Source organism: Bactrocera dorsalis, chromosome 6 (assembly GCF_023373825.1).
Source record: "Bactrocera dorsalis isolate Fly_Bdor chromosome 6, ASM2337382v1, whole genome shotgun sequence".
Taxonomy (NCBI): domain Eukaryota; kingdom Metazoa; phylum Arthropoda; class Insecta; order Diptera; family Tephritidae; genus Bactrocera; species Bactrocera dorsalis.
The window spans coordinates 41,312,223-41,888,938 of NC_064308.1; the positions used below are offsets into that span (position 1 = coordinate 41,312,223).

At 37.0% G+C, this 576,716-nt stretch overlaps 5 protein-coding genes, 1 non-coding gene and 6 pseudogenes across 6 annotated transcripts; 3 read left to right on the plus strand and 9 right to left on the minus strand.

The window, feature by feature from the left end:
* Window positions 1-88,822: 88,822 nt before the first annotated feature.
* LOC125779270 (uncharacterized) lies at window positions 88,823-361,337 on the minus strand. Its single transcript, XM_049460349.1, has 3 exons — window positions 360,994-361,337; window positions 178,130-180,721; window positions 88,823-89,868 (listed from the first exon to the last, which is right to left on the minus strand). The coding sequence occupies exons 1-3, from the start codon at window positions 361,150-361,152 to the stop codon at window positions 89,863-89,865; spliced, it is 2,757 nt and encodes a 918-aa protein (XP_049316306.1). The 5' UTR covers window positions 361,153-361,337; the 3' UTR covers window positions 88,823-89,862.
* LOC125779852 (small nucleolar RNA U3) lies at window positions 94,318-94,447 on the plus strand (annotated as a pseudogene).
* On the minus strand, window positions 164,123-170,376 carry LOC125779338 (uncharacterized). The gene has a single exon (XM_049460631.1). It carries the CDS (start codon window positions 170,374-170,376, stop codon window positions 169,186-169,188), a length of 1,191 nt encoding a protein of 396 aa, XP_049316588.1. The 3' UTR covers window positions 164,123-169,185.
* On the minus strand, window positions 201,223-201,327 carry LOC125779875 (small nucleolar RNA U3; annotated as a pseudogene).
* On the plus strand, window positions 267,125-267,320 carry LOC125779922 (small nucleolar RNA U3; annotated as a pseudogene).
* On the minus strand, window positions 268,154-268,348 carry LOC125779811 (small nucleolar RNA U3; annotated as a pseudogene).
* Window positions 270,617-270,812, minus strand: LOC125779923 (small nucleolar RNA U3; annotated as a pseudogene).
* LOC125779825 (small nucleolar RNA U3) lies at window positions 293,162-293,378 on the minus strand. The gene has a single exon (XR_007423448.1). It is a non-coding gene; the product is annotated as a small nucleolar RNA U3 (small nucleolar RNA).
* Window positions 361,338-454,752: 93,415 nt separating the features above from the next.
* LOC125779783 (uncharacterized) lies at window positions 454,753-455,586 on the minus strand. The gene has a single exon (XM_049461053.1). It carries the CDS (start codon window positions 455,584-455,586, stop codon window positions 454,753-454,755), a length of 834 nt encoding a protein of 277 aa, XP_049317010.1.
* A 31,986-nt stretch (window positions 455,587-487,572) lies between these two features.
* Window positions 487,573-489,436, minus strand: LOC125779648 (putative nuclease HARBI1; annotated as a pseudogene).
* Window positions 489,437-504,518: 15,082 nt separating this feature from the next.
* LOC125779647 (uncharacterized) lies at window positions 504,519-518,237 on the plus strand. The gene has a single exon (XM_049460925.1). The coding sequence runs from the start codon at window positions 504,519-504,521 to the stop codon at window positions 505,011-505,013; it is 495 nt and encodes a 164-aa protein (XP_049316882.1). The 3' UTR covers window positions 505,014-518,237.
* Window positions 518,238-541,381: 23,144 nt separating this feature from the next.
* Window positions 541,382-546,039, minus strand: LOC125779646 (uncharacterized). The gene is made up of 3 exons (XM_049460924.1): window positions 542,711-546,039; window positions 542,364-542,655; window positions 541,382-542,286 (listed from the first exon to the last, which is right to left on the minus strand). Exons 1-3 carry the CDS (start codon window positions 542,916-542,918, stop codon window positions 542,211-542,213), a joined length of 576 nt encoding a protein of 191 aa, XP_049316881.1. The 5' UTR covers window positions 542,919-546,039; the 3' UTR covers window positions 541,382-542,210.
* Window positions 546,040-576,716: the final 30,677 nt, after the last annotated feature.

The following is a 576,716-nucleotide window of genomic DNA, read 5'->3' on the forward strand; positions in this document are numbered from 1 at the left end:
GATTTAATAGCCATCAACAGCAAATTTAAAGAAGTAATCGAGAATAACAACCAACAATTAATAATCAACAAAAACATTTTAGAAAGAATAAACAATATAACAGAAATTAGCAACTCAATAATAAAGTCTCTAGGAAGTAGTAACGAATTTCAAACCGCCCTAATACTTCAATATAAATTTAAAATTGACATAATCAAAGATGAGTTAGAAAATATTAAAAGAGCAATTCATTTAACTAAAGCGAACATTATTAACTCAGTTATTATTAACAATCAAGAAGCTCATAGAATAAATAAAATTTTTATCGAAGAGAATCTGCAATTTGGTTCGTTAGAAGAATCTCTAAATTTTGCAGACGTTCAAATTGCTGTAAACCAAAACTTACTAATTTATATGATAAAAATACCGAAAACCGGTAAAGAAATTTGCAAATCTATTATAATTAAGCCTTTAAGTAAAAACGAAACTATTTTAAAGATAAATTTTGAAAAAATACTGAAATGTAATGAAGAATATTATGGTATAGAAAAAGATTGTAAAATAATAAATGAAATACAAATTTGCAAACAAACCCAAATTGTTAATTTGGAAAACGAAAATTGTATAAAAAATTTAATAAGGAATAAACCATATAAGTGCACCGTAACAAATACGGAACATGTTAAAAATATTGTAGAAATAAATAATGGATTAATACTTTTAAATAATTTCGAAGGAAATATTACTACAAATAATAATACTAGAAAATTAAGAGGATCATATTTGATAAGAATCTTTAATGAAACTATAAGAATAAATAACATGAATTTTACAACTTTAGAACAACATAGCTTGAGACCACTGCCTGCTTTAATCCAACATTCAAACTCAAATTCAGAGTTCGAGGAAGTTTTATCCTTAAAACTTATGAAAGAGCTTAATATAAAAAACATTAAAAAAATAAGTTCTCTGAATCTTTTAGTGAAATCCAGTTTATTCACTCATTTTGGGCTATTAGCCCTAGTACTTACCATAATTGCAATTTTCAGATGCAAAAAGCGCGTAAAGACTGAAATAATTATTAGCAAACCGGAATCATTTCAAATGCCAGTAATTAAAAGAACGCAGCATAGAAGTCTTAACGACATCCCATTTTTTTAATTAATCAAGCGGGGACGCTTGATATTTCGGAGGGAGGAGTTAACACAATATTTTATTCCCACATTATATGCTAGAAACATATAAACCGTTTGCATATTTTGGAGTCCTATTACAACCAAAAGTGCAACTGCGCTAAACGCGCATCAGCTAAATTCTTAAGTGAGCGAAACACGCGCAACCATGTCTTCTCCCCCAAAACCAAATAGCTGCAGGTGAGCGCTACACGCGCAAACCCTTTTAGCTGACCAAGCATCTTTGGTCACGTAGGCCGGCTCAAGCATAGGTTAGATTATAAGCTTTAAAGTTAAGTGTAGTCAGTTTTATAATAAAGCTCAAGAGAAGCACATAGTGCTGATTTATAAACGCATTGTTTTATTTTTTATGTTACATATATGCTCCTAAGTCCCGTCATATCAATTTTTTTGACTAGCGGTTTTTTGCATTATGTGGCCTGGTGTATTGTGTAAGCTTACAGTGAATTGTTTTATTGTAAGCTATGCAAGGGTTCATTCAGTAGGCGTTTTTCGTAGAGTGAAATCAAAATCGCCAAAAAAGGCGTTTACGCAAAAAGTGTTTAAAAAGATTAAAATAGCTGTTTTATTGTAAAACCAAGAGAACAACATAAATAAATAAAGGTAAGAAAGTTATTAAAAATAAAACTAAGTCATTGTAAAAATGTTTAGTTTGTTTAAAATAGGTTTTTAAAAATTCTGTTCTCTACAGGCAACATCCTGTAACTAACGAACCAGGACACTAAAGTCTTTGAAATTTTTATCACTTCATACTTGAGCTAAAACTATCATATATCTGTCCTAAAAAATGTTTTAGCTCCACTCATTTTAATTCGGGCATGAGAGGGTTAATAGAACTCTGCTTGATTTTATTGACAACAATTTTTTAATCAACAAAATATTAATTTATTCTGTTGCCAAAAAACACTCAAAAAGAGAAATCCTTGTGAATTTAATACATCGGGTTCGAAAATACCGATCAGTCTAACGAATGTTTTACAATAATAATCAAATTAGTTATACACAGCTCTCTAAATTCATTTAATCCCAAATATCAATAATTCAGGCAATATTAAATATCATATCAGAAAATTTCGTGAGAAACACAAGCATTTCATATAGTCTTATATAGTTATAAATTATAATCAACCAAAAACGTTGCGTTGAGAAATTTTATTGTGTAAACTTATTTGTGTATGTAATCCAACAAACATTTTTTAAACAAATGTAGAAATGTATGACTTTTTGATTTTACGATGCGTTACGAAAAGTTGTGAATATCCCAATCGTAGTTAGCAAAAACATTGAAGAAAAAAGTTAAACCGTCGTGACGGCGGAAGCCAGAAATACAATAGACATATAAAAAATTTATACTTGTTACATAAGAAAGCATTTATTCCAAATGGGCTGAAAAGATTTTGTCTTACAAATCGTAGGTAATAATAAAATTTTATCATTTTTTAAAAGTACTAACTACTGTCAACAATCTGGCAACCTGTCTACAAAGCCGCAATAGTCAAGAGGTGGCATCGACACAGCATCAGTCGTCGAGTGGCGTCGGTGGTATACACACATTAATTTTAAGACGGAAAAGTTGTCTCCTGACACAAGCAAGAGACATGTATTTAACATTGATATAATTCGAACATTCCTTTTGTACTTAATATAAAAACATATTTCTATTTGAACTTTGAAAAGAATAAAAACAGAACTAAAACTCAAAAAGAGGTCTGACAGCCTCAGAAGTGAGATTAAAATCACGCGTACAAACGTAAAGTCGAATTTGTGAGAAAAAAATACGTATGTCGTCAAAAACTATGTGAAGTAATAAAAATAAATCGGAAAAAACGTCTGAAAGTGTAAATTCGCTGTTTAAAATATATAAAACGTTGTATTTCTTAAATGTGTAGAAGATTCCAAAGTTGAGACTCCGCTGGCAGAGTTCTTGGAAATCGGGGCTCCGCTGAACATTCGTGGTGAAATTGTTTGACGTTAATTTAAAATTGTCTCGTTGCTTCTCACAAATTCAGAGAAAGTTCGTTATCTCTCATTTTCTTTCGTTTCGTCGCTCTTCATTCAGCAAAATAAGCTGAACAACACTCGCTAAAAATTGAAGTGTGGTTATTCCACTCACGCATGCACACATATCGTTGACGAAAAAGAATACAACGATCGTTCATCACATTGTCGCCATATATTCGTAAATCGTCGCTTATACAACAACACGGAGAACAATGCAAAAGTTTCTCACTTACGTTTCGCACAGCCATACGCTCGCATAATATTTTTAACGTTCTACGAGTTCCATTGATTCGCCTATATCATTGGAATGTGTTGTGCCGTAGTCACAACATAAACGAATACAACGAAAATTCATCGTATGTTTGTTTTGCTACGCTCGTTTATTATTCAGCGCGCAAGCATACTTTGCTCGCTGATAGCGTAAAACTTCAACTCGTTGAACACCGATAGCAAAACAAAACGTGATAATGGAAAATTTGCGAAATAAAAACGTCGTCGATCTAAGACAAATGTGTAGCGATGCAGGACTCGCCTGTAGTGGTAACAAAAATACGCTCATAAATCGTCTAGAGAGGTATAAACATAACGAGGAGCATTACGAAAGTGCTAGTTCGGTATTGTTAGAACGAGTTGCTGAGTTAGAAAAGACAATTCGCGAAATAGAACTGCGGCAAAATGTTGCTGCAACATCTTCAGACTTTGTACCACCACGTATTTCGTCACCATTGGATACAAATACATATGTGAGATCCTCGAACGTACACACCGTGCAATCAGTAGTACCACCATTGCAGGTACCAACCACGCAAATGCAATTCTCTGTACCTCTGTTGCAGGTACCGACCTCACAAACGCAAATACCGGTATCCTCGCTGCAGATACCGGCCACGCAAACGTATGAGCAAGTAGCTTATTCAATGCCTGAGTATACCCCTAGGTACACGCATGTTCCGGTTTATCCAACTTGTCCCGTAATATCTGATTCACCGTATGCGCCATTCCACCACCAGCAAAATTGGCAACCGCGTCCAACGTTTAATGTGCGCGAAATAATTGATCTATTGCCATCGTTTAATCCAATTTCAAAGATGTCATTAAATGCTACACAGTTTATTCAATGCGTCGAAATGCTACGTAATGCATACAGTATCGATGACAATTTTCTACTTTTTGCTGTGCGACAGAAAATGCAAGGACCAGCCAAGCAGTGGGTTGATTCCTTGCCTGTTGTATACACGACCTGGTCCGCGTTTTCAAACCGATTTATTGAAGATTTTCCAACGTTACACAGTGTCGCCGATGCCCATATTAAAATGTCGCAAATGAGAAGAGGGGAAAACGAATCTCCTCAAGAATTTTATTATCGCATGATAGCTTACGGCAATAAATGTGGTATTTTTGAAAAAGATATTGTTGTTCACATCATCAACGGTATTAATGATAGTGATTTGAAAAGAAAAATTTCGAACAGTTATACACGGTGTATTGATTTGTTGCGTGATATAAATAACTATTCAATTTATAATGACGGTAAAATAAACACGCATTCTAAACAAAAGCCAATACAGTCCATAAATCCTACGTTCGGTACGCGTAACACAATTCCTAAATGGAATGAAAATATAAAGTGTTACAACTGTTCAAAAACGGGGCATTATTCCATTAAGTGCCCGGAGCCACAGAAAAAAATTCGTTGTGGAAAATGTCAACGCACTAACCATACAACCGAAATGTGTCCCGAAAAATCAAACCCTGTAAGGGCAATCGAGCCAGTGAAAAACGAAATCTCTGACGGTATTTTAAAGCAAATTAAAGTTAATGGTGTAAGTACAAATGCTTTCGTAGATCCGGGAAGCAGTCGTACTGTCGTCAAAGAAAGTTTTGCGATAAAACTCGGTAGATCAGTACATGCTCTATCACACTGAACGGATTCGGTGGAGGTAAATACGTATGCGATGCAAAAATAAACGCAATCGTCGAAATCGACAATGAGAAGTTTGAAAGTGACATTTTAATCGTGAAAGATAATTTATTAAACGAAAATATCTTGCTTGGAACTGACTGTTTATGTAGAAACGGTAGTCGACTAGTGATTGAGAACGGTGGTTGTCGTGTCGAAAATGCTTTAAGCAAACGTGCCGACACAACAATCGATAAAAATTATTTAATTAAACTCGAGCAAATATTTTCTTCGTACCGTGATGTGTTCTCAGAGAAAGTTTCTGATCTTGGTCGTTGTAAACTAAAGAAAATGGAAATTGAACTGAACTCGCAAACACCCGTAAATATGAAGCCGTATCGTATCCCTTTTTCAAAAAGACCAATCGTCGCCGATATCATCAAAGAATTACTCGGAAACGAAATTATACGACCATCCGAATCTCCGTACGCTTCACCAATCGTCCTGGTTGAAAAACAAAACGTTATGGAGGAACACTTCGCACAGCCTGCTGAAAACGTGGAACCGGTAGGTCCTATCCTCGAGATACAAGCCGACGTCAACGATTGGCTTTACACTATGCAAATTCAAGACGAAAAGTTACGAGAAGTAGTCGCCGTTCTACGAGGTCATGTTAAATCTGATCGAGAAACAGAAATCAAGAAATATTTTCGAATCCAAAATCACCGCCTTTATCGTCTAGAAGACGATGGCCTTAAGTTCGTCGTTCCAAAAGCTGTACGATGGCGTATTGCTCCACTATGCCACGACTAGATGGGTCATCATGCGTTAGAGAAGACTATAACCCGCATTCGTAGTAAGTTTTGGTTTCCACAAATGCGTAAATACCTAAAGAATTACATCGCCGCGTCCATTTATTGTTGCTATCGAAAAGCCCAATCCGGTAAAGTTGAAGGTGTAATGCACTACGATCCGATAGAACCGATACCGTTTCGCGTAATTCACGTTGACCACCTAGGTCCATTCATTCGCAGTAAGAAAGGAAATTGTTACATTTTGGCTACACGCGGACGATTCACGTAATAAATACCTTAAACGAGATAACTAGCTATTTTGGGTTACCGGTTAAACTAATTTCTGATCGCGGTACTGCTTACACATCCAAAACATTTACGGCCTATTGCGAAGAGAACGGGATAAAACACGTTAAAACAGCTGTATGTACCCCGCGGTCGAACGGTCAAGTCGAACGCGCAAATCAGACAATCCTTAATTATTTGCGGACGTCTGTAGATAATCAAAAAGAATGGGACTTAATGTTACGAAAGTTACAATTTTCTATTAACTCGCAGAAAAATAAAACGTCGGGTTATAGCCCAAACGAACTCATTTTTGACTTCAGCTTACGCGATCTTGCATACAATCAGTTAGTTGCCGCCGTACATGAAGACGTAGACGAATCTACTAATAATATTCCGATAGACGAAAAACGTACCTTTGCATCCAAAAATATCGAGCGCGAAAGAGAAAAATGGAAAAAACGATTCGATGAAAGGCATTCCCTTCCGCGTATATATAACGAAAACGATTTAGTAGTCATAGAAAACGAAGTTTCCGCAACCGGTGAGTCGAGAAAATTAGAACCGAAATATCGTGGACCCTATCGTATCGCGAAGGTATTGAATAATGATCGGTATTTAATAGAAGACGTGCCAGGTATGCCAATAAAATCGCGAACTTTCTCATCCTTTACGAGTCAAGCAAACTTAAGCCGTGGTGCCACAACTGTCCCGAACTTGATGACGAACTAGTTACCGAAGACTACGATGGCGCCGAAATCGAGGTCGATTTCCTGTCAGGAAAGGCCGACTGTCAACAATCTGGCAACCTGTCTACAAAGCCGCAATAGTCAAGAGGTGGCATCGACACAGCATCAGTCGTCGAGTGGCGTCGGTGGGATACACACATTAATTTTAAGACGGAAAAGTTTTCTCCTGACACAAGCAAGAGACATGTATTTAACATTGATATAATTCGAATATTCCTTTTGTACTTAATATGAAAACATATTTGTATTTGAACTTTGAAAAGAATAAAAACAGAACTAAAACTCAAAAAGAGGTCTCCTGACACTTCTAACTAAGGTAGGTGTGTACCTACTGGTTTGTAAAATAGAATTTAATTAACAGATTTTAATTTAAAGAAAAGTTGCACAGGTCGGGAATAAACGTATGTCATTGCAATGAGGCCTACATTTTCAGTTTTTCAGAACTCTAAAGTTTATGGTCCGATTTCTACTCCTTTTGGATGTAAACGACGTTCCATTGATTCGCCTATATCATTGGAATGTGTTGTGCCGTAGTCACAACATAAACGAATACAACGAAAATTCATCGTATGTTTGTTTTGCTACGCTCGTTTATTATTCAGCGCGCAAGCATACTTTGCTCGCTGATAGCGTAAAACTTCAACTCGTTGAACACCGATAGCAAAACAAAACGTGATAATGGAAAATTTGCGAAATAAAAACGTCGTCGATCTAAGACAAATGTGTAGCGATGCAGGACTCGCCTGTAGTGGTAACAAAAATACGCTCATAAATCGTCTAGAGAGGTATAAACATAACGAGGAGCATTACGAAAGTGCTAGTTCGGTATTGTTAGAACGAGTTGCTGAGTTAGAAAAGACAATTCGCGAAATAGAACTGCGGCAAAATGTTGCTGCAACATCTTCAGACTTTGTACCACCACGTATTTCGTCACCATTGGATACAAATACATATGTGAGATCCTCGAACGTACACACCGTGCAATCAGTAGTACCACCATTGCAGGTACCAACCACGCAAATGCAATTCTCTGTACCTCTGTTGCAGGTACCGACCTCACAAACGCAAATACCGGTATCCTCGCTGCAGATACCGGCCACGCAAACGTATGAGCAAGTAGCTTATTCAATGCCTGAGTATACCCCTAGGTACACGCATGTTCCGGTTTATCCAACTTGTCCCGTAATATCTGATTCACCGTATGCGCCATTCCACCACCAGCAAAATTGGCAACCGCGTCCAACGTTTAATGTGCGCGAAATAATTGATCTATTGCCATCGTTTAATCCAATTTCAAAGATGTCATTAAATGCTACACAGTTTATTCAATGCGTCGAAATGCTACGTAATGCATACAGTATCGATGACAATTTTCTACTTTTTGCTGTGCGACAGAAAATGCAAGGACCAGCCAAGCAGTGGGTTGATTCCTTGCCCGTTGTATACACGACCTGGTCCGCGTTTTCAAACCGATTTATTGAAGATTTTCCAACGTTACACAGTGTCGCCGATGCCCATATTAAAATGTCGCAAATGAGAAGAGGGGAAAACGAATCTCCTCAAGAATTTTATTATCGCATGATAGCTTACGGCAATAAATGTGGTATTTTTGAAAAAGATATTGTTGTTCACATCATCAACGGTATTAATGATAGTGATTTGAAAAGAAAAATTTCGAACAGTTATACACGGTGTATTGATTTGTTGCGTGATATAAATAACTATTCAATTTATAATGACGGTAAAATAAACACGCATTCTAAACAAAAGCCAATACAGTCCATAAATCCTACGTTCGGTACGCGTAACACAATTCCTAAATGGAATGAAAATATAAAGTGTTACAACTGTTCAAAAACGGGGCATTATTCCATTAAGTGCCCGGAGCCACAGAAAAAAATTTGTTGTGGAAAATGTCAACGCACTAACCATACAACCGAAATGTGTCCCGAAAAATCAAACCCTGTAAGGGCAATCGAGCCAGTGAAAAACGAAATCTCTGACGGTATTTTAAAGCAAATTAAAGTTAATGGTGTAAGTACAAATGCTTTCGTAGATCCGGGAAGCAGTCGTACTGTCGTCAAAGAAAGTTTTGCGATAAAACTCGGTAGATCAGTACATGCTCTATCACACTGAACGGATTCGGTGGAGGTAAATACGTATGCGATGCAAAAATAAACGCAATCGTCGAAATCGACAATGAGAAGTTTGAAAGTGACATTTTAATCGTGAAAGATAATTTATTAAACGAAAATATCTTGCTTGGAACTGACTGTTTATGTAGAAACGGTAGTCGACTAGTGATTGAGAACGGTGGTTGTCGTGTCGAAAATGCATTAAGCAAACGTGCCGACACAACAATCGATAAAAATTATTTAATTAAACTCGAGCAAATATTTTCTTCGTACCGTGATGTGTTCTCAGAGAAAGTTTCTGATCTTGGTCATTGTAAACTAAAGAAAATGGAAATTGAACTGAACTCGCAAACACCCGTAAATATGAAGCCGTATCGTATCCCTTTTTCAAAAAGACCAATCGTCGCCGATATCATCAAAGAATTACTCGGAAACGAAATTATACGACCATCCGAATCTCCGTACGCTTCACCAATCGTCCTGGTTGAAAAACAAAACGTTATGGAGGAACACTTCGCACAGCCTGCTGAAAACGTGGAACCGGTAGGTCCTATCCTCGAGATACAAGCCGACGTCAACGATTGGCTTTACACTATGCAAATTCAAGACGAAAAGTTACGAGAAGTAGTCGCCGTTCTACGAGGTCATGTTAAATCTGATCGGGAAACAGAAATCAAGAAATATTTTCGAATCCAAAATCACCGCCTTTATCGTCTAGAAGACGATGGCCTTAAGTTCGTCGTTCCAAAAGCTGTACGATGGCGTATTGCTCCACTATGCCACGACAAGATGGGTCATCATGCGTTAGAGAAGACTATAACCCGCATTCGTAGTAAGTTTTGGTTTCCACAAATGCGTAAATACCTAAAGAATTACATCGCCGCGTCCATTTATTGTTGCTATCGAAAAGCCCAATCCGGTAAAGTTGAAGGTGTAATGCACTACGATCCGATAGAACCGATACCGTTTCGCGTAATTCACGTTGACCACCTAGGTCCATTCATTCGCAGTAAGAAAGGAAATTGTTACATTTTGGCTACACGCGGACGATTCACGTAATAAATACCTTAAACGAGATAACTAGCTATTTTGGGTTACCGGTTAAACTAATTTCTGATCGCGGTACCGCTTACACATCCAAAACATTTACGGCCTATTGCGAAGAGAACGGGATAAAACACGTTAAAACAGCTGCACGTACCCCGCGGTCGAACGGTCAAGTCGAACGCGCAAATCAGACAATCCTTAATTATTTGCGGACGTCTGTAGATAATCAAAAAGAATGGGACTTAATGTTACGAAAGTTACAATTTTCTATTAACTCGCAGAAAAATAAAACGTCGGGTTATAGCCCAAACGAACTCATTTTTGACTTCAGCTTACGCGATCTTGCATACAATCAGTTAGTTGCCGCCGTACATGAAGACGTAGACGAATCTACTAATAATATTCCGATAGACGAAAAACGTACCTTTGCATCCAAAAATATCGAGCGCGAAAGAGAAAAATGGAAAAAACGATTCGATGAAAGGCATTCCCTTCCGCGTATATATAACGAAAACGATTTAGTAGTCATAGAAAACGAAGTTTCCGCAACCGGTGAGTCGAGAAAATTAGAACCGAAATATCGTGGACCCTATCGTATCGCGAAGGTATTGAATAATGATCGGTATTTAATAGAAGACGTGCCAGGTATGCCAATAAAATCGCGAACTTTCTCATCCTTTACGAGTCAAGCAAACTTAAGCCGTGGTGCCACAACTGTCCCGAACTTGATGACGAACTAGTTACCGAAGACTACGATGGCGCCGAAATCGAGGTCGATTTCCTGTCAGGAAAGGCCGACTGTCAACAATCTGGCAACCTGTCTACAAAGCCGCAATAGTCAAGAGGTGGCATCGACACAGCATCAGTCGTCGAGTGGCGTCGGTGGGATACACACATTAATTTTAAGACGGAAAAGTTTTCTCCTGACACAAGCAAGAGACATGTATTTAACATTGATATAATTCGAATATTCCTTTTGTACTTAATATGAAAACATATTTGTATTTGAACTTTGAAAAGAATAAAAACAGAACTAAAACTCAAAAAGAGGTCTCCTGACACTTCTAACTAAGGTAGGTGTGTACCTACTGGTTTGTAAAATAGAATTTAATTAACAGATTTTAATTTAAAGAAAAGTTGCACAGGTCGGGAATAAACGTATGTCATTGCAATGAGGCCTACATTTTCAGTTTTTCAGAACTCTAAAGTTTATGGTCCGATTTCTACTCCTTTTGGATGTAAAAAGGAGTAAGTTTATTTTTATTTGTGCTCGAGTGACAAGGTAATAGTCCAATTTCGCTTATTTTTGAATAGTATAAGATGGAGGATGGAGCCATGTGTAGAAGTTCACGCAAGTGAGAAAAGTTCTCTGATCGCCATTCACTGGGGAGTGGCCAGAAACGATTCTTTTACATATGACTCAAGCAGCTCACGACTTCCGGTCTTTGACCAAGTATCCTTTGAGTAGCCTAAGAACATCCGCTTGAAGGCGAGCTAAAGTGAGAAGGCGAAACATCCCCTGCATAGGGTTGTGCCCTGGGTTTGGGACCCGCCACGCAAAAAAACACTCCCAATGAAAAAACAACAACAGCCTCGGAGAGACCCCCCTTTTGATGACGACCATGGCAAACGAATTAAGGACTATGATTTGAGGGCATGCACCTGGAATGTCCGGTCTCTTAATTGGGAAGGTGCCGCTGCCCAGCTGGTTGATGTCCACATGAAATAAAGGCTGACATCACCGCCGTCCAAGAAATCCGATGGACGGGACAAGGACAGATACGAGTAGGTCCTTGTGGAATTTACTACAGTGGCCATATAAAGGAGCGCAAGTTTTGTGTGAGATTCGTGGTGGGAGAGAGACTCCGTCGCCGAGTACTATCATTCACTCCGGAGAATGAACGTCTAGCCACAATCCGCATCAAAGCGAGGCTCTTCAACATATCTCTGATTTGCGCCCACGCCCCGACGGAAGAGAAGGACGATGTGACCAAAGATGCCTTTTATGAGTGCTTGGAGCGCAATTATGAGAGATGCCCCCGCCACAATGTCAAAATCGTGCTTGGCGACTTTAAAGCCAGGGTGGGCAAAGAAGGTATTTTTGGCACTAGGGTCGGTAAATTCAGCCTCCACGAGGAAACATCCCCAAATTGGTTGAGGCTGATCGACTTCGCCGGGGCCCGAAATATGGTTATCTGTAGTACTAGATTGCAGCATAAGAAGATTCATCAAGCTATCTGGCTGTCTCCGGATCGAAAAACTACCAACCAGATCGATCATGTTGTGACAGACGGAAGACACGTCTCCAGTGTTTTAGATGTGCGTGAATTATGAAAACAATTTTATACGACCGGCTCTTTAGAGTGTCAGAATAAATGTGTATCTTTATTTCAAAGATTTTCTTGCTTTTATAGTTTTACAAAAATGCTTATCTTCTTATTTACAAAAATTCTTATCTGTGGGAAAATTCCACAGTGCTGCTTATCCTTTATTACTATCATGTTATAGTTTTACAAAAATGCTTATCTTCTAATTTACAAAAATTCTTATCTGTGGGAGAATTCCACAGTGCTGCTTATCCTTTATTTGCACTCAATATTTATTTAGGATCAGTGTTTCTTCTCATATCTTAATTTTACATATCTTCTGGTTTTCTTAAATAAATGTATTTTCTTATCTACCAGACTATCTTCACACCATCTGTGTTTGCTGTTGTTCTTGGGTTAGCATGGGATGTAACTCCTCCCCCCTTAGATACAAAACTCTCCTGAGGTTTGTTTACAATTTCTACTCGCATTTGTTTTTGTTTTCTTAACATATACAAGAGAAGGCTTATTAAAAGTAAAGTAATAATAAAATTTACAAATGAAATTGAATAATTAATTTTCTTATGGTACTTAAGTTCTTCTATTTTTTCTATGTTCTTTAAATGTTCCAGTCTCATTTCTTCAAATGAAATTTTATTTGTAAAATTAGTTTCTTCATTTACAGTAAAGTAAAATCTTTGTTGCAATATTTTTACCTTATTAGAGAAAATTTGATTGTTAATTTCTAGTGTACAATTTTGGTAGTGTATTAAATAATTTCCTTCCAGTATTACTTTCCTGTGATCACAATCTTGTACTAGCTTAGTATTTTTCAAATTTTATAATATTAATGTTTCATCGTCAATTTCAATTATTTCTGTTATTTCGTTCTTACTTAATAGACATGTTTTTGTAAAAATACAATGTTTTGAAATTTTTAATTCATTAAGTGTTTTGTCTTTTTCATATGTATAAGTTTTATTATTGTAATTAAAAACTGTTTCTGAAACGGAAGTAATTTCTCTCATTTGTTCATTTGAAATGGGCTGAATAACTTTTAATTGAACTGTGCTAAAATTTCGTGGTACCTTTACTATTAAAAGGAGCAGTTTTTCTGCATACTGAATTGCACACATTTTTAAATGTTGCAACTTAAATAGGTCTATTTCGTATATATCAACTTCTTCACTTGTCAAAATTCCTGGATGTAATAATCCATGTTTGGCGGCTGCAATGCTATCTTGAATATGATCAATTTTTTCTTTAAGGACATGTATTCTTAAGATTTGCTCGTTAAACATGTTGTCTAATGCAGCATCCTTTAGAATTTTATCATTTCCTCTTTCATAATCTAGTATTTTTTCCCTGTCTTGTTCTATTGTTGTTTTTAAATATTTAAATGTTTTTTCAAAATATTTATTTATTTTAACTTGTTGGTTTAAGGTTGTAATAGAATTGTGCATATTTTGATCAATAAACTTTAAGTGATCCTCAATATCCTTTCTATCTATGTCATCCATTGTTCCAAATAAATAAAGGGTGATTTTTTAAGAGCTTGATAACTTTTTTTAAAAAAAAAACGCATAAAATTTGCAAAATCTCATCGGTTCTTTATTTGAAACGTTAGATTGGTTCATGACATTTACTTTTTGAAGATAATTTCATTTAAATGTTGACCGCGGCTGCGTCTTAGATGGTCCATTCGGAAAGTCCAATTTTGGGCAACTTTTTCGAGCATTTCGGCCGGAATAGCCCGAATTTCTTCGGAAATGTTGTCTTCCAAAGCTGGAATAGTTGCTGGCTTATTTCTGTAGACTTTAGACTTGACGTAGCCCCACAAAAAATAGTCTAAAGGCGTTAAATCGCATGATCTTGGTGGCCAACTTACGGGTCCATTTCTTGAGATGAATTGTTGTCCGAAGTTTTCCCTCAAAATGGCCATAGAATCGCGAGCTGTGTGGCATGTAGCGCCATCTTGTTGAAACCACATGTCAACCAAGTTCAGTTCTTCCATTTTTGGCAACAAAAAGTTTGTTAGCATCGAACGATAGCGATCGCCATTCACCGTAACGTTGCGTCCAACAGCATCTTTGAAAAAATACGGTCCAATGATTCCACCAGCGTACAAACCACACCAAACAGTGCATTTTTCGGGATGCATGGGCAGTTCTTGAACGGCTTCTGGTTGCTCTTCACCCCAAATGCGGCAATTTTACTTATTTACGTAGCCATTCAACCAGAAATGAGCCTCATCGCTGAACAAAACACGCGCGCGAAACACATTTCGAACCGAACACTGATTTTGGTAATAAAATTCAATGATTTGCAAGCGTTGCTCGTTAGTAAGTCTATTCATGATGAAATGTCAAAGCATACTGAGCATCTTTCTCTTTGACACCATGTCTGAAATCCCACGTGATCTGTCAAATACTAATGCATGAAAATCCTAACCTCAAAAAAATCACCCGTTTTTTATTCATTGTCCCAACCAAATTAAATAATCCTCTTTTATGCCTATTCCCACTAGATTTAGGTATTAAGGTTTTGACTTTTGTTTTAGGACTTTTGTTCATTCCTAAGTAAATCGCGATGTAATGGCCTCAAGAGATTTGTATTAAAAGTCATGTTGTTAATTAAATATAAAATTTCATAAGGGTCTATGGCGTGTATTATAAATTCTGATGAAACTACAATTTCCGTTTTGGATGTACTAATTTCCACAAATCCGCTGTTTTCATGAATCGGTTGGATGGTTAAAATGGACGTTGCCGTTGGAGCCATTGTCATTAGTATCAAAAATATTAGTGTCCAGTTGATCTGCAAATTTATTTTCTCTTTTAATATTGGTTGTATGTACATTATCTAGTTTAAGCTTCCTATATCGTGGTGCGTTCTTATGACGTACTGCCACATAATTCTTAACAAATGCTTCTTCTTTATTTATTACAACATTTTCTCTTTTTTCATTAAGTTTTTTAATATTGTTTTCTTTTGTTTCTTTTAATTTTTTGAATATTATTTCTTTATTTACTTTCCCATTTTCTATGTAAATTGGTTTTTCCTTATGAATCGATTTGTTATAAAATTCGATATATCTAAACATTTTTTCTTGAACTGAGAGAGTCCTATATTCTAATTCAGCAACTCTAAGTTTTTCGCTAATTGTATTATGAAAACGTTCTATATCCGAATTCCCTGTATGACTATTTGGCTTGGTAAAATGAACCTCTATATTTTCTATGTTAAAAAAAATCCTTAACATTAACGTTATTAAATTCATTATCAGCTATAATTTTTCTTGGCTTTCCTTTAATGGAAACATATTGTCTAAGGTTTTCAACAAGAGTCAAACTATTTGTGTTTTCCAAAGGCAATGCCATTACAAATTTTGAGAATTTATCTATAGTTGTCATGAAAGTTTGCTTTAGGAATGTAAAAGTATCAACATGAACAATTTTTTTTTTTTCAAAATTATGTTATTTATTGTATCTGCTTTTTCTTAAAGCCTAACAATAAGTAATGAAATCTTAAATCTATTTAAAAACTAGACAGACTCAAGCAAGTGATTGAGCTGTTTTGGTGTTACGTCGCTCCTTAATACGCAGGCATATCTCTTCTTTTAAGTCGTGTTTGATCACAGGAATGTACCAAAGCATTAGCCAAAGGGTTTGGGTGATCTCGGAGTTTAGATATATATTTAATTCTGCTGTCTTCTACTTCTTTTTTTTACCATAGGAATACCAATATCTTTATGGATATTTTCGTTACGCATGTACCATGGTGAACATGTGATAGTTCTAAGCATTTTTGATTGGAACCTTTGTATTAGATCAATATTAGTTGCACAGGTCGTACCCCACAGTTGAATGCCATACATCCAAATCGGCTTTCGCAATTTCGACCGCATTATATAAGAGCACTTTGTTGTCTAGGTTAAGTTTGGAGTTTTTATTTAAAAGCCAATTTAAATTTGCAGCTCTAATCTTCATACATGTTATTCTACTAGATACGAGTTTTCTCCACGTGAGCTTTCTATCTAGGTGAATACCAAGATATGTTACCTCGTTCGCTTGGGGTACTAAGATATTGTTTATTTTTACTGCCGGGCACATCTTTGGTCTTAGCGAGAATGTAATGTGCTTACACTTCTGTCCATTTACATTTATACGCCAGTTCGCTAGCCATTCTTCGACAGAACTTAAATGCTCCGTTAATATTCTTGATGCTAAAATGTTGCATTTGTTACGGCTCACTATTGCTGTGTCGTCCGCAAAAGTTGAAGTTAATACATTGTTAGCTGTTGGAAGATCTGCTGTATAAGTTACGCTATCACTTTCGTGAGAGCGAAAAAAAATACAATTTTAGTTTTAGGCGGACAGCGATTCCGCGTTTATTGAGTTTTAATCAACAACTGCCCAACTACGTAGTTTACAAGTACTTATATTTATATTAAAGCTAGGGCTATGCACTTAATTATTTGCATCACCAGTTTATTGTACTGAGCAGACTGCTGCAACAGCAATGTTGTTTCCGTTTGCGCTTTGCGCAAGCTATTCTTTGGAAAGTTAATATTTCTGCAATAATGCAATATTATTGATTTCCGTTGCATAAAAATTGGCACAACCAATATTGCAATTAATTCCGGGAATTTGAATGTTAACTATTCTTAAGACACGTGCCGGAAGTTGGCTGTGGGGTTACTAACATCTTTGGTGTTAACTCTTCCCCTCTTAAATCGATTGTCCCCAATCGGCGTTTTTGTAAAATATTCTAAGATATTGCGACTTGTAAAAATGGACCGTTTTTTAAATTTGAAACGTCTTCAGTTTTTCCTTGCGATACTGGTGATACATATAACTTGTGCTTGTGCTTAATTATGAATACCAAAATGAATACCACTAGTAACTACTATAATAAATACTAGTGCGACATCAGTGCTTAGACTAATTATATGCGTTTTATAGTTTTCATTCACTAAGAGTTTAATGTGATCATCTTGATTTAATTGTTTTAAGTACAAAGATTTCAACTTTAGATTTGGAAAAGATGTATTTTCGTATTTAATTTTTGTTATCATATTTGGCAAAATAAATTGATCGAATGCTTTCATTTTTACATTAGAAAAGGTTTTATTCATTACTTTAATTTCACAGTTCTCAAAATTAATAAGAAAATTTCCTTTAATTTTTATTTTCGTTTTATTACAATTGTGTACAATTTCAGAATAGAAATTCTTAAATATTAGTATACCAGGTAAAATTTCGTTTACAACGGTTTCTTCAAAGATTTGCATATCGCAGTATGCTTCTTCGAAGTTTAGTATATTCTTTAAACAATCATCTACAATTTTTTTCAAATTTTGTTTCAGATTTTCCTTTACATTTACATTAAAAATATTGTTCATATTATCCACTAGTATTTCATAATTTTTCAATATGATTGTTTTATTTTTGGCATTAGGGATAGGCTCGAACAGGATTTTGGATAGGATATCTCGTGAATAGTTAGGAATTTTAAGGATTATGATAATATTCTGTTCTTGTACGGCGACGGAAACTTTGATGTTAGAGTAGCTGTCAAAGTCATTAATCAAGTTGAGTTCTGTCTCTGTTAAAATATCGGTGGGAATTATTCCGAGTTTGCTTGAAAATATTATTTGACCAATGTCGTCAATGTGGTCACGTAAAAGGGAAATGTCATTGTTAACTTGGTAAATTTGTTGCATAAATTCAATTTCGTCTTCTATTGTCATTATTTTGTTTTGGATAAAGTTCTTGAATATGTTCAAATAGTCACTTATTACAATCTGTTTGTTATTTATGTGATTAGTAATGTTTTGTATTTGGGATGATAGTAAATTATTTACGAATGTCAGATTATGGATTCTATCCGTCAAGATTTTTCCGTTGTTTGAGAGGTATTCTAAAGAGTTTTTTATTTTGGTTTCGTCGTCACTGTCCATAGTACCTGCTACTACTTTAAGTCCTTTTCCTAATACATTTATTAAGCCTCTTTTATGTCTAAAGTGTGGGTTAAGATTCTCAATCTTCTTTTCTAATAATAAAAAATTCTTATTGACTGTGTCCAGTAAGTGCTTGCTTCCTATTCTATTGGCGGCTAGTCCTTGTATGTTGTGTAGGATTAGTGTCACTGTGTCCTCGTACGCAGTTATATTAACAATATGAAGAATTTTGCTATAGTGATCGATTACTTTTATTTCCTCCGTCTTGATGGGAATATATCCGTTATTATTTGTCAAGTCTTGTATGTCGATTTGTTGTGCTACGGTGGTGAGAATCGTCATTATTATGACCAAAAGTCTTATTGCTGTGCTCATTTTTCTAGAGTAGGAAAAGAAAAATTAAGCTCTTATGATAACCTAATATTATTTTTATGAATTATTCTCCCTGACTTTGTTTTGACTGTAGTGTTATAATTTTGTACTACGATTTCTTTCTTGTATCTAGCTGATAATTTATTTCCTAATCTACGATTTATTTTTACGAAAATCTCATCGCCTTCCGAATATTGTTTCGGTGTCAATCTGTTTTTATTATGGAAAGAAAGGTCGGCGGTTTGCTTGTCTTTTAGTTTTTTAATTATTTCTTGCCTATCAATATCTAGCAGTTTGGGATCGCTACTAACGCGTCTTCCGAAAAAAATTTCTATCGGTTTCTTTCCAGTGGTAGAGTGTATAGAATTATTATATTCTTTTACCGATTTTTCTAAAAGTTCATAAAATGTTCGATGCGTTTTTTCGACCTGAAGGCAACGCATTATTTCTTGAAGGGTTGAGTGAAGGGGGAGGCTTAACTCATTTAAACACCACTTTTTAAGTCGAGAACAGTAAAGAAATTGCTGTTTCCCAGTTGAGATATAACTTCTGATATCTCGGGTATTGGGTATCTGTCCGCGGTTGTGACAGCATTTAGTTTCCTAAAATCTATGACCATGCGGTACTGTTTGTTTCCCGCTGAATCTGCTTTCTTAGGTACAATCCACACAGGGGAGTTGTACGGTGACCTAGAGGGTCTTATAATACCATCCTTTAAAAGTTTTTCTACTTGCGATTCTACCTCACTTTTTAATGATGCTGGATAGGGATAGAATCTCGTGTAAACAGGAGAGTCATTGATAGTCCGGATTTGTCCAACGACTTTAGTCGTATAAGTAAGTTTCTCGTCGGGCTCGGAGAAGAGCCTGGGATGTGTATTCACGATTTTTCTCATAACATCTCTCTGTTTAGGAGACAAATTTTCTTCTTTTATGTTAATAACGTTGACACTTTGCGAAGGAAGCTGTTTAAGGCTAACAGTAAAACCGTTTCTTAATACCATATAATTTTTGTCGGTGTGTATTATTGCTTTTAGTGCTCTAAGCGTATCGTTCCCTAAAATACCATCAAATGTTTTCAATGAAGGCATTAGGTAAAATCTTATTTTATCCTCGATTTTGAAAAGTTTCGCGTATGTATGCTCGCTGATTTTTATATCACCAATAATAGATCTAGCATAAAAGGGACTCTCGTTTTCTATGCGTTTCTTTACTAATTCAGGCTTAACATAATTTTTAGAAGATCCTGTATCGACTAAAAACTTCAGAATGTTACCGCTCTCCGTCTTCACTTCAAAATAAGGGAGCGAAGAGCTAATCATGCTAAAAAAATGGATGTCACTTGGTTCCCCGTATTGAACACTTCCATCATCGCTTTGCTCGACCGCCGTTGTATCTATGTGGAAAGTCCTCTGATTTTTGTTTGGCTGATAATTAGTGACCGATGGCGGTCTCTTGCCTTGGAGTTGGTTCCGATGTGACCTATTCATATAATTAATTCTACGCGAGTGTATACTCTGGTCAACTTCCATAGGCTCTGGCCTTGGTTGAGGTCTAGGTGGCCTGGGGGGAGCGTTTATATTTGGGATTTGTGCAGGCTGTTGTTGCCTGTCCAATTGGTATATTTGTGGCATATGTGCCAATTGAGGGTAAAACTCTTGCCTTTGAGTTTGTATTGGGTACCTTCTTGAAAAGGTTTGATTATTTTGGTACGTTCTTTTTAAGGTATGCGCATGAGTCGTGCGGAAATTTTGGTTGTCTAACTTAAGACATAGTTGAAGGGCCTGGGGCAGGTCAACAGGTTTCCTTATTCCTAGCAACCTTGGGAGGTCGCCATTCAACCCTCTTATGAAGGTATCTAATGCTCTGTCCCTGTAGGATTGTGTCATCATCCGCAAGGATTCATTACTCATTTCGAGACAACCTACTTTATCTAAAATTAAGGACAGATGTTTGTAAATTAGCTGGTAAAATTCTGCGACTGTATTTCGTCCCTGTATAAGAGTGGTCATTTGGTATTCTAGTGTGGACAGGTCGCGTTTGTCGGCGTAATGCATAGAAAGACATTTTGTTATAGCAGACCAGTCGAGAGGCGTGTTATAAGATTCTAGCGCCATGTCTGCGTTGCCCACTATTTTATTCCTAACCACGCTAAGAATACCGTAATACTTTGGGGTTCCTCTTAGGGGTTCGTATATTTTTAGGATCCGATCTACGCTTTTCCTCCATGAATTAAATTCGCCTGCGTGACCGGAAAATTCTTTCAAACATTTAACGACGTCGGGTATCCTATCTAAGTCTATTAAATTTGTCCTGTGGGTTTCTTCTATAGTTTGGTCAGTTGCTAAAGACAAACTAGCATTTGGATTAAGAGCTGCCTGTACTACTTGTGGTATTTGTTGCCTAAAAATGTCTGTTGCTATGTTTTCTATGAGAGTCGTTAAGTCGTCAATGCTCAATTGAGCGTTTCGCGCCGCCTGAGGGGTAGGTGTTGCATTATTTTGGAGAATTGGGGGGCGGACAAGATTGTCTGGATTTGCCATCTTATAATTGTTAATATAATTTTGTTACTTTAAAATTTTTCTTACTTTAATATTGATCCTGCTTCCTGGATGCTGATGTTCTTCTCAGGGCTGGTGTCCTCTTGAGATGTTGATTGATGCAATTTTTGGTATAGATATAACGGTTGTAGCCGCTAGGGATAGTATAATTGTTGGCTATAGGTGATTTTAGTACTTTTTTATTGTACTAATTTTTTCTCACTGTTTCCCTTAGGAGTTTGATTTTGAAGCCTTTTTTAGCTTTAAATGGTTTGTTTTAGAATGTATTTTGATTGTTTATATTGTTACTTTGCTTGTCGCTTTTCAGGCTTTTTTTTTATGGTGACGATAAATTTAATTAGTTATCTTCGTTATTTTAACTATCAGTTTTAATTTTTTTTTTTTTCTTCTACAGTGTAGGCTGGTACATAATACCACCTTTTTGCCGAAGCTACTAAGGGGCCTTCACAACTGCGGTTTTTTGTTTCTTCAGTTTTGGGTAATTTGCTGCAGGGTGGCACTAGCACACTGTCACTAGTTTATCACTTAAAGGTCACAGCACAAAATTAACGTTTTTACTGTATTTCACTTGCTTTTACCACAGATTTTGCCACTCGCGCACTACCGGTACTTTTTAGGTATACGACGTTCTATGCTTTACGCGTTACAAAAAAATTTTTTTTGATTTCGCGCTTTACGCGGTATATTATACAAAACTTTACGTTTTGTATTTAGCTCGGGCGCCAGTTACGCTATCACTTTCGTGAGAGCGAAAAAAAATACAATTTTAGTTTTAGGCGGACAGCGATTCCGCGTTTATTGAGTTTTAATCAACAACTGCCCAAAAAATGTAGTTTACAAGTACTTATATTTATATTAAAGCTAGGGCTATGCACTTAATTATTTGCATCACCAGTTTATTGTACTGAGCAGACTGCTGCAACAGCAATATTGTTTCCGTTTGCGCTTTGCGCAAGCTATTCTTTGGAAAGTTAATATTTCTGCAGTAATGCAATATTATTGATTTCCGTTGCATAAAAATTGGCACAACCAATATTGCAATTAATTCCGGGAATTTGAATGTTAACTATTCTTAAGACACGTGCCGGAAGTTGGCTGTGGGGTTACTAACATCTTTGGTGTTAACTCTTCCCCTCTTAAATCGATTGTCCCCAATCGGCGTTTTTGTAAAATATTCTAAGATATTGCGACTTGTAAAAATGGACCGTTTTTTAAATTTGAAACGTCTTCAGTTTTTCCTTGCGATACTGGTGATACATATAACTTGTGCTTGTGCTTAATTATGAATACCAAAATGAATACCACTAGTAACTACTATAATAAATACTAGTGCGACATCAGTGCTTAGACTAATTATATGCGTTTTATAGTTTTCATTCACTAAGAGTTTAATGTGATCATCTTGATTTAATTGTTTTAAGTACAAAGATTTCAACTTTAGATTTGGAAAAGATGTATTTTCGTATTTAATTTTTGTTATCATATTTGGCAAAATAAATTGATCGAATGCTTTCATTTTTACATTAGAAAAGGTTTTATTCATTACTTTAATTTCACAGTTCTCAAAATTAATAAGAAAATTTCCTTTAATTTTTATTTTCGTTTTATTACAATTGTGTACAATTTCAGAATAGAAATTCTTAAATATTAGTATACCAGGTAAAATTTCGTTTACAACGGTTTCTTCAAAGATTTGCATATCGCAGTATGCTTCTTCGAAGTTTAGTATATTCTTTAAACAATCATCTACAATTTTTTTCAAATTTTGTTTCAGATTTTCCTTTACATTTACATTAAAAATATTGTTCATATTATCCACTAGTATTTCATAATTTTTCAATATGATTGTTTTATTTTTGGCATTAGGGATAGGCTCGAACAGGATTTTGGATAGGATATCTCGTGAATAGTTAGGAATTTTAAGGATTATGATAATATTCTGTTCTTGTACGGCGACGGAAACTTTGATGTTAGAGTAGCTGTCAAAGTCATTAATCAAGTTGAGTTCTGTCTCTGTTAAAATATCGGTGGGAATTATTCCGAGTTTGCTTGAAAATATTATTTGACCAATGTCGTCAATGTGGTCACGTAAAAGGGAAATGTCATTGTTAACTTGGTAAATTTGTTGCATAAATTCAATTTCGTCTTCTATTGTCATTATTTTGTTTTGGATAAAGTTCTTGAATATGTTCAAATAGTCACTTATTACAATCTGTTTGTTATTTATGTGATTAGTAATGTTTTGTATTTGGGATGATAGTAAATTATTTACGAATGTCAGATTATGGATTCTATCCGTCAAGATTTTTCCGTTGTTTGAGAGGTATTCTAAAGAGTTTTTTATTTTGGTTTCGTCGTCACTGTCCATAGTACCTGCTACTACTTTAAGTCCTTTTCCTAATACATTTATTAAGCCTCTTTTATGTCTAAAGTGTGGGTTAAGATTCTCAATCTTCTTTTCTAATAATAAAAAATTCTTATTGACTGTGTCCAGTAAGTGCTTGCTTTCTATTCTATTGGCGGCTAGTCCTTGTATGTTGTGTAGGATTAGTGTCACTGTGTCCTCGTACGCAGTTATATTAACAATATGAAGAATTTTGCTATAGTGATCGATTACTTTTATTTCCTCCGTCTTGATGGGAATATATCCGTTATTATTTGTCAAGTCTTGTATGTCGATTTGTTGTGCTACGGTGGTGAGAATCGTCATTATTATGACCAAAAGTCTTATTGCTGTGCTCATTTTTCTAGAGTAGGAAAAGAAAAATTAAGCTCTTATGATAACCTAATATTATTTTTATGAATTATTCTCCCTGACTTTGTTTTGACTGTAGTGTTATAATTTTGTACTACGATTTCTTTCTTGTATCTAGCTGATAATTTATTTCCTAATCTACGATTTATCTTTACGAAAATCTCATCGCCTTCCGAATATTGTTTCGGTGTCAATCTGTTTTTATTATGGAAAGAAAGGTCGGCGGTTTGCTTGTCTTTTAGTTTTTTAATTATTTCTTGCCTATCAATATCTAGCAGTTTGGGATCGCTACTAACGCGTCTTCCGAAAAAAATTTCTATCGGTTTCCTTCCAGTGGTAGAGTGTATAGAATTATTATATTCTTTTACCGATTTTTCTAAAAGTTCATAAAATGTTCGATGCGTTTTTTCGACCTGAAGGCAACGCATTATTTCTTGAAGGGTTGAGTGAAACCGCTCTACTTGTCCATTTGAACAACTCGTATATGGGGGTGTTCGATGTATTTCAATACCAAACTCATTTTCAATCATAAAATTTAGTGTCTCTGAGTTAAAGGATTTTTCGTTGTCCATCACTATTGTTTCCGGTACTAAAGTGAAAATAATATCCCTCATTGGTTGTCTGATATCTTCTGCTGCTCTAGACCGAATGGGTTTTGCTACTGCATATTTCGAAAATTTGTCTACAGCAGTTAAAATTAGTTCTTTACCGACCAAGAATATGTCTATGTGGACTATTTGTCCTGGAAATTTTGGGATGGGCGTATTTTGTAGTTGGGGTTTGGGTGGGTGTCGTTCGTATTTGTTCTCTTTACAAGTGGCGCATATTTTAATAATTTTCTTGATTTTATTTGCCATTCCGGGAAAGTAGTATTTTTCCAAAATCTGTGTCCTATTCTCTTTGCTGTTTCTATGAGCTCTGTTATGTGTTCTAATTATGAGTTCCTCCTGTTCTTGTTCACTAGTTACATCTTCGACTTCTGCTTGAGTGAATCTAATGCGATACTTACTAAAGTGCAAGGGGTATAGTTCTTGTATTTTCCCCATTATGGATTCTTCTGTTTTAATACAATTTATTACCGAAGGGTTGAGGTATCTTTTTAGGATTGAAATCAGATTTGCTTGAGAATATTCTGGTTCCGTTATTATATGGCGATGATACGTTGGGAATACTATTTTAAATTGGTAAGTAGAGGTTTCGCATCTCTTTAAGAAGATTTGATTTTTGAAAGCGTTAATAGGGGCTTCGATACTATATATTAGATTATGGAATGAGCTATCATCCGAATTTGTTGCTATAGACAAAGTGTTAATGTGCACCTCATTTGGTGGAATCCGCGATAATGCGTCCGCCACTACGTTTTGTTTGCCCGGTTTGTAAAAAAGTTCATATGAGTATTCCTCCAAAGTGGCTTTCCACCTCTTCATTTTTGAATTATTATTTTTATTGCTCAGCGCATATGTTAGCGGCTGGTGATCAGTAAAGATTTGGACCTTGGCAGATCCATACAAATAGTTTCTGAATGAATTTAAAGCCCAAATTATAGCTAGCATTTCCTTTTCGTTGGCTGCATAGTGCTCTTCGGCTTTATTTAATGTCCTTGAGATAAATGCCAGGGGCTTCGAATCTTGGGATAGAACAGCTCCAATAGCGAAATTGGAAGCATCTGTTACTAGCTCGAATTTTTTATTGTAATCGGGGTATGCGAGTACAACATCCTTTGAAGTAAGTGAGCACTTGATATTATTAAAGGCTTGTATCGCTTCTTTGCTCAAATTTATTTTTACTTGCGAGGATTTGTTTTTTGAAATTCTACCCTCTTCAATTGCCACAACTTCAATTGCCACAACTTTTGCAGGATTGGTTTTTACTCCATCCGGGGTGATAACGTAGCCAAGAAATTCTGCTTCTTTTTTAAAAAAATTACACTTGTCCAACTGGACCTTCATGTTGGCTTCTTCCAAGGTTTTAAATATTATTTTTATGTGATTAAAGTGTTCTTCTTGGGTTTTACTAAAAATGATGATGTCGTCAATATAGACATAACAACATTTTCCAATGTGTTCTCGGAGTATATCATCCAGCGCTCGTTGGAAGATAGATGGGGCGTTTTTTAAGCCAAATGGTAACCTTGTAAACTCATATTTGCCATTGTTAATAGAGAATGCAGTTTTCTCTATATCAGATTTTTTTAGTGGAATCTGGTGAAAACCACTTTTTAAGTCGAGAACAGTAAAGAAATTGCTGTTTCCCAGTTGAGATATAACTTCTGATATCTCGGGTATTGGGTATCTGTCCGCGGTTGTGACAGCATTTAGTTTCCTAAAATCTATGACCATGCGGTACTGTTTGTTTCCCGCTGAATCTGCTTTCTTCGGTACAATCCACACAGGGGAGTTGTACGGTGACCTAGAGGGTCTTATAATACCATCCTTTAAAAGTTTTTCTACTTGCGATTCTACCTCACTTTTTAATGATGCTGGATAGGGATAGAATCTCGTGTAAACAGGAGAGTCATTGATAGTCCGGATTTGTCCAACGACTTTAGTCGTATAAGTAAGTTTCTCGTCGGGCTCGGAGAAGAGCCTGGGATGTGTATTCACGATTTTTCTCATAACATCTCTCTGTTTAGGAGACAAATTTTCTTCTTTTATGTTAATAACGTTGACACTTTGCGAAGGAAGCTGTTTAAGGCTAACAGTAAAACCGTTTCTTAATACCATATAATTTTTGTCGGTGTGTATTATTGCTTTTAGTGCTCTAAGCGTATCGTTCCCTAAAATACCATCAAATGTTTTCAATGAAGGCATTAGGTAAAATCTTATTTTATCCTCGATTTTGAAAAGTTTCGCGTATGTATGCTCGCTGATTTTTATATCACCAATAATAGATCTAGCATAAAAGGGACTCTCGTTTTCTATGCGTTTCTTTACTAATTCAGGCTTAACATAATTTTTAGAAGATCCTGTATCGACTAAAAACTTCAGAATGTTACCGCTCTCCGTCTTCACTTCAAAATAAGGGAGCGAAGAGCTAATCATGCTAAAAAATGGATGTCACTTGGTTCCCCGTATTGAACACTTCCATCATCGCTTTGCTCGACCGCCGTTGTATCTATGTGGAAAGTCCTCTGATTTTTGTTTGGCTGATAATTAGTGACCGATGGCGGTCTCTTGCCTTGGAGTTGGTTCCGATGTGACCTATTCATATAATTAATTCTACGCGAGTGTATACTCTGGTCAACTTCCATAGGCTCTGGCCTTGGTTGAGGTCTAGGTGGCCTGGGGGGAGCGTTTATATTTGGGATTTGTGCAGGCTGTTGTTGCCTGTCCAATTGGTATATTTGTGGCATATGTGCCAATTGAGGGTAAAACTCTTGCCTTTGAGTTTGTATTGGGTACCTTCTTGAAAAGGTTTGATTATTTTGGTACGTTCTTTTTAAGGTATGCGCATGAGTCGTGCGGAAATTTTGGTTGTCTAACTTAAGACATAGTTGAAGGGCCTGGGGCAGGTCAACAGGTTCCCTTATTCCTAGCAACCTTGGGAGGTCGCCATTCAACCCTCTTATGAAGGTATCTAATGCTCTGTCCCTGTAGGATTGTGTCATCATCCGCAAGGATTCATTACTCATTTCGAGACAACCTACTTTATCTAAAATTAAGGACAGATGTTTGTAAATTAGCTGGTAAAATTCTGCGACTGTATTTCGTCCCTGTATAAGAGTGGTCATTTGGTATTCTAGTGTGGACAGGTCGCGTTTGTCGGCGTAATGCATAGAAAGACATTTTGTTATAGCAGACCAGTCGAGAGGCGTGTTATAAGATTCTAGCGCCATGTCTGCGTTGCCCACTATTTTATTCCTAACCACGCTAAGAATACCGTAATACTTTGGGGTTCCTCTTAGGGGTTCGTATATTTTTAGGATCCGATCTACGCTTTTCCTCCATGAATTAAATTCGCCTGCGTGACCGGAAAATTCTTTCAAACATTTAACGACGTCGGGTATCCTATCTAAGTCTATTAAATTTGTCCTGTGGGTTTCTTCTATAGTTTGGTCAGTTGCTAAAGACAAACTAGCATTTGGATTAAGAGCTGCCTGTACTACTTGTGGTATTTGTTGCCTAAAAATGTCTGTTGCTATGTTTCCTATGAGAGTCGTTAAGTCGTCAATGCTCAATTGAGCGTTTCGCGCCGCCTGAGGGGTAGGTGTTGCATTATTTTGGAGAATTGGGGGGCGGACAAGATTGTCTGGATTTGCCATCTTATAATTGTTGTATAATTTTGTTACTTTAAAATTTTTCTTACTTTAATATTGATCCTGCTTCCTGGATGCTGATGTTCTTCTCAGGGCTGGTGTCCTCTTGAGATGTTGATTGATGCAGTTTTTGGTATAGATATAACGGTTATAGCCGCTAGGGATAGTATAATTGTTGGCTATAGGTGATTTTAGTACTTTTTTATTGTACTAATTTTTTCTCACTGTTTCCCTTAGGAGTTTGATTTTGAAGCCTTTTTTAGCTTTAAATGGTTTGTTTTAGAATGTATTTTGATTGTTTATATTGTTACTTTGCTTGTCGCTTTTCAGGCTTTTTTTTTTTTTTATGGTGACGATAAATTTAATTAGTTATCTTCGTTATTTTAACTATCAGTTTTAATTTTTTTTTTTCTTCTACAGTGTAGGCTGGTACATAATACCACCTTTTTGCCGAAGCTACTAAGGGGCCTTCACAACTGCGGTTTTTTTGTTTCTTCAGTTTTGGGTAATTTGCTGCAGGGTGGCACTAGCACACTGTCACTAGTTTATCACTTAAAGGTCACAGCACAAAATTAACGTTTTTACTGTATTTCACTTGCTTTTACCACAGATTTTGCCACTCGCGCACTACCGGTACTTTTTAGGTATACGACGTTCTATGCTTTACGCGTTACAAAAAAAATTTTTTTTTGATTTCGCGCTTTACGCGGTATATTATACAAAACTTTACGTTTTGTATTTAGCTCGGGCGCCAGTTACGCTATCACTTTCGTGAGAGCGAAAAAAAATACAATTTTAGTTTTAGGCGGACAGCGATTCCGCGTTTATTGAGTTTTAATCAACAACTGCCCAACTACGTAGTTTACAAGTACTTATATTTATATTAAAGCTAGGGCTATGCACTTAATTATTTGCATCACCAGTTTATTGTACTGAGCAGACTGCTGCAACAGCAATATTGTTTCCGTTTGCGCTTTGCGCAAGCTATTCTTTGGAAAGTTAATATTTCTGCAATAATGCAATATTATTGATTTCCGTTGCATAAAAATTGGCACAACCAATATTGCAATTAATTCCGGGAATTTGAATGTTAACTATTCTTAAGACACGTGCCGGAAGTTGGCTGTGGGGTTACTAACATCTTTGGTGTTAACTATATTTCGAAAATTTGTCTACAGCAGTTAAAATTAGTTCTTTACCGACCAAGAATATGTCTATGTGGACTATTTGTCCTGGAAATTTTGGGATGGGCGTATTTTGTAGTTGGGGTTTGGGTGGGTGTCGTTCGTATTTGTTCTCTTTACAAGTGGCGCATATTTTAATAATTTTCTTGATTTTATTTGCCATTCCGGGAAAGTAGTATTTTTCCAAAATCTGTGTCCTATTCTCTTTGCTGTTTCTATGAGCTCTGTTATGTGTTCTAATTATGAGTTCCTCCTGTTCTTGTTCACTAGTTACATCTTCGACTTCTGCTTGAGTGAATCTAATGCGATACTTACTAAAGTGCAAGGGGTATAGTTCTTGTATTTTCCCCATTATGGATTCTTCTGTTTTAATACAATTTATTACCGAAGGGTTGAGGTATCTTTTTAGGATTGAAATCAGATTTGCTTGAGAATATTCTGGTTCCGTTATTATATGGCGATGATACGTTGGGAATACTATTTTAAATTGGTAAGTAGAGGTTTCGCATCTCTTTAAGAAGATTTGATTTTTGAAAGCGTTAATAGGGGCTTCGATACTATATATTAGATTATGGAATGAGCTATCATCCGAATTTGTTGCTATAGACAAAGTGTTAATGTGCACCTCATTTGGTGGAATCCGCGATAATGCGTCCGCCACTACGTTTTGTTTGCCCGGTTTGTAAAAAAGTTCATATGAGTATTCCTCCAAAGTGGCTTTCCACCTCTTCATTTTTGAATTATTATTTTTATTGCTCAGCGCATATGTTAGCGGCTGGTGATCAGTAAAGATTTGGACCTTGGCAGATCCATACAAATAGTTTCTGAATGAATTTAAAGCCCAAATTATAGCTAGCATTTCCTTTTCGTTGGCTGCATAGTGCTCTTCGGCTTTATTTAATGTCCTTGAGATAAATGCCAGGGGCTTCGAATCTTGGGATAGAACAGCTCCAATAGCGAAATTGGAAGCATCTGTTACTAGCTCGAATTTTTTATTGTAATCGGGGTATGCGAGTACAACATCCTTTGAAGTAAGTGAGCGCTTGATATTATTAAAGGCTTGTATCGCTTCTTTGCTCAAATTTATTTTTACTTGCGAGGATTTGTTTTTTGAAATTCTACCCTCTTCCCCTCTTAAAAGAGTTGTTAGGGGTTTCGCTAATTTCGCATAATCCTTGATAAACTTTCGGTAGTATCCTGACATACCGAGGAAACTACGAAGATCTTTCAAAGTTGTGGGCTGTGGGAATTTGTCAATTGCCACAACTTTTGCAGGATTGGTTTTTACTCCATCCGGGGTGATAACGTAGCCAAGAAATTCTGCTTCTTTTTTAAAAAAATTACACTTGTCCAACTGGACCTTCATGTTGGCTTCTTCCAAGGTTTTAAATATTATTTTTATGTGATTAAAGTGTTCTTCTTGGGTTTTACTAAAAATGATGATGTCGTCAATATAGACATAACAACATTTTCCAATGTGTTCTCGGAGTATATCATCCAGCGCTCGTTGGAAGATAGATGGGGCGTTTTTTAAGCCAAATGGTAACCTTGTAAACTCATATTTGCCATTGTTAATAGAGAATGCAGTTTTCTCTATATCAGATTTTTTTAGTGGAATCTGGTGAAAACCACTTTTTAAGTCGAGAACAGTAAAGAAATTGCTGTTTCCCAGTTGAGATATAACTTCTGATATCTCGGGTATTGGGTATCTGTCCGCGGTTGTGACAGCATTTAGTTTCCTAAAATCTATGACCATGCGGTACTGTTTGTTTCCCGCTGAATCTGCTTTCTTCGGTACAATCCACACAGGGGAGTTGTACGGTGACCTAGAGGGTCTTATAATACCATCCTTTAAAAGTTTTTCTACTTGCGATTCTACCTCACTTTTTAATGATGCTGGATAGGGATAGAATCTCGTGTAAACAGGAGAGTCATTGATAGTCCGGATTTGTCCAACGACTTTAGTCGTATAAGTAAGTTTCTCGTCGGGCTCGGAGAAGAGCCTGGGATGTGTATTCACGATTTTTCTCATAACATCTCTCTGTTTAGGAGACAAATTTTCTTCTTTTATGTTAATAACGTTGACACTTTGCGAAGGAAGCTGTTTAAGGCTAACAGTAAAACCGTTTCTTAATACCATATAATTTTTGTCGGTGTGTATTATTGCTTTTAGTGCTCTAAGCGTATCGTTCCCTAAAATACCATCAAATGTTTTCAATGAAGGCATTAGGTAAAATCTTATTTTATCCTCGATTTTGAAAAGTTTCGCGTATGTATGCTCGCTGATTTTTATATCACCAATAATAGATCTAGCATAAAAGGGACTCTCGTTTTCTATGCGTTTCTTTACTAATTCAGGCTTAACATAATTTTTAGAAGATCCTGTATCGACTAAAAACTTCAGAATGTTACCGCTCTCCGTCTTCACTTCAAAATAAGGGAGCGAAGAGCTAATCATGCTAAAAAATGGATGTCACTTGGTTCCCCGTATTGAACACTTCCATCATCGCTTTGCTCGACCGCCGTTGTATCTATGTGGAAAGTCCTCTGATTTTTGTTTGGCTGATAATTAGTGACCGATGGCGGTCTCTTGCCTTGGAGTTGGTTCCGATGTGACCTATTCATATAATTAATTCTACGCGAGTGTATACTCTGGTCAACTTCCATAGGCTCTGGCCTTGGTTGAGGTCTAGGTGGCCTGGGGGGAGCGTTTATATTTGGGATTTGTGCAGGCTGTTGTTGCCTGTCCAATTGGTATATTTGTGGCATATGTGCCAATTGAGGGTAAAACTCTTGCCTTTGAGTTTGTATTGGGTACCTTCTTGAAAAGGTTTGATTATTTTGGTACGTTCTTTTTAAGGTATGCGCATGAGTCGTGCGGAAATTTTGGTTGTCTAACTTAAGACATAGTTGAAGGGCCTGGGGCAGGTCAACAGGTTCCCTTATTCCTAGCAACCTTGGGAGGTCGCCATTCAACCCTCTTATGAAGGTATCTAATGCTCTGTCCCTGTAGGATTGTGTCATCATCCGCAAGGATTCATTACTCATTTCGAGACAACCTACTTTATCTAAAATTAAGGACAGATGTTTGTAAATTAGCTGGTAAAATTCTGCGACTGTATTTCGTCCCTGTATAAGAGTGGTCATTTGGTATTCTAGTGTGGACAGGTCGCGTTTGTCGGCGTAATGCATAGAAAGACATTTTGTTATAGCAGACCAGTCGAGAGGCGTGTTATAAGATTCTAGCGCCATGTCTGCGTTGCCCACTATTTTATTCCTAACCACGCTAAGAATACCGTAATACTTTGGGGTTCCTCTTAGGGGTTCGTATATTTTTAGGATCCGATCTACGCTTTTCCTCCATGAATTAAATTCGCCTGCGTGACCGGAAAATTCTTTCAAACATTTAACGACGTCGGGTATCCTATCTAAGTCTATTAAATTTGTCCTGTGGGTTTCTTCTATAGTTTGGTCAGTTGCTAAAGACAAACTAGCATTTGGATTAAGAGCTGCCTGTACTACTTGTGGTATTTGTTGCCTAAAAATGTCTGTTGCTATGTTTTCTATGAGAGTCGTTAAGTCGTCAATGCTCAATTGAGCGTTTCGCGCCGCCTGAGGGGTAGGTGTTGCATTATTTTGGAGAATTGGGGGGCGGACAAGATTGTCTGGATTTGCCATCTTATAATTGTTAATATAATTTTGTTACTTTAAAATTTTTCTTACTTTAATATTGATCCTGCTTCCTGGATGCTGATGTTCTTCTCAGGGCTGGTGTCCTCTTGAGATGTTGATTGATGCAATTTTTGGTATAGATATAACGGTTGTAGCCGCTAGGGATAGTATAATTGTTGGCTATAGGTGATTTTAGTACTTTTTTATTGTACTAATTTTTTCTCACTGTTTCCCTTAGGAGTTTGATTTTGAAGCCTTTTTTAGCTTTAAATGGTTTGTTTTAGAATGTATTTTGATTGTTTATATTGTTACTTTGCTTGTCGCTTTTCAGGCTTTTTTTTTTATGGTGACGATAAATTTAATTAGTTATCTTCGTTATTTTAACTATCAGTTTTAATTTTTTTTTCTTCTACAGTGTAGGCTGGTACATAATACCACCTTTTTGCCGAAGCTACTAAGGGGCCTTCACAACTGCGGTTTTTTTGTTTCTTCAGTTTTGGGTAATTTGCTGCAGGGTGGCACTAGCACACTGTCACTAGTTTATCACTTAAAGGTCACAGCACAAAATTAACGTTTTTACTGTATTTCACTTGCTTTTACCACAGATTTTGCCACTCGCGCACTACCGGTACTTTTTAGGTATACGACGTTCTATGCTTTACGCGTTACAAAAAAATTTTTTTTGATTTCGCGCTTTACGCGGTATATTATACAAAACTTTACGTTTTGTATTTAGCTCGGGCGCCAGTTACGCTATCACTTTCGTGAGAGCGAAAAAAAATACAATTTTAGTTTTAGGCGGACAGCGATTCCGCGTTTATTGAGTTTTAATCAACAACTGCCCAAAAAATGTAGTTTACAAGTACTTATATTTATATTAAAGCTAGGGCTATGCACTTAATTATTTGCATCACCAGTTTATTGTACTGAGCAGACTGCTGCAACAGCAATATTGTTTCCGTTTGCGCTTTGCGCAAGCTATTCTTTGGAAAGTTAATATTTCTGCAGTAATGCAATATTATTGATTTCCGTTGCATAAAAATTGGCACAACCAATATTGCAATTAATTCCGGGAATTTGAATGTTAACTATTCTTAAGACACGTGCCGGAAGTTGGCTGTGGGGTTACTAACATCTTTGGTGTTAACTCTTCCCCTCTTAAATCGATTGTCCCCAATCGGCGTTTTTGTAAAATATTCTAAGATATTGCGACTTGTAAAAATGGACCGTTTTTTAAATTTGAAACGTCTTCAGTTTTTCCTTGCGATACTGGTGATACATATAACTTGTGCTTGTGCTTAATTATGAATACCAAAATGAATACCACTAGTAACTACTATAATAAATACTAGTGCGACATCAGTGCTTAGACTAATTATATGCGTTTTATAGTTTTCATTCACTAAGAGTTTAATGTGATCATCTTGATTTAATTGTTTTAAGTACAAAGATTTCAACTTTAGATTTGGAAAAGATGTATTTTCGTATTTAATTTTTGTTATCATATTTGGCAAAATAAATTGATCGAATGCTTTCATTTTTACATTAGAAAAGGTTTTATTCATTACTTTAATTTCACAGTTCTCAAAATTAATAAGAAAATTTCCTTTAATTTTTATTTTCGTTTTATTACAATTGTGTACAATTTCAGAATAGAAATTCTTAAATATTAGTATACCAGGTAAAATTTCGTTTACAACGGTTTCTTCAAAGATTTGCATATCGCAGTATGCTTCTTCGAAGTTTAGTATATTCTTTAAACAATCATCTACAATTTTTTTCAAATTTTGTTTCAGATTTTCCTTTACATTTACATTAAAAATATTGTTCATATTATCCACTAGTATTTCATAATTTTTCAATATGATTGTTTTATTTTTGGCATTAGGGATAGGCTCGAACAGGATTTTGGATAGGATATCTCGTGAATAGTTAGGAATTTTAAGGATTATGATAATATTCTGTTCTTGTACGGCGACGGAAACTTTGATGTTAGAGTAGCTGTCAAAGTCATTAATCAAGTTGAGTTCTGTCTCTGTTAAAATATCGGTGGGAATTATTCCGAGTTTGCTTGAAAATATTATTTGACCAATGTCGTCAATGTGGTCACGTAAAAGGGAAATGTCATTGTTAACTTGGTAAATTTGTTGCATAAATTCAATTTCGTCTTCTATTGTCATTATTTTGTTTTGGATAAAGTTCTTGAATTTGTTCAAATAGTCACTTATTACAATCTGTTTGTTATTTATGTGATTAGTAATGTTTTGTATTTGGGATGATAGTAAATTATTTACGAATGTCAGATTATGGATTCTATCCGTCAAGATTTTTCCGTTGTTTGAGAGGTATTCTAAAGAGTTTTTTATTTTGGTTTCGTCGTCACTGTCCATAGTACCTGCTACTACTTTAAGTCCTTTTCCTAATACATTTATTAAGCCTCTTTTATGTCTAAAGTGTGGGTTAAGATTCTCAATCTTCTTTTCTAATAATAAAAAATTCTTATTGACTGTGTCCAGTAAGTGCTTGCTTTCTATTCTATTGGCGGCTAGTCCTTGTATGTTGTGTAGGATTAGTGTCACTGTGTCCTCGTACGCAGTTATATTAACAATATGAAGAATTTTGCTATAGTGATCGATTACTTTTATTTCCTCCGTCTTGATGGGAATATATCCGTTATTATTTGTCAAGTCTTGTATGTCGATTTGTTGTGCTACGGTGGTGAGAATCGTCATTATTATGACCAAAAGTCTTATTGCTGTGCTCATTTTTCTAGAGTAGGAAAAGAAAAATTAAGCTCTTATGATAACCTAATATTATTTTTATGAATTATTCTCCCTGACTTTGTTTTGACTGTAGTGTTATAATTTTGTACTACGATTTCTTTCTTGTATCTAGCTGATAATTTATTTCCTAATCTACGATTTATCTTTACGAAAATCTCATCGCCTTCCGAATATTGTTTCGGTGTCAATCTGTTTTTATTATGGAAAGAAAGGTCGGCGGTTTGCTTGTCTTTTAGTTTTTTAATTATTTCTTGCCTATCAATATCTAGCAGTTTGGGATCGCTACTAACGCGTCTTCCGAAAAAAATTTCTATCGGTTTCCTTCCAGTGGTAGAGTGTATAGAATTATTATATTCTTTTACCGATTTTTCTAAAAGTTCATAAAATGTTCGATGCGTTTTTTCGACCTGAAGGCAACGCATTATTTCTTGAAGGGTTGAGTGAAACCGCTCTACTTGTCCATTTGAACAACTCGTATATGGGGGTGTTCGATGTATTTCAATACCAAACTCATTTTCAATCATAAAATTTAGTGTCTCTGAGTTAAAGGATTTTTCGTTGTCCATCACTATTGTTTCCGGTACTAAAGTGAAAATAATATCCCTCATTGGTTGTCTGATATCTTCTGCTGCTCTAGACCGAATGGGTTTTGCTACTGCATATTTCGAAAATTTGTCTACAGCAGTTAAAATTAGTTCTTTACCGACCAAGAATATGTCTATGTGGACTATTTGTCCTGGAAATTTTGGGATGGGCGTATTTTGTAGTTGGGGTTTGGGTGGGTGTCGTTCGTATTTGTTCTCTTTACAAGTGGCGCATATTTTAATAATTTTCTTGATTTTATTTGCCATTCCGGGAAAGTAGTATTTTTCCAAAATCTGTGTCCTATTCTCTTTGCTGTTTCTATGAGCTCTGTTATGTGTTCTAATTATGAGTTCCTCCTGTTCTTGTTCACTAGTTACATCTTCGACTTCTGCTTGAGTGAATCTAATGCGATACTTACTAAAGTGCAAGGGGTATAGTTCTTGTATTTTCCCCATTATGGATTCTTCTGTTTTAATACAATTTATTACCGAAGGGTTGAGGTATCTTTTTAGGATTGAAATCAGATTTGCTTGAGAATATTCTGGTTCCGTTATTATATGGCGATGATACGTTGGGAATACTATTTTAAATTGGTAAGTAGAGGTTTCGCATCTCTTTAAGAAGATTTGATTTTTGAAAGCGTTAATAGGGGCTTCGATACTATATATTAGATTATGGAATGAGCTATCATCCGAATTTGTTGCTATAGACAAAGTGTTAATGTGCACCTCATTTGGTGGAATCCGCGATAATGCGTCCGCCACTACGTTTTGTTTGCCCGGTTTGTAAAAAAGTTCATATGAGTATTCCTCCAAAGTGGCTTTCCACCTCTTCATTTTTGAATTATTATTTTTATTGCTCAGCGCATATGTTAGCGGCTGGTGATCAGTAAAGATTTGGACCTTGGCAGATCCATACAAATAGTTTCTGAATGAATTTAAAGCCCAAATTATAGCTAGCATTTCCTTTTCGTTGGCTGCATAGTGCTCTTCGGCTTTATTTAATGTCCTTGAGATAAATGCCAGGGGCTTCGAATCTTGGGATAGAACAGCTCCAATAGCGAAATTGGAAGCATCTGTTACTAGCTCGAATTTTTTATTGTAATCGGGGTATGCGAGTACAACATCCTTTGAAGTAAGTGAGCACTTGATATTATTAAAGGCTTGTATCGCTTCTTTGCTCAAATTTATTTTTACTTGCGAGGATTTGTTTTTTGAAATTCTACCCTCTTCAATTGCCACAACTTCAATTGCCACAACTTTTGCAGGATTGGTTTTTACTCCATCCGGGGTGATAACGTAGCCAAGAAATTCTGCTTCTTTTTTAAAAAAATTACACTTGTCCAACTGGACCTTCATGTTGGCTTCTTCCAAGGTTTTAAATATTATTTTTATGTGATTAAAGTGTTCTTCTTGGGTTTTACTAAAAATGATGATGTCGTCAATATAGACATAACAACATTTTCTAATGTGTTCTCGGAGTATATCATCCAGCGCTCGTTGGAAGATAGATGGGGCGTTTTTTAAGCCAAATGGTAACCTTGTAAACTCATATTTGCCATTGTTAATAGAGAATGCAGTTTTCTCTATATCAGATTTTTTTAGTGGAATCTGGTGAAAACCACTTTTTAAGTCGAGAACAGTAAAGAAATTGCTGTTTCCCAGTTGAGATATAACTTCTGATATCTCGGGTATTGGGTATCTGTCCGCGGTTGTGACAGCATTTAGTTTCCTAAAATCTATGACCATGCGGTACTGTTTGTTTCCCGCTGAATCTGCTTTCTTAGGTACAATCCACACAGGGGAGTTGTACGGTGACCTAGAGGGTCTTATAATACCATCCTTTAAAAGTTTTTCTACTTGCGATTCTACCTCACTTTTTAATGATGCTGGATAGGGATAGAATCTCGTGTAAACAGGAGAGTCATTGATAGTCCGGATTTGTCCAACGACTTTAGTCGTATAAGTAAGTTTCTCGTCGGGCTCGGAGAAGAGCCTGGGATGTGTATTCACGATTTTTCTCATAACATCTCTCTGTTTAGGAGACAAATTTTCTTCTTTTATGTTAATAACGTTGACACTTTGCGAAGGAAGCTGTTTAAGGCTAACAGTAAAACCGTTTCTTAATACCATATAATTTTTGTCGGTGTGTATTATTGCTTTTAGTGCTCTAAGCGTATCGTTCCCTAAAATACCATCAAATGTTTTCAATGAAGGCATTAGGTAAAATCTTATTTTATCCTCGATTTTGAAAAGTTTCGCGTATGTATGCTCGCTGATTTTTATATCACCAATAATAGATCTAGCATAAAAGGGACTCTCGTTTTCTATGCGTTTCTTTACTAATTCAGGCTTAACATAATTTTTAGAAGATCCTGTATCGACTAAAAACTTCAGAATGTTACCGCTCTCCGTCTTCACTTCAAAATAAGGGAGCGAAGAGCTAATCATGCTAAAAAATGGATGTCACTTGGTTCCCCGTATTGAACACTTCCATCATCGCTTTGCTCGACCGCCGTTGTATCTATGTGGAAAGTCCTCTGATTTTTGTTTGGCTGATAATTAGTGACCGATGGCGGTCTCTTGCCTTGGAGTTGGTTCCGATGTGACCTATTCATATAATTAATTCTACGCGAGTGTATACTCTGGTCAACTTCCATAGGCTCTGGCCTTGGTTGAGGTCTAGGTGGCCTGGGGGGAGCGTTTATATTTGGGATTTGTGCAGGCTGTTGTTGCCTGTCCAATTGGTATATTTGTGGCATATGTGCCAATTGAGGGTAAAACTCTTGCCTTTGAGTTTGTATTGGGTACCTTCTTGAAAAGGTTTGATTATTTTGGTACGTTCTTTTTAAGGTATGCGCATGAGTCGTGCGGAAATTTTGGTTGTCTAACTTAAGACATAGTTGAAGGGCCTGGGGCAGGTCAACAGGTTCCCTTATTCCTAGCAACCTTGGGAGGTCGCCATTCAACCCTCTTATGAAGGTATCTAATGCTCTGTCCCTGTAGGATTGTGTCATCATCCGCAAGGATTCATTACTCATTTCGAGACAACCTACTTTATCTAAAATTAAGGACAGATGTTTGTAAATTAGCTGGTAAAATTCTGCGACTGTATTTCGTCCCTGTATAAGAGTGGTCATTTGGTATTCTAGTGTGGACAGGTCGCGTTTGTCGGCGTAATGCATAGAAAGACATTTTGTTATAGCAGACCAGTCGAGAGGCGTGTTATAAGATTCTAGCGCCATGTCTGCGTTGCCCACTATTTTATTCCTAACCACGCTAAGAATACCGTAATACTTTGGGGTTCCTCTTAGGGGTTCGTATATTTTTAGGATCCGATCTACGCTTTTCCTCCATGAATTAAATTCGCCTGCGTGACCGGAAAATTCTTTCAAACATTTAACGACGTCGGGTATCCTATCTAAGTCTATTAAATTTGTCCTGTGGGTTTCTTCTATAGTTTGGTCAGTTGCTAAAGACAAACTAGCATTTGGATTAAGAGCTGCCTGTACTACTTGTGGTATTTGTTGCCTAAAAATGTCTGTTGCTATGTTTCCTATGAGAGTCGTTAAGTCGTCAATGCTCAATTGAGCGTTTCGCGCCGCCTGAGGGGTAGGTGTTGCATTATTTTGGAGAATTGGGGGGCGGACAAGATTGTCTGGATTTGCCATCTTATAATTGTTAATATAATTTTGTTACTTTAAAATTTTTCTTACTTTAATATTGATCCTGCTTCCTGGATGCTGATGTTCTTCTCAGGGCTGGTGTCCTCTTGAGATGTTGATTGATGCAATTTTTGGTATAGATATAACGGTTATAGCCGCTAGGGATAGTATAATTGTTGGCTATAGGTGATTTTAGTACTTTTTTATTGTACTAATTTTTTCTCACTGTTTCCCTTAGGAGTTTGATTTTGAAGCCTTTTTTAGCTTTAAATGGTTTGTTTTAGAATGTATTTTGATTGTTTATATTGTTACTTTGCTTGTCGCTTTTCAGGCTTTTTTTTTTTTATGGTGACGATAAATTTAATTAGTTATCTTCGTTATTTTAACTATCAGTTTTAATTTTTTTTTTCTTCTACAGTGTAGGCTGGTACATAATACCACCTTTTTGCCGAAGCTACTAAGGGGCCTTCACAACTGCGGTTTTTTTGTTTCTTCAGTTTTGGGTAATTTGCTGCAGGGTGGCACTAGCACACTGTCACTAGTTTATCACTTAAAGGTCACAGCACAAAATTAACGTTTTTACTGTATTTCACTTGCTTTTACCACAGATTTTGCCACTCGCGCACTACCGGTACTTTTTAGGTATACGACGTTCTATGCTTTACGCGTTACAAAAAAAATTTTTTTTTGATTTCGCGCTTTACGCGGTATATTATACAAAACTTTACGTTTTGTATTTAGCTCGGGCGCCAGTTACGCTATCACTTTCGTGAGAGCGAAAAAAAATACAATTTTAGTTTTAGGCGGACAGCGATTCCGCGTTTATTGAGTTTTAATCAACAACTGCCCAACTACGTAGTTTACAAGTACTTATATTTATATTAAAGCTAGGGCTATGCACTTAATTATTTGCATCACCAGTTTATTGTACTGAGCAGACTGCTGCAACAGCAATATTGTTTCCGTTTGCGCTTTGCGCAAGCTATTCTTTGGAAAGTTAATATTTCTGCAATAATGCAATATTATTGATTTCCGTTGCATAAAAATTGGCACAACCAATATTGCAATTAATTCCGGGAATTTGAATGTTAACTATTCTTAAGACACGTGCCGGAAGTTGGCTGTGGGGTTACTAACATCTTTGGTGTTAACTATATTTCGAAAATTTGTCTACAGCAGTTAAAATTAGTTCTTTACCGACCAAGAATATGTCTATGTGGACTATTTGTCCTGGAAATTTTGGGATGGGCGTATTTTGTAGTTGGGGTTTGGGTGGGTGTCGTTCGTATTTGTTCTCTTTACAAGTGGCGCATATTTTAATAATTTTCTTGATTTTATTTGCCATTCCGGGAAAGTAGTATTTTTCCAAAATCTGTGTCCTATTCTCTTTGCTGTTTCTATGAGCTCTGTTATGTGTTCTAATTATGAGTTCCTCCTGTTCTTGTTCACTAGTTACATCTTCGACTTCTGCTTGAGTGAATCTAATGCGATACTTACTAAAGTGCAAGGGGTATAGTTCTTGTATTTTCCCCATTATGGATTCTTCTGTTTTAATACAATTTATTACCGAAGGGTTGAGGTATCTTTTTAGGATTGAAATCAGATTTGCTTGAGAATATTCTGGTTCCGTTATTATATGGCGATGATACGTTGGGAATACTATTTTAAATTGGTAAGTAGAGGTTTCGCATCTCTTTAAGAAGATTTGATTTTTGAAAGCGTTAATAGGGGCTTCGATACTATATATTAGATTATGGAATGAGCTATCATCCGAATTTGTTGCTATAGACAAAGTGTTAATGTGCACCTCATTTGGTGGAATCCGCGATAATGCGTCCGCCACTACGTTTTGTTTGCCCGGTTTGTAAAAAAGTTCATATGAGTATTCCTCCAAAGTGGCTTTCCACCTCTTCATTTTTGAATTATTATTTTTATTGCTCAGCGCATATGTTAGCGGCTGGTGATCAGTAAAGATTTGGACCTTGGCAGATCCATACAAATAGTTTCTGAATGAATTTAAAGCCCAAATTATAGCTAGCATTTCCTTTTCGTTGGCTGCATAGTGCTCTTCGGCTTTATTTAATGTCCTTGAGATAAATGCCAGGGGCTTCGAATCTTGGGATAGAACAGCTCCAATAGCGAAATTGGAAGCATCTGTTACTAGCTCGAATTTTTTATTGTAATCGGGGTATGCGAGTACAACATCCTTTGAAGTAAGTGAGCGCTTGATATTATTAAAGGCTTGTATCGCTTCTTTGCTCAAATTTATTTTTACTTGCGAGGATTTGTTTTTTGAAATTCTACCCTCTTCCCCTCTTAAAAGAGTTGTTAGGGGTTTCGCTAATTTCGCATAATCCTTGATAAACTTTCGGTAGTATCCTGACATACCGAGGAAACTACGAAGATCTTTCAAAGTTGTGGGCTGTGGGAATTTGTCAATTGCCACAACTTTTGCAGGATTGGTTTTTACTCCATCCGGGGTGATAACGTAGCCAAGAAATTCTGCTTCTTTTTTAAAAAAATTACACTTGTCCAACTGGACCTTCATGTTGGCTTCTTCCAAGGTTTTAAATATTATTTTTATGTGATTAAAGTGTTCTTCTTGGGTTTTACTAAAAATGATGATGTCGTCAATATAGACATAACAACATTTTCCAATGTGTTCTCGGAGTATATCATCCAGCGCTCGTTGGAAGATAGATGGGGCGTTTTTTAAGCCAAATGGTAACCTTGTAAACTCATATTTGCCATTGTTAATAGAGAATGCAGTTTTCTCTATATCAGATTTTTTTAGTGGAATCTGGTGAAAACCACTTTTTAAGTCGAGAACAGTAAAGAAATTGCTGTTTCCCAGTTGAGATATAACTTCTGATATCTCGGGTATTGGGTATCTGTCCGCGGTTGTGACAGCATTTAGTTTCCTAAAATCTATGACCATGCGGTACTGTTTGTTTCCCGCTGAATCTGCTTTCTTAGGTACAATCCACACAGGGGAGTTGTACGGTGACCTAGAGGGTCTTATAATACCATCCTTTAAAAGTTTTTCTACTTGCGATTCTACCTCACTTTTTAATGATGCTGGATAGGGATAGAATCTCGTGTAAACAGGAGAGTCATTGATAGTCCGGATTTGTCCAACGACTTTAGTCGTATAAGTAAGTTTCTCGTCGGGCTCGGAGAAGAGCCTGGGATGTGTATTCACGATTTTTCTCATAACATCTCTCTGTTTAGGAGACAAATTTTCTTCTTTTATGTTAATAACGTTGACACTTTGCGAAGGAAGCAGTTTAAGGCTAACAGTAAAACCGTTTCTTAATACCATATAATTTTTGTCGGTGTGTATTATTGCTTTTAGTGCTCTAAGCGTATCGTTCCCTAAAATACCATCAAATGTTTTCAATGAAGGCATTAGGTAAAATCTTATTTTATCCTCGATTTTGAAAAGTTTCGCGTATGTATGCTCGCTGATTTTTATATCACCAATAATAGATCTAGCATAAAAGGGACTCTCGTTTTCTATGCGTTTCTTTACTAATTCAGGCTTAACATAATTTTTAGAAGATCCTGTATCGACTAAAAACTTCAGAATGTTACCGATCTCCGTCTTCACTTCAAAATAAGGGAGCGAAGAGCTAATCATGCTAAAAAATGGATGTCACTTGGTTCCCCGTATTGAACACTTCCATCATCGCTTTGCTCGACCGCCGTTGTATCTATGTGGAAAGTCCTCTGATTTTTGTTTGGCTGATAATTAGTGACCGATGGCGGTCTCTTGCCTTGGAGTTGGTTCCGATGTGACCTATTCATATAATTAATTCTACGCGAGTGTATACTCTGGTCAACTTTCATAGGCTCTGACCTTGGTTGAGGTCTAGGTGGCCTGGGGGGAGCGTTTATATTTGGGATTTGTGCAGGCTGTTGTTGCCTGTCCAATTGGTATATTTGTGGCATATGTGCCAATTGAGGGTAAAACTCTTGCCTTTGAGTTTGTATTGGGTACCTTCTTGAAAAGGTTTGATTATTTTGGTACGTTCTTTTTAAGGTATGCGCATGAGTCGTGCGGAAATTTTGGTTGTCTAACTTAAGACATAGTTGAAGGGCCTGGGGCAGGTCAACAGGTTCCCTTATTCCTAGCAACCTTGGGAGGTCGCCATTCAACCCTCTTATGAAGGTATCTAATGCTCTGTCCCTGTAGGATTGTGTCATCATCCGCAAGGATTCATTACTCATTTCGAGACAACCTACTTTATCTAAAATTAAGGACAGATGTTTGTAAATTAGCTGGTAAAATTCTGCGACTGTATTTCGTCCCTGTATAAGAGTGGTCATTTGGTATTCTAGTGTGGACAGGTCGCGTTTGTCGGCGTAATGCATAGAAAGACATTTTGTTATAGCAGACCAGTCGAGAGGCGTGTTATAAGATTCTAGCGCCATGTCTGCGTTGCCCACTATTTTATTCCTAACCACGCTAAGAATACCGTAATACTTTGGGGTTCCTCTTAGGGGTTCGTATATTTTTAGGATCCGATCTACGCTTTTCCTCCATGAATTAAATTCGCCTGCGTGACCGGAAAATTCTTTCAAACATTTAACGACGTCGGGTATCCTATCTAAGTCTATTAAATTTGTCCTGTGGGTTTCTTCTATAGTTTGGTCAGTTGCTAAAGACAAACTAGCATTTGGATTAAGAGCTGCCTGTACTACTTGTGGTATTTGTTGCCTAAAAATGTCTGTTGCTATGTTTCCTATGAGAGTCGTTAAGTCGTCAATGCTTAATTGAGCGTTTCGCGCCGCCTGAGGGGTAGGTGTTGCATTATTTTGGAGAATTGGGGGGCGGACAAGATTGTCTGGATTTGCCATCTTATAATTGTTAATATAATTTTGTTACTTTAAAATTTTTTCTTACTTTAATATTGATCCTGCTTCCTGGATGCTGATGTTCTTCTCAGGGCTGGTGTCCTCTTGAGATGTTGATTGATGCAACTCTTGGTATAGATATAACGGTTGTAGCCGCTAGGGATAGTATAATTGTTGGCTATAGGTGATTTTAGTACTTTTTTATTGTACTAATTTTTTCTCACTGTTTCCCTTAGGAGTTTGATTTTGAAGCCTTTTTTAGCTTTAAATGGTTTGTTTTAGAATGTATTTTGATTGTTTATATTGTTACTTTGCTTGTCGCTTTTCAGGCTTTTTTTTTTTTTATGGTGACGATAAATTTAATTAGTTATCTTCGTTATTTTAACTATCAGTTTTAATTTTTTTTTTTTTCTTCTACAGTGTAGGCTGGTACATAATACCACCTTTTTGCCGAAGCTACTAAGGGGCCTTCACAACTGCGGTTTTTTGTTTCTTCAGTTTTGGGTAATTTGCTGCAGGGTGGCACTAGCACACTGTCACTAGTTTATCACTTAAAGGTCACAGCACAAAATTAACGTTTTTACTGTATTTCACTTGCTTTTACCACAGATTTTGCCACTCGCGCACTACCGGTACTTTTTAGGTATACGACGTTCTATGCTTTACGCGTTACAAAAAAATTTTTTTTGATTTCGCGCTTTACGCGGTATATTATACAAAACTTTACGTTTTGTATTTAGCTCGGGCGCCAGTTACGCTATCACTTTCGTGAGAGCGAAAAAAAATACAATTTTAGTTTTAGGCGGACAGCGATTCCGCGTTTATTGAGTTTTAATCAACAACTGCCCAACAATGTAGTTTACAAGTACTTATATTTATATTAAAGCTAGGGCTATGCACTTAATTATTTGCATCACCAGTTTATTGTACTGAACAGACTGCTGCAACAGCAATATTGTTTCCGTTTGCGCTTTGCGCAAGCTATTCTTTGGAAAGTTAATATTTCTGCAATAATGCAATATTATTGATTTCCGTTGCATAAAAATTGGCACAACCAATATTGCAATTAATTCCGGGAATTTGAATGTTAACTATTCTTAAGACACGTGCCGGAAGTTGGCTGTGGGGTTACTAACATCTTTGGTGTTAACTATATTTCGAAAATTTGTCTACAGCAGTTAAAATTAGTTCTTTACCGACCAAGAATATGTCTATGTGGACTATTTGTCCTGGAAATTTTGGGATGGGCGTATTTTGTAGTTGGGGTTTGGGTGGGTGTCGTTCGTATTTGTTCTCTTTACAAGTGGCGCATATTTTAATAATTTTCTTGATTTTATTTGCCATTCCGGGAAAGTAGTATTTTTCCAAAATCTGTGTCCTATTCTCTTTGCTGTTTCTATGAGCTCTGTTATGTGTTCTAATTATGAGTTCCTCCTGTTCTTGTTCACTAGTTACATCTTCGACTTCTGCTTGAGTGAATCTAATGCGATACTTACTAAAGTGCAAGGGGTATAGTTCTTGTATTTTCCCCATTATGGATTCTTCTGTTTTAATACAATTTATTACCGAAGGGTTGAGGTATCTTTTTAGGATTGAAATCAGATTTGCTTGAGAATATTCTGGTTCCGTTATTATATGGCGATGATACGTTGGGAATACTATTTTAAATTGGTAAGTAGAGGTTTCGCATCTCTTTAAGAAGATTTGATTTTTGAAAGCGTTAATAGGGGCTTCGATACTATATATTAGATTATGGAATGAGCTATCATCCGAATTTGTTGCTATAGACAAAGTGTTAATGTGCACCTCATTTGGTGGAATCCGCGATAATGCGTCCGCCACTACGTTTTGTTTGCCCGGTTTGTAAAAAAGTTCATATGAGTATTCCTCCAAAGTGGCTTTCCACCTCTTCATTTTTGAATTATTATTTTTATTGCTCAGCGCATATGTTAGCGGCTGGTGATCAGTAAAGATTTGGACCTTGGCAGATCCATACAAATAGTTTCTGAATGAATTTAAAGCCCAAATTATAGCTAGCATTTCCTTTTCGTTGGCTGCATAGTGCTCTTCGGCTTTATTTAATGTCCTTGAGATAAATGCCAGGGGCTTCGAATCTTGGGATAGAACAGCTCCAATAGCAAAATTGGAAGCATCTGTTACTAGCTCGAATTTTTTATTGTAATCGGGGTATGCGAGTACAACATCCTTTGAAGTAAGTGAGCGCTTGATATTATTAAAGGCTTGTATCGCTTCTTTGCTCAAATTTATTTTTACTTGCGAGGATTTGTTTTTTGAAATTCTACCCTCTTCCCCTCTTAAAAGAGTTGTTAGGGGTTTCGCTAATTTCGCATAATCCTTGATAAACTTTCGGTAGTATCCTGACATACCGAGGAAACTACGAAGATCTTTCAAAGTTGTGGGCTGTGGGAATTTGTCAATTGCCACAACTTTTGCAGGATTGGTTTTTACTCCATCCGGGGTGATAACGTAGCCAAGAAATTCTGCTTCTTTTTTAAAAAAATTACACTTGTCCAACTGGACCTTCATGTTGGCTTCTTCCAAGGTTTTAAATATTATTTTTATGTGATTAAAGTGTTCTTCTTGGGTTTTACTAAAAATGATGATGTCGTCAATATAGACATAACAACATTTTCCAATGTGTTCTCGGAGTATATCATCCAGCGCTCGTTGGAAGATAGATGGGGCGTTTTTTAAGCCAAATGGTAACCTTGTAAACTCATATTTGCCATTGTTAATAGAGAATGCAGTTTTCTCTATATCAGATTTTTTTAGTTGAATCTGGTGAAAACCACTTTTTAAGTCGAGAACAGTAAAGAAATTGCTGTTTCCCAGTTGAGATATAACTTCTGATATCTCGGGTATTGGGTATCTGTCCGCGGTTGTGACAGCATTTAGTTTCCTAAAATCTATGACCATGCGGTACTGTTTGTTTCCCGCTGAATCTGCTTTCTTAGGTACAATCCACACAGGGGAGTTGTACGGTGACCTAGAGGGTCTTATAATACCATCCTTTAAAAGTTTTTCTACTTGCGATTCTACCTCACTTTTTAATGATGCTGGATAGGGATAGAATCTCGTGTAAACAGGAGAGTCATTGATAGTCCGGATTTGTCCAACGACTTTAGTCGTATAAGTAAGTTTCTCGTCGGGCTCGGAGAAGAGCCTGGGATGTGTATTCACGATTTTTCTCATAACATCTCTCTGTTTAGGAGACAAATTTTCTTCTTTTATGTTAATAACGTTGACACTTTGCGAAGGAAGCTGTTTAAGGCTAACAGTAAAACCGTTTCTTAATACCATATAATTTTTGTCGGTGTGTATTATTGCTTTTAGTGCTCTAAGCGTATCGTTCCCTAAAATACCATCAAATGTTTTCAATGAAGGCATTAGGTAAAATCTTATTTTATCCTCGATTTTGAAAAGTTTCGCGTATGTATGCTCGCTGATTTTTATATCACCAATAATAGATCTAGCATAAAAGGGACTCTCGTTTTCTATGCGTTTCTTTACTAATTCAGGCTTAACATAATTTTTAGAAGATCCTGTATCGACTAAAAACTTCAGAATGTTACCGCTCTCCGTCTTCACTTCAAAATAAGGGAGCGAAGAGCTAATCATGCTAAAAAATGGATGTCACTTGGTTCCCCGTATTGAACACTTCCATCATCGCTTTGCTCGACCGCCGTTGTATCTATGTGGAAAGTCCTCTGATTTTTGTTTGGCTGATAATTAGTGACCGATGGCGGTCTCTTGCCTTGGAGTTGGTTCCGATGTGACCTATTCATATAATTAATTCTACGCGAGTGTATACTCTGGTCAACTTCCATAGGCTCTGGCCTTGGTTGAGGTCTAGGTGGCCTGGGGGGAGCGTTTATATTTGGGATTTGTGCAGGCTGTTGTTGCCTGTCCAATTGGTATATTTGTGGCATATGTGCCAATTGAGGGTAAAACTCTTGCCTTTGAGTTTGTATTGGGTACCTTCTTGAAAAGGTTTGATTATTTTGGTACGTTCTTTTTAAGGTATGCGCATGAGTCGTGCGGAAATTTTGGTTGTCTAACTTAAGACATAGTTGAAGGGCCTGGGGCAGGTCAACAGGTTCCCTTATTCCTAGCAACCTTGGGAGGTCGCCATTCAACCCTCTTATGAAGGTATCTAATGCTCTGTCCCTGTAGGATTGTGTCATCATCCGCAAGGATTCATTACTCATTTCGAGACAACCTACTTTATCTAAAATTAAGGACAGATGTTTGTAAATTAGCTGGTAAAATTCTGCGACTGTATTTCGTCCCTGTATAAGAGTGGTCATTTGGTATTCTAGTGTGGACAGGTCGCGTTTGTCGGCGTAATGCATAGAAAGACATTTTGTTATAGCAGACCAGTCGAGAGGCGTGTTATAAGATTCTAGCGCCATGTCTGCGTTGCCCACTATTTTATTCCTAACCACGCTAAGAATACCGTAATACTTTGGGGTTCCTCTTAGGGGTTCGTATATTTTTAGGATCCGATCTACGCTTTTCCTCCATGAATTAAATTCGCCTGCGTGACCGGAAAATTCTTTCAAACATTTAACGACGTCGGGTATCCTATCTAAGTCTATTAAATTTGTCCTGTGGGTTTCTTCTATAGTTTGGTCAGTTGCTAAAGACAAACTAGCATTTGGATTAAGGGCTGCCTGTACTACTTGTGGTATTTGTTGCCTAAAAATGTCTGTTGCTATGTTTCCTATGAGAGTCGTTAAGTCGTCAATGCTCAATTGAGCGTTTCGCGCCGCCTGAGGGGTAGGTGTTGCATTATTTTGGAGAATTGGGGGGCGGACAAGATTGTCTGGATTTGCCATCTTATAATTGTTGTATAATTTTGTTACTTTAAAATTTTTCTTACTTTAATATTGATCCTGCTTCCTGGATGCTGATGTTCTTCTCAGGGCTGGTGTCCTCTTGAGATGTTGATTGATGCAATTTTTGGTATAGATATAACGGTTATAGCCGCTAGGGATAGTATAATTGTTGGCTATAGGTGATTTTAGTACTTTTTTATTGTACTAATTTTTTCTCACTGTTTCCCTTAGGAGTTTGATTTTGAAGCCTTTTTTAGCTTTAAATGGTTTGTTTTAGAATGTATTTTGATTGTTTATATTGTTACTTTGCTTGTCGCTTTTCAGGCTTTTTTTTTTATGGTGACGATAAATTTAATTAGTTATCTTCGTTATTTTAACTATCAGTTTTAATTTTTTTTTTTTTCTTCTACAGTGTAGGCTGGTACATAATACCACCTTTTTGCCGAAGCTACTAAGGGGCCTTCACAACTGCGGTTTTTTTGTTTCTTCAGTTTTGGGTAATTTGCTGCAGGGTGGCACTAGCACACTGTCACTAGTTTATCACTTAAAGGTCACAGCACAAAATTAACGTTTTTACTGTATTTCACTTGCTTTTACCACAGATTTTGCCACTCGCGCACTACCGGTACTTTTTAGGTATACGACGTTCTATGCTTTACGCGTTACAAAAAAATTTTTTTTGATTTCGCGCTTTACGCGGTATATTATACAAAACTTTACGTTTTGTATTTAGCTCGGGCGCCAGTTACGCTATCACTTTCGTGAGAGCGAAAAAAAATACAATTTTAGTTTTAGGCGGACAGCGATTCCGCGTTTATTGAGTTTTAATCAACAACTGCCCAACAATGTAGTTTACAAGTACTTATATTTATATTAAAGCTAGGGCTATGCACTTAATTATTTGCATCACCAGTTTATTGTACTGAACAGACTGCTGCAACAGCAATATTGTTTCCGTTTGCGCTTTGCGCAAGCTATTCTTTGGAAAGTTAATATTTCTGCAATAATGCAATATTATTGATTTCCGTTGCATAAAAATTGGCACAACCAATATTGCAATTAATTCCGGGAATTTGAATGTTAACTATTCTTAAGACACGTGCCGGAAGTTGGCTGTGGGGTTACTAACATCTTTGGTGTTAACTTATATATGATATATAGTGTTGGGCCTAAAACACTGCCCTGGGGTACACCAGCCCTTATCTGACGTTCATCAGATATGAAATCTCCCACTTTTACCATAAATTTTCTATTTTTTAAATAAGACTCCAAGGTTCTATACAATTCTAAAGGTAGAATTTTTTTAATCTTATATAAAAGACCTTCGTGCCACACCTTATCAAACGCCTGAGCTACATCTAGAAATATTGCTGAACAGTACTCCCTGTGCTCAAATGCTTTCCTTATCTCGTTAGTAATTCTATTTACTTGCTCTATTGTGCCATGTTTCGCACGAAAACCGAATTGATGCAATGGTATTGTGTTATTTTCGTGGAGGAAAGGAGACATCTTTGATAGTAATACTTTTTCAAATACTTTTGAAAGACAGGGTAGAAGACTGATTGGTCTGTATGAAGACGGCTGTGTTAAGTCTTTCCCAGGTTTATCTATCAAGATAATCTGCGACTTTTTCCATGAAATTGGATAGTATCCGAAACTAAGAATTGCATTGAAGAGCAAAGAGAGCACCTCTACAGCAATAATTGGTAACTCAATTAGCATTTTTGGGGAAATTTTATCATGTCCCGGCGACTTTTTTGGATTAAGTTCTTTGATGATACCAATGATTTCAGAAGGTGAAGTCATAAGAGGATCGAGCGACTCTTTAGCTGTGTTGGGTAAGATTGACAGCTTAAAGTTGTTCTTTGGCAAATTGGGTTGAAATACCTTTTCTAGGTGATTTGCAAAGCAATTAGCCTTTTCCTCGTCACTTCGAGCCCAATTTCTTCCCAAGTCTCGTATAGGCATGTTGGAGTCAGTTGGTGGCTTCATGGACTTTTGGGCTTTCCAAAGGGAATTTTGCTTGTTTGAATTCGGACACAGCTTCTTTATATACATTTCGGTGTTCAATTCTTCCTCACGTTTAAGCGCGTTTTTTAATTTACGTACAGCAGATTTTAATTGAAGCTGAGTGGAAGGGGAACGATTTATCTGCCATTCACGTCTTGCACGCCTTTTTACATTTACAAGCATTTCTATTTCTCTATTAGACATTTTTCTGAAACCAAGCGGCTTATAGCTTTTGTTTGGTGTTGCTAAAACAGCTGCGCTGGTTATTATATTATTGACTTCCCTTATACTTTCGTCAATATCTCGTCCTGTATTTGTTTTGTACTCAATATTAATGTGGCTACTGACGTATTTTCTATATTTTAGCCAATTTGTTTTATAAGAAGTTAGACCCACTTTTGGATTAACGAATATGGGTTGTTCACATAATTTTATTAGTACCGGAGAGTGATCAGAAGATAGATCAGTACATGTGTCTGCTGTTATGTGCGATTTATCTATATTTTTGATTACAGCAAAATCAATTAAATCTGGTATTTTCTTCCGATCACTAGGCCAATATGTCGGCTTACCAGGAGATATTATTTCAAGGTTATTGTGCCTATTTATAACAGTTTGGTACAGCTGTCGTCCTTTCGGATTAATAAGACGTGAGCCCCAGTACGTGTGTTTTGCGTTGTAATCTCCCCCTGCTAGAAATCTTTGACCTAGTGTTCCAAAAAAGTCTTTGAATTCGATTTCTGTAATTTTAAAACGAGGTGGACAGTATATAGCCGTAAGGTTTAAGTCACAACCCCGATTTTTTAGTGATATTGTTGTTGCTTGTAACTGTGGTGTAGCATAAGATTCTAGAGCATAGTGGTTTAAACGATTTCTAATCAACACTGCCGTGCCACCATGCGCTTTTCCATCCGGATGATTTGTAACATATTGTCTAAATCCCGGAATGTTGAAATTATTTTTATTTGTTAAATGAGTTTCTGAAATAAGCATTACATCTATATTCTTTTCAGACAGAAATCTGATAATCTCTAATTTATGTTGGTTAACACCGTTAGCATTCCATATACAGATATTTAGTAAGCTCATTTTTTACTTAATAAATTTTGCAGCATTTGATTTTGTGATTTTATTAAATCTTGGATCATGTTTTGCATGATAGACATAAATTGTGTCATACACTGTGTAAGATTTATAATCATAGTTTCAATACCTCCACTTGGACATGAACAATATCATTAATTTCAGTATGAGTTTGTGTTATGTGAAACTTAGGTTTCAACGGATTTCTGTCATACTTTACTTTATTACATATATCGCTATTGTTTATATATTTTTGTATTAACTCTTTTAGTTTTTTAATATATATAAGGTGTTTTAAACCATTATAATTTTCATTTATACCAGCATGCCCAGTTTCATATTTGTGGTACTTTGAAATGTACCGATATGCCTCTGTTTCATCTGACAAGTCTTTGGCATGAAATAAACATTTAAAGAATTTGATGCTACTGCCAAATATTTCGATTAATTTTAGTTGAACTTTGTTGTATTCGGAGTCAGCTATTTCTGAAAAAATTCCCGCTTTTTTTGTTTTAACATGTGTCCTTAAGATGTCTACCATGTATTCGCTATTAATGTCATCTTGGCTTATGTAAATCTTAAGATTTTTACCTATTTTTTCAGTGTCTCTTACTTTATGTTCACATAAAATAATTTGAGCCTGAAAACGATTGATGACAGATTCAAGTGTAGGGATATGGTCATTTAATTCTTCTACTTGAGAGTGAATTGTAGCTGCTGTACTCATGTTATCATCTTCTTCAGAAGTTTGATTTATGAGGCAGATTTCTCCAGAATCTACATCTAATCTGCTAAGAAAGTCGGCCAATGTATTTTCTTTGCCTTTTATATATTGAATACATATATCGTATTCTCCAAGTTTCAGAAGCCACCTTTGTAATCGAGGATTTATGTCTTTTCCTTTATATTTTGTTTGTAACCACTTAAGTGGTAAATGATCTGTTAAAAGATCGAATTGCGTACCATAAATGTAGGGTCTAAAATAATTAACTGCCCAAACGATGGCTAAGAGTTCATTTTCTGTTGTGCTATATCTCTTCTCGTGTTCATTAAGTGTCCTGCTAGCATAGCAAATCTTGCATTAATACGGCATCAATTGCAAAATTGCTAGCATCAGTTGCAACTTTAAATTTCTTTTCAAAATTGGGATATTTTAATATTGGATCGTTAACCAAAAGTCTTTTTAGTGTATAAAAAGCGGCTATAAATTGTTGATCTTTAATATTAATACGAACTCCCTTTTTAAGAAATTTTGTCATGCCAATAGCAATTTTAGCGTAATCTTTAATGAATTTCCTATAATATCCTGTTGCTCCTAAGAAAGATTTAATTTGCTTCACTGTTTCAGGAAGCTTTAATTTTTGAATTGCTTCTATTTTATTAGGATTCGGTTTAAATCCTTCTGTAGTTAGAATGTGACCAAGATATTCAGTAGTCTTAGCAAAAAAATTGCATTTATCGATTTGAATTTTTAAACAGTGTTCTCTTAATTTTTTAAAAACTTTTTCTATACTTTCCTTGTGTTCTTGAAGAGAGGAACTAAATATGAGAATGTCATTTAAATAAACAACGCATATTTTATTAATGTATTCTCTTAAGACAGAGTTCATTAATCTTTGGAAAGTGGCTGGGCCGTTCTTTAGACCAAATGGCATTCTTATGAATTCACAATGACCTAACGGTGTAGAAAAAGCAGTTTTTTTCCTATCACATTCTTTTATAAGAATTTGATGGAAACCTTTGGCTAGATCAATTGTCGTAAAATATGTTGCTTGACCGAATTTTCCAGATATGCTATCTGTATTTGGAATTGGGAATTTATCAGATATAGTTATTTCATTTAGAGCCCTGTAATCTATTACTATTCTCCATTTCTTTTTACCAGAATTATCCATTTTTTTTTGGGACAATCCAAAGTGGTGAATTGTATGGGGAGCAGCTTTCTTTAATTATTCCCTGGTCCAGCATTTCTTTAATTTGTTTGGTTATCTCCTCCTCGGGTATTTGAGGGTATTTATAAATTTTTGAACATACAGGCTTTTCAGTTGTTGTAACGATTTCATGTTGTACTTTATGAGCATGGGTTAGCTGTTCATTTTCTCTAAATATAAGGTCATTATTTTTCCGTAGTATTTCCTTTAACATTTTCCTTTCTACAGTATTCATATCGGGCCTTTCTAGGATTGAAAAGTCTTTCTCAATGGGTTCAATTGAATGAATTTCTTCCTTAACAAACGGGCATGGATTTAAAAATTTAATTTTATTGCCATTAACATAAATGTGATTTTTTTCAAAATTAATTATTGCGTTTAATGGTCTCAAAATATTCTGCCCTATTAAGCAGTCGAATTTTCTATTAAAAAATGGTGTTAAATGCCAATGCACGATGTTTTCACTATTGAATTCCGTAGGCAAGGGAGTTTTCACTTCTTCAGTAATGAAAAATTCACCAGTCATTGTTTTTAATCTAGTGGGATTTTCTAATTTATTTTTCCTAAATCCTAAATCTACTTTACTATTTAAAACTGAAGTTGTTGAACCGGTATCGATTAAACACTTCAATCTATTTCTACATATAGTTAGTTCTACTATTGGTAGCTCCTCCCCCGGGCTGGTGACCGAAAATTTTCGCCCTGATTGTAATCCATATGGTCTACTTCCATGGGCACAGGCCTTTGACTTCTATTGCTATTCCTACTCTGTGGTGAATAGCTATTTCGTGATGCTTGTTGCGGGTTAATATTATTATTACTCATTCTACTATTATTTCCCCAAAAACGTTGTTGCGTTGGAAAAGAAGGCTGAGGATTATTAGCATGTACCCTATTGTTTGAATCGTAATTATTTTGTGAGGGGTAATAACGCTGCCCATAGTTACTATATTTATTTTTATTTTGCTGGATTAATCCAGTATCCTCTAAGCAATAAAAAGCTTCCCTTAGTTTTCTAATATCCCTACTCAAAATTATGGAGGACAAATGAGGACTAATTCCGTTTAAGAAGGTTTTTAGAAAAAATGCCTCGTTGGCTTCCGGTGAAAAGGCTATGGGTTTTTCACTATCAAGTTCACTCTTAGTATTAGTTTTATCTAAAATATCCCTTAATTTTACAAAATATTCACTTACATTGTAGTGCTTAACGTTGATGGCCTGGTGGTACAGACTCCTGTAGCTCTCCTTTACCCCGAAGTTCCGGATGAGTTCCTCCTTTACGTCGTCCCACATCGGCGTGCTTCCTAAAGGTCGAACTACCTTCAGGGCGTCTCCATTTACTTTCGTTAGTACGTAGCGTTGAATAACGAATTCCTTTAACGATGGGTTATCGTTAAAGAGGCGGAGTATGGCATCTACTTCTCTTATAAATGAGGATAGGTCGTAACCATCACTTCCGTTGAATGGCCTTATTCTCGAAGCTTCCTTCAGGAGCTCGGAGCTGTTAACAGTTGCCATGGTGATGTTTTTCTTCTCTGTTTTTTTTTTTTTAACTGTTTTAAGGCCTCGAAAACGCCTTATTTTTATTTTTAAAATTGATTTTGTTTTTTTTTTTCTTTTTTTTTATGTCTGGATTTTCTTCGGAAAATCCGAGCGACCCGTTTGACCAATCTTAGGATTATGTCAGACGTTTACCGACTGCGCCAATTATGAAAACAATTTTATACGACCGGCTCTTTAGAGTGTCAGAATAAATGTGTATCTTTATTTCAAAGATTTTCTTGCTTTTATAGTTTTACAAAAATGCTTATCTTCTAATTTACAAAAATTCTTATCTGTGGGAAAATTCCACAGTGCTGCTTATCCTTTATTACTATCATGTTATATTTTTACAAAAATGCTTATCTTCTAATTTACAAAAATTCTTATCTGTGGGAGAATTCCACAGTGCTGCTTATCCTTTATTTGCATTCAATATTTATTTAGGATCAGTGTTTCTTCTCATATCTTAATTTTACATATCTTCTGGTTTTAAATGTATTTTCTTATCTACTAGACTATCTTCACACCATCTGTGTTTGCTGTTGTTCTTGGGTTAGCATGGGATGTAACTCGTGCGCTCCGAGGTCCTAACATCGACTCAGACCTCTATCTTGTTGCAGCCAAGATTCGCACCCGCCTCTGTGCAGCAAAAAACGCACGCCAACAAACACATGGAAGGGTCGACGTCGAGAAGCTGCAATCACAACAGACAACCGAACGATTTTCTAGTCGGCTTGCACTCCTGCTCTCTGAGAGCACTCGTCAACAACTCGGTATAAGGGAACTGTGGGACGGCATTTCAAACTCCTTACGTACAGCTACAACCGATACCATTGGTTTTCGGAAAGTGCAAAAGAACAGCTGGTACAACGAGGAGTGCCGTGTCGCGGCGGAGAGAAAACAGACTGCCTACTCCGCAACGTTACGATCGACCACAACACGTGCGGGATGGATAGTACCGGGAGTTGAAAAGGGAAGCGAGACGCATTTGCAGACAGAAAAAGAAAGAGGCCGAAATGCGTGAGTACGAAGAGCTTGATAAGCTGGCCGACAGGGGTCATGCTCGAAAATTCTACGAAAAAATGCGGTGGATTACAGAAGGTAAGCCAAAGGTGATCTAGTCACCGATGCCCAGAGTGTACTTAAAATATGGAGGGAACATTTCTGCAGCCTGCTGAATTGCAGCGAACGCACAACGCCAGTAGAAGGCGAACCCGATTCAACAATCGATGACGATGGAGCAGACGTTCTATTACCCGACCATGAAGAAGTTTGAATAGCAATTGCCCGCCTGAAGAACATCAAAGCGGCAGGGGCCGACGGATTGCCGGCCAAGCTATTCAAACACGGCGGTAAAAAACTGATAAGGAGCATGCATCAGCTTCTTTGTAAAATATGGTCGGACGAAAGCATGCCCAACGATTGGAATTTAAGTGTGTCAATCCATAAAAAAGGAGACAATCTGCGTCAACTACCGTGGGATTAGTCTCCTTAACATCGCATATAAGATCCTATCGAGTATATTGTGTGATAGATTAAAGCCCACCGTCAAGAAACTGATTGAACCTTATCAGTGTAGCTTTAGACCTGGCAAATCAACAACCGACCAGATATTCACCATGCGCCAAATCTTGGAAAAACCCATGAAAGGAGAATCGACGCACACCACCTCTTCGCCGATTTCAAAGCTGGCACTCACGTCACTGTTGACAGTCATAACGTTGGAATATCCAATTGGCCCCACGTAGCGAAAATAGAAACGACTGGCGCGAGTTACATTCCCATACTCTAAACACGTAGTAATTATAAATATAGTAAGTGCTTAATATCGTACTAGCAAAATAATATCGTAATAATACATATGTTCCAAATTCAGCTAAGTTGAGTTGAGAGCGAGCGTATTCCTGTTATGTGAACGTCAACTCAACTATGAACATACATATGTACAAAGAATGCCCGTACAACTAGTCTTAATATTAGAATCAAGCTGTTAGTGCGCTTAATGCTAGTACAGCTAGCCCTATGATTAGGACTAAGAAAACTAACAAGCAATGTCATTTAGGTCAGTCTTAAGATTCACTTTAATAAATACGGTTGTGTGAAAAAAAAGGCCGAAGCTCTTTTTTTATTTTTTCCAAAACCATAACTGGCGAAGTCGGGTAAACATTGATCAAAAGATCAAAGAAATCGAACAAACGCATTGCCGAAAATATTTAAAAAGTTTAATTAAAAAAGGAATCGAAAGTTTTATGCCGGAAAGGAAAAAGAGAATCAACATTAATATTACAAAAAATTGAACGATGCATAAATAAGTGAAATTTGTGAGATATATAGAACAAACAAAAGTGGAAAAAGTTTAAAATAAATACTAAAATACACGAAAGCTACAGTGAAAAATCAAAAAAAAAGAAAAGTTTTTTTGGTGAAAACCGAATTCAATTTTCTAAAAAACAAAAAAAACGAAAGCTACAGTTTGAAAAATTCAGAAAATTTTTTGGTGAAAATCAAACCCAAATTTATAAAAAAAATCACATGAAAAATGTTTAGTGAAGATAAAGCGTTATACAAAAAGCATTAAAATCTTAAAGGAAAAGAGAAGTGAAATAAGTGCTAAAAGCTATAAAAAAAATTTACAAAAAGTTGCGGTGCTAGTGTCACGGATCCAAAAAAATACAGTATACATATATATATAAAACACAGTTCCAAAAAAAAAAAGCAACAGTACAATAATACTGTTTAATATAAAACAAAATTGTTTGCTGTAAAAGTATCGACAAAGCTAAAATTTACAGCTTGCAACACGCGTTAAAACAGTAAGAACGGAACTTGCGGTATATACATATACATGTACATATACATATGTATATATAAAGCACAGTTTCGGAAAAACAAACAGTAAAATAATACTGTTTAATATAAACAAAATTGTTTAAAAAGTACAGTACCGACTATTATACATATATGTATATATAAAGCACAGTTTCGAATTTTTTTTTTACAACCGTTTTGTGGAAAAAGCAAGTTAAAAACAAATATTTTTACAGAACCAACGAAAGCAATTCACATTAAAAAAAAATAACATAGTAACAAAATTAAAACCAACTTTCAACATAAAGCAAAGAATACTGGTTATAGTGAAAATATTGAAAACAGAAAAAAATATTTATGCGCTACCAGAAGTTAATAAAAATAAAACGCTAAAGAAAAATTTCTAAAAGCAAATACATACATACTTATATACAGTTACGCGAAAAAATAATAAGGACAGCGGCCTAGAACTAACTAAGTTCAAGTGTATGCAGAAATAGAAACAAAATACAAATAAAAAAGTTTTTAGAACGTTTAAAATTTTTTAAATAAAAGGAGAATACATCTTTATTTCTACGCAACTGGTCCAAAAAGAAATACTCCGCGGACCACATCTTCAAACCACAACTAAAACGATTTATTACTACTACAACAATGGAGAATCTAAACCAAACCATCGCCGAGCTGGAGAGGGTTATCGCAAGGCAAGAAGAATTGCTACAAACCCGACAACAAGAAATGCAACAACAACATGCTCAACATCTACTACAACTACAAATGAACCAACAGCCACAATTCTACAGATTTCACATGTCACCAAGGGACATCATGCACCAATTCCGAGGAATGAAGCCACTAGACGACCATTACAATCCAAATGCGTTTATTTCTCTCCGCGGCAACATTGTATCAACATTATAGCAAGCGAAAAAATACTGGGCACCTCTGGAAAAAGAACGAGAGAGCTGGAGGACAACTCATTGTGGGAAGCGATTAAGGCCAAAATTCTTCAAGGATCTCGTCCAAGGAAGACATACGCAGAGGTTTTCAATTTTTGTAGGACGGTCAAAGTAAGTAATCTTAATGAATTATTTATAATTTTCGAAAAATGTAAGGCAGACATAAATGAAATATACATATTTGACCCTTTAAAACCGGGCATTTACAAACCTGAAAATGTAGATAGGGATCTTGTTGATATAATGTTAGAGAAAATCGATGGGCCTATAAGGGCACACATAACAACACATAAGGAAAAACTTTCCAAACCCTTATTCTATGGAACTATTAACGGAATTAACGAAATAAAATATAAAATTGTAACACCTTTTCCGAAAGAATTTAACGTCTTAGGTACTTTATCATGGAAAGTAATAGATTTTAACAGCAACAAATACAAAGCTATTTTAGGACAAAATTTTCTTATTCCTTTTAAAGCTAAAATAGATGTAGTAAACACATTTATTAATATATTAGGAAACATACTTGATTTTGATCAACGAATTCCTTATGAAAAAACGGAAATTTGCGCACTCGAATTCAGTGATATGAAAAACTTAAACTTGAATCATTTAAATATCGAAGAAAGCCAATCGATAAAAGATCTATTACAAGAATTTAACGAATTATTTTTCAAATTATTACAACAAACGATAGACTCATTTATTCGTAAATTTATAGGTATCCACAAGTTCATGAATTAGAAATACAAACAAATAAAATAAATGATAGAACATAATATAATTAGAGAAAGCAAATTTGCTTACAACAGCCTTTTGTGGATAGTCCCCAAAAAAGCGGATGCAGACGAAAATAAAAAATGGCGTATCGTCATCGATTACAGGAGATTAAATGAAATTACTATTAGCGATAAATTCCCGATACCTAATATCGATGGTATCATGGATAAACTAGGAAGAGCACAATCTTTTTCCTCTATCGATCTCGCGAAAGGATTTCATCAAATATTGGTAGATAAAAACGATAGGAAGAAAACAGCGTTTTCTACTCCGTTAGGACATTATGAATTCTTAAGAATGCCATTCGGTCTTAAAAATGCTCCATCGACATTCCAACGTCTTATAAATTCAGTACTTCGAGATTTTATAAACAAGATATGCATTGTATTCTTAGACGTCATTTTGATTTTTAGTACTTCTTTGTCAGAACATATAAATACTATGCGGAAAATTTTTACAAAACTAAAACAAGCAAAATTGAAAATACGTTTAGAAAAATGCAATTTTTTAAAGAAAGAAACAGACTTTCTAGGCCATATACTAACTCCTGAAGGAATAAAACCAAATCCAAATAAAGTTGAAGCTATCCAAAAACTAAAGTTACCAATTTTTCAAAAGCAAATAAAATCTTTCTTAGGCATTACCGGCTTCTATAGAAAATGTATAAAAGACTTTTCTAAAATAGCTTATCCGGCACGATTACGATTCTTGCGGCGCCGCGATTTGATGGTACCGATGGATAGAGGAGGTTCTCAGGATTAAAAAATACATACTCATATATCATCCTCAGACGCATACTTTTCGAGATATTTCACTTCAAAGTTCCACAATTTTACATGCAATTCACTCTTATTTTGTTTTGTTTTTCTTTACATGTCATGACAAATACCAGTGTTGCCACATGTTGTCTTTTAAAAAACCTATTAAAAAATTTTCTGTTTAACATACAATAAAGAAAATGGTACAAATGGTTTTTGTATATTATGTTAATTGATAAATAAAGATAAAAAATAATATTATTTTGTGTCGAACTACTTTCTGCACTGGCGCCTTGGGCCGCGTTTAAAAAAAAAATAACCCTCATCGATCGAACACCGGGGTATTCATAGTTCCTTTGTGTCGAACTACTTTCTTCATTGACGGCCTTGGGCCGCGTTTAAAAAAAAAATATCCCTCATCGATCGAACACCGGGGTATTCATAGTTCCTTTGTGTCGAACTACTTTCTGCACTGGCGGCCTTCGGCCGCGCTTCAAAAAAAATAACCCTCATCGATCGAACACCGGGATATTCATAGTTCCTTTGTGTCGAACTACTTTCTGCACTGGCGGCCTTCGGCCGCGCTTAAAAAAAAATAACCTTCATCGATCGAACACCGGGGTATTCATAGTTGCTTTGTGTCGAACTACTTTCTGCACTGGCGGCCTTCGGCCGCGCTTCAAAAAAAATAACCCTCATCGATCGAACACCGGGTATTCATAGTTTCTTTGTGTCGAACTACTTTCTGCACTGGCGGCCTTCGGCCGCGTTTCAAAAAAAATAACCCTCATCGATCGAACACCGGGATATTCATAGTTCCTTTGTGTCGAACTACAAATAAAATATATAAATAAATAAATATATCATATAAATATATAAAAAAAATTTTTGATTATATATTCAGGACACAAAGTATGGCAACACTGCCATTTGTCATAAATGTAAACACACAAATCGCTTGAAACTGCGAATGTGCAAAATTGTTTTAAAGTATATTTATTTTCTTAAAAAATATACAATTAATATAAATTTTTGATATATACGAATGTCTACAGTGTAATTAAATATATATTAATTAAAAAATGTGGGTTAAACATAGTGAAATAACGAGCATTGTTTTAACAAATTTTTGAACTTTAAAGTGAAATATATCGAAAACCATAAGTCTGAGGACGGTATATGAGCATACATTTTTTAATCCTGAGGACCTCCTCTATCCATCCGTACCATCAAATCGCGGCGGCGCAAGAATCGTAATATTGCCGCTTATCCTATGGTCGCATATCTGAAAAAAGATGCAAAAATTAACGTTAATAACCCAAGTTATGTAACCGCTTTCGAAAATTTAAAAAATATTATTACAAATCCCCCCATTTTAAGATATCCAATTTTTACAAAAAGATTTAAATTAACTACAGACGCTAGCAACTTTCCTATTGGTGCAGTTCTCACACAAGACGATCACCCAATTTCATATGCTTCACGCACATTAAATACTCACGAGAAAAACTACTCAACCATCGAAAAGGAACTATTAGCAATAGTGTGGTCAGTAAAATACTACAGACCCTACTTATATGGAAGAGAATTCGATCTAAAGACAGACCACCACTTAAATGGCTACAGAAGAAAAATTCTGGTAAGGATATAAGTCCAAGACTACAACGTTGGCCAGTACAATTAGGAGAGTACGATTCAAAAATCGATTATATAACCGGTAAAGAAAATAAAATAGCGGATTTTCTAAGTCGAATTAACAGTGATGAAATAAACATGGTGAATTCCGAAAATTTGGGAATGACCCTTAACAAAATGTTGCAAATAAATGATTTAAACGATATAAGAGATATTAACTCTCACAACGTCGTTAATATTGTAAATAAACATTTTGAAAAAGGTAAGATCGCTAAATATTTTGAACTTAATGAAAAAAAAACATAATGAAGTGGAACAAATACTTTTAAAGTCTTTCGCAAACAATCAAAATATCTCTTTTGTAAATTGTACAAACTTTGCCAAAGACATCGAAGATGAATACGAACTAAAGAGACAAATATCGTTTTTCCATAAAATCGAAGTAGGACATTCAGGCATTATTCCAACTTACGAGGGAATGAAGCATAAATAATATTATCCAGAACTAAAAATTAAAATCCATGAAATAATAAATAATTGCGACATATGTAATGGTGGAAAATATGATAGAAACCTGATCAAAGCTAAATTTCAAATTACCGAAACACCACATACAGTTAATGAAATTGTTCATATAGATACTTATGTTAACAGTAAACCATATAAAAAAGTTTGTTTTCGATAATGAATTTAATTCAAAACCAATCCAGGAATTTCTAAATACAGAAAATATAGAACTTCATGCCACTAAACCACATAGCCATATGGGAAATTCAGATGTAGAAAGAATAAATAATACTCCTACCGAACGTATCAGAACCCTAAATTTAGAAGAAAAAGTTCCTATTACTATTCAAATGTGTAACGCCGTAAAGCTTTATAACAATTCATTTCATACCACAATAAAAGCTACACCTTTAGATGTTCAAAACAACAAAATTAATCATAGCATAATTAAAAATCGGTTAGAAGAAGCAAATTTGAAGATCATTTCTAAACATAATACAAGAAAGGAAAATTACCTAGAAACAAGGAGAGAAGGTTTCATTCGAAATAACAAAAGCGTTAGACACAAAGAAGAACAAAAATTTTTTAAAAGAAATCTAGAAAACGTTCATACATCAAACATTGAACGTCCTTTTAAGTTTGCAAATGACAACAGAAACTCTAACGACAATTAACCCATTTTAAAACAAAAATCTATCTATTTCAGTGTAGTGTATATATAACTCTTAAATGAAGATAAAAAAAATATACCTTTTTTGAATTCCGAATATACATATATAACCTATATTCCCATCGATCGTCTCAATTTTAATAAATATGTACTTACCATTGTTGAAAATAAAATTCTAAAAATAAAAAACAATAATTACCTATCATAATTTGTATTAATATTAATATAAAACAACGTTTCTTTTGTTTAAGCACTGTACATAGATACACTAAGCTATTAAAATCATATTTACAACAACTCCAATTTAAAAATGTTTACAAATTATAAATTTGTATAAAAAAATACTGAATTAATTAAAATTTACTAAAATTATATATTTTTGTAATGAGATCCAGGAGAATCTCAAATCAAAGGGTGGAGGAGTTACATTCCCATACTCTAAACACGTAGTAATTATACTAAATATAGTAAGTGCTTAATATCGTACTAGCATAATAATATCGTAATAATATATAGGTTCCAAAATCAGCTAAGTTGAGTTGAGAGTGAGCGTATTCCTGTTATGTGAACGTCAACTCAACTATAAACATACATATGTACAAAGAATGTCCGTACAGTTAATCTTAATATTAGAATTAAGCGCACTAACAAATAATGCTAGTACAGCTAGCCCTACTAAGAAAACTAACAAGCAATGTCATTTAGGTAAGTCTTAATTTTCACTTTAATAAATACGGTTGTGTGAAAAAAAAGGCCAAAGCTCTTTTTTTATTTTTTCCAAAACCATAACGCGGTTGTTAACTCGGCTATAATCGCGTAAGCGGTGTCTACGCCAATTAAGATAAGGAGGTACTAGAAATATCGTCAGCAAGATGGTACTATTAACTGCTTTAGTGGTTTGTCAGATATGATCAAGCCTGTTAGGTTGGCATGCCTCCACTTTTAAGAAGTTTTAAACCACAGATGTAATTCCCTATTTCGATGCCTCGTCCAGTTTTGTACCTTAATTTGTGAATGTGGCAATGATACCATTCCACCCTTGGGCATTACCAAATTTCACATAATGGGAAGAAATATGTTTACTAAAATATCTCAATTTGTAGTAATGTTATCACTTGTACAGATGAGGGTTGGAAAGAGAGATATCATAATCAATTTGACACATAGAACTCTATATTCATCTCGATTACTTTTATGTAACGAGTGATCCAAGATCACGTGAGTCGTGTCATATTACTTTTGTTCATTATTGTTTGCCATTTCATCATGGAAAGACTTACGCCTGAACAACATTACAAATCGTTCAACTTTATTAACGTTTTGTAAAGAATGTGTTTTGCCCGCTTCGCTCAACTTATGGTCAATTTACTGTTTGTACGATTCGCAACACAATCACCCATCTTGAGACCCAGTGTATGGAACGACTTGGCACAATTTGCGTCGAGATCTTAAATTTAAAGAGTTCAAAATCACTGTCTTGTAATGATGTTTGTTTTTACCACACTAAACACCATTGCTGAAATGAACATACATAGTAATAACTGGGAAATCCCCTGATTCGATAAACCTTATCTACACATTTTGTTCGCATGATATTTATACGAGTAGTACATTGCTGAATGGATATCTTCAGTGACGATACCGACTTTATCCAGTTCGTCGCAAACAATTGCGCTTGTTATCAAGTAGCGACGAATAATTATGTAGCTATGTAAATATTTTTCTTTATTGTTATTCTAATTTTTCTGTTCTTAATACTGCCTTAACAGTTTTTTTAGTATTTTTCTTAACCTACCAATTTTTCACCTGTATAGATTATGTATTTTAAGTTTTAATGCTCAATAAAATGCCACATGAACATACGATTTGTATGCATATCTGAAAATTTATAGTTTTCATCATTTTTACACGGTTTTTCGAAGTAAATATAGTTCTTTTTTTCAGATGACATGGAACGTATCCCCCATTTTACTATAAGAAACGCCTCTTTTTTCATACGGATATCTGAGGGACGTATCTACCGTATAAAAAAAAGAGGGTTGGGTGTATATAAAAAAAGGTACACTAATTGTAACTCAAAAACGGCTGAACCGATGTGGAGAATTCGTGGGGGTATAGAACCAGAAGAAGGACATAGGATACTTTTTACATCTTATGTTAAGCAGTCAATACATAAAGGCTCAATATTCTCCAAGCATTGTATTTAAAGGTCAACGATTCGATTTCGGTGGTGGTGGTAACACCGTCTAATGATTGCCAACAACGCGGTAATTTCTCGGTTGATTTAAGTCACCGAAATTTACAAATGTTTAAAATCGTTTTATGGTGAAATATGCACGAAAAATTTCAAAATGATCCACTCTCAGAAATAATATATTGAGAATGGTAAAATAGAACTGCAACCAACTACGCAGTGCATTATATTGTCTTACAAATTGGTTAATTGAAAGTATATTCCTGAAGTAAAAATTAATTATTTGGATTATAACTGGTTCAGTAATCATTCCACATTAGCGGCCTAAAATGCAGATGTTGACGAAATTATTTTCCAGATGTAACAGTTGTTGTCTGGCTACCAGATTTATATTTAATATACTGTTGTTGATGGACGTATGTTCTTTACACGTAAATTATCTAGATATAACCAAAATAAAATGACATAATCTTCGTTAGAGAATTGTTTCACCTATTGTTAATCAGCGAAATTTCAATCCATCTCCATTGTACAACCGTAAACGCTTGGTAATTAAAATATTATTTTAGTAACCAATTGAGTAAATTTAATGGAGAAATCGTTCTCTTGTCACGTTTTCCAATGACACTGTTAGAATGTACAATGCTAACGCAGCTGTATTAAATTGCATTTGAAAACTTTTACAATTAAAAACTATAAATATTATAGTTATAGTATATATCTATATATATAAAAATCAATGCCACTTTCTTTGTAAGGTCATCACTCATAAACGGCTGAACCGATTTGGCTGATTTTTTTTTGTTGTATTTGTTATTATAAGGAGAAGGTTCTTATGTAAGAAAAAATTACGAAAGTTGCCGGAAAGCCCCTAAAAACAGCCCTTTTCTTTTTCCCATACAAACGTTTTATTTTGTATATACATACATACATACATATGTACAGATGTAAGTAAAAATGATTGTTTGTTTGTTAGTAACGCTAACGCTCGAGAACGGCGGAACCAATCTTCATGAAATCAGAAGTTGTTCGCTGTGGATCTGGAAAGGGTTAGATATAAAAAAACCATATACTTTTCATAAGGAAAAGTCGAAAAATTGGAAATTTCCAAAAAGTGACTTTTCATATACTTTTTTGTTTTGTTTTTCAATATTTTGATTTGTAAATTATTTGAATCGTTCAATTTCGGTCGCTTACTTTTTTATACCGGAAAAATTATTGAAAATTATTCAGTGAAAACTTTATGTGTGTTTCAAACGAAGTGATCAATTACAGATTGAAAGTTGTTACGAAGCAACGAAGACATCGCGCTAATATCGCTCTTTTTGCCATCAACGTATGGCAGCCCAAGACAAACGAACTACATGAGACTCCCAGGATGCGATGACATATGTGTGGAATTATGGATCGCTGTCAATCAGCAAGCGATCATCACGATAATATACTGTATATACAAGTATGGTGCAGTCAGATGCTGGATGTACTCTGTTGAGTTGCAAAAAAGAGGTTTGCCCCACGCACACATTTTTCTTTGAATGGTGGATGGTAGTTACACCAGATCAAATTGATGAAATCATTTCTGCGGAAATTCCTCATGCAGAGAAAGATCCATTATTCTACGAAGCGATGAAAACCAATATGGTGCATGAACCTTGCGGGCACCACAATCCCACTTGCAATAAATGCACGAAACACTATCCACGTGCTTTTCTTTCGGAAACGCAAACTGGAAATGATGGAGATCCACTCTATCGTCGTAGCTCATCAGACGGCAATGGCAGGACATTTACCATTCAACTTAGAGTAGTGAATATCGAAGTCGACAACATATGGATCGTACCATATTCGCCACTATTGTCTAATTCACATTCAAAACCCATGCCAATGTTTGATATTGTAGTTTGGTGAAATCGACTTTTCCGACTGTTGTGCGTTTCGCAGTTCATTTGGAGAATGGCTAAAGAGTGTTTTTCAACCCAGAGAATACAGTAAAGCCAGCGGAAACACTTCCAACAACATTAACATTGACATTGACGAGTCTTTTCTCAAATTGCGTCAGTGATTCGTTTGTGAGAACATTGCTCAATTTGTCAATGCCTTGATATTATGCATGGAATGCATCGCCAAAGAAATAGCTACGCAGAAAGCAAGGCCAACCAATATATTGTCATCCAGGTGTGTTCTCAACTAATTCCTTAGGACGAATTTACATAATCCACCCGAAAAACGACGATTGCTAATACCTTCGGTTGCTATTGATAAATGTACGTGGTTCAATTTCATTTGAGTCAATGCGCACTGTGAATGGTAGAGTGTGTGTAACATTTTGAGAAGCATGCAAGCAATTACAATTGCTGGAACATGATAATAAATGTAATCAAACGATGGACGATTCGATAGCTACTTCGCATGCTACTGAAGTTCGCACACTTTTCGCGATGGTCATTTCGACATATCAGCCTTCAAATTCGCGTCACTTACGGGATACGAAAAAAATTACATTGCCGATGAGATTTTACATCGTATTCGCTACGGATTGGAAATGGGCAAATTCCGATCGTCTTGACAATGACACGAAGTCGTGAATTATCCAGTGGAATTTCTAAATTCTTTGGAGAGGCTTGGTATGCCGCAGCATCATTTGCGTCTCAAAGTTGAACCTGTCATTATTATGTTTCGCAATCTTCATGCGCCGAAACTGTGCAATGGAACCCGACTGATTGTGACGCAGCTATCGACTACAGGGGGGCAGAATGCTTGATTCTACGAATTCTTTTGAGTTCCAACGATTTGCCATTTCAGTTCAAACCTATTCAGTTTCCAGGTAAATTGCATTTGAAATGACAATCAACAGGACAGAAGGATAGTAGCTAGAAGAGTGTGGGATAAATCTGGAAATGCGTTTTTCACACGGCCAGATATGTATGCGTGGCGTGTTCACGATTTCGAAACCCATCTTCTCTGAACATTTACGCACCAGAAAAGAAACCAAAAAAATTTTGTTCATCAAGCTGCGCTACGTTAAAAAAAAATTAGAAAAATCGCAAATAAATGATTTTCAACACAATATAAATTCAACTTTCTTTTCATTTCAAAACATATAATTTCACGCAGGAAAACGGCTGCGGGGTCAGCTAGTATATGGTATATACATACATACAAGGTGCGTTCGAAAATAAACAGGACTTTTTGAATCTAGCGCCCCTGGTGGCGCCATCTACATATATATCGACTTATGCGTTAGAATCTGTTATCTTTATCGATTGTCCAGTGAGAATTTCATGACATTTTATTGATTGGAACAGAAGTTACTGCTTTTTAAGTGTCAGTATGTTTCTGTTATCGGTGCGAAAATGAGCTTCGAACAAAAAGCCAACATTAAATTTTGTTTTAAAATTGGTGAAACTTTTACCGAAACCTTTCAAATGATGAAACAAGTTTATGGCGATGATAGCAGAGTACACTAGTGGTTTCAACGTTTTCAAAGTGGTCGTGAGGACATAAATGACGATCAACATGTGGATCAATCAAAATCGGTGATCACCGGAAATTCCATCGAAACTGTGCGTGAGTTCATCAAAAATCAGACGAAATCATCATTGAAATTCATGGAAACGCAATTGAACGTCTCCAAAACATCAATTTATCGCATTTTGACCGAACATTTGGGCTTACGAAAGGTGTGTGCACGGTTTGTTCCGCACAAATTGACTGACGACCAAAAATTGCCTAGAATCCAACATTCGGAGGAAGATTATTTGACCAAAAATCACATTTTAACCATTAATTACTCCCCGTATTTACCTGATATGGCACCATGCGAGTTTTCGGTAAAATGAATTTGCCCATGAAATGAAAGCGTTACGCAGACGTAGAGACCATTCAAAAGGCTTGCACCGGCATACTGGCGGCCATACCGGCCAATGAACTAATACACTCGTTCGACATGCTTTTGCACCGTGCAAAAAGCTGTAATGAAGCAGAAGAAGACTACTTTGAATAAAATAAATTGATTTTGCGAAAAAAACATTTGTTCTGTCTTTTTTGAAGTCCTGTTTACTTTGGAAGGCACCTTGTATATATTATCAATATGACGGGTAAGTTGAGAACCGAAGCTGTTTTTTGACCGTCCATATCTCGGTAAATTTGAGTAAAAATTAAGATATCTTGTTAAATCCGGTACACGTGATCATTGGTAGTCATGGGAGGTTGGCATTGTAGATAATCGGAGTAAGTCGATCGCTGCGCCTACAAAATAGTGTTGAGCGAAAACGTTTAGAGTGCTATAACTAAAGCGGCCCATAACTAAATACCCAATATGTGAACCAAAGTGCCACTGGCTCACTATTTACTAACTGCTTATCTTTGTAACCACCATATCATTAATTTTACTTTGGTAATCACTATGTGCATATGAACATATGTATAAACTGAACTGGGTTAAATCGAATAGTTATCCACACATATTAAATAAAAATACCCGTTTACTTATAACACATTTGTGTAATATACAACGTTATTTATTTGGAAAATATTTAACTTTATATAAACGATATTTTTCTTTAAGTTAAATGTTTATTTATTTCGGAGGTCTATGAAGGTAATCAAATTAAAAATAAAAGTATATAAAACGAATCTTGATGTGTTGATGGGCGAACTATATGTCGAATTGTGTTGAACTGTGTCGACGCGGCGCAGTGTATATAGCGTAGTTGAAGATCGAATTGTGAGTGTCGAATTGTATCTGCTTTCCCGTTGTCCATCCTTTTTGATGAGTGGGTTCATAGCTATAGTGCGTTGTGTTGGTGTCATCAGTAGTGGTGAATTAAGCTGTTTTATTAAGGTGCGCCAGTTTTCCCGGTTAAAGTGGGGGGGATGCTTAACTCATTTAAACATCCTGGGCCCCCTAGGCGAATATTTTGCCTAGTATTTTGTATAAGGCGATACATGTAATTTGCTTACTGTTGGCGAAGTAGCCGCGGTTGTAGAATGTATGCTGTAAGAAGCGATTTTGGTTTTAATATAAATTGTATTTTGTGTAAATATTGGCGCTTGAGGTAATAATTGATTTTGCGTGCTTTGACGACTTATTGTATTATTATACCAAAAAAAATATTTGCCTTTATTAATTTTATTAGCGGTTATTTACAATTTATTATTTATCGGTTTGGCATACCGGTGGTTTATTATATGCCTTTTCTGTATTATCGGCAACTGTTTGTTTTTTATTTATTCCCGGCTTATGAAGGATAGTAACTCCACGCCTGGCCAGATATGGCCAGAATGGGTACTCCTTAGCCCTGGTGTTAAGACTGTGACAATAGAGGGATCTTGCGGGAGAATGGCCGTGAATTGCGAACGGCTTCAATTCGTACAGTACAGAATTCTGCATAAGTGTTTAATGCTTTGTATAGCTGATTTCCCTAACTCACCCATATGAGGTGCGCTTGCATAGATGCGATAAGAGCGACCTCGGCTTTTTGTAAGCGTAGGTGCGTCACTTTATCGCATTGGGAGTATGGTGATCCCTTAATTTCCTTTTGAGATTTTATTTATTTATTTTTGATAAGTAATAAAATTGTCGACTATTTTATACAACTGTGTATTTTATGTTGTAGTACGTATGCACTAAGTTGGCGTTTAGTAGCTCGCCACCGCTCTAGGATTTGTTCAGAATTGTTTTTCATTATTGGCGAAAGCCATCCTGCGGGGCCGAAAAGTTGTATGTGCTTTAATTAGTTTGGACTGTCAGAGGTAACTGTGACTTTGGTTTTTATACCACTTTGTGGAGTATTGGGAAATTGTGGCTCTAGTGGTAGTCGTACGACGTACCGGCCATTATTTGATCGAGTAGTTGTGGCTTTAGAAAAGTGCTCACAATACTAATCTTTTATAGTTTTGTTTGTTATTGGAAGTTTTCTTAACGTTTGCATTTCACTTAATTGTGAATTAAGGTATTTGTTTTTATTATACTCAACTTGAGTTGGTGTAATGGTAACCAGTTCTGTAACTAGTCCATTTTGTGATTCGCTGTGCAGCGTTTGAGATTTTCGTGCCTTTGAACAGCATGGTGTTTCTTGGCAATTTTTAGTATTTTGGTTTTCTGTATTTGCTTTTGAAGTTGAACCCGTGGTTCTTTTTGTATAAGCGCTTCTTTAGGGTGAGATGGGATATATGCTGTAATGAAGCATTGAATGATGTCTTTTGTGACAATAGATGCAATTGAATTTGCTTTTGCAATTCTTAAGATAATGTGTATGGGACAAGCAGTTTGTACAGAGTCTTTTTGATCTGACAAAGTTGTTCCTTTCATTAATGTTTAATTTTTTAAACTTCTCGCAAGTTTTAAGCTTATGCCCTCTTGTGCATAGTTCGCATGACGTATGTTTTCTTTGTTCGGATGTGAACGTTTGTGTTTTGTTGAAAATTATGTTTGATTTGTTGTTGCTTCTAGCTTGGGGTCTATTTAAGCTTTTATTTTGGTCGTGTTTAATGTTCTTTTTCTTGATTATTTTTTCTTCTTACCTTTCCGCAATTTCATATTGGGTGGTGAGAAAATCTTTCATTTGTTGCCACGTTGGGAACTTTTTTCGTGATGAGAGCGATTGCTCCCATAGAAGTAACGACTTTTCTGGTAATGCGGCGGTGCAAATGTTTACCAGAATTGGGTCCCAGCTGTCTGTGGGAATATTTTGTGTCGACAGAGTCGACAAACAATTAGAAACAGTAGATTGTAGTATTACAAATTCTTCACTTGTTTCTTTCGTGATTTTAGGCAAGTTTAGTAGTGTCGTTACTTGCTTATCGACCAATATTCTTTCGTTTTCATATCTAGCTTTTAGAGCTTCCCAAGCCAAATTGAAATTATCGTCATTAGGAGCGAACTGTTTTACTATTATCCCTGCTTGACCTTTAGTTTTGTATCTGAGGTGATACAATTTTTGCGTTAGTTGATCGGAGATCATAGCTTTTGTGTCTTCGTACTGGTCTAAGCAGTTTTCGTATATTGCGTAAGCCGATGATTTAAAATTATGTGGCAAGTCTGAATCGTCAGATTCTAGTATGGCGTCATGAGCCGCTTGGAGGCGAGTCCAAAAATTTTCAAGATTTTGAATTTCGATTTCTAATAACGATTCAGAGTTTTCATGAATCGGCGAAGAGGCAAATCTAGTGCAGTATCTTGTTAAACTGTCACTTTCGGAAATAAATCTAGCAACCTATTTTGAGCCCTAGCTCCAGGTGTACTTTGATTTTTGTTATTGTTCATTATTTTGGTTGTATGTAGAAATATTTTTTTTTTTAATAAATGGTTTCTCAGTGTGGACTGAATACTTTTTTAAGTATATATACTTTTTTTGTTTTTTTTTTGTAAAAGACGGGTTATTTTCTCTTTTTTCTCAATTTTATTTTTATTTTATATGCTTTGTTTTGAAACCGCAATATTAATTTTAAGTATTTTCTATATTGGTATATAGGCGCACCCTAATGATTGGCTAGCATGTACTTGTTTTTGTGCAATTGAGAGCTCGTCGAAGAGATCAATATGCTTTGTACATGCACGAATTGTTTGTGCTAATGATTTTGTTCTTAAGCAATTGAGCGCTCGTTAACTCGCCTATTACACGCGGAAACAAAAGTTGCGGCAACTCTTGGTTTATAGGCGAGGGGGCGACGAGGAGAGGAGAATCGCGTCGAGTTTCCAGTGTTCACCAACTCGCTTTGTGTTCTTATCCGTAACAGTTCGCTGCGACGTTTTTCGGCATTCGTGTTCTTTCTTTCGTAGTACATAGTTGCAGTTGCGTATATTTTTTTTGAAATTAATATTTTGAATATATTTAAAAAAATTTAATTTCATCTTTTGGTAAGTAATTTGCAAATATGTATACAGATATACATAATATAATATAAATATTTTAGAAAGTGGAGTATGACGAAAAAATCGAATTAATTAAAGATATTGTGAAATGTATGGAGGAAGCCGTACAAGTTGATTCAAACGATAGTGAAAAGGGTGATATATGTATGTGAAGGACTGTTATATAATCTTTGTTTTAATTTTGAATTATAGATAAAATGTATTTTTTATTGACAGAACTGATTAATGTATGTGATAGTGTGGAACAAATATCTATAAGAAAAAAGAAACGACAATGGGTTAAAGTAAAGTGAAAGAAAATGAAAAAAAAACTCGAACAGAGTTGCGCAACACAAGTTGCTCGTGTGAAGGTAATGGGCGACAGCAAAAGAGAATCGCCCGAGAATTAGCAACTTTTGTTGCCGCGTCTAATAATGGACTAAAGAGATCAATGCGTTAGATAGGTTTGAACGAATAGAGAGTGCGAAAACGGAATTGAAAAAAAGATGTGCACTTTCCTATGTAAATGTGTATGCTTTGCTCTATATGTAGGTATAATAAATTATATATTATTAGCTAAATATGCTTATATGTAAGTTTGTATTTTTTGCAACTCTTGCTTTGTTTTGTTTTTGTGTTATAATACTCATTTAGTTTGTGCCTTTGCTTACTTAATTTATGCAATCCTGCTTACTGCGTTATTAAGCAGAAGAGGTATTGCCGGAAAATATTGTAAGTAAATACTTGAACTTTGGCTTATTTCTGTTTTTAAAACTGTTGAGTTTGGAAGCACAAAGTTAAGCATATAACGCTATCAATTTTATGTACCTACATATACATATATTGGAGATGTATTTATATTTATTTTAAATCGGTATTTTGATTTTTGCTGGAAAGTTTTGATATATTAACCAAACGGATTTTTTATTACAGGTTTTATTTATGATTACATATATAAAACTATAACTTTAGACATACAAGTTAGCAACACTAAAGTTAACTGCCATAAGCAGAATAATGCTGGATAAGCAATTAACCAACTAACATCCGGCACGCGCAGTGTAAACTACAGCCAGGCCGACCAACAGTAATGCAAGCATTGCAACAATTGCAAATCAACATCCGGCATACGCAGAATTACGCGGCACAAGTAAATAAGTCAATAGTGCTAGCATAAGTAATTTTAAGTTATAAATAAGGGATAAATTAAAAATGTAATTAGTCTTAGCAGAACGTTTTGTCAATAAAGGTAATTTTGACCAAAAAAATTAATTTTTTTTGTCGTTTCAATGTAACCGGCAATAATTGGCGCCCGAGCTAAAGAAGAAAGCTTGTTCGGTTCGCGAAAGTTAAAAGTGCCGTTAAAAAAAAAAAAACGCCGCGAAAAAGACAAGGTTAGCCTTTAACTGGTGACAAGTGGTCCCACAGGCCGAGCGGATTAAAGGATAAAAAAGTAACCAACACATAAAGAGGGTGAAAAGGATAGGAAAATCCTTCCTGGACGCTCCAGCGACACCGACAAGGAACAGCAGCAAAAAGCCTACAAAAACAAAAACAGTGTGAGAAAGTGTACCCCAGTACAAACACGGAACAGGACAAATACACACTCATCGGTTTCGAGGATCATCATGAAGCTGTATATAGTGTAAGTAGCATAAGAAATATAATTAATAATAAGACCAGAGAGGAAAAATTGTAGAAAAAGTTTAGGAAAAAAAAATTTTTGTTATTAATAATAAATAAATTGTGTATTAAGTGAAGCTATAGTGTAAGTAAATATAAATAACCAAAAAATAAAATACGGCTTGTACAGCCAATAACATAAACTAAACTGAAAATAATATTGCTTAACTCTGCGATTCCGTAGCCAACTCAGGAGTTGACCGGACCCTCCAGGGTAAAAAAGCCCCCTTCCTAGAAGGGATAACAAAAAATATAAATATTCAAACTAAAATAGTGGTATAAAATTTTTTGAAAGAAAAATAATAATAGAATTTAAAAATGGCAAATCCAAACAATCTAATTAGACCCCCCGTACTTCGGATTAATCCTCCTGCTGCATCAACAGCACCGTCAGGCCCTAATAACACAATTCCGCCAGAATTGGCGAACATGATAAAAAACATGGTAACTTTAGCAATAGAGGCAAGTGTACCTAATGTAGTCCATAATATTCTTAATAATAAAATAAACCCGGTCATTACGGACCAAACAATAGACGAACAATTCCAAAACAACATGAATGAAATGGATAAGATTCCAGACGTTGTGAGATCCCTAAGAGAATTTTCAGGCAATGCCTCAGAATTTAGTTCCTGGAAAAAAAGTGTTGAACGCATTTTAAGAATCTACGAACCCTCAAAAGGTACACCTAAATATTTCGGCATTTTAAATGTCATCAGAAATAAGATAGTTGGAAAGGCAGATATAGCCTTAGAATCCTACAACACCCCCTTAGACTGGACAGCAATCTCCCGCTGCTTAACCACTCACTACGCAGACAAACGAGACATAGGCACTCTAGAGTACCAAATGACATGTCTCATACAAGGACGAATGACAATTAACGAATTTTACCAAGAGGTATATGGACACTTATCTTTACTTTTGAACAAGATAGGATGTATGGAGATAGGAGAAGAAGCAATTCACTTGTTAATGGAGAATTACCGCGCTAAGGCCCTCGATACTTTTATAAGAGGACTTTCTGGTGATCTTCCCCGGCTACTTGGCATTAAAGAACCAAAAAGCCTACCTGAAGCCCTCCATCTTTGTCTCAAATTAGAAAATCAAAGCTTCAGAGCTTCTCACGCTAATAACCAAACCTTTATCACACCATCAACTTCTCGTCAACAACTCATAAATCAGCAACAGCCACGACAGCAATACACCCAACCCATATATCATCAACCATTAAACCCTCAAACTAGATTCAAATTTTATCCTGAACTAGCTTATCTACCAAATCCCTTGACATATTCCAACCCACAAAACTACCATAGCAACCAACTAAACCTTAATCACCCTAACATCCAACAACATTCAAATCGGAATCTAAATCAATTTAGTCAACAATATCGGCAACAAAACCAAAATCTATATAGTCCACAGCAAAACATTGCTCCTCCCAGACCCCCTAAACCACCTCAACCGATGGACGTGGATGAGAGTATAAGGACAAGAGCCGTTAATTACGCAAATCGGCCAAAACCCCAAGAATTCGGTAAAAGACCATCAAACGCTTCAATGATACATAACCCCCCACAAAAAATGCAAAGAAACTTTCACATAAATTCTAACGAACCACCAGAGGACCAATACAACGAAAGCGTATACAACTACAATGACCAATACAACTACAATAACCAATACGACTACAATGAGCAAACATACAATGAGCCAAATCACGAGGACACAATTGAAGAAACACTCGACCTCACTGACGTACATTTTTTAGACTAAATAGCTCTTCGCTACCTTATTTTAGATGCAGGAAGAAGAGCGGCGAAATAATGCAAATATTAGTAGACACCGGATCCAATAAAAATTACATACAATCAAGCTTAGTAGAAAAAGCAATAGCGAACAATACTCCTTTTCTAGCCAACTCAGTAGGCGGCAAAATAAAAATTACTCACCATACATATCTAAATCTTTTCAATTTGGAAAATTGCAAATTAAAATTTTTCCTATTGCCAACACTCACCACTTTCCATGCCATATTAGGAAACGATAGCTTAAAAGCACTTTCAGCAATCATACACACAAAAGAAAATTACATGGTAGTAGCAAATACGAAAAGAATCTATCTAAGACAATATAATGTACAGGACGTTAACTTAACACATATCCGTGACGAACATATAAGTACAGTAGAAAAACATGCAATTAGAAACTAGTACAAAAGCACCGAAATCTATTTTCGGAACCGGACGAAAAACTAACCTACACAACAAAAGTAGTTGCAGGAATTCGAACAAATTCAGACACGCCTATATACTCCAAGTCCTACCCTTATCCTATTAGCCTTAAAGAGGAAATTGAAAAGCAAGTAAATAAACTATTAGACGACGGTATCATACGACAATCAAGATCACCCTATAACTCACCTGTATGGGTAGTGCCTAAAAAAGAGGACGCGTCTGGCAAAAACAAATTTAGAATGGTTATAGATTACAGGAAGCTAAACGCAGTTACAGTTGCAGATAGGTATCCAATACCTGAAATAAATGAAGTTCTCTCCCAACTAGGAGAAAACCGAATTTTCTCTGTGATTGATTTAAAAAGCGGTTTCCATCAAATTCCTCTTAAGGAATCTGACGTGGAAAAAACAGCATTTTCAGTGAACAATGGAAAATACGAGTTCACCCGACTTCCGTTTGGTTTGAAAAACGCCCCGGCCATATTTCAACGGACGCTTGACGACATACTAAGACAATACATAGGAAAAATATGCTATGTATACATAGACGATATAATTATATTTAGTAAGGACGAAAAATCACACTTCGAACACATAGACACAATTTTTGATACCCTCAGTAAAGCAAACATGAAGGTTCAAATCGATAAATGCGAATTCTTCAAAAAGCAGGTCGAATTCCTAGGATTCGTTGTATCTTCAAAAGGAATTTCTACAAACCCTTCCAAAGTACAATCCATATTAAATTTTCCATACCCCCAGACGATCAAGGACTTACGATCATTCTTAGGCTTATCTGGATATTACAGAAGATTTATCAAGGATTACGCCAAATTGGCCAAGCCACTTACATCCCTTCTTAGAGGTGAGGAAGGAAGAATGTCGAAAAGAACCTCGAAAAAAATCCAAATAAATCTAAATGAGGAAGCTAAATCTGCATTCAACAAAATTAAATCCACACTGACGTCTAAAGACGTAATTTTACAATATCCCGATTACAAGAAAGAATTTGACTTAACTACTGACGCCTCAAAGTAGGCCATAGGCGCCGTTTTAGAGCAAAATGGCAAACCAATAAACTTTATATCGAGAACATTGAACAAGGCCGAAGAAAATTACGCAGTCAACGAAAAAGAAATGCTTGCCATTATATGGGCACTGAACTCATTTAGAAACTATCTATACGGTACAGCAAAAGTTGTAATACATACAGACCACCAACCACTTACATACGCTCTCAGTAATAAAAATAATAACTCCAAACTAAAGCGATGGAAAGCCATACTAGAAGAATACAACTATGAATTAAAATACAAACCTGGGAAAGCCAATGTAGTTGCAGATACATTATCCAGGCCTTTTGAAGTAAACTCCCTATCAGTTGCTACACATTCCGACGAAAGCTCATCACACAATCTAATTCCAGCAGTCGAAGGACCCATAAATGCATTCAAAAACCAAATTTGGATCTCGTTAGCAGACGAAGACAGCTACCAGTTTAAAATACCATTCCCGACCTACCATAGACATATAATAACTAAACCCAACTTTTCAACAGAGAATTTAACTTCACTATTGAAACGATACCTTAACCCCTCAGTGATAAATGGTATATTTACATCTGAAGGAATAATAGGGAAAATCCAAGAAATTTACCCACTTCACTTTAGTAATTATAAAATTCGTTACACCCAAACAGAAGTAAAAGACATAACAAGTGAGGATGCACAAAACGAGGAAATACTAAACGAACACAAGCGAGCGCATAGGAATAGAGACGAAAATAAAAAACAACTAATACAAAGATGTTACTTTCCAAAGATGAAAGCAAAAATAGAAAATATAATTAAACAATTCAGAGTCTGCAAGGAAAACAAGTATGATCGCAACCCTAATAAACCGCAACTATTAGAAACCCCAATACCTCAATACCCTGGAGAAATTGTGCATATATGTAGATATTTACAGTACGGAAAAAAAATTAGTTCTAACAGCAGTAGATAAATTCTCCAAATATGCTCAAGTCAAAATAATAGAGTCAAAATCAATAGAAGATATCAGAGAACCTTTACGTCAAATACTTTTCGCTTTTAGTATACCCAAAACAATAGTTATCGACAACGAGAAATCTTTAAATTCAGCTTCCATACAATTTATGGTCGAAGACCAACTAGGTATTAAAATTTTTAAAACTCCCCCATACACAAGCACAGTTAACGGACAAGTAGAAAGATTTCACTCTACCCTGTCTGAAATTATGCGCTGCCTTCAAACGGAACGCACACACCGCTCATTCCAAGAACTCTTAGACCGATGTACATACGAATATAACTACACCATACATTCCGCAACAGGGATACGACCCATAGAGACATTTTTTGGCAGACGTGTTACAGTAGACCCAGAGCAGTATGAAAATGCACGACAGGAAAATATAGAAACCCTTCGGAGAAGACAGGCAAAAGATTTAGAAAACCATAATAAAACACGAAACCCTATGAAAATATATACTCCTGGAGATGTAATTTATGTCAGAATAAACAAACGAATAGGGTCAAAACTTACAGCAAAATATAGAAAGGAAACAGTTAAGGAAGACAAATCCAGTGTAGTAATCACTGAAAAAGGACGGACGGTACATAAAAGCAACATCAGACAATAGTAAATTTTTTTTTCTTTTACCTTGCAGGTTTTTTGTGCACCTAGTGTACGCAGATTTTAAAATAATAGACTATACAAATTCACAATTAGCAACATTTGATACAGGATTGACAAGAATACAAACAGGAACCTACCGAATAATACATAAAGTAGACCTAGGCGCATTTCAAATGACACTCGACGAAATGGACAACACTATTAAAACCAAGATAACATCAGAAAATCCCTTTCTACCCATCTTGATAAATGAATTAACCCTTACCCAAACTTACCTAAATAGACTACGACCCAAAAGATTTAAAAAATCCATAGATACAATAGGAAAAGTCTGGAAATGGATCGCGGGAAATCCCGATCATGACGACTTAGTAATTTTAGATAATCAAATAAATAATATAATAAACAATAATAATAATCAAGTAGTAATAAATAAAATAATTTTTGATAGGATAAATAATATTACGAGAGTATCAAATAAGATTTTAAAAACGGTACAATCTAATGAAGATGTACAACGCAATTTTGCTATAGAACTAAAATATGAATTAAAGATTGTAAAAGAAGAAATTATTAATATTGATTATGCGATTCATTGGGCCAAAGCCGGAATCGTCAATTCGTATATTTTATCAAATGAAGAACTAGCATTAGCAAAATCCATTTTTATAAAAAATAACTTCACATTAAATAATGTAGAAGAATCGCTAGAATTTGCGAATATAAAAGTAGCCTCAAATGAAACAATGTTATTTTATATGATAGGAATACCATTAATAAACGAAGAAATTTGCGATTCAATTGTAATCAAACACATAAAGAAAAATAGATATATTAATAAAATTCCCTATGAGGATATCGTAACATGTAGTAAACATAAGGTATTTGGAATAAAAACAAAATGTAATGAAAATAATCATATAAGAATTTGTAACTATAAGAATATGATAGATATTAGTAACACTACTTGTGTCCCGCAATTACTCAGAAGCGAACCAGCAGAATGCACTCAAATAAATAACCAGCACATCCCATCGATAGAAAACTTCTTCCCTGGCATCATATTATTAAACCAGTATAATGGCACAATTCAAATTGATAATCAGAAAATAAATCTTGTGGGATCATACGCCGTTCAATATCGCAATTCCACAGTTTTAATCGACAACCAAAAACACTCCTTTAACGAAACACTAACTAGCAAACCATTACCCGCAATCCTACAGTCAAATATCCCTTCGAACAAAGAGGAAGAAATTCTCAGCCTTGAGATGATGAAGGAACTCCACATAAATAACACCAATCATTTACAAACACTGCAGACAACCCACACAGCAGCTCTAATAACAAATTTTCATTAGTAGTTATTTGCCTGATCAGTCTAGCAACAATAGGCACTGCACCAATCATAAGGAAGAATTGCAAGACAAAACTAATAGAACCATCGAGCTACAATGCACTATGGGGAATTTGCCCGATTTCATGGTATTTAGTCATTTTATCGAAGGTTAAATATTTGGGTTTTTTTTAAGTAAACATATTAAAAACAGATGGCTCCATATGACTCCATACCAAAAATGTTAATTAACAGTGCACTGTTAAGGCTATGCACTGTTAAAGTCAGCTGTTGCAGCCCAAAAGCACGTGGTTGAGAAAAGGCAGTTTTTGGTTAGTTACTTTGAAAGTGCGATACTTAAAAGTTAAACAATTTATTAATTCAATTTATGATGGAAAACAATCATACTGGTTTGTATTATATGTTGTGCGTACTAATATTTTGATATGTGCCTGTCTTACTAATATTTAGCCAATTTTAAAACAGGTCTAAAAGGTAATTTTTTGAAAAAAAAAAAATTAACTTTACGTAGACTTACAAAAAATACATTTCGTTGTAACAGTTTAAGTCCAGTATATGTTGTAGAGCCATTAATTATGAATAAAAGACAATTTGTCTCAATGTGCACAAATGCGCACAATCTGCGTAATTTCGTTTTTTGTCAGGTATCTTCGAGTTTTCGAACGCGGAGCTTTTTGAAGTATGGCTTAAGGAGACGGAGAACTCAAACCAAGAAAGATCAATTCTTGATTTTCTTTCGAGCAAAATAAGTAGAGACATTGATGTTGTAAAACACAACAACTATTTGAAAAAGAAAAGCAGTTTATTTTGCCTAAATATAAATGGTAAATGGAAGATATGCAAGAGAAACAAAAAATATTTTGAGAAGAAGTATGCAAATTGGCTGCAAAGTGCAATAAAACTTTGTTTCTCTGAATCGAATCAAATCGAGAAACGCCAAATTGGACGCCCGAAATTGGCTTATTCGGTTAAAGGAGAAGAAGCACAGAGGAAAGAAGCTGCAGCTCTATCTAAATCACACGGTTGCAACGTCTCCTTGTTAATTCAAACAGCCAGTAAAGCTGCCCGATCTCAGGGTTTCATTGATCTTTCTGTAGTCCTTAATACTCTTGCAATTAGTCCGGAAAAGGCAAAGGATATAAGGGAGATTTTGAAATGCCCTATTAAGCAGCCTATTCGTGCATCAAAGGACGAAGCATTGGCCCTTTTATTAGATCAAGGCTTAAGCAAGGAGCAGTACTGCGCAATTAGGGACGATGCTAAGCACAGAGATGCCGACATATACCCTCTATATAAAGATGTTGTTGAACAAAAAAAGCTTTGTAGACCTGCTAATATATACATTAGCGATACTGTAGCAAAGGTCCCAATGCAAGATCTTTTAAGTCATACGGCTACTCGAATTGTTGTGCTTCAAGAAGAAGTCATTATGAATACGATGAGGCAGCAGGAGGTAGATTTTATATCAGCTGATTTAATCCTAAGTTATGGGTTCGATGGTAGTACCGGGCAGTCGAACTGTAACCAGGCCTATGCTGACCAAGGATCATGCGATTCAGATGCAAGCCTATTTGCCTCAACCGTAATGCCTCTTCGACTAATTGATGCTTCTGGACTTGTTTTATGGAATAACCGTACTCCACATAACCGTACTCCACAGTCGAGTTTGTTCCACTTTTAGATAATTTAAAACACGGGTTAAGTCCGCTTCATAGCTGGATAAGATGTTTTGAATTTGTATTACACGCCGGTTATAAGTTAACTGTTCAGAAATGGCGAGTGACAACATCTGTGGACAAAAAAACGATTGCAGATCGGAAAAAGGAAATTCAGCGTATGTTTTGGGAGAGGCTAGGCTTAAGGGTCGATAAGCCAAAACAAAATGGATCTGGCAATACAAACAATGGAAACACGGCACGGCGAGCATTTACCAATTTTGAAACATTTGCAGAAGTTACCGGAGTTGATAAAGAAATAATTCGGAACTTAAGAGTTATATTAATTTGCTTGTCTTGTCAACTGCCGATTGATTTGGAGAAATTTGAACAATTTTGTTTTAAAACTGGGGAACAAATTGTGGATTGTTATCCATGGTTGCCAATGACGGCAACTGTTCACAAAATAATTGTCCATTCAAGGCAAATTATGGAAAATACAATACTTCCCGTTGGATATTTCGGAGAAGAAGCGTCGGAAGCACGCAACAAAATTTATAAAGCAGATAGACTGCATCACGCACGGAAGCATAGTCGTGTCAATAATTTCATGGATGTTTTCAATAGAGCCTTAGATACTTCTGATCCTGTCATTTCTTCAACAAACCTAATGAAGCGAATTCGGAAGCATAAAAGTATGGAACTTCCTTCAGAAGTTTTAAGCCTTTTATTGTGCAATTTTGAAGGCCAGGATCAAATTGAGGAAATTGGAGATGAAATTGACGATTTTTATTTTATGTCTGACGAAGACCTTGAGAATGAAAATATTTTATAAGCTTATTATTGTATTATTTGGTTGTCACTTTATCAACTTTTCTATATGAAATAAAAAAAATTGTTTCTCGTCCTGGGAGGGCGGAACCACACCCATTTATACAACAACTATTTCCAACAGAGTCCATATCAATAATAAAAAAAAACTGTTTTGAAAAATCTTATTTATTTAAAAAGTTTTTGATTAATTTATCCAAATGGGAGGGCGGAACCACGCCCATTTTACCAAAAACTATTTCCAACGATCTCCATAAGACTAATACAAAAAACCGTTTCAAAAAATCTTATTTAGTTTAAAAGTTAATAAATAATATTTCGTCAGGGAAGAGGCGGAGCCACGCCCATTTTTCTAAAAACATTCCTATCGGTGTCTATAACAATAATAAAAAAACCGTTTCGAAAAATCTTACTTAGTTCAAAAGTTATTAATTAATACCATGAAATCGGCCAAATTACCCATAGTGCAATGTAAACGTGAATGTGGCCAATAACAAAGAAGACACATCGGAAACTCCCACGTCACAAGTGCCAATAACCCTAATAGTTTGAACAAACGAGGACGTTCGTTTTTGACGGCGGAGGAGTTAGCAACACTAAAGTTAACTGCCATAAGCAGAATAATGCTGGATAAGCAATTAACCAACTAACATCCGGCACGCGCAGTGTAAACTACAGCCAGGCCGACCAACAGTAATGCAAGCATTGCAACAATTGCAAATCAACATCCGGCATACGCAGAATTACGCGGCACAATTAAATAAGTCAATAGTGCTAGCATAAGTAATTTTAAGTTATAAATAAGGGATAAATTAAAAATGTAATTAGTCTTAGCAGAACGTTTTGTCAATAAAGGTCATTTTGACCAAAAAAATTAATTTTTTTTGTCGTTTCAATGTAACCGGCAATAATTTACATACAAACATGCATTATATGCGACAATTATAAATGGAAACGATACAACTCACTTTATCTTCCCGCCAGGGTTTTTTGGGGGGGATAATATGTGAAAATGTGTGTGCGAGTTTTATCGCCAATTCCTGTATTCCTCCTCTTCCTTCAGTCTTTCAGCTGCCTGGTTTATTGTGCGTGTTGTTGTTGGTAGGTGTGTTTATATGTTTTTAAGTTCGCGCCCGATTTGTGTTTTAGATTATTCTTTTACTTTTGCTATCGCACACGATTGTGTGTGTTTGTTTAAAATTTTTGTTTGTGCCTGCTGAAACTATTTGGTATATTTTCCAGAGAACTGCAACGAGTAATAAATTTTTGTGTATACTTAAGTACTGATCCGGTACTTTGTCTGATTCTGCCAGTTCAGTTCATGTACACGAAGAGAATTGTTTTCTTAAAATCAGCGATAGAGAAAAACTTTGTATCACTAGCGATCGGCTTATACCTGATTTGTTTATGAACGTTCGCATCAGCAGAACATACCCGAAGTGATGCATACTTATGCTTCAATGATTGAAATGATCGACAGCGTTCGGTTTGTATATCACCCCCTAAACACTGATTTAGTCGTGCACTTCTGTTCTATTTCAAATATATGTATATGTTTGTATGTACATGTATGTATGTATGTACAACATATGTTATAGGTATAATGGAAATTCCAACATGTACATACATACAAGAAATGTATGTATATATGTACATATGTACATACGTACTCGATGGAATTTGCATTGTTTACGTACGAAAATTTGTAACATGCGCACATTTTCAAAGCTGATACATTTTTTGCCACACATGATTCAAATCAGTCCAGCAGAAAATTGTTGTTGTTTGCTGTACTATTAGATTTACCCATAGATTTACTCGAAGATTTACTTATAGTTTACCCAAAGTTTCATTTCAATTCAAACAATCGTCGCAACGCTATGAACTGACAGGATACGATTGCAACCGAAGACTGCCATACGTTTACACGATCGTGATTGCCGAAGAACAGATTGTTCGTGTTGCATCAGATCAGTTGACGCTGGCAGATACACGAATTGATTAACAATGTTGTCTATGCTGAACTGAATTGATTTGATTGTGTTTTTGGCACGACTGTTTGTTCTGATTTTATCATACTCGTTACAGCTCCTGATATTTTCGTTCTCTAATCACCGCATTTTTGTTATTGCATATATGTACTTGTATGCATATTCTTTTTTTTTTTTGATGAGTCACTACACTTGATTTTTGGTTTTCTGTCTTTTTTCCTTTTTTTTTAAGTTTTCGCGCGTTTGTTTGTTTCTGTTTTATTGTCGTAAACTGTTTGTTAATATAATTTTTTCAAATGCACTTTTGTTTTTTGTTTATTCACTTTTGTTTACTGTACTGCACCTTCTGTTCATTATTTTTTGTTTATTAGTTGGCCACCACTTTATCATGCATATATGTACATTAGGGTGATTCAAAAAAAATTTTTTTTTTCAATCGGTACTCGCAAAAATAGGTTCCTAGACACCTCTAAGAAAGCCTCTCCAAATATGAGATTTTAATTGTAACGGGAAGGTCCTCCGCCTAACGGTTTTCTATTTTTTCTTATTATCAGATAGAAAAATTTATATCTCGCTTCCAACTACTTGAAAAAATATCTTGTTAATTAGGTTTTGTAGGAAATTGAATGCTCTAAAATATGGTCTCTTATGATTTTTTCGTAAACCCAACCTTTTAAAAGATATTAACGGTTGAAATTTGACTATTTTTGGAAAAATTCTTTATTTCTTATTAATTTTATAAATCAATGAAAAAAAATTATTATGAATGATGAAACACATAGTTTTGTAGGAAATTTACTGCTCTATAAAAATGGTCTACTATGATTTTTCGATTAAGTTAAGCGTTTACGAGATATTCATCGTCAAACATCAATGCATATTAGGGTGGATCAAAAAAAAAAATTTTGTTTTTCGTTTGGTACTCTGAAAAATAGGTTCCTAGACACCTCTAAGAAAGCCTCTCCAAAAACCTATTCATAATAATTTTTTTTCATTGAGTTATAAAATTAATAAGATATAAAAAATTATCCCAAAAATAATCAAACTTTAACTGTTAATATCTTTTAAACGGTTGGGTTTACGAAAAAATCATAAGAGACCATATTTTAGAGCATTCAATTTTCTACAAAACCTATTTAACAAGATATTTCAAGTAGTTGGAAGCGAGATATAAATCTTTCTATCTGATAATAAGAAAAAATAGAAAACCGTTAGGCGGAGGACCTTCCCGGTGCAATAAAAAACTCATATTTGGAGAGGCTTTCTTAGAGGTGTCTAGGAGCCCATTTTTACGAGTACCAATCAAAAAAAACAAAATTTTTTTTTTTTGAATCACCCTAATGTACATATATACACACATATATTACTGCACTGGTTTGCTTTACTTTTATTATGTGGCTTGTCTTGTGGCTGTTAATTTGTAGTGCCTGTGTTGAGGCTCGAAGGACCATGCTTATCTTTGTAACCACCATATCATTAATTTTACTTTGGTAATCACTATGTGCATATGAACATATCGCTCATTTGCTGCAAGACCGACATAAGTCAAAAAAATCGATTCTCCAGAAAACGCGTTTAAAGTTTTCAATTGACTACAACTTTACACGGTGACTCCAACCTTACACCTCTTCTCAAGCGGAGCATATAAGAGGTATTCATATGAATTTTTCACTCAACATGAAGTATGATATAACGAACAATTCTGCAGCATTAACTCAAAAATCACGTTTTTTGATTTATGCCGGTCTTGCAGCAAATGAGCGATATGTATAAACTGAACTGTTAAATCGAACATATCCACACATATTAAATAAAAAATACCCGTTTACTTGTGTAACACATTTGTGTAATATACAACGTAATTTATTTGGAAAATATTTAACTTTATATAAACGACGGAGGTCCATGAAGGTAATCAAATCAAAAATAGAAGTATATAAAACGAATCTTGATGTGTTGATGGGCGAACTATATGTCGAATTGTGTTGAACGGTGTCGACGCGGCGCAGTGTATATAGCGTAGTTGAAGATCGAATTGTGAGTGTCGAATTGTATCTGCTTTCCCGTTGTCCATCCTTTTTGATGAGTGGGTTCATAGCTATGGTGAGTTGTGTTGGTGTCATCAGAAGTGGTGAATTAAGCTGTTTTATTAAGGTGCGTCAGTTTTCCCGGTTAAAGTGGGGGGATGCTTAACTCATTTAAACACTAACAATGAATACATATTAAATGGGATCAATCCGTAGCTTTACTGAACCATTACAATAATGAAAAAAGTAAATTAATCTCACTGATAAGTATTAATTTTGAGTACATGTTTTATATGTTTAAAAACTGTAATGATATTTTGTGTTGGTATCTTAATCAAATAGACGAAAATCTGATAGATAATGCATTTGAAGCAAATAACTTTATTTTAAATATGTAACCCTGTCAAAATCATTCAAATGTTCTTTGAATTTATTAACCAAACCGTTGACCTTTCGCTCATTCACTTATTCTGCCGCTATAGAAAAAGTCATTGCACTTTAAGTATTTTATTATTATACGATTTTGTTGTGCTATATATGTATGTCATACATAATACAATAATATGTTTGATTGTTTGTTTTAATAAATACTATGACATGTCGATAACAATAAGTTTTTGGTGAATATACGTTCTACGCTTAGTGATGTAAGTCATATTATACGCTCTGGGCTGCGATTCCGTTGTTGGCATTTCTTCTTCTTATCCATATCTGACGCAGTGTGTTCTTCGTTTATAACTAGTTGGTTTTTGTTTATATTTCTCTTCGAGATTGCTGTTGACGTCGGTGTATTCATATCTAGATTAAATAATACAAACATTTTTAATTGGCATATCCATTTTTGGTGTGACTTGATATTATAAGCAAATATAAAGTACTTATGTATTTTGCATATATGCAGCTTTTTACGGCTGATATACCTAAGTATGTATGTGAAAACAACTTTTTGGTATTAGTCGGAAATGAAAATGAACTATGATTTTTTGTAGTAATAGTGCGTACCTCTAACAATTATGACATGTCGAATTTAATTTCCATTACGAAATATATACGATTTTTTTCCTTTGAGTTTGCTTAACCTTTTCATGCCCGATGTTGCCTATAGGCAACATTTACATACATATATGCTCCTAAGTCCCGTCATATCAATTTTTTTGACTAGCGGTTTTTTTGCATTATGTGGCCTGGTGTATTGTGTAAACTTACAGTGAATTGTTTTATTGTAAGCTATGCAAGGGTTCATTCAGTAGGCGTTTTTCGTAGAGTGAAATCAAGATCGCCAAAAAAGGCGTTTACGCAAAAAGTGTTTAAAAAGATTTAATGATATTGATATCATCGGCCTCAGCACCCGCGCCGTTAGTTCTGCTTTCTCCAGACTGAACAAGGAAGCCAAACAAATGGGTCTGGCAGTGAACGAGGGCAAGACGAAATATCTCCTGTCATCAAACAAACAGTCGCTGCACTCGCGACTTGGCACTCACGTCACTGTTGACAGTCATAACGTTGGAATATCAATGTGAGATATGATCAAGCCTGTTAGGTTGGCATGCCTCCACTTCTAAGAAGTTTTAAATCACAGATGCATTTCCCTATTTCGATGCCTCGTCCAGTTTTGTACCTTAATTTGTGAATGTGGCAATGACACCATTCCACCCTTGGGCATTACCAAATTTCACATAATGAGAAGAAATATGTTTACTAAAATATCTCAATTTGTACTAATGTTATCACTTGTACAGATGAGGGTTGGAAAGAGAGATATCATAATCAATTTGACACATAGAACTCTATATTCATCTCGATTACTTTTATGTAACGAGTGATCCAAGATCACGCGTGAGTCGTGTCATATTACTTTTGTTCATTATTGTTTGCCATTTCATCATGGAAAGACTTACGCCTGAACAACATTACAAATCGTTCAACTTTATTAACGTTTTGTAAAGAATGTGTTTTGCCCGCTTCACTCAACTTATGGTCACTTAACTGTTTGTACGATTCGCAACACAATCACCCATCTTGAGACCGAGTGTATGGAACGACTTTGCGCATTTTGCGTCGAGATCTTAAATTTAAAGAGTTCAAAAAGAAAGATCGTCGATAGTTGCAATGGTCCACGAAGTTCTTAATTTAAATTCAATAAAAAGTGAAAAACGAAAACACCATGTCTTGCTGAAGGTAGTCATAAACGGAAGGTGAATGTATGATCTGATATTATCGAAAATAACAGTGTCCATTAGAATAACAATGTGACAGAAAAAAGAGAATATATATAACAGCTAGAAAAAGGTATAAAATAATATGCGATAATTAATGTATCTATTATAATGCTATAATGCCTTGACAGCCGAGTTCTTATTTTGTAATTTGGTTACGGAATACAGGCTCACCCGCAGCAGGACTCATGTTGTCTTCACTATAGCCACATGGTCAATAAAACACCAAAAACAATAATTTATATGAAAGAAAATCTGCAACTTCATCGCTTCGTTGTTTTTCTTTAATACAATATGATAAATTTCGTAAGGTTTGCATTTAGCGCCGGCAAAATTTGTGGGATTATCCGACCATATTTCTTGAAGTTTTTCACGACGGCTAATAAAACGAACCAAAGCAGCAATAAATGATTCTATTGTTAAGTCACCCACTAGTTGCAAAAGAATTTCATGTGGTACAAAACAGACAAAATCTGAAATGTAACATTTATTTTAAGGGGGAGCCTGCTGTAGAGGCTTCAAAAAATCGATTTTTTTGAGTATTGTTTTGGGAGGGAAAAAATAAGTGATTAAAGCGAAATTTATGGGGTTTATAGTTATATACTTATACAGGGATGAGCACATTTTTGGCCGAAAAGTTAGCAAAGTGCGCACGGGGGCTAGATGAGGTTAATATCAGTGTACGGAGGGAAGGACATAAGAAGTTGCGAAAAAAATCAATTACATTCCTCCGCAACTTAATGTTCATCACAGAATAAAATACTGTACAGAAATTTAAGGGCGGAAGTTTACTTTATTTCGGAATTGTACAGTTTCATGCATACGCAGCGCATAAATCCTTGGCCTGTTCCTATGGCTGTTTCCTTAGCAACAGTTCTCAAAGGCAAATTTGTACTCGGTACATCTTCTTCACGCAAACATTTTTCTTTGCACTTGTCAAATTCTGACCTGAAAAGCACATTTAAATAGATAACCCATTAGCGACATAATTAGAACAAAGGAATATAATTAAGTTTGATAAAACAATGAAGTAATGCGTATGTTCATACCTGCAATGTAATTTGTCAAGCGTTCCATATTTCGTCCCTATCTTGTGAAAACCTTATTCATCCTTTTGAAGAACAACTCCGATCAGCTTTTGCTATGTCAACATTAGGGATTTGTATAATTACATTATCACCGATTCCTACTGGAACGTGTATTGCATCTGATGTCAATGACTTTTTTATACTGTTTTTCAAGTTTTGATGTGTTGTTTCTCTGGATGCCATAATTTGTCGATTCATATTGTTTACAATTTCAAGGTCTTTGTCGTGTGGTGATATTATAAAAGGTTTAGCGGTCGTAGATGCTTCATCTTCAATGCCATATTCACTTGTTTCTGTTACAATTGGCGATTCTCTATTTGTTTTGGACGAACTTTCTACGTCTTTTTGTTGGGCTTCAGTTATAATCAGATGCTGTCCACTACAACTAGCTACAGGCTCGGATTGTGCGTTATCTGTATTATCCGTCATATTTATTTTATTCAACACATTTTCAAAATCCTCTTCATCTCGTGTATCCTCAATAACATCTCGAGGCAAAATCGAAGTCATAAGCCCTACTCGCGGTTCGATACCAAATATTGCTTTGTATGGTGGCTGTTTAATGCCGGAATGAAGTGCCCGAAGTACTGCACAAAACGAATACCATTTGACCAATTTGTAGTATGGTTATCTTGCATCCATGAAGTCAAAATTTTCTCCAGGTCTTGGTTAGCCCTTTCAATAGATCCTTGGCTTTGGCTGTGTCTTGGCTTTCCATGGACCAGTTTACACTCAGGCCAAAATGAAACGAGCTCATTTATGACAGAATTTACAAATTCTCTGCCGTTATCGGAGTGTAAGATGCTAGGAGCACCAAATGTGAAAAATATGTCAGTCAATTGATACGCCACCTCGGCGGCTCTCTTACTTTTCAGTGCACGTAACAAACATAGAGAGAAAAATATTTATCATTTCTAACGTTATGTCTATCCCGACCAGCATGTCCGATGGCCACATGAGCTGCTTGAATTATGTCAAAAATTTCATCTACATAAAAGTAGTATTTCATGGGCTCCAGTTTAGTCACTAATTTTCGTATACCACAAATATTAATTACCTAAAATCGTTTCAGTCTCCTGTATTGAGATTTCATCCACTAATTTGTCATAGAGTGCTTTTATCATAATATTAAAGTGGTCTTATTTTTTTTCGTGATCACGAATCGCTAATAATTTGTTTAAAAAACTCCTCTTTCCATCGCGTCCCTCATTTAAGTTTGCCATGACAATTGCGCTCGTTCGAATAAATCCTACACGTGTTTATCGCTATAACAAAGAAGCGAGAATGAACGAAGCAAACGCACATCGCGGACAGCGCTGTTCCCCCGCACTTGTCGAATCAGCAATCAGGAACTCTAACTTTCGGAACAGTTTTAACTGCCACGCTATGGAAAAACGCGTTATGTCTAAAAACTAGTTTTAACTGTAACACATACTAATTTGCTCAAAAAATAAGGTGACATTTGAATTTAAACTGCGCGCGTCGAAGGATTTGGAGAATTATTTTTTTTTTTTGAAGTTATACTTCTTATACGACGCCGGAAAAGGTTGCGATAGATTCTGGTTGCGCAACCTTCTATATAAAAGTAACGCAAAGTTGCGCAACCTCGCTCCATCCATATGAATGTAACGCAACCTTGTCTGCGAAGATGTGCGAGCAGCAAGCGAAGCGGTGACAATCGGCGATCGTTTGTTCGTTTCTTTCGGCACAGCTCGGCCGACACAACAACACAACACAATGTTCCATGCTTATGCTGTTGTTCTTTTTGTAGAACAATGTTTCAATTTTTGGTTGGTGACATATTCACATGTGTGCGCATATGTATGTTTGTATGCTTGTGCATTATTGAAGTTATACTTCTTTTTCTTTCGTTTGTCTTTCATTTCTGCGAATTCTCAACTATTTTACGTATGTTTCGGTTGAAATACTCTGCGTTAGCCTTTCAGAATCACACAGAATCATTTCTGTGGTTTTTGAAACTGACCCACGAGGACGAGGTATATGGTTTTATCTGGGAGCGTGAGATTTAAGAAAATCGCTCGCTTACAAGGGATAAAATGACTTCTGAGTGGCGATTTTAATGAATAAATTCACAGAATCATTTCTGTGCTTTTGGAAATCTATACTAATAAATATTTTTTTCTTACTAATAGAAAATAAATTTATCACAGCAATATACATAAACATATACATAATATTGCTGTGATAAATTTAATTTCTATTAGTAAGCAAAAAATTAAAAATAAATTTATTAAGACTATACTTCTCAGGGCATCACAGCAATGTTATGTATATGTACTAGCTGACCCCGCAGCCGTTGTCCTGCGTGAAATTATATGCTTTGAAATGAAAAGAAATTTGAAATGAAAATTCATATTGTGTTGATATCATTTAATTGAGATTTTTCTACATTTTTTTCAATGTAACGCAGCTTGATAAACAACATTTTTTGGTTTCTGTCCCGGTGCGTTAATGTACAGAGAAGATGGTTTTCCAACTCGTGTGCACGCCACTTATATCTGGCCGTGTGAAAAACATAGCATTTTCAAATTTATGCCACCCACTATGCGACTATCCTGTTGATCGTCATCTCAAATTCAATTTTCACTGGAAACGGAATACATTTGAGCTGAAATGGCAAATCGTTAGAACTCAAAGGAATTCGTACAATCAAGCATTCTGCGCCCTTGTTTTCGATGGGTGCTTCACAATCAGTCGGGTTTCATTACACAGTTTCGGTGCATGAAGATTGCGAAACATAATAATGACAGGTCCAACTTTGAGACGCACAGGATGCGGTGGCATACCAAGCCTCTCCAAAGAATTTAGAAATTTCACTGGATAATTGACGGCGTCGTCGTCATTGTCAAGATGATCGATTGATTTGTATGAACGCAAGTCTCCCGGAATTTGACTTTGAATCTTCCAGTTTAAGTCATCAACATCGGTATTTTTGGCAGCTAACATTGCGCGTGCACTTAAGGAATCGTAGTTACGATAATTTGGCCAATGTCCGAACATTCGTGATGAGTTCATCTTTCGTGAATTGATAAAGGGAAGATGGAATTGATATCGAACCACCGGAAGTATCAACCGTTATTGTACCATTTCCAATTTTTAGCGAAGACGATGTAAAATGTCTTTGACAATCTTTATATCGAAAAGTATGCGAACTTCATTTTCATTCCAGTGATTAACGTGTTCCAGCATTTGTAATTGCTGGCTTACTTCTCCAAAACTTTCACATATTCCCATATACCATTCACAGTAAACAATGACTCAAATAAAGTTGAACCGCGTACCTTAATCAATAGCAACCGAAGGTAGAAACAATCGTTGTTTTTCGGGTGGATTGTGTAAATTCGTCCTAATGCATTAGTTAATAAGACACCTGGATGTCAATCTACTGGTTGGCCTTGCTTTCTGCGTAACTATTTCTTCGACGATGCATCCCAATTATAATATCAAAGTATTTCCGAATGTCCTTGCAAATGGATCACTGACGAAAGTTGTGCTTCCTTTGGTCACGTATTTCCAAACGTATTTTATCGATTTCACCAAACTGCAATACTAAACACTGATATGAGTTTTGAATGTGAATTAGACAATAATGGTGAATACAGTACGATCCATGTTTGTCAACTTCGATATTCACTCTTCTAAGTTGAATGTTGAACGTTCTGTTATCTGGTGAGCGACGCCGATAGAGTTGATATCTACCATTTCTAGTTTGTGCTTCCGAAAGAAAAGCACGTGGATAGTGTTTCGTGCATTTATTGTCAGACATACAAACCGAAGTGGGATTGTAATGTCCGCAAGGTCCATGAATCATATTATGGTGTAACCATCATCCAAAGAAGAATGTGTGCATGCAAAATAGAGGTTTTTGCCACTCAACAAAGTACATCTCATCCAACAGCACCACATATACGTTGCTTCAAGATAAAGACAATCAAACATCGTAACTGTTGTAGGAAAAGTCGTGCTGTAACATCGTGACGATCACTTGCTGATTGACCGCGAATTATAATTCCGAACGTATGTCTCCGCATCCTGGGAGTACTTCTTGCCTTGCCTTGCCTTGGCCTGCCATACTTTGTTGGCAAAAAGAACACCGACCGATATTAGGTCGACCTCTTGGTGGCTTCGTAACAAATTTCAATCTGCAATTGACCTCTTTGTGTGAAACACACGTAAAGTTTTCACTGAATAATTTTCAATAATTTTTCTTTTGAATAGACGAAAAAAAAAGCAAGCGACCGAAATTGAACGAATCAAATAATTTACAAATCAAAATATTGAAAAACAAAATAAACAAAAATTGAAAAAAAAAATGTGTATGGAAAAAATTTACTTTTTAGAAATGTCCAATTTTCCGACTTTTCCTCATAATGATATATATCCAACGATATCGCCTTTTACTTTGGCATCGTTTTGTTTCATACACGTTTACGCCAATTTAAGGTTTGAATATTGGATACTGCGATGGTAGCGCCATCCATCGATCAAACATTACAAAATTAAAAATTGATTAAAAATGAAAAAATAATTTAAAAAACATTTTCCAGTGGACCAAATTGTAAACATAAACCTTTCCCGAATCTCCATGAACGTACAGACAAAATTTCATCAAAATCGGCCCATCCGTTTAGGAGCAATCTCAAGGCAAACACACGGTCAGAAGATTTATATATATAAAGATATACATATTATGCATATGTATTGCTGTGATAAATTTATTGCGAAAGCAAATGTTCTACAAAGTATGCATATTTCTATACTTAAACAAAATTATTAGAACCATCGTATGTTTCTTGCATTCATAACCAAATCATACTTAAGTCAGTGCAACCTAATTGTCAATGGTGGTGTTGGTGGTAAGCGCTTGGAAGGTCAAGATGCTAACACAGGTCCCAGGTTCGAATCCCGACAGAATAAATTTTTAATTTTTTGCTTTTAACATCGTATACTATACAAATTAATATTTTTCTTTATTTTTATTTCTATTAGTAAGAAAAATATTTATTTGTATAGTATACGATGTTAAAAGGCATACATCTTCTATCCTATCTTGTGTATCTGCACATGCTCATATGAGTGTATGTATACGCATGTGCGCGCATTGACTTGCATGTTCATACATTCATATATACTTATATGTACATATATTTGCATACATTGCCGAACAAATAAATCACAAGCATACAAACATACATATGCGTACACATATGAATATGTCACCAACAAAAAATTGATCTTCACAAGTCAATCCGGCAGCCAAATTGGCGAAGAACAAAAGAGAGATGATTACGCTGCATATTTTCTTCCGCAACGAAGAGACGGAACTACTTTCTGAGTCAAAATTCATTCATTCAGACTTTGCTTTATTCTTCATTTTATGTGCATAATAAATTTATAAAATGTGAATTTAAGTTTTCTAGTTTTCTTTCATACAAAATGATATGCATTTCTGAATATCACTAAGAAGTATAACTTCATCCGCGCGTAGGGACTCCACGCACCTTTTTTACGTTGGTAAGTACTACTACTTCAGTCACATTTATGCCAAATTTCATGTCAAAATATTCATTCGTGTTGGAGATGTCGAAATTTTTTGACCAAAGAATTTGCATTAAATTTTGTTTACGGAATCAATTTTCTGCTGCGGATACATTGAAGATGATGCAGAAAGCGTTTGGTGATGAGGCTATGTCTAAAAAAATGTTTACAAGTGGTATAGTGAGTTCCAAGCCGGCTGTGAACGTGTCGGAGACGAAGAGCGTCCAGGGCGACCATCAATCTCAGCCGACGAAGCTCACGTTCAACAAATTAAAGATTTGGTGTTGAAAAACCGTCGATTAACAATTAGAGACCTTGCTGATGAAGGCTCAGCCAATACCATTTTGAAAGATGTTTCGGGCCTCAAGCGTGTCAAATCTCGACTGGTACCGAAAACATTGAATTTTTTGGAAAAAAGGCGTAGCGTTGAAGTGTGTGAAACGATGATTTCCGACTACCAGGGTGTCATGAAATGCATTATAACTGGCGATGAGACTTGAATCTATGCTTACGACCCCGAAACAACCGATCAATTGAGCGAATATCGTGCCAAAAGAGAGCCGAGACAAAAAAAATCGCGCCAAAGTCGCTCAAAAATCAAAGTCATGTTGACTGTTTTCTTCGATTATCGTGGTGTTGTGTGTTATGAATTCCTTCCAAGCGGTCAAACAGTCAACAAGGAATATTATTTGAACGTTATGCGTCGTTTGCGTAACGCTATCCGCCTAAAAAGGCCGGAATTGTGAAAAGACAATTCTTGGATTTTACTCCACGATAATGAACCATCCCATACTGCCCTCGTAGTTCGTGATCATTTCACCAAAAACTCAATCCATATCGTTCCGCAACCACCGTATTCACCTGATCTGGCGCCGTGTGACTTATGGATGTTCACCAAGCTCAAAAGACCGCTCCGGGACACCGTTTTTATACGATAGAGGAGATTCAAGCCGCAGCGAAGACGGAACTGAAGGCCATCCCGGAAAGTGACTACAACCAGTGTTTCGAAGATTGGAAAATCCGTTGGCATAAGTGCATTGCATCGGAAGGGGATTACTTTGAAGGAGATGAAATTGATTTGGAAGAACAAATAAAGAATTTTCAAAATAAAAAAAAATTAAACCTTATTTTTTGGGCACAGTAGTACATGTTAAATGTATGTGAGTAGCAATCATGTCAGAATCTTTTTATTTAGTAGACAAAATTATTAGATGTCGTATATTAAGCTACACCATAGAATTGCCAATTCTTTCATTTGCCAAAGTACGTCATTGTCATCTAAGAAAGGCGATAGCGACAATAGATTGCTCTTACTCGTAGTTGTGCGCTGTTCCTGTAAGGCCGCAATGTCTGTTGAGAAAAAATCTTCTTGTGCGGCGCGAATTATGAAGATGATAGCAGCATAAAGTTCATTAGCTGACAATAATATAATATACTCGCAGCCGTTGTCCTGCGTGAAATTATGTGTTTTGAAATAAAAAGACAAAAATTCATATTGTGTTGATAATCATATATTTGCGATTTTGCTGCATTTTTTTAAATATAACGCAGCTGGATTAACAACATTTTTTGATTTCTATTCCGGTGCGTAAATGTACAGAGAAGATGGTTTTCCAACTCGTGCTCACGCCACGAATATCTGGCCGTGTGAAAAACATAGCATTTCGAAATTTATGCGTGCCACGTACTATTCGACTATCTTTGTGTCCTGTTGATTGTCATCTCAAATGCAATTTTCACTGGAAACGGAATACGTTTGAACTGAAAAGGCAAATCGTTAGAACTCAAGGGAATTCTTAGGATCAAGCATTCTGCCCCTTTGTATTCGACAGCGCAGATTGCGGAACATAATAACGACAGATTCAACTTTGAGACGCAAATGATGCGGTGGCATACCAAGCCTGTCCAAAGAATTTAGAAATTCCACTGGATAATTCACGGTGTCATCTTCATTGCCAAGACGACCGATCGATTTTTATGAGCGAGTTACCGACATAGCCTCGCTCCGGGTCACACACACACTCTCACATACATCGTATCTGTTAATATACATCCTAAACAAAGACGAACTATCTAAACCGATAGAACTTGTTTTGACATGCACTATCAGTCGAACAATAGAAATGAACTATTATTACAATACCAGCCAAACATGCATTATCTAGAAATTCATTCTCGACATATAAACAACAAACATTTGGCATTGGAATTATCCACTGCGATAACCACCTTCGCATCTCAGCAATAACAAACAAGTGATAGCAAGATATCGAATTACAACAAATATCGAATTACAACAAATAAGTTGCAAGCAGATAACAGCAGCCGCATTCCACAAGTATAAATAGCACTAAGATTATAAAATGTAGTCAGTAAGAAATTATGAATAAAAAAGGCAACACGAAAATAAGTGTACTGCCCAAATAAATATAATTTCTTTTACTCGTGACAAACAACAGTTTGTTGACTAGTCACATTCGTGATGAGTTCATCTTTCGTGAGTTGATAAACGGCAGATGGTATTAATGTCGGTATTCTGCGTGAGACAATTGTCTCATGTCTCTAATAGTGACTATAGTAATTTAGTGATTCTGTTAGTCAGGAGTCTCATTTTGGTATTCTGGCAAATAGAGTATACTACTTTACAGTATACTTCTATACTGTAACTGCCAGAATACCAAAATGAGACTCCTGACTAACAGAATCACTAAATTACTATAGTCACTATTAGAGACATGAGACAATCGTCTCACGCAGAATACCGACATAATACTCGTATAAAACCACCGGAAGTATCAACCGGAATTGACTCATTTCCAATTATTAGGGAATCCGAATTCGGCAAAGTCATTTTAGTTCGTATCCCAAAATTGACGCGGATTTGAAGGCTGATATGTCGAATTTTTTATTTTCATTACAGTGATTAACGTGTTCCAGCAATTAAGAATAATTGCTGGCTTGCTTCTCCAAAACTTACACACACCGTACCATTTACAGTACGCAATGACTCAAATAAAGTTGAACCACGTACATTAACCAATAGCAACCGAAGGTAGAAACAATCGTCGTTTTTCGGGTGGATTGTGTAAATTCGTTCTAATGCATTAGTTGATAACGCACCTGGATGTGCATCTACTGGTTGGCCTCGCTTTCTGCGCAACTATTTCTTCGACTATGCATTCCAGGTATAATATCAAGGTATTTCCGAATAGAGCAATGTTTTTGCAAACGGATCACTGAAGAAATTTGAGAAAAAACTCGTAAATGTTGTTTGCTGTGTTTCCACTGGCTGTACTGTATTCTCTGGGTTGAAATACACTCTTTGGCCATTCTCCAAATTGCCTGCGAGACGCACAACAGTCGGAAAATGTTCATAAATTGCAAAACTAAATATCCTACAAGCGCTTTATTGTAGTTCACGTATCGATCATATCGTTCAAGACCAATAATCGCCATGTTGCTTCCTTTGGTGACGTAATTACAGACGTATTTTATCGATTACACCAAACTGCAACACTCAACATTGATATGAGTTTTGAATGCGAATTAGACAAGAATGGTGAACATAGTACGATCCGTGTGTTGTCAACTTCGATATTCACCATTCTAAATTGAATACTGAATGTTCTGCCATTGTCGTCTGGTGTGCGACGCCGATAGAATGGATATTCATCAATTCTTGTTTGTGTTTCCGAAAGAAAAGCACGCGGATAGTGTTTGGTGCATTTATTGTCAGACATACAAACCAGAGTGGGATCGTGGTGTCCGCAAGGCCCATGAACCATGTTGATTTTCATCACTTCGTATAATACTGGATCTTCATCAGCATCAGGAATTTCAGCAGAAATGATTTCATCAATTTTATCTGTTTGTAACCTTTTGCTAGTAAACAGAGTACATCTAGCATCTAACAGCACCACATGTACGTTGCTTTAAGATAAAGTCCATCAAACATCGTAAATACTGTTTGAAAAGTAATGTTGTGACATCGTGACGATCGCTTGCTGATTGACCGCGATCCATAATTCCGCACATATGTCACCGCATTCTGCGAGAACTTCTTGCCTTGGGCTGCCATACGTTGCCTTGGGCTGCCATGGCAAAAAGAACGCCGACCGATATTAGGGCGACCTCTTTGCAATTGATCACTTTGTGTGAAACACACGTAAAAATTTCACTTAATAATTTTCAATCATTTTTCTTTTGAATAGCCGGAAGAAAAAAGCAAGCGACCGAAATTGAACGATTCAAATAATTTACAAATCAAAACATTGAAAGACAAAACAAACAAAAATTGAAAAATATTTGTACGGAAAAAATTACTTTTTGGAACTATCCAACTTTTCGACTTTTCCTCGTGAAAATTATAAACCTTCTCCGATCCACAACGAACAACCTCTTAAAATTTCATCAAGATTGGTGCAGCCGTTCTCTTAGCGTTACTAACAAACAAACATTCATTCGTGTGTATTGAAAAAAGAAAAGGGCTGTTTTTAGGGGTTTCCGGCAATTATTCGACTGCCATAAAAACCACCCTTGAACTTCAACGAACAAGTTATGACGTGACGTGAGAGCCAAGCCGCGAGTGCGACGACTAGGGATGCAAACATCGTGAAATGAAACAGCGATGGTTCGATGTATCTTCAAACAACATCGAAATCAAAAACATCGGAAACATCGATGGATTTTTGAACTTTTTTAACATATTTTATTAGTGAGCATAAAAAGCTTATCTCAGAACCATAAATAAGTGAAATACAGTAGTACGCCTTTAAATTTATTTTAATTTATATTTTAGCTACCTATTAAAACCTTTTCTCAATAAATAAAAGATATAAATAGTTTCTGAACAAACAACAAATTATTTATTTAAAACAGAATTTAAAAATAACAATTTGAAAAGTCTTTTCCCTGTCAAGCGATTTTTTTGCTGTGTGATTGTTGCTCCAGCTTTAGAAAACAATCGTTCACTAGGGACTGAAGTGGCCACAATGGATAAATATTTGGAAGCTTGCTTATACAACTCAGCAAATACATTTTTCATATCATCCCACATTTCTATTGGATTCTGATTGATAGAAGCAACAGCTGATCCAAGATACATTTGCACTTCAACTTCCGTTATTGTAATAGCAGATAAATTGGAAAGCTTAAATTTCATATTTTGGTGGGCCAACTGTTTATGATGGCTCCAAATATCAAATGGGTTTTCTGTTGCACACTCATCCGAAGATTCCGACGTACTAACGCCATTATTTGCATCCTTTATGAAATTATTTAAATACAAAACTGTTTTGCCAGTGCATATTTAAAATGAGGATATTTGAATTAAATTCAAGTTTGTCAAATCTCTTACTCATGTTCTTTTGTAGTTCACTTTTTAGCTCTCCTAAAATAGCGTCTTGAGCTTGTCAGAGCTTCAGTTTAACAGCTTACTAAAGGTATAACCTTGCTAATGGTAACATAGGTATCAGCCGAAATCACCCTGGTCACAATTTCAAAACACTTTAATAATTCAATCACCTCCTTAATTTTGTTCATCTCGGAGGCATTAACCATAGAGGGTGCTTCTGGGCGAGTGAGCAGTACTTCACTTAAAATAGGGGCTAACTGGACAAATCTCTCTAACATATAAAAACATGAATTCCAAGAATAATTTTCTTGGTATTACTTGTAGAAGCCCTGGTGTCTATTTGTTTCTTCCACAATTTATCACTGGCATTAACACTTCTTTTAATAAACTTAACAATGTTGCGCACCTTAGTTATCAAAGCTGATACTTCCGTGGACTTATCTATTGATTGCGTTACAACCAAATTAAGCGTGTATGCGAAGCAGGGTATTATTTTTTTCGCCAACCAAGCTTCTATTTAATTTCATCATGATTGAATCATTATCAGTTACACAAGCAGAAACTTTACTTATGGAAACGTTCCACGCGTTGAAAAGTTTAAACCATACCATAGTTTACCATAGTTTCTTCTAAATAAGCTGCTGTATGACTTTCGTGCACTTCGATTACTCCTAACGTCCCACTCAACAAACGTAGATTGTCCAAAAAATGAATTGTTATCCGAAGGAACGACTGATTTTTCATTGTCTCCGTCCATATGTCATACGTTAGGTAATAACTGTCGCACTTACGCATATACTCTTTGAAAATTGAAGACAGCGCTTCAGGCGGGTGCGTATCTTGGCTGCAACAAGATAGTGATCCAAGTCGATGTTGGGATCTCGGAGCGTACGTACGTCTGAAACACTGGAGGCGTGTCTTCCGTCTATCACAACGTGATTGATCTGGTTGGTGGCTTTTCGATCCCGGAAAAGCAAAGTAACTAAATGAATTTTTTTATGCTGGAATCTAATACTACGGATAATAATATTTCCATGCTCGGCAAGACCGACCAGCCTCACCCCATTTGAGGATGTTTTTGATATCGGGGCAGCTCTCATAGGTGCACTCTAAACGCTCATAGAAAGCATCACATAGTTGACATTATCCATGCAAAGTTTTATCCCGTTATATTAGTTACACTGGAAAGTGAAAGAAGCAAATGAAGTTAAAAAGTGTGTAAATTAGAAATTAGATGTGGCTGTAGTCCGCTTTCGTCAATTTTAGAAGATAGAAAGTATCACATAGTAATATCATTGAAATCGGATGAGCGGGTCTTGAGATTTGTGATTTCACCTAGGGTTGCCAGGTGGTCTGGATTCGTCTGGATTGTCCAGATATTTGTGTTGCTGTCCAGAGTCCAGACAAAGAAGTCTTTGTCCAGATTTATTTGTTTCTTTTTTCTCTTTTTTCATTATTTTTATATTGACTTGTTTTTAAAAGTTATTTTTTAGTTATTTCCATTATCATGTGTCTCAACGTGTTGTAAAATGTATATTTGGAGTTAGAATATCGATAATTATCGAACGCAGTGAGAATACATAATCCATTGAACACTTATGTACTGAACACATAACGACGACAGACGACAAACGACAAACGAGAGTACGAAAGTGAAATGAAAACAAAACAACGCATGTACACAAAACAACGCAGCTGTCCATTTTGCATGTACACAATTTCGTTGTGGCCATACTAATACCTTGCACTTCAATGAAATTTTAATATTTTGTTCAAAGTTAAATTTTTATGCAAAAAATAAGTAAATAGGTATGTATTTTTGTTTTAAATTATCAATTGTTAATACAAATGATAAAATAGAGCTATTTTATGCTTTTAATTGTAAAATAACGTCAAGTTTGTAAGAGCTGTGAATAATTTTACATTTTACATATTAGTGGCATCACCACTCTTCCTCATCTCTCTTCTTCATTCTACTGTCGTTGGCAAATAGGAATTAGCGAGAATGACAACTGTCGGCCTACAGTCGTGTTTTCGTGTCGTCGTCAAAATAAGTGTCCATAAGAACGTGTGTAATATTTGACAGACGTCGTTTGTCGTCTGTCGTCCTTATGTGTTCAGAGCATTAGACAACAGTGAGCGACAAGCAGCATCTCTCAAACTGGAAATACACACGTTCTAACGGGGCATCTCGACACGATAGGATTTATAGAATACTAGCTGTCAAACGAATTGCTATTGCCATTGCCAAATCTGTACGTGGGCATTTGCTAGCATGATAGAATCATTTGCGCAATGGCGTAGGATGTGTAGGTTCGAGCTGATGTAGCGCATGCCTTGAGCTTCTACCAGCAATAGATAGATTACTGCTGGATTGGCCTGCTATCAAAAGATATTTTCTTTAAAAAAAAAAAGAAAACTGTCGCAGGGAGCTATGGGATTTTGTTACCAGAGGGGTTTCGAATATTGATGTAATGAATGAAAACGAAGAATGCTTTGAAGAAGGTATTTCGGAAGCATATTTATATTTTGCGCAAAATGTTTTGCACGATTTTCATGTGGCAATCAAAGTATTGGAATCTGATTCATGCACAATTGTTGAAGTCGACTGTGATGGAAAAATTAAGAATAGGCCTCAAAAATAGACTGAATGATAATTTTTTTGGGAATAAGGCAAATACATTGATGCGCAAAATGAACCCAGATGACAAAGATGAATTTAAACAACAAGCGGAATTATTCCTAACAAAAACATTAAACTACTTAGAAGCTAAGTACGATTACGGCGAGAATTCAATTATGAAACAGTTATCTTTGTTTTGTATCAAAACAAAATTATGCACATGGACTGAATTAAATGATGTGATATCAAACTTAAATATATGTAACGATATTAATTGTGATGAGTTATATACTGAATATTGCTCCTTACGTAATATTTACGACAATTTGCCAAAAGACATTCCAAATATGGTCTAATTTTTTTTTCAAAATACAATGAAAATGAAATGAAAAATATGAAAAAAATTATTTCATTCATATTTTCCATACAAATTAGCAACGCTTTTTGTGAAAAAATATTTAGTTTATTTAATAATTTATTTTCGAAAGAAAGGAACAAAATGCTTATAGATCTAATAAAATCAGAGCTTTTAATAAGACAAAATTTATCTGAAAATTGTAATGAATTTATAAAATTTTTAAATACAGAAAAAGGCATAAAATTGGCTAAGGCGTTAAAAAGTAATAACAAGTATACATTTTGAAATATGTATTATACCTATACGTACTTATTAATATGAATTTATATATGTTTTTTTTTTTAATATAATAAATTTTGTTTTTTAAATAATTGACTTATTTAATTTGTTCGCGGTGTCCAGACAAGTCCATTTTTTTTTTATTCTGTCCAGTTAATAACGATTTTCTATCTGGCAACCCTAGATTTCACCTGAAAGTGAACGGTGCCATGTCCATAGTCCACTTTTTCTCTTAGCTCCCATAAAACATTCTTATACCATTTCTGATGTGAAATTTTAAATTTAATAGCTTTAAACAATACCGTAATATGGGAAAATAGCGTGATTATGGTCGGATTTTATCCATTTTCACACTATGGGTAGGTTGATTTATGCTGAGCGAAGTTGGTTTCTGTAGCTTGTAGTAGTTTAGGAGATATGTACATTAAACCCATTACAGGGTGGGATCACGTTTACTTTTTAAAAGTAGTTTACAGTTCTACATCGTAATTTAGTGCTTAGTTATAGCACTTTAAACGTTTTATCTTAGTGGCGTTTTTAGGGCGTGGCAGTGGTCCGATAACGCTCTTTTACGAACTCGTCTTCCGTTCGTTCCGCTCCAAGAAACACGGGTACAATGTTTAATTACGATACGATGGACGTATGGATTGACAAACAGATATGCGGATTTCATATGTACAAGTATGTATGTAACCCTGTATCTATATTAATAAGTTTTAGGTGATACAAACTGCCGGAGAACCTATTATACTCTGAGCCATCATGTTGCCAGAGTATAATGAAAAAACTGTATGAAAAGTTTTTAACTAATCTTCTTAAATATAACTAGTAAAGAAGGGCTAAGTTCGGGTGCAACCGAACATTTTATATTCTTGCAACTTGCAAGAATCAAAGCAAAGGAAATACTTTAAGGTGTAAAACCAATCATATAGAGTAAAGTCAACCGGATATTCCAAAATCCCGGTATTTGTTACATGGCGGCCAGGCCTTGTTTTTGCTGAAGTTTAACTTTTTTTGGGCACAAAGATACGTTGTTATGTGTAAAACACGTTCTCTTATTTCCCCTGAGATAACTTACATATTGGTCGATTTATGCGGTACAAAGTCACCCAGAAGTTCGAAAATCTTTCTTTTAAGTATATGGTGGCTAATCAACGGACCAATACTTCCTGTCCGATTGAACCCATTTTTTACATGCAGATATGCCATTATAAGAGAAGGACTATCCCTTAATTTCAGTTATATATATCACACATTGACCGACATTTTCGAGTGGAATTAAATGTTGTGCTATATGGAAAGTGGGTGTGGTTATTGTTGCTCATTTTCACAACGTGACATAAAAATATGAAAAGAATGTTTCCAAGTTCTGTCAGTCACTTCGGTGGATGAACGTCTTGACGCAATCCGCATCAAAGCGAAATTCTTCAACACTCTTCTTTTACCCACCCCCGACAGAAGAGAAAGATGATGCGACCAAAGATGTCTTCTATGAGCGCTTAGAGCGCACCTATGAGAGCTGCCCTCGCCACGATATCGGAAACGTGCTTGCCGACTTTAACCCTTCCATGACGAAACATTCTCAAATGCAGTGAGGTTGATCGAGCTTGCCGAGGACCGAAATATTGTTATCTGTAGTACTAGATTTCAGCATAAAAAATTCATCCAGTTCCTGGCTGTTTCCGGGTCGAAAAGCCACCAACCCGATCAATCACGTTGTGATAGGCGGAATACACGTCTCCAGTGTTTTAGACGTGCGTACGATCCGAGGTCCTAGCCTTGATTTGGCCAACTATATTTTTGCAGCGGAGATACGCATCCGCCTATGTGCAAAAAAATTTCACGTCAAAAAACAAAAGGTAGGTTCGACGTGGAAATGCTGCCATTACAACAGACAGCCGTTTTTCTGCTCGACTTACACTCCTGCTCTCTAAGAGCACTTATCTCACTGGCTAAATGAGCAACTGACCCCCCTCTTAATATAATATGACACACCCCACACATACACACCATACTCAACACGACTACACCATCTACATCATCCACACATCATATTCCAAACATCTGTACCACATTCACATCCACACCTCACATTCAACACACCTGCATCATATACACCACACCCGAGAACACCGGACACAATGAACAAAAGGACTGACGGACGGCGCCGAGTCTCTTTTGATACCGGTCCGTGCGCATACCCACTCGCTTGTTTCCAACCGCTCAAGTGCCAACGTTTAAAACCTTTTTTGCATCGAAATCCTCAAAGGTGAGTGCCGGTAGTTTAGTGCTATAGCAATTCAAATATGGTCCTTCGAGCCGTACCGGACGGCACCAGTGATAAAGTCAATTAAAAAAAAAAAAAAGGAAAATAAATAATAATAAAAAATAAATAAATAAATAAAAAATTAATCACGGTGACGCGACGCGGCAAATGATAAATAATATCACAAAAAAAAAAAAAAAGTGAAGTGAATAAAAAATATACATACATCTAAAGTTAAAAAACAAAAAAAAAAAAACAAAAACAGAACATCATTTGTGCACATAATTGTGATTTAAGAAAAAAACAAACCAAAAACCAAAAGGTGAAAAATTTGGTCTTCGTAAAAAAAAAAAAAAAAAAAAAAGCCGGTGGTGACAAAGGGAGCAAAACCAAAAGCCCGTTAGTGACAAACGAAAAAAAAAGAAAACCTGTGAAAACAAAATTTTTATTTAAACACCGGTGGCAACAAAGTGAGAAACAGATCCGTTGGATAATAAAATAAAAAAGTACCGGTAGGATAAAACCTCCGCAAAAAACAAAAACAAAATTTTTTACCGTGCAAAATTTGTCAAGACGTACAAAGTGAAGTGTTACAAAATAAAAGTGAGCATAAAAAACATGCGCACATATAATATACATACATATATGTATGTATGGTGAAACAAAAAAAAAAAAAACGAGAGAAAAGTGAGGTGACAAAGTTGTGCACAAACGAAAAAAAAAAAGCAAACAAGCAGAGCGCAGTAACAACAAAATGAGACATAATTGGAATCTGGAGCCACAACCACAACACCGGCAGCAAACGGACTTGGGGAGGAGAAAAACAGGCACAAACCATCACAAAAAGGCACACGCAATACATACACACTTACAAGTATTATCCCCAAAAAGCCCCTGGCGGAAATAAAAGTGAGTGGTATCGTTTTCCAACAGTATTGCATTTTTATACTTTTTATACATAAATGTAAGTTTAAAATTCAAACAACAAAAAAAAAAAAATATTCTAAATTACGGTCTGACCAAAATTGCGGTCAAACAAAACCCGTTACCAAACTGTTCGGTATCCGGTTTATCCGGTTTATCCGGTTTTTTTTTTTTTTATTTTTAAAATACTTATAATAATTTCCGATCAACAATAGATAATTAAACCAACTTAAAGCGATATTCAGTATACGCGTAATATTTTACTTAATTTGGAAAACTCTTATTAAATTAAAAGAGTTCGCGATTATAAACGCTATAAACTACGAAAAGCGTCTTATCATATTAAGTTCGTTCAAAACTCTTATTTATTTAAGAGTTCACGTCTACTCATATACATATATAAATACATATATAAACGAAAATATTTTTCGAAATCTCGGTATCCAAAAGCCATTGGTTTTATTGATTTTCTTCTATTGAACAATTTATATACGAGACTTTTTCTAAACAGCTACAAGTCTAGGTTTCTCTAAGACTCTTTAATTCATTCTATACATCTTTTAAATGAGCTCAGACTCAAAGGAATCTAAAACAACTCAGTTGCTAAAAGTTCCAAAGATGATTTCAGACGAAAAAAGTCCGTGTACACCGGCTGAAGCTACACGCTCAAAGCAAGGTGCTACAAAACTAAAGAGGGGTAAAGATATTTCTTATACAAAATTCATTGCTGAGAGTGACAGTCTGATACGATACTACACTCGATTTTCAACTTCACCGATTCAAGACAATTCGGAATCGGTCTTAGAAATTAAAAAAGACAATTTAGACAATTTTTGGTCACGTCTCCAAGCGGCATATGACGCAATCGTAGAATCTGACGACTCAGATCTACCCGAAAATTTTAAAGCATCAGCTTACACCAAGTATGAACACTGCCTAGACCAGTTCGAAGACACAAAAGCAATGATTTCTGACCAACTAAAGCTATTAAGAGCAATTGCACCTACTCCACAACCGAGAGTAGAGCTGCCACAAAGACAAGCCCAAGAGGCAAGTTCAGGTATTCACCTCAAAGTGTCAATATGCGATACAGATATATTTCATGGTGGTTATGAACAGTGGCCGTCCTTCCGGGACATATTTACAGCTGTGTACATAAACCATCCTAAATTATCACAAGCGCAGAAATTGTATCACCTCAGATACAAAACCAAAGGTCAGGCAGGCGTAATAGTGAAACAGTTCGCTCTCAATGACGAAAATTTTAATTTTGCTTGGGAAGCTCTAAAAGCACGTTATGAAAACGAAAGAATATTGGTCGACAAACAGGTGACGATATTAATGAATTTACCAAAAATTCAGAAAGAAACAAGTGAAGAGTTTATAAAGCTTCAATCCACTGTTTCAAATTGTTTGTCGGTTTTATCGACACAGAATATTCCCACAGATAATTGGGACACCATTCTGGTAAACATATGCACAGCTGCATTACCAGAAAACTCGTTACTTTTGTGGGAGCAATCACTCTCATCGCGAAGAAAGTGCCCAACGTGGCAGCAAATGAAAGAATTTCGTACTACCCAATACGAAATTGCAGAAAGGGTAGATAAAAAACTAGTCAGAACGAAAAACGTTCAAAACGACCTCAATAGAAGCTTCAACAGACCCCAAGCAAGTAGCCACAATAACTTAAATAGAAACTTTTTCAGAAATCAATCGTTCTCTTCCGAACAATATAAACAAACGTCATGCGAACTGTGTAGAGGAGGTCACAAATTAAAATTATGCGAAAAATTCAAAAAAATTAATGTTAGCGATCGAAACAATTTCGTAAGATCGAAAAAATTATGTACCAATTGTATGTCGCATGCGCATACGCTTAAAGATTACGAAAGCAAATTTAATTGCGTTTATTGCCATAAAAGACATCATTCTATGTTACATATAACCAATTTTTCCAGCTTACCCCCAAACAATGCAAACGTTAAACGAGCAACAGGATTAGTTGCCACAACAAATTCTGAAAACTGCCAAGAAGCACCATGCTGCTCAAAGGCGTTAAAAACCCAATCGCTACATAGCGAAAACCACAGTAGGGTACTTTTACCCACAGCAGTTGTCTCCATCGAGCACCGAGGAGAACTGTTTAAACTCAGAGCCTTAATAGACCAAGGATCACAACGATCCTTTATAGCGTCTAGGGCACAAAACAGGCTACAGTTACCAACAAAACTGGCCAACTTTGAAATCACGGGAATGGGCGGAAGAGTTGTTCAAAACTCAAATAAAATCTGCCCCATTACCCTCTTTTCCCCCACAGCGGATAAGCGCATACAAGCAGAAGCTATTGTCTTACCGCAATTAACCAACATGCTACCAAGCTATCATATAAATAGCAAGCATTGGCAAAAGGTTTCACACCTAAAGCTAGCAGACCCAAACTGCAACACCCCCGCTCAAATAGATCTCCTATTAGGCAGCGATCTCATACCACAAATTATTCTCGAAGGTATTGAGAAAATTACCAAAACACTTCTGGCGCAAAATACCATTTTCGGATGGGTCCTTAGCGGACTAGTTGCGGAACCACTTACAACATTAACAACTCAAGTTGAGGAAGTCTCAAATGAGTACCTCAATTCACAATTGAGAAAATTTTGGGAACTAGAAGAACTCCCCTCCATATCAGTCACAACCCCTGAAGATCAGTATTGTGAGGATTTTTATAAAGCCACAACTACTAGATCAGAAAATGGTCGGTACGTCGTACGACTACCACTTAAGCAACAGTTTCCTAACACACTCGCCTTAGGTCACTCTCGCACCTCTGCAATTCAGCAGTTTCTAAGTATGGAAAGAAACCTACTTAAAAAAGGCGAACTCAAATCTGAATATGATGGTGTGTTAGAAGAATACCTCCATTTAGATCACATGGAGGAAGTAAACCCAGGGGAGAAAATCGTCAACGGCATATACTACTCCTTTTATCTGCCACATCACAGTAGTAAAGCCAGATAAAAAAACAACAAAAGTAAGAGTTGTTTTTAATGCTTCGAGAACCACTAGTTCAGGGAATTCCCTAAATGATATCCTATTTACGGGACCCACACTCAAAACAGATTTAATGCTTCTGATATTAAATTGGCGTATATACAAATACGTATTCAATGGGGACGTTGAAAAATGTATCGGCAAATAGGCGTACATAAAGACGACCAAGATTTTCAACGTATTATGTTCCGAAGATCCCCCACCAGTCCTTTACGCGACTTCAAATTAAAAACAGTTACATTTGGCGTTAACTGTGCACCATAGTCCGAATTTCCTCTGGCAACTGAAGTGTTGAAAACTCAAACGTATGTAGACGATATTCTGTCTGGAAGTCACAGTCTTCCACAAGCATACGAATCATTATCACAAGTAATCCAAGCCCACACATCCGCAGGGTTTCCATTAAAAAAGATTACGGCGAATCACCCAAGTATATTAAAAAATATACCAAAAGAAAATTTGTTGGACACTAATTTCCTTATTTTCGAAAAGGAAAGTAAAACAAAAACATTAGGCATCCAATGGAATGCGATATCGGACCAGTTCTCATACACGACAGAGTCCATATCCGCATTATCAGCCATAACGAAAAGACAGATTTTATCCTCGGTGGCAAAACTTTTCGACCCCGCAGGATGGCTTTCGTCAATTATGATCCAAGCGAAAATCTTAATACAAGAATTATGGCTAGATGGAACCGACTGGGACGAACAAGTGAAACCTCTTCGCTTAGAAAAATGGTCCCAGTTCGCAAAAAATCTGAATGACATTTCTCTGATACAAATTCCACGATGGGTAAATTACTCCCCCGAACACAAAGTCGAACTACATGGCTTTTGTGACGCCTCAGAAAAGGCATACTGCGCTACTATCTATGTGCGCACGCAAAGTGATACCACGACCACAAGCCACTTATTAGTAGCAAAAGCAAAGGTGGCACCTTTAAAAACTATAAGTCTCCCACGACTTGAGTTATGTGGCGCACTACTACTTTCAAAATTAGTAGCCATGGTGCAAATGCATTTAAATATGACAAAATGCAAACTATATATGTGGTCCGATTCAGAAATTGTACTAGCCTGGTTGGAAAAACCACCACATGCATGGAAGACGTATATTTCTAACCGAACGTCTTAAATTCTTGACCTAGTGGGATCAGCCACTTGGCGTCACGTAGCCAGTGCTGACAATCCTGCCGATCTAGGTACAAGAGGGTGCAAGCCACTGCACCTTGCCACTACCACCCTCTGGTGGAATGGCCCCCGATGGTTGATAGAATCTCCTGATTCTTGGCCACAATCCCCCATGCGCAACATTATCGCCCCAGAAGGTCGAAAAATCGCCACCTTTCACACATTATTGGATGATGCCGACATCCTTGAACGATTTTCCTCGTTTCCAAAAGCGCTCAGAGTAGTCGCTTATATGTTCAAATTCATAGAACAACTCAAAAGCAAAGTTAAGGGATCACATAATTTCCCATGCAACACAGTGACGCACCTAGAGTTACAAAAGGCAAAGGTCGCACTAATAACATATACACAAGCGCGCTATTTCAGCCGCGACATATCACTACTAAGAGAATCGAAGCCGATTGATAAAAAGAGCTCACTCTTAGTCCTCAACCCATTTCTGGACACGAAAGGTCTGCTTCGTGCCAATGGTCGGCTTGCTAATTCGAGCCTAACATATAACGAACGCCATCCCATAATAATCCCAGAGAGGTCATCATTTGCCACACTGTTCCTCCACTACATCCACATCTTAATGCTACACGCCGAACATCGTCTCATGCAACAGATGGTACGCCAGGAGTATTATATCCCCCGTCTTAAGCCGCAAATCAAGAAGTGCATCTTCACATGCAAGATTTGCACTATGCACAAACAGAAGATGCGAACGCAGATTATGGCAGCACTTCCACCGGAACGCTGCAATTTCGCTCTGCCTTTCACCACAACAGGTGTTGATTTTGCTGGGCCTTTCCAAGTAAAGGCGTCCATGTTAAGGTCTCCCACTCTCATGAAAGGCTATGTGGCTGTCTTTGTATGTTTCACGACAAAGGCAGTACATCTTGAGCTATGTAGTAATCTGACGACGGATGCTTTTCTCGCGGCATTTGCTCGCTTCGTCGCTCGACGTGGCTACCCATCCAAGATCATGAGCGACAATGGCAAAACGTCCATTGGAGCTCAACGAGCCACTGAAAAGCAATTTGTGGATTTCCTAAAACAAGTGTCACCCGACATCGTACAAAAGTACGCCCCTCAAGGTATCAACTGGCAATTTATACCCCAAGCGCTCCTCATATGGGCGGTTTATGGGAATCAGCTGTAAAAAGCTTCAAAATCCATTTCAAACGGGTAGCTGGAAATTATAAATTCAATTACGAAGAGTTCACGACGTTATTAAATCGAATTGAAGCCGTTCTCAATTCACGGCCACTTACACTATTATCGCAAGACCCCTCAGATTTCACCGCCTTAACTCCAGGGCATTTTCTAAAAGGAGCACCCATCCTGGCCATTCCTGAGCCAGGCGTGGAGTCGCTATCCCTATTAAATCGATGGGAACGAATTAAAATTCTCCATCATGATTTCAGCCGACGCTGGAAGGACGAATATATAAAGGATCTCCACAAAAGATACCGCTGGAAGACTCCTGAACAGGCGCCTCAACTTGGAGACTGTGTCCTCATCCACGATGATTGTCTACCCCCAACCGAGTGGCGGCTTGGCCGCATTGAAAAGCTTCATTATGGCTCCGACGGTCACATCCGGGTCGTGGATCTCCGTACGCAAAACGGAACATTAACCAGACCGCTCGTGAAGCTGTGCTTTTTACCGACTACCGACGACCGCGAATCGGAAAAACGAAAAAACCAAACCGATAATATCGCGATATAATAAAATCACAAAATTTAACAGTAATACGAGAAATACGCCAATATCGACCGTCAAAAATAACAAACCGTCAAAGACAACAATGAAAACTAACGAAAAATGGTCGATCAATACGACGACCCATTCATACCACATATCGTGGCATGATTGTCCATATCAGTTCATATGACAAATATGTATAACTAACCATCTCCTTTACCACAGATCACCATGGAGGTAGATACGTCAGCCGCAACCCCATCAACCGCTCGGGCTACCATTGCGCCACGCACCGGGCCTACACCAGCGCCCCGAACTGTGGCCACAACAACACCGGCAAGTGCACCGGCAACCGCGCCTGCAGCGGTACTTACACCCGCACCTCGTGGTAGCACCCGACCATCAGCGACTACATCGAGGACTTCGGAGACCCGTCGAATAAGGTGTCCCATCTGTCGACGCCCTCATCGTCTCCACCATTGTGGAATATTTCGGGGTATGCGGCCTTTGCAACGGCAGCAAGTTGCTCAGGCTCATGGGCATTGCCTAAACTGCCTGTCGCACACTCATGCAACTACAGAGTGTGATTCACGTGGGCTGTGCCAAATGTGCCACCGGCCGCATCACACGCTGCTACACCGAAGCTCGTCACGCGAGGTGAATCGGCCACCCATCCATCGCGGCCGCATACCCCGATTCCAACCCTCAGTTCGTGCCGCACCCCAGCGGAGCGGAACATCATCACGGCGTCGACAGCCTGGGTCACCATCTCGTCGAGCAACGGGTCTGAGCAGCGTTGTAGCAACGCTGCAACAGCTGCAGCGCCTTTTAGGCTAAACAGTCGTTTAGGGGGGCCGGGATGGCTAAATGAGCAACTGACCCCCCTCTTAATATAATATGACACACCCCACACATACACACCATACTCAACACGACTACACCATCTACATCATCCACACATCATATTCCAAACATCTGTACCACATTCACATCCACACCTCACATTCAACACACCTGCATCATATACACCACACCCGAGAACACCGGACACAATGAACAAAAGGACTGACGGACGGCGCCGAGTCTCTTTTGATACCGGTCCGTGCGCATACCCACTCGCTTGTTTCCAACCGCTCAAGTGCCAACGTTTAAAACCTTTTTTGCATCGACATCCTCAAAGGTGAGTGCCAGTAGTTTAGTGCTATAGCAATTCAAATACTCACTATAAGGGAACTGTAAGCCGGTACTTCAAGCTCCAGCTGTACGTGGCTGCAAACGAAACCATTGGTTTTCGGAAAAGCTAAACAAACAGCTGGTACGATGAGTACCGAAAGTTGAAGAGGAATCGAGACACATTTGCAGACAAAAAACCAGAGGTCGAAATGGGGGAGTACGAAGAGCGTGGCAAAGCTGGCTAACATTGCTTATTCTCGAAAACTCTACAAAGTGATGCGGCGACTAACAGAAGGTTTGGGGACCGGCGCACACTCTTGTAAAACCCCCTAGTCTAGTGACTGATTCCCAGAGGGTACTGAAATTATGGGGGGATCACTTCTCCAACCTGCTGAATTGAAGTAACAGGAAATGGTGAATCCGATTCCCCAATCGATGATAATGTAGCTATCGTTCCATTGCTCAACCATGAAGAAGTTCGAGTTGTAGTTACCCATCTGAATAGCAACAAAGCGGCGGGCCGATGGCTTGCCGCTCAAGCCAATCAAATACAGCGGCGGAGAGCTGATAAGGACCATGCATCAACTTCTTTGCAAAACATGGTCGGACGAAAGCCTGTTCTACGATTGGAATTTAAATATGCTCTGCCCAATAAACAAACATGGGGACCACACAATCTGCGCCATTTACAGTGGGATAAGCCTCCTCAGCATCGCAGTTTAAGGTTCTATCCAGTGTACTTTGTGAAAGATTAAAGCCCAATGTCCCCAAACAGCTTGGAACTTCGATATTCACCATTCTAAATTGAATACTGAATGTTCTGCCATTGTCGTCTGGTGAGCGACGCCGATAGAATGGATATTCATCAATTCTTGTTTGTGTTTCCAAAAGAAAAGCACGCGGATAGTGTTTGGTGCATTTATTATCAGACATACACACCAGAGTGGGATCGTGGTGTCCGCAAGGCCATTGAACCATATTGATTTTCATCACTTCGTATAATACTGGATCTTCATCAGCATCAGGAATTTCAGCAGAAATGATTTCATCAATTTTATCTGGTGTAACCTCTCTTTTGCTACTAATCAGAGTACATCTAGCATCTAACAGCACCACATGTACGTTGCTTTAAGATAAAGTCCATCAAACATCGTAAATACTGTTTGAAAAGTAATGTTGTGACATCGTGACGATCGCTTGCTGATTGACCGCGATCCATAATTCCGCACATATGTCACCGCATTCTGCGAGAACTTCTTGCCTTGGGCTGCCATACGTTGCCTTGGGCTGCCATGGCAAAAAGAACGCCGACCGATATTAGGGCGACCTCTTTGCAATTGATCACTTTGTGTTAAACACACGTAAAAATTTCACTTAATAATTTTAAATAATTTTTATTTTTAATAGCCGGAATAAAAAAGCAAGCGACCGAAATTGAACGATTCAAATAATTTACAAATCAAAACATTGAAAGACAAAACAAACAAAAATTGAAAAATATTTGTACGGAAAAAATTACTTTTTGGAACTATCCAACTTTTCGACTTTTCCTCGTGAAAATTATAAACCTTCTCCGATCCACAACGAACAACCTCTTAAAATTTCATCAAGATTGGTGCAGCCGTTCTCTTAGCGTTACTAACAAACAAACATTCATTCGTGTGTATTGAAAAAAGAAAAGGGCTGTTTTTAGGGGTTTCCGGCAATTATTCGACTGCCATAAAAACCACCCTTGAACTTCAACGAACAAGTTATGACGTGACGTGAGAGCCAAGCCGCGAGTGCAAACATCGTGAAATGAAACAGCGATGGTTCGATGTATCTTCAAACAACATCGAAATCAAAAACATCGGAAACATCGATGGATTTTTGAACTTTTTTAACATATTTTATTAGTGAGCATAAAAAGCTTATCTCAGAACCATAAATAAGTGAAATACAGTAGTACGCCTTTAAATTTATTTTAATTTATATTTTAGCTACCTATTAAAACCTTTTCTCAATAAATAAAAGATATAAATAGTTTCTGAACAAACAACAAATTATTTATTTAAAACAGAATTTAAAAATAACAATTTGAAAAGTCTTTTCCCTGTCAAGCGATTTTTTTGCTGTGTGATTGTTGCTCCAGCTTTAGAAAACAATCGTTCACTAGGGACTGAAGTGGCCACAATGGATAAATATTTGGAAGCTTGCTTATACAATTCAGCAAATACATTTTTCATATCATCCCACATTTCTATTGGATTCTGATTGATAGATGCAACAGCTGATCCAAGATACATTTGCACTTCAACTTCCGTTATTGTAATAGCAGATAAATTGGGAAGCTTAAATTTCATATTTTGGTGGGCCAACTGTTTATGATGGCTCCAAATATCAAATGGGTTTTCTGTTGCACACTCATCCGAAGATTCCGACGTACTAACGCCATTATTTGCATCCTTTATGAAATTATTTAAATACAAAACTGTTTTGCCAGTGCATATTTAAAATGAGGATATTTGAATTAAATTCAAGTTTGTCAAATCTCTTACTCATGTTCTTTTGTAGTTCACTTTTTAGCTCTCCTAAAATAGCGTCTTGAGCTTGTCAGAGCTTCAGTTTAACAGCTTACTAAAGGTATAACCTTGCTAATGGTAACATAGGTATCAGCCGAAATCACACTGGTCACAATTTCAAAACACTTTAATAATTCAATCACCTCCTTAATTTTGTTCATCTCGGAGGCATTAACCATAGAGGGTGCTTCTGGGCGAGTGAGCAGTACTTCACTTAAAATAGGGGCTAACTGGACAAATCTCTCTAACATATAAAAACATGAATTCCAAGAATAATTTTCTTGGTATTACTTGTAGAAGCCCCGGTGTCTATTTGTTTCTTCCACAATTTATCACTGGCATTAACACTTCTTTTAATAAACTTAACAATGCTGCGCACCTTAGTTATCAAAGCTGATACTTCCGTGGACTTATCTATTGATTGCGTTACAACCAAATTAAGCGTGTATGCGAAGCAGGGTATTATTTTTTCGCCAACCAAGCTTCTATTTAATTTCATCATGATTGAATCATTATCAGTTACACAAGCAGAAACTTTACTTATGGAAACGTTCCACGCGTTGAAAAGTTTAAACCATACCATAGTTTACCATAGTTTCTTCTAAATAAGCTGCTGTATGACTTTCGTACACTTCGATTACTCCTAACGTCCCACTCAACAAACGTAGATTGTCCAAAAAATGAATTGTTATCCCAAGGAACGACTGATTTTTCATTGTCTCCGTCCATATGTCATACGTTAGGTAATAACTGTCGCACTTACGAATATACTCTTTGAAAATTGAAGACAGCGCTTCAGGCGGGTGCGTATCTTGGCTGCAAGAAGATGGTGTTCCGTGTCGATGATAAGACCTCGCAGCATACGTACGTCTAAAAAACTGGAGACGTCTCTTCCGTCTATCACAACATGATTGATCTGGTTGGTGGATTTTCGATCCCGGAAAAGCAAAGTAACTAAATGAATTTTTTTATGCTGGAATCTAATAATACGGATAATAATATTTCCATGCTTGGCAAGACCGACCAGCCTCACCCCATTTGAGGATGTTTTTGATATCGGGGCAGCTCTCATAGGTGCACTCTAAACGCTCATAAAAAGCATCACATAGTTGACATTATCCATGCAAAGTTTTATCCCGTTATATTAGTTACACTGGAAAGTGAAAGAAGCAAATGAAGTTAAAAAGTGTGTAAATTAGAAATTAGATGTGGCTGTAGTCCGCTTTCGTCAATTTTAGAAGATAGAAAGTATCACATAGTAATATCATTGAAATCGGATGAGCGGGTCTTGAGATTTGTGATTTCACCTAGGGTTGCCAGGTGGTCTGGATTCGTCTGGATTGTCCAGATATTTGTGTTGCTGTCCAGAGTCCAGACAAAGAAGTCTTTGTCCAGATTTATTTGTTTCTTTTTTCTCTTTTTTCATTATTTTTATATTGACTTGTTTTTAAAAGTTATTTTTTAGTTATTTCCATTATCATGTGTCTCAACGTGTTGTAAAATGTATATTTGAAGTTAGAATATCGATAATTATCGAACGCAGTGAGAATACATAATGCATTGAACACTTATGTACTGAACACATAACGACGACAGACGACAAACGACAAACGAGAGTACGAAAGTGAAATGAAAACAAAACAACGCATGTACACAAAACAACGCAGCTGTCCATTTTGCATGTACACAATTTCGTTGTGGCCATACTAATACCTTGCACTTCAATGAAATTTTAATATTTTGTTCAAAGTTAAATTTTTATGCAAAAAATAAGTAAATAGGTATGTATTTTTGTTTTAAATTATCAATTGTTAATACAAATGATAAAATAGAGCTATTTTATGCTTTTAATTGTAAAATAACGTCAAGTTTGTAAGAGCTGTGAATAATTTTACATTTTACATATTAGTGGCATCACCACTCTTCCTCATCTCTCTTCTTCATTCTACTGTCGTTGGCAAATAGGAATTAGCGAGAATGACAACTGTCGGCCTACAGTCGTGTTTTCGTGTCGTCGTCAAAATAAGTGTCCATAAGAACGTGTGTAATATTTGACAGACGTCGTTTGTCGTCTGTCGTCCTTATGTGTTCAGAGCATTAGACAACAGTGAGCGACAAGCAGCATCTCTCAAACTGGAAATACACACGTTCTTACGGGGCATCTCGACACGATAGGATTTATAGAATACTAGCTGTCAAACGAATTGCTATTGCCATTGCCAAATCTGTACGTGGGCATTTGCTAGCATGATAGAATCATTTGCGCAATGGCGTAGGATATGTAGGTTCGAGCTGATGTAGCGCATGCCTTGAGCTTCTACCAGCAATAGATAGATTACTGCTGGATTGGCCTGCTATCAAAAGATATTTTCTTTAAAAAAAAAAAGAAAACTGTCGCAGGGAGCTATGGGATTTTGTTACCAGAGGGGTTTCGAATATTGATGTAATGAATGAAAACGAAGAATGCTTTGAAGAAGGTATTTCGGAAGCATATTTATATTTTGCGCAAAATGTTTTGCACGATTTTCATGTGGCAATCAAAGTATTGGAATCTGATTCATGCACAATTGTTGAAGTCGACTGTGATGGAAAAATTAAGAATAGGCCTCAAAAATAGACTGAATGATAATTTTTTTGGGAATAAGGCAAATACATTGATGCGCAAAATGAACCCAGATGACAAAGATGAATTTAAACAACAAGCGGAATTATTCCTAACAAAAACATTAAACTACTTAGAAGCTAAGTACGATTACGGCGAGAATTCAATTATGAAACAGTTATCTTTGTTTTGTATCAAAACAAAATTATGCACATGGACTGAATTAAATGATGTGATATCAAACTTAAATATATGTAACGATATTAATTGTGATGAGTTATATACTGAATATTGCTCCTTACGTAATATTTACGACAATTTGCCAAAAGACATTCCAAATGATAAAATATGGTCTAATTTTTTTTTCAAAATACAATGAAAATGAAATGAAAAATATGAAAAAAATTATTTCATTCATATTTTCCATACAAATTAGCAACGCTTTTTGTGAAAAAATATTTAGTTTATTTAATAATTTATTTTCGAAAGAAAGGAACAAAATGCTTATAGATCTAATAAAATCAGAGCTTTTAATAAGACAAAATTTATCTGAAAATTGTAATGAATTTATAAAATTTTTAAATACAGAAAAAGGCATAAAATTGGCTAAGGCGTTAAAAAGTAATAACAAGTATACATTTTGAAATATGTATTATACCTATACGTACTTATTAATATGAATTTATATATGTTTTTTTTTTAATATAATAAATTTTGTTTTTTAAATAATTGACTTATTTAATTTGTTCGCGGTGTCCAGACAAGTCCATTTTTTTTTTTATTCTGTCCAGTTAATAACGATTTTCTATCTGGCAACCCTAGATTTCACCTGAAAGTGAACGGTGCCATGTCCATAGTCCACTTTTTCTCTTAGCTCCCATAAAACATTCTTATACCATTTCTGATGTGAAATTTTAAATTTAATAGCTTTAAACAATACCGTAATATGGGAAAATAGCGTGATTATGGTCGGATTTTATCCATTTTCACACTATGGGTAGGTTGATTTATGCTGAGCGAAGTTGGTTTCTGTAGCTTGTAGTAGTTTAGGAGATATGTACATTAAACCCATTACAGGGTGGGATCACGTTTACTTTTTAAAAGTAGTTTACAGTTCTACATCGTAATTTAGTGCTTAGTTATAGCACTTTAAACGTTTTATCTTAGTGGCGTTTTTAGGGCGTGGCAGTGGTCCGATAACGCTCTTTTACGAACTCGTCTTCCGTTCGTTCCGCTCCAAGAAACACGGGTACAATGTTTAATTACGATACGATGGACGTATGGATTGACAAACAGATATGCGGATTTCATATGTACAAGTATGTATGTAACCCTGTATCTATATTAATAAGTTTTAGGTGATACAAACTGCCGGAGAACCTATTATACTCTGAGCCATCATGTTGCCAGAGTATAATGAAAAAACTTTATGAAAAGAGGATCGACACACACCACCTCTTCATTTATTTCAAAAATTGCTTTTGCCAGCACGAAAAAGAGCTATGTCTGCTGTTTGGCATTCCCGCAAAACTAGTACGGCTATGTCAACTTATGTTCAGCAATACCAAAAGCTCCGTCAGGATCGGGAAGGGCTTTCCGAGCCGGCAGATACCAAATGAGGTTTCAGACAATACGACTTCCTATCGTGCGATTTCTTCAATATACTACTGGAGAAAATTATTCGAGCTGCAGAACTAAACAGAGAAGGTACCATCTTCTGTAAGAGTGTACAGCTGCTGGCGTACGCCGATCATTTCGAAGGAAGGAATTGGGTCTGGTGATGAATGAGGGCAAGACGAAATATCTCCTGTCATCAAACAAACAGTCGATGCATTCTCGACTTGGCTCTCACGTCACTGTTGACAGTCATAACTTTGAAGTTGTAGATAATTTCGTCTATTTAGGAACAAGAATTAACACCAACAACAATGTCTGCCTGTCGCAACAATGTCGACATCCAACGCAGAATAACTCTTGCCAACAGGTGCTACTTCAGACTGAGTAGGCAAATTCCTCTCTCGAAAAACACAAACCAAACTCTATAAGTCAGTCATCACTCCCTTCCTGCTATAAGATGCAGAGGCATAGACATCTGATGAGTCGTTGCTACGAGTTTTGGAGAGAAATATTCTGCGAAAGGTTTATGGGCCTTTGCGGATTGGTAAAGGCTAATACCGCTGCCGATTAAGCGATGAAATATACGAGGTATATGAGGACATTGACATAGTTCAGACAATTAAGAGACAACGGCTACGCTGGCTAGCGAAGAGGAAAACGACTGGCTCTGGTTATAAATTCGACTATATCCGCGTCTGCGGTGACTGGGCCAGTAAAGAAAAAGAAGAATATTTAAAAGCAGATAAACCGAAGCTTCTAGCTAAAAACCCAATTAAGGATTAAAATCTACAGGCCACAACCACACAAAAACAAAGAAAATAGGCATATTGAATAATTTCGCTCAACTCTTGAAGATTTTTTAATGTTTTGAAGACTGAAGACTAAAGGCATAGATACAAATTTTGAAGAATTACTTGATAGAGCAGTTTATAAATACAATTTGCAATCCATTCTAGGGACGGCTTTAGTATACCGTACCAGGATTTCCGGAATAAAATGGGTATGGTTGGATAGAGGAGATTCTCTAGATCACGAATTTTCGAGATACTCGCGTTTAAAGTTGAAAATTTGCCTATTTTAATTACATATTTTCTATATATAAAATTAATTTTGCCCTTATATTTTTCAATTTTATATACACTAACACATCACTTATTCATTTGTACACATCTTATCTTCTTCTTCTCAATTGGTGTAGACACCGCTTACGCGAAGTGATCAATTACAGATTGAAATTTGTTACGAAGCAACGAAGACATCGCGCTAATATCGGTCGGCGCTCTTTTTGCCATCAACGTATGGCAGCCCAAGATACATGAACTACATGAGACTCCCAGGATGCGATGACATACGTGTGGAATTATGGATCGCTGTCAATCAGCAAGCGATCATCACGATAATACAGCAAGACTTTTCAAACAACAGCTACGATGTTTGATGGACTTTATCTTGAAGCAACGTATGTATATACAAGTATGGTGCAGTCAGATGCTGGATGTACTCTGTTGAGTTGCAAAAAAGAGGTTTGCCGCACGCACACATTCTTGATTGGATGGTGAATGGGGGTTACACCAAATCAAATGGATGAAATCATTTAATCATGCGGAAATTCCTAATACAAAGAAAGATCCAGTATGCGGATACCACAATCCCACTTCGATTTGTATGTCTGACAATAAATCCACCAAACACTATCCACATGCTTTTCTTTCGGAAACACAAACAAGAAATGATGGCTGTATTGTACTGTACTTTATCGGCGTTGCTCACCAGACGACAATGGCAGAACATTCAGCTTTCAATTTAGAAGTGTGAATATCGAAGTTGACAACACACGGATCGCACTATATTCACCATTATTGTCTAATTCATATTCAAAGCGCATATCAATGTTGAGTATTGCAGTTTGGTGTAGTCTATAAAATACGTTTGTAAGTACGACATCAAAGGAACCAATATGGCGGTTATTGGCCTTGAACGATACGGTTGATACGTGAACTGCACTAAAGCACTTTGTAGCGCTTTCCGACTGTTGTGCGTCTCGCAGTTAATTTGGAGAATGGCCAAAGAGTGTATTTTAACCCAGGGAATACAGTACAGCAAATAGAAACACCGCCAGCAACAAAATCAACATTTACGAGTTTTTGCTCAACTTTCGTCAGTGATCCGTTTGCGAGGACATTCGGAAATACCTCTATATTATGCATGGAATGCATCGTTGAAGAAATAATTACGCAGAAAGCAAGGCCAACCAGTAAAGGGACATCCAGGTGTGTTATCAATTAATGCATCACCTTCGGTTGCTATTGATAAATGTACGCGGTTCAACTTCATATGAGTCAATGCGTACTGTTAATGATACGGTGTGTGCAACTTTTTGAGAAGCAAGCCAGCAATCACAATTGCTGGAAAATGATAATCACTGGAATGAAAATGACGTTCGCACACTTTTCACGATAATCATTTCGACATATCAGCCTCCAAATCCGCGTCTATTACGAACAAAAATGACATTGCCGAAGACATTTTACATCTAAAAATTGAATGTGGATTCAATTCCGGTTGATACTTCCGTTGGTTTGATATCAATTCCATCTGCCATTTATCGATTGACGAAAGATGAACTCATCACGAATTGTTTAGACTTAAACTGGAAGATTCAAAGTCAAATTCCGGAAGAATTGCGCTCATACAAATCGATCGATCGTCTTGACAATGAAGACGACGCCGTGAATTATCCAGTGGAGTTTCTAAATTCTTTGGAGGGGCTTTGTATGCCACCGCATCATTTGCGTCTCAAAGTTGGATCTGTCGTTATTATGTTTCGCAATCTACAAGCGCCGAAACTGTGTAGTGGATTGTGACGCAGCTATCGAATACAAGGGGGCAGAATGCTTGATTCTACGAACTTGTTTGAGTTCTCACGATTTGCCATTTCAGTTCAAACGGATTCCGTTTCCAGTAAATAAAGCATTTGAGATGACAATCATCAAGACACACGGATAGTCGCTAGAAGTGTATGGCATACATTTTGAGCTGCTATGTTTTTTACACGGCCAAAAATATGTGGCGTTCCCACGAGTTGGAAAACTATGTTGTTTATCAAGCTGCGTTACATTGAAAATAATATAAATGATAAATTTAATTTTCTTTTCATTTCAAAACACATATGTAATTTCACGCAGGAAAACGGCTGCGGGGTCAGCTAGTTTATCTATATATATAAAAGAAAGTTGATGTTAGTTACACCATTTATAACTCAAGAACGGCTGAACCGATTTGGCTGAAAATTGGTGGAGAGGTAGCTTAAAACCAGGGTAAGGATATAGGATACCTTTTATCTCTTTATGTCAAAGTTTAATACAACTCATAAATACAAAAATTATATTTAAAATAATAGGCATTTGTTCAAAATTCATGTTTGTAGGAATCATTTGAATATATGCGTACAATTTTAAACTGAGTCTTCTCAAAAATAATACAATTGCTAAATATTTGGAATATAAGAAAAGAACTGCAACCAAATACGCAGTGAAATAGATTATAACTGGCTCAGTAATCAGTCGTTGAATATGTATTATACCACGTGCATCCCAAAAGACTGATGTCATAACCTTTCCCGCCGCCTTTTTCGTTTTTCCACGCCTGAGAACTGGTTTATCAGGTTCATCATGTGCAGTCCACTAAAATGACTGTCGATTGGACTCCAGTGGGAAATGATGGAGCTATGTTTCTATCACTGACGAAAAATTTCGGCTTTATTCCGATTAGAGAGCACTTAAATACTTCTCAGAATCAGTTATTCGTGGTTTTTGTTGGATTATGAACTTGCGAGGCACCTACTTTGCTCATTTCGCCTGTGTCCAGGTTAGCAAACATCTTTTCAACGGTGGATTTCCCTGAGCCCAAATTCAACAGTATTTTCCCCAAAAAGCCAAATGCTTTATTAACACACGAAATGCTTTATGATCCATTTTTTTTTAACTAGCACAAGTTGCTTCACAAAATATTATATCTCATTAACTAATAGTTATAATCCAACAAATAGAAATCATATACATAAATGGTAGTAGTATTGTCTGTGTAGTAGTATTATCTGTGTATCAGTCACAGTGAAGCGTGGACGGGTCCTCTAGTATTATATAATATAGTGCAAAAATAGCTTTTAATATACATTTAAATTATTGTTGAATTATGATTATTTAAGAATAACAAATGAATTCTTCTTCTTCTTAATTGGCGTAGACACCGCTTATGCGATTATAGCCGAGTCAACAACAGCGCGCCAGTCGTTTCTTCTCTTCGCTACGTGGCGCCAATTGGATATTCCAAGCGAGGCCAGGTCCTTCTCCACTTGGTCCTTCCAACGGAGTGGAGGTCTTCCTCTTCCTCTGCTTCCCGCGGCGGGTACTGCGTCGAATACTTTCAGAGCTGGAGTGTTTTCGTCCATCCGGACAACATGACCTAGCCAGCGAAGCCGCTGTCTTTTAATTCGCTGAACTATGTCAATGTCGTCGTATATCTCGTACAGCTCATCGTTCCATCGAATGCCCTCTTGCCCTCGTTCACTGCCAGACCCATTTCTTTTGCTTCCTTGTCCAGTCTGGAGAAAGCAGAACTAACGGCGCGGGTGTTGAAGCCGATGATATCAATATCATCGGCATACGCCAGCAGTTGTACACTCTTTTAGAAGATGGTACCTTCTCTGTTGAGTTCTGCAGCCCGAACTATTTTCTCCAGAAGCAGGTTGAAAAAGTCGCACGATAGGGAATCACCTTGTCTGAAACCTCGTTTGGTATCGAACGGCTCGGAGAGGTCCTTCTCGATCCTGACGGAGCTTTTCGTGTTGCTCAACGTCAGTTTACACAGCCGTATTAGTTTTGCGGGGATACCAAATTCAGACATCGCGACATAAAGGCAGCTCCTTTTCGTACTGTCGAAAGCAGCTTGGAAATCGACAAATAGGTGGTGAGTGTCGATTCTCCTTTCACGGGTCTTTTCCAAGATTTGGCGCATGGTGAATATCTGGTCGGTTGTTGATTTACCAGGTCTGAAGCCACACTGATAAGGTCTAATCAGTTTGTTGACGGTGGGCTTTAATCTTTCACACAATACGCTCGACAGAACCTTATATGCGATGTTGAGGAGGCTTATCCCACGGTAGTTGGCGCAGATTGTGGGGTCTCCATTTTTATGGATTGGGCATAGCACACTTAAATTCCAATCGTTGGGAATGCTTTCGTCCGACCATATTTTACAAAGAAGTTGATGCATGCTCCTTATCAGTTCTTCGCCGCCGTGTTTGAATAGCTCGGCCGGCAATCCATCGGCCCCTGCCGCTTTGTTGTTTTTCAGGCGGGCAATTGCTATTCGAATTTCTTCATGATCGGGTAATGGAACGTCTGCTCCATCGTCATCGATTGGGGTATCGGGTTCGCCTTCTCCCGGTGTTGTGCGTACACTGCCATTCAGCAGGTTGGAGAAGTCTTCCCTCCATAATTTAAGTATGCTCTGGGCATCGGTAACTATATCACCTTGGGGGTTCTACAGGAGTATGCTCCGGTCTTGAAACCTTCTGTAAGCCGCCGCATCTTTTCGTAGAATTTTCGAGCATTACCCCTGTCGGCCAGCTTATCAAGCTGTTCATACTCACGCATTTCGGCCTCTTTCTTTTTCTGTCTGCAAATGCGTCTCGCTTCCCTCTTCAACTCTCGGTATCTATCCCATCCCGCACGTGTTGTGGTCGATCGTAACGTTGCGAGGTAGGCAGCCTGTTTTCTCTCCCCTGCGACACGGCACTGCTCGTCGTACCAGCTGTTCTTTTGCACTTTCCGAAAACCAATGGTTTCGGTTGCAGCTGTACGTAAGGAGTTTGAAATGCCGTCCCACAGTTCCCTTATACCGAGTTGTTGACGAGTGCTCTCAGAGAGCAGGAGTGCAAGCCGAGTAGAGAATCGTTCGGCTGTATGTTGTGATTGCAGCTTCTCGACGTCGAACCTTCCTTGTGTTTGTTGGCGTGCGTTTTTTGCTGCACAGAGGCGGGTGCGAATTTTGGCTGCAACAAGATAGTGGTCCGAGTCGATGTTAGGACCTCGGAGCGCACGCACATCTAAAACACTGGAGACGTGTCTTCCGTCTTATTTATTTTTTCACATAAAAGATTTAAGGAGTTCAAAAGCTCAAAACGTGGGCTACATCAGCTACCTACCCGCCGTCATTTCGCAAGTGATAAAATAAAATTTTCAAGAGCTCAAAGCATTTACATCAGCTCGAACCTACCTTTGCGCAAATGATTATATTATGATAGCAAATGCCCACATACAGATGTGGCAATGGCAATAGCAATACGTTTGCAAGTTAGTACTCTATAAATTCTATCCTGTCGAGATGCCCCGTTATGAAACGGAGCGACCGATTGACATGGTTTTCATTTTTTCTATATTCAATAAAATAGGACAGATATATGAACTACGCGAAGAGAAATATAGAACCGAGTTTGAGCAATTTTTTAATTCATGTTAGTTGATGTTCACAAGTTGTTGTTGAGAGTCGAGAGCTCATGTAGTTGTTGTCTAAGAGGCCACCTAGCTAAATAAAATTACAAATAACCCCCCAGGCCTCTACACAACGCCTCCATTTTCTTTCTGGGTCTCTTACCGCCCCCCTTAACATCTGCAGTGTCCACAAGGGGGCGTTATCGCCCACTTTGGGAAACACTGTTCTAGAGCATAGTGGTTTAGCGATTTCTAATCAACACTGCCGGACCACCATGCGCTTTTCCATCCGGATGATTTGTAACATATAGTTTAAATCCCGGTGTATTGAAATTATTTTTATTTGTTAAATGAGTTTCTGAAATAAGCATTACATCTATATTCTTTTCAGATAGAAATCTGACAATCTCTAATTTGTGTTGGTTGACGACAAATGAATTACCATACTAAAAAATTTTACAAACTAAATACAGGAAACATAATCGTTGATAAACAATAAAAAATATATAAAAAATTTAAGCGGCCTGAAGGCCACCAATGTAAAAATGAGTTATACGGGAGAAAAAAAAAATGTATACACCCCGATGTTGGACCGACCAGGGTTATTTTTTTTTTTGAAGCGCGGCCGAAGGCCTCCCACACAAAAAGGAGTTCTACGCGAAAAAAATTTGGTACACCCCGGTGTTGGACCGACCAGGGTTATTTCTTTTGAAGCGCGTCCGAAGGCCTCCCACACAAAAAGGAGTTCTACGCGAAAAACATCTGATACACCCCGGTGTTTGACCGATCAGGGTTATTTTTTTATAGGTTGTTGATTCTCGTATTTGGGGTATAATCTGTTCACTTTATTTCATTTAGTTATTTTACAAATGATGTCGATGAGGTAACACTGATTATTTGACAGTTTGTAATTCATTTGTTATACTTAAATAATCATAATAACAATAATTTAAATTAAAAGCTGTTTAAATGAGTTCACTATATTGCACTATATTATACAAAATAAATGTGTACAAATGAATTAGTGAAGTGCTAGTGGATATAAAGGTGAAAAATATAGCTGCAAAATTAATTGTGTATATCGAAAATATGTAATTAAAATATTGCAAAATTTTCAACTTTAAACGAAAATATCGCGAAAACTATTAGCTCCATGCGGCTATAACATCCTTGATCAGGATAATCTCCTCTACGGTATACTAAATTCTTCCCCCATTCTACAATTCAGCAATAACCAAAAGAAGCTTTTTCGGACGCAAAGTTTACATAAACCAGTGGCGGATTCAGAGAGGGTAAGTGGCGGAAATTTTGCTATTCTGAAAAAATGTAAAGTAACAGAGGTTGCCAAAATAAGGAACAGCAGGAAAAGTTATACTCATTGCAGCGGGTGCAAATTTCAATTTATAATTTGGATATTTTGCCTATGTGATATCTCTAACTTATTTACTTAGCGTAATTTTTCAGAAAGAATAGATCGATCTGGCTTAGGCATCAAATACATATGATAAACACGCTTCGAAGACAAAAAGGTGAGGAACATTTTCAATCCTTTATACAGACCTGAAAAAAATTTCGGCAGAACTGAAAGTTTACGAAGAAAAACCAAGAATATGCGGACGACAGACAAAACGCTAAAGTTTCTGCGTAAGAGTTTTGAAGAATACTACATGGTGTCTGTGTATATTCCTCTGCTGGATACAATGGGCGAAGATTTGAAGACGTGCTTTTTTAGAGAAGTATTGGATAGATTTCAACTGAATTTGCTGCTTTCAGAAAAAGTATGTGCTTTTAAAGGCATTTTGGATAATGACAACGTCGCGCGACGTTTGAAGCTCAAAGGTGAAGTTGATCAGTGGCAGTGGAAGCAGAAGCAAAAGTCAAAGAACAATAAAGTATGTCTCTCACACTCCTGTTAAAAAATACTAAAAGTGCAATAGATCAATAACTAATTACTCCAGAGACATTTATTGTATTCACAGTTTATGGGAAATTTCATATATGGCAACTTTACCCAATATTTGACATTTAAACTGTGAGTGCACAAAATTCGTTTTATAGCAAATGAATTTTATATATAATATAATACCAAAATCGTCGCAATGGGTCAATGATGTACTTCCCAGACTTGATAGTGGCCGCAGGCGACAAATGCTGCGCGTAGAAATTTTCGAATTCAACTATATATTATCCTTAATCGAGCAGGACCCGGTTTTCCAAAGCAAAAAATGTGTTCTACAATTACCAATCGGTCTTCAACTAAAGATAACACTTTTTCGTCTGAGATCAAGTGCAACCAAGTGCCAAGAGCAACATTGTTCGGAATTAGCGATGGCGGAACAGTTACCAAAGTGACAGAGCAGGTTATCACCGCGTTGATTAAATTAAAATCTAAATTTTTATGTTGACCATCTAGAGAAGAATGCCGAAATATTGTCACAAAAACAATGGAAGAGCTTCCAGGATGTATTGGCTATGTTGACGGTACTGAAATCAGATTAGCAGAATCTCGTTCAAAAGATCAAAAAAATATACTTCTCTCGCAAAAAACAGTATGCCAGAAAATTGCAAGTACGAAGGCTGCTATATATATTTCTGGACTAGGCAACACTAAGTGTTGCCAGGTGCAATCTGACATTTCCATCGGAAAGTTTGACATTTTTTTAGCATAAGATCACTAAGAACGTTTTGTCATTTAATCGTCAATTGTTTTATTTACAGGGAATTAAAAAATTCATCTCGGACAAAAAATGGAATTAACTCGTGAACATTTTCGTGCGATCATTTTTCACAACTTTCGACGTGGATTATCACGACAAGAGTGCATCGATGAACTAAAATCTTTGTATGGCTATGAAGCACCATCCTATAGCACTGTGAAAAACTGGTACAACGAACTCAATCGTGGCCGACGTTCGCTCGAAGACGAATTTCGTGAAGGCCGTCCAAAAACAGCCGTTGTGCCAGAAAACATCCATGCCGTACGTGAACTGATAACGCAAGACCGTCATGTAACATACCTTCAGATAGAGGCATTCCTATGCATTTCTCCCACCAGCATACATTGGATATTGCATGAACACCTGGCCGTAAAAAAGGTTTGTTCTCGTTGGATCCCGCACAATTTGACAATCGCTCAAAAAAATGCTCGTGTGGATTAGACCGTGTGGGTCTTCCAAGACGAGCCAAATCCAACGAAAGTTGTTCGTGGAAGAAGCACTTCGAAGCAAATGGTCGCCTGTTTCTTCGGCAAAACGGGTCATGTGGCGACTGTTCTGCTTGAGCAACGTAGGACGTTCAATTCTGAGTGGTACACCATCATTTGTTTGCCTGAAGTCTTCGGTGAAATTCGAAAAACGAACAAGAGAAGACGAATCATTGTGCACCATGACAATGCGAGCTCTCACACATCGGCTCAAACTAGCGCCTTTTTGACCGACCAAAACGTCGAATTGATGGGTCATCCGCCGTACAGCCCTGACTTGGCACCCAATGACCTCTTTTTATTCTCACACATCAAGAAAATAATGCGTGGTCAACGATTTTCGTCGCCAGAAGATGCTGTTGAAGCATTCAAAAATCATGTTTTGGAGGTGTCTCAATCGGAGTGGAAAAATTGCTTCGAAAATTGTGTATAAATGAAAAAGTATATAAATCTTGATGGAGAATATTTTGAAAAACAATAAAACCATTTTCGTTGATAAATATTCCTATTTTCATTATTAGTCCAGAAATATATATAGCAGCCCTCGTATTTTAACTTTACTTACAATTTTGCTTCCATCAGATTTCATATTTTATACATGTAAATAAAATCAGCAGATCAGAAGGCCAGTTTGCCACAGTTAATAAAAAAGTTCAACACAGTGGGAATAGTGGTGAAATTGTTTTTCACGTAAAACAAAAACAAAATAGATACCACATCGGTAAATATGGAAATATTGCCACCTGGAAAATTTAACACGCAAAATTGTTCAAGCCCCTAGGTACGGAATATATAAACCCCCGCACCTATAGTTGACTTTTGATCGAAAAAATCGGTCAATGTAATGGAGATCAATTGAAATTCAGAAAGAATCCTTTCCTGATAATAGTTACTCTGTGTATCAAAAATAAAATAAATCGGGTATATACTACTATCTGAGCTATGAGCTATCTCAATGAAAATTACGGAACGTGTTTTACTAATAACAGTGTATCTTTGTGTTTAAAATAGATAAAATTGGCCGAAAGCTTGACCTAGCTCCCATATAACTAATATCAGGATTTTGGAACATTGGACTGACTTTGCTGATTGGTTGAATGTGAGGACGCTCAATGAAAAATATTTTTAGTATGTAGCATGATAACAGTTGATAGATAAAATCGAGTCGATACTACCTCAACTCCCGTATACTACAAATTTTTTATGATTTTCGCTTTTCTAAGAATCCTAAAGTCGAATATGTCGGTCATTGTATGAGTTATATAATATATATGTATGCTATGTTCGGACCGACGTGGGAAAACTGGTTTTCGCTCTAAAACTTGTGTTTTCGTCCGTGTAAAATCTGTCAAACGAAAACACATTAAAAACCAGTTTTCGTTGAAAACTACTTGAAAACTTACATTCCACTCATTTTAATCGGTGCCTGCTCTAGTTTAATCGATTTTATTGGGAGACATGTTTTGTCGGCCCTAAATTGTCACTTGATATTTGTTTACATTCCATATACAAATACAGCTGTCACTTGATATTGTCTTATTTGGGGGATTCTCTCTTGCTCTTACAAAACCCTTGCACGGTGAACGAATTGCAGAATTTTCCTCTTGTGCAACGGCACAACAAAAACGCACGCAGAAAATTATTTGCAATGGCTGTAAAATATGTCAGATAAAAACCCATGTCTATTTTCGTGCCGTCATGTGTCACTAGATTCTGCAATGGGTGCTCTTTTGGCCTTGCATATTTCGGTATAGGATTTTTGCATTTTATGTCATCGTGAAATCTTGCAAAAGCAAGAGAATCTCCCTATTGTTTCATGAGGTGGTTCGAACAAAAGTGAATTTTTACAAAATATCTTCGATATTAAGTAGTTTCAAAATTCTCACAATACGGTTTCTAAGAAAATTGATAATAAATTTACAAAACATCTTATTAAAAGCCATAGAAAAACCCCAATTTCGCCCTATATCTTGTACACTTTTGACACAATTGTTTCAAAGTATGAGCTGTTAATTTTAACATAGTTGTAGAATATAGTCCTGTGGATGTATATGGCCGTTATTAAAACATTCTTTACGTATGAAGCACTGGTTAGGTGGCCAGCATTAGATAAACAATTTAACATTGGGCAATTAAATGAAATTCAGAGAGCAACGTAAGCAGGAGTAATCGGACTGCACCAACTTCCCATAGCCATTTTCATACGTAAAGTGGCAACACTTTATGTTATACTTAATAATTAAGGAAATTCTTGCTCGGGATAGGAAAAGTTATGGACATCAAAGTTATGGACATATGGGCTTTATCTTACCGTCTACTTAACTCAGCTAGAATCTTTCAAGTAGAAGTAATGGCAATAGAGAAAGTCTGTGAAGTTCTATCGTACAATTGTGGGAGGATACAGAAAGCAACCATTTGCTCAGACAGCCAGGCGGCACGACTAGCCCTGTTGTCGCCAACGTCAACTACAAGGTGGTATAAGTTCACTGACAGGCGAACTTGACTTGCTCATAATTTGATTTCCCGGTCATAGAAACATTTCTGGCAATAAAGAAACAGACGAGTTGGCCTAGTCAGTCCAAAACAAAAACCAAAGACTAATTACATAGATCCAGGAAAAATATGTACAGACTTACCATTACCATAACGGGGACACTGACCATTTGGACAGCGTGCATTAAAAATGGTAGCCCAAAAAGCAACTCTCTTATCTACCAGTCGACAGCGACAACTGCAAGCCTGCTACTCTGGAGTCATGCTGTTGTCTAAATAACTGCCCCCATCAGAACTGGTGTACGAGGTGTGTTCAAAAAGTATCGCGAATTTTGTGTTTTTTCAAAAATTATTTATTTATTCATGAATATCTATTTTGTCCCCTTCAAAGTAATCCCTATTAGATATTATACACTTGTGCCAATGGTTTTTCCAATCTTCGAAACACTTCAAAAACTCATTTTTTTTATCTTCTGCAGCTCCTCCTTCGATGCCGTCTTTATCTCGCCAAGAGAAGCGTAACGTCGTCCTTTCATGGGCCTCTTCAGTTTAGGGAACAAGAAAAAGTCACAGGGGGCCAGATCTGGGGAAAACGGTGGCTGCGGCATCATTAGTGTGTTGTTTTTGGACAAAACGTATTTAATATTATATATGTCAGATGCTGCCTGTCGCTTCCGATTTTCCGAAAAATCTGAGTAACCATGCCGTTACTAAGCGTAGTGGTTGTATATGTATTATTAAGACAGGAACTATTGACGTGCTCAGCAGCTATCAACCAATAGTCATAAAAGTTGCAGGCAAATAAGAGCAGAACTAGGTCTAGATTTAAGAGATGTGTACCTTAAATATGAATTATAAAATTTAAAAAAATACGAATTGCGTCTTATGAAAAATATAAATTTTGGGGCGGAGAATTCCACTATTGAAAAGAAATTAATTTGGATTGACCAGATGGTCTTCATAAATATTGAAAGGACTTGAGACGCCCACGGAAAGCATGCCATAAACGCGTTCATAGTTGGTGTTTCACAAATATCATGGGCAACATTTTCATCAAAAGGCAAGTCCAAAATAAGCTTTGCGCCAAACAAAATGAATGCAAAAACCTGCACCGATTTGTTTAAAAACGACCGCCTTGGTTTTGCTGCTAATGCGAGGAAGAGAAAGGTGTTCTTAAATTACGGAAAATTGTATTGCTGGAGTGGCCTGCCATAAGTCCAGATTTTATTCTCATCTTGGATCTGTGGGAATTTTTTCAGGCAAAATGTATGGATATTTTAAGCAACGTGACAGTATTAACCCATCTTCGGCCGCTATATGAAATCACAGTAAGTTTTTAATTTCCTTTCGAAGGGGTGGTTTTATGAGCATAATCAAGAATAATTAAAAAAAAATGTTTTTTTTTGACCAACCGTTTTCTTGATATGAACTGGTCGAAAAATCGACCGCTGGCCAAAAACCGTCAAGTATGAAAAAATATATTTTTTTTGTTTTATTTTCTTTAAGAAAATATTAATGATTTTAGTTCAAATTATTTGCTTTTATTTAAAAGATATGTATTTTTTTTATATAATACACTAGCTGACCCCGCAGCCGTTGTCCTGCGTGAAATTATGTATTTTGAAATGAAAAGAAAGTTAAATTTACCATTTCATTTTTTTTTCAATGTAACGCAGCTTTATAAACAACGTTTTTTGGTTTCTGTTCCGGTGTACAGAAAATATGGTTTTCCAACTCATGAGCACGACACGGCCGTGTGGAAAATATAGCATTTCCTTATTTATGCCGGAATACGTTTGAACTGAAATGGAAAATCGGTAGAACTCAAAGGAATTCGTAGAATCAAGCATTATCCCCCTTGTATTCGGCGTATGAAGATTGCAAAACATAATAACGACGGATCCTACTTTGAGACGCAAATGATGCGGTGGCATACCAAGCCTGTCCAAAGAATTTAGAAATACCACTGGATAATTCACGGCGTCGTCTTCATTGTCAAGACGATCGATCGATTTGTATGAGCGCAAGTCTCCCGGAATTTGACTTTGAATATTCCACTTTAAGTCAACAACATCGGTATTTTTAACAGCTAACATTGCGCATGCACTTAAGGAATCGTAGTTACGATAATTTAGCCAATGTCCGAACATTTGTGATGAGTTCATCTTTCGTGAATTGATATCGAGCCACCGGAAGTATCAACCGAAATTGTACCATTTCCAATTTTTAGCAAAGACGATGTAAAATGTCTTTGGCAATGTCGATGTTTATATCGAAAAGTATGCGAACTTCATTTTCATTCCAGTGATTAACGTGTTCCAGCAAATGTAATTGCTGGCTTACTTTTCCAAAACTTGCACACATCGAACCATTCACAGTAAGCAATGACTCAAATATAGTTGAACAGCGTACATTAATCAATAGCCACCGAAGGTAGAAACAATCGTCGTTTTTCGGCTGGATTGTGTAAATTCGTCCTAATGCATTAGACACCTGGATGTCAATCTACTGGTTGGCCTTGCTTTCTGCGTAACTATTTCTTCGACGATGCATTCCATGTATAATATCAAGGTATTTCCGAATAGAGCAATGTTCTCACAAACGGATCACTGACGAAATTTGAGAAAAAACTCGACAATGTTGAAATACACCTTTTGCCCAATCTCCAAATTAACTGCGAGACGCACAACAGTCGGAAAACGTTCATGAATTGCAAAAGTAAATATCCTACAAAGCGCTTTATTGCAGTTCACGTATCGACCGTATCGTTCAAGACCAATAATCGCCATGTTGCTTCCTTTGGTGACGTACTTACAAACGTATTTTATCGATTTCACCAAACTGCAATACTAAACACTGATATGAGTTTTGAATATAAATTAGACAGTAATGGTGAATATAGCACGATCAATGTGTTGTCAACTTCGATATTCACTCTTCTAAGTTGAATGCTGAATGTTCTGTTATCTGGTGAGTGACGCCGATAGAGTTGATATCCATCATTTCCAGTTTGTGTTGCCGAAAGAAAAGCACGTGGATAGTGTTTCGTGCATTTATTGTCAGACATACAAACCGAAAAGGGATTGTAGTGTCCGCAAGGTCCATGAACCATACTGGTTTCCACCACTTCATATAATACTGGATCTTTCTCTACATCAGGAATTTCCGGAGTAATGATTTCAATCTGCAATTGACCTCTTTATGTGAAACACACGTAAAGTTTTCTCTGAATAATTTTCAATAATTTTTCTTTTAAATAGCCGGAATAAAAAAGCAAGCGACCGAAATTAAACTATTCAAATAATTTACAAATCAAAATATTGAAAAACAAAACAAACAAAAATTGAAAAAAAAATTTGTATGGAAAAAAGTTACTATTTGGAACTATCCAATTTTATCGAGTTTTCATTGTTTTTAATATGTATTCTGCTATTCGGGGTGGAGACAAATCCAACGAATCGAACAAACCCGTCTTTTATATATATAGATGTATATTGTACAGACGTAAATGCAAAAATTTTTATGATATTCATCAAAACATTTAGTATGTAAATAAACGTTACACTTTTTGCAAGTAAAAAGAGTATGTTTCTTGCATAACTTACAGCGCCGATATTTATTTTCAAGACTTCTCATGACGGCGTGTACCTTTTCGTTGATCCGAGAGAGGTTCGACGGATGTCCATAGTTCTCATCTTCATCTCCATTCTCGTAATCTTCCTTATTGCCGTAAGTCAACAAATGGTTTGTGACTTCAGATCGAAAATCAATTTGTGAAAGTGGTTTCGTCTTTTGAAATTTTGCTAACATACAATGCAACTTCCATGGATTGACCATTGCGTTACCAAGAGCATTAATCCATATTGGCCACCACCATTTTTTTCCTCGTATACATATCCGATAGTTGGCCACAGCATTGTCATGAAGATCCACTCCACCCATACCGTGATTATATTCTTGTAATACTTTGGGATGTGGAATGAATGGTGATACATAGTTTTTTTTTGCTTCCGACAATATCTTTTAGCATATACCATTGGTTCGGCTGTGGAGTTATTAGTAATAACATTGACGACAGCGTTATCGTTCCACCGTACAGTCAATATTTCTTGTTGACCATCGAGTAGCTGGTCAAATGCCCCGCGTTTCTCATTTCTTAAATTCCTCAAGGGCGATTTTGCCATCCTATTTTCACGTATAGTACCGGTTGCAAAAAATCGACGCTCATTCAGTAGGCACATAAGATGATAGGATAAACAAAAATTGTAAAAGAAAATAATATGGCAGTCGGGGTCAGTTACGTTAGCAAGCAAATCTAAAACAGTTTGTGCTCCTAGACCGATATTCTTATCGTGAGGGGTTGCTGCACCCCCATATAGTATACTAGAAAATAGATATCCACTTTCTGAACATAAACACCACGACTTAAATCCAAATGAATCGGTTTTCCTTTGATAAACATTTTGCATGAGTGTCGACCAAAGTATGGAATCATCTGTTCGTCTACGGAAAGAATATGGCTAAAAACTCCGAACTGCATAAATTTTTTATTGAGAGCATCAATAAGCGGGCGAACCTTGGCAAAACGATCTATTGTATTTAAATCGGTGTTATCAACGAGATGTAAGAACCGTTTTATTATTTTAAATCGATTACGACTCAACGCTTGTTTTACAATTGGAATTCCGATGTCTGGCCGAACAGACCAATACCTACCGAAATGTACAAAATATCAATGAACCTACGTATTTCCACTGGCGTGACGTTAATGGCAGCATTGTGTTGATTCGCATATTCGTTTGTGAAATGCGTTATCTCTGCAACTATTAATTTATCAAAATACAACGAGAAAATATCATACGGAGATTTAGAGCCTGCAAAAAAGTTAAGTATGAATAAATACTCGTATACGTATATAAGTATGTATATATATGACTTTATGCATATATAGAAATTGCAATTTAAACTAAATAGTTAGAAATAGTTAATCAATTGCTTACCAATTTCAGAAAAAATTTCTTCCATTTTGAAAGCTTCGATGTTAATTGGCGTTCGGCTGTATTCAAAATTTCTGGGTTTTCGCCATACGGGGACAGCAAAATCAGATTTCCTCTTAAATCCGCCAGTTATCATAGCATTTCCATGTGCATTAGATGTTGATGGATTTTCAGCTTCACTGAGTTCATTACCTACATCCTGAAGGTTTTCTCCTTCCAATGAGTATTGTAGTTCAACATGACCAGCGATTTCCTTTAAAAGATCATCATTGTTGTCATTCAGATTAATCCGGTCATCGTCCAGATCTTCTTCATCTGTCATACACTCCACATGAGGTGGTGGAATGTATACGACGTCGACATCTGTTGCATTCAATACAGCTTGATCCTCCTCGTCATCTCAAGATGGCTCATTTAAAATGGCCATAATTTCACTAAGTTTTATTGCTTTACGAATCGTCATTATCTTCACCAATTGATTTTAGTTCGAAATCTTTCTTTTCGCAATAACAAAAGCAAACAGAATCAATTCGGGGAACTCCCTTTTTAATTTAAGGTTACGATAGTCAGAGGGAGACAAATATATAAGACGAAAAGGTTACATGCGGACAGGTGATGCCAGACTTAAAACGATAAAAGTATAAAACGATAAAAACTAAAGCAAGGGCCATTAAATATTTGATATTTTGAAGATATATACTTGCCTTTTACTTAATTATAACAAAAATCATGCTTGAAAAAATTTTGTCCTACTTGACGATTTCTGGACAGTGGTCGATTTTTCGACCACCAAAGAGTATGTAGTTTTAACAGTTAAAAAACTGTAATATTGAGGTGAGTTTCTTTTGATTGTTAAAAAGTTGATCTCTTGTCTTCGTATACAATTAAAAATAAAAACCATTTTTTTTGTTTTCCCAATTTTTTTAATTAAACAAAAACACTTTAAAAATAATTTTTTTCATGATTCTACCAAATTGTTCATTTAATGTTTTAACTGAAAAAACTATCCTTTATGTTTTAATAAAATTCAGAATTTAATTTTTCTGAAAACAAATCATGAAAATAGCACTTGGCTTCAGAAATACCTTCAAAGTTGATGGTCGAAAAATCGACCAGCGGCCGAATATGGGTTAAGCAACAAAACGCATGCAATTTGGCCGAATGAGACAAAGTTCATATGTGCGTACTATAAAACTTGATGGAGCCAATGCCTCAATGTGTCCAATTCCAATATTATAAGATATAGCTGCCAAGGAAATAATTACTACTTATTTCACTGGGGTTTATTCCTATTTAAAAAAATAACAGAGTACATTAAACAATAATTACAAATACTATATTTGCTTATTATCCGAAAATTTCCTAACATACTACTTCTTTAAAATAACATATAAATTACAAATAACCGTCTTGTTTTTTGTTATTATTGCTTTATTGATCAGACCATCCTGTCTGATGAGTTCTCTGTTTAAAACTAAACTTACATTCTAAATGTCTTAAACCTGCACCTTGTCTCAGTTGTTGTGGAGTTATTGCAGCGGATACGACGCCGACGCTTGCGTTGGCAGTTGGCCGCTACCGCTGTGCCTTACCTGTCAGCGTGGGAATGTGAATTCGCTGACTCAGGCCACGCGCGGACTTTGTTGTTGACAAAGTGCTGCTTGTGTTGACTGCTAGCTGCCAGCGTGAGAATGTGGATTCGCTGACTCAGGCCACGCGCGGACTTTATTGTTGATAAAGGGCAGCTTATGTTAACTCCTCCCCTTCTAAATGAAGGCCGTCCACGGACTTCTTAAGATTGTTTATGACGTTCTGAAGATTCTGGGATTTGAGTCTTCTTTTTCGCTTTCGGTATAGTTTAATTAGACCGTAACAGGTAATTAGTATGACAATGCTAGTGAGACCTGATATCGTTGGTCCCATCATAGTCCTCCCTTCGATTTTCCCGATAAAACGCAGGTTTTCCATACTTATCTTGTGAAGGTATGGAAGACTCAAAATCTCTTGATGACTGGTGATATTGAGGAGCGCCGTCGTTGCTGATCCTGGTAATTTTTTAAACATGCCGTTTACGTTTTTGAAGTAGGATCCATTAATTTGAATCTCATTTACGAAGGAAAGTAAATAAGTTCCCTTTATGGTCTTCTCGGTGTCTGCGGTAGTCTTGACTAAAGCGGTATTATCGTTAATGATGATTATGCCATCATCGACCACCATAATTGGTTCAAGGTGGCTAGGGCGAGTGCTGCAGTGGGCAACATTACCAGAATGAAGCTGCTGCGCGCACGTTGGATGTTGTAATTTTTTGCAAAACGTTGATGTGAGCGTTGCGCTGCAATTTTCAATCGCCAAAATTTGATTATGACAATCGGTAACATTGTTGTCATTCCCAAGGTGCAGGATTGTTCTGTTGTGTTTGACAGGAAAAATAATAATTCTCTTACAGACTAGTACTGGCTTGGGATATTTGATAATAAAATGTAGAAGATTACCGTCTAATAGAACCTTAATATATGATACCTCCATTAAATCAGTGATAGTTGTGTTTGTAGAGTGCATTTCAATAATGTTTTTTATATCATTTGAGTTTAACAACATGGGATTTATTATCCCTACCTGTGCAAGGGTAGTAGTTGAAATTAAAATTTCAATTTCATTTATAATGATCCTATTTCTTGCAAGCAACATTTCGTACAAGTGACCAGTGTCGATCTGTCCAGCTTTTGAGTTTTTAATGATGTGGTTAACCGTTTCCGTCAGTTCATTTATCTTTTCTTGTATCCTTGTGTTTATTTCTACCTGATGTCGCTCTGAGTCTACAAGTTCCTGTTGTCGGAACTTTAAGTTTTCAAAATCGTCAAAGTCAGGCGTACCTGCGATAACCTTTAGGGCAGTACCCAAAACGTTAATGCTCCTAGCCTGCCTGTGATGGATGTCCAGTGTTGTCAGAAGCACCTTTATATGTGCAATGTCTGCGTCGAGTAACATTCTCATATGGGATAGAGGGAATTGCGTTGTTAAGCCTTTGGTTTCCTCAACTATTCCCTTGTATACTGTAAGATTAGTTGTATGCCTTAGATAGCCAAATTCCTCCCAAATCGTCGCGTCACCATCCTGAATCGGTATGTAGTCGGAAGTCGAATAGTCGGTCAATTTTGCCGTCGTCGTTTGAATAAGAAGTATCGCAATCAGTATCCTGAAAGATAGTGTGAAAGAAGCTTAAATAATTTACCCTATGCTATTTAAAGAATTCTAAAATATGCTAAGAATTTTCCCTTACTTAAGGTTGTCCTTGTGGACCACCCTCCCATTTATGAGAACCGTGGTTCCCAAGTCTGCTTCAACTTCCTCCTCAACATATAAAGGAGTTAATTTATTTCCGAGTCGTCTGTTAGTCTTTACCAATACTATTTCCTCCACGTCGAATACGCTATTCCGTCTGGAGGGGTTATTCCTATCCATTTGTACTTGTTGAGCCTTCATTATTTTCATGGTTATCTCATTCCTCAGTTCGGGTGGGTTGGCGTGAAGTATTTCGATTGGTTTCATATTGGTCACCGAGTGAATCGTTCGATTGTATTTAGTTGTGGCCATTAATATGAGGTCTGTCGTCTCGTTAATTTTTCTGTCCAGTTTCAAACATCTGGCTATCTCCAAAAGTGTACTATGGAGGCGTTCAACCTGCCCGTTCGAGGTACTATGAAGGGGTGGTGCGTTTACGATGTCCACACCAAAACTATTCCTCAACAATGTGGTTATCGTTTCAGAATTTAGAGAAGCTTCATTATCACAATAAATTGTTTTTGTGTTTGGAAATATATTCATTAACTGAATGATTGGGACCTTTACATCCACAATTGTTCGAGAAGGTATAGGCTGCACCACCGCAAATTTTGAGAATTTGTCCAGACAGGTAAGAAAGTACTTTTTATCTGTCGAAAAGATATCAATGTGCAACATTTCCCCGGTATAGGAGGGGATTGGAGTTACACCATGTTCCTGCTTACGTGGGTGTCTGTCGTATTTGGCCTTACCACAGATCCTACAATTCGCGACAACTTCATTCGCCAAATTTGTCATCTTTGGGAAATAGTAATCGCAGAGGATTTGTTTAATATTCTCCTGGGCTGCTCTGTGAACTCGATTGTGCTCAGCAACAACAATCTCCCTCTGCTCGTTTTTGTTGACAATATCAGACACCATGTTTTTGCAGTGCCAAAACTTTGTTGACGGAAAACTCCTTACTAATTCATCTTGTATGCTGGCCAATGTTGGTAGATCGCAATGTATGGCATTTACCACATTTGGGTTTACAGCTATTTTTATCTCCTCAATAAGGTGCTCCCTATTTGTAAATTGAATTATATGACGAGTTTTATTGCCAAAGTATATGAAATTCCGTCTTAAAGTCATGTCTGCTTCTTCTAAAACGATTTGGTTTCGGAAGCAATTTAATGGTTTCTCAGTTCCTTCTATCGTATAGGATAGTGACATTTCGCTGTGGACTGTAGCCAAATCTGATTGGGCATCCTCCTCTAGAGCGTGGATGTTCTGTCGTGATAGCGCGTCAGCAATATGATTTTCCTTGCCCGGTTTGTAAAAAATTTTAGCGTTGTGCTCGTCGATAAAAGCTTTCCAGCGTTTAATTTTGGCATTTGGGTTTCGGTCTGAAACCGCAAACGTAAGTGGCTGATGGTCTGTAAAAATGTTTAAAATTTAATAGAGATAGATTCTAAGGCTTTTTAGGGTCCAGACTATGGCAAGTAACTCGCTTTCGTTAGTTGCAAAGTTTTTCTCACGATCTTTCAAAGTCCTTGAAATAAAGGTGATTGGCCTATTGTCTTGTGACAGTACTGCCCCTATACCCAAAGATGAAGCGTCTGTCGTTAGATCAAATGGCTTCCTGAAGTCTGGGTAGAGTAACATAACATCCTCCGATGTAAGGACTTCCTTCAATTTGTTAAAAGCAAATGATTGTTTTTCGTCTAATTCCACTTTAATCTTTTTCGATTGTGTGGCGCTAACCTTGCCGTTTTCTCCTTTCAAAATATCTGTTAAAGGCTTTGCTATTGCCGCAAAGTCCTTAATAAAGCAACGATAGTAGCTTGCTAAACCTAGAAAGGATCTGACATTGAAAAGAGTGGCGGGCTTCTCGTAGTTATGTATAGCATCTACTTTGCTGCGGCTCGTTTTAATGCCTCCCCTAGACACAACAAAGCCTAAGTATTCAACGCTTTCCTTAAAAAATTGTGATTTCTCGCGCGAAATTCTCATATTAGCTTCATGTAACCTCTTTAACACCCACTCGATATGCTCGACATGTTTTTCTTCGGTTTCTGAAAAGATAATAACGTCATCGACGTAAACGTAACAGGACTTTCCTATTTGTTCTCTCAGTACGTCGTCGATAGCCCTTTGAAAAATGCTGGGCGCATTCTTCAATCCAAAAGGAAGCCTGCAGAATTCGTATTTTCCGTTGCCTACCGAGAAAGCGGTATTTTCCCTATCGGATTCTGCGAGAGTTATTTGGTGGAAGCCCGATTTCAGGTCGAGTGTTGTGAAATACTTGGCCTTTCCTAGATTTGATAGTATTACGGTTACATTGGGGATGGGATATTTGTCATCGATGGTTTTTTCGTTTAATTTTCTGAAGTCTATTACAAGACGTTTCTTCACATTGCCTTGTGCGTCCATTCCTTTTTTATCTACAACCCATATTGGGTTGTTGTATGGTGACCTAGACGGTCGGATAATACCATTTCTTAGTAAATCGCGAATTTCAGTATTCACGAATTCCGCTACACCCATTGGATAAGGGTATAGCTTAAAATAACGGGTGATTTTTTTGAGGTTAGGATTTTCATGCATTAGTATTTGACAGATCACGTGGGATTTCAGACATGGTGTCAAAGAGAAAGATGCTCAGTATGCTTTGACATTTCATCATGAATAGACTTACTAACGAGCAACGCTTGCAAATCATTGAATTTTATTACCAAAATCAGTGTTCGGTTCGAAATGTGTTTATCGACAAATTTTGTTCAGCGATGAGGCTCATTTCTGGTTGAATGGCTACGTAAATAAGCAAAATTGCCGCATTTGGGGTGAAGAGCAACCAGAAGCCGTTCAAGAACTGCCCATGCATCCCGAAAAATGCACTGTTTGGTGTGGTTTGTACGCTGGTGGAATCATTGGACCGTATTTTTTCAAAGATGCTGTTGGACGCAACGTTACGGTGAATGGCGATCGCTATCGTTCGATGCTAACAAACTTTTTGTTGCCAAAAATGGAAGAACTGAACTTGGTTGACATGTGGTTTCAACAAGATGGCGCTACATGCCACACAGCTCGCGATTCTATGGCCATTTTGAGGGAAAACTTCGGACAACAATTCATCTCAAGAAATGGACCCGTAAGTTGGCCACCAAGATCATGCGATTTAACGCCTTTAGACTATTTTTTGTGGGGCTACGTCAAGTCTAAAGTCTACAGAAATAAGCCAGCAACTATTCCAGCTTTGGAAGACAACATTTCCGAAGAAATTCGGGCTATTCCGGCCGAAATGCTCGAAAAAGTTGCCCAAAATTGGACTTTCCGAATGTACCACCTAAGACGCAGCCGCGGTCAACATTTAAATGAAATTATCTTCAAAAAGTAAATGTCATGAACCAATCTAACGTTTCAAATAAAGAACCGATGAGATTTTGCAAATTTTATGCGTTTTTTTTTTTTAAAAAGTTATCAAGCTCTTAAAAAATCACCCTTTACACCGGGTCGTCACTTTCGGTGCGAATAGTGGCGACAATATTTGTGTTAAATGGTAGGGCCTCATTAGGATCAGAAAAAACGCGTAATAAATTTTTCACCATTTTCTGAAATTTGCCCTTTACAACCTCGGGGACTTCTATGTCCTCTACTCGTGTGAAATTCACATTTGCACACTTTAAAAACTTTATTTCCTCTGAGCCATTATTAGTTATTATTCTTTTTGATTTTAGATCTATTGTTGCGTTTGTTTGCGTTAGCAAATCCAGACCTACTATTCCGTCGAACGTTGAAAGAGACGGGAGAATAAAAAAGGTACTGTTTGTGTCAAAAAGGTTTACCGTGCATTTTTCTTTAATGTGAGTAAAGCCATGGATTGACTTTACCAAGAAAGAATTTTCGACAGGTGCTATGTGCTTAAGCACTTTTAGAGGCTTTATATAGTTCTTTGATGCCCCCGTATCAATCAATATTTTTAGTTTTCTCCCTGCAACTGTTCTTTCAATGAACGGTAGCAAGGAGTCCTGTCTAAAAAATTTAACTGGTTAGGTTCAGTAAGGTCGTCTTCGATTGATGAGGCCTCTGAGTTTGCTACCTCATGATACGTCGTATCTTCTTGATTAGAAGTAGAATTTACGTTTGGCAGGTAGTTAACCCGTTGTTGTTTTGGTCCTGTGAATTTTGCAGAATCATTACTTGGTCTCTTCACTGTCTGTCCGTATTTTTGATTTTGATTATTAGGATATCGAGATGAGTATCCACTATTTTTCTGTTGTGCTGAAGGTTCTCTGAAGCGTTGCGAGGTATCAACGTCCATTGGCTGTACTGGCTCTAGTTTCGGCGGAGTCCTGCTGTTGAAGTCCCGCGTTCTGTTAAAATGGGGATTTTTCGCAAGATACGTGTCATTCGTGTGATATCTGCTATTTGTACCTTTTTGCATAGATTGTTCTATATTTAGCCTTTGGGATTTGTCTTCCAGGCTCCTGGCATATGTGCTTGCGAACTGGTATCGCTCATGGTTAGATTCCACCTCCTGTGCTAACGCTACAGCCGAAGGTAGATCTTTAGGCCGGGCTGAGAATAACACATTACTAAGGGGTTTCTGAGTCCCTGAAATAAATACGCGTAATGCAACCATTCTGTATTTTTCGTTCAGTGATGCAGCAATTGATTTTTCGTAAGTCATTATCGTTTTGTTAGTTAAAAGGGTAAATTTTTTCTCTACCTCGTCGTAATATTGTAGTAGTGACAAAGTTCCTTGGCGGAGAGTTGACATCTCCTGTTCGATCAAGTAAATTGGTCGTTTGTGGGAATAACTAAAATCGAGTCGATTAATTATGGCCTTAAAATTTAGAACGGTATTAAATGAGGCCAGAACCATGTCGGCCGGGCCTTTAACTTTATTCCTAATGATGGCAACAGCCTGATAATGTTTGCTGCTACCCTCATAGCCCTCAAAAACTTTGTAGGTGTGTGCCGCCTGCCGCCACTATACATAATTCTCCTTCTTACCGTCGAAGTCCGGTAAGGACTTTACAATATCGAGTGGCTCCTCACATCTAATCCCGGGTACAATTTCTGTTTCCCTATATGTTTCTATGTTCGGTGTGTCGATTTTAACGTCATTTAGTCTTTGATTAATAATTGCAAGCTTTTGTTCGAAATTTTCTCTTTGAGTGGCAAAGTGCACTACAAACTGCACTTTCCACTAATGCCCTTAATTGGTCTGATTCCAGCGCCATTTCTTGTCTTTTGTCTGCCACTCTATATTCTGTCCACCAATTTTCAGTATTATCCCTATTGTTGCACTGTTTTTTACTAACTTCTATTCCGTTAAGTCTCTCAAATATTTTGTCCAGGTCCTGATCACTCATGAGCTTGAAGTAAAACCGATACCAATGAGCTGGCCTGCGCAAAATTTATTTATCAAAAACTCGTGCAAAGATTTACAGTTATATTTAACACAAGTTTTCTGTTTTATCTACTTTTTTTATTAGAGCAATTCAACATACTATATTTTTTGCACTCTACTTACATATTTTTGAATCTTAATTCTATTGTTTAATTTTTGTAGAAATTTTCGATCCCCTTTGGTCCGTGATTCCTTTTTTGTGACGTCTCCTCCTTGATGGTCCGTACAATTATTCCGAATAGTTTTTTTCCTATTTTTTATCGAGCTTTTTATTTCCGAATAGTTTTTACTATTTTTTATCGAACTTTAATTTTTGTTCCCGAATAGTTTTTACTATTTTCTATTGAACTTTAATTTTTGTTCCCGAATAGTTTTTACTATTTTTTAGCGAACTTTAATTTCTTTTATTCCCATATAGTTGGGCGCCAATTACAAATAACCGTCTTGTTTTTTGTTATTATTGCTTTATTGATCAGACCATCCTGTCTGATGAGTTCTCTGTTTAAAACTAAACTTACATTCTAAATGTCTTAAACCTGCACCTTGTCTCAGTTGTTGTGGAGTTATTGCAGCGGATACGACGCCGACGCTTGCGTTGGCAGTTTGCCGCTACCGCTGTGCCTTACCTGTCAGCGTGGGAATGTGAATTCGCTGACTCAGGCCACGCGCGGACTTTGTTGTTGACAAAGTGCTGCTTATGTTGACTGCTAGCTGCCAGCGTGAGAATGTGGATTCGCTGACTCAGGCCACGCGCGGACTTTATTGTTGATAAAGGGCAGCTTATGTTAACTTATACTACATATTTTTACTTTAAACTACTTATTATTTACCGAATCCGTAAAATCAAATTTTTTAAGATGTTTTATTACTTGAGGAACATCCTAAAAGCAAACAACAAAATGCAAGTAATGCCGCATGCGTCCGACCACAGTAGAAAACTTTTCGTGGTAGATTTCTGAGGGGTGAATAGCAGCAATGTTGGGAAAATATTATTATTTAATATAAATCAAAAATGATTTTTTTATGGTATATATCTACTAAAAGATGATTTAAACGTCAAAGTGTGTCATATTTCGTCCTTAACACCATTTAATTTCTGATAATCAGATATTTTGTAAGTAGTGAGTTTTTATGTATAAAATGTGTCCTTAGTGTTAGATTTCTCGGTGGTGAGTACGGCTGTATTTCTTTACATATGACCGAACGAAAAGATAAAAAGTGCTGATTCCTTAAGATAATCTTGTTTTTTAACTTTAAATTCGCTTATTTTATTTAAATAAACTATCTGCAAAATTGTATTCTCATATCTAAATGCAAATTCTAACTAATTTTCTGTTGTAACGGCTAATAAATTGGTATATGTCAAAAGAAAGCTTACCGCCCAGGGATGTATCTTTTTGCATGCAAACTTAAGAAATACTTGAAGCGTGTTTAACACTTGTTAAAAAAAAATAATTTACATAACAAGTAACACCCCAGCAAAATTTAAGAAACATGCAAAGTAATTCAAAATAATCACTTAAATAGCGTAAACACATGCATTACATAATATCTATTAAAGTGTTGCTCATCAAACTTTAAAATTTATATGTAGCTTAAATGCTAACACAACACCCTAATTACCATGGAAGTAGCAAATGGTCAGTGTTACCCAACACCCTAGGATTTTATAGAGTTGAGTATAAGTTAACACATTAGTTTGCTAGTCTGCCCACTGTAGCGAGTTAACACATTAGTTTGCTTGTCTGCCCACTGTAGCGTTCTTAAGAGCTACTCCACACCAGCCAGTAAGCGTGGGAATAGTCCGTGTCAGCATTTTCACATCAACTGGCAAATTCTTCGCTACTCCAATATCAACAACAGCACAGCAGAATTGCCGAAATTATGCCAAAGCTTAGGGAATCAGACAGGGCTCATATTTTTAAGTTCTAGCCTTAAGCCAGACTTTAAGAAGAGCACATAGTGCTTAATAAAATTATTAAATTGTAAAAGTTAAAGTTTAAAGTTTATTTCCTGGACAACAGCCCGTAGGACTGATGAAATAATTTGCTCAATAAAAATTGGCGCCCAACGCAGTTAGAACCAGAATAAAGAATACTGAGGACTACAACTACTACTACAAGGAATCAGAATGATCTTTAATATTTTCAGGTAAGTACTCAGTGATCGATATAAAAGAAAAAGAAAACAGAAAAGAAATAAATAAAGTTATAAATAAAATTGATTGATGTTAATCTTATTGAAGATAATAGAAAATAGCACATAGCGCTAAACTAGTGAAATTTCCCATTAAGAAATTATCGATATAATAAAAAAGGAAAGAATTAATAAAGTTATAAATAAAATTTATTGAAGATAATTTAAAAAAAAAATTGCGCATAGCGCTATATTAACAAAAGTGTAAGTAAATTTTTTAAAGTGGCCGTAGAGCTAAAGTATTTATGTGTTTAAAAAGCTTTTAATAGCGCTAAAGAATAAATAAAATCATTGACACAGTAAGTGTAAAAGAGACATCAGAATGAATGAAGAGACTTTGAGGGTAATGGTGACAGCTGCCGTCACAGCAGCTACGGAAAGGACTAGGGCCTCCTTCGAGAGGACAATAGGACAGCTGACGGAACTACTAAGGGCTTTAGAAACTCCATTAGAAGTGGAGGAATATGAAGCAGTGACGATAGACCCGACCGGTGTGAGGAATCTTTAGAGATAATTAAATCTCTGCCGGAATTAAGTGGAGAAAGGTCATGATATGTTAGTTGGAGGCAAGCTGCATTTGCTGCCTACGATATACATAAGTTGTTTGAAAATTACGAAAACAGTTCGAAATACTACCAAGCGGTAGCAATAATAAGAAATAAAATTGTCGGTCGGGCCGACCAAGTGTTATCGTCATTCAATACCGTGCTGAATTTTAAGGCGATCATCGCGCGGTTAGACTTTACTTATGATGACAAGCGACCAGTCTATTTGATTGAGCAGGAAATGTCAACTCTTAGGCAAGGGAAACTTTCAATTGCTGAATTTTACGATGAGGTCGACAAGAAATTGACCTTGATAATAAATAAAACTATTATGTTAAATGAGGGCAAAAAAGAATTGACAGAGTAACTTTGCCAAAAATATAGGCAGGATGCCTTGAGAGTTTTTGTTTCTGGCTTACGGAAGCCAATGAGCGACATCATGTTTTCGTCGCAACCTAAAGACGTGCCTAGTGCATTGGCATTAGCACAAGAATTGGAAGCAAATCATGCTCGATATTCGTTTGCAAATTCTTTCTACAGTAAAATGGATTCAGCTCAGTGGGGAAAAAATGGTGGAAGGACATTTGCTCCACACCACTCTCCTCATTATAAATAAGTGGAAAAAAAACATGTAGATGCGGCAACACCCATGGAGGTTGATCCGACTTTATCGCACTACAGGCAAGGAGGAAATTATAATCCAAATTGGAGAGCTGAGCGGGAGTCTCAGAGAACCCGAATGGCATCCCAAAACTTTAATCAAAGGCCGACAGCCTATAATAATAACCTACACTCTCAAGAAAGGGAAACAATGAAAAGACCTCGCGAAAGCGATAGGCAAAATATTTCGAAAATACAAAGGGTTAATCACTTAACCCAAGATTCAGGTGAAGATTTTAATGAAAACGAGTCACAATATGAATTTTTGGAAGAAATAAATTTTTTAGACGTAGGTCGCTCCTGCCTTATGTAAATACGATACTGGCAGGGCGACCAATGAAATTGTTGATCGATACCGGAGCGGGAAAAAATTTTGTTAAACCCAATGAAAATTTAAAAGGGGTAAAGAATGTAGAAAACTCGTTTAAAGTCAGGTCCATCCACGGTACTGCCGTGATTAAGGAAAGGTGCTTAATTAATGTGCTCGGAAAGACGGCTCCATTTTACCTTCTTTCCGAACTTAAAACATTTGTCGGGATTATTGGGTTTGACTTCTTGAAAGAGGTTGGCGCAAAAATAGACTTACATAAGGGAACCATTCACTATAAAGGTGGTGAGAAAAAATTATCGTATTATGATTGTAAAAGTGTCAACAAAATAGTTGGAAATGAGAATTCCCTTAAGGAACCAGGGGATACGGAAAAGATTTCTTTTATATTGGAAAAACATGCAAAAGTCTTCGCAAATCCAGATGAAGCTTTGCCGTTTAACACTAATGTGATAGCCACCATTAGGACAATCGATAACGAGCCGATTTATTCAAAGTCATACCCTTACCCGATAGCCGCTTCTGGATTTATAAATCAATAAATTAAAGATTTACTACGAGATGGAATAATTCGTTCTTCTCGACTCGTTCTTTTTTATCGACAACCCATATAGGATTATTATATAGAGAATCCTATATGGGTTGTCGATAAAAAAGGGACAGATGAGAACGGGAGGAAGAAGATGAGAATGGTAGTTGATTTTAGGAAACTCAACGTGAAAACAATTTCGGACAGGTATTCCAGACACTTCAGTCATTTTAACAAATATGGGGAAATCAGCATTTTTTACGACACTTGACTTAAAGTCAGGGTTCCACCAAATTAAGTTGGCGGAGAAGTACAGGGAAAATACTGCCTTCTCTGTAAATAATGGAAAATATGAATTTTGTAGACTTCCTTTCGGGCTGGAAAATGCGCCCGCAATTTTCCAAAGGGCAATTGATGATGTTCTCAGATATGAAATAGGGAAATGCTGTCATGTTTACATCGATCATGCAATTATCTTCTCAAGCAATGAAGAGGATCATTACAGAGACATCGAAAGAATTTTAACGAAACTTTACCAAGCCAACATGCGAGTTTCAATGGAAAAATCAAAATTTCTTAGGGAACAAGTGGAATTCCTTGGATTTATCGTTTCAAAGGAAGGGTTAAAAACATGCCCTGATAAAGTCAATGACATTCTGAATTATAAAACGCCTAACACTCTTCGTGGTTTACGAGCTATTTTGGGGCTATCTGGTTACTATAGGAAGTTTATTAAAGACTATGCCTCCATAGTAAAGCCTCTGACAAGATACTTAAGGGGAGAAAATGGTCATGTGGGAACGAATCAATCAAAAAATGTTAAAATTGAGTTGGATAATGACGCGTTGATGGCCTTCGAAAAAGTTAAGAGAATTTTATCTTCTGAGGACGTACTTCTGCTATATCCTGATCACAATAAACCATTTGACTTGACAACTGACGCTTCAGCACACGCTATTGGGGCGGTACTATCTCAAGGCAACAGGCCTATAACCATGATTTCTAGAACGTTATCGACAGCAGAAGAGAATTATGCTACCAATGAAAGAGAGCTTTTAGCGATAGTGTGGGCACTTCAGAAGCTGCGAAACTATTTGTACGGAGTAAAACAGCTGAATATTTTTACCGATCATCAGCCCTTGACCTTCGCTGTCTCGGATAAGAATCCAAACACTAAAATAAAACGCTGGCGAGCATTTGTGGAGGAGTTTTCACCTCAATTTCACTATAAACCCGGTAAGGATAATCATGTTGCCGATGCATTGTCACGACAACACATTAATGCAATAGAGCATTTCGTCACCTGAAATGCAAATTAACGTAACAACATTTTCAGAAATTTACAGTGGCATGAATGAAACACGGAATAAAATGGAACATGAGTGAAACAAAATATTAATATTGGTTAAAACTGGTTTATATATGACCGCAGAACCAGAAAATGTTGAACATATTTAATATTACGTATATAATTTGATGTAGTGAAGCGTAATCAATAAGACACTCAATTTCGAATTTTTTGATGATACGTTATTTTGCATTTCAGGTGACGATTTGTTACTGTGCATAGTGAAGAATCTCTATCAGAAGTTATTCCGAAAGTGGAAAACCCTGTTAATTCATTTCGAAATCAGATAATTCTAGAAGAAGGAAATGTCACAAACAAGAAGACAAGAATTATTTTCAAGTCAAGGATAAGGCATCAAATTACATTTAAAAATATTCAGAATCTACTAGAATTGATTGGTGAATGCGCTAATCCTGATGTAGTTAACGCTATTCATTGCAGTCTGCCTATTTTGGGCAAAATTCAGGACGAGATTGTAAGGAAATTCCCGTCAATAAAATTTCGTTACGCAATGAGGCTAGTTAATGATATTTTTAATGAAGACGATCAAAATGAAATACTGGCAATGGAACATAGTAGAGCACATCGCTCTGTCCGAGAGAACATTAAACAGGTATTGAACGACTACTATTTTCGAAATATGCAGAAAAAATTAAAGGAAATTACTGTCAACTGCAAAATTTGTAAAGAAGCCAAGTACGAACGGCATCCGACTAAACCAGAGTTAGGAAAGACTCCGATACCACGCCGTCCTGGGGAAATGTTACATATAGATATTTATTCTACTGATAAACATAATTTTTTAACCTGCATAGATAAGTTTTCAAAATTCGCTACAGTTATTCCAATTGCATCTAGGGCAATTGTTGATGTAAAACAAGCTTTATTACAAATCCTTAATTCTTTTGAAAATACGAGGAATGTGACGGTTGATAACGAAAAGTCACTGAACTCACAAACTATAAGGTCCCTTCTTAAGGATCATTTTGGAGCATAAATTTTTACAACCCCGCCTTTCCATAGTACAACAAATGGGCAAATAGAGAGATTTCATAGCACCTTAACTGAAATCGTAGTGGCACTAAGCTAGAACAAGCTATAAATGATACCAATGAACTAATACTTCTTGCTACTGCAAAATACAATAGATCAATTCATTCAGTAACTGGATGGAAACCTACCGAGCTGAATTTTTCCATGCCTTTGGACCTTAAAACCGAAATAAAAGGCAAATTAATTAAAGCCCAGGAAAATGAGTTGGCAAGGAACAATAGCGGTAAACGAGGTTTTTCAAGCCAGGGGATAAAGCCAGGGGATAAAGTTTACGTTAGGACCAATAAACGAGTTGGCAATAAATTTACAAAAGTTTTTACGGAAAAAAAACAATTCAAAAGAATCTAGGATCCACAGTTTTAATAGATAATAGGAAGGTTCATAAGAGTAACATTAGGTAATATTTTTTTTTTCACCTTTACAGAGTCATTTTACTACTTTTGCGTACTCAGAGATCCGACAGCAAAATTATTAATTTTACAAAATCCAACTATATACCAGTTATTGACGGAAATGTAGCAGTTTGGGAAAATATGACTTCTTAAAGCATCGAACGAATTTGACGAATTACCTCACTGTCTTGCGGGAGAAAAAAAATATATTTCACGATTTTCCCCAATCACACATGAGTAAAGTTCTTCAGTCAGATATTAATAAAATTTGATTGATTGACATGGTGAACATTCACTATAGACAGGAGCGAAGCATAAACATGATTGGCACTGCGGTAAAATACTTAGCCGGAGTTTCAACGATTTTAATGAACTTAAATTTAAAACACAGGAACTTATAGAACGTCAATTTTTCATAAACACTCAGATACAGCAACAGATCGACAAATTGACTGAAACTGTTAACAAAATTATTTCCAATACAAAAAAAACCGACATCGACACTGGTCATCTTTTCGAATTACTAATGGCCAGAAATAGGGCAGTTGTAACAGATTTGGACAATATAATTTATTCCATAGTTTTAGGTAAATTAAATGTTGTAAATCCTATAATTTTGGATACAGACGAAATTTCGAAAATATTGATCACTGAGTACACTTTAAATGTAAGCATAAGCGATATTGTAAGTAATTCTAAGTTAAAAATTTTTCAAAATGATGATATAATATACTTTATTGTTAAGTTTCCTAGAATACAAAAAGTATGCAGCTTAGTTAGGGTTTTTCCGGTGGCACACGGCGACAAAATAATTTTTTTGGAGACCGACACTGTTGCGGATTGCGGCATATCAACAATTCCAGTTAAAAACTGCACGACTGCGCTATCTGCAAGTTTCTGTAAAATAAAAACGGATTCTACATGTGTGAGACAACTATTTAATAAAAACAAGGCGACATGCAAAACTACCTACAATAACCTTTATCCGATCCGAGGTTGACAGTGGCTTAATCATCATAAATGACCAAACAGTCGAAGTTCGGGAAGAAGAAACATCGTCGGTTACGATATCCGGCACTTATTTAGTGACATTCGAAGGAGAAGTTTGCATAAATGGTACAACTTTTTTCAATGAAAAAGTGAAGGGATTCCCTCAACACAGTTTCTTAACTTGACCGACCATTTGGAAATTTTAAGCTACCTTATTTGCGCAAAATTAATTTGAAGAACCTTTGACACATTAAAAAGCTACATGAAATGGGCTATAACCACATTACCCTCTGCATGTTAGTGATACTGGCCGTTGCTATCATAATAGGTACAATATTATTATTTTGGATACGCAGGACGAGTAAACGCATAAAGGACACAAATGACAAGAAGGAAGCCGTAGCCAAGATTATGCAAGCGGCCGTGGACGGCCTCGATTTAGAAGGGGGGTAGTTAACACATTAGTTTGCTAGTCTGCCCACTGTAGCGAGTTAACACATTAGTTTGCTTGTCTGCCCACTGTAGCGTCCTTAAGAGCTACTCCACACCAGCCAGTAAGCGTGGGAATAGTCCGTGTCAGCATTTTCACATCAACTGGCAAATTCTTCGCTACTCCAATATCAACAACAGCACAGCAGAATTGCCGAAATTATGCCAAAGCTTAGGGAATCAGACAGGGCTCATATTTTTAAGTTCTAGCCTTAAGCCAGACTTTAAGAAGAGCACATAGTGCTTAATAAAATTATTAAATTGTAAAAGTTAAAGTTTAAAGTTTGTTTCCTGGACAACAGCCCGTAGGACTGATGAAATAATTTGCTCAATAAAAATTACTAAATTGTAAAAGTGGAAGTTTAAAGTTTATTTCCTGGACAACAGCCGTAGGACTGGAGGAATAATTTATATTTATGTAAACAAACCAAAGGCTTATTACTGTATTTACTGAGCGTCCGACAACGTCGTCTGCCCTCACGTACCTGCTCGACGTTGGTTGGAAAATGTGCACTACCCCGACACTCCAGGCAGCATCGACTTCACGACAACCAACTTTTTTTTTCAAAATTATTTTATTTATTAAATCTGTTTTTTTTTTAAGCCTAACAATACGTTTTAAAATCTTAAATCTATTTAAAAACTAGACAGGCTCAAGCAAGTAATTGAGCTGTTTTGGTGATACGTTGCTCTTTAATACGCAGGCATGTCTTTTCTTTTAAGGTGTGTTTGATCGCAGGAATGTACCAATGCATTAGCCAAAGGGTTTGGGTGATCTCGGAGTTTAGATATATACTTAATTCTGCTGTCTTTTACTTCTTTTTTTACCAAAGGGATACCAAGGTCCTTATGGATATTTCCGTTACGCATGTACCACGGTGAACACGTAATTGTTCTAAGCATTTTCGATTGGAACCTTTGTAATATGTCAATGTTAGTTGCACAGGTCGTACCACACAGTTGAATGCCATACATCCAAATCGACTTTATGACCGCATTATATAAAAGCACTTTATTGTCTAGGATAAGTTTAGGGTTTTTATTTAAAAGCAAATTTAAATGTTCAGCTCTAATCTTCATACATGTTATTTTACTAGAGATGTGTTTTCTCCACGTGAGCCTTCTATCTACTTGAATACCAAGATATGTTACTTCGTTCGCTTGAGGTACTAAAATATTGTTTATTTTTACTGCCGGGTACATCTTTGGTCTTAGCGAAAATGTAATATGCTTACACTTCTGTTCATTCACATTTTTACGCCAGTTCGCTAGCCATTCTTCGACAGAACTTAAATGCTCCGCTAATATAAAATTCTTGATGCTAAAATGTGGCATTTGTTACGGCTTACTATAGCTGGGTTATCCGCAAAAGTTGAAGTTAAAACATTATTAGCTATTGGAAGATCTGCTGTATGTATGATGTTTAGTATTGGGCCTAAAACACTGCCATGGGGTACACTAGCCCCTATCTGTCGTTCATCAGATATGAAATCTCCCACTTTTACCATAAATTTTCTATTTTTTAAATAAGATTCCAATGTTTTATACAATTCTAAAGGTAGAATATTTTTACTCTTATATAAAAGACCTTCGTGCCACACCTTATCAAACGCCTGAGCTACATCTAGATATATTGCTGAACAGTATTCCCTGTGTTCAAATGCTTTCCTTATTTCGTTAATAATTCTATTTACTTGCTCTATTGTGCCATGTTTCGCACGCAAACCGAATTGACGCATTGCAGTTAGCATTTTTGGAGAAATATTATCATGTCCTGACGACTTTTTTGGATTAAGTTCTTTGATGATTCCAATAATTTCAGAAGGGGAAGTCTTAAAAGACTCGAGCGACTCTTTAGCTGTGTTGGGTAAGATTGACAGCTTAAAGTTTTTTTTTTGAGAAATTATGTTGAAATAGCACTTCTAGGTGATTTGCAAAACAATTAGCCTTTTCCTCGTCACTTCGCGCCCAATTTCCTCCCAAGATACGCGACTTTGGATGTTTGAGTCAGTTGGTGGCTTCATGGACTTTTGGGCTTTCCAAAGGGAATTTGCTTGTTTGAATTTGGACAAAGCTTCTTTATATACATTTCGGTGTTCAATTCTTCCTCACGTTTAAGCGCTTTTTTAATTTACATACAGCAGATTTTAATTGAAGCTGAGTGGAAGGGGAATGATTTATCGCCATTCACGTCTTGCACGCCTTTTTTCATTTACAAGCTTTTCTATTTCTCTACGAGGGCTGCTATATATATTTCTGGCCTAGGCAACACTAAGTGTTGCCAGGTGCAATCTGACATTTCCATTGGAAAGTTTGACATTTTCTAGCATAACATCACTCAGAACGTTTTGTCATTTAATCGTCAATTGTTTTATTTACAGGGAATTAAAAAATTCATCTCGACCAAAAAATGGAATTAACTCGTGAACATTTTCGTGCGATCATTTTTCACAACTTTCGACGTGGATTATCACGACAAGAGTGCATCGATGAACTAAAATCTTTGTATGGCTATGAAGCACCATCCTAGAGCACTGTGAAAAACTGGTACAACGAACTCAATCGTGGCCGACGCTCGTTCGAAGACGAATTTCGTGAAGGCCGTCCAAAGGCCAAACAGCCGTTGTGCCAGAAAACATCGATGCCGTACGTGAACTGATAACGCAAGACCGTCATGTAACATACCTTCAGATAGAGGCATGCCTATGCATTTCTCCCACCAGCATACATTGGATATTGCATGAACACCTGGCCGTAAAAAAGGTTTGTTCTCGTTGGATCCCGCACAATTTGACAATCGCTCAAAAAAATGCTCGTGTGGATTAGACCGTGTGGGTCTTCCAAGACGAGCCAAATCCAACGAAAGTTGTTCGTGGAAGAAGCACTTCGAAGCAAATGGTCGCCTGTTTCTTCGGCAAAACGGGTCATGTGGCGACTGTTCTGCTTGAGCAACGTAGGACGTTCAATTCTGAGTGGTACACACCATTTGTTTGCCTGAAGTCTTCGTAGAAATTCGAAAAACGAACAAGAGAAGACGAATCATTGTGCACCATGACAATGCGAGCTCTCACACATCGGCTCAAACCAGCGCCTTTTTGACCGGCGCGAATTGATGGGTCATCCGCCGTACAGCCCTGACTTGGCACCCAATGACTTCTTTTTGTTCCCACACATCAAGAAAATAATGCGTGGTCAACGATTTTCGTCGCCAGAAGATGCTGTTGAAGCATTCAAAAACCTTCGAAAATTGGAGAATATTTTGAAAAACAATAAAACCATTTTCGTTGATAATTATTCATATTTTCATTATTAGGCCAGAAATATATACATATCGCAGCCCTCGTATTAGTGATTTTTCTGGGACCAAACGGCTTATAGTTTTTGTTTGGTGTTGCTAAGACAGCGGCGCTAGTTATTATATCATTGACTTCTCTTATGCTTTTGTCAATATCTCTTCCTTTATTTATTTTGTACTCAATATTAATGTGAATACTGACGTATTTTTTATATTTTAGCCAATTCGTTTTATAGGAAGTTAGACCCACTGATCAAAAGATATATCAGCTGTTATGTGCGATTTATCTATATTTTTGATTACAGCAAAATCAATTGAATCAATTTTGGTATATGTCGGCTTACCAGGAGATATTATTACAAGATTATTGTGCGTATTTATAACGGCTTTCGTCCTTTCGGATTAATAAGACGTGATCCCGTGACACCTGCTAGAAATTTTTGACCTACTGTTCCAAAAAAGTCTTTAAATTCGACACCCAACTGAAATCGTGTTGGTTTACATTGAAATATAAACATGTTCACTGTACTGTGCAATATTGGTCGAAGAGTGTACGTACGAGTTTTAATTGAAAAAGTTCTCCATACATTATCCGCAAATTAATTTTCATCGATTTTCTCATGGGTATAAGATATTGTATTTCCTTGAAGTAAAACGAAGTCCATTAGTTAAGCCTCATACCAAAGTTTACTAAAATTGCCCGAGCTGCTTAGTCGTAAAGAAATAACAAACATATTCACTCACAAACTTTCGCATTTATAATAGTAGGTGTATATGCGCAATAAAGATCTACTCGGGAACCGAGCATCTAAAAATGATATCCAAGTGCAAAATTATCAAAAGTTATTTTTAAAATACCCAATCTATTTTTTCCCATTGGCTTGATTGACAAATGTTATAAAAAATGTGAGTTAAAACAGTTATCTTGTTTTGAACCAAGAATTTCATATCATTCATCTTTGACTTGAATGTCAGTGAAAATTAGATTTTTCGAAAAGAAAAGAGTCAGCTGAATTAAAATATAAACTTAAATATATTTGAAATATACCTAAAACAATTCAAAATCACAGTATAATAAAGTTATCAGTAAATAGGTAGACTATTTTTAATAGTTGAATTTTAATTCTGAGGTTTTTCATTATGGAAAATTATAACTGTGAAGCTAGATGTGTGCAAAACTATCTATACAAGTTGAGCAAAGACAATATTGCACAAACGTCATAAGATGAGAACAACTGATTACGATAATTGCAGCATAAGACTTTGCCCATTTTTATTCGTGTTGTACTTTTTCTTTTGGTTTAGATTTTTGAGCGTTTCTTATTAATAACTGCAGATATTTTCGCTGAGTTTTATGCATGCTGAACGCATTTACAATTGTTTCTTTTTTTTGAATATTCTTGGCTTATAACTAGCCGCCATAAGTCTACGCTCCTTTATAAAAAATATTATAGAATAATAAAATTTAGTTAAATTACATTCAACGAACCACGAAAACGAACTAACGAAAAAAAATTTGAAAAAGAAGGAACAAGGCTTCATTTAAAAAATGATATTTTACGTGGCTTATCGATGTTTCTATTCAAAATACTTGGCTGCTACAGCGCTAGTCTATCTCAAAACTCCTTCAACTTCAGTTTCGCCGAACTATAGCAGAACATTATTGTATAACGCTGGGTATACCAAATCCGCTTAGTGGATTTCGAAACTGTTTATTTCTGTTCATTTCTTTTATACCAGCAAAAAATGGCGCAAATTTCAAGAAAATAGTGAAAAATTTAGTGTCGGCTTGTGCTTTAAATGTTTCAAAAGCTATAATTTTTGCCTTATATTCATAAAATTTTTTCCTTTTTTATCTTACTTAAAAAAATAATATTTTTAATACTATTGAATTTGAAACATTGTTTATTATCAATTTTATTTTTATACACTATAGTTTGTAACGAAGCTTTTTGCTGCCCCTGCTTCTTACAAGTATAATTGCTGAGGTATACTCGCCGTGTCCAGGATTCGTTACAATAAATTTGTAAATGTTGGGGCTCTTCTGCGAATCGTTCTTTATTTCTTCAGTCTTATATTAATACCTAATATAATATATTAATCCACGTCTCCTACGTTGTACAGTTGTCGCCCGAGGACGGCGCTGTTAGGGTAACGGTTCGATGTGCCCCGTTAGGGCAATACCGTTTCCCCGCTCTGCTGCGCTCCTGGGTGCTAGACGACTTAAATCACGCACTGCTGCTTCTGCCGACTACGCTCGGCTACTTCTGCCGACGCTCGCGTAGTTGTCACTCGCTTGACGACTTAAATCACACGCTGCTGCTTCTGCTGACTACGCTCGGCTACTTCTGCCGACGCTCGCGTAGGTGTCACTCACTTGACGACTTAAATCACACGCTGCTGCTTCTGCTGACTACGCTCACTCACTTGCATGTCTGGTTTCTCCATCTTCGTGGCGTGGTTTTACCGCTGCGTATATATGCTTGTGAACAATAGGGTGGGCCTTCGTGTGGACTAAATTCTATAAGATATTTAGTTCTCACACTCCCCCCCCACTTCGGAGGGTTTTGCATTCCATGCAAAATTCAATAAATTCTATTGTTAATTTACAATGGTTTCTTAAAAAAGTTTAAAAAAAAAATAGTATTGCTAACTTACAAAGGTGATTTGATATAGGAGAAAAAAAAATCTAAGATTTACGCCTAAAAGTATATATATATCTTATATCTTATATCTTCTCTTGTTTTATGTTTGTTCAATATTTCATTTTTTTTCCAAAATTTGTTTCTCTGTTTTTTTTCATATAAGTTCATCTCTTTTTTTTTCTTCTATATAATAGACTTTAAAAATGTTAATACCATAACTTAATTTAGTTATAAAAGTTTGAAAAAAAAAAAATTTCCCCTTAGGGTCCTTCCATTGCCGTGGTTTTTGTTGTGGCCTTTGCTGTGATGTGGACGCCCCACCGGTACATGAACACTTTGAGCTTGGCTGTATTAAATTTTAGCCGGTGCTTCCCCATGCCGTCTGAGAGGTCCTTGAGGCCTCTGCGGATTCTATCCGCAATTTCCGGGAAAGCCTCCAATGCTGTTCCGTTTGCTTCGGCGATAGGGATTTTTATACCTTCGGGTGGCAGCTCTACTTCCGCAGATGATGGTGCTGGTATTTCAACGATGGGCGCGGGTGTGGTTTGGTGTCGTCTGAAGGTGGCCAATATTTTGGCTCGCTTTTCAGCTGCCAGCTTCGCCATGAAGGGTTCGGAGATGCATCCGAGCGCCCCTTCGCCTCGTCCGATGTATCGCATGACCCGCTCTATTGTCTCCAGCACGTAGATACCGCAGTCATCCGTGTTTTCTTGCTGGGGTACGTCTAGCAGCAGCTCCCGATACTCAAATTCTCCTTCTCCGCCTCTTTCCTTGTATTCCCACTGGAGGAATTCGCGCCAGGCCGTGGTTGCGTGGGTGACCTTACCCCTCCTCCAGGAATCTGCTGTCCATATCTGGTGTTGGTGGTAGCAGACTGTGTCCGTGACGTGGTGCGTGAGCTCGCGGTTGGATAGGGCGAGGAGGTACCAGTGGTGCTCGGTGTTGTGTGGCGCTAGTACTACCCTCTGTCCAAATATGTCAATGTTGCGAATCCAGCGGTGAATACGGCGGAAGTTTTCATCGCGTCTTCCTGGCTGGTTCAGCTGCCAGACCACGAATGGGCTAAGGACTGTACCTTTCGGTCCAAATTCTGCTTCCAAGTGCTTAGCGTACGCATCAATGATCGTGTCTGTAAGCCAGCATCCGTCCTTCAGAGATTGTAAGTCTGCTTGATACAGGCAGACTCCATTTGGCCCCGCTGGAAAGGTAAGTTGCGCCTTCTCGTTCTCCGGTAGCGTGTCTTCACTTTCGGATGATAGCTCGATCACCGGCGACCTCGATGGGACGGTGGCATCGTCAGAGGTAGACGCTTCGCTGCTACTAATCCTGCCGACGACGCATGGCTCCGCGGCCAGGTTGGTTCTCTGCGACGCTGCAGTCCAAGAAGCTCGGCGCGTCGTACTTACGTGCGCTGCGATAGAGCGCCTCATGGCAGTTTGCGCCTTGCGAGCCTTTGCGGAAGCTGCCCTGTCGTTACGGTCGGTGGTGTGCACAGTGGTGGCGGCGTCGGGTACGTCGGCCGCGCAAGCGTTGGTTCCGTGACTGGCTGTTGCTACCCCTGTGCGTCGCGCCAGATGTTGCGCCGCTGCTTGCAGAGCCTCTGCGCGTGCTGATCTGGCACTTCTAGTGTCTGAAGTGCCCGCTGCCTCTAGTGGCTGCATCCTGGGGAGCTTCCTTTGCTCCTCCGCCATCCGCTCGCGGAATCGCTTTACGCTCTGCGTCCATTTATCGTTGTCGTTCATCTTGTGTGTATTTATCTTAGAAAAAGTCTTGTGATGTCTAATCTTACTGACGTCTCACGGTCGAATGATTTTGATCTACTCGTTTGGTACTCGTTTTGGTCGGTAGACATGCTCGTTGTAGTAAGGATTTATATTTATTTTCATTTTTAAGTTTGTAAATTTTAAATTTGCAATTTTTAAATTTGTAATTTTTAAATTTGTAATTTTTACGTTTGTAATTTTTAAATTTGTAATTTTTAAATTTGTAATTTTTAAATTTGTAATTTTTACGTTTGTAATTTTTAAATTTGTAATTTTTAAATTTGTAATGTTTATTTATTTATTTTACACTGCCGCGAAACTGTTGTACAGCTTCAATTCGCTGATGTTCACTGTTTTCTCCTTGCCACCGTCGATCTTCTGGACATATACGATCACTGGTGAAATGTATCTTAGAATTTTATAAGGACCGTCGTACTTCGGGGCTAACTTTGCGGCGAAACCGTCTGCGGCTTTAGAGAGATGATGTTCCTTCGCCAGAACTAGCTCTCCGATCGCGGGGGTCCATTTTCTACGCCTCAAATTATAGTGGCGGGCTTGGTCCATGGATGCTCTCTCCATGTTTTGTCGAACGATTCTGAAGGCTTCCTGCATCCTGTCGTACTTTTCTTCAGCCGTCGGGGGTATCATACCTGTGCCGATATTAACTTCGTCGAAAAGGGCCTTTGGCAGTCGCGGTTCTCGTCCTTGTACGAGAAATGCCGGGCTATACCCTGTGGAGGCCGAGATGCTGGAATTTACTGCCAGCTCAATCTCTGGGAGAAAATCGTCCCATTGCTGGTGTCGTGATTTGCTGAGTTGTGCAATAATTCGCTTGATCGTGCGGTTTACTCTTTCCGTGGGATTTTCTTCAGGTGTATACGGCGCCGTGAATTGCTGGCGTACCCCTAATCCCTTTAGATAGTGTTGCCATAATGTACTCGTGAATTGAACACCATTGTCCGAAATAAGGATCTTCGGAACGCCAAATCTCGCGAGGATTCTCTCTCTAAATGCGCGACGAAGTCCTTCAGCTGTAGCGCGCCTCATGGGGACTAATTCAACCCACTTGCTGAAGCGGTCGAAAAACACCAGTAGCATTGTATTGCCATGGGTTGATCGCGGTAAGGGTCCGATGAAGTCGGTGCAAACTGTGGCAAACGGTTCTTGTGCCACCTGTGAGAGCATCTTCCCTGCTGGTCTCTGCTGTCCTTCCTTGTATTTCTGGCAGGACTCACACTGGCGTACGTACTGGCTAATGTCGCCGAACATTCCTGGCCAGTAATATCTGTTGGCGACTCGGGCTACTGTCCGGCGTATGCCCATGTGTCCTGCACTAGGTATATCGTGATTCTCTTGTAGCACCCTTATTCGGAGGGGTTTAGGCACACATAGCTTCCAGGGTACAGCCACTTCATCCTGAGATCTACACGGAATGTGGCGGTAAAGTTGGCCATCCTTCTCCATATAATCTGCGTACTTCTCTGGGTTTGCGCGAACTTCTTCTACTCGCTTTCGCCACCATTTGCATTGTGGAGCCATCGTCGTCGCTTGCCTTATGGTCTCTAGCGGCTGTCGGGACAGTGCGTCTGCTACTTGGTTGAGTTTCCCTTTACGATATTCGATGTCGAGAGTATGCTGCTGTAACTCTAAAGCCCATCGTGCTATACGACCGGAAGGGCTCTCTATGGAATTCAACCACTTCAATGACATGTGATCGGTTATCACCTTAAATCGATATCCTTCTAGGTAGGGTCTCATTTTCCGAATTCCCCAGACTATGGCGAGGCACTCCTTTTCGGTAGCTGAATAGTTTTTCTCTGCCTCATTTAATTTTCGGCTGGCGTAGGCTATTACGCGTTCTCCTCCTTCCAGATTCTGCGTCAGTACGGCTCCAAGGCCGATGTTGCTGGCGTCCGTCTACAAAGTGAATGCCTGGCTGAAATCCGGACATGCCAGGACGGGAGCCTCCGTTAACTTTTGCTTGATGCTTTCAAATGCTGATTGTTGCTCAGGTCCCCATTTCCAGTGTTTCCCTTTCTTCAAGAGAGCTGTGAGCGGCTGGCTCATGGTCGCGAAATCTGGCACAAAGCGGCGATACCAAGAGGCTATCCCAAGATACTGACGGACTTCTTTCACGTTAGTTGGGGGCTTCAGCTCCTGGATTGCTGCAACTTTCTCGGGGTCGGTGTGGATGCCTTTGTCACTAATCACATGACCTAAGTATCGGAGTTCCTTCTTAAAAATCTCGCACTTTTCAGGGTTAATTCGAAGGTTGTTCTGCTGTAGTCTCTGCAGTACCTTTCGCAAATTCCGTATGTGTTCCTCGAATGTAGAGCCTATGACGATTATATCGTCCAGGTAGGCGAAGGCGTGTGGTTCCATCTCCGGGCCTATGACCTGGTCGAGTACTCTCTGGGACGTCGCTGGTGCCGAATGTAAGCCGAATGGCATCACGCGCCATTGAAATAGGCCACGCCCAGGTACGGTAAAGGCGGTATACGGGCGGCTGCCTTGCTCCAAAGGTATCTGCCAGTAGCCGTTCTTGAGATCCAGACTACTAATGTACCTTGCTCTTCGTAACTTGTCAAGTATATGTTGTATCCTAGGTAAGGGGTATGCGTCGGGTACAGATCGGGCGTTGAGTTGCCGATAATCCACGCATTAACGCCACTTACCGTTCTTCTTCCGTGCCAACACAATCGGCGCGCTGTGTGGGCTGTGAGACGGCTCAATACATTTCTTCGCCAGCAGCTCGTCGATCTCGGCGTTGATGATGGCCTGCATCGCTGGATTCCGCGGAAAATATCGTTGCTTGATTGGTCGGCTGTCGGTCATAGTGGTTTTATGTTCCGCCACAGTCGTCACTCCACTCATGCTTTCAAATTTTCGAAGTTCTTCGTCTAAAAAATCACGTATACGAGCCGCTTCGTTTCTCTGGTTGACGGCCGATGAAGTCCCGAGTCGATTGACCCTCCTGCACTTAAGTTTTCGTCTGGTTTTCTTCGTCATCCTGCGCTTTAGCAGGCGTGTGTCTGGCGTAGTAAGGGTTACGTTGCTTACGGCTTTGGATGAAATGGTGCGGGCTGCCGTTGATTGCTGCGCATCCGACGCTTTCAGCACTACCTGATGGCCTCCGCAGGATACCATAGCTCCCATGTTCCCCAGTGTATCCAATCCAAGTATGACGTCTTCAATCGCTCCGGGCATCACGTGTAACACTGCCTTTAGCGATGTCTGTCCGAGTTGAATGGTGGTCTCCACGGCGTCGAAAATCTTGCTGGTGGTGCCATCGGCCATTTCTATCTCGATAGCTACGGTCACCTTCTTACTGTTCCCGGTTGCGTCCATATGTTCTGCAACTCGTGGTGATATAAAACTTTTCGAAGCGCCGGTGTCGATGACGGCTTCCGCCGGTTCTCCGCCCAGCGTGATTAGGGCGTATAGCCGGCCGCGTTCCTGATGCATAATTATTGGTTGTTCGGCGCTGAGTCCCGTGGGTTCGCCGCGCCTTGTCTTTGGCGAAACCCTTGGTCGTTTCCCTGTTGTTTATGACAACATTCTTTCGTTAGCACGTCCGCTCGGCCACACTCCCTGCAACACAATTTCTTGGGATTACGGCATTTCCTAGCATAGTGACCTTCCTGACCGCATCTGAAGCATATATTTCCAGGGCTAAAGGTTCTACTCGTAGATGGTTGCTGGCGATGCGCCTCTACCGTTGCGTGGTGTTGTGGTGGACGTGGTAACGGCCTACTTACATTTCTCACCTCGTGGTCACCTATGATGTGTCTCGTCATCTCGCGTCGAGGTGGCTCTACTCCTCGTCGTTGTCCTTTATATATCCCTTCGTACTCTTCTGCCAGTGTGATGAGTTCGGCCAGCGTCTCGAAATCTCGCCGCTGAATGTAGAGCAAATAATCGGTGTGACTATTCCGAAAAATTCTTTCCAGTCGCTCTTCCGGATTATACACAACGTGTCGCATTAAGCTCTGCATAGCTAGAACGTAGTCCTTGTATTTTTCTCGAACGTGTTGTCTTCGCTGCCGTATGTTATCTTCGAGGCGTTCGAAGTAACGTGCTGGTAGGAAGAAGCGCAGAAAGTCCTCTTTGAAGGTGGTCCAACTCTCCCAATGTTCGTTATTGTTGCGATACCATTGGAGAGCGGTACCGCACAATAATTCGGGCATGGCTGTTGGAAGAATGTCCATATTCACCATGTACACTTCGGAGAGCTCTTCTAATCTCTCGACAAACGCTAATGGGTCTCGCCCGCCGTCGTATTTCACGGACCACTTCCTCACCTGGTCGATGATGGGTGCGAATGTAACAATGTGGTTCTGTTGAAGTAACCTGTTGATTTGTGGCGGCTGTAGCCGTGATGATTCCGCGAAAGTGCTCGCGGTCCCTCTGTCTTGATCGGCGGGGAAGGTTGTCTTTTGATCGCCTTCGTCTCGTGAAGCGGTCTCACCTGCTGTGTATGCAGCTTCCATTTTTAAAAATTGTTCTTCTACTTCCGGGTCTCCGTGCGCCTTGGCTGCCAATGTAGTTATGCGCTTACGAATCTCCCGCGTGGTGCCTATGTGGTCAACTCCCAGACTCTGTGCGAAGGAGATTAGTTGCTCCTTGGACACGTTGTCTAACCACATGAGATCTGCCATCTCCTTACTAAATGTCGTTTTCCTGATAATATACGATCCGCAGGGTCCCTGCTCGGGCGCCAATTGTAACGAAGCTTTTTGCTGCCCCTGCTTCTTACAAGTATAATTGCTGAGGTATACTCGCCGTGTCCAGGGTTCGTTACAATAAATTTGTAAATGTTGGGGCTCTTCTGCGAATCGTTCTTTATTTCTTCAATCTTATATTAATACCTAATATAATATATTAATCCACGTCTCCTACGTTGTACAGTCGTCGCCCGAGGACGGCGCTGTTAGGGTAACGGTTCGATGTGCCCCGTTAGGGCAATACCGTTTCCCCGCTCTGCTGCGCTCCTGGGTGCTAGACGACTTAAATCACGCACTACTGCTTCTGCCGACTACGCTCGGCTACTTCTGCCGACGCTCGCGTAGGTGTCACTCGCTTGACGACTTAAATCACACGCTGCTGCTTCTGCTGACTACGCTCGGCTACTTCTGCCGACGCTCGCGTAGGTGTCACTCACTTGACGACTTAAATCACACGCTGCTGCTTCTGCTGACTACGCTCGGCTACTTCTGCCGACGCTCGCGTAGGTGTCACTCACTTGACGACTTAAATCACACGCTGCTGCTTCTGCTGACTACGCTCGGCTACTTCTGCCGACGCTCGCGTAGGTGTCACTCACTTGACGACTTAAATCACACGCTGCTGCTTCTGCTGACTACGCTCGGCTACTTCTGCCGACGCTCGCGTAGGTGTCACTCACTTGACGACTTAAATCACACGCTGCTGCTTCTGCTGACTACGCTCGGCTACTCCTGCCGACGCTCGCGTAGGTGTCACTCACTTGACGACTTAAATCACACGCTGCTGCTTCTGCTGACTACGCTCGGCTACTTCTGCCGACGCTCGCGTAGGTGTCACTCACTTGACGACTTAAATCACACGCTTTAAAGATCCCGGATCACGGATGACTGTCTTAGCGACCGCGATGTTAACGGTTGAGTCGGTCAGAGGATAAACTCACTACCGAGCTCACCCTTAACATACGGCGTTCACAAGTCAGGATACCAAGACTAGCCAGAGGATAAACTCACTGCATAGTCTGATGCCCGGACGTGCGTACGCTGTCACAGTCCCGTGCTGACTCACTGATCATCCGCCATCTAACTACCCACCAAGCCTGTGTTGCGTGCTAGCACATTCGCAACATGTTGCGTTGGGATGGCGTGTGTTGCTGGGATGGCGTGTGTTGCTGGCGGTGCATGCTTGCTGTTGTTTCGTCTGCTTGTCTGGTTTGCGTGGCGTGTTTTCACCGCTGCGTATGCATTCTTGTTGTCCTTTTATCTGCATGTCTGGTTTCTCCATCTTCGTGGCGTGGTTTTACCGCTGCGTATATATGCTTGTGAACAATAGGGTGGGCCTTCGTGTGGACTAAATTCTATAAGATATTTAGTTCTCACAAGTTTTTTGACCTTATTTTATTTCCAATAAAAGTGAATATACAAGTATAATTTTTTTCCAATACCGTTTTGTGTAGCTACAAAAGTTTGATGAATGCCTAGTTCGTTTACACATATCTGGCCTGTTGTTACATGTATATAACCCACCTAGGCGAAAATTTTTCCTTTTTGTTTTTATAAATGATGTTTTTTTTATTTCCAAAAAATAATCAGGATAGATATAGGTTTTTTACATATTATATATATCAGGATGATGAAAACAATTGAAATCCGGGTGACTTCTGTCTGTCCGTTCGTCCGTCGTGCAAGCTGTAACTTGAGTAAAAATTGAAATATCTTGATGAAACTTTATTACAAACATTTTTGAAACTTTAACAATGTTTGATATCAACAACTAGATTCAAAAACTTACGAGCAGTTTGATTTCTTTCGTAAGTGTCAACTTCAAACTCTAGTTGTTCAATTGTTGTGATTTTCGGACACTTTATTTTAGTCTGAAGTATTTGTTGAACAAAGTCCAATCGGTATTTTTGTTGTATAGCTCCAAACTAACTCTCTTTTGATAACTGCTTCACTTAGTGTTAAATGTAAAGGGTAATGATCAGAGCTTATATCCAACCCACCTTCTATTTTGAGATATTTTCCTGGTTATAAAAAAGTCTATTACATCCAGTAAGTTAGTGTTCCAGTCGATATAACCAACCCACCTTCTATTTTGAGATATTTTCCTGGTTATAAAGAAGTCTATTACATCCAGTAAGTTAGTGTTCCAGTCGATATAACCTCATACCCCGTTTCTTGAGCTGCCTGAAATAAGTCTCGTCGTATAGCTGCCATTAGGCGCGATCCTAAGTAAACATGATTCGCGTTGAAATAAATAAATTTGTGTGACAACGGTTGACTCATTAATTTTAATGTAATAGTTGTGGTTTGAATATTGTGTGTACTGATTTTTCTATCCTCATAATGTTTAAGGCTGTTTTTAATACTAACAGCAGTGCCTCCCCTCGCACAATTACTGGGGTGGATTGTGTAATAGATATCGTAGTTTTTGAAAGTTATATGGCTGTGTCTCGTAAAATTCAAAAAAGTTTCAGATATTGGTTTTTGGCACTCGATGGTTCGACATTTTGCCGTAGAAGTTCTTGGTGTATCCAAATGCCTGGCAAATTTTACATTGTGGAATAAATTTAGAATTTCTCATAGGCTCAATGAGAGCAACGTTGTGAAGCACGTGTTTGATTTCATATATTTTCTTGATGTCTTCATTAGAATCAAAAGTAGCTAAAAAACGTGTTTTCCACTTGGTTAATGGTTTGAGTTTTTGTTATAATGCTCAAAATGTAGTATTTAACTTTTATTTTAGCGAAGAATTATTGGAACGAAGTTCCTTACGGCAGGCTTAGAGGAGATAGGGATTTTGCTGCGGTACCTAAATGAAAAAAAGTGATAGGAAAAAGACCGTAAGCTCTTCGAGCTCAAAAAGCTATTTATAAGTATCTTTATTTGAGATTTAGGATCTTAGGCCCCTGTCACAAAGACTCCAGAAAGCGTTTTGTTTCCGGTATAGAAGAAATTAATGAAATGATGACGCTTCCCTCTTTATCTCATCTTTATCGACTTACAAGAGGCGTTCAATACACTTCATAATCTGGAATGCATTCGATAATAGAGTGGTCCCCTTAAAATTAATTGATTTAATGAGACGGTCTACTCTGATGCGGGTTAACGTACTTTGTAAGAAAAAGAGCTCGATGATCAGAACTAACCATATCCCAAAATTTAAGTTTCTATTATAAAAAAAAAAAAACACCCAACAGTTATAAATGTGGTAGTTTCATATTGTTGAGAGGATTAAAATCATGTGTATGGGCACGCCCCAATCTTTTGAGACCCCACATTATCAGCTGGTACTTTCCGATTTCGACAAAATTTGGTACGTGGCACTCTTCTTACATTCTTACGTAACATTGTAAAAATTGACGAAATCGGACAACAATCATGTCTACTTCCTATATAGCACAATTTTAAATTCCTTTTGATTCGTTCTGTTTCCAGTACACAAATCAAGTAGCTATGAATATAACTGGATACAACTTTGTACAATTAATATCTTTAGTGTATACCACCTTATGACCAAGAATTGTTTAAATCCAATCAAAACTATTCAAGCCCCCAGGAAACCGTATATTTAGACCCAGGTACCTATTTTCAGATTTTGTTATGTATTCTTGTAATGTTAAAATAATAAAAAGTTTAAATTAAATATATAAATTTACATTTTATGCTTGAAATTTCTGACTCTAGACTAAATATTATAACATCGTATTGGATATAGTAATAGATAAGGCTACATGCGGAACCGGAGGAATAATCTGGGGTCAAAGTAGAAGTTTCGAAGACCTAGACTATATGGAGACATTATATTAGATTGTCAAAAAAGTCTTGCGGAATTTTTATTGAATCAATTCGTGTGGCACCCATACATCGAGCTTCTTAGTGACTCCAAGCTTCTTCAAATGGTTTATAACGGTTTGATGACTACTATGCCGGTCTCTTTCGACCAATTCAGCGATTTTATCGCAATTTTCGACGACAGGCCTTCCGGAGCGAGGCGCATCTTCGACCACCTCTACACCAGAACGAAAACGTTGAAACCATCGTTGTGCGGTGGAAATGGAAACTGTATCGGGTCCATAAACTGCACAAATTTTATTGGCGGCTTGAGATGCATTTTTGCCTTTATCGTAGTAGTACTGTAAAATATGCCGTATTTTCTCTTTATTTTGCTCCATGTTTGCGACGCTATAACTCACAAACGACTTAAAAGAAACGACAATAAATCCAACACGCGTTAGCGCGCGTCCAAAAAGGTATAACATGACCCGATGCGACGAAAAAAACTAGAACTACGCGCTTTCAGCGCCAACTAGCGAAAATACCGTAAGACTTTTTTTGACAACCTACTAACTATGTTTAGTAACACACACTTTTGCAAAAGAAACCCATCAATGAGGCAAGAAGCTGCAGTGAAAGTAAGCCTCGACTAAATCAAAGAAATGCGTATAAACACCACCTATACCCAAAACTTCCAAGTCGATTGTAGAGAACTCGGAAATGTGAAATTCTTTTAGTCACTTGGGCAAGTTATAGGCATGCACATTTGGTTTTACCAAACTTGACTATTATTTTGTTATTTTAGTTAATAATTTGAATTACAATTTTTTTTGTATTTTACGTAATTCATTATTTCTTAGAATACTAAATTTTCTTAATACTTATCTGTACTTAAATAAAAACTAATTAGCAAAATATGAGAGAAAAATCGATAAAACCTACATAAATTAAGCACATTTTTTTTTTGCAAATTGTATCGATTCTACATTAGCCGAAGGAACTTCGTTCCTTCCTGGTGTCCCACGACACCACATTTCTTTTTTTTTTAAATCAGCGATAATATCACTAATGCTACACGAATGGTGGACATTTTTAATCATAACCTTTATTGGGTGCGTTTGTTTGTCTTCAAAGGAATACCATACCATGAAGTTCCCGAAGCAGACAACATTGTTGTCACCGATCTATAGTCATCACTTGATGTAACGCTGACATTATAAGTGTGGTTATTTAATAGTTTGAATACAAATGAACTTTTGGTATTTTCATTAATTATTCTTTTTTCTTTATAATTAGATATATTTGAAATTATAATAGGCCGGGGTTCATACTTCGGTTTTTCATTTTTAGCTGTGTGGTTTTCACCGTTAGAAGATAAGGTATTTTCTTTTATGATCATTTCTGGTGAAGCTTCGGCCTTACCCTTTTTATTAGGCCTTTTTTACTTTGTGCTTTGTGACATATTTTTCATATATCGAGCATGCCACGCTTTTCTCACAATAATGCAGGAATTTTTCCTTCATTATTATTGTTAGTTTATACAAAGAATTATTTTTCACTTTTTAGTTTGATATGCTTTAAAAGCGTGTTTTTTAGTTTTTTTTAAACTAAATTTATTTAACATAACTTCAGTTTAACGAACTATTACATTCGACTAACTTACATCATATACATATACATACGTTTTATATATTGCAAACATGCCACGACAGTATTCTACCGAAAATCTATCATTAATTGAACAGTGCTATTTTGGGTTTCCTGGGTTCCGTTAGTGAGACTGTTATTTGGTTGGGCAGAAAACGAAAAACCCAGACATACATATATGCCATTTGCTAAGCCAAAGATTTTGATCGTGCGAAAGGATTACTATTTTGTTTGATTCAAACAAAAGTCTTTTAAACCAAGTCCAAACACACTCCCAAACTTATCTTCAGCAACAGAACGATCCTACATAGTGCCGAATTACCTCTGCCCCCAAATTGATGACAAAATCTAAATTTGAGATAAACGCAAAATGGGACATCGCACTGTGGTATAGAAAGGGCCTGCAGTTTGAGTAAAAGCGATAAATTTTTTTAATAAAAAGTAAGCTACATATTTTGAACTTATATTAACTACTAATTTCTCGAAATTTTGGTAACCATCGCCCAACTTCATAGCAACTAAGCCAAAAAAAAAACAAACACACATGCGATTTCAATGTCAAATGCAAAATGGGACACTTTTATTTTTGTTTATATTTGGATAAATTTTTTTTTTAATTAATATTTAGGCATAACCTTTTGCGGTTAAAACGGCTTGGAGACGTCTTGGCATAGATTAGAGTTAAGTTTCCCACACCTGCACTGGACATACAGCCCCAAACCATCACAGAACCACAGTTCGGTTTTCTCCATACGTAGCTCCTGCCATCAGAACCATGTAAGTTAAATTGACTTTCATCAGTAAATAAAACCTATAATATAATAATATTTAGTCAAATTTATCACATTAGTTAACTTTAAATTGTCCTAACGTATTCCAAAAACTCTCTGCTTTCGTTAAGTATTCTTTAGCAAATTTTAGCCGCTTTTCTTTATTTCTAACGCTGATAAATAGTTTTTTCCCTCATAATTCTACCGTGAAAATCATTGGAACGTAAAACACTACGGATTGTTTCTGCGCACACTGTTTTTTCAAGCTGTTTTTCAGCAAAAAGGTTTAATTCTGGAGCGCAAACAAAAGTATTCAATTTCACTTCCTTCAATATTCGGCGCTCATCATGGGAATTAAGTTTCTTTCCTTGACCTTCCCTACTTTTGTTGGCCAAACGAAACTCCTTGATATATCGCGTCACAATATTCTGCTCAGTGGATCGGGGTTTTCCAGTTTTTTTGGAAATTTCGCGAATTGATAGTCCTTCAGAATGAAGTTTCACAATTTCTTGCCGCTCTTCGAAATTTGTTTGTTTACCGCGCGGAGCCATTTCACAAAACACTTAAATTTAACACACGATGAATATACAATGAGTGTTTATTGAATTTAAAACGCAGAACTTATTTCAGTTCCAAGAAATAAGAGTGTCCCATTTTGCGTTTGACGTTCAAATCGTTTGTGTGTCTATTTTTTTTTGCTTAGTTCCCATGAAATTGGGCAAGGGTTACCCAGTTTACGAGGAATTACTAGCTAATATAAGTTCAAAATAGTATGTTGCTTACTTTTTTTAAAAAAACTTTTCGTTTTTACTCAAATTGAAGGCCTTTTTGTAGAATAGAGCGGTGTCCTATTTTGCGTTTGAGCCACTGTACATACATAAGTTTTCATGTGACAAAAAAAAAAGTTAAAATGTTGTTAACGAGTGATACCTTTTATAAGATATTTGCTAGATTCACGCGAAAAGAATATATACGTACAATATGAACAAAATATGTATGTATGTATAAGGTCGTATCTTTTTTCAAATATTTTGTCGTTACATAAAGGAAGTACATATGTATGTAAAAGGAAGGTTTTGAGATCAAAACTGCTATTTTTATGTACAGTAGACTGTTTGGTTAAACAAAAACACGGTCTTTATATTTGCGAAAACGAAAGTAGTGATTAGAGGTGTACTCTACCACTACCTTCATCTGATTTCGAGCTTAGTTCCAAAAGCATCAAAACGTGTTTTCTGTTAATAAATCGGCAGGCAAAGGCGAAATTTAAATCTCACCTCTGCTATGAAAAATTTCATTATAACTGCATTAATCGCTTGGACTTGGCACGAAAGTTCTAGGACTCTGTATTTAACAAGTCACAAGGCGAACTCCGCAACAGGGAGAAGTAATTCTGTCACTCATTTGGCAGAGATTACTTTCATATACATATGTCTTATTCGCTAAATAAAACCAAAATTTAACTTTTAGCAGTAAATGATAACGGTAAGCCTTACCTCTGAACTCAATAGTTTCTTCCATAGTAAAGATGTCCCCACATTATAAGTATGGTGTTGGTGAGTGATACAGTTGGTCTTTACGATTTCAATAGATCTGGTGGAGTTATTGATACTTTCATCTTTCAATGGCGTGTATAAACTATCATTCGATGTACTACTATATACTGGGGATTTGCAAAACCGTCCACAATTTTTCTCAAGTTTTCGATTGTTGTTATTTTTAGTAGTATATATATTTGTGATCATATCCTGTTTAGTGATGTTATCAAACGCAATGGGTTCTGTAGTGATATTAGTGTTTGTCACATGATTTTGAAGCATATGTATTGGTTGTACATTTGAACTATTTTTGTGATTTCTGTAATAATCCGGAGTCAAAATGAGATCTGCTGCCGCCAAAGCAGACTTTTCGGGATTATGGGGGTTATTATGTAATGCTACAAGGTTAATATCATCAGGCTGATGGTGACATGATGCCATATTAAGGGCAATTTTAAAGATTTTGTTGGGTTGAAAATCATCCTCTGTCGTTTCAATGTCAACCATTTCATCATCATCAATATTGTTGTTGTTGCTATTTTCACCAATTGAAAAATGTGAATCACCGGCATAAGAGCCTTTTACATCAAGATCACAACGTTTCAAATCGCACTGACCTAAGGGTGATGCTCTAAACGGCGAATGAGGGGGTATGGCAAGTGTTGCTTGAGAATGTGCGGAGTTTTGTGGTAAAGGACCACGAAATTGCAAAGTATTTGATGCTGAGGAACGAAAGTTAGCATGAACGGCCAAAGCAAGAGGTGCGGTATTACATCCTGCTTCCATCGTCCCTGCATTTGTTATACTAGTATTATGCAGTAAAGGAGAATCGGCAGTTAGTGGCAACGTATTTTCTGTTGGTAAATTGCTGAAATATAGTTTAGAGTGATTCGTTTTGTTTGTAGCTTGAGCACTTGTTGATATTGTAGCGGTAGAGTTAACAGATGTGGTAGCTAAATCAGCAGTTGTCGAAGCTACCGTTACCGATGCAACAGCGTTGAAAATTTTTGGTTTACTTGGTTGACAAACTGGTTTGAATGCCGACGACGTGACAAATTGCGGGATAAAAGATGTGCTTGCATCGACTAATTTATTTCGATTTCCTAATTCCTGGCCAGAATTTGAAAAGCAACCGCCATTTTCCGTAGCGGTATTAGTATTTGGTTTCCAAGTACTATATTTCAGTGGTTGACAAAATTCATTGTTATCATATCTTCGGATGAGAGCAGTACTACTTTCATCACGATCTCCGCTCTCACTTCCCGTCATAGACACCAGTGGAAGTTGAGAGAAAAATTCTTTATTGCTGCTAATCGATGGCGTCTTTAACCAATGCATCGCATAGTCCGTAAGACCAAATGGGCTCACTGTAATATTATAGCCATTATTATAATTTCGGTTTTTGTATCCAGATGCGTTCGATTTTTGAGCAGAGTGCGCATGCCACATGTAATCCATCATAAAATTTCGTGATAGCGGAATTTCATGGCCATTACCTTCACTTAGTTGCAATGTAGAAACACTACTAGTTCTCCCTTGATATGAGACACTATGTGGCGTTGCGCCTCCAATGTTCGTCGGTCGTACGGCACCTACCGCTGCTGCGACGGCCGTGACACCGACCATAGCCGCAGCTGTTACTGTACCAATATTATTTTCAACCTGATTACATTGTCGTTTTGTTGACTCTGGAGAAAGGTTATGAGACGCCAAATAACTACTGTTATGACGTAAAGATAAATCAATATCATGGAAAGAATATTGATTATCAGAAGCTTTTGCTACTGTCATAATGGTTTCACCCCTGCCATTTTCGTTCAAAGTACCAGTGTAGGAAGCTGTGGCCGATCCTGGAACATTTATACTATGCTGTAACTTATCTTGCTGCTCATGTCTTTGAGTAGTTGATGTTGTTTGTGATGTCGAAGAATTGTGACTCATGAGACGCTTACGTGTACCACCGTTAAACATTGCTTTAACGTCCTCCCATGCATGGACAATTTCCTCAGGGGGATGACCGTTAAGGAGCATATGACGACGCCATGAATTGAAATTTGCCGCATCGGGCTGAACATACTTGTCACCTGCAGTGACTCGGTGAGAATGGAAAATAAACTTGTTTGGCGAAAAGAACATGCCACAATAAAAACATTTTATACATTTCGCTCGGGATGAGTTGTAACGAGATGGTAAAAATGAACCGCGGCAACCCCAAGCACACTTATGATACACAGTAAAAGCAAAATCTTCAGGTAGTCTAGGCGGTGCATTATCACCTAAGAAGCTTTTACATAAACGATCCGCTTCACGCCTTGTTATCATGCCGCAACGACGAGAACTAATTGGCATTGCCCCAGCACGTCGCAATATTTCCAACTGTACCGGAGTACATTGAACGCAAGTAATACCAAGTGCGACTCGACGGTTATGAATTTCATTATAACTATACTGTTTGAGCAAGGTGTTAGATATCTGGGCTAAACACAACCGCTCTTGACCTTCGATATAAAGTGATACTATTGGGATGTCATAAAGGAGTACAGTGCTAACCTGAAAAGGAATAAACGTACATATGTGAACAATGTTTTTGGTTATGATACCGAAAAATAATCAAGTAAACTAAATTAAGGCTAACTGATAAGTTAAAACATTTTCAAAAGACTGAATTTACTATATTTCAACATTTTTAAACCTTATTTAGGTAAATAAGAATAGTTTTTTTTAATTAAAACCCAAATCTTGAAGGTCATTGAACCCAGAAACTTCAGCAATTTTTTCAGTTTTGACGTTTTCCAAATGAATTTAAATACCAATTTTGAATAGGAAAACTATATCAAACACAAGGTTTTTATAAAATTCATGATTACTTGCAAAGATTAGAAAAGTTGTTGTTCTTTTCATAAAAATATAAGCAAAAACTGTGGATGCATTAGACTTAGGTTCGGTTAGGGTACGTTATAGTGGCCGGCTATTACACCATACATGGACCTACTGATCGTTGGTAATGTCAGATGTTAGATCTCATTAAGTTAATTAGAGCTAAAGTATTTGTCATACAGGACGTTAACGATTTCAGCGAGCTTGAAGAGCAATTTGATATTTTGATACTTCATCTAGTTCATTGAACTACGAAGGTCCTAATTATCTAGGCCCAAGTTTAAGGTAATGCTGGAAAGAAGCATAGAGGATATTCCAGCGTCCCTCTAATGTATATTCCTGCACTTTCTCCATGTATAGTTATTACTTATGGAATCCGGAATGTGATGCTAGTAGGTTGTGACTTGTTATTAGGCCAACAACCATCCTGCAGACGAGATATTGTGAGCAAAAGGTGGGCATGGTTTCCTTCGGGGTTCCTGCACATGATCTTGGCAACCCTACATGTCCTTAAGCCATTCTATCTCGCCTTTTCGGAAATTTCTTTGCATATGTTTTCAGTCACTTCCGTTTATCCTGGTTCGGTAGCCAGACGGATGAGACTTTTGGTATCTCATCAGATATTTCGTTTCGAATTGCTTTGTGGTTGGAATCGATTATAATCCTCATCTAATAATCTAATCTAATCTAACCCACTATATCAGAAGCCGCTTTTCAGCAGACAATACGTCTAAGGCCTTCCTACTTCCAAGGACATGCTCTATCGTAATACGTTGGTAGATTACGGACTTAATTACCGTCTGGCTTCCACGTACACCCAACTCTTTTTTTACACGGTCTTTTTTTTACACGGTTTTTTTTTACACGGATTTGAAGTTACACGGTTGAAAAAAAAATAAATTTTTGTAAAAAATGTTTAATCATATACGGTTTTAAAATCACTGTCTTGTAATTACTTGTATGTTTGTTTGTTGGAAAATCCCTATTCCTTCGTGCAAAAATAGTATTATGCAGCACTACATATTCGAATATCCATATTCGGGATATAATAGGAACATTACACAACACTACGAAATGAATAGGTTGATAATGCTTTTCAGCTCGTCGTTCGAACTTGTTGTTCGCTTCATTTTATATAAAATAAAGATTTCAACATTGGTTTTACCATACTTGGCGCTATTGCTGAAATGAACACACATAATAGTATCTGGGAAATTCCCATATTCGATAACTCTTATCTACACATTTTGTTCGTATGATATCTACCTAAACTAATGCTTAATTCAAGTTTTTAAAGTTTATTAGTTCGCAATATTTTATCAATTGTTCGTGCTATCAATTAGATTTAAACATTTTTAACCTTAATAAGTGAAAAAATATATTTTATCTTTAAATTTTTAGTTAAGCTTTAAAAATAAAATTTTTTCCCTTACTACAGTTAGCAAAATGTCCAAATTTTCACAGATTCGTAAAAGGCAAGCCATTTCTTTGGAAATAAAATTAAAAATTTTAGACTGTCTGGCAAGAGGTGAAGGTTCAACATCTGTGGGCAAGGCTTTTGGCTTAAACGAAGCTACTATCAGGACCATTAAGAACAAGTAAGGAAGGCCTAAGTTCGGGTGCCACCGAACATTTTATACTCTCGCATGATAAAGTGATAATCGAGATTTCATTATCCGTCATTTACATATTTTTTTTATTTTGCTGTAAAATTAATTAGAATTAAATTCTGAGAGATTTGCCGATATTTTTGGTGAAAAATTAGGTTAGGTTAGGTTAGGCACTGTGTTCTTCGTGTTCGATATCAGGGACCTTGAAAACCTATAGTCCGATCACGACAATTTTTCCACAAGGGATACCTCAGCTCAAATACCGTATTTGTGTAAAGTTTTATTCCGCTATCATCATTGGTTCCTAATGTATATATTATACAGAGAAGGCATCAGATGGAATTTAAAATAGCGTTATATTGGAAGAAGGCGTGGTTGTGAACCGATTTCGCCCATATTTCGTACATGTCATCAGGGTGTTAAGGAAATATTATATACTGAATTTCATTGAAATCGGTCGAGTAGTTCCTGAGATATGGTTTTTGGTTCATAAGTGGGCGACGCCACGCTCATTTTCAATTTTAAAAAATAGGCTGGGTGCAGCTTCCTTCTTCCATTTCTTCCGTAAAATTTTGTGTTTCTGACGTTTTTTGTTAGTCGGTTAACGCACTTTTAGTGATTTTCAACATAACCTTTGTATAGGAGGTGGGCGTGGTTATTATCCGATTTCTTTCATTTTTCAACTGTATATGGAAATGCCTAAAGGAAACGATTCTGTAGAGTTTCGTTGACATAGCTATAGTAGTTTCCGAGATATATACAAAAAACTTAGTAGGGGGCGGGGCCACGCCCACTTTTCCAAAAAAATTACGACCAAATATGCCCCTCCCTAATGCGATCCTTTGTGCCTTTACTTTAATATCTTTATTTATGGCTTAGTTATGACACTTTATAGGTTTTCGGTTTCCGCCATTTTGTGGGCGTGGCAGTGGGCCGATTTTACCCATCTTCGAACTTAACCTTCTTATGGAGCCAAGAAATACATGTACCAAGTTTCATCATGATAGCTCAATTTTTACTCAAGTTACAGCTTGCACGGACGGACGGACGGACGGACGGACAGACGGACGGACGGACAGACAGACATCCGGATTTCAACTCTACTCGTCACCCTGATCACTTTGGTATATATAACCCTATATCTAACTCTTTTAGTTTTAGGACTTACAAACAACCGTTATGTGAACAAAACTATAATACTCTCTTTAGCAACTTTGTTGCGAGAGTATAAAAATGAGAATGAAATACGGAAATCTGTCATAAGTTCATCAAAACACAGTTCCAAAACGTCGTCATACATTTGAGATGAAGTGTTAGTAAAAATGGAAAAATGTGTAGAGTTTTGGATTGAGGTTTTGGTGCAAAAGAGAATACCTGTAGATGGAAATATTATAAAGCAGAAGTCACTACGAATTTATAAGCAACTGCAGATATCGGAGCCATCAACAAGTCGTCAAGATAAGAGAAAGGAATTTTCTGCTAGTGATGGATAGCTAACAGGATTTCTTAAGAGAAACGGATTTCATAATTTAAAAATTAAAGGAGAAATCGCATCAGCAGAAAAAAAGGCAGCTAAAACCTTTACAGCAGAACTAGCCATAATAAGTACAGATGGGGGCTATGTCCGCGACCAAATTTTCAATGCCGAAAAAAACTGGTTTGTTCTGGAAAAAATGCCTTCCAGAACCTTTATAGCAAAATCCGAAAAAATTGCTAGTGGTTTTAAAGGTGCTAAAGATCGGGTAACATTTTTATTGTGTAGCAACGCTTCTGGTGACAAAATTTTTAAGCCCCTTTTAATTAACCGATCATTAAGACCACGTTTTTTGAGAGGAAAAAACATTCAAGAGTTGCCGGTCCATTGGAGGGCGAATAAAAAGGCTTGGATGACAGCAGGTCTATTTACGGAATGGTTTGAAGAATGCTTTGTTCCTGAAGTTAAAATGTATATGGAACAGCAACGTCTTGATTTTAAAGTTCTTTTGCTAATAGATAATGCGCCAAGTCATCCCCGTTTTAGAGCATCCAAATGTTCAAGTAATATTTTTGCCACCTAATACCACTTTCTTGATTCAACCATTAGATCAGGGTATAATTGCTACGTTTAAGCTTTATTATATTCAACGAGCATTCCAACACATTTTAGATGTAGTAGAGAAGGACAACCTTACTATCGTTGATGCATGGAAAAAATATTCTATTTTGGATTGCATTACATATGCTTCAATGGCCAAAGAAAAAGGGTATCAACATTTGGTTAAATGAGCTTCTGCGCCCCCCTCTTAATATAAGCTAACTACACTCCACACATACACACCATACTCAACACATCTTCACCCCACACTACACATACCATACTCAACACATTGGCATCATGCGCATCATTTTTTTCATCCCACACTACACACCGCATTCTCAACACATCGGCATGATGCCTACCACATCTTCACACCACACACGAGGACACCAGCACACAACTAACAAAAGGGACTGGTGGACGGCGTCGAGTCTCTTTGGTTCTCTATCCGTGCGCATAGACGTTTCGATATAGCGATCGCCGATCAACCCACTTCCAACCGTACCAACTTCATTTGTTTAAACGATTTCTTTGAATTTATTAAAGGTGAGTGCCGGTAGTGCGTATTTTAAAGAAATTTATACATGGTCCTTCGAGCCGGACCGGACGGCACCAGTGGAGACAAGAACATAAAAAACAAAGCATTAATCACGGTGACGCGATAATAAAATCAACTAATTAAAAAAAAAAAATTATAATAATAAAAATAACCGATGACGCGGTAAAATTATTAATAATAATAAGTGAAAACAAAAAAAAAAAAGTCCCGGTAGAACAAAACCGGTAGTGTAAAAAAAGCCCCAAAAGTGAAAACCTGTGGACAAAACAAAAAAGAAAAAGAAAACCCAAATAAAATTAAAAAAAAAAGAAAGAAAAGCGGTGGTGAAATTAAAAAAAAAAAAACAAAAAAATATGTACATATAGTGTATATGGTGGCAAAAGTGTTAAGTGTGAACAGAACAAAAGTGCAGTTACAAAGAATAAAAGTGATGTGACAAAAAGTGCGGTGCGGTTAAATACACATAAAATACACATATGTATGTATGGTGAAACTAAAAACAAAACCAAGGAAAAAAAGTGAGGTGGCAGAAAACACAGTGCTGTGAAAATAATAGCCTAAATTGAGACAAAGAGGAACTAAGAAAACACAACAACAACACCAGCAGCAAAAGGACTGGGGAAAGGAAAAACAGGCAGAAGCACAAGCACGGCACAAGCATAGGTACAGGCAAACGTAAATTAAGGCACATACACTCATACAATTTTATCCCCAAAAGCCCCTGGCGAACATCAAAGTGAGTTGTATCGTTTCCTTTTAATATTCATATTTCATAAACATATATGTATGTATAAAAAAAAAAATCCAAAATTAAAACTTAATTAAAAAATCCGGTCAGAAGAGAGAAAAGAGAAACCGTTACCAAACTGTTTTCGGCATTCGGTTTATTTTCCGGTAACAACCGAAAAACCGCTAACAAAGCAGTTTGGTACTGTATATAGCGGATTATTGATTGCCGGTAAATGCTTACCGTTGTGTTATAACACAAAACCTATCCCAAAAACAAAAAACAAAATCAACAAATTCAAGTATTGACTTGCACAATTTTCCAGCAATACCCCTTATACTTAATCAAGTATAAGCAGGATTGCTTAAAATAAGCTACGGCAATCATAAAAAAATGAGAAAACATATGCGCAAATAAAATTGGAGATAAAATACATACATACATATGTATATGCCATATATACATAGCATAACTTGCTCACTTATTATTCTAACCAACTTGATACGTATATTTACTCATATTCACATCAATATTTTTCAAATACATATATATTCATATATGTATCTCAAATTCAAAGATTATTAAATTCGAAGTGCGAACATATGTATATACATACACATGTATATGCGGCGCAGGTATAAAAATATATATACATACCAGTACATACCAAAAAACGAGCGAGCTTGAGAAAATTACCTACGGTCGGTTAATTCTCTTTTCCTGGTTTCTTCGTAAGAAAATATATAACGGGTGATTTTTTTGAGGTTAGGATTTTCATGCATTAGTATTTGACAGATCACGTGGGATTTCAGACATGGTGTCAAAGAGAAAGATGCTCAGTATGCTTTGACATTTCATCATGAATAGACTTACTAACGAGCAACGCTTGCAAATCATTGAATTTTATTACCAAAATCAGTGTTCGGTTCGAAATGTGTTATTATCGACAAATTTTGTTCAGCGATGAGGCTCATTTCTGGTTGAATGGCTACGTAAATAAGCAAAATTGCCGCATTTGGGGTGAAGAGCAACCAGAAGCCGTTCAAGAACTGCCCATGCATCCCGAAAAATGCACTGTTTGGTGTGGTTTGTACGCTGGTGGAATCATTGGACCGTATTTTTTCAAAGATGCTGTTGGACGCAACGTTACGGTGAATGGCGATCGCTATCGTTCGATGCTAACAAACTTTTTGTTGCCAAAAATGGAAGAACTGAACTTGGTTGACATGTGGTTTCAACAAGATGGCGCTACATGCCACACAGCTCGCGATTCTATGGCCATTTTGAGGGAAAACTTCGGACAACAATTCATCTCAAGAAATGGACCCGTAAGTTGGCCACCAAGATCATGCGATTTAACGCCTTTAGACTATTTTTTGTGGGGCTACGTCAAGTCTAAAGTCTACAGAAATAAGCCAGCAACTATTCCAGCTTTGGAAGACAACATTTCCGAAGAAATTCGGGCTATTCCGGCCGAAATGCTCGAAAAAGTTGCCCAAAATTGGACTTTCCGAATGGACCACCTAAGACGCAGCCGCGGTCAACATTTAAATGAAATTATCTTCAAAAAGTAAATGTCATGAACCAATCTAACGTTTCAAATAAAGAACCGATGAGATTTTGCAAATTTTATGCGTTTTTTTTTAAAAAAAAGTTATCAAGCTCTTAAAAAATCACCCTATACATATGTATACATGCGTACATACATATACACATACGGGCGCATATATATACATACTTACATTCAATATACTGGAAGAAATACCCAATCGACATTGGGTACAAATTAAATAACTATAACAAAAAAGGATTTTATAAAATACAAAGTTGTACATAAGTGTATTGTCACATATGTAGATACGCTCACTGCTTCAAAGTCCACATTGGCATATATTCCGCGATACCCCTTGGTTTTCGTCTAACAAAACCAAGCAGGATTGCATATAAAATATATTCCAAGTCCACATTGGCATATTCAACAAAAACAAGCAGGATTGTGTAAAAAACCAAAAGCGTAATACATATGTACATACATGCATATGTACAAAGTGCAGTGATCTCTAAAACGAGCGCTCATTAGCACATAATAAATAAAAGATCCACCTATAGGTATACCCTATAGGACATTTGGACATAATAAATATATAAGACAAATATATATAGAAAAATAAAACATATAAAATATTTCCGGTCAACAATAAATAATTAAATCAGTTTAAAGCGTTATTCTAAACGTGTAATATTTTATTGGATTTGGAAAACTCTTATTTACTTAAAAGAGTTCACGTCTAAACATTTCGTTCAAAACTCTTATTTACCTAAAAGAGTTCTCCTCTAATTATATACATAAATAGATACATATACTATATATACGAAAATATTTTGAAATTTCAGCTTATTAAAAAGCCATTTTATTGAATTTTTTGAAACTCTTACATACAAAGAGTCTTCAATTCAACATCTAATATACGAAATATTTTCAAATCATCTACAAGTCTACTTATCACTAAGACGTTTGATTTATTATATACATCTTTTAAATGAGCTCAGATTCAAAGGAATCTAAAACAATCAGTTGCTAAAAGTTCAAAAATTATTTCAGACGAAAAAAGTCCGTGTACGCCGGCAGAAGCTACACGCTCAAAGCAAGGTGCTACAAAACTAAAGAGGGGTAAAGACATTTCTTATAGAAAATTCATTGCTGAGAGTGACAGTTTGATACGATACTGCACTCGATTTTCATCTTCACCGATTCAAGACAATTCTGAATCGGTCTTAGAAATCAAAAAAGATAATTTAGACAATTTCTGGACACGTCTCCAAGCGGCATATGACGCAATCGTAGAATCTGACGACTCAGATCTACCCGAAAATTTCAAATCCTCGGCTTACACCAAGTATGAACACTGCCTAGACCAGTTCGAAGACACAAATGCAATGATTTCTGATCAACTAAAGCTATTAAGAGCGGTGCAATTGCTCCGCTCCACAACCGAGAGTAGAGCTGCCACAAAGACAAGTCCAAGGGGCAAGTTCAGGCATTCACCTTAAAGTGCCAGTATGCGACACAGATATATTTCATGGTGGTTATGAACAGTGGCCGTCCTTCCGGGACATGTTCACGGCTGTGTACATAAACCATACTAAATTGTCACAAGCGCAGAAATTGTATCACCTCAGACACAAAACCAAAGGTCAGGCAGGCGTAATAGTGAAACAGTTCGCTCTCAATGACGAAAATTTTAATTTTGCTTGGGAAGCTCTAAAAGAACGTTATGAAAACGAAAGAATATTGGTCGACAAATAGGTTACGATATTAATGAATTTACCAAAAATTCAGAAAGAAACAAGTGAAGAGTTCATAAAGCTTCAATCCATTGTTTCAAATTGTTTGTCGGTTTTATCGACACAAAATATTCCCACAGATAATTGGGACCCCATTCTGGTAAATATATGCACAGCTGCATTACCAGAAAAATCGTTACTTTTGTGGGAGCAATCGCTCTCATCGCGAAGAAAGTGCCCAACGTGGCAGCACCCAATATGAAATTGCAGAAAGAGTAGATAAAAAACTAGTCAGAACGAAAAACGTTCAAAACGACCTCAATAGAAGCTTCAATAGACCCCAAGCAAGTAGCTACAATAATTCAAATAGAAACTTTTTTAAAAATCAATCGTTCTCTTCCGAACAATGTAAACAAACGTCATGCGCACTGTGCAGAGGAGGTCACAAACTAAAATTGTGCGAAAAATTCAAAAAAATTAATGTTAGCGATAGAAACAATTTCGTAAGAACGAAAAAATTATGTACCAACTGTCTGTCACATGCGCATACGCTTAAAGATTGCGAAAGCCAATTTAATTGCGTTTACTGCCATAAAAGACATCATTCAATGTTACATATAACCAATTTTTCCAGCTCACCCCCAAACAGGGCAAACGTAAAAAGAGCAACAGGATTAGTTGCAACAACAAATTCTGAAAACTGCCAAGAAGCACCATGCTGCTCAAAGGCGTTAAAAACCCAATCGCTACATAGCGAAAATCACAGTAGGGTACTATTACCCACAGCAGTTGTCTCCATCGAACACCGAGGAGAACTGTTTAAACTCAGAGCCTTAATAGACCAAGGATCACAACGATCATTTATAGCGTCTAGGGCACAAAACAGGCTACAGTTACCAACAAAACTGGCCAACTTTGAAATCACGGGAATGGGTGGAAGAGTTGTTCAAAACTCAAATAAAATCTGCCCCATTACCCTCTCTTCCCCCCGAGCGGATAAGCGCATACAAGCAGAAGCTATTGTCTTACCGCAATTAACCAATATGTTACCAAGCTATCATATAAATAGCAAGCATTGGCAAAAGGTTTCACACCTAAAGCTAGCAGACCCAAACTGCAACATCCCCGCTCAAATAGATCTTCTATTAGGCAGCGATCTCATACCACAAATTATTCTCGAAGGTATTGAGAAAATTACCAAAACACTTCTGGCGCAAAATACCACTTTCGGATGGGTCCTAAGCGGACTAGTTGCGGAACCAGTTACAACATTGACAACTCAAGTTGAGGAAGTCTCAAATGAGTATCTCAATTCACAATTGAGAAAATTTTGGGAACTAGAAGAACTCCCCCCCATATCAGTCACAACCCCTGAAGATCAGAATTATGAGGATTTTTACAAAGCCACAACTACTAGATCAGAAAATTGGCGGTACGTCGTACGACTACCACTTAAGCAACAATTTCCTAACACACTCGCCTTAGGTCACTCTCGCACCTCTGCAATTCAGCAGTTTCTAAGTATGGAAAGAAATCTTCTTAAAACAGGCGAACTCAAATCTGAATATGATGGTGTGTTAAAAGAATACCTCCATTTAGATCACATTTAGGAAGTAAACCCAGGGGAGAAAATCGTCAACGGCAAATACTAGTTCTTTTATCTGCCACATCACGCAGTAGTAAGGCCAGACAAAAAAACCACAAAAGTAAGAGTTGTTTTTAATGCCTCGAAAACCACTAGTTCAGGGAATTCCCTAAATGATATCCTATTTACGGGACCCACACTCCAAACAGATTTAATGCTTCTGATATTAAATTGGCGTATATACAAATACGTATTCAATGGGGACGTTGAAAAAATGTATCGGCAAATAGGCGTACATAAAGACGACCAAGATTTTCAACGTATTATGTTCCGAAGATCCCCCGCCAGTCCTTTACGCGACTTCAAATTAAAAACAGTTACATTTGGCGTTAACTGTGCACGATATTTAGCCATTCGAACACTCCACGAATTGGCAGACAACACAAAGACAGAATTTCCTCTGGCAACTGAAGTATTGACAACCCAAACGTATGTAGATGATATTCTGTCTGGAAGTCACACCCTTCCACAAGCATACGAGGCCTTATCACAGGTAATAAAAGCCCTCAAATCCGCAGGGTTTCCTTTAAAAGATATTACGGCAAATCACCCAAATATACTTAAAAATATTCCAAACGAAAATTTGTTGGACATTAATTTCCTTATATTCGAAAAGGAAAGTACAACAAAAACACTGGGCATCCAATGGAATGCGATATCGGACCAGTTCTCATACACGACAGAGTCCATATCCGTAATATGAGCCATAACGAAAAGACGGATTTTAATCTCGGTGGCAAAACTTTTCGACCCGCAGTATGGCTTTCGCCAATTATGATCCAAGCGAAAATCTTAATACAGGAATTATGGCTAGACGGAACCGACTGGAACGAACAAGTGAAACCTCTTCGCTTAGAAAAATGGTCCCAGTTCGCAAACAATGCGAATGACATTTCTCAGATTCAAATTCCGCAATGGGTAAATTACTCTCCCGATCACAAAGTTGAATTACATGGCTTTTGTGACGCCTCAGAAAAGGCATACTGCGCTACTATCTATGTGCGCACGCAAAGTGACAACAAGACCACAAGCCACTTATTAGTAGCAAAAGCAAAGGTGGCACCTTTAAAAACTATAAGTTTCCCACGACTTGAGTTATGTGGCGTACTACTACTTTCAAAATTAGTAGCCATGCTGCAAATGCATTCAAATATGACAAAATGCAAACTATATATGTGGTCCGATTCAGAAATTGTACCAGCCTGGTTAGAAAAACCACCACATGCATAGAAGACGTATATTTCTAACCGAACGTCTCAAATTCTTGACCTAGTGGGATCAGCCACTTGGCGTCACGTAGCCAGTGCTGACAATGCTGTCGATCTGGGTACAAGAGGGTGCTAGCCACTGCACCTTGCCACTACCACCCTCTGGTGGAATGGCCCCCGATGGTTGATAGAATCTCCTGATTCTTGGCCACAATCCCCCATGCGCAACATTATCGCCCCAGAAGGTCGAAAAATCGCCACCTTTCACACATTATTGGATGATACCGACATCCTTGAACGATTTTCATCGTTTCCAAGAGCTCTCAGAGTAGTTGCTTATATGTTCAAATTTATAGAACAACTCAAAAGCAAAGTTAAGGGATCACATAATATCCCATGCTACACAGTGACGCACCTAGAGTTACAAAAGGCAAAGGTCGCACTAATAACATATACACAAGCGCGCTATTTCAGCCGCGATATATCACTACTAAGAGAATCGAAGCCGATTGATAAAAAGATCTCACTCTTAGTCCTCAACCCATTTCTGGACGCGAAAGGTCTGCTTCGTGCCAATGGTCGGCTTGCTAATTCGAGCCTAACATACAACGAACGCCATCCCATAATAATCCCAGAGGGGTCACCATTTGCCACACTGTTCCTCCACTACATCCACATCTTAATGCTACACGCCGAACATCGTCTCATGCAACAGATGGTACGCCAGGAATATTATATCCCCCGTCTTAAGCCGCAAATCAAGAAGTGCATCTTCACATGCAAGATTTGCACTATGCAAAAGCAGAAGATGCGAACGCAGATTATGGCAGCACTTCCACCTGAACGCTGCAATTTCGCTCTGCCTTTCACCACAACAGGATTTTGCTGAGCTTTCCAGGTAAAGGCGTCCATGTTAAGGTCTCCCACTCTCATGAAAAGCGTTGTGGCAACGCTGCAACAGCTGCAGCGCCTTTTAGGCTAAACATTCGTATAGGGGGGCCTGGATGGTTAAATAAGCTTCTGCGTCCCCCTCTTAATATAAGCTAACTACACCCCACACATACACACCATACTCAACACATCTTTACCCCACACTACACATACCATACTCAACACATTGGCATCATGCGCATCATTTTTTTCATCCCACACTACACACCGCATTCTCAACACATCGGCATGATGCCCACCACATCATTAACATACACACCACATCTTCACACCACACACGAGGACACCAGCACACAACTAACAAAAGCGACTGGTGGACGGCGTCGAGTCTCTTTGGTTCTCTATCCGTGCGCATACACGTTTCGATATAGCGATCGCCGATCAACCCACTTCCAACCGTACCAACTTCATTTGTTTAAACGATTTCTTCGAATTTATTAAAGGTGAGTGCCGGTAGTGCGTATTTTAAAGAAATTTACAACATTAAAACCTGTTGAAAAGCACTTTGGCTAGAATGCGTAAAGAGTGGTACCTCAGTGCCGCAAGCATCGGTGGAGACTTCTAAAATTATAGCCTTGGCACACGAAATCGGAGGAGAAGGATTTGAAGACCTACAAATTGAAGAAGTCGACGAATTAATGATAGATAAACCTCTAGATCAGTGTTTCCCAAAGTGGGCGAAACGCCCCCTTGTGGGCGCTGCAGGTGTCAAGGGGGGCGGTAAGAGACCCAGAAAGAAAATGAGGCGTTGTGTAGAGGCCTGGGCGGTTATTTGTAATTTTATTTAGCTAGAAGGCCTCTTAGACAACGACTACATGAGCTATCGACTCCCAACAACAACTTGTGGACATCAACTAATATGAATTAAAAGATTGCTCAAACTCGGTTCTATATTTCTCTCCGCGTAGTTCATATATCTGTCCTATTTTATTGAATATAGAAAAAATGAAAATCATGTCAATCGGTCGCTCCTTTTCATAACGGGGCATTTGTACAGGATAGAATTTATAGAATACTAACTGTCAAACGTATTGCTATTGCCATTGCCAATCTGTAGTGGGCATTTGCTATCATAATATAATCATAAGATAAAGATCCTTTTTTTACAAATGTATTTTATAGAAAAAATAAGAATTCATGTTTTTGGACTACTATATAATAATTGTGCTTAAGCATTCCTATACGAACAATGTAATATTTATTTTATATTATATTCATTATACATTAACATTAAATTCGGATTTATTGAAAATCCCACAAACCCATCCTCGCCTTTGTGTCTTCTATGTCTAAAAACATTTTCGAATGAAGCAATGAAGCCTTCAAGACTGCAAGATCATTTGAATAAAATGCATCCAGATAAGAGAGACAAGAATGTAGCATATTTTGAAGACCTAGAGAAGAAGCATAATACTCAGCCAAGTGTAGCAAAACTATTTTCGGCGGCTGCTAAGCAAGATGACGACGGACTTCGAGCTTCGTACAATATTTCTTTGTTAATTGCTCAAAACGGCAAACCACATAACATCGGAGAAGAGTTAATATTACCAGCAATAAATGCAGTAATAACTACCGTGCTTCATAAACCGCAGATATTATCCGAAAAATCCTTTGAGTAATAATACTACTATAATTCTGTGCAAATACGAATTGATGAAATGGCTGAAAACATTGAAGAATCATTGTGCGATCACCTGAGGACAAGCCAATTCTCAATTCAGCTCGATGAGTCCACTTTACCAACTAATGAAGCATTGTTGTTGTCTTACGCGAGGTTTATTAAAGATGAGAAAATATGTGAAGAACTATTATTTGCTAGAAATTTAGAGACCGATACAAAACACGAAACCATATTCAATATATTGGAAAAGTTTTGCGATGAGAAAGAGATTACTTTGAAAAATATTATTTCAATTGCTACGGATGGCGCTCCGGCTATGATAGGGTGCCATAAGGCTTAATAGCGCACTTAAAAAATAAAATTCCAGATGTCCTTGGTGTACATTGCGTTATTCATAGACAACATTTAGTTGCTAGAAACTTAAGTGAAAAACTATTTCAATCACTACAATATGTCATCAAAGCAGTCAATAAAATCCGCAACAGCTCTTTGAATGATAGATTATTTCATCAGCTTTGTGTTACTAATGACGAGGATTTCAATCGTTTGTTGTTTCATACTGAAGTTCGTTGGCTATGAAGAGGCAATTGTCTGACGCGATTCTACAACCTGTTTGACTCTGTTATAAAGTTCTTGGAAACTTCTTTAGAATTTCAAGACAAGCTCATAACATCAAAGAATTATATAGCTTACATGACAGACCTGTATAAATCATGTCGTTGAATCTCCAACTGCAAAGCGATGAACTAAATTTAATTAAAACAAAAAACGTCGTTGCTGCTTTCGCAGCCAAACTGCTTCTACACAAAAAGAATCTGGGCAGACGTGAGTTTCACAATTTTCCGAATTTATCAGTATCCGATCTCGCAATTGTACCCATCTCGCAATTGTACCCTGGATTGTTCAACGATTCTTGATAGCATTCCCATCGTCATATTTGTGTGAACGTGGATTTAGTGCTGTGACAATACTGCTTACTAAAAATAGAAATCGTTTGATTGTTACCGAACGTGGCGACTTGCTACTGTTCATGAGTAAATTGGAACCTGATATTAACAAACTTATTAAACAGCATCAGATTCATCCTTCGCATTAAGATTCTCTGTTTTAATACTATAAAGTTGTGTTTCAATAATCATTCTTATTGGCAGGTGGAGCCCGTAAGAGTTAACTTGAGACCTAAGCGCCGTTGTATGTTACCTAATGCGCTCAGGTTTCAAGTTGCTGGTTATAGTAAAAATTTCGTTTAGAATTCTCCGTTAATATACATATGAGTATATAGGTCACAATAATTAATTTGAAGTTATATTGGTTTTTAAATAGGTGAAAAAGGGGGGCGCTAAAAAAATGTTTATTCTCAAAGTGGGCGGTAGACAAAATAAGTTTGGGAACCACTGCTCTAGATGATGATTGTCTGATTGAATAAATAACAGATGACGGCAAAACAATAATAGCGATAATGACGAGGAGACCGAAATATGTCAACTAACTGCTAGTTTAATTGATGACGGTCTAACATTTGGTAAAACAATGGTGAATCATTTTTTAAAAAAATGATCCTAATATGGAACGTGCCCTGAAATTCGAACGAGATATTAGTAATTGTACTGCTGAGTATAAAGAGTTGTATAAAGAACTTAAAAAAACAAAAGTTCAACTTTCTATAAAAGATTTTTTGATAAAAAAGTCGACGGCGCAAGACCTTTCGGAAAGTAGTCCGACAGTTCAAAACTCCAAAACCGGACGAAAGTCTCCATTGGATAATTTGATGGATATCTCCAGTGATGATGCCGACTTTAGTACACTTCGTCGCAAACAATTGCGTTTGTCATCAAGTAGCGACGAAAAATTGTACCTATGTATGTAAATATTTGTCTTTATTTCTATTCTAATTATTCTGTTGTTAGTTTTGGGTTAACAGATGTTTTTTTTTGTGTTTTGCTCAACCTACCAATATTTCACCTGTATGAATTATGTATTTTAAGTTTTAATGCTCAATAAAATCCAATTTGTATGCATATCTGAAACTTTATAAACATTTTTTTACACGGTTTTTTTTTTACACGGATTTTGGAGGAACGTATCTGCCGTGTAAAAAAATAGTTGGGTGTATATACTGATCTTTTTTATATTAATTCCTGTGTTGTTAGCTATCTCACCGCAAATTATTTCTTCTAAATAATACTAATAACATATAAATTACCCTATATTGTCAGAAGTGTGCTCAATAATGTACATAAAGTCCAAAAGAAATTACTCAACCCATATGTAAGAAATAAATTCCCAAAAAATTCGCTTTTTTAGAATAAAAGCATTACCCTTCCTTAAGTACGTTTTTGTATTACCTCCAGCAGGACTCTTCATCCACCAATTTTTTCAAATTGAAGAATTTTCGCCCAATTTTATATATTGTTTTCAGTAAACCACGCTCTACCAATATGATTGAAGTTCAAAATTGGTTTTTGTTAGGCATACCGGAGCTAAGGGAAGTACTGCCACGATCTAACCCATTTTCGGCACACAGATATACCATTGTCAGGAAAAGACTATCTCTGAATTTCAATTATACTCACGCTTTGACCTGTATTTGTCGTGAAAGTCAACTATAGGTTCTGGGCTCCAAATATTCGGTATTTTTTTGGATTTCGAAAACTTCTGGTCATAATATGGCATACGTACAAACCATTAGTTGTATAAAAGGCAAAATGCCTGAGTATGAAGAGCTTGACATGCTTCCCGTCCTGCTATATGGTGCAGAGGCATGGACGATGCCGACATCTGATGAGTCGACGTAACGAGTTTTCGAGAGAAAGGTTCTGCGGACAATGGAACAATCAGGTGTTCGAGATATACAGCGAATTAAAAGACAGCGGCTTCATTGATAGGTCATATCATCCGAAGGAATGAAAACACTGTGAGAGTATCCGACGCAGTAACCGCCTGGGACGCAGAGAAAGAAGAAGAACTCTCCGTTGGAAAGACCAGGTGGAGAAGGACCTGGCTTCATTTGGAATTTCCCATTGGCACCAAACAGCGAAAAGAAGAACGAGTGGTGGGCTACTGTACACTCGGGTATAACCTAGTAAGCGGTATCTACTCCAAGAGAGAAGAAGAAGAATTTGGGTATAGTAGCTTTGGTTGTTTAGATTATGTACATTAAACCTCTGGGAGGTCGAGACCACAACCAGTTTTTAAAATTTTCAGACCACAGATGCCATACCTTTTTTTGGTACATATGGCACTTTATATATAGCGTTTTTGGGGCTTGACGATGGTCCGCTAATGCTCATTCGCAAACTCCGCCTTACTTTTTTCCACGGAACATATGTACCAAGTTTCATCAAGATATCTTTATTTTTATTCAAGTTACAATTTGCACGGTCAAACGGACGGGCTCTCGTAATATACTATACGTTCAGTTAATTTTGCTAAGATATAGTCTCTAAGATGTGTAGAATTGATCGATTTGATCTATTTTTGGCATTACTCCATATTGTTAACAGCACCATGCCCTCTGACTTGAATACCTCATATACCATCATCAATACATAAGGAATAAAGTCAACCGGCTGTTTAAAATCCTGAAATTAACTAAGTATATTGGCGTTAGGACAAGTTATCACCCAATATTATTTATTTTAGGCGCAAAAATACACCGTTAGGAGAAAACCACATTCACCCAATTCAGTTAAGATAACACACTAATTGCACCATATATGTGGTAAACTTTTCAATTTGATCACCCCATATCTATATCGCAGCGTTTTAGGCGATACTCATAACCGTTCCTGAACAAAACTACAAGGTCCAAACTAAACAGGACCTTTAAAAAAACAGAACAAATAGTTTTTTCTGCAAAATCAATTTTTTTTTAATCAAAATAGTCTCCTTCTGCTTCAATACACCTTTTCGCACGGTCCAAAAGCATGTCGAACGAGTGTTTTAGTTCATTGGCCGGTATGGCCGCCAGTATGCCGGTGCAAGCCTTTTGAATTGTCTCTACCTCTGCATAACGCTTTCCTTTCATGGGCAAATTAATTTTACCGAAAACTCGCACGGTGCCATATCAAGTAAATACGGGGAGTAATTAATGGTTAAAATGTGATTTTGGTCAAATAATCGTCCTTCGAATGTTGGATTCTGAGCAATTTTTAGTCCTCAGTCAATCTGTGCAGAAGAAACAATGCACACACCTTTCGTAAGCCCAAATGTTCAGTCAAAATGCGATAAATCGATGTTTTGGAGATGTTCAATTCCATTTCCATCAATTTTAATGATGATTTCGGCTGATTTTTGATGAATTCCCGCACAGTTTCGATGGAATTTCCGGTGATCACGAATTTTGATTGGCCCACATGTTGATCGTCATTTATGTCCTCACGACCACTTTAAAAACGTTGAAACCACTCGTTTACTCTGCTACGGAATAGGTAATCATCGCCATAAACTTGTTTCATCAATAATTGAAATTATTATTATTGAAACTTTTCGGTAAATTTTACCAATTTAAAAAAAATTTAATGTTGGCTCTTTGTTCGAAGCTCGTTTTCTCACCGATAATACAATATTGATACTTAAAACGCAATAACTTCACTTCCAATCCATGAAATGTCTTGAAATTCTCACTGGACAATCAATAAATATAGCAGATTCTAACGCACTAGTATAGATTATACTCTGTAACAGCATGTTGCAAGAGTATACAAATATTAAGGCAATTCAGAATTTGGTACAAATGGTGTTGCATCTTTACAATTGCAAATTAGTGAGCATATTATTGCTTTTACACTAACAAAATGTACAGCGTTGAACCTGCTACACCCTTGCAAATAAGCAACACTAAAACGCCATTGTATTTTTGCAACATTGGTTTGCAAATTATCAGCTGCTGTCAAAAATTAAAACATTAACATTATTGGATAATAATCGAGATAAAGAAGCCAAAAAAGTGCAATTCGGTAAACGTTGATCTACGATATAATTTTTTATATTGTATTAAGAGACGAACGAAGAGTTGTAAACAATTTAAGTATGAATTATTCAAGCTAATAAATTACACTTGCTTACAGGCAATGATGTTAGGATACTGTGTCTTGCCAATTATGGGTTGCTAACATGTGTTGTAATCAAGAGACCCTGCTAGCCACGGCTAACCAGTTTTCTCAAATATTTCAATATAACTACACATTTTTTCTCTATGCACTAACAGCAACGCACATTTTCGGAATATTTTTTGTTTGCCCAAATGCGATGAAAAAAGTTTCTTTCATTTCTTGATTTATTTGAATGAGTGCGAATGAGAAAAAAAAGGTGCGTGGAGTCCCTACGCGCGGAAGAAGTTATACTTCTTAGTGATATTCCAAGAAATGCATATCATTTTGTATGAAAGAAAACTAGCGAGAGGGCAAGGATAAGAATATGTTGGAGTGACCAACACTTTCCTCAATTCACATTTTATAAATTTGTTATGCACATTTTATAAAGCAAAGTCTAATTCAATTATCATTTCTGGGTTCTGACGGATTGATATCTATAATATTTACAATTGGATTATGATAACTAAAATACGAAATGAAATGTCTTACATCTATTTTATCTATATTTCTCGCGGATACCTCATCAATAGTCGTACCTCCTTTTGTTGTAGGATCATTTCTTCCATTGATCATTTCTAATGAAAATTTCTCTCTGAGGAATGCCAGTAATGGTTCAGCTTCTGGCAATGACAAATTTACATTGAAATCTCCCGCAAGGAGTACCGGTTGCTCGCTACACTCTACTGGTTCTCCGATAATATCTGCAATAGCTCGCGAACCTGCTGTTTAAACGGTAATAAAGCTTTACCGATGAAAAATTTTATATCTCTCATCGTTGAATTTGGTGATGTATAAATGGCAATTAAATTCAATTTTTTACTATTATGATCATCGCTATTCATATCATTTTGCATTCTACCGCACACAAATCGCCAATTCTTGTTAATGTTGATATCGTCACATCAGCATCACTCGCGTACGGAGCCTTTATATCTAAATGAGGAGTGAGTATATGACATTAGTCTTGCTTATTGTGATAAATAGCAACGCATGAATTTCTTTTTTCATTTCGTTGAAATCTTACAACGAAATCAAAATTTGGTACGGACACAGTAGGCTCGTTGTCGTTCATAAATGTTTCTGATATCATCAAGATGTTTGACTGTTTAAACACTCTATCTGAGAAATCATCAATATGAGCACGAAGACTTTCACAATTGAATGATATTATTGATAAACATTTTCTTGTGCTAGGAAACTCCAATAATTTTTTTTCTAAGGTGAAAATTGAATTTTGACGTAATTTTATCATTTCATCTCGCAAAGCGCGACATGACCTGTCATTCCTTCCAATGCCATGATAAAATGTTTTCTGTTTGTTTACTGGGATAATGTAAACTCCTTTATTTGCAACAGCTCTTGACAGTGCGACATAAACTAACTGTTGAGATTGAACTTTTTCATAATAGCAAACAATTTCATTGAAAGTTCCTCCATGCGACTTGTTAATTGTCAACCCATAAGAAAGACTACAGAAATGATCCTGTGAAGTATAGTCTAAACTTTTCAACGACCAACGCAGAGTATTCCAACCAAAAGTCGCACAAAATAGTTAAAAATCCGCAGAAATGAAAGACAAACGAAAGAAAAATAATGCGCAAGCATACAAACATATATAAGGGCACTGTACTTATTGACTGCATCATTTTTGTGTAAAACCATGGATTTTATTCATTAAAATCACCACTCCGAAGTCGTTTTAACCGTTGTAAGCGAAGAAATATCATTTCTAATATGCCACAAGACAAAATTAGAAATGAAGTTCATAAACCTCACGATGTCAGATAAAACGATATACCTCGTCATCGTGGGTATATTTCCAAAAAATTTAAATGAAGACTAACGCAGAAATGAAAGACAAACGAAAGAATAAGAAGTATAACTTCAATAATGCACAAGCATACAAACCCCGGTGGTGAATGTTGGGCAGGAATCCCGTGCCAGCGCGATATTTTTTTCCCTAGTATAGGTTGACAGCTGCAACCAACTGTCATCGGCTCGTCTCATACTAAGCTCAGTTTCTATATAGCACTCGAGCTGTGAACACGTGTTATAACCTCTTGCGACAACAAAAAGAAATTCGACACTCCGAAAGTTTTTTTTCACTCTGTGTACAGTTGATTTTTTTCACATTTTCCAATAAATTCATCCAGGTAAATATGTTTATAATATTAGTTGAGCCTTTAGCCTTCGACACACAAAAGAAATTTTGCACGAATTTACATTGTGTTCATTATCCACCGCCATTTTGCAAATATGAGCGTTTGGGGAATTATTACGGGGAATGTCGGGCCACATAGTTTTTTACATTTGACATGCTAACTTCATATATTTGACGTGTATAAGTGATTTTTCGTGCAGAATTTCAACAACACAATAGTTTTTCAACATTTGCTGATAGTTTCGTGCTCCGAAAAATTTTTTTTAGTCATTATGCCGCGGTACTATCCCAAACAAGAGAAAATTGTTGATTTCGACAACATTTTGGAGGCGATCAAGTCGGTGAAAATACATCACAACAGCGTTCGACAATCTGCGACGGCACACAAAATTCCGAGGACCAACCTGATGCGTTATATTGCAGCATTTGATGGTGCGAGCATCGACGTTACTACTGCCAATGCCGATGTAACGAAGAATTTGCTGGCTGAAAGCACGACGATGGGCACAAAAACAGTGAGTTCTGCTGGTTTCTTTCTTTTTCTTTCATCGAATAATAAATATTTTTTTTTTATTTCAGATCTTCAACATCGAACAAGAGAAGGCGCTGATAAGCTACATTCTCCAGGCCAGCGACATCAACTATGGAATTAGTTTGATGGAGCTTCGTAAGCTCGCGTATGAATTTGCTCGGAAAGTTGGCGCGACGTATCCGGATCCATGGAACGACAATCAACATGCGAGTAAGGATTGGCAGTTGGCGTTCATGAAACGCCACAAAAATTTGTCACTGCGAACACCAGAGCAAGTAAGTCAGAGCCGTGCGAAGCGATTCAACAAAGAGAATGTCGATGCATTCTTTGCCAATCTTTCATCCGTTCTCGGTAAGACGCCGTTTGAACCTCACCGAATATGGAACATGGATGAAACCGGGTGCCCGACCGTGCCAACCAGACCTGTCAAAACCATCGCGCGCAAAGTACAAAAGCAGGTCGGCTCATCAACATCTGCCGAAAAAGACACCAATGTGTCTTTGGCTTTGGCCGTCAGCGCTAGTGGCCAGTCTATACCGCCATTCTTCCTCTTTACCCGAGTCAACATGAAAGAGATTTTTATGACTCATGCGAGTCATGGCGCTGTTGGTGTTGCGAACGGTTCTGGTTACATGAACTCTGACGTATTCCCTCAATTCATGCGTCATTTCATCAAGCACACCGGTGCTAATGCCGATTCGCCAACCATGTTGCTGCTGGACAACCACGGTTCGCATTTATCGATCGAGGCGATAGATTTGGCGTTGGATCATGGCATCACGTTGCGGTCTTTTCCGCCGAAATGCACGCACAAAATGCAGCCGCTAGATGTTGCGGTATTTGCACCATTTAAAGGCATGATGACCGTGAAGCATGATGCATGGAAAAAGTCCAACATTGGTGTCACTTTCGATCTGCATCATGTGCCGCTCCTTGTCGATCAGTGCCTCGATGTTATGTTAACGCCGAAAACCATCAAATCCGGCTTCCGAACAACTGGCATCTACCCGTTCAACCCGCAAATTTTCACTGAAGTTGACTTTGTCGCTTCGGAACTGAGCGGCGAAAATTTGTTCGGTGACGAAAAGAAAGACGCCGACAATCATCGTCGAGTTCTTGCCTCTGGTGATGCCATTGTGACTGCTGCGAATGAGAAGGTGTCAACGTCGGAGGCATCGACAAGTGCCCCAGCTTCAACAAGTGGTGCTGCATCATCGTCGTTGTCTCTTGTTTCGGCTCCACAGCTCCGTGATGCATTGAAATCGGTTGGCCCGTTGAAATTGGGCACACCTGCGCCGAAATCAAAACGTGGCCGCAAGACAATGGAGTCAACGATTTTGACATCGCCTGAGGTTGTCGCAGATCTGCGTAACAAGGCCGAAAAAAGCGGGAAAAATTGACGAAGGCAACCGATGAACCAGCAGCCAAGAAGCAAAAAGGCCGTGGCAAATCGAAGACGCCACGGAAGAGAAGCCCGTCTCCGACCGAAACCGACATCGAAGATGCCGAAGCACGAGAATCGTCAAAACACGGTCCATTGCATCGTTTGTGATCGAGGGGTTCACTTGAAATGTGCCGGACCGAACCCGAACACTTACACCTGCATCCACTGCGAGTCGGAATAATTTTTTTCGCCAATTCCTATTTTTCTTATTATTTATGAATCTCTCTTTCATTTCCATTGATAAATAAACGTTTTTCATCAGTAACAATCATGTTTTAATCGATTTACAGACTGGCCCGACATTCCCCACCTTTTTTCAAAATCGCAAAATCAGGTTTTTTGCGCCAATGGCTATAACTTTTAAATTTTTGTAGAATTTTATCAAACCAATGTTATCAAAAGGAAGGTTACGACTCGCACTACAAATCCATGCTTTGGGATTTTCACAAAAAATAACTTTTATGTGACTTTTTAACCGAAATCAAAACGTGGCCCAACATTCCCCCTACATATGCGCGCACATGTAAATATGTCACCAACCAAAAATTTGGACATTGTTCTACAAAAACAACAATAGCATAAGCATGGCAACATTGTGTTGTTGGTAGAAAATCCGAGCTGTGCCGAAAGAAACGATCGCCGATTGTCACCGCTTCCCTTGCTACTCGAACATCTTCGCACACAAGGTTGCGCAATATGAATCTATCGCAACCTTTTCCGAACTCGTATAAGAAGTATAACTTCAAAAATTGTCCATAGTGCAAAAGAAAATCCCCAAAAGGGTAATAAAAAACGATTGAAAGACGCATGTTATTCGTGTTCGTAAAACAAGAAGGTAAGTAAATGACTTTATGTGATTTTGTAACAATATTTTGCAAATAATTACTTCATTTATTTTTATAGCATTGGAAATCAGAACTGAATTGGAAATAGCAGCAGCAGCAATATCATCAGAAGCAGCAAATATAAATTGTTAAGTAAGTATGTGAAAATAGTGTGTGTTGTTTGAAATTGGATTGCGAAGTCCAATATAATACGCAAAAATAAATACATACATAAGTATGTATTTTATGCGTTTAAGGCGGCCTGCACAATCCAATATACATAATATGTGAAAACAAATGTTTGTTTTATATTTTAAACTAGCTGACCCCGCAGCCGTTGTCCTGCGTGAAATTATGTGTTTTGAAATGAAAAGAAAGTTTAATTTAACGTTGCAATGTAACGCTGCTTGATAAACAACATTTTTTGATTTCTGTTCCAGTGAACAGAAAAGATAGTTTTCCAACTCGTGAGTACGCCACGTATATCTGACCGTGTGAAAAACAGAGCATTTCCAAATTTATGCTACACACTATGCGACTATCCGTGTTTCCTGTTGATTGTCATCTCAAATGCAATTTTCATTGGAAACGGAATACGTTTGAACTGAAATGGCAAATCGTTAGAACTCAAAGGAATTATTTGAATCAAGTATTCTGCCCCCTTGTATTCGATAGCGCAGATTGCGGAACATAATAACGACAGATCCAACTTTGAGACGCAAATGATGCGGTGGCACACCAAGCCTGTCCAAAGAATTTAGAAACTATCCAGTGGAGTTCACGACGTCGTCTTCATTGTCAAGACGATCGATCGATTTGTATGAGCGCAAGTCTCCCGGAATTTGACTTTGAATCTTCCAGTTTAAGTCAACAATATCGGTATTTTTGGCAGCTAAGATTGCGCGTGCACTTAAGGAATCGTAGTTACGATATTTTGGCAATGGCCGAACATTCGTGATCATTTTTCGTGAATTGATAAGCGGCGAATGGAATTGATATAAAACCACCGGAAGTATTAACCAGAATTGACCCATTTCCAAGTCCTAGCGAAGACGATGTAATATGTCTTCGGCAATGCTATTTTTGTTCATATTTCATAATAGGTGCGGATTTGAAGGCTGATATGTCGAAATGATTATCGCGAAAAGTGCGCGAACTTCATTTGCATTCCAGTGATTGACATTTCCCAGCAATTGTAATTGCTGGCTTCCTTCTCCAAAACTCGCAGACACCGTACCATTCACAGTACGCAATGACGCAAATAAAGTTGAACCGCATTCATTAATCAATAGCAACCGAAGGTAGAAACAATCGTCGTTTTTCGGGTAGATTGTGTAGATTCGTCCTAATGCATTACTTGATAACACACCTGGATGCCCATCTACTGGGTGGCCTTGCTTTCTGCGCAACTATTTTTTCGACGATGCATTCCAGGTATAATATCAAGGTATTTCCGAATGTCCTCGCAAACGGTTCACTGACGAAAGTTGAGAAAAAACTCGTAAATGTTAATTTTGTTGCTGGCAGTGTTTCTACTGGCTGTACTGTATTCTCTGGGTTGAAATACACTCTTTGGCCATTCTTCTAATCAAATGCGAGACGCAAAACAGTCGGAAAACGTTCATGAATTGCAAAAGCAAATATTCTACAAAGCGCTTTATTGCAGTTCACGTATTGCTTCCTTTGCGTACTTACAAACGCATTTTATAGATTTCACCAAACTGCAATACTCAATATTGATATGAGTTTTGAATGTGAATGAAACAACAGTGTGGAATATAGTACGATCCATGTGCTGTCAGCTTCGATATTCACTCTTCTAAATTTAATGCGGAATGTTCCGGCATTGTTATCTGGTGAGCGATGCCGATAGAGTGGATATTTTCAGTTTGTGTTTCCGAGAGAAAAGCACATGGATAGTGTTTCGAGCATTTATGGTCAGATATACAAACCGAAAAGGGATTGTAGTGGATGCAAGGTCCCTGAACCATATTGGTTTCCACCACTTCGTATAATACTGGATCTTTCTCTGGATCAGGAATTTTCGCAGAAATGGTTTCATCGATTTGATCTGGTGTAACCACCATCCAAAGAAGAATGTATGCGTGCGGAAAACCTCTCTTTTGACATTCAAAGAGTACATTTAGCATCTAACAGCACCACATATACGTTGCTTCAAGATAAAGTCCATCAAACATCATAGCTGTTGTTTGAAAAATCGTGGTGTGACATCGTGACGATCGCTTGCTAATTGACAGCATAATACCGCACGTATGGCATCGCATCCTGGGAGTACTCGGTCATGTGCCTTGGGCTGCTAATATACTTAAGTTGATGTCAAAAAGAGTGCCGACCGTAGCAAATTTCAATCTGTAATTGATCACTTTGTGTGCAACACACATAACATTTTCACTGAATAATTTTTGAAGCAAACGACAAATTTTAACGATTCAAATAATTGAAAAACAAAACAAAAAAAAAATTGTATGGAAAAAATTAACTTTTTGGAATCGTCCAATTTCCCGACTTTTCCTCACGAAAAGCATACAGGGTTTTATTTCTAAACCTTCCCCGATCCACACAGAACATTCTCAGAAAATTTCACCAAGATTGGTTCTGTCGTTGCCTTAGCGTTACTAATAAACAAACAAACATTCGTTTGTATGGGAAGAAGAAAAGGGCTGTTTTTAGGGGTTTTCCGGCAATTATTCGGGGTTTTCTTGACGTAAAAACCATCCTTGAGCCTCAACGAACATTTTAAAAAAAGAATTGGCAAAATTTGTCCAGGCGTTTTGAGTTATGCGCTTACCAACACATTTTGCGATTCATTTTTATATATAAGATAATCAGATAATATTATTATGATTTTTTAAATAAATCACCTTTCTTTCAGAGTCAACAGCAACAGAGATGTATGATCACATGTATACGTACGTGTGAGGGGAAAAGTGGCTAGAAACTTCACGCGGCCTATGGCAAACTGGCACTTTTTTCACTACTTTTAAGGGTTTGACAACTTACTGTTTCACCAGTTTTTTAACCGCTCTTGGCTGGCAAGGGATTTAGGGGTCAATTCACCAACATTTACTAAAATGACAAAAATAGCTGTATGTTGTTATAGTTGAAATCCACGTAACTGTCTGTCTGTCCATCCGTGCAAGCTGTAACTTTAGTAAAAATTCAGATATCTTGATGAAACTTGGTATGCGAGTTTCCTACTAAAAAAAAATTACGAATTCGTACATGGGCGTAATGGCACCATTGCCACATCGACAAACGGATATTGTTAAAAATGTGTTCAATAATGAACATAAAGTCCAAATAAATTTACTCAATCCATATTTAAGAAATAAATGCGCAAAAAAAGTATTATTTCACCTTGAATTTTACTTTCCAGTAAAATTTCTCAAATCCAACCAAAAATGTTTAAGTCCCTAGATAACGAATATTTGGACTACAGTACCTTTAGTTTAATTTTTATCGAAAATATCGGTCAACGTGTAAGATATATAATTGAAATTCAGGGATAATCCTTCTCTGTCAATGTATGTAACGGGTGATTTTTTTGAGGTTAGGATTTTCATGCATTAGTATTTGACAGATCACGTGGGATTTCAGACATGGTGTCAAAGAGAAAGATGCTCAGTATGCTTTGACATTTCATCATGAATAGACTTACTAACGAGCAACGCTTGCAAATCATTGAATTTTATTACCAAAATCAGTGTTCGGTTCGAAATGTGTTTCGCGCGCGTGTTTTGTTCAGCGATGAGGCTCATTTCTGGTTGAATGGCTACGTAAATAAGCAAAATTGCCGCATTTGGGGTGAAGAGCAACCAGAAGCCGTTCAAGAACTGCCCATGCATCCCGAAAAATGCACTGTTTGGTGTGGTTTGTACGCTGGTGGAATCATTGGACCGTATTTTTTCAAAGATGCTGTTGGACGCAACGTTACGGTGAATGGCGATCGCTATCGTTCGATGCTAACAAACTTTTTGTTGCCAAAAATGGAAGAACTGAACTTGGTTGACATGTGGTTTCAACAAGATGGCGCTACATGCCACACAGCTCGCGATTCTATGGCCATTTTGAGGGAAAACTTCGGACAACAATTCATCTCAAGAAATGGACCCGTAAGTTGGCCACCAAGATCATGCGATTTAACGCCTTTAGACTATTTTTTGTGGGGCTACGTCAAGTCTAAAGTCTACAGAAATAAGCCAGCAACTATTCCAGCTTTGGAAGACAACATTTCCGAAGAAATTCGGGCTATTCCGGCCGAAATGCTCGAAAAAGTTGCCCAAAATTGGACTTTCCGAATGGACCACCTAAGACGCAGCCGCGGTCAACATTTAAATGAAATTATCTTCAAAAAGTAAATGTCATGAACCAATCTAACGTTTCAAATAAAGAACCGATGAGATTTTGCAAATTTTATGCGTTTTTTTTTTTAAAAAGTTATCAAGCTCTTAAAAAATCACCCTTTATGTTAAAAATGGGTCGTAATGGGCCAATTTTTCCCCATATACCTAATATAAACTATCAAACTTCCGACTAACTTTGTACCGCATATATCGGCCAATATATGAGTTATCTCATTTAAAACGATAGAGCGAGTTTTACAAATAACAGTGTAACCTGAAAATCGAGAAAATTGGGCGTGAACTTGACCTAGCCCCTATATGACTAATATCAAGATCGAACATTTTAATGCGCCACATAGTTAATAATATGCGGTGTGTTGGGGAAAATAGATAAAAATCGGGTCAATACTACCCCAACTGCCATTTATTATAAATAATGATTTTCGTTTTTCTAACAAACCTAATGTGCCTGTTAGTATATGAGTTATATACAGTATATGTATACATAAAATTGCTTAGAGTCCGATCCTTTGTTTGACGTTTCACACCTTAAGGTATTTCCCTGGCTTTGATTCCTGCAAGTTGCAAGAGTATAAAATGTTCGGTTGCACCCGAACTTAGCCCTTCCTTATATGTTGGAACTAAAATTCGTAATCAGAACACCTCATATACTCCACAGTCCTTTTGGGACATCAGTCGCAAATATTTCCCTCAGATTTCTTGGTTAGTATTATTATTTATTAAAGTAACATATATATATATACAATTATTGATAGTTATTTACACATGGGAAATAGTTCATATTTCTACTAATAATTATGTCAATTAAAAATTTTCGGTCAGTCCGTCCTTAGCGAATACAAACAATCTGGTTGGTTTAAATTGGCTATACACGGCATATACATATGTGTGTTCCGTCAGTATGTGTTCCATTGCGATTTACTCGTTCATGCGCATGTGCCCATACCAATCCATGTTGGCGAAAATTTTTGATTGTTTACGATCGGAGTGCACACACGCATTTGTGTTGCGCTGTGTGCACACAAAATCTCATTTTTCTCATATCGCCGAATAAAAAAGGTCGCGGACGAGCAATGGCAAGTTTAAATAAAGAATTCGTAGCAGAATTTATTGCACCCATAACGGCAAATGAATTACTTATTCTAGAAGTGGGCACACTAATTTTTCTGAACAGTATAATTGAGTGTGAGTGAGTAGGGAAATATTGACTGTATTGACAGGCAGTGTTTCCACTCACTCCATAGTTGTACAGCTGTTAATGAGTACAGCAAAATTGGTGTGCAGTCAACGCACTGTACAATGTTTTGGTGTGCAGTTTACAGTGAGAGAAACTTCATGACTGGTATGCCATATGCAAGAATAAGATAAAAAGACATTGGTTTTATTTTTTCGTTGACAATGTATTTATTATAAAACATAGAGCTTAGCAACTAATAATATTTAAATTCAAAGTAATTATATCAATTATTTTATGCTACAAAAGATTCTATATTTAAATCATTAATATTGGAATGGCGAAACATTATTTTGTTTACCAAGTCTTCAGTGGTGGCAAGTTTTGAGCGTTTTTCGCTAATTAAACTTTTTGCTACAGAAAAAACCTTTTCAGATGCTGCACTGCTGGAGCTGCTAATATCTTGCAGCTAATTTGGTAGAGCAACGGAAAATGGTCTTTGTTAATTGACCACCACTGCAGAACATTAAAATCCTCACTGTAAGCTTTATTAACATTAATATAGGATATAATGTTAGTGCTCTGAATAGGTTGGGAATAATCTGCAAAAATATTATCTATTTCCTGTGTGGGTTTAATTAATTTTTCAATATCATCATTTTGGCTATTTATATTAATAGCTATCATCATTTCATCAATGTCTTTGACAACCTCTTCCTATTCTAAATCTGTGAATTTTGTCAATTTATTGGTGGGTGGAAATAAAAATAGGGCAATGTTATGAAATTTTTTTAAATTGGCATGAACTATGGAATCTAAATATTTTAGAAGTGAAAACTTGCATTTTTGTACAATTTCGATGTCATTGTCTTTCGGAGTGGCTATTTTTTTTAGGTTATTAATGTGTGGAATAGTAAAATGCAATGGTTGATAATTGCTACCCTCCAGCTTTTTCGCTATGTTATTTAAATTAATATCTTAAATTCTAGATATTTCTTTTTTTTCATCAAAATCTGGGAAGATTCTATCCAGTTTAACTCAACCGACTTAAGTTGGTTAAAAATCGTACTCCAACGAGTTGGACAGTATCTTTCTTGTGCATTCATTGCATGAGCGTCGTTTTCTCTACCATCCAGTGTTGCCAGAATATTTTTCCAGGGACCACTAGTGTCTCTAAAACCACTAAAAGACCACTATATTTTAAATTTTTAAAGAAAAAGTGAATAATAAAAAATAATCTTATTTTGATTTACCTTAGCATTTTCTTGGTGTCTTTTTGGTCGTTGTATGACTTTTTAAATCTGCATAGTGATTCCGCAACTTTAAACCGCATAACCTGCACTTAGCTACTTTATTGCCGTCATTATCTTCTACAACTTGTAACCAATCTTTTAAAATAGGGTCTTTGAGCCAGAAAACTTTAATTTTTGAGAATACTGTCGTTTACTAAACATTGTTATATGAGTATATTAATGATGGAGTACATTACAAGTAAATTTTCACTTTAAAAGATTTAAAAAATTAAAATTTATTCTGTTACGAAGAAAGAGAGAGCGAACAAGATAAAAGAGAACGTATGAGTATATCAAACAATTGAGTACAGCTCCCCCCTTGAGATATAAAAGGCTATCTTTATTTGTCTTATTCGTAGCTCTTTAAGAGCTTGAAATAGAACTAAAATATCTTATGTGGAAAGCAATTGTGAAGAATATATATAATATATATTATTAGTTTTTTGTATTTACCGTCAGAGGGTATTTACCGCTAAAAAACCACCAACCACTAAAAAAGTTTTTTGCCCACTAGAGGGAAAGTAAAACCACTGCGTTGGCATCACTGCTACCATCCATGTTTAAGCACGTGTTGAAAACTGAACTCATCTGCACAGTTGTATAATAGCACAGGCATGCTGTCCTTATAATTTCGCTTAATATACAGCGTAGAAAAATGTAGTACTCACTCACGAAGAGTACAACCATATACTGTTCTCACTCTAAGTGAGAACAATAAAAATACTGTGCTACCTACTTTTGCACTAAGAGGTATACTGTACAGCAAAGAATGAGTGCAGTATTTTTAAGAACACTACACTACTGTACAGGTCGTTAAGCTAGATATGGGTACATTCATGCAGAAGTCTAAAACAGTGTTGCCCAACGTGACTGTGTGCACGTTATGCTTGTGCTGGTTATTCTAGCGTCAACTGATCGCAAAATTCTTCTTTGCTTGCCTACGAAGTTGAATACAGTAGCACAATCGTGCTTTCACAGACACTTGTCGCGACATGTTGGTGTGAGGTGTCTGGCACTGTCCGTGCGCTATTGTGCGCATAGGCATGGATAATATGATACGAAACTTTAGCATTGGCTCTCTTTTTCTGTCAAACGCGTTCCCTGATTATTTGACAGCGATGGAGATCAGGGAATTTTTGACAGTTGACTTCAGAAAAGGCGGGATGCCAGAAGTAAAGCGCTATAATTACTTGACGAAATTAATGTGAAATGAAATTTCATTGAACTGTGCGAACTTATTTTGGCAAAATAAATGTTTATGTAAATTAATTAATGATTTTGCGTTTTAACATTTATATATGTATGCATTTTAAAAGTGTTTAATTTAGCGTTTTATATAATTTATTAAATATCCAATCTAATATTTTTCAGCAGTGGCATCATTGGCAAATGTTATAAAAAATGCGAGTTTTGACAACTCTCTCTCGAATCAAAGAGTCTCGTATCATACTATCCATGGCATAGGCCGTGGATAACGCTGGTCTAAAACGATCGCCGATTGTCACCGTTTCCCTCGCTTCCCTCGCTACTCGAACATCTTCGCAATATACATTTAACGCAACTTTTTCCGAACTCGTATAAGAAGTATAACTTCAAAAATATATGCCATGAAAAAAATTGCTTTTTTATTTAGGAAACCGCTTTAACGATAGTATAATTATATATATAATTATTATATAGTATTATTACTATAACTTTTATAAAAGCAAACTTTATACGAAAAAAGGTAGTTTCTTATCGTTTTTGTTCATAATTAATCAGGAAATCATAAAATAAACTTTTCTTGCGGCACAGATGTCGGGAACTTATTAGCGCACTGCGCAACGACGAATGTGTGATTATTAAAGATGAATATTTTCCGCGTTGTGTCACATACTTTTCAAGTTTTTTAGGCGTGAAGAATACTTAAAAAATTTCAATTATTTAACAAAAAAATGTGTAAAATAATATTATTTAAACAAAAGGACCATGAAAAAATATTTATAGTATAGCACGAACAATTTTCTTTGACTTCACAAAATTTCATTGATTTATCTCTCTCTTATTTAGTTTATGAGAAAATAATTTTATTTTTTTTTATCGTCCTCTAAATTTCAACCTTATTCTAATCCTGACGAAATATTTATATCAGGGCGGTTGCGTCTGGTCCCCTCCTAACAAACTGCTAATTTTCAAAATTGGTGATTTTGCGATATTTCCCTGGATTACTTGACGTGTTTGACCCATATATGTTTTTTTTATAATTATTACCACTCATACTCACTCTATACATATGTAACTGACATTGCTACACTCACTCAAACAATAAATCAATATCTTATACGTTAGGAGTGAAATAATCGAGATGACCTTCCTTAGCAATTATTATCGAAGGAAGCTTTAGTCCAGTGTTTCCCAAAGTGGGCGATAACGACCCCTTGTGGGCACTGCAGGTGTCATGGGGGGCGGTAAGAGACCCAGAAAGAAAATGGAGGCGTTGTGTAGAGGCCCTGGGGGTTATTTGTAATTTTATTTAGCTAGGAGGCCTCTTAGACAACGACTGCATGAGCTCTCGACTCTCAACAACAACTTGTGAACATCAACTAACATGAATTAAAAAATTGCTCAAACTCGGTTCTATATTTCTCTTCGCGTAGTTCATATATCTGTCCTATTTTATTGAATATAGAAAAAGTGAAAACCATGTCAATCGGTCGCTCCGTTTCATAACGGGGCATCTCGACAGGATAGAATTTATAGAGTACTAACATGCAAACGTATTGCTATTGCCATAATATAGATAATTATTTGCGCAAAGGTGTAGCGTAGGTAGGTTCGAGCTGATGTAGAGATGCTTTGAGGATAAAGATCCTTTTTTTACAAATGTATTTCTAGGAAAAATAAGATAATACGAAAAGGAGAAAGATATTTTTGGACTACTATATAATAATTGTGCTTAAGCATTCCTATATAAACAATGTAATATTTATTTTATATTCATTTGTGGTTTTGCGCGCAATAGATGAGCATTACTTACGCCCCCTTTACACTACTCGCGAATTTAACGTATTTCTCAAAGCAAAACAATGTCGGAAGTAAAAAAGACGAGACGGCAATACTGTGCGGAATACATTAAATTCGGATTCATTGAAAATCCCACAAACCCATCCTCGCCTTTGTGTCTTCTATGTCTAAAAACATTTTCGAATGAAGCAATGAAGCCTTCAAGACTGCAAGATCATTTGAATAAAATGCATCCAGATAAGAGAGACAAGAATGTAGCATATTTTGAAGACCTAGAGAATAAGCATAATACTCAGCCAAGTGTAGCAAAACTATTTTCGGCGGCTGCTAAGCAAGATGACGACGGACTTCGAGCTTCGTACAATATCTCTTTGTTAATTGCTCAAAAAGGCAAACCACATAACATCAGAGCAGAGTTAATATTGCCAGCAATGAAGTATTAACTACCGTGCTTCATAAACCGGCCGCAGATACATTATTATCCGAAAAATTCCTTTGAGTAATAATTCTGTGCAAAGACGAATTGATGAAATGGATGAAAACATTGAAGAATCATTGTGCTATCACCTGAGGACAAGCCAATTCTCAATTCAGCTCGATGAGTCCACTTTACCAACTAATGAATCATTGTTGTTGTCTTACGTGAGGTTTATTAAAGATGAGAAAATATGTGAAGAACTATTATTTGCTAGAAATTTAGAGACCGATACAAAACACGAAACCATATTCAATATATTGGAAAAGTTTTGCGATGAGAAAGAGATTACTTTGAAAAATATTATTTCAATTGCTACGGATGGCGCTCCGGCTATGATAGGGTGCCATAAGGCTTAATAGCGCACTTAAAAAATAAAATTCCAGATGTCCTTGGTGTACATTGTGTTATTCATAGACAACATTTAGTTGCTAGAAACTTAAGTGAAAAACTATTTCAATCACTACAATATGTCATCAAAGCAGTCAATAAAATCCGCAACAGCTCTTTGAATGATAGATTATTTCATCAGCTTTGTGTTACTAATGACGAGGATTTCAATCGTTTGTTGTTTCATACTGAAGTTCGTTGCCTATCAAGAGGAAATTGTCTGACTCGATTCTACAACCTGTTTGAGTCTGTTATAGAGTTCTTGGAAACTAAAGATACAGAATTTCAAGACAAGCTCATAACATCAAAGAATGATATAGCTTACATGACAGACCTGTATAAATCATGTTGTTGAATCTCCAACTGCAAAGCGATGAACTAAATTTAATTAAAACAAAAAACGTCGTTGCTGCTTTCGCAGCCAAACTGCTTCTACACAAAAAGAATCTGGGCAGACGTGAGTTTCACAATTTTCCGAATTTATCAGTATCAGGCAGTAACGACGAATTGTTTGCCTACTGCTAACATTTGGAAAACCTCTACATTGACTTCACCGAACGATACCAGGACATTTTGAACTTGGAAAAACCAGACCGGGTGTTGGATCCGTTTTCAAATGTCAACACAACAATGTCACCTCAGCTGGAAGAAGAACTTATAGAATTGATAACAAACGAGGAAATAAAAATCAAGTTCAAAAATGGTTTCCAAGAATTTTGGCTACAAAAACCGATCTGGCAATTGTACCCTGGATTTTGGTCAATTGTTCAACGATTCTTGATAGCATTCCCATCGTCATATTTGTGTGAACGTTGATTTAGTGCTGTGACAACACTGCTTGATAAAAATATAAATCGTTTGCTTGTTACCGAACGTGGCGACTTGCGACTGTTCTTGAGTAAATTGGAAGCTGATATTAACAAACTTACTAAACAGCATCAGATTCATCCTTCACATTAGTTTTTATAAATGGATCGAATATTTTTGTTTTATTTTTAATAAAAGATTCTCTGTTTTAATACTATAAAGTTGTGTTTGAATAATCATTCTTATTGGCAGGTAGAGCCCGTAAGAGTTAACTTGAGACCTAAGCGCCGTTGTATGTTACCTACTGCGCTCAGGTTTCAACTTGCTGGTTATTGTGAAAGTTTCGTTTAGAGTTCTCCGTTAATATACATATATAGGTAACAATAATTAATTTGAAGTTATAGTGGTTTTAAATAGGTAAAAAAATGGGGGCGCTAAAAAGATATTTATTCTCAAAGTGGGCGGTAGACAAAATAAGTTTGGGAACCACTGCTTTAGTCATTAATTTAAATGTGACGTATTAATTTAATATTGATATCAATATCATCGGCATACGCCAATAGTTGTACACACTTGTAGAAGATGGTACCTTCTCTGTTGAGTTCTGCAGCTCAAACTATTTTCTCCAGAAGCAGGTTGAAAAAGTCGCACGATAGGGAATCGCCTTGTCTGAAACCTCGTTTGGTATCGAACGGCTCGGAGAGGTCCTTCCCGATCCTGATGGAGCTTTTCGTGTTGCCCAACGTCAGTTTACACAGCCGTATTAGTTTTGCGGGGATACCAAATTCAGACATCGCGGCATAAAGGCAGCTCCTTTTCGTGCTGTCGAAAGCAGCTTTGAAATCGACGAATAGGTGGTGAGTGTCGATTCTCATTTCACGGGTCTTTTCCAAGATTTGGCGCATGGTGAATATCTGGTCGGTTGTTGATTTACCAGGTCTGAAGCCACACTGATAAGGTCCAATCAGTTTGTTGACGGTGGGCTTTAATCTTTCACACAATACGCTCGATAGAACCTTGTACGCGATGTTGAGGAGGCTTATCCCACGGTAGTTGGCGCAGATTGTGGGGTCTCCTTTTTTCTGGATTGGGCACAGCACACTTAAATTCCAATCGTTGGGCATACTTTCATCCGACCATATTTTGCAAAGAAGCTGATGCATGCTCCTTATCAGTTCTTCGCCGCCGTGTTTGAATAGCTCGGCCGGCAATCCGTCGACCCCTGCCGCTTTGTTGTTCTTCAGGCGAGCAACTGCTATTCGAACTTCTTCATGGCCGGGTAATGGAACGTCTGCTCCATCGTCATCGATTGGGGAATCGGGTTCGCCTTCTCCTGGTGTTATGTGTTTACTGCCATTCAGCAGGCTGGAGAAGTGTTCCCTCCATAATCTAAGTATGCTCTGGGCATCGGTGGCTAGATCACCTTGGGGGGTTCTACAGGAGTATGCTCCAGTCTTGAAACCTTCTGTAAGCCGCCGCATTTTTTCGTAGAATTTTCGAGCATTACCCCTGTCGGCCAGCTTATCAAGCTGTTCATACTCACGCATTTCGGCCTCTTTCTTCTTCTGCCTGCAAATGCGTCTCGCTTCCCTTTTCAACTCTCGGTATCTATCCCATCCCGCACGTGTTGTGGTCGATCGTAACGTTGCGAGGTAGGCAGCCTGTTTTCTCTCCGCTGCGACACGGCACTCCTTGTCGTACCAGCTGTTCTTTTGCACTTTCCGAAAGCCAATGGTTTCGGTTGCAGCTGTACGTAAGGAGTTTGAAATGCCGTCCCACAGTTCCCTTATACCGAGTTGTTGACGAGTGCCCTCAGAGAGCAGGAGTGCAAGCCGAGTAGAAAATCTTTCGGCTGTCTGTTGTGATTGCAGCTTCTCGACGTCGAACCTTCCTTGTGTTTGTTGGCGTGCGTTTTTTGCTGCACAGAGGCGGGTGCGAATTTTGGCTGCAACAATATAGTGGTCCGAGTCGATGTTAGGACCTCGGAGCGCACGCACATCTAAAACACTGGAGACGTGTCTTCCGTCTATCACAACATGATCGATCTGGTTGGTGGTTTTTCGATCCGGAGACAGCCAGGTAGCTTGATGTATCTTCTTATGCTGGAATCTAGTACTACAGATAACCATATTTCGGGCCCCGGCGAAGTCGATCAGCCTCAACCCATTTGGGGATGTTTCCTCGTGGAGGCTGAATTTACCGACCGTAGTGCCAAAGATACCTTCTTTGCCCACCCTGGCGTTGAAGTCGCCAAGCACGATTTTGACAGCGTGGCGGGGCATCTCTCATAAGTGCGCTCCAAGCACTCATAAAAAGCATCTTTGGTCACATCGTCCTTCTCTTCCGTCGGGGCGTGGGCGCAAATCAGCGATATGTTGAAGAACCTCGATTTGATGCGGATTGTGGCTAGACGTTCATTCTCCGGAGTGAATGATAGTACTCGGCGCCGGAGTCTCTCTCCCACCACGAATCCAACACCAAACTTGCGCTCCTTTATATGGCCACTGTAGTAAATGTCACAAGGACCTACTCGTTTCTGTCCTTGTCCCGTCCATCGCATTTCTTGGACGGCGGTGATGTCAGCCTTTATTTTCACGAGGACATCAACCAGCTGGGCAGCGGCACCTTCCCAATTAAGGGACCGGACATTCCAGGTGCATGCCTGTAGTATCGTAGTCCTTATTTCGTTTGCCATGGTCGTCATCAAAAGGGGGGTCTCTCATCTGAGGCTTATAGTTGATTTTCATTGGCAGTGTTCTTTTACGTGGCGGGTCCCAAACCCAGCGCACAACCCTAAGTAGGGGATATTTCGCCTTCTCACTTTAGCTCGCCTTCAAACGGATGTTCTTAGGCTACCCAGAGGATACTTTGTCAAAGACCGGAAGTCGTGAATGGCGATCAGAGAACTTTCCTCACTTGCGTGAACTTCTACACATGACTCCATCCTCCAGCTGAGCTCTCTTAATATAAATAAAGAAACAACAATGACGGAAGGAAAAGGTAAGCGCGATCTCATTGCGCAAACCTGATTCAACCGTTTGACGTCAACAAAAACTACTTGGCGATGTACATATTGTATGTCGACAGCATCGATAGCGTTGTACCCCGGTACACAACAATCTCTTCAGAAGAGGCTGCATTTTATTTCAATTGCCTTACAAATACAATTTTGGAAGAAAATAATGTGTTTGAAGATGATAGAAGACTGAGCAAAACCAAACAAAATCATCATCAAAGAAACATCTAATTTCCCAGAGTTCCCAACCTTTCTCACGTAAATTCAAATAGAGAAAATGGTAACGAGTTTCAACATTTTTCTCCATCTAGTGAAAATCGATTTTTTAGATTATTCTCTTGGCAATAAGTATAGGGATGGAAATTACTTTTATCGTTCAAATCCAAAATGGATGGATAGATACGGGGTTTTCCGTTAGCTTAATTAAGCCCCAAGTTCTTAGTACTAGAATCGTTGCAGTTGAACCAATATTATAAACAACAGTTATAGGAAAAGTATTACTTAAACAAATTCCAGAAGTTTTCGACAATTACCTTAACACAAATTGACGTTTTACGTTTATAATTTTTCCGATAATTACGATGGATTAAAAGGCTATAATACACTTCGTCAGCTCAACTCTACGATCGATTTAAAAAGCAATACGATTAGTTTACAAGGACATATCGCTCATTTGCTGCAAGACCGGCATAATTCAAAAAACGTGATTTTTGAGTTACTGCTGCAGAATTGTTCGTTATATCATACTTCATGTTGAGTGAAAAATTCATATGAATACCTCTTATATGCTCCGCTTGAGAAGAGGTGTAAGGTTGGAGTCACCGTGTAAGATTGTAGCCAGTTGAAAACTTTAAACGCGTTTTCTGGAGAATCGATTTTTTTGACTTATGCCGGTCTTGCAGCAAATGAGCGATATGTATGTACATATATACAAATTTTTCGACACTGTTAAACTAACTTACTAACCGAGTTGAAAGTTAATGATGGTAAATTTACTAAACTCAACCACTTAAATAATGAAGAGTCGAAAAAATTAAAAAAATTGCTGAAGAAACACAAAACTGTATTTTACAAGGAAGGCGAGAAACTTACATTCACTCACAAAATTAAACACAAAATAAAAACTATTCTTGAAGATCCAATCTACGTTAAATCCATAAGTACGTAAAGCGAAAGTAAATAAACAAATAAAAGATATGCTCGAACAAAAAATAATTTGCCAAAGTACTTCTCCATATTCTGCACCGATTTGGGTGGTACCTAAGAAGCTAGATGCTTCAGGTAAAGAAAAGTGGAGAATCGTTGTAGATTACCGTAAGTTAAACCATATCACTGTAAATGACAAGTGCCCTATTCCAAATATGGACGAGATACTGGACAACTTAGGTAAATGTTTATACTTCACGACAATTGATTTGGCGCAAGAATTCCCTCATATCGAAATGGATCCAATAGAAAGACAAAAACAGACTTTTCTATCCAAAATGGCTATTTGAATTTTTGAGAATGCTATTCGGTTTAAAAAATGCGCCAGCCACGTTCCAAAGGCTGATGAATATAGTTTTGGACGGTCTAATTGGAAAAGTTTGCTTAGTTTATTTAGATGGCATAATACTTTTCAATACATCTCTGTAGAAGCAACATCGAATCGCTCGATAAAGTGCTTCAAAGATTAGTTGAAGTGTATTTAAAAGTGCAACCGGACAAAGTGAATTTTTAAAACAAGAAACCGAGTTATTACCCCTTCTGATACAAAGCCAAATCCTAATAAAATCGTAGCAATTTAAAATTTTCCGATTGCCAAAACGGAAAGGGAAACAAAACAATTTTTGGGTTTAGCGGGATTTTACCGCAAGTTTATTCAAAAATAACAAAGCATCACCTTTAAATTGGTTAGAAACCTAGAAAGCCGTTCTAAAATTTTTTCATTTTATGGGACCTCCGAAAACATTAAAAATATACCAAAATATTAATAATGTTAGGATAAAGCAGTGGTGTCAACAATTGAATATAGCGGTCGAAGTCACAACTGGGAAAACTGGTATTGGTGACATTGAGCGGTTTCGTAAAACGATGCATGAAAAATTGCGAAAAAAGACAAAAATATGTATAACTGTTTTATGTTTACAATTTATAGTTTCCAATTCAATTAGAATAAAAAACACTCTTACACTCGTACGTTAGGAGTGAAATAATCGAGATGACCTTCCTTAGCAATTATTATCGAAGGAAGCTTTAGTCATTAATTGAAATCTGACGTATTATTTAAATTTGTTAATAAATTAAAACAAAATTCAATAAATTAGTATTTAAATTTTACTTGTATGTATCACTGCAATATCTTTAGTTTTTGCTGCCATACTTTAAGTAACATATTCCCACTCTTTCAATATGTGAACATGTGTCACTGCACGTATATTGTTTTATTTATTTAATTATCTTTTTTCAATTTTTAATACCGCATTTTTCGAGTATAAAACTTGTTTTTCTTGTTAGTTGAAATCTTGTAGATTTTTCCTGGCACGATTCCGATTACTTCCGTGGTCGAGGACTGAAAACAAATTTCGGTATAAATGGGGTATATGCTCATAGGGGAGCTTCTCCAGAAGAGAAATATGTAAAAATAATGTTGCTAACCCTTATATTTTTTTAAATATTTTAATTCAAAACTTAGTGTAAATAACTATTTCACAATGTTCAACTAAATTGTTTCACATTTTTCACATCGTATTTTCAAATACACACTTTCAATATTGTAATAAGCTCACATTTCCCTTTCATTTTGCTTATTTTTTTAACAGCTAAATTTTTTAATTTAAAAATCACTTAGCACACTCATAGCTGAACAGGTTAGAATCTGAAGGATTTTCCAACGACTACGTTTTCTTTGTTTGTACGTATAACGGGTGGGCTATCTAGCGTTTTAAATTTGAATTATCTATTGGAAATGTCAAATACCATTCGAAAAGTGACATATCTTCAGTAAAAAGTATAAAATTTACGAAATGGGTCGCTATTCACTAGATGAAAACTGGGAAATATTGACAGATTGGGCAGAAGGTCGTTTGACCGGGGATGGTCAATTTCACCGAAAAATCGTCTTTTCGGACGAAGCTCATTTCCATCTCGATGGTTACGTTAACAAGCAGAATTGTAGCATTTGGGGCACAGAAAACCCGCACGTAATAGTCAAGAAGCCAATGCACCCAGCACTAATCACTGTATGGTGCGGATTTTGGTCTGGTGGAATCATCGGCCCATTTTTCTTGGAAAATGAAAAAAGAACCGCCGTAACCATCAATGGCGAGCGATATCGCGAACCGAACCGAATTTTTCTTCAAGCAAATTGAAGAGGAAGACTTGGACAACATTTGGTCCCAGTAGGACGACGCTACGTGCCATACAGCAAACGCTACACTAAATCTTTTACGCCCTATCTTTAAATTTGAAATTTTATATGGCCCAACCTATACTTCCTCGTGATTCTTTTTCTTTATTAAAAAAATTAACTCGAACATTTTCAAGCTATAATTGTGATCGGAATTTGCACTTTTCCCTAAGGGTCGGAAGACCATGAACAGTTTTGTACCATATATAAGTAAAATTAAAATGTTTTCCGTACATTTAATAAGTAAAGGGAAATGTATTTTTTTACTTTAATAAAGTTATATTTATTTTGTTTAAAAGTTAAAATTTTTTTTTTATATAATGTTTTTTAATAAGTTTAAATCAGAAACGCGTTTGGTTAAGAAAAAATGTTGACTATGTGCGACGAACGAACAACACCTAGTGAAAATGAGGTGAAACCGCATTTGAACAAACGGTTCGGCTTATTGTACGGGACCGTATTTAATGGCAAAAATGCTGAATTGAACACTTTGGCAAGGATGTTTCAATGCTTTTGCTGAATAAAGGCAAAAGTCTCCATTAAACATTACCACCACTCCACCAATCTGAAATAATACAATGTATTCACTGCAATTTTTCTTTGTTTACAAGTTAAAGTTCTTAAATTACATTCTTACATTATTTAAATATATGTTTAACATTAAAAAAATATTAAGTGAAAAGGAATGATACGAAAAATAATTCACATGTTAAGGTTTAGTTGGTTTTCTTTTAATATTTGCCATTTAAATTTAACAACATGTGTTCGCCATCTTCTTCAGCAGAGATAAAGAGATTCCCAAGTCTCCTGTTGGTTTGGTTTGACGTTTTGCAACTGGAATGACTGGAACGGCCAGATTGAAATTATATCAAAAATATATGTGAACGGAGGAATTTGTTGCTGTCGTTCAAGATAGCTAATAAAAATTTAAAACAATGAAAATCAAATAAAATGTGAAATTTAAATATATTTCATGAAACGTTTTGTAATTTAATGGACAATAGAATGATGATTAAAAACATTTATTAATTGAGAACTAATAGGCTTAATTCGCCTTATTAAGTATTGAAAGATCGAAAGTCAGTGGTTTTAATATACCATAAAATCATAAAAAATGATTTAAGTAGTTTCGCCATATATTAAAAGTCCAATATATAATATAATAATTTGCAATCGTAATAAATGATGAGTATTTTAATTAAAATGCCCAAAAATTTTTATTTTGTTCGATCTGGCCACAATGGAAAATGTTATAAAAAACGCTTATTTTGAGGCGCTCTCACACTGGAATAAGTTGGGCATCCCATTATCCCCGTTCTTCAGTTTTAATAAGACTAACTTTTTTGAAAGGATTACTGATTTTGTCTTCCTCGATACTTCTGCATTTACAAAATTTGTAACAATATCTGTTTGTGACGGGTTTCATTTACATTATTTATTTTTTGTTTTTTAATAATTTGATGATCATGTTTTGGTGACTCTTTATTAAAAAAATGTATATGGAAATTCATTACTAGCAAAGTGAACTATAATATGAGTTTAAGTGAAAAACGTTTGTTCAATTTCTACATATTTTTGCTCTTTATTACCTGAAGTGTTGATAATTCTAAGTTTTTCATTTAAAGTTCTATGTATGTAATCTTTAAATGTAACCAATACCAGCTATACCGGTTGTTACTTTTACTATTACACTGAATGAATTATACAATTTTTTGATATTTACGAGTATATGATTTAAACCTCGATGTTGGTCAATTTTTAAAACTTTTTGAGGACCCTTACACAATTTAAAATTTTTAACAATGCCTTTTCAGATTCCAGTCCGTTCAACGCCTATACTTTTTCTCTCATAGCAAACTTAGAATATATTGTATATCGATACATGCCAAATAATATTCATTATTCTATTTCCAAAAATCTGCAGCATATTTATACTCTTGCAACCTATTTCCACAAAGCATAATAGCTTTGTCCACCTAACGGTTAATCTAGGTTCATCTAAGACTAAGCCAGAGAACATAAAACATAGAGAAGGTGCAAATTGAATTCTGTATGATGTTTGATTGGGCAGTTAACAGAACTTATAAGATTGTAGTACGGAATTTCACCATATGAACAATTTTTTTCAGAAAAATTGTACAAATTTTAATTTTTGTACAAAATCGTGAAAAATTAAGTCAAAAATAATTTTATAATAATTTAAATAATAAATTATTTCAAAAATGTAATATTTATTTCGAATATTACAAAATGAAGATGTGCGAAATGAACTGAAATGTTCTCATTTAGACACGTCATTCCCTTCATTTCTGCAAAAAAAATAATGACCTGCACATATGCATATTCCCATTACGTCTATATAATATCTACATTCGTACCAATTCTATGGCATATGCACGCAAGCTATAGAAGCAAAATGCATACATACATATGTACATAATTACAAAATTCATACGCCTGTCAAAAAATTAGAGCTAAGTCGCTAAAAACACAAAGCACAAAACATCAAATGCATATGCACCCATGTACATACATATGCGCACCAGGGAACCCCTTGTCTATCACAACCATATTGTAAATTTTAGAGGTTTTTTTTTTATAAAAAGAACTCGCGGCACTTACCAGTTGTTTTTAGATGATCTTGCTGGCGAAAAACGAATTAGGAGGCGGGAAATCTAGCGAATCGGTACTCGTATGTACGTATAAGCGCACGGTTCGAATAAGAAAGAGAGGCTGGCGCCGTCCGCCAGTCCCTTTTGTTGATTGTGTTTGGTGTCCTCGTGTGTGGTGTGAAAGGTGTGGTGTAGATGATGATGAGTTGGTGTGTGTGGGATGAATATGGCGTAGATGTGTGGAGTATGATGTGTGGATGATGTAGATGGTGTAGGCGTGTTGAATATGGTGTGTATGTGTGGGGCGTAGCTTTATTGTATTAAGAGGGGGGTCAGATGCTCATTTAGCCATCCCGGCCCCCCTAAACGACTGTTTAGCCGAAAAGGCGCTGCAGCTGTTGCAGCGTTGCAACAACGCTGCTCAGCCCCGTAGAACGACGAGATGGTGACCCAGGCTGTCGACGCCGCAATGATGTTCCGCTCCGCTGGGGTGCGGCACGACCTGAGGGTTGGAATCGGGGTATGCGGCCGCGATGGATGGGTGGCCGACTCACCTCGCGTGATGAGCTGCGGTGAAGCAGCGTGTGGTGCGGCCGGTGGCACATTTGGCACAACCCACGTGACTCACACTCGGTAGTTGCATGAGTGTGCGACAGGCAGTTGATGCAATGCCCGTGGGCCTGAGCAACTTGCTGCCGTTGCAAAGGCCGCATACCCCTAAATATTCCACAATGATGGAGACGATGAGGGCGACGACAGATGGGACACCTTATCCGACGGGTCTCCGAAGTTCGTGCTACAGACGCGGTTGCCGGTGCAGTTGTCGGCGTCGTTGCCACCACAGTTCGGGGCGCTGGAGTAGGCACGGTGCGTGACGCATTGGTAGCCCGAGCTGTTGGCGTGGTTGCGACTGGTGTATCTACATCCATGGTGATCTATGTATAAATGAGATTGTCAATTAGAAATCTGACATACAATTAGATATTGGCAATCGTGCCACGATATGTGGCATGAATGGGCCGTCGTATGGATCGACCATTTTTTGTTAGTTTTCTTTACGGTTTGTTAGTTTAATGTACGGTTTGTTATCTTTATTTACGGTTATTATTTTTTAGCGGTTTGTTATTGGCGTACTTCTCGTTTTCGTGATAAATTGTGTGACTGTATTATATCGCGACATTATCAGTTTGGGTTTTTTCGATTTTCGGATTCGCGGTCGTCGATGGTTGGTAAAAAGCACAGCTTCACGAGCGGTCTGGTTAGTGTTCCGTTTTGCGTGCGAAGATCCACGACGCGTATGTGACCGTCGGAGCCATAGTGTAGCTTTTCTATGCGGCCGGGCCGCCACTCAGTAGGGGGTAGACAATCATCATGAATGAGGACGCAGTCTCCAAGTTTAGGCGCTTGTTCAGGAGTCTTCCAACGGTATCTTTTGTGGAGATCCTTTATGTACTCGTCCTTCCAGCGGCGGCTGAAATCGTGATGGAGAATTTTAATTCGTTCCCATCGATTTAATACTGATAGCGACTCCACGCCTGGCTCCGGAATGGCCAGGATGGGTGCTCCTTTTAGAAAATGCCCTGGAGTTAAGGCGGTGAAATCGGAGGGGTTTTTTTTTTTTTTTTTTTTACGAGGAGGAAGCATCGAAAGCCTGGACCCCAGTCAGTGTGGAACTTTAATCCAAACTAAACCTCCTACCGTCCTGTACCGTTCCCCCCGGTACCACCGTCAAGTATTACGTCGGGAGGATGGTTGAGTGACACTCATGCGTACGTGATGGTCAAAATGCATTCAGTTACAAGCTGCATTTACTTGGCCCTACCTCTGTTGGTCTGATAACCCCCCTTGTACATTGTTCGTCGCCAACCCTTCCCGTCACGTCAATGTTAGTGTGTTTGGGTCGTGGTTGTCCGTTACATTTAACAGCTCTCTTCTCCGCCGCTGTTCGCTGGCACGTTGGGATTTCATAACTCTGGCTGCTACTTCGCAAGCAGCTTTCCACTTCTCTACCGATTCGACCATTTGGCTTACCAAGTTATCGGGAGTTGGGTCTACACCAAACGCATTTTTTAAGCGTTGCCTCTCCTGGTTATATTTTGGGCAATAGAAGAATGTGTTTTCCACATTTTCGACGGTATCGCCTCCGCAATAATCACATGTGTCGTTATTTTCGTGCCCGAATCGTTTTAAATATGCTTTTAAGCAGCCATGTCCTGTGAGGATTTGAGTTAGGTGGAAATTTACCTCACCGTGTTGTCTATTTAACCATGGTTCGACATTGGGGATCAGTCGGAATGTCCACCGTCCGTTTCCGCTTTCCTCCCAGCGTTTTTGCCATTGATCTACTGTCTCTGCCCTTGCTATTTGTTTTAATGTATTGTGCGGTAACCTGTCATTTGTACAGCATTGAATCTCCTTGGCCAGAAGGTCTAAAGGGTGTAAGCCTGCAATAACTAGAGCAGCATCTTCCGATACTGTGCGGAACGCAGAACATACTCTTAGCGCGCAAGTGGCATATATCGAAAAAAGGCCACGGCGATATGATTTTATTTCTAGCGCTTTTCCCCATATCTGGACGCCGTACAGCGCGACTGACTTTAGTACACCAGCTAATAGTCGTCTTCTATTTTGCTTTGGCCCACGGGTATTGAGCATTAACCGGGTCAAGGCTCTGCACACTTTTGTGGCTTTTTCGCCTGTGTACGCTAAGTGTTCCTTAAAGGACATCCTTGCATCAAGCATGATTCCCAAGTATTTAATTGCCGGTTGTGTCGTGATGCTTACCCCCTTTACATTGATCGTGGCAACTTCACGGACTTTTCTGCCCGTAATGAGTACCGCTTCGGTCTTGCTCTCCGCTAGGTTCAGTCCGTTAGTTTCAGAGCCAGCAGCTTATTAACTCTATTGTTCTGTTGGTTATCGAAACTATATCGTGTATATGTTTGGCTATAACCATAACAGCGATATCGTCTGCGAACCCAATAATATGAACGTTTTTGGGTACTTTCAGTCGTAGTACTCCATCGTACATGACGTTCCATAGTAGCGGCCCAAGAACAGATCCTTGGGGTACTCCACCTGAGACTTTATATTTTTTAGAGCCTTCACTTGTGTTGTAGCTCAAAGTTCTATCCTCGAAATAGCTTACTATTATGTTATAAAGGTATAGAGGCACAGAGAAGCTTTTTAGTGCGCTCAATATACTGTGCCAGGATGCCGAGTTAAAGGCATTCTTTACATCCAGGGTTACCACCATACAGTACTGTATTGTGCCTCCTTTCCATCTTTTCCCGCTTATAGCCCGTTCAGCCAGGGTCTTTGCTAAATTTACAGCTGCAATTGTGGATCTTGCCTTCCTGAATCCGAATTGGTTGGGTGATAACCCACCGGCATCGTCGATTGCCTTATTTAGCCGTTGGTGTATGATCCGCTCCAGGATCTTTCCAGCGGAGTCTAACATGCAAAGGGGCCGAAAGTGGGACGGTTCGGTCATTGGTTTGTTAGGTTTCGGCAATAGTATCAGGTTTTGCCTTTTCCATATGGTGGGAAAGCGGCCTTCCTGGATGCATGTATTATACATAGTTCGAAAGGGGTCTACGTTTCTATCGATCGCTGTTTTTAACACTATATTCGGAATTCCATCTGGTCCCGGGGCTTTAGACGGATTTAACCGTTTGCATGCTTCTCGGACTTCTTCATTCGAAACAGCCGGGATAACCTGGGTTTGTGGTAATCTCACGATCTCCTGATGGAGTGGGGGTTGGATAGGGAAGAGGACCGAAACAATTCTTTCAATTGTTGAGGGGGAGGTTGGCATTTGCCCGCCAGTTCGGAATTTCCCCATTACCGTTTTGTAAGCGAGTCCCCAAGCGTTGTTTTCGACATCGTCGAACAGTTTAAGGAAACATTCCTGTTTGCTTTTTTTAATTGCTTGTTTCAGTAGTTTTCTTTTCTCCTTAAAATGTTTTTGGAGAGTGGTGTATACAGGTGTACCCCGTGACCTTTGGTACAATCGCCTTGCTTGCTGGCATTCTTTTCGTAACCTGGCGATCGTCTCATTCCACCAATACACTGGGGAATGGTGTTTGCGTCGAGATAGCTTAGACATTGAAGCGTCGCATGCATTCTTAATACAGCTCATAATCGAGTGAGCAGCTTTGTTAGCCGACAAAAAATTATCGGGAAGAGAAGTTAGCCTAAAGACTTCTTCAAAAAGGTCTGGGTCGAACGTTGTGGGTCGCCAGTTACTTCTTTTTAGGGTCGGTAAACGCTGTCGTTCGTGTGCGGTATTTATTTCGAATATAATTGCATAGTGATCGCTAAATGTGTAATGATCACTAATTTCCCAGTGAGATTTGCGAACTAAGCTAGAGTGTACGAACGTTAAGTCTATCACAGATTGTCGGCCACCTTTGTTAAATGTGCATTGGTTGCCAGTATTTAAAAGCTCCAGATCAAGAGAAGCAAAAGCTTCTAGTAAAGTTTTACCTCTGCTGTTGGTTCTTTTGCATCCCCACTCGATAGCCCAGGCATTAAAGTCACCAGCTATTATAACTTTGGTCTTGCATCTGGCATCGACCACTAGGTTGTCGATAATACGCCTGTATTCTTCGTCGCTAAGGCTTGGAGGTAAATAGCAGCTGTATATATTAATATTATTGATAGTTGTACGAACAAAACCATCTGAAGAGAAAGGCGATTCCAGCTGCGCAAAGTTGGGATTGCATTTCCATATAGCCGCTTTCTTTCGAGTGTCACTTATCCAGGTTACGCCTTGTCCGATTTTGTATGGTTCACTTAGTAGAACCACATCAATTTGCTTTTCGGCAACTGACTGTTTCAATAAGTCGTGTGCCGCTTGGCAATGGTTTGCGTTCAGTTGTAAGAACCTCATGTGACCTGCTGAGCTGCTTTCTTGTATATCGGGCACCTGACGCTTCCTGTAAAGTGCTCAATTTCTTTTGTTCCGGCTTTTAAGCAGAGCAAACATTTTGGTTTGTTGTTGCAATCCTTTGCCTGGTGCTCCCTTTCGCCACATCTCCTGCAGAGTCTGGATCTGTCCTCGTTTGTGCATGTTTTTGCAGTGTGTCCGTAGTCGAGACATTTAAAGCATCGCTGTGGTTGCCTATATTCTCGTATACGGCAGCTTACCCAGCCAACTTTCAGCTTTCTAGTTACTAGCAGCTGTCTAGCTGCTTCAATCGGGAGTTTAATGAGTGCCGTTTGGGTGTCTCCATATGACTTTCTTAAGCTCTTGATTGACGAGATTGTCAGCTCAGGGTTTCCTAATTCCCTTTGCAGGGCATAAAGGACTTCTTCCTTGCTTGTGACTTCATCAAGGTCTTTGCACTCCAGTAGAATCTCCTGGGTCAGAAGTTTAATGTGAGCTTGATCCCCAAGACATTTTTTCATAGACTCCTTAGATACGGTTGGAATCACTGCTCCGCTGAATTGTAGCAACATTTCACCACTTTGCGTTTTGCGTATCTTGGTCACGACATTTCCGAATCCACTAAGTGTTGAGTCGGACTTGATTTTCCTTAGCATCTCCGCATAGGAAAGGTTCCCATTTTTTGATATTAAAATCGCTTGGGGTTTTGTTTTCGGCAATTTTGCTGTCTTCTGGTTGCCTTTCTTAGCTACTATATTCCACTGTTCTTCTATTGGCTTTGTTGTTGTTGCCTTATTAATGGGCCCTTTGTTTGGCTGCGTGCCTAATTGTTTTATTGCTGGCGACTTTGCAGTGGCTCCAAACATTTGCTGAGTAGAAATATCATTTGTTATTTCTGAATTGTTTGAACTGACCAATTAGGCTTGTTCTTGCTCGGGTTTTTGGCGAATTGATACAAGATCGTTTGCTTTGTTGTTGAGTCTGCTCTTCCGCCATTGGTTCTTCGCTGAGTATAATGCGACCTCTTTTGGTCTGGGCGGTCAGGTGGATAGCCGACTCTCCCACCTCTGCTACTGCTTGTTTTTGCAATTGCGAAATTTTGTCTATTATGTTTCGCATATGCTGGTTTACATGCCTTTGTTTTTGGCCATGGGTGAGCGCGATTAACTCTTCTATTAGTATGCCTAGACCAGCAAGCGCGCTCTCTCCTTCGCTCTCTCCTTCGCTCACACTTATTACATCTTCGTTTCGGGTGGTGCCTTGTGTTGGCAGGTCGGCTGCGCTGGCTTGGTTAGTTGCCATTTTGATGTTACTTGATGGAGTCACATCGTGCGTGGCCGTATTTGGTAGGGTCACCTCTTGTAAAGTTGGTGTAGCAACTTTAAGTGCCTGGGCGGTTTGTCGATCAGGCGATCGGGCGGTCTTGTTGCTCCTTGTAAACGGGCTACAATCCTCCTTGTTACCAGAGATGGCATATGCTGCTTTAGGTTTAGCTGACATTTCTCAGCTATTCCTATAGCAGTCCGCTAGTGTAGCTGTTGCTCGAAAATTCCTCAGCTTAAAATGCCCAGGAATTTCTCTTTGCGTGGGTTGTGGGTTGTGGGATCTAAGCAGGTATCAAAGGGAGAGCTAAGAAGATACGCTCTTCTCGATTTCCCTTTTGTGCGCACTTTCTCCCAAATAAATAAATATTTATTAATTGTTTTAGCACTCACCGCTTTTGTAGCTTTATTATGCTCAGTTTTGACTAGCTTGTGCTGATGTAGACACTGTGTGTGTTTCTGCGCGCTTAGGAACCAATTTAGGATTATTTCCTATCGTATTTGATGCCATAAACGGAGCACCAAGAAAAAACACGTCACGTCACTAACTCAGTTTCGCAGAATGGCCAGGATGGGTGCTCCTTTTAGAACTTGCGATAATACTGTGAGTGGCCGTGAATTGAGAACGGCTTCAATTCGATTTAATAGCGTCGTAAACTCTTCGTAATTGAATTTATAATTTCCAGCTACCCGTTTGAAATGGATTTTGAAGCTCTTTACAGCTGATTCCCATAAACCGCCCATATGAGGAGCGCTTGGGGATATAAATTGCCAATTGATACCTTGAGAGGCGTACTTTTGTACGATGTCGGGTGACACTTGCTTTAAGAAATCCACAAATTGCTTTTCTGTGGCTCGTTGAGCTCCAATGAACGTTTTGCCATTGTCGCTCATGATCTTTGATGGGTAGCCACGTCGAGCGACGAAGCGAGCAAATGCCGCGAGAAAAGCATCCGTCGTCAGATTACTACATAGCTCAAGATGTACTGCCTTTGTCGTGAAACATACAAAGACAGCCACATAGCCTTTCATGAGAGTGGGAGACCTTAACATGGACGCCTTTACTTGGAAAGGCCCAGCAAAATCAACACCTGTTGTGGTGAAAGGCAGAGCGAAATTGCAGCGTTCCGGTGGAAGTGCTGCCATAATCTGCCTTCGCATCTTCTGTTTGTGCATAGTGCAAATCTTGCATGTGAAGATGCACTTCTTGATTTGCGGCTTAAGACGGGGGATATAATATTCCTGGCGTACCATCTGTTGCATGAGACGATGTTCAGCGTGTAGCATTAAGATGTGGATGTAGTGGAGGAACAGTGTGGCAAATGATGACCTCTCTGGGATTATTATGGGATGGCGTTCGTTATATGTTAGGCTCGAATTAGCAAGCCGACCATTGGCACGAAGCAGACCTTTCGTGTCCAGAAATGGGTTGAGGACTAAGAGTGAGCTCTTTTTATCAATCGGCTTCGATTCTCTTAGTAGTGATATATCGCGGCTGAAATAGCGCGCTTGTGTATATGTTATTATATATGTTATTAGTGCGACCTTTGCCTTTTGTAACTCTAGGTGCGTCACTGTGTTGCATGGGAAATTATGTGATCCCTTAACTTTGCTTTTGAGTTGTTCTATGAATTTGAACATATAAGCGACTACTCTGAGCGCTTTTGGAAACGAGGAAAATCGTTCAAGGATGTCGGCATCATCCAATAATGTGTGAAAGGTGGCGATTTTTCGACCTTCTGGGGCGATAATGTTGCGCATGGGGGATTGTGGCCAAGAATCAGGAGATTCTATCAACCATCGGGGGCCATTCCACCAGAGGGTGGTAGTGGCAAGGTGCAGTGGTTGCACCCTCTTGTACCTAGATCGGCAGGATTGTCAGCACTGGCTACGTGACGCCAAGTGGCTGATCCCACTAGGTCAAGAATTTGAGACGTTCGGTTAGAAATATACGTCTTCCATGCATGTGGTGGTTTTTCCAACCAGGCTAGTACAATTTCTGAATCGGACCACATATATAGTTTGCATTTTGTCATATTTAAATGCATTTGCACCATGGCTACTAATTTTGAAAGTAGTAGTGCGCCACATAACTCAAGTCGTGGGAGACTTATAGTTTTTAAAGGTGCCACCTTTGCTTTTGCTACTAATAAGTGGCTTGTGGTCGTGGTATCACTTTGCGTGCGCACATAGATAGTAGCGCAGTATGCCTTTTCTAAGGCGTCACAAAAGCCATGTAGTTCGACTTTGTGTTCGGGGGAGTAGTTTACCCATCGTGGAATTTGTATCTGAGAAATGTCATTCAGATTTTTTGCGAACTGGGACCATTTTTCTAAGCGAAGAGGTTTCACTTGTTCGTCCCAGTCGGTTCCATCTAGCCATAATTCTTGTATTAAGATTTTCGCTTGGATCATAATTGGCGAAAGCCATCCTGCGGGGTCGAAAAGTTTTGCCACCGAGGATAAAATCTGTCTTTTCGTTATGGCTGATAATGCGGATATGGACTCCGTCGTGTATGAGAACTGGTCCGATATCGCATTCCATTGGATGCCTAGTGTTTTTGTTGTACTTTCCTTTTCGAATATAAGGAAATTAGTGTCCAACAAATTTTCGTTTGGTATATTTTTTAATATACTTGGGTGATTCGCCGTAATCTTTTTTAATGGAAACCCTGCGGATGTGAGGGCTTGGATTACTTGTGATAATGATTCGTATGCTTGTGGAAGACTGTGACTTCCAGACAGAATATCGTATACATACGTTTGAGTTTTCAACACTTCAGTTGCCAGAGGAAATTCGGACTTTGTGTTGTCTGCCAATTCGTGGAGCGTTCGAATGGCTAAATATGGTGCACAGTTAACGCCAAATGTAACTGTTTTTAATTTGAAGTCGCGTAAAGGACTGGTGGGGGATCTTCGGAACATAATACGTTGAAAATCTTGGTCGTCTTTATGTACGCCTATTTGCCGATACATTTTTTCAACGTCCCCATTGAATACGTATTTGTATATACGCCAATTTAATATCAGAAGCATTAAATCTGGCTGGAGTGTGGGTCCCGTAAATAGGATATCATTTAGGGAATTCCCTGAACTAGTGGTTTTCGAGGCATTAAAAACAACTCTTACTTTTGTGGTTTTTTTGTCTGGCCTTACTACTGCGTGATGTGGCAGATAAAAGAACTAGTATTTGCCGTTGACGATTTTCTCCCCTGGGTTTACTTCCTCCATGTGATCTAAATGGAGGTATTCTTCTAACACACCATCATATTCAGATTTGAGTTCGCCTTTTTTAAGTAGGTTTCTTTCCATACTTAGAAACTGCTGAATTGCAGAGGTGCGAGAGTGACCTAAGGCGAGTGTGTTAGGAAATTGTTGCTTAAGTGGTAGTCGTACGACGTACCGACCATTTTCTGATCTAGTAGTTGTGGCTTTGTAAAAATCCTCACAATACTGATCTTCAGGGGTTGTGACTGATATGGGGGGGAGTTCTTCTAGTTCCCAAAATTTTCTCAATTGTGAATTGAGATACTCATTTGAGACTTCCTCAACTTGAGTTGTTAATGTTGTAAGTGGTTCCGCAACTATTCCGCTTAGGACCCATCCGAAAATGGTATTTTGCGCCAGAAGTGTTTCGGTAATTTTCTCAATACCTTCGAGAATAATTTGTGGTATTAGATCGCTGCCTAATAGTAGATCTATTTGAGCGGGGGTGTTGCAGTTGGGGTCTGCTAGCTTTAGGTGTGAAACCTTTTGCCAATGTTTGCTATTTATGTGATAGCTGGGTAACATATTGGTTAATTGCGGTAAGACAATAGCTTCTGCTTGTATGCGCTTATCCGCTTTGGGGGAAAAGAGGGTAATGGGGCAGATTTTATTTGAGTTTTGAACAACTCTTCCGCCCATTCCCGTGATTTCAAAGTTGGCCAGCTTTGTTGGTAACTGTAGTCTGTTTTGTGCCCTAGACGCTATAAAGGATCGTTGTGATCCTTGGTCTATTAAGGCTCTGAGTTGAAACAGTTCTCCTCGGTGCTCGATGGAGACAACTGCTGTGGGTAAAAGTACCCTACTGTGATTTTCGCTATGTAGCGATTGGGTTTTTAACGCCTTTGAGCAGCATGGTGCTTCTTGGCAGTTTTCAGAATTTGTTGTGGCAACTAATCCTGTTGCTCGTTTAACGTTTGCATTGTTTGGGGGTAAGCTGGAAAGATTGGTTATATGTAACATAGAATGATGTCTTTTATGGCAATAAACGCAATTAAATTTGCTTTCGCAATCTTTAAGCGTATGCGCATGTGACAGACAGTTGGTACATAATTTTTTCGTTCTTACGAAATTGTTTCTATCGCTAACATTCATTTTTTTGAATTTTTCGCACAATTTTAGTTTGTGACCTCCTCTGCACAGTTCGCATGACGTTTGTTTATATTGTTCGGAAGAGAACGATTGATTTTTAAAAAAGTTTCTATTTGAATTATTGTGGCTACTTGCTTGGGGTCTATTAAAGCTTTTATTGAGGTCGTTTTGAACGTTTTTCGTTCTTACTAGTTTTTTGTCTACCCTTTCTGCAATTTCGTATTGGGTAGTAAGAAATTCTTTCATTTGCTGCCACGTTGGGCACTTTCTTCGCGATGAGAGCGATTGCTCCCATAAAAGTAACGATTTTTCTGGTAATGCAGCTGTGCATATGTTTACCAGAATGGGGTCCCAATTATCTGTGGGAATATTCTGTGTCGATAAAATCGACAAACAATTTGAAACCGTGGATTGAAGCTTTATGAACTCTTCACTGGTTTCTTTCTAAATTTTTGGCAAATTCATTAGTATCGTCACTTGCTTGTCGACCAATATTCTCTCGTTTTCATAACGTGCTTTTAGAGCTTCCCAAGCAAAATTAAAATTTTCGTCATTCAAAGCGAACTGTTTGACTATTACGCCTGCCTGACCTTTGGTTTTGTATCTGAGATGATACAATTTCTGTGCTTGTGATAATTTAGGATGGTTTATGTACACAGCTGTAAACATGTCCCGGAAGGACGGCCACTGTTCATAACCACCATGAAATATATCTGTGTCGCATACTGGCACTTTAAGGTGAATACCTGAACTTGCCTCTTGGGCTTGTCTTTGTGGCAGCTCTACTCTCGGTTGTGGAGTAGGTGCAATTGCTCTTAATAGCTTTAGTTGGTCAGAAATCATTGCTTTTGTGTCTTCGAACTGGTCTAGGCAGTGTTCATACTTGGTGTAAGCTGATGATTTAAAATTTTCGGGTAGATCTGAGTCGTCAGATTCTACGATTGCGTCATATGCCGCTTGGAGACGTGACCAAAAATTGTCTAAATTGTCTTTTTTAATTTCTAAGACCGATTCAGAATTGTCTGGAATCGGTGAAGATGAAAATCGAGTGCAGTATCGTATCAAACTGTCACTCTCAGCAATGAATTTTGTATAAGTAATGTCTTTACCCCTCTTTAGTTTTGTACCACCTTGCTTTGAGCGTGTAGCTTCAGCCGGTGTACTCGGACTTTTTTCGTCTGAAATCATTTTTGGAACTTTTAGCAACTGAGTTGTTTTAGATTCCTTTGAGTCTGAGCTCATTTAAAATGATATAGAATTAATCAAAACGTCTTAAAAAATTTTTTTTTTTGTTTTATTGGATGATTTTTGTGTTATAACACAACGGTAAGCATTTACCGGCAATCACTAATCCGCTCTATACAGTACCAAACTGCTTTGTTAGCGGGTTTTCGGTTTTTACCGTAAAATAAACCGAATACCGAAAACAGTTTGGAACCGGTTTTCAATACTTTTCCGACCGGAATTTTGGTCTGACCGCAAATTTAATTTTCTGGTATCAAATCATACATATGTATATGTGTACATATAATATAAAATAGAAATGAAACGATACTACTCACTTTGCTTTCCGCCAGGGGCTTTTGGGGATTTTGTGAGTTTACGTGTATCTTATGTGTGGGTGGTGTGCGTGTGCCTGTGTGTGTGCCAGTGCTTGTGATTCGCTTGCTTCTCCAATTCTCCTGTTCTTTTGTTGCTGGTGTTGCGGCTTGTATTTTTTGTATTCCTTTTGTTAGGATGTTTTATGTCACTCCACTGTCACCGTTTATATGTATATATGTATGTATAGCAGGTGTTAATTTTTTCGTTTACTCTGCTCTCTCTCACTTCACCGCACTTTTTAGTTATTATTATTTTTTCTTTTTCACTTGTGAGCCGTTTCAACTCACTGTCACCTTACATATACTCGTATATGTATGTATTGTATGTGTATATTAATTTTAACACCACACTTTGTCACCTCACTTAAGCTTTATACAACACACATTTGCACACGTAATGTGGTTTGTTCTTTTTCCCGTTGTGTGCACATGCAGACATACATATGTAGATATGAAAACAATTTTTTTTTTTTTGTATGTTGGCTTTTATTTAACCATGCCACCACCGATATATATCCACCAACGGTTTATTCTGTAACCGTTTTTAAAAAGTGTCACCTCACTACCGTTGTCAAATTTTGCACACTCTTTTTTTTTTTTTGTTCCAACGGGTTTTTCACTTTTTTTTTTCGTTTTAAGCTCCGTTAATTTTTTCCTTTTTCAGCAAAACTTTTTTTTTTTTTCTTTTTTTTCTTTTTCCAACTGGTGTTTCACTTTTTTTTTGTTTTAAGCTCCGTTAATTTTTTCCTTTTTCAGCAAAACTTTTTTTTTTCCCTTTTTTTTCTTTTTCCAACTGGTTTTTCACTTTTTTTTCCTCAACTGTTGTACACTCCGGGTTTTTTTTTTTTTGTTTTTCCCACTAACACTTTTTTTTTTTTGATTTTGTTAGCGCGTTACCGGGACCGATTTTTATGATTATTATTATTTTATTTGACTTTTTACCACTACTGCCGTCCGGTACGGCTTCGAAGGACCATGTAAATTTTAGAGGTTTTTTTTTATAAAAAGAACTCGCGGCACTTACCAGTTGTTTTTAGATGATCTTGCTGGCAAAAAACGAATTAGGAGGCGGGAAATCTAGCGAATCGGTACTCGTATGTACGTATAAGCGCACGGATCGAATAAGAAAGAGAGGCTGGCGCCGTCCGCCAGTCCCTTTTGTTGATTGTGTTTGGTGTCCTCGTGTGTGGTGTGAAAGGTGTGGTGTAGATGATGATGAGTTGGTGTGTGTGGGATGAATATGGTGTAGATGTGTGGAGTATGATGTGTGGATGATGTAGATGGTGTAGGCGTGTTGAATATGGTGTGTATGTGTGGGGCGTAGCTTTATTGTATTAAGAGGGGGGTCAGATGCTCATTTAGCCACATATCAACATAAATATGACTTCAGGCAAACAAAGAAACACGTGTATGTGTATGTGGCTACAAAAAGTTTTAAAATATGAATGAAGCAAAAACAGCAACAACATATCGCTCATTTGCTGCAAGACCGGCATAAGTCAAAAAAATCGATTCTCCAGAAAACGCGTTTAAAGTTTTCAACTGGCTACAATCTTACACGGTGACTCCAACCTTACACCTCTTCTCAAGCGGAGCACATAAGAGGTATTCATATGAATTTTTCACTCAACATGAAGTATGATATAACGAACAATTCTGCAGCATTAACTCAAAAATCAAGTTTTTTGATTTATGCCGGTCTTGCAGCAAATGAGCGATATGTACGTATCAACACATCTTCCCGCACAAGCGTCGCTGCTCATAAACTATTTATTTATTTATTTATTACTCACGCCAATCGGCCATATACAAAGAAGTATAACAAAACCAAAAACAAAAATTTCTCGTCATGATGGCAAAACTGCTTAGAAGAAATGTTGCAACAGTGCCGGCAGCAAAAGGCAAAAATTAAAAATAAATTCTTGACTTTTCAAGCGCTTACCACCAACACCACCATTGGCACTTGTATTGCGTTGTCCTAACTATGGTTTGCTTATGCATGAAAGAAATATACAATGGTTGAAATAATTTTGTTTAAGTATAGAAATATGCTTTTGTCAAAGCACTGACGCGACGACAATGCGTGACAATATTGTGTTGTTGGTAGAAAATCCAAGCTGTGCCGAAAAAATAAACGAATGGCCTCCGATTGTCACCACTTCCCTTGACGCTGTAACAGCTTCGCCAACAAGCCAGAGTATATAATATATGTATGTTTTTGTATGAGCTTGCATACATATCTACCCTGATTTTTGCGAGCCACGGAAAACTATTTTAGAATTGACATATAATGTAAACCGACAAGAGCTATGTTGCCACTTTTCTTACTTCTTTCTATGAAGAAGCATCAGAAAGTTGTTCAATTTATGATTTTTAAAGGCAAAAGCATGTACGGGCAGATGTTACGGTGTCTGTTTTTATGAATGAAGCGAGGTCGGTTGTGGAAACATACAAGTTGAGAAATGAAGTGAAAGTGATGTGTTGTTCTGACTTCTAACTACTAGTGAAATACGCCAAAATTATTTTCCAAGTGCGCGAAAAACACAGTGCCAACATCATCCAAGACAAGTCACAGAACTGAGCAGCTGCTCTTGTGTAATGAAGTAAGTGATAAAAAATATTTTAAATATCTATTGTTTTCTTGTGCGAAGGTACACAGAAAAGAGAATTCGAAAAAAGCGCATATTCTCTCTCTCCCTTCTACAAGACCAACAAATCCCACAACCCACGTTCCACACTAAAAGAAATCACCGAGGGATTTATTCCCGAGGAATTTCCGTGATCACCTGTACTAAAGGATTGCTGTAGGCGTAGCTGGGGAAATGTCAGCTAACGCCAAACAGGCAAATACCTTTACTGGTAATAAGGAGGATGATAGCCCATTCACTCGGAGCAACAAGACTCTCCGATCGCCGGACCGTCAGCCAACAATGCCCATATTGCAAAGCATTAAAGTTGCTAAACCATCTGCCTGCGAGGTGACTCTTGTAGACAATGGCTTAGCTTCGACTAACGACTCCAGCGTAGTCAACATGTTTTCATCAAATAAAATCAATAGCAGTGATTTGATGGTAACAATGAGCGTAGGAGAGAACGCGCTCTCCGCTCTGGGAGTACTAATAGATGAGCTAATCTCTCTCACGCACAGCCAGAAGCAAAGACATGTCAACCAAATTTAATAGACCAAATAGACAAAATAGCGCAACTGCAAAAACAAACAACAAAAGAAGCTAGAGAGGCGGCATCTCTCCCGATTACCCGGCCGAAAAGTGGCCGCGCAAAGAGCTCTGAAGAACCAATAGCAGAGGAGCAGACTCAAGAACAAACGAAACGAACATGTTTCAATTCGCCAAAAACCCGGGCAAGAACAAATCTGATTGGTCAGTTTAAACGATCAATTATGATGAAGGACAGTGGCAATACCAACAACTTAGAAGGCACTACAAAGTCGCTACCAGCAACTCAGGTGGGCACGCAAGCATCACAACATGCTAACTGCTACTCTCTAAATCCAATGGAGGAACCGTGGAACATGGTAGCTAGGAAAGCTAACCAAAAGTCTACGAAATTGCCGAAGACAAAGCCCCAGGCCATATTGATCGCTAAAAATGGGAATCTTACCTATGCCGAAATCTTGGTACAGTGATACCAACAGACTCTCAAGAAAATATAAAGAAATGCCTTGGTGACCAAGCAAACATTAAATTGTTGACCCAGGAGATTTTACTTGAGTCTAAAAGCTTGGATGAAATCATCAGTAAGGAAGAGGTTCTCTATGCTCTGCAAAGAGAGTTGGTAGACAAGGAATTGACGATCCGAGCAATCAAGGGCATAAGAAAGGCTTACGGAGACACTCAAACTGCACTCATAAAACTCCCTGTTGAGGCAGCTAGACAGCTTCTACAAAGTAGAAAGGTAAAGGATAGGTAATCTGCCGTATTCGGGAACATAGGTAGCCGCAGCGATACTTCAGGTGTCTTGACTATGGACACACAGCGATAGTGTGCACAAACGAGGATAGGTCTGAGATCTGCAGAAAATGTGGCGAAGGTGAACATCAGCCCAAAGACTACACCAATAAGCCGAAATGTTTACTCTGCCTGAGGGCAGGATCCAAAGAAACTGAGCATTTCACTGGAAGCGTCAGGTGGCTGGTATGTAAGAAGGCAGCACAACAGGTAACGGGTGATTTTTTTGAGGTTAGGATTTTCATGCATTAGTATTTGACAGATCACGTGGGATTTCAGACATGGTGTCAAAGAGAAAGATGCTCAGTATGCTTTGACATTTCATCATGAATAGACTTACTAACGAGCAACGCTTGCAAATCATTGAATTTTATTACCAAAATCAGTGTTCGGTTCGAAATGTGTTTCGCGCTTTACGTCCGATTTATGGTCTACTCATTTCTGGTTGAATGGCTACGTAAATAAGCAAAATTGCCGCATTTGGGGTGAAGAGCAACCAGAAGCCGTTCAAGAACTGCCCATGCATCCCGAAAAATGCACTGTTTGGTGTGGTTTGTACGCTGGTGGAATCATTGGACCGTATTTTTTCAAAGATGCTGTTGGACGCAACGTTACGGTGAATGGCGATCGCTATCGTTCGATGCTAACAAACTTTTTGTTGCCAAAAATGGAAGAACTGAACTTGGTTGACATGTGGTTTCAACAAGATGGCGCTACATGCCACACAGCTCGCGATTCTATGGCCATTTTGAGGGAAAACTTCGGACAACAATTCATCTCAAGAAATGGACCCGTAAGTTGGCCACCAAGATCATGCGATTTAACGCCTTTAGACTATTTTTTGTGGGGCTACGTCAAGTCTAAAGTCTACAGAAATAAGCCAGCAACTATTCCAGCTTTGGAAGACAACATTTCCGAAGAAATTCGGGCTATTCCGGCCGAAATGCTCGAAAAAGTTGCCCAAAATTGGACTTTCCGAATGGACCACCTAAGACGCAGCCGCGGTCAACATTTAAATGAAATTATCTTCAAAAAGTAAATGTCATGAACCAATCTAACGTTTCAAATAAAGAACCGATGAGATTTCGCAAATTTTATGCGTTTTTTTTTAAAAAAAAGTTATCAAGCTTTTAAAAAATCACCCTTTAGTATGGGATTATTACAACTCAACCTTAACCATTGTCAAGCCGCTAAAGCAGACGACGATGAAAAGCTGATCGACTTGGCACTATCAGCGAACCATACAAAACCGGGCGGAGTGTAAACTGGTTAAGTGACACAAAAAATAAGACTACTGTATGGAAATGTAGCCCTAGCTTCCCTCAACTGGAGACTGCATGCTCTTTAATGGCTTTGTTCGAGCTAAAGTTAGCGACATACATATATATATGACAAAATGTATGATAAAAATTCTTGAGCGGATCATTTATCAACGCTTAAGTAAGGCCATTGACGACGCCGGCAGCTTATCCTCAAACCAATTTGGATTTAGGAAGGCAAGATCAACAATCGCAGCAGTAACCCTAGTGAAGACACTAGCGGAAAATGCCATTAGTGGGAAAAGATGGAAAGGTGGCACCGTGGTCTTTTTTCTATATATGCCACTTGCGCGCTGAGAGTATGCTCTGCGTTCCGCATAGTATCGGAAGATGCTGCCCTAATAATCTCGGGGCTACACCCTTTAGACCTCTTGGCCAAAGAAATTCAATGTCTTACAAATGACAGGCTACCGCATAATACACTGAAAGAAGGGCAGAGACGGTGAATCTCTGGCAAAAACGCTGGCAGGAAAGCGAAAATGGGCGGTGGACATTCCGACTGATCCCCAGCGTTGAACCATGGCTAAACAGACCGCACGGCGAGGTAGATTTCCGTCTAACTCAAATCCTCACAGGATGCTTCAAAGCTTCAAAGCATATTTGAAACGATTCGAACGAAAATAACGACGATACCGTCGAAAATGTAGAACACACATTCTTCTATTGTCCGAAATATAATCATGAGAGGCAACACTTAAAAAATGCGTTCGGTGTAGACCCAACTCCCGATAACTTGGTAAACCAAATGGTCGAATCAGTAGAGAGGTGCTTGTGAAGTGGCAGCCAGGGTTATGAAATCCCAACGTGCGAGCGAACAGCGGCGCAGAAGAGAGCTGTTAAATGTAACGAACAACCACGATCTAAACACACTAACATTGACGTGACGAGAAGGGTTGGCGACGAACAATGACAATGTACAAAGGGAGTTATCAGACCAACAGAGGTGGGGAAAATGCAACTTGTAACTGAATGCATTTTGACCATTACGTACGCAAGAGTGTCACTCAACCATCCTTCCGACGTAATACTTGATGGTGGTACCGGGGCGAACAGTACAGGACGGTAGGAGGTTTAGTTCGGATTAAAGTTCCACACTAACATGGGGTCCAGGCTTTCGATGCTTCCTCCTCGCAAAAAAAAAGAAAAAAAATAAAATAAAAACATTTATATGAGCAGATAATAAGATTATGATACGAGCATGTGCAGAGATATATTGGGTTGTCAAAAAAGTCTTGCGGCATTTTTATTGAATCAATTCGTGTGGCACCGAGCTTCTTAGTGACTCCAAGCTTCTTCAAATGGTTTATAACGGTTTGATGACTACTATGCCGGTCTCTTTCGACCAATTCAGCGATTTTATCGCAATTTTCGACGACAAGCCTTGCCGACAGCAAAACGCAAAAGCATACATATTTGCATACATTGCGAAAACAAAAAACTATTCTTGGGAGTATCATAAGGAGCATGCATATACTTATATATTTATGTCTCTTTATATTCTTGAGTATGTGAGAGAGCTAGTACAAAAAAAAAAGTTCGAGTTCGTAAATGGGCGTCATCCGGCCACTACCACATTCCAAAATCGCCATTAACCGAAAACCTATAAAGTGGCATAACTAAGCACTAATTTAAGCCATAAAACTGTAATTTGGTACAGGGGATTGCCGTAGCAAGATATCTAAGTAATATATTGTAATTTGCCGGCTGGCTTTATACTGCATACACATATCGGCCAATATTTGAATTATATCGATGAGAATTACAGAACGTCTTTTTTTAGAATAGTGTACCTTTACGCCTTAAATGGTTAAAATTGAAGAAAACTTGTTTTAGCCTTCATATAACTATTATCAGTATTGTCGAACATTCGGCTGACTTTGATCCATATGATTGGTGATTCTATGTGACCTTAATGAAACCCTGGGAACATTTTTTTATTATGTGGTATGATAATAGTTAATAAATAAAATCGGGTCAATTCTACCCCAACTCCGATATACTACGTATAATGATTTTCGTTTTTCTAACAAATTTTTTCCCGAATTTGTCCGTAAGTGTATGAGTTATATAAAGTATATATATATATAAAATTGCTTAGACTCCGATCTTAAAAAATTTACTTGGCTTTAATTTTTGCAAGTTGCAAGAGTATAAAATATTCGGTTGCACCCGAACTTAGCTCTTTCTTACTTGTTAATAGAGTCTTTATAATATCTTTTTAATTTAATTTGATTTTTGAATACATTTAATGGTCGTTTTGTTACTTAAATAAAACTTTCGGAATCTTCATCGGCAGAATGAATAAATTCAGATTCTTCACTAAAAAGGCATCCTGTACTGTTAATACGAGAAAGAGCGTCTGCCATACCATTTTCTTTACTTGATATGTATGTATGTATTTTACGTCAATGTCGTATTCATTTAGTCGAATCTTCCATCTTTGAAATTCGAAGTTTGGTTGTGGAGCCATTGTAATGGTCTATTATCACTATTTATTATAAATTTCCGTATAAATAAAGTCTAAAATACTTTCTAGCGTAAACTATGGCTAAAAGTTTTTTCTCTGTACGAGTAGTTGAGTAGTGCAGTTCATGCTCATTGAGTGTGCGACTCGCAAAACAAATTGGATGTCCCTAACACTGTCTGTAATGTCACATTTGACGTATCAGAATTGGATCGTTAGTAACTAAAATTTTTAAAGTGTTTATAGCTTCCACGAATTTCTCACCTGGGCTATATATTTTATTGCCTATATAAAGAGAAGTAGTCAAAGGTTGAGTTATTTCAGAAAAGTTTCCGATAAATTTATAATAAAATCCCGCCAAACCAAGAAATTATTTTTTTATTTTTCCGTTTTAAGAACGGGATAATATAAAATTGCTTTGATTTTATTAAGATTATGTTTAATATCTTCTGACATTATGGTATGACCGAGAAATTTGGTTTCTCTTTTGAAAAACTCTCTTTTATCCGTCTGAATTTTTAGATTTGCTCTACTCAATCTACGAAAAACTCTGGCTAAAGACTCTATGTGCTCCTGTAAACGTACTGAATATAGGGTTTGTCAGGAAAGTAATAGGACTGATTTTCTTCCGCCGTGACTGTACTTTGGAGCGGACACGTACCAACTGGATTCGGTAGAGGGCGTTTCTAGCTAACGAACGAGCACCTGGAGAGTCAGGACAAACATTTTCGATAGATATGTATGTGTTCATGAGTGGTGCATGCCGAAAATACAGCATTCGTTAGAGCAGAGGTACGAGATTAAATTCTGTGTGAAAGGGGCCTATTTTGAAAGTTTTTAAAGAATTGTAACGACTGGTTAAATAAGTTTTTTTGAATCGACTCAGTCCAATTACTTTCACTATCCAAAACCGTATACATCAGTTTCTGGATGGTGACTGGTGAATTTTTAATCCTAAATGACATTCCTAAGAATTTAAAATGTCCACTTTGAGTAGAAAAAACTGTTTTTTTCTATCAGCCGGATCCATTTCTAATTGATGGAAGCCTTGCATTAAGTTTATAGTTGAAAAATACATACACCTAACTAGTTTTTCAAGAATTTTATCCATGTTTGGAATACGATACGTATCATCAATAGTAATATTATTAAGCTCAACAACTATCCTTCATTTGTATTTTACCTGAAGCAACTGACATCTTTCATACCATAAAAATGGTGCTGAATATGATAAATCACTGTTATTTGATTTTCAAGCATTTCTTTCATTTGCTTGTTTACTTCTGATTTATGATATCCAGGATATCTGCGTATATTGGATCTTCATATACAGTTTTGATTCTATGCTTTATTTTATGAGTAAAGGTGAGTTTGCCCCCTTTTTTATAAAATACATTTTTAAATTTATTCGAAAGTTTTTCTAATCTATTTAACTCTTCTGAGTTTAGATGTTCAAGGCTAAATTTGCTACCCTTAAAGTTATGATTTTCGTCCAAATTGAATTTTTAAAGGCAATTATCTAAATTTTCAGAATTTGATTTATTCTTGAAAAAGTTATGCCGAACACCATTCATGTGTCCTACATATATTATATTATCAACTATAGCTTTAAGTAGCTTAGGAATTGAACAAGTAAACCCTCGTAGTTATTAGAAAAATTAAAAACGAAGAATTTTAACTTTTTCATATTTTCGTCGCTATACAATTCTTGGGTTTCGTTCGGACAAATTTTTCCTATCGGTGTTGTTAATGTTATTCTCTGAACATAAATGATATTTTCGTTGAATATTCTGGGCTTTATTACACTATAACTGATGAACATGTGACGACTTAAAATTCAAAATATTTTTTATTAAGTTTCAATTCAATTTTGGGGATTCTTCCGAAGGTGTTACCAAAACGTCTTAGTCGAGACTGGTTTGAACCGTGAATCTTACCTTGTTTTAAATTAAGTTTCTATTAGTAGAAATGTTTGCAGAATCCAAAGAGGTATGCCTAACTTGTGGAAAATTATCGTTTTGTAAAGCATATTGTCAATTGCTAGGTTCATTGGAAATTGGTTTATTTTTATAATAATTATTTTGATTAGAAAATAGATAGGTTTTTAAATTTTTGGAACGAAGTTCCTTACGGCAGGCTTGCAAAAGATAGGATTTTGCTGCGGGAGCTAATTGAAAAAAAAGTGATAGTAAAAACCGTAAGAAATAACCCGTAAGAAATAACCTGTAAGATCGCTAGTTATAGCCTACTTTTAGGTCTAGCAAAATAATTAGGCATGAAAATCTGTAACATTATTGTGTATGCAAATTATGCATAGAGCGCAACAGACTGCAAACTACATCTGCCAAATATTAAAATACAGACGTTCTTATGGACACTGTTATTTTGACAGCTACACGACTACACGACTGCAGGCCGACAGTTGTCGTTCCCGCTAACTTGAATATTTCCTATATTTGCCAACGGCAGTAGGACGACAGTAGAGTTGATAGTAGAATGGAAGATAGAAAGAGGAGGTAGAGTGGTGATGCCACTAATATGTAAAATTATTCACAGCTCTAACAAACTTGACGTTATTTTACAAATAAAAGCATAAAATAGCTCTATTATAGCTCTATTACGAGTATATCATTTGTAATAACAATTGATAATTTAAAACAAAAAAAATATTTACCAATTTTTACTAATTTTTTGCATAAAAAAAATTTCACTTTGAACAAAATATTAAAATTTCATTGAAGTGAAAGGTATTAGTATGGCCACAACGATATTGTGTACATGCAAAATGGACAGCTGTGTTGTCTTGTGTACATGCCGGCCATTGTTATGTTGCTGCCTTCTTACGAATGTTCATGTATTATCATGTGGTATTTTTTTTGCAAATTATATCGATTCTACATTATCCGAAGGAACTTCGTTCCTGCCTGGTGTCCCACGACAGCGCATTTCTTGTTTGTTATTAGTTGCAAAATATTATATATTATTACTAGCTGAGCCGGCGAACTTCGCCCCGCCCAATTTTTATTTGAAATAGTTAAAACGCTTTTTGAACTCTGTTCAAGGCCATTTATTTGTACGGAATATTAATATATTCAGGGAATAACGTCTCTGATCAGATTAAATATTTTTGGCGAAGTTCGCTCTTTGTTATGTTGTGTAGCGTGTAAACAAATAAAGAAGATGGCTCTCCAACACGCTAACATGCCACATACATACCTATGTATGTACATATGAAACTGTAAAATTTTGAACTTAAACGATAAATCGGTTTGAATCATTCGAATTCTCAGAATGAACATTTCCTCACTTTTAGATTTGCTGTGTTGTAGTAAACTATTCACTACAGTGAAATTAAGTATTATTTATGAATAAAGACGGAAACCTTAGTATATATCTGGTATAAAAATCCACGGGATTGAGATTTGAACTTGAGGTCAAAATTTTTAAAATTATTGATGAAAATTTTCGTAGAGTTGATAACACTGTGATAGCTTTTTTCAAAAAAAAAAATGACAAGACCAAATTCGACGGTTTCCCCCTATTTCGGGTCTTACGAATCGAACTGCATCATTACTTTTTTGAGTTACAATCATGGTTTCATACAAAAATTTTTGTTGAAGTTTTTCATCAAAGTGGCCCATTGTAAGAGAAAGGCACATTTTCTTCTGTCTCTAACTTTTTTAATGTTGACTTTTTTGGTAAACTTTCTTTGGCAAAGCTTCTCAGAATAAGTCCGTCTTTAAGTTCTTAGATGACTGTAAACCCCAAAATCAATGTTTTTTGGGTCTTTATAGCCAATATGTCGAAAAAACTGAAATTTAATCCATTTTTTAATGTTTTTTCCCTCACGTTTCGTCAATATTTTAATTTACCCTTTGATACTTATGTATACATTAAGTGACATCTTGTAATAGTAAGAAACTTAAGCAAAGACAACGTTCTGAGCAAACTAACCATTAGAAAAAAACTTAACAAAATTTGTATTTTTTAAAAAAGCTACACTAACTATGTTTGTGTGCTGTTTTATTTTTTTTTTTTTTGTATCTTATAAGTGTTATCAATAAGTATCATAAATTTGTACACAATATTTAAATTAAATTTAATAAAACTCATCTATCAATGTCCAACACAAATCAGCAAGCATCGAGTGAAGCTTTTTGCCGCTGTACCAATGCTCAAGGAGGGTGGCGACTTGGTGAAATCTTTCTCCATGCTCATCAGATGCAGTCGGAACTTGCTGCTCAAAATGGTCCTTGTGATGGTGAAGGAAATGAATTTTTAAGGACATATTCACACCTATTTCTTCAAAAGCGTCTACCATGTCATCCATATATTTTTTCCAATCTTCAGACCGGTGCACTCCTAAGCAATGGTTTATAACTGTCATAACGGAGTTCCAGGCAATTTTTTCATTTGGCATTAGATGTTCTCCGAATTTTGCGTTCTTCATAAGTTTTCTTATATCGGGGCCATTGAGAAAACCTGAAAATAATGTATCAACATAACATTCGTTCTATTAAAAGACTTAAAATACCTTCTTTTATTTTCGCAACACTTAGTCCTGGAAATATTTCTGTCAAACATTTAAAAGCTTCGGCATATCGATTTATTGCTTTTATGAAATTTTTGACAATTCCCAATTTTATGTGCAGTGGTGGTAGCAAAATGTTATTAGCTGGTATCAGCGGAATATGGATAACATTTGCCACATTTAAATGAAATTCTGTGTGAAGTTTCCAATCACGCATTATATATTGGTTTCCGCGGTACCTTGCGTCCCAATGACAAATGAATCACATATTTTTTGTGTATCCTGTCTGCAAACCAGTAAGCAAGGCGATAACTTTTAAATCCGCACATATCTTCCATTGATGCTGCTGATACTGAACTCTGTCCGAAATTAATTTCATTGCTTCGTATGTTTCCTTTGTGTTGGAGCTTATGGCGATTGGAACCGGATTTTTTGTGTTATCCACATACAGCAATACTGCTTTTAAACTATTTTTCGACGAGTCAATAAACAAGCGCCATTGCTCTGGTTTGTACTCACAGTTCATGTTTGGCATAAGACCAGGAATATTTTCACAATACGAAAAAGTATTGTCGCCATTAACCTCAAAGAAATCTAAAAGCTCCTCCTGTCTTTCGCGGTATCCATACACCTTTACACCTGTAGACAATATATTTACCGATCGAAGATGATGTGCTAGGCAAATCGCTTGTCTTTGCGATAATTTCAGCTGTCGTACCATCGTATTCAAACGGGCTTGGGAAATCTCCAAGTGACGACATGGGCTTTCAAATATTGGCGAAATATATCCGTCAGTTGGACTTGGACACTTGGTATCGGAACATTTTCTGAGTGAGATACTGGTAGCTGTGCAGATTGAACACTTTTGTAAACTGTGTTTTTTTTGTTGAGTCTTGCAAATTTGTTCTTGCACGCGTAGCAGTTACCAGTATGATGCCCTTGTGGATCTATCCAAATCATTGAGATGCCGAACCCCATTTTCAGGAACAGTCTAGATCATAAGTACATACCTTTTACTTCCATATTCAATAAAGAATTTCCAAGTAAGTCTCCACACGCAGCCGTATCAACCAAGGGAAATTATGTAAATAATCGAGAACGCCGAGAACAGAGCCACGCGTTACACTCAATGATTGGGTTCCGACTGGATCCGTGGCGAGAGCGAGGTAAAAAGCGGGCGGGGGAGGGGTGCGCAGGTTGGAGCGGCAAGTAAAACATGCGGCGTAAATACCATTTGGCGAAGTTTAGTAAAACCACTTATGACCGGTTTTTTGCATCAAATACCCCTTAGTGAGTCTTTTTGACCAGTTATGCAGGTTGTTGTTGCATTGCGTGCAAATGGTATTTGGCACCCAATCTACGTCTCTTATTACGGGAAAATCGAAATATTCCTCGTAGATGCCGGCAGTTCCCGAAGATATTTTGCGTCTACTCCGAGGGCTTGTAAATTTTCCACATACGTAGCAGAACAACGATAGGCCAATTGGACACTTATTCATTTTAATTTATTTTCTTAATATACAAGGCACTAAAACAATGTTCTTTCCGCGAAGTCAAAGTCAAATTAACTACTATGCTTAAATTTTGACTCTCAGGCAAGCATTTAACGTTTCTTTTAAACGTTACTTGTTATTATTTCTTATCAGTGCAGTGGTTAAAAGCTTGACTCGTTGCTTGCTGATTTGTGTTGGACATTGATAGATGAGTCTTATTAAATTTAATTTAAATATTGTGTACAAATTTATGATACTTATTGATAACACAAAAAAATAAAACAGCACACAAAGATAGTTAGTGTTGCTTTTTTAAAAAATACAAATTTTGTTAAGTTTTTTTCTAATGGTTAGTTTGCTCAGAACGTTGTCTTTGATTAAGTTTCTTACTATTACAAGATGTCACTTAATGTATACATAAGTATCAAAGGGTAAATTAAAATATTGGCTAAACGTGAGGGAAAAAACATTAAAAAATGGTTTAAATTTCAGTTTTTTCGACATATTGGCTATAAGGACACAAAAAACATTGATTTTGGTGCTTACAGTCATCTAAAAACTTAAAGACGGACTTATTCTGAGAAGCTTTGCCAAAGAAAGTTTACCAAAAAAGTCAACATTAAAAAAGTTAGAGACCGAAGAAAAATGTGCCTTTCTCTTACAATGGGCCACTTTGATGAAAAACTTCAACAAAAATTTTTGTATGAAACCATGATTGTAACTCAAAAAAGCAATGATGCAGTTCGATTCGTAAGACCCGAAATAGGGGGAAACCGTCGAATTTGGTCTTGTCTTTTTTTTTGACTATCACAGTGTAATAAGCACAAATTTTCATAAAATAGTTCATTTTTGACAAATAAGTTCAAGTTTTTAACAAATAAGTTAATTACAAAATTGTTAGTTGATAACATGTAACATTTAATTTTATAATCTTAGGATAGATAATTCTTAATTTTTAAAAGTAGTATTTATTTTTTTGAATTATAAACAGTATTTATATATATTTATAGTACATAACGCCACTGGAAATATATACATACATATTTATGTATATTATAAAGACATGATGTAACGTTCTTTTACTCTGGCACCCTCATTAAAATTGGGGTTTTCGAAAACAATTTCGGTGTCTTGTGATTCTTCTAAAACTTCTTCGAAGCCAAGGTCTGCAGCCACACCATGCTTCAGTAAAATGTTGTGAAGAATTGTACACGCGTAAATAATCAAAGACGCTTTTTCAGGGCTATAATGAAGAATGCGGTGTTTTGAGAGGCACCGAAATCGTGACTTCAAAACACCAAAGGCTCTCTCAATGGTATTACGTGCTTTGGCGTGCAACTTATTGTAACGCACCTCCCTTGCATTTGAAGGTTCAGCGACTGGCGTTAACAGCCATGGCTCCAATGAAATCCTTGGTCACCTAACAACCACGAATCACTTTGCGTGTTATAGGTATTTGTGAGGTGCATACGTGTTGGCGACGTGGTCCAAATACCAGAATCATGGCAAAACCCGGGATATCTCGCATTGACAGCGGTGAACAGAAGTCGATGATCACAAACCTGCCAAAAATGCAAATATATACATATGTATATATTAATAGAAAGATTGGTAAATAGTTTGTATAATATAGAACATTACGTACTGCTTCTACATTAAGGCTGTAAAATCCTTTCCGGTTCATGAAAAGTGAGAGAGGAGTAGTGGCGTCTGTGCTTGAGGGTGAAACAATCCCAATATGGGTACAATCTATTGCGCCGATTGTGTCCTTTATCCAAAATTTCGTGTAAAATCTTTAAGAAAAAATTTATTTATTTATTTATTTTTATTTATTTATCTTACCCCTTCTTTGTATCCGAAACATCCTGCGCGCTTGAAGGGAAACAAATTTCACTGCCCTTAACATCCACAATTAATTTCGAAATAAAGTGCAGAGCTCTAGACACAGAGGGCTGGCTCATAGAGAGCATATAACTATTACCAACGCATTTTTGGTAAGAGTCATGCCCGTAAAAATATAAACACGCCAGGAAACGCAGATCAAAAGGTATATTTGACTTATGCACATCATGCGGCACCAATTCACTTATAAGTAATTTACATAGCGGTTTTGGGAATCGAAATGTATTAATAAATGTTGTTTCCTGCATAGTAAAAGGATCGCTTTTGTCTCGCAAACCCTTCAACATTTTTATCCGACCCCCCGATTCCTCCTCCTCAACAATTGCCGCATATACAAAGAATAGCTCCTCCATGCTAATAATAACACTCAATTCTCAATTTTTTTAAAAACAAAACAAACACAGATGTTTTGTATTATGATGGCTGCTTTCACACGTCACAGATATTTGTGATAATAGTGAGCATTTGAGCTTTTGAATTTTCGCCAGAATAAGGTCACCCTCACTATAGTAAGAAACATCACTGTGGTGAGGTTGGTTACTTTTGTGAGGGCATGAGAATAGGGCTGTAAATTCATGAAAATTTACTGTTGAAATTGATAAAACACCGCCAGCTGCTAGAAATGTAGCGCCATCTACTGTAACATACCGCACTTACTCAACACCGCTGTTAGCGCCACCAACTGGTGGATAGCTCTTTGCTAATAATAAACAAATAATTTGCAATAAATAAATAATGCGACTATAAGGAGAGTTATAAACTATCCTATCTTTCAAGTTGGACCAAACTGCACACAGTGTTAAAAATTTCATTAAAATCGGTTCAGTAGTTTAGGAGTCCATCGAAATCAAACAACGTGACACGTGATTTTTATTATATTATTATTATTAATGTAATTAGGAAATTTTAAATTTGCGTTAGTTCTTTGAATTGATTTTTGTTTAGAGATTTTTTTTATCTTCATAAACATCATTTTCTTTTAGTATTTTGATTGCTGACTAAAGGTCAGTAACAATATTTGAATTTATTAACGCAGTCAAATAGTTTGGCAATTCTCGTTTTAATGTTTTCAAACTTATCTGATCTAATTCGTTATACAAAGTGGAGCTACTTTCATATTTTAATTTAATAACGTATTTTACTCTAAAAATTTCTGTATTAATTTCTTCGTCTTATAATTTAACATTATTATTAAATCTGATACTACTTATTTCTAAAATTAGTGTTGAAACTGCTGTGTGTTTCCCGAACTCGTCTATAAGTAAGGGGCGCAGCGTCATTTCCTCTGGTAGTTGTTCTCGTCTAACTTTATCCAATGCAGCGCTTGTCAGTGTTTTTATAACACAATGTAGATAAAATACTTTCAACTCTTCTGATTTAACATGAGACTGTGGCATCTTTATTGAACGGTTGAAAAAGTTTGATGTTTTGTATCGCCAATTCCCTGGTTTCTCGCTCCGTTTTGTTCCCTTCTTTGACTTTAATGTATTTCAGAATTTCACTTAGTTCGTCGACTTCTTTTTTCATAAACTGTTTCTTTTGTTTTTTATTTTATTTTTTATGAAAATTGGATGATGCGCGTGGCACCATCCACTTTTTGGTGAAATTGGCACCTAATCGACTGATTTGGACTAAATTTAGTACGTAGCAATCTTCTTATATTCCTATGTCAGAGTGTGAAAATGAGTGGACTGGACGCCTTTTTTTACAGGCGTTTAAACCGCTTATAGGTGAGTTAACAACAGCGCACCAGTCCTTTCGTTTTTTGTAATGTGGTATCAATTGCAGATTCCAAGCAAAGTCAGGTCCTTCTCCACCTGGTCTTTCCAACGGAGTGGTGGTCTTCCTCTTCCTCTGCTGCCCCCGGTCGGTACTGCGTCGAATACTCTCAGAGCTGGAGTGTTTTCGTCAATTCGAATGACATGACCTAGCCAGCGTAGCCGCTGTTCTTTAATTCGCTGAACACACTACACTGACATCGTATATTTCATACTGCTGATGGATCCATCGAATACGACATTCGCCGTGGCCAACGCGCATAGGACCGATCAGATGTTGTCATCGTCCATACCTCTGAACCATATAGCAGGACGAAATAATGAGTGAGTTTGGTCATTGTTCGCCGAGAGAAGACTTTACGACGAAATTATCTACGACTTCGAAGTTATGACTGTCAACAGTGTCGTGAGTGCGAGGACTGTTTGTTTGGTAACAGGAGATATTTCGTCTTGCTCTCGTTCAGTAGTTGGCGGAGGTTGTGAGGTCTTCGTTTTCTGTGGATTGGTCAGAACACACTTACATTTCTTTCATTAGGCATGCTTTCATTTGACCGTATTCCACAAAGAAGCTGATACATGCTCATAATCAATTCTTCTCTCAGGTATTTAAATAGCTCGACTGGTAATCCATCGGCCCCGCCGCTTTATTGTTTTTCAAATGGGTAATTGCTAATCCAACTTATTCATGGCCGGGCAATAGAATGTCCGCCCCATTGTCATCGATTGGGAAATCGGGTTCACCATCCTCTGATGTTATGCCTTCACTGCCATTCGTCAGACTAAAGAAGTGTTCCCTCAATAATTTTAGTATAGTCTGCGCATCAGTCACTAGATCATCACTGGGGGTTCTACAAGAGTATGTACCGGTCTTGAAACTTTCTGTTAGTCGTCGCATTTTTATTAGAATTTTTGAACATTACCCGTATCGGACATCTTGTCAAGCGCTTCATACTCACGCATTTCGGCCTTTTTCTTTTTTGTCTGCAAATCCGTCTCTTTTTTTCAGCTCCTCACGCCTACTTCCCATATTAAGGGATTACATAGGCTTCCTCCGCTAAAAAAAGCATTTTTCAACAATTTTTTGTCATGTAAAAAAGGAAAACAAACATTTTATAAAATTTTAGCAAAACATATTTGAAAATCGGTCATTGGGACGCCATTTCCAGTGACCCCTCAGAGAAAAGATGCACCCGCGTTGGCAGGGTGATAATTGAAAAGTACGTGTTTTAGGTAAAACTCTAACTCAGAACCAGGACGAAGGAAAGAAATTGAAAATTGGATTTTTTTGGCAGATATTTTTACAAAATATGTAAATGAAAATTTCGCGACATTTTTTTTCAACTTTTTGTACTCGAAAAAAATACTTTTTCGAAGGCTTAAAGAATTGTATCTCAAAGAATAAAATGTAAAATTTCAAGATTATAGGTTAAGTAGTTCTCAATAAATCTTGCCAACCGTCTTCAAAAACACAGTTTCAAGAAAAACTTAGCCTAGCTGGCATCCAGCAACAAGTTATCTAGGATGTATCTCCGAGATTAACCGTGCGATTCTGTACTGTGGTACAATCACAAGTCTCTAAATTTAAGATTTTAAATTAGAGACAATTTTTGTGAATGTAAATAAATATGTCGATAACAAATATAATATTTTCTATAACATATTCAAAAAACATAATCACCAATAAAATATATGTTGACTTTGTTTCATAATATTTACGAAATTTATTTTTAACTTTTTCATGTTTGAGTTGTTTACAAAATATAAAAAAACGATAAAAATCCATTAATATCAATGAGGATCTCTATTCAGTATATTCAAAATTGCAAACAATCGTTTTTTTAGTTTTGTGACATGCTAACTATCAATAATATTTTGAGACTAACGGTAGAGACTGTTTAGTGAATAGTAACTATTGAGGTAAATTTAGACTTTACCTCAAAATGTCTCAAATAGTGACTAAAAACTGCTTACAGAATCGAGGAATAATACTCGGATCAATTTGAAATTTTATGACAATATTCTAAAGGTGTTTTAGAATTTAATAAGAAATCGCTTTTTTGAAAACTGTAAACCAATGTAACACCTTAAATAATTTTAAATTCTATTTGATTCGTTCACTTTCCCGTACACAAATCAAGAAGTAATTAATGTAATGGGAAAAAATTTTGCATTAATAATTCTTTTAAGGTATGACTAAAAATTGGTTAAAATGCAACCAAAACTGTTTCAGCCCCTAGGTACCGAATATGTTGACCCCAGTATCTATAATTGACCTTTGACAGAAAAATGTGAAATATACAATTAAATTCACACAGAATCCTTTCTTGACATTAGTATTTATGTTTATCAAAAATGAGTTGAATCGGATCAACACTTCCCATATATGTAAGTACATAATACAAAGATTTTCAAAATTCTAGGTGACTTTATCCTGGATATATCAACCTATATTTGTGTTATCGAACATTACGGAACGTGTTTGATTTATTACAGTGTATATGCAGGCCTAAAATGGTTAAAATTGGTACAACTTTACCCAGGCCCCATATAACTATTACCAGATTTATATTATATTATTATTATATTCGAACATCCGGCTGAAGTTACTCCATGTGATTGGTGATTGTATGTGAGATGTGATTTAGTTAAAAGATAGAATCGGGTCGATACTACTCCAACTCCCATATACTACGCATTTCGTTTTTCTAAATTATGGGGAATTTTATATATAAAATTGCTTAGATTTCGATCCTCAGGTTGACGTTTTACATCTCAAGATATTTCCCTGGGTTTGATTTTTGCAAGTTGAAAGAGTATAAACAGTTCAGTTGCACCCGAACTTAGCGCTTTCTTACTTGTTCTTTTCTAATTTTTTTCAATATTACTTTAGGACCTTTGTTTTTGCGATATTGGTTTATTTCTTTTTGCATTTTACTGCATATTTCGTAATTAAGGATTATGGAGTAGAGTTTATGTTGAATGTTTTATAACGGGTGATTTTTTTGAGGTTAGGATTTTCATGCATTAGTATTTGACAGATCACGTGGGATTTCAGACATGGTGTCAAAGAGAAAGATGCTCAGTATGCTTTGACATTTCATCATGAATAGACTTACTAACGAGCAACGCTTGCAAATCATTGAATTTTATTACCAAAATCAGTGTTCGGTTCGAAATGTGTTTATCGACAAATTTTGTTCAGCGATGAGGCTCATTTCTGGTTGAATGGCTACGTAAATAAGCAAAATTGCCGCATTTGGGGTGAAGAGCAACCAGAAGCCGTTCAAGAACTGCCCATGCATCCCGAAAAATGCACTGTTTGGTGTGGTTTGTACGCTGGTGGAATCATTGGACCGTATTTTTTCAAAGATGCTGTTGGACGCAACGTTACGGTGAATGGCGATCGCTATCGTTCGATGCTAACAAACTTTTTGTTGCCAAAAATGGAAGAACTGAACTTGGTTGACATGTGGTTTCAACAAGATGGCGCTACATGCCACACAGCTCGCGATTCTATGGCCATTTTGAGGGAAAACTTCGGACAACAATTCATCTCAAGAAATGGACCCGTAAGTTGGCCACCAAGATCATGCGATTTAACGCCTTTAGACTATTTTTTGTGGGGCTACGTCAAGTCTAAAGTCTACAGAAATAAGCCAGCAACTATTCCAGCTTTGGAAGACAACATTTCCGAAGAAATTCGGGCTATTCCGGCCGAAATGCTCGAAAAAGTTGCCCAAAATTGGACTTTCCGAATGGACCACCTAAGACGCAGCCGCGGTCAACATTTAAATGAAATTATCTTCAAAAAGTAAATGTCATGAACCAATCTAACGTTTCAAATAAAGAACCGATGAGATTTTGCAAATTTTATGCGTTTTTTTTTTAAAAAAAGTTATCAAGCTCTTAAAAAATCACCCTTTATTATACTAGAGGACCCGTCCACGTTTTACTGTGGCTGATACGTATACATAGATAGTTCTACAACTAACATCTACATAGATGATTTCTTTAGTTATATTATAGTTATTAAAAATTAATAAAAAAAAGTGTTAATAAAGCATTGGTTTTGGAGGATAAAATATTATTTAATTTTGTCTGTGCACCATTGAAATCAACCTAGTCCCATCGACAGTCAGCCTAGTGGACTGCATATTATGAAACGCTTCTTAAGCGTGGAAAGACAAACAAATCGGCTGGCAAGATTATGGCATCAGTCTTTTGGGATGCACGTAGTAAGGATCAGTTTGAAATTGTACACATATACTTCATCGTATTTGTATATTTTAAATTATAATACATCTTCAACAACACTCCAATTATTCTGCTATACTTTTATGCGTTTGGTTTGTTATGAATGCATTTCCTTCGCCCATAATCTTGCAAAGTAACCACAATGCCTTGACGACGAAAATGCCATTGTCATTTTTGTTGTGATATTAAATAAATCTGACGGGTTTGTCCTAAAAAAAACTGCTGGGTTCAGGAGCACAATCAGTCTAACCCATATACTAAGCATGTATGGATACGAAAATTTTACTTATTTCTTTCTATTGTTGAATTACTAAAATTTTAACAGAAAGAGATAAAAAGTATCCTATGTCCTTACTATGATTTTAAGCTACCTCCCAACCAATTTTCAGTCAAATCACTTCAGCCGTTCTTGAGTTATAAATGGTGTAACTAACACGACTATCATTTATACATATATGTACTATACTATGTATACTAGCTGATCCCGCAGCCGTTTCCCTGCGTGAAATTATGTATTTTGAAATGAAAAGAAAGTTTAATTTATATTGTTTTGAAAATCATTTATTTTTTTTTAATGTAGCACAGCTTGATAAAAAAAATTTTTAGGTTTCTGTTCTGGTTCCTTAATATACAGAAAAGATGGGTTTCCTACTTGTGAACACGCCACGTATATCTGGCAGTGTGACGAACATGGCATTTCCAGATTTATGCCACACTTCTAGCGACGATCCTTTTGTACTGTTGATTGTCATCGCAAATGCAATTTTCTCTGGAAACATAATTCGTTTGAAATGAAATGACTGTCCCCTTGTATTCGATAACTGCGTCACAATCATTGGGGTCCATTACACAGTTTTGGCGAATGAAGATTGTGAAACATAATAATGACAGATCTAACTTTGAGACGCAAATTATGCTGCGGCATACCAAGCCTCTCTAAAGAATTTAAAAATTTCACTGAATAATTCACGACTTCGTCTTCATTGTCGATCGATCGATTTGTATGAGCGCAAACCTCCCAGATATTTACTTTGAATCTTCCAGTTTAAGTCATTAACATCAGTATTTTTGGCAGCTGAAATTGCGCGTGCTCTCAAGCAATCGCAGTTATGACAATTCGGCCAATGTTCGGATAAACGTAATGAGTTCATCTTTCGTTGAAGTGAATTGACAAAAGGCAGGTGGAATTGATATCAAACCACTGGAAGTACCAACCGAAATTTGCCCACTTCCAATTCTTAGCGAATACAATTTAATAATATATAATATATAATTTTTTTCGTATCCCATAATTGACGCGAATTTGAAGGCCGATATGTCGAAATGATCTTCGCGAAAAGTATGCGAATTTCAGTTTGTTTCCAGTGATTATCATATTCCAGTAATTGTAATTGCTGGATGTTGAGCCGCGAGACGCACAACAGTCGGAAAACTTTCGAGAAATGCAAAAGTAAATATCCTACAAAGCGCTTTATTGCAGTTCACGTATCGACCCATTTGATACTTGCTGATCTCATCTCGTTCTAGGCCAATAATCGCCATGTTGCTTTCTTTGGTGACGTATTTGCAAACGTATTTGATTGATTTCACCAAACTGCAATATTCAACATTAACATGAGTTTTGGATGTGAATTAGACAATAGTGGGGAATATGGTACGATCCATGTGTTGTCAACTTCGATATTTACTCCTCTAAATTGAATGCTGAATGTTCTGCCATTGTCGTCTGGTGAGCGAAGCCGATACAATGAATATCCATCATTTCCAGTTTGCGTTTCCGAAAGAAAAGCACGTGGATAGTGTTTTGTGCATTTATTGTCAGATATACGAAACGAAGTGAGATTGTGGTGTTAGTAAGGTCTAAGACCATACTAGTTTTCACCACTTCGTATACTTCTGGATCTATCTCTGGGTCAGGAATTTCCCAAAATATTATTGGATCAATTTAATCTGATGTAACCAACATCACAACAGACAGCCGAACGCGAGCACTCGTCAACAACTCGGTATAAGGGAACTGTGGGACGGCATTTCAAACTACTTACGTACAGCTGCAACCGAAACCACCAGTTTTCGGAAAGTGCAAAAGAATAGCTGGTACGACGAGGAGTGCCGTGTTGCAGGGGAGAGAAAACAGGCTGCCTACCCCGCAACGTTACGATCGACCACAACACGTGCGGGATGGGATAGATACCGAGAGTTGAAGAGGGAAGCGAGACGCATTTGCAGACAGAAAAAGAAAGAGGCCGAAATGCGTGAGTACGAACAGCTGGATAAGCTGGCCGACAGTGGTAATGCTCGAAAATTCTACGAAAAAATGCGGCGGCTTACAGAAGGTTTCAAGACGAGCATACTCCTGTAGAACCCCCCAAGGTGATCTAGTCAACGATGCCCAGAGCATACTTAAATTACGGAGGGAACACTTCTCCAGCCTGCTGAATGGCACTGAACGCATAACACCAGGAGAAGACGAACTCGATTCCCCAATCGATGACGCTGGAGCAGACGTTCCATTACCCGCCCATGAAGAAGTTCGAGTAGCAATTGCCTGCCTGAAGAACAACAAAGCGGCAGGGGCCGACGGATTGCCGGCCGAGCTATTCAGACACGGCGGCGAAGAACTGATAAGGAGCATGTATCAGCTTCTTTGTAAAATATGGTCGGACGAAAGCATGCCCAACGATTGGAATCAAAGTGTGCTCTGCCCAATCCATAAAAAAGGAGACCCCACAATCTGCGCCAACTACTGTGGGATTAGCCTCCATAACATCGCAAATAAGGTTCTTTCGAGCGTATCGTGTGAAAGATTAAAGCCCACCGTCAACAAACTGATTGGACCTTATGAGAGTGGATCTAGACCTGGCAATCCAACAACCGACCAGATATTCACCATGCGCCAAATCTTGGAAAAGTCCCGTGAAAGGAGAATCGACACACATCACCTGATTCGACAGCACGAAAAGGAGCTGCCTTTATGCCGCGATGTCTGAATTTGGTATCCCCGCAAAACTAATACGGCTGTGTCAGCTGGCGTTGAGCAACACGAAAAGCTCCGTCAGAATCGGGAAGGACCTCCCCGAGCCGTTCGATACCAAACGAGGTTTCAGACAAGGCGATTCCCTATCGTGCGACTTTTTCAACCTGCTTCTGGAGAAAATAGTTCGAGCTGCAGAACTCAACAGAGTAGGTACCATATTCTATAAGAGTGTACAACTGCTGGCGTATGCCGATGATATTGATACCATCGGCCTCAACACCCGCGCCGTTAGTTCTGCTTTCTCCAGACTGGACAAGGAAGCAAAACAAATGGGTCTGGCAGTGAACGAGGGCGAGACGAAATATCTCCTGTCTTCAAACACACAATCGTCGCCCTGGCGACTTGGCACTCACGTCACTGTTGACAGTCATAACTTTGAAGTTGTAGATAATTTCGTCTATCTTTGAACCAGCGTAAACAACACTAACAATGCCAGCCTAGAAATCCAACGCAGGATAATTCTTGCCAACAGGTGCTACTTTGGACTAAGTAGGCAATTGAGAAGCAAAGTCCTCTCTCGACAAACAAAAACCAAATATCATATAATTCCCGTCCTGCTATATGGTGCAGAGGCTTGGACGATGTCAACAGCGGATGAGTCGACGTTGCGACTTTTCGAGATAAAAGTTCTGCGAAAGATTTATGGTCCTTTGCGCGTTGGCCACGGCGAATATCGCATTCGATGGAACGATGAGCTGTACGAGATATACGACGACATTGACATAGCTCAGCGAATTAAAAGACAACGGCTACGCTGGCTGGGTCATGTTGTCCGGATGGTCGAAAACAGTCCAGCTCTGAAAGTATTCAACGCAGTACCCGCAGGGGGAAGCAGAGGAAGACCTCCACTCCGTTGGAAGGACTAAGCGGAGAAGGACCTGACTCGCTTGGAATATCCAATTGGCGCCACGTTGTGAAAAGAAGAAACGACTGGCGCGCGGTTGTTAACTCGGCTTTAATCGCGTAAGCGGTGTCTACGCCAATTAAGAAGAAGAAGAACCACCATCTACCATCCAAAGAAAAATGTGTGCGTGCGGCAAACCTCTTTTTTGCCCCTCAACAGAAAACATCCAGGTTCTAACAGCACGTTGCTTCAAGATAAAGTCCATCAAACATCGTAACTGTACATTGAAAAGTCGTGTTGTGACATCGTGACGATCGCTTAGTGATTGACCGCGGTCCATCCTGGATTACTTCTTGCCTTGGCTTGCCTTAGGCTGAAATCAGTTGATGGCAGAAAGAACGCCGACCGATATTAGCGCGACCTCGTCGTGGCTTCGTAACAAATTTCAATCTGTAAAGTTTTCACTGAATAATTTTCAATAATTTTTCTTTTGAATATCCAGATTAAAAAAGCAAGCGACCGAAATTGAACGATTCAAATAATTTACAAATCAAAATATTGAAAAACAAAAGAAACAAAAATTAAAAAAAAAATGTGTATGAAAAAAAGTTATTTTTTGGAACTCTCCAATTTTCCAACATTTCCTAATAAAAAGTATAAGGTAAATTTATTTCTAAACCTTTCCCGATCTACAACAAACAACGTCTGAAAACTTCATTTAGTTTGGTGCCGCCGTTCTATTAGCGTTACTACATTCATTTTTAAATATTTAGTAACGGATTAGTTTTTTTTTTGCCGCAAAAACCATCTTTGAACTACAGCGAACATTTAAAAAAAAAATTAGCCAAATTGGTTGGTGAGTTATGCGCTTAGCAACACATTTTGCCATTCTTTTTTATATATAAGATAGATGTGAGGTTTTTTATTGTTTTTGTATTGTTATTTTTACTGTTAAAAAAGATTTTCAAACTTCAATCAGTTCGAATCAGTCGAAGTTTTAGTGTAATGCACTTATCCCAATAATAATTATTTTTCCACTCCGATTGATTTTTCCTACTTACATATATGCCGAACGAATACTTTCGAAGGTTGACACATTATTAGCCTAAAAAATTCAGAAAGTGGCAATTTTCGTGTGATAGGTGTGGAATTGATCGATTTTTATTTATTTGTGGCATTACTTCATATTGTTAACAGCAACATGCCTTCTGAGTTTCATTAATCTAACTCACATACCATCATCAATACAATTGTATGTGAATTATTTCAGCGAGCTTTAAGAGCGATTTGATATTTTGATACTTCATCTAGTTCATTGAACAGTGAAAGTCCTAAATATCTAGACGCAAGTTTAAGGTAATACTGGAAAGAAGCATAGGGGATATTCCAGCGTCTCTGTAATGCATATTCCTGCACTTTCTTCATGTATTGTTGTTACTTATGGAATCCGAAATGTAATTCTAGTAGGGTTCCTGCACATGATCTTGGCAACCCTACATGTCCTTAAGGCATTCTATCTTGCCTTTTCGGAAATTTCTTTGCATATGTTTTTAGTGACTTCCGTTTATCCTGGTTCGGTAGCCAGACGGATGGGACTTTTGGCATCTCATCAGATATTTCGTTTCGAATTGCTTTGTGGTCTGGAACCGCTTATAATCCTCATTTAATAATGTAATCTAATCTAACCCACTATATCCTACTTCTAAGGACATGCTCTATCCTAATACGTTGGTAGATTACAGACTTAATTACCCCATATTTAAGAAATAAATTTGCAAAAAAGTCCCTTTTTTAGAATGAAAGCATTACCCTCCCTTAAGTACGTTTTGGTATTACCTCCAGCAGAACAGTTTTTTGTGGATTTCGAAAACTTCTGGTCATAATATGGCATACGTACAAACCATTAGTTGTACAAAAGGCAAAATGCCTGAATGAAAAACTCTCCCTTGTAAAGATCAGGTGGAGAAGGCCTGGCTTTATTTGGAATTTCTGATTGGCAGCAAACAGCGAAAAGAAGAACGACTGGTGGGCTACTGTAAACTCGGCTATAATCGGGTAAGCGGTATCTACCCCAGAAGAAGGCTTTGGATATAGTAGGTTAGTTGTTTAGATTATGTGCATTAAATCTATGGGAGGGCGAGATCACAACCAGTTTTTAAAATTTTTAGACCACAGATGCCCCTTGGTACTGCAATCCTCTATGACAAATTACAGCTCCATACCTTTTTTGGTGCTTAGATATGACACATTATATATAGCGATTTGTGGGCTTGACTTGTATGGAATCAGCGGAAAAAAGGTGCGTGGAGTCCCTACGTGCGGAAGATGTTATACTTCTTAGTGATATTCAGAAGCAAAATGCGAAACAATCAGACATACATATATTATGTCGTTTGCACATTTGTATGTATGTTTGCGAAAGCAAATGTTCTACAAAAGCATATTTCTATACTTAAACAAAATTATTAAAACCATCGTATGTTTCTTACATGCATAACCAAATCACACTTAAGTCAGTGCAACCTAAGCGTCAATAGTGGTGTTGGTGGCAATTGCTTGGAAAGTCAAGATGCTAACATAGGTTCGTATCTCGACAGAATAAATTTTTAATTTTTTGCTTTTAACATCGTATACTATACAAATAAATATTTTTGAAGTTATACTTCTTATACGACACCGGAAAATGTTACGTTAAATGCAAATTGCACAACCTTGCTCAATATGAATCTAACGCTACCTTCAGGTTGCGCAACCTTGTCTGCGAAGATGTTCGAGCAGCAAGCGAAGCGGTGACAATCGGCGATCGTTTGTTCGTTTATTTCGGCACAGCTCGGCCGACACAACAACAAAACACAATGTTGCCAGGCTTATGCTGTTGTTGTTTTTGTAGAACAATGTTTCAATTTTTGGTTGGTGACATATTCACATGTGTGCGCATATGTATGTTTGTATGCTTGTGCATTATTAAAGTTATACAAGAATGATAGAATATAAGATTACGACACTAGTTTACCGTTAGTTTTTTTCGGTTTAGCTCTTGACAATTCTTACAAAAACAAATACATTGTGCAACAATTTCGTGACGTCACACTTTTGCGTTGAGAAAAACAAGCATAGAAATGCATACAAATTGTAAACAGAAAAGTAAACACTTTTGGAAATTCCCAAAATAATATTAATTCATTCGTCTTTGCAGGAAAAATTTCAGTGGAATGTTTAGAATATTGTTGCGAGAAAAGATATATGTATGTAAGTAGTTTTAGGCACATCCACAATAAATAGAGTAGCATGTGTGGAAATTGTTCAAATGAAGAAAACCAGTGAAAGTGTACTGTTGTATTTATTTAAATTTCTAAGCATAAATTATTTATTTTTATTATTATTTTTATTATTAATTTTTTAAAATGAAATGTGCAGTAGCTTATTGTAATAATAATTATGTAATTAAAGGATCGAAAACGAGTTTTTCAGTTTTTCGGCCGATTTAAAAGTTGCCAAAAAATGGGTGTTATTTTGCAAAAGAAATGATATATTTAATACTAAATCCTCTTTAATTAATTAATTTCACAATTCTTTTATCATAATTTCATACATCTGAAACATCTGAACTTATAATATATGTATATATTTATATACAACACAAGAAACGTCTTCTCCATTTGAATCACAACTTAATAGACAATTTTATTATCAATAGGCCGATATATTTCTTTAGAAATGATTCAAATCTTTTCACTCAACAATATTCAATCGCTGTAATAAAACTTTTCATTAAAATCGAAAGAATTAATAATATTTTGCGAATTTACAAAAGTGTTCACTTTTCTGTTTACAATTTGCAAGCCATTTGACAGTTTTTCTCTCTTGTTCTTCTCAACACGCAGCTATGACGTTTCATAATGGCGGTTGTCGTAATCTTGTATTCTATCATTCTAGGAAGTTATAGTTCTTTTTCTTTCGTTTGTCTTTCTGCGAATTCTCAACTATTTTGCGTATCTTTGAGTTGAAATACTCTGCGTTGGCCGTTGAAAAATTAACACTATACTTCACAGAATCATTTCTGTGTGTCTTCATTTCCAATTTTGGAAATCGATCCGCGATGACGAGGTATATCGTTTTATCTGACAGTAGGTTTAAGAACTTCATTTCTAATTTTGTCTTGTGGCGTATTAGAAATGATGTTTCTTCGAAAATCGTTCGCTTGCAACGGATAAAACGACTTCTGAGTGGTGATTTTAATGAATAAATTCCTTTTGGTTGAAATACTCTACGATGGCCGTTGAAAAGTTAAGACTATACTTCTCAGGATCATTCTTTCCTTTAATTTCTTCAAAAAAATTAATGACCTTTAGAAATATGCATATTTGCATTATTTCGTTGTCATTTCCATATTCGTAGCAATAGAATTTCTATGGCATAAGTAAAGTAATGAATTCCGATTGTCACCCCTTGCCGCTGTAGCAGCTTCGCCTACAAACATGCGTAAATATGTATGTATGTATACGTATGATCGTACAATACATATCGACGCAGATTTTTACGAGAAGCACCGGAAAGTTGTGTAATTTATGATTTTTAGCTTTTGCCATCGTCGCGAAAAGACGACTTGTTGGCAAAGGCATGCTCGGGGAGATGTTACGGCCTCTGTTTTTATGAATGAAGCGCCTGCGCTTGTGGATTTTGCGCTTGTTTTTGATGTAAAATTTACTACACTTGTTCTGCGCCAATTTGGCTGCCATATTGACTTGAGAAGATCAATTTTTTGTTGGTGACATATTCATATGTGTACGCATATGTATGTTTGTATGCGTGCATTATTTGTTTGGCAATGTATGCAAATATATGTACATATAAGTATATATGAATGTATGAACATGCAAGTCAATGCGCGCACATGTAATAAGTAGGTACATATATTGATAAGTAATGAAAATATGATTTCAATTTCTGAACGCGCACATGCGTATACTCGTACATACACTCATATGACCATATGCAGATACACAAGACAGGATAGAGGATGTATGCCTTTTAACATGTAAAAGGAATTTATTCATTAAAATTACCACTCAGAAGTCGTTTTATCCGTTGTAAGCGAACGATTTTCGAAGAAACATCATTTCTAATGCCACAAGACAAAATTAGAAATGAACTTCTTAAACCTCACGCTGTCAGATAAAACGATATACCTCGTCAACGCGGGTCGATTTTCAAAGAAAGTAAATGAAGACTGACCAGAGAACTTAAAAGTATAGAGAAGGTGCGGGGTTGGACTGCGAACATTTGATAGATTAAAATTAGGGAACTCACCGCATTTGTTAACATTGTAGGTCGGAACTCGCCTCGCAATTTTAACTTTTTTTACAATTCTCTCACATATTCTAACCGAGAATATGAAGAGACAGAAACATATGTATTTCTAAAATGATTTCTTTGATATTCCATAGGATGGAAGTATGTATGTAGAACTCTTTTATTTTTGATTTATTATTTTTCAAATTATTTAATGTTAATTTGACCTTATTTTATAATAACTCATTTTAAATATATAAAAGATTTACCTAAACATTATGATGATATTTTCATGATTCATAAGCAATGTACGAATGTAAGCAATTTCGTTTTGCTGTCGGCATTTCAATTTCTCATGCTTCAATTTTTACTTTCAACCAAGAAATCGCTTGTATGTAAATATATGCAATATATGCCTTTGCGTTTTGCCGTCGGCATTTCCATATTGACATGCAAAAGTACTTATGTAATTCATTGTTTCGTTTTGGCCCATTTTTGTATATTAAAACAAGTGTCAATAATTGCGCCAAAATCAAATATATTATACATATATTCATATGTAAACATGTTTTAAACTTTACATAAAATTGAAGTGTCAATAATTGCGCCAATTTTCATAAAGTTGGAAATTTTGCACGAATAAGACGTGTGCTGGTTAAGTCGTGAATTTTACTTATATTAATTAATTTGAAAGTGCCGAAAAATGCGAAACGAAATTTTAATAAATTTAAATAAATTTAAGTAAATTTACATGTATTTTCATTTATATTTAATTGTCAATAAATTTTTTAAAAATTATTTGCCCTAGTTGTCCATTTTTTATTTTCTCACACATTTCAGCCGATTTTTGTAAAGAAATTTGACTGGCGTAGAAGCAAAATGCGAAACAATAATACATACATATATTATGTCGTTTGCACATTTGTCTGCATGTTTGCGAAAGCAAATGTTCTACAAAAGAATATTTCTATACTTAAACAAAATTATTAGAACCATCATATGTTTCTTATAGAAGAAGCAAAATGCGAAACAATAATACATACATATATTATGTCGTTTGCACATTTGTCTGCATGTTTGCGAAAGCAAATGTTCTACAAAAGAATATTTCTATACTTAAACAAAATTATTAGAACCATATTATGTTTCTTATGTACATGCATAACCAAATCATACTTATGTCAGCGCAAGCTAAGTGTCAATGGTGGTGTTGGTGGTAAGCGCTTGGAAAGTCAAGATGCTACAAGTGCCACAGGTTCGAATCCCGACAGAATAAATTTTTAATTTTTTGCTTTTAACATCGTATACTATACAAATAAATATTTTTCTTTATTTTAATTTTTAAATTTATCACAGCAATATTATGTATATGTATATTATGTATATTGCTGTGATAAATTTAATTTCTATTAGTAAGAAAAATATTTATTTGTATAGTATACGATGTTAAAAGGCATACATCTTCTATACTATCTTGTGTATCTGCACATGCTCATATCAGTGTATGTATACGCATGTGCGCGTTCAGAAATTGAAATCATATTTTCATCACTTATCAATATACTTATTACAGTGCGCGCATTGACTTGAATGTTCATACATTCATATATACTTATAAGCACATATATTTGCATACATTGCCAAACAAATAATGCACGCATACAAACATACATATGCGTACACATATGAATATGTCACCAACAAAAAATTGATCTTCTCAAGTCAATATGGCAGCCAAATTGGCGCAGAACAAGTGTAGTAAATTTTACATCAAAAACAAGCGCAAAATCCACAAGCGCAGGCGCTTCATTCATAAAAACAGAGGCCGTAACATCTCCCCGAGCATGCCTTTGCCAACAAGTCGTCTTTTCGCGACGATGGCAAAAGCTAAAAATCATAAATTACACAACTTTCCGGTGCTTCTCGTAAAAATCTGCGTCGATATGTATTGTACGATCATACGTATACATACATACATATTTACGCATGTTTGTAGGCGAAGCTGCTACAGCGGCAAGGGGTGACAATCGGAATTCATTACTTTACTTATGCCATAGAAATTCTATTGCTACGAATATGGAAATGACAACGAAATAATGCAAATATGCATATTTCTAAAGGTCATTAATTTTTTTGAAGAAATTAAAGGAAAGAATGATCCTGAGAAGTATAGTCTTAACTTTTCAACGGCCATCGTAGAGTATTTCAACCAAAAGGAATTTATTCATTAAAATCACCACTCAGAAGTCGTTTTATCCGTTGCAAGCGAACGATTTTCGAAGAAACATCATTTCTAATACGCCACAAGACAAAATTAGAAATGAAGTTCTTAAACCTACTGTCAGATAAAACGATATACCTCGTCATCGCGGATCGATTTCCAAAATTGGAAATGAAGACACACAGAAATGATTCTGTGAAGTATAGTGTTAATTTTTCAACGGCCAACGCAGAGTATTTCAACTCAAAGATACGCAAAATAGTTGAGAATTCGCAGAAAGACAAACGAAAGAAAAAGAACTATAACTTCCTAGAATGATAGAATACAAGATTACGACAACCGCCATTATGAAACGTCATAGCTGCGTGTTGAGAAGAACAAGAGAGAAAAACTGTCAAATGGCTTGCAAATTGTAAACAGAAAAGTGAACACTTTTGTAAATTCGCAAAATATTATTAATTCTTTCGATTTTAATGAAAAGTTTTATTACAGCGATTGAATATTGTTGAGTGAAAAGATTTGAATCATTTCTAAAGAAATATATCGGCCTATTGATAATAAAATTGTCTATTAAGTTGTGATTCAAATGGAGAAGACGTTTCTTGTGTTGTATATAAATATATACATATATTATAAGTTCAGATGTTTCAGATGTATGAAATTATGATAAAAGAATTGTGAAATTAATTAATTAAAGAGGATTTAGTATTAAATATATCATTTCTTTTGCAAAATAACACCCATTTTTTGGCAACTTTTAAATCGGCCGAAAAACTGAAAAACTCGTTTTCGATCCTTTAATTACATAATTATTATTACAATAAGCTACTGCACATTTCATTTTAAAAAATTAATAATAAAAATAATAATAAAAATAAATAATTTATGCTTAGAAATTTAAATAAATACAACAGTACACTTTCACTGGTTTTCTTCATTTGAACAATTTCCACACATGCTACTCTATTTATTGTGGATGTGCCTAAAACTACTTACATACATATATCTTTTCTCGCAACAATATTCTAAACATTCCACTGAAATTTTTCCTGCAAAGACGAATGAATTAATATTATTTTGGGAATTTCCAAAAGTGTTTACTTTTCTGTTGACAATTTGTATGCATTTCTATGCTTGTTTTTCTCAACGCAAAAGTGTGACGTCACGAAATTGTTGCACAATGTATTTGTTTTTGTAAGAATTGTCAAGAGCTAAACCGAAAAAAACTAACGGTAAACTAGTGTCGTAATCTTATATTCTATCATTCTTGTATAACTTTAATAATGCACAAGCATACAAACATACATATGCGCACACATGTGAATATGTCACCAACCAAAAATTGAAACATTGTTCTACAAAAACAACAACAGCATAAGCCTGGCAACATTGTGTTTTGTTGTTGTGTCGGCCGAGCTGTGCCGAAATAAACGAACAAACGATCGCCGATTGTCACCGCTTCGCTTGCTGTTCGAACATCTTCGCAAGCAAGGTTGCGCAACCTGAATCTATCGCAACCTTTTCCGAACTCGTATAAGAAGTATAACTTCAAAAAATACTTCCACTGCCGATGGTAATACATTTAAATTAATTATATTAAGTTAAAAAAGTTGATTAACGAAAATAGGAAATTTTTGAATATTATTCGGCTAAATCAAAAACTGATTTTAATAAAATTAATTTACGTTTGCATGATAGTTTCTTTGACTGGTGATGAAAGGATCTAATCTCAAATGCAATCGATTGAGCAAGTCCTGATTTGTAGTAATCTGTTAGTTCCTTCGAATATGATGTAGTCGATACATCTTAACGTCCTTATTGCTTGACTCAGCAGATTCTTCTGAGAGCTCTCCAATTGAAACTGGTGCATATTGAATAACAATGGGCAGCGTTAATTAAAATTGTACGGACTATCGAAGGAAGCTAATACCAGGAATGTTTTGAAGTAAATTTAGGCTGAACCCACACTGGATTAGTCAAAACCGTCTTTGACTAATAAGACATAAAAACGTCTTGTGCTCTAACCCACGCCAACCGAAGAACAATGCGACATTTTGTCTTTTCGTCTCGCCTGGGTGCATTGAAATAAAAGGAAAAAAGAAGGACACGAAAATTTTCAATTATTGAGTGAACGAGTTGAAAGAAATAAAAAAGAATGGTGGGTGCATCAGTTAAACCAGAAGCGCGATTCAAAAAATATTATTACACATCTGATTTCTGAACTGAGAATTCATCCGAGAAAATTTCGAAATTTCACAAGGATGCAGGATTCGAATATTTGCTGTATTTAATAAAACATTTAATTTTTAAGCAAAATACAAGCTACCGCAGAAGCATAACACCTGCAAAAAGATTAGTTATAACATATTGCCTGTGAAAAACAACGGTTCAGCTATAAGCAACGAATCGTGTTTTTCTGTCTTGTCTGTTTTATTCAGTGTGGGTTGCGCCGTAGCTCAGCAAGTATTGATCGGCAACAAAGACGGTTTTGTAGCATTTGGTGTGCTTTGGTTGTATAAAAATACATAAGAAATTTGACAACAGCTCTTCAAACAAGTCAAAGCACGAATATGCGTTTTCGTTTCGTCTTGTTCGGTGTGGGTTGTCACATACTCATATGAAGTTATGGGCATATGTCGTAACAAATAAATTATTGTCCTCCAAATTACTATTTTCAAATTTCTGCTTATATTCGCTCTGACCAGAATTGTCATCAAAGCCACATATTCCTATTAATAATAAGTAATTAGAGGACTCATTCCGTTCATTAATAACATTTGTGATGCAATAAGTTGCAATAATTTTTTTATTTCAACTTCAACATCAGGTTCTGAGACCTTTATTTGCTCAGAATAACAGCTTTTCCTTTAAATTGTTATCATAGCAGGGTAAAAAGTTAATATCAAGATTTTTGTTAACGAAGCTTCTAAGAAGTAGATACTGAAGCTTTATTACATTTACTTTGGTGATAAGTGATATTACTTCACCAGTGCTAAGAGTAAACTGCTATAGTGTAGACGAGTTGTAAAATAAAGAGATTTTGTTGAAGTGAATTAAACGGCTTTTGGTTTTATTTGTCAATCCAGAGATACAAACCTAATAAAGTAAACTAGCAAGGAGTAAATTCGCAACAATTGGTGTCAGAAGTGGGATTGTCAAATAATCCAAATTCAAGATGGTTAAATTCGGAGAATTGAGAATTCAGCAATTAAAAAAGGAACTGGAGGAGCGTAATTTGCCGATAAGCGGGCAAAATGCGGATCTGCAGGCACAATTACGTGAAGCAATGGAAGCGGATGGAATTAATGTGGACGAGTTCGAATTTGATGGGCCAGGAACTTCTACAAAGGTGGAAGAACAACGAACATCATCAAGTGTAGACACGAACATGCTGTTAGTGGCTATTAAGTAAATAGCAGAAAATGCAGTGCAAACAGAAAATCGTCTGGCACAGCAAATGACGCAAATAGCTGAAAATACATCACAGTTAGAGTCTCGCCTTACACAACAAATGACTGAAAATAATACGCAGTTAGAAAAGCATTTGGTACAACAGATTACAGAAAATAATACACAAGTGCAAGAGAAATTTTCAAAATTTGAAGACGAATTAAGCACAATAAAAAATGACGAAGAAAATTTAAGATCAGGATTTCTTCAACTGAGTAATCGTATGCGAGAACTGCAACTGCATGGCCCTGCACCATCAACAAATAATCCAAGATTGAAGGCACCCACATTCGATGGAAGTATTCCATTTCAAATTTTCAAACTTCAGTTTGAAAAGACAGCAATGGCCAATAACTGGAATGCAGCGGACAAAGTGGCGTCCTTGTTTGTATCATTGAAAGGAAATCCTTCAGACTATTCCAGACTGTGAACGGGACAACTATGAGGCATTGATGAGTGCGATAGAAAGACGATATGGTAGTGAGCACCGGAAACAAATATACCAGATCGAACTGCAAATTAGGGGTCAGAAGATGAACGAGTCATTGCAAGAGTTCGCAACTGAAATAGAACGACTGGCTCATTTGGCAAATGCAGATGCACCTGTGGATTACATTGAGAGGGTAAAAATTCAATGTTTCATAAATGGAATTCGTGATGTGGACACCAAACGCGCCACATATGCATTGCCAAAAAGAACGTTTGCTGAAACGGTTTCGCACGCCCTTCCCTACTAAGTAAACCAGCACACAAAGTACAAAGGGTTGAAATGGAACAACCGGCGCTGATGGAAGAAATATTGAAGACTCTGAAGACAATTGCTGCACCGTGAGTAAATACAACAGAAAGATGTTTCAACTGTGGAAAAGCGGGTCACTTTGCCCTAAATTGCAATATAAAAGTAAACCCATCAAAACGGAAACAACCAACAGATAACGAGGACGGAGCATCCACATCTCACAAGTCGTTAAACTAAAACGGAACAGTTCAAAGGGGCGTGAGCTGGTTCCCACAACTATTTGCCCCGCCATCTCGATATCACAAATAGGTCGCCATGACAACAATCTTACTATCAACGGTATCGTAAATGGACGACTGTCAACGCTTACTTTGGATACTGGTGCCACACATTCAATTATCCGACCGAATGTGGTAAGAGGAACGGTTGAACCATTAGTCGGTTGCAAGCTTCGAACGGCCACCGGAGAGGAAGCAGCTGTTGCGGGAAAAGTGTTTTGCGAAGTGATGATTGGTACCCTGGTAGTTAATCACACCTTCATCGTAGCAGAAATCACGGATGAAATTATAATGGGAGTAGATTTCATGATTAATCACGGGGTTACTTTGGATTTAAACAAGCAAATGCTGTTTTGCCAGAACATGGAGATGCCTATAAACACCGGATATGTGACCAACGTTGAAAGTAAGAGGGTAATTGTTGATGATAATCAGAGTATTCCACCAAAATCTGAGGCGATTGTATGGGCTAAAGTGAATGGAGGAGGTGGGACTAAAGAATTGTGGATTGTGGAACCAACAAAAATAGTTACACCCATATTGGTAGGAAAAACGCTTGGAGCTCAACTATCGTCTTAGTTAAAAAGAAAGATGGTAGCACCCGTTTCTGCGTAGATTATAGGAAGTTGAATGATGTCACAAAGAAAGACAGTTATCCTCTACCGAGAATCGACGATACATTAGACACCTTGTCTGGAGCGAAATGGTTTTCTACATTAGATCTACAAAGTGGATATTGGCAAGTCGAGATTGATGAATGTGACCGTGAAAAGACCGCTTTCAGTATGGGCGACAGGTTATGGGAATTCTCTGTGATGCCATTTGGGTTATGTAATGCGCCTGCAACGTTCGAGCGACTGATGGAACATGTGTTAAAAGGACTCAACTGGAAGACATGTTTGGTGTATCTTGATGACATTATCATCATGGGAAAAAGTTTTGACGATCATCTGAAAAATCTAGAGGAAGTCTTTCAGCGAATAGCATCAGCCGGATTACGCTTGAATCCCAAAAAGTGTTCATTATGGAAGAAGCAGGTCACATATCTCGGACATAAAGTGTCAACTGAGGGGATTCACACCGAGGAAGGAAAAATTAAAGCAGTTAAAGATTGGCCTCGACCTACCAACATACATGAACTCCGCAGCTTCCTCGGCTTATGCACGTATTACCGCCGTTTTGTACCTGGATTTGCGAACGTGGCTAGAAGTTTACATGATTTAACAAAGAAGAATCGCCCGTTTGTATGGCAGTTGGAATAAGAAAAAGCGTTTGAGCAGCTCAAAGAACTACTTTGTACGGCACCGATGTTAGCTTATCCAATACCTGGAAAGAAATTCATCCTGGATACAGATGCAAGCGCTTATGGAATTGGAGGTGTCCTATCTCAGCTCATCGACGGGCAAGAAAGAGTAATTGGGTATTACAGCAGAGTACTCGGGAAACCAGAGAAAAACTACTGTGTGACGCGAAAAGAACTACTAGCTGTGGTGGAATGTGTAAAACATTTCCACAAGTATTTGTATGGGCAACGATTCTGCTGAGGACTGATCATGCAGCATTAAAATGGTTATTACAGTTTAAGAATCCGGAAGGCCAAATTGCACGATGGATCGAAAGATTACAGAATTACGACTTCGAAACAGAACACCGAAATGGGATTCACCACAAAAATGCGGATGCATTATTACGTCGCCCTTGTCCACTTGAATGTAAACATTGCTCCAAATCAGAAGAAAAGAAGGTATAATCGACGTGGGATTACTGAATATAGAACCTGAAGATGATTGGACTCCTCACCGCATCAGAATCAATCAGCTGTAGGACCCTGGATTGGTTGTCGAGATTCCTTAGCAGAATAGATAAGTAATTGTGCAAAGTGCATGGCAGCTAAAGGACCCAAAGTCAAAAGTCGCGGTAGGCTGCAACAGTACAACGTGGGATCACCATTTGAACGAGTCGCAATGGATGTTGCAGGTCCGTTCCCAACCAGTACGGCCGGAAACAAATATCTACTGGTTGTCATGGACTATTTCAGTAAATGGCCAGAAGTATATGCCTTACCAAACCAGGAAGCGAAGACAGTAGCCGAAGCGTTTGTAGAAAATTGGATAACAAGGTTCGGAGTGCCCGTCGAATTACACTCAGATCAAGGCAGGAATTTCGAATCTTCCATTTTCCAAGAAGTTTGTACATTATTGGGCATCCACAAGACACGGACAACAGCGTTACATCCACAATCAGATGGGATGGTAGAGAGATTCAACCGAACGCTCGAAGAACATCTGCGGAAAATCGTTGATAAAGATCAACGGAATTGGGACAAGTGCATCCAGATGTTCCTGCTGGCGTATCGTTCAGCGAAGCACGAGAAAACTGGTTACACGCCAGCGAAGATTATTTTCGGATCTGATCTGCGACTCCCTGCTGATCTTAAGTTTGGAACGAATCCTGCAGCTGTAAGAAATGATGGAGATTATTGCTCTGCCTTAAAGAAAAAAATGAATGAATTGCATCTAATGGTAAGGCAGCACACGCATCTGATGAGCAATAAGATGAAGGATCGGTTTGATCAAGCGGCGAATTCAAAAGGTTTTGAAGAAGGTGATTTGGTCCTGTTGTACAATTCACTTCGAAAGAAAGGCTTGTCCCCGAAATTGCAGGCAGCCTGGGAAGGGCCCTATATGGTGATGAAACGATTTAATGACGTGGTATACCGCATACAAAGAAATGTAAAAGCACGATGTAAAATGAAAGTAGTACATTTGGAGAGGCTCGCCCCATTTGGTTCAACAGGATTTGTGCCTAATCGGGACGATTAGGCTTAAGTGGAGGGCAGTGTTACAAAAGTAGTATTAAGTTGTATTTGTATTGCTATATGCATCCCTTATTATGAACAATAGCTGTATGTATATGGAATAGCATTACGTGTGTTTGTCTTGTTGTAGACATCTGGCGCCGCGGCTGTCTGCTTGTCGACTTAAACAATTGCTGCGTCTGGCGCCGCGGCTGTCTGCTTGTCTAAACAATAGCTGCATTTGGGGCCGTATAGCATTATGTTCTTATAATTGCCAGACGCAATATTCTAGAAGGACACGTCGACATCAGCGAGGAGTGCGTGGCTATATAAGCCGTGGCAGCGCCAACGTAATCAACCAGTGCTAAGAGTAAACTGCTATAGTGTAGACGAGTTGTAAAATAAAGAGATTTTGTTGAAGTGAATTAAACGGCTTTTGGTTTTATTTGTCAATCCAGAGATACGAACCTAATAAAGTAAACTAGCAAGGAGTAAATTCGCAACAATATTATATATAAGCGTGAAAGTTTACACCAAATATGAATACATATGTATGATGAAAAAAAAAAAAACAAAAAATAATTAAATATGCACGAATGTACATACACATAAATGCAAAAAAATATAAAAAAAATAACACACATAAAATCACAAGCCTGGTAGAATAACATGAAATAACAAAGAGAGCTGCAAAAGGTTGCAGCTGAAATCAAAGGCGTAGACTTAGAAAACATTAACTAATATAAACAAACTTGACTTATGTGAGGGCGAGACAGGGATCACAACGTTTTGTATACCTTAAATCGATGTATAAGAAAAACATTCCACTTGTAAAAAAATTGTTTTAAAATAGTAAACCAGCATATTATTATATAAAGATATATGGTGATCCCTTAACAGCGTTTTGAGATTTTATTTATTTTTGAAAAGTTATGAAAAATGTCGATTTTTTTACTTTTTGATACAACTTTTTTATATTTTTTTTTGCGTTTAGTAGTCTGCCACCGCTCTAGAATTTGTTCAGAATCTTTTTTTTTTCATTATTGGCAAAAGCCATCCTGCGGGCCGAAAATTTATACTTTTAATAACGGGTGATTTTTTTGAGGTTAGGATTTTCATGCATTAGTATTTGACAGATCACGTGGGATTTCAGACATGGTGTCAAAGAGAAAAATGCTCAGTATGCTTTGACATTTCATCATGAATAGACTTACTAACGAGCAACGCTTGCAAATCATTGAATTTTATTACCAAAATCAGTGTTCGGTTCGAAATGTGTTATTATCGACAAATTTTGTTCAGCGATGAGGCTCATTTCTGGTTGAATGGCTACGTAAATAAGCAAAATTGCCGCATTTGGGGTGAAGAGCAACCAGAAGCCGTTCAAGAACTGCCCATGCATCCCGAAAAATGCACTGTTTGGTGTGGTTTGTACGCTGGTGGAATCATTGGACCGTATTTTTTCAAAGATGCTGTTGGACGCAACGTTACGGTGAATGGCGATCGCTATCGTTCGATGCTAACAAACTTTTTGTTGCCAAAAATGGAAGAACTGAACTTGGTTGACATGTGGTTTCAACAAGATGGCGCTACATGCCACACAGCTCGCGATTCTATGGCCATTTTGAGGGAAAACTTCGGACAACAATTCATCTCAAGAAATGGACCCGTAAGTTGGCCACCAAGATCATGCGATTTAACGCCTTTAGACTATTTTTTGTGGGGCTACGTCAAGTCTAAAGTCTACAGAAATAAGCCAGCAACTATTCCAGCTTTGGAAGACAACATTTCCGAAGAAATTCGGGCTATTCCGGCCGAAATGCTCGAAAAAGTTGCCTAAAATTGGACTTTCCGAATGGACCACCTAAGACGCAGCCGCGGTCAACATTTAAATGAAATTATCTTCAAAAAGTAAATGTCATGAACCAATCTAACGTTTCAAATAAAGAACCGATGAGATTTTGCAAATTTTATGCGTTTTTTTTTTAAAAAAAAGTTATCAAGCTCTTAAAAAATCACCCTTTATATGGAGCATCAGAGGTGACTCCGACTTTGTTTTTTATACTAATTGGTGTAGTATTGGAAAATTGTGATTCTAGTGGTAGTCGCACGACGTGTCGGCCATTATTTGATCGAGTAGTTGTGGCTTTAGGGAAGTCTTCACAATACTGATCTTCTAGAGTTTTTTTTGTTGTAGGGGGAAGTTTTCTTAACTTTTGAAATTTCCTTAATTGTGAATTAAGGTACTGATTTGGTTTTTTCTCAACCTGAGTTGTCATGGTGGTAATTGGTTCTATAACTAGTCCATTTTGTGTTTCGCTTTGAGTAATGTAGTGTCTCTTGGCAATTTTTAGAATTTCGGTATTGCTAGAGAAGGCAAACCCAACTGAAGAAGTTCGAATAGCAATTACCCGTCTGAAGAACAACAAAGCGGCGTCGGCCGATGGATTGCCGGCCGAGCAATTCAAACATGACGGCTAAGAAATGATAAGGAGCATGCATCAGCTTCTTTGTAAAATATGGTCGGACGAAAGCATGCCCAATCCACAAAAAGAAACCCCACAATCTGCGCCAACTACCGTGGGATAAACCTCTTCAACATCGCGTATAAGGTTCTATCGAGCGTATTGTGTGACAGATTAAAGCCCACCGTCAGCAAACTGATTGTACCTTATCAGTGTGGCTTTAGATCTGGCAAATTAACAACCGACCAGTTATTCACCATGCGCCAAATCTTGGAAAAGACCCGTGAAAGGAGTTTTGACACAGACCACCTCTTCGTTGATTTTAAAGCTGTTGACGCTGAGCAACACCAAAAGCTCCGTCAGGATCGAGAAGGAGCTCTCCGAGCCGTTCGATATCAAACAAGGTTTCACACAAGGCGACTCCCTGTCGTGCGACTTCTTCAATCTGCTGCTGGAGAAACTAATTCGAGCTGCAGAACTTAATCGAGCAGGTAAAATATTTTATAAGATTTCAAGCCTGACGGTATTGTTGGTGTTAATGCTGGTTCCAGGATAAACGAATTTTATCTACAGTTTCAAAGTTATGACTGTCAATAGTGGCGTCAAAAGTCGCGAGTGTGACGACTGTTTGTTTGATGACAGGAGATATTTCGTCTTGACCTCGTTCACTGCGATACCCATTTGCTTAACTTTCTCATCCAGTCTTCAGAAAGCCGACTAGCTAACTTTTGTAGAAGATTGTACCTTCTCGATTCTTCTTAACCTTTTTTTTTTAATAATTTTATAATTTATTGACAATGTTGTCACAAAATTTATGTATAAAAACATGGGGAAAAATGAAAAGGTTAATTATTTTTTTATTTATCAACATTTTTGCATGATTCTACTAAGGACGATAATCATTCACGTACTTTTTAAGAATAAGTTATGTTTTTGTGCTTCAGATGATCCAAACATCACAAATCGTGTCCGCCAGTGAAAAAATGTAACTCATTCACCCAGCCATTTCTCCGACAGATGTCATAAAGAAGTTCTGAAAAGATTTGTTTCTACACTCCACGATATACCTCATGATATGTGAACGAAGTTCTATTGTAGAATAAAAATTTTTATGAAAAAAATGTTAAAAAAAAGGCCGGATTACCATACTGACGCCTTAAGCTACTTAGCTACAAAAAAAAAACTTCGACGACCCGCCCGTTTGAGCGAACGGGGACATTAAAATTAATATCAGGCAACAGACATGAACTATAGACAATGTCCGGTGTGTTTAACGTGGGTACCTGCTGACGACAGCCACACCGCTCAAAAGCACAGCGGATCAAATCAATGCGTTGATCAGCGCCCTGAGAATGCCAAGCATTTTCAGTACCAATTGGCAGTGTGAAGTGGATTCGAGGCCCATTTAAAACCTCTGCCGTGCTTTGGGTCCGGCACCCGGTTGCAATGCAACTCCACATTCAACGGACAAAGCCAGTTCTTCCCACATTTGGATTTTAACCACAACCACCATGTTACTCCCTGAGGGCCCAGTCCGCATGAGCAGGTTGGAGTTACCTCCAAGGGCTCCTGCTCCCCGTGGTACCAGAATTAAGTCTCCGGTGAGACCTCGTAGCCGAAACTACTACCAGTTGAGCTTCCATACTGCTCTGGACTGGTGGCCAGAGGTTGGACACCATACATGCATCACTTACACACACCAATCACACAAAATACTAAAAGTCCTAATTTCCAGCTAACCGCCTTCGGCGCTTAAATAATTCACGCGCAAACAACCCTAACTGTTCGGTATTCCGACTAGTGGAGATCACACCACTACCATCGAATCGTCCATCAGTCCAGCTAATCCCCATACCACCCAGATCCCTAATGTCCGAGTACATCGGGCACTCCGCAATTAAATGCGACCCGTTTTCTGAAACTGCCCCACAACAACACCCCGACGTGTCCGATAGGTGCCTCTGATTCAAAAATGCATTGAGAGGCCCATGCCTCGTAAGCAGAAAACCCAGACTCAGACAAAATCTGAAGTCTGGGTTATCCTCAACGAACCCAACGTCCCGAATGTACTCGTACGTCACTCGGCCGTTAGGACTTTTGTCCCAACGTTCTTGCCACCTACACCTAACCCCATCATCTAGAAGCCTCTTGCTCCCTAGATATCCCTCCCTCTCCACATCATCGTCGGAAATCCAATTTTTCCGCAGCAATGACATACTCAAACCCTTTCTTAACCTGAATGCAACAGCACGCTGTATGACAATCAGGTCAAGAGGGGGTGCTCCTAATAGCACCTGCATCGCATCCGTTGAGACGGTGCGACATACAGGCAAGCAAGCAAGCATCATACAACGCTGTATTTAGAGGAGTTTTTGAGACCCCAAGACAGTCGTGGCTGCCTCCCACCATACAGGGGCTCCATATGTGGCACAGGCCACAAACAAGCCAAGATATATGGTGCGGACAGCAAGACGTCCGAAACCCCAATCGCTCCACAAAATACGTCGTATTTTGCCTACGGTTGCCTGCAGTCGCTCCTTCACATTCGCAAAGTGTGGAGTAAAACACATTCTTTCACTTATAGTCAACCCCAGATACTTGACTTGCGTCACATATCTGATGCTGACCCCGTTCACACGGACAATCGGTGGACGAAACGGCGACAATCTACCTTTCAGCATCATTGCCACCGTTTTGTCCATCGATATGTCAACCTCCACACCTAAACCCCAAGAATTAACGATCTCTAAGAGATCTCCTCCCGCCCGTTCTAGTTCCAACCTCGAGCGACCTTCAACCATAAGAAGAAGGTCGTCCGCATACGCGCAACATTTACAGAGTGGCTCGAGCAGCCCAAGCATAGTGTCCATCATAAGGTTCCAAATATATGGACCACAGATGGAACCCTGCGGGCAGCCTTGAACAACTCCAATCTCCACACTCCCATTCATGCCGACAAGAGAGGCCTTTCTGTCCGAAAAATAACTCCGCCAACGAGTAATTTCCCGACAGCCAAGCTCCTCCAGCCGTTGCAACACTCGATCCCAGCTTAGGTAGTCAAATGCCCCCTTGAAGTCAACAAATATGCCAAGGACATACTTGTTGAAATTCTCCCTAACGACATTCTGCACAAGAAACCACGCGTCCTCTATACTGCGTCCTTTCCTGAACCAAAACTGCCTATCCGACCACATACCCCGCGTTAGCTCCTGAAGCCGTTCCACCATGACTCTTTCCAGCACTTTTCCAAGTACTGGAAAGAGACTGATGCCTCGATAAGATCGAGGATCGCTCCTGACCTTATCAGGGGACTTCAGGAGAGGAACAACCCTAGCACTTTTCCACTCGCGTGGAAAGTATCCCTCCCAGACGCACTTATTATAAATGGCCTCCAGATATTCCGGAATGAACTTCCATAAGCTTTTACACATCTCTCCGTTCAAACCATCAAAACCTGGGGACCGTTTAGACCTAACCAGGCCAAAGGCGTACCCCAACTCCCCATCATCTAATGGAGGGACAGGCACCTCTTGTGCTTGAGGTACCTGCACCTCCGACCTAGGAAAGAACGCACCTAACGGACCCCCGCCCACTCACTCCACGACGATAACAGAGTGTCACCGACGCGAAGAGAGGTAATACCCTCCCTCCTACGACCCCTGCAGATCCTATAGACCTGACCCCAGGGGTCGTTCCTATCCTCTCTAACAAAACTCCTCCACTCTTCCTCTTTAACTTTAACTAACATCTCTTTATACTCCCTATCCGCACAACTAAATTCGTACCTAAGCTGGGACAGCCTATCAGAATTGGACCGTCGAGGGCGTTGAAACTTTCGCCTCAAACGCCTGACAGTCCTCCTCTTCAAGGTTAACTCACGCGTCCACCATTTAATTTTGCTAATCTTACGACTTTCACACCTCCTAAATACCCTACCATTTAACCACCAAACTACCCCGTATAGACGAGCAATTTGCTCGTCAACCCCCAACTCCTCAAACTCACTAAACGGTATATCGGATACCGCTTCCCTAACCAAGAGTCCATATTGGTTCCTGTCAGTACCAGTGGTACGCCATCGCCGCAATGGACTCTCATAAGGTGAGGGAGGGGACCGAGGGGTAACCACAATTTGAAGCAAATTATGGTCACTCAATCCCCACCCTCCCCTAACCTCCCAGCTAACACTAAAAGCCCTACTTTCTGCCTCGTTCATAAGCGTCACGTCAATGTCGCTCACGCCCCCAGGCCCATCGAACGTATACCATTCGCTCGGTTCATTCAACACGCGGAGGCTATTAGCCACCACCCATTCGCTTAATGCCTCGCCTCGACTGTGGCTTTAGTATCCAGACGAATGCCGGGATATCTTACTAAACCACATCGAGGACGAGGCATTCGCATCCAACCCTAGGGCTCCGGGAGTAGAGCAATACCGCACCCACCCTCTACCATACAACCTCCTAACTCACACATCACGGCATAGGAGCCCTGACAGTTAAGTTGGATGATCCCACCCATCAATGTCTGGCGAGGGCGCGCTCAACAATGCCACAATATATAGGGCAGACAGCTGACATCATTAGATGCCCAGCTGGCCTACCCTTAAACTTGTGGCCTTCTTGACCGCACCTCCGGTAGACATCTCACCTAGCCCTATACTCAGCCACCCTATGATCAAATCCCATACAGCGGAAGCATCCAGCGACGGGGCTGTCCGGTCGCACCCTGAAGGAAAACCACTTTATGTAGCACCGACCTGCCTCCGAGAGGGCGGACATCAATTTGTCCGTACCCTCAAGGACGACATTGGTGCTACCATCAGCAGCCACCTTCCAGGGACGACTGACCATCCTCACGTCAGTCTTTTGGGATGCCGGGCTGAAGTCCTGGAGGTTCATCCGGAGTAGTTCCCCCATGAAGAATTCATGGAGGATCTCCATATGGACCCCCTGGACTACCACCCGACGACCCAACTTTCGGTTGACAGAGACGTCCAACCCCACCTCCCCGAATTTTTTGTTATTCGCCACTCTCTCCCTCTCTAGAACGGAGGGAGTGCGAATAACCGCCCCACCACCCTTGATAGCCCTAACCTCGTGGACCCTCACGCCAAGTGAGGGACCCACCTCCTTCACCACCTTCTGAATAACTTCCTTAGAGGAAGTTGTGGGCCCCTTACTCCTGACCACGACCGACCAGGTCTCCACAGGCTTCGGCGTCACCGGTACGATTGCCTGAAGCGCAGGTACTGGAGGCGCAGGCATTGGTGCCGACGGAGCCGGCATTGACCTGCTCGGCGTCGAGGAGTGTCCCCCGCAACTTCCCCTAAGGGCATGGACTTGACCGCGAAGATGGGCATTCTCGGTTATCACCGTCATTAGGAGCGCCTCATACTTTGAGGCAAGCTCCAACAGCCCTTTCGCAGTCCCTACCTCAAAACTCTTCGACTCGAACACGAGCTCGTTCAGCTCCCCGGTAATCTTTTTGGCAGCCGCAACATGGCTGACTGCCTCACCCCCAACAACAACAGGTCCCCGTGAAATCTCCCGCTTTTTTGCGGCCTCTTTGGCACGCCCGGCACCCGTTTCCTTGCCAACCGTCCTAAACGGCTTGGCAACCGTTTTCTCTGTGGTGGGCGCACTGGCCCTCCCACCGTTCGCTCCCTCAATTTCCCCAACAAGACGCGGCGACCCCGAATGCGTAACCGCTTTGACACCGGTTGCCACATTGGCACTCCCGCTCCCTCCCTCGATTCCCCCTACGTTACGCGGCGACCCAGCACGCGTAACCGCCTTCTCAATGGAGGCCACGTTGGCGCTCCCACTACACTCCTCGCTCCCTCCCGCGCTTCCGCCCTCTTTTCACGGCGACCCCAAACGCGCCTTACTCCGATGTGGAGACCTTACCGCTCCCGTCTTTTCACCCTCGCGGCGGATTCTCCGCTTCCAGCGAGAACCTTCGTCCTCCTCTTCTGTCCCGGAGGCATCTCACTTCCCAAACAACCCCTCAGTAGAACTGATCCGCTGGCGTACCACTAGCGCAGAAGGCTCACGGACAGAAAGATACTGGAGCAGCTGCTCTCCAGGTGTTTGCGCCTGAACGCGCCGAAAAATGCGACACGCGCGCAGGCCCGCTCAGTAACAGCGACCACCCAAGTGGTCGATTATCGCGTGCTCGCAGTGGAACAGCCCACAGCCCCAACCAGTGGTCGGATAAAGGCCACTCAATGGGGCGCCGGACGGACAATGTCCACGTAACGGTCCGGAGTCGACCGATGTGGCACTGAACCGAATCGCACCGTGGGCTAAACGGTAGCGCTGTTACGACCGTTGGTCCACACAGGAGTCGCAATTCCAACGCAGGACAGACACTTGCACCCTTTGGGCAATCCTGTCCAGACCCACCTGACACTGAGCCAACTAACCGCCAGATGCTCACCACAGAACTACTGACAGGCAGTGCAGTCAGCAAGAATGCCAACAGCACGGAGCTACACTGAAACCGTGCGAAGCTTCCGCCAATAACAACAACGTGGATGACCACGTTGTCCGTATATAATATAATAATAATTAAATTACTTACCGTAACTTCACGACGATTTTGTACACAAAATTGCCAAAAAAGCACAAAAATGTGTACCCGCATAAAACACTCGCGGTCAATAAACCCCGCACCCAACGATCGTACCAACAATTTCACCGAACCGCTACGCACACGCGCCAGGCAATAACGGTGCCAGCTAAACTGCGTAAATAAACGACCGCACAAAAGAAACTCGAAAAAATCACCGAAAAAACACTTGGAAAAAAATTGCAACGATGCGCACGCACGTCTATCCGCGTCGACAGTCAACTAACGAATGATGAACTATAGACTGTAAGTAGATTTATCAGTTTTAAACGATTAGTATATGGGGAGAGATTGTAAGTGATTTAAGGTAAAACGTAAAAGTTTTTTTTGAGCCGACTTCTGCTTCTCTAAATGGACTTGAAACTAGGGTTCCATATCTCAGAAGCATACACAAATATACTCGTAGGTCTCACCAAAGATCTAAAAAAAATTTTGAAGTAAGAAAATTTTTTAGACCAAATTTTAACAAAACTAAGAGCGCATTTAGCTTCAGAAACCATGGAAGATGCATGAAGATTAAAATTGAGTTTGGATTCATAGTTACTCCCAAATCAACAAAATTGCCTACTTGCTCCAAGCAAAAGTCTTGTATTACAAATGAAGTAGGATCTTACAGATCTATGGTTCAATGCCATATAATTTCTAACACACCAAGAATCTAAGTTGTTTAAGTCTGTTTGCAACTGACTCTTTCACTTTTTAAAGTATATTATTTGAAAAGTTTTACATAGTCGGTTTATAATAAAACTCTTGAATACTTAACAGATGATATATCATTAATAAATAGCTATAACAGAATTGGACCAAGATTGCTAACCTGGGGAACGGCTGTAGGGACAGTAGAGAAAGTATCGTTATATATAAATTTTTGAATTCTATTACTAAGATAAGAAGCAACCCATTATTGGTCGAAAACCAAGAAGGTCCAGCTTTTCAAAAGAATTGAAGGGTTTTGTTTATGCGACTTCAGGGCATCTCGCCTCTCCACGCAACATTCTTCACCCCACACAACATTCATCACACCACTCACATTCATCACACAACACAACATTTAGCACACAACACAACATTCAGCACAAAACACAACATTCATCGCACAACCTGCATCATCATACTACGCAACAAACCAACCACACTACACGCACACCATAATCATTTTTCACCACCCAACCGATCAAAAAGGATTGGTTAGATCGGGGTGGCTCCCAATTCGTTTTACACCGGTATTCTGAACGCTTCGCCTTTTTTTCGACCACTGATCGTTTCACAGTTAAAAACGGCTGGAATCCCGTCCGAACGCGAGTGAGTGTGCGCAATAGGATCGGCAGTGGCCAATTTATTTAATTATAACATTCTTTTGTGAATTTATTGTAACAAGTGAAATCGCCAAAGGAAAAAAAATATAAACCTAAAATTGCATTAAAAAAAAGGGAAATATCCTTTAACTCAAATAACATAAAATACATACGAGTACTTTGCAGTTAAAGTAAGTACATCCCCACCTACAAAGTGAAACTAAGTGTAAAGAATAAATGGTCCTTCGAGCCGCTCAGAAAGGCACCTATGTATATTTAAAAACCACAAACGTATAATAGAAAATGAAAAAATAAAAATACATAACGATACAATACATAACGAAAAAACAAAAAAGTTAAAAAGTGAAGAAAATTATGGACATACTCGTATACTAACAAATAGCATTAAACGGGCGCGTTATAACACAACACAAAGGTAAAAACCTCAACTCAGCATAATGCATAAACGGGCGCGATATAATACAAATTAACTAACTGAAGAAAATAAAAACTAAAGAGCGGTGACAATAGAACATAGAAACAATACAGAAAAGTGCTGTGAAAAAAAATATACATATATAAAAGAATGCTCAATAGCACACACTTGTAACTAGAGTGCAGTGCAGTGCTAAAAGAACCAGAAAAATAAGTACATACATACATATGTACGTATTTAAGGGACAAAACCCCAAAACATACGGCCGAGCAAACAAGGAGTACAAGCAAAGTGGGAACAGACTACAAACTAAACACGGAATACATCAAAGACGAAATAAAAACCAAAAAGAGAAAACGACATAGAGAGAACACATACATACATAAGTATTGCCCAAAAACCCTTGGCGGAGAAAAAAGTGAGTCCTTTCCAATTAAATTTTTAATAAAATTATTTATGCGCATATGTGTGTTTAATATACAGTTTAAGCTGTAATACGGCATACAGCTACTCAGAAATAACCCAACTGTTCTATACGAAAAACCAATTAGACAGTTCGGAATATACATATGTATGTATATTAGAGTGGGTCAATTTCTTTCTTGACAAAGCGGTTATCAAAATCGTAAACTACGATGAATTCTAAGAAAATTTGCCCAAGAAACCATGGGTCTAAAATGAAAATCGAGCCTCCGGTTTTTAGCGAGAAAATTTCGTATATTGTATTTTGTAAAAAAAAATCCAATTCCTATTCCACTGTCGATTGTTTGCTTGTTTTGTAGATATCGAAGCTAATTTGCTCAAATTTGGTATGTGATGTTGTATTTAAGCAGAAAACTCGACAGTACAGAAATTTTTTATAGGGGGCGTGGCACTGCCCACTTATGAGTTCATATGCAAATCTCTGGAACCACCCCACCGATTTCGTTCAAATTTGGTATACATATTACACAATGCCTACTTAAGAGATATCTGGAAAATGATCGAAATCGGATAATAACCACGCCCACCTACCATATAACGGTAATTTTTGAAAACACTAAAGATCGGAAATTTTAATAACTGTTGAAGGGAAACATCTTGAGTTTGGTATTCGGTGTTGTATTGCAGCCAGAAATTCGACAATATGAAAATTTTGGCATGTCACCGCCCACTTTTGAGTGCATATGTAAATCTCTGGAACTTCTTTATCGATTTCGACTAAATTTGGTACACATTTTAGATTGTACCTAGTTAGGTGAGATTATGAAAATGATTTAAATTGGGCAAAAACTACGGCCACCTCCCATATAACGGTATTTTTCTGTACGGTCACTGCTTTATGTTTTCGACTCTAGTAGTTTTTACTGTTCTCCTTTTCATTTATTAAAAAAAATCAAATCATTCCAATTTCTGCGAAATTGTAAATAATGTTGTTCAAAATAACTCATATTTTGCACATTCAGAAAATGTTCTACTAACAATGCTTTTTGATGTCAGAAAGGAAGTGCGCCAGAGGGCTTTAAAAAAAATGTTGTACTATCGTGAAAAACTTTACGACCCAACAAAATTAAGAGCTTACAAAAAACCAACTATAAATTTTGACTGCACTGATTATGTTGAGATGATAAACTTAGATAACAATAGCATTTTGTCGGAGCCGCCCTTCACTGCAAACATACCCTATGACCATTTGCTCGAATACATAGAATTTGACAATCCTCCACTTCCGGATCCACAAATTCCTCCACATATTCAAGGAACCGAGCGCTTTGTGCAACTGCTGACTAGCGTTTCACGTCGAACTATAGAAAAAAATCGCGATGGTGTTATGGCAGTCACGGTTGCAAGTCGAAACGCAACATCTAGGATGGACAGCAAACAAGACCTTAAAACTAATTAATTCTGAACTTTAGAAGTATATTATATTTTGTTTGGCCCTTAACAGTTAAGTTTTTGCTTTATATATAGATATAAAATGATATTGTTAACTGCAATACGATTTCGCGGAAGATGAAAGCTATTAAAGTTTGAATTTTATTTATTATTATTTTAATTTTTATGGGTGGATAGGTAACATATACACACACCGACCACAGCGGCCATACCACGCTGAATACATCGGTTCTCGTCCGATCACCGAAGCTTTTTAAAACCCGATCTAAATACTATTATTTTATAAATATCTAATTTATTTTTAAGGGTCACAACGTTTTATTTCTTAAAACTACAAAACCCATGAGCTTTTACATTTCTTGTGTATTGATGATTTAATGGCCAATTTCATAAAAAACTTTTTTAACATTAATCTAAACATCAAAATTAGACCGTTATCTATACAGCTTCTAAAGCTGTTGGAATTTCATTTCGAACAAATCCAGACATAACCACTACTGTTAGTTTTCTTAAAAGATTCAATAACATTTTTGAATGTTTTAAATTTGTGTAGAGCACTTTCTCAAAATTGCAAGTATATAGAGATCTTAAGATCAACTTGATATGCATCACAAAAAGAACGCTGCTGAGAAGGTGTAGCAGCACCTGTACGGTCACAGCTTGATGTTTTCGGCTCCAGTAGTTGTTACTATATTCCATTTCATTTATTGAAAAAAAAAAAAAAACAAAATGAAAAGTTTCTCGTTAAAAACCGGAGGCTCCGTTTTGATTTTAGAGCCATGGTTTCTTGGGCAAATTTTCTTAGAATTCATCGTAGTTTACGATTTTGATAACTCCATACAAATTGACCCACTCTAATGTATATAGGTACCGAAATAAATGAAAAAATTACGGTACCTGGCTGTTGCTTATTTTGTGTTTCCAATTTTATAATTTTCCAAAACCAAAAAAAAAAAACTAATTTTTTAAAGTCGAGTATTATTACTTGCATGTTTTGGTGATACCCCTTGGGCTAAAAAAAACCAACAAGCAGGATCGCCTATAATAAATAAGCAAAGGCGAGCAAAAAAAGAAATGCAAAGACATACATATGTACATTAGGGTGATTAAAAAATTTTTTTTTTTTAATCGGTACTCGCAAAAATAGGTTCCTAGACACCTCTAAGAAAGCCTCTCCAAATATGAGATTTTAATTGTAACGGGAAGGTCCTCCGCCTAACGGTTTTCTATTTTTTCTTATTATCAGATAGAAAAATTTATATCTCGCTTCCAACTACTTGAAAAAATATCTTGTTAATTAGGTTTTGTAGGAAATTAAATGCTCTAAAATATGGTCTCTTATGATATATTTTTTTTCATTCAGTTATAAAATTAATAAGAAATAAAGAATTTTTCCAAAAATAGTCAAATTTCAACCGTTAATATCTTTCAAACGGTTGGGTTTACGAAAAAATCATAAGAGACCATATTTTAGAGCATTCAATTTCCTACAAAACCTAATTAACAAGAAATTTTTTCAAGTAGTTGGAAGCGAGATATAAATTTTTCTATCTGATAATAAGAAAAAATAGAAAACCTTTAGGCGGAGGACCTTCCCGTTAAAATAAAAAACCTCATATTTGGAGAGGCTTTCTTAGAGGTGTCTAGGAACCTATTTTTGCGAGTACCAATTGAAAAAAATTTTTTTTTTTGAATCACCCTAATGTACATATGTATATAAGTAAAGGTACTCAATTGTATAAAAGATACATGCATACATATGGGCATATACATACATACAAAAAATTTATGGGCCATCAAACTTTTCGCGCCAATTTTTATATTCCGCAATTTATATATGTACATATGTACATATATACATTGACATGTGGTACATATGTACATAAGTCAACTGTGTAAAGGAAAATTTTTGAAAAACTGTTGTTAAACTATCTGCCTTCAGCTTACTTCGTGCCTCCAAACACACTACAAAAAAAAAAAAAAAACTAAACAAACACAAAAAAAAAGTGCGTGGAGCCCTACGCGCGGATGAAGTTATACTTCTTAGTGATATTCCAAAAAATACATATCATTTTGTATGAAAGAAAACTAGCAAGAGGGAAAGGATAAAAATATGCGTTGAAATCTTACAACGAAATCAAATTTGATACGGATACAGGAGGCTCGTTGTAGTTCATAAATGTTTAAACACTCTATCTGAGAAATCATCGACATGAGCACGAAGACTTTGACAATTGAATGATATTAGTGATAAACATTTCTTGTGCTAAGGAACTCGAATAATTCTTTTTCTAAGGTGATAATTGAGTTTTGACGGAATTTTATCATTTCATCTCGCAAAGCGCGACATGACCTGTCATTGCTTCCAATGCCATGATAAAATTTTTTCTGTTTGTTCAGTGGGATAATGTAAACTCCTTCAATGGCATCATCTCTTGACACTAACGGTTGAAATTAAACTTTTTCATAATAGTAAACAATTGTCAACCAACAAGCTGGTGCCAGTGGAAAGTGGTTTCTCTTAGCTGACGTACTGCACTTATTGACTGCATTATTTATGTGTAAAACTTTGGAATTTATTCATTAAAATCACTACTCAGAAGTCGTTTTATCTGTTGTAAGCGCACGATTTTCGAAGAAACATCATTTCTAATATGCCACAAGACAAAATTAGAAATGAAGTTCTTAAACCTCACGCTGTCAGACAAAACGATACACCTCGTCATCGCGGGTTAATTTCCAAAAAAAATGTGATTTTTCAAAGGTCAACGCAGAGTATTTCAACCAAAAGTCACATAAAATAGTTGAGAGTTCGCAGAAATGAAAGACAAACGAAAGAAAAAGAAGTATAACTTCAATAATGCACAAGCATACAAACATACCTATGCGCACACATGTGAATAGTCACCTCGTCATCGCATTGGTCGATTTGCAAAGAAAGTAAATGAAGACTGACCAGAGAACTTAAAAGTATAGAAAAGGTGCAGGTTCGACTGCGAACATTTGATAGATTCAAATTAGGGAATTCACCCCATTTGTTAACATTGTAGGTCGGAATTCGCCTCGCAATTTTAACATTTTTTAAAATTCTCTAACATATTCTAACCGAGAATATGAAGAGACAGAAACATATGTATTTATAAAATGATTTCTTTGATATTCTATAGTATGGAAATATGTATGTATGTAGAACTTTTTTATTTTTGATTTATTATTTTTCAAATTATTTAATGTTAATTTGATCTTATTTTATAATAACTCATTTTAAATATATAAAAGATTTACCTAAACATTATGATGATATTTTCATGATTCATAAGCAATGTACGAATGTACGCAATTTCGTTTTGCCGTCGGCATTTCAATTTCTCATGCTTCAATTTTTGCTTTCAACCAAGAAATCGCTTGTATGTATATGCAATATATGCCTTTGCGTTTTGCTGTCGGCATTTCCATATTGACATGCAAAAGTACTTATGTAATTCATTGTTTCGTTTTGGCCCAATTTTGTATATTAAGACAAGTGTCAATAATTGCGCCAAAATCAAATAAATATTTGCATATTAAGTAAAAATCTTCTTCTTACATGTTCTTTGTATATATCATATGTTGAGCTTTCTCCTACTAATATATTGGCAAGTGTCGATAATTGCGCCAAAATCAAATATATTATATATTCATATGTAAACATGTTTTAAACTTTACATAAAATTGAAGTGTCAATAACTGCGCCAATTTTCATAAAGTTGGAAATTTTGCACGAATAAGACGTGTGCGGGTTAAGTCGTGAATTTTACTTATATTAATTAATTTGAAAGTGCTGAAAAATGCGAAACGAAATTTCGATAAATTTAAATAAATTTAAGTAAATTTGCATGTATTTTCATTTATATTTAATTGTCAATAAATTTTTTAAAAATCCATTTTTTATTTTCTCACACATTTCAGACGATTTTTGTAAAGAAATTTGACCGGCGTAGAAGCAAAATGCGAAACAATCATACATACATATATTATGTCGTTTGAACATTTGTCTGTATGTTTGCGAAAGCAAATTGTTTAAATGAGTTAAGCATCCCCCCTCACTCAACCTGGGAAAAACTGGCGCACTCTAAGGGAACACTGCGCAGTACACCACATCCGATGACACCATACTCAAACATTACCGCATAACACAACACAACTCACCACTCCTATACATCAACTTCGTCAACAAAAAGGATGGAAAAATTTACAGCAGACACTTCGTTACATACAGTTCGCATATCAACATACGTTCACCGATTTCGCGCTGCAATAAACTCTCGCACATTAAATCGGATCAATCCTGCATTAGCATTCAACTTTCGGTTTTGATATTTCCACGTTGAGTCACGTCGACACCAACTTCCATTTATTTATTTCGTGGTACATCGATCCTGTGCGCTAGGTCAGGTCGATACTAACGTGATACGACGACGAGCCTGCGCGATAAAATTCTTTGGGCACCCAATTCGGTTAGCGTCGGCATCCGCATTTTAATAACATTAAAAAAGTTTGCTTGTATAAAAAACATTTGTACATATATTAAATAAACATTAAATTAACACGATTGTTCATTTTAAATAAGTTGGCGTTTTCTTTGGCGATCATAAAAGTGGTTTGTGCTCCCGTTTGCATATTTAAGCAACACTCTTAAACATGGTCCTTCGAGCCTTACCGAAAGGCACCTTCGGATTTTTATAAGACAAAAAAGAAAAAAATTTAATTTTTAAATAAATTAAAACTAAATTGTGGTGCAGTGGCGCGAAGTGCAGAAACGAACAAAACAAAATAAAACGCAGTGATCCAAACAAAAAAAAAGCATAACAAAAGTGCAGTGTCCCAAAAACGAAAAATGCATTATATTTTATATATACATTAGGTGAAAACTGCGGAAGACAACAAAAAAAAAAAAACAAAAAAGTTTAAATACTTGTATACAACCAAAAAACCAAAAATAGGAACAAAGTGCAGTGACACAAAAAAAAAACGAGAAAAATAAAAACAAGAATTTTGCGGTGAACAAAACCAAAAAAGAGCAGCGCAGCGACACTAACAAAAAAAATGCCAATGTAAATTATTTAACGCACAAACAACAGTCATATACATATACAACAAAAATAAAAACAATAAACATACATACATACGAGAGTGAAATGTAACCAAAAAAAGCAAATCGGGCGCGAAATGTAAAAGCACCTAAATAATAAAACATACACAAAAACGGATCAAACGGTCGCGAAAAATTAAAACAAATATACAAACCAACAAAACAGTACGAGGAGGAGTTGAAGTGTTATAAAGAATATTAATTTATTGAGTTTTCCAAATAATTCTTTGTCCAAGTGCATTTTCGCCAACGAAAATGCAACAGTTAATAAAATGTACCATTAATTCCACTAACGAAAATGCAACAGTCAACAAAATGTACCATTAATTCCGAAGAATTTTAATAATTTGTATTTATTGTTCATTCAAGTACATTTCCGCTAACGAAAATGCAACAGTTAAACAAGAAACATTTCTTAAGAATTTTTACGCAAGCATTTATTTTTAAGTTATTGCAAGCAAGCAAAATATTAGTATTTAAGAAAGCACAAAATAAAACGGAATGCTGATTATCGATTCAAACTTCAACCCAGTTGTTTAATTATTCGTTGTTCATCACTTCGGTGAAAAAAGTGGCGCAGTCGGTAGGATACCCGTGTATCCTAAATAATAAAACATACACAAAAACGGATCAAACGGTCGCGAAAAATTAAAACAAATATACAAACCAACAAAACAGTACGAGGAGGAGTTGAAGTGTTATAAAGAATATTAATTTATTGAGTTTTCCAAATAATTCTTTGTCCAAGTGCATTTTCGCCAACGAAAATGCAACAGTTAATAAAATGTACCATTAATTCCACTAACGAAAATGCAACAGTCAACAAAATGTACCATTAATTCCGAAGAATTTTAATAATTTGTATTTATTGTTCATTCAAGTACATTTCCGCTAACGAAAATGCAACAGTTAAACAAGAAACATTTCTTAAGAATTTTTACGCAAGCATTTATTTTTAAGTTATTGCAAGCAAGCAAAATATTAGTATTTAAGAAAGCACAAAATAAAACGGAATGCTGATTATCGATTCAAACTTCAACCCAGTTGTTTAATTATTCGTTGTTCATCACTTCGGTGAAAAAAGTGGCGCAGTCGGTAGGATACCCGTGTATCCTTGTGTGTAAAAATTTAAAATCAAGTTACATAAGAAAGGATATTGAATATTTCTATATTCGTAACGGGTAGAAAAAAATAAGAACAACGAATCCTTCAAAACATACAAAATAATTTTTGCAAAAAAGTTTAGTGAAAGTGACATTTGAACTTCATAAGATTGAAGAACGAATCCTTTAAAACATACAAAATATTTTTGCGAAAACGTTTAGTGAAAGTGACATTTGAACTTCATAAGATTGAAGAACAAATCCTTTAAAACGTACAAATTTTTCGAAAATAATACAAAAAGGGGGTGAAGAAAAGGGTAAAAAAGATTTACTCTTATCGACGATAATTTCAGACAACAACCGAAATATAAAGATATACCCACATTAACAACTCATCAGCCAACTGCACATCCTAATCAACTTTAAACACAACATAGTGACAAATTTTTTTCCATCCTTGGAAACACATCCAGATCAACTTCAACACAGAGCCAGACAGACAGCAATATAATATTCAACAACAACATCAGAAAGTGAGAATCCGATTAACTATATTATATATAATTATTATTATTATTAAATGTATGTAACTGAAAAAATTAGCATAGAGTAAGAAATTGAAAGAAAATTACTATATACGTCTAGAAAACAAGAGAAAAAAAAGGGAAATAAAATGGCAGTACCAGTTCAAAACATTCTTACTATAAACCCTTTAAAATATCTTAATAACTTACCTGAATTCTGTGGCGACTCAAGAGACCTACAGACATTCACCACACTTATTAACCGAATACACCCACACCTACAAACATATGACGAACTGTCCCAACTAGTTTTTTCGGACATAATAAAATCAAAACTAAAAGGAAGAGCAAGACAGGCAATAGAAATAAACTGCCACGCGACCTCATGGGCAGAGATTAAAAACATACTACAGAATAATTTCGGGGATAGACGTTCTTGCGAAGAACTCTTTGACGAATTACGAAGCGTGACCTTTAGAACAAACACTTTAGATTTTTACAACGTCATGAAAACCAGGTTACACAGGTTAAATAACAAATTAGTAACCATTTTAGGAGAAACCGAAGCAACTAGAGAGAGTGCGATGAACAACAAACGCACTGCCCTCAATATCTTTAAAAACAAACTTCCTGAACCAATGAAATCAATCCTTTTCTGTAGGAACCCAGAAGACTTGGAACATGCTATGGACATACTGTTCCAAGCCGGGTACGCACATACAGGGAACAACAGCACAGAATTAAAAACTCATTCAAGTAATAGGAATACTATAGAAACTATACACAATACAATAAAAAAGACAGTAGGAATAGAACACAGTACGGGAATTCCCAACAACTATTCAACAGAAGGAATTTCCAACCAATGCCCCAAAATAACGGAAGAAATTACCAACAATCCCAACCATACCAACAAGCAAACCCACAAAACCCCAGTCCTCAAAACCCATCCTTCCAGAGACCAAATTTCAGAAACCAACCGGAACCTATGGACATAGGAAAAATAGAAGTGGCTGAAAATTTTCAGGAATCAGCCTCAAGAATAAATTACCATTTATAATAATAAAAACAAAGATAGGTTTTATAAGACTTATAAAAGACACAGGCGCAACAAACTCCATTTTAAATCCGGGTATCTGCGACCCCAAAAGAATTCATCCAACTAGCCCACTTTTAATTAAAACTCTCCAACATCGAATTTACGTTGACAAAAAGGCAATAGTACCCATGTTCGAAGACTTTAGCGACATTGGAACTAATAAACCAATAGAATTTTATATAATAAAATTTCATAACTTTTTTGACGGTCTAATAGGTAACGATATATTGAGACCACTAAATGCCTGTATCGATTATAAAAAGAACGAAATAAATATCGGTAACAAGACACTCCCTATGCACTTCGAAAACGAAAACTTAAATGAAAGAAAGATAGTAGTACCAGATGACTCTGACCTAGTATATTATAAGGAAGAAAACGGCGGAAACATTGTAAGAGAGGGAATTTTAAATGTAAGAAATCAAGAAGCAAAGATAAACTTACTATCTGAAACCAATCGGGTGACTACGCAAAAAGTAGATCACGAAAATTTTAGCATAATCGAAAATAAAGAATCTAAACCATTGGCAGACCAAATTAGAATAGGGCACTTGAACCCCGAGGAAAGGTCACAATTGTTGCAAATAATAAAAGAATATCGTAATATTTTTTACCAGGAAAATGAAGGACTTTCATTTACTTCAGCAATAAAACATAGAATTAGAACTACAAACAACATACCTATATTTTCTAAGTCATATAGGTACCCGTACGTACATAAGAAAGAAGTCACAGATCAAATCCAAGAAATGTTAAAACACGGGATAATTAGGAATAGCAATTCTCCCTACTCAGCCCCAATTTGGATCGTGCCAAAGAAGGCCGATGCCAGCGGGAAACCAAAGTGGAGACTTGTAATCGACTATCGTAAACTGAACGAAGTAACGATCGATGATAAGTTTCCCATCCCGAACATAGACGAGATTCTTGAAAAACTGGGAAGAAGCCAGTACTTCACTACACTCGATTTGGCGAAGGGTTTCCACCAAATCGAGATAGAGGAAGAAGACATCCACAAAACTGCGTTTAGTGTCGAAGGAGGGCACTATGAATTTCTGCGAATGCCTTTCGGACTAAAAACAGCCCCTGCAACGTTCCAGAGATTGATGAATAATCTACTCCAAGATTATATCAACAAAATCTGCCTAGTATACCTGGACGATATAATCATATTTTCAACATCCTTACAGGAACATATGAACTCACTTAGACTTATATTCGCAAGATTACAGGAGGCAAATTTAAAAATGCAGTTAGATAAATCAGAATTTCTAAAAAAGGAAACAGAGTTCCTTGGGCACATAATTACAACGGAAGGAGTCAAGCCCAATCCTAAAAAGATAGAATGCGTTGTTAACTTCCCAATACCCAAAACAGCAAAACAGATCAAGCAATTTTTAGGGCTCACAGGCTACTACAGGAAGTTCATAAAGGACTACTCGGCTATAGCTAAACCAATGACTAGGTGCTTAAAGAAAGATTCACAGATAAATATAAATGACTCGGACTACGAAAAAAGTTTTAACACCCTCAAGACCCTACTAACACATGATCCAATATTAACATACCCAGACTTTTCTAAAACATTTACATTGACACCGGACGCGAGTAATTACGCTTTGGGAGCGGTACTTTCGCAAGATAATCATCCAATATGCTACGCCAGTCGCACCCTTAATACGCATGAAACAAATTATAGTACAATAGAGAAGGAATTATTGGCAATCGTGTGGGCTACAAAATATTTTAGGCCATACCTTTTTGGTCGTAAGTTTATAATAGAGACAGATCACAAGCCACTGACATGGCTTTTTTCTATAAAGGAACCAAATTCAAAACTTGTTAGGTGGAGATTAAGGCTATCTGAATACGATTATGATATTAGGTACAAGAAAGGAACAAAGAATAGTAATGTCGACGTTTTGTCAAGGATTGAAATTGAACCCAGCATTAATACACTAGAATGCGACAGGGGAACGATAAAAAGTACTACTTCACCAATTAATATGTTTAAAAATCAAGTAGTTATATTAAAAACTACCTCTGGATCATTAAGAATAAAAAATAAATCTGTTTTTAAAAATAAAAGAAGAATAATTTCTATGAAGGAAATGGACAGGGAAACCGCAATTACAATACTAAAGAATCATTTTAATCCAACACAACTGAATGCTATTTTTATCGAAGACGAATTTTATACTATGTTTAAAACTGTTTACGAAGAACTATTTTCAATTAACTGAAATTATTAAAAACGAACATCTTGACAAAAACCATAGAGGAATTCAGGCAGTATATAAAGAATTAATTACGCGAATTTACAATCCTACATTAAAACAAAGGATAACTCAGTTCATAAATAACTGTGAAATTTGTAACTTTGAAAAATACGATAGGAAACCCACGAAGATCCCTTACAAAATTACAGAAACTCCATCCAAACCTCTGGAAACATTACATATAGACGTATTTTATACTTTAGGTAAGAAACTTTTTATGACAGCAATTGACAAATTTTCGAAGTTCGCGTTAGCATTTCAAATAAACGGTAGGAGTTGGACAGAATTTAAAACAAAACTTTTGCTGATAATTAATACTTATGGGAAAATAAATAAAATTGTTGTGGATAATGAACTAGGCTTTAAAGCTATACCGATGCAAGAATTTTTGAAAAAGCAGAACATAGATATTCACTATACTTCCAATAGTAACCATACGTCTAACGCCGACATTAGAGAGATAAGAGGGGGTAAAAATCACAGAAAATACAGGAAAATTAATGCTGAAAAAATAGATGATGACCACTTACAGACAACAGAAACTGGACATAAATATTACAAAGCTCACGTTAGACCTAAGAAGAAATACCAAGACAAGAGTAACCCAAAAATCAAAGCTACAATTAAATAAAAGTAATTTTTTAGATGATTTTATAAAAATTAACGATGATTGTTTAAACAAAATACTAAACTTTGAAGAAGCTAATTGCAAAATGCAAACATTAAATACACAAGAGATAAGCGAAATAATTCCTGGAGTACTAATTCTTAAACATTTTAACAGCACAATATCCCATAACTGCAACAAAGCTAAATTAAACATTTCAGGAAATTACTTAATCAAATTCGAAAATTGTGAAATAAACGCGTTAAACAAGACTTTTACAAATGTCAAAATAAAAATACAAGACAAGTTTATTCTTCCTAATATCATTACAAAAAATAAAGACAATAGTAATACAACACTAGCAGACATAAAAATTGAATCTTTATATCTGAAGCAAATAGAATACGAAGAAACACTGAAAAATATACTATATACAAATAAGAACTCAAAAATACTTAGTTTTGGTATAGATATCTCAATTATTATATCAATATGTATCTTAATTATTTTTATATACCTCTTTAGGAATACAAAAACATATATTCCAAATGTACAATTAAAAAATGAAACTACTATAAACAATCCGGCAAAGATAATATAATTTCGTCGGAGCCTCAAACTAACGGTGGGGGTGTTATAAAGAATATTAATTTATTGAGTTTTCCAAATAATTCTTTGTCCAAGTGCATTTTCGCCAACGAAAATGCAACAGTTAATAAAATGTACCATTAATTCCACTAACGAAAATGCAACAGTCAACAAAATGTACCATTAATTCCGAAGAATTTTAATAATTTGTATTTATTGTTCATTCAAGTGCATTTCCGCTAACGAAAATGCAACAGTTAAACAAGAAACATTTCTTAAGAATTTTTACGCAAGCATTTATTTTTAAGTTATTGCAAGCAAGCAAAATATTAAGAAAGCACAAAATAAAACGGAATGCTGATTATCGATTCAAACTTCAACCCAGTTGTTTAATTATTCGTTATTCATCACTTCGGTGAAAAAAGTTTGAAGCACAGAAGGAGAAAAAAAAACAAAAAAACAAAGAAAAGGGAGAAACGAAGAAGCCAGCCAGTTGGATTCATAGAAGAAGAGGAAAACAGGGATTGGCGATAAAACTCACATATACATTTACACATATGTATATATTTTACCCCCAAAAAAATCCCCTTGCGGGATGACAAAGTGAGTTGTATCGATTCCATTTAATATTATTGTATATTATGCACGTATATATGTATGTATGCCTAAAATTACAGTTTTATATACATAATCATACATATGTAAAACCTGTAATAAAAGATCCGTTTGGTTAAAATAACGAAACTAGTACCAAACGGTAAGAATTTACGTTTTGATTTCTAGAAAAAGATCAAAATGCTAATATAAAAAAAATATATATTTCCAAATATACCACATACATATATAAAAGTGATAGCTTTGCATGATTACGTTTGTGTATCCAAACGCAATAATTTAACAATCAGAAAAACTAATTCAAGTATTACTTGCAAATTTGTTCGGCAATACCCCTTATGTTTAACAAAAACAATAAGCAGGATTGCATGAATTCTGTAAGCGAAGGCACAAACATTAATTACAATTATAAGATAAAAACAAAACAAGAGAGGCAAAATACAAACATACATACAATAGGCATATTTACTTAGTGCATGTACCATATACATATTCACCTACATATTGCGAAACATATTTAAAAGTGCATATTTGCATATAAACGGGCGCACCTTTTTCAATTCCTTTTTCGCGCTCTCTTACCAGAGCGAACATAAAAAAACAGAATTGCTAACAAAAAGCGAATTAATCTCCTCTCTCAATTGCTTAAAAACATAAACGTAATGCAAACAATTCGTGCATAGCTAAATAGCGCATTGATCTCTACAACGAGCTCTCAATTGCACAAAACAAAAGCACGTACAAGTCCACGTATTAAGGTGTACCTAAATTCAAAACATTTGGACATCGAATATTTTAATAAATAAAAAGCGCGATTTTTAATTGCAATTTACAATTTATACATATATTCAAAATAAAATATATATTAAAAAAAAGTAACATCATTTCACATAAATACAATACGGCATTGAGAAAGAAAAAAACAAAAATGATGAAAGTTGATAACAATCAAAATACACCTGCAGGAGCTACACGCTCAAATCAGGTTGCTAAATTTATTTCACAAAGTGACAGTTTAATAAGATACTGCACTAGATTTGCCTCTTCACCGATTCAAGAAAACTCTGAATCGTTATTAGAAATCAAAAATCAAAATCTTAAAAATTTTTGGACTCGCTTCCAAGCGGCTTATGATGTAATTCTAGATTCTGACGATTCAGATACACATAATTTCAAATCCTCGGCTTACGCAATATACGAAAACTGCTTAGACCAGTACGAAGAAACAAAACCGATGATCTCCGATCAACTAAAGCTCATTAAAGCAATTGCACCTACTCCACATCCGAGAGTAGAGCTGCCAAAAATGCAACAATATCAAGAGGCAAGTTCAGGGATCCAACTCGAGTTGCCCGCTTGTGACACAGAAACCTTTTACGGAGGTTATGAACAATGGCCGTCCTTCCGGGACATATTCACGGCCGTGTACATAAACCATCCTCAATTATCACAAGCGCAAAAATTGTATCACCTCAGATACAAAACTAAAGGTCAAGCAGGCATAATAGTAAAACAGTTCGCTCTTAATGACGATCATTTCAATTTGGCTTGGGAAGCTCTAAAAGCTACATAGGTACGAAAATGGAAGAATACTGGTCGATAAACAAGTAACGACACTACTAAACTTGCCTAAAATCAAGAAAGGAACAAGTGAAGAATTTGTAACACTACAATCCACTGTTTCTAATTGTTTGTTGATTCTGTCGACACAGTATATTCCCACAGACAATTGGGATCCAATTCTGGTAAATATTTGCACCGCCGAATTACCAGCAAAGTCGTTACTTCTATGGGAGCAATCGCTCTCATCACGAAAAAAGTGCCCAACGTGGCAACAAATGAAAGATTTTCTCACCACCCAATATGAAATTGCGGAAAGGTTAGAAGAAAAAATAATCAAAACTAAGAACAAACACGACCAAGATAGAAGCTTAAATAGACCCCAAGCTATAAGCAAAACCAAATCAAACAGAATTTCTAACAAACCACAAACGTTCACATCCGAACAGAAAAAACATACGTCATGCGAACTATGTAAAAGGGGGCATAAACTTAAAACTTGCGAGAAGTTTAAAAAATTAAACAATAACGAAAGGAACAACTTTGTCAGATCAAAGAGACTCTGTACAAACTGCTTGTCCCATACACACAATTTTAAAAATTGCAAAAGCAAATATAATTGCTTATATTGTCACAAAAGACACAACTCAATGCTTCATTACAGCACATATCCGATTTCATCCTATAAAAGCGCTAATAAATCTAGAACGACGGGTTTAATTGCAAAAGCAAATCCCGAAAACCAAAATTCTAAAAATAGCCAAGAGACACCATGTTGCTCAAAGGCACAAAAATTTCAAACGCTGCACAGCGAATCACAAAATGGACTAGTTACAGAACTGGTTACCATCATACCAACTCAAGTTGAGTATAATAAAAACAAATACCTTAATTCACAATTAAGTGAAATGCAAACGTTAAGAAAACTTCCAATAACAAACAAAACTATAAAAGATTAGTATTGTGAGCACTTTTCTAAAGCCACAACTACTCGATCAAACAATGGCCGGTACGTCGTACGACAACCACTAGAGTCACAATTTTCGAATACCCCACATAATGGTAGAAAAAACAAGGTCAGATTCCCTCTGACAACCTCATATAAAACCAAAAATATATGTTCGTAACTTTTCGACCCCGCAGGATGGCCTTCGCCAATAATGATACAAAAATCCTGCTTAAAAAATCTCAAGCTATGTGGCGCGGTACTAAACGTCAAATTAGTGCATAGTCACTTAAATATCAAATATAACAAAAGTGTCTCAATAAATAACAACCAAATAAAAGGAAAACCCACACTTTTCCTACAATATTACTCCACAGAGGCTTAAATTTTCAAATAAATAAAATTTCAAAAGCAAGTTAAGGGATCACCATACTCCCATTGCGATACAGTTACGCACCTACACTTACAAAAAGGTAAAGGTCGCTCTAATCGCATCTATGCAAGCGCTCCTCATATGGGTGAGTTAGGGAAATCAGCTATATAAAGCATTAAACAATTATGAAGAATTCTGTACTGTACGAATTGAAGCCGTTCGAAATTCACGGCCATTCTCCCGCAAGATCCCTCTATGGTCACAGTCCTAACACCAGGGCTAAGGAGTACCCATTCTGGCCATATCTGGCCAGGCGTGGAGTTACTATCATAAATTAAATATGATACAAAAATTGCAACAATTGCCAATAACACAGAGAAGCCAAACAATAAATAATCCGCATAATAAACCGATAAGTCGTCAATAAAATCAAATAAACCCGCTAAATAAAGTTGCTTCTCTTAAGCATCTAAGTATGTATTTGCATTTTAAAATTCATATTCAAATATGTATGTACATACATGTGATATATTTTAAACCAAAAGCTGTTTTCCACATACATACATACATAAATATGAGAATATTACAATGCCATTATTCATTCATAAAATCCGTGCTACTCCATCAGCATTACGGCGAAATACGTGCAACAACAACGTGCGCACTCTAAGGGAACACTGCGCAGTACACCACATCCGATGACACCATACTCAAACATTACTGCATAACACAACACCAAAACAACTCACCACTCCTATACATCAACTTCATCAACAAAAAGGATGGTAAAATTTACAGCAGACACTCCGTTACATACAGTTCGCATATCAACATACGTTCACCGATCTCGCGCTGCAATAAACTCTCGCACATTAAATCGGATCAATCCTGCATTAGCATTCAACTTTCGGTTTTGATATTTCCACGTTGAGTCACGTCGACACCAACTTCCATTTATTTATTTCGTGGTACATCGATCCTGTGCGCTAGGTCAGGTCGATACTAACGTGATACGACGACGAGCCTGCGCGATAAAATTCTTTGGGCACCCAATTCGGTTAGCGTCGGCATCCGCCTTTTTATAACATTAAAAAGTTTGCTTGTATAAAAACATTTTTACATATATTAAATAAACATTAAATTAACACGATTGTTCATTTTAAATAAGTTGGCGTTTTCTTTGGCGATCATAAAAGTGGTTTGTGCTCCCATTTGCATATTTAAGCAACACTCTTAAACACAAATGTTCTACAAAAGCATATTTCTATACTTAAACAAAATTATTAGAAACATCGTATGTTTCTTATGTACATGCATAACCAAACCATACTTAAGTCAGCGCAACCTAAGTGTCAATGGTGGTGTTGGTGGTAAGCGCTTGGAAAGTCAATATGCTACCAGAGCTGTGCAGAGGTTCGAATCTCGACAGAAAAAATTTTTAATTTTTTGCTTTTAACATCGTATACTATAGAAATAAATATTTTTCTTACTAATAGAAATTAAATTTATCACAGCAATATACAAGTTAATGTTTTACTTTATTGAGTTTTGGAAAGAAACTGATACATAGAATCTTAAAAATACCCTAAGCTAGCTGTGGTTCAACGACAGCGGCGTCGGCAGAGTTTGGATGTTGAATAGTCAGCAGAATTGAAGTTGATTATTGTTGTATTGATCAGCAATAATGTCGATCACTTTTGGGAGTTGCGTCGGCAGAGTTTAACGGATGTTGAATGGTCAGCAGAATTGAAGTTGATTATTGTTGTTGATATTATTATTTATTGATCAGCAATAATGTCGATCAATTTTGGGAGTTGCAGCGGATGTTTGTTTATGTTATTCAACTTTAACAACAACATTGTTGCAATGATTGTTGTTATATTGAAATAAATATTTGTTGTGTCAACTTTCAAGTTATTGAACTTTAACAATTACATTGTAGCAATGAATATTGTTGAAATAAATATTTGTTGTATTAACTCTCCCTCCTCAAATTCCTACTTGTCCTCAAGTAGCTTTAAAAGTATGGTATGTTATTAAATTGTGGTTGGACTGATCTAGGAAAATTGTTCGTTTCACTCATGATTTCTGTCGGAACTTTTCCAATTTGTAGGATTAGGTTTTCCTTTGGTTTTATACAAAATTTTTGTATTACAACTATTGCTATAATAATGGCCGATAGAAAAATTATAGCTATTCGGTTCGAGCAGGAATCTGTATTTATTTGGTCTAATTGTTTCCTATTTTTTATGTTGAGTGCGTGTAGGGATTCCAATGATAATATTTGAAGACGATAATATTTGATTTCTATTGGGGTCATTTGGATGAGTGGTGCTCCGGGTTTCAAAATAGTTTTCTCCTTGTTGCTGAATTCTTTATTATTTATGGTTATGTTCTCATTCCAATAGTGTACGAGATATGTTCCTTTCAGATGATGGGTTATATTATTCTGTATTAGACTGCCGTTAAAGTTGTTAAGTAGGATTAAGCTGTTGTCAATCTCTTCGATTTCTGGGATATGGTCTGCATTACTGAAATCACACAGCGATTCTTTGCCCTCAACTAATTTAGAAATACATTTGGATTCTCTTAAGTTAATGGTTGTATCTTTTTTACAAATTTTTATATTGTTGGATATTTTACAATTTTTTTGGTACTTTTAACATAGATTTTTCGGACAAAAATATTTCATTTGTTTCTAAGTGAACTATTAGTTTATTTTTTACAACTGGTTTTATTAATAAATTTTGATAATTGGTTGCTTCTAATTCTGGAATTTTTACAATGTAAACAATAGCTGTTTTATTATGTAAGACTGATACTTCAGCGAACTCTAACATTTCTTCGACTGATAAAGTTGTTATATTATTTTTTTGAAATATTTTGTGGACTTCTTGTAATTCTATTTCGTTTAAAAGTAAAGTATTTATTATATTTTGTTTTGCCCATTGAGTTGCATATTTGACATTTATTATTTCTTCTTTGATTAGTCTTACTTGATTTTGGAAACTTATTGCTATTTCATTATTAAACAAATTATCTTTCTTTATTGCATTTTTTAACATATTTGAAATTGTAGTTAAGTCATTAATTCTATTCTGTAGTTGATTATTTATAATGATCTGGTTGTTATTGTTTGCATTAAGGCTATTTAGATTATTTTGTATTATTAATAGATCATCATGATCTGGATTTCCTGCAACATATTTCCAGGCTGATCCGATCCAATTTATTGATCTAGTTTGGCGGTCTTGCGAAGTGAGTGTATTTAATGCAGTGAGTGATTGTACTATTTCGTGAGTTAGAGTATGAAAGAGATAACTTGTTTTAAGATCTTTAATGGTATGTTCACGAATTTTTAGAAGTTCAATTTCTATTTGCTGAAGATCTATTAAGTGGATTAATTTTATGGATGACGTTTGTAGCTTCCCTATTCCTTTATAGATGGTAATGGTATGTGCGTCTGTATAGTTCGTAATGTCGAGATTTGCCTTTGCCATTGGCAACCACAATAAGAGTAAAATTATCCTGGAACAGTGAATTATAAAAGGTTAGAAATAATTAATTTTTTTTTTTTTTTTTTTTTATTTTTTTTTTTAAGTTAGACATTTGACTAACTAAACATTTTTGATGTTACTTTTATGAACAACTCTCCCATTTGCTGTAATAACTGCTGTGTGTTTGTTTTCTTTTACAATTTCCTTTTTATATCGTGGTGAAAGTTTAGATCCTAATCTGCTATTTTGCTTAACAAATATTGTCTGCCCTGGTGTGTAAGTTTTAATTTTTTTTCGGTCCTTGTTATGGTTTTCTAGGTCAGTTGCCTGTTTTTGTTTTAGTTTTTCTATGTTATTCTGTCTACTTCTATCGTATTCTTCAGGGTCTGTGGTTACGTTCCTGCCGAAAAATATTTCTAGGGGGCGTTTTTTTGTTACGGAATGTATTGAGTAATTGTACTCATAGACTGCTCTGTCCAATAATTCGTCAAATGTCCGATGTACTTGTTTTGTTCTTAGGCATCTCATAATTTCTGAAAGGGTGGAATGAAATCTTTCAACTTGACCATTTACAGAGCTCTTGTAGGGCGGAGCTTTAAAAACATTTATACCTAGCTGATCTTTCATCATGAAAGTAATAGTTGCAGAATTAAGAGACTTTTCGTTATCTACTATAACGCACTTGGGTACTCCGTAATAAAATAAAATGTCATGCAAAGGTTTTTTTATATCTTCTATTGATTTTGACTGGATTATTCTTGCTTGTGCAAGTTTTGAAAATTTATCTATTGCTGTTAAGACCAATTTTTTTTCAGTTGAAAATATGTCTATGTGAAGTGTATGTCCAGGAAACTCAGGTATTGGGGTTTCTGTAATTGCTGGATTTGGAGGATGCCTATCGTATTTTTCTTCCTTGCATACTTGGCATTGGTTTACCAATGTAGCTATTCTTTGTCTCATTTTCGGGAAATAATATTTTTCTGATAGTTGCAGTTTGTTTTCCTGAGCGTTCCTATGAGCCCTGTTGTGAATCTGTAAAATTATCTCATCCTGGTCCGTTTCTTTTGTTATGTCTTCTACTTTCATTTGAATAAATCTGATTTTAAAAGACCTAAAATGTTTTGGATACAATCTTTGAATCTGTCCCATTATGTCTTCTGTCGTGTAGATTCCATTTATTACTGAAGGGTTTAAGTACTTTCTCAATATTTTCAATAAATCATCATCAGAATATGTTGGTTGAAAAGCAGTGTGTCTATGGAATGTAGGGAATGGAATGGTAAACTTGTAGTCAGGAGGATGTTCTTTGTAAATAAAGATTTGTTTTTTAAAAACGTGTATCGGTACCTCAATGCTGGGAATAAGATTATGAGGAGAGCTTTGAGCACTGTGTTGGGTTTCTGTTATTGAATTAATTTCATATTTTTTTGGTACTCGAGACAATGCATCAGCTACAATATTTTCTTTTCCTGGTTTATAGAGTAATTCCTTATTGTACTCATCCAGGTATGACTTCCATCTTTTAATCGCTATTCCACCTTTTTCCCAATTACAATTATGTGTAAGTGGTTCGTGATCTGTACTTGTGCGTATTTCGGCTTCAACGTTAGTGGTATAGGTCAGTTTGTCATCGGGTTTTGCAAACAAATTTGGGCATTTTTTTAGCAAATGGTTTAATTCTTTTCGTTGATAATTTGCGAGATGATCTAATTTGGGTATAATTGCATTTACTGATTCAAAATTTTTCTCTTTTATGGGAATACTCATGCCGTTTCTAAGGAACAATGTACCTCTTTTGGTGTCAATAATTGCACCAAGTTCCTTCAAACTGTCATTTCCTAATATTCCGTCAAATGTTCTGAGTGTGGGTAATAAAAAGAATTTAACTATTGATTTTGGATCATTAAACAAATTAGCCATTTTGTAATTTTTTATTTTACCTCCTACGGATACTGCATTAAATGGGGTTTCATTCTGTAGTGGATTCTGTACAAGTTTCGGCTGAATATAATTTCTATTGGATCCGGTATCAATCAGTATTTTAAGCATTTGTCCACCTTACATTCGAAGTATGGAAGTGAGGAGTCAGCTATTTTTAAAAAATTAAGATAAATAGAATCGGTTTGCTATTCTTGGTCACTGTTTTCAATAACTTCGGTATAGTCGCTAAGTGTTTCATCGTAATCTGTCTGTTCTTCTTGTTCTGAGATAGTTTGCTGATAATCAGTCATAGTTGGTACTGGTTCTTCTGTACCTGTTTGTTGGTAGGTATCTGTCTGAATATTAAAATTTCTTTGTCGTTTGGCTATCTCGGCAGTGGGCATGGGTGGTCTTTTACCTAAATCAAATTGTGGTCGGTTCATGTAGTTAATCTGCTTAGTTTGGATACTTCTGTCAATGTCCATCGGTTCTGGTCGTGGTTGTGGTTTGGCAACCATAGGACGAGGTGGTTGGTATAATGGTCGTTGTATGTTATGGTTCTGTGTGAATTGGTTTCGTATATTAGTAAAATATGGCCTTTGTTGTGGTTGTTCGAAAAAATTATTTAATTGTCTGGGATTCATGGTTGGGTTTTGCGGTGTGTTAATTCTAGATGGAATAAATGGTCTAGCTTGAAAATATGAAAAATGAGGTGTCGGAACTTGGCGTGGTACTGACGTTGGTCTATTGGGTTGATTTCTAAATATGTTTTGTTGTCCTCTATTTGACGCATGATTGGTACGGTATGCTTGATTTTCCAGTTTCAAACATAAATGCAATGCAGTTGGTAAATCAGCAGGCTCCTTCATGCAAAGAAGACGTGAAAGGTCTCCACGTAATCCGCGAATAAAGGTATCAAGAGCCTTATCCCTGTACAGCTTGGTCATTAATTGTTCCGATTCTCTGCCTAATTCCATACACCCTATCTTATTAAGGATCAACGATAAATGTTTATAGACGGCCTGATGGAATTCCTCAACAGACTGGTTAGCACCTTGTGCTATGGTGGTCATTTGGTATTCTAATGTACCCAAGTCCCTTTTATCTGCATAATGTAGCGTAAGGCATTTGGAGATGGCACTCCAATTTAAAGGTACGTTGTACGATTCTAACGCAGTGTCTGCGTTACCAGTTATTTTATTGCGAATGGTATGCAAAATCCCAAAGTATTTTGGCGTACCAACTGTGTGTTCGTAAGTTCTTAAAATTCTGTCTACACTTTTTTTCCATGAACCAAACTCGGCTGGGTCACCGGAAAATTCTCTTAAACTTTTTACTATGTCTGGCACTTTGTCTAGTTCTCCTAAATTACCTAGGTGCTCTTGGTCAATTCCTTGACTCTCTACATTGATAAAATCAAATGTTTGATTTTGAGTTTGTTGTAAAAAAATCGGTAATTGTTCATATAACACTTGCCGAATGGCATTTGTTAAGTCGCTAGGTTGGGTCATATTTCTGTTGTTTTGAAATGTCGCTTGTCTTTGTAACTGTCTTTGTCGTTGATGGGGATTTTCTTCAATATCAATTAATGGGGGTCTAACTAAATTATTTGGATTAGCCATCCGTTTTATCAAAATTTAATTTTGTATTATTAACTTGATTGGAGTATTTTTTACTACCATAAGTTTTTCATGATTCGCCTTAATCAATCAATAACATTATTTTAATTTATTATTATTGTTTTTGAAAACCAGTAGCTGGTTTTACCCTTTTATCCTGGAGGGTCCTTTGGGTAGGAATCGCAGAATTGGGTTAAATTATACTACTTTTGCTTACAAAACTTCGTTAAGTTAATTGTTTGCAAAAGTAGGAGTTATTATTTTTTTATCGCTTTACGCCCTTTTGATTATTTGTAATTTTATATGCACTTAAATTTCACAATTTCATTTAGTTAATTTCACTTTCACTTAGGTTTAATATTTTATGAAATATTTATATAAAATTTTAGTTTTCTACTTAATAATTATGTTTTGAGATTTAATATCAATTTGTTTGTATAAAATTTAAAATTCTCTAATATAATTTTTATTTTCAATTAAACTTAATATCTGTATATTTTTTTTCATAAATTTTCAACATCTCAGGTATAATTTCTGGCAACTTTATTTATTTCTTTTCACTTTCAAATATCAAACTTTAATTTTTTAATTCACTTATGTTTCAAAATTACTTAAATTCTAACTTACATACATTAGGGAATTTGATGTGGTCGCTCCTCCTGGTAACTCGGATTTTGTCCCGTTTGCTTCCTACTAGGGATCCTGCAGCTTACACAAGTGTAGAGGGTGTCCTGCGGGCTGACCTGACAAGACTTGCAATCCACCGATGTTGTCCAACAAGGTCTACTTTTAAGTTTTTATCCTCGTTGGTCCCTGCTCGGGCGCCAGTTAATGTTTTACTTTATTGAGTTTTGGAAAGAAACTGATACATAGAATCTTAAAAATACCCTAAGCTAGCTGTGGTTCAACGGCAGCGGCGTCGGCAGAGTTTGGATGTTGAATAGTCAGCAGAATTGAAGTTGATTATTGTTGTATTGATCAGCAATAATGTCGATCACTTTTGGGAGTTGCGTCGGCAGAGTTTAACGGATGTTGAATGGTCAGCAGAATTGAAGTTGATTATTGTTGTTGATATTATTATTTATTGATCAGCAATAATGTCGATCAATTTTGGGAGTTGCAGCGGATGTTTGTTTATGTTATTCAACTTTAACAACAACATTGTTGCAATGATTGTTGTTATGTTGAAATAAATATTTGTTGTGTCAACTTTCAAGTTATTGAACTTTAACAATTACATTGTAGCAATGAATATTGTTGAAATAAATATTTGTTGTATTAACTTACATAATATACATATACATATTATTGCTGTGATAAATTGGCATACATCTTCTATCCTATCTTGTGTATATGCACATGCTCATATGAGTGTATGTATACGCATGTGCGCGTTCAGAAATTGAAATCATATTTTCATCACTTATCAATATACTTATTACATGAGCGCGCATTGACTTGCATGTTTATATTTACATTCATATATACTTACATATATGTACATATATTTGCATACATTGCCAAACAAATAATGCACAAGTATACAAACATACATCTCTCATTTGCTGCAAGACCGGCATAAATCAAAAAACGTGATTTTTGAATTAATGCTGCAGAATTGTTCGTTATATCACACTTCATGTTGAGTGAAAAATTCATATGAATACCTCTTATATGCTCCGCTTGAGAAGAGGTGTAAGGTTGGAGTCCCCGTGTAAGGTTGTAGTCAATTGAAAACTTTTAACGCGTTTTCTGGAAAATCGATTGTCAGATGTGTATTCACGATCATACGTATACATACATACTAATTAGTTTGCCATATATTGTAAGCAATAACCAATATGAAGTCTCTACAGGCGATAGGCACGGCAATACAGTTAGTAAGACATAGATTTTATCCTGTCGAGATGCCCCGTAAAGTAATGACCTCCGATTGTCACCCCTTGCCGCTGTAGCAGCTTCGCCTACAAACATGCGTAAATATGTAAACTAATTAGTTTGCCATATATTGTAAGCAATAAGCTGTCACTTCAGCAGTTTGACAGCGCAGTTTTCATTTCTATGAAAATTTCGAAGAGGCAACATATCCCATTTACACATATGCCGACGGCATTTTCATTTCAGTAATATGAAATTTAGAAGAGCGAATATTAAGACGATTGTGTTATGTTATATTATAAAAATAAAATGAAGTACATTTTCAAAATAACATTTTTCAAAAAAATTAATATATAATTTAATATTGTTAATTTACAGAATAATTATGCAAATTGGGTTGGGAATGAGCAAAGTCTTAAATTTAATAAACTTATACAAGCATAAATCAAAATATCATTTCTCATTTTAAATTTATTATTTTAATTGGTATATAAAATTTATGCCACAATTATTATATAGTAGTCCAAAAATATGAATTCTTATTTTCCCAGAAATACATTTGTAAAAAAGGGATCTTTATCCTTTGTTATTATTGTATTTTTCCCAGAAATACATTTGTAAACAAAAGGATCGTAATCCTTTTTTTATTTTCCTCATAAAAGATTTAAACAGTTCAAGAGCTCAAAACATGCGATACATCAGCTACCTACCCGACGGCATTTCGCAATGTGATAAAATAAGTTTTTCATGAGCTCAAAGCATTCACTACATCAGCTCGAACCTACCTACCCTGCGCCTCTGCGCAAATGATTATGTTATGATAACAAATGCCCACATACAGATTTGGCTATGGCAATAGCAATAGTTAGTAAGACATAGATTTTATCCTGTCGAGATGCCCCGTTACATATGCCATAGAAATTCTATTGCTACGAATATGGAAATGACAACGAAATAATGCAAATATGCATATTTCTAAAGGTCATTAATTTTTTTGAAGAAATGAAAGGATTGAATGATCCTGAGAAGTATAGTCTTAATTTTTCAATGGCCAACGCAGAGTATTTCAACCAAAAGATATGCAAAATAGTTGAGAATTCGCAGAAATGAAAGACAAACGAAAGAAAAATGAGTATAACTTCAATAATGCACAAGCATACAAACATACATATGCGCACACATGTGAATATGTCACCAACCAAAAATTGAAACATTGTTCTACGAAAACAACAACAGCATAAGCATGGCAACATTTTGTTGTTGGTATAAAAGCCGAGCTGTGCCGAAAGAAACGAACAAACGATCGCCGATTGTCACCGCTTCGCTCGAACATCTTCGCAGACAAGGCTGCGTTAGATTCATATTGAGCAAGGTTGCGCAACCTGAATCTATCGCAACCTTTTCCGGTATAAGAAGTATAACTCCAAAAAACGAAACAAAACGGAATCGAAATACATGTACATGGAGGATATCCATATCAACTTTGAAACATTGAAAAATTAAAATTAACCAACATACATATTATATTTACGTATGCGCATTTATGCATATACGAGTATGTGTGCATACTTATAGTATATACATACATATGTACATCTTTTTCGTGTTCTTTTTGAGCAAACGTATGCAGATGCAATTAACAAAACATTTGCATACATACTCACATATTTAATATTGACATACATATTTACGAATATATAAAAAATTATTTACTTATTTTCCGCGCATTTCGTTATATTGCATATGCTTACGTATTACATACATATGTACATATATGACAATTGTGCGAAACTATAAGGGAAACAAAAGAATACACAAACATTAGGCATACTAACTATATGCATATACATAAATATATACATACATACATATATTTTACAGTTATTGTTATTTTCCTTCTTTTGACGTTCTTATCTCAAAAGATACACGTACTAAGGAATAATATACAAACTAATCGCGAGAATTTCGCAGATACGTTTAAATAATACACGGTAAAAAAAATAATAATAATTATATAAGTTAACATATCACAGTAGCCTACAACAACAGGTGCAGTTATGCCTGTGATTGCAACGCAAGCAGAAACATCAAAAGTGCGAGGCTCATGTTGCAGACATAACAACGGAAACGCTTGCCAGCAGCAAACGACACCAACAGTCCCAAACTATGGGAATTGCCGAATCAGCACTATGGGATCATGCGGCAGTCCACGTGAGGTGATGGCAGTGCAAGCCAGCAGAAACTATTATTCGAATTCAAGGCGATTCCAGTGGAAAGAGAGAAACTGCAACCCGACATCAAGGACATTCGTGAAGCAAGAAGAGAACTTCAGGGACACTACTTATTTGGACATGAAGCTGTAAGTAGAGTGCTCACACTGTAATATTTATAAGAAAGATATAATACATTAGTTTATACTGATTCATATTGTAACAAAGTGACAGAAAAAGTTAGGAATGTTTGCTGCAGGAAAATTATTACAAATTGACTAGGACCTAAAATGGACGAAAACACAATTAGGACCTTGATGAGCGCCGCCATTCGAGCAACAACTGAACAAACAGGACGGGAATTTCAGGCAACAGTTGACTCACTGACCGATCGACTTACGCAGATAGAAAGGCCATCGCGAGTAGAACAATATAACGAGGTCACAATCGACCCAACAGTTAGGTGTGACGAGTCCTTGTCTGAGTTCGCTGGCGATCAGTCTCGATACGTGTCTTGGCGTCAGGCAGCTCACACGGCATATAAAATCTTTCAATACGCGCAAGGCAGTTCCAAACACTATCAGGCAGTGGCCATAATTAGGAACAAAATAGTGGGATCTGCAGATTCGATCCTGTCTTCTTTTAATACCATCCTAAATTTTGACGCAATCATAGCTAGGCTCGACTTCACCTACGCGGATAAGAAACCCATTTACATATTGGAACAGGAAATGTCTACCCTTCGTCAGGGAAGACAGACGATAACCGAATTTTATGATGAAGTGGAAAATAAATAAACGGAGGATGGAGTCATGTGTAGAAGTTCACGCAAGTGAGGAAAGTTCTCTGATCGCCATTCACTTGGGAGTGGCCAGAAACGATTCTTTTACATATGACTCAAGCAGCTCACGACTTCCGGTCTTTGACCAAGTATCCTCTGGGTAGCCTAAGAACATCCGTTTGAAGGCGAGCTAAAGTGAGAAGGCGAAATATCCCCTATTTAGGGTTGTGCGCTGGGTTTGGGACCCGCCACGTAAAAAAAACACCCCCAATGAAAATCAACTATAAGCCTCGGATGAGAGACGATGACGACCATGGCAAACGAAACAAGGATTATGATTTGAGGGCATGCACCTGGAGTGTCCAGTCTTTTAATTGAGAAGGTGCTGCTGCCCAACTGGTTGATGTCCTCGTGAAAATAAAGGCTGACATCACCGCCGGCCAAGTAATGCGATGGATGGGACAAGGACTAAGACGAGTAGGTCCTTGTGGCATTTACTACAGTGGCCATATAAAGGAGCGCAAGTTTGGTGTTGGATTCGTGGTGGGAGAGAGACTCCGTCGCCGAGTACTATCATTCACTCCGGAGAATGAACGTCTAGCCACAATCCGCATCAAAGCGAGGTTCTTCAACATATCGCTGATTTGCGCCCACGCCCCGACGGAAGAGAAGGACGATGTGACCAAAGATGCCTTTTATGAGTGTTTGGATCTCGCCTATGAGAGCTGCCCCCGCCACGATGTCAAAATCGTGCTTGGAGACTTTAACGCCAGGGTGGGAAAAGACGGTATCTTTGGCACTACGGTCGGTAAATTCAGCCTCCACGAGGAAACATCCCCAAATGGGTTGAAGCTGATCGACTTCGCCGGGGCCCGAAATATGGTTATCTGTAGTACTAGATTCCAGCATAAGAAGATACATCAAGCTATCTGGCTGTCTCCGGATCGAAAAACCTCCAACCAGATCGATCATGTTGTGATAGACGGAAGACACGTTTCCAGTGTTTTAGATGTGCGTGCGCTCCGAGGTCCTAATATCGACTCGGACCACTATATTGTTGCAGCCAAAATTCGCACCCGCCTCTGTGCAGCAAAAAACGCACGCCAACAAACACAAGGAAGGTTCGACGTCGAGAAGCTGCAATCACAACAGACAGCCGAACGATTTTCTACTCGGCTTGCACTCCTGCTCTCTGAGAGCACTCGTCAACAACTCGGTATAAGGGAACTGTGGGACGGCATTTCAAACTCCTTACGTACAGCTGCAACCGAAACCATTGGTTTTCGGAAAGTGCAAAAGAACAGCTGGTACGACGAGGAGTGCCGTGTCGCAGCGGAGAGAAAACAGGCTGCCTACCTCGCAACGTTACGATCGACCACAACACGTGCGGGATGGGATAGATACCGAGAGTTGAAGAGGGAAGCGAGACGCATTTGCAGACAGAAAAAGAAAGAGGCCGAAATGCGTGAGTACGAACAGCTCGATAAGCTGGCCGACAGGGGTAATGCTCGAAAATTCTACGAAAAGATGCGGCGACTTACAGAAGGTTTCAAGACCGGAGCATACTCTTGTAGAACCCCCCAAGGTGATCTAGCCACCGATGCCCAGAGCATACTTAAATTATGGAGGGAACACTGATCCAGCCTGCTGAATGATAGTGTACGCACAACAACAGGAGAAGGCGAACCCGATACCCCAATCGATCACGATGGAGCAGGCGTTCCATTGCCCGACCATGAAGAAGTTCGAATAGCAATTGCCCGACTGAAAAACAACAAAGCGGCAGGGGCCGATGGATTGCCGGCCGAGCTATTCAAATACGGCGGCGAAGAACTGATAAGGAGCATGCATCAGCTTCTTTGCAAAATATGGTCGGACGAAAGTATGCCCAACGATTGGAATTTAAGTGTGCTATGTCCAATCCATAAAAAAGGAGACCCCACAATCTGCGCCAACTACCGTGGGATTAGCCTCCTCAACATCGCATATAAGGTTCTGTCGAGCGTATTCACCATGCGCCAAATCTTGGAAAAGACCCGTGAAAGGACAATCGACACTCACCACCTATTCGTCGATTTCAAAGCTGCTTTCGACAGCACGAAAAGGAGCTGCCTTTATGCCGCGATGTCTGAATTTGGTATCCCCGCAAAATTAATACGGCTGTGTAAACTGACGTTGAGCAACACGAAAAGCTCTGTCAGGATCGGGAAGGACCTCTCCGAGCCGTTCGATACCAAACGAGGTTTCAGACAAGGCGACTCCCTATCGTGCGACTTCTTCAATCTGCTGCTGGAGAAAATTATTCGAGCTGCAGAACTTAATCGAGCAGGTACAATCTTTTATAAGAGTGTACAGCTGCTGGCGTAAGCCGATGATATTGATATCATCGGTCTCAACACCCGTGCCGTTAGTTCTGCTTTCTCCAGACTGAACAAGGAAGCAACGCAAATGGGTCTGGCAGTGAACGAGGGCAAGACGAAATATCTCCTGTCATCAAACAAACAGTCGTCGCACTCGCGACTTGGCTCCCACGTCACTGTTGACAGTCATAGCTTTGAAGTTGTAGATAATTTCGTCTATTTAGGAACCAGTATTAACACCACCAACAGTGTCAGCCTGGAAATCCAACGCAGGATTACTCTTGCCAACAGGTGCTACTTCGGAGTGAGTAGGCAATTGAAAAGTAAAGTCCTCTCTCGACGAACAAAAGCCAAACTCTATAAGTCGCTCATAATTCCCGTCCTGCTATATGGTGCAGAGGCTTGGACGATGACAACAACCGATGAGTCGACGTTGCGAGTTTTCGAGAGAAAAGTTATATACGAGATATACGACGACATTGACATAGCTCAGCGAATTAAAAGACAGCGGCTACGCTGGCTAGGTCATGTTGTTCGGATGGATGAAAACACTCCGGCTCTGAAAGTATTCGACGCAGTACCCGCCGCGGGAAGCAGAGGAAGAGGAAGACCTCCACTCCGTTGGAAGGACCAAGTGGAGAAGGAGCTGGCCTCGCTTGGAATATCCAATTGGCGCCACGTAGCGAAGAGAAGAAACGACTGCCGCGCTATTGTTGACTCGGCTATAATTGCGTAAGCGGTGTCTACGCCAGTAAAGAAGAAGAAGGAAAATAAACTAATAGCCATTATCAACAAAACATTAATGACCTATCAAAACAAGAAGGATGTTTTGGAATCCTTGAATTCAAAATACCGCCAGGATGAATTAAGAGTTTTTATTACCGGACTTAACAGTCTACTTTTTGATATTTTATTTTCATCAAGGCCATCAGATATGGCATCTGCCTTAGCACTCGCTCAGGAACTTGAATCAAACCAGGTGCGTTCGTTATTTGCTCACAGATTTTCATTTTCTGATGATAGGATTTCCGACTACAGTCGACCTCTTGTAAGAAACAGTGTACCATTTCCTAGACAACAAAACGGTCAACCTCAGGCCTATGGTAGTAGACCCGAGTCTTTCCAGATTTCGAGTCCCTCAAAAAAATGATCGATCGAATGAACCTCGCACACCGCAAGTGAGTTCATTCAATGTCACTTCATCAAATCCTACTTCCAGAGATTTTCCTTCAGGTTGAACAGCTTTCGGGAATCAATACCCAAGAAGCTCCAGTATGCAGGTAGCCCAAAAAAGACATCGCGGTAGCGACCGCTTTAATAACAAATTGCAACGCATAAACCATTTAGACCAATATCCTCCCACCGAAGTCTATGAAAATGATCAGCAGGATGAATATAATGATTGTATAGATTTCGATAACGACTCCAAATTCGATTAAAACCCAAAGGAAATTTCAGACGATATTAATTTCTTTGAGGTAGGACCCTGCTACCATATGTTAGCAGCACATTTCAAGGAAGACCACTGAAATTTTTAGTTGATACCGGTGCATCCAAAAATTATTTAAAACCAGCAAACTGGAGGGTATAAACCCATTACGTCCCATTTTTTAGTAAGCTCTATACATGGGGTAAATAAAATAAAAGAAAAATGCACCGTACACATTTTCAATTCAAATTTCGATTTATTTTATTTTACCTACACTTAACACGTTTCACGGTATTATTGGCTATGACCTCCTTAGGAAAATCGATGCAAGGCTGGACATAAGCAAAGGAATTCTTTTTTATGCAGGAGGTTTAGAAAAACTAATGTATTTCCATTGCAGCGACGTTAATAACATAGTTTTAAAAGGAGATGTCGAACGACTAAAGACAAATTACGCAGCCGTATTTTCCGATCCGAACGAAGCATTGCCGTTCAATACAAACATCATAGCAACCGTAAGAACAACTAACAGTGATTCAGTTTACTCTAAATCTTATCCATATCCTATGGCAGCGTCTGAATTTGTTAACAAGAAAGTAAATGATCTTCTACAAGACGGCATCATTAGATCATCTCGCTCACCATACAATAGTCCAGTATGGGTTGTTCACAAGAAAGGAACAGATGACACAGGGAAAAAGAAACTTCGAATGGTCATAGATTTCAAGAAACTTAACGAAAAGACTATTAGCGACTAATACCCGATTCCTGACACATCCGTAATTCTTTCAAATCTAGGAAAATCATCAATTTTTACGACAATAGACTTGAAATCTGGGTTCCACCAGATTACACTTGTCGAAAAAGATAAGGAAAAAACTGCATTTTCCGTGAACAACGGAAAATACGAGTTTTATAGGTTGCCATTTGGGTTGAAAAATGGTCCTAGCATTTTCCAACGAGCAATAGATGACGTACTGAGAGGAAATTGGAAAGACCTGTCACGTTTACATAGATGACATTATTGTATTTTCCAATGATTATAAAATGCACTTGCAAGAAGTCAGCCGAGTATTGGAAAAATTATATTCAGACAACATGAGAGTTTCCTTAGAAAAGACCCATTTTTTTAAATCAGACGTTGAATTCCTAGGATTTTTTCTCTCAAAACCTCCAAAGATAAGGTAAAAGACATAGTTGGTTACGAAGTTCCTTTTTAGGTTTGTCTGGCTACTACAGACGATTTATAAAAGACTACGCATTAATAGAGAAACCTCTTAAAAAATATCTACGGGAAGAAAATGGTACAATTAGTACTAACATTTCCAAGAACATAAAAATTACTTTTGACAAAGAGGCTCATGAGGCGTTTCAAAAGATGAAGGATATTCTATCTTCAGAAGACATACTTCTTCTTTATCCTGACTACGAAAAACCTTTCGATTTAACTACTGATGCGACTTCACACGCCTTGGGTGCAGTGCTTTCACAAGACCCATCACTATGATATCACGAACATTAACACAAACTAAAAGAAAACTATGCAACGAATGAGCGAGAACTCCTCCGATTGTTTGGTCTCTTCAAAAATTAAGAAAATATCTGTATGGAGCAAATAATATTAACACATTCACTGATCACCAACCGCTTATCTATTTCATATCAGATAAAAACCCTAACGCAAAATTGAACAGAGAGAGAAAGCTTTTGTAGAAGAGTTCTCCCCTAAATTTCATTACAAACCCGACAAAGAAAACGTTGTCGCAGATGCGTTGTCAAGGCAACACATAAACAGTTTAGAAGACAAGGATACGCCCAGCTCAGGCGACGTTCCGAATCCGATAAATTCATTTCTAAATCAGATTATCCTTGAATGTGGAGATACAAATTCCAAAACTACAAAAATTCTATTTCAATCACGAATTAGACACCATATATTTTTTTTTCAAAATATAGACGAAATTTTTGACCAATTACGCAGCTGTATCAACCCAAATGTTACAAATGGTTTGTTATGTGACCTATCTGTTTTAGGAAATATTCAAGACGAAGTTAAAAGCACCTTTCCATCAGTAAAATTCGTCCATACAAAATCTTTGGTCACTGACATCTTTAACGAAAATGATCAGAAAGAAATTCTTCATACAGAGCATAATAGAGCACACCGGCCTCTCAAAGAAAATATTATGCAAATATTAAGGGATTAGTATTTTGCAAATATGCGAGAAATGTTAAAGGAAATTATATTTAACTGCAAAACTTGCCAGGAAACTAAGTATCAGCGCCATCCTCTAAGTCCTGAAATGGGGAAAACCCAAATACCTAGCAGACCCGGAGAAATTCTGCAAGTAGATATTTTTTCTACAGACAGTAAACATTATCTAACTTGCATAGATAAGTTTTCGAAATTTTCAATAGTTCAATCAATTTCATCTAGGGCAATAATAGACATCAAAGAACCCTTAATACGAATTATGAATTTTTTCAAAGATACTAAAAGCCTTGTTTGTGACAACGAAAAATTACTGAATTCCGTTACGATAAAAAGTCTGCTAAAGGATCATTTTAATATTTCGATATTTACGACACCCTCACATCATAGCACAACAAATGGACAGGTAGAACGATTTCATGGAACTCTTTCCGAGATTAGTCGTTGTATTAAACTAAGCCAGGGACTTAATGACACTAATGATCTTATTCTACTCGCAGCCTACAAATACAATAGGGTGATACATTCAGTGACTGGGCAACGACCTATTGACGTGATTCATTCTGCTTCATCAAAATACCTTGACGAAATAAAAGCACAAAACTCCGAACTTAATTACCATAATAGACATAGGCAAACCAAAACTTTTAAACAGGTGAAAAAGTCTTTCTTAAATCTAACAAAAGATTAGGAAACAAATTAAGCAAACTGTACACAGAAAAAGTAGTAAAGGATTTGGGCACAACCGTTTTATTTAACGCCAAAAGAAATCCATAAAAGTAATCTAAGAAAAATTTTGTTTCTATCATTAGGCTCCTGTTCCTGATGTTTACCGCATTAGCACGGTTGGAAATTTTAAATTATACTAATTCAATATATATACCAATATCGGAGGGAGATGTTGCAATCTATCGTCAATACAAGCATTTAATTCACCACCTAAACTTAACCAATTATGAAAATATAGCCGAACAAACGTATGACCTTCTGGACAACTTTCCAAAAACTCACATACGAAAGACATTGCAACTGGACATAGACCGCATTTTACGATTACTGGACTCACTAAGAATTCACTACCGTCACTCTCGTAGTATTAACATACTAGGCACCGCTATCAAATATAGAGCGGGAACGCCCGATTTCGATGACTTTAACCAACTCCAAACACCGACAGAATCTTTAATTGAAGCGAATGATGAACAGATCTATATCAATAGTCAATTACAAGTAAAGATAAATCAATTAACTGACACTGTAAATAAAATAACTAGCTCTACAAAAGTGCATCAATGTGACACAGAAAACTTATTTGAATTGATATCAGCAAGAAACAGAGCATTGATAAACGAAATAGAATCAGCCATATATTCAGTCACTTTGGGTAAGATAGAGTTAATAAATCCAATTTTGTTAAATAGTGATGAAGTTAAGAATTTACTAATCAACGAGCACTCTACAAATATAACAGTAAGCGATTTACTAACAATCTCTAAATTGAAAATTTTACAAGATAATAATAACATTTATTTTATAATTAAATATCCAATAGTTGAACAAAATTGTAAGAAAATACGAATCAAGCCAGTTGTAAAAAATTCTAAAATAATTATGATAGAAACTAAGATAATATCAAAATGTAATAGTAAATATCAACAGCTTGTAAACTGTAAAAATTCAATGTCAAACATATTTTGCCAAATGCAAGTAGAAATAGTTCTTGTATTTTGAATCTACTAAGCCAAAAGCCCACATACTGTCAAACTGTTGCAGCAGATCACATCGAACCAATAGAGGAAATTGACAACGGCCTGATCGTTATAAACGATAAAATGGTGGAAGTTCATGAAGGAAATTCTGATGCAATAACGTTGAATGGAACTTTTGTTATTAAGTTTACAGAAAATGTGACTATTAAAGGTACTACTTACACTAACTGGCGGAAAATGGTACATTAGGGTGTGTCATTCTGAGGCAACCTTTTTTTTTCAACTGAAAAACAGGCTCAAAACTTTCGAAAATGTGTAAAAAAAAGTCACTCAAAAGATGAGCTCTTAATATTAATATTAAGAGGTGCCTATTTCAAATTTTCTGTTTTCCATATAAATTACATGGAAACAAAATCATTTTTTTTGTGGTGGTTATTGTGCGGAGGTTTTATATGTGCCCCGATAGCTGCCAGTAGGGATGGTAAACTCGATTCCGATTCTACTCGAAAATCGAGTTTTCTCGTAAAATAATCGATTTTTCGGAATCGATCTCCAGTAGTCGAAGTCGATTAAGAATCGGTTCTTGACATTCGAAAAATCGATTATCTTACTAGAAAACTAGCAACACCCTAATGGTATATGCTTATCCAGAAGCCGCACCCGCACAATTTTTGAACCTGACCAATCATACAACATTATTATCGCTTCCGTACTTGCACAATTTCAACCAAAAGAACCTGAGACACATTGTATCATTGAAGAGCTTTGTGAAAGCTCAATCGTCTAGATGGCTAGTAGCCTACGTATCTACAATTGCCTTTTTTGTTATTGCCTAATAGCCCACATAATCAAAAAGTGCCGAAAGCGTAACGTTAGTATTGCAATATTAGGCAACGTTCTTAAAGAATCCGTGGACGAGACGTCCTTCTTCTAGCAGGGGAGTAGTTAACATATCACAGTAGCCCACAACAACAGGTGCAGTTATGCCTGTGATTGCAACGCAAGCAGAAACATCCAAGGTGCGAGGCTCATGTTGCAGACAAAACGACAGAAACGCTTGCCAGCAGCAAACGACACCAACAGTCCCAAACTGTGGGAATTGCCGAATCAGCACTATGGGATCATGCGGCAGTCCACGTGAGGTGATGGTAAGTAGAGTAGCGATAGGTGTTAGGTATTGAGGTCTAGCACCGAAAGGTTAGTTGTAAGAACTCGATCGGCGCGAACGGCTGCCCTACATAGTAGGGAAATAAAGAGTAATTCAAACCAAACCTCGCGTTTTATTAACTTATACAAATATTTTTTGATTTTGACAATTTATGCGGTGAATACGTGTTCGTAAATCTATATTATATCATTAAATTAATAAATAATAAAAGTTTCAAATCTATTTTTCTTTTCATTTTTATTTACACATTTGCCCATATTACCAATTTTTAATTGTATTTCAAAGCAAAATATTTTCAAGCTCAAAGCTTACAATTTAATTCTATAAATGCAATCGGAAAAATCAAAAGAGGTTAAGCCAAGAACACCTCAATTATTAGAAATTCCGAAAATGGCTGATGATGATAAATCACAAAGCACACCTACAGAAGCTACACGCTCAAAGCAAGGTGTCAAACAAAAAAGAACCAAATATAATTCAGTGTCAAGGTTCCTAACTGAGAGTGACAGTTTTGTTAGATACTGCACAAGATTTACTGCTTCCCCTATTAATGGTAACACAGAATCGGTTCTAAATGTAAAAATTGAAAGCATAAATAGCATATGGGCACCCCTTCTGGCAGCATACGATACAGTACTAGATACTGACGATGCTGAACTCTCAGAAAACATAAAAGCTTCGGCGTCAGCTAAATGTGAAAACTGCCTCGAACAATATGAAATTACGAAGGCAATGATATTGGACCAAATAAATTTATTAAGGCCATGTTTAGCCAATACTCCTCCTCCGAGAATAGTTACGACTCAAAAAGAAGAAATAGATACAGGTAGATGTATTCTTGAAAGTGCCAGCTTGTGATACTGAAGTTTTTCACGGAGGTTATGAGCAGTGGCCGTCCTTCCGGGACATGTTCACTGCCGTATACATTAACCATCCCAAACTTTCACGAGTTCAAAAGCTGTACCATCTCAGATACAAAGCAAAAGGGGAAGCTGGCAGTATCGTCAAGCATTTCGCTTTAAATGACGAAAACTTTAATCTGGCTTGGGAAGCACTGGTCGAAAAATACGAAAATAAAAGAGTATTGGTAGACAACCAAATAACAATTTTAATGAATTTACCAAAAATTCAACAAGAAACCAGCCAAGAGTTTTGAAAACTATACTCGACAGTGACTAATTGTTTATTTGTGTTAGAAACACAAAAGATTTCCACAGAATCGTGGGACCCTATCCTTGTAAATATTTGTGCAGCAATACTGCCTGATGCTGCTTTGCTACGATGGGAGCAATCACTAGTGGCAAGAAAGAAATCGCCAAAATGGCATCAAATTAAAGACTTCTTAACAACTTTGTACGAAATAGCTGAGCGAGTTGACAAAAAAATAGTCAAGCCAAAAAATAATCAAAATGAGTCAAATAAAAACTTTTTTAAACCCCAAGCCAGTAATAATCTATATAAATACAAATGAATCGCCAATATGTATGTACGCTCATAACTTTCATACGACTGAACCGAATTAGATAATTCTTTTTTTAATATGTTCGCTGAGGTTCAGGGATGGTTTCTGCGGAGAAAAAAATTAGAATAATTGCCGGAAAACCCCTAAAACCAGCCCTTTCTTTTTCCCATACAAACGAATGAATGTTTGTTTATTAGTAACGCTGAGAGAACGACAAAACCAATCTTGATGAAATTTTCAGAGAATGTTCTGTGGGGATCGAGGAAGGTTTAGAAATAAAAAAACCTGTATGTTTTTCGTGAGGAAAAGTCGGAAAATTGGACAATTCCAAAAAGTTAATTTTTTCATACAAATTTTATTTTCCATTTTTTGGTTTGTTTTTCAATTATTTGAATCGTTCAAATTTGTCGTTTGTTTCAAAAATTTTTAAAAATTATTCAGTGAAAATTTTATGTGTGTTGCACACAAAGTGATCAATTACAGATTGAAATTTGTTACGATGCCATGAAAAGGTCGCGCTAATATCGGTCGGCGTTCTTTTTGGCATCAACATACATTAGCAGCCCAAAGCACAAGAACGAGTACTCCCAGTATGCGATGACGTACGTGCGGTATTATGGATCGCGGTCAATCAGCAAGCGATCGTCACGATGTCACTGTAAGACTTTTCAAGCAACAGCTTCGATGGACTTTATATTGAAGCAACGTATATATGGTGCTGTTAGATGCTGGAAGTACTCTGTTAAGTGAGAAAAGAGAGGTTTGCCGTACGCACACATTCTTCTTTGGATGGTGGATGGTGGTTAGATCAAATTGATGAAATCATTCAATCATGCGGAATTCCTGATGCAAAGAAAAATCCAGTATTATAGGAAGTGATGAAAGCCAATAAGGTTCATGGACCTTGCGGACACCACAATCCCAATTCGGTTTGTATGTCTGACAATAAATGCACGAAACAGTATTCACGTGCTTTTCTTTCGGAAACACAAACTAAAAATAATGGATATCGACTCTATCCGCGTCGCTCAACTGACGACAATGGAATTTAGAAGAGTGAATATCGAAGTTGACAACACATGGATCGTACTATATTCACCATTATTGTCTAATTCACATTCAAAACTCATATAAATTTTGAGTATTGCAGTTTGGTGTAATTGATAAAATACGTTTGTAAGTACGTTATCAAAGGAAGCAACATGGCGGTTATTGGTCTTGAACGATACGGTCGATACGTGAGCTTTAGGGCAGCGCTTTGTAGGATATTTACTTTTGCAATTCATTAACGTTTTCCAACTGTCGTGCATCTGGCAGTTAATTTGGAAAATGGCCAAAGAGTGTATTTCAACCCAGAGAATACAGTACATCCAACGGAAACACCACCAACAATAAAATTGACATTGAAGAGTTTTTTCTCAACTTGCATCAGTGATCCGTTTTGCGAGATCATTGCTCTATTCGGAAATGCCTTGATATTATACATGGAATGTATCGTCCAAAAAATGGTTACACAGAAAACAAGGACAAGCAGTAGATGGACATCCAGGTGTCTCATCAACTAATGCATTAAAGCGAATTTACACAATCCAACCGAAAAACGACGATTGTTTCTACCTTCGTTTGTTACTGATAAATGTAAACGGTTCAACTTCATTTGAGTCATTGCTTATTGTAAATGATACGGTGTGTGCAACTTTTTGGGAAGCAAGCCAGCAATTACAATTGCTGGAAAATGATAATCACTGGAATGCAAATGAAGTTCGCACACTTTTCACGATAATCATTTCGACATAGCCTTCAAATCCGCGTCTATTATGGGATACGAACAAAAATGGCATTGTCGAAGAATTGCTATTGAATTGCTTTTAAGATGACGATCAACAGAACACAGGTTTTTCACACGGCCAGATATACGCGGCGTGCTCACGAGTTGAAACCCCATCTTTTCTGTATATTTACGCACCGGAACAGAAACCAAAAAATGTTGTTTGTCAAGCTGCGTTACATTGAAAAAAAAAAATGTAAAAAAAGCGCAAATAAATGATTATCAATACAATATGAATTTTTGTCTTTTCATTTCAAAACACATAATTTCACGCAGGACAACGGCTGCGGGGTCAGCTAGTCTATATAAATAAAAATGAATCGCCAAAATGTATGCACGCTAATAACTTTCATACGACTGAACCAAATTTGATAATTCTTTTTTTTAACCCTGGTCGAGACCAACGGTCTGATACACTTAGTCGAGACCAATGGTGCTTGGCTAGGCCCATATGTGTTTACATACATTTTTATGGAAATACGTGTTGTATTTACGCGCATACATATCTGTACAATATATATACATTTTTGAAATTTCTTACGTATCGATTTGGTTTGGGCATACTCTGAACTACCTGAAAAAGAAAAATGAAACTCGTATGCGGCTTTTAAAATGAAATACAACGCATTCCTTTTCGTTCATTTTTTGATTTATTTAGGAGCATATGAATCATTTTTGAGCGATTTTTCAGTTGATTTTATGATGGTGGGTCCTGAGGAATACAAAAAAAACATATGTAATCAATTTTCGAATGCTGTTGATAAACTGGATTTGAACATTTAGAACTGAAAACTCGAGTTTTACGACGCAATTTATCGCTTTCTTGCAAACAAAGTCCGCAATCTCTCCTTCCTTTGAGTGTGTCAGCACCTTTTGATGTTGAAGATACTAATCGTGATGGGATGTTGTGTGAACGATCGAAAAAGGATTCAGAAGCCAAACGACAAGATAGATGCTTGATGACATTGGGATTGTTCATACGATTTTCGATATTGGGCGTTGCCAATGTTCTCGATAAATTGTAAAGAAAAGTGTGTCGTGCATCCTTTTTTATCTAGATGGTCGATTTCTTTGCAAACTACGAAAGCAGCCAATCCCATCACATCCAACAAGTTGCAAAAAAGGCAAATGTCCATCGTTTCGTTGGCCGTTTTGTAGTGTAATGGGTAACCATGCAGTCAACGTCGGCCATTGTTGAATTATAAAATAAAATTGCTTCCGGTTTTTTGGCTTCACCTTCACAATCCTTTTGTGTAGTGTAGGATTGAAATCAAATGGACTGCCTTGTTCTTTTTCGGAACATAGCTACAAATCGACACGAGATTATCGTGGAACCCGAAAAGAGTAGAAAGCAACGGGCGAGCCGGATTTTTTTTTCAATTTTTCGGGTAAACATTTCTTATTGGCGCGAATAGTACCGACGAAAGCGAGTCCAATGGTAGCCAATCGTTTAACTCCTGTCAGTGTTGTGAAAAAGTTGTCAGCTACTATTGTTCTGTCGGTGTTTTCGTACCGTTTCACAAGTTTGAGCAATACATTTTCTCCTTGGTTCACTTCACGCTCTCCGCCATCCTTTTTTCCCGTGTACAATATACCTTGCAATGGGTATTTTGTTTGTGAGTCACATGCCCACCAGATTTTCACACCGTATTTGGCTGGTTTTGGTGGTATGAATTGCGTTAACTTTGTCTTGCCACGATACGGAAACAATTGCTCATCAATCGTTACATTTTCATGCGGCTCATAGTCTCTGGCGAGGTTTTCATTTAAAAAATTCTATATATCGCGAATTGCGGCAGGCTTATCAGATTGTAGTCGGAATGAACGTGTGCGGCCATCATCGAAACGGATATATCGCGTCAATAACTTGAATCGTTTGAGTGGCATCGCCGCTCGAAAGATGGGAAGAGCATCTGTTTGCCACAAAATATATGCATATTATTGTGCGTTACACCAGAAGCAATAAGAATGCCAATAAATGCATCGAGTTCGGTGCTAGTGAAATCCACCCAAACTTTAGGTTTTGAGGTTAGATTTTCTGCATTCCATTTTGCAAATTGGTCTCTTCCATAACGATTTGTTTGACTGATGATAATGAATGAAATATTGGTAGTAAAAAACTGTTTGAATACCTCAATGGGAACAGAGTTTTGTTGTTTCGGTCCAGCCCCAAAGCATACATAATATTGTGTGCACGAGTACGAATTGCTTCATTAGGCTCTTTTTTCCATTCTGTCCCATCTTTACCGTAGTAAGAAGTTTCAGTAGCAGCTGGAGTTTCACGCTCTTCTTCTTCTACACCATCGATTACTTCCTCTTCGTCGCTATCTAATATTTCATTCGGCTCGATTTCGATTTCACTTTCAATATCCGATGAATATTCAAATGGCACATAATGGATATCTCTATCATCGTCATCGCTTTCGAATGGATCCACTTTTTCACGCACAACATCATTATTTTCATTTTGAATGTCATTTACCAATGCTGATGTTAAGCGATAATAAAAATCTGCACTGATATTTCTAGAACGTAATCGTGTATTATACACATATTCCACTTCATCACTCATTATTATAACCAAAGCGAACAGAATAATAAAAAACAAGATAAGAACTGGCGCGAAATATGCGTATTTTCACAGTAATATGTTGTGCGTTCAACTATTTGTCATCAACTGACTTGCATAATACAAAAGAATACAGAAAACGAATTCATTAGAGAGAGAAAAGAAGAATACTGTAGCAAAAATAAACACACAAAATCCTGGTTTTGTTTGTAAACATACTCTTCTTTTGACTGTTTCCCTCTTTTTCTCTTCTTTCGCACGAACAAAGAGCTCGCTATAGACGAGCGTTGTCCACGGCCTATGCGCACAATAGCGCACGGACCGTGCCAGACACCTCACACCAACATGTCGCGACAAATGGCTGTGAAAGCACGATTGTGCTACTGTATTCAAAGCAGAATTTTGCGATCAGTTGACGCTAGAATAACCAACACAAGCGTAACGTGCACACAGTCACGTTGGACAACACTGCTATAGACCCGAATGAACATATTTATGCATGTGAGTATGTTTATATGAGTGATATGTAGATAAACATACAAACCAATTTGGACATGTAACGAACATGAAAACAGATAAATCAACCGTGCGAAGTGATAGAAACATAGTTCATATATTTTCATACAAAATACATATATGAGGTCCAGCCATTGGTCTCGACTAAGATGTAATATTATAATATCCTTTTTTCGTCCTTTTCGATACGATATCCTTGAATTTTTTTTCTGATTTCTATAGAAGCTACCTGGAAGCGCAAGTCGTTTGCTACACTCCAAATATATTTAAATAACATTTAAAAACAAAATATGCCTGGCCAGACCCGTTGGTTTCGATGAGGGTTAAATGTTCGTTGAGGTTCAGAGATGGTTTCTGCGGAGAAAAAAACTCGAATAATTGCCGGAAAACCCCTAAAAACAGCCCTTTTCTTTTTCCCATACAAACGAATGAATGTTTGTTTATTAGTAACGCTAAGAGAACGGCTGAACCAATATTGATGAAATTTTCAAAAGAATGTTCTGTGTGAATCGGGGAAGGTTTAGAAATAAAAAAAACATGTATGCTTTTCGTGAGGAAAAGTTGGAAAATTGGATTATTCCAAAAAGTTAATTTTTTCCATACACATTTTTTTTTTAATTTTTTGTTTTGTTTTTCAATTATTTGAATCGTTCAAATTTGGCGCTTGCTTCAAAAATTTTTGAAAATTATTCAGTGCAAATGTTATGTGTGTTGCCCATAAAGTGATCAATTACAAATTGAAATTTGTTACGATGCCAAGAAGAGGTCGCGCTAATTCTTTTTGGCATCAACATACATTAGCAGCCCAAAGCACATGACCGAGTACTTCCAGGATGCGATGACATACGCGCGGTATTATGGATCGCGGTCAATCAGCAAGCGTCACGATGTCAAGACTTTTCAAGCAACAGCTTCGATGGACTTTATCCTGAAGCAACGAATGGTATATGTGGTACTGTTAGATGCTAGATGTACTCTGTTGAGTGGCAAAAGAAAGGTTTGCGCACGCACACATTCTTCTTTGGATTGTGGATGGTGGTTACACCAGATCAAATTGATGAAATCGTTCAATCATGCGGAAATTCCTGATGCAAAGAAAGATCCAGTATTATAGGAAGTGATAAAAACCAACAAGGTTCATGGACCTTGCGGACACCACAACCCCACTTCGGTTTGTATGTCTCACAATAAATGCACGAAACAGTATCCACGTGCTTTTCTTTCGGAAACACAAACTAGAGATGATGGATATCCACTCTATCGGCGTTGCTCACCAGACAACAATGGCAGAACATTCAGCATTCAATTTAGAAGATCGTACTATATTCACCATTATTGTCTAATTCACATTCTAAACTCATATCAATGTTGAGTATTACAGTTTGGCGTAATCGATAAAATACGTTTGTAAATACGTCACCAAAGGAAGCAACATGGCGGTTATTGGTCTTGAACGATACGGTCGATACGTGAACTGCAATAAAGCGCTTTGTAGGATATTTACTTTTGCAATTCATTAACGTTTTCCGAGTGTTGTGCGTATCGTAGTTAATTTGGAGAATGGCCAAAGAGTGTATTTCAACCCAGGGAATACAGTACAGCCAGTTTAAACACCGCCAGCAACAAAATTAACATTTATGAATTTTTGCTCAACTTTCGTCCGTGATCCGTTTGCGAGGACACTCGGAAATACCTTGGTATTATACATAGAATGCATCGTCTAAGAAATAATTACACAGAAAGCAAGGCCAACCAGTAAATAGACATCCAGGTGTGTTATCAACTAATGCATTAGGAAGAATTTACACAATCCACCCGAAAAACGACGATTGTTTCTACCTTCGGTTGCTATTGATAAATGTACGCGGTTCAACTTCATTTGAGTCATTGCGTACTGTGAATGATACGGTGTGTGCAACTTTTTGAGAAGCAAGCCAGCAATTACAATCGCTGGAAAATAATAATCACTGGAATGCAAATGAAGTTCGCACACTTTTCGCGATTTCGACATATCAGCCTTCAAATCCGCGTCTATTAAGGGATACGAACAAAACTAACATTGCCGAAGACATTTTACATCATCTTCGATAAAAATTGGAAAAGAATCAATTCCGGTTGATACTTCCGGTGGTTTGATATCAATTCCATCTGCCATTTATAGATTCTCGAAAGATGAACTAATCACGAATGGTTATCCGAACATTGGCCAAATTATCGTAACTACCATTCCTTGAGTGCACGTGCAATGATAGGGGCCAAAAATAGCGATGTTGATGACTTAAACTGGAAGATCCAAAGTCAAATTCCGGGAGACTTGCGCTCATACAAATCGATCGATCGTCTTAACAATGAAGAGGACGCCGTGAATTATCCAATGGAATTTCTAAATTTTTTGGAGAGGCTTGGTATGCCATCACATCATATCCGTCTCAAAGTTGGATCTGTCGTTATTATGTTTCGCAATCTGCAAGCGCCGAAACTGTGTAATGGGACTCGACTGATTGTGACGCACATATCGAATACAAGGGACAGCCATTTCAGTTTAAACGTATTCAATTTGCAGGGTAAATTGCCTTTGCGATGACAATCAACAGGACACAAGGAAGTCGGGAAATGCTATGTTTTTCACACGGCCAGATATATGTAGCGTGTTGACGAGTTGGAAACCCATCTTCTCTGTATATTTACGCACCAGAACAGAAATCAAAAAATTTTGTTTATTAAGCTGCGCTACATTAAAAAAATATAGAAAAATCGAAAGTAAATCATTTTCAACACAATATAATTTCAACTTTTTTTCGTTTCAAAACACATAATTACACGCAGGACAACGGCTGCGGGGTCAGCTAGTACACAATATAATAAGCACGCTAATAGAAGCCAAACATTTGTGGCAACTCAAACAAATCATTGGCAACCATTATGTGAAATATGTAAAGGAGGTCACAATATAAGATCTTGCGAGAAGTTTAGAAAAATGTCTGTTTCAGATAGGAACAATCTTGTACCACAACATAAACTTTACATCATCTGTCTGTCCAATTCTCACGGGACAAAAGACTGTGAAAGCAAATTTAATTGTGTGTACTGTCAACGAAGATATCACTCATTGCTTCTATTACAAATTTTCAGAATATGAAGCAAAATCAATTTCATAAAACCACCGGGTTAGTCACTACTACTAAAAGTTGTAATCCCGAAATCTCAAATCCCGAAAAAAGGGAAGAACAACCATGTTGCTCTAAAGCAGCAAAAATTCAAGCTCTTAATTCAGAAAATTAAAGCAAAATTCTTTTACCCACTGCGGTCATCGCTATTGAACATAGAGGAGAATAATTCAAATTAAGAGCATTAATAGATCACGGTTATCAAAGATCCTTTATATCATCTAAAGCTCAAAATCGGCTAAAATTGCTTGTCAAAAATTCAAATTTCCAAAGTTCAGGAATGGGCGGACGAATTATACAAAATTCAAACAAAATCTGCCCAATCACTATAGTCTCCCCAAACGCGGATATAAGAATAGATGCACTAGCCATCGTTCTACCGCAACTCACAAATTTGCTTCCAAGCTGTGAAGTAAATAAAAAGCAATGGGAAAAATGCTCATATCTCAAATTAGCAGATCCCAACTGCCATACCCCATCACAAATCGATTTGTTATTAGGTAGTGACTTAATACCTCAAATAACACAAACAACAAAAAATTTTATTTTTTTTGGGTTTCTGTTCTCATGCTTGAATTCTGATTTTAGACATTGAAAAACACTTAAATATTAATTTTTAGTTCTTTAAGTTTGGTTTGGGCTGATCTACATCGATAAGTATATTTTAATTTATTTCATAAATCAAAAATTGCAGCACTTAGATTAACCCGAAAGTAAACAGTACACCAACACACCACACGCATTATGACACCACACATAATTAACAAAAGGGACCGACGGACGCCGCCCGGCCTCTTTTGTTCTTCATCCGCGCGCATACACGTTTATAAAAAAATGTATTTTAATTTTTCTTTACAAAAATTAGTACATAAAATATCAATTTCTTGTTATTTGACATTGATATAAAGGGTGATTTTTTAAGAGCTTGATAACTTTTTTTAAAAAAAAAACGCATAAAATTTGCAAAATCTCATCGGTTCTTTATTTGAAACGTTAGATTGGTTCATGACATTTACTTTTTGAAGATAATTTCATTTAAATGTTGACCGCGGCTGCGTCTTAGGTGGTCCATTCGGAAAGTCCAATTTTGGGCAACTTTTTCGAGCATTTCGGCCGGAATAGCCCGAATTTCTTCGGAAATGTTGTCTTCCAAAGCTGGAATAGTTGCTGGCTTATTTCTGTAGACTTTAGACTTGACGTAGCCCCACAAAAAATAGTCTAAAGGCGTTAAATCGCATGATCTTGAGATGAATTGTTGTCCGAAGTTTTCCCTCAAAATGGCCATAGAATCGCGAGCTGTGTGGCATGTAGCGCCATCTTGTTGAAACCACATGTCAACCAAGTTCAGTTCTTCCATTTTTGGCAACAAAAAGTTTGTTAGCATCGAACGATAGCGATCGCCATTCACCGTAACGTTGCGTCCAACAGCATCTTTGAAAAAATACGGTCCAATGATTCCACCAGCGTACAAACCACACCAAACAGTGCATTTTTCGGGATGCATGGGCAGTTCTTGAACGGCTTCTGGTTGCTCTTCACCCCAAATGCGGCAATTTTGCTTATTTACGTAGCCATTCAAACAGAAATGAGCCTCATCGCTGAACAAAATTTGTCGATAAAACACATTTCGAACCGAACACTGATTTTGGTAATAAAATTCAATGATTTGCAAGCGTTGCTCGTTAGTAAGTCTATTCATGATGAAATGTCAAAGCATACTGAGCATCTTTCTCTTTGACACCATGTCTGAAATCCCACGTGATCTGTCAAATACTAATGCATGAAAATCCTAACCTCAAAAAAATCACCCGTTATTATTGTTTATCACACATCTTGAATAAAAACGACTCTTGTATCTAAAAAAAAAGTTTTCTAATTATAATCTATAGTGAAATTGTAGAAAAAATATAAAAATCAGTCATTTCTGCTAAAAAATCGAAAAATTGCTCTAATTTCTACAAAAGCAAACTTTAACTGCAAAAAAAAAATTTTCCTTATTTTTGACATAGGAGAAACTAAAATTTAACATGTAGATGTCAGACCCAAACACCGTGTTGACCAGTGTAATTATTGATGGTATAGAAAAAATATCCAATAAATTGTTAGCAAACGAATATTTAAATGATGAACTAAAAAAATTGTGGGAAGTAGAAGAATTACCTCAGACTACTCAACTTTCAGAAGAAGACCAGGCATGCGAAGCCTATTATAAGTCCACAACAACAAGAAACGAAAATGGTCGTTATGTTGTGCGACTACCCTTCCCAGATTCTATAGCTCTAGGTCACTCTAGAATATCAGCAGTCCAGCAATCTCTAAGCTTGGAAAAAAGTCTGATAAAGAAAAGTGAGCTCATAAATAAATAAATAAATACGTATAAATACGTTTTTAATGGCGATGTAGAGAAAATGTGCAGACAAATTCTAGTACATAAAGATGACCAAGATTTCCAGCGTATAGTCAAATCAGGCAAATCAAGTAATAGTCCAATCAGCGACTACAAACTTAAAACCGTCACCTTTGGCATCAATTGCGCACCCTACTTAGCGATCAGGACACTGCATGAATTAGCAAAAACGTGTGAAACAAATTTGCCCTTAGCAACTTCGGTGTTACAAACACAAACATACGTAGATAATATTCTATCAGGTAGCCACAATCTGTCATTTGCGTGCGAATCACTACCTCAAGTGATCAAATCACTAAATTCAGCGGGATTCCCCTGAAAGAAAATTACATCAAATCATCCCGCTATAATAAAAAACATATAAAAGGAAGACTTATTAGATACAGATTTCCTTAAATTTGAAACAGCCAGTACAACAAAAACCCTAGGGATTCAATGGAATGTGATAACAGATCAATTCTCATATACAATTGAGTCAATCTACAATGCCCGCCATAACCAAACGCTAAATACTTTCCTCGGTGACAAAACTTTTCGACCCCGCAGGATGGCTTTCGCCAATAATAATTCAAGCAAAAATCCTCATTCAAGAATTATGGCAAGATGGCACTGAATGGGATGAATAGGTAAAATCTGTACGTTTAACAAAATGGGTTCAATTTGCTAACAACTTGCATACTATATCAGAAATTCGAATCCCTCGATGAGTAAATTTCACCCCTAACATTAACACAGAATTACACGGTTTCTGTGATGTCGCTGTAAAGGCTTATTGCGCAACAGTTTACGTACGCACACAGTACGATAACAAAATATCTGCACACCTCTTGGTAGCCAAAGCTAAAGTCGCACCTTTGAAGACACTCAATCTGCCACTGCTTGAACTGAATGGTGCTCTTCTGTTAGCAAAATTAATTTCAATAGTTCAAACCCATCTGAAATTAACCGATCATAAAACGTATCTTTGGTCAGACTCAGAAATAGTTTTGGCATGGTTATAAAAACCACCCTACTGCTGGAAGACCTCTGTATCTAACCCAATATCTCAAATCTTGGACTTAGTTGGCCCAGCAAAATGGCAACATGCTGCAAGTGCAGATAACCCAGCGGATCTTGGGACAAGAGGTTGCAAGCCACTGCACCTCACCAGCACTACACTCTGGTGGAATGGTCCAACATGGCTAACAGAATCACAAGAATTCTGGCCAAAGTCTCCCGCTCGTAATATAATACCGCCGGAAAGTCGGGAAATTTAAAATTTTCATGTCATTCCAGAAGAGGATGATATTTTCCACCGATTTTCTTCATTTCCTAGAGCACTAAGAGTAGTCGCTTACATGCACAAATTCACCCAAAGACTTAAACAAAAAATGAAAGGGATACCAAATGATCTTTGCGTACAACTAACGCACACCGATTTGCGACTTGCCAAACTTAGTCTCATTACCTACACCCAAACTCGCTATTTCAGTCGAGAAAAAGCAAAGTTGGTCGAAAGACGACTACTCGAGAAGGGAAGCTCTCTTCTCGTCTTAAATCCATTCTTGGACGCTAAGGGATTAATAAGGGCAACTGGAAGATTAGCGAATTCCAGCCTCAGTTACAACGAACGCCATCCCATTATTATACCTGAGAAATCCCGTTTTACTCATTCATTCTTAATATATCTCCACCAACTTACACTATATGGTGAGCATCGCTTGATGCAGCAAATGGTCCGACAAGAATTTTATATACCGCGACTAAAGCTACAAATCAAAAAGACGATTTTTATGTGTAAACAATGTACCTTGTACAAACATAAAATGCGTACGCAGATCAAGGCAGCTTCACCACCTGAACGCTGCAATTATGCTCTATCTTCTACTATTACTGGGGTTGATTTTGCTGGACCTTTCCAGATAAGGGCTTCGATGTTAAGGTCCTCTTCATTTAGAAAAGGGTATGTGGCTGTCTTTGTATGTTTTACGACAAAGGCAGTACACCTCGAGCTTTGTTCAGATCTGACAACTGCGGCTTTTTTGCAGCATTTGCACGCTTTGTCGAACGACGCGGATTTCCATCAAAAATAATGAGCGATAATGGAAAAAACTTTGTCGGAGCTCAAAGAGCCACCGAGAAAGAGTTCATAAACTTCATGAAAGATGTATCCCCTGAAATTGTTAAAAAATATGCACCCCAAGGGATCGATTGGCTGTTTATACCTTCATGTTCTCCACACATGGGTGGACTTTGGGAATCGGCAGTAAAAAGCTTTAAGTCCCATTTAAAGAAAACGGCTGGTAATCATAAATTCAATTATGAGGAGCTTACTACTACTCACTCGTATCAAAGCCGTATTAAATTCAAGACCTATATCACCACTCTCGCCAGATCTCTCACACATTTCACAGCTTTTACACCTCCTCAGAGGAGTTCCTCTTCTCGCAATACCTGAGACAGAAGGAGACTCACTTACTTTAATAAATCGATGGGAAAGAATCAAGGTTCTCCATCATGAATTCAGCCACAGTTAGAAGGAGGACTATCTTAAAGATCTCCATACGAGATATCTGTGGGAAACGATCCAGAAGGAACCCAGTACAGGTGAATGCGTCATTATACAGGACGAATGCCTTCCCCCTGCGGAATGGCGACTAGGTCGCATTGAAAAGGTACATCGGGGACGAGATGGTCATATAAGAGTAGTAGATGTACGAACACAAACTGGCCTACTAACTCGACCATTAGTGAAATTGTGTTGCATGGTCAACAGCGGCACCATCAGCATGGGAATCACGTTCAACGCCGAAGAGCCCATCGCTCTACGCAGCGATCACATCATCATCATCGTAACCAGCGAAAGGCGACGGGTTTCAGCGCTGAAGTGAGCACCCTACAGAAACTGCAGCGGCTTCTAGGCAATTAATTCGCCTAGGGGGGCCGGGATGTTTATTCGGCTTCATGGCATCTCGCCCCTCCACGCAACATTCATCACTCCACACAACATTCGAACCACAAACAAACCACACTACACACACACCATAATCATTTTTCACCACCCAACCGATCAAAAAGGATTGGTTAGATCGGGATGGCTCCCAATTCGTTTTACGCCGGGAGCAGACACACATCTCATGATATGAATATTTTGTCAAAATTAACTTTTTTGTTAATGTTATTGAAGGTTAAAGTTTAGAGCTGGCTAAAATTGTAAAATTATTTTCTCATAAGCTACTGAATAAAATTTTGTTTATTCAAAAAAAAAGAAAAATGTTCGTGCTATTTTATAAATCTTTTTTCATGGTCATGGTTTGTTTGAAGCATAATATTTTACATATATTTTTGTAAAAAAATTTAAAATTTTTAAAATTTAACATTGCAAAGTATGTGACACAATGCGAAACCTTAATTAATCTGCAAAAAATATTTGTTCATTAATGCCATTCGGCAGATATTGTATTTTTTGTCTTCCTTTTCGTTCTCAAAACTGTCTGCACATCGACCGACGCCCAGTAGGGAAACACATAGGTAAATACATTTCTCATTTATGTGATAAGAAGATGCATAAAGATTTAAATATTCACTTAGTATGCAGGTTGCTTAGTACGTCTTACGAGTTCGTAGACGGGCGTAATCGGACCACTGCCACGCCCATAAATCGCCACTAACCGAAAACTTATAAAGTAAAGTTACTAAGCACTAATTTAATATATAAAACTGTACTTTGGTACAGGGGATCTCAGTTCCAGTGGGCATCTGTGGACAAAAAAGTGGGCGAAATCGGATCCTATATTGTCCAAATTTAAATTCCTCTTGATTTAATTTTCCAGTACACAAATCAGGAAGCAATTAATATAACGAGCTAAAACTTTGTACTAATAATTCCTCTAAAGTATGCCACCTAATGACCAAAAATTGTTCAAGTCCGAATATGTGCACCGCAGTATCTATTGTTGACTTTTGAGCGAAAATATCGGTCAATGTGTGAGCTATAGTACAATTAAAATTCAAATAGAAACCATATACCTAATATAAAAATTTTCTAACATCCAGATAACTTTATGTTGAATTAAAATGGCAAATAGTTAGAACTCAAAGGAATTCGTAGAATCAAGCATTCTGCCCCCTTAACTCAAATGAAGTTGAACCGCGTACATTAAGCAATAGCAACCGAAGGTAGAAGCAATCGTCGTTTTTCGGATGGATAGTGTTAATTCGTCCTAATGCATTAGTTGAGAACACACCTGGATGTCCAGCTACTGCTTGGCCTTGCTTTCTGCGTAACCATTTTTTGGACGATACATTCCATGTATAATATCAAGGCATTTCCGAATAGAGCAATGATCTCGCAAAACGGATCACTGATGCAAGTTGAGAAAAAATTCTTCAATGTCAATTTTATTGTTGGTGGTGTTTCCGTTGGATGTACTGTATTCTCTGGGTTGAAATACACGTTCATGAATTGCAAAAATAACGCTTCATTGTACCCATTTGATACGAGTACTTGCTGAACTCATCTCGTTCATGGCCAATAACCGCCATTTCGCTTTCTTTGGTGACGTACTTGCAAATATATTTGATCGATTTAGCCAAACTGCAATACTCAACATTGATATCACTGGCCTACAAAAAAAAATTTTTGGTTTGGTGCAGCTCTGTGCGCATCAGTAGTCGGTATAGTAGGTAGGATGAACCACATTCACGCTACTAGTTGTCAGCTGACAGCTCTAGTTTACCTACAAGTCTCATTTTAATTTTTGTACGGTTTTATTCAAAATCAGTCCATGTTACAACTAGTTTTTTGGCATTTATCTCATAAATTTATAATGGTAAGTAAGTCGAGAAGTTGCATTAACGATCCTGATATATTTTGTTACATATGCGGTGAGTATATAATGAAAGACCAACGGAAACCAATAAATGACAAGACAATTCGCCTGTATTCTCTATACTTTGGTATTCAAATTGGCCATCATGATAAAGTGTGGGCACCTCACATTGTTTGTAAGATTTGCATTGAACATTTGCGGCAATGGGAAAAAGGAACGCGAAAGTCTTTGAAGTTTGGGGTACCAATGATGTGGAGAGAACAAGAAAATTATCATGACGATTGCTATTTTTGTATGACGAGTCTAGCAGGCATTAATAAAAACAATCGTAGCAAGTGGAAGTACCCCAATATGTCTTCTGCTACAAGACCTATTCTTCATTCAGAAACTGTTCCAATACCTGTTTTACATCGGGAAGTTCAAGAGTGTGACGATGACGAAATGGAAATCTCTGAAGAAGAAGATTATGATTTCGAGTACTCCGGAGAAACATCAATTCCTAAAACTTTTTCACAATGAGAGCTTAGTGATCTTATCAAGGATTTAGATCTTTCAAAATAGCGTGCTGAGTTGCTAGCATCAAGATTCAAAGAAACAAATTGTCTTTCTTCTGGTGTAAATATTACTTTCTATCGCACAAAAGAACAAAACTTGCTACAATTTTTTTCTTCTGATAAAAATTTGGTATTTTGTCATGATGTGAACGGCTTGATGACTTTCATGGGCCTGAAGACTTATCATGCAAGTAATTGGCGTCTTTTTTTCGACAGCAGTAAAAGAAGTTTGAAAGCAGTCCTTTTACGCAATTCCAATAAATGTGCTCCTATCCCACTGGCCCACTCTACATCTTTTAAAGAAGAATACGAGGTAATTTCAGTTCTTTTAGAACAAATAAGATATACTGAACATGGTTGGGTAAAACCAAATTGAAAATGGTTAATTTTTTGTTGGGTCAGCTGAGTGGTTATACAAAATACCCTTGCTTCATTTGTTTCTAGGATAGTCGAGCCAGACCTAGTCATTAGACTCAAGCAAATTGGCCTCCCAGAAATCTTGTTCTTGGCGAAAAAAATGTCATAAACCAGCCTTTAATTCCACGAGAAAAAATCATTCTTCCACCTTTGCACATAAAACTAGGGCTCATGACACAATTTGTCAAAGCTCTTGACAAAAATGGTCAATGCTTCAAGTTCCTTTCTCAAAAATTTCCGGGATTGAATACGGAGAAATTGAAGACTGGAATTTTTGATAGGCCTCAGATACGTCAACTGATAAAAAGCTCCAAGGATTTTGAAGCTTCTCTGACTGAAATAGAAACACTTGCGTGGAAATCCTTTGACGTTGTTATACAAAACTTTCTTGGTAACTTTACAGCAGATAACTATAAACAGTTAGTCGAAGAAATTCTGCTGAACTTCAAAAATTTAGGATGTAATATGAGTGTGAAGGTCTACTACCTAAGTAGTCACATTAATCATTTTAAATATAGTTTAGGAGATGTTAGTGAAGAACAAGGTGAATGCTTTCACCAGGATATAAAAATAATGGAACACAGGTACCAAGGCAGATGGGATACTCATATGATGGCTGATTATTGCTGGGGATTCAGGCGTGATTGTCCAGGACGAGCTCATTCAAGAAAATCATTCAAATAAAATTGTCTGGATGTATAATTTCTAAATAAATTAAAATGTTTTTTTAAATTTGGTTTTTTCTTCTTTCCTAGAGCTTCTTAGAGCTGATATGGAAAATGTGACTTGTTTTCTCGTATCACCTCACAAAATACATCCAAAATCAGGTATAAAATCTTAGGCACCAAAATGAGTGTAGGCCAGTGTATGAGTTTTGAATGTAAATTAGACAATGATCACGGATTTTGATTGGCCCATATGTTGATCGTCATTTATGTCCTCACGACCACTTTGAAAACGTTGAAATCTCTCGTGCACTCTGCTACGGGACAGGCAATCATCGCCATAAACTTGTTTCATCAATTGAAACGCTTCGGTAGAAGTTTTACTAATCGAAGCTTATTTTCGCACCAATATCACAAACATACTGACACTTAAAACGCAATAACTTCACTTCCAATAGATGAAATCACCAGTATAGATGGCGCCGCCAGGGAATCGCTAGATTTAAAAGTCCCTGGAACTCTCCTTGTATATCAACCAAACAAACGTGATTATAACCACGTCCTCATACATTCTGTCAAGAAAGTATCGGGAACTCTTCATTTCCTCTTCTCATCTCCCGCTTGTATGGAAGACAGGCAAACTTTTTTTTGGGGTTTGTATAACTGTCATTAATTATGACGCCAAAAATTAGCGCCATTTGTCAACCACTGTGTTTACAACAGCTGTTTATGTCAGTCGACCTCAGTAGTGTTTGTCGAATTTTACAAAATTTTTTAACGTATTTGTGTTAAATTTTGGCCACACACTCAACAAATATCATTGAACAAGTACCGAATCTCACTGATTTAGCTCCATGTGACTTTTACCTTTCTTCATACTGAAATATCCAATTCGGGAAACACGGTTCGACTCAATTGAAGACATCAAAACAAATTCGACGCGAGCCATCCCGGAAATATCCCTTATAACAAAATGTTTTGACGATTGGCAGAAGGATTGGCACATGTGCATCGCTTCAAATTGATGTTACTTTGAAGGCGATAAAATAAATTTGGATGATGAGTGAAAAATTCCGGATACATAAAATGTATAACGGTTAAGTTGAAAACTACTAGATAAGTTATAAGAAGCTTAATTTCACAAAAAAAGATGGTGCTTAAGGGCTTCAGAACAATTGGTTTTAAAATTAAACAAAGAGTGAACCGCCCAAGGTCGGCCCGTCCACATAGGCACGTTATGCAATTGCCTAAGGCGCAGAAATTATATAAATAATATATAAAATAACTTACAATATTACTCCATTCATTTCATTTAGATTTACTATTATAAAGGCATAATTCCATATTTTCGCGTTCTAATTATAAGCTAGAACGGGAGGATTATTAACTTTTTTAAGATTATATAAAAAAATACATATTTTTTACCTATTTTCCGTTTCTAAATAACGCAGTATATTATATTATATATTTTTATTTTTCCTAAATATACGCAGTAATATTAAAATACAACTTTTGGGTATTAGTTGAAAATTTTTGTATTCTAGCCAACCCCACTGGCACAGAATTGGAAAAGGTAGTATTACAAAAAAGTTTAAGCCTGAGAACACTTCAACCGACATTTTTTTTACCGTTGAGTTGATATCGATAACACCGAATTTCAAAACTTCAACCAAATGCAATGGGCTGATGCTTGGAAACAGTAAATATAACATTAAGGAACTGTATAAAGAGTGGGTACAATCTACTATTCCTTAACAACCACAGATATCGTATTCTACGCCTGCCGAAAGTTAAAATTATTTAAAATGCATTCTTGATAACTACCGACAGCAAAGAAACGAAGAGTTTGTGGTAACGTTCCTTCATTTAATTTAGGAAAAAAATATTATAAATATATAATGTTCCTTTCAATTTACCTTGTAATGAGTAATAACTGAATTCAATTCTTGTTATTTTTGGTTTAAAATTTTACTGTTTAATTATCTGAAAAATCTTCAATCTTTAAATTAGTAACACCAAATAATCTTCTTACGAAAATATTTGATGTTCGTAATATCTAAATAGAGTTAAGTTGATCTGAAGTTTGCTTCAACACCAATTCAACTGAGTCAACCAATATGAACCGAATTCTTTACATAACATCATTCTGTCATTTTACAGAGTGAAAATCAAATTAAAATTAATACGAGTATGTAAGTTACCATATAAAAATAATAGTGTTATGTGCTTTTCAAACATTTATTGTAAAAAAAAAATATATACATATATATTTGATTAAATTAAATTATATTATATTAATATTGATATAAGTCATTATATAAAAATAATAGTGTTATGCGTTTTCCTAACATTTATTGTCAAAAAAAATTATATTAGCTGAAATTTGTAACAATAAATCAATTGTTTTTAGTCGTTAGTTTTTAGTTTAAGGGAACAGAAATTACGTCAGAAACTGTGCTGTACAAATTTCTTCTCAAAGCAATATAAGCGACAACAACCAATTATAAATAATTAATGGAGTTATCTCACCGTTTTGAAAAGTTGACTATAATAACTAACATCACGTTCGCACTTAATGACTTGCTGCAATATTAAAACCAAAATGCGACTTACTATTTGAAAGGGGATGTAGCAGCATTCAAATGCATATATGTACGTTTAGTTGAAATGAATTACTCCCATGAGACAATCAGTAAACGGCATCTTGTACGCTCTTTGCCTAACTAAATCATCTTATACTATTTGCCAATCCACCTTTGATTTGTACGAGTATTCTTTCCTTCAAATATATTATTTTTTCTTTTTTGATTCCTCCAACCTATCTTCTTATTTTTTAAATTTTATTTTTTGTAAGAATAGCTTACTCGGTTGAGTAGTTCTACTTCCAAATAATCGTTTCATATTATTGTTGTTATTCGCTGTAGCAAACAATTTTAGAGCATAGAAGTGTTATTTGTTTTACAAAACAATATAGAACGTGAGAAGAAAAGCAATAGTTCCGTTTTAAAAGAGCAAAACATCATCTTACACATGTTAATATACATAAAGCATTTTATAAGTATGTACATATACATATGTACATATAAACGTACACTTATGCATACATAGTATGCAAGTTTGTACACCCATTTTAGAAACTTATATAGTTGTTAATGCATATACTTGAATAACTAATATAAAAAGTAAATATAATTCTGCACGAATTAACAGTTTTGAAAAAAATTAAAGAGTGAGTAAAATTTTATTTAATCATACTAGTACATGAACTAACACTAGCTAATTCTTAAACACATTTTTTGAGTTGTAAATAATCTATAATAAACTTTTACTCTTTTGTTTTAACTTATAAATAATTTAGTAACGAAGGGATAAGTTCGGATGTAACATTTCATACTTTTGCAGCTTGCAGGAATCAAGGCCGGCGAATTTTTTTAGATGTTGTCAAAACTTTATACTAAAATAAAAATATGTTGATTTTAAACCCTATTCCATTTCCGTTTTTATCCATTTTATTCAGAAAGATACATTATTATGAGTAAAACACGCTTTTCTAATTTTATATTAAGAAACCTAACATACTGGCCTATTCATGTGATATAAAGTCACTTGGAAGACGCTAAAGGAATAATTCGTGCAAGGTTTTATCTCTATATATTAATTCCGTTTTTGATTTGTAGACCGGAAAGGAAAGAGTCAGATGGAAATTAAAATTGTATTAAGTAGGAACTGGGCGTCGTTGTTGTTCAATTTCACCCATTTTCACACTTTAACATAGGAATATTAACATAATGTCCTGGACCGTATTTGGTTGAAATCCGAGGTATGTGATTTCATTTAAAAGAGGGCGGTGCCACTCCCATTATCTTGTTTTATCCGGCTCTTATAAAGCTGCCTAGACCATCTCAGTGGTAAAATTTAATTTCTCTGGAGTTTTTGGTTATTAAATTATCCCACTTTTAGTATTAATCTTTACTTCCAAACTTCATTACGATACCTCAATTTTTACTTAAGTTACTTATAAATAGCTATTTATAATATTTATTTCAGTTAACTAAAAAATGTATCAACTCATGTTGAAAAACACAACAAAAATGAGGCAAATGGAAATATGGACAAATCAATTTATTACAGCTCATCTCAAGGGCAGTGGGTAAACTAGTTATATATGAATAATTTCCTGGGAACTACATTATACTGTACGTTTAAAGTTTTGTTGAAAATACTTATTTCATTTCTGATTTTAATTATTTTTTTTTTGCATCCAAAATAAAAAAAAAATAAAAAAGTTTTAATAAAAACTTAAACGAACTTCGAGGCCTGAAATTTTATTTTAAGATGTATCCTTCCTTTGCGCTTCAAGGTTGTCGGCAACTTTATTGGATCTGGAAGTTTGGCCGATTTAGTGTTAAACAGAGCTAGTATGACGCCTTTTAACACATGCTCGTGAAAAGTACATATGTACATTAAGGTGGGCCAAAAATAGTTTTTATTTTTATTTTTCTTAGTTACCATGAAAATCTCATCCGACATGACTAAAAACAAATTCTGGTAAGACCTGAGCTCTTAGTATTAATATTAAGAGGTGAATCATCGACATTTTTGATTTCCCACATAAATAACACAGGATATTTTGTTTATTTTTTTTGGATTTTTAATGTACACAAACAAATAATTGGTAAGCGAGAATCAATTATTCTTATAGGAAATTTACCGATCTACAAAAAAAGGTCTAGAATATTTTTTGGCTCAGTCAACTCATTCAAAGTTATTCGTAGTTAAAGTCCAACAAAAAATTATAAAAAATTATTTCCACAATTTTTCATTTTATATTACAAATTGATGGCTAATAAACATAACAAATCATATTTTTCGTAAAACTTATCGAGTGTTTAGCGATGTAACCATAGAAACATTAACTTAGAAACATTAATCGTAATTATTATTTTGGTATTCACCTATATAGAAGGCTCATGTGGAGAAAACACATCTCTAGTAAAATAACATGTATGAAGATTAGAGCTGCAAATTTAAATTGGCTTTTAAATAAAAACTCAAAACTTAGCCTAGACAACAAAGTGCTTTTATATAATGCGTAAAAGTGCTTCTTTATACTGTGGGGTACGACCTGTGCAACTAATATTGATATATTACAAAGGTTTCAATCGAAAATGCTTAGAACAATCACGTGTTCACCATGGTACATGTGTAACGAAAATATCCATAAAGACCTTGGTATCCCTATGGTAAAGAAAGAAATAGAAGACAGCAGAATTAAATATATATCTACATAAGCTCTGAGATCACCCAAACTCTTTGGCGAATGCTTTGGTACATTCCGGTGATCAAACACGACTTTAAGAATAAGAATAATTGTTGATTCTCGCTTACCATTAAAAATCCAAACAAAATAAACAAATCTCTCTCACCTCTTAATATTAATATTAAGAGCTCAGGTCTTACCAGAATTTGTTTTTAGTCATGTCGGATGAGATTTTCATGGTAACTAAAATAAAAATAAAAACTATTTTTGGCCCACCTTAATGTACATATATCATTTTTTCCTCTAAAATATTTGAGTGCGTATGGCAAATGATTGTGCCTTGCAACAGCTACTACCAATTCAACGTAATAGATATTATTTCTATTCCCCAATTAAATGAAGGATGGAATGGAGGATGGAGTCATGTGTAGAAGTTCACGCAAGTGAGGAAAGTTCTCTGATCGCCTTTCACTTGGGAGTGGCCAGAAACGATTCTTTTATATTTGACTCAAGCAGCTCACAACTTCCGGTCATTGACTAAGTATCCTCTGGGTAGCCTAAGAACATCCGTTTGAAGGCGAGCTAAAGTGAGAGGGCGAAATATCCTTACATAGGGTTGTGCGCTGGGTTTGGGACCCGCCACGTAAAAAAACAGCCCAGCGAATATTGACAACCAGCCTCGGATGAGAGACCCCTCTTTTGAAGACGACCATGGAAAACGAAATAAGGACTACGAATTGAGGGCATGCACCTGGAATGTCCGGTCCCTTAATTGGAAAGGTGCCGCTGCCAAGCTGGTTGATGACCTCGTGAAAATAAAGGCTGACATCTCCGCCGTCCAAGAAATGCGATGGACGGGACAAGGACAGAGACGAGTAGGTCCTTGTGGCATTTACTACAGTGGCCATATAAAGGAGCGCAAGATTGATGTGGGAATCGTGGTGGGAGAGAGACTCCGTCGCCTAGTACTATCATTCACTACGGTGAATAAATTTCTAGCCACAATCCGCATCCAAGCGATCTTCTTCAACATATCTTTGATTTGCGCCCACGCCCCGACGGGATAGAAGGACGATATGACCAAAAATGCCTTTTATGAGCGCTTGGATCTCGCCTATGAGAGCTGCCCCCGCCACGATGTCAAAATCGTGCTTGGCGACTTTAACGCCAGGGTGGGCAAAGAAGGTATCTTTGGTACTACGGTCGGTAAATTCAGCCTCCACGAGGAAACATCCCCAAATGGGTTGAGGCTGATCGACTTCACCGGGGCCCGAAATATGGTTATCTAAAGTACTAGATTCCAGCATAAGGAGATATATCAAGCTATCTGGCTGTCTCCGGATCGAAAAACCACCAACCAGATCGATCATGTTGTGATAGACGGAAGACGCGTCTCCAGTGTTTTATATGTGCTTGCGCTCCGAGGTCCTAACATCGACTCGGACCACTATCTTGTTGCAGCCAAGATTCGCGCCCGCCTCTGTGCAGCAAAAAACGCACGCCAACAAACACAAGGAAGGTTCGACGTCGAGAAGCTGCAATCACAACATACAGCCGAACGATTCTCTACTCGGCTTGCACTACTGCTCTCTGAGAGCACTCGTCAACAACTCGGTATAAGGGAACTGTGGGACGGCATTTCAAACTCCTTACGTACAGCTGCAACCGAAACCATTGGTTTTCGGAAAGTGCAAAAGAACAGCTGGTACGATGAGGAGTGCCGTGTCGCAGCGGAGAGAAAACAGGCTGCCTACCTCGCAACGTTACGATCGACCACAACACGTGCGGGATGGGATAGATACCGAGAGTTGAAGAGGGAAGCGAGACGCATTTGCAGACAAAATAAGTAAGAGGCCGAAATGCGTGAGTACGAACAGCTTGATAAGCTGACCGACAGGGATAATGCTCGAAAATTCTACGAAAAAATGCGGCGGCTTACAGAAGGTTTCAAGACTGGAGCATACTCCTGTAGAACCCCCAAGGTGATCTAGTCAACGATGCCCAGAGCATACTTAAATTATGGAGGGAACACTTCTCCAAGCTGCTGAATGGCAGTGAACACACAACGCCAGAAGAAGACGGACCCGATTCTCCAATCGATGACGATGGAGCAGACGTTCCATTGCCCGACCATGAAGAAGTTTGAATAGCAATTGCTCGCCTGAAGAACAAGAAAGCGACAAGGGCCGACTGATTGCTGGCCGAGCTATTCAAACACGGCGGCGAAAAACTGATATGGCGCATGAGTCAGCTTCTTTGTAAAATATGGTCGGACGAAAGCATGCCCAGCGATTGGAATTTAAGTGTGCTATGCCCATTCCACAAAAAAGGAGATCCTACAATCTGCGCCAACTTCCGTGGGATAGCCTCCTCAACATCGCATATAAGTTTCTATAGAGCGTATTGTGTGAAAGATTAAAGCCCACCGTCAACAAACTGATTGGACCTTATCAGTGTGGCTTTAGACCTGGTAAATCAACAACTGACCAGATATTCACCAAGCGCCAAATCTTTGAAAAGACCCGTGAAAGGAGAATCGACGCACATCACCTCTTCGTCGATTTCAAAACTGCTTTCGACAGCACGAAAAGAAGCTGCCTTAATGTCGCGATGTCTGAATTTGATATCGCCGCAAAACTAATACGGCTGTGTATAATGACGTTGAGCAATATGAAAAGCTCCGTCAGGATCGAGAAGAACCTCTCCGAGCCGTTCGATACCAAACGTGGTTTCAGACAAGGCGACTCTCTATCGTGCGACTTCTTCAATCTGCTGCTGGAGAAAATTATTCGAGCTGCAAAACTTAATTGAGCAGGTTCAATCTTTTATAAGAGTGTACAGCTGCTGGCGTATGGCGATGATATTGATATCATCGGCCCAACACCCGCGCCGTTAGTTCTGCTTTCTCTAGACTGGACGAGGAAGCAAAACAAATGGGTCTGGCAGTGAACGAGGGCAAGACGAAATATCTCCTGTCATCAAACAAACAGTAGTCGCACTCGCGCCTTGGCTCTCACGTCACTGTTGACAGTCATAACTTTGAAGTTGTAGATAATTTCGTCTATTTAGGAATCAGTATTAACACCACCAACAATGTCAGCCAGGAAATCCAACGCAGGATAACTCTATAAATCACTCATAATACCCGTCCTGCTATATGGTGCAGAGACTTGGACGATGAAAACATCTGATGAGTCGACGTTGCGAGTTTTCGAGAGAAAAGTTCTCCGAAGGATTTATGGTCCTTTGCGCATTGGCCAGGGCGAATATCGCATTCGATGGAACGATGAGCTGAACGAGATATACGACGACATTGACATAGTTCAGCGACGTTGCGAGTTTTCGAGAGAAAAGTTCTCCGAAGGATTTATGGTCCTTTGCGCATTGGCCAGGGCGAATATCGCATTCGATGGAACGATGAGCTGAACGAGATATACGACGACATTGACATAGTTCAGCGAATTAAAAGACAGCGTCTTCGCTGGCTAGGTCATGTTGTTCGAATGGACGAAAACACTCCAGCTCTGAAAGTATTCGATGCTCTACCCGCCGGGGGAACCAGAGAAAGAGGAAGACCTCCACTCCGTTAGAAGTACCTGTTGGAGAAGGACATGGCTACGCTTGGAATATCCAGTTGGCGCCACGTAGCGAAAAGAAGAAACGACTGGCGCGCTGTTTTTAACTCGGCTATTATCGCGTAAGCGGTGTCTACGCCAATTAAGACGAAGAAGAACTAAATGAGAACGTAGCCTTCGGAAATTTTTTTAATCTAAGTGTTCGCTTTTAGAACTCTGAGCCTCTTACACTATAATTGTCCCTTTCATTGCCGAATGAATCAAGAATAACGCGTTTTACACCCTGTGCTTTTTTTACTCTTGCAACCAGTTTCTTCAGAGTATTATAGTTTTGTTCATAACTGGAAAAGTTGAAATCTGGTTGACTGTCTGTCTGTCCTTCCGTCTGAGATATCTTGATAAAACTTGGTGTGTGGGTTAGTACAAAGAAAGTTTCGAGTTCGTAGATGTAGCTAATCGGACCACTGCCACGCCCACAAATCGTCATTAACCGAAAACATATAAAGCGCCATAACTAAGAGCTAAATTAAGATAAAAAGCTGTAATTTGGTACAGAGGATCGCAGTAGCAAGGGGCACTTGTGTGAAAAAATGCTTGACAAAGGTGTGGCCCCGCCCTCTAACAAGTTTAATATTCATTTCTCCTGAACCATTTAAGCAACAAAATCAAATTTGCTGAGTACAAATTTAACAAAAACTTCTATCGACTGTGTGAAAATGGATGAATTCGTAGGATAACCTCGCTCACTCTCCATATAATGGTACTGTTAAAAACGACTAAAAGCGCGATAAGTCAATAACTAAATACTTCAGAGACATTAAGTGTATCACCGAGAGTGTACGAGATAGCTTTATAGGAGCCGGTACGAAAATTGGACAATGGGACTGGCACCGCCTACTTTTAGAGAAATCCCATATCGTGCGAACCGACTAACCGGTGTCGACAAAATTCAATACGTGGCACTTTTCTTACATTTTTATGTCACATTGCGAAAATGAACGGAATCGGACAAAAATCACACCTACTTCCCATATGTATGTAGCACAATTTTAAATTCCACTTGATTCGTTCAGTTTCCAGTACACAAATCGAAAAGCAATTAATATAATATAATATAACCGGATAAAACTTTGCACGAATAATGTATTTTGTATGTGACACCTTATAACCAAAAACTGTTAAAATCCAATAAAAACTGTTCGAGCCCATAGGTACCGAGTATTTAGACCCCGGTATCTAAAGTTGACTTTGGGGAATAATCCTTCTCTTATGATGGCATGTCTATGCCAAAAATGGGTTGAATCGGAATAAAACGGAATTTAAAAATTTTTGAACTTCGGTGTGACTTTGTTCCGCATATATTGGCGAATATGTGAGTTATCTCAATGAAAATATAGTTTATATGATTGGTTTTATTCCTTAAGTAATTTCTTGATAAAATACGACATACCATAATAGAAAATTCTCGTTTTCTTTCCAATAAAAACAAACCGGAAAAACGAGAATTTTCTATTGTGGTATGACGTATTTTATCTACTGAGGTGATTAATATATTAGGAATTAAGGTACGGAAAGGACCAGCTTTTATGCCGAAATGCCTGAATTTGGTATCCACGCAAAACTAATGCGGCTGTGTATACTGTCGTTGAGCAATAACAAAAGCTCCGTCAGGATCGGATCGATACCAAACGCGGTTTCAGACAAAGCGACTTTCTATCGTGTTACGAATTGTTATTTTATTTAGTAAGAGAATTAAATGAGCAAGTAGGTCCATGTCTGGACGGCATCCTTACGTACAGGTGTAAACGAAACCATTGGTTTCGAAAAATGCAAAAGAGCAGCTGGTACGTTTAGGAGTGCCATGTTGCAGCGGAGTGAACAAACTGCCTATTTGGGAGCGTTACAATCGAACACAACACGTACAGGATAGGATAGAAACCGAGGGTTAAAAAGGGTAGTGAGACGCATTTACAGACAAAAAGAGAGGGGTCCGAAATACGTGAGTATGAAGAGCTTGAAAAGCTGGCCGACAGGGGTAATGCTCTAAAATTCTTCGAAAAAATGCGCCGATTCACAGAAGGTTTCAAGACCGGAGCATACTCTTGTAGAACCCCCAGTAGTGATCTAGTAACCGATGTCCAGAGCATACTAAAATAGTGAATGAAACACTTCTTCAACCGCCTCTTGGAGAAAACCCGTGAAAGGAGAATCGACACAAACCACCCCTTCGTCGATTTTAAAGCTACTGCGACCCTCTGTACGAAATACGACTTTTATATCTTAAATTAGTGCTGAGTTTAAAAAAAATGTTTAATCCAAATAATTTGTTAAGATCACGATTACTAAGGAATACAACACCCGCTGCACCAGCAAGGCCTTTCAGTTCTGATAACCAAATTTTGCCAGAAATAGCACATTTGCTTAAAACCGTAGTAACGCAGAAGTTACAGACAAATGGACAAAATATAATATAAAATATTCTAAATAATGGCACAAACCAAAATATTACGAACCAAGCAAAGCAATAGACGATAGATATAGGGACAAAATGAAGGAAACGAAAATTTCCTCATTTCCTCAAACCACCTCAAATCTATAATCCTTACAGCCAACAACGCTATCTCCAATATCCAGTAAATCCACAGAACGTTTATCATAACCAAAATCCATTTAATCAACCACCTAATAATCCTCCTCCAAGATCTACAAGTATTATGAGGGAGTGCCACAAAATCCCCCCCCCCCCAAAAAAAAAAAACAAAAAACACGCTCTCTTATTTTCATTGGGATAACTCACATATTGGCCGATATATGCGGTACAAAGTCACCCTGAAGTTCGAAAATTTTTATACTAGGTGTATGGGGGCTACCAATTTCTGACATACAGACATACCATTATAAGAGAAGCATTATAACTTAATTTCAGTAATATACACCACACATTGATCGACTTTTTCGGCATAGTTACTTCTTATATTTTGTCAAATGAGGAATTAAATCTAATAGAATATATATTTGCATAATGTAATTTTACCTTGATTAATATTTAAGAATCACTCGAATTAGCAAATGCTTAACTTTCATCAAATGGAACTATGTTGTTATACATTATTGGAACACAAATTGGGGTTAACAACAGCACGCCAGTTGTTTCTTCTTTTCGCAACGTGGCGCCAATTGGAGACTCCAAGCGAAGCCAGGTCCTTCTCCACCTAGTCTTTCTAACGGAGTGGAGGTCTTCCTCTTCCTCTGCTTCCCCCGGCGGGAACTGCGTCAAATACTTTCAGAGATGAATGTTTTCGTCCATTCTAACGTCATGACCTAGCGCTGTCTCTTAATTCGCTGAACTATGTCTATGCCGTCGCATATCTCATATACATAGCTCATCGTGCTATCGAATGGGATATTCCACGTGCCCAATGCGCAAAAGACCATAAATCGTTCGCAGAACCTTTCTCTCGAAAACTCGTAACGTCAACTCATCAGATGCTGTCATCGTTCATTCCTCTGAACCATATATCAGGTCGATTGAGAGCCAAGTAGCGGCAACGCTGTCTGTTTATTTGATGACAGGAGATATTTCGTCTTGCTCTCGATCACTATCAGATCCATCTCCTTCTTTTCCTTATCCAGTCTGGAGAAAGCAGAACTAACGACGCGAATGTTGAGGCCAATGATATCAATATAAAAGATTGCACCTGCTCGATTAAATTCTTTAGCTCGAATTATTTTCTCCAGCAGAAAATTGAAGAAGTCGCATGATAAAAAGTTTCCTTGTCTGAAACCTCGTTTTGGCTCCTGACGGAGCGTTTGGTTCGACGTCAGTTTACACAGCTGCATTAGTTTTGCGTGGATACCAAATTCAGGCATTACGGCATAAAAGCAGCTCCTTTCCGTACTGTCAAAACAGCTTTCCAATCGACGAAGGGGTGGCTTGTGTCGATTCTCTTTTCTCGAATTTTTTTCAAGACTTGGCGCATGACAAATATCTGGTCGGTTGTTGATTTTCCAGGTCTAAAGTTACACTGATAATCAGTTTGTTGACGGGTCGATTTAATCTTTCACACAGTACCTTATATGCGATGTTAAGGAGCCACGATAGTTGGCGCAGAGCACACTTAAATTCGAATCGTTGGGCATGCCTTTGTCCGATCATATTTTACAAAGAAGCTGATACATCCACTTTACCAGTTCCTTAACACTCGGCCGGCAATCCATCGGCCCCCGTCGCTTTGCTGTTCTTCGATTGTCGAATAGGGTTCGCGTTCTCCGGACGTTTTGCTTTCACTGCCATTCAGCAGGTTAAAGAAGTGTTCCATACATTATTTTAACATGCTCTGGGCATCGGTTACTAGATCACTACGGGGGGTTCTACAAGAGTATGCTCTGATCTCGAAACCTTCTCTGAATTGCCTCTCGGTCAGCTTCTCAAGCTCTTCATACTCATACATTTCAGCCTCTATTTTTGTCTGTCTGCAAATGCGTCTCGCTTCCCTCTTCAACTCTCGGCATCTATCCCATACCGTAAGTGTTGTCGTCGATCGTAACGTTGACAGGTAGGCAGTCTGTTGTGATTGCAGCTTCTCGACGTCGAACCTTCCTTTTGTTTGTTGAGGTGCGTTTTTTACTGCACAGAGGCGGGTGCGAATCTTGGCTGCAACAAAATAGTTTTTCTTTAAGACTAAGTGATTGTCCTATCCATCGCATTTCTTGGACGGCGGTGTTGACAGCCTTCACCCTAACGAGGACATTAATCAGCTGGGCAGGGGCACCTTCTCAATTAAGGGACCAGACATTCCAAACTCCTTCGGATATATTCTTGCTACCCAGGGGATCTTTGGTCAAAGAACAGAAGTCGTTGCTGCCTGAGCCATATGTTTAAGAATCGTTTCTGGCCACTCCCAATTGAATGGTAATCAAAGAACTTTCCTCACTTGCGTGAACTTCTACATTTGTTTCCATCCTCACATCATATGAATTAGAATAATATAATTCCACGGTGTGGATAGAAAACCTAACATACCCATTTAAGCAGCAAACCGCTAGCAACAATTTTAAAATCAATTCTTCATTCTAAGAAGGAGAAATTTTGAATTTGGTAATGATGAAAGAGCTTCATCTAAAAATTACACATCATTTGGGAACATTAACCCTAGACGGTCATCCTTCGTCAATATGTTTTTAATTGTTCGTGTTGATCTCCGCTTTCGTACAGCGATATAAGTTTTCCTTTTTTATTTTTGACTTGTATTTATTAATAATGAAATAAATAAATAAAAAAAAATAAAACGCTTTCATTATTTCGACTCACACCTACTACTGAAAATGGATTTGAAATAAGTCGTCGTCATATTGACGAAGGATGACGTTAATGTACAAAAAAAAAGGATGACCGTCCAGGGTTAAAAAAATCCCACACTGCAGATTTAATTACCAATTTTTCGCTCATAATCATCTGCAATTATCACCATTTTGATTTTAAAAAATAAATGTAAAACAAATACAAGGTTTGTCCAGAAAAAATGTTTCTGTGAGTGGCGCAAGCCGAAAATATAGCATTCGTTAGAGCAGAGCTACGCGATTATATTCTGTGTGAAACTCTGTAAATCGGCGGTACTCTTATTAAATTCGGGAGTTCTAAATACAGATCATGTTCATGTAACTAGGAGTTTTATTGATAGCACCATTTGTTTTACCTATCCGAAAACCTGTAGTATGTCGAGAAAAATTAATTATTAAGCTCCTTTTGGAGCCCTTTTGTTTCTATAATATTAAAAACATTAAGAAACCTATAAATACATACATATGGACACTTAATCGAAGTACTTATCAGTACCACCACAGATATTATAATTAAAATGGGGCAATTCCAAATGGAAACACACAGTGGAGAAACGATCGTAATCGCATCTCAGTTGAGACCGTTAAGAATATTGTAGTTGTTCAATATAACTTCAAAGAAATGAATTGTAAGGATTTTCAAAAGAATTTGTCCAACGATAAAAATTTGTTTTTATTTAAAAGAAAGGAGTTTTTGATAATAGCAATACGATGCAGATGCAGAGACTGTGAAGATGTTGTTTCATCAGACATATTTATGTGCCCAAAAAACAAGGTGACATTTGAATTTAAACTGCGCGCGTAGAAATATTTGGAGAAATATTTCTTTTTTTAGGTTGGTAGTACTGTCAGTCACATTTATGTCAAATTTCATGTCAAAATATACATTAGTGTTTGAGATACGAGTCGTTTTGTGAGCTGCTAAAAGTGAGTTTTTCGTTTTTTGCGATGTCGAAATTTGTTGAGCAAAGAATTTGCATTAAATTTTGTTTACGGAATCAATTTTCTGCTGTGGCCACGTTGAGGATGGTGCAGAAAGCCTTTGGTGATGAGGCTATTTCTAAAAAAAATGTTTACAAGTGGTAAAGTGAGTTCCAAGCCGGCCGTGAACGTGTCGAAGACGAAGAGTGTCCAGGGCGACTATCAACCTGAACCGACGAAGCTCACGTTCAACAAATCAAAGATTTGGTGTTGAAAATTCGATTAACAATTAGAGACCTTGCTGATGAAGTTGGCATGTCGAAAGGCTCAGCCAATATCATTTTGAAAGATGTTTTGCGCTTCAAGCGCGTCAAATCTCGACTGGTACCGAAAACACTATGCTTTCCGACTACCAGGGTGTCATGAAATGCATTATAACTGGCGATGAGACTTGAATCTATGCTTACGACCCCGAAACAACCGATCAATCGAGCGAATATCGCGCCAAAAGAGAGCCGAGATCAAAAAAATCGCGCCAAAGTCGCTCAAAAATCAAGGTCATGTTGACTGTTTTCTTCGATTATCGTGGTGTTGTGCATTATGAATTCCTTCCAACCGGTCAAACAATCAACAAGGAATATTATTTGAACGTTATGCGTCGTTTGCGTAACGCTATCCGCCTAAAAAGTCGGGCTTGTGGAAAGACAATTCTTGGTTTTTACACCACGATAATGAACCATCCCATACTGCCCTCGTAATTCGTGATCATTTCGCCACAAACTCAACCCATATCGTTCCGCAACCACCGTATTCACCTGATCTGGTGCCGTGCGACTTCTGGCTGTTCACCAAGCTCAAAAGACCGCTCCGGGGACACCGTTTTTATACGATGGAGGAGATTCAAGCCGCAGCGAAGACGGAACTGAAGGCCATCCCGGAATGTGACTATAACCAGTGTTTCGAAGATTGGAAAATCCGTTGGCATAAGTGCATTGCATCGGGAGGGGATTACTTTGAAGGGGACGAAATTGATTTGGAAGAATAAATCAAGAATTTTCAAAATAAATACAATGCCACCTTATTTTTTGGGCACAGTAGTACTATTATTTAAGTGATTTAGGAAGTTAATAAAAAATGCAGTTTGCCAATTTAACTTTTCCATTACATTGTTATCACAAGGAGCGAGCTGCGCCGCGGGTTTACTCCTAAAACTCACAAGGTTAAAATAACAGCGTCTAATGAAACCATTTCAACTTATAAGTCATAGTTAAATATTAGGCAAGAGAGGTCAACTCATTTCTTATTTCATAGAAAAAAACTTACCTGATTAGTATTTACCGTTGACATTGTTTGACAGTTCATAGTTGAAGATTTCGATGCTGCATTTGTTTTCTTTGTTGTTGAGTCTCTCATTGTATTGATCACAGGAGTTGGAATGAAGTTTAAGATGCGAACTTTGTTCATTGTTGATCCCAAATACATATGTACTTTATGCTTTACTTTGCGTCATCTGAAAATAGCTCAATAACACATACATTAATTCGAAGACGTTGTTTATTATTTTCCTAAAAACTTATTTCTCAAATATGCTTATCTATGCCATTTAAACAATTACCCCCATGTCGTCTTCGCAGCTAATTTGGTGCATTTTCCAAACATCGGAACACATTTTGCGTTCAAAGTCTTATAGCGATAACGTCATTGGATCTCGATTAATACTGTAAAGGGAAACCATCATTTGGGATATATGAATTAAACGTGGTTGTAGCCCGATTTCGCCCATTTTCACAATGTGACATTAGAAAGTCAAAATAACGGTTTGCATGAAATTTGATTTAAATTGGTCAACTATGAGATATAGGTTTTCATTTAAAGGTGAGTGGTGCCAAGCCCACTGTACAATTTCCTACATTTCCATAGGGTATGAAGAGGCGCTAAAACAAAACTTCTTATCAGCACACTTAGTTTCAGTTGTTTAAGACATAAGTATGTACTTTAGACCATTTAGAGGCCGTGATCATGCCTACTCAAAAAAAATTTGCCTCACAGGTGTCCCTAGCTACTGCGGTCCTCTGTACCAAATTATATTTATGTATCTTAGGCCTTTTATACGGTTTCGTTTAATGGTAGCCGTGACAATGGTCCGACAAGCCTAGCTATTACATTACACACCATACTCGTCATACTTGGTGGAAACTGATTTCACCGAGCTTTGCAATTGGAAGTAGATGTAATATTAGGGTGTCCGTTATTTCTTAAATTTATTTTTGAGTCTGCAGCGCCCTCAAAATTTTTAGTAAATGCCCTAAAAAAAAATTATGAAACCCGTATGAGTTCTTAATATTGATAATAATCCGTGCCGCAACGACGATTTATTTCCCATTTAAATAACATGGGGTTTTCGTACTTTTTGAAACTAATTTTTTCTTTGCGAAACCAATTGATACATTGCTGCGGCACCGAATTATTTTTGTAGAAAACTGAAGTGTTGAGAAAGTTTCTCTGAAATTTTTCAAAAAAATCATAATAATTTTTTATTAAAAAATTTTAGTATATTGACTGGGAATATTGCGAGTTTGAAATTAGAGCTACAAAAAAAACGCATTTCCATTTTCAGTTGTATTCCAAACTGCTTATGCAAATATATATATAACTAGTGTAATGTGTTTTGGGCTTTATAAGTGTATTGCGAAACAAACGCCAACTCAACCACCTTAATATCTGATTTCGTCAACAATAACTATTATAAAATAAAATTGCGTTCCCAAAGCTATATTCTCATGAAATTCCTAAATGTGTAACGTATTTAGATCGTTCCCCTGGGACACATTGTAACAATTGTCTGATTTTCCCCTTGGTATGGTATTGCAACGGCAAATACAGTTTAATTAATTTCTCGGTTCATTTCGTTTTTTTAATTTCGCAGTTCATCAAAAGTGCAAACGAGCGAACCATGTTTCTACATATTTGTGATTACTTCCAAGTATTTCTAAAAACTTTAATTACAGATATTACTAATTTTTAATAATAAAATGTGTATATTGAATATTTTTATAATTTCAACCAGTGAATATGATTTCAGCTTTTCTCATTACTCAACTGTTTACTTGCAAATATTCTTAAAAACACTCACGAGGGTATTACCTTCAGTATGACCAGTCAAGGGGATGAACTCATCTGTATGAGGAGACACACTTTATTTCGCTTAGGGTTGCACAAGATATAATATTATATGTACAATACTAAAACAGTAATAATAACCATAATGATGCAATTAGTTAAAAGTGACAGATGCGTGTTTGATAAGCTAACAGCCAACCAAACTAATTGTATTGTTAGTAACAATTCAAATCAGAAGTGTTACGGAATTGTGTATGGTAGTATGTAGAAACAATACGAGGCGTGTTTTATTTGACCAGCAAATTATGCTATTATCTTATTTTCTATGGAAGACTTAGCCAACATAATTATGTTGGCTTGTCATAAGCTATCATAGCTTGTATATTGAACTAGACCCATTGCCAGTTCATCGCTTTTTTCATTCACAATAGCTATGATTTTTCAAAAAAAAAAAGTAGTTGGCAATAACGATTAAATTCATTTTGACGGATGAAAATGTTAACAAACCAAAAATACAAAAAAAGTTTGTTAAAGTTAAAATGAATACAAATCTAAATTGTTAATATTTTTATGTATTAATATCATAAAATGAACAAAATAAATATATTTATATAGTAATTTAATATACTGTTTACAAATTGAAGAATTCGAACTAGCCTTTTCTCCACATCAGACATTTTGAAACAAATTGAATATCAACTGACTGTTCCCGCCCGCATTGCCAACACACTTCGTTTTTAAGCGAAAATATGAAATAAGCTAAAAGCGTTTTATTTGTCCATGGTTTAGCTATTAGCTTATGATAGTCAAATAAAACACGGCTACTGTTCAGCCTGTTTCTTAACTGTTAGTAGCTGCCTATAAAACCTATGAAAAAGAAAAGTGCAAAACTGAAAAGTTACTCTTATATATGACGAAACAACGGCAGACAAGTAGTCTGAAAACAGTAAAATATCAGCCTTTGAAATTTAATTAAAAGATTTACAAATATATTGCTCGAAATTTTTTCAATAAAACTATGAAACTATATAGTACAAGAAGCATTTCAAAGTAAACAGGACTTAAAAAAACAGAACGAATGGTTTCATTAAATCGTCCTTCGAATGTAGGATTCTAAAAAATTTTTGGTCGTCAGTCAATTTGTGCGGAACAAACCGTGCACACACCTTTCGTAAGCTCAAATGTTCGGTCAAAATGCGACAAATCGTTGTTTCGGAGATGTTCAATTCCATTTCCATGAATTTCAATGATGATTTCGGCAGATTTTTAATAAATTCATGCACAGTTTCGATGGAATTTCCAGTGATCACGGATTTTGATTGGCCCACATATTGATCATCATTTATGTCCTCGAACACTTTGAAAACGTTGAAACCACTCGTGTACTCTGCTACGGGATAGGCAATCATCGCCATAAACTTGTTTCATCAATTGAAACGTTTCGGTAAAAGTTTTAACATTTTTAAAATAAACTTTAATTGTGACTCTTTGTTCGAAGCTCATTTTCGCACCGATAACACAAACATACTGACACTTAAAACGCAATAACTTCACTTCCAATCTATGAAATATCATGAAATTCTCACTGGACAACCGATAAAAATAGCAGACTCTAAGGCACCAGTCGACATTTAGATGACGCCACCAGGGAGCGCTAAAGATTTACTTTGGAACCCACCTTGTATAATAATATATACGTGTATCTATAGCAGTGTTGTCCAACGTGACTGTGTGCACGTTATGCTTGTGTTGGTTATTCTAGCGTCAACTGATCGCAAAATTTTGCTTTGCTTGCCTACGAGGTTGAATACAGTAGCACAATCGTGCTTTCACAGACACTTGTCGCGACATGTTGGTGTGAGGTGTCTGGCACTGTCCGTGCGCTATTGTGCGCATAGGCCGTGGACAACGCTGATCTATAGCTATATTTAACAGTTAATGTTAAAACTTGAAATTCTGATTCAAAAATATGGCAATGTGTACATAATTTCTATAGAAACAAATACCGTATTTGAAAATCCATCCTTCCTGTACACTTTATACCAAATATCGGTAAATACCATATATGGGACACATTATAATGTAATATAATAATTATTGAAATAATGTCCACAGCTACATATATTTTAATACGGTGTGAATGTAATTTGGTGTTCAGAGTAGAAGGAACTTCCTAAACTCCTGTAAATCGTGTATGGTTATACCCGTCCTTCCGATTGTGTTTCTAACGTTAGGTATATACACACATATGTATATATTTATATTATACTATATATAGTATACAGTATTTTGAATATGACCAATTTGTGAATATGCCCAATTTTCTGCCCATTTGCTTTCTTTGTAACGTTTTGTTAGATATGTATGTGAAATATTACTGAACACAGACGGAAATCTCACAGTCAATTTCACTGTTATGACTTATTTGGCTATATCTATCATAACTTTCTATGGTGTGTGAATAAATGGGGCTTTCAATTTAATTTTAATTTGAAATCATAATACGTTCGAGTCAATTAAATCGTTTGAGCGTTTCACATACTGGTATGAATGATATTATTTGCACAACGTTTAGGATTAAATCATGCCAAAATATGTAATTTTTTCTGCGTAAGAATTTCTATTTTATTTATTCCGATGTCCTTAGCATTCCATTCCTAACAAAAACGTCAATTGTGATACATACGTATGTTTGAAGGACTTTGTGAAAATGTTTACCTGAGCTTTGATAGAATGTAGAACGTAGTGGTGAAATTACGGGGCTATTTATCCAAATCAATTAACTCTAAATTAACTTGAGTTTTCTCATTGTGCACACACATAGATCGACGGGCAATGCCAATGGTATTGTATACTTTGGTGTTAAGTGAATGTGAGCTTAACGCGCAATTAAAATCTATACCCTGTACTAAATGAACAAAGACATATCATTGAAAACGGATATGCCCTGTTTTGTAAATCCCAAAGACTGCAGAACCCTAATTGTAAGCAAACCCGCAGAAGTTGAACAGAGCCTTCTGTTGCAATGACATTGCATTGCAATGACATCCGCACGTCTACGATTTATAATGAGTTTTTTTTTAATTTAGTGGTATTTGATATTAAAAGGTCAGTTTGAAATATTTCCACCATCATATTAAACTGTATAAAGATTATTTAAATTATTCCTTGAATATTTTCGAAGTTACACGCAAGTTTGAAGAGGCATTTTAGAGTACTCGGAAGTACAAGGCATTACAGGCATTTTTTACCGATAAATATTTTTTTTATAAAATATTTAATTTTGATCCAAACCTTTTTTTAAGAAACCGCCATTTTGTCAAAAAAAAAATATTTTGCTTAACTTGGATTAACGTTCCTTTAACGAAATCTGTTAAAGTTCTTAATTACAGAAGATCCAGTTCAGAGATATAGTATAGAGATAAAGTTCACGTAAGGAGGAAAGTTCCCTGATTGCCACTCACTTGGGAGTGGCCAAAAACGATTATTTTACATATGGGTCAAGCAGTTCACGACTTAAGTGCAAGGTCAAATTTACCACTGAATTGGATCATTTTTTTTCGATTTTCGATGAGGATTCCTACATACATATTTGAATATATTACACTCAACGAAGATACAGAAGCTGATAGGTGTTGCGCAATCAGTACTGAAGTTAAACGAAAAACCGTTTTGAGTCTTCAAGCGATGTTCCATGAACGCAGTAGCCTCATCTGCTTATTCAAAACAGCTCTAGACCAGATGCTGGCAGATGATTATAAAGCACTATTACAAATGAAGAGTCAACAAAAAAGTTTCTTGCCTGAACTTTTATGATATTCCTTATGACTCGGAAGAATGAATTGAATCATTTGGTGAATGTCTATTATAATGTATTCGTTGAATCAACGAATGCTACTCGTTGACGAATATATTCATTTTCGTGATAAGATTGCTAATAATGGAAATGCAGCAAATACTACTTAAATGGGGAAATAGGGATGTCCTCCACATATGAACGAGTACGCACAATATGCCCAAGTACGAAACTTGTTCGACCGCGGGCAGAATTCAACGCACAGACATGAGGTTATTAGATGTAATCACCAAAAATCATATTTATATGTATTCGAATCTATTAATATGATGAAATGATACAAATGAATTGAATAATTGTGTAACGTCTTTCCTTCAAATTTATTTCAGTTGGTCGCGCAGTAACGCGCGCAGAGTGCAGTTATATAATATATATAGTATATAAAGTCATCATTCATTCGGTTTAAAGGGCAGGTATATACCTGACGGATTGCAGATATTTTTAGACGCGATATGCACATTTCAGTAGTTAAATGTTGTATTTCGATAATCTCACTGGTCCCATAGTCAAGGACATGCCGTAACCGAGCAGTTTGCAAGGTTTTAAGATTATCTTAATTTAAAGGTCATATTTTCTGCCAACTTTTTTAATCTAATACAAAAACATTTGTTGATTACTCAATTTTTTGGTATTATAAATTACCATTATATAACAAGTTATTATAAGTTAAATTTATAACAGAGCGTATTTGCTTTCGCAGCGTATTCATACTGGGATATTGCTTCACTGTTGTATATGTAGGCTTTCACAATTATGCTATAAAGTGCCAATCCCTTATTTAAATGTTTACATGTAGCAACTCAATATCTATTGTTGGTTGCAGCGGCATTAATTTTTAATTGGGTGAAATGGTTTTCCGATTGGTCGCGTGCACAGTAGGAGATTAATTGTTTGCGGTTTATAATTTAATTAGTTTTGTATAATGACTTAGTGTCTTTTGCAAAAAATGATGTTTGCTACTAATTTTTCGCTAATATTATATAAATAATAATAGCATTCAAGCCAGTGGTTATGTAATTATCTGAATACTGTCATAGCTTGGTAAATTAAAATTTCTGCCCTAGTTCAATTATATAACAAAATGCAACTAGAAGTTTTATCTGGAGGATAATCAAGAATATCAAAAATGTGTTATGTCGGAAAATGGTAACATTTTGTTCTATGTTGAAGGTGAAAAAATGGTCTACATTGTAAAGAAATTGTATATATTGCTCTGTTAAATGGAAAGTTAAATTTTGACAATTGACATTCAAAACAAACCCGATTGCGTCGTTTAAATTCAATTTAATTACGTAAATTCAAATTTACCAAAGTACTAGTACTTTATGCAACGTGTTAGCTTTATTTTAACGGGATATTCTTTATTCTTGTGAAAGTACATTCCATGCCATTATGTATTTCTTACTCGATTTCTTTTGCATGTCCACCATGGGCACGTTTGATGCTGAACCCAACTTTCGACAGTTTTGAAGCATAAATCGGCCTATACTGGTGCAATTTCAATTTCGATATTAAGGCATAGACCATAGACTTGACATAGCCCTACAAGAAATAGTCTAACGTCGTCAAATCGGGTTTAAAAAAATCTATTGTGACATTCGCTGTGTGGCGCCGTCCTGTTGGAACCACATGTTGGCCAAATCCAAATCATCCAGTTATTAAAAAACACACTTGCATTTTATATACTTACATACTATACAAGGGGCATTCCAAAGTAAACAGGACTTTTTGAATCTAGACCCTGCTGGCGCCATCTATGTGAGAACTTAAAAGACGATCAACATGTGGGCGAATCAAAATCCGTGATCACCGGAAATTCCATCGAAACTGTGCGTGAATTCATCAAAAATAAGCCGAAATCATCATTGAAAGTCATGGAAATGGAATTGAACATCTCCAAAACATCGATTTATCTCAATTTTACGAAAGGTGTGTGCTTTTTTCTTGGAGGGTGGAGTCATGTGTACGCAAGTGAGGAAAGTTCTCTGATCGCCATTCACTTGGGGTGGCCAGAAACGATTCTTTTACATATGACTCAAGCAGCTCACGACTTCCGGTCTTTGACCAAGTATCCTCTGGGTAGCCTAAGAACCTCCGTTCGAAGGCGAGCTAAAGTGAGAAGGCGAAACATCCCCTGCATAGGATTGTGCGCTGCGTTTGGGACCCGCCACGTAAAAAACACCCCCAATGAAAAACCACCAACAGCCTCGGATGAGAGACTCCTCTTTTGATGACTAACATGGCAAACGAATTAAGGACTATAATTTGAGGGCATGCACCTGGAATGTCCGGTCCCTTAATTGGGAAGGTGCCGCTGCCCAACTGATTGATGTCCTCGTGAAAATAAAGGCTGACATCTCCGCCGTCCAAGAAATGCGATGGACGGGACAAGGACAGTTACGAGTAGGTCCTTGTAGCATTTACTACAGTGGCCATATAAAGGAGCGCAAGTTTGGTGTGGGATTCGTGGTGGGAGAGAGACTCCGTCGCCGAGTACTATCATTCACTCCGGTGAATGAACGTCTAGCCACAATCCGCATCAAAGCGAGGTTCTTCAACATATCGCTGATTTGCGCCCACGCCCTGACGGAAGAGAAGGACGATGTGACCAAAGATGCCTTTTATGAGTGCTTGGAGCGCACTTTTGAGAGATGCCCCCGCCACGATGTCAAAATCGTGCTTGGCGACTTCAACGCCAGGGTGGGCAAAGAAGGTATCCTTGGCACTACGGTCGGTAAATTCAGCCTCCACGAGGAAACATCCCCAAATAGGTTGAGGCTGATCGACATCGCCGGGGCCCGAAATATGGTTATCTGTAGAACTAGATTCCAGCATAAGAAGATTCATCAAGCTACCTGGCAGTCTCCGGATCGAAAAACCACCAACCAGATCGATCATGTTGTGATAGACGGAAGACACGCCTCCAGTGTTTTATATGTGCCTGCGCTCCGAGGTCCTAACATCGACTCGGACAACTATATTGTTGCAGCCAAGATTCGCACCCGCCTCTGCGCAGCAAAAAACGCACGTCAACAAACACAAAGAAGGTTCGACGTCGAGAAGCTGCAATCACAACAGACCGCCGAACGATTTTCTACCCGGCTTGCACTCCTACTCTCTGAGAGCACTTGTCAACAACTCGGTATAAGGGAATTGTGCGACGGCATTTCAAACGCCTTAAGTACAGCTGCAAACGAAACCATTGGTTTTCGGAAAGTGCAAAAGAACAGCTGGTACGACGAAGAGTGCCGTGTCGCAGCGGAGAGAAAACAGGCTGCCTACCTGGATAGATACCGGGAGTTGAAAAGGGAAGCGAGACGCATTTGCAGACAGAAAAAGAAAGAGGCCGAAATGCGTGAGTACGAAGAGCTTAATAAGCTGGCCGACAGGGGTCATGCTCGAAAATTCTACGAAAAAATGCGGTGGCTTACAGAAGGTAAGACAAATGTGATCTAGTCACCGATGCCCAGAGCGTACGTATTATGGAGGGAACATTTCTCCAGCCTGCTGAATGGCAGTGAACGCACAACGCCAGAAGAAGACGAACCCGATTCCCCTATCGATGACGATGGAGCAGACGTTCCACTACCCGACCATGAAGAAGTTCGAATAGCAATTGCCCGCGTCAAGAACCACAAAGCGGCAGGGGCCGACGGATTGCCGGCCGAGCTATTCAAACACGGCGGTGAACAACTGATAAGGAGCATGCATCAGCTTTTTGTAAGTATGGTCAGCCGAAACCATGCCCAACGATTGGAATTGAAGTGTGCTATGCTCAATCCATAAAAAAGGAGACCCTACAATCTGCGCCAACTACCGTGGGATAAGCCTCCTTAACATCGCGTACAAGGTTCTATCGAGCGTATTGTGTAAAAGATTAAAACTCACCGTCAACAAACTGATTGGACCGTATCAGTGTGGCTTTAGACCTGGAAAATCAACAACCGACCAGATATTCACCATGCGTCAAATTTCGGAAAAGACCCGTGAAAGGAGAATCGACACGCACCACCTATTCGTCCATTTCAAAACTGCTTTCGACAGCACGAAAAAGAGTTGCCTCTATGCCACGATGTCTGAATTTGGAATCCCCGCAAAACTAATACGACTGTGTAAACTGACGTTTAGCAATACCGAAAGCTTCGTCAGGATCGGGAAGGACCTCTCCGAGCCGTTCGATACCAAACAAGGTTTCAGACAAGGCGGGTCCCTATCGTGCGACTTTTTCAATCTGCTGCTGGAGAAAATTATTCGAGCTGCAGAACTTAATCGAGCAGGTACAATCTTTTATAAGACTGTACAGCTGTTGGCGTATGCCGATGATATCGATATTGGCCTCAACACCCGCGCCCTTAGTTCTGCTTTCTCCAGACTGAACAAGGAATCAACGCAAGTGGGTCTGGCAGTGAACGAGGGCAAGACGAAATATCTCCTGTCATCAAACAAACAGTCGTCGCACTCGCGACTTGGCTCTCACGTCACTGTTGAGAGTCATAACTTTAAAGTTGTAGATAATTTCGTCTATTTAGGAACCAGCATTAACACCACCAACAATGTCAGCCTGGAAATCCAACGCAGGATTACTCTTGCCAACAGGTGCACTTCGAACTGAGTAGACAATTGAAAAGTAAGGTCCTCTCTCGACGAACAAAAGCCAAACTCTATAAGTCGCTCATAATTCCCGTCGTGCTATATGGTGCAGAGGCTTGGACGATGACAACAACCGATGAGTCGACGTTACGAGTTTTCAGGAGAAAGGTTCTGCGAAAGATTTATGGTCCTTTGCGCGTTGGCCACGGCGAATATCGCTTTCGATGGAACGATGAGCTGTACGAGATATACGATGACATTGACATATGTAGTTTAGCGAATTAAAAGGCAGCGGCTACGCTGGCTAGGTCATGTTGTACGGATGGATGAAAACACTCCAGCTCTGAAAGTATTCGACGCAGTACCCGTCGCGGGAAGCAGAGGAAGAGTAAGACCTCCACTCCGTTGGAAGGACCAAGTGGAGAAGTACCTGGCTTTGCTTGGAATATCCAATAGGCGCCACGTAGCGAAGAGAAGAAACGACTTGCGCGGTTGTTGACTCGGCTATAATCGCGTAAGCGGTGTCTACGCCAATAAAGAAGAAGAAGTGTGCCTTTTTATTTTGAAATGCACCTTACACATTGAATGAATCTTTCTGTCTCCATACGTTAATTATATCTGAGGATATCATATGCAAATTTCGCACTATATGCAAATCAAACTTTCGATGCCTTAATATACCAAATGAAAACTTTTTTCGTATACAATTTTTCCTAAATTACAATAATAAGACGACGTTTTATAGCTGCTCTATAGCGAACCGTGCTCGTTCAGTGAGTCATCTAACATATCCAAACTTTGATCACACGGTGCCCGCATTTAAACAACTTAAAAGGTGGTTTTATGTCTCAGTTTTATTAAGGGTAAAACAATTTATAAAAAAAACAGTAACAGAGGGCTAAGGGTGCAACCGAACATTTTATACTTTTGCAAATTGCAGAAATCAATAAAACTAGGGAAATACCTTAAAGCGTAAAACATTATCCTGAGAATCGGAATCCAAGCTATTTTATATATATGTACATACATATACTATGTATAACGCATAAGATTTGTTAGAAAAACGAAAATCATTACCTGCGGTATATGGGAATTGGTGTAGTTTCGACCCGATTTTATATATTGCCACATACAAAAAAATTTAACGTACTCCACATAAAATCACCAATCATATGGAGTAAAGTAAGCTGAAAATACTGACGTTAGTTATATGGAGGCTAGAACAAGTTTTCGGCCCATTTTAGGCATAAAGATACATTGTTATAAGTAAAACATGCTCTCTCATTTTCATTAAGGTAAGCCAGTGCTGACCGATATATGCAGTATAAAGTCACCCGGAAGTTGGCAAATCTTTATATTAGGTATATGGGGTTCAGAGGAGTATTGACCCGCTTCAACCAATTTTTGATACACAAAGATAGAATTTTCAAACGAAGCCAGGTCCTTTTCCACCTGGTCTTTCCAACGGAGTGGAGGTCTTCCTTTTTCTCTGCTTCACCCGGCGGGTACTGCGTCGAATACTTTCAGAGCTGGGGTGTTTTCGTCCATTCGGACGACATGACCTAGCCAGCGTAGCCGCTGTATTTTAATTCGCTGAACTATATCAATGTCTCATAAAGCTCATCGTTCCACGTTCCATCGAATGCGATGAATGCAGAACCTTTCTCTCGAAAACTCGTAACGTTGACTCTTCAGATGTTGTCATCATCCATGTTTCTGCTCCATACAGCTGAACGAGAATAATGAGTGACTTATGGAGTTTGGGTTTTGTTCGTCGAGATAGAATCTTGCTCCTCAACTGCCTACACAGTTCTATGTGCACTTGTTGGCAAGAGTTGTTTTGTATTGGATTTCGAGTCCGAATTGTTATTGTTGTTAATACTGGTTCCAAGATAGACAAAATTATCTCCGGCTTCGAAGTTATCAGCAGTGACGTGGGAGCCTAGTTACGACTACGACAACTGTTTGTTTGATGACAGAAGTTATTTTGTCCTGCCTTCGTTCGTGAAGTGACCGATATTTTCGGTCAAAAGTCAACTATAGTTACTGAGATGCACATATTCCGTGCCTAGGGGCTTGAACAGTTTTGCTTGGATTTGTGCATTTCTTGGTAATTAGATGACATACTTAATGGAATTATCAGTCCGAAATTTTGTTCCGTTATTACAATCACTTCTTGATTTTTGTATTGGAAAGTAAAATAATCAAATGGAATTTAAAATTGCGTTATATGCGAAGTATACGTGGCTGAGGTTCGATTTTGCTCATGTTTGTTTGTCGAAATCCGTCAGTCGGGTCAAGAGATATGTGATTTCACCAAAAAGCGGGCGGTCCTACTCCATCATGCAATTTTCGCACCGGCTTCCACATAACCCTCTCATTTAATAGTTAGTCTATTATAATAGTTTTTAACAGTACCGTTATATGTGCAGCTGTTGCAGCTTAATTGGTTTAGGAGATAAGTAAATTAAAAATTTTTTGCCCACAGATGCCCTTTTGCTACTGCGAGCCCCTCTTCGAAATCAGAGTTTTATTAACGTACTGCTTAGCTATGGCACTTTATGAGCTTTCGATTAATGGGGGTTTGTGGCCGTGGCAGTGGTCGGATTTTGCCCATCTACGAACTCGTTATTTTTCGTTACTAACTTCATTAAGATATCTCAATTTTTTTCAGGTTAGAGCTTGAATGGATGGACGGACAGACAGACAGTCGCGCAGATTTCAACATCATCCTGATCTTCTATATAGTATATATAACCATTTATTTCGATTAGCTTTGGGTAATATGTACAACCGTTAGGTGCACAAAACTACTATACATTGTAGCAACAGGTTACAAGAGTATAAAAATATATATTTCTAAGCATATACGTTTTCAAATTTCAAATAAATATAACATTTTCAGTTAAATTTTAAATGAAAAATTCATAATTTTTGTATTTCTTCTACTGAAAAATATTTGTATGAATAATTTACAAAATTAAACCTGAAGTACAAACCCTTGTATTCTTAAACCGGCAATTACGTTTTCGCCTTTATTTGTATATAATATAATATTTTCACTTTATTGAATAGTTTATTATAAAATTAATAGTATTTAATGTACAGCATCGCAGGTCGTCCCTGATATACTATAATAAGAGTTTAAGTTTTTGGATTCTAATGCCGAAAATAACCTTTTCGTCTTTGTTTATAAATAATATTTTTATGCATTAAGGACCACGCGTGGTTTACTAATCTACCAGACTAACATATTAAATTGTTAATATGTACACAAGGTCGTAGACAGAAAACCAGAAAGCAGTGCTCGGAAGGATATAAGGTGAATGCCCCAAAATATACCAATTTAATGATATTATATTTAATTTTTTTGTAGAAAAAATAAATTTTGTTTTACAATACGTATACTTTTTGTTGATATTACATGTGCTGGTGTAAATGGTGCAAGAACTCCGGGCTCTGGAAGAATTGTTCCCGAACTCTTCCTCTCTCCCCTGCATTCTATATACAATACCAGAGACACAGCAACGCGCGACCTGAACTTCTAATCTGTATGTATATAAATATTAGGGTGCTTTTTTTTTGAACTATTACTTTTTTTCAATCCCGTCACGAAATTTCTTTGGAAATACCCTAAAAAAAATTCCCTGAAAATTTTAGCTCTAAATATTAACATTAAGAACTGGACCAAGGCCGGTAAAAATTTCCCATAAAAAATACACTACAATCGTCAGTTTTTATCTTTAAAATTCTACAGATCAGAGGTATTATATGGCATCGCTTTGACTTTAGACGCATATTTCTCAGAATTGTTCACTCTACAAAAGTGTCCAGTGCAACAAAGTCGTAACTCACACGTAGTACGTGGCTCTAAACCCAATTTTTCCAAGAATTTCGCATTTTTTTGTATATATCTCGTAAATGACAGGAGCTATAAAAAAATGTACATCACAAATTTGTAGGAAACTTTATTTGTTATAAAAAAGATCCGAGGTCAAAATCGGTATCATTAATACTTCTCGAGATATTCGGCTTTTTAAGTAAGACTTTAAGAATTTTTATAGATGGTATGTATTAAAAAATCTATGAAAATTGCATACTGAATAACTCCAGAAGTATTAATGATAGTGATTTTAACATCGAACCTTTTTTATAGAAAATAAAATTTGCCACAAATTTGTCATGTAAATTATTTCTATAGCTCCAGTCGTTTCCGAGATATATACAAAAAAATGCGGAATTCTTGGAAAAAATCTGGTTTAGAGTCTTGTACTATCTCGCCGGTGTGAGTTACGACTTTGTTGAATTGGGCACTTTTGTAGAGTGAACAATTCTGAGAAATATGCATCTAAAGTCAAAGCGATGCCATAAAATACCTCTGATTTGTAGGAATTTAAAGGTAAAAACTGACGATTGTAGTGTATTTTCTATGAGAAATTTTTACCGTCCTTAGTCCAGTTCTTAATGTAAATAATAAGAGCTAAAATTTTCAGGAAATTTTTTGTAGGGTATTTCCAAGGAAATTTCGTGACGGGACTGAAAAAAAGTAATAGTTCAAAAAAAAAGCACTCTAATATATATAGGCCTTGGTCCAGTTCTTAATGTTAATATTTAGAGCTAAAATTTTCAGGGAATTTTTTTTAGGGTATTTCCAAAGAAATTTCGTGACGGGACTGAAAAAAATTAATAGTCCAATAAAAAAAAACACCATAATATACAATATATATATATATATATATATTTACATTAGTAGTATCCTATGTCCGTCCCCTAATTCCTAACTATGTACCTCCCAACAATTTTTAGTCAAATCGGTTCAGCCGCTCTTGAGTTATAAATGGTGTAACTAACAGGACTTTCTTTTATATATTGTATATCTACATATATACATATATCGCCTGATTAATTGATAGTTGCATCTCGAATGCACTGCGGCTACTTTGCTAGATTTTGAGCGAACGACGCACAGGCATTCATAACAAACCAAACGCAATACTCGTATGTAAAAATTAGTGGAATAACTTCAGTGTTAATTAAAAGTTAAATTATACGTTGAGATGGGTGTATACTAGGGGTATAACTTTTTTGCCACATAATATTTACATGGCCGTACATGATGAGCAATGGTGAAAAAATATTAACTGCGTTTTTACTTTTTTGTTTTCTTTCAAAAAGTTCCCGCACCAACGCAATTGAATTTTTTTTATTTTGATAAAAAAAACTTGCAAAAAACGCGTTTAAAGTTTTCAAATCCCATAAGCCTCAATGTAAAAATTTGCACTATTTTGTGTATATCTCATTTCATTTTTTTTTTTTCAATGTAACGCAGCTTTACAAACAACATTTTTCGGTTTCTGTTCCGGTGTACAGAAAAGATGGTTTTCCAACTCGTGAGCACGCTACGGCCATGTGAAAAACATAGCATTTCCAAAATTATGCCTCACACTATGCGACTATCTTTAGGTCCTGTTGACTGTCATCTCAAAATTCAATTTTTACTGGAAACGGAATACATTTGAACTGAAATGGCAAATCGTTAGAACTCAAAGGAATTCATAGGATCAAGCATTCTGTCCCTTTGTACTCTATAGGTGCGTCACAATCAGTCGAGTTCCATTACACAGTTTCGGCGCATGAAGATTGGGAAACATAATAACGACAGATCCTACTTTGGGACGCAAATGATGCGGTGGCATACCAAGTCTGTCCAAAGAATTTAGAAATACCACTGGATAATTCACAACGTCGTCTTCATAGTCAAGACGATCGATCGATTTGTATGAGCACAAGTCTCCCGGAACTTGGCTTTGAATCATCTAGTTGAAGTCAACAACATCGGTATTTTTGGCAGCTAACATTGTGCGTGCACTTAAGGAATCGTAGTTATGATAATTTGGCCAATGTCCGAACATTTGTGATGAGTTCATCCTTCGTGAATTGATAAAGGGAAGATGGAATTGATATCGAACCACCGGAAGTATCAACCGAAATTGAACCATTTCCAATTTTTAGCGTAGACGATGTAAAATGTCTTTGACAATGTCGAGGTTTATATTGAAAAATATGCGAACTTCATTTTCATTCCAGTGATCAGCGTGTTCCAGCATTTGTAATTGCTGGCTTACTTCTCCAAAACTTGCACATATTCCCATATACCATTCACAGTAAGCAATGACTCAAATAAAGTTGAACCGCGTACATTAATCAATAGCAACCGAAGGTAGAAACAATCGTCGTTTTTCGGGTGGATTGTGTAAATTCGTCCTAATGCATTAGTTGATAAGACACCTGGATGTCAATCTACTGGTTGGCCTTGCTTTCTGCGTAACTATTCGACGATGCATTCCATGTACAATATCAAGGTTTCGAATAGAGCAATGTTCTCACAAACACATCACTGACGAAAGTTAACAAAAAATTTGTCAATGTTAATTTTGTTGCTGGCGATGTTTCCACTGGCTATACTGTATTCTCTGGGATGAAATACACTCTTTGGCTGCAATACTCAACATTGACATGAATTTTGAATGTGAACAACAGTGGCGAATATGGTACGATCCATGTGTTGTCAACTTCGATACTCACGTCTCTAATTGAATGCTAAAAGTTCTGCCATTGTCGCCGATAGAGTGGATATCCATCATTTCTAGTTTGTGTTTCCGAAAGAAAAGCACGTGGATACTGTTTCGTGCATTTATTGACAGACATTCAAACCGAAGTGGGGTTGTGGTGTCCGCAAGGTCCATGAACCTTATTGGTTTTTATCACTTCGTATAATACTGGATCTTTCTTTGCATCAGGAATTGCCGCATTATTGAATGATTTCATCAATTTGATCTGCTGTAACCACCTTCCACTATCCAAAGAAGAATGTGCGCGTGCGACAAACCTCTCTTTTGCCACTCAACAGAGTACATTTAGCATCTAACAGCACCATATATTCGTTGCTTCAAGATAATGTCCATCGAAGCTGTTGAAAAGTCTTGCTTTGACATCGTGACGATCGAATCTCAACGAACATTATAAAAAAATAATATTTTTAATAATATTTGGTTCGGTCGTATGAAAGTTATGAGCGTACATACATTTTAGCGATTCATTTTTATTTATATAGATATGTAGATTTATTCTTCATATTTTTTTTCGGAAAATTTTCCAGAATTTTCTTAAGTATTCTCCTTGTTTGGGCGGAGACCTATCCGAGTTGGTGGTAATCACCGAAATCGGTCCAGGCGTTCTCCAGTTATAAGCGTAGTAACTAACATCACTTTCTTTTATATATATAGATGTAGATAAGAAAAATATAGATTTTGTTAATTCGTTTTCTTTTTTACACATATATTTTATTTAGAGTTAAAAGCAGTAAACTTAAGATTTAAACTGCGCTTAGATTTACATTTCGGATAAATTTCTTGTATCAATTTGATGGCTCGTTCTGCGCATATATTCGAGCGCTGTTGGTTTGCAAAAAATTAGTCTTCCTTCACCCAGTGTTTTAAAAAACATTTGTGCGCTGCTTTAAATGCTTTACCGATGTTTCTAATGTTGTGAAGTTATTTACAAGAAAACGGTGGTCGGAAAACCATACGTCATACCAAGCGCCGCATATCAATTGACAAATAGGCAACAGTTTTGTTCGGTGTTTGGCAATGAGTATGAATGTCAAAATGAAGAGTATAGCCATTGAGTTCCAACGGGCGTTGCTTAGCGATGGTAGAGTCTTAAATTTTGTATAAGGAAAGATTTTATTTTTTTCATAATATTTGAACGCGTGTCCCAGCTCATACAGATACTGCATGTCATCGCGCCATTTGATGCATCTTACTTTAAATTTTTCTTTGACTTGAGCGAAACTTTGTTTTAGAGCATCGAAATTATTGATCATTTCTGAAAATATATCGTACGGAATATTTGGTGATATTGATTTTCCATCCAGTGACTCATGCATTACATGTCTTAAAATCAGATCTAAAATGTGATGTTGACAGCCCACATATTGCGGTGAATGTAAACCTTTTGTTGAAAAGTATTTTTGGAGTGAGATAACAACTCCATTTTTATGTCCTGTATTGACGGTTGTTGTATCACACACAATCATTTTGATGGAGCCCCACAGTTGAAAATTATCGAGAACTTCCTTGATGCCTTCAAATATGGTTGAACTTCTTACATTATGAAGATCCAAGACCGCCAATCTTACTTCTCTGAACTCATTTTTTAGCACCACGGCCTGTATTTCTCTTTTACCGAATTTCTTCCCATCAAAATGAAGACACCAAATTTTATTCTTGAGTGAAGTCTTATAATCTTCTTCCAAACCTTCTGCTGCTTTATTTGCTGCTTTTAAAATTCCTGGTTGTGTTGGTGTTGGTATATTAACTCCTGATTTCGCCAATTCTTTGCATATTTTAGCAGTATTTTTGGTGGTCACATTGGCAGTTTTTACTATTTTCACTGCTGCCTTTGTTGAACAATTCGCTTGTTTAAGCCTTGAAGGTACTTCAAATTCTTCATAATTCAGGACGCAGCAATCATCGTTCGCGTCGCTTGATGATATTGAAGATATTGATGAGTTTAATATACTATTATTTTTGACGGAGGTATTTTCTTTCATTTTAAAAGATATGGATGGGTGAAGCTTTACATCCTTAGTAGTTGTGTACCCAACTTCTCCGTTCGTTTTTATTTGGAGTTCATACAGCTCTTTATCTTCAGTACCAAGCATGTTTCTATGAGTTTTTGTATTTTACGTTCAAGGGATACTTTTGCTATGATTGGAAAATTAAGTTTTGACCACAAATCAATCAGTTCTTTTCCAATAATCTTGCACCTCTTCACTTTGCTTTTTTCAATTTTTGCCAATGCATTGTATCTTCCAATTATTGCGGCCTGCTTCGGAATTTTGCACAATTCGGTTAAACATTTTTCAATGTTTACTAATTCACGTCTTTTCGTTGTACTTTTTTTAAAAGCAACTTGTTGACGCCGCCCCGCCCAATTCCTTTTGCCACGTCTGTATCGGCAGATCAATCTTTTCTTTTTCTCTTTTTCGAAGTTTTAATTCGCGCGCAACTATACACTAACTAAAAAGTTGCGCGCGCTCTCTTCTTTTGCGACAGCCCTGTTATACAGACGTGGTAAGTGTGGTTCCAATTTGTTTATAATTAAATATTTATAAGTATTACATGAAACCTTTTGTTTTATTTATTTAATATTTGTGGATACATTTGCGCCGACCGTTTCCCCACGGCCAACCACATCTTTGGAACGAGCGAGCTCCGTGCTCCACCACCCGAATTATCACAACTAAATTATTTTTCCACACTTTTGAATTTTTAAGAACATCTTTTTCACTCTTTTTAAAAGACATTATGTTTTTGATGTTAAATAGTTATTTGTCCACATTCAATAGCTTTCGCAATGCTGGCTAAACGAAGACTGGCAAAGAGTAGCAATATAAAGATAATGAATACAAAACGAATTGAATTAATTGTAAAATGTTACAGTTAGTCGACGCTTATCGCATATTTACGTTACGTGAGGAAGAGAAGCAACGACAATGAATACAAAAGCAATTGAATTACTGGGAAAATATTACAGTTAGTCGACGCATATCGTAAAGTTTTGTTGTGTGGTTTTGCGTTCTTTTGCGTATTTGATAATATTCGGTGATGTTTTTTTTCCATTTATGGGTGTATTTTTTATTTTTTTTATTTATTTATAAAAGCTTGTACAATGTTAATTACATACATATGTACAACCTAAAACATGCAGCGCTAGCTTCAGAGGCTATCGGCTGTGTATGGGTGTACTATTTTTTTCACAAAATGTAGAAATGTTTCTTCTATTTGTGCGTTTTCTTATCGGAATATTGCTCCCAATAAAGAAATCATACCTACTCAAAAAAAAAAGGTTTTTTGTGTTAATGATGCCGAAACGTAGATTTTATAGTGTTTTATATCGTATCAAAATTTTATATCAATATCATGCATGGTTTCTGAGATATCCAGAAAATAGTGCAAATTTTTACATTCAGGCTTATGGGATTTGAAAACTTTAAACGCGTTTTTTGCAAAATTTTTTTTTTTATCAAAATAAAAAAAATTCAGTTGCATTGGTGCGGGAACTTTTTGAAAGAAAACAAAAAAGTAAAAACGCAGTTAATATTTTTTCACCATTGCTCATCATGTATGGCCATGTAAATTTTTATTTTTGAAAAAATTGTTAAAAGTTATACTGGTGCATACTCGCTCACAAATATTCTACAATAATTGCACGGAACAATGCGATATTTAAATGACAACGATGAAGTTTTCGGTGGTAAAAAACATAAAATGATTAACTGAGACTACATTCCTGAAAGTAAAAAATAATTGATTGGATCATAATTGGCTTAGTTCATTATCGCCCAAAACTGTAGATGTTGACGATATTAGTTCCAGATGCAACAGTTGCTGTCAGACCATACAATGTATGTATTTTAAATCAACTACACTGTGATAGCTTTTTTAACAAAAAAAAACAAGACAAGACCAAATTCGACGGTTTCCTCCTATTTCGGGTCCTAGGAATCGAACTGCATCATTACTTTTTTGAGTTACAATCATCTTTTCATACAAAAATTTTTGTTGAAGTTTTTCATCAAAGTGGCCCATTGTAAGAGAAAGGCACATTTTCTTCGGTCTCTAACTTTTTTAATGTTGACTTTTTTGGTAAACTTTCTTTGGCAAAGCTTCTCAGAATAAGTCCGTCTTTAAGTTCTTAGATGACTGTAAGCCCCAAAATCAATGTTTTTTGTGTCCTTATAGCCAATATGTCGAAAAAACTGAAATTTAATTCATTTTTTTAATGTTTTTTCCCTCACGTTTCGTCAATATTTTAATTTACCCTTTGATACATGATTATTGTGTACAAATCAGCAAGCAACGAGTCAAGCTTTTTGCCGCTGTACCAATGTTCAAGAGGGGCGGCGACTTGGTGAAATCTTTCTCCATGCTCATCGGATTCAGTCGGAACTTGCTGCTCAAAATGGTCCTTGTGATGGTGAAGGAAATGAATTTTTTTGACTATCACAGTGCTATTGCTGTTGAAAATGAAAACGTAAGTTTTTTAGATATATGTATGTATGTATAACACATAATCTTCAGTTCAACGGTAAACGTTTAATAATCCAATAGATTACAGTAAAATGATTTTAGCAAATAATTGACTAAAAAATTTTGCCACATTTTCCAATGAACCTGTTAGAATTTACTATAGGATTAGAGCTGAATTAAATTGAATTTGAAAATGTTAATAATTAAAAACTACAAAATTAGGAATGATCTACACTCTTTCATTATCTCTAGTGTTATCAACAACTTGAATAATACTCGTTAAAAATTTTAAAATCTAGGAATATGCCCAAATTTTAACTCTGTGCACTCTTACAAGTAACGTTTTTATTCAAAAATGCAATTTTTCATAAACGAAAGATATCAGAATTTCTCTTTTCTACCGTTTAGCACACAGCTATTTAATGAAATTACGTGAAAATGCTTCATAAACATCATGAACTTAAGCGCTGAATATGAATGCAATTGTTTTAGACTTTGTTCTAAACCTCATATCCCCAATATAACGATTTCCGATAGTATGGTTAATTTTATCTCCATTTACAGAATAACATAAATAGTATATTTATAATATCAATATAGTTTTTTGTTAGGATGCATTAAAGGAAACAGAAAGGCAGTTGTCAAAAAAAGATGTTATATCTTTATTAACGTTAAATTATAAGTTATTCCTTTATAACTTTCTACTTCACAATATCTTTTTAAGAAGCAGCATTAATTTGCCATAATAAAATGAACCAATCAACCTTGATACCTTTCGTCCATCACTTTTATATCCTAGTGGAACAGTTCTCTCTGTTTCTCACCATAATAATCTAAATTATCCAAAAAATTGTGAATATAATCTAACTTAATACTAACATTTGCTTTTAAATTTTTAAGGTTTCACAGTATACTATATTTTGGAATTTGGCGCTTTATGGTAAAATAGGAAAATTCCGACTATCAGCACTAAACTTTTCTAAATTACACTTTCCGGAGCATTCATGACTTCGATAAAATCTGTAGATTTCATAAATTAGCGTATTCGAAGATCAACAAAGAGTCCTCCTTTCATATTTTCCTTACTAAGTTCCTTTCTTTTCTACAAATGTCACTAAATCCATATCCTTCCACGTCCAACGTTTTAGCATTCCTATCGTGATCACGTATTACACGTTTTAAATAAATGAGTTCATTTGAGAAAATAACTTTGGTCTAGATGCTTCGCTCTCTTATTAGTATATTGCACCAATATTTGTGTATTTGGCGACATCATTGCTTAGTCATTGAGTAGTCCATGCAAATTACTCTTGAAATGAAAGCGAAATTTTCATTGAGTAAAACAGAACATTGTAGATTGTAATTCTAGACATATTAGGCTTGATTTTTAGTAAAATTTTAAAACAATACTATTATTGGTCGGCGTTCTTTTTGCCATCAACATATATTGATGACCCAAAGCACATGCACGACATACGTGTGGAATTATGGACGGGCGGATTTGTTTGTTACATTCATTTGCAATGAAAAATGGCCATAGATTACGAAATTATTGAATCGCGATCAATCAGGAAGATCGTCACGATGTCACAGCATGGCTTTTCAAACAATAGCTACGAGGTTTGTTGGATTTTATCTTGAACCAACAGTTTGTATATATGGTGCTGTTAGATGCTGGATGTACTCTGTTGAGTGACAAAAAAGAGGTTTGCCGCACGCACACATTCTCTTTGGATGGTGGATGGTGGTTACACCACATCACATAGATGAAATCATTTCTGCGGAAATTCCTGATCCAAAGATAGATCCAGAATTATACGAAGTGGTTAAAACCAATATTGTTCATGGACATTGCGGACATCACAATCCCACATCGGCCTTGAACGAGATGAGATCAGCAAATATAAAATGGGTCGACACGTGAACTGCAATTAAGCGATACTTTTGCAATTCACGAACGTTTTCCGACTTTTGGGCATCTCGTAGTTCATTTCGAGAAGGCCAAAGAGTGTATTTCAGTCCAGAGAAATAGAGCCAACAACAAAATTGACGTTGACGAGTTTTTTCTCAACTTGCGTCAGTGATCCGTTTGCGAGAACAGTGCTCTATTCGGAAATGCCTTGAAATTATACGTGGAATGCATCGTCGAAGAAAAAGTTACGCAAAAAGCAAGGTCAAGCAGTAGATGAACATCCAGGTGTGTTCTCAACTAATGCATCAGGAATAATTTATACAATGCACCCGAAAAATTACGATTGCTTATACCAAATTCGGGGACGTTTGCACTCATACAAATCGATCGATCATCTTTACTTTGAAGACGAAACTGTGTAATGGAACCCGCTGGATTGTGACGCAGCTACCGAATACAAGGGGGCAGAATGCTTTAGGACACAAAGATAGTCGTTAGAAGTGTGAAGCATAAATCTGGAAATGCCATGTTTTTCACTCGGCCAACTATACCTGGCGTATCCACGAGTTGGAAAGCCATCTTTTCTGTACATTTAGGCACCGGAACAGAAACCAGAAAATGTTTTTTATTAAGCTGCGTTGTATTGAAAAAAATTTAAAAAAAATTGGAAATAAATGATTTTCAACATAATCTATATATATAAAAGAAAGTGATGTTAGTTACTACGCTTATAACTGGAGAACGCCTGGACCGATTTCGGTGATTACCACCAATTCAGACAGGTCTCCGCCCAAACAAGGAGAATACTTAAGAAAATTCTGGAAAATTTTCCGAAAAAAAATATGAAGAATAAATCTACATATCTATATAAATAAAAATGAATCGCAAAATGTATGTACGCTCATAACTTTCATACGACTGAACCAAATTTGAATATTATTTTTTTATAATATTCGTTGAGATTTAGGGATGGTTTCTGCCAAGAAAAAAATTCGAATAATTACCGGAAAACCCCTAAAAACTGCCCTTTACTTTTTGTCATACAAAGGAATGAATGTTTGTTCGTTAGTAACGCTAAGAGAACAGCTGAACCAATATTGATGAAATTTTAAGAGGTTGTTCGTTGTGGATCGGGAAAGGTTTAGAAATAAAGAACCTGTATGTCTTTCATGAGGAAAAGTCGGAAAATTGAACAATTTCAAAAAGTTAATTTGTTTAATACAAATGTTTTTATTCAATTTTTTTGTTTTGTTTTTCAATTACTTAAATCTTTCAAATTTGGCGTTTGCTTCAAACATTTTTGAAAATTATTCAGAGAAAGTGTTATGTGTTTTTCACACAAAGTGATCAATTACAGATTGAAATTTGTCACGATGCCCTGAAGAAAGAAAGAAAAAACGCATAAAATTTGCAAAATCTCATCGGTTCTTTATTTGAAACGTTAGATTGGTTCATGACATTTACTTTTTGAAGATAATTTCATTTAAATGTTGACCGCGGCTGCGTCTTAGGTGGTCCATTCGGAAAGTCCAATTTTGGGCAACTTTTTCGAGCATTTCGGCCGGAATAGCCCGAATTTCTTCGGAAATGTTGTCTTCCAAAGCTGGAATAGTTGCTGGCTTATTTCTGTAGACTTTAGACTTGACGTAGCCCCACAAAAAATAGTCTAAAGGCGATAAATCGCATGATCTTGGTGGCCAACTTACGGGTCCATTTCTTGAGATGAATTGTTGTCCGAAGTTTTCCCTCAAAATGGCCATAGAATCGCGAGCTGTGTGGCATGTAGCGCCATCTTGTTGAAACCACATGTCAACCAAGTTCAGTTCTTCCATTTTTGGCAACAAAAAGTTTGTTAGCATCGAACGATAGCGATCGCCATTCACCGTAACGTTGCGTCCAACAGCATCTTTGAAAAAATACGGTCCAATGATTCCACCAGCGTACAAACCACACCAAACAGTGCATTTTTCGGGATGCATGGGCAGTTCTTGAACGGCTTCTGGTTGCTCTTCACCCCAAATGCGGCAATTTTGCTTATTTACGTAGCCATTCAACCAGAAATGAGCCTCATCGCTGAACAAAATTTGTCGATAAAAAAGAAAAGAACCGAACACTGATTTTGGTAATAAAATTCAATGATTTGCAAGCGTTGCTCGTTAGTAAGTCTATTCATGATGAAATGTCAAAGCATACTGAGCATCTTTCTCTTTGACACCATGTCTGAAATCCCACGTGATCTGTCAAATACTAATGCATGAAAATCCTAACCTCAAAAAAATCACCCGTTACATTAGGAGCCCAAGGCACATGAACGAGTACTCCCAGGATGCGATGACATACGTGCGGTATTATGGGTCGCGATCAGTCAGAAAGCGGTTGTCACGATGTCACAGCAAGACTTTTCAACAGCTTCGATGGACATTATCTTGAAACAACGCACTCTGTTGAGTGGCAAAAGAGAGGTTTGCCACGCGCACACATTCTTCTTTGGATGGTGGAAGATGGTTGCAGCAGATCAAATTGATGAAATCATTCAATAATGCGGCAATTCCTGATGCAAAGAAAGATCCAGTATTATACGAAGTGATAAAAACCAATAAGGTTCATGAACCTTGCGGACACCACAACCCCACTTCGGTTTGTATGTCTGTCAATAAATGCACGAAACAGTATCCACGTGCTTTTCTTTCGGAAACACAAACTAGAAATGATGGATATCCACTCTATCGGCGACAATGGCAGAACTTTTAGCATTCAATTAGAGACGTGAGTATCGAAGTTGACAACACATGGATCGTACCATATTCGCCACTGTTGTTCACATTCAAAATTCATGTCAATGTTGAGTATTGCAGCCAAAGAGTGTATTTCATCCCAGAGAATACAGTATAGCCAGTGGAAACATCGCCAGCAACAAAATTAACATTGACAAATTTTTTGTTAACTTTCGTCAGTGATGTGTTTGTGAGAACATTGCTCTATTCGAAAATACCTTGATATTGTACATGGAATGCATCGTCGAATAGTTACGCAGAAAGCAAGGCCAACCAGTAGATTGACATCCAGGTGTCTTATCAACTAATGCATTAGGACGAATTTACACAATCCACCCGAAAAACGACGATTGTTTCTACCTTCGGTTGCTATTGATTAATGTACGCGGTTCAACTTTATTTGAGTCATTGCTTACTGTGAATGGTATATGGGAATATGTGCAAGTTTTGGAGAAGTAAGCCAGCAATTACAAATGCTGGAACACGCTGATCACTGGAATGAAAATGAAGTTCGCATACTTTTCGATATAAACCTCGACATTTGCAAAGACATTTTACATCGTCTTCGCTAAAAATTGGAAATGGTTCAATTTCGGTTGATACTTCCGGTGGTTCGATATCAATTCCATCTTCCCTTTATCAATTCACGAAGGATGAACTCATCACAAATGTTCGGACATTGGCCAAATTATCATAACTACGATTCCTTAAGTACACGCACAATATTAGCTGCCAAAAATATCGATGTTGTTGACTTCAACTGTAAGATTCAAAGATCGATCGTCTTGACTATGAAGACGACGCTGTGAATTATCCAGTGGTATTCCTAAATTCTTTGGACAGGCTTGGTATGCCACCGCATCATTTGCGTCCCAAAGTAGGATCTATCGTTATTATGTTTCCCAATCTTCATGCGCCGAAACTGTGTAATGGAACTCGACTGATTGTGACGCACCTATAGAGTACAAAGGGACAGACTGCTTGATCCTATGAATTCCTTTGAGTTCTAACGATTTGCCATTTCAGTTCAAACGTATTCCGTTTCCAGTAAAAATTGAATTTGAGATGACAGTCAACAGGACCTAAAGATAGTCGCATAGTGTGAGGCATAATTTTGAAAATGCTATGTTTTTCACATGGCCGTAGCGTGCTCACGAGCTGGAAAACCATCTTTTCTGTACACCGGAACAGAAACCGAAAAATGTTGTTTATAAAGCTGCGTTACATAGAAAAAAAAATGAACTGATAAATTCAACTTTCTTTTCATTTCAAACTACATAATTTCACGCAGGACAACGGCTGCGGGGTCAGCTAGTTTGTACATAAATTCAACTTTCTTTTCATTTCAAAACACATAATTTCACGCAGGACAACACCGGCGGGGTCAGCTAGTTATTTATATAGATATGCGCAGATCCTTAATAATGGCTGGAAAACTAAATTTTTATTATCCACAAGCCGATAGTTTTCAAAATATTACAGTTGCAATTATCTTAAATTAAAAAATTTAGCTGATACCAAATAAGAATATAAATAAAGTGAAGAAGTATTTCAGAGATAATTATGATATATAAGTATGATAAATGCAAAAAGGACCATGTATTGCATGTATGAATATTAATGAAAAAGACGGCTCAGGAACAAAGATTTGATTTATATACATTTTTTTGAGAAATTAAACTGCATAATAAATATTTATTGTTGCATTTGTAAAGTTCATTAGTAATATAACTTTGTTATAAAATAACTATTAGATTCCAAAGTCAAATACTATTCGCGTTTGAAAATGTATTGTTGCTCGTCGTTATTATTATGACAAATTGTTTGTCCTACCTGGTGTCAGTTCCTTTGGTTTTATAGAAGTGTTATGATCTGAAGCCCATTTCTGTAAGCTTTTTTGCATATACCGTTTATAATAAATATGTTACTAAATATAAACTTTTGACATTTCATGGCGCTCGTCACATGAGATATACGTACATATATATGGGAATAATTTCTAATGCACATTAATTTCAATTAAGTTAAGTATTTGGCATACAATGACACGCGACACTGATGGTTTTCACATAAGCATATATGATAAGTGTAACACGATGCGTCAACTTGTCAATGTTGACAATAAGTACCCCGCAATCACCTGACGATAAAAGTGTCGAACACCATAGTAAGAAAACTAACATTACATTTACCGTACTCGCACAGTAATCACACGTCGTTGCGCAATATTCCAAGGGTAAATATAGACTGCAGACAAGAAAGCGAAAAACATTGTCAACAAAACGTAATAATGGCAGTGGCATGAAAATTATAAAAGCGGGAGGAAAGTGGGAGGTGGCCAAAAAAGCGAACCGATAGGTGGTAGTAATAAGAACATCCCATCAAAGAGGCATATTATTCCTATTGGTAGCAAAATTTATTAACAGAGAACAACTGTGCGCATAAGTTAAGAAAGGGATTATCGTGTAAATACAAACAAATTTTATCCGTTCTTAATCATCTTCACGTGGATGCTTAGGATACTAATGAATGTAAGCTCATATCTAAAGTAGTTTATAATTTTTTAAAGATTCTAACACGAAAATTATAGCTTCATTTTACAAACAAAATTGCCATTTAGAAAATGCAGCTTTTTTTAATATTCATTATATAAGTATAGTATATTCTCGTATATTTGAGGAAGAAAAATACTGAAAATTGGAAAAAGTAAGAAAAGAACAAAACTATGATTTTTATGCTTGTTAGATGTAAAGCTAAAAAATAAATATTGGACCAAAACAAGGAAATTAATTAATTTCGCAATGTTTTGCGTAAAAAGGTTATAAAAATTCGTTTGTGAGAGCATGGATTCAAATCATGGACCTAAAGCCTAACATGGCTTCAATCAAAAGATGTCTAACAAGTAAGGAAGGGCTAAGTTCAAATTCAACCGAACATTTTATACTCTTGCAACTTCCAAAGCTAGGGAAATGTTTATTATTTATATGGGGGCTAGGTAAAGTTTTCGTCCAATTTTATCCAATTTATCCACAAAGCTACAATGAGATAAGTAAACACGCTCTCTCCTTTTCAATGACAAAATTTACATATTGGCCGACTTATGCGGTATAAAGTCGGCCAATATGTAAATTTTGTCATTGAAGTTCGGTAGTTCAAGAGGGGCTCAGGGAAGTATTGACTCGATTCAACCCATTTTTAATATACAGTTGTTGCATTATCGCACCATTTTTACAGTGTGAATAGAAGTGCTAAAGAGATTTGTTTGTGAGTGAATTTGATTGTTGTAGCTTGAGAGGCTTAGGAGATATACATATACAGTATGCCAAATAGAGGGCCCACGCTCACTTTTTCAAAATGTTTAGCCCACTGCTTCCCTCCGCTACTGCAATCCCTTGCTCCAAAATTACAGCTCTACATCTTTTTTTGAATTAATGGCGTTTTGTGGCCGTGGCAGTGGTCCGATTACGGCCATCTACGAACTCGTCCTTATTTTTATGCCAAATAACATATGTCTGTACCTTAGGTGCTTCAAAAAACTTTTCTTAATTTTTTTTCAACTCTTACCTCCTCAAAGGTTAGTGATTGACAAACAAAAAATCCTCCCTCAAGCCAGGCGCTGTAGCTTAACTCTAAGGGGTCGATATTGTTTTTTTAGGTTCCCATACATTTTACATGGAAAAAGCCAACTTTATGAATATGTGATGGCTATTTCTGAGAAACGAAAATTAGTTGGTGAAATTTTAGTTTGAATGAAAAAACGAAAATTCCTATGTAAAATGTATGGGAACCTAAAAAAAATAGCGACCCCTTAGAGATAAGCTACAGTACCTAGTTTGAGGGTGGATTTTCTGTTTCTCAATCACTAACATTTGAAGAAATTCAAAAAGTTTTTTTTGAAGCACCCCAATGTACATAGCTTCATTATATCTCAATTTTTGCCCAAGTTACAGCTTGCACGATCGGACGGACGGGCGGACAGACAGACAGTCACCCGGATTCATTCTGATAATTTATGTATATAATCGCATATATGTATATCTCGATTAGTTTTAGGTGACACGTTTAACCGTTAGGTGAGCAAAACTATTATTGTAGCAACAGATTGCAAGATTATAAAAAGCCTTACACCAATGTAATAATTTCCGCCTCTTTGTGTGAGAGAGAAATAGATCAAACTTCTTGAAACAGGGTGAAAGGGTTACACTGAGCATTGCATCCAATACGCCCTTGCGATTGAACAGTAATATGTGGGATATCTTGACAAAATGTGGGAGAATGTGTTTGTGTGTGAATGAGGTGAAACAAAATATGTGAAGTCAGTTATATTTTGGTTCATCTATCATTCATTTATATTGCTGTCTTGATTTTAAAGTAGATGTTATGAAAGTAAGAGGGCATATTGATTATTGCAAAGGCTTATCTAATACCACAAATTAAAATTGATCCATTGATAACGTACATTAATTTTATGTGCAGCTTTTTATGAATGATTTATGATTTTATGAAGGTACGCTGTCCTCACTAAATATTGAATGTACTACGAAAAGAAATTTATCGATTTACTTGACTAAAAATTTTAAAATCAAACTTTGTGTAACAGGAAAAACATTACATATGTTTTTAGGTACCAAACTACCCATATAAACAGATGCATACGTACGTAAGAATCACTTAATACTACTGACGAAAACAACCCTTCTTTGGGTTGCATACAATTTTACTACTACATATAACAGCCAATAGTATTGGATCGCTCAAATAACCTCATCCCATTGGCGAATATTTTGCGACTTCTGATTGGATCGTAGAACGCTGTAAACGCATTCTTATGCGTTTGTACAATTATGCCATGCGCTTTTGCCTTCTTATCAGGTAATTGAAACGTGCCTTTCAATAAGTACAACTTCTTGCCCGCCTTTGTCCAGCGTCTAGAAATATGCGCTATCATTCCGCAACACCTGGTTTTGATCTAGTTCTTACTCTGTAGGGCATGCCAAACTTCTGAATGTATTTCTGCCATTAGCGTGTCTCTGTCTGATATACTATAAATCAGTGCTTCCCAAACTTAGTTTCGCCATGACCCGGTAATTTTCACCTTTCGTGACCAACTTAATAATATTAAACTCAAGACGGTTACATGAGATTACATAATACACGTTTAATAATAGTAAGAGAAATGTTTTATTAATATTAAATTATAATATTTTGGTATCTTTGGTACTCACTTTTTAGAGCGAAGTATGTAGCTGTTGCTTATTTTTAATTATAGAGTTCAAGTCTGCTGAAATTGCTGAAAGTTTTATTCTGAGATCGGGTTCCACTTCCAGTTTGTTTCGATATTTATTTTTAAGGGAAACTAGTGCTGAAAACCCAGCTTCACATTTTTAAGTGGTCACAAAAGGCATTAAAAAAATAATTGCTTGATGAGCTAGTATTGTGTATTCTTGACGAAAAGATAACCAAAAACCAATTGGTACTAATGTCTGAAGGTCATTAATTTTTTTTTTTTAGAAATAAAAGGAATGACGTGTTTATAACGGGTGATTTTTTTGAGGTTAGGATTTTCATGCATTAGTATTTGACAGATCACGTGGGATTTCAGACATGGTGTCAAAGAGAAAGATGCTCAGTATGCTTTGACATTTCATCATGAATAGACTTACTAACGAGCAACGCTTGCAAATCATTGAATTTTATTACCAAAATCAGTGTTCGGTTCGAAATGTGTTTCGCGCGCGTGTTTTGTTCAGCGATGAGGCTCATTTCTGGTTGAATGGCTACGTAAATAAGCAAAATTGCCGCATTTGGGGTGAAGAGCAACCAGAAGCCGTTCAAGAACTGCCCATGCATCCCGAAAAATGCACTGTTTGGTGTGGTTTGTACGCTGGTGGAATCATTGGACCGTATTTTTTCAAAGATGCTGTTGGACGCAACGTTACGGTGAATGGCGATCGCTATCGTTCGATGCTAACAAACTTTTTGTTGCCAAAAATGGAAGAACTGAACTTGGTTGACATGTGGTTTCAACAAGATGGCGCTACATGCCACACAGCTCGCGATTCTATGGCCATTTTGAGGGAAAACTTCGGACAACAATTCATCTCAAGAAATGGACCCGTAAGTTGGCCACCAAGATCATGCGATTTAACGCCTTTAGACTATTTTTTGTGGGGCTACGTCAAGTCTAAAGTCTACAGAAATAAGCCAGCAACTATTCCAGCTTTGGAAGACAACATTTCCGAAGAAATTCGGGCTATTCCGGCCGAAATGCTCGAAAAAGTTGCCCAAAATTGGACTTTCCGAATGGACCACCTAAGACGCAGCCGCGGTCAACATTTAAATGAAATTATCTTCAAAAAGTAAATGTCATGAACCAATCTAACGTTTCAAATAAAGAACCGATGAGATTTTGCAAATTTTATGCGTTTTTTTTAAAAAAAAAGTTATCAAGCTCTTAAAAAATCACCCTTTATATATATAAAACACAGCTTCAAAAAAAAAAAAACAGTACAATAATACTTTTTAATATAAAACAAAATTGTTTGCTGAAAAAAGTTCAGTATCGACAAAGCTAAAATTTACAGCTTGAAACACGCTTTAAAACAGTAACAACTGAACTTGCGGTATATACATATATACATATATTTATATTTAAGGCACAGTTTCGGAAAAACAAACAGTAAAATAATACGGTTTAATATAAAACAAAATTGTTTAAAAAGTACAGTACCGACTAATATACATATCGCTCATTTGCTGCAATCAAAAAACGTGATTTTTGAGTTAATGCTGCAGAATTGTTCGTTATATCATACTTCATGTTGAGTGAAAAATTCATATGAATACCTCTTATATGCTCCGCTTGAGAAGAGGTGTAAGGTTGGAGTCACCGTGTAAGGTTGTAGTCAGCTGAAAACTTTAAACGCGTTTTCTGGAAAATCGATTTTTTTGACTTACAGTGGGTTGCCAAATTATTAGGGACAGTCGCATTTTTCCCCAATTTGTTCCTTTGGGCGCAGTTGAGTGCGGTTTTAAGAGGAACCACTTTACAGGAAAGTACTTTTTGCGTTCACCACATCTTGGTAACTCCAGTTTTAATTTTTTTTGTATTTGTTTACTTTCTACAAATATTTTATTAACGGTAGACTCGCAGGGTGCTGAACACGTATTTTAGTGAAAGTTGAAATTAATTATGTAAACAAAGTTTTTATCATTTTTGTGCAACAAACGCAGATCAAATGTAAGTATCATAGTTGTATTATTAAAAAAATAATGAATTTGGACCGATTTTCATTATAAAATTTTTTTATTTTGCTCCAGTATGGGTCGAGGGTGTGATTTGTCCCCGAGGAAAAATCAGAGATTAAAACTCTTCTCCAGCAGACAAGCCATTCGCAAAAGAAGATAGCAGAACTAGCTGGAGCTTCTAAGACAGCAGTGAATAAAATAAAGATTAGTTTGGATCAAAATCAGTCACTTTCGCCAAAAAGAAAAGGCAAGAGTGGAAGAAAACGCATAACAACATCACGATCTGACCGGAAAATTCGGGACATCTGCTTGCAAAACAGGAAGAAAAGTGCTGGGCTCTTAACTCAATTAGTTCAAGAGTCTGGAGTACTAGTATCCAAAAGAACTGTGCAGCGAAGGTTAGCAGAAGAAGGGTTGACTGGTCATCGTCCTGCTAAGAAACCTCGGTTAACAGATGCGATGAAGAAAAAATGTCTTGCCTGGGCTCAAAAATACCGCCAGAAGACTGATGAGGACTGGAGTAAGGTCAGCTATTATTATTACTGTCATCTTACACCATTTTTTAAATCATATGTTTGAAAATAATAAGCAACTTTCTTTTTTTTCAGGTATGTTTTTCAGATGAGTCAACATTTGAAATTCTGCCCGACAAGAGCAGCTTCGTCAGGCGACGTCCAGGCGAAAAATATCACCCTGACTGCATTGTGGAGAGGGTTAAACACCCTATTAAAATAATGGTGTGGTCTGTCGTAAGCGCTAAAGGGTTTGGACGTCTCTACATCGTCCAGGGTACCATTAGACAAGGCCAATACAGACAAGTTCTGGAAACTCGACTGTTACCGCAACTTAAGGATTGATTCCCAGACAGTGAGGAATTCATTTTTATGCATGATTCAGCGACATGTCATAAAGCAAGAAGTATAACCAAATTTCTGGCAGACCATACCATTCCAGTTTTACCCTGGCCTGGCAATTCACCTGACATGAACCCCATAGAAAATTTATGGCAGATTACCAAGGCCGAAATTGCCAAAGAGATAATAACTACCAAAGTAAAATTGATTGAAAATTTAATAAATGTATGGCACTACAACCCCATGATTAAAGAAAGTGCCTTAACGTGCATAGAAAGTATGCCCAGACGGATTAAAGCACTCATTGTGGCGAAAGAAAATGTGACAAAGTACTGATTATTAATCAGAAATATTTTATCTCGCTCATATGTATATTTTTGAAATAATTATTTTTTATTTTTTTGTTCTTATGTTAGTTTGTAAATTACTCTTTTATTATTATTAAAGCTTTTTATAACTAAAAAAGACCAATACCTCACTTATACCATATTTTTGTGACTGTCCCTAATAATTTGGCAACCCACTGTATGCCGGTCTTGCAGCAAATGAGCAATATATATATAAAACACAGTTTCGAAAAAAGCAACTACATTTTTACAACCGTTTTGTGAAAAAACAAGTTAAAACCAAATATTTTTGCGAAACCAACAAAACGAATTCACAGTTTAAACAAAAAAAAATTCACATGGTAACAAAATTAAAGCATTTTCAACATAAAGTAGTGAAGCGTGCTACCTATCTTATCCTTCATCAATTATTTTTTCTCGAAAAAAAACGTCCTTTTCAGTTGTGTCTAAAAATATGTATATATTGAAAAAAAAAATAAATAAAACAAATGAAATAAAACAAAAGCGAGAAATATTAAAAAGAAAAAGAATTGAAATATCATTATTGTTTTAAAAAACATATATGTACATATTTATATATTGGGAAAAAAAAATAAAACAAATGAAATAAAACGAAAACGAAAAACATATTAAGAAAAAGAGTTTAAGTATTTTTGTGAAAATTAAACAATTTAACAAGTATTAAAAAAAATTCTAAAACATAAAAATATATACAGTTACGGACAATCGAATTTGATCATTAAAATCAAACAAAACACGCCAAGTAATACTGGTTATAGTAAAATATTGAAAACAAAAAAAATTATGTGTTACCAGAAGCCAATAAAAATAAAAAGCTAAAGAAAAAAGACAGCGGCATACAATTAACTAAGTTAATGTGCACACAGAAATAGAAACAAAATACAAATAAAAAAGTTTCTAGGACGCTTAAAAGTTTTATAAATAAAAGGAGAATACGTTTTTACTTTCTCACAACTGGTCCAAAAAGAAATACTTCGCGGACCACATCTTCAAACTACAATTAAAACGACTTAATTACTACTACAACAACAATGGAGAATTTAAACCAAACCATCGCCGAGCTGGAGAGGGTTATCTCAAGGCAAGAAGAATTGCTACAACCCCAACAACAAGAAATGCAACAACAACATGCTCAACATCTACTACAACTACAAATGAACCAACAACCACAATTCTACAGATTTCATCATCACCAAGGGACATCATGGACCAATTCCGGAGAATGAAGCCACTAGACGACCATCACAATCCAAATGCGTTTATTAAAGCGGTCGAAACCAACATTTCTCTCTGCGGCACAGACCAGGAACTCATCCAACATTGTATAAATATTGTAGCAAACGAGAAAATACTGGGGACCGCTGGAAAAAGAACGAGAGAGCTGGAAATTCTTCAAGGATCTCGTCCAAGGAAGACATACGCAGAGGTATTCAATTTTTGTAGGACGGTCAAAGTACAGTACTTGTCCAATAAATTACGAACGAAGTGAAAAATAGTTCTAACTTTAATCATTAATAAAAACATAAATATTTGGCTAATTTTAGAAAAAAAATATTTTTTATATGCTATATACATTAAACTTAAATTATTATATTTTTGTATTGAATCATATTCTATATTTTGTCGCCATATATATATATATATATTTTTGTTTTTTTGCTCTCGTTCGTAATTTATTGGACAAGTACTGTAAGTAATCTTAATGAATTATTTATAATTTTTGAAAAATGTAAGGCAGACATAAACGAAATATACATATTTGACCCTTTAAAACCGGGCATTTACAAACCTGAAAATGTAGATAGGGACCTTGTTGATATAATGTTAGAGAAAATCGATGGGCCTATAAGGGCACATATAACCGAAACGGAAACATTAAATGATATAATTGTAAAATATTCAAAGTTAAAATTGCTTCAGGACAAAAGAGCTATAGATTATAGACATCAAAAATATGTCGATAAAAACAAAGTAAATTACGAAGGTTTCAAGAAAAATTATACGAATAGATCTTATGAACATAATAAAATTTCAGACAATAGACAAACCAAACCAACAAACGACAATATACAACAAAGCGGGAACAATAACAATTATATACGTAATACAAATTTTAATCGTAACAATTACAACAATCGGAATAATTACGATTACGGGTATAACAATTCTACAAATAAAATACAACCAAGTTTTCCGAGACAAACTAAAAGCTCTCATATGAGCGTCGATTACAATCCAAGTACAAGTCGTTTGTCCAATAATTCAAATTTGATGGAAATTGGCAATAGTGAAGAAAAAGAAGTAAATTTTTTAACACCGCCTCAAACCCTCAACTCCCCATAATAACAGTAACAATAGGGAATCACAGAATTAAATGCCTAATAGACACAGGTTCAACAACTAGCATCATAAAACCAAACGCTCTATTCGAAAATTTTCAGAAGCAAAAACTTTCCAAACCGTTATGTTATGGAACTATCAACGGAATTAATGAAATAAAATATAAAATTGTAACACCTTTTCCGAAAGAATTTAACGTCTTAGGTACTTTATCATGGAAAGTAATTGATTTTAACAGCAACAAATACGAAGCTATTATAGGACAAAATTTTCTTATTCCTTTTAAAGCTAAAATTGATATAGAAAACACATTTATTAATATATTAGGAAACATAATTCATTTTGATCAACGAATTCCTTATGAAAAAAACGGAAATTTGCGCACTCGAACTCAGTGATATGAAAAACTTAAACTTGAATCATTTAAATACCGAAGAAAGCCAATCGATAAAAGATCTATTACAAGAATTTAACCAATTATTTTTCAAAGAAGGAGATACACTTTCTTTTACGCATGAAATCAAACATAAAATTATTACAACAAACGATAGACCCATTTATTCGAAAATTTATAGGTATCCACAAGTTCACGAATTAGAAATACAAAAACAAATAAAAGAAATGTTAGAACATAATATAATTAGAGAAAGCAACTCCGCTTACAACAGCCCTTTGTGGATAGTCTCCAAAAAAGCGGATGCAGACAGAAATAAAAAACGGCGTATCGTCGTCGATTACAGGAGATTAAACGAAATTACTATTAGCGATAAATTCCCGATACCAAATATCGATGGTATCATGGACAAACTAGGAAGAGCACTATCGATCTCGCGAAGGGATTTCATCAAATACTGGTAGATGAAAACGATAGGAAGAAAACAGCGTTTTCTACTCCGTTAGGACATTATGAATTCTTAAGAATGCCATTCGGTCTTAAAAATGCTCCATCGACATTCCAACGTCTTATGAACTCAGTACTTCGAGATTTTATTAATAAACAAGATATGCGTTGTATACTTAGACGACATTTTGATTTTTAGTACTTCTTTGTCAGAACATATAAATAATATGCGGAAAGTTTTTACAAAACTAAAACAAGCTATATTGAAAATACGTTTAGAAAAATGCAGTTTTTTAAAAAAAGAAACAGACTTTCTAGGCCATATACTAACTCCTGAAGGAATAAAACCAAATCCAAATAAAGTTGAAGTTATCCAAAAACTAAAGTTACCAATTTCTCAAAAGCAAATAAAATCTTTCTTAGGCATTACCGGTTTCTATAGAAAATTTATAAAAGACTATTCTAAAATAGCTTATCCTATGGTCGCATATCTGAAAAAGATGCAAAAATTAACGTTAATAACCCAAGTTATATAACCGCTTTCAAAAATTTAAAAAATATGATTACAAATCCCCCCATTTTAAGGTATCCAATTTTTACAGAAAGATTTAAATTAACTACAGACGCTAGCAACTTTGTTATTGGTGCAGTTCTCACACAAGACGATCACCCAATTTCATATGCTTCACGCACATTAAATACTCACAAGAAAAATTACTCAACCATCGAAAAGGAACTATTAGCAATAGTGTGGTCAGTAATATACTACAGACCCTACTTATATGGAAGAGAATTCGATCTAAAAACAGAGATTATCAACCACTTAAATGGCTATAGATGAAAAATTCTGGTAAGGATATAAGTCCAAGATTAGGAGAGTACGATGCAAAAACCGATTATATAACCGGTAAAGAAAATAAAATAGCGGATTTTCTAAGTCGAATTAACAGTGATGAAATAAACATGGTGAATTCCAAAAATTTGGGAATGACTCTTAACAAAATGTTGCAAATAAAAGATTTAAACACTGGAGAACAACAAGACCAAAAAATGCTTTCAATAGAAGTCCAAACTAGCCATTCTCATGAAGAAAATCTTTATAATCACTTAAACATTCTCAATACAGTCGTAAATCGTTTCAAACAACAACTAATTTTAGTCGAAGGAAAAGAAAGAGAAGTAGAAAATATTTTCAAAAACAAACGCATTTTTATCGATATAAAAGATATTAACTCTCACAACGTTATTAATATTGTAAATAAACATTTTAAAACAGGTAAGATTGCAATATATTTTGAACTTAATGAAAAAGAACATAATGAAGTAAAACAAATACTTTTAAATTCTTTCGCAAACAATCAAAATATCTCTTTTGTAAATTGTACAAACTTTGCCAAAGACATCGTAGATGAATACGAACTAAAGAAGCAAATATCGTTTTTCCATAAAATCGAAGTAGGACATTCAGGCATTATTCCAGCTTACGAGGGACTGAAGCATAAAGTATATCATCCAGAACTAAAAATTAAAATCCATAAAATAATAAATAATTGCGATTTATGTAATGGTGGAAAATACGATAGAAATCCGATCAAAGCTAAATTTCAAATTACCGAAACACCAAATACAGTTAATGAAATTGTTCATATAGTTGTTAACAGTAAACAGTCATTTATAATATTTATCGATAAATTTTCAAAACATGTCATTTCTTTGCATTTACCCGATAGAAATAGTCAAACGATCATAGATAAAATTAATGAATTTTTGTCAATTAAAGGCCATATAAAAAAGTTTGTTTTCGATAATGAATTTAATTTAAAACCAATCCGGGAATTTCTAAATAAAGAAAATATATATTTTCATGCCACTAAACTACATAGCCATATGGGAAATTCAGATGTAGAAAGAATAAATAATACTCTTGTCGAACGTATCAGAACCCTAAATTTAGAAGAAAAAGTTCCAATTACTATTCAAATGTGTAAAGCCGTAAAACTTTATAACAATTCATTTCATACCACAATAAAAGCTACACCTTTAGATGTTCAAAACAACAAAATTAATAATAGCATAATTAAAAATCGATTAGAAGAAGCAAAATTGAAGATCATTTCTAAACATAATACAAAAAAAGGAAAATTACCTAGAAACAAGGAGAGAAGGTTTAATTCGAAATTACAAAAGCGTTAGACACAAAGAAGAACCAAAATTTATTAAAAGAAATCTAGAAAACGTTCATACATCAAACATTAAACGTCCTTTTAAGTTTGCAAATGACAACAGAAACTCTAACGACAATTAACCCATTTTAAAACAAAAATCTATCTACTTCAGTGTAATGTATATATAACTTTTAAATGAAGATAAAAAACAAAATATACCTTTTTTGAATTCCGAATATATATAACCTATATTCCCATCGATCGTCTCAATTTTAATAAATATGTACTTACCATTGTTGGAAATAAAATTGTAAAAATATAAAACAATAATTACCTATCATAATTTGTATTAATATTAATATATAAAAACAACGTTTCTTTTGTTTAAGCACTGTACAAATTAACTTCCCTGGTGTGGGAAGTATTAAAAAAATATATTCCGTTCCGCTACGCGCGGTAGAAATTAAACAAAGTGTTGGTTTGAGTGACAATGTATGGTGCGCTTTGATCATCAAGATGATCACTCAATACGCTTGCCGATTATACACTGATCTTTATTAGTAAAAGCACTTATATTTATATTCTTATAATTCTATGCTTATTACTAAAGATGCTTTGGCATTACATTAAGTGATGAAATGCCAGAGCATTGGATTTCCAATTATTCTCATTATCAAAACAAATAATGGAATATTGGATTTTGCTTACTTATCAAAACAAGTGATATATTGATTTCTTATTAATTAAAGTATTCTGCTGACCAAGCAGTAATACTGTGAGAAGATACAATTTGTTTACATTTATCATTCAGTATCTGTGTGGCTGCTGCCGTTAACTCCCCCCTCTCTAAGATGAATCGTCCCCGATTCAGTATCATTTTTTGATATATTGTAAATGCTCTCTAAAATAGCGTTATATGATAATTCTTGGAATTTTATTTTTTTACTTTGCTTATTAGTTTTACAAGATTTTTTTAACTTTAAAATCTTATAGATTATGTATATTATTATTAATAGTACAAGTATTACAATTATGTACCAGAAAAGTGAATGATTTTTAAATTCTTTAATTCTTTCACTCAAAATATTTATGTTTTCAAATTCAAATTCTTTGTTTTTTGTTTCAATGTATTCTATAATTTCAAAGTTATTAATATGATTATTTTTTAAATAATTCCAAATTTTACAATCAATATTTTCGTAAGTTATATTATCAATATTTGTATAATTTTCAAATGTTACAAGGTAAACTCCATTTATGGCAGAGTCATCTATAGTATGATTTCCAGAGACTAATATTGCTCCTTCTTTAATTATATCTATGTCTTTATGTTTTTCTTTAATTTTTTTACATTTCCCTTTTTTATTGGACAAAATATCTGATAGGCAAGTATTTTTATTATTAATTTTACAATAAGTATTTATCATTTCTCTTTTGCAATTTTTAATATTTATATATTCTTTTTTGCATTTCGCAATTTCATTGTTAATTATTAATTTACCATCTTTTTGTGGAATTGCTCTTACTTCATAATATTTGCAATCATATATAATTTTTGGATACTTAATATATATAACTATTACATCTTTATTTTGTACTATTTTAAAATTTGAAATATCTATTACATCAGTTATTGTCAATCGTCCATGTTCATTCTTAATTATACTTTTAATCTCGTCTAAATTTAAAATTGTCGGGTTCAAAATTCCCATTTTTCCTATAGCTATTGTATTAATCATATTTTGTAATTCAGTTATTAGGAATTGATTTTTCCGTTTCATTAGAATTTTAATATTTGAGTTTTCATTAATGTTATTGATTGTTTCAGTTAATTGGTTAATAATTCCAAAAATTTTAGAATTTGTTGTGTATTGTTTATTATTATTGTCAATTAATTCGTTTAATTTATTATTTACTAACACTAGGTCGTCATGGTCTGGTGTTCCTGCTATCCACTTCCATAATGTACCTATTTCATTTATTCCTCTCCTATATCTTGTATCTTTAATTTGTAGTTGTTCTAATAAAGTTTCTATGAGTTCTATTTCTGGATCTGTGTCTAAATCATTAATATATGCCTTGTCTTGTTCATTATTTTGTTCAAAATTTTTATATCTGAGTTTTTTATTATAATAATTTGTGTCTGAACTTATAAGTTCTCTAAAGTGTGTTAAATTAGTGATGTGAAAAATATTTCCGTAGTCATTATACAGGGCTACATCTCCGTCTTCTAATAATACGTAATCTTCTCTTGTGTAGTCCACAATGTCTGTCATTGTATTGGTAATTAATGTTAGAATAATTAGGGGTATCATCCTCTAAAAATATATGATTAAGATTTAATATTATCTTTATGTACTATTCTATTCCTGTAGTTAATTCTAACTTTATTCCCTAAGTCTTCTTTTACTACCTGTTTCTTGTATCTAGGATTTAGTTTATTTCTCTCTCCTGTAATATTTTCATATGTAACATCTCCGCATAAATATGTTTTATTAATTCTATTTTATTGTGTCTTTCTAGCATCTTAGTTTGTGCTGATAAAAGTTTGTCTGGTAAAATATCATGAGAGACTTTATTATAAAGTACTTCAAATGGTTTCTCATTAGTTACCGAATGTATAGTTTTATTATATTGTTGGGCAGCTCTAAATATTGATTCTGAAAAGCTTATTAAATTATATTCTTGTTTAATACATCGTGAAATTTCAATTATTGTTGAATGTACCCTCTCAATTTGACCATTCGTGGTACTATGATTTGGGTTACAAAAAAATATTTCTATTTGAAGTCTCTGCATCAAGGACTTAAATTGTACCGTAGTGAATCCTGGTTCATTATCAATTGTTAACTTCTTTATATTAGGGAAGCTTTGTAATATTTCTAACACTTTATCTTCTAAATTAATCTTATCTTCGATTTGCTTAATAACCAAAAATTTGGAATAGCTATCTATACACGTAATGAATTTTAAAGATTGCGCATAGAATATATCCATGTGTATCTGTACTCCTTCCTCTGTGGGTATTGGGACCTCTCCAATTGGTATTTTTATAGGATGTCTATCATATTTGTTTTTATTACATATGTCGCAATTCCTTACATATTCTTTGAATTGTTTTCTCATTTCAGGCCAATAATATTTTTTGCAAATTTGATCCAAATTTTCTTGGTAACTTCTATGTGCTCGTGTATGCGTTTGTTCAATTATAATTCCTTGGTCTTCTCTGTTTGTTATGTCAATTGCAAAATTTTTCGTATATATGAATTTATTAGTAAATGTTTCTCTTATTTTCGCTTGTATTTCGTACAGATCCTCTATTGAGCAATGTATTGCCGTAACTATATTTGGTTTGATGTATTCCTTTAATATTGTGATTAAATTATCAACAGTATCGTATTCAATTAAATGTCTAATTTTCCCAAATTCTTGAATTTGCTCATGTATTGTAAATCTATTTTTACTTAGTAAAATTTGTTGTTTAAATTGGTTTAATGGTTTTTTTGTCTCGGGTATCTGAGTATGATCACTACTTTCAGCTGAATGTTGGGTTACTGTGGTTGACGATTCGTCGGATAAATTATTAAGAAATTGTCGTGATAGAGCATCTGCTACCACATTTGTTTTACCTGGTTTATATATAATTTTTGCTCCATATTCTCCAATTAAAGCATGCCATCTTTTCATTTTGGCATTTGGATTTCTAGGTGAGACTGCAAATGTTAGTGGTTGGTGATCAGTATGAATTTCCAAATCTGAAACTCCGTATAAATAATTTCTTAGATTTTTTAATGCCCATACGATAGCGTATAGCTCTTTTTCATTAGTCGCGTAATTTCTTTCTGTTGAATTTAATGTTTTAGATATAAATGTAATAGGTTTGCCCCCTTGGCTTAAGACTCCACCAATAGCTTCATTTGATGCGTCTGTCGTTAATATAAATGTTTCGTTAAAATTTGGTTGAATTAATTCGACTTGATCTACTAATATAGACTTCATTTTCTCAATTGCCAAAAGTCCTTCTTGTTCCAATCTAATTTTAATTTTTTTGGACATATGTTGTGAAACTCTTCCGTTTTCACCTGATAAATGTATTGTTAATGGTTTTGCTATTTTAGCATAATTTTTAATAAACTTCCTGTAATATCCAATCATTCCTAGGAAACTTCGTAACTGTCGTAGAGTTGTTGGAACCGGAAAATTTAAAATAGTTTCAACTTTTTTTGGATCTGTCTTTATAACATTCTTTGCAACAATATATCCCAAAAATTCTACTTCTTCTTGGTAGAATTTAGATTTTTGTAATGAAATTTTCATATTTGCGTTTTTTAGAACTTCTATTATTATACTTAAATGTTTTTTATGTTCCTCGAAGCTTTTTGAAAATACGATTATATCGTCAATATAAACGTGACAAAATTTTCCAATAAAGTCCCTTAAAACATTGTCCATCGCCCTTTGAAATATACTAGGCGCGTTTTTTAAACCAAATGGCATTCTTAAAAATTCGTATTTTCCGTTATTTACTGAAAATGCAGTTTTTTCAATATCGTGTTCTTTAATAAGGATCTGGTGAAAACCCGATTCCAGATCTATTGTGGAAAAATATTTCGAACTTCCTAAATTTGAAAGTATTATATTGCTATCCGGAATTGGATATTTATCCGATTTTGTTACTTCATTTAATTTTTTATAATCGATTACCATTCGCAATTTCGGCGTACCGTCTTCATTTACACCTTTTTTTGGTACAACCCAAATTGGTGAATTATATGCGCTCTTACTTGGCCTTATTATTTTATCTTCCATCATTTTTTTTACCTCTTCGTTTATGAAGGAATTAGCAGAAAGAGGATATGGGTATTGTTTACTCCATATAGGAGTTTCAACAATTGTCGTTATTTCCGCTTTTATATCCGTTCGAAACGGTAAATTCATATTTATTGCAGAATGTATTTGATATATTTCATTTCTAATTTCCTCTCTTAAATTTTCAATTTCATCTTCGTTTATGTCGGTATTTCCTTCGACTGGCGCTTTAGAGAACTTTTCCTCTAAAGTAATTTTGTTTACATAGTTTTCCTCTTCTATATTGCCGGTATTATCATCGGCTGGCGTTGTAGAACTTCTTTGTTCCACAATATATTTTTTATTTAATTTGCCGGTATTATCATCGGCTGGCGTTGTAGAACTTTTTCGTTCCACAATATTTTGTACATAATTTTTACTTTTACTCTGCTGGTATAAATCTTCAGCTGGCGTTGTAGAGCTTTCCTGCTCCACAGTATTTATTTTTTTATATTTGCCGGTATTTCCGTCGGCTGGCGCTTTAGAAGTCTTTGCTTCCAAAGTAATTTCGTCCTCCTTTACGATCTTTAAATTATCCTTACTTTTCTGATGCTCATATTCGCATCCTAAGCTAAATATATCCTCCTCTTTTTCATTATTTATTATTAATTTCTTTTTTTCCAAGTTAATCACTGCATTAATGTCCTTCAAAAATTTGTATCCTATTAACAGGTCTGCTTCCAAATTTTCGATTTCGTAGAATATTTGTTTTTTACCGAATAATGTGATAATGTGATAGTAGCGTATTATCGAAAATCCATTAATTGTTTTTACTCTCTTTTGTATGTCCAATTTATTTTTATTTTTGTATATTCCCGATTTAATATAGCAACTAGTTGCTCCTGTATCTATTAATATTTTAAAATTCTGACCAGTAACCCTGTCATCTAGAAATATATATGGCAGAGTTAATTTTGGCCTAAAAAATGATCCTCCTTAATATTATTAATGCGCTGTGTCTTAGTTGGTGGCTGCACATTTTGTTGTGTACTTCCATGTGGCCTTTTTTCCAAATTGTTTTGATTAAATGTTGTTGGCTTTTGCAACATACGGTTGCGTGTATGGATGCTTGAGTCGACATCCATTGGTGTAGGTCGTGGTTGGTTATTCTGGTATCCCATTCTTTGGTTGTAATTTCTTTGTGGATAGACTTGTGGGAACCGTAAATTATTATTATAATTACCATTATTGAATCTGTTGTTATTATAAGTATATTGCCTGTCATTATTGTTAGGTTTTGAATTGTTTTGGTTTTTTCCAAATTGTAATGCGAAGGACGCTCGCATATTGTTAGACTCTAACTCTTGTGCTTTTGCCAAAGCATTTGGTAAATCGCTTGGCGATAGAGAAAATAGTATATTAGCTAAATTTCCGTTTAGTCCCGTTATAAATGTGCGTAAAGCATCCCGCCTATTTTTAGCATTGAATTCCTTAGTTACGGCGCTATCTGATCCGTAAGTCATTATGGTTTTATTTATTAGCAAGGTTAATTTCTCATTAACCTTATTATAATATTCAATTATAGAGTAATTGCCTTGACGCAGAATACTCATTTCTTGCTCGATTATATGAGCTGGTCGCTTATCGGCGTAAGCGAAATCTAATCGTGCTAATATAGCATCAAAATTTAGGACTGTTCCGTGGTTGGACAAGATGTCATTAGCATCGTGAGTGATTTTATTTCTTAATATAGTTAATGCAGCAAAATACCTACGGCTGCCTCTTATGTATAAGCTCATTGCGTTGTTAGCCGATTCCCTCCAGCTAACATATTTATTTTGCTTTCCCCCAAATTCTGGTAAAGATTTTATTACTTCTAGGGATTCGTCACAGCGAATCTCTGAATTTATTTCTTCAGGTTGGTAATCTGTTATTGTTGTAGACTTCGTTAAGTCTTCTATTTGCCTGCGCATTTCAGATATTTCTAATCTGAGTGATGCGTTCGTTGCCGCAATTAGTCTTGCGACTAAAGTCTCATTTTCGCTACTTAAAGGCATTTTTGATAAATTAATTTTTCTTTAAATATGGGCAATTTTAATCCTATCGACTTCTACAAATCTTTCAAGATTTCTAACTATTCTGTCTATTTTGTTATAGTCCAAGTCAGTTGTTTTATTTTTTTTATTTTTATTTTTTGATCCTTTCTAGGAAAGGAGACTCTTTTATTCTGGAGGGTCTGAAGTTCAGAATCGCAGAATTGAGTTATTATTATAAACTGGAGGGTCCCCCTTGCGGTGGTGAATCGCGGTTTTTTTAAAAATATTTTATTATTTGGCTGGTCGAGCCTTCATTTAAAATTTTTAAGATTTAATTTTGTACTTTTTATTTTTGATCCTTTCTAGGAAAGGAGACTCTTTTATTCTGGAGGGTCTGAAGTTCAGAATCGCAGAATTGAGTTTTTGTTATAAACCGGAGGGTCCCCCTTGCGGTGGTGAATCGCGGTTTCAATATATTTTATTATTTGGCTGGTCGAGCCTTCAATTATTCTTAATGGTTTAAACTTAATTGCTTAAATTTATTGGCTTAAATATATATGTATATGTATATTTAATATGATTGGGTTTATTTCTCATTTAATTAATAAATATGGTCTTACTTACAACTAATTTTATGTTGTTGCTGCTATTGCTGCTGTTGTTACCTTTGCTGTTGCGCTGTTGCGGTTATTGTTGCCTTTTGACTATTGAGTTTAGTGTTGTTGTTGTTTTAAAAAGTTTGCTAATCTCTTTAATTAATTCTGTTGATAAAGCTGCTGCGCTCACACCTTCGTATCACAAATTGTTGTAAATTTCCTTACTTTTACTTCGCAATTTATATGTGAGTATGTTTGTTTGTGTTTCTGCTTGCTCTTCTGCTTCTTCTTCTTCTGGTATTTTTTGCAATTAACCGCCGCTTATGGTTTTATTAAATTGTCGTTAATTGATTGTCCATTAGTTATTGAGTAATATCACTTAAGCGTGTTGTTGTTTTTTTTTTTTCACTTTTCTCCCTATTTTTGGGATACTTGTTTGTTTTTTTTAAAAAATTTAAAGTGTACTACCTCTCGCACGAGGTTTATTGTACATTTTTCGGTTCCGGCACCGGTGTTCATTAAACGCGATTTTACGAACACGGGCCCTTAACGTTGGGCGCCAATTAACTTCCCTGGTGTGGGAAGTATTAAAAAAATATATTCCGTTCCGCTACGCGCGGTAGAAATTAAACAAAGTGTTGGTTTGAGTGACAATGTATGGTGCGCTTTGATCATCAAGATGATCACTCAATACGCTTGCCGATTATACACTGATCTTTATTAGTAAAAGCACTTATATTTATATTCTTATAATTCTATGCTTATTACTAAAGATGCTTTGGCATTACATTAAGTGATGAAATGCCAGAGCATTGGATTTCCAATTATTCTCATTATCAAAACAAATAATGGAATATTGGATTTTGCTTACTTATCAAAACAAGTGATATATTGATTTCTTATTAATTAAAGTATTCTGCTGACCAAGCAGTAATACTGTGAGAAGATACAATTTGTTTACATTTATCATTCAGTATCTGTGTGGCTGCTGCCGTTAACTTACATAGATACGCTAAGCTATTAAAATCATATTTAAAACAACTCCAAATTAAAAATGTTTACAAATTATCCGTTTATAAAAAAAACTATTGAATTAATTAAAATTTAATAAAATTTTATATTTTTGTAATGAGATCCAGGAGAATCTCAAATCAAAGGGTGGAGGAGTTACATTCCCATACTCTAAACACGTAGTAATTATAAATATAGTAAGTGCTTAATATCGTACTAGCATAATAATATCGTAATAATATATAGGTTCCAAATTCAGCTAAGTTGAGTTGAGAGTGAGCGTATTCCTGTTATGTGAACGTTAACTCAACTATAAACATACATATGTATGTACTAAGAATGTCCGTACAGTTAGTCTTAATCAGGGTTGGGCATTTTTGCACTACCACTAATTTGCACTACTACGAAATATTTAGTGATAGTGAAAAACAAAAAAAACTTAAAAAAAAAAATTTTTTAAATACAACACACCTCCTCCTTCCTCTGCGCCAGTGGAAAGACTTTTTTCCTTTGCTGGAATTGTCAATCGATCCACAAGGCAAAATCTCACCGACCGGTATTTTTGATATGTTGGTATTAAAAAAAGCGCATAAAAAATGAATTATGTTTTCCTAATTTTGGTGCGGCATAATTAGAAGTCTCTACTCAAATATATGGTTTATTTTGAATACATTGCCTCATACTGCTTCAGCTTATACATACATATATGTACATACATAATCTTATTTTTATTCTTCAAGAAACAGTGTTATGTTACTGAAAAATGTTTATTATCACTAAGGGTTTTCACTATCACTAAATATTTAGTGGTAGTGCAATTTGTTTTTCACTGTCACTAAAGGTTTAGTGGTAGTGCGATTTGTTTTTCACTATCACTAAAGGTTTAGTGATAGTGCAATTTGTTTTTCACTATCACTAAAGGTTTAGTGGTAGTGCATTTTTTTTTCACTATCACTAAATTTTCAGTGATAGTGAATTTTGCTGTTTAACTACCACTGAAGAAGTAGTGCTAGTGAAACCTTATTGCATTTATTTTTTTGTGCACTATGCCCAACCCTGGTATTAATATTAGAATTAAGCACACTAACAAATAATGCTAGTACAGCTAGCCCTATGATTAGGACTAAGAAAACTAACAAGGAATGTCATTTAGGTCAGTCTTAAGATTCACTTTAATAAATACGGTTGTGTGAAAAAAAAAGGCCGAAGCTCTTTTTTCATTTTTCCCAAAACCATAACTCGCGCGCCGATCTCTGCTTACGAATATTACGATGCATCGATCGATCGATAGTAGGTATTATTTTGAAAACAAGGCGGGAATGTTGTGGCCCGGTATTTTATTTTGATGGTCCGGTATTTGGGAGACGCTGCTATAAATTCCGAAATTGACTTAAAACGTTAGATCTGGTCAGATCAAATCAAAATAGTCGTCAATAGGAAAAAAAACTCGTCCAAAAAAGCAATTCAAGAACAAGTTATGAAGATTATTGACCAAAATGTAAGTTAAGCACACTAAAGAAATCAATCACGAAATTGGGCATAAGTGATGATGTGATACAACTTTATCTATTTTTACCATATCTTAAGATATAATTTTGCACTTCAATATTTTGATATTTTACGCGCTAACCGACCCATGTATTTTCGATACCATATTGAAATGTTTAGGGAATTTTCATCAACTAACTAACTTAGATGAAGTAATATTATATCTTATATACTTACTTTATTGAGTAGATAGGGACTGACTGGGGTGGGGGCCTTCTACGCAGTAGGTCCACAATCGATTAGTGAAGAGTTATACAAAGGCAAGTAAATGCTTCCTTCTCAGGATTAATTTAACGATTTTTAATGTTGTCGCACGTTGGTTTTTAAAGAGCTAGGATATTTAAGCACAAAGTTATTTGTACATGGCTTCGTAATTTTCGATAAAAAAATGAATACACTGGTACTTCACAGGATGAACGTGTTCGAAATGGAACTCGGCCAAAAATATGAATGCTGCCGTTATCTGGGATCATAAGGTTTAATCTAAATATTACAAGTATAACCTGGAGAATTTGGCAAATTCGATGTCGATTTTCAAAAAAACGCACAAATTTGACAAGGAGTGCTCTTACACCATGACCACACATCCGCTTATACCTTCGATTTTTACATTTTTTTTTTTTTCAAATAACTCGCTGGGCAGAAATATACATAGTATGTAAAGTAAGAAAGTTATCGCCGCTACGCCTACTTTGGAAACCTTAGAGTATTCTTGAATTTTTTTTTTTTGCAAGTTGGAACATTGTTTGGTATATGTATCGACATAAAAGAAGACATTGCTGAGAAATAAATGCTATTTTGTGATTTTCCTTTGTACGCTATGTTATTATCGGACCACCCTCATACACCATATGTATGTAAGTATATCAAAACGGTCAGGATTGAGGAATCCGGACAAATTAGGGCAACCTGAGAATATTTATTTATAATATTTCTTGCCAAATTTATCACTCATATAACGGGAACGGTCTAAACTACTTACAATGGCATCTTTAGAAATTTGTCAGTAACGGAAAATTTAATTATTACAATTCAGTAAGCTCCCATGTAGGTCAACTTCAATGTTGAACAGTAGATGTAGCGCTGGTATGTATTTTTAGGTGCAATTTAATAACTTAAATCGTTGACTCTATTTGGTATGTCATAAGTCAGGACAAAATCGGATTGCATATATTCATGCCCTCTTCCAATGTAACGAAACCTGGTGCTCAAGATCAGCTCTATTACAAGCTGAATTCAATCACCAAAAAAAGTAATTAAAATAAGTAAGAAAGAGCTAAGTTCTGGTACAACCGAACATTTTATACTTGCAAGAACCAAGCGAGGGAAATACTTTAAGGTGTAAAGCGTCAACCACTGATCGTTCAAACACTTCGTTACAATTGTTGAAAACACAAGTGTAGTTTGAAATATTGTTTGCGCGAGCTAAGCGTCAGTATACGTACATATGTATATTTAAAAATCTAAATAGGTACGCGAATCGATAATTCATTTATGAACCTTAAAAATTTAAATTTCCGATCGTCACCAAACTCTCCACGAACACTCCCGGCCATCCTGAAGATCGTCCTAAAACTTCATTGAAATCGGTCCAGTCTTTTCGGAGTCTATGAGGAACATACATACAAAATTTTTCTTTCTCTTTTATATAGGTCTACAACTTTGCTTCCTCCGTTTTCCAATAAACGTCTCTAGGGTCAAGCACGGTCGATTAAATCGTTTTATATCGAACTTGGACATTTGTGTCAAACTTATCCCAAACTTATTCTCAACTGAAAATGTCCTCTTTTCCTTTTTCAATTCCAAGAAAAGTGCGGCTGAGGACCCGTCCACGCTTTACTGAAGCTGACACATACATAGATAATACTATTACTCTACTACTACCATCTATATGATTTTTATTAGGTATTAAAAAATATAGAATTTTTATAAAGCAACTTGTGTTGTTTTACAAAAAAATGTATCATAAAGCATTTCGTGTGTTAATTAAGCATTGCTTTTTGAAGCAATAAGGGAAAACACTTTTGGCCGGACAGACAGGCCGATAAAACCATAAAAACTAGAAGGTATGTTTAGTCACGTTACAATTATATTTAACAAATCAGTGTATACATTTTGCCAATAAGTTCCGCCCGCCAAACTTTTTTAATGTGTTAGCACAATGTGAAGTAAATTTTCAGAGCAGAATTTAGATCTGCTTATGAATAGCTAACGGGTGATTTTTTTGAGGTTAGGATTTTCATGCATTAGTATTTGACAGATCACGTGGGATTTCAGACATGGTGTCAAAGAGAAAGATGCTCAGTATGCTTTGACATTTCATCATGAATAGACTTACTAACGAGCAACGCTTGCAAATCATTGAATTTTATTACCAAAATCAGTGTTCGGTTCGAAATGTGTTATCGACAAATTTTGTTCAGCGATGAGGCTCATTTCTGGTTGAATGGCTACGTAAATAAGCAAAATTGCCGCATTTGGGGTGAAGAGCAACCAGAAGCCGTTCAAGAACTGCCCATGCATCCCGAAAAATGCACTGTTTGGTGTGGTTTGTACGCTGGTGGAATCATTGGACCGTATTTTTTCAAAGATGCTGTTGGACGCAACGTTACGGTGAATGGCGATCGCTATCGTTCGATGCTAACAAACTTTTTGTTGCCAAAAATGGAAGAACTGAACTTGGTTGACATGTGGTTTCAACAAGATGGCGCTACATGCCACACAGCTCGCGATTCTATGGCCATTTTGAGGGAAAACTTCGGACAACAATTCATCTCAAGAAATGGACCCGTAAGTTGGCCACCAAGATCATGCGATTTAACGCCTTTAGACTATTTTTTGTGGGGCTACGTCAAGTCTAAAGTCTACAGAAATAAGCCAGCAACTATTCCAGCTTTGGAAGATAACATTTCCGAAGAAATTCGGGCTATTCCGGCCGAAATGCTCGAAAAAGTTGCCCAAAATTGGACTTTCCGAATGGACCACCTAAGACGCAGCCGCGGTCAACATTTAAATGAAATTATCTTCAAAAAGTAAATGTCATGAACCAATCTAACGTTTCAAATAAAGAACCGATGAGATTTTGCAAATTTTATGCGTTTTTTTTTTAAAAAAAGTTATCAAGCTCTTAAAAAATCACCCTTTATATTGAGGATATATCCGTAGATGATGAGGACTTGGGAGGAGAATATGACAACGTCTTAGAAGAACAAATAACGAAGGAAATTTGTAAGGAGAAGGTCTGTCACACCCATAGTTTTTTACACGCGAAATCATGACAGAGGACTTTATAGGAGTTGCATTGCGGCAGCGCTCACATTTAGATGAAAAGTCATATCTCTGGACTTGCTGGACCGATTTTCACCAAATTTAGTAAATGATATTGACCTGACAGTTCAATGTAACATTGCAAAAATGGGTGACATGGGACAACAACCACCCTATTTCTAATACAATTTTATATTTTAACTTAGTGTTTCACTTTCCAGTATGCAAATTAAGCCCATCGAGTTTAACGAGCTAAAACTTCGATATATGAACACATTTAATTGAACGCATAATATTGGAAATACTATAGGTTAGTGCCGAAAATATGTCATACTCGACTACGAAACACCCACGCACATACATATATACTTCTTCTTCTCTTTTAATGAAACTATGCCAATGTCGTCGTGTATCTCATACAGTTCAACTTTCCATCGAATGCGATATTTGAGGTGACCAACGAGCAAAGGACCATAAATCTTTCGCAGAACCTTTCTCTCAAAAACTCGTAACGACTCGTCAGATGTTGTCATCATCCATGCATCGGCACCATATAGCAGGACGAGAATAATGAGTTATAGATTTTGTTTTTGTTCGTCGAGAGAAGACTTTACTTTTCAATTGCCTACTTAGTACCTGATGACAAAATATTCTGCATTGGATTTCGAGGCTGACGTTATTGGTGTTGATGCTGGTTCTACGATATACGAAATTGTCTACAACTGTCAACAGAAACGTGGGATCCCACTCTCGAGTCGCACAATGGACTGTTTGTTTGATGACTACCAAACCCATTTGCTTCGCTGACTTATCCATTCTGGAAATATCAGAACTAACGGCGCAGTGGTTGAGGCTTACGCCAGCAGTTGTACACTCTTGCAGAAGATCATACCTTCTCTTTTTAAATCTGCAGCTCGAGTTATTTTCTCCAGCAGCAAATTAAAGAAGTCACACGAAAGGGAGTCGCCTTTCTGAAACCTCGTTTAGTATGGAACGACTCCGATCTTGACAGAGCTTTTGGTGTTGCTCAACGTCACTTTACCCAGCCGTATTAGTTTTGCGTGGATACCAAATTCGGACATCGCGGCATAAATGCAGCTCCTTTTGGTGCTGTCAAACACAGCTTTGAAATAATAATAAAATAATGAATATTTGGTCAGTTGTTGATTTACCAGCTTATAAGCCACACAGATAAGGTTCAATAAGTTTGTCGACGGTAGGCTTTAATCTTTCACACAATACGCTCGATAGGACCTTATACCCGACGTTGAGGAGACTCATCCCACCGTAGTTGGCGCAGATTGTGGGGTCTCCCTTTTTGCTGATTGGTCAGACCACACTTAAATTCCAATCGTTGGGCATGCTTTCGTCCGACCATATTTTACAAAGAAGCTGATGCATTCTCCTTATCAATTCTTCGCCGCCGCACTTGAATAACTCGGCCGGCAATCCATCGCCCCCGCCGCTTTATTGCTCTTCAGGCGGGTAATTGCTATTCGAACACTTCATGGTTGTTCATGGAACATCTGCTCCATCGTCATCGATTGGGGAGTTCAGTTCGCCTTCTCTTGTTGTTGTACTTTCTCTACCATTCAGCAGGCTGGAGAAGTCTTTTATTTTAGTATACTCTGGTCATAGGTTACTAGATGCTCCGGTCTTGAAACCTTCTATAACCCGCCGCATTTTTTTGTATAATTTTCTAGCATTACCCTTGTTGGCAAGCCCACCCTGGCGTTAAAGTCGCCAAGCACGATTTTGACATTGAGGTGGGAACAGCTCTCATAGGTGCGCTCCAAGCGCTCATAGAAGGCGTTGGAGCGTGGGCGCAAATCAGCGATATGTTGAAGGACTTCGCTTTAATGCAGAACCTGGCTAGACGTTCATCCACCGAAGTAAATGATAGTTCCTGGCGACGGAGTCTCTATCCCACCACGAATCCCACACCAAACTTGCGCTGCTTTATATGAAGACTGTAGTAAATGCCAAAAGGACCTACTCGCCTCAGTCCTTGTCCGTCCATCGCATTTCTTGGATGGCGGTAATGTCAGCTTTTATTTTCACGAGGAAATCAATCAGCTGGCCAGCGGCACCTTACCAATTAAGGGACCGGACATTCCAGGTACATGCCCTCAAATCATAATCCTTGTTTCGTTTGCTGTGGTTTTCATCAAAAGGGGGTTCTCTGATCCGAGGCAGTTGATGACTTTTCATTGGGGGTGTTTTTTACGTGCCGGGTTCCGAAACCAGCGGGCAACCCTATTTAGGGGATCTTTCGCCTTCTCACTTTAGCTCGCTTTCAAATTGATGTTCTTTGGTCGCTAAGAAGATACTTAGTCTAAGACCGGCAGTCTTGAACTGCTTGAGTCATATGTAAAAAAATCGTTTGTGGTCACTCCCTAATGAATGGCTATCAGAAAACTTTCCTCAATTGCATGAACTTCTATACATGGCTCCATCCTCCCTTATAAAGTATACGCACATATATAATATATAAAATTGCAAGGATTTGGAAGTTGTAAGAATATATAATCTTCAGTTGCATGCGAACTTAGCTCTTCCTTAGTTGTTATCAGACTACATTCAACATACTGAGCAAATCAAGTTGTACCTTCAGAGGCTAGTATGTAACATTACTATCAAAGTGCACTTAATCTTCAGTAGTTTAGACCGCTTCCCAGAAAATTTTGGCGAGTTAACGCTTTCATCAGAGTATTCTCACTATGGAAGAGTGATACCATGGTCGTTGGAATGCAAATGTGGTGGATGATTACTGCTAGTGGTTCAGAACAAGACTGATTGTTCTACCCATGCATATAACACATAAGTGAATTATTTTAAGTATGTGAAATATAAGGATAGAGTCATGTGTAGAGGAGGATGTGTGTAGAAGTGCACGCAAGTGAGCAAAGTCTCTTATTCCCATTCACTTGGAAGTGGCTAGAAACGATTCTTTTACATATGACTTAAGCAGCTCACGACTCCGGTCTTTGACCAAGAATCCTCTGGATAGCCAAAGAACATTCAATTGAAGGCGGGCTAAAGTAAGAAGGCAAAATATATCTCATTGCGATTGTACGCTGGGTGTAGGACCACGCCACGTTAAAAACGCCCCCAATGAAAAGCAACAACCAGCATCGGAATAGAAACGCCCCTTTTGATGAAGACCACAGCAAACGTAACAAGGACTATGATTTAAGGACCTGGACAGTCCGGTTTCTTAATTGGGAAGGTGCCGCTGCCCTGCTGGTCTATGTCCTCGTAAGAGTATAGGCTGACATCATCGCCGTCCAATAAATGAGATGGACCAGATAAAATCTGAGTAGCTCGCGTTCTATTGCCCGACCATGAAGAAGTTCGAATTGATATTACCCATCTGAACAACAACAAAGCGGCGGAGGCCGATGGATTGCCGATCGAGTTATTCAAATACGGCGGCGGAGACTGATAGGCAGCATGCATCGGCTTCTTTGTAAAATATGGTCGGACGAAAGAGACCCGTGAATAGAGAACTGACACACAAAACCTCTTCGTCGATTTCATAGATGCTTCTGACAACACAAAAGTGAGCTGCATTTATGCCGCGATGTCCGAATTTGTTACTCCCGTAAAACTACTACGGCAATGTAAATTAACGTTGAGCAATACTAAAAGCTGCCTTTCGTGCGTCTTCTTCAATCTGCTCTTAGAGAAAATAATTGGAGCCGCAGAACTAACTTCAATACGAGGGTACAATTGCTGACGTACGCCGATGACATCGATATCATTGATTGAAGCAAATAGATCTGGCAGTGAACTAGTGCAAGAAGAAATATCTCCTGTCAAAAAAACATAAGGCGCGCGGTTGTTAAGTCGTCGCACTCGCGACTTAACTCCCACGTCACTGTTGACAGTCATAACTTCGAAGTTGTAGATAATTTCGTATGCATATCATGGAAGCAGTATTAACACCAACAAAAACGTCAGCCTCGAAATCCAATGCAGAATATCTTTTGCCAACAGGTGCTTTTTCGAAATGAGTAGGCAATTGAAAAGTAAAGTCCTCTCTCGACGAACAAAAGCCAAACTCTATAAGTCTCTCTTAATTTCCGTCCTGCTATATGGTGCAGAAGCTTGGACGATGACAACAACTGATAAGTCGAGGTTGCGAGTTTTCGAGAGAAAAGTTCTGCGAAAGGTTTATGGTCCTTTGCGCGTTGGCCACGGCGAATATCGCATTCGATGGAACGATGAGCTGTACGAGATATACGACGATATTGTCATAGTTCAGCGAATTAAAAGACAGCGGCTGTGCTGGCTAGGTCATGTTGTCCGGATGGACGCAAACACGAAGAGGAAGACCTCCACTCCGTTGGAAGGACCAAGTGGAGAAGGACCTGGCTTTGCTTGGAATATCCAATTGGCGCCACGTAGCGAAAAGAAGAAACAACTGGCGCGCGGTTGTTAAGTCGTCTTTAATCGCGTAAGCGGTGTCTACGCCAATTAAGAAGAAGAAGAAGTAAAAACAATAAGGATCTTTTATCATACTTGGTATTATTTTTTATCAGATACGATCTCATTAACTTCTCAGTCAGAGCAAATCTTGCTACTTCTCAGGCTGTAGCCTCAAGTTTTGTACAATCAAACAGGCTAATGAGATAATAGTTAAAAAGAGAGTCAGAATAACTGGCAAGTATCTTACGTTTTTGTTGAGTGGATCTATCATCGTAGACTCTGTCTTGAAAAAGTTGTCCATTTAAATTATTTTTAAAGTAATGCTGAAAAATAATGCTCAGTTACCAGAAAGGGAATAGGGCCAGGATTGACGTATATTAGAATCCTGAAAACGATCTAATAAAAGGTTAATAGGAACTTCTAAATAGCTTTCCCAAAATTCATGGGTCAGATGAACATTCATATTACATAAAATAAGCTATATTATACATAATATGACAATTCAAGCAAAGATTTTTGGACATAATTTTTTCAAATCTTGTATATTTAATTAGGGAGAATTTGTGTAAACTAGATAGCTTTCTTACAATAAGTTGTGCATTGGTTTAGTTTAATAGAAGTCTCCTAACCTATAAAAAAATTCACAGGACGAAAAACATGCTAAAAGGGGAATTAACTATTAATTGCCGTTATGAACCTCACAGGTTGGCGGGCACATATTTGGCAAATGCTTATGAACAATTATTGAAATGTAAAACAAAGGGGGTAGAAGAAAATGACAACGGTAAGCTTGTATTCAAGAGTTTCATTACGACAACAGGCACAGGAGAATCAGATTGTAGAATTGGAGCGTCGCAGTAGTAATTTATTTATTACTAGCACGTAGTTTGTTTACATATACATACATACATACTTAAAATATTGTTTGCTTAGGTTTATTTACATATAGTTGTATAACTTGCTTGTTTTACGATGAGGTTGTTTTGATGTTTGAGAGATATTTTGGTGTTATAATTAATACCAAGGATAATGGGATACCCAACTTATTTTAGTTTGAGAGCGCCTCAAAATAAACGTTTTCTATAACATTTTCCATTATGGCCAGATCGAACAAAATAAGAACTTTTGGCCATTTTAAATTAAAACACCCAACATTTATTACGATTGCAAATTATTATATATTGGGCTTTTAATATATGGCGAAACTACTTAAATCCTTTTTTATGATTTTATGGTAACTATATTAAAACCACTAACTTTTGATCTTAAAATACTTAATAAGGTGAATTAAGCCTGTTAGTTCTCAATTAATAAATGCTTTTAATCATTTGTAATTGAAAATTAATTCTATTATGCATCAAATTACAAAACGTTTCATGAAATATATTTAAATTTCACATTTTCTTTGATGTCCATTATTTTAAATTTTTATTAGCGATCTTGCACGGCGGCAACAATTTCCTCCGTTCACATACATATGTATATTTTTGGTATAATTTCAATCTAGCCGTTCCCGTCATTCCAATTGCAAAACGTCAAAACCTACCCAATCCAGTCAACTGTCAAAGTTCGGTAGGTGAGCGGTTCTCACATTTCCAGTGACAGGAGAGTTGGGGATCTCTTTATCTCTGCTGATCAGTATAATATTTTTAGAAGTGGGAAGGACCTACAGTCAAGAATTAAAAGTACAGTTGTTATAAAAGTGAATTTTTGTTCCCCTGTCGGTTCTTGTGCATACACGTGATGGAACAATTAGACAAATACACGACTGCGCAACTTCGGTAGTGCTCACGGCGCCTGGGAATGCCAACTTATGGCACAAGGGCAACGATAGCGGCAAAAATTGGTGCAGTTCCGTAGAACGAGTTAGTGGAATGTCCGAGCGTGTAGGAAGTTAAGAATAGTGAGGAAAATAATCAAAGTGAAGCCGAGACTGTTGCAGAAACCTTAAAGACAAAAAATAAACTGATCTTGCAAGAAAATAGTTCTTGAGAAACAAATTATCTCAAGATGCGCTATCAATTGGTGGCGTTATGTGTGAATTGATGTTACCATCTTTTCTGAACACAATAATAGTGACAATAACAACAAAACTGTTGATAAACCCAATTACAGTGTGGGGCTAATACCTTTTGAGGTAATGAAGGACATGTTACCAGAATATGATGACCATGCTAATTTAGGCGTGTGGCTTCAGCAACTTAAAGGCATTGTACAATTTGAATATGGCTTCACTCACAACCAACGTTTTTGGTTGAAAGCGTAGACTCACCTATTAATGAAATTAAATGCGTATTTGCACCGCAGTAAAACAAAATGTTGTGAAAAAAGTTTAACGCCCGTAAGTGGCAAACTGGCGAAGACTTTTTAAAATATTACATCGACAAAATAACTTTAAATAGTGGACTAAAAATTGAAGAACCCAAACTAATCGACCACATCATCGAAGGTAATCCTGACGAGCAGTTATGGGTACAGGCGTATATGTAATGTTACAATAACAAGACCCAACTTCTACAAGCTTTAAGTCGGATGGAACTCAAACGGAGTACACAACAAAGAGAACTTCGCTGTTACAACTGCAAATTCATAGGTCACACAGCTAACGTTGGTAGAAAAGCCAAAAGAGAGTCGGGTACATGTTATGGTTGTGGAAGCAAGGAGCGTCGAGTAGCTATCTGCGCGGAAAAGAAAAATGCACTACACGTCGTCGACACCAATATAGATGCCAGATTTTTAAATTTGTTTGTACACTCGTATACCAATAGTGATTTATTTTTAAAATTCCTGAGTCTAATTCAGGAAGCCCGATCAATTTTATTAAAATTTTATAAAAAATTTACATGTAACATATTTTGGAATCGATAAAAGCAAAGGAAATATTTTTGGTAAAATTTGGCTTACCATTAATTTTGAATCCAGAAATTCTGATATTCACTTGTTCGTGGTTGCCGATGAGTCGATGTAGTTTTAGGCAAAGATTTTTTCAAATTAAGTCAATTAATTTTAGTTCCAAAGTAATAATGTATGTTAATCAAAATATTACGCTAAGAAATGCGAAATTAAATAACGAAAGAAAAAATGATAAAACACAAATGAATAGTTGTAAACAAAATTCAAAAGAATTAAGAGAAACTGTATGTAAAACGATTAGTTATTTTACCACTTACTTACGTATATAGATCATTTCTTTAGCACTTACACCTTAGCACCCACCCCGGAATAAAATGCTTTTTTTTGTTATGGCCAAATTATTGCCTTTTAATTCAGTAAGATATTCACAAGCTTCACAAATGCGTTTACAATCTTTTAAGTATAATGTTAAAGAAGAAAATCTCCCTGGTCGGATACCAGTGGAGTGACAGTAAATGTATGGAAAACCGTGAATTGTTGGGCTCCTTGGTCGGATACCAATGGAGGCTGCACCAAGTATATATATAAAAAAAATATCGAAACTAGGTTGGATGAGCTGCTGCGCGTCGAAGATCAACTGCTGAGGCAAGATTGTTGGAGGAAAAAAACGAGAAAATCTGCTGCGCGCCGAAGATAGTCAAAAAACGTCCGCTGTTGTGTATCGCTCGTAGATCGTGATCGAAAAGGAGCGGCTTCTTCCCGGACAAGGGTTTTTGCTCGTTGGGCTGTGGAGAGTTTTGGTGGGTTGATGTACGGCGTGTATTGGTGTGTGTGTGTGGGTGTAGACTGCTGATTCCAATCGCTGAGTGTTGTCTCCGAGTGTGGTGAGTGTGCCAGTGTTGCTTTGTGAGTGGTGTGTTGTGTGGTGTAGTAGTGTATGGGGGCGGAAAGCTTAACTCATTTAGCCAACGATAAAGGAGACAAAATTAATTGATGAACCACAAAAAGATAGAACAGAATTGAATAACTGTAAAGAAAATAAGAATGAGCTAAAAGAAAAAATGTACGAAAGAATAGGGGAAACACAAGGTGAATATAATTTAGATAATATAAATCTAACAAAGTAGTAAATGAACACCTTATGCCCGGTTTCATAGTCTATACTTATGTATGTATGTTGTGCCCAAATAAAATCTTAACTAAGTCATAGTCAATGCTTAATTTCTATAAAATTTTATTATAATATTTATATGACAACGTTATGGGCAACATATGTACATATGTTTTACACATGTTAATAAAACTATGTGTACATAACGGGTGATTTTTTTGAGGTTAGGATTTTCATGCATTAGTATTTGACAGATCACGTGGGATTTCAGACATGGTGTCAAAGAGAAAGATGCTCAGTATGCTTTGACATTTCATCATGAATAGACTTACTAACGAGCAACGCTTGCAAATCATTGAATTTTATTACCAAAATCAGTGTTCGGTTTTTTTTTTTTTTCGGACAAGTTTTGTTCAGCGATGAGGCTCATTTCTGGTTGAATGGCTACGTAAATAAGCAAAATTGCCGCATTTGGGGTGAAGAGCAACCAGAAGCCGTTCAAGAACTGCCCATGCATCCCGAAAAATGCACTGTTTGGTGTGGTTTGTACGCTGGTGGAATCATTGGACCGTATTTTTTCAAAGATGCTGTTGGACGCAACGTTACGGTGAATGGCGATCGCTATCGTTCGATGCTAACAAACTTTTTGTTGCCAAAAATGGAAGAACTGAACTTGGTTGACATGTGGTTTCAACAAGATGGCGCTACATGCCACACAGCTCGCGATTCTATGGCCATTTTGAGGGAAAACTTCGGACAACAATTCATCTCAAGAAATGGACCCGTAAGTTGGCCACCAAGATCATGCGATTTAACGCCTTTAGACTATTTTTTGTGGGGCTACGTCAAGTCTAAAGTCTACAGAAATAAGCCAGCAACTATTCCAGCTTTGGAAGACAACATTTCCGAAGAAATTCGGGCTATTCCGGCCGAAATGCTCGAAAAAGTTGCCCAAAATTGGACTTTCCGAATGGACCACCTAAGACGCAGCCGCGGTCAACATTTAAATGAAATTATCTTCAAAAAGTAAATGTCATGAACCAATCTAACGTTTCAAATAAAGAACCGATGAGATTTTGCAAATTTTATGCGTTTTTTTTTTAAAAAAAGTTATCAAGCTCTTAAAAAATCACCCTTTATAACCACGAGAAGTTAATTGAGTTGTTTTTTAAATTGTACGTAGAAGCCAAACGTCCCCATGAACAATTGATTAAGTGTGTTGGTATTAAAAAACGCCAACCTTTTCATTGCCCTCCACGTAGATTGACTTAATTACGAATTAACGAGAATAAAAATGCACTATCAACTTTTCAAAAGTTCGTTCATAATATATTCTACGAAATGATAAGAGCAGAAGAAATAGTATAGGGTGGGTCATCTAACGTTTTAAATTTGAATTATCTATATTTCGACATTGGAAACGTCAAATACCATTCGAAAAGTGACAGATATTCAGTAAAAAGTCTAAAATTTACGAAATGGGGGACTATTCACTATTATACAGTTCGCAGATTGGGCAGAAGATCGTTTGACCGAGGATGCACCCAGCACAAATCACTGTATGGTGCGCATTTTGGACTGGTGGAATCATCGAAAATGAGGAAGGAAGCGTAACCATCAATGGTGAGCGATATCGCGCAATGTTAACCGAATTTTTCTTCAAGCAAATTGAAGAGGAAGACTTGGACAACATTGGGTTCCAGCGGGACGGCGCTATGTGCCTTACAGCAAACGCTATACTCAATTTTTTACGCCCTATCTTCGAAATTTAAAATTTTATATGTCCCACCATATATATTTAGATGGTATAATGATAGCAATAGAAAATATGGAAGAGCATTTCGAAATTTTAAGTGTTTCTTCTTCTTCTTCTTCCTTACTTTAAATAAAAAAAGAGCCCTCGCATAGTACGATGGGCGTTAGAATTACGAAATTTTGACTATATCGCTCATTTGCTGCAAGACCGGCATAAGTCAAAAAAATCGATTCGCCAGAAAACGCGTTTAAAGTTTTCAACTGACTCCAACCTTACACGGAAAACAGGAAATATATTCTCTTCTCAAACGGAGCATATAAGAGGTATTCATATGAATTTTTCACTCAACATGAAGTATGATATAACAATTTTGCAGCATTAACTCAAAAATCACATTTTTTGATTTATGCCGGTCTTGCAGCAAATGAGCGATATGTACTCTGGAGTACCGAGATGGTAAACGTATGCAACACGTGGATGCATTAACTCAACGTAATGATATTAGAAGCATATACTTTTGAAGAAAATTTTGGAATTTGTCGAGGAAGAGATGAAAACTTAAAAAAACTTCGAAATTTGTTACAAAAAAAAAAGAACACAGTTTATACGAAATGAGAAACGGTGTTTTATACAGAAAGAACAACAGCGGTAACCTTCCTTTTATTATACCACAGGAGATGGAAAGTCACATAATATATAAATATCATGACGAGTTTGGCCATGTAGGTATAGACAAAGTAATAAAATTGATTTCAAAAAGTTATTGGTTCCCAAAAATTAGAGAAAAATTTTACATACACATAAAAAACTGTTTAAAATGCATCGTATTTTCTTCAAAAACTGGACCACAAGGTTTTTACATAATATACCAAAAGGAAATAATCCATTAGAAATTATACATATCGATCATTTTGGACCTTTAAATAACACTTCAAAACTAAACGACATATCGTCCCCTCAATATAACAATAGCTTATAAATGTTTTTGGGTTTTGAGAAAATCGAGTTTAAAGTTTTTGTCAAATCAGATGTCTATTAAAACGTCAATATCGCGGTAAATAAAAATTCTTCATAGTGGATTTTTTGATGAGTACATTATACCGTTTCTTGTCTTTAAATTTACCAAGTTTTTTTATTCTACGCATCCTTTAAAACCTTAATTATGTTATTCAAAGCGCAAGTCCTCCATATAGGCCATTTCATTTTTTAAGGAACTCGTATGATGTATCTGATACACCATTTTATTTTGTATGGTATACGCTGTTTTATTCAATAATTTTACGGTATTTTTATTAAAATATTTGATCTCAAAAATATCAATTTGTAACATTATAAAACAGTAAATAATTCATAGTTTTGTTAATTCAGTGGCATGTATTCATTACTTTCCAATTTGGGTTATTATAAACAGAAAATTATGACAAATGAAGGTATACATTGCGTAAATCAAAAATAACTAGAAATTCATTCGTCTTCATTCTTCCTCTGCTACATCTGGCTCATCTAAGCAATTTCGCTTGTTTCCACCTCGTAAGTTAAAAAAAAAAATGACTGCGAGCCACGAGGAATTACACTTTTTTGCATAAATTTTGAAGATCATCCAGCTTTCGATTACAAATTGGCAGCTCTCTATTGTATTTGCCAGTAAACGAAAAGTTGAACACCTCTTTTGTTTTTCGCGTTCCTCCAATATCAATTACTTTCAAGTCTCCATCCCATTCCTCCTTGTATAATAATTGTTTTCGTTGAATTTTATTCACTTGGAGTAATTTAACATTAAGCCAATTTACCGAGTCATTTTTTATATTTTTCTTAAGGCTATGGCCTAAACTCGAAAACATGGCTTTGAGATCAATCATATCACTGTATTGAAGACTCTCTACAGCATATGGGGTTTTCCGTCTTGCCAGCCTCATTATAGTTGGCCATTCTTTCGGCGAATAAACGCATATACTTCTCTTCGCACGTTCTATTGCAGAGTGCATCGAATCTGCCTCCATTTGTGTGTGTCCGCTTTGGAAGTACTTAATTGTTATCGAATTAAGCTTCAAGGTATTGTTGATATAAATCAATAGTGTAGCAATGAACCTGTTTCTGTTTTGTCCCCCGCAGCAGTCTGAGTAGGGAATAACATCGGTTACCGATTCGTCTAACGAGTTCATCATTTTCTATATTGTGGTCCCAATTTCGTCCGATCCTCGTCGACCCTGATTTTCATCCCATAGAAAACAGTAACCTTCTCCACTGGCAATGTCGTAAAATGTGTTATTATACGTGGCGAACTTTCGACTGTAATACATCGTGCTTACGTTGCTACAAGGAGTCGTTAACACTGACTGGAGGTCAAAAGTAAACACTTTTAAATTACTGTTACTTTTAGCTGATTCCTTGTCAATTTGCTTGTTAGTTCTTGCCTTTGTCTTATTTAAGATGTGTTCATCATAGGATTTCTGAAATGAGTCTTTGTCCTCAGCGTTTTTGTACCTCTCGCATGTTAAGCAGGTGTCCTTTTTAGGACGGTGGAAAGAATAATTATAATTCATGCAAAATATCTGGCGATAAACGTTTTCTTTAATGATAGCGTCCGGGTGGAGTTCTTTGAATAAATCGTACATTTTTGATATTGTTAAGTCGGAGGCACGATAAAGTCGTTGACTTTTTGCTCGAGTGTAATGGCTTTCGACGGCTGGAAATGACTCGATGTGCTGTTTGATAAGCGCAACTGTCTCTTCGTCTAATTTTCTCCGGTGGCCATGTTGACCCCTCTTATCAGTAAATTCATTTTGGCACATCTTCTTGGCTAACACAGATATTGCGCCGTCTGACAAGTTCAAAGTATTTTAAAAAAACTTCTTGCATACCTGTTTTGCTTTGAGAGTATAATTAAATGTGTTCGCCCACCGTGATCCAATTGTCAACGTCCTTTTGCACTTCTCAACTTTCACGCAATTGGCCAGGAACAGTCGCTGCCTCAAATAGTCGCCTTAATTCCAATATTCTGCATTGATCTCTGTGCGCTCTTCTTCTGAGAAATTTTCTGTGCAATTATGGCGGCACTTACAGTCAATGGTTTTCGGAACACGTTCTTCAACTATTTTGCCACTCTTAGTGACATACGGGTTCCCTTTGTTGCGATGATACTTCCTTTTATTCTGCACCCATTTATGACTTTCAATCTATTGATCGGAAATATTTCAGAGTTAGACGTAGCTAGACCCAAACAATATTTCTCAAAAGCTGTTTGCTGTACTCACCTTTCTCTTTTGAGTAAGTATATTTCTACCATTTTCATTCTTGTTATTGATATAAGTATCACCACAGTCTGCGATTTCTTCTAAAATTACATCTGCTGCCTTTATCACTGAATTATCTGATTTATCTGCCAAAGCCAGTGCATCATCATCCGAATCGGGGACATACTCGTCCGACGATCCTGTAGAGAAGTCTGTACCATTCTCATCATCTGTTTGAGATATCTCTATGTCCGGCAATCCCACAGCAAAATCAAGCTCATCAGTCTTTGGAGCAATTTCCACAACGACTGGTGTTTTCGTGTCACAGCCTGTTGATATTTACCTTACTTACTTCACTTACATTATATAAAAGACGATACTCACTCAGATGTTTAAAATCCATATTTTTAATGAACAAACTTTCTCTGCGAAATGAATTTGCAAGCTGAAATTTCAAATGACTACAATATTTCCTTGGCATTCATGTAGTCAAAACAACGTAAAAATCACATAGGCTACTACTCTTGTAAATTTCTGATAAAACTTTCGAATTTGTATTGAAAATACGAGGGCTGTCCGATAAATAACCGACCTAACCATGATGCACGCGACTTTTTCAAAATTTTTTTTTTTCCTCTACATAGTCTCCTTGTAACTCCACACACTTCTCCCAGCGATGCTCCCATCTCTGCAACCCTTCCAAATAGTACTTGGCGTCCTTGTCTGCAAAATACGAGTTCACGAAAGAGATTGCCTCCTCATTTGACGAAAATCTCTGGCCGCCGAGCGCAGTTTTAAGTTGAGGAAACAAAAAAAAGTCGCTTGGTGCTAGATCCGGTGAATAAGGTGGATGATCAAGCAGTTCGAACCGCAATTCGTGGATTTTCGCCATGGCGACTGTTGAGTTGTGAGATGGTGCGTTGTCTTGGTGGAACAAGACTTTCTTTTTTTGCAAATGTGGCCGATTTTTCGAAATATCTTCCTTTAGCTTGTCCAATAATGATGCGTAGTATGCTCCTGTTATAGTTTTTCCTTTTTCAAGATAGTCGATAAAAATAATTCCATGGCTGTCCCAAAAAACACTCGCCATCACTTTCCCAGCCGAATACACAGCTTTAGGTTTTTTTGGGGCTGGTTCCCCCTTTTCAATCCACTGTTTAGATTGGATTTTTGTTTCGGGCGTATAATGATGAATCCAAGTTTCGTCTACAGTTATCAATCGGCGCCAAAACTCGGTCTTATTGCCTCTAAACTGAGCCAACAGAGCGCTGGAAATGTTCATGCGCGCACGTTTGTGGTCTAGCGTAAGCAAACGCGGCACCCAACGCGCGCACAGCTTTCTCATGCCCAAATCTTGGTTTAATATGTGACAAACAGTTTCTTTTGACATCTTCATAATCTCAGCTATTTCCCTAACTTTAATCCGGCGGTCACCATACACAGAGTCCAACTCATCTTTGATTTGTGAAGGCGTATTGCCTTTCAAAAATAAAAATTTAATTACAGCTCGATATTCAATTTTTTCCATTTTGGGGAAATCACCGAAATAGACTCACAAAAACGAATGTCAACAGATAATTGCGCAAGATAAATTTCTGAAATTTTGGCGAGTAGCTATTATAATATGCACAATTTGAAGTAGAAACTTTTTTTTCAGATGTGCCGCTAGCTTCACGTTGAGGTCGGTTATTTATCGGACAGCCCTCGTAAAACAGCCTATGTGGAGTATAGAAATGGTCGGAATAAAACTATTTCTCAAACAATAGTGTATATTATTATAAGCTATTTTATGAGTTAAAGTTTTGATAAATTGTATTTATTTCTACAGGCTAAAATGGAGTATAATGCGCATACACTATTATTCTTTTAACAACTTTGCAGTGGCAATTTCAAGCAAAATAGCGCATATGAGCTTATAAACTTATTGAAGGAAATTTTTGAACATGATATTATACACCATTTTTTCCAATGACGTTTTGACCCACTTTGTGGAAGTAGAATTTGACGAAATTTTGACCAGACATAGAATCAATGATGGAGATTCTAAATATGCAATAAAAAAATAATGGCGTATGAGCACATACGCTATTGTTATATTGAGGGGACGATATATTAGTTATAATTGACGCGTTTTCGAAATTTGTTAAATTATATCGTACTAAAACTACTAATAGAAAGGAAGTTATTCATATTAACCCAGATGTATTGTGTCTGATAGGAGAATTTAACCTGTGAAGAATTTAAAATATTTTTAGAAAACAAAAATGTTCGTCACATAAATAATATCAATAACATCAATAGCCACATATTCTCCTCAAGCAAATGGTCAAGTCGAAAGCGTAAATAGGAGTTTAGGACCAAAGATTTCAAAGTTGGTAGATGCAGAAAAAGAAGTTCACTGGGAAGCAGTACTTGGAAAAGTAATTGAATTTATCCTTCGAATTGGGTTTCAAACTCATTATCGCGAGAGAAATACAGTACAAATTGTATTTTGCACTAACTCACCTTCTCTACCACCACCAGATTTTGTTTTATCAAGGAAAAAAAAATGAACTTGTATATATGAATATATTTATGAACAATGGCTTCCACTTTATAAATGTATAAAGGTAAAAAAACTTTAATAGGTAGTTAAATTTGTATCACTCCAAAACTGGATGAAAACGGCGAAACTCGGAAAAACCACTGATGCTGCTTGATGATGAAAAACTCGGGAAAAAACGGTGATGTTAAACTTTTTCTATAATTCGGAAACTGGATGAAAACGGCGAAACTCGGAATAAGCGCTGATGCCGCTCGATGATGAAAAACTCAGGAAAAACGGTGATTTTAGATTTTGTATAATTCGGGAACTGGATGAAAACGGCGAAACTCGGAATAAGCGCTGATGCCGCTCGATGATGAAAAACTCAGGAAAAACGGTGATTTTAGATTTTGTATAATTCGGGAACTGGATGAAAACGGCGAAACTCGGAATAAGCGCTGATGCCGCTCGATGATGAAAAACTCAAGGAAAAACGATGATTTTAAATTTGATATAATTTGGAAAAACGCTGAGGTTGCTTTGTTTGACTGTTCGTACACGCGCGCTCGCTGCTAAGATCCAAAGCGAAGTGAGTTGCCGTTCCTTTTTTTCCTTTTTTATGTTTTATGCGGAATCAGCTGGATGTGTGTATGTAGTGCGGAATGTGGGTTGTAAGCCCGGCTGACTTGTAAAGGGAGTATGGTGAAGGTGCGTGTCCATGATATGAAGTTGGGTTGATGTGGTGTGATAGTGTGGTGTGTGTGCGTATGTACAGGGGAGGATGCTCATTTATACACAAATTATTAAACAAAAATTATCAATTCCAACTTTTAGGTAAACAAAGTGGTTTTAATCGAAAAGTCAACCATGCATGCATATTACATAGTGACTCATTTTATTAAAAATTCAAACAGAAAAATCCTTTTACATTGCTTGTTTCATAACGCAAAATGATGACTGCCAAGTTTTACGAATCTTTCAATGACTTCTTCGATGTCATGATGCGTATAAAGCAACGCTAATCCAACTAGTCTTTCTTGAAGCATGGTCGTCCTAAGTCATGATTTGATGCGGCGAAGATTAGAGAAGGAACGTTCAGAACTCGCGTTTGTTACGGGAAGTGTACAGAATACTCGGAGTTACGTGTGGATTGTTGGGAATATGTCAACATCACATTTTCTTAATGTTTCCAGTGCAGAAGTTGGAATTTTGCTGCCTTCAATTTTTTGTTGCTGCTGCCAGTGACATTGCCAGTAGCTTAATTCACCTTTGAATTTCAATTTTTGTACGTTTTTTTCATCATCCAGAAGATTCCCGAATCTTTCTATCAAGCATCCGATTAGATCATCGATTTCTTTTCGTTTTCTTTTTTTCCAAAGAGGCAAGCAACGTCCCAATCATTTTTGATGCCTTCGCCAAACCAATTACTTCCTTTTGAAGAACTACGCTGAGCGAATGGGTGAGCGATAGAATGTCGCTAAGACAGAAGAGCCCGACGATAAATTCCAACTTGCACAAAGCCTATATGAGAATTGTTGCTTTGCCTGCTGTTTCTCTGTCCTTCCACAAACTGATTTTTGATAGAGCTTCGATGATCAACGGTAACTTCCATCAGTCCCTATGGAAGCGCATTTCTCCATTCGGAGATTCATTTTCTTCATGTCTCCAAGAACAATCCGACCGAGGGCAGATCCACTTAAAGACAATTCTTCTGATTCTGTGCCCTACGCGAGAGTATTCTTCGAAAGTTGACCGAATGCGTCCAAAAAAGATACAAAGTCTTCTCGTATGCATGCTTCGCCAGAAGAAAAATCGACGTATCTGAGTACAACGCTAATCTGTAACGAGAAACATTATTCTTCTGTAAATTTCTGTTTATTTTCTTGGGAACAACCACTATCCGATAGTTCAGACAATAGGCATCTATTATTATATTTTTACGGATATTCTACTTCTACGTAATAATTGGCAGGATGAAAGTATTACCTGAGCTTTTTCCGACAGATCTGGAGATTCATCGAAAACAATCGTGTAAAACTCAGCACGAGCCACTCGTTGCAAAATTTTGTCCAGTATCTCTGCCTTGCAGCATTCAAATAGTTGGTTCTGAATCGTTTTACTGGTATAGGTCGCTCTTGAAGATGTGCTCCCAAGGTGATGCTCCAGACTTGTGTCACCTGAACTGATTCTGAATCTCAGTAAAGCCCTGAAATTTCCTTCGTTTTGCACCTGCGTTTTATTTTTTCGAATATCTCCGTCATCTCTAGCCTCTAGTGGGATGTTCTGCTTTCCGCAAAAAATTACCGTTTTCGCAATGGGGATGAGTCGTTTTCTGTTCTCTTGCGTTTGCGAAAGATGTTTTTCGTCGAGAAGATTGTGATAGTCTCTCACGAAGTCCTTCCCCGTTGCCATTGCATTCTTATGGTACATATTTTGAGAATAAATTTCTAACACACTCTTGATCCCAACCAAATTCTTGAAATCAGTCAACGGCTGCGTTACAAGTACCCCAAGCGGAGTATTTCCCCCATAACATCCTTTATTTCGAGGCGTAAATCATGGAAAATATTTGCAGAATAGCCCTTTCCCCACGTCAGATAGTACGAGCAACTCTGCATGAGAATCCAAGTATTTGGAAGAGACGTAGTGTCTTATTTCTTTGCCAGAAACAACTCTCGACGAAAATGGGAAAGTATAATTTTTTGGAGGAGTCCAAGGATTTTCAAGCAAAATTTGTTTCACGTGATCGTCAATTTTTTGACCCACGAAATTACCAACATAATTGGAAATGTTTACAGCAATGGTAGAAACTTGCGCAATGACGGAGTTTTTAGACGAAGACGGTGTTTCGCTGCCCGAATTGTCAATGCCTTCATCATGTTTAGGTGGACTGTGCGTCACTGCACGAGGAACCTCGTTTTCTTCTCGATGTACTGTCGCAAAATCTTCATCTAGTTTTTTTTTCGCAGGTGCAAAGTAGGCCGAGATGGACTTTTGTCGAGATGAGTTCAAGATAGGAATTATGAATGTAAAATCAAGTTACCAATTGAATAAAGAAGAAAAATACCAATATTGTATCGTTCTAAAAATAATAATATACTTGTCGCTTTTTATGCTCCCAAAAATGCCAGAAAAAACTTTCACTAATCATATTCTCCAAATATTCAAATCCTTGGTAGTAAATTTAATATGAAATGACATTTATATTTTTTTAAAGTGAAGCTGCTAAGAAAACTGCCCAGCATTCGAAAAAAAAGGTTACAATTGCTGGAACATGATAATAAATTTAATCAAACAATGGACGATTCGATACCTACTTCGCATTCCACTGAAGTTCGCACACTTTTCGCGATGGTCATTTCGACATATCAGCCTTCAACTCCGCGTCAATTTTGGAATACGAACAAAATTACATTGTCGAAGACATTTTACGTCGTATTCGATAAGAATTGGAAATAGGCAAACTTCGGTTTCAGGGGCTGATATCAATTTCACCTGCCTTTTGTCAATTCACTTCAACGAAATATGAACTCATTACGCTTGTTTATGCCAAATTTGCCAATTATCGTAACTACGATTGCCTGAGTGCGTGCCAGTTATACGTGGCGTGTTCCCGAGTGGGAAAACCATCTTCTCTGTACATTTACGCTCCGGAATAGAAACCAAAAAATGTTGTTTATCAAACTGCGTTACATTGAAAAATATTTAGAAAAATCGAAAATAAAAGATTTTTAACACAACGTAAATTCAACTTTCTATTCATTTCAAAACACATAATTTCACGCTGGACAACGTATGTGGGTTCAGCTAGTTCTTTTATAAAAGTGAGTTTCGGTAAAAAGAAGAAAAAGAAAAAAAAGGTGAGTTCGCCGTTTCCGAGAACATGGTCCTTCGAGCCTACAGAAAAGCACCTTAAAAAAGAAAAACAAAAAAAATATAATAATCAAAAATTTTAATTAATAAAAGTATGGTGAGTAATATTTTATTATTCCTAAATCTATACAAGTGAAAAAAAATTAGAAAACATTAGAAAAAATTAGAGAACATTAAAAAAATTGCAATATACAGTGTTGGTGGAGTGCAACACAGTTTGGATACATAAACACCACATATATGTATATATCTATAAAGTGAAGCGAACAAAAAGGCATAAAAAAGGAAGACTAAACGAAAAGAAAAACAACAACATTAGTGGGCGCCAAACTAATTAAGGCACACCATCGGTCGCGGACTCCAACAAAAAGGCAACATTGCTATAAGATAATAAAAACAAAGACAACAGACCCTAAAGCACTTACAAAAGGCACACAGGAAAATAGCAGCATACTAAGTGCAGTGGGATAGGGCAAGCCACACTCCCCCAAAATTCCCTTGATTCAAGAAAGGGTAAGTGTATCGCTTATATGCATGTACATATGTACTAAGTATATGTTTAAAAAACTGTTTTGCCAATTATAACTATGTTATAACTATAAATAGTTCATCTAAACCGATACTATAATTTAATATCAAAATACCGATATTAAAGCTGATAAAATACATACTTGTATTTAAATTACTAATTGCCTATATATGCTTCTCCTTGTGAACATAAACACACAAAACAAATTAAAACATTACAAAAACATCCAAGTCTCTACCTGCAATATTTTCCGGCAGCACCACTTATGCTTTTAAAGCAGCAAGCAGGGTTGCACTAATAAGCAAAAAGCATAGTAAAAAGTACAAAACGAGAAATAAAATAAAACATATATACAGAACATATACATAATTATAGGAGACGTTCACGGACGGACAACTCGAAGCGGACAGACATATTAATATTAAATAACTTTTACTTACATTCTTACTAAATAACTAACTAGCAATACATACTTACATTTTTTACTGAAGTACGAAAGAATACAACCATGCTAGAGTAGCAATAGTCAATACCAACTTGACGAATATACGAGACGCGTACCCGACAACGGACAAACGGGACAGTTGCTTTTTGAATGTTACATAATAAAGACGCATCTATTATATAATAAATCACGGATACTTTTCATTTCCTACAAATTTTGGGGACTCAACCGCGAATGAACATTTGAGCCAAGAAAGAGCGATGATTAAAGTGCAAATGTCGCGTGAATAAAAATCGAGACATTCGGGAAGTTTTAAAATGCGAAAGCTGCACATTGTGAAAGCTAATAAATTTATGAAGTACATTAACAGTGTATGTGAATTTATTCCACATATTATAGAGATACAGTAAAAATCGTGAGAAAATTGCGATATTTGAGTGCAAATTGATACCAATTTTATGAAATATGGTACATTTTGCAAATGGCCGACATAGTTCGAAAATTTTTTTTGAACTTCAATATTTGAAGTGACGGTTGAAATTTAAATTTCAAGAAGCCGAAGTGCATTTTCGACCAGAGAAAAAAAAAACGCGAAGTTGAAACCTAAAAACGATGCAGTGTAAGCCGCACAGTATTATACTGCAAACGAAATAGAAATAGTGACAGAGTACTAAAAGCAGTGTGACAGTGGAAAGTGCTAAAAGTTTAAAAGAGCACGCAAGATAGATTTGAAAACTATCGAAGGTTGAATCAGTACATATACGCCGCACAGCAACGTATTGAGACAGCAGTAGTGATCGTAAGGTGTATAGGCTTTACTACCATAAGTGTTGAAAGAGATAAGCAGAAGTGAATTTTATTGAGACGAAGCAAAAGAAAGACAGCAGCAGTATTAGCAGCACAGCTACTTACTGATAGCAGCAAAGTTCAGATAGAAAGAACAAAGAAAGACGAGCAATAACTATACCGAAAGTCAAATCGGTATAAGTCCAACAGCTTCACCAAGAAGAGCAGTAACATCGACAGCAGGAACCCAGCAGATTGAAAAGCGAGATCTCCTGAAAGGAGGAATGAAGGAGTCCTCCTATTGACCTCTTTTAGGAGCAGTAAGGGAGATTTTTTAATTTTGTTCTTATATTGTGTTTTTTTTTTTATATTTTATTTTAGTGTTGACCTCCTTTTGTCCTCGTTTAGGAGCAAAAAAGGAGATTTTATACTTCTATTGTGATTTTTTTTTACTTCATTTTAGTATTGATCTCCTTTTGTCCTCCTTTAGGAGCAATAAAGGAGATTTTTTAATTTTTCGTAGCTTAAAAATCGTACTTTTGGTTCGAAAATTACAATTTAACGGGAAATAATAACTGTTAATTTTTGTCTTGAAGCAATTATTATTAAAGCGTGCAGACGTAAGTAAGTTTTATATCTATTGAGTACTCGTATTAAATATTTTAAATTGATAATAAAATGTACTCTAAAAGGCATTTAAAACGCCTAGTGAATAAAAAATTAAATAATTTATATAAAAAAACAAAATAATAATACACAAAATGAAAATGATGTGGAAAGTGTTAATGAAATTCAAAGTGATACAGGCTCCAAAGAAGTTTTTGAAGAAGTTGAAAGTGGTACAGGCTCGAAAGAAGTGATAGTTGAATAATCGCATTACAGTGCGAAATTTTATTCCTAGGAAAAAAAAAAAATTGTCCACTGGGCAAAAAAGTTAATAATATTTATAATAAATACCAGTTCGGTAATTTTTTTTTAACCAATAAAGTTGATAAGATGTTACTAAACAGTTTGAGTTTATTATAGGTGGCGTATCTGAAGCAAAAATTTTCAAAGAGACCCCTATAAAAATTTTGGATGAAGTGATTGCGGAGTCTCTGCTCTTAAAAGTGAATTGGGATGGAGCCAAAAAAAAAGTTGCATTGAAGAATTATGCACTTTTCAATAAATTTCTTTACGGTAATACATAATTTCAATTCATGTCATCTATTTTTTTAACAAGTTTAATTTTTAGAGGCCTTAAAAGATGATTACTCATACCCTGATTTTGAGGCAAAGATTAAAAAGGCGCTTCTCAAATGTAAGGCTCAGTTCTACAGGAACACTTATAATATAAAAAAAATAATAGATTTTATGTACATTAATTTAATTAAAAAACTTTAATAAAAAATAAAATTATAAAAATTTGTTTTTGTTAAAATAACTGCAGGTTGAAAGTAATATAGGATTTATCATAGAGATCTCCTATAGTAGTAATCATAGAGATCTCTTATATCAGTAATCATAGAGATCTCCTTTAGGAGTAATCATAGAGATCTCCTATAGCAGTAATCATAGAGATCTCCATTAGGAGGTTAAAAGGAGTACTCGCGTTCCAATGACATGCAATGTTAAAAAGGAGTATAAAATTTTACGTGTATTTACACACGAGTATTAGGAGTAATAGGGAGTATAGGATATCTCCTAAAGGATTAATCCAGGAGGTCTCAAGCGATCATCCTAAAATCTGCTGGGAAAGTAGAAGAGTAAAGCTGTAGAAGTGTAAAAGGCAGCTAGAAAGGAGTGCTTTACAATTAATGCAAAACACAGAATACGAAGAGTATCGAAAGTCAAATCGGTATAAGTCGTACAACTTCACCGAGAAGAACAGCAACGGCGATAGCAGAGATCAGAAGAAAACGTAGATAAGTAATGCGTATAAGTATAAGAAGCAGAGAAGAGGCGAATATTATAACATTTGAAGATAAAACAGTATCAATAGAGTATCGAATTAATAAAAATTATCAGAATTAAAGGAACAGAAAACTAGAGCGAAATAAATAGCTTGTTGCAATAACGAAAATAGATATATAAGCAAACAAGAGTAAAGAAGGCAAAATAACTTCTACCTGAGAATAGTTTGAAGAATAGCCATAGCAAAACAAAAGAAAATTTTTCATTGTATTCAATTTAAAAGCGGAAATTGCGCTAATGTTATATCGAAACAAAGTCAATGAAATATGTAAATGGACTTAAATTAATTTGGCACATACATTTCTAATTAACTATTAACTACGAAAACTTATATTTACTATACTTAAACATTACATAGAGAAAGATATGAATATGTGTGTATATGTATGTTAACTATGTCAAACATTTGAAATTGAATTCATTGAGTAACATTAATTTGTAGAATAACATGGTTTTAGCAGGAACTATCCATTTTTATTAACTTACTTTTATATTTTGCCACATAGTACCACGTATTATATTTCAACTGTACCACATAAATAATTTAAAATTCTTTGTACTAATCATAAGTTTTGTAATAATCTGTAAGACCATGGACGCTCAGACGATTTTAGGTTTGACAGTAGTAAATTTGAAAGACAATTTAAGACAGGCGGGTTTAAGTATTCAAGGACGAAAGAATGAACTGAGAGACAGACTTCTTCGTCACTACGGTCTCTTACAGAGTGAAGATGAAGAGAGTGAAGAAGAATCCACATACGAGGACCCATCGATTCCTGTACCACAAACCATACAAACCGTAGTTATGAAAAATAGTTTTACATTGAAAGACATTCAAGACAGTTTACCTTCGTTTACCGGTACAGACACATTAGACGTTCGTGTCTGGGTTAAAGAGTTTGAAGATAATGCACTAACATTAGGGTGGACAGAGCTCCAGAAATATGTTTACGGGAAACAATTGCTAAAGGGAGCAGCAAAACTATTTTTGCGAAGTCAAGAGGGTATAAGCGATTGGAATTCGCTGAAATCTACAATTATAGACGAGTTTGGCACAAAACTGTCTGCGTTAGATGTTCATCGAATGCTGGAAAATCGGCGAAAAAGGTATAATGAATCATTTAAAGAGTATTTATATATATACTTCTTCTTTACTGGCGTAGACACCGCTTACGCGATTATAGCCGAGTCAACAACAGCGCGCCAGTCGTTTCTTCTTTTCGCTACGTGGCGCCAATTGGATATTCCAAGCGAAGCCAGGTCCTTCTCCACTTGGTCCTTCCAACGGAGTGGAGGTCTTCCTCTTCCTCTGCTTCCCCCGGCGGGTACAACGTCGAATACTTTCAGAGCTGGAGTGTTTTCCTTCATTCGGACAACATGACCTAGCCAGCGTAGCCGCTGTCTTTTAATTCGCTGAACTATGTCAATGTCGCCGTATATCTCGTACAGCTCATCGTTCCATCGAATGCGATATTCGCCGTGGCCAACGTGCAAAGGACCATAAATCTTTCGCAGAACTTTTCTCTCGAAAACTCGCAACGTCGACTCATCAGATGTTGTCATCGTCCAAGCCTCTGCACCATATAACAGGACGGGTATTATGAGTGACGTATAGAGTTTGGTTTTTGTTCGTCGAGAGAGGACTTTGCTTCTCAATTGCCTACTTAGTCCGAAGTAGCACCTGTTGGCAAGAGTTATCCTGCGTTGGATTTCAAAGCTGACATTGTTGGTGGTGTTTACGCTGGTTCCAAGATAGACGAAATTATCTACAACTTCAAAGTTATGACTGTCAACAGTGACGTGAGTGCCAAGTCGCGAGTGCGACGACTGTTTGTTTGATGACAGGAGATATTTCGTCTTGCCCTCGTTCACTGCCAGACCCATTTGCGTTGCTTCCTTGTTCAGTCTGGAGAAAGCAGAACTAACGGCGCGGGTGTTGAGACCGATGATATCAATATCATCGGCATACGCCAGCAGCTGTACACTCTTATAAAAGATTGTACCTGCTCGATTAAGTTCTGCAGCTCGAACTATTTTCTCCAGCAGCAGATTGAAGAAATCGCACGATAGGGAGTCGCCTTGTCTGAAACCTCGTTTGGTATCGAACGGCTCGGAGAGGTCCTTCCCGATCCTGACGGAGCTTTTGGTCCCGCTCAATGTCAGTTTACACAGCCGTATTAGTTTTGCGGGGATACCAAATTCAGACATTGCGGCATAAAGGCAGCTCCTTTTCGTACTGTCGAAAGCAGCTTTAAAATCGACGAAGAGGTGATGTGTGTCGATTCTCCTTTCACGGGTCTTTTCAAAGATTTGGCGCATGGTGAATATCTGGTCGGTTGTTGATTTACCAGGTCTGAAGCCACACTGATAAGGTCCAATCAGTTTGTTGACGGTGGGCTTTAATCTTTCACACAATACGCTCGATAGAACCTTATACGCGATATTAAGGAGGCTAATCCCACGGTAGTTGGCGCAGATTGTGGGGTCTCCTTTTTTATGGATTGGGCATAGCACACTTAAATTCCAATCGTTGGGCATGCTTTCGTCCGACCATATTTTACAAAGAAGCTGATGCATGCTCCTTATCAGTTCTTCGCCGCCGTGTTTGAATAGCTCGGCTGGCAATCCATCCGCCCCCGCCGCTTTGTTGTTCTTCAGGCGGGTAATTGCTATTCGAACTTCTTCTTGGTCGGGCAATGGAACGTCTTTTCCATCGTCATCGATTGGGGAATCGGGTTCGTCTTCTCCTGGCGTTGTGTGTTCACTGCCATTCAGCAGGCTGGAGAAGTGTTCCCTCCATAATTTAAGTATGCTCTGGGCATCGGTGACTAGATCACCTTGGGGGGTTCTACATGAGTATGCTCCGGTCTTGAAACCTTCTGTAAGCCGCCACATCTTTTGGTAGAATTTTCGAGCATTACCCCTGTCGGCCAGCTTATCAAGCTCTTCGTACTCACGCATTTCGGCCTCTTTCTTTTTCTGTCTACAAATGCGTCTCGCTTCCCTCTTCAACTCTCGGTATCTATCCCATCCCGCACGTGTTGTGGTCGATCGTAACGTTGCGAGGTAGGCAGCCTGTTTTCTCTCCGCTGCGACACGGCACTCCTCGTCGTACCAGCTGTTCTTTTGCACCTTCCGAAAACCAATGGTTTCGGTTGCAGCTGTACGTAAGGAGTTTGAAATGCCGTCCCACAGTTCCCTTATACCGAGTTGTTGACGAGTGCTCTCAGAGAGCAGGAGTGCAAGCCGAGTAGAAAATCGCTCGGCTGTCTGTTGTGATTGCAGCTTCTCGACGTCGAACCTTCCTTGTGTTTGCTGGCGTGCGTTTTTTGCTGCACAGAGGCGGGTGCGAATCTTAGCTGCAACAAGATAGTGGTCCGAGTCGATGTTAGGACCTCGGAGCGCACGCACATCTAAAACACTGGAGACGTGTCTTCCGTCTATCACAACATGATCGATCTGGTTGGTGGTTTTTCGATCCGGAGACAGCCAGGTAGCTTGATGAATCTTCTTATGCTGGAATCTAGTACTACAGATAACCATATTTCGGGCCCCGGTGAAGTCGATCAGCCTCAACCCATTTGGGGATGTTTCCTCGTGGAGGCTGAATTTACCGACCGTAGTGCCAAAGATACCTTCTTTGCCCACCCTGGCGTTGAAGTCGCCAAGCACGATTTTGACATCGTGGCGGGGGCAGCTCTCATAAGCGAGCTCCAAGCGCTCATAAAAGTCATCTTTGGTCACATCGTCCTTCTCTTCCGTCGGGGCGTGGGCGCAAATCAGCGATATGTTGAAGAACCTCGCTTTGATGCGGATTGTGGCTAGACGTTCATTCACCGGAGTGAATGATAGTACTCGGCGACGGAGTCTCTCTCCCACCACGAATCCAACACCAAACTTGCGCTCCTTTATATGGCCACTGTAGTAAATGCCACAAGGACCTACTCGTCTTTGTCCTTGTCCCGTCCATCGCATTTCTTGGACGGCGGTGATGTCAGCCTTTATTTTCACGACGACATCAACCAGCTGGGCAGCGGCACCTTCCCAATTAAGGGACCGGACATTCCAGGTGCATGCCCTCAATTCGTAGTCCTTATTTCGTTTTCCATGGTCGTCATCAAAAGGGGGGTCTCTCATCCGAGGCTGGTTGTTGCTATTCGCTGGGGTTGTTTTTTTACGTGGCGGGTCCCAAACCCAGCGCACAACCCTATGTAGGGGATATTTCGCCTTCTCACGTTAGCTCGCCTTCAAACGGATGTTCTTAGGCTACCCAGAGGATACTTGGTCAAAGACCGGAAGTCGTGAGCTGCTTGAGTCATATGTAAAAGAATCGTTTCTGGCCACTCCCAAGTGAATGGCGATCAGAGAACTTTCCTCACTTGCGTGAACTTCTACATATGACTCCATATGTATTTATATACACTGATGGAAATAGGAAAACCCATAAAGTTAGATGAGGTCAGCCTGATAGGTTATTTTGTTGAAGGTATTCCTGATACTAGGCCAAACAAAACTATTTTATACCAGTCACAGTGTATCAAGGATTTGAAAGAAAATTTGAAAGTGTATGAAAGAGTGCATGGTTCGCGACAGTCGACGAACAAATCGCAGGATACACAGAATATAGCGAAACCATCAACTACTCAAAGCGGTAGCGAAAGCGTTAAGAAATGTTTTAAATGTTCAGCAACTTCACATCTAGCAAAAGATTGTAAAAAAGGGGAAAAACAATATAAATGTTTTAAGTGTGGTGAAGTAGGACACCGAAGTTTCGAATGCAAGAGCGGGGGTGGAAAAAATATTAAAACAGAGAAGGGTACGGTTAATGCCATGTTTAATGCACCTTTGAATCCGGTCAGTGGTTTAATTTTTAAGAAAATTCAATTAAATGGCATATCAGTCGACGCTATGGTAGACACTGGGTCTGATTTGAGTTTATTGCGAAACGACATTTTTACCAAGCTGTATTTCCCACTGTTAAGTAGCGACAAACGTAGATTAATGGGAATAAAAGAAAGCGAACTGACTACATTAGGCAGCATTACACGGGAAATCAGTGTAGATAATATTAAAATAGACGTAACCTTACATGTAGCTAAAAGCGAAGATTTGCGTTATGAAGCTGTACTTGGCAATGATATTCTTAAAAAAGCAGATATTTCGTTTGAAGAAGGCACTGCTACATTTAAAATTAAAAATAGAAAAGTTAATGAACAGGTAAAAAATGTAGAAGTCGACAGGCAAGAAACGGAAGTCACAGACGTTGAGCAAAACTATCTTTTAAGTGAGTTTACAGCCTTGTGTATGCAAAGCGATTTAACCAGTCTAGAGAACGTACCAACTCTTAAAATGTCACACTTGTCTGCAGACAAAGGCACTGCAGTTACTGATATAGTCAAACAATATACCTCGAAACCAAATTCTCAGTCTCCGGTTGAAATGAAAATCATTTTATCTGACGATATACCGGTTTACCAAACTCCGCGAAGAGTTTCGCATTCCGATCAGCGCGTAATAGATGAGCAGGTGGGTAGTTGGCTGAAAGATGGCATAATACAAACAAGCTATTCAGAATACGCATCGCCTGTAGTCCTTGTGTCAAAAAAAGATGGCACAAAACGTTTGTGCTGTGACTTTAGGAAATTAAATGAGAAGATAACGCGAGACAATTTTCCAATGCCATTAATTGATGATGTGCTAAAGAAATTACAAGGAGCTAAAATTTTTTCTACGCTGGATTTGGCCAACGGATTTTTTCACGTACCTGTTGCACCAAATTCCAAGCGGTACACGTCCTTTGTTACGCACCGTGGTCAATTTGAATTTAATTTTGTCCCATTTGGAATCTGTAATTCTCCCGCAGTATTTTGTAGGTATATTTCAGCTATTTTTCGTGACTTGGTCCAAGCAGGAGTCATCGTTGTTTATATGGACGATATAATTATACCGTCACAAAATGAAGAAGAGGCAATAGAAAAATTAGAATGCGTTTTGAAAAGAGCAGAGAATTTTGGCTTAAAGATTAAGTGGCAAAAGTGCCAATTTTTAATGAAGCGAATAAACTTTTTAGGGTACGTTATTGATAAAGATGGTATCAGACCATCAAATGATAAAGTAAGGTCCGTTCAGTCATTTCCACTACCACATGATAAGAAATCACTTCAAAGATTTTTGGGCCTTACCTCATACTTTAGACGCTTTATAGAAGGATATGCGGTGGTTGCGAGGCCATTAAGTGATTTACTAAGAAAAGACGTCGATTTTCAATTCAAAGAAGAGCAGACAATTGCATTTCATCAGCTTAAATTATCTCTTATAAGTGCACCAGTTTTGAAGCTTTATAATCCCAATGCTCAAACTGAGATACACACACACGCTAGTATACACGGCTATGGGGGTGTTCTTTTACAGCAAGACGTAGACGACCAGCAATTTCATCCCATACAATTTATGAGTCGCAAAACTAGACCCGAAGAGCAAAGGTACCATTCGTATGAGCTTGAAGTTCTTGCGATCATAGAAGCGTTGAAGAAGTGGAGAATATACGTTCTAGGCAAAAAATTTAAAATAGTGAGTGACTGCAATGCGTTTGCTTTAACTATGAAAAAGAAAGAAGTACCTTTAAGAGTCGCTCGTTGGTCTATGTACCTTCAGGGCTTCGACTACGAAATTGAGCATAGACCTGGTACGAAAATGAAACACGTTGATGCTCTTAGCCGAATGACATCAATGCTGTTAGAAGATTCGCTAAGTTTTCGTTTACGGCAAGCACAGCAAAGTGATGATTGGGTAAATGCGGTAACTAGAGTTTTAGAATGCAGTACATACGAAGATTTTTATTTGAAAAACGGTATTTTGTATAAGGACCCAGTAAAAGAGCTAGTGGTGGTACCGCAAACAATGGAAGAAGAAATAATTCGAACAGCGCATAGTCAGGGGCACTGGTCAGCGAAAAAGACTCAGGATTATGTCGAAAAATCTTTCTATATCCCACAAATAGCACCAAAGGTTGTGAAAATAGTGAAAAGTTGCATTGAATGCATTATTGGAGAAGCGAAGGTAGGGAAAAAGGAAGGGCTACTCTCTCCTATAAATAAGGAAGATAGGCCGTTAGCGACGTATCATATAGATCATATAGGCCCAATGGAACTGACCCATAAAAAGTACAATCACTTGCTAGTAGTGGTTGACGCGTTCAGCAAGTTTGTTTGGTTGTACCCTACTAGGAGTACAGACAGCGCATCCGTTATAGATAGGCTAGAAAAGCAATCTTCCATATTTGGTAACCCTAAAAGGATTGTAACAGACAGGGGAACGGCTTTTACAGCCAAAAACTTCATTGATTATTGCAATAGAGAAGGAATACAGCATCTACTCATTGCAACCGGCGTTCCACGTGGAAACGGGCAAGTAGAGCGTATAAAACGTATCGTAATACAATTGTAAACTAAATTATGTCACCACAATTCGGCTAACTGGTACAAGTATGTTGAGAAAGTACAACGGTTGATAAATAACACACCTCCAAGAAGTACAAACTTTACACTCTTTAGAATATTAACAGGGCTTGAAATGCTAGAAGAGTCAGTGCTTAAGGAACTGCATGAAGATCGTGAAAATGTTAGGAGTCAGGTCGTGGAGAATATCGCTAAAATTCAAGAAGAGAACAGAAAAACTTTTAATGTCAAACGCAAACCAGAAGTAGAATATAATGTCGGCGACTTGGTAGCAATCAAGAGGACACAGTATGGCGCAGGTCTTAAAATTAAGGCAAAGTACTTAGGGCCGTATTCAATAATTCAACGACTTCCACATGGAAGATACTCAGTCGAGAAGGTAGGTGACCACGAGGGTCCACATAAAACAATATCTGTTGTGGAATATATGAAGTCTTGGAATCCTTCGTTCGGGTCGAACGACTTATCAGGACGGCCGGATGTAGGAGACGTACACGGACGGACAACTCGAAGCGGACAGACATATTAATATTAAATAACTTTTACTTACATTCTTACTAAATAACTAACTAGCAATACATAAAGGGTGATTTTTTAAGAGCTTGATAACTTTTTTTTAAAAAAAAACGGATAAAATTTCATTTTTATTTAAATGTTGACCGCGGCTGCGTCTTAGGTGGTCCATTCGGAAAGTCCAATTTTCGGGAACTTTTTCGAGCATTTCGGCCGGAATAGCCCGAATTTCTTCGGAAATGTTGTCTTCCAAAGCTGGAATAGTTGCTGGCTTATTTCTGTAGACTTTAGACTTGACGTAGCCCCACAAAAAATAGTCTAAAGGCGTTAAATCGCATGATCTTGGTGGCCAACTTACGGGTCCATTTCTTGAGATGAATTGTTGTCCGAAGTTTTCCCTCAAAATGGCCATAGAATCGCGAGCTGTGTGGCATGTAGCGCCATCTTGTTGAAACCACATGTCAACCAAGTTCAGTTCTTCCATTTTTGGCAACAAAAAGTTTGTTAGCATCGAACGATAGCGATCGCCATTCACCGTGACGTTGCGTCCAACAGCATCTTTGAAAAAATACGGTCCAATGATTCCACCAGCGTACAAACCACACCAAACAGTGCATTTTTCGGGATGCATGGGCAGTTCTTGAACGGCTTCTGGTTGCTCTTCACCCCAAATGCGGCAATTTTGCTTATTTACGTAGCCATTCAACCAGAAATGAGCCTCATCGCTGAACAAAACACGCGCGCGAAACACATTTCGAACCGAACACTGATTTTGGTAATAAAATTCAATGATTTGCAAGCGTTGCTCGTTAGTAAGTCTATTCATGATGAAATGTCAAAGCATACTGAGCATCTTTCTCTTTGACACCATGTCTGAAATCCCACGTGATCTGTCAAATACTAATGCATGAAAATCCTAACCTCAAAAAAATCACCCGTTACTTACATTTTTTACTGAAGTACGAAAGCATACAACCATGCTAGAGTAGCAATAGTCAATACCAACTTGACGAATATACGAGACGCGTACCCGACAACGGACAAACGGGACAGTTGCTTTTTGAATGTTACATAATAAAGACTGAATGTTACATAATAAATGGAGTGTTAAAGAAATTTGATAACATGAATTAACAACAAAACGGGAAAAAAGAAAACTTATTATACTGTATAAGATTCCAAATCAAACAAGAGGAACTGAATTTTGATATGACCTATCGTCACGACTTTGTTTTTAACATTAACTGAAATCCGCAAGAAGCGGCAATTATATGCCTGCTTGTTCAGTAATCACATGTACAAACAATTAGGATTCCGGGAATAGAGCATATGCTAGCGGTGCGCATTTGTACTGCAGGCAGCAGTCGTCGCTAACATACAAAAAATAAGAAGAAATAACGCTACAATCAGGCAATATTTGTCTCATAGGCGTAGCGTAAGCAAACTTAGATAATCTTGAACATCCTCCCCGGCTGAACCCTCGCGGTTCAGAATTTCTTCGTGTACTCCAGTTAGTCTTACCACCTTTTGTATAGGACGTTGATAGTGGCGTTGGACATATGTATGTGCGTTCGTTCGTTAACCGATTTCCATTGAATTCTATCGTAATGACGCGGACAATACCATCGCTGCCAGGATGGGTGCCCGTGATACGACCCATGTGCCAACAGGCGGGTGGCAAATTCTCATTTCGAATAAGTACGACATCGTCTATTCGGAGGTTTGGTTCAGGCCGCATCCAATTGCTACGGGCCTGAAGCGAATTTAGATACTCATTTTGCCAACGTTTCCAAAAATGTTCGAAAATTCCCTGCAAGCGCTGCCAATAATGGAGGCGGGTGTGCGGTATATCTGGTTGCGGTGGCTCAGGACGACAATTGATTGGTCGACCAATTATGAAATCACCTGGCGTTAAGGCTAGTCCTCCCTCGGGGTCATCATGTAAGGCTACAATTGGTCGTGAATTAAGACAAGCATCAATCCTTGTCAGTAGCGTTAGAAGCTCATGATATCGCGTCTATATGCCTTACCTTGAGCTTGTTTAACAGTTAGAATCAGAGCCCACTCGTATTCTTCTGTTGTCACAATATTTGACCGCTGACCCTTGTGACGTGGCAGAAAACGTCTTAATCGCGCTGTTGTATTGAGAACACGACTAAGTATGCTGAATTTCCCAACGAGAGGAATTCGGTGGCCATTTGCCGAAGTCACAAGACATTGGTGATGATCCTGGCGAGTGTTTATAAGAGTACGTAAAGGTTGACATTCTAGAGTCTGTGCCTGGAGTTGCTCCTCCGTTAGTTCTGGCACAACTGGATCGTTTTCGATGCAAATATAACGAGAAGGTGGATCTGTCCACCATAGCGGATGATGCAGAAGGCTTGCAGGCGTAATTCCTCGACTTGCACAATCGGCCGGATAGTACTCGGAGCGAATGTGTCGCCAACATTCTACCTTGGTGTGGGCCTGGATGTATGCAACTCGATTACCAACGGCTTGTTTCAAAACTGAAGGTTGTTTATGAATCCAATGTAAAACGATAGTTGAATCACTCCAGAGTGTGTAAGGGACGTTGTCTAAACGGAGCGACTTCGGTTTTTTGGTGCTACCTTGGCTTTTGCAGTAACAAGTGCCATATTCGAATAATCTCCTTGTGCGCCACTATTCACGTAAATAACCGCAGCATACGCCTTCGAACTAGCGTCACAGAAGCCATGAAGTGTACAAAATGCATGAGGTGACATGCCTAACCAACCCGGTACACGGACTCGCACTAGTTCTTCAAGACCATTTCGAAATTCGAGCCACTGGTCTTGTAATTCTACAGGTAGTGGAGTGTCCCAGTTAAGATCCTTCCTCCACAGGGTTTGAATGAACATTTTGGCCAGAACTACAGCTGGCGCTAGTGTAACAATCGGGTCATACAGCCTTGCAACGTCACTTAAGATACTACGCTTTGTTGGTTGTGTATGTGAGTCTTCAATTGTCACCTTAAAAAAGAGGTCATCGCTCAACGGATTCCAAGGTAAGCCTAACACAGTGACATTGGAATCGCATAGTTCAATTTCTGCTTCAGATTTCTCTGGTTCAGCGATAGCATAAAGAGCTTTGGCGCAGTTCGAATTCCATTTACCAAGAATGAACTGACCTTGACGAAGGATCACATCGACATCTTGAGTGCAACTAACAGCTTCCAACAGAGAGTCAAAACTTTCCAAATAATCGTTGAATAATTGGGTGCCCATCTTAGCGGGAGGCACACCCTTCAGTCAGTTACACTCGCGTTATATTCTATCTACATATGTATGTGAGTGAAAATGCGGTGGATCTCAGATAGATTATAGGAGTTTTATTATTTTTTATAACAAATTATTTACAATTGATTTATGGTATATAAATAAGCGGGCCCGAGGGTAATGAAACGATTTGTCGATTTTCAGTTAATAAGTTAATTCCAGCGCGCGAGATGGGTGACGGAAGGACACGAATGTGTTGATGCTCGGTTGGTAGAGATCGAATATGTCAGCTTCCCCGTTGTCCATTGCTTTTGTTGGTTGGGTTGGTGCGAGTGTGGTGTGTTATAATGTAGTGGCATCCTCTGGTGAATTGCGCTGTTTCATTAGGATGGGCCAGTTTTAGCGGGTAGAAGGGGTGGATGCTTAACTCATTTAAACATCCTGGGCCCCCTAGGCGAATATTTTGCCCAGTTTTACACGTATGTACCATATATGCGGTTGTATGTATTTCGGAGTACTTCTGGTAAAGTATCCGAGGGCGAAGAGTACGTGTAAATGCTAAAAACAGAGGTTCTAAACATATTCCTATAAGAACCGTTTGTGGTTGATTCTTTTATGGAAGAATTATTTATAATTTTTATTGGAATTTTCCTTAGATCGGTTTATTGGCAATCGTTTGCAGGTTTTTTTTTTTTTTATTATTATGAAATGTAGCGACACCACGTCTGACTCAGATATGGCCAGAGTGCGTGCTTCTCAGGTTTGAGGTTCGAGCTGTGGGATTAGAGGGATCTTGCGAGAGAGTGGACGGTAATTGCGAACGGCTTCATTTAGAATTATAATTTTTTAAGTGGGATGTTCATGTTGTACAACAGATTCCCATCCACTACTCTTATGAGGAGCGCTTATGTAAGAATGATAAGAACGACCTTTGCTTTTCGTAAGTCTAGGTGCGTCACACTATCGCATTGGGCATATGGTGCTAGTTGAACCTTAATTTTGTTTAAGATTTTATTTATTTTGAAAATTTGCGAAAAAATGTCGATTTTTCGACTTTTGATACAACTGTGTTATATTTAAGTTTTTATGTATACACTAATTTGGCGTTTAGTACCGCGCCACATAGCTTGAGATTTTTTTAAGCAGGATTTTTGTATCATTATTGGCGAAAGCCATCCTGCGCGGTCGAAAAGTTACGAATATATATTTTTGGTTTTATATGAGGTTGTCAGAGGGAATCTGACCTTGTTTTTTCTACCATTATGTGGGGTATTCGAAAATTGTGGCTCTAGTGGTTGTCGTACGATGTACCGGCCATTATTTGATCGAGTAGTTGTAGCTTTAGAGAAGTCTTCACAATACTGATCTTCTAGAGTTTGAAATTTCCTTAATTGTGAATTAAGGTATTTATTTGTATTGTACTCAACTTGAGTTGGTATGATTGTAACTAGTTCGGTAACTAGTCCACTTTGTGTTTCGCTGTGCAGCGTTTGAACTTTTTGTGCCTTTGAGCAACATGTTGTCTCTTGGCAATTTTTAGTATTTGGGCTTTCGTGATTTGCTTTTGCAATTGAACCCGTGGTTAATTTTGTAAATGCGCTTCTTTGGAGAGAGATCGGATATCTGCTGTAATGAAGCATTGTATGATGTCTTTTCTGACAATATAAGCAGTTAAATTTGCTTTTGCAATTTTTAAAATTATGTGTATGGGACAAGCAGTTTGTACAGAGTCTTTTTGATCTGACAAAGTTGTTCCTTTCGTTAATATTTAAGTTTTTAAACCTCTGGCAAGATATAAGTTTATGCCCTCTTTTACATAGTTCGCATGACATATGTTTTTTCTGTTCGGATGTGAACGATTGCGTTTTGTAAAAGTTTTGGTTTGAATTGATTTTGTTACTAACTTGGGGACTATTTAAGCTTTCATTCTGGTCGTGTTTGTTCTTAGATTTGAGTATTTTTTCTTCTAACCTTTCCGCAATTTCATATTGGGTGGTGAGAAAATCTTTCATTTGTTGCCACGTTGGGCACTTTTTTCGTGATGAGAGCGATTGCTCCCATAGAAGTAACGACTTTTCTGGTAATGCGGCGGTGCAAATGTTTACCAGAATTGGGTCCCAGCTGTCTGTGGGAATATTTTGTGTCGACAGAGTCGACAAACAATTAGAAACAGTGGATTGTAGTGTTACAAATTCTTCACTTGTTCCTTTCTTGATTTTAGGCAAGTTTAGTAGTGTCGTTACTTGTTTATCGACCAGTATTCTTTCATTTTCGTATCTAGCTTTTAGAGCTTCCCAAGCCAAATTGAAATTATCGTCATTAAGAGCGAACTGTTTTACTATTATGCCTGCTTGACCTTTAGTTTTGTATCTGAGGTGATACAATTTTTGCGCTTGTGATAATTGAGGATGGTTTATGTACACGGCCGTGAATATGTCCCGGAAGGACGGCCATTCTTCATAACCTCCGTAAAAGGTTTCTGTGTCACAAGCGGGCAACTCGAGTTGGATGCCTGAACTTGCCTCTTGATATTGTTGCATTTGTGGCAGCTCTACTCTCGGATGTGGAGTAGGTGCAATTGCTTTTATTAGCTTTAATTGATCGGAGCTCATAGCTTTTGTTTCTTCATATTGGTCTAAGCAGTTTTCATATATTGCGTAAGCCGATTGTTTCAAATTTTGTGGTACGTTTGAATCGTCAGATTCTACTATGGCGTCATGAGCCGCTTGGAGACGAGTCCAGAAATTTTCAAGATTTTGGCTTTTTATTTCTAATAAGGATTCAGAGTTTTCTTGAATCGGTGAAGAGGCAAATCTAGTGCAGTATCTTGTTAAACTGTCACTTTCTGAGATAAATTTAGTAACCTGTTTTGGGCGTGTAGCTCCTGCAGGTGTATTTTGATTGTTATCAACTTTCATCATTTTTGATTTTTGTTATTTTTTTTTTTAATTATATATTTTGTGTTGAATATATGTATAAATTGTAAATTGCAATTAAAACCGCGCTTTTTATTTATTAAAATATTCGATGTCCAAATGTTTTGAATTTAGGTACACCTTAATACGTGGACTTGTACGTGCTTTTGTTTTGTGCAATTGAGAGCTCGCTGAGGAGATCAATGCGCTATGTACATAAGTATGCACGAATTGTTAGTGTGTGTGTATGAATATGCTTTGTTCGTAAGCAATTGAGAGCTCGTTAGAGAGATCAATTTGCCTTTTGTATGCAATCCTGCTTGTTTTTGTTTTCCAAAGAACAAGGGGTATTGCCGGATATTGCCCACAGTTTTTATTTAACCGCGATTTGAGTATATTTTTTAATTAAAATTAAGGAAATTTTATTTCACATTACCGCCGTATTGTAAGGGAATTTAAAATTACTTTTTTGGAATTATCAGATTAATTGATTTTTGTTTTTTTTTTGTTTTTAATAACTTGCCAGTACTCAATGTAGGGTAAGAGATAGGCGGATTTTATATCGTTGTACTTACATATGTACATATATATAAATGTTCATACATATGTACATGAGTATGTTCGCACTGCGAAAAGAGTGCAAAAACGAAAATGAGTGATGTGAAGGCACCTATGCACTTATGTATATAAGTATATATTTTTGTTATAGAATTTAGAATATAAGTATATGGAAAGATATGTATGTCTGTTTTTTGTGTTGCTTTTTATGCTTTGATTTTAAATTTTGCCTTCGCTTAATAATTTAAAGCAATCCTGCTTATAACTTAATCAAGTATTGTTGGAGGGTTAATTGTGTTAAGACCCCACGAAGGCAATCGTACTTATGTATGTACATACATATAGTAGCCATTCAATTAATATTTATTAAATTATACATAAATGTATATATTTAATGCGTTAAGCGGTATTGCGTTTTTGCTTTTACCGTGTTTAGAGTTTTTTTCTTTTTTATCAAGCCGTTGAAGCGGCGCTTTAGCAATACATAGTATGTATTTGCATATAATAAATTAAAAAGAACATAATACTCTCACTTTGTACTCGTATGGTAAGCTTTGCAGGATGCATGTACATACATATGTGCATATGTTATCGCCTTCTGCTTTTTGTTCCTCTCTCTGAGCTCCAGCTGGCTACCTCCTTCTGCTGTTGTTTGTTGATTTGTTGTAATTATCGCGCCCGTTGTCTTTTTTATGTTATTGGTTTTTCGCGCCCGATTTGTGTTTTAGCTTACTGTTTTATTTTCTCTTCTGCTGAAACTGTTTGGTATGTTTTGGTTCTGTAAGTTTATGTTTTATTACCGCAGTTTTGTTATTGCATATACTTGTATGCATATATTTTTGCCGAGTCACGACACTTGGTTTTTTGTTGTATATGTAACTTATGTTTGAACATTCTTTTTTGTCACTTCACCGTGTTTTTTTGTTTTACTAAACTGCTTAGTAGCTTTATCTTTCAAATGCACTTTATTTTTTGTTTGTTTTGTTTGTTCACTACACCTTCTGTTGATTTTTATTTGTTTATTAGTTATATGTATATACGTAAGTATAAGAATATGTTGTTGTTTTTTAATTTCTGTTCTGGTTAAGTCACTGCACTGGTTTTTTCACTGCGCACTGGTTTTTTTTTTTTTCGTTTGGCCCACTACACTTTTTGTTTTTTATTTTAGCACACTACTCTCTTTTGGCTCGATTGATTGTTTTGTTTGATTAAAAATCCATAGTGCCTGTCACTATGGCTCGAAGGACCATGAATAATTGGGTGCCCAACTTAGCGGGAGGCACACCCTTCAGTCAGTTACACTCGCGTTATATTCTATCTACATATGTATGTGAGTGAAAATGCGGTGGATCTCAGATAGATTATAGGAGTTTTATTATTTTTTATAACAAATTATTTACAATTGATGTATGGTATATAAATAAGCGGGCCCGAGGGTAATGAAACGATTTGTCGATTTTCAGTTAATAAGTTAATTCCAGCGCGCGAGATGGGTGACGGAAGGACGCATGTTAGTGTGCGGACTGTAGTTTAACGAGATGAATGTATAAAACGAATGTGTTGATGCTCGGTTAGTAGAGATCGAATGTGTCAGCTTCCCCGTTGTCCATTGCTTTTGTTGGTTGGGTTGGTGCGAGTGTGGTGTGTTATAATGTAGTGGCATCCTGTGGTGAATTGCGCTGTTTCATTAGGATAGGCCAGTTTTAGCGGGTAGAAGAGGTGGATGCTTAACTCATTTAAACAATCGTCGACGTAAAATTCATCAAGGATATTGTTCCTTGCCGTAGAAGCCCGGTTTTCGTCCTCCACAATGTTGTAGTTATCTACAGCACATTAGAGTTCGTCGACAGCACCATTGTCCTCAACCTGCCAGAACCTCTGCAGTAGTTTATCCAATTTCTGATCGCCTATACATTTACTGACAGTTAGAGTATGCGTCAAATGATTTGGAGTGTTGACCATCACAGGGCCAAACACAACCCAACCGAGGCGGGTACAGAGCGCGCACGTTTCGTCATGGAGTCCCGCAGCAATCCCATCGGCAATTAAAGTGTGTCAAATATCTGCGCCAATAAGTAGATCAATTTTGGCAGGAGTACCAAATGTTGGATCGGCAAGCTGGAGTCCAGAAAGGTGATCCCAGGCGGAGGAGTCGACCTTGCAGATTGGTGTCATAGTCGTAATCGTTGGTAGGATGTAGACTTCAAATTGCATCGAGAAAGTCTTGCCAACGGGGGATCTCAATCGCACAGTTGTGGAACCCTTTGTGTACGTGGCTGCATTGGCGCCTATACCTTCTACTCGGATCTGCCCCGGAGTTCTACGAAGATTCAGAATTTTAAACATGGATTCACTGAGAAAGCTCACCTGAGATCCGATGTCGCATAATGCACGGCATTCTTAAGGCCTCCCATGGCAATCCGAAAGGAGCACCTTAGCCGTCGCAAGTAAAATGGTCCGGTCATCTTGCACAACTAATGACTGGACCTCAACTAATTGTCAATGCTGACGGGAATACACTTGCGGTCCGGTAGAAGTGTGGTTCGCCGCAGCACCTGAGTTAATTGTTGATGTAGAGCTAGGCGTTGTTACCGAAGCTGCTGATGATAGTGATATACTTGTATCCGCTATATTTTCCACAGGTCTTGTACCTGTACGTCGGCAGAGTAGCGTGTTATGCCTTTGCTGGCAAAACGAACATGCACCAGAAGTACACTGGCGGACGGTATGTCCTGATCGTAGACAATTGAAACAGACTGCTAAACGCCTTACACGTTCCCAGCGTTCAGGGACTTGCATGTTTCGAAACTGAGGACACCTCACTAGACGATGATTACCTGAGCACTGAGGGCAACCAATGTGCGGGGGGTGCGTTTGTATATTGATACTATTCGATGCGCCCACGTGCGCCTTAACTGTACGAGAGGCGACACGCTTAAATAACGGTTGTGTGCTACCGGTTTGTGGTGCAACGGTAATGTTGTTGGCACGTCGTTCGAGAAATAGCAGCAAAACTTCCAACTTCGGTATGCTCACGGTTGTGAGGCTCATTCCCCATTCATTTCGCGTTGTTGTTGGTAACTTGGGCAAAAGTACAGGAACTGCTATCGCATCCCAGTGATGCACTGGAATGTCCATAACGGCAAGTGCACGAAATGAATTGCGCACACAATCAACGATCGATCGCAGTGTATTTGAAGCCTCTGCTGGGTTGTTCGGTAGATCAAGAAAGATCTGCATGTGTGTTTCTGCCAGTAGGCGAGGATTATCACAACGGCGTTTTAGCTCGGACCACACCTCGTGGTAGCCACCGGTATATAATCCCCCAATCATCGGAACAGTTTCTTGATCGACACTCTGGCGTAGCTTACCCAATTTATATGCAGGATCCAGGTCAGTTCGAATGCCAACCAACTCGTTGGTTTTCCGTCAAATCGTGGAATTGATACCGGATCTAGTCGCATGTCTGCCACGTGATTTATTGTCGATGATGCAACCTGGACGGCAGTCTGGGGATTTAAACGGCGTTGCAGCGTGACACACAGCGTGGTGTACAAGGATTCTGTTGTCGCAAACAATTCTTCTTGAGATGCAATTTCGTCTTCCTTCGCCTTGCTGACCAGATCAAAGTGGTGATGTATAAACCGATCAAAGTGTTGATTTACTCGGCTGAGTAAAACTTCACACTCTACATTATCCGGATTGAAATCTGCATTTTGGATTTTTTTCCCAAGGCGCACAATTGAAGCGTGTGCCGATGCACGTAAATTCAACGAGGCCATTTTCACTTAACACTCAAAACAGGTGGTCGCAGTTCTTCACAGGAGGCACCAAAAATGTACATATAAGATTAAAACAAAAGGAACTGCGGTTGATATGACCTGTCGTCACGACTTTATTCTTTGCACTAACTTAAATCCGCAAGGAGTGGCAATTATATGCCTGCTTGTTCAGTAGGTACATGTACAAAAAGTGCAATGATAATAACTGCACATCAATAGGTAATACAATTTATGTAGGTGCGAATAGATGCGCTTACACTTAATATGTAGATATGTATGTAAACTAATTAAGATTTCGGGAATAGAGCATATGCTAGCGGTGTGCATATATACAGTAGGCAGCAGTCAGCGTCACTAGCATATGTATGTACATATGCCTATAAGTCAATAGCTGAATACAAATAACAAAAGAAAGAAGAAATAACGTTACAATCAGGCGATATTTGTCCCATAGGCGTAGCGTATGCAAACTTAGATGGGGGATTATACCCTATACAATATCTCAATCTCGAACACTTATAAATAACCGAGCTCCTAATTATTCAAATAAAAATAGCTTTTATCGAAACGAATTTGAATACTTTTCCCAACCAGATAGAAACCATTTAGGACAGAATTTAAATACAAATAACTATTACACGGGAGAGGTCCCATTAGGCAACAATGATTTTAGTAAAATGCAACCCAGACAGATTGATCGCGTTCAACCTCTTCAGCCAACGAATTTCAGATCTCCGTTTAACATAAGCAACAACCGTAATACTTCCAACTTATGCAATAACCCGCAGACAAATTCATTTCAGGCATCAAAAAAAGTTACGACAAATTCAAATCAGTCCAGAATTCGTAGATATGGACGACCTGAGCCAATGGAACAAGATTTTTCAAATTTTCAATTAGAAGCCTCGGAACATTACCCACCATTAGATTAACAATAAACAACAAATAAATAATATTTCTAGTAGATACGGGCTCATCAGTTAGCCTAATTAAACCGATTGTACTTAGTAATGAAGCTATTCAAGTTAAAGCAATCGCTTTAAAAACAGCAACAGGAAAAGTTTTGTTAGACAAAGTACAAGAAGTCGTTACTTTTGGAGACCAGAATTTAAAACTTTTTGAGTTTGACTTTTCTAATAACTATGCAGGGCTTTTAGGATTTTATATATTAAAAAAACTTAACTCAAAGATAAATTTAGAAAATAATACTATTATCTTAAGCGATCAGATGTATAACTTCTTAGAAATGAAAAATTCAGATCAAAATTTCGATCTTCGTCACTGCTAATATTCAGTAGACGAAGAAGACGGAAATAATTTTAGACTAGACCATTTAAACTGTGAAGAATACAAAAATCTTAATGAATTACTAAGAAAATTTAAAAATATTTCTTATGAGGGAGGAGAGCAACTCACTTTTACACACAAAATAAAACATAAAGTAAAAACCATACATGAAGACACAATTTATGTTAAATCCTACAGATACCCAGAAGTTCACAAAGTCGAAGTGAATTGCCAGATAACGGAAATGCTCAGGCAAAAAATTATTTGCCATAGCGACTCTCCATATTCCGCACCTCTCTGGGTTGTACCAAAAAAAAAGGATTCATCTGGAAGAGAGAAATGGAGAATAGTGTTTCACTTTCGAAAACTAAATGCGATAACTGTAGATGATAGGTATCCTATTCCCAACATGGACGAAATTTTGGATAAATTAGGTAAATGTATGTATTTCTCTACAATAAATTTGGCACAGGGATTCCACCACATCGAAATGGACCCTGCGGACATAAAAAATACCGCATTTTCCACCCAGAGTGGACACTATGAGTTTCTACGGATGCCTTTCGGGCTAAAAAACGCCCCCGCAACCTTCCAAAGGCTGATGAATACAGTCTTGGATGGGCTAGTTGGAAACATTTGTATGGTATATTTAGACGACATCGTCGTGTTTAGTACATCACTTCAGGAACATATCGAATCGCTCGATAAGGTTTTTCAAAGACTAGCTGACGCTAATCTGAAAATACAGTTAACTAAAAGTGATTTCTTAAAACACGAAACAGAGTTTTTAGGGCATGTGGTGACTCCAACAGTCATAAAAGCCAACCCAAATAAAATAGAGGCAATTATAAATTATCCTATACCTAGAACAGAGAATGAAATAAAGCAGTTCTTAGGTCTGGCGGGATTCTATCGAAAATTCATTCAAAATTTCGCAAATATTACTAAACCTTTGACAAATTGTTTAAAAAAGAATATAATAAAGAATATCAAAACGCCATAAATACTATAAAAATATTTATTACCCAAGATCCCATATTTGTATACCCAAACTATGATAAGCCATTTATACTATAAAAATATTTATTACCCAAGATCCCATATTGGTATACCCAAACTATGATAAGCCATTTACCCTAACTACAGATGCTTCTAATGTGGCCTTAGGAGCAGTTTTAAGCCAGCAAAGTCACCCTGTTTGCTTCGCGAGCCGCACTTTAAACGAGCACGACCTTAATTATTCGACCACGGAGAAAGAGCTTTTAGCAATGGTTTGAGCTACTAAGTATTTTAGGCCATATTTATATGGGAGAAAATTCATTATTAGCGATCACAGACCACTTCAATGGCTGCATAATTTAAAAGAGCCGAATACCAAGTTGCAAAGGTGGAAGATTCGCTTTAACGAGTATGACTTCGACGTGAAGTACATCCCGGAAAGGGAAAATCACGTTGTAGATGCACTTTCTCGCATTAAAGTTGAGGAATGTAATGCAGAAGAAGACGAAATCGCCTCAAATTGTGCAACAATTCATTCCGCTGATGAAGACAGCGAAAGTTTTATTTAAATAACTGAAAAGCCCTTGAATGTGTATAAAAATCAACTTAAAATATGTAGTTAGAGGTAAGCAGAATGGTAGCAACATGAAAAAAGTTTTCACAAATAATTTTACTTTGATTACTTATAAAGATCTAACTACAGAGTATATAAAAGATATAATTAAAACTTACCTTTTAAAGAACAAAACAGTAATATATATGCCAGATGATAATGATTTTTGGCGGCTTCAAAATATGTATAAAACTTTGATTAATAGTAGTCGAAATAGAGTTTACAGGACAACTAAGGAATTGCAAAATATTTTGGAATATTCTGAATTTAAAGCTATAGTAACAAAAATACATATAAGTGGACTTCATCAGGGCATAGAGAGAGTTGCAAAATGTTTCAAGGAAAAATATTATTATCCAAAATATCTAAATGAAATTTCCAATATAATTAATTGTTGTGAACTTTGCAATCACTGCAAAAGTGATCATATTGCCAATAAGCTTCCATTCAAAGATATACCTCCCGTGTACATAATACGAGATAAATTTGTGGTTGACTTTTGGAAATGGGATAATGAACATTATTTGACATGCATTCACTTGTTTTCTAAATTTGCAATGGTGGAAAAGGTGAAGGCGCTTAACTGGCTGGAAGCAAAAAAATCATTGCTGAAGGTATTTAATGCTATGGGGCCCCCAAAAACTTTGAAAATAGACCAAGATCAAGGTTTAAACAATATAAATATCAAAGAATGGTGTAATCAGTTAAACATAGAAGTCATAGTAAGAAAAGGTAAAACAAGTATTGGTGATATAGAACGGCTTCATAAAACACTCAATGAAAAAATAAGAATAATAAATACATCAGAAGATAAAGAGCTTAAATACTTAGAAATAGAGCAAACACTTTATACTTATATAATTATAATCATATAAATAGACATTCCACTACAGGCGAAGTTCCATATACAATTTTTTTTATAAAAAACTACCAGAAAATTATCCTCAATTAATCAAAGACAGAAGAATAAATAATGTGAACAGATATAGGCAAGAAAAAGAAATTGATACTAATTTTGTAAGTGCAGAAAAATCAAGAAAAAGATTGGATAAACTATGTAATCCTTAACGACAAGTAAAACTATTACAAACGGAAAAAGATGGAGAACACCATGTAGTTAAATTTAAAAATCAAAAAGTCAGAAAAATTAAAATCTGTTCAAACGGAAAAAGAAGAATTATTAATAAAAGAAATTTCAAAATGAATTTAACTATTTCATAGATTTAGATTATAAATATTTTATGAGATTTAACTATTTTATAGATATAGATTATAAGTATTTTATGAGATAATAAATCTAACCTTTTTGTCTACATGTATTTGAAATTAATTCGAAAGAAGCAAATAATGAATGTATTAGGTTATTTCTTTCATATAACTAGAGTACACTATAATTAGTTTTAAGATATTCACTACAATGAGGGCATTGTAATTTTTAAAGATTGGCGGAGTAACATATCAATCTCACGTACATACATACTTAACAGTAATGATCCAGGCGTTCTCACATTTCGTCTATTATACTAAGAGATAGGAGCTCGAAGCGTGGGTGACGACATGAAAAATTAGTCTAAGTCAATCATTATTGGTTTGTCATTTGAAAAGTAATAAAGCTAATTGTTCAAAGTACAACTCAACTTCGTTTTAATCTTTCTTACATATGTATATAACTATCATAATATTATTAGAAAAGTTAGATTTGGGTCGGCTTTAGTATACCATCCCACGATTTCAGGGATAAAAGTGGTATGGTTGGATAGAGCTGCTGCTCCAGATTAAGAAAATATATAATTATTGCCGCCGTAAACTTATAGTTTTCGAGATATTTGCATTTAAAGTTGAACATTTTGCAAATTTTATCTTGCAATTTCTCGATTTCTAGTAATTATTTATTTCATAATATGCACTTATATTTTATTACATTGTTTCCACATATTTATTTTTTTTAGTAATTATTTAGTTATTTGCTTAAAATAAGCATTTTATATTTTACACAAATTTCATTCCATGCACAATAACAAAAGTATTCCGTGTTGACAGATAATAAGTGTTGCCAAAATTACACATTTATCAAACGAATAAAAATGAATCAAAATGAATAAAAAATAAGATTATACCCCAAATACATAAATCATTGCCCCTTTTCTTCATACATCATGATTTTTGATCGGGCAGCCCGCCAACGCCAAAAAGGAGTTTTACTCAAAAAAATACCTGACACACCCCGGTTTTGGATCGGCCAGGGTTATTTTTTTTGAAGCGCGGCCGAAGGCCACCAACGCAAAGAGGAGTTTTACTCAAAAAAAAATCCGACGCACCCCGGTGTTGGATCGGCCAGGGTTATTTTTTTTTGAAGTGCGGCCGAAGGCCGCCAACGCAAAAAGGACTTTTACTCAAAAAAACCTGACCCGGTGTTGGATCTGCCTGGGTTATTTTTTTCGAAGAGCGGCCGAAGGCCGCCAATGCAGAAAGAAGTGGGACGCGAATGGACTAATGTTTACCCTGTTTTACCTTTGTTGTATTGCAAATAATCATTATGATCCTTTTATTAAATTATTAGATTAAACATACTTATAAGCCTTAAAACTTTTTTTATTACAATGGAAAATTTATTTCAGATGGTATTTGTTTTCTGCGTTTGAGTTTTTATATCCATTCTTATTCATTCGTTAAATGTGTAATTATGGCAACACTTAATATCTGTAAACACGGAATACTTTTGTTATTGTGCATAGAATGAAAATTGTCTAAAATATAAAATGCTTATTTTAAGCAAATAACTAAATAATTACTAAAAAATAAATATGTAGAAACAATGTAAAGTATAAGTGCATAAAAAGTGCATAATATGAAATAAATAATTACTAGAAATCGAGAAATTGCAAGATAAAATTTGCAAAATTTCCAACTTTAAATGCAAATATCTCGAAAACTATAAGTTTGCGGCGGCAACAATTATATATTTTCTTAATCTGGAGCAGCAGCTCTATCCAACCATACCACTTTTAACCCTGAAATCGTGGGATGGTATAATAAAGTTTCCCCGATTTGGGTCGGCTCCCCTTAGATTTATTACAATAGTAATAAATGTACATTAATCGTACATTTTATCATTCAAAACTTATATTCACATGTATCTTGACCATACGTATGTACATACATACATACATATGTGTTTATGTTCGCTTTCGCGAATTCAAATTATATTATCACTTATCAATAATGACATGTGTACGCATGTAAGCGTGCGTATGACATTTCCAAATAATCCATACACAACATACATACTTATATGCGTTCACATGTAGATATGTCATCCGCAAAAATTACAAATATTGTTCTACAAAAACAACAATTGTTTCAAGTAGCATCAGCCAGAGAACTTAAAACATAGAGAAGGTGCAGGTTCAATGTCGAACATTTTATAGAATTGTAACACGGAATTTCACCTCAAAACCACAGAATTCACGATGTGAAATGTTAACATTTTTAACAGTTCTCTCACATACTCAAACAGAGAATATGAAGAAAAATAAATATATGTATTTTCGGCATATAATGACCAAGCAGAGAAGATTGAAGAAAATTAAGTTCTTTGATATTCCACTTCTAACTGCGAAAAATGTGTACAAATACAGCTCTCTCACATACTCAAGAATATGAAGAGACATAAATACATACATATATGTGGGAGTGGAACCTGTGGGTCAAAGGTCCACACGTAGCGGACGTGCCTTTTAAATGCACCTCTGACCAAACTGCTCGAACATATGCTAAATTCGAACAATATTCGAACTGTATAGTTAAGCATAGTCGAGCATAGTCGAGAAGAGTGAAGTTGCACAGTAGAGTTGAAGATGGCAAGAAGGGCAGACCAGCCGTTGCCTGACAAGTAAATTAAATTGAAATACATATGTATGTATATACGTTAATTTATATTAAAAAGTTTAAATGTAAAGTGAATTAAAAGTAATATTCTAGAATAAGTCGAAATGTGTTAAAATGTGTAAAATTAATGAATTTAATAAATCAAACAATAACTAAAACTATATGCATGTATATACATACGTTCATTTATATTAAAATGTTTAAATGTAAAGTGAATTAAAAGTAATATTCTAGAATAAGTTAAAATGTGTAAAATTAATGAATTTAATAAATGAATGAAAAACTAAAACTACAAATGGGGGCTCAACCGGGATGTGGGCGTATGTGAGCCGTGCCTAAAAAAAAAAAAAAAAAAAAAAAAAAACAGAAAAGTGCTGAAGCGACCTATGAGCTACGTAAGTTTCCAGATTCCAAGAAGTTCAACATTCGGAAATTCAGTGATGAGTAGTACATACATATATATGCAAAATTCCGAGTATGTGCACATAAGTATGTAAGATGTTCAAACGGCATATGTTTCTAAGAAGTTTCCAGTTTTCAAGAAGTTCAACATTCGGAAATTCAGTGATGAGTAGTACATACATATATATGCAAAATTCCGAGTATGTGCACATAAGTATGTAAGATGTTCAAACGGTATATGTTTCTAAGAAGTTTCCAGTTTCCAAGAAGTCCAACATTCGGAAATTCAGTGATGAGTAGTACATACATATATATGCAAAATTCCGAGTATGTGCACATAAGTATGTAAGATGTGCAAGCGGTATATGTTTCCAAGAAGTTTCCAGTTTCCGAGAAGTTCAACATTCGGAGAATTTTAAAGTGAAGCAACAAAGTACAGCAATCCAAGCAAGCAAGAAAATATAATGAGGCAAACAATTTAGAGAACTAAAGGAATAATGTATGTATGAAATATTGAAGAAATGTAAATGACAAAATTTATGTTTGTATAAATTGGTGAAAGTTTGTTTAAGTTATGTTAATGTACTTTCCAATAAGAATTATCTACATTTACAGATGCATTGCGAAACACGCATGACTGTTAATTTTATTTTGCTAATATGTACATACATATGTACGTACATAAGTATATCTGAAGAAGTCAGTAAAAATAATTCAAGCTAGAATTTAATTTCATAAAAATGTTGTAAATTAAAACGAATTGGTATTTAGTTATATATGCTTATAATTGATACAATATTGTTTGTGAAATAAGTTTTACGATATACATACATATATGTATGTATATATATATATATATTTTTTTTTTTTGTAATCAACAGAACAGGAAAAGACAATGGACGTGCAGGATATTTTGAGTTTGACAGTGGTAGCTTTGAAGCATAAGTTACGAGAAATTGGACTGAGTGTTCAAGGTAGGAAATGTGAATTAAGAGATAGGTTGCTCTTACATTTCGGACATGTGTTAGAGGATGAAGATGAAGATGAAAGCGAAAGTGAATTACGTTCAGTGACAATGGTAGAGGCACCAACCTCTCGCCAAGCCAATATAGTGTCCAACCCGCAGTTCACACTGAGGGATGTGGAAGGAAGTATTTCCTTGTTTAATGGTACAGACGAGCTCAGTATTGATAAATGGTTAGAAGAGTTTGAGGATAACGCGGTAATTTTAAATTGGAGTAGTTTACAAGAATTTGTGTTTGCAAAGCAGCTTCTTAGAGGGGCAGCCAAATTGTTTGTGCGTAGCCAGACAGGAATCAGAAGTTTCAATTCTCTTAAATCAGCGTTAAGGAGTGAGTTTGGTGCAAGACCAACATCACTCGATATTCATCGGACATTACAGAATCGTCGAAAGAATAGTAACGAAAGTTTTCGCGAATATCTGTACGCTTTGATAGAAATTGCCAAGCCAGTGGGTTTAGATGACGAGAGTCTAATTTTGTATTTCATTGAAGGAATTCCGGATTCGAAATTAAATAAAGCAGTTTTATATCAGGCACGAACAATTCAAGAACTCAAAGAGCAGTTAAGAGTATATGAGAGAGTACATGATTCTCGAAAGCCTTCAAGCAGAGAGAAATCATGGCATGGCGCATCAACGCCGGTAGAACCAAAGGTCCAAAGAAAGTGCTTCAAGTGTGGAAGTGAATCTCATTTGGCCAACGGTTGTGATAAGATAAAGCAGACAAAGTGCTTCAAGTGTGGAAGTGAATCTCATTTGGCCAACGGTTGTGATAAGATAAAGCAGATAAAGTGCTTTAAGTGTGGGCAGATAGGTCATCGTCAATTTGAATGCGATCGTAGAGGCGAGGTGCATATTAAAACAGAATCAAAACGCAGCAACGCTTTGACTGTTTGGAGTAAGAGTACCATCTTCAAGCCAATAAAGATGTGTGACTTGACAATTAGTGCTCTAATTGATACGGGTGCTGACGTAAGCTTAATGAGGTATGATATGTATAACCGTGCAGGGATTTCAAAGCTTAGCGACAATCGTTTGATCCTGGGAGGGATTAAAGGTAGTGAGGTATGTACACTAGGTAGTTTTGAGGCAAATATCGAAGCGGATGGAATCCATTTCATAGTAACTTTTCATGTTACAGGACTAAATGATTTGCCATGCGAAGTCATTATGGGAAACGATATTTTGAAGAGCATAAATATTTTTTGTAGCGAAAAGGGCGCTAAATTCAGCAGGAAAGAGCTGAAAGGTTTAAATAATGAAGATAGTTTAGGGACAAGACATGTATGTCAGAATAAAAACGAAAGCAATATCGTAAGCGACAAGGAGTTTAAAGTAACGGAAGTAGAGGACAACGTAAGTGGTTGTAATTTGGCTCTAACTGAATTTGCTGCACTTTGCGTAGCCCTTGAAGAAAAACATACCAATCCAGATCTTGATTTGGGTCATTTAAAAAACGAATATGCGGATAAAGTCTTAAATATGGTTCATGGTTTTAAACCAGTAAAGCAGGCACAATCACCTGTGCACATGAAGATTCTAGTAACAGATGATATTCCTGTTTACCAAACACCAAGACGTGTTTCACCCGCTGATCAGAAGACAATAGATAATCAAATAGATAATTGGTTAAGTGAAGGTATAATTCGACAAAGCAACTCTGAGTATGCTTCTCCTGTTGTTTTGGTATCAAAAAAAGATGGTACGAAAAGGCTTTGCTGTGATTTTAGAAAAATAAACGAAAAAATAGTACGCGATAACTTTCCAATGGTACTAATCGATGACGTGTTGGAAAAATTACAAGGGGCTAGTGTGTTCACTACTCTAGATCTTGCCAATGGATTTTTTCATGTTCCCGTGGATGAATGTTCAAAACGATACACATCTTTTGTAACATACGGAGGGCAATATGAGTTTAACTTCGTCCCTTTTGGACTTTCTAATTCACCAGCTATATTTTGTCGATACATTTCATCAATTTTCCGAGATTTGATAAAAAAAAAGGTATTTTAGTCATTTATATGGATGACATTATCATCTCCGGACAGACCATTGAGGAAGGCATTGAGAAATTAAGAACTGTGTTAACAAGAGCTGCAATATATGGACTACAGATTAAATGGACAAAGTGTTCTTTCTTGAAAAAGAAAATCGATTTTTTAGGATATGTAATAGAGAACGGTAGTATCAGGCCCTCGGAAGGAAAGGTAAAGGCAGTACAACAGTTTCCTCTGCCTCGAGACAAAAAGGGTATGCAAAGGTATTTAGGGTTAACGTCCTATTTTAGAAGATTCATTGAGGGATATGCTTCAATAGCAAAGCCACTAAGCGACATGTTAAAGAAGAATACGAAATTTCATTTAGGAGAGCAGCAGCAGTTAGCGTTTCAACAGTTAAAATTAGCGTTGATGAAAGCTCCGGTCTTGCAAATTTATAATCCAAATGCACAGACGGAGATACACACTGATGCTTCTATGTACGGCTATGGTGCCGTGCTACTTCAGAAAAACTCCGAAGATCAACAATTTCATCCCGTACAGTTTATGAGTAGGAAAACTACTCCAGCGGAAGAAAAATACAACTCCTATGAACTTGAAGTGTTAGCGATTATCCAAGCATTAAAGAAATGGCGTGTGTATGTGTTAGGTCAGAAATTCCGTATTGTTACAGATTGTAATGCCTTTACAATGACCATTAAGAAACGTGACGTACCATTACGAGTAGCTCGTTGGGCAATGTACTTACAGGACTTTGACTATATCATAGAACATAGGAAAAATTCGAGAATGCGACATGTTGACGCCTTGAGTCGTGTTGCATGTATGTTAATAGAAGATTCAGTCGCGTATCGCTTGAGGGAGGCTCAAAAGTCTGATGAGTGGATCAGAACAATTATTCAAGTCTTAGAAAAATGTGAACATGACGATTTCTTTATGCGAAATAATCTATTATATAAAGACTACGTAAACGAGTTGGTAGTAGTACCAGAAGCAATGAAAGACGAAATAATCAGCATTGCACACCGTCAAGGGCATTTATCTGCTCAAAAAACGCAAGAGTATTTACAGAAATCGTTTTATATTCCACAAATTAGATCAAAAGTCGATAAAGTTGTCAAAAATTGCGTTGAATGCATCATCAAAAACGCAAAGGCAGGCAAGAAAGAAGGTTTGCTCTCACCGATAGACAAAGAAGATAAACCATTACAAACATATCATACAGACTACGTAGGACCACTAGAGGTTACTAATAAGAAATACCAACATTTACTGGTAGTAGTAGATGCTTTCTCGAAATTCGTATGGCTTTATCCTACTAAAAGTACGGACGCAGACTCGGTAGTTGACAGATTAATAAAACAATCAGCAATATTCGGTAATCCAAAAAGAATAATTACGGACAGAGGATCTGCTTTTACATCAAATATTTTTCATAATTACTGTAAAGAACAAGGTATACAACATTTGACTATTTCTACAGGCGTCCCTCGGGGAAATGGTCAAGTAGAACGGATGCATCGTATAATAGTACCAATGTTAGCTAAGCTATGTCATGATTCTCCTGCTAGTTGGTATAAATATGTTGAAAGAATTCAAAGAATTATTAATAATACACCTCCAAGAAGTACTAGGTTTTCGCCCTTCAGAGTGCTTACTGGCTTGGATATGCGGCAATGTGAAGACATAGAAATTAGAAGTTTACTTGAAGATTGCATAATGAAAGAATTAGACGACGAACGTGATGACATTCGAAAATTGGCTCAAGAGAATATTTGTAAGATACAAAAAGAAAATATGCATACATTTAATTCGAAGCGTAAACCGGAAGTCACATATAAGGTAGGAGACTTAGTAGCAATTAAACGTACACAATATGGACCCAACTTAAAACTAAAACAAAAGTATTTCGGACCGTACGAAATAAAAAACATAAAGCCCCACGGCAGGTATGAAGTTGTAAAGGGGGGCGAGAACGAAGGGCCACGAAATACTGTTACTGTAGCAGAATATATGAAGGGGTGGAACACTTCATTCGGGGCGAATGACGGTGCAGGACGGCCGATTGTGGGAGTGGAACCTGTGGGTCAAAGGTCCACACGTAGCGGACGTGCCTTTTAAATGCACCTCTGACCAAACTGCTCGAACATATGCTAAATTCGAACAATATTCGAACTGTATAGTCAAGCATAGTCGAGCATAGTCGAGAAGAGTGAAGTTGCACAGTAGAGTTGAAGATGGCAAGAAGGGCAGACCAGCCGTTGCCTGACAAGTAAATTAAATTGAAATACATATGTATGTATATACGTTAATTTATATTAAAAAGTTTAAATGTAAAGTGAATTAAAAGTAATATTCTAGAATAAGTCGAAATGTGTTAAAATGTGTAAAATTAATGAATTTAATAAATCAAACAATAACTAAAACTATATGCATGTATATACATACGTTAATTTATATTAAAATGTTTAAATGTAAAGTGAATTAAAAGCAATATTCTAGAATAAGTTAAAATGTGTAAAATTAATGAATTTAATAAATCAAACAATATTTAAAACTACATAATAAGTCGAAATGTGTTAAAATGTGTAAAATTAATGAATTTAATAAATGAATGAAAAACTAAAACTACATATATGCATGCTCCTTATGATACTCCCAACAACTAGATATTTTCATTCTTCAATTTTCGCTTTCGCAATGTTTGCAAATATGTATGCTTTTGCGTTTTGCCGTCGGCATTTCCATATTTGCATGTAAAAATAATGATATGAGTATAATTTTGTATGAATGCATGCATAGTACTATTTACAGTCAATTTTGACTTGAATATTTAATAATATTTATTTGATCTTTAAATAATATACTATACTAATAAATATTTTTCTATTATGTTTCTCAGTAATATAAATTGAATTTATCACAACAATATATACATACATCGTCTATCATATTAATCTTATTATCTGCTCATATGAATATACATATGTATACGCATGTGCGCGTTCAGAAATTCAAACATTATTTCTTCTTCTTAATTGGCGTAGACACCGCTTACGCGATTATAGCCGAGTTAACAACCGCGCGCCAGTCGTTTCTTCTTTTCGGCTGTTTGTTTGATGACAGGAGATATTTCGTCTTGTCCTCGTTCACTGCCAGACCCATTTGCACCATTTTTCTGAAAAAAATGGCTCATATTATATAAGATAATCGCGCATATGTGATTCAGAGAATGCTTTTTTACATTCTTTGTGTGACTTTGTATACATATTTTTCTTCAAAGCATTTCTCTTTATTCATTCTCGCATGAATTTAGTCGTTTGAGCCAGAGAACGTGCTCAATTCTCCTAAATAGCAGCGAGAATGGTGAATCCCGTATCACAATGTTATAAGTTCTGTTAGCCGTCCAATCGAACATCATTTAGAATTCAATTTGCCTCTTCTCTATGTTTATACATTCTCTGCATCAGGAGCGTCACAAGCCAATTGGCATGGTAGCCAAATAGTCGATGCCCAAATGTTTAGAAAAACACACAATAACAACTTTTTCATTCATGAACGCAGGCGCACTTTCAACGATGATGACTTTGCACTTAATTTTGTTCCAGAACATACTGATGCTCTAATTGCCGTTTCATTTTTTTTAATTGTTCTTACAGTAGCTTCATGGATTCCGAAATTATTTCCCACAACCGTTGCGCCTTGTCCCGTTGCAAGTTGATCTAAAATTTTGATTTTGGTATCTAAGCTGATCGCTTTCCTCATTTTTAATGCAGGAGAATTATGTAACATGGGTATGGCTACCAAAATATATTTTATTAATCAAAAATGCAAAAATCTAAAATTAAATATTTGAAACTAACCTGTTATTGGTCTTCTACTTTATTTTACTTAGCACTTGTTAAAAATCAGCAAAAACTAACGATCTTTCAATTATAATTATCAAATAGGAACTAAATTGTGTGTACAATACATTATGTACGTTTTTACTTTTTCAATAATTCGGGGAATCCCGCATTAGTCAGCTGATCAAAGTTGCCACTTTACCAGGAAACAAAAACACGAATTGTGCGTTCACAGTTTAAATGTCAAATATCGGGCAAAGTTGCCACATATGAAATTTACCATAAACTGTGAATACAATAATTGAAAAAAAAACGTGTTAAATCCAATAATTCATGTAAAAAAAGTAATTTTGTTTTTTTTGTATTCGTGTTATTTCAAATTATGTCGTGTAAAAATAGAAATATTTTTTCGTATTTACTCGTGTTATTTCAAATTCGTGTAAAAATAATTCGTGTAAAAACAGAATTAGGTGTATTGACAAATATTATAAATCGACAACTGCTATGTTGCTCATTTTGTCACTCTGTGTTTCTGCGTTTTGCGAGTTTGCATCAGAAAGTTGTTCAATTTATGATTTTTAGCTTTTGCCATCGTCGCGAAAGGACGCTTGTCGGCAAAGACATGCTCGGGGAGATGGTGTTTGCTTTTATGAATGAAGCGAGTTTGCGTGAGTTAAGGAACGTATTCCTTATAATAGTAACAGACAACAAAACAATCTTTTGTTTCAGTAAATAGAACGCATTAAAACAACCTTGAGTTGGAACAATTGAAACGCACTATCACTAAAACAAACAATCCCAAACAAAGAAGTATCAAAACCACATTAAGTTTGAATACCACGACAACCTTATCTTAAAACAAAGAAAATGTATCTAAGCAAACAATATATATGTAAACAAACCTAAACAGATAATTAATCTGTATGTAGACAAACTATCAACTATTTAGTAATAAGTAAATATACTAGTTAGTATAAATAGAAGTAAGAACGATGTAATAAGTTAGTCTTAAGAGTATAAATAAAGAGTACACATTTCGGTGCAGCTCAAAATATATTCTTTTGACTCATTTTTACTTCTGGTAAAAATTAACTCGTGTTGAAAGTGCGCCTGCGTTCATGAATGAAAAAGTTGTTGTTGTGTGTTTTTCTAAACATTTGGGCATCGACTATTTGGCTACCATGCCTATTGGCTTGTGACGCTGCTGATGCAGAGAATGTATAAACATAGAGAATAGGCAAATTGAATTCTAAATGATGTTCGATTGGACGGCTAACAGAACTTATAACATTGTGATACGGAATTCACCATTCTCGCTGCTATTTAGGAGAATTGAGCACGTTCTCTGGCTCAAACGACTAAATTCATGCGAGAATGAATAAAGAGATATGCTTTGAAGAAAAATATGTATACAAAGTCACACAAAGAATGTAAAAAAGCATTCTCTGAATCACATATGCGCCATTATCTTATATGATATGAGCCATTTTTTTTCAGAAAAATGGTGCAAATGGGTCTGGCAGTGAACGAGGGCAAGACGAAATATCTCCTGTCATCAAACAAACAGTCGAAAAGAAGAAACGACTGGCGCGCGGTTGTTAACTCGGCTATAATCGCGTAAGCGGTGTCTACGCCAATTAAGAAGAAGAAATAATGTTTGAATTTCTGAACGCGCACATGCGTATACATATGTATATTCATATGAGCAGATAATAAGATTAATATGATAGACAATGTATGTATATATTGTTGTGATAAATTCAATTTATATTACTGAGAAACATAATAGAAAAATATTTATTAGTATAGTATATTATTTAAAGATCAAATAAATATTATTAAATATTCAAGTCAAAATTGACTGTAAATAGTACTATGCATGCATTCATACAAAATTATACTCATATCATTATTTTTACATGCAAATATGGAAATGCCGACGGCAAAACGCAAAAGCATACATATTTGCATACATTGCGAAAGCGAAAATTGAAGAATGAAAATATCTAGTTGTTGGGAGTATCATAAGAAGCATGCATATATGTATGTATTTATGTCTCTTCATATTCTTGAGTATGCGAGAGACCTGTATTTGTACACATTTTTCGCAGTTAGAAGTGGAATATCAAAGAACTTAATTTTCTTCAATCTTCTCTGCTTGGTCATTATATGCCGAAAATACATATATTTATTTTTCTTCATATTCTCTCAGTAGCTATCCAACTCTTGAGTAGAACAGACGTGTGAAGTGAAGCTGATTAACATTCAATCAAGTGAATATTTTAGCGATCAATGCAAAGCAAATCACCGCTAAAAAAACAAACGAGAGTGTAAGACAAAATACCGATAACACATTATCATTCGTGCTAACGCACTAACAACTATGTGCTAGTGCAGCTGAGTGCAGTGCTAAGACACTAACAACCATATATGTACATCATATGATTGATTTACATAAATAAGTGCAAAGTGCAACTAATACAATATTACAAACAACATCAAACATTCATTAAATTAAGTAAAATATTAATAAAAACTATAAATAATTATTATCAATTCTAATTAAAATAAAAATCCATGCTGCCGCAGCATGGACTCATCGTGGCAAACTGTGACCACCAAGAGACCTAGAGAATCAACGTCACCAACTCCGGAAACCAGCAAAAGAGTTAGAGAACTAGGTAAAGGTTTGCCAAGCCACAATAGATTCAGTCTTCTTGACAATGACATTAGCATGAACTGCAATAACAGCTGTAGCATTAATGAAAATACTACAGCCAAGGAAAAAATACCAAAACCGCCGCCAATATTCTTTCCAGACGTAACTGAGGTAAACAGCATGATAGCTAACATTCAAAAAGTAATATCTATGAATGATTTCTATTACAAAACTGTTAAAAATAATGAAGTTCGGCTTATGGTAAAGAACGTCGAAAGCTACCGCAAATTAATTAAACAACTGAATGCAACTAAAGTTAACTATCATACATACCAATTGAAGGAAGAACGTTCGTTTAGGATTGTCATTAAAGGACTTCATCACTCCACTGACATTTCATCAATAAAAGCTGAGCTTATAATTCTTGGTCATAGCGTCAGAAGTGTTAGGAATTCTACAAGCAGCATTGACCAGAGACCATTGAATATGTTTTTGGTAGACTTGGACCCCGACACTAATAACAAGGAAATATATGGAATTGAACGATTGAGCCTGTAAGAAAGACAAATGACTTGGTTCAGTGCTACAGATGCCAAGAGTATGGTCATACCCAAAATTACTGCAGAAAGGCCTATAGATGTGTGAAATGCGCCCTAGGTCATCCGACAGCAGAATGCTCAAAACAGAAAGAGACCCCACCGAAATGTGTGCATTGTGAACAGATACACACAGCGAATTACAGAGGATGCCTGGTATACCAAAAATTAATTAAAAGAAATAATGTTAAAAATAATAGGGAACGGGAAACTCAAGTTAAAGACAACAACACAAATTTGTCATATGCAGATGTTACCCGGTCTCAGTTCATTAATAACAACAATAATATAAATAGCGTTAGTGATAATATTAGCATTAACTTAGCCAAAGAAAATTCTCTAATAACCAAGATAGAACAAATGATTAACAAACAAAGCGAATTAATGAACACTATGATGCAAATGATGAGATTAATTATAACAAAATTATGTCCTTAAATTTAAAACTAGCTATATGGAATGCCAACGGCCTTTCAAATCATGTACTAGAAGTAGAACAATTTCTTAAGACCATGTCCATTGACATATTTTTAATTTCTGAGACCCACTTCACATCGAAATCTTTTTTCAAGATAAGAGGTTATGATCTGATAAGCGCAAACCATCCAAACGACAGAGCTCATGCAGGATCTGCTATTTTGGTTAAGGCAAATATGAAGTATACTGTTGAAGAGCCCATCACAAAAGATTATATTCAGGCAGCATGTATAAAAATAAAATGTGACTCTTCCGAGGTGCTTGTATCCTCAATATATCTACCCCCTCGCCATAACATCAGGGCTCATGAATTTGATGATTTCTTTGGGTCGTTGGGACCAAGATTCTTAGTAGGTGGTGACTTTAACGCTAAGCATCCATGGTGGGGTTCCAGGCTAACCAACCCAAAAGGCAAAGAGTTACATAAGTGTATTAGCAATAAGAAATTTTCAACACTGTCCACAGGAAACCCGACATACTGGCCTTCTGATCCTTGTAAAACTCCTGACTTGCTAGATTTTGTCGTATATAATGGAATTCCTAAAAATTGCCTCCATATAACAGATTACAATGATTTAAGCTCGGACCATTCTCCACTCATTCTTCACTATAACACTTTTTTGCACACTTATATGAAAAAGAGCAGTATCATTTCAAAAACAACAAATATACATACATTTCAACACTGCCTAGACGAAAATATCAACCTCAATATTTGCTTAAAATCTGGTAGAGATTTGGATGAGGCTGTGGAAAGTTTGACCAATTCAATCCATGAAGCAGCCGCCATCTCCACTCCTTCGCGACAACTTGACCAAACATCGTATAGCGATTTCCTTTCAGCTGACATAAGAAAACTGGTTCAGACCAAGCGACAGTTAAGGAAGATATGGCAGACAAGTAGGTACCCCTCTGACAAAAGAAATTTAAACAAGGCAACAAAAGAGCTAAAGCAACGACTCTCAGATTTCAAAAATGAATGTACAGCTAACTTTTTAAAAAGTCTAGGTACACGACCCAGCGATCACTCTATTTGGAAAGCAACGAAGTACATAAAGCGCCCAAAAACGAGAAACCATCCGGTAAAAGATATTAACGGAGCATGGTGTAGGTCCGATTTTGCCAAAGCAGAAGCTTTTGCCGAGCATTTAGAAGGCACTTTCCAGCCATTTGAGTTTAGCTGCCCTTCTGTCATTAAAGAAATAAATAATTTTATTGAAAGCCCTTGTCAAATGGATCTTCCTGTAAGACCTATAAGACAATGTGAGGTTGTTAACCAGATAGAAATGCTCAATAATGCCAAATCCCCTGGTTATGATCAAATAAACGCAAGAGTGGTTAAATTGCTAACGAAAAAAGCACATAACCTTTTAACACTTTTATTCAATGCAATACTACGGCTTCACCACTTCCCGTCTCAATGGAAGTGCGCGGAAATCATCATGATAAGCAAACCAGGCAAACCTGAAAGCATGCTGAAGTCGTACAGACCGATAAGCTTACTGGTAACTTTCTCCAAATTATTTGAGAAAATCCTTTTGCGACGACTATTACCAGTTTTAGAGAAAAATTCCATTATTCCGCAGCATCAATTCGGATTTCGTCACAAACACGGTACTCCTGAACAATGCCATCGCATTGTTCGTTTTATTAGTAATACGCTGGAAAGTAAAGATTACTGTTCCGCAGTGTTTTTAGATATTCAACAAGCTTTTGATCGAGTCTGGCATATTGGGTTGATTTATAAACTAAAAAAAGTGCTCCCTGCTCCGTTTTTCCTTGTTCTGAAAAACTACATTCTAGATAGACACTTTTACGTAAGATTGAAAATATATCCTATTAGTGCTGGAATTCCACAGGGAAGCGTTCTTGGTCCGATCCTGTATACAATATATACCTCAGATATGCCTGTCCTTGAAAATGTCTTAGTCGCCACCTATGCGGATGACACTGCAATGCTTGCGGCAAGCAGTTCTAGGATCGAAGCGTCGAAAATGATTCAGGATCAGGTACGAATTACTGAGGCATGGTTTAAAAAATGGAATATGGCCATTGATACAGATAAATCTATACATATCACATTTACAATGAAAAAAGACTCCTGTCCAAGTATTATTATGAGCAATGAAGAGATTCCTAACAGCAATACAGTGAAGTACTTAGGCCTCCATCTTGATAGAAGATTAACGTGGAAAAATCACGTTAAGGCAAAACGAAAAGAGCTTAAAGTAAAGACTAATAAAATGTACTGGCTCATTGGACCCAAATCGGAATTGAGTCTTGAAAACAAAATTTTACTTTATAAAGCCATACTAAAGCCGGTCTGGACATATGGAATCCAGCTTTGGGGCTCTTGCAGCAACTCAAATATTGAAATATTGCAGCGTTATCAGAATTTAACCCTCAGGAAGATTCTGGATGCTCCTTGGTTTGTTTCAAATATCACAATTAACAACGACCCATATATATAGCAAGTGTCAAAGACGAAATTAGGAAATTTAGTTCTAGTTATCTTGAAAGGCTGAGCAATCATTCCAACCCTTTAGCTATTGCGTTATTGGATGAAACAGATGAAACATTTCGACTGAAACGATTTCATATTCTAGACCTCCCGTACAGGAAATAAATAATCATTAATTTTTTTTTTTTATCACTAGCTTAAGCTAAGTATAGATAAAATATTACTTTTGCGCCCACTGGGGTCCAACAGTATAAAGTTATGTATATTTTAGAACATTTGCTTATTGTCTTGAATACAGACAGATTGTAAATAAAGAATTTGAGAAAAAAAAAAAAAAATATTCTCTGTTTGAGTATGTGAGAGAACTGTTAAAAATGTTAACATTTCACATCGTGAATTCTGTGGTTTTGAGGTGAAATTCCGTGTTACAATTCTATAAAATGTTCGACATTGAACCTGCACCTTCTCTATGTTTTAAGTTCTCTGGCTGATGCTACTTGAAACAATTGTTGTTTTTGTAGAACAATATTTGTAATTTTTGCGGATGACATATCTACATGTGAACGCATATAAGTATGTATGTTATGTATGGATTATTTGTATGGAAATGTCATACGCACGCTTACATGCGTACACATGTTATTATTGATAAGTGATAATATAATTTGAATTCGCGAAAGCGAACATAAACACATATGTATGTATGTATGTACATACGTATGGTCAAGATACATGTGAATATAAGTTTTGAATGATAAAATGTACGATTAATGTACATTTATTACTATTGTAATAAATCTAAGGGGAGCCGACCCAAATCGGGGAAACTTTAGTATACCATTCCACGATTTCAGGGTTAAAAGTGGTATGGTTGGATAGAGCTGCTGCTCCAGATTAAGAAAATATATAATTGTTGCCGCCGCAAACTTATAGTTTTCGAGATATTTGCATTTAAAGTTGAAAATTTTGCAAATTTTATCTTGCAATTTCTCGATTTTTGTTCACATTATTTATTCTTCTGTCTTTGCTAGTTTATACAAAGAATTATTTTTCACTTTTTAGTTTGATATGCTTTAAAAGCGTGTTTTTTATTTTTATTTAACTATATTTATTTTTTATTTTTTAGTTTGATGTGAGAAACCCCAAAATTTGTTAAAGTATGAACTATGACATGTAGTATTGGTTAAGTAAATCGATACTTAGGCAGCATTTAATATCTACTCGTAACCTTTCATTGACTAATTGTTACATTATTTGCGACCAAGTTCTATTGACGACTTTACGAATTATTACTTCTTAATCGAATCATTTCTTCTAAAGCTTCACTGTTACATGAGGTTTTACCTGTCAACTTTGAACAGTCCAGTTCTTCAATTCGAATACAGTCCAAAGATCTACAACGACTAAGTGCTACATAAGCTTGTCCAGCAGCAAACAGTCGAGAGCCCAGATAAATTACTTCATGTTCTACTGTACAACCTTGCATTTCATGAACGTAGTTTTATATAGATGTTGCATACTTTTAAGCGCATCTTTTTGGTGAGTGCTTAAACTTACTATTGCCTTCCTACAGTGTCGCTCAAATATTTTACGTTTTAGTACCACTTAAAAAGTTACAAACATACATACATCCATACATACAAGTGAAGCTAATAAAAGCGTATTAAAAAAGTAAGAAGTGCAAAAGTTACCAAACAACAAAAACAAAAACTTCTAGATTTATTGAAAAATCATAGAAATGTTGGTACCGGACAATTTGGTGGCCCAAACAGCGGCAAAGCTGCTAATGCTGTATGGGCAACTCTCACAGCGGAATTGAATGCATGCGGAGGAGCATGTAAAACCGTTGAGCAGGGGAAAAAGGTTCGTTCAGTATTTTATATATAAACATACGCATGTATGTACAATTGTGCATTCATTGATATTTATTTCAATTCGCAGTGCTGGGCAGACTGGAAGTCAGGCGTAAAGAAGCAGCAGGCCGCAATTATGCATTTCCAGAACGCTACTGGAAATCGTTCTGCCTCTGAAGGTCCAGTGCCGCTAGATGGTATGGACCGGCAAGTGTTAGACTTTTTCCCAACTGCACTTGTTGCAGGAACGCAAACGACAGGAGGAATTTGACCAGTTGCTGTGCGTGGCGAAAGACATTCGTGCCTCCGTGGAATCCATGGCCGCTTCGCTTAAACAATTATGCGAAAAAATAATAAACAAAGCTTTTTTTATATTATATTTTATTTTTATTATTATTATTATTTAAAATGAATTGTTTTTTTTGTCGAAATGAAATCCTTTTTTTATGTTAATTAATTTGTGAATTTTTTATAATTAAAATAATTAGTTAAAATAATTTCGTACTATACTATCCCGACATCTTCTGCCTTGATTTAGCACACTACAATTTTCACGATTCTCTTCCAAATTGTCAACTTCCATACTGAAATTTGATGATACGTTTATGTCTGGAATTGGTAAATTTCTTTTTAATCTGATATTGTGCAAGGTTAAACACGCATTTATTATTGATCCAGCACATGCTGGTTTAAACCAGGGATGGGCACATTTTTAGCCCGCAAAGTTAGCAAAGTGCGTACGGGGGCTAGATGAGGGGAATATCAGTTTACGGAGAGAAGGGCATAACAAGTTGAAAAAAGTTGCGAAAAAAATCAATTACATTCCTCCGTAACTTGATGTTCATCGCAGAGTGGTTGCGGCAATACTGACATGGATAAATTGATCCGAAACTCCTTTCTTCGATTTCTGAGAGAGCCCATGATCTCACGGTTTGGTATGGCAATACTGAAAGTTCATGGGCTACGAATCAGGTGACAAGCAAAACAATGAACTGCCAGACAAAATCCCATTAAAAATAACTGACAAAATCAGTTCGTTATTTTTCATTGTGGAGTACATAAGTAATTGTGTTGTGAAAATATAAGGGGTATTCTCTTGCTCTTGCAAGATTGCAGATTGCACAAATACTACACCGAAATATACAAGGGCACGAGAGCACCCATTGCAGAATCTAATGATATATGACCGACTGATTCAGTCAATTTATTGTAAATGACTATTGTGCATGGCTATTGTGAATTGGCGCACCTTCTGCATACATTTTTAACAAAAAAACTGTAACAAAACTGTATAATTTATATAGATATTATAAAATATAATTAAAATATACCTTTCTCAACAATTTAACGACGTAATATGTCTTTATGTAAAATGGCAACTACAACAGGGTTGCAATTTTATTTTTGCGTGACATTGCACGCTAATATACATGGGTTTTGGTCTGACATATTTCACAGCCCTTGCAAATATTTTTCTGCGTGTGTTTGTTGCAGTGCCGTTGTAAATCTGCAATGCTTGCACCGTGCACCGGGTTTTGCAAGAGCAAGAGAATACCCCTATAGTGTTTTTTTTATTAAAAATACAGTGTATAAGTGTTTTTACTAAAAATAAAGTTGGTAAGTGTATTATTAAAGCATGTATATAAATATATTATGTTTTCCTAACGTATTATAGGAAAATGCCGAGAACTAAAAATAAGTGTGTGGCTGGATGCGTAGGAGCGCGACGGTTTTTCCGCGACAAGGAGAAGGATGGATCCAGGTTCGTAAATAATTTTAATTAGTAGAAAAATATAGTTATTTAGTGAAATTTAGAAATATTTTTTCATAAATTGTGCCTATTTTGATATTGTTTTAGATGCAATTTATTGCATGATAAAAAATATATCATACTTGCGAATTGTAATGTAATTTAGTAAATAGTATTGTAATATTTAATAGATCCAATTTAATATGTTGTTTGGAGTAGCGTAGTAGATGTAAATATTACTATAATTATAAATTATAAGTACAAATATATGTAATACTAGTAGAAAGTATCGTAAATACTAATAAATGTTGTGATTTTATTTTGTACCTATATGAGTGATATAGGCCTATAGGGGAACCGAGCACCCAAAACTAACTTCGCCTTTTGTATACCTCAGCGGTGGTGTGGAAATTACAAACTCCCAAAACATTTACTAAAAATTCCCTAACACATTTCTTCCATAGTGGCATCATTGGCAAATGTTATAAAAAATGTGGACTTTGACAGCGCTCTCTCGAATCAAAGAGTTTCGTATCAATTTATCCATGATACTGACATTGTACACAAATTTAAGGGTGGAAGTTTACTTCATATCGGAATTGTACAGTTGTGTGAACAAAAAGAGGTAAACATAATTTGCACGTTTTAGAGATTCGCATTAATATCTGTTTTAATTTACCTTTGGATGCTGGAAATTCTAATCACTGTTAGGAAAAAATATATATATGTTATACTTGTATCTAAAAACAATTTTATTTATTAAGAAAACAGCATATTTTAAAACTTCACAACACCTTATGGTTGTTCCTATTTTGTTCACACCACTGTTTATGTGATAGATCAGTCAATGGTAGTGATGCCTGTTGTAAAAACTCATTTTAGTTACAATTGGGAAAACTTTTATCAAGTTGTGGGCTTTTATACGTACATATGCATATCTGCATATATGTAAGTTAAGCAGTAATAAGTGCTGGTCACCCACGTAAAAGCATTAGCAAAAGCTGTTAGGCAAGTGAGCACCGAACGCTGTGAGAGCGATCACTGTAGTTAACAGCTACTACATTACATCCCAGTAGTTGTAAGGCAAGTGCGAACCAACTGCCGTGAGAGAGATCATTGGATAACAAGAGCAAAGATATCATTCACACCAACCTAATTGTTGGAGAACTGCGACTTAACATAGTCAATAGTTCGAAAACAAGCGTGGGCGAACTAAGGTGAGAGCAAACTGAGCAGCTAACAGCGAGATGCAACAGAGAGCGAGGTTCAGTTGTTCCAATCAGAATTAATAGCAGTGCGGGCTTTTGCAATTAGAGCTTTTAGCAGGACACGTTGGTTGCTAAAGGAAGATAACATTTTAAGATCTTTCTGTAAAAATACTTTATTTAAATAAAGTAGATATTAAAAAATAATTGAAAGTAAAATTATAATTGGCGACCAACTTGGGTTAGCAAAATCTTTAGCCTAATTTTTATTAAAATTTCGGATTTCTTAAAATACTGAAAAGTTCCGAAAAACTAAAACTAACACGTGAACATTGCTGTCTGCTGACCAAAAAAGAACCCGCCCACTGAGGAGCTTAAACCACGTTTTTCATTTTGCTTTAAATTGGATGCTTTGGGACAAAAGCATGAAAAGTTAACCATTGCTGAAAAAATAACTGGATTCTACCAATTTTTGAGACACCTGCTGTGATATCTTACGGCCTTGGCTCACCTTTAAAAAATTTTTTATGGATGTAACAAACTAAACCACGTGCTAAGAGAAAGTAAATTATGTAAGTGACTTGCTCAGTGCCTTTTTTCTTAATAAATATATTTAAATACTATGATCATCATTGGAATTCGATGTATTTTTGAAACTTTTTTATAAATCTAACTTGATTTTTGATTGAGGTAAGACGGTATTTTATTATACCGGGTTTTTGCGCGGTCAATACTTTAATGTGCGACGTAGATTTAGCGAGCCTTTTTAATAGTTTAGTTCTAAAAGATAAAGATCAACCAAAAATAAATACTCCGGAGTTAACTGCTATAGTAACAGCTGCGGTATCAGCCGCCTTAAGCTCACAAAAAGAGGAATTCGACAAAAAGTTGAACGAAATCTCAAAAAGATTTACAAGTACGTCAACAGCTAACGTAGAGAGTTTCGAAGAGGTTAGGGTTTCAGGTACCGTGCGTTGCGAGGAAACGCTTGACCTAGTTAAATCTTTGCCTGAATTCGATGGTAGGCAAGAGACTTACGTCTCATGGAGGCAAGCCGCACATACGGCCTATAAATTATATGAACCTTATGATGGAAGCGCTAAACATTATCAGGCAGTGGCCATTATAAGAAACAAAATTATAGGCGCTGCAGATGCTGTTTTAGCGTCTTTCAACACTGTTCTTAACTTTAAGGCTATAGTGGCAAGATTAGATTTCACGTACGCTGATAAGCGACCAATATATTTAATTGAACAGGAGCTAAGTACCTTAAGACAAGGAAATTTGACAGTGTTGAATTTCTACGACGAAGTCGAAAGAAAGCTTACGTTGCTTACCAATAAAACTATCATGACATATGATATGTAACTCAATAAATGATAAATATAGGTTAGATGCATTACGTGTTTTTGTCTCTGGCCTTAGGAAGCCCCTTTGCGATATACTATTTTCCACTCGTCCAACAGATTTGCCTTCTGCTTTGGCACTTGCCCAGGAAGTGGAAGCAAATCATGAACGATACATGTTTGCATCAAACTACTCTAAACATCTTGAGAACAAGGACCGAGGTCACTCTTCAGTTAAGAGAATTGATGAGACCAAGAGCAACCAAATAGAATCACGTAGCGGTCATAAAAACCCCTACTTCCAAAATAGACAAGAAAAGCGCAATCTTTCGAGTAATAATAGAGATCAGGGCACCGAACCAATGGACATAGATCCATCCACATCTGGTTTCCGCCGCTCAACGAAGTTCGAGCACCACAATCCCACTAGAAATTTTTTACAGCAAAATAAGTCTCAAAATATGCACGTCTCTAATAATCGGCAAATCCCTTTTAATACAGGCAATCAAGGTCAGCAAATTAAGCGACCTCCTGTATCAGACAGAAGTACTGGTCCAAAAGTCCAGAGAATCCACCACATATCAGATACATCGGAAGATGTAGCAACAAAAAATACGTACGATAGTGTTGTGGAACGGGAAATCGAAGATATCGAAGAAATTAATTTTTTAGAAAGGGTGCCCAGCTCCCTTGGATCAAACGAACAATAGGAGTTGAGGGCAAAGAAATAAAAATGTTAGTGGACACAGGAGCTTCAAAAAGCTTTATAAAGCCCCTTACTGAATTAAAAGGCATTGTGCCTTTAACGAGACCGTTCGTAGTTAAATCAGTTCACGGCGAGAGCAAAGTAGGGCATAAATGTAAAATTAACTTGTTTGGCATAAATTCAGATTTTATAGTACTACCAAATTTAATAAGCCTTGACGCGATAATTGGGCTTGACCTGCTAACGCAAGTCAATGCAGTCGTGGACCTTCAAAAAGGTGAAATAGTTCATGATTTTGGAATTGAAAAATTATATTTTATAAAAATTGACAACATTAATGCTTTGAAAATTCAAGAGGAAAGTGTACCTCTTGCAATAAGGGAGGATTTTTCAAATATGATAAAAAAAGATCACAGGCTTTTGCCGATCCGAACGAATCACTGCCATATAACACAAATGTAGTTGCTAGGATTAGTACAAAACATGAAGAACCGATTTATTCTAAGATGTATCCATATTCAATGGGGGTAGTTGACTTTGTTAACAATGAAATAAAAGAGCTTTTACAAAATGGTATTATAAGAAGATCTACGTCTCCCTACAATAACCCCATTTGGGTCGTGGACAAGAAGGGCATTGATGAGTTTGGAAATAAAAAAAAGCGTCTGGTGGTAGATTTTCGCAAACTGAACGAAAATACCATTGACAACAAATACCCAATACCAAATGTTTTTTCGGTTTTATCAAATATGGGACATGCACAATACTTCACAACCCTTGATTTGAAGTCTGGATTTCACCAGATCGAGCTCGCTGAGCGAGACAGGGAAAAAACAGCCTTTTCCGTTAGCAACGGAAAGTATGAATTTTGTAGGCTACCTTTCGGATTAAAAAACGCTCCGAGTAATTTTCAAAGAGCCATAGACGACATCTTAAGGGAAAAGATAGGAAAAAGCTGTTTTGTTTATGAAGATGATGTTATTATTTATTCCGAATTTAAAGAACAACATATTAAAGACATAGATTGGGTCTTGAAGAGTCTACATGACGCTAACATGAGGGTGTCAGTCGACAAGTCCAATTTTTTCAAAACTGAAACAGAGTATCTCGGGGTGGCATTAAGACGTGCCCAGATAAAGTTAGCACAATGCTAAATTTCCCAACCCCCGAAACCTTGTACGGTCTCAGGTCCTTTCTAGGATTAGCAAGCTACTATAGATGCTTCGTGAAAGACTTTGCCAGTATAGCCAAACCATTGACTGATATTTTGAAGGGGGATAATTGGAAAAGTTAGCGCTTACAGATCCAAAAGAGTGAAAATACTTTTAAATTCAAAGCAACTGCAAGCATTTGAGAAACTTAAACACATTTTAGTATCGGAAGACGTAATTCTCGATTATCCCGATTTTAAAAAAGCATTTGATTTAACTACGGATGCGTCCAACCGTGGCCTGGGTGCCGTTCTTTCTCAGGAAGGCAGACCAATAACTATGATTTCTAGAACCCTAAAAGACAATGAACTTCACTTTGCCACTAATGAAAGGGAACTTTTGGCCATAGTCTGGGCATTAAAAAACCTTCGTAACTATCTTTATGGTGTACGCCAATTGAATATTTTTACTGACCATCAACCGCTAACGTTTGCGGTGTCTGACAGAAATTTTAGGAATCAAATAATTATTGAAGAAAGTGAGTTTCCATCAAAACGAACTTTTATTATTTTTGGGAATAAAACTAGACACTGCATACAGTTTTGTGACAGAAGCACACTCTTAGGAACTATTCAGGACATTGTGAATACTAATGTAGTTAACGCAATTCATTGTAATTTATCCATACTAGCCCACATTCAGCATGACTTGGTGCAAATGTTTCCAAGTACAAAATTTAGATACACTAAAAAATATGTAACGGACATTTTTGATCCGAATGATCAGTTGGAAATAATAGCTGCGGAGCATAATCGTGCACACCGTGCAGCACAGGAAAATGTTAAGCAAATCTTGAGGGACTACTTTTTCCCAAAGATGGAAAAGAAAGCCAAAGAGGTTGTTTTAAACTGTAGGATCTGCTCTAAATCGAAGTACAATAGGCAGCATCGGAAACATAAAATAGCAGATACACCCATTCCACAAGGAGAGATCCTGCATATTGACATTTTTTCCACCGACTCAAAGTATTTCTTGACTTGTGTAGACAAGTTCTCAAAATTCGCAATCGTACAGACCATTGCGTCGAGAACAATTTCGGACATAAAGCCCCAATCAATACAAATTTTGAACATTTTTCCAAAAACAAAAATTATTTATTGTGACAACGAAAAATCGTTGAATTCAAACGCTGTCAGACAACTTCTTTCAAATAATTTTGGTATTAATATCATCAATGCACCACCTTTGCATAGCTGCTCCAATGGTCAGATAGAGAGGTTTCACAGCACTTTAATTGAAATTGCTAGATGCCTGAAGTTGGAAAGATGTATTGATGATACGATTGATCTAATCTTGCTGTCAACCATTGAATATAACAAAACAATACATTCTGTAACTAAAATGAGGCCAGTAGACGTATTTAGATCCAGCATTGATAAACCGAATAATGAAGTATCTGAACGTATTAGATGTGCGCAACAAAAAGAGCTCAAAAGTCACAACAAAAACAGAACCGAGCGTGTTTTTAAAGAAGGAGATAAAGTATGGTACTAGACTAGGTAATAAGTTAACACCACTTTATGAGCAACATACAATTGAGAAAGACCTAGGGAGTACAGTTTTAATTAAGAGGAGGGTGGTCCATAAAGACAATTTAAAGTAAATACTAGTCTGACCACATTTCTTCTATGATACTCCAATAACAAAAACATAGGCTTGTTACAAAAAATTAAATTTTGTTACATCGAATTTTATGGTGACTAGGTAACTGAGCATCTCACGAATATTCATTTCCACCATGTAAAACTTTTGTAGTTTGAAATTTTTGTTAACTACAATGAAATGGAAATTTATGTTAAGTTATAACGATAGCTATTAGATTTAAGAAAAACCAACTTGGCAACCATGTAATTGCAACTTGCTCACAAATACCAGCATTTTAGACCTCTCATGGATTTATTATACCGCTGTTAAACTGCTGTAAAATTTCTCAATGCTCGACCACTTATAATCGTTGTTCTCTCTATCTCTCTCATTAACTTGTAGCTCATTCCTGTTCCAATATATGTATGGGGCTGCGGAACTAATGCCAAAAGTAAAGTGACTCAACCATAACCATACAAAATTATAACTCAACCTATTCTATGTGTAAACTGTAATTGGTCAGAAGTTTATGCAATGATATCGCTGTGATAATCTTTCAAATCATACAAATTAAATTAATTTAGGCATTATTGTTGAGGATCGTGGACGTCCCTCATTTAGAAGGGGAGGAGTTAAGCAGTAATAACTGCTGGTCACCCACGTAAAAGCATTAACAAAAGCTGTTAGGCAAGTGAGCACCGAACGCTGTGAGAGCGATCACTGTAGTTAACAGCTACTACATTACATCCCAGTAGTTGTAAGGCAAGTGCGAACCAACTGCCGTGAGAGCGATCATTGGATAACAAGAGCAAAGATATCATTCACACCAACCTAATTGTTGGAGAACTGCGACTTAACATAGCCAATAGTTCGAAAACAAGCGTGGGCGAACTAAGGTGAGAACAAACTGAGCAGCTAACAGTGAGATGCAACAGAGAGCGAGGTTCAGTTGTTCCAATCAGAATTAGAATCTTTTTAGATCTTTTAGCAGGACACGTTGGTTGCTAAAGGAAGATAGCATTTTAAGATCTTTCTGTAAAAATACTTTAATTAAATAAAGTTGATATTAAAAAATAATTGAAAGTAAAATTATAATTTGTATAAAAAAAGATACTTATGACCATTATATACATATATTGTGTTTAAACCTATTGCAGTTCCATTTAATGAAAATGCTTATATAAATATATGATTTGTGATATTTTCAGTTTGGTAGTTTTATCAAAATATTCAAAGAATTGAGGTTTTTTTCTATATGTAATTGTTTTGTTAAATTTTAAAAATCTAAGTTGCCTCTGGAAATGTATTAAAATAATAATATGCGCTATAGAAAGGGAACACATATTTTCAAAAATATAAGAAATCATCAAATAAAAATATATTTGCGCGGTATGGCATTATTGATTGAGAGTGGCTAGGCACACAAATAGAATACAAACGCTAATGGCATAAACATCTTATCATTTCGCTACGAGCGGCAAGCGTTTTGTTCTCGTTTTCATTCGAACAATGTTGCCATTATTCAATACGCATATGTAGTTTTGTACACATCTAAAATTTCAATTATAATTTTTCATAATATATAATATCAAAACTGAAATCAAACTATTAAAATTAGTTTACATATATGTGTAAATAATAGCATTCGATTCTGAATTTGAGTTATTTTAAGAAAATTTCAAATATATTGAAGACAATTTTTATAATTACTACAGTATATCGAGCCTGGCAACCCTGCGGAAAACCTAATGTCGTTGGGAATTCTACGATTGGCGGGTGGTAGAAGGGTTGTTGGGTAATTATTTACATTGCGCTCTCATAAGATTCATTTGGTCATATGTGTTTGAAGAAACAGTGGTTCATAAATTGAAGTTATTACTGAAATTACTTTTTATAAGGAAGTTTAAAGAAATAACCTGGTTTGAAACTTTTTGCTTCGAAAATTATATCTAAAATAAGAAGTAGGTTATCTGATTTAAATTTTGGTATAATAATGCGTGTAGCTATAGCCAATGAGATTAAACCAAACATATAATTTATTATTTCAAATAAACAAAATTAAATGCTGATATAGAGACATATTAAAAAAATTATTACTAAAATCAAATATTTATTATACTTTTTGTTATTTGTCTTACATTTTATAAATTTATAGTAGTTACAAAGAAATTTAAAATTCTTAGGCAATTTTATAATTATTACCCACAGTGCAACTTCCCATATATGCGTGCGCTCTCATTTGTAAACATGGTGTGAGAAAATACGTTGCTCTCATTTGTAAATATGTAGTGGTAAAATACGTTGCGCTCACTTCCCTCTTCATGTTTGCCCGCGATGTTCCCCTCACCTAACCCTCAAAATGTGCACTCGTGCCCGCACGGGCAAAATGCCACTGAGGGCTAATATACCCATCCCTGGTTTAAACAATACACCCCGTTCATGTGATAAGCACCCAAATACCTTTTTCAAAACTCCATTAAGCCTTTCAACACAATTCCGAGCCCGAATGTGGCAATCATTGTAATTTGCCCAATCGTCTGTGGATTTCGAAATGGTGTCATCAACCATGGTTGCTGTGGATAGCCTGAATCACCAATAAGCCAACTTGAATCTACATCACTGGCGTTTTGCCTTTCCAAAAATTGTTTACATTGGCTGTTCTCCCAAATAAAAGCATCATGGGTACTACCACCATAACGCGCGTTTCCAGACACTATGTAGTCACAAATAAGTTGCACATTTTTGGAAAAGTAGCCCTTTCTGTTTATGTAGCAGCATTCAACATCAGCGGCCGGCTTTTTAATTTTAACATGGGTGCAATCAATAGCACCAATGCACCCAGGAAAACCCGTAGATAAAATAAATCTGTAAAAATATAAACACATATGTACATACACATTATTTTTTATGTACCTATATAATGATTTTCTTACGTTTGTTTTATTTTGTTTTGTTCCTCTAAAGATGTTGGAAATTTAATGTATTTACACATTAATTTTCCTTCAATGATGTTTGTGACTTCTTTTACTGCACGACACACAACTGTCTTGCTTAATGAGCACACAAAATCTTGGGCAACGTCTCTGAAATATGATACTGTCGCATAGTAATGAAGTGCTGCAGTCATTCTTAATGATTTTGGGTCAAACGTACGTCTTTCGCCACTTTTCATATGAGGACTTAGCTCTTGTAACAAGGCTATTGTGGGATCTTTTTTTAAAACGGAATAGCTTTTCAAAGCGAGCTTCCGGCAAATGGGTCAGTTGTCGTCGATGAACGCGTAACATATTCCGTTGGTCCTCCAATAAGGCAAATAATGCAGCAGCTATCATAATTTGATTCACTAAGAAATTATAACATTGATAATAAATTTATACATTCAAAATATATATATAGTATATAAAATATTATTTGTACTTACGAATAAAAAAAATAAGAGTAAACAAAACTTTTTTGCAGTAAACAAAACAAATATATTCGTGTACATTGACAGATGTTTATGCATTCATTTTCTCTTAACTTCCCGTGGTATGTTAGAAACAAACAGATCCTAGAGGAAACAAATCTCCCTTCCATTCAATCGGCAGCTATTTCCTACGCTGCAAATCTCCGGGCGTCAGTAGCATCCGAAGCAAACCCCAGCATCAACTGTCTTGCCACTCTCAGGTGCAAAAAAATCAACCGTTTCAGAAGGCCATGCATCCTAACAAATCCTTCCGCTCCCATTTAACCAAAAACTCGAGCTTCGCTTATTAGCGTCAGATTCTTTTGAGGGCCACTACCGCTCATAACTGAATCTTCCTCCTTCTCCTCCAAATTACATTCTAGGTTCATAACCATATGGTTGGTAACCAACTGGTGTGGGGGGGTTTTAGTCGGTAGGCGCATCAAGCGAATCCGACACTACCCGCCAGGGTGTCTTTAGAAGACTTCCCCCCTACATCTGTTCAAAAAAAGACAAAAAAAAAGCATTCATTTTAGTTATAGCACATTTTCGATAACATCGATAACGACCCACCACAACCATAACGAAAGGTGACTTTTCTGAGTTACAGAAACACTTCAAAACAATTGTTCGTTATAAACCTTTCGTTACGCAAAAGTGATATTTCTTTCTATATCATAACGAAAAGTTACAGAAACGCACAACAGATTCGTTTATTTTCTATGCGCAACCGACTCGGCATATAGTTTATGTATATATGATCGGTATATATTTGGTATCAAAGCATATATGTACTTAGTATATAAGTATGTATGTATATTAAAATTTACCTACATACATATGTATTTCATGATAATTCCATAAAATCATTAAAAATATATAATACAGTAAATTTTGTATTATTACCCAAATAATTAATATAAGTTTAAGATAATTAGTCTTAAATGTGTACATTTAAATTAAATGTTTTGATATCATCTTAAAAGATAGCGGTCGCACATCTGTTCATATAAGTTATGGGTTTACTTGTCAAAAGTAAAAATTATCTTCTTTTTCTAGTCTTACGACCTTTATTGTTCAACCGCTCGCTTAACTCACAACTTAACAAATTTTATAATTCTTATGGTAACTTAATGCGCTTGCAGTTCTGCTGACGTCGGTTCCCACTTTCCGCTGGATTTCCAGAGATTCACGCCACACTGCGCTAGACGTATCGTCAGCACTTTTGCGAGTAGAACGGATGCGCGTGTCTTTTGATTGCTATAAATGTTATTGTTGCCAACTCCTCCCTTCTTAAAATCAATTGTCCTCAATTGATCAAAAATATGGTTAGTTGTCAAAATTGATGTATGGTATGGGGTTTGTTGTTTTTGGTACTATTTCTGGTACTGCTGGGTCCTTACCCTTGGACGATGTTTCTGATGTAAAGCTTGTTTCTGCAAAACTTAAGGCTTCTTCAGTTGATGAAAAAGGCATCTTTTCCTCTTCTAGTGTTTTAAGAGTACTGCTGGGTCCTTACCCTTGGACGATGTTTCTGATGTAAAGCTTGTTTCTGCAAAACTTAAGGCTTCTTTAGTTGATGAAAAAGGCATCTTTTCCTCTTCTAGTGTTTTAAGAGTTAATTCTAATTCTTTCTTGTTCAATAAAATGCTATTTACTAATTTTAATTTTGCCCATTGGATGGCGTATCTAACGTTTACAATTTCTTCCTTAACTAAACGTAATCTATTTTGAATACTTATTACTAGTTCGTCGTTGAAGTAGCTGTCTTTTGTTATTGCGTTTGCTAGTTTGTCCGTAATTACTGTGAGGTTATTCATACGTTCTGTTAGTGCTTGATTTATTAGAAATTGTTTATTGTTATTGTCGTTTAATTGTTTTCTGTCGTATTCTAATGCAGCAAAATCGTCGTGATCTGGGGTTCCAGCTAAATATTTACATGCTGTACCCAGGATGTTAATTGATCTACTAATTTTTCTACCTGATGGTTTAATAGATTTAATTCTTCTTTGGTCTGTTCTATTTCTTGTTTTAAAGTTCAGTAAAATATACTGTTTGTCTGTATGTTTTTGTCCGTGAATTGTTTTACCTCTGCCAAAAATTGTTTGTACAGTTCAACGTTGATAAGGTGTATTAGTTTAATCGTTCCGTCTTGTATTTTGGTCAGTCCTTTGCTTATTATAATTATATGAGCTGTTGAGAAGTCTGTAATTTGGAAATCGGTCAGAGCCATTGTTGTCGCTGTTAGCGTTAGTCTGCAAAAAGAAGGAATTTAGTACTTAGCTTTTAATATTACTCTTATGAACTAACCTATTTGACTCGATCAGTACCGTAGTCGACCTGTTTTCCTTAACTACTTCTTTTTTATACCTAGGTGAGATTTTAGTTCCTAACCTATTGTGGACCTTCACGTAAATCGTTTCTCCTGGATTATAATCAATAATTGGTTGTAATTTGCTATTGTGATTTTTAAGATCTTTTATTCTTTGAATATTATCTAATCTAGCTTTTTCGAATTGTTCGGGGTCTGTGCTTACCGTATGACCGAAAAAAATTTCTATTGGTCTATTATTAATTGTGCTGTGAATTGAGTAATTATATTCATAGACAGCTCTGTCTAAAAGTTGTGCAAATGATTGATCTCGATTTTCGGCTTTTAGACAACGCATAATCTCGGAAAGTGTTGAATGGAATCTCTCGATTTGGCCATTCACTGCACTTTTATATGGCGGGGATTTGAAAATTTGAATGTTTAATATGTCTTCCAACATAAAAGTAATAGTCGCTGAATTAAATGCTCTTTCGTTATCAAAAATTACGGTTTTGGGTACTCCAAACTGAAAGAGAAGTTCCCTTAGAGGTTCTTTTATGTGTTGAGTAGCTTTTGATTTTATTGGTTTTACCTGTGCATATTTTGAGAATTTATCGACAGCAGTGAGCACGAGATTGCCTTCCGTTTTGTAAATATCTATATGCACTATATTTCCTGCATATGAGGGGATAGGTGTCTCTTTTAAGACGGGCTTATTAGGGTGTCTATCGTACTTATTTGTTTTACAAATACTGCATTGTTTGACTATTTTATTTATTTTGTTATTCATGCTGGGGAAAAAATATATCTCTAGTATATGAGATTTATTCTCTCTACCATTACGATGAGCTCTTCTGTGAGTTTCTATGATAATTTCTTCCTGCCTTTGTTCTTCTAATACCTTTCTTCGTGCAAACCTAATACGATATTTATTGAAGTGGATTGAAAAAACTTCTTGTATTATTCCCATTATTGGTTCGGGAGCGCTGATCCCATTTATTACAGAAGGGTTTAAATATTTTTTCAATAAAGATATGATTGTCTCCTCGGGAAATTCTATTTCTGGTATAGTGTGACGGTGAATAGTTGGAAAAACAATTTGAAATTTATAGCTTGATTCTGTAGACTAATTGAAAAATACCTGATTTTTGAAAACGTTGATAGGTACGTCCACGAATTGAATCAAGTTTTGACCTGAACTGTCATCGCTATGCGTCATAACCGACATTGAATTTATTTGTTGCTGTGCTGTAATTCTTGATAGTGCATCAGCCACAACGTTAGTTCGACAAGTTTTATGAAATATTTCGTGATTATAATCTTCTACTTCTGCCTTCCATCGTTTCATTTTACTATTTGTATTTTTGTTGCTTAAAGCGAAAGTTAGGGGCTGATGGTCTGTAAAGATTTTGACCTATGCGTGCCCGTACAAAAAATTCCCTAGAGTGGATAATGCCCAGACAATAGCTAGCATTTCCTTCTCGTTTGCAGCGTAATGTTCCTCCGCCTTACTTAGAGTTCGAGAAATAAAAGAAATAGGTTTTCCACTTTGGGAAAGAACGGCACCAAGTGCAAAATTTGAGGCATCAGTTGTGAGCTCAAAATCGTTATTGTAATTTGGAAAAGATAAAATTACCTCATCCGAAACCAATGTATTTTTAATTTTCTGAAATGCTTCTTTAGCTTGTTCATTGAATTCAATCGGTACTTTATGTACATATGTAACTTATGGGGACCGGTATAAATGGCGATAACTAGCGGCGTGTGGCGAAAAGGCGACGTGCATTCAGTAATGGACGAATCAATACTGACTTGTGTAAAAGCGGACCCTTTTTCAGTGGAGTGATGTGGTGTGTGTTTTAGTGTGTGGATCCTGCGCTCGCGCGTGTGGGTGGTGTTGATGTGGAGTGTGGTGATGTCGAGGTGAGTGGCAGGCGACTAAGGCTCATTTAGCCATCCCGGCTCCCCTAGGCGAATATTTCAGCCTAGAATCCTCTGAAGCTGCTGCAGAGTGGCTACGATGCTGCTGAGGCCTGAAGTGCGGCGCGGACGCGATCGTTGTTGCTGGCGTTGTGTGGACGGTGTCATTCCGAGGTGTACGGTGTAACATAGTGTGATGCGGGCGCATACAAATTTGGCACAGATTGTTCGACGTACACTCGTGAGTTTGGTGGACAGGCGTCAGGCAATTGAGACAATGGCCGTGCGCCTGCCCGACCAACTGGCGTTGTTGAGGAGGTAATCCCTTAAAGATGACGCATTGTGGCAGCCGGTGGGGCCGACGACATAGGGAACATCTACGGCGCTGCGGGTCGGCGACAAGCGCCGGTGTTGACGGCAATGCGGCCGTTCCACTCCGAGAAACCGTTGGGGTGGTTGTTCGGGGCGCTGCAACTGGGGCAGCCGCTTGGCGTGGCACATTGACAGCCGAACGAGTGGTTGGTGTCGGGGCTGCTGGCATGTCTGCATCCATATTGATCTGTTTGGAAGAGTGTTATTTCAATTAGAATTTGGTTGCATATAGGACATATGAGCATGGCTGCCACGTTATGCGGCATGAGTGGGTCGTTAGATTAATCGACTACTTTTGTGAGTGATTTTAAATATATATATGTATATATGTATTTATATAAATTTTTATTTTATTTTGTTTTTATATTCGGTTTTTTTCAGCGGTTTATCGGTTTTCGTTTCGCGGTTATCGGTGATCGGTAAGAAGCATAGTTTGACGAGCGGTCTTGTTAACTTTCCAGATTGCGTACGGAGATCAACTACGCGAATATGACCGTCGGAGCCTGGATAAAGCTTCTCCATGCGGCCCAGCCGCCATTCGGTGGGTGGCAGGCAATCGTCGTGAATCAGGACACAATCTCCAACTTTTGTCGCATTTTCTGTATTTTTCCATCGGTACCTCTTGTGGAGGTCCTTTATATAGTCTTCTTTCCATCGGGTACTGAAATTATGAAGGAGAATTTTAACTCTTTCCCATCTATTTAATAAGGATAGCGACTCCACGCCTGGCTCAGGTGTGGCCAGAATGGGTGCTCCTTTTAGGAAATGCCCTGGAGTTAGGGCTGTGAATTCGGAGGGATCTTGCGATAAGGCGGTGAGCGGCCGTGAGTTGAGAAAGGCTTAAATTTTAGCTAATAAGGTCGTGAATTCTTCATAATTAAATTTATAGCTGCCGGCTAGCTTCTTGAAATGGGATTTGAAGTTCTTTACAGCTGATTCCCATAAACCACCCATATGAGGAGCGCTTGGAGGTATAAATTGCTAATTGATACCTTGAGGGGCGTACTTTTGTACGATATCCGGGGACACTTGTTTTAAGAAATCCACAAACTGTTTTTCTGTGGCTCGTTGGGCTCCTGTGAATGTTTTGCCATTATCGTTCATGATTTTGGATGGGAAGCCACGTCGAGCGACGAAGCGAGCAAATGCCGCGAGAAAAGCCTCCGTCGTCAGATAAGTACACAGCTCAAGGTGTACTGCCTTTGTCGTGAAACATACAAAGACAGCCACATAGCCTTTCATGAGAGTGGGAGATCTTAGCATGGACGCCTTTATTTGAAAAGGCCCAGCAAAATCGACAGCTGTGGTCGTGAAAGGCAGAGCGAAATTGCAGCGTTCAGGTGGAAGTGCTGCCGTAATCTGAGTTCGCATTTTTTGCTTATGCATATATCTTGCACATGAAAATGCATTTTTTGATCTGGGTCTTAAGACGGGGAATATAATACTCTTGGCGTACCATATGTTGCATGAGGCGCTGTTCGGCGTGCAACATTAATATATGGATGTAATTCAGGTGTAATGTGGCAAAAGGAGACTTCTCAGGTATTATGATGGGGTGGTGTTCGTTGTAAGTCAGGCTTGAATTAGCGAGCCGACCATTGGCACGAAGCAGACCTTTCGTGTCTAAAAATGGGTTTAGTACAAAGAGTGAGCTTTTTTTGTCAATTGGCTTCGATTCTCTAGTAACGATATTTCGCGACTGAAGTAGCGCGTTTGGGTTGAGGCGATAAGCGCGACCTTTGCTTTTTGTAAGTCCTGGTGCGTCAATGTATCGCAATGGGTGTAAGTTACTCCTTTAACTTTAAGTTTCAGTTGCTCTATGAATTTGAGCATATATGCGACTACTCTGAGGGCTCGCGAGAACGATGAAAATCGTTCAAGGATTTCATTATCATCCACTATTGTATGACAGGTGTCGATTTTTCGACTTTCTGGGGCGATTATGTTGCGCCTTGTCGATTGTGGCCAAGAATCTGTGGATATGGTTAACCATCGGGGGCCATTCCACCAGAGCGTGGTGGTGGCAACATCCAGGGATTTGCACCATCTTGTACCTAGATCAGCAGGATTGTCGGCATTGGCTACGTGTCGCCATGTGGCTGCTCCTACTAGGTCAAGTATTTGAGAGGTTCGATTAGAAATATATGTTTTCCACGAGTGTGGTGTCTTTTCTAACCAGGCTGGAACGATTTCGGAATCGGACCATAGATATAATTTGCATTTGGTCATGTTCATGTGGGTCTGCACTAGACTTATCGTTTTTAGAAGTGCGACTTTTGCTTTTGCCGCCAGTAAGTGGCTTGTGGTTACAATATCGCTTTGTGTGCGCACATAAATAGTGACACAATATGCCATTTAGAGGCGTCGCAGAAGCCGTGTAGTTCCACTTCATATTCGGGGGATTAATTTAATTTCACTTGTATCATAATTGGCGAAAGCCATCCTGCGTGGTCGAAAAGTTTTGCCACAGATGATAAAATTTGTCTCTTTGTTATGGCGGATATTGACTCTATAGTATATGAAAACTGGTCAGATATCGCATTCCATTGGATGCCCAGTGGTTTTGTTGTACTTTCCTTTTCGAATATAAGGAAATTTGTATCCAACAAATGGTCTTTAGGAATTTAGGTGATTGGCTGTAATCTTTTTTATTGAGGGCAGTTATTACCTGTGATGAGGTATCGTACATAGGCTGCTATACATATTTCTGGACTAGGCAACACTAAGTGTTGCCAGGTGCAATCTGACATTTCCATTGGAAAGTTTGACATTTTCTAGCATAACATCACTCAGAACGATTTGTCATTTAATTGTGAATTGTTTTATTTACAGGGAATTGAAAAATTCATCTCGGCAAAAAAATGGAATTAACTCGTGAACATTTTCGTTCATTTTTCACAACTTTCGACGTGGATTATCACGACAAGAGTGCATCGATGAACTAAAATCTTTGTATAGCTATGAAGCACCATCCTATAGCACTGTGAAAAACTGGTACAACGAATTCAATCGTGGCCGACGCTCGCTCAAAGACGAATGATGAAATGAGAAATGAGAAGAAATGCTTCCAAGACGAGCCAAAGAAAAAGAAAAAAACAAAAAAGCATAAAAGCATTTTCGTTGATAAATATGCCTATTTTCATTATTAGGCCAGACAGGATATCGTCTACATACGACTGTGTTTTTAACCCTTCTGTTGCCAGAGGAAATGCTGACTTTGTGTTTTCTGGAGTATGGAGCACAGCTTACGCCAAAGGTTACTGTTTTTAATTTAAAGTCGCGTTGTGGACTATTAGCAAATTTTCGGAAAATAATTCGTTGAAAATCTTGATCATCTTTATGTACGACTATTTGTCGATACATTTTCTCTACATCCCCATCGATTGCGTATTTGTATATACGCCAGTTCACTATGCGGAGCATTAGATCTGGTTGGAGTGTAGGTCCCGTAAATAGAATATCATTTAGGGGATTCCCCGAGCTATTGGTTCTTGAGGCATTGAAGACAACTCTAACTTTTGTTGTTTTTTTGTCAGGCTTTACTACTGCATGATGTGCCAAGTAGAATGAGTGATATTTGCCTCTTATGATTTTTTCACATGGGCTTACTTCCTCCATGTGGTCTAAATGGAGGTATTCTTCTAAGACACCATCATAATCTTGTTTGATCTCACCTTTTCTAAGTAGGTTTTTTTGCATACTTAAAAACTGCTGTATTGCAGAGATGCGAGAGTGACTTAAGGCGAGTGAGTCTGGATGTTGTTGTTTTAGTGGTAGTCGTACGACATACCGACCATTATCTGATCGAGTAGTTGTGGCTTTGTAAAAGTCTTCACAATACTGATCTTCTGGTGTTGTAATTGAAATGGGGGAGAGTTCTTCTAACTCCCTAAACTTTCTCAATTGTGAACTGAGGTACTCGTTTGAGATTTCCTCAACTTGAGTTGTTATTTCTGTGACTGGTTCCGCAACTAGTCCACTTAGGACCCGTCCGAAAATGGTATTTTGCAAAAGTAGTGTTTTCGAAATTTTTTCAACACCTTCTAGTATAATTTGCGATATAAGATCGCTGTCTAATAGAAGGTCTATTTGAGCGGGGGTGTTGCGGTTGGGATCTGCTAACTTTTGCCAATGTTTGCTATCTACATATATGATAGCTTGCAAGCATGTTGGTAAGTTGCGGTAAGACTATGGCTTCTGCTTTAACGCGCTTATCCGCTTGAGGGGAAAATAGGGTAATGGAGCAGATTTTGTTTGAGTTTTGTACTACTCGTCCGCCCATTCCTGTAATTTCAGTGTTGGCATGTTTTGTTGGCAGTTTTAGCTTATTTTGTGCCCTAGACGCTATGAATGATCGTTGTGATCCTTGGTCTATTAGGGCTCTTAGTTTGATCAGTTCTTCTCGATGTTCGCTGGAGACAACTGCTATGGGTAGTAGTACTCTACTATGATTTTTGCTGTGTAGCGGTTGAGTTTTTAATGCCTTTGAGCAGCATGGTGTCTCTTGGCGAATTTCTGGAGTTTTTGTTTCGGGAGTTGCAGTTGCAACTAAACCCGTGGCTTTTTTTGAGAAAGCGCTACTTTGAGATGCGTTGGGAAAGTTATTGAGGTGTAACTTAGAATGATGCCTTTTGTGGCAATATACATACGCAATTGAATTTGTTTTCGCAATTGGTAAGGTTGTGTGCGTGGAACAAGCAGTTTGTACAGAGGCTTTTTGACCTGACAAAGTTGTTCCTATCGTTTATATTTAATTTTCTAAACTTCTCGCAAGTTTTGAGTTTATGCCCTCCTGTACATCCTTCGCATGACGCATATTTGTTCTGTTTAGATGTGAACGATTGTGCTTTGAAAAAGCTTCTATTTAAATTGTTGTTGTTATTGACTTGGGGTCTATTGAAGCTTCTGTTTAGGTCGTGTTGAACGTTTTTAATTGTGGCTGTTTTTTTAATTTACCCTTTCCGCAATTTCATATTGGGTAGTTAAAAAATCTTTCATTTGCTGCCATGTTGGGTAGTCTCTTCTTGCTGAGAGCGATTGCTCCCATAGAAGTAATGATTTTTCTGGCAATGCTGCGGTACATATGTTTACCAGAATAGGGTCCCAGTTGTCTGTGGGAACATTTTGTGTCGATAGAACCGACAAACAATTTCAAACAGTGGATTCTAGTTTTATGAATTTTTCACTCGTTTCTTTTAGAATTTTCGGCAAGTTCATGAGTATCGTTACTTGCTTGTCGACCAGTATTCTTTTGTTTTCATATCTTGCTTTCAGAGCTTCCCAAGCCAAATTAAAATTGTCGTTATTTAATGCGAACTGTTTTACTATTACGACTGCTTGACCTTTTTTTTGTATCGGAGATGATACCATTTTTGCGCTTGCGATAATTTTGGATGGTTTATGTACATGACTGTAAACATGTCCGAAGAACGTGAAGGACGGCCATTGTTCATAACCTCTATGAAAAATGTAACTTTAATCCGGCGGTCGTCTAGTACCAATTGATGAACTTTAGCGATGTTATCGTTAGTGGTTACAGTTTTTGGACGCCCAGGACGTTCATCATCTTCCAAGCTCCTGCGACCACGTTTAAATTCAGCTGCCCAAAATTTTACGGTGGTAAACGATGGTGCAGAGTCACCATACACAGAGTCCAACTCATCTTTGATTTGTGAAGGCGTATTGCCTTTCAAAAATAAAAATTTAATTACAGCTCGATATTCAATTTTTTCCATTTTGGGGAAATCACCGAAATAGACTCACAAAAACGACTGTCAACAGATAATTGCGCAAGATAAATTTCTGAAATTTTGGCGAGTAGCTATTATAATATGCACAATTTAAAGTAGGAACTTTTTTTCAGATGTGCCGCTAGCTTCACGTTGAGGTCGGTTATTTATCGGACAGCCCTCGTATGTGTCGCATACTGGCACTTTAAGGTGAATGCCAGAACTTGCTTCTTGGGCTTGTATTTGTGGCAGCTCTACTCTCGAATGGGGAGTAGGTGCGATTGATTTAATGAGTTTTAATTGCTCTGCGATCATAATTTTTGTGTCTTCATACTGGTCTAAGCAGTTTTCAATTTTTGCGTAATCAAAAGATTTAAAGATTTAAGTCTGACTCGTCGGTATCTACAATTGCGACATATGCAGCTTGGAGACGTGTCCAAAAATTTTCAATCGTTTGGTTTTTTATTTCTAGCGCCGATTCAGAATTGTCTTGAATCGGCGAAGAAGCAAATCGAGTGCAGTATTTTATTAGACAGTTACTCTTAGAAATGAATTTAGAGCAGTGGTTCCCAAACTTATTTTGTCTACCGCCCACTTTGGGAATAAATATTTTTTAGCGCCACCATTTTTTCACCTATTTAAAAACCACGATAACTTCAAATTAATTATTGTGACCAATATATGTATATTAACGGAGAATTCTAAACGAAACTTTTACTATAACCAGCAACTTGAAACCTGAGCGCAGTTGGTAACACACAACGGCGCTTAGGTTTCAAGTTAACTCTTACGGGCTCCACCTGCCAATAAGAATGATTATTGAAACACAACTTTATAGTATTAAAACAGAGAATCTTTTATTAAAAATAAAGCTAAAATAATCGATCCATATATAAAAACTAATGTGAAGGATGAATCTGATGCTGTTTAGTAAGTTTGTTAATATCAGGTTCCAATTTACTCAAGAACAGTCGCAAGTCGCCACGTTCGGTAACAAGCAAACGATTTCTATTTTTAGTAAGCAGTGTTGTCACAGCACTAAATCCATGTTCACACAAATATGACGATGGGAATGCTATCAAGAATCGTTGAACGATTGACCACAATCCAGGGTACAATTGCGAGATCGGATTTTGTAGCCAAAATTCTTGGTAACCATTTTTGAACTTGATTTTTATTTCCTCGTTTGTTGTCAATTCTATAAGTTCTTCTTCCAGCTGAGGTGCCATTGCTGTGTTGTCATTTGAAAACGGATCCAACACCCAGTCTGGTATTTCCAAGTTCAAAATTCATCAGTAACACAAAGCTGATGAAATAATCTATCATTCAAAGAGCTTTTGCGGATTTTATTGACTGCTTTGATGACATACTCGTATTGCAGTGATTGAAATAGTTTTTCACTTAAGTTTCTAGCAACTAAATGTTGTCTATGAATAACGCAATGTACACCAAGGACATCTGGAATTTTATTTTTTAAGTGCGCTATTAAGCCTTTATGGCACCCTATCATAGCCGTAGCATTTAAAATATAATTTTTCAAAGGAATCTCTTTCTCATTGCAAAACTTTTCCAATATATTGAATATGGTTTCGCCTTTTGTATTTTCTCATCTTTAATAAACCTCACGTAAGACAACAACAATGCTTCATTAGTTGGTAAAGTGGACTCATCGAGCTGAATTGAGAATTGGCTTGTCCTCAGGTGATCGCACAATGATGGCCGGTTTATGAAGCACGGTAGTTATTACTTCATTTATTGCTGGCAATATTAACTCTTCTCCGATGTTATGTAGTTTGCCTTTTTGAGCAATTAACAAAGAGATATTGTACGAAGCACGAAGACCGTCGTCATCTTGCTTAGCAGCCGCCGAAAATAGTTTTGCTACACTTGGCCGAGTATTATGCTTTTTGTCTAGGTCTTGAAAATATGCTACATTCTTGTCTCTCTTATCTGGATGCATTTTATACAAATGATCTTGCTGTCTCGAAGGCTTCATTGCTTCATTCGAAAATGTTTTTAGACATAGAAGACACAATGGCGAGGATGGGTTTGTGGGATTTTCAATGAATCCGAATTTATTGTATTCCGCACAGTATTGCCGTCTCTTCTTTTTTACTTCCGACATTGTTTTGCTTTGAGAAATACGTTTAACTTCGCGACTAGTGTAAAGGAGGCGTAAGTAATGCGCGCAAAATCACAAATGAATATAAAATAAATATTCTTCTTCTTCTTCACTGGCGTAGACACCGCTTACGCAATTATAGCCGAGTCAACAACAGCGCGCCAATCGTTTCTTCTCTTCGCTACGTGGCGCCAATTGGATATTCCACGCGAGGCCAGGTCCTTCTCCACTTGGTCCTTCCACCGGAGTGGAGGTCTTCCTCTTCCTCTGCTTCCCGCGGCGGGTACTGCGTCGAATACTTTCAGAGCTGGAGTGTTTTCATCCATCCGGACAACATGACCTAGCCAGCGTAGCCGCTGTCTTTTAATTCGCTGAACTATGTCGATGTCGTCGTATATCTCGTACAGCTCATCATTCCATCGGATGCGGTATTCGCCGTGGCCAACGCGCAAAGGACCATAAATCTTCCGCAGAACTTTTCTCTCGAAAACTCGCAACGTCGACTCATCGGTTGTTGTCATCGTCCAAGCCTCTACACCATATAGCAGGACGGGAATTATGAGCGACTAATAGAGTTTGGTTTTTGTTCGTCGAGAGAGGACTTTACTTTTCAATTGCCTACTCAGTCCGAAGTAGCACCTGTTGGCAAGAGTAATCCTGCGTTGGATTTCTAGGCTGACATTGTTGGTGGTGTTAATGCTGGTTCCTAAATAGACGAAATTATCTACAACTTCAAAGTTATGACTGTCAACAGTGACGTGAGTGCCAAGTCGCGAGTGCGACGACTGTTTGTTTGATGACAGGAGATATTTCGTCTTGCCCTCGTTCACTGCCAGACCCATTTGCGTTGCTTCCTTGTTCAGTCTGGAGAAAGCAGAACTAACGGCGCGGGTGTTGAGACTGATGATATCAATATCAACGGCATACGCCAGCAGCTGTACACTCTTATAAAAGATTGTACCTGCTCGATTCAGTTCTGCAGCTCGAATAATTTTCTCCAGCAGCAGATTGAAAAAGTCGCACGATAGGGAGTCGCCTTGTCTGAAACCTCGTTTGGTATCGAACGGCTCGGAGAGGTCCTTCCCGATCCTGACTGAGCTTTTCATGTTGCTCAACGTCAGTTTACACAGCCGTATTAGTTTTGCGGGGATACCAAATTCAGACATCGCGGCATAAAGGCAGCTCCTTTTGGTGCTGTCGAAAGCAGCTTTGAAATCGACGAATAGGTGGTGAGTGTCGATTCTCCTTTCACGGGTCTTTTCCAAGATTTGGCGCATGGTGAATATCTGGTCGGTTGTTGATTTACCTGGTCTGAAGCCACACTGATAAGGTCCAATCAGTTTGTTGACGGTGGGCTTTAATCTTTCACACAATACGCTCGATAGAACCTTGTACGCGATGTTGAGGAATTACATCCATATATTAATGTTGCACGCCTATGGGACAAATATCGCCTGATTGTAGCGTTATTTCTTCTTATTTTCTGTATGTTAGCGATGCTGACTGCTGCCTACAGTACGTATGCACACCGCCAGCATATGCTCTATTCCCGGAATCCTGATTGTTTGTACATGTGCTTACTGAACAAGCAGGCATATAATTGCCGCTTCTTGCGGATTTAAGTTAATGTTAAAAATAAAGTCGTGACGATAGGTCTTATCAAAATTGAGTTCCTCTTGTTTGATTTGGGATCTTATACATACTTTTGGTGCCTCCTGTGAGGAACTGCGACCACCTGGTTTGAGTGTTAAGTGATAATGGCCTCGTTGAATTTACGTGCATCGGCACATGCTTCAATTGTGTGCCTTGGGAAAGAAATCCAGAATGCTGATTTCAATCCGGATAAAGTGGAGTGTGAAGTTTTATTCAGCCGAGTAAATCAACACTTTGATCGGTTTATACATCACCACTTTGATCTGGTCAGCAAGGCGGAGGAAGACGAAATTGAATCTCACGAAGAGTTGTTTGCGACAACTGAATCGTTATACACCACGTTGTGTGTCACGTTGCAACGTCGTCTAAACCCCCAGAATGCCGTCCAGGTTGCATCATCGACAATAAATCACGTGGCAGACATGCGACTAGATCTGGTATCAATTCCACCATGCGATGGTCAACACTCCAAATCATTTGACGCATACTCTAACTGTCAGTAAATGTATAGTCGATCAGCAACTGGATAAACTACTGCAGAGGTTCTGGCAGGTTGAGGACAATGGTCCTGTCGATGAACTCTCGGTAGACTCTTGTGAACGGATTTTCATTGACACTGTACGTCGCACAGCGAGTGGACGCTATAGTGTACAAATCCCGTTTCTTCCGAATGCTCCAGTGTTAGGAAATTCATATCAAGCAGCGCGCCGTCAGTTTTTTCATCTTGAACGAAAACTAGCTGGCGACCCTGAGCTTCGCAACAACTACATCCCGTTTATGCAAGAGTACATAGCACTCGGTCACATGAATCCCGTGAAGGACGATTGCTTCGACCCGACGCAATGCTATTACATACCCCATCATGCGGTAACAGGTAAACTTCGTGTGGTATTCAACGCGTCCTGCCAACCACAAGCGGAGTGTCATTGAACGACACTCAGTTTTCGGGACCACAGCTCCAAGACAATTTGATTGATATTCTTCATCGGTTTCGACGTTATCGAATAGCTATAACAGCCGATGTCAAGAAGATGTTTCGACAGGTTGAGATCAATCCCTTGCATCGTAAATGGCAACGCATCTTGTGGCGGGAATCTCCAGTCGAACCACTACGTATCTTCGAGTTGGCTACAGTAACGTTTGGAATGACAAGCAGTCCATACAATGCGATTCGCTCCTTACGCCAATGTGCTGTAGATAACTACAACATTGTGGAGGACGAAAACCGGGCTTTTACGGCAAGGAACAGTATCCTTGATGAATTTTACGTCGACGATTATTTGGAAAGTTTTGACTCTCTGTTGGAAGCTGTTAGTTGCGCTCATGATGTCGATGTGATCCTTCGTCAAGGTCAGTTCATTCTTGGTAAATGGAATTTGAACTGCGCCAAAGCTCTTCATGCTATCGCTGAACCAGAGAAATCTGAAGCAGAAATTGAACTATGCGATTCCAACGCCACTGTGTTAGGCTTACATTGGAATCCGTTGAGCGATGACCTCTTTTTTAAGGTGAGAATTGAAGACTGACATACACTACCAACAAAGCGCAGTATCTTAAGTAACGTTGCAAGGCTGTATGACCCGATTGGTATACTAGCGCCAACTGTAGTTCTGGCCAAAATATTTATTCAAACCCTGTGGAGGAAGGATCTTAACTGGGACACTCCACTATCTGTAGAGTTACAAGACCAGTGGCTCGAATTTCGAAATGGTCTTGAAGAACTAGCGCGAATCCGTGTACCGCGTTGGTTAGGCATGTCACCTCATGCATTTTGTACACTTCATGGCTTCTGTGACGCTAGTTCGAAGGCGTATGCTGCGGTTATTTACGTGAATAGTGGCGCACAAGGAGATTATTCGAATATGGCACTTGTTACTGCAAAAACCAAGGTGGCACCTGTGAAAGAGATTACTATACCACGCTTAGAACTTTGTGCTGCCCACATGCTGGTAGTCACTCTACGGCGCTCCGTTTAAACAACGTCCCTTACACACTCTGGACTGATTCAACTATCGTTTTACATTGGATTCATAAACAACTTTCAGTTTTGAAACAGTTCGTTGTTAATCGAGTTGCATACATCCAGGCCCACACCAAGGTAGAATGGTGGCGACACATTCGCTCCGAGTACAATCCGGCCGATTGTGCAATTCGAGGAATTACGCCTGCAAGCCTTCTGCATCATCCGCTATGGTGGACAGGTCCACCATCTCGTTATATATGCATCGAAAACGATCCAGTTGTGCCAGAACTAACGGAGGAGCAACTCCAGGCACAGACTCTAGAATGTCAACCTTTACGTACTCTTATAACCACTCGCCAAGATGATCACCAATGTCTTATGACTTCTGCGAATGGTCACCGAATCCCCCTCGTTGAGAAATTTAGCATACTTAGTCGTGTTCTCAATACAACAGCGCGATTAAGACGTTTTCTGCCACGTTACAAGGGTCAGAGGTCGAATATTGTGACAGCAGAAAAATACGAATGGGCTCTGCTTCTAACTGTTAAACAAGCTCAAGGTAAGGCATATAGGCTAGAAATTAATGCTCTGAAATCAAATTCCAGATTAGACAGTCGAAATCACCTGTTAGCCCTAAATCCATATGTGGATCCTGAAGGCATTTTGCGAGTCGGCGGGCGTCTCCGAAATGCAGAAATATCTAACGAACAACGACATCCAATGATCATTCTCAAAGGATCATTTGTTAATTCCCATAGACGATGTCTTCATGGTGGCATCCAACAAATGTTACAGTACCTGCGACGACGGTTTTGGATCATTCACGCGCGCTCGCAAGTGAAGGCGTACATATGGAAATGTACCGTGTGTCAGAGACATCAACGAATCCTCCAGAATCAACAAATGGCTTCGTTACCCCGTGAACGGATACTTGCGGCTCCAGTTTTTTCAAACAGTGGCCTAGATTATTGTGGTCCGTTCCATGTCCGCATTGGTAGTAGATGATCAACTACAACATCTAAGACATATGCTGATATATTCGTCTGTATGGTCTCACGCCCCCTGCGGGGAGGGGGATTGAGAATATTCCCGCGGTAAGGCATGCCTGTCGTAAAAGGCGACTAAAATCCCATTGTTCCCTGCGTGGTTGGGAAAAGAATATCGACGTGGTAAGGCATGCCTGTCGTAAAAGGCGACTAAAATCCAAATGCACTATGTCCGACATTGACAGGTCAGATTTTATAATGTCGGCATGGTTATGAGGTGTCAGAAAAGTGCTATATCGAAATGATTATCATATTCTTTGAATGGGTTTGCGATTATACATATAACAAACACAAAAATGAAATGACGAACAACATTTCATACAGCCGGGTCCTTAGGAATTCCTAGGAATTCTTAGGGTCCCCGACTGGCAGTAGATCACAGGTAAAACTGTGGTCTACAGGTCATACCAAAGACTAAAACATGGTACCACGGGGAGCAGTAATGCCCTTGGAGTTCGCTCCAATCTGCTCATTGGGTTCGGCCCTTTGGGGAGATTCGTGGTGGCTGTGGTTTAAACCTAAATGCAGGAAGGGCTTTTGTCCAATGTGGAGTCGCACTGCGGCCGGGTGCCGGACCCAAAGTACGGCAGAGGTTTAGGTAGGCCTCGTACCCGACCAAGGTGGCTAGGGTGTTTTTCCTTTGGTTTTTACCCGAACCGATTGGAACCAAAGTATAGGTGTGGGGCGGCACTTTGCTCTGGTTTCCCAAGGTATAGTGTCGTGCATGCACTTAAGCTTTGGGGCGTTGATCGGCGCATTATACTGATCTACGTGTTTCTAGCAATAGAAAACGCCGTGGATTTAAGTCTACTAGTGGCAGGTATTCACGTTAAAACACATTGACAGTTGTATGGTCTCACGAGCAGTCCATATAGAACTTGCTGTGGGTTTGAGTACGAGATCCTTCATAGACGTTTATGACCGATTTATTAGTCGCCGCGGTATTTGTGCCAAGCTCTTCAGCAACAACGGCACCTAGTTTGTAGGCGCTGGTATATAAATGCGTTAAGATGTGAAGGAATGGGTATCCTCATACGCGCAACAGCACGTTGCTCATTTTGGTACTCAATGGAAGTTCATTACCCCCGTTGCGCCACATCATGGTGGTATCTGGGAAGCAGCGGTACGCTCGGCCAAGAAGCATTTACTTCGCATTATGGGCCAACAGTCATTGCGATATCATGAGCTTCTAACGCTACTGACAAGGATTGATGCTTGTCTTAATTCACGACCAATTGTAGCCTTACATGATGACCCCGAGGGAGGACTAGCCTTAACGCCAGGTGATTTCATAATTGGTCGACCAATCAATTGTCGTCCTGAGCCACCGCAACCAGATATACCGCACACCCGCCTCCATTATTGGCAGCGCTTGCAGGGAATTTTCGAACATTTTTGGAAACGTTGGCAAAATGAGTATCTAAATTCGCTTCAGGCCCGTAGCAATTGGATGCGGCCTGAACCAAACCTCCGAATAGACGATGTCGTACTTATTCGAAATGAGAATTTGCCACCCGCCTGTTGGCACATGGGTCGTATCACGGGCACCCATCCTGGCAGCGATGGTCTTGTCCGCGTCATTACGATAGAATTCAATGGAAATCGGTTAACGAACGAACGCACATACATATGTCCAACGCCACTATCAACGTCCTATACAAAAGGTGGTAAGACTAACTGGAGTACACGAAGAAATTCTAAACCGCGAGGGTTCAGCCGGGGAGGATGTTCAAGATTATCTAAGTTTGCTTACGCTACGCCTATGGGACAAATATTGCCTGATTGTAGCGTTATTTCTTCTTATTTTTTGTATGTTAGCGACGCTGACTGCTGCCTGCAGTACAAATGCACACCGCTAGCATATGCTCTATTCCCGGAATCCTAATTGTTTGTACATGTGATTACTGAACAAGCAGGCATATAATTGCCGCTTCTTGCGGATTTCAGTTAATGTTAAAAACAAAGTCGTGACGATAGGTCATATCAAAATTCAGTTCCTCTTGTTTGATTTGGAATCTTATACAGTATAATAAGTTTTCTTTTTTCCCGTTTTGTTGTTAATTCATGTTATCAAATTTCTTTAACACTCCGTTTATTTACTTTCCAAAGTTGTATTACTTTCCAGTAACTATGTGGTATATATACAATGTAGGCATGCAATTTATGTAAATAAAATTTTTTGTTGTAATCGCGGTTCGAGTAAATGACGACGGAGAGTTGGATAAAATGGTAAAAGAGAGAAGAGATTTGCAGGTATTTAACTTCTGCACTCAACACACATGTGTGACGGTATGTATACTCGTATATATGTTTCTATATATGACCCTAATAAATATTGGTAAGAAAATGTCTAAACCGTATTATTAGGTAATTTCGAGTTATGATAAGTTGGTTTGCATGTAGGTATATATGTATGTGTGTTTCAATTTAAAATTATGTATATGTTCTGTATATATGTTTTATTTTATTTCTCGTTTTGTACTTTTTACTATGCTTTTTGCTTATTAGTGCAACCCTGCTTGCTGCTTTAAAAGCAGAAGTGGTGCTGCCGGAAAATATTGCAGGTAGAGACTTGGATGTTTTTGTAATGTTTTAATTTGTTTTGTGTGTTTATGTTCACAAGGAGAAGCATATATAGGCAATTAGTAATTTAAATACAAGTAAAATACAGCTTTAATATCGGTATTTTGATATTAAATTATAGTATCGGTTTAGATGAACTGTTTATAGTTATAACATAGTTATAATTGGCAAAACAGTTTTTTAAACATATACTTAGTACATATGTACATGCATATAAGCGATACACTTACCCTTTCTTGAATCAAGGGAATTTTGGGGGAGTGTGGCTTGCCCTATCCCACTGCACTTAGTATGCTGCTATTTTCCTGTGTGCCTTTTGTAAGTGCTTTAGGGTCTGTTGTCTTTGTTTTTATTATCTTATAGCAATGTTGCCTTTTTGTTGGAGTCCGCGACCGATGGTGTGACTTAATTAGTTTGGCGCCCACTAATGTTGTTGTTTTTCTTTTCGTTTAGTCTTCCTTTTTTATGCCTTTTTGTTCGCTTCACTTTATAGATATATACATATATGTGGTGTTTATGTATCCAAACTGTGTTGCACTCCACCAACACTGTATATTGCAATTTTTTTAATGTTCTCTAATTTTTTCTAATGTTTTCTAATTTTTTTTCACTTGTATAGATTTAGGAATAATAAAATATTACTCACCATACTTTTATTAATTAAAATTTTTGATTATTATATTTTTTTTGTTTTTCTTTTTTAAGGTGCTTTTCTGTAGGCTCGAAGGACCATGTTCTCGGAAACGGCGAACTCACCTTTTTTTTCTTTTTCTTCTTTTTACCGAAACTCACTTTTATAAAAGAACTAGCTGAACCCACATACGTTGTCCAGCGTGAAATTATGTGTTTTGAAATTAATAGAAAGTTGAATTTACGTTGTGTTAAAAATCTTTTATTTTCGATTTTTCTAAATTTTTTTCAATGTAACGCAGTTTGATAAACAACATTTTTTGGTTTCTATTCCGGAGCGTAAATGTACAGAGAAGATGGTTTTCCCACTCGGGAACACGCCACGTATAACTGGCACGCACTCAGGCAATCGTAGTTACGATAATTGGCAAATTTGGCATAAACAAGCGTGATGAGTTCATATTTCGTTGAAGTGAATTGACAAAAGGCAGGTGAAATTGATATCAAACCACTGAAACCGAAGTTTGGCATGCGAAGTGGCTATCGAATCGTCTATCGGTTGATTCCATTGATTATCATGTTCCAGCAATTGTAATTGCTGGCTTACTTCTCCAAAACTTGCACACACTCTACCATTAATAGTGCAAATGACTCAAATGAAATTGAACCACGTACATTTATCAATAGCAACCGAAGGTAGAAACAATCGTCGTTTTTCGGGTGGATTGTGTAAATTCGTCCTAAGGAATTAGTTGAAAACACACCTGGATGTCAATCTACTGGTTGGCCTTGCTTTCTGCGTGACTATTTCTTCGACGATGCATTCCATGTATAGTATCAAGGCATTTTCGAATAGAGCAATACTCTCGCAAACGAATCACTGACGCAAGTTGAGAAAAAACTCGTCAATGTCAATGTTGTTGGAAGTGTTTCCGCTGGCTGTACTGTATGGCCTGGGTTGAAAAACACTCTTTAGCCATTTTCCAAATGACCTGCGAGACGCACAACAGTCGGAAAACGTTCATGAATTGAAAAAGTAAATACCCTACAAAGCGCTTTATTGCAGTTCACATATCGACCGTATCGTTCAAGACCAATAACCGCCATATTGGTTCCTTTGGTGACGTACCTACGAACGTATTTTATAGATTACACCAAACTGCAATACTAAACATTGCTATGAGTTTTGAATGTGAATTAGACAACAGTGGAGAATATAGTACGATCCATATGTTGTCAACTTCGATATTCACTACTCTCGTCTGATGAGCTACGCCGACAGATTGAATATCCATAATTTCCATTGTGCGATTCCGAAAGAAAAGCAACTGGATAGTGTTTCGTGCATTTATTGTTAGATATACAAACCGAAGTGGGATTGTGGTGTCCGCAAAGTCCATGAACCATATTGGTTTTCATCATTTCGTTTAATATTGGATCTATCTATGGATCAGGAATTTCCGCAGAAATGATATCATCAATTTGATCTGATGTAACCACCATCCACCATCCTAAGAAGAACATCGTAACTGTTGTTTGAAAAGTCGTGCTGTGACAACGTTACGATCGCTTGCTGATTGACACCGATCCATAATTCCACACGTATGTCGTCGCATCCTGGGAGTACTCGTTCATGTGCCTTGGCGTTGATGGCAGAAAGAACACCGACCAATATTAGCGGGACCTCTTTGTGGCTTCGTAACAAATTTCAATCTGTTATTGATCACTTCGTTTGGAACACACATAAAGTTTTCACTGAATAATTTTCAATTTTTTTTTTTAAATAGCCGGAATAAAAGAGCAAGCGAACGAAATTGAACGATTCAAATAATTAACAAATCAAAATATTGAAAAACAAAAGAAAAAAGAATTGTATGAAAAAAGTCAATTTTTGGAAATTTCCAATTTTTCGACTTTTTCTTATGAACGTTTTTTTTTTATTTCTGAACATTTCCAGATCCACAGCGAACAACTTCTGAAAATTACATGAAGATTAGTTTCGCCGTTCTCGAGCCTGAGCGTTACTAACAAACAAACATTCATTTTTACTTACATATGTTATACAAAATAAAACGTTTGTATGGGAAAAAGAAAAGGACTGTTTTGGGGGTTTTTCCGGCAACTTTCTTAATTTTTTTTACATAAGAACCTTCTCCTAATAATAACATTAGTGAAATCGGTCCAGCCATTCACGCGTGATGCCGTGACAACGGAAAACGGGTTTCATTTTTATATATATAGATAGATATATATGTATGTAGATAACGCAAAGTACGGGTTTTCTTAAATATTCTTATATGTATATATATATAATATTTCGTATCAAATAGAAAAGATTTCAAAATTATAAATTACACCAATCGGCGGCGGAATAAACTGATTATACTGGACGGGGGATAAAACCGTGATGCTGCCAAAAGCGTATGCGCAAGCGCGTGGAGTCTTGACTCGTACGGAAAAAAAAGCGAAGTGAAGGCGGCTGGAGTTGTCCGTCCGTGAAGTGTCACATTTGATATTGGTGTGATGTGTAGTGATGTGGAAGGTGAGTGGTGACTGTGGTGTGTTGTTCGTTTATGATGATTTTGTCTGCCAATGTGCGGAGTTTAAATGTGGTGTAGCTGTGTTTAGAGGAGCCACCTTTGTCTTGGCTATGTGCTAGTAGGTGACTGGTGGTCGCTGTGACGGATTGTGATTGCACATAAATGGTGGCACAATATGTCTCTTCAAAGTCGTCACATAAGCCATGTAGTTCGCCTTTGTGCTATGGGCCATAATTTATCCATCGTGGGATTTGTATCTGTGAGATATCATTCAGATTGCTCGCGAACTGTGACTTTTCTAAACGAAGTGGTTTCATTTGTTCATCCCAGTCAGTTCCGTCTAGCCACAATTCCTGTATTAGAATTTTTGCTTGTATCATAATCGAGAGCCATCCTGCGGGGTCGAAAAGTGTTGCCACCACGGATAAAATTTGGCTGTTTGTTATGGCGGATGGTGCGGATATTGACTCAGTAGTAAAAAGTGGTCAGATATCGCATTCCATTGTATCCCCAAAGTTTTTGTTGTGCTTTCTTTTTCAAATTTAAGGAAATTGGTGTTTAATAGATTTTCTTTAGTTATATCCTTTAAAATATTAGGATAGTTCGTCGTTATCTTTTTTAACGTAAACCCTACTGTTTTGAGGGCTTGTGTCACTTGTGCTAGTGACTTCTTCTAACTCCCAAAATTTTCTCAATTGTGAATTGAGGTATTCGTTTGAGATTTCCTAACTTGAGTTGTCATTGTTGTGACTGGTTCCGCAACTAGTCCACTTAGGACCCATCCGAAAATGGTATTTTGGCCAGAAGTGTTTTTGAAATTTTTTCAACACCTTCTGGTATAATCGGTGGTATGAGATCATAGCCTAATAGAAGGTCTATTTCAGCGGGGGTGTTGCACTTGGGATCTGATAACTTAAGGTGAGACACCGTTTCCAAATGCTTGCTATTTATATGATAACTTGGAAGCATGTTTGTTAGTTGCGATAAGACTATAGCTTCTGCTTGTATTCTTATATCCGCTTGAGGGGAAAATAGGGTAATGGGGCAGATATTATTAGAGTTCTGAACTACTCTTCCGCCTTTCCCGTAATTTCAAAGTTGGCTTGTTTTGTTGGTAGCTTTAGCCTATTTTGTGCTCTGATCACTCCCCATTTGCAAATGCAAACACCTAACTGAAACTTTTCGTCCAAACGAGAATAGTGAAATCGCGTTCCTCAGTAGTATTCAACAGGATCATGCAACAATACCAGCAATCACCATTTGTGAACTTAAACGTGAATTTGAAAAGCTTAAAGTTAAGAAAGCAGCTGGCTTCGATTTATTTACAGCTGAAGTGTTAAAGCAGTTACCATACAAATGTTTACGGAAGCTCACCTATCTTTACAATACAGCAATCCGTCTGACACATTTTCCAAGCCTTGGAAAGTTACCGAAGTTGTTATGGTTCCTAACCCAGGAAAGGATCCTCACGTAGTCTCCTCATATAGACCAATTTCTCTACTTCCACAAATTATCTAATTTTAGAATCTATAATATAATCGACGAAAAGCAGTTAATCTCATCGCATCAGTTCGGTTTTAGAAATATGCATTCAACAATAGAACAAATTCACAGAATAACATCAGAAATAGAAAAATCCCTGGAGGAGGGAAACATATGCTCAGCTGTATTCCTTGACGTTGCAAAAGCGTTTGACAAGGTATGGCACGAAGGTCTTATGCAAAAACTAGAATCATGTCTTCCGGTTGAGTATTGTGCTCTTTTAGAATCGTATATCACCATGAGATTTTTCCGTGTAAAACAAGGAAATAAATTCTCCAAACTTAAAGAAATTGAAGCAGGAGTTCCTCAGGGAACTATCTTAGCTCCACTTTTATATATTCTGTATACAAAAGACTTACCGTTAGTACCAAACAGTATGACTGCCACTTTTGCTGATGACACCGCAATACTATGCGTCGAAAAAACAGCAGAAAAAGCTGCGCTAAACCTGCAACATGCGATCAACTCTGTAGTAAGTTGGACTAAAAAATGGAGAATAAAACTAAACGGTGACAAATAGGTTTATGTAAATTTTACAAACAAAAGACCACTTATCAATCTATAAATATTCTAGATGTCTGCATACCATACGCAAATACAGCTAAATATCTTGGCATCACGCTTGATGCTAGATTATGTTGGAAAGAGCATATAAAAATAAAAAGGATTGTACTTAATCTGAAATTGTCAAAAATGAAATGGCTAATTGGGCGAAGGTGAAACCTGTCCATATACGAGTACAACAAATTACTTCTTTATAAACAAATAATCAAGCCGGTATGGTCATGTGGTGCGCAACTGTACGGGTGTGCCAATGATGGCAGTATTAATATTACTTATACAACGTTTTCAAAACAAGGTGCTAAGAGGCATTGTAAATGCTCCCTGGTACTGCAGAAAAGCGGATACTCATCGAGACCTAAGGATGAGTACAGTCGCAGAAGAAATAAGGAGTCAGGCAGATGCCCACTACAAAAGGCTTAATGCACATGTGAACGAGGAGGCGAGAAATCTTCTTTTAGATACATGCCGCTCTATTCGATTATGTCGAAAAAACCGCATAGCTTAGTTGGAAGCTAAAATATAAAGGATTAATTACTTACCATCTATGTATGAATATTACTAACGGGTGATTTTTTTGAGGTTAGGATTTTCATGCATTAGTATTTGACAGATCACGTGGGATTTCAGACATGGTGTCAAAGAGAAAGATGCTCAGTATGCTTTGACATTTCATCATGAATAGACTTACTAACGAGCAACGCTTGCAAATCATTGAATTTTATTACCAAAATCAGTGTTCGGTTCGAAATGTGTTTCGCGCTTTACGTCCGACAAATTTTGTTCAGCGATGAGGCTCATTTCTGGTTGAATGGCTACGTAAATAAGCAAAATTGCCGCATTTGGGGTGAAGAGCAACCAGAAGCCGTTCAAGAACTGCCCATGCATCCCGAAAAATGCACTGTTTGGTGTGGTTTGTACGCTGGTGGAATCATTGGACCGTATTTTTTCAAAGATGCTGTTGGACGCAACGTTACGGTGAATGGCGATCGCTATCGTTCGATGCTAACAAACTTTTTGTTGCCAAAAATGGAAGAACTGAACTTGGTTGACATGTGGTTTCAACAAGATGGCGCTACATGCCACACAGCTCGCGATTCTATGGCCATTTTGAGGGAAAACTTCGGACAACAATTCATCTCAAGAAATGGACCCGTAAGTTGGCCACCAAGATCATGCGATTTAACGCCTTTAGACTATTTTTTGTGGGGCTACGTCAAGTCTAAAGTCTACAGAAATAAGCCTGCAACTATTCCAGCTTTGGAAGACAACATTTCCGAAGAAATTCGGGCTATTCCGGCCGAAATGCTCGAAAAAGTTGCCCAAAATTGGACTTTCCGAATGGACCACCTAAGACGCAGCCGCGGTCAACATTTAAATGAAATTATCTTCAAAAAGTAAATGTCATGAACCAATCTAACGTTTCAAATAAAGAACCGATGAGATTTTGCAAATTTTATGCGTTTTTTTTTTTAAAAAAGTTATCAAGCTCTTAAAAAATCACCCTTTACTTTGATTTTCGCTGTGTAGTGTTTGTGTTTTTAATGTGGTTGAGCAGCATGGGGCGTCTTGGCAATTTTGTGGATTTGGCACTTCGGAATTTGTTATTGCAACTTAGCCCGTGGCTCTTTTGACTGTTTGGGGGTGAGCTGGAAATGTTGTTTGTGACAATAAACGCAATTAAATTTGCTTTCACAAACTTTAAGCATGTGAGCATGTGATATGCAGTTTGTGCACAGTCTTTTTGACTTTACAAAATTATTTCGGTCAATGATATTTAATTTTTTAAATTGTTCTCAGGCTTTAAGTTTATGACCCCTTTTGCATAGTTCGCATGACGTTTGTTTGTATTGTTAGGATGTGAACGTTTTATATTTAAAGAAGCTGCTAATTTTTTTTTCTACCATTTCGGCGATTTCGTATTGGGTAGTGAGAAACTGTTTCATTTTTTGCCATGAGGGGAATTTTTTTCTTGATGAGAGCGATTGCTTCCACAACAATAACTACTTTTTTGGTAATGCCGCTGTGCATATGTTTATCAGTATAGGGTCCCAGTTATCTGTGGCAATGTTTTGTGTCGATAAAACCAACAAACAGTTGGAAACAATGGATTGAAGTTTGATCAATTATTCACTTGTTTCCTTTCTCCTCTTAATTCATGTAAACCATACTGTACCAACAATGTGCCATATTCAGATGAAGTAGCGCAGATGGTACAAAATAAAAGACGACTTCGAAGAATCTGGCAGAATAGCATAAATCCGGTTGACAAAACCAGGCTAAACAAAGCAATTAAAAAATTAAAATCCAAGTTGGCAGAGATGAAAGAAGAATCTATTGCAGAATTTCTTAAGAATGCTGATCCAAATAAAAACGACGAATACAATCTGTGGAAAGCTACTAAATACCTGAAACGTCCTCCGAAGCGACAGGTACCGATAAAAGATGAAAACAACTCTTGGCGTAGATCTGACAAAAGAAAAGCCGACGCTTTTGGCAACCACCTTGCGAATACTTTCAAGCCTTTTGCTCTCAATACTGACCAAGTTCAGACTTTTCTTGAGAGTTCATGTCAAATGGATAAACCAATACATTACGTAAAACTGACTGCAGTACAATCAGAAGTGTCACAGTATAAAATTTCCAAATCGCCTGGCCCAAATAATATGCATGAGGGGTTGTTACATACCAGCTCCATTCTATCTATTTCTTCGGTCATACCTATGTAGATTGCAGACAACATTAATTAATGATGACACTTCCGACATATACGAAGTCAAAGCAGGTGTTCCGCAAGGGAGCGTGCTTGGCCCAACACTGTACACGATTTTCACTGCCGACATGCCAATAATAAACGACGAAAATATAACTGTTGCCACATATGCGGACGACACCGCCATTCTTGCATCTGCTTACTCTGCATACGAAGCATCTGAGACTGTTCAAAAACAACTGAACGCAGTTGAATCCGGGCTTCGAAATTGGAACATTATGGTAAATGAAAGAAAATTATCGCATGTTACCTTCACCATGAAAGCAGGAGATTGCCCCAGCGTCAATCTCAATCAAACAATTATTCCAGAATGCACTAGCACTAAGTACCTCGGGATGAACTTAGACAGAAGATATAAAATAAATAAGGTGATCCGATATAAAAGCATTTTAAAACCGATTTGGGCATATGGAATACAAAGCTGGGGAACTGCAAGTAAATCGAACGAAGAACTAATACAAAGATATCAGTCGAAAACACTCAGGTTGATTGCAAACGCTCCATGGTACATAAAAAATATTAACTTACACAAAGATCTTGAAATAAATATGGTGAGGAGTGAGATTCAGAAACTCAGTTCAAGATATCTTAATCGCCTAAGCTGTCACCCCAACATAACGTCAACATTAACCTAGTGGACAAGAGTGAAACTACTCGCCGACTGCAAAGGCTACATCTCTTACACTTGCCATTTAGATCTTAAGTTTAACTGAATTAATTAAATTGTAAAGTCTATATATTACTAAATTAAGTGAATTGTGATATACTTATAGTACAAATCTTATACTTCAAATGCCTTTATGTATTTAGGGGACAAATTGCATTTTTAGCAGCAAAGTGAATCTTAGATATAATAACATTTGCTTATTGTCACACGACAGATTGTAAATAAAATGAAATAATAAAAAAATATCGTAATTTGCTTATCTACCAATACTCGTTCGTTTTCGTATCTTGACTTTAGGGCTTCCCAAGTCAAATTGAAATGATCGTCATTAAGAGCGAGCTGTTTTACTATTACGCCTGCTTGTCCTATAGTTTTGTATCTGAGATGATACAGTTCTTGCGCTTGTGATAATTTTTGATGGTTTATGTACACGGCTGTAAACATGTTCCGGAAGGACGGCCATTCTTCATAACCTCCATGAAATATTTCTGTATCGCACGCTGGTACTTTGAGATGAGTGCCGGAACTTGTGGAGTAGGTGCAATTGCTCTTAATAGCTTTAGTTAATCAGAAATCATTGCTTTTGTTTCTTCGAACTGGTCTAGGGAGTTTTCATACTTAGGGTTACAGGTAGATCTGAGTCATCAGATTCTACGATTACGTCATAACGCAGCTTGGATACGCTGGTGTACATGGTCTTTTTTCGTCTGCAATCATTTTTGGTATTTGTATTGTAAATACTTTGATTTTTTTAATTCTTTTGAATCTACTTATGTTCATTCAATTCAAAAAATAGATTTTCAAAATAATTATTCTCAGTATATACTGATTATAATGATTCTTTGTAATTAAAAATTGAGACCGAAACTCTTTGACGTAAATAAGATTTTCTTTTCGGATTTTTTTATTAGAAATACTCGTATTAGCCGTTTGGTGATACCGTTTCGTATTTGTTGGATATATAAATTTAGAATTTTATTTCAAAAGGTTGTACTTTAATTGTTAACCGCACTTTTTGTTAATATATATATATATGCTGGTATATGTATTATATATTATATAAATATATATATTTATACATATGTATATATCTTTTTTGTTTATGTCCTTATGTTGTATGTAGGCACACCCTAATACTTGGACTTGTATGTAGTTGTTCTTGTGCTATTAAGATCTCGCTGAAGAGATTAATGCAGGTAAGTACATGTATAAGCCCAAGTTGTTTGTGCTTTAAGAGTTTGTAAGCAATCCTGCTTGCCTCATGCAAGGGTATTGCAAGATGCCGATATGGACTTTGAAGATAGTTGAATGGTTGTTGTAATTCGACCGATATTATATACATATTTGTATGTATGTATATTAGGGTGTCCGTTATTTACCAAATTAATTATTTTTGACGAGACGCCCCCTAAACTTTAAGTTTTCCATCTAAAAAAAATATCAGACCATAAAAAGCCCTTAATTTTCGTAATAAACCTTGCCCCAAACACGATACATTTTCCATTGAAATTACATGGGATTTTGCCACTCTTTACAAATATTTTTTTTTCTCTGGAACTTTCTCGTTTGTAGGAATAAAAAAGTCATATTCTTATACAGAATTGAATGCTCTACAATAAACGGATTGATGAGCCAGGCGTTGTCGCTTGTTGAGGTTCGCACGGTGATGAAAACGAACGGGATTGATGAGCCAGGCGTTGACGCTTGTTGAAGTTGGCACGGTGATGAAAACGAACGGGATTGATGAGCCAGGCGTTGACGCTTGTTGAAGCTGGCACGGTGATGATTGGTACGACGGTGATTTGTACGACGGTGATTTGTACGACGGTGAGTTGTACAACGGTGATTTGTACAGCAGTGATCTGTACAACGGCGATTTGTACGGCGGTGAGTTGTACAACGGTGATTTGTACGACGGTGATCTGTACCACGGTGATTTGCACGGCGGCGATTTGTACGGTAGCTCCCCTGCGAAGGAGAAGTTATTAATTTCGAAGCACAAAAGGAAAAGCTGACTGGACGCGCTGACCTCCGGTTGGCAACTGACTCCGCATTATTCATTGCCTCCCCTCGGTACTTACATGCGAGTCGCCTGATAATCGCGTTAGGTTTGTAACGGTGCACTACGGTGTGCAAGCAGCGGTACTAACGCTGTTCGAGGCAGCGCAGCTGTGCTGTCGCTGCATCATAGCGCGACTACGGCAGCGTCATTGCGAGCACTGGCATCACCTCACGGTGATGCCTTTTCTACGCAATGCCTGCGAATTCCCCCAAAATAGCAGAGCCATTGCGAGCACTGGCATCACCCCGCGGTGATGCCTTTTTTACGCAATGCCTACTAACTACCAACTCCTACTGTATAGGGCAGAGCCATTGCGAGCACTGACATCACACCGAGGCGTGATGCCTTTTCAACGCAATGTCTACCCCAAACTACCTACTGCTACTACTACTACTCCACTTACCCCTGCCTATTGCTGCTGGTTGCGACCGTCCTCGCTGGAGAGCAGGAATAATGGGATGCCCAACTTATTCCAGTGTGAGAGCGCCTCAAAATAAGCGTTTTTTATAACATTTTCCATTGTGGCCAGATCGAACAAAATAAGAATTTTTGGGCATTTAAATTAAAATGCCCAATTGCACTTTCCACACCACCCAGGAGGTATGCAAAGCGGCGCGTTACCGAAGTTAGTTTTGGGTGCTCGGTTCCCCTATAGGCCTATATCACCCATTAATAAATTTATTTACATAAATCAACAAAACGATAACAATAACAAGTGTATAACGAAAAAAACAAAACGATAAAATTATACATATAACGAATAAAACAAAACAATAACAATTCATATAAAAAATATATAAAAATATCACAATATAGTTATTTACATATATACAAATGCCTACATTTACGTCCCAAATCTTAATTTTCCTTAAAAAAAAAATCTTTCTTATTTTAGAGCCTCTTTATCCTAACTGTTTACAAAATTTTTACTTTTTTATTTTCTATCGTAAGTTTAAGTTCGCTTATTGTAACCACTAAAAAATAAAAAAAAAAATTGAAACCTATAGGTGTGAAACACACAAAATTTTATTTTTAAAATTAGGGACAGAAAGGTCTTTATTTAAAAATTTAGTTAAAAAATATATTCTAATTCTAATAAAAAGGGCTAAAACTATTTTTGGGTCACAATTATCGCAACACAAAAAGGGCCTAACATCTTTCATTTTATTAAAAAGAATATCTCCTAATCCTATTTTATGACAATTACTGTCGAATTCTTCTAAAAATCTTGTTTCCAAAATTTTTACAAATGCAATAAAATCCTCAGGCGGCTTGACTAAGTTGCATTTGTCTATTTGGTTTTGATGCATGAAGATGAATTCGTCCGAAGGAATTTCATCTCCTAAATATGGTAAAGGCAAGGAACATGTGTGTAGTTTGAAAATTTTTAAATAAAAATAGCCGCAAAAGTAGTTAAACGCATTTTCTTTCAAAAAATTAATTTCTAAACTACTATCTAATGCGATTGAACTAAGGAGAGAGTGTTCAGGCCGTGGTAAACCTTGAAAATCCTGCCAAGAAAGGTCATTCAATAGTGAATCATTACACACATTAAGTAGAACATTATTACTATGTTCCGAAATTACTGTAGCATCAGGTTCTAAAGGCAGCTCACAGTTTCCTTTTGTTACGACGTTTACGTAACGTAAGCCCCACGATTTCCTAAACAAACTAGAGAACATATAGGGCGTTACTCTAGTACCTCCTCTGCTTCGAATCTGCCCAAAAAAATGTTCTAAACTGTCCTGACATAGTCGTCTCGTCTTCAAGTACGGAAAACCTGAATGTGACAAAAATCGCCACAATCGTCTTAAACTGTTAATATTTAACACCCACCCCTTTATAAAACTAAAATTATTAGTTGTGTTGCTTTCTAAATCGTCTACGACGCGAATAGTATTTAAAACTTGTTCTGCCTCATTTAAAAACTCTAACTGTTCAGGGGAACCTACAAACACTTTTTTACTGGGTACAACAGCCTCAACGAAACTGCTATTTAAAATATCAAATAATTTATTAAAAAACGAAACGAATTCCGCGGTATTAATAAAGCTCCTACTATTCGAGCTTAAGGCTCCTGAGCTATATAGGGACAACATACCAGAAGCGACCGTATTACTCAATACTTGAGACGCGAATTTAACCTTCATCTTTTGGAAGGTATTTGGATAAATATGAGCATCGGTTAATTTATGCGCACACCGATAACTCGACTTAGAGTCGGTTTCATAAAAATGAACAATATCCGACCAACTTACCCGACTATTTAAAAAAAAAAACCGTATTTTTTAAATTTTGCAAACAGTTACGACTACTTTTTATCAAATGGGGGCTATCGTAAAAAAAATACACCTCCTGGCCATTAACAGTAAAAAAGGCCGTGACGCTGAAACACCTAACAAATTAGCGAAATTCTGAAAATTGGTGCCCTGGTCGCAAACAAAATGGCAAGGAGTTAGTCCTATATTTTGCAGTTGAGTAATGGCTTCAAGAATGTATTTCTTGAGGACATCCCCTTTGCAGGAACCTTTAACGAAAAAATAAGCCAATGGGTGGGACCAAGGCTCTCCACCTATACCTTGCACCATTATAGTCATTGCAGTAGTTGCTAATCTAGAAGTGCGATTTTCATCGCCATAATCCTCAATACCTATCACCCTATCCAATTTCCTATCATACTGCAAATGACATTTCAGTGACATCTCATCACATGAAACCGACACGAACTTTTGTTCGAAAGTGAATCCCCTACTCCTAATCTCTAACGATTTTATGCTACTTTGGGTGCAACCTGGGAGACGGGGCCAGTCTGTAACAAAGTTTTCCAAAGTACTTTCGGATGGAAAATCTAATTGGTGCTTTAAATGCCGATAAGCAACTGGCGATAGAAAAAATACACCCAAAGCTATCGTTTTCAAAAAATTGTCATATCGCCGACCATGGGTACGGCGATTACTATTAATAAAACTACTCCTAATGCAAGCACCTAACTGAGGAGGAACTTTGCTACAAACTAAAGAAAGAGGGTCTGACTGTTCCCTCAAAGAGCTATTCCTTAGCTGTTCCCTACATCTTTCTAATTCTGCGGCCATTTCAACTAACTGGGCCTTTAAACTTCTATTTTCCTGCTCTTTTTCATCTAACTTTATTTTCAAAACCCTATTCTCTTCCCTCAATTTCTTCTTCCTTTCTGTTCCTGCGGTCAGACCCCTACCTGTTTGCGCGGCCTTATCAATATTAAAAGAAACATCCTCCTCAAAAAATGGAAGAGGCTCTAAAATTTCATCTTCAATTTCATTTTGAATACTTGGAAAAAGTGAAATTAGTGTCACTCTCGCCCACCATGCACATCGAAATCTCCAAGCACACTTCACTTAACTCAACTAAAGGTGTCATCTACTCCAACGATTTGCGCGGTATAAAAGAAGAAGAAATCCTCGATGAATTAAAAAACCAAAACGTAACAGAAGTGAAGAAAATACTTAAAAAGGAAAATAACGACTCACTGAAGGAGACTGGTCTAATTATACTCACTTTCTCTTCAATATCTCTGCCAACTGAAATGTCAATAGGGTACGAAAAAATCAAAATCCGACCTTACATTCCACTTCCACTAAGGTGCAAAAAATGTCAACGATATGGACACATAGAAAAAATATGCAAAAATGCCAAAATATGCCCTAACTGCGCTAACGAATTTCATACCAGCGAAGACAACGAAAAATGTGTAAACATAAAGAGCTGCGTCAACTGCAAAGTAAACGACATCCAAACCTACAACCACAACTCATACGACAAAAAATGCCCTATATTCGTACGTGAGAAAGAGATTCAAGCGATCATAACATTGGAAAAGGTTGACAGAAGGAAAGCAATATCCACTTACAAAGAGCGAAATCAACATAGCGGACCATCTTACTCAGCTGTCACCCGGAACAACTCTGCTCTATACGCACAAACACAAGAATCGCCCGCTCAAAGTAGCACCGTCACCAAACCAATAAATCAGCAACGACAACGAAGAGAACTAGTAAGTTATGAAAGCTTACCTTCAGACGACGACGTCACTCCTTCAACATCGAAGCCTTTGCCTAAACCCACCACACAGCGTTTAACCGAAGCAAAAATTAAAATTTTTCCCAGAGGTATTTCAAACAAAATGAAAGCCAAACTGAAATTACAGCACTCTGCAACTCGCAATTCCAAACCACCAAAACCAACCAAACACGAGCTCGACGATTCATCTGAATCTACAACAATGGAACTGCAACATGAGGAAGTCCTATAGATATATATGTACTACGCTAAACTATTATTGTGTTCTTTCTAAGAAAAAAATTTATTACTCAATATCATCATTTATATTAACCCTCCTACCTAAATTGATCACAAATACCCATAAAGTAGCCATATTACACATAACATCAAACTCTTTCAAATGGATAACACTGCTCAACCTTTCTCTTCTATTAGCATACAGTAACAATCAACCTATCTCAATTTACCAGTAGCCAGCACATACCCACACATCCCCAACAACACCTACCATCCTCTCACCGCACAACACAAGCTCTTAAGCTACTCTTCCAATGACTCTTAAAATAATGCAATGGAACATCAATGGCTACGTTAATCACTACAACGAACTTCTCATATTAATTAAACGATACCGACCACTCTTAATCACTTTACAAGAAACTCACCTCCATTCGACACATAACATTCCAACTCCCGTCAACTATATTATGCTTAACAAAAATCAAGCAACAACAGCTTACGGAGGAGTTGCACTTCTAATACATAAGCAAATACAATATGAACCCCTGAACACCAATACACAATTCGAAACAATATCTGCCATAATTCACTCTAAAATAAAATTTATCATTAACTCTACCTATATATCCCATGCCACCAGACTGACGCCATCACTGTTGCTGGAAGCTTTTGAACCCACCCGTTTACCTCGTTTAGTTACCGGAGACTTCAACAGTTGGCACAGAAAATGGGGATCTTCCCGTAATAATGCCAGAGGGAACTTGATTTCAAAGTTTTTAGATAACTCTCATTACACCCTACTCAATGACGGCACTGCCACTCACTTCAACACACACAACACCTTATCCCATATCGATCTCACCTTTTGTTCACCTCCACTAGCTATCGACGCTAAATGGAAAGTAAATGACTACCTCATGGGGAGTGATCATTTTCCCATTATAACAACTCTATTCCCCACAAACAATTTCACGTTCAACCCCATTAAACCGAAATTCTTAACTAAGCTTGCCAACTGGGGCAGTTATTATGAGATTTCAGACCAACTTACTAGAGGAATAGAAGTAAGTGAAAACATCAACAAAGAAGCCGCAAATATGCAAAGAATAATATTAAGAAGCGCACACCTATCCATTCCCCAATCATCAGTTCGACATTTAGAGAAATCTGTCCCTTGGTGGAATAAAAATCTAGAGAACTTAAAGACTCAAAAGAACAAGCTTTGGATTAAGCTGAAGCGATCTATTACGAACGAAAACATCTTGAACTACAAAAAAGCTGCAGCCAAACTAAAAAGGGAAATAAAAATCACCAAAAGAACTTCTATATCCACATTCACATCCGCTATCAAGCCCACCACCCCTTCTAGAACAGTGTGGTCAAATATAAGGCGTTTCTGTGGCCTCAAATCTCACACGGGTATACATTGCATAAGCTCTGGCAACTCCACTATCACAGACGATTTCGAAATTAGTAATTTCTTCTGTCAGCACTGGTCCACACAATCACACGACTCAAAATTCCCGCAACAGTTCAGATTAAAGAAAACATCACTTTACTCTAGCGTACCCAAGTTTAGACCTAATGAAAAGGCTAAAATAATTGAGAAACCCATATCAAATATTGAATTGCATATCGCACTAAAAAAAGCACACGGTTCTTCCCCAGGCTTTGACCTAATCACTTATGATATGGTTCATCACCTCTCTCCAAGTGCAAAATCAAGGCTTACTTCTTTTTACAACAAAATTTTCGACAACTACATACCGCAGCTATATAAACTAAGTACAATAACTCCAATACTTAAACCAAAGGCAGACAAAACCAGCATACAATCATACCGGCCTATATCTTTGAACCCTGTGTGCGCGAAGATTTTGGACAGAATTATAGCTAATAGGCTATGGTGGTTTGTTAATTCAAACAAGCTACTCAATAGCTATCGAATGGGATTCAGAAAAGGGAGATCTGTTACTGACAGCCTAATTTACTTAGACTACATGATAACAGATTCTCTCTCAGAAAAAAAGCATATCTCGATAATATCGCTTGACTTTGCAAAAGCCTTCGATAGAGTAGGAATACACTCCGTAATAGATCAGCTTCTAGAATGGAAGATCGGTAAGAAAATAATAAACTACATTATAAATTTTATGAGAAATAGGCAAATCAAAGTTAAAGTCAATTTCAAACACTCCAGCACATTAAATCTTTACAACGGAATCCCACAAGGATCCCCTCTCTCCGTATTACTATTTTTAATCGCCTACAATAAACTTGCTAACATATTATCAATACGCAGGGAACTACATTTTTGCGCATACGCAGATGACTTCCATATCATCATGAAACTTAGCAACATAAAAAACCAAGCGATAAATATAAATTCACTAGTCGATGAAATATTGGATTGGTGCGAGTACTCTGGAGCTGAGTTATCTCCGCATAAATGCCAACATCTACACATTTGTAGAAAACATAATTGCAAATGTACCGTACAATTTGGAAATATTCGCCTGAACGATGTAGACAATCTCAAAATTCTAGGAGTAACCTTCAACTCCAAATACCGATGGCAACCTCATGTTGAATCACTTTTACTCGCCCTTGGCCATAATCTCAGCATAGTCAAATGTCTCTCCAGCAACAAGTTTAATTGCAACATTAGCTCCCTCATATCCGTTGTAAAAGCATTAATAATCTCAAAAATTGAGTACGGCATATTCCTCTACGGATACACTGCCAAAAGTACCCTCAATAAACTACAATCTGTTCTTAATGCAACGGTCCGCATAGCGTTTGGCGCTTTTCGAACCACTCGCATCAGTAATCTAATGTACGAAGCCAACATAAAATCAATCGAAACAACTAGGGATTACATCACCGCAAAACTTTCCAAATCCTTTCTCACTTGCGACACACCAATATATGAGCTTATATCCACTGTCACCAATCTTAATACAAAACAAAAGGTCGAATCCGTCATTTCCAAAACAATAGCCAAATGCTCTCTCTTACAGCTTCCTTACCTTTGTGACTCTTCAACAACACACAAATTTCCACAATGGGATTTCCCCACGTCCTCCATCAAAGCTTCTCTACGAACATTACCCAAGTCCTCTACCTCCATCAGAACGTACCAAAAACGGTTCTCCGAACTTTTGAGCAAAATACAGGACTATACACTAATTTTTACGGATGGGTCCAAAACCAGTCACTCAACCAGTTACAGTGTTACAACAAGTACATCGACTATATTCAACTCCCTCCTACCCGATTACTCTTCAGTCTTTACAGCGGAGATTATTGCAATTTTTAAAGCTCTAGACTACCATATACACAAGGAAGGAAAATATGCTGTATGCACGGACTCGCTCTCCTCAATAGACTCCATCTCCAATCCTATAACTAGTGAATATTACTCCCTCAAAATCAAAAATATCGTAACGGAATACTACCCTAAATTTCTCCTAATATGGATTCCAGGACATTCAGGCATCCAAGGAAATGAACTGGCCGACCACGTTGCCAAATCAGCTCCCTCCCGTCCCCTAACTTTTACACAAAACTGGAACTTAAGAGACATAAAGAGGCATATTACACTACACTACAGACAGATTCACAACAACACATTTCTTGAAACATCTACATGGTACCAATCCATCAACAGCAATCATACAAATATACAAACATTTACCCAACATATCGACGATACCATTAGCCGGCTAGACTTAATAAAATTCGAACGTCTACGTTTAGGGCACACAAACATTACGCACAGTTACCACATCACAAATACTCCACAATTATACTGCCACTTTTGTAACCAAACCACAAACATTAATATATCCCATATCCTAGTAGATTGTACACTTTTCCAATCCAATAGAACCAAATTTTTTGGAGGCACCAATCCTTTAACTTTCTTGTCCACTCCAAACACATTTAATGTAAAGAAAATCGTAGCATATCTCAAATCCACCCGGCTGTACTATAAAATTTAATTCATTCCTTTCCTTACATAAAATCTAATATATTACGCGAGCTGAAGGTCTTTGCTACCATTGCTCCTATCCTACTACTAGCCTATAATTTTAATTATAAGTTAGTCATGTATAATAATAATAATAATACTTGGAAAAAGCTGCCTCGATGCATTTTGTGCATTTGAGTCAGCTTCTTCAACTTGGGGAGCAAAGTCTTCTAGACTCAATAAAATTGTATTTTTTAATTCCGAATTTGGGACGTGAAATGTAGGCTCAACTTTTAAATTTATATCGGGAACGGCCCCGAACGCAATCGTTTTTCAAGGCGCATTTTTGCCGAAAAATGCCGCTCACAAGCAAAAATATTTTTAGGTGTTTCATCGGAAACACCTAAACGGTTGAGCCAACATTTACGCCTATTAAAAGAAACAAAATAGAATACAAAGGTAAAAATTTAATTATAAAATATGTGTAATAATAATAATAATAGTGCAAATATTAAATATATAAAGGACACAGTTATTGAGGCAGCTGCACGACTGACCCGTTTTAAGTGGAATGGTGTGGTGTGTGTTTGAGTGTGTGGATTCTGAACTCTCGCGTGTGGGTGGTGTTGATGTGGACTGTGGTGATGTCGAGGTGAGTGTGGTGAGTGTGCGTGTTAGAGATGGGTGTAGATGTGGTGTGGGGCAGGCGACTAAGGCTCATTTAGCCATCCCGGCCCCCCTAGGCGAATATTTCAGCCTAGACTTCTCTGAAGCTGCTGGAGAGTGGCTACGACGCTGCTGATGCCTGAGGTGCGGCGCGGACGCGGTCGTTGTTGCTGGTGTCGTGTTGATGCCCCATTATGTGGCCGGCGGGCACGGGATGATGATGGCCCTATGGTTTGACGGGACCGTACATCCCGGCTTAATGGCGGTCGTTGTACTACGCCGCGGTTGCGGCCGGCAGGAGGTTGGCTGTTGTCGTTCCGCGTTGCATGGTGCAACATGGTGTGATGCGGCCGCTTACAAATCTGGCACAGGTTACCCGACGTACATTCGTGAGTTTGGTGGACAGGCGTCAGGCAACTGAGACAATGGCCGTGCGCCTGCACGACCAACTGGCGTTGCTGAGGTGGCAATCCCTTAAAGATGACGCATTGTGGCAGCCGGTGGGGTCGACAACATAGGGGACATCTACGGCGTTGTGGGTCGGCGACAAGCGCGTGTGTTGACGGCAATGCGGCCGTTCCACTCCGAGAAACCGTTGGGGTGGTTGTTCGGGGCGCTGCAACTGGGGCAGCCGCTTGGCGTGGCACATTGTCAGCCGAACGAGTGGTTGGTGTCGGGGCTGCTGGCATGTCTGCATCCATATTGATCTGTTTGGAAGAGTGTTATTTCAATTAGAATTTGGTTGCATATAGGACATATGAGCATGGCTGCCACGTTATGAGTGGGTCGTTAGATTAATCGACTACTTTTGTGAGTGATTTTAAATATATATATGTATATATGTATTTATATAAATTTTTATTTTATTTTGTTTTTATATTCGGTTTATTTTAGCGGTTTGTCGGTTTTCGTTTCGCGGTTATCGGTGATCGGTAAGAAGCATAGTTTGACGAGCGGTCTTGTTAACTTTCCAGATTGCGTACGGAGATCGACTACGCGAATATGACCGTCGGAGCCTGGATAAAGCTTCTCTATGCGGCCCAGCCGCCATTCGGTAGGTGGCAGGCAATCGTCGTGAATCAGGACACAATCTCCAACTTTTGTCGCATTTTCTGTATTTTTCCATCGGTACCTCTTGTGGAGGTCCTTTATATAGTCTTCTTTCTATCATTCTTGCATACATATGTTATCGACGCTGACTGCTGCCTACTGTACATATGCACACCGCCAGCATATGTTCTATTCCCAGAATCCTAATAGTTTTTGTACATATGCTCACCGCTAGCATATGCTCTATTCCCGGAATCTTAATAGTTTTTGTACATATCCTCACCGCTAGCATATGCTCTATTCCCGGAATCCTAATAGTTTTTGTACATGTGCTTACTGACCAAGCAGGCATGTAATTGCCGCTTCTTGCGGATTTGAGTTAATGTTAAAAATAAAGTCGTGACGATAGGTCATATAAAAGTTCAGTTCCTCTCGTTTGATTTGAAATCTTATACAGTAACATAGTCGTGTTCAATAACAAAGTCGTGTTTATCCTACACACGACATCACATCTATATAGCAACTATAAGTTACCCATTTCATTTTCGTTAATTTCTGTGAAGTTATACATTATTCTGGAAAATAAAGTGCCCAATTTTGAATATCTAAAATGGTAAGTATCGATGTTGTTTCGATTTTACTGTTCATTTTTGTGTGTGGTGAAATTTCACTGACATTCAAACGAGTGTTTACATAAAAATTAAGGTTAGGTTTGTTTATTCAAGAATAGTAGTAGCCAATTTTGCACATAGAACCCGTGTTTTAACTTGCCTTCGTCCTCGGAACCCGGCGATTCCCGACAATAACAGCTGGTCCGGAAACGCCTGGAAATCAGGCACGGAAATTTTCCCGGCTCTGTCGGGAAATGTTCCCGATTTTTATTCACATTTTGTATAAAAATATTCGGCCGGGTTCGAACCCTTGGCTGCGCAAGTGACCTGCCAGCTTAACCACTACGCCACGGGCGACTTTGAAATGTCGATCTCAAATATGATAGACCTTCGCTAAGCTGTTAAACCGGTTTTGTGTTCCGTAACAAACTTCAGGAATCTTTATATAGAATGAGAATTTTGAAAAAAAAGTCGAATAAGGTGCAAAATTTCAATATTGTTTCTCGTTACAGATTAGCGTTGTACTCAGTTACGTCGATTTTTCTTCTGGCGAAGCATGCATACGAGAAGACTTTGTATTTTTTAGGACGCATTCGGTAAACTTTCGAAGAATACTGTCACGGAGGGCACCGAATCAGAAGAACTGTCTTTAAGTGGATCTGCCCTCGTTCGGATTGTTCTTGGAGACATGAAGAAAATGAATCTCCGAATGGAGAATTGTGCTTCGATAGGGACTGATGGATGTGCGGTCGTGCTGTCAGATATCGGAGCAGTCAACGAAATGCGGAAAAAAGTAAAAAATGCTGGCATGACTCCGTGTTTCTCGCACAAACTCAACAACAGTATTTCAAAGTCAGTGAAAGTACGATTAATCGAAAACGTTGCCAGTGCCATACGAGAAGTCGACAAATTCTTCAAGAACTCATTTCCAAAACGTGTGACTGTATTAGCAAAGATACTTGGTGAAAAAATTGTCCAGTTGTGTGAAACAAGATGGGTAGAGAGGAACAATGCTGTCCTTCAATTTGTTGCGAAGTTACCGTTGATTATCGAAGCTCTGTCAAATCAGTGAGTGGAAGAACAGAGAAACAGCAGGCAAAGCAACAATTCTCATATCGGCTTTGTGCAAGTTCGAATTTATCGTCGGGCTCTTCTGTCTCAGCCACATTCTATGGCACACCCATTTGCTCAGCGTAGTTCCTCAAAAGGAAGCAATTGATTTGGCGAAGGCATCAAAAATGATTGGGACGTTGCTTGCTACGTTGGAAAAAAATACGGAAAAAGTTGATGAAATATTCCGATTGATTTATTCAGAAGCCAAGAAAATGGCGGAAAAACTCGATGTTGACGAAGCGAAACCGAGAACATGTGGTCGACAAACGAAACGCGAAAATTACGAGGTGAAAACTTGCGAAGATTACTACAGGGTCTCTGTCTACATACCTCTGCTGGATACCATCAAAGAAGTTTTGGAAGCTCGTTTTTCACAAGAAGTTTTGGATGGTTACCAATTGAGTGTGTTGCTCCCAGAAAAAGCAAGTCTTTTAAAAGAAAACGAAATCGATGATCTAATCGGATGCTTGATAGAAAGATTCGGGAATCTTCTGGATTATGAAAAAAGCGTACAAAAATTGAAATTGAAAGGTGAATTAAGCTACTGGCAATGTCACTGGCAACAGCAACAAAAAATTGAAGGCAGCGAAATTCCAACTTCTGCACCGGAAACATTAAGAAAATGTGATGTTACATATTCCCAACAATCCACACCTATCTCCGAGTATTCTGTACACTTCCCGTAACAAACGCGAGTTCTGAACGTTCCTTCTCTAATCTTCGCCGCATCAAAACATGACTTAGGACGACCATGCTTCAAGAAAGACTAGTTGTATTAGCGTTGCTTTATACGCATCATGACATCGAAATCACCGCCGAAGAAGTCATCGAAAGATTCGCAAAACTTACACTATGTAATGCATGCATTGACTTTTCGATTATAACCACTTTGTTTACCTAAAAATTGGAATTGATAATTTTTGTTTCATAATTTGTACTATATTTCTCTCGCAATAATGAGTTTGAAACCCAAATCGAAGGATAAATTCAATTCAATACAGAAAATAGTCCGACGGAGTTAAATCGCAGCTTCTGGGAGGCCAATTCACATCACCTCTTTTGCTGATTATGCGATTTTCGAAGATAGGGCGTAAAAGATTGAGTGTAGCGTTTGCTGTGTGGCACGTAGCGCCGTTCTGTGCCCCAAATGCGACAATTCTGCTTGTTAACGTAACCATCGAGGTGGAAATGAACCTCGTCCGAAAAGATGATTTTTCGGTAAAATTGACCATCCTCGTTTTTTTTTCCAATATTTCCCAGTTTTTTTCTAGTGAATAGCGACACATTCGTAAATTTTTGACTTTTTACTGAATATCTGTCACTTTCCGAATGGTATTTGACGTTTCCAATGGTGAAATATAGATAATTCAAATTTAAAACGTTAGATGGCCCACCTTCAGTATTGGTTAAGTAAATCGATAATTAGGCAGCATTAATATCTACTCGTAACCTTTCATTGACTAATTGTTACATTATTTGCGACCAAGTTCTATTGACGACTTAACGAATTATTACTTCTTAATCGAATTATTTCTTCTAAAGCTTCACTGTTACATGGGGTTTTACCTGTCAACTTTGAACAGTCTAGTTCTTTAATTCGAATAACTGAGTGTTACATAAGCTTGTCCAGCAGCAAACAGTCGAGAGCCCAGATAAATTACTGCATGCTCTACTGTACAACCTTGCATCTTATGAACGGTCGACGCCCAACTCAGTATGCTATTTAAATGTCACCAAAACTAGTTTTATATATATGTTGCATACTTTTAAGCGTATCTTTTTGGTGAGCTGCTTAAACTTACTATCGCCTTCCTACAGTGTCGCTCAAATATTCTAGGTTTCAGTACCACTTAAAAAAGTTACAAACATTCATACATACATACAAGTGAACCACCATAAAAGCTTTTATTAGCTTCACTTGTATGTATGTATGAATGTTTGTAACTTTTTTAAGTGGTAAAAGCTTTTATTAGCTTCACTTGTATGTATGTATGAATGTTTGTAACTTTTTTAAGTGGTACTGAAACCTAGAATATTTGAGCGACACTGTAGGAAGGCGATAGTAAGTTTAAGCAGCTCACCAAAAAGATACGCTTAAAAGTATGCAACATATATATAAAACTAGTTTTGGTGACATTTAAATAGCATACTGAGTTGGGCGGTGATCGTTCATAAGATGCAAGGTTGTACAGTAGAGCATGCAGTAATTTATCTGGGCTCTCGACTGTTTGCTGCTGGACAAGCTTATGTAACATTCAGTTATTCGAATTAAAGAACTAGACTGTTCAAAGTTGACAGGTAAAACCCCATGTAACAGGGAAGCTTTAGAAGAAATAATTCGATTAAGAAGTAATAATTCGTTAAGTCGCCAATAGAACTTGGTCGCAAATAATGTAACAATTAGTCAATGAAAGGTTACGAGTAGATATTAATGCTGCCTAATTATCGATTTACTTAACCAATACTGAAGGTGGGCCATCTAACGTTTTAAATTTGAATTATCTATATTTCACCATTGGAAACGTCAAATACCATTCGGAAAGTGACAGATATTCAGTAAAAAGTCAAAAATTTACGAATGTGTCGCTATTCACTAGAAAAAAACTGGGAAATATTGGAAAAAAAACGAGGATGGTCAATTTTACCGAAAAATCATCTTTTCGGACGAGGTTCATTTCCACCTCGATGGTTACGTTAACAAGCAGAATTGTCGCATTTGGGGCACAGAACGGCGCTACGTGCCATACAGCAAACGCTACACTCAATCTTTTACGCCCTATCTTCGAAAATCGCATAATCAGCAAAAGAGGTGATGTGAATTGGCCTCCCAGAAGCTGCGATTTAACTCCGTCGGACTATTTTCTGTATTGAATTGAATTTATCCTTCGATTTGGGTTTCAAACTCATTATTGCGAGAGAAATATAGTACAAATTATGAAACAAAAATTATCAATTCCAATTTTTAGGTAAACAAAGTGGTTATAATCGAAAAGTCAACCATATGCATGCATTACATAGTGTAAGTTTTGCGAATCTTTCGATGACTTCTTCGGCGGTGATTTCGATGTCATGATGCGTATAAAGCAACGCTAATACAACTAGTCTTTCTTGAAGCATGGTCGTCCTAAGTCATGTTTTGATGCGGCGAAGATTAGAGAAGGAACGTTCAGAACTCGCGTTTGTTACGGGAAGTGTACAGAATACTCGGAGATAGGTGTGGATTGTTGGGAATATGTAACATCACATTTTCTTAATGTTTCCGGTGCAGAAGTTGGAATTTCGCTGCCTTCAATTTTTTGTTGCTGTTGCCAGTGACATTGCCAGTAGCTTAATTCACCTTTCAATTTCAATTTTTGTACGCTTTTTTCATAATCCAGAAGATTCCCGAATCTTTCTATCAAGCATCCGATTAGATCATCGATTTCGTTTTCTTTTAAAAGACTTGCTTTTTCTGGGAGCAACACACTCAATTGGTAACCATCCAAAACTTCTTGTGAAAAACGAGCTTCCAAAACTTCTTTGATGGTATCCAGCAGAGGTATGTAGACAGAGACCCTGTAGTAATCTTCGCAAGTTTTCACCTCGTAATTTTCGCGTTTCGTTTGTCGACCACATGTTCTCGGTTTCGCTTCGTCAACATCGAGTTTTTCCGCCATTTTCTTGGCTTCTGAATAAATCAATCGGAATATTTCATCAACTTTTTCCGTCTTTTTTTCCAACGTGGCAAGCAACGTCCCAATCATTTTTGATGCTTTCGCCAAATCAATTGCTTCCTTTTGAAGAACTACGCTGAGCTAATGGGTGTGCCATAGAATGTCGCTGAGACAGAAGAGCCCGACGATAAATTCCAACTTGCACAAAGCCGGTATGAGAATTGTTGCTTTGCCTGCTGTTTCTCTGTTCTTCCACTCACTGAATTTTGACAGAGCTTCGATGATCAACGGTAACTTCGCAACAAATTGAAGGACAGCATCGTGCCTCTCTACCCATCTTGTTTCACACAACTGGACAATTTTTTCACCAAGTATCTTTGCTAATACAGTCACACGTTTTGGAAATGAGTTCTTGAAGAATTTGTCGACTTTTCGTATGGCACTGGCAACGTTTTCGATCAATCGTACTTTCGCTGACTTTGAAATACTGTTGTTGAGTTTGTGCGAGAAACACGGAGTCATGCCAGCATTTTTTACTTTTTTCCGCATTTCGTTGACTGCTCCGATATCTGACAGCACGACCGCACATCCATCAGTCCCTATCGAAGCACAATTCTCCATTCGGAGATTCATTTTCTTCATGTCTCCAAGAACAATCCGAACGAGGGCAGATCCACTTAAAGACAATTCTTCTGATTCGGTGCCCTCCGTGACAGTATTCTTCGAAAGTTTACCGAATGCGTTCTAAAAAATACAAAGTCTTCTCGTATGCATGCTTCGCCAGAAGAAAAATCGACGTAACTGAGTACAACGCTAATCTGTAACGAGAAACATTATTCTTCTGTAGATTTCTGTTTATTTTCTTGGGAACAACCATTATCCGATAGTTCAGACAATAGGCATCTACTATTATATTTTTACGGATATTCTACTTCTACGTAATAATTGGCAGGATGAAAGTATTACCTGAGTTTTTCCCGACAGATCTGGAGATTCATCGAAAACAATCGTGTAAAACTCAGCACGAGCCACTCGTTGCAATATTTTGTCCAGTATCTCTGCCTTGCGATTCTGAATCTCAGTAAAGCCCTGAAATTTCCTTCGTTTTGCACCTGCATTTTATTTTTTCGAATATCTCCGTCATCTCTATGCCCACGAAGTGGGATGTTCTGATTTCCGCAAAAAATGACGGTTTTCGCAATGGGGATGAGTCGTTTTCTGTTCTCTTGCGCTTGCGAAAGATGTTTTTCGTCGATAAGATTACGGACGCTTCGTTGAGGATTGTGATAGTCTCTCACGAAGTCCTTCCCCGTTGCCATTGCATTCTTATGGCACATATTTTGAGAATGAGTTTCTAACACACTCTTGATCCCAACCAAATTTTTGAAATCAGTCAACGGCTGCGTTACAAGTACCCCAAGCGGAGTATTTCCCCCATAACCTCCTTTATTTCGAGGCGTAAATCATGGACAATATTTGCAGAATAGCCCTTTCCCCACGTCAGATAGTACGAGCCACTCTGCATGAGAATCCAAGTGTTTGGAAGAGACGTAGTGTCTTATTTCTTTGCCAGAAACAACTCTCGACGAAAATGGGAAAGTATAACTTTTTGGAGGAGTCCAAGGATTTTCAAGCAAAATTTGTTTCACGTGATCGTCAATTTTTTGTTCCACGAAATTACCAACATCATTGGAAATGTTTACAGCAATGGTAGAAACTTGCGCAATGACGGAGTTTTTAGACGAAGACGGTGTTTCGCTGCCCGAATTGTCAATGCCTTCATCATGTTTAGGTGGACTGTGCGTCACTGCACGAGGAACCTCGTTTTCTTCTCGATGTACTGTCGCAAAATCTTCATCTAGTTTTTTTTCGCAGGTGCAAAGTAGGCCGAGATGGACTTTTGTCGAGATGACGTCAAGATAGGAATTATGAATATAAAATCAAGTTACCAATTGAATTAAGAAGAAAAATACCAATATTGTATCGTTCTAAAAATAATAATATACTTGTCGCTTTTTATGCTCCCAAAAATGCCAGAAAAAACTTTCACTAGTCATATTCTCCAAATATTCAAATCCTTGGTAGTAAATTTAATATGAAATTACTTTTATATTTTTTTAAAGTGAAGCTGCTAAGAAAAACTGAACAGCATTCGAAAAAAAGGTTTTCTGAAATTTTGCACCTTATTCGACTTTTTTTTCAAAATTCTCATTCTATATAAAGATTCCTGAAGTTTGTTACGGAACACAAAACCGGTTTAACAGCTTAGCGAAGGTCTATCATATTTGAGATCGACATTTCAAAGTCGCCCGTGGCGTAGTGGTTAAGCTGGCAGGTCACTTGCGCAGCCAAGGGTTCGAACCCGGCCGAATATTTTTATACAAAATGTGAATAAAAATCGGGAACATTTCCCGACAGAGCCGGGAAAATTTCCGTGCCTGATTTCCAGGCGTTTCCGGACCAGCTGTTATTGTCGGGAATCGCCGGGTTCCGAGGACGAAGGCAAGTTAAAACACGGGTTCTATGTGCAAAATTGGCTACTACTATTCTTGAATAAACAAACCTAACCTTAATTTTTATGTAAACACTCGTTTGAATGTCAGTGAAATTTCACCACACACAAAAATGAACAGTAAAATCGAAACAACATCGATACTTACCATTTTAGATATTCAAAATTGGGCACTTTATTTTCCAGAATAATGTATAACTTCACAGAAATTAACGAAAATGAAATGGGTAACTTATAGTTGCTATATAGATGTGATGTCGTGTGTAGGATAAACACGACTTTGTTATTGAACACGACTATGTTACTGTATAAGATTTCAAATCAAACGAGAGGAACTGAACTTTTATATGACCTATCGTCACGACTTTATTTTTAACATTAACTCAAATCCGCAAGAAGCGGCAATTATATGCCTGCTTGGTCAGTAAGCACATGTACAAAAACTATTAGGATTCCGGGAATAGAGCATATGCTAGCGGTGAGGATATGTACAAAAACTGTTAAGATTCCGGGAATAGAGCATATGCTAGCGGTGAGCATATGTACAAAAACTATTAGGATTCTGGGAATAGAACATATGCTGGCGGTGTGCATATGTACAGTAGGCAGCAGTCAGCGTCGATAACATATGTATGCAAGAATGATAGAGTTTAAGATTGCGCAGTGAGAGACAAAAAATTTTTCGTTCTGCGCAAGTTAATTTTTACCAGAAGTAAAAATGAGTCAAAAGAATATATTTTGAGCTGCACCGAAATGTGTACTCTTTATTTATACTCTTAAGACTCATTTTTACTTCTGGTAAAAATTAACTGGGGGCTCAACCGGGATGGCAAATTTATTTGCTATCCAAAAAGCCAGATTTTATTCCGAAAGGACTAAATCAAAAAATTCCACAGGAAGTAGGACTTTCAGCACTAAATGTCTGAAAAAAGTGCAGAAAAAATTGGCAATGAATATAAGTATAAGTCCTATAACAGCGGACAATACATCCAGAATGCATCAAAGCAGATCCTGAAAAAACGGACAGCGGCGAATTCAGCAAGGTTCACAACAGACCCTGGAACAGCGGACAGCGACAATTCCTGAAAAAGTGGAACAAGGTAAAAAAGTATAGGTCCTGAAATAATGGATAATACTTTCACCAAGATTCGCAATAGACCCTGAAAAAGCGGACAACGTTGAATCCTGAAACATTTTACAGTTAATTATAAGTTAGGAAGAAGCAAAGATGCCCCAACTCCAAGCACAAGTAACTGCATTGATGGTAATTATAAACAAGCAACAAGAGGAATTTATACAAAGATTTTCCTCAATCAAAAAGTGAAAATTTCCACAAGCAACACCAATTACCCAAAAAAGGCACCGAAAACAAGGCAAGCCAAAATGGTAAATTGTTGTTGAATTCTAGAAAATTATCGCTAATTCAAAACTAACTAAAAGGAAACGTTATATGTAACACGAAAAAATCATTAAGTATAGATATGTATTAATTATAAACATAAAAAATCAAACACATACGAAAGGTAAAAATGTTCACAAACACAGCCAATAATTCCAAAAAAAAGGCACCGAAAACAATGCAAGCCAAAAAGGAAAATGGTTGTTGAATTGTAGAAAATTGACGCTAAATTATAAGAAAAAAGAAAGTGGTTGAATTGTAGAAAATTTAAGCGAATTAAAAATTAAATTATAATAGAAAAGAAAGCATCATAAGAAACATGCAAAAACAATAATAAGCCCAGATGTTTTGAAATGAGGACATTTCATTTTAACATAGGGGAGAGTTAAGGAACGTATTCCTTATAATAGTAACAAACAACAAAACAATCTTTTGTTTCAGTAAATAGAATGCATCAAAACAACCTTGAGTTGGAACAACTGAAATGCACTATCACTAAAACAAACAATCCCAAACAAAGAAGTAACAAAACAACATTGAGTTTGAATACCACGACAACCTTATCTTAAAACAAAGAAATTATATCTAAGCGAACAATATATATGTAAACAAACCTAAACAAATAATTAATCTGTATGTAGACAAACTATCAACTATTTAGTAATAAGTAAATATACTAGTTAGTATAAATAGAAGTAAGAACGATGTAATAAGTTAGTCTTAAGAGTACAAATAAAGAGCACACATTTCGGTGCAGCTCAAAATATATTCTTTTGACTCATTTTTACTTCTGGTAAAAATTAACTCGCATCTACGTCACACGGCTCATAAATTTCGTGAAATAGCTTGAGTAGCAAGTAAATATTGCTTGTTCATAATAACTGATTGGTTTTTGGTTTATAAAAATGAAATAAAATATTGAAGGTCCACGAGATTTTAGATTTTTATTAATTTATTAATTATTATTTTGCAATATAAATATTTTTATTAATTTTTCTATTAAAATACGCACCAAACATTTTCTTTTTAAATATTTTTAGTTATAATTTAGTCATATTAAAAGTTATTTATATAATCTATACATTTATTTCTTAAATTTGCTTATTTTACGTTTCTTTTGGTAATTGAATTTCGCAATATTGGCATTACGTTTTCGAATTTCAAAGAACATTCGAGATCTAAAAAATAACTTTTTAGCCTCTTGATCGCAATCAATGTCCCTAGCCTTGCCGATAAGCATTTGAATGTAACCTTTGCATGCAAAAAGAGAATCTTTATTGATGTCCGTGAAAATTTTTTCCATCCGTGCCACTTTTTCAACAAATTGTGGTGTAGGCTTCGTCAAACCTCCTTCACTCAAATGGTTAACCCATGTGTATGAATTGTTGCTCTGATCCGATTCAACAATGTGCGGCAGTACGTTCTTCAGCCTGTGGCATAAATAAGATACGATCTTAGCCTATATTTAAATTCCTGCTGATCAGGATGGTCATGAAGCCCGCCCTTACCGCGTATCAAAAAAAAAATTTTCCAGTACATCTTGGTTTAGTCGATACGTAAGTATGTACTTAATACCAAAACAATTTTCTAATTCCGCACGCAGCAGTTTGAGAGCATTGATTGATTGCAAAATTCCTAATATAGTAAAGTTTAGTTAAAATTCAATAATTCAAAATTAGTATATCACTTGAACCTTTTTGAAATGGCAATAAACATTTCCTATTTATTGCCCGCATTTCTGTTACCATTTGTGTCATATCGTCCAAGATCTTGTCCTGCTCTGTAAGCGCAAGCCCATAGGCACTCATTCGATTGCGACTATCTGCGTGTGGAACTTTGAGGTTCATCACATCGAACCAATCGTTAGTCTATGTTAAGTAAATCAGTTATAAATAAAATTGTAAGCATTAAAAATAAATCAATGTTTACTGTTTTTAGTAGCTTGAAACATTCACGCCAATTTTCTTCACCTAAATGACCCAAACTCGCCGCTCGCGACACTAACTGTGCAACAGTATGAGAAAATAATTTTGTTGCCAATTTAACTTTTTGCCGCTCCGGTCCAGATATCTCTAAATGACGGGAGCTTATTTTATGGGTGATAGAAAGGGTATTACCAGACGTCAGCTGAAGAACATGATATATTATATCTTTCGTAACTTTTTTGCCATCAATCAAAAAACCGTCATCTAAGAAGTGGTTTCTTAATAGTTTTATGAGATGTGGAACGTCAGCAAACACGTAAATCTTAGTTTCTTCGAATATAAACCTGAAATTATAAATACTTATACCTCAATCTCTTTAAACATGAAAAACTCCAAAGAAAAAATACTGTAATCTCTTACAAAGAATTGCAAATAGTCAGCTTAATAAATGCACCTACCATGGTTTTTCTGGGCTAATATTTAAGCTATTTAAAAGGCTTCTGTTGGTTCCACCTATATCGCAAATAATACCAACAACGTTGTATTCACAGTTTTTCGCTGTTTTAATTATATCGTTAATAATATCTGTCGTCATATAGCGGTCAAAATCGTAAAAAATTGGTTGTTTCTAATTTCCAACAAGACCTGCAAAAACGATTTGAATATTGTAAGTTCTATTTGCACAGGATGTAGGTAAAGGAAAGTACATATTTGTATGTATTTTATAAACCACAAACCTCTAAGCATTCCGACTTGAACATTCTTAAGAGGTGGTAAGACAGTATCGGATACTTTGTCGTAACAAAAAACTTCTCGTAGCTTGGCTTCGTCGAAACTTAAAACGCAAAGTTTTTGTTCTTTGGTCATATGCCTAGTTTCACCAAGAACTTGAACAACCGGCTTTAAAATGCCGCGGTCTATTTCCACCTTCTGAGCCCATGACTGAAGCGTGCGAACTGCTGGAAGCGGAAAATTGTATCTTCTTAAAAGTCTATATCCTTTTGCACTAGCAGAATATAGTGTAATGGAGTTGGCTATGTCAGTCTGCGTCCAAATTTGCCTTTTGGATCCGTTTTTCAATTTTTTTTATCTGACCGTCCATAAAAATCCTCTTTAACTTTTCTTCAACATTTTTGTAGTAAAACTCAGATTTAGCTAGTTTTACTTTTAACTCGCCTATTTCATATTCAAGTTTGCGCTTGGCATGCGAAAATCGTCTTTAAGTTTTTTATTTTCAGTTTGAAGTAGTATTCTGTGATAAAAAGCATAAAGTTTATATATATATGTATACATATATAATGCTACATCTTGAAAAAAATCTTCACTTACACTTTTTTCTCTAGCATTTTTATTTCCTTAATAGCAGCGTCTTCAGTGCACAATTCATTGAAACTATGTTCCATTGAAAGGTCTGCACAATCCTCAGTTACGTTAACATCTTCAGCAGGTATACACTCTTCTCGCACTTCTTGATGTTGGTCAACATTTATCAGCAAGGAAGTCACTATTTTCTTATTTTCCCTGCGCTTAGCTCTGGTGGCTCGCTGCTCATTTTCACAAGCTGAAACGTTATAGCGACAGGGAATAGCTCCTGGTTTCAACGTCCTTTTGGCGGCAAGGCCTATGAAAAGTTTAAAATTAAAATATTTTAAAACAAAGGTGATTTATCAACTTACCCATTTCGAACATCCCGTTTCCAATAATATCTTCATCGTTGAAGTGGTCCATGCAAATTCGCCATGTTTTCGGCTTAAATGCTTGAGTATTTCTGCAAAATTGGATCCACTTTTTTTGCTGCCCTTTGTCGTTCGGAAACATAAAAAATGTTTTCTTCACATTTTTATTCCTTCTATCATTAACACAGTTTTTCACAACACACTTCATTTTTTATTTAAATACAAAATTATACTTTTAAAATAAATTGTTTCTCTATTCACACTGATTTCTACCACGAATTTATAGCTGTCAAATATTTTACTGCGCCGTGTGACGTAAGCAATTGTTTGTTTACATTTTGCAACTATAACGGACCTGCGCAATGCGTAATCTCTTTTCTATCATTCTCGATATGTATGCACATACAGAAAATAAGAAGAAATAACGTTACAATCAGGCGATATTTGTCCCATAGGCGTTGAGACAGGTCATATAATGCAATTTCTGATAGTATCTTGTTGTGATTTCCATAGTGTATTTGGTGAGAAGAGTGTCACTGTTGTATTTTCATTTTTTATTGCAGAGAATATTTTTCTAGCAAACAAGTGACATTTTCAGTTTCTGCGGTTCCAAGGGGATCCCGTGGATCCGCCACTGCCCTATACATGTCATAGTTTATATTTTAACAAATTTGGGGTTTCTCACACCAAACTAAAAAAGTAAAAATAAATATAGTTTAAAAAAACTAAAAAACACGCTTTTAAAGCATATCAAACTAAAAAGTGAAAAATAATTCTTTGTATAAACTAACAATAATAATGAAGATTTTCTCACAATAATGCGGGAATTTTTCCTTCATTACACAGTCTCCGACAGTGGGACAATCGACACAACTCTATTGGCAGAAATTAGAACAACAAGTGAAGAAGCGATATATACAAAATCATATCCTTACCCAACCAACCTACGGGGCGATCAGGAGAAAAAAAGTAGTTGTTGATTTTAAACGCCTAAACGCAATAACTATACCTGATTTCTATCCAATACCTGATATAAACAACACTCTCGCTAGCTTAGGCGAATGTAAGTATTTTACTACACTCGACCTTACATCCGGATTCCACCAAATCAGGATGAAGGAAAAGGACATAGAAAAGTCAGCTTTTTCTACAGCCAATGGTAAATGCCATTCGGTCTTAAAAATGCCCCTTCCATTTTTCAGAGAATGATCAATGATGTTCTCAAAACGCGTATGGGAAAAGCCTGCTACGTTTATATCGATGACTTTATAATAAAGGGAAAAACTAAAGGGGAACACTTACGAAATATTGAAGATGTGTTCATGCTTTTGTACAAATCAAATTTAAAAGTCAATCTGGAAAAATCCAATTTTTTTAGAACAGAAGTAAATTTTCTAGGTCATATCGTTACCGGCGAAGGTATTTTGCCAGATCCTGACAAAATATCCGCTATTAAAAAAATTCTCGCACCTGCTAACCTTAAGGAATTAAAAGGTTTCCTGGGTTTAGCATCGTATTATAGGAGATTTATAAAAAACTTTGCCAAAATTGTCAAGCCACTTACCAATTTTACTAGAGGTGAAAATGCTCAAATAAAAGCAAGTCAATCCAAACGGATAAAAATTTCACTAACGGAGGAAGGCTTGAAATCATTTAATGACATAAAATATTTGCTTACATTTTCTGAAATTCTGGTATTCCCAGACTTCAACAAACCCTTTATTCTGACGACAGATGCTTCCAATACTGCAATCGGAGCAGTCCTTTCACAAGGGATAATCGGTCAAGACTGACCCATAACTTACATCTCTAGATCACTCAATAAAACCGTAGAGAATTACTCGACAATAGAGAAATAAATGCTAGCCATAGTATGGTCCCTCGACAAATTAAGGACTTACCTGTATGGAGCTAAAGATTAAAGATATTATTACTGATCACTAGCTGACGTTTGCATTAAGCAACAGTAATAGCAATTGAAAAGTAAAGTCCTCTCTCGACGAACAAAAGCCGAACTCTATAAGTCGCTCATAATTCCCGTCCTGCTATATGGTGCAGAGGCTTGGACGAAGACAACAACCAATGAGTCGACGTTGCGAGTTTTCGAGAGAAAAGTTTTGCGAAAGATTTATGGTCCTTTGCGCGTTGGCCACGGCGAATATCGCATTCGATGGAACGATGAGCTGTACGAGATATACGACGACATTGACATAGTTCAGCGAATTAAAAGACAACGGATACGCTGGCTAGGTCATGTTGTCCGGATGGATGAAAACACTCTAGCTCTGAAAGTATTCGACGTAGTACCCGCCGCGGGAAGCAGAGGAAGAGTAAGACCTCCACTCCGTTGGAAGGACCAAGTGGAGAGGAACCTGGCTTCGCTTGGAATATCCAATTGGCGCCACGTAGCAAAGAGAAGAAACGACTGGCGCACTGTTGTTGACTCGGCTATAATCGCGTAAGCGGTGTCTACGCCAGTAAAGAAGAAGAAGAAGAATAACAATGCCAAGTTAAAAAGGTGGAAAGCAAGGATAAAAGAATATAATTATAAACTAATTTACAAACCAGGAAAAACAAACATAGTCGCCGATGCGTTATCACGGCTGCCAATAGAAGTTAATACGCTAACATCCACAGATGAAAATTCACAACATAGCGCAGAAGAGGATAGCTCAAAGCTCATTCCTCACTGTGAAGCTCCAATTAACGTATTTAAAAATCAAGTTATATTTACAGAAGGAAAGGAGGAAATTACAAACGAAGAACTTCATCCAAGCTTCCACAGACACCTCATTAAATGTGAAGTTTACGATAAAGAAAACCTAAGTAAAATCTTGAAAAGCATTCTAAACCCAAACATAATCAATGGAATTAAAATCCAAGAGAAACACATTTCATTACTACAGCAAATATATCAAAAAAATTTCTCACAATTTCGTATCAGGATAACACAGAAAGTAGCTACCGATATCGCAGACGAAGATGTCAAATTTAAAATAATAGAACAAGAACACAAAAGAGCCCATCGCAATGGTAAAAAAAATAAAGACCAGATATTGGAAAAATACTACTTTCCACAAATGACTAAACTTATTAAAGAATATACTAAATCATGTGAAATTTGCGGATGTAATAAGTACGACCGGCAGCCACAAAAACCCAAGTTACAGGCAACACCCATACCTTCGTATCCAACAGAAATACTGCATACCGACATTGGTGCGATAGAACCATTCCACTATTATTGAAATAATCAGATGTCTCCAAGTGGAATATCCTGATTACTCTATTAAAGAAATTGTCAACATTGCCGTTGACAGATATAATAACACGATACATTCAGTTACGAAAAGGAAACCAGCTGATGTTTTCTTTGGAAGAACACTGAGAATCAAATTTTAAGGAAATAATTAATTCTGACCTTCGAAATGAAATAGCCAGAAACCAAAAAGATACACTAAATTATCGCAACAAAAATAGGTCAAAAATAAGGAATTACGAATCTGGTGATACTATATTTAAAAAGAACAAACAAATTAAAGGGAAAACGAAACCCATTTTTAAAAAAGAAACTGTCGCTAAAGACAATACCATCACAATAACTACTAAAGAACATAAAGATTCATAAATCACATTTAAAAAACTAACTGACATTTACTCTTTAGAGTCTTACCTTACTGGACAACTGCAACAGTGGATATCTACGAATATGACAGCCCGCTCGTGACGATCAAACAAGGACTAGGAAAGATTACAAAAGAGACGTATAAAATTATCCACACTATCGACTTGGACGACTACGAAAAAATTACCAACGACGTCAGACTTACTATATACCACGAAATTAGTAAAACAAATATTTTATTTCCACAATTAAAACATTAACTTTCCGAGATAGATAGCTTATTAAGCCAACTGCGAGCAAAAAATGCAACCATTCAAAAGAGATCAATCAATTGGATAGGATCTGCTTGGAAATGGTTAGCAGGAAATCCCGATGCCACTGACTGGGAGCAAATACTTTCCACAACACATGAACTGACTGAAAACAGTAACGTACAGTACACCACAAACCAATACCTTATCAAGAGAAATAATAAAATATTAGATAGCTATAACATGATTGGGGATGAAATAAGTAAGAATAGTAAGGAATTATTCGCACAAACATTATATAATAGGTTAGGTATCGTAAAAGACGAAATTGCAAAAATTATAATGACAGCCCAATTAGCAAAACAAGGAATCGTTCATTCTCAAATTCTAAATAAAGAAGATATCGCAAATATTCTCTCTTAAACTGAGACATTACCTTTTAAAAATGAACTGCAAGCACTCAAATATGCAGAACCTTCTATGATTACACTGACCAACAAAATTTTGTAACAAAAAAAGTAAGCAGTACTTTTGAAATATCTACCTAACCTCTCTACAAAATCATACGTATATTGATTTGATTAGGTCTAGTTTCCGTGTTCCGGTACTTATCAGTAAAGTTTAATATTAATCGTCTTTTCCTTATTATTTTCTAATTCAGTGCTTTATTTTTCTGAAAAGTGGCTGTATTTTGTGTTTGCTAAGTGGAGTGATTCTTAAAGAATGTCAAGAAAGTGTAAAAATGATCCTGACAAGTTCTGTTACATTTGTGGTGAAATAACTTTTGTATCTCAACGAAGAAATTTAACACCTTTAATAAAAAACTTGTATGAAAGTTATTTCGGTTTTCCTGTTGGACAGCAAGATAAAGTGTGGGTTCCTCACATCTGTTGTGTTACGTGTGTAGGACTTCTTACGGGTTGGGAAAAAAGATCTCGATCTATGCCTTTTGGAATTCCGATGATTTGGATGGAGCCGACAGACCATTCAACTAATTGTTACTTTTGTCTGACTAATACAAAAGGCATTACAATTAAAACAAAAAAACAAATTAAGTATCCTGATGTGTCATCTGCTAAAAAACCAATTCCTCACAGTGAAGAACTACCTACACCAAAACCACCTCAGCGCTCTGATCTTTCAACTGAATCAGAGGAAACAGATAATATAAGTACTGATCCTGATTTTCAAATTGCTTCTTCATCTATCTGTCTCCAGGAAGAAACACCACACCTACTATCTCAAGGAGATCTTAATGATTTAGTTCGTGATTTACACTTGTCTAAACAACAAGGTGAACTTTTAGGATCTCGATTAAAAGGATGGAATTTATTGCAACCAAACACAAAAATAACTTTTTTTCGGCATCGAGATGAAGAGTTAAAAAGCTTTTTTTCACAAGATAATGATTTGATATTTTGTAACAGTGTCTGTGATGTTATGAATATTTTGGGAACACAACACAAAGTTGAAGAGTGGCGTTTATTTATTGATTCTTCAAAAACAAGCTTAAAGGCAGTTTTGTTACATAATGGCAACAATCTTCCCTCCGTACCGGTAGGTTATGGTGCTAACATGAAAGAATCCTATGAAACAATGAAATTTATCTTAGAAAAGATTCAGTATGACGAACATAAATGGAAAATTTGCGGAGATTTAAAAGTTGTTGCGCTTTTATTAGGATTGCAACTTGGGTATACAAAATTGTGTTGTTTTCTTTGTGGGACAGTAGGGATAGGAAGAACCATTACGTGAAGAAAAATTGGTGCAAAAGACGATCTCTTACTCCAGGAATAAAAAATGTGAAACATTCTCCATTAGTACAACCTGAAGATATATTTTTACCACCTCTCCATATAAAACTTGGTCTGATGAAAAACTTTGTTAAAGCAATGGATAAAAATGGCGCTGGATTTCAATATCTAAAAGAAAAATTCCCTAAAATCAGTGACGCCAAGATTAAAGAGGGCGTGTTTGTAGGTCCTCAAATCAGGCAAGTGATAAAAGATGATATATTTAAAAACCAGCTCAATGATCTGGAAAAACCAGCTTGGGAATCATTTATAAAAATCACTGAAAATTTTCTTGGAAATTACCGATCAAATGACTATAAAACTATTGTTGAGGAACTTCTAGAGAATTATAAAGCATTAGGCTGCAATATGTCCTTAAAAATACATTTTTTACATTCACATTTAGACTTTTTTCCTCCAAACTTGGGTGCCGTTAGTGATGAACACGGGGAACGATTCCACCAAGACATTTATAATATAGAAAAACGATACCAGGGAAAATGGAGTCCAACTATGCTGGCTGATTATTGCTGGGGATTACAGAGGGACGTTCCTGACGCGAAATACAGGAGAAAACGATAATGAAGTATTTATTTTAATATTATAACACTGAAAGTAATTAAATTTTTGTTAAAATAAGTTGTAATTTAATAAAAGTGAAAAAAATCATATTACAATAAAACTATTCGTATCTAAAATTTTAAACTACTAATTCTACTCTACTTGACCTTATTCCTAACAGAATCAGCCAAAATTTTTCTTGTTACACAGAAAAAATTTTTTTTTGTTGATCAGTGTTATTAAAGACTCACTTCCTTTATATGTAATTTCACTTCCAAAAACCGAAGATACCCTTTACAATAATAAATCTACATACATATATAAAAGAAAGTGATGTTAGTTACTACGCTTATAACTGGAGAACGCCTGGACCGATTTCGGTGATTACCACCAATTCGGACAGGTCTCCGCCCAAACAAGGAGAATACTTAAGAAAATTCTGGAAAATTTTCCGAAAAAAAAATATGAAGAATAAATCTACATATCTATATAAATAAAAATGAATCGCTAAAATGTATGTACGCTCATAACTTTCATACGACTGAACCAAATTTTTATATTATTTTTTTATAATGTTCGTTGAGATTCAGGGATGGTTTCTGCCGAGAAAAATATTCGAATAATTGCCGGAAAACCCCTAAAAACAGCCCTTTACTTTTTGTCATACAAACGAATGAATGTTTGTTCGTTAGTAACGCTAAGAGAATAGCTGAACCAATATTGATGAAATTTTAAGAGGTTGTTCGTTGTGGATCGGGAAAGGTTTAGAAATAAAGAACCTGTATGTCTTTCATGAGGAAAAGTCGGAAAATTGAACAATTTCAAAAAGTTAATTTGTTTAATACAAATGTTTTTATTCAATTTTTTTGTTTTGTTTTTCAATTACTTAAATCTTTCAAATTTGACGTTTGCTTCAAACATTTTTGAAAATTATTCAGTGAAAATGTTATGTGTTTTTCACACAAAGTGATCAATTCCAGCTTGAAATTTGTCACGATGCCATGAAGAGTTCGCGCTAATATCGTACGGCGTTCTTTTTGGCATCAACATACATTAGCAACCCAAGGCACATGAACGAGTACTCCCAGGATGCGATGACATACGTGCGGTATTATGGGTCGCGATCAGTCAGAAAGCGGTCGTCACGATGTCACAGCAAGACTTTTCAACAGCTTCGATGGACATTATCTTGAAACAACGCACTCTGTTGAGTGGCAAAAGAGAGGTTTGCCACGCGAGTTATGAAGTAAAAGTCTTCCGGTCTGATTTGTAGCAAGAATCAAACTGACTCTGCCATCAGATCAGCAACTCGAGTCTGCCCCAATGTGTGGGTATACCGCACATTCCAACAGACTCAAAATATGCTGACTCTGCTGTTTTGGTCACGTACTGGCTGATCATGCGATGTGGTGCACAACTGCATGCCGTCAGACGTAACCTGAGATGTAACTCCCCCAGAGCCACTCTGAGAAGTCTCCTGACTTCTTTTATTTATGATTTTCAAACTTATCTTTTCATTATTTCTTTTACATAAGTAAATAGTAACAATAATTATACTTATTAATATTGTTATAATTAGTGAGCCACTTATGCCATAGGATACATTCTTATGATACTTTAACTCTTTGATTTCATTTAAATTTTCGATATGGTTTAATATCATTTTTTCAAAGTTTACTTTCACTTCATATGTCTGATTTAATATTGATACAGGATATATGTATTTGTCAAAAAATTCTTTTTTACAATTTTCATACGATTTATTTTTTATTTCGATTTTACAATTACCGAAATTTATTATATAATTTTTTTGAAGTGTAAATTTCCGTTTATCGCAGTTTTGGATCATTTCATTGTTATTGGCATTTTTAACTAGCAGAGTATCATCAGACAACTCTTGCACTTAGGTTATGTTATTATATTTAAATATACAATTATGATTAAAAATACAATTTTCACTTAATTTTAATTTTCGTAACAATGTATTAGCTTTAAATTGATAATGTTTAGATTCTAACGTTATTATTTCCTCATCTATTTGATCAATTTCTAAATTATTTCTATTAGGCAATGGTGTAATTAATTTTAAATCTGTAGAAAAATATGTTTTTGGTATTTGGATAGCGAACACCAGTGCTTCATTCTTGATAGCTTCCACTCCTATTTTGGCTAGTTTTAGCTTAAAAAAATCTATATCAAAACTATCTATTTCCTCTTTTGTTAACATCCCCGGATGTATCAAATTGTTTTTAGCGGCGGCTATGTTATTTTGAATTTCATGAATCTTCCCATCTATATGTCTTAATTTATTCAATTGATCATTGTAAAGGACCAATTTCGCTAGCTCTCTATCCTCCTTTTGTATCTGATTTAATTCTTTTAATATTTTACTCCTGTCATTCTTTACTATTGTTTTCATTAAATTAATTGAATCATTAAAATGCTCATTTATTATAATCTGCCTATTGAGATTTGAAATTGCATTGTGCGAATTTCCCTCCATTACTTCTAAATGACTAATTATCTTCTGTCGGTCCTCCTCGTCCATTACCCCGAACAACCATTTGTACATTGTCCCTCCTAAATTAACTAGACCTCTCTTATTTCTTCCTACTTTGGGGGTAATTGACCTAATTTTTGATTTTATTACGTTAATTTCATTAAAAAGAAGCGCCTTATTACTTAGGTCTGCTTGTCTTATATTTTCTTCCATTTCCTCCACCAAACTTGCTAGCTCTTTTGGATGTATAATATGTAGTATTGTATTTACTTCGTCTATGATCTCTACTTCGCCGAGTTGGATCATGGTGTATCCTGCTTCTTCAACTATTGGTGACACTTGTAGGAATGCTATAGCCAATTTCATGGCGGTCATCAGAAACATTATTATCCACATCATCTGAAAATGTGTTGACTCGTGAATTAACGCTTTCCAATACATCCCCATTATGTACTATTATGCTAAACCTATCCTCTTCATTTTCCGTGCCTACTTTATCTAATTTAAGTGGTCTTTTTATGTTTGCTACATGAATGTTTTGCAAGGGGGTGATTCGAAAATATGGTTCGTCTTTGTGTCGTACTCTTTTATAATTTTTTATCGGACCTACTTGTCTTGTTTCTTTATAGTCTTCTCTGTACCTATTTCTATTGTGTATGGTGAGTTGTTTCTTCTGGTCTATTGTATTTTTTAAAATGGTTGGATCAATACTATTTCTTGCATTATTGGGTGTACATTTTATGGTTGAGTGATAGCGATCATTATAGTTTCCTATAACGATCTGTATCCTCATTTCTGTTGAGAGGCTTGGATCCTCAATTCCTGTTAGTTTTTCTAACAAGGTTGAGTGCAGCCTCTCAATGTCTGCCTTACCTGTATGAGAGTTTGGTTTTGTTAAGTGTACTTCGACTCCTTTTGTATTTAAGAACTGAATTAACTGTTCGGCCCTGAATTCGTTGTCCATGATAATCTTCTTTGGTTTCCCAAATTTCGTGAAATGTTCAATTATGATGGCCTTCTTTGCTCTCCAATTTCTATCAGTTATATTGTATGCTGCGGCAAATTTTGTTAGTTTATCAATGACTGTGTCAAATGACTGCTTTTTAAAATGAAAAATGTCTATATGTATAATTTCATTTTTATCTGAAGGGGTCTCTGTTAGTTTAAACTTCGGCTTTATCGGTTTCCTGTCATATTTAATTTGCTTGCATTTTTCGCAATTACCTATAATTAGCTGTACATGTTCCCTTAATTTTGGATAGTATATTTTATCCTTAAGTGTATTGTAAGTCTCGTTTATTCCGCTATGCATTGACTCGTTACTATGGTAAAGTGAAATTTGTGTATGTAGGTCCTCTTCTTGTATAATTTCTGTTGCTTTTTTTGTACATTTTATGAATTGCAACTTTCTATTGCAAGAAAACATGCTTATTAGTAGTAGTTGAATTTTGTGATAATCGGTCTCCTCTACTTCGGAAAAAATTCCCACTTTGCCCTTGTCAATATGTCTTCGGAAAATATTTTTCAATATGTTCTCCGTATCGATAGGGTTTATTTCGATTACTTTCCTTCCGTGTATTATTTAAACTTCAGTTTGGGGACTATATGTTATTATAATTTGTGTCTTATACTTGTTGACAATTTCTTCTTTTATGAAGAAGTCTTCTAATAGTTCCTCTTCTGCGGAATGTATTGTATCTGACATTTCTAAATTGGATTCTTTATCATTGCTTTCATCGATTTTTGGAGAATTTTCAATTCGGCTTAAAAAATCTGCTACTACATTATTTTTCCCTTTCTGATATTCAATTTCATAATTAAACTCTTGCAGTTTCAAAAGCCACCTTTGGTGACGTTGTGAAAACTCCCTTCCTTTATATTTATTATTTAAAAATACTATCGGGCAATGATCAGTTATAATTTTAAATTTTGTGCCATATATGTACGGCCTGAAATAAGTTATTGAATATATAATAGCTAGAAACTCTTTATCTGTTGTAGCATATTTCTGCTCATGGTTATTTAAAGTTCTGCTAATATAGCACACTGGCTGACCTTGTTGAGAAAGCACTGCTCCTATTGCGTAATCGCTTGCATCCGTTGTAATAGTAAATTCCTTATCATATTCAGGGTATTTTAAAATTGGATGCGATGAAATTAGTGTTTTCAAATTTTCGAAACTAGCTATGTACTGTGGATCTCTTGAATTTATTTTATAGCCCTTTTTTAAATATTTAATCATTGGGTAAGCTATTTTAGAATAATCTTTTATGAATTTTCGATAATAGCCCGTTGCTCCTAAAAATCCTTTTAACTGTTTCTCAGTTTTTGGTATTGGTAGCTTTTGAATTGCTATAATTTTATCTGGATTAGGCTTGATGCCTTCTTTTGTTAAAATGTGTCCTAGGAATGTAGTTTCTCTTTGAAGAAAACTGCATTTATCTGCCTGTATTTTTAATTTATTCTCTTGTAGTTTCAAAAAAATTATTTTTAATGAGTTTATGTGCTCTTCTAATGAAGTTGAAAAAATTAATATGTCATCTAAATATACGACACATATTTTATTTATATATTGCCTCAATATGTCATTCATAAATCTCTGAAAAGTAGCTGGGGCATTTTTCAACCCGAAAGGCATTCGGACGTATTCATATAGTCCTGCCGGAGTGACAAAAGCTGTTTTCTGGATGTCCCTTTCTGCCATTAAAATCTGATGGTAACCTTTTGCTAGATCTATAGTGCTAAAGTACTGTGCTTTGCCTAATTTATCTAAGATTCCATCGATATTCGGTAGAGGATACTTATCGTCTACAGTCAATTGGTTTAACCTCCTATAATCAACCACTAGCCTGAATTTTTGTATTCCTGACTTATCTATCTTTTTCGGTATTATTATAATAGGTGAGCTATATCTACTGTGACTTTTTCTTATTATCCCTTGCTCTTCTAATTCAGAAATTTGTCTTCTTACTTCTTCTTCATGTTTTGGAGGTAATCTATAAATTCTTGAGTTTATTTGTTGATCCGTAACTGTTTTAATTTCATGAACTACTGCTTTTGCATTTGTGAACTTGTCCCCTTCTTTATAGATAAGTTTATTGAAATGCTTTAATAATTTTTCGATTTCCTTTTTCTCATTTGATTTTAAATGATCGAAGTTGATGTTCTTTACTTCACTTATATCTAATGAATAAACTTGCTCTTGCATAGTTTTCATATAGAATGGAATTTTAACACCATTTTTAAGCTCAATTTCTTCGTTTTCAATATCGATTATACTGAAATTATTAAATATAAAATCGTTCCCTAGCAGAAGATCGTACGGTTTTTCAAAGTCTATTTTCAACCATCTCATCCTAGCATTGTGAGAGTATTTAAATTCTAGTGGACATGGTGTCTTAACTCTTTCGTTGGACGCTCTTATATCACCATTCAGTGTACTAATTATTGTTTTATTTTTTTCTAAAACCGGTAACTTATAATGTTCGAAGCTTGATTTTTTCATAATACTGATAGTAGAGCCCGGGTCTACCAATGCACACCATTTTTTGTTAAACAAAGTAAGTGAAATTAATATTTTATTTTGATTTTCCGAGGCTAATTGGTAAAAAATTCCTCGTTGTTATTCGTTTCTTCTATCCTGCTCACAGCATCAACATCCATGGGTGTTGGGCCATTTGAACGTCTTGTTTGTCGAGTGCCGTTCTGTATATTTTGTCTTGCTGAATTACCATAGCCGTTATTAGTATTATTATTACGATATTGATTTGTATATTGGCCTGAATTTCCTGTCCGATAATTAGTTTGTCTCTGTGGATTATTTGGGTAATAATTATTTTGCCCTGAAAAGTTGGTATTCCTTTGAGAGTATCGTCCCGAATTATTTTGTGTATAATAACGATCATGGTTTTGATCGCCAATATTTTGTCCCCTAAAGTTGTTTATTCTTTGATTATTTTGATTTTGGTTATTATTAAAATTTCTTGCCTTCTGAACAAATTGGTTTGAATTTTTGTTTCTTGCTAAAAGTGTGGGATTTAAATTTCCATCGTCTAGCCCTATGAAACTGTATATAATTCCTGATAACTGTGTCAATGAAATTGAATTCCTTATTGCATAAGTACAAGTCCCCGATGTAATTTGCTTAATACGTTGAATAAGCATACCTGAAAAAATTTCCTTCATTGCCTCCCCGTTTTCATCCAGAGCTCCAAATTCAGTTATAGCATCAATTATTTCATTGATTCTCCTGCTTAACTCACTAATGCTACCTACTCGCAATGTATTTATTTCTCTAGTTATGGTCATTTGATCTTTCCTTGGCTTAAAATGTTGTTTAAGTTTTATTTTGAAATCTTCCCAACTAGCTGGTGGAGTATGATGCAAATAATTTTTTGCTTTTCCGCTTATTTTTAAATCGTACACCACTCTAAAAACTTCTTGTTCCTGGTTTGGATAATCCCTCAGAATCCTATCTATTGCTTCAATGAATGCTGGCAATTGGCCGGCATCACCTCCAAAGGAATTTACATATTTTAAATCTTTTTCAATACGTTGTCTTATTGACCGCTGATTATGTATTGCATTTAATTCTAACAATTGTGTAATTGCTACTACACAGTTTTCTAAATTCCTATTATTATTAGCCATTTTATTTAAATTGGTTTATCTTTCTTTTCCTAGAACTTATGTTTTCTTAAAATATCAATATTTAATTTATTCTTACAATACTTCTCTGCATTATAGCTGCTGCTGTTTTTGTTGCTGTTGATGTTGTTGTTTTGTTTTTTGTTAAAGCTGCTGCTGCTGCCTCCGCTGTTGCTGGTGTTGCTGTTATTGTTGAGTTTGCTGCTACCCCTGTTGTTATTCTTGCCTCACTTTTACTCCAAATTCTTGCTTATTTTTTTAAATTTTTATTTTTTTAAATATTTTTATTTGCTGAATAAGAATTGTTTCACCTTTCAATTTGATCACGGAAAGTTATTAATGTTTCTATATTTATTTATTACTTTTAATGTTTTTTTTTCATATTTTTATTTGCTGAAGAAGAATTGTTTCACCTTTCAATTTTATCACGGAAAGTTATTAATGTTTCTATATTTATTTTTTTACTTTTAATGCTTTTTTTTATATTTTTATTTGCGTTCAATTTTCGGTCGCGGTCAAACAAAAACTTGGTTCTTACAAAAGCCGACTGCGCCAGTTATGAAGTAAAAGTCTTCCGGTCTGATTTGTAGCAAGAATCAAACTGACTCTGCCATCAGATCAGCAACTCGAGTCTGCCCCAATGTGTGGGTATACCGCACATTCCAACAGACTCAAAATATGCTGACTCTGCTGTTTTGGTCACGTACTGGCTGATCATGCGATGTGGTGCACAACTGCATGCCGTCAGACGTAACCTGAGATGTAACTCGCGCACACATTCTTCTTTGGATGGTGGAATATGGTTGCAGCAGATCAAATTGATGAAATCATTCAATAATGCGGCAATTCCTGATGCAAAGAAAAATCCAGTATTATACGAAGTGATGAAAACCGATAAAAAAAAATTAAAATTGACGAGTTTTTTCTCAACTTTCGTCAGCAATGCGTTTGTGAGAACATTGCTCTATTCGAAAATACCTTGATATTATACATGGAATGCATCGTCGAAGGAATAGTTAGGCAGAAAGCAAGGCCAACCAGTAGATTGACATCCAGGTGTCTTATCAACTAATGCATTAGGACGAATTTACACAATCCACCCGAAAAACGACGATTGTTTCTACCTTCGGTTGCTATTGATTAATGTACGCGGTTCAACTTTATTTGAGTCATTGCGTACTGTGAATGGTTCGATGTGTGCAAGTTTTGGAGAAGTAAGCCAGCAATTACAAATGCTGGAACACGCTAATCACTGGAATGAAAATGAAGTTCGCATACTTTTCGATATAAACATCGACATTTTCAAAGACATTTTACATCGTCTTCGCTAAAAATTGGAAATGGTACAATTTCGGTTGATACTTCCGGTGGTTCGATATCAATTCCATCTTCCCTTTATCAATTCACGAAGGATGAACTCATCACAAATGTTCGGACATTAGCCAAATTATCATAACTAAGATTCCTTAAGTGCACTCACAGTATTAGCGTCCAAAAATACCGATGTTGTTGACTTCAACTAGAAGATTCAAAGTCAAGTTCCGGGAGAATTGCGCTCATACAAATCGATCGATCGTCTTGACTATGAAGACGACGCCGTGAATTATCCAGTGGTATTCCTAAATTCTTTGGACAGGCTTGGTATGCCACGGCATCATTTGCGTCTTAAAGTAGGATCCGTCATTATTATGTTTCCCAATCTTCATGCGCCGAAACTGTGTAATGGAACCCGACTGATTGTGACGCACCTATAGAATACAAGGGCACAGAATGCTTGCTCCTACGAATTTCTTTGAGTTCTAACGATTTGCCATTTCAGTTCAAACGTATTCCATTTCCAGTGAAAATTGAATTTGAGATGACGGTCAACAGGACCTAAAGATAGTCGCATAGTGTGAGGCATAATTTTGGAAATGCTATGTTTTTCACACGGCCGTAGCGTGCTCACGAGTTGAAAAACCATCTTTTCTGTACACCGGAACAGAAACCGAAAAATGTTGTTTATAAAGCTGCGTTACATAGAAAAAAAAAAAATGAAATGATAAATTTAACTTTCTTTTCATTTCAAACTATATAATTTCACGCAGGACAACGGCTGCGGGGTCAGCTAGTTGTATATAACTAATGATAGTGTTACTGCAACAAGAATTGCTAAGAAGCTTGAGCTAATTGAAATAATGTTTTTTGATGTTATTCGTTCTAGTTCATTTACATTATTTAAATGTAGTTTATGTAAATAGTTTAAGTCTTATTTAATTTCATTTTCCGTTAGGTTATTCTGAGGTATTACGGGTAAGATTTGGTAGGAACTTGTATAACTAACGTTATTCAAAGTTATAGTTTCGTTATAGAAGTTTATGAGAAAAGTACCATTTAGTTTAAAAGATGTATTATTTTAAGTAATATTTCCAATAAAATTTGAAAGAAATATTCTTCCTTCACTAATTAATTCAATTATTGCTTGGTTTACATATTGGTAATCGCAAATCGCTCTTTCTCCGCTAATGATCTGTGAAATGCAATGGGTTTTGTTTAGTTTTTTAAGTTGGTTTCTCTTGCATATACTTAGTAGTATCATCTACTTCAATGCAATTTCCAAATATGCCATATTTGTCGTTTTGGGATATGAAAAGATTGGTGAATTCTAAGTATACTCGTTTAAGGTGTTTTACAGTCGAACGTATGATAATACTAGCTGACCCCGCAGCCGTTGTCCTGCGTGAAATTATATAGTTTGAAATGAAAAGAAAGTTAAATTTATCACTTAATTTTTTTTTTTCTGTCATTAAAGAAATAAATAATTTTATTGAAAGCCCTTGTCAAATGGATCTTCCTGTAAGACCTATAAAACAATGTGAGGTTGGTAACCAGATAGAAATGCTCAATAATGCCAAATCCCCTGGTTATGATCAAATAAACGCAAGAGTGGTTAAATTGCTAACGAAAAAAAGCACATAATCTTTTAACACTTTTATTCAATGCAATACTACGGCTTCACCACTTTCCGTCTCAATGGAAGTGCGCAGAAATCATTATGATCAGCAAACCAGGCAAACCTGAAAGCATGCTGAAGTCGTACAGACCGATAAGCTTACTGGTAACTTTCTCCAAATTATTTGAGAAAATCCTTTTGCGACGACTATTACCAGTTTTAGTGAAAAATTCCATTATTCCGCAGCATCAATTCGGATTTCGTCACAAACACGGTACTCCTGAACAATGCCATCGCATTGTTCGTTTTATTAGTAATACGCTGGAAAGTAAAGATTACTGTTCCGCAGTGTTTTTAGATATTCAACAAGCTTTTGATCGAGTCTGGCATATTGGGTTGATTTATAAACTAAAAAAAGTGCTCCCTGCTCCGTTTTTCCTTGTTCTGAAAAACTACATTCTAGATAGAAACTTTTACGTAAGAGTGATAGACGAATATTCGAAAATATATCCTATTAGTGCTGGAATTCCACAGGGAAGCGTTCTTGGTCCGATCCTGTATACAATATATACCTCAGATATGCCTGTCCTTGAAAATGTCTTAGTCGCCACCTATGCGGATGACACTGCAATGCTTGCGGCAAGCAGTTCTAGGATCGAAGCGTCGAAAATGATTCAGGATCAGGTACGAATTACTGAGGCATGGTTTAAAAAATGGAATATGGCCATTGATACAGATAAATCTATACATATCACATTTACAATGAAAAAAGACTCCTGTCCAAGTATTATTATGAGCAATGAAGAGATTCCTAACAGCAATACAGTGAAGTACTTAGGCCTCCATCTTGATAGAAGATTAACGTGGAAAAATCACGTTAAGGCAAAACGAAAAGAGCTTAAAGTAAAGACTAATAAAATGTACTGGCTCATTGGACCCAAATCGGAATTGAGTCTTGAAAACAAAATTTTACTTTATAAAGCCATACTAAAGCCGGTCTGGACGTATGGAATTCAGCTTTGGGGCTCTTGCAGCAACTCAAATATTAAAATATTGCAGCGTTATCAGAACTTAACCCTCAGGAAGATTCTGGATGCTCCTTGGTTTGTTTCAAATATCACAATTAACAACGACTTAAATATACCAAGTGTCAAAGACGAAATTAGGAAATTTAGTTCTAGTTATCTTGAAAGGCTGAGCAATCATTCCAACCCTTTAGCTATTGCGTTATTGGATGAAACATTTCGACTGAAACGATCTCATATTCTAGACCTCCCGTACAGGAAATAAATAATCATTAATTTTTTTTTTCTTTTTTTATCACTAGCTTAAGCTAAGTATAGATAAAATATTACTTTTGCGCCCACTGGGGTCCAACAGTATAAAGTTATGTATATTTTAGAACATTTGCTTATTGTCTTGAATACAGACAGATTGTAAATAAAGAATTTGAGAAAAAAAAAAAATTTTTTTTTCTATGTAACGCAGCTTTATAAACAACATTTTTCGGTTTCTGTTCCGGTGTACAGAAAAGATGGTTTTTCAACTCGTGAGCACGCTACGGCCGTGTGAAAAACATAGCATTTCCAAAATTATGCCTCACACTATGCGACTATCTTTATGTTCCGTTGACTGTCATCTCAAATTCAATTTTCACTGGAAACGGAATACGTTTGAACTGAAATGGCAAATCGTTAGAACTCAAAGAAATTCGTAGGATCAAGCATTCTGTGCCCTTGTATTCTATAGGTGCGTCACAATCAGTCGGGTTCCATTACACAGTTTCGGCGCATGAAGATTGGGAAACATAATAATGACAGATCCAACTTTGAGACACAAATGATGGTGCGGCATACCAAGCCTCTCCAAAGAATTTAGAAATTCCACTGGATAATTCACGATTTCGTGTCATTGTGAAGACGATCGGAATTTGCCCATTTCCAATTCTTAGCGAATACAATGTAATATCTCATCGGCAATGTAATTTTTTTCGTATCCCGTAATTGACGTGAATTTGAAGGCTGATATGTCGAAATGACCATCGCGAAAAGTGTGCGAACTTCAGTGGCATGCGAAGTAGCTATCGAATCGTCCATCGTTTGATTACATTTATTATCATGTTCCAGCGATTGTGATTGCTTGCATGCTTCTCAAAAAGTTACACACAGTCTACCATTCACAGTGCGCATTGACTCAAATGAAATTGAACCACGTACATTTATCAATAGCAACCGAAGGTATTAGCAATCGTCGTTTTTCGGGTGGATTATGAAAATTCGTCCTTAGGAATTAGTTGAGAACACACCTGGATGTCAATCTATTGATCCATTCCATGCATAATATCAAGGCATTTCCAAATAGAGCAATGTTCTCACAAAAGAATCACTGACGCAATTTGAGAAAAAACTCGTCAATGTCAATGCCAATGTTGTTGGAAGTGTTTCCTCTGGCTGTACTGTATTCTCTGGGTTGAAAAGCACTCTTTAGCCATTCTCCAAATGAACTGCGAGACGCACAACAGCCGAAAAACGTTCATGAATTGCAAAAGTAAATATCCTACAAAGCGCTTTATTGCAGTTCACGTATTGACCTTATTGTTCAAGACCAATAATCGCCATGTTGATTCCTTTGGTGACGTACTTACAAACGTATTTTATCGATTTCACCAAACTGCAATACTAAACATTGATATGAATTTTGAATGTGAATTATACAACAGTGGCGAATATGGTACGATCCATATGTTGTCAACTTCGACACTCATGCCTCTAAATTGAATGCTAAATGTTCTGCCATTGTCGTCTGGTGAGCGACGCTTATAGAGTGGATATCCATCATTTCTAGTTTGTGTTTCCGAAAGAAAAGTACGTGGATACTGTTTCGTGCATTTATTGACAGACATTCAAACCGAAGTGGGGTTGTGGTGTCCGCAAGGTTCATGAACCTTATCGGTTTTCATCACTTCGTATAATACTGGATTTTTCTTTGCATCAGGAATTGCCCCATTATTGAATGATTTCATCAATTTGATCTGCTGCAACCATCTTCCACCATCCAAAGAAGAATGTGTGCGCGTGGCAAACCTCTCTTTTGCCACTCAACAGAGTGCGTTGTTTCAAGATAATGTCCATCGAAGCTGTTGAAAAGTCTTGCTGTGACATCGTGACGACCGCTTTCTGACTGATCGCGACCCATAATACCGCACGTATGTCATCGCATCCTGGGAGTACTCGTTCATGTGCCTTGGGCTGCTAATGTATGTTGATGCCAAAAAGAACGCCGTCCGATATTAGCGCGAACTCTTCATGGCATCGTGACAAATTTCAAGCTGTAATTGATCACTTTGTGTGAAAAACACATAACATTTTCACTGAATAATTTTCAAAAATGTTTGAAGCAAACGCCAAATTTGAAAGATCTAAGTAATTGAAAAACAAAACAAAAAAATTGAATAAAAACATTTGTATGAAACAAATTAACTTTTTGGAATTGCTCAATTTTCCGACTTTTCCTCATGAAAGACATACAGGTTCTTTATTTCTAAACCTTTCCCGATCCACAACGAACAACCTCTTAAAATTTCATCAATATTGGTTCAGCTATTCTCTTAGCGTTACTAACGAACAAACATTCATTCGTTTGTATGACAAAAAGTGAAGGGCTGTTTTTAGGGGTTTTCCGGCAATTATTCGAATATTTTTCTCGGCAGAAACCATCCCTGAATCTCAACGAACATTATAAAAAAATAATATTCAAATTTGGTTCATTTTTATTTATATAGATATGTAGATTTATTCTTCATATTTTTTTTTCGGAAAATTTTCCAGAATTTTCTTAAGTATTTTCCTTGTTTGGGCGGAGACCTGTCCGAATTGGTGGTAATCACCGAAATCGGTCCAGGCGTTCTCCAGTTATAAGCGTAGTAACTAATATCACTTTCTTTTCTATATATAGATATCATACTCAAACCAAAAAAACAGAAACTCATTTCTTATCCCACTAATAATAGATTACCCAATAGTGTGTGTCGATTCCGGACTTTTTTCGATTCGGGATTTCTAATAGTGCGGAAAAGTTGCCTTAGTACTTGCTAATTCCAATGCAACTTTTTGTTTTGAGATCGGATTGCATCTTCAACCCCAACTCCGGCCTTGAAATTTCGCCAAAAATCGTGAAATTCTCTACCTAGCGCCTGAAATACGCATCTCATGCCAAAATGTATAAAACAAAAGTTATTTGTCACGTCATTTGCTACCGAAATGGTATGCGTGATCATGGCCGTAGGACGAACCGTTCGCGAGATACGAGCGAAAATGCGGCGCCACAGCGCAAGGTGAAAATTGTTGCAGCTCTCAGCTAACCTGTATTGGTCACCCAGAACCCACCGCGTGGAAGTGGCTGCTCTTCGGGTTCCTCCCAAACCCAACCCAACCAACCAACGATATGTCAGGCTTGTTTTAGTCTGAATCTGCGTCAAATTTATTGATAAAATCAGATTTTGTACTAAACTTTGGCACTTGTTGCCTAGATTTCAGTGTAAAGCGTGTAAAACGATCACGAGATTGGGGGCCAATAACTTTAGAAGATGCCTCTGTCACCAGTTTGACGGTTCTCTCGACTGCCACGGTGTGAGAGGGGAATTCACTAAATTTCCATACCTCTGCATTGTCTGCCGACAGCCCTTTTATGAGTTCTTCGTTAGAAACTGAACAAAGAACTGGTGGAACAGTCAAGGTAATAGTCTTCCAGTTAATCATATCGTAATAATTATTAGCTTTGAAATTCAGCTTGGCACTTTATTATATCCAACCCTTCCATTTACAGTGTCAGGCTCTGCTTCTCTGGCTGTCAGAAGAGGGTCAAGGGCTAACTTTCTGACTTCTATCCGTTCGTCAGTCATCATACTAATAAGCAATGAAAGCATTCTGTTGAATGGATGAATCGACAACCTTGCGCAGTTTAGCAGGTAAGTATCTCGACCTTTGAATTGCAGCATAGAGATGGCGCGAGCCATCTTTGATTAAACTGTTGAGTCTTATTGAGAACCACAAAGGTGAGTAAACTGTAAGTATGTACTTGACCAAAATCTCTACTTCCTTTGTTGGTTTGTCAGTAGAAATGTATAATCTCAGAATTCTATTTGCACAGGTGAGCCAGCGAGATTTGCGCATGTTACCTGGATGCATCGACGCTAAATCTGAGGAACATTGACCGGAAATAACAGCTTCTGATATTTTATAGAGATAAGCTTGGTCTGTGCTAAGTTGGGTCGGATTAATGACCTCAGAAGGTAATTGGCAGGATGGAAAACTTTCAAATTTGACAACAGGCAACTTCTCACAATAAGGGAGTAGTTTACCTATGTCGCCAGAGAATGTATTTGGACTCTTTGAGACACCATCTATGTATTCGAAAAGAGCACGGAATGGAAGTTCGTTGAAATGTAGAAGACAAACAACCCACTGTAATGGCCTACCTATTCTTTCTTCTAATTTCCGAATGATTCCACCTTTCCAACCTGTGTTCGTGTTGGTGCCATCAGCACCGACAACTTCTAGATGTTCCACATCAACTCAATTGTCTTGTAAATGTTGCCATATAGCTTGCGTCTCATCCTCAGCTGACCCGGAGAAGGAGAGGTGGCGTGGCCAAAGTAATGACAACCAGGTTCCGCTATAAGAGAAATATGTTCCTCTTTGACAGTGTCGCGGTAGTACTTTTCACCTTCGCTGACTTGTGTAAGTGTATTGTCTTTGCGGCCGTCAAAATACAGCCCATATACAGAGTCAATACCTTCGGTGTTTTGGAGCTTAACTCCAACACTCTTTTTTGCCAGACTAATCTTGCATTTGTCAGTGATAAAGCTAGCCTGATCCTCGATTATCAAACCTGCTTTTTTGGCATCCAGAAAAGCAGATGAAACAATCAAGGCCGCTGCTCTATCACTTACTCCAAATCTTTTGGCAGCTAAAGTAGTGTGTTCTAATACTAGTGTGTTTTGTTTGGTTTTAGAGAATGGACGACGTGCGACGCACCTACATTGTTGTCGTCTGTATGAGAGTCTGGCTGATCTGAATGGTCACGTGTTCTAGTTGATACTTTTCTGGTAAGTGTTGATGTTGAATAACGTTTTGAAAGCTTTTCTTTACGTTCATTTTTCTTTGTAATCTGTTTTGTTTCAGGTAGATCAACACTTCCAATGCGACCAATTCTTCTGGTTCTCTGGTCCAAAAGAAATGGTTGTTCATTAATAGGAACTTTCCTTTCCTTTGGACAAGTGCAAGAAGAAAAATAAATGCATTTACAAGCAGCGATGTCAAATAATTTTCCGGCAGAAGAGACAAAGTCGTCTCTTTTAGAGCTCAAACCTATTGGGTTCCTTAAAAACATTTTTTTAAGAGTCAGAAATTTCTTATGGTATGTGGTGAGCATTTGTACAACTCTGGTGTGTGAAACTATCGGAATAGATGACTTTTCGAAAGTATTTTCAACCTTTTTTGCAACTATTTCTGTAACCTCTTTACTCCTAGGTTAATAGTTGTCGCCTTGGAGTCGCCCTATATGAAATCTTTCAAACTGATAACACAAAAGAACATCCTGGTAAGTAGGTAACTGGGACTCAGAGAGATTGTATGGATATGCCAAACACAGGACATTTCTGTTTAATTTTAAATTTAGATACAGAAATTTTGAGTTCTTTGTTCTGTTGAGAGAATATAAGTGATAGCACTCGGCGAAATCGACGACAAGAGTGAAGGAACTCGATGAAAAAATAATTATGTGGAGACCACTCCGAACGTGTCGTATGGCGCAGGGAAAAGAATGTAAGTGATAGAACTCGACGAAATCATCTACAAGAGTGAAGGAACTCGATGAACAAATATTTGTGTGGAGATCAGTCCGGACGTGTCCTTTGGCGTAGGTGAATGAATGTGAGTGATAGCACTCGGCGAAATCAACGTCAAGAAGTGTGGCCGCAAGCCGATTTTCACCTTGCGCTGTGGCGCGCCGCATTTTCGCTCGTATCTCGGGAACGGTTCGGCCTACGGCCATGATCACATACCATTTCGGTAGCAAATGACGTGACAAATAACTTTTGTTTTATACATTTTGCCATGAGGTGCGTATTTCAGTCGCTAGGTAGACAATTTCACTATTTTAGGCGAATTTCCGAAATTTCAAGGCCGGAGTTGGGGTTGAAGATGCAATCCGATCTCAAAACAAAAAGTTGCATTGGAATCAGGAAGTACTAAGGCAACTTTCCGCACTATTAGAAATCCCGAATCGAAAAAAGTCCGGAATCGGCCCACTCTATTACCCAAAGCTTTCAGTAGCCATTAATTCTTAATCAGCGAGACGCTGATGGTAAAGAAGGGGAGAGTTATCACAGCTAGCATAGCTAACAGAAATAGCCTATAGAAATATAGGTTTATAGTAAATAAGCAAAATTTTGTATAAAATAAATGTATTCAATAAAGAATGGGGAGTTCAACTTTACAATTCAACAGAGCGAGTAATTAATTATATTGTGGCAACCATTAACATGTATGCACATTTTATATTTTTCGCTGTACGGAGATAAAATAGAAATGATAAAACGCAGGTAGTCTACCGTCTGCACTTGGATATGTGTATAAGTACGAAAGTTTTTGCACATAAGAAATTTCGAGCTAGCTTCTTAAATTGTGCACATTAAAATTTTATTATAATGGAGATGTATCATAAAATATTATATGCAGTGGCGGATCCACAGGGGGAGAACTTAGGGAAATTTCGAACCCCAAGAGAACCGCAGAACCTGAAAATTTCACTTGTTTGCTAGAAAAATATTCTCTATAATAAAAAAATGAAAATACAACAGTGACACTCTTCTCACCAAATACACTATGGAAATCACAACAAGATACTATCATAAATTGCATTATATGTCCTGTCTAAACTTATTTAACCCTTTTATGGGTGACTCACAGCGGAAGTACTAAATTCTGAATTGAGAAAGAGTCGAAGTCTTGAGTACAGTATGAGACATATATGCCCGCAGAGATATCGAATTAATGGGGCGTTCGATAGTCGCAAGCGGCATCGTGTCTATATGTTTTTCGTAGTTCGTGGTGTCACCTAGCGTCAGTTGACACCACAAACCACAAATCTATGATCTAATCGGTTGCTTGATAGAAAGATTCGGGAATCTTCTGGATGATGAAAAAAGCGTACAAAAATTGAAATTCAAAGGTGAATTAAGCTACTGGCAATGTCACTGGCAGCAGCGAAATTCCAACTTCTGCACTGGAAACATTAAGAAAATGTGATGTCGACATATTCCCAACAATCCACACCTTTCTCCGAGTATTCTGTACACTTCCCGTAACAAACGCGAGCTCTGAACGTTATTTCTCTTATCTTCGCCGCATCAAAACATGGAAAGATTCGCAAAACTTGGTAGTCATCGTTTTGCGTTATGAAACACGCAATGTAGAAGGATTTTTCTGTTTGAATTTTTAATAAAATGAGCCACTATGTAATGCATGCATATGGTTGACTTTTCGATTATAACCACTTTGTTTACCTAAAAATTGGAATGGATAATTTTTGTTTCATAATTTGTGCTATATTTCTCTCGCAATAATAAGTTTGAAACCCAAATCGAAAGATTAATTCAATTTCAATGTATGTATGTATGTATGAAAATATGTTTGCCGTAAACAGATATGTACGCATGTAAGTATGTATGTTCGTTTCTCTTCTTATCTATTTTTTATTTATTTTTTATATACAAGTATTATATGATGAACCGTGAACAATTAATATACAAGTATATTATATTCATTGCCTAGTCTTTGCTTACTGGTTTTATACAGTCCTGCTTATTGCTTTATTAAGTAAAAGGGGTACTGCCGGAAATGTTTTGCAAGTCAATGCTTGAACTTGAGTTGCTTGGAAAATTTGTGTGTTTCTGGAACGCAGTAGTAAGCTTATAAGCATTTATTTAATATGTGATTCTTCTATTGGAGGATGGAGTCATGTGTAGAAGTTCACGCAAGTGAGGAAAGTTCTCTGATCGCCATTCACTTGGGAGTGGCCAGAAACGATTCTTTTACATATGTCTCAAGCAGCTCACGACTTCCGGTCTTTGACCAAGTATCCTCTGGGTAGCCTAAGAACATCCGTTTGCAGGCGAGCTAAAGTGAGAAGGCGAAATATCCCCTACTTAGGGTTGTGCGCTGGGTTTGGGACCCGCCACGTAAAAGAACACTGCCAATGAAAATCAACTATAAGCCTCAGATGAGAGACCCCCCTTTTGATGACGACCATGGCAAACGAAATAAGGACTACGATTTGAGGGCATGCACCTGGAATGTCCGGTCCCTTAATTGGGAAGGTGCCGCTGCCCAGCTGGTTGATGTCCTCGTGAAAATAAAGGCTGACATCACCGCCGTCCAAGAAATGCGATGGACGGGACAAGGACAGAGACGAGTAGGTCCTTGTGACATCTACTACAGTGGCCATATAAAGGAGCGCAAGTTTGGTGTTGGATTCGTGGTGGGAGAGAGACTCCGTCGCCGAGTACTACCATTCACTCCGGTGAATTTACGCCTAGCCACAATCCGCATCAAAGCGAGGTTCTTCAACATATCACTGATTTGTGCCCACGCTCCGTCGGAAGAGAAAGACGATGTGACCACAGATGCCTTCAATGAGCGCTTGGAGCGCACTTATGAGTGCTGCCCCTGTCACGATGTCAAAATCGTGCTTGGCGACTTTAACGCCAGGGTGGGCAAAGAAGGTATCTTTGGTACTACGGTCGGTAAATTCAGCCTCCACGACGAAACATCCCCAAATGGGTTGAGGCTGATCGACTTCGCCAGTGACACTCTTCTCACCAAATACACTATGGAAATCACAACAAGATATATAAATTGCATTATATGACCTATCTAAACTTATTTAACCCTTTTCTGGGCGACTCACAGCGGAAGTACTAACTTCTGAATTGAGAAAGACTCGAAGTCTTGAGTACAGTATGAGACATATATGCCCGCAGAGATATCGAATTAATGGGGCGTTCGATAGTCGCAAGCGGCATCGTGTCTATATGTTTTTCGTAGTTCGTGGTGTCACCTAGCGTCAGTTGACACCACAAACCACAAATCTATGATCTAATCGGTTGCTTGATAGAAAGATTCGGGAATCTTCTGGATGATGAAAAAAGCGTACAAAAATTGAAATTCAAAGGTGAATTAAGCTACTGGCAATGTCACTGGCAGCAGCGAAATTCCAACTTCTGCACTGGAAACATTAAGAAAATGTGATGTCGACATATTCCCAACAATCCACACCTTTCTCCGAGTATTCTGTACACTTCCCGTAACAAACGCGAGCTCTGAACGTTATTTCTCTTATCTTCGCCGCATCAAAACATGGAAAGATTCGCAAAACTTGGTAGTCATCGTTTTGCGTTATGAAACACGCAATGTAGAAGGATTTTTCTGTTTGAATTTTTAATAAAATGAGCCACTATGTAATGCATGCATATGGTTGACTTTTCGATTATAACCACTTTGTTTACCTAAAAATTGGAATGGATAATTTTTGTTTCATAATTTGTGCTATATTTCTCTCGCAATAATAAGTTTGAAACCCAAATCGAAAGATTAATTCAATTTCAATGTATGTATGTATGTATGAAAATATGTTTGCCGTAAACAGATATGTACGCATGTAAGTATGTATGTTCGTTTCTCTTCTTATCTATTTTTTATTTATTTTTTATATACAAGTATTATATGATGAACCGTGAACAATTAATATACAAGTATATTATATTCATTGCCTAGTCTTTGCTTACTGGTTTTATACAGTCCTGCTTATTGCTTTATTAAGTAAAAGGGGTACTGCCGGAAATGTTTTGCAAGTCAATGCTTGAACTTGAGTTGCTTGGAAAATTTGTGTGTTTCTGGAACGCAGTAGTAAGCTTATAAGCATTTATTTAATATGTGATTCTTCTATTGGAGGATGGAGTCATGTGTAGAAGTTCACGCAAGTGAGGAAAGTTCTCTGATCGCCATTCACTTGGGAGTGGCCAGAAACGATTCTTTTACATATGTCTCAAGCAGCTCACGACTTCCGGTCTTTGACCAAGTATCCTCTGGGTAGCCTAAGAACATCCGTTTGCAGGCGAGCTAAAGTGAGAAGGCGAAATATCCCCTACTTAGGGTTGTGCGCTGGGTTTGGGACCCGCCACGTAAAAGAACACTGCCAATGAAAATCAACTATAAGCCTCAGATGAGAGACCCCCCTTTTGATGACGACCATGGCAAACGAAATAAGGACTACGATTTGAGGGCATGCACCTGGAATGTCCGGTCCCTTAATTGGGAAGGTGCCGCTGCCCAGCTGGTTGATGTCCTCGTGAAAATAAAGGCTGACATCACCGCCGTCCAAGAAATGCGATGGACGGGACAAGGACAGAGACGAGTAGGTCCTTGTGACATCTACTACAGTGGCCATATAAAGGAGCGCAAGTTTGGTGTTGGATTCGTGGTGGGAGAGAGACTCCGTCGCCGAGTACTATCATTCACTCCGGAGAATGAACGTCTAGCCACAATCCGCATCAAAGCGAGGTTCTTCAACATATCACTGATTTGCGCCCACGCTCCGACGGAAGAGAAGGACGATGTGACCAAAGATGCTTTTTATGAGTGCTTGGAGCGCACTTATGAGAGATGCCCCCGCCACCATGTCAAAATCGTGCTTGGCGACTTCAACGCCAGGGTGGGCAAAGAAGGTATCTTTGGCACTACGGTCGGTAAATTCAGCCTCCACGAGGAAACATCCCCAAATGGGTTGAGGCTGATCGACTTCGCCGGGGCCCGAAATATGGTTATCTGTAGTACTAGATTCCAGCATAAGAAGATACATCAAGCTATGTGGCTGTCTCCGGATCAAAAAACCTCCAACCAGATCGATCATATTGTTATAGACGGAAGACACGTTTCCAGTGTTTTAGATGTGCGTGCGCTCCGAGGTCCTAATATCGACTCGGACCACTATATTGTTGCAGCCAAAATTCGCACCCGCCTCTGTGCAGCAAAAAACGCACGCCAACAAACACAAGGAAGGGTCGACGTCGAGAAGCTGCAATCACAACAGACAGCCGAACGATTTTCTACTCGGCTTGCACTCCTGCTCTCTGAGAGCACTCGTCAACAACTCGGTATAAGGGAACTGTGGGACGGCATTTCAAACTCCTTACGTACAGCCTCAACCGAAACCATTGGTTTTCGGAAAGTGCAAAAGAACAGCTGGTACGACGAGGAGTGCCGTGTCGCAGCGGAGAGAAAACAAGCTGCCTACCTCGCAACGTCACGATCGATCACAACACGTGCGGGATGGGATAGATACCGAGAGTTGAAGAGGGAAGCGAGACGCATTTGAAGACAGAAGAAGAAAGAGGCCGAAATGCGTGAGTACGAACAGCTCGATAAGCTAGCCGACAGGGGTAATGCTCGAAAATTCTACGAAAAGATGCGGCGACTTACAGAAGGTTTCAAGACCGGAGCATACTCCTGTAGAACCCCCAAAGGTGATCTAGCCACCGATGCCCAGAGCATACTTAAACTATGGAGGGAACACTTCTCCAGCCTGCTGAATGGCAGTGTACGCACAACACCAGGAGAAGGCGAACCCGATACCCCAATCGATGACGATGGAGCAGGCGTTCCATTGCCCGACCATGAAGAAGTTCGAATAGCAATTGCCCGACTGAAAAACAACAAAGCGGCAGGGGCCGATGGATTGCCGACCGAGGTATTCAAATACGGCGGCGAAGAGCTGATAAGGTGCATGCATCAGCTTCTTTGCAAAATATGGTCGGACGAAAGTATGCCCAACGATTGGAATTTAAGTGTGCTATGCCCAATCCATAAAAAAATAGACCCCACAATCTGCGCCAACTACCGTGGGATTAGCCTCCTCAACATCGCATATAAGGTTCTGTCGAGCGTATTGTGTGAAAGATTAAAGCCCACCGTCAACAAGCTGATTGGACCTTATCAGTGTGGCTTCAGACCTGGTAAATCAACAACCGACCAGATATTCACCATGCGCCAAATCTTGGAAAAGGCCCGTGAAAGGAGAATCGACACTCACCACCTATTCGTCGATTTCAAAGCTGCTTTCGACAGCACCAAAAGGAGCTGCCTTTATGCCGCGATGTCTGAATTTGGTATCCCCGCAAAATTAATACGGCTGTGTAAACTGACGTTGAGCAACACGAAAAGCTCCGTTAGGATCGGGAAGGACCTCTCCGAGCCGTTCGATACCAAACGAGGTTTCAGACAAGGCGACTCCCTATCGTGCGATTTCTTCAATCTGCTGCTGGAGAAAATAGTTCGAGCTGCAGAACTTAATCGAGCAGGTACAATCTTTTATAAGAGTGTACAGCTGCTGGCGTATGCCGATGATATTGATATCATCGGTCTCAACACCCGCGCCGTTAGTTCTGCTTTCTCCAGACTGAACAAGGAAGCAACGCAAATGGGTCTGGCAGTGAACGAGGGCAAGACGAAATATCTCCTGTCATCAAACAAACAGTCGTAGCACTCGCGACTTGGCTCCCACGTCACTGTTGACAGTCATAACTTTGAAGTTGTAGATAATTTCGTCTATTTAGGAACCAGTATTAACACCACCAACAGTGTCAGCCTGGAAATCCAACGCAGGATTACTCTTGCCAACAGGTGCTACTTCGGAGTGAGTAGGCAATTGAAAAGTAAAGTCCTCTCTCGACGAACAAAAGCCAAACTCTATAAGTCGCTCATAATTCCCGTCCTGCTATATGGTGCAGAGGCTTGGACGATGACAACAACCGATGAGTCGACGTTGCGAGTTTTCGAGAGAAAAGTTCTGCGAAAGATTTATGGTCCTTTGCGCGTTGGCCACGACAAATATCGCATTCGATGGAACGATGAGCTGTACGAGATATACGACGACATTGACATAGTTCAGCGAATTAAAAGACAGCGGCTACGCTGGCTAGGTCATGTTGTCCGGATGGATGAAATCACTCCGGCTCTGAAAAAAGACAGCGGCTACGCTGGCTAGGTCATGTTGTCCGGATGGATGAAAACACTCCGGCTCTGAAAGTATTCGACGCAGTACCCGCCGCGGGAAGCAGAGGAAGAGGAAGACCTCCACTCCGTTGGAAGGACCAAGTGGAGAAGGACCTGGCTTCGCTTGGAATATCCAATTGGCGCCACGTAGCGAAGAGAAGAAACGACTGGCGCGCTATTGTTGACTCGGCTATAATCGCGTAAGCGGTGTCTACGCCAGTAAAGAAGAAGAAGATTTCTTCTATATACAAATATATGTAAATGTATAAGTTAACACATAACTCCCACGCCATGACTTCCACTCTAAACATCACATCACTACGCTAAATCCATTTACAGGGAACATGCGACATCAGCAGTTTTGGATGATTCCCATCAACCTTGAAGTCATTATGCTCCCACGCCAGTTGGCAGCGCTCGCAACCAGATGCTAGCTGCCAATAGACTAAACAAATAAAGTCGGCAATAAAAGAAACCACAACGTATGAACAGCTGCGGTTCCAGTTTCCAACATGTTTTGTAATTCATAGAATTAAGTACATAGAATAAGGTATATGAACTAACACATAGGTAGCTGTTAGTTCAATTTTAAGTTAAGCCACAAAATTATATTCTCAATAAAGCTAGTAAGTCTTTAGCAGCCAAGCAATCAAGTTTGATTTTATTCAAAGTATCCTTTAATAAGTTTTCAACCAACAACAACCCACTTGGAACTGTTTGAGCTTGTTCACCAAGTCGAGCGAATAGCAAGTACAAACGCAACTGGCACCAAGGGACTTATTCAACTTATATATATACATACTATATATGTATTAAGGTGGGCCAAACATTAGTTTATATTTTATTTTTCGTAGTTACCATGAAAATCTCATTCAACATGACTAAAAACAAGTCCTGGTAAAATCTGAGCTCTTTATATTAATATTAAGAGGTGCCTCATCGACATTTTCGATTTCCCATATAAATTACATGGAAAAAAAATCATTTTGTTTTGTGGTGGTTATTGTGCGGAGATTTTAATGTGCACGCGATGGCGGCCAGTAGGGATGGTAAACTCGATTCCGATACTACTCGAGAATCGAGTTTTCTCGTTAAATAATCGATTTTTCAAAATCGATCTTCAGTAGCCGAAGTCGATTAAGAATCGGTTCTTGACATTCGAAAAATCGATTATTTAACGAGAAAACTCGATTCTCAAGTAGTATCGGAATCGAGTTTACCATCCCTACTGGCCGCCATCGCGTGCACATTAAAATCTCCGCACAATAACCACCACAAAAAAAAATGATTTTTTTTCCATGTAATTTATATGGGAAATCGAAAATGTCGATGAGGCACCTCTTAATATTAATATAAAGAGCTCAGATTTTACCAGGACTTGTTTTTAGTCATGTTGAATGAGATTTTCATGGTAACTACGAAAAATAAAATATAAACTAATTTTTGGCCCACCTTAATATGTATGTGTGTATGTATATATTTTTAAATAAATTTTTTTTGTTTTATAGTATATTTATATTTTGTTTTATGGATATGTATGTATATACTATGGATATATATTATACCAAAGTGTTTTTTGCTTGATAGCGGAATTTTCGGTTTTCTCATAAATTACCGAAAATTAAAGCAGTTTGATATCTTTTTTTGACCGTTAAGGCGGTTCTTAAACTACCGATTTTTTCCTATAAACATGTATAAAATCGCAGTTGAACATACATAGCAACATACATATAATACGTTATATATAGAAACGGTATCACTCACTTTGCTTTCCACCAGGGGCTTGTGTCTCAAATATACTTATGTATGTATAGTATATGCAGGGCTCTGTGTCGGCGATTCCTAGTGAGTGCGTTCCTTTAGTGAATGTTGTTCTTGTTGTTTGTGAATTTTGTTTATTTTTGTTTTACTTTTCGCGCCCGCGCGATTATTAATTTATTTCATTTGTTTTTGTTTTCGCGCCCGCTTTTTTTTAATACGCTTTTATTAGCTTCACTTGTATGTATGTATGTATGTATTTATGTATGTATGTATGTATGTTTGCAACTTTTTTAAGTGGTACTGAAACGTAGAATATTTGAGCGACACTGTAGGAAGGCGATAGTAAGTTTAAGCAGCTTACCAAAAAGATGCGCTTAAAAGTATGCAACATCTATATAAAACTAGTTTTAGTGACATTTAAATAGCATACTGATTTGGGCGTCGACCGTTCATGAAATGCTAGGTTGTACAGTAGAACATGAAGTAATTTATCTGGGCTCTCGACTGTTTGCTGCTGGACAAGCTTATGTAGCACTTAGTCGTTGTAGATCTTTGGACTGTATTCGAATTGAAGAACTGGACTGTTCAAAGTTGACAGGTAAAACCCCATGTAACAGTGAAGCTTTAGAAGAAATGATTCGATTAAGAAGTAATAATTCGTAAAGTCGTCAATAGAACTTGGTCGCAAATAATGTAACAATTAGTCAATGAAAGGTTACGAGTAGATATTAAATGCTGCCTAAGTATCGATTTACTTAACCAATACTAAATACATGTCATAGTTCATATTTTAACAAATTTTGGGGTTTCTCACATCAAACTAAAAAATTAAAAATAAATATAGTTTAATAAAACTAAAAAACACGCTTTTAAAGCATATCAAACTAAAAAGTGAAAAATAATTTTTTGTATAAACTAACAATAATAATGAAGGAAAAATTCCTGTATTATTGTGAGAAAAGCGTGGGGTGCTTTGTGACATATGACATATATCGAGCATGCCACGCTTTTCTCACAATAATGCAGGAATTTTTCCTTCATTATTATTGTTAGTTTATACAAAAAATTATTTTTCACTTTTTAGTTTGATATGCTTTAAAAGCGTGTTTTTTAGTTTTTTTAAACTATATTAATTATGAATTATGTGTATAGCTATTATAATAGGTTGCCAAAAAAGTCTTGCGGTACTTTCGCTAGTTGGCGCTGAGAGCGCGTAGTTCTAGTTTTATTCGTTGCATCGGGTCATGCTATACCTTTTTGGAAAGCACATTTCACGCGCTAACACGTGTTTGATTGATTGTCATTTCTTTTAAGTCGTTCGTGAGTTATAGCGTCGGAAACATGGAGCAAACTAAAGAGAAAATACGGCATATTTCACAGTACTACTACGATAAAGGCAAAAATGCATCTCAAACCGTCAATAAAATTTGTGCAGTTTATGGACCCGATACAGTTTCCATTTCCACCGCACAACGATGGTTTCAACGTTTTCGTTCTGGTGTAGAGGTGGTCGAAGATGCGCCACGCTCTGTCGTCGAAACTTGCGATAAAATCGCTGAATTGGTCGAAAGAAACCGGCATATTAGCAGCCGTAGCATCGGTCAAGAGCTGGGCATGAGTCATAAAACCGTTATAAACCATTTGAAGAAGCTTGGAGTCACTAAGAAGCTCGATGTATGGGTGCCACAGGAATTGACGCAAAAAAACATCTTTGACCATATCGACGCATGCGAATCGCTTCTGAATCGCAACAAAACCGACCCGTTTTTGAAGCGTGTGGTGACTGGCGATGAAAAGTGGGTCACTTATGATAACGTAAGGCGCA

Excerpts from the sequence above, each read along its gene's own strand:
- LOC125779646 (XM_049460924.1), bottom strand. The coding sequence starts at position 542,918 with ATGAAGTGTGTTGTGAAAAACTGTGTTAATGATAGAAGGAATAAAAAT. Across the intron at positions 542,656-542,710 it reads AAACGGGATGTTCGAAATGG|GCCTTGCCGCCAAAAGGACG; the intron begins GTAAGTTGATAA and ends AACTTTTCATAG. Across the intron at positions 542,287-542,363 it reads AAAATGCTAGAGAAAAAAGT|AATACTACTTCAAACTGAAA; the intron begins GTAAGTGAAGAT and ends TTTTTATCACAG.
- LOC125779647 (XM_049460925.1), top strand. The coding sequence starts at position 504,519 with ATGTTTCGACAGGTTGAGATCAATCCCTTGCATCGTAAATGGCAACGC.
- LOC125779783 (XM_049461053.1), bottom strand. The coding sequence starts at position 455,586 with ATGATTGGGGGATTATATACCGGTGGCTACCACGAGGTGTGGTCCGAG.
- LOC125779338 (XM_049460631.1), bottom strand. The coding sequence starts at position 170,376 with ATGGCAGATCTCATGTGGTTAGACAACGTGTCCAAGGAGCAACTAATC.
- LOC125779270 (XM_049460349.1), bottom strand. The coding sequence starts at position 361,152 with ATGTATTTGGGATCAACAATGAACAAAGTTCGCATCTTAAACTTCATT. Across the intron at positions 180,722-360,993 it reads CAACGGTAAATACTAATCAG|GTTAGCACTGTACTCCTTTA; the intron begins GTAAGTTTTTTT and ends ATTCCTTTTCAG.